The sequence below is a fragment of the Podarcis liolepis genome (assembly GCF_965112155.1).
Source record: "Podarcis liolepis genome assembly, chromosome: 15".
Lineage (NCBI taxonomy): Eukaryota > Metazoa > Chordata > Lepidosauria > Squamata > Lacertidae > Podarcis > Podarcis liolepis.
In genome coordinates this window covers 5,169,437-5,734,800 of record NC_139566.1, presented here as the reverse complement: position 1 = coordinate 5,734,800, position 565,364 = coordinate 5,169,437, and the positions used below count along the sequence as shown (strand labels likewise).

The following is a 565,364-nucleotide window of genomic DNA, read 5'->3' as shown; positions in this document are numbered from 1 at the left end:
GCATGCCTGGGGGAGGGCGAGGGGGCGGCTGGCCTCCTGCCCCCGGTGGTCCTGGGTGATGAGGGCCCATCCCGGGCATCCCGTGATGTACTTGCATCTGTGGCATTCCTGGAAACGCAGGTGCAGACGTTAGTAGTGAGTATTCGCAGTAGCGTTATTTGTTATCTGCCCTCCACCCCAAGATCCCAGGGCAGGTGCAACATCAAAGCACAATGTTAAGTTTGAAACTACAGTGGACGCTCGGGATGCAATCGTGATCCGTGCGGGAGGCACGTTCGCAACCCGCAGCGCTGCGTCCGCACACACGCGGGTCGCGATTCGGCGCTTCTGCACATGCACCAAAACCCAGAAGTAACCCGTTCCGGTACTTCTGGGTTTGGCTCAGTACACAACCTGAAAACGCGCAACCTGAAGCGTCTGTAACCCGAGGTATGGCTGTACAGTGGTGCCTCGCAAGACGAAAAGAATCCGTTCTGTGATTCTCTTCGTCTAGCGGTTTTTTCGTCTTGCGAAGCAAGCCCATTGACGGATTAGCGGATTAGCGCTATTAGCGGCTTATCTGCTGATCGGATCAGCTGATAAGCGGTTTAGCGGCTTAGAAAAGGGGGGGAGGGGAAAAAACCAGCAGGAACTCGCAAGACATTGTCGTCTTGCGAAGCAAGCCCATAGGAAATTCGTTTTGCAAAGCACCTCCAAAACGGAAAACTCTTTCGTCTAGCGAGTTTTCCGTCTTGCGAGGCATTCGTCTTGCGGGGCACCACTGTACTTGCAATTGCAAAAAAAAGATGGGTTCTGAAAACTCAAGCGTCAGGAACCAGGGTGAAGAGGTAAGCCTTCAGCATTTGCTAAAAGCTGCGCAGTGAGGGTGCCAGACACACCTCTGCACATCTTACAAGACCCTTAACTGTTTGGCTCCGGGGTGCCTCAGGGACTGCCCGACCCCTCATATCCCTGCTCAATCACTAAGGTCTCCAGGGAAGTCGCTGTTAGTGGTTCCCCATGACCCAGGTGCTGTGCTGCAGTCGATATCAAGGGCCCAGTTCCACAAAATAAAAAGTGAATAAAATAAGGAAGTAAAAAGCCCCCGCTGGGCACCAGAAGTTCAGCAGGTAAAGGGCCTGTTGGACCTCAGCTGGAAGTGAGTTCCATAGGTCAGACAAGCCCGCTCCCTCCTGACATTCCAGTGCCCAATGAAGATTTTACTCCAGCAAGCAATTTTAACTGAAGTCTGGTTTTATGATTTTAATCGGATTGTATTCTTTATACAGTCGTACAGTGGTACCTCTGGTTACGTACTTAATTCGTTCCGGAGGTCCATTCTTAACCTGAAACTGTTCTTAACCTGAAGCACCACTTTAGCTAATGGGGCCTCCTGCTGCCGCTGCGCTGCCGGAGCACAATTTCTGTTCTCATCCAGAAGCAAAATTCTTAACCCGAAGTACTATTTCTGGGATAGTGGAGTCTGTAACTTGAAGCTTATGTAACCCGAGGTACCACTGTACCTTGGAAGTCGAATGGAATCCGTTACCGAAGTCCGTTCGACTTCCAAAATGTTCAAAAACCAAACTGTGGCTTTTGATTGGCTGCAGGAAGTTCCTGCAGCCAATCAGAAGCCCCGTCGGACGTTCGGCTTCCAAAAATAGTTCACAAACCAGAACAGTCACTTCCGGTTTTGCAACATTCGGGAGCCAAAACGTTCGGGAGCTAAGCTGTTCGAAAACCAAGGTACGGTTGTATTGTACATTGTTAAATTGCTTAGAGACTACAGTAAGCAGTATAAAAATTGTTTAGTTAAATTGAAAATAGTAAGTGCCCTAAGAGGAAGGCAGAGGTCCACTGCAACTGAGGGTGTTGTGGTTATTTTGCAGAGAGAGGGAGGAAGAGTTGCCCCCAAAGGCAAAACGTACCTGGATGCATCCCACCTGGAGGGAAAGGATGCGGGTGGGGAGGGTGTGCCCCTCCAGGAGCACCTCCGGAAGGCGGTCCTGGGGCACCGGCGCCAGGCGGCATGGGTGGGGGCGGCATGGCTGGCGGCATCCCCGGGGGCATGGCTCCTGGTGGCGGCACTGGCGGAGGGAACGACCCGGGTGGCGGGATGCCTGTGCAGGGTGGAAAAGAGAACTGTAAAAGATACTGGAGGAAGAGAAACCCTGAAATTCCATACAACAAAGATCCCACTCTGTTAAAAGGAATGCTCGTAAGAGCGTAAGAACAGTTGGCTGGATCTGGCCAAAGGCCCATCTAATCGAGCATCCTGTTTTCACAGCACAGGAGCCAACAATAAAATATTTGTGGGGCTGGGCCCCCACAAAGTTGATGGACATTCGCTTTCAGATGGGTGTGTGATTGATTATGCGGGGCAGGGCTTACCTGGGCCCCCGCAGTATTTTATTCAAGTTCGCACCCCTGTTTCACAGTGACCAAGCAGATGCCCATTTTGGGAAACCCAGAAGCAGGACCTGAGCAGAGCATTCTCTCCTCTCCTGTGGTCTCCAGCAACTGGCATTCAAGAAGCTGGAAACCACAGGAGCAGTGGAGACAGAGCAGAGTCCTTGTGCTAGAAGCCATTGCAAGCCTTCTCCTGCTCCATGAATTTGTGCGATCCTCTTTTAAAGCCATTCGTGTTGGTGGTCATCACTGCCTCCTGCAGATATGGGTTCCACAGAAGTCCCTTCTTCCATCTGCCCTGCATCTTCCTTTGAGATCTACCCAGGCGCACAGCTACAACAGCAAACCACCAGAACAACAGAAAACTGGTGCGCCCTTGAGCCTCGGCCTTACTAGTTAAAGCGAAGCCTACCACCCAACTGATCAACTGAAGCTTGACCTCAAGGGAGAGGGACATCAACTCCCATTACCTTGCATCTAAGCAATGTGACCAATAGTCAGAGGTTATGTGAGTTGGGGTCCAGGTGTCTCCCATGAAGATACCAACAAAAGGCAAGTTCGGTGATATTCTCAATACCCCTGATGAGCTGTTCAACTCCCAAGATAATACTGTATCCTTTGGGAGTGTGCTACCTGCAAGCCCCAGTAAAAGCTTGGACTGCCAGGGCGAAACAGGTGCAAAATGCCGGCACCCTGTCATCTACAACTTCATTAACATCTATCTACAACTCCACTAGCATCTCTCGGTATTGTGAATAACACCAAACTTAACCTTTTGTTGGTATCTTCATGAACTTATCTAAAAGACTGAGTTAAGCATTTGAAAAATCTATTGAAACCACACATTATAAGTTCATCTTAGGCTGGGTAGTTTGCACGTCTCTGTGGCTTTGTTCAATGTTTTGTATTTTTCTGAGAAGGTTGATAAAGAATGTATAATTATTATTCTGTGTATATCAATCACCAACGTGTTGCATGAGTCGCACTACTTCTATCAGCAGCACAGGTTGAATTTTTCTAGCCCAAAGGGAAACTGGCAAGCTGGACTGAATCACAACAGCACTCTTCCCTCTTCCAGTTTCCAGCAACCAGCCACTGATAGCATTACCCTCTGTGACTTTCTTTAATTCGGTAAGTAGAGCCTGGCTGCTGGATCAGGTGAGTAGTCCATTTAGTCCAGCCTCCTGTTCTTACAGGGTCCAAATACCCCTAAGGGCCTAGGAGTCGAGACTGCCTGTGGATCTGGAGGCTCCATAAGGACATCAGAAGAGCCTGGCTGCTAGAGCAGACCTGCATCCCATCCTGGCAGTGGACAACCACAATGGGAAGCCCACAAGCAGGAACTGAGCTGAAGAGCGTTCTTCCCCCAGTGGTTTCCAGCTCTTCTGAATCACTACTTTGCTTTTTAACCTGTATTTTAAATTGTTTCTTTCTTTTTCTTTTTTTTCCTTATTATGTTTTTACTGAAATTTTATTGATGTTAGCTGCCCTGAGCCCAGCTCTGGCGGGGAGGACGGGGTATAAATGAAGTTATTTATTATTATTATCATTATCATTATTGTTATTACTACTGCCTGTGGAGGAAGAACATTGCCATCATGGCTACCAGCCAACTCTCAATGCTCTCGAATCCCATGAGATAGAGACACAGGGAGAGGGATTGGGGAGAGAGAGACCTAAATTGAAAAACACCAGCCAGTTTAGAAATATCGAAAGGAAAAAAGGGGGCTGCATACCTGGCGGGGTGACGCCTGGCCCCAAGGTGGTGACAACCGGGGTGGGCACCGAGGGCGGAGGAGGGGCGTCGGCGAAGAGCTGGTGGGGCCGGTCGGCCTGCGAGAGGGGGTTCTGGGCAGCCAGGAGGCGCTCGGCCGCCGAGCCGTGCCTCTCGCCCTTGGAGTCCTTCTTGAAGGCGTAGGAGACGGTGATGGGGCGGTTGCACAGGTACTGTCCATTCATGGCCTCAATGGCGGCGTCGGAGGCGTCGAAGCTGGCAAAGTTGATGAAGGCGTACCCCTTGGAGTTTCCCGTGTCCGGGTCGCGCATGATCTTGGGGGTCTGGAGGATGACCCCGAAGGCGCTGAACGTGTCGTAGAGGAGCTTCTCATCGATCTCCGGGTCCAGGTTGCCGATGAAGATGTTGGCGCCCACGTCCAGGTTCTTGTTGTGGGCCGAGGCCTTGTTCACCCGGATTGGCTTCCCGTACAGCTTGATCATGTTCATGATCTTGATGGCGTAGTCGGCATCCTCCTCGCTAAGGAACTCCACAAACCCATAGCCTGGAAGGAGACGGATGAGAAAGACGCTCAAAATAGGGTTGCCATGAAATCAAGTCTAAGCGTCTAGTTACTTACGAACGAATCACATATCGACGCAAATTAAGAATGGATAAATATGAAGAAATCTGGAAGGAATACTTAAGCAATTAGGCGGACAGTGGTGGGAAGTAGGGGGAGGAGAGGTGGGGGGAAATTGTTAAAAAGGTGTAGTTATGGGTATATCAGTACTCAAATCTGAATTGTTAAATTGTGTTATTAGTGTTATTGTGGTTTTAGTTGTATATGTTTTTTGTTGTTGTCTGTATTGAAAAAATGATTAAAGCGTCTGCTCAGTAATTTTATCGGAACTGAGGGAAGATGGCAGCTGCCAGCAGCGAAAAGACCTTTGGATTGATTCGGCAGAAACAACAATGTGTGAGGAGATGCTGTGAACTTATAGAGGGGAATCATAGACATAAAATCCACACAGAAACACATCATTGTTTGTTTTAACTCGCTTGTGGGAGCAACTCAGAAGCTGTGAAAGAAGGAAGGTTAACAACAGAAAGAATTAGAGGAAACCATCGGAAGTGACTATGAAAAGCAGTAGAAGTATGAGATGATCAGAACTTGAAGCCTGGGACGTCCTATTAAAAATTTATAATTTGGCAGAATATTCAGATTACTTGATATGTATATGTATACTTAGGAATATTTAATGTGATTTGATTGGATTGTTAAAGTGGAAAATTTAGTAAAAATGAATTTTTAAAAAAATAATAAAATAGGGTTGCCAAACAGTGAAAATCTGGACAGATTGGAGAGGGGTTTTTTTTTAGCAAAGCTGTTGAGCTTTTGGAGCAAAATTTATATGCCATTTTTGAGCTGGTTTTATGGAAAATTGGGCAAATATGGCACTGCCGGATTTTCGACATTTCCAGACAATCCTGGCCATATGGCAATCCTAGCTTAAAAGAACACAATGCAGTGTTTGTGTATGAGGATTGTAGACGTCCAAGTTCAACTCAAGAGCAGACCCAATGAAATTAATGGAACCCAAGCTAGCCACTAGGTTTAATGCATCTGCTGAGAGCAGATGGCAACTCACTGTCCCTTTACAAAGTGGTTCCCAAAGATGTTGGTGGGATTACCTGGGGAAAGGTGACCCGAAGAGGCCAAGGGGATGGCAGGGAGGTGCTAGAGATATAAATCATTTAAGAAGCTGGTACCACTGGATCAAGTTCATCAGTTTCGTTGAATTATTATCATTATTGCTGCTGCTGTTATATTTATACTCAGTCTTTTTTATATATTTATACTCTTTATACTCTTTATTTATACTCTTTATTTATATATTTATGCTATTATATTTACACTCAGTCTAGGTGGTTCACAGATAAAAAACCAAGGATAGCTAAAAGCATTGGGGGGGAGGAACCATCTTTAAAAAACAGTTACCGGTAAGCATTGATAGAATTCAAACTATATACATATACAAAATATGTTTAAAACATACAAATAATTACAATAAAAGCAGCCCAACACCAGCCCTTTCATTAAAAGCAGTCAATTCCCCTAAGCCTGTTGGAACGGGTTCTTCACCTCCCTGAGAAAGGACAAGGAGGACGGGAGGTTCAAAGTCTGGGAGCGGCCACCACCAAGAAGGCCCTTTCCCATGTCCCCAGCTGTCAGGGTGGCAGTATTGAGAGAAGGGTCTGCCCCAAAGATCTCAAAATCTAGGCAGGTTCACATGAGGAATTGTGGTCTTTCAGAGACCCAGGACATGCAGGGCTTTATAGGTCATACGCAGCACTTTGAATTGCGTCCAGAAACAGACCAGTGGATCTGTTCTAGCAAGGGAGTCGTATGTTCCTTATAACCAGTCCCAGTTAATTAAACTAAATAGCTTTAATTGGATTTTCAGTAAGCATGCAATTAATCGTAAGAGCTCTGAATTTTATTGTGTTATTATCTTCCTCGCTGTGACATGCAAACCGCTATTCTAAATAATGCTTTTAATAAGGTAGTGGGCACCTGGGATAAGTTTACGGAACCAGGTGGTGGTGGTCCCAAAAGATTCGGGAGCCACTGCTTTGCTGGGTGGCGGAGAGGGGTTATTTGCTTGTTTCAGTTTGCACTGTATGCGACCTGGGATAAATATCATGGAAGGAAGGCATGTGACTGCTTTAAACCACTACCATTTTTACATTATAATTGTTTTTAAATGCACATATTGTTTTTGTATATTTAGAATCGTTTTTGTCCTTTCCTTGTTTCAAGGTTGCAAGTGTTTCATTTGTTTTATAATGAATTATTTTGTTGTTGCAGCCCACAGGGGCCTTTTTAAAGGGTGCGTAAAGAAAGCTAATTAAATAAGCAAACCTACAGGGTAGGTGCTCTGCCATAGCATAGTGGAAGAGCACCCGCTCTGCATGCCCGGGTTCAACTCCCAGTGGCATCTCATGGTAGGGTTGGGAGAGAACCTCTGCCTGAAATGCTGGAGAGCTGCTGCCAGTCAGTGTAGACAACACTGAGCTAGATGGGCAAATGGGTCTGACTCAGGAAAAGGCAGCTTCCTATAATGCTAGGTGCACCTTATATGCACAGAAATTACTGACTATTCACCCCCCAAGGAGACAATTCTTATGCACGTGAGTGAACTGGACTTTTCTGCAAGATAGGTGGGACCATCGCTGGCTCATGAGCAAAGCCAAAGGAAGATTTATGGCTCAGGTTGGCCATCCTGGCTGACAACACATGGGAGCTGGAGTCCAACAACATGGAGGGTGCCATGTTACATCCGCTGACAAACGTGCTCCCTTGTTTCTCAACCTTGGGTCCCCAGATGTTGTTGGACTACAAATCCCATCATCCCTGAGCTCTGGCCTTGCTAGGGATGATGGGAGTTGTAGGCCAATAACATCTGGGGACCCAAGGTTGAGAAAGGCTGCTGCAAAACAACACACTGCCTTCGCTCCGTGCTCTTGGCATCGCTTACCTTGATGCTGGCCAGTGACTCTGTCTTTGGGCATGTGGGTGTTGACGACCGGACCTGCCTGGAGGAACAGCTCCCACAGGAGAGGTTCGCTGACCTTTTCGTCCAGGCCTCCAACGTACACAGTGGCATCTGGAGCGGAGAGGAAAGAGACACACACATCAGTTGCATGGACAGAGAAGGCTCTTCAGAGATCTCTCCAGCAACTCGTCCAAATGAATGCACTACAGGGGGTTGGACTAGATGACCCCTGGATCCCTTCCAACTAGCCTATGCAATTCATGGACATATAAGCTAGACATGTACACTGATTGTCACTTCAAGTACGCCTGAAGTTAGTTGCAACTTGATAACATTTCAGTAGACACCTGCACTTGCAAAAGCCGAATTATTAGCAATAATTAGCATCCACTACTGCAAATGAAAATAGCAGCTTAAATTTAATAATAAAAACAAAAGTAGCTTTTAAGCGGTAGTAGTAATAATAATAATAATAGCGCCTTTAATGTCACCCACGCCATGCAAAACGGGGACTCTACCCCAATGTAGACTGGCCTGACAGTAAGTGTGATGATAGATATAGCCTCACGCACTGCTGAAATCTTTATTATTAATTGTAATTAGCCTCTGTTGCTATTAACAAGAACAGCTTTAACTTCACCCACCCACTTCCAAAACGGGGAAGCTCCCCCTATATAGAGACTGTACTGTTAGCAATAATAATTAGCATCTGCTACTACTACTGATTATTATTATTACTACTACTACAGCATTAATCCCTCCCTATGCAAAGGCAATGGTCCTGCCACGCCAAGAGGGGAGGGGAGGTTTTTTTGGGGGGGCTCCAACCCATAATAGTCCCCCACTTCAACAGCCTCCGCCCTGGAGAAGAGGGAGCTGCCGGGACCTGCCCCCCAGCCCCAGCCCTCACCTTGGTTCCTCTCAGAGATGGGCCCAGCCGCCATCTTGGCGCCACTTTCCAACCACCTCGCGACCCCAACGCCTCAAGCACGACGGCCTCCCAGGAGCCACTGCCGACACCGCCCCGCCCACCGGAAGCGGCGCGTACTACCGGCGATCCTGAGGCGCTGTCGGCCATCTTAGGAGCGGGCAGTTAAAGAGGGCGGATAACCGGACGTGACGTTGTGAAAAAGCAGTTCGGCCCTCGTCAAGTTTAAACGGAGGAGGTGAAATGCCCGGTCCGGCCGTGTTAAGGTGAAAGCGGCGCCGCCATTTTGAAAGAGGGCGGGCGGAAGTTGCGGTACGTAAGAAGGTTCTAACGGAATAAACACGCTATGAGGTAATTCTAATATCGTGTCGTAATAAGATGTATATTATAACACATATTATATATATATATATATATATATAATACACAGACACACACACACATACATATATATTTGTGTGTGTGAATGTCATTTGTTTTTTCACCTCAGGGTTTTCTCCTCAGAAATTGTTCGTTTTGCGACTGTTACTATATTCCATATACAGTACTGTATTTGGAGTATAGTACGCAGTATCGTACGTTAATTGTACGCAACAGGAAGCGGTAAGGTCGAAATGGCGGTTGGTTGGGGACGTCACTTCCGGTACCATCCCGAGCGTGGCGTGTCCATGCCCTCCCAATACAGAACACACGGCGAGGGAGAGAAAGCGGCGCTCCTTGCGCGCAAGAGAGAAAAAGGCCGAAAACGCGGGCAAATCAGCGTCGGCGTAGCTCCACCTCGTCCCTCCCCTCCCTCCTGATTGGGTCACTTGCTCTCCAGCATTCGAAAAAGACAGGACTCTGTTTCCCCCAGATTTAGCAGGAGGGTGAATTTGGGATACAGTATATGCACATGTACCTTTTAATGAGGGTGAAAGAGGAGACCGCGAAATATGGTTTGAAGCTCAACATCAAAAAAGCTAAGATCATGGCCACTGGTCCCATCACCTCCTGGTAGATAGAAAGGGAAGAAATGGAGGCAGTGAGGGATTTTATTTTCTTGGGCTCCATGATCACTGCAGATGGTGACAGCAGCCACAAAATTAAAAGATGCCTGCTTCTTGGGAGAAAGGCGATGACAAACCTAGACAGCATCTTAAAAAGAAGAGACATCACCTTGCCAACAAAGGCCCGTATAGTTAAAGCTATGTTTTCCCCAGTAGTGATGTATGGAAGTGAGAGATGCACCATAAAGAAGGCTGATCGCCGAAGAATTGATGCTTTTGAATTCTGGTGCTGGAGGAGACTCTGGAGAGTCCCATGGACTGCAAGAAGATCAAACATGTCCATTCTGAAGGAAATCAGCCCTGAGTGCTCACTGGAAGGACAGATCCTGAAGCTGAGGCTCCAATACCTTGGCCACCTCATGAGAAGAGAAGACTCCCTGGAAAAGACCCTGATGTTGGGAAAGATGGAGGGCCCAAGGAGAAGAGGACGACAGAGGACGAGATGGTTGGACAGTGTTCTTGAAGCTACCGGCATGAGTTTGACCAAACTGCGGGAGGCAGTGGAAGACAGGAGGGCCTGGCGGGCTCTGGTCCATGGGGTCATGAAGAGTCGGACACAACTAAACAGCTAAACAACAACAATATGCACATATGCAGTGGCTCAACCAATTGGGCTGCTTGCACCCCATACATTTAAAGCACGAATTTCCATCCACCCCAAATCTTGGCAAGTTTAGTTTACCCCTTGCAGAGCTACAATTCCCAGCACCCTTTACAAACTACAGTTCCCAAGATAACTTTGAGGGACCTATGCATAGCTGTCAACATTTCCCTTTTTTTAAGGGAAATTCCCCTATTCCAAATAGGATTCCTCACAAGAAAAGGGAAAAGTTGACAGCTATGGGCTTTAAAATGTTTGCCGTGTTGCAGTCCCATTGAAAAACAGCAAGATTCTAGTCCTCATGGTAAGTTTTGCCTTTTGTGCAGAAGGCTTGTCTCAAAACGCACTCCCACTTCCATTTTCTTCTTCTTCGCATTTTTACCCCACCTTTTTCTCCAAGGAGCTCATGGTGATGTGCCCACTTCTCCCTATCTCCTCCTTTCATCCCAAAACCAGAGAGACATCACCCAGATTACACAGCTAACAATCAATATATTTCCCCCGCATAGCACAAACGCTTGGCTTGGGTGAGCAGCATAACATGAAGAGGGCACAGAAAATGTACAGAATCGGCATAACAGTAGTTCCCCAAAGCCCATCGTAAGTTGGGCTTTCACAAATGGGACATATTTGGGCCTGAGGCAGAGATGTCCAAACTTTTTTCAAAGAGGGCCAGATTTGATGAAGTGAAGGGCCGTGAGGGCCGACCAAATTTGTTGACCTTTTTTTACGATGGAAGTTGCTGAGCTTTCTTTATGATTTTACCCCAAAGTTATTGAGCTTTTTAGGATTGAAGTTGTTGAGGGGTTTTTTTTTTAGGATTTCTTTATCCCAAGAAATAAACTGCCACAGGGGCTGGATTGAACCGACCGGCGGGCTGGATTAGGCCCCTGAAACGGACTTTGGACATGCCTGGCCTAAGGTGAGTCACACCTTCCTGTGCGGGGGGGGTGTCCTGATTCTAGGGACATACGACAGATGGAAAAATAGGAGTGAGGATCTTCCATATGACATATTTACTAAGAATTCATCCTGGCTACTTTGCAGGGAGATTAGAAGACATTGGCTATTTATAAAGGATTCATTCCGATGTGTTTCCAGGGAGGTTAGATGATGTGTCGAAGCAGATGTCATCCCACAATTTTGCAGTGTATTTCCCATCTCTTTCAATTCCCTCAAAAGTTCGCTCTTTTAGGGAGGCGGGCTCAGTGGCGTAGCGTGGGGGGTGCCAGGGGTGCCAGCCGCACCGGGCGCAACATCTGGGGGGGCGCACTCGCCACCTCCAGAGTCGCCGAAGAGCCTCGGGGCTCAGCTCCTTTGGGAGGAGGGGTCGGGCTGGGTGACCAGGGGGAGTAGCAGGCGCTAGCAAGGAGGTCCGGAGCCGGAGCCTGGCCAGGATCGGGCGCGGGATGGGGCGCAAGAGGGACGGGAGAGTCGAGCCTGTCCGCCCCGCGAGGACTGCTGCGAAGAGGCGGGAGGGAGAGGAGGCCCCTTGGGAGGAGCGGGCAGGTGCTGGGGCGGCAGTGCCGGGCGGGGGCCGAGGGGTGGGCGCCCCCCTGCGCGGGCATCGCCTCGCCGCCGCCGCGGGCTTGGCTGGGCGACCGGCTGAGGGGAAGCGCCAAACAAGGCCAGGATCCAGGCCCCCGCTCTCCTTATTTGGCACCCATTTCCGGCTCCCGGGTGGCCCCCTCCCACCCGCTCTCGCTACCAGTGGAAAGAGAGACGGAGGAGCAGCGGAACCCGCAGCCTTTGCAGGCGCTGCCGGCCGGGAGAGGGGAGCGCGGCCCCGGCCAGCCGAGGGATCTTGTGGCGAGGAAGGAGCCCAGTCTGTGCCCTCCTTCCCCACAGAGCTGCAGAGGGAAATCAAGGTTCTCCTGCTAGTTTCTCTTCTTCTCTCCCCCCCCCCACTGCGTTACAACCGTGCCCCCCCTCTCGGTGCACATAGCACGATTGCAATCTCTCTCTCACCCCCCCCCAAGTTAAACTAATGGAGCAAGCCAGCGCCAAAGATTTGTAGACCTGTGAATACCCGGCCCAGGCAGCAGCAAGAAGCTGGCAGCGGCGGCAGGTTAGGGGTTAGGGGCGCAAATTACTTGCCTTGCCCCGGGTTAGGGGGCGCAAATTACTTGCCTTGCCCCGGGTGCTGACAACCCACGCTACGCCGCTGGGCGGGCTCGTTACTGCAGAGCTCTCCATCATCCCCTAATTGTGCAATCTGGATTTGAAAATATGTGATTGATTCCCGCCAACAAACAGTGACAGTCTGGAAACACACACACATATTTTATCCGCCGTATCAGAATGATGCTTCCAGTTTATCTTTCTGGGTGGTAGTAGCAATGACAGAACTGAATTACATGAAGCTGAAGACGAATTTAAGAGCAGCCATGAGGCTGTCTCAGGGATAGCGGTCGGGAGCAGAAGGCTCATTCCATCAGCTTTGCAGAAAGACAAGCTCCACTAGGCACCCGTGAATTGTTTACTTGCCAGTTGGCCTGATTTTTGTTTTTCCTCCTCCCTCTTTTTACCCTTGTATGTTGTAGTTACGTTTTGTTTTTTGTTTTAAAAAGATTATAAGCCTGTGGGCACCGGGGACTCTTGTTTCAATTGATAGTGCGTAAACCACTCTTGGGAGACTTTTGGGCTGAAAATCCCAGTGGCAAATGCCGTAAATAAATAAATGAATCAACAAACAAGTATATTTTCCCCAGCAGCAGAAAACCAGGTGCTTCTGGGAAGTCCACAAACAGGGCTTGTGAATGCAACAGTCCAGTGTTGTTTTTTCCTCAGCATCTGGGATACATAAAGGAGGTTATTTTCTTTCTTTTAATCTTGTGTCTGTTTAAGGAGAGAAGGTTGCAGTGTCACAAGCCCTGACCATATATTATCCCCTTAAAACAGCTGTAGGACAGTTTGTAGCCAAAGGATGGGGAGGGGGACGCTTTTCCTCCAACTTACAAATGTCCCTGGGAGCAAATCCATTTACAATTACCTGCAGAATTGTATTCACTACTTATTTATTTAATTGAAATTGTTCTTTAGCTTAAAAACTGCTTGTTTCCCCCATTAGCTCTACAAGGCTTCTGGAACAAAGCTTATAAAATGGAAATGGAAACATTTAACAGCAAATATGTAACAGCAGCATTTTAACCCCCTTTGCTTGGGGGCAAAAGGAAAAAAACACACAAAAACCATATATCTTAAATGGAAATACTTTCCCTCTATGGATTTTCTCCTATTAGGGAGGGGAATAAACACATTGAAGGAACACGACAACAAGACAGTGCAAACATAATATACAGAAATGGATGGAGAGACGTATTAAGTTCCTAAGTACCAGCATCGCATTTCGGCGTTCCCAGGCAACGGCGTACCGAAGGACTCCGCTTTGATGATTTATAGATACCAGACATATGAAGCAACATTGAATGCTGCCTGACGAACACTGTTAATGAATTTCCGGGGGGGGGGGGCTCCTGTTTTTTAACAAGCCTCGGGGAAACCTATTCTTGAGTATGGAGTGGCAGCAGCAGCAACTGTTTTACAGTGGAACGGACTCCCTTGGAAGGTGGCAAACTCTCCTTGGAGGTTTTTAAGCAGAGGTTGGGTGACCCTCTGTCATGGATGCTTTATCTGTGATTCCTGCATTGCAGAGAATTGGACTAGAATGGTCCTTGGTGTCTTTTCCAACTCTACAATTCTGTGATTTTGGGATAAAGCCCTTTAGAGGACTCTCCAACACATGCACACAGCTGCACCGTGTTCTTTCATTTCTGAACAGTACACACAGCAGAAAATTCCACCATTTCTGCCTAGGGGACAATAATTTGTTGGAGCAGACCAGCTCTTTTTTAATTCATTGTCCTGTTTGCAACCAGGGTGGTCCCTTTATTTAACCACAGGGCAATATCTCAGGCCAGTAAGCAGGCTAGAGGCAGGGGGTGGGATTTCTCTCACATACATAACATGCCATTTCTCAATAAGTGCTATATTTTTTTTAAAAAAAGCTTCTCTGAACATCTGTTTTGGCACCTCTTATCTTCCACACCAAACATTTTTTTTTAAAAAAAAAGTGACTGCGGAAATTACCACAGAAAGTGCTAAAGAAGAACTGGGGTATGTATGTACCCCAGAACTGGCCAGAAAATCTGGTTTACAGATTGCGAAAGCATGATTTCCCAGTTTAATAATAATAATTATAAAGCTTCCCATCAGTTCTGTCCAGAGCTTTGAGGCCATTAGATTTACTGCTCAGCTTGGCAGGAAAGAAAAATCTGCTGTCGGGAGAATCCTTGGAGAATCCTCCTGAACATTTCACTTTCCAAAGTTTGTTCAAACTTATTTGCAATCCCTTGTTGCAGCCTTGTGGGTGCAGATCTAATGAGGTTGGGGCCCGCTCAACACTGGATCCCAAAGCATCAAAATATTGGTTACTCGGCAACAGTTGAAAAGGAAAAGTCACCCCACCATCTCTGCTAGAGGAGGAACAACAGGGAGGTCATTTCGCTTCTATTCCCCTACAAAGAAGAGCAATATTCTAATACTGTAGGGTTCTTGTTTGGTTCTTTACAGACTGCAAAGGAAAGCTCACTCCAAACACTGCAATCTAGGGACTGAAGGAGGTGCTGGTCCACTAGCCAATTTCTCGTGGGCTGCCTGACGCTTGCAAATATGCTTGGACGAAGCAGATATTCTGTGCAAGAAGAGTCTTCTGGATGAGGCCAAGGGGACTCATCTAGTTCAGAATCCTGTTCTCACAACCAGATGCCTCCAAGGAACCCACACGCCGGATTTAAGCACAATAGCATTGCCCCCTCCTGTGGTCTCCAGCAACTGGGGTTCAGAGGCATTTCTTCCTCCAACTACAGAAGCAGAGCGTAGCCATCCTGGCTAGTAAAGGAAAAGGTCCAGTCGTGACCGACTCTGGGGTTGCGGCGCTCATCTCGCTTTATTGGCGGAGGAAGCCGGCGTACAGCTTCTGGATCATGTGGCCAGCATGACTAAGCCGCTTCTGGCAAACCAGAGCAGCGCACGGAAACGCCGTTTACCTTCCTGCCGGAGCGGTACCTATTTATCTACTTGCACTTTGACGTGCTTTTGAACTGCTAGGTTGGCTGGAGCAGGCACCGAGCAACGGCAGCTCACCCCGTCGCTGGGATTCAAACCGCCGACCTTCCGATCGGCAAGCCCTAGGCTCTGTGGTTTAACCCACAGCGCCACCCGCGTCCCTATATCCTGGCTAGTAGCCCTCGATAACTCTCTCCTCCTCCATGAATGTGTCTGATCCTCTTTTAAAGCCATCTGGGCTGTGTGCCATCACTGCCTCCTGTGGTGCTCTCAAGATGTTGTTGATCTCCAAGCCCCCTCGCAACTGCAGCAGCCAGTGCAACCAATGGTTAGGGACGACAGCGAGAGCCGAAGCCCACCAACACCTGGAGGGAACCGCGTTGGCTACCCCACATTTTAAGTGTTACGAGAACTGGAAATTTTGGGGACATATAGGTCAATACCCCTTAGTGGGTTCTAGGAGGCAGAGAGAGTAAAGCAGACTACACAGAGCTGGTCAGCCCACTCTGGGCTACCAGGCGCTTCCAGGCAGGTGTTTATTATGGGATGGTTGCTCCTTGAGCATTCAGGCCTTTTTTGGGTGGGGGCATCATGACGGTAACATCAGAATGCCAGCAGCCTATGTTATTCCCTGCTGCCCACCACCCCCAAAATTTAATCTGGATTAATGACACATCACACATTTAAGGCACATGGCTTCTCCCAAAGGATCCTGGGAACCGTAGTTGATGATCTTTAGCGCACTTGACAAACTACGTTTCCCAAGATTCTTTGGGGGAAGCCACATAAATGTATGCGGCTTTAGTAAGTTCTTTAATTAAAAAACCAAACACCTGATGGCAGGCACCCAATATTGCAGCGATATTAAGCCCCACGTCCCTTTGCAATCAAAACAGAACATTTGGGGCGAGTATAAATTCAGGACAGAACCGCAGATGGGTCAATAAGATCTGTTTGCTGAGCTGGGCAACTCCAGAACAGACACTTCCGATGAATCGGGGCGCGGTTGTCCAGCCACAGACATCAATCCCGTAGCCTGAGTGCATCAGTTTTCTCCCAAATGGGTAAAGATTTCCAAATGGAGCTCTGTGAAAATTGCAGGGGGTTGGACTGGATGACCCTTGGAGTCTCTTCCAACTCAACGATTCTGCGAATCTCTGAAATGTGCATATTGCAACTGCTGTCTCTTCTTGGAAAGCGGGATGCACCAGGTCTGCGTTGGATACGCTGAGGGTCTGCTCCGTTCTTGATGGGGTGGCAGGAGGGAGCTCCAGGCAGTCTGCATGGGCTCTGCGTAGAATGCTTCAGCCTTCTCGAGCATCGTGCCGCTAGCTTCCTCTGGCTTGCCAGTAGTTCAGCCGCTCTTGGAGCAGGTCCAGTTCCTCAGCGAGGCCCACAATGCTGGGAGCGAAGAGGCCGACCTGAAGAGAAAGGAAAGACTGCTGTTTCTAGAAATGCAACGCCTAAACCACATTGTAACACCAGCAGACAAGACTTCCCAGCTGTGGAATAAATAAATAAATAATAATAATACATTTTATTGATACCCCGCCCTCCCCAGCCAAGACCGGGCTCAGGGCGGCTAACACCAGGTAAAAACAATTGATTAAAATACAACTTAAAAAGAAGATTAAGTACAACATTAAAATGCAGCCTCATTTCAGTAGAAACTCAAATCAAAAACTTTTTGGGGATTAAAACATCAAATCTTCACCAAACGCCAACTATCCAAACTGGTCCTACGTGGGCCAGAAAAAAGCCAGGGAAGTCCCCAAATAGGAGTTCCATCACAGAAGGAGAAAGGAAAAAAGAAGAGGGGGAGGGAATCAAATTGATTCCAAGCCAAAGGCCAGGCAGAACAACTCTGTCTTACAGGCCCTGTGGAAAGAAATCAGATCCTGCAGAGCCCTGGTCTCACGAGACAGAGAGTTCCACCAGTGTTGAAAAGGCCCTGGCTCTGGTTGAGGCTAATCTGACTTCCTTAGGGCCCGGGACCTCTAGGGTGTTGCTATTTATGGACCTTAAGGTCCTCCGTGGGGCGGTCCCTCCCTACTGGACAGGGGACTGGATGAGATGACCCTTGGCAGTCCCACCCAGGGCCGTCTTAAGCATCTCTGGTGCCGTGTTGCAAAGATTCCTCCGCCTCCCCCCCCCCCCGTTTCCCAGAGTTGCCAACCTTTTTTAGGGAGGGCGGCACTGCCAGCGACATGCCCAGTTTTGCAGGGCTGGAGGAGGCAGGCAGCGGCTGAAGGGCAGCTTCTGCAGCAGGGAAGAGGCGGAGGCTGGACGCAGCAGTTCCCAGCTCAGCTGGCCACTTTGTGCCGTGGTGGCCATGGCAGGCAGAAGCTCCGTGTGCAGCGCTGCTTCGGCGCAACATGGCGGAGGCGGGCGATGGCAGTAAACTGATGTTGGGAGGCGCCACATCCAGCCTCTGCCTCTTCCCTGGCGCCCTCCAGAACTTGGCGCCCTGCGCCACCCGCCTCTATGGGTAAGACGCCCCCGGTCCCTCCCCACTCTACCATTCTGTGAAACAGCAATGTTTACATCTGTAACCCCGCCCATTTTTTGCCTACCACAGACACGTGACCTTTGGGATCACAGAATCATAAGGTTGAATATGATCCTAAGGATCATTTGGTCCAACCCCCTGCAACGCAGGGACATCCAGCTGTTCCTTACGGGGATCAAACCTGCAACCGTGGCGTCATCAGCACCACACTCTAACCAACCGAGCTATTCCACCTTGAAGACTGGCAAGAAGAGGAGGCAGCCCCTCGAGCTGGGAGAAACGTTCTCCATCTCTGCGCTAAGTGGAAAGAGACTTACGTCGCCAGCAAGGACCACCACTGGCTGGGGGGGAGAGGCTTTTCATACCCTCCTTTTAAACTGGCTCCCTTGTATAGGAATATATCAGAGCCCTGCTTGGATCAAGCCAAAGGAGGGCCATCTAGTTCAGCCTGCTGTTCTCACGGTGGCCAACCAAGTGTTCTGTTCGGAAGACCACAAGCAGGATCTGAATGCAACATCAGTAAACTCCCTTCCTGCAGTTTCCAGCAACTCGGATTCAGAAGCATATATTGCCTCTGATCATGGCTGGTAGCCACTGATAGCCTTTTCCTCCATGAATTAGTCCAGTCCTCTTCCAAAGCCATCCATGTTGACAGCCATCCCTGGCTCCTAGGGGAGCGAGTTCCATAGTTTGCACTATGTGAAGAAGTCCTCTTTTTAATCTTTCCTGAATTTTCCAACATTCAACTTCCAAGTCCTGCCGTTAAGAGAGAGGCAGAAATACTCTTCTGCATCCACTTTCTCAGGCATAATTTTCTAAGCGTCTAGCATCCCTTGTTCCTGTTTCCACCCGCAGGACTTTTGCTTCAGAACTGGTTTCCAAATCCCTGTTATTTATTTCCTCTTTTAATGAACTGGCGCAGGCTGGAAGGGGCAGGATACAGGGGCTGCCTAATAGACGTGGCGCACACTGGCCTCTGGAGACCTAGCTGTGAAGAATCTGTTTCTAATCATGAGCTGCTAAAGGCAGCTATCAACATCAGGAAGTCTCCTCACTTCATCTTCTGGTTTCCCCCTCACTGCTTCCACAACTGAGGGTAGATATGAGGATCACTGTTTGCAAACAGTGGGTCTGGCTGCTGCCGAGTCCTTAACTCAGAAGCAAGGTCTGCAACTTCAGCACAGCTGAAGATCAGCTGATTGAAATTGTGCAAATTGCATCCAAGCAAGAAGCTCTTATGTGTGCTGTGTCTCCTGGGGTTTCCTGGTGAGGACAGAGCTTTTAAGCTCTCTGCTTTGCTTGCTAGGCAAGACCCTTCGGGACATGAGCTCTGGAAGTGCTGAGGATTCTCTCTCGCAGCGCCAAGGGTTTTGGTATACGAGATTTTCATGTACCGTATTTTTTGCTCTATAAGACTCACTTTTTCCCTCCTAAAAAGTAAGGGGAAATGTGTGTGCGTGTTATGGAGCGAATGCAGGCTGCGCAGCTATCCCAGAAGCCAGAACAGCAAGAGGGATTGCTGCTTTCACTGCGTAGCGATCTCTCTTGCTGTTCTGGCTTCTGGGATTCAGAATATTTTTTTTCTTGTTTTCCTCCTCCAAAAACAAGGTGCGTCTTATGGTCTGGTGCGTCTTATAGAGCGAAAAATACGGTAAATATGGAACCCTTGCAACCAAAATCCGACGCTCCCCGCATGATATGTGCTCATACTGTAAAGGTAAAAGGACCCCTGACCATTAGGTCCAGTTGTGGCCAACTCTGGGGTTGCGGCGCTCATCTCACTTTACTGGCCGAGGGAGCTGGCGTACAGCTTCCGGGTCATGTGGCCAGCATGACTAAGCCGCTTCTGGCGAACCAGAGCAGCACACGGAAACTCCGTTTACCTTCCCGCTGGAGCAGTACCTATTTATCTACTTGCACTTGACGTGCTTTCAAACTGCTAGGTGGGCAGGAGCAGGGACCGAGCAACGGAAGCTCACCCCGTCGCAGGGATTCGAACTGCCGACCTTCTGATCAGCAAGTCCTAGGCTCTGTGGTTTAACCCACAGCGCCACCCACGTCCGCTCATACTGTAATAATGAGGAAAAAACCCTTTTATAAAAGAATCCAAAAGTAGTTTGGGCACTAGATGGCACCACACAGCTGAAAAACCTCTACCTCTTGGGATTCCTACCCGTTAGCCCCTCTGTATACATCCTCCTCCCCACACCATGAAATTATCATTAATTTTTATCATCACCACTATTGGTTTATTAATCGCCTTCTAAACTTTCACCTTGAGGCCTTTTGTGCATAAGGTAAATGAAACCTAAAACACATTTAACAAATTGGGTTGTCGTTCAACATATCCTCCTGCTTCGTTTCTGTCCGTCTTCTCAGAAGCCACAAGACTGTTGGAGTTCTTTATGACATTTTAGTTAGTGAGTTAGTTTTTTTAGATTTGAACTGCTGCTAGGAGGCCAGTTGTGGTGGGATTACAAACTGTAAAAGTTTTGGAACCAACATACCATACTTTTCTGTGTATAAGACAAGGTTTTTTTCTGAGAAAATAATGTAAAAAATGGAAGGTTGTCTTATACATGGATAGTGCAGAATGGGGACAAAAATCCCCCCAAAAGCTCAGCAACTCTGGGCAATCTCCCCCCATTTTCTTAATTTTGAGTCCCCCAAAATAGGGGGCGTCTTATACACAGGGGCGTGTTATACACAGAAAAATACGGCATAAATCTCTTCCCTCTGCTTGTGGAACAGCTTCTATTAATGGCGGGACTTTTTGAACCCAAGAAAGATGAGGAAGCGGTTCTTTGCAGAACGCAGGTTCCGTTCTCTAATGACCACCTCTCAACCTGCCCGCGATTCTTTCCAGCAATGTTATTTTGTGCTACGCCTCCGCTGTTTCGTACCTGGGTTTCCGGGCTCCCGCGAAGGTAGCACCTTCTCCACAAGCGGATGGAGGGACCTGCATACGATGGGAGAAGGAGCAGCCCGTCGTGATGGAGGAGGAAGCTCCGGGTTTTGCACCTCCGCGACCTGTCCTGCTCCCGGGGGGCCTCCGACCCCTGAGACCGGCGGGAGCCTTTCTTGGCGAGGGAGCCGTTTTTCCAGGGGAAGAAGTGGGCCTGCAGAGAGAGGGAGCCCTTGGAGAACAAGTACAGGGTCCTTTTCCCAGGAGGAGCGTTTTCCATCTGGAGGAAGGAAGGGGGAAAGCTCAGAACATCGGAAGAGCGAAGGAACCAGGTCTTGGGTCTGATCCTGGCAGCTCAAACAGTAATTGCAACTCCCTGGAAAACAGTCCCAAATCTTACACAGGGCGCTTGGTGTGCCGCTCACTCTGGAATATAGCTTTAAGGGAGAAAATTGCACATAATTTGAGATTTTGACGAGGGCTAGAACCTCCAGACACTTTTTATATGATTTGGCGTTCCCTTAGTACATACTGTATGTATGCGGCAGAGCAGTCTTCAAGACAACTCTCATCTCAAGACTGGAAAAATCTGGAACTAGACTTGATAACGAGATGGCGCTGATATTCTTTTTTGTTTGTTTCTTTTGCATATTTAATACAGGAACAAAAAACCCACCTCCCACAAGAACACACACACATATTATTTTCTTGGACCCGGTTATATTAAGCCATGTGCAACTGTGCGCATTCTATGTGCCTGTTTTATATTTTTGTTTTTCATCTTTTAATTTTTATCTGTTGTTCTCATAGAATCATAGAACTGTAAGGGTGGAAGAGACCCACAAGGGCCATCTAGTCCAGCCCCCTGCCGTGTAGGAATCTTCTGCCCAGTACACGCATTTCAAAATGCATGGGTCAGACTAGAAACAGGGATGATGAAAGTCGAAGCTCATATTAGCCTAACATCAATATATAAGTGGCTAACTCTGAAGCAACCAGTTTCAGTCTGGCTGGCAGACAGCAATCTTAAACACTCTTCAGAAACTGGGCCTTGCTCCCCAAACCCTCATAGCTATGGGCCTGGGCCAAGCTAGATCTGTGGTCAGGCAAAGAATCATGGACATAGAGAGACAACAGGACTGTACAAGGGTCCCCAATTATAAAATCATAGTAAACGGGAGATACATAGCTGCTCCAGCAACATATCTCTATTTCCTCGCATCCAGATTGATCCTTTGCTGAAGAGGCTCGCCGATCTTTCAGACAAGTCTAAACTTCATTCTCTCCTCTTAGGCAAAGATCACCAGACAACCTGGATGGTAGCCAGATTCTGCGCACAGATTTGTAGGCACAGATCATCCTCTGGAATAAAATAGCTTACCAGGGAAATGCTGATGTCGCCCTTTGGGGTGCCTCAGGGTCAATTTTTTATGGCAGCCCAAATCTCAGTTGTACGGGTGTATTTATATATCTCAATTTTAACTCATGAGCTATTGCTGCAATCTGCTCCGATTGTATATTTTATCTTTATGAACGCTGTTTTTATTGTGTTATGCGAGCTGGTCTTTGACCGTAATAAATTATCTATGTATTTGCCCAGCACAGGGCTCGGAGGCACAACCCTGAGTTTACGAGGCTCATGCTCTACCAACTGAGCTAGCCCAGGTTGTCATCCTGAGCTAGCATCCTGTTCTCACAGTGGCCAAATTCTCCTAAGAACCTAGAAGTCCAGATAGACTGTCTCTAGACATGGAGGTTCTATAAGAGCAGTGTAGTTTCAGATTGGATGGGAGACCGCGTGTTGAGATTCCTGCATTGCAAGGGGGTTGGACTAGATGACCCTCGGGATCCCTTCCAATTCTGTGATTCCTTCATAAGAGCCCTGCTGGATCACGCCAATGGCCCATCAGCTCCAGAATCCTCTTCCCACAGTGGCCACCCAGATGCCTGTTGAAAACCCACAAGCGGGATCTCAACACAACAGCAAACTCTTTAACACCAGGGTTCCAGATTCAAACAGGGGGGAACTGAGTGGTGCTGGCAAAAAGGCTTCTTATCTGAGAACCTGGAGAGCCACTGCCAGTCAGTGCAGACAATACTAAGCTAGACGGGCCCCCAATGGCTTGATCAACAGAAGATACAGTGGTGCCTCGCAAGACGAAATGAATCCGTTCTGTGATTCTCTTCGTCTAGCGGTTTTTTCGTCTTGCGAAGCAAGCCCATTGAAGGATTAGCGGATTAGCGCTATTAGCGGCTTATCTGCTGATCAGATCAGCTGATAAGCGGCTTAGTGGCTTAGAAAAGGGGGGGGGAAACAGCAGGAACTCGCAAGACATTGTCGTCTTGCGAAGCAAGCCCATAGGAAATTCGTTTTGCGAAGCACCTCCAAAACGGAAAACTCTTTCATCTAGCGAGTTTTCCGTCTTGCGAGGCATTCGTCTTGCGGGGCACCACTGTATAAGCTTCCTGCTTTCTTAAGTCAACCCTTTTTTTGGAACCATGAGGACTGGAACCTTGTAAAGGCAGCTTCCTGCATTCCTGTGGGTCACACAGTTAGATCTAAACAGGGAAAGGTGCTGCTGCAGCCCAGTGTCCTACCAGACTGGGAGATGCCAAAGATTTCTACCCGTCCTCTGGCTCTGAATCCACCAGCCCAAGTTGTGGAAACGACCTCCATGCCTTCCCAAACAAACACAAACCTTGCCAATGTTTTGGGGGAGGAAGTTTCCGTTCAGAGCCCCGCCGTTGATGCCGCCGTTCCCGCTGCGCCTGTAGCAGGGGTTCCGGAAGCGCACCATGTGCCGGGGGCTGTATCTCAAGGACCAGTCCCAGATGGTGGGCAGGGAGGCCCCCGTGGCTTCCTTGACCGGGTAGCCGTCTTTCTCCAGAATCTCCAGGCAGAGGGGTTCTCGCCAGCCGTTGATGGGAGTGTAGAGCTGGGTGAGAAAACGGTTCTGTGGGGAGAGAGAGGGGTGGCGGTGGATAAACCGATCCTTCCCAAAAATTGCATTTCTTCTTTTCCACTTGTATGGATTTTATTGCCCAAAGAAACGTTGCAACAATAGTGGCCTATTCTCAACAGCAGGGTTCAGCAAACTTTTTCAGCAGGGGGCCGGTCCACCGTCCCTCAGACCTTGTGGGGGCCGGACTATATTTTGGAAAAAAATAATGAATGAATTCCTATGCCCCACAAGTAACCCAGAGATGCATTTTAAATAAAAGGACACATTCTCTACCGCCATCGTTCTGCCCGGAAACTGAGGTCCAGCCCCGAGGGCCTTCTGGCGGTTCCCTTGCTGCAAAAAGCCATGTTACAGGGAACCAGGCAGAGGGCCTTCTCGGTGGTGGCACCCGCCCTGTGGAACGCCCTCCCACCAGAGGTCAAAAAAGAAAAACAACTACCAGACTTTTAGGAGACATCTGAAGGCAGCCCTGTTTAGGGAAGCTTTTAATGTTTAATAGGTTATTGTAGTTTAGTGTTTTGTTGGAAGCCGCACAGAGTGGCTGGGGAAACCCAGCCAGATGGGCGGGGTATAAATAATAAATTATTTTTATTATTTATTATTATTCTACTCATGTAAAGACACACTGATTCCTGGACCGTCCGTGGGCCGGATTTAAAAGGCAATTGGGCTGTATCCAGCCCCTGGGCCTTAGTTTGCCTACCCATGATCTACAGGGCTATTGTGAGGATTTCCCCCATCCTTCAAGAGGAGGAGCTGATTCCTAGAGAGGAGAGGCAGGCCACAGAGAAGAGAATGGATTCAGCAGCCTTCCCCAACCTAGCACCTTCCAGAGGTTGCAGGACACCACCTTCCAACAGGTCATCACAGCCCATGACCCGGGGATGGTGGGAGTTGTAGTCCAAAACAGCCGGAGGGCCACAGGACTGCCATCTTTAAAGAGAAGGAGTTGATTCCTAGAGTGGAGAGGCAGGCCACAGAGGAGAGAATGGCTAAAACAGCCTTTCCCAACCTGACGCCCTCCAGATTCTGTTGGGCTCCAGCGACTGGCACAGTGTCAACACTTGGGGATGATGGTGATGGGAAATGGCAACATCCTGAGAGTACCATTTTGGTTATCCCTGGTCGATCAGCTCGAGTCGTCTTGCCTCTCCTTCCCACCCAGCATCGGAACAGAGCTCAAGAGACCCAGCAAATTTGGCCCAACCCTTGTCCCTTTTCAAAGCCAAGCAGTGCTTTTCCTCGTTTTCCCTTTTTATTGTTATCGATTCGTAAGCAAAAGAAAAGAAGTGCAGACATAACGAAGATGAAGAAGGTGAATACAGTGGTACCTTGGGTTACATACGCTTCAGGTTACAGACTCCGCTAACCCAGAAATAGTACCTCGGGTTAAGAACTTTGCTTCAGGATGAGAACAGAAATCGTGCTCCGGCGGCGTGGCAGCAGCAGGAGGCCCCATTAGCTAAAGTGGTGCTTCAGGTTAAGAACAGTTTCAGGTTAAGAACGGACCTCCGGAATGAATTAAGTGCTTAACCCAAGGTACCACTGTAATCAAATATTGAAGTCCTGAGCCATCACAGCCTTGAGGACCAGCAATCCGAATTATTAAGATCAAAGGTTTTCCAGGGTTTGGCAATACAGCCCCTAGGCTGCTGTCAAGAGGTGAGAGAGGAGTGCTTTACTTTCCAAAAATCCCATTCTGTTTCCATGCAATGGCACAGAAATACAATAAATCAGCTCAAATATATAGGTTCACAAGTGCCAGACCAGGCTGGGTGTCCGTCCCCCAAGCTCAACTCACCTGGTTTCTCCGCCCTCTCTCCCACTGGCAGTTGAAGAGGAAGGTGCTGGAGAATGGGACATAGCTGCTTTCGTGTAGAGCCACCAGGTAGGCCTCCGTGAACTGGAAGGACCCGGGAAACTGCTGCAAGAGCTGCCAGGTGCAGTCCAGGAACAGCAGGAAGACTGGTGACTGCAAAAAGGGGTGAAAGGGGGAAAGAGATTCTCCCATTTCTTTTCCCTGAGCACATTTATTCTCTCTTCTCCTCTACGCATCTGAGGCTTTCTGTGTTCTTCTTTCCATGGGAACAATGAGGACCAGAACCTTACTTTGATTTTAAGGCAAAGTCTGCAGCACAGCACTAAAGCATCACTCGACCACTTTGATTGGTGAGACGCCCTTACAGGGGCCACGTGATACCCGTTCTGCACTTTGTAAGAATTTGATCTTTCAAATTCAGTATCCCTGAAGGAGCGTCTCCACCCCCATCATCCAGCCCAGACGCTGAGGTCCAGCTCCGAGGGCCTTCCGATGGCTCCCTCACTGTGAGAAGTGAGGTTACAGGAAACCAGGCAGAGGGCCTCCTTGGTGGTAGCACCCGCCCTGTGGAACGCCCTCCCGCCATATGTAAAGGAAATAAGCCAACTATCTGACTTTTCGAAGACATCTGAAGGTTCGGGGAAGTTTTTTATGCTTGATGTTTTATCGTGTTTTTAACTCTGGGAAACCCAGCCAGATGGGTGGTGAAGGAAGGAAGGAAGGAGAGAGAGAGAGAGAGAGAGAGAGAGAGAGAGAGAGAGAGAGAGAGTGTCACAGCACCTACACTTTGGAACTCCCTGCCTATGGACACCAGGCAAGGGCACCTTTGCTGCACTCTTTTTGGCTCCTGCTAAAAATGCTCTTGTTTAGACAAGCCTACCCAGCTGTTTGGGGATGCGGGTGGCACTGTGGGTTAAACCACAGAGCCTAGGACTTGCCAATCTGAAGGTTGGTGGTTCGAATCCCTGCAACAGGGTGAGCTCCCGTTGGCCGGTCCCTGCTTCTGCCAACCTAGCAATTCGAAAGCACGTCAAAGTGCAAGTAGATAAATAGGTACCGCTCCAGCGGGAAGGAAAACGGTGTTTCCGTGCACTGCTCTGGTTCGCCAGAAGCGGCTTAGTCATGCTGGCCACATGACCCGGAAGCTGTACGCCAGCTCCCTCGGCCAATAAAGCGAGATGAGCGCCGCAACCCCAGAGTCGTCCGGAACTGGACCTAATGGTCAGGGGTCCCTTTACCTTTTTACCCATCTGCTTAGAAAGTGTTGATCTGTTTTTAGGCTTTTGTTATTCTAACTATGAAAGTTTCAGATCATTGTTGCTAGACTAGGTGAGGGTAGCGGATGGGACTCAAACCCTTGGGTGAGTTAAGGGACTTCCCTTGTGTGCAAAGAGCTTGAGTGGACGAGGCCAGTAGTGGGTCCAACGGTCAAGATGGCGGTTTCTGCACATTCTGTGGACTGAAGTGAGGGGCAGATGGGGGTCTTCCACCTAGGAAGGTAGCCCATCCAGGAGAAGAAGAAGTGGTATCTGAAGAAGTGTGCATGCACACGAAAGCTCATACCAAGAACTAACTTAGTTGGTCTTTAAGGTGCTACTGGAAGGAATTTTCTTATTTCATCCAGGAGAAGCAAAACTCTGATCCTAAACCTCTGCTGCCTTTTGGGATATCTTCAGGAGAAGAAAATGCTAAGGAGTAAACCCTACACAAATCCAGTCCCTAGGATGGTTGGATGGCACCTCGTACACCTCCTTCTGGCATGGCCTGCAGCCCAGCTGGTGCCAAACATCTTGCTCTGATTACCTTGGGACCACATCAGCGAGCCTGAGAGAGGGGTCTAGTCTGGGCATCGCCAGGCACATTGCCCATGTTTATACCCCAGGGAGGTCACTGGTGCTGCTAACACAGCAGTTAGACTTCATCCCTGGAGATGCACTCCATTGTCTCACTGGACAAACAGATGCCAACAACATATCTTACTGATACTATTATTGTTTTATGTTTTTGGTGCTGGAGGAGACTCTTGAGAGTCCCATGGACTGCAAGAAGATCAAACCTATCCATTCTGAAGGAAATCAGCCCTGAGTGCTCACTGGAAGGACAGATCCTGAAGCTGAGGCTCTAAGACTTTGGCCAACTCATGAGAAGAGAAGACTCCCTGGAAAAGACCCTGATGTTGGGAAAGATGGAGGGCACAAGAAGAAGGGGACAACAGAGGACAAGATGGTTGGACAGTGTTCTTGAAGCCACTAACATGAGTTTGACCAAACTGCAGGAGGCAGAGGAAGACAGGAGTGCCTGGCATGCTCTGGTCCATTGGGTCACGAAAAGTCGGACACGACTAAATGACTAAACAACAACAACAATGTTTTTGGTAAGCTGCTTTTAGGTTTGTTGAGGTTCAGTCCCCAATGGCATCTCAGGATAGGACTGGAGAGAGACTCCCTGGTCTGAAATCCTGGAGATTCGATGGCCCTCAGTGTAGACAATACTGGACTAGATGGACCCAGTGCTCTGACTCAGTAGGAAACAGCATCTGATGTCCCTCAGTGATAAATTGTAGGGTTGGAAGGGAGCCCCAGGGTCAGCAATTCCACCACCCCCATTGCAGTGCCAGAATCACCGTTAAATGCAGGGGTCACCCCCTTTTAAGGGGTCCAACTCACCTCATCCCGGTCGTTTTTCTGGAGGAGGTTCAGGCGCTGCAGGAACGGGTGCCCGGTCGCCACCCACTCTTTCTGGACCAGGCTCTGGAAGCCGGAGATGGTTCTGGCGTGTGGGTCTGAAATGACTTGCACCAAGGAGGCCAGCAAGCAATTCAAGTCCCTGTCATCCGATTCTGGGAGGGGGGGATGAATGGAGGGTGAGAAAGGAGAGCTTCAGGATGATGGAGACTCCAAGGTGACCAGGAGTCACCGAGGCTGGGGGTAGGCAGACCAGGGTTGGTCCATCTCACTGTCATTGGAAGAATGTCCCATTGGGGACACTGTACATCCTGCAGTGGGTCCCCTCTGCAGAAGAAACACAGAGCAAAGAAACCCTCTCTTTACCTTGGAGGAGGACAGAGCGGCTTCTCTCAGCCAGCAGCACAGCCACTTCGCTGGCCTTCTTCAAGCACACCCTAGAAAGGAGGAGGAAGCAATAAAGGACACAATAAGGGCCTGCAGGATCAGGCCAAAGGGAGGCCATCTTGTTCACCATCTGTAGTGATCAGGTGGGATTGCTATGAGGAATCATAACAAATATAGAGTAAGCCATCTGTGTCAGCAATGAAAGCATTGCGTTGAATGGGTTTAAACTATTTTGATATGATTTTTTTATCAATCCACACCTCTGTATCCCTGTTCCATTTCTCTTTCTTGACAAGTCACGTACACAGCCCAGTTGCTTCGCCAGGCAGGCATCCTGGGTCACCAAAGACAGTGGGCAGTTTCTTTGATGTAGCTTTTCTGATATGTTTTAATCTTAGGGCCAGGAAACAGATCTCACCTGAAGGTGATAATGATCGCTGTCTTCCTGGCCATCCTTCTTATCATGTGTATTGCTTGCTTATGACCTCAGGGGTTGCCAAATGCACTCCTTTGCAGTTCTGTTTTATTTACCCCAGAAATATGTGTGCTTAATTAGTTTTGGTAGTTTAACTTTGTCCCCACGCGGGGTTTGTTGAAATGCTCAGAAGAAATCTGATTGGTTCTTACGAACACTCTGTGAAAAGTTCTTTTGTGAATAAAACGACCTGGGCCGGAGGGTGGAGAGAGAGATTATTATACGCACCCTTCCCAGAGTCTTCCTGGTTCAAGCCTCTGTGTGTATTCTTATTAATCAGAGTTCAATCCTTCCTTTATTTTGGGAACGCCTCACCATCCTGTTCCCCCAGGGGCCCACCAGATGCCTCCATGAGGAGCCCACAATCAGGACCTAAATGCAACAGCGATTCTCTGTCCTGCGGTGCCCAGCAGCCAGCATTCAGAAAAGCATTTCTGACTCCAACCTGAGGAGCGTGGCCATCACGGCGAGCAGCCTTCAGTCGCCTTCCACCACTACAAATTCGTCCGAGCCTCTTCAGACAGAGAGAAGGGGAGACAGAGACGGGAGCCTGTCCTCGCTGTAGCCAGAGGGACCGGCTGGGGGGGGGGGAGAGAAACGCAGCTCACCTCACGTGATCCAGCCACCGTGTCCCTTCGAGGCTCGAGAGCCACTTCTCATCGGAGGACGAGACGAAGGAATCTAGAAGGGGTATCGAGAGCACACAGGAAAGGGCTCCGCGTTGTGCAAAAACAGAGCACAGACTTTTATCAGTGTGCCTTAGAATCACCAGAAGAGCTTGGCTGCCGGATGAGGCCAAAGGGGACATGTCAAGCCCAGCACCGTGTTCTCACAGTGGCCAACCAAGTGCCCTAAAGGGAAACATTCAAGCAGACACTGAACGCAAGAGCTATTCTCCTCTTCAACAGGAAGGATCTGAGAGCTACAGCGAACCCCCCACCAGTGACTGCCAGTAAAATTCAGAGGCATTTACAGTCGTACCTAGGAAGCCAAACAGAATCCATTCCAGAAGTCTGTTCAACTTCCAAGGCGCAGCTTCCTGCAGCCAATTGGAAGCTGTGGAATAATAATAATAATAATAATAATAATAATAATAATAATAATAATAATAATTTATTATTTATATCCTGCCCATCTGGCTGGGCTTCCCCAGCCACTCTGGACGGTTTCCAACAAAATATTAAAATACAGTTATGCATCAAACATTAAAAGCTTCCCTAAACAGGGCTGTCTTCTAGAAGTCTGGTAGTTGTTGTTCTCTTTGAAGCCCTGCCAGATGTTCAGCTTCCCAAAGAAAGTTCGCAAACTGGAACACTCACTTCCAGGTTTGCGGCGGTCGGGAGCCAAAACGTTTGACTGCTAAGGCGTTTGTCAACCAAGGTACGACTGTACTGCCTCCAACAATGGGGGCAGGATGTAGCCATCACAGCTAGCAGCCGCTGAATTTGCCTTATCCTCTTTAAAACTACCCAGGTCGATGGCCACCCCTGCCTCTGGTGTGAGCGAATTCCGCCTTTTTAATTATTATTTTGTCTTTTGGGCAACCTAATCCGAAGGGCTAAGAATAGAGCACCAGGCTTCGAAATCCCTAGGAAACCAGCTGCGCCGTTCCTCCAAAAATAGGATCCCCAGCGGAGGTCTGGAACAGTCAGCCGCCAGTTTCGAGGCAGCTGTGCAAAAATAAAAAATAAAGATCTTGTGTTATTTTTATTCCGATTCCTCATTTGTGGCCTCTGGAGGGCAGGAAGATTCCTCTCCACCCTGTGAGTCATGAAGCATTCTGGAGACGCATCAGGAATGTCCACAGAGGGATTAACGCGTAGCCCAGTAGAATCTCTCTGGGAGAGAATTAGGGCTGGTTTGTACAGAGGTGTTCATCTCAACGCCTCTCCAGGTACAGTGGTACCTCGGGTTACATACACTTCAGGTTACATAGGCTTCAGGTTACAGACTCTGCTAACCCAGAAATAGTGCTTCAGGTTAAGGACTTTGCTTCAGGATGAGAACAGAATTCGTGCTCCGGTGGTGCAGCGGCAGCAAGAGGCCCCATTAGCTAAAGTGGTGCTTCAGGTTAAGAACAGTTTCAGGTTAAGAACAGACCTCCAGAACGAACTAAGTATTTAACCCGAGGTACCACTGTACTCGGGTGGCGCTGTGGGGCAGGTGGCACTGTGGGTTAATCCACAGAGCCTAGGACTTGCCGATCAGAAGGTTGGCGGTTCGAATCCCCGCGACGGGGTGAGCCCCCATTGCTCGGTCCCTGCTCCTGCCAACCTAGCAGTTTGAAAGCATGCCAGTGCAAGTAGATAAATAGGTACCACTCCAGCGGGAAGGTAAATGGCATTTCCGTGTGCTGCTCTGGTTCGCCAGAAGCGGCTTAGTCCTGCTGGTCACATTACCCGGAAGCTGTACGCCGGCTCCCTCGGCCAGTAAAGCGAGATGAGCGCCGCAACCCCAGAGCCAGTCATGACTGGACCTAATGGTCAGGGGTCCCTTTACCCTTTTTTTACCACTGTACTATCTAAAACTGGTGGTCGGCAAGGGGGGGAGAGACTCCTTATGATCCCCTCTCCTTGGCTCAATTGGTACGCTCTGTGTGGTTTGACCCAGGTTTGAAGCTCAGATCAATGTCTTGGACAGGTTTTCTGCCACCTGTGCAGCTCGGAGAACGTAACCCTTCTGCTGAGTGCTGCATCTAGCTCAGTCTTGTCTACAGCTGACTGGCAGAGGATCTTTGGGCTTCCAGACTAGGAGTCCTTTCTAGCCCTGCTTGGAAATGTCTTCAGGCATCAGATCCCCCGGGTCAAATTTCTGCAGTACCCTGTGCAGTGCAAAAAACAATTGGCGCCTCACCACCACCTCTCACGCTCCACGCTAATAGTTGCGGCATCCCCTGCAGCGCCCCCGAAGCCTCATGCGCACCGGTTGTGTTCCCCTAAATCCGCCTCTCCTGGGTCCTTCCAGTCTTTCTTGGAAGATAAGTTACAGGGAACCAGGCAGAGGGCCTTCTCAGTAGTGGCACCCGCCCCGTGGAACGCCCTCCCACCAGATGTCAAAGAGAAGAACAACTACCAGACTTTTAGAAGAAATCTGAAGGCAGCCCTCTTTAGCGAAGCTTTTAATGTTTAATAGGTTGTTGTATTTTAATATTCTGTTGGAAGCCGCCCAGAGTGGCTGGGGAAACCCAGCCAGATGGGCGGGATATAAATAAATTGTTGTTGTTGTTGTTGTTGTTGTTGTTTAAAAGAAAGTACCTCTTCATGCACCACGTGGATAAACTACGGAACTCACTGCCACAGGAGCCAGTGCTGGCTTTGAAACTTGGGTGGCGTTAAAAGAGGATTGGACTAACCAGCCACAGTGGCTTGCTCTGCCTCCATGACCAAATAATAATAATAATAATAATAATAATAATAATAATAATAATAATAATTTATTATTTATACCCCGCCCATCTGCATGGGTTTCCCCAGTCACTCTGGGCAGCTTCCAACAAAACACTAAAATACAATAGTCTGTCAAACATTAAAAGCTTCCCTAAAGGGCTGCCTTTAGATGTCTTCTAAAAGTTTGGTAGTTGTTTTTCTCTTTGACATCTGGTGGGAGGGCGTTCCACAGGAAGGGCGCCACTACCGAGAAGACCCTCTGCCTGGTTCCCTGTAACTTGGCTTCTCACAGTGAGGGAACTGCCAGAAGGCCCTTGGCGCTGGACCTCAGTGTCCGGGCAGAACGATGGGGGTGGAGACGCTCCTTCAGGTATACTGGACCGAGGCCGTTTAGGGCTTTAAAGGTCAGCACCAACACTTTGAATTATGCTTGGAAACAGCAGCAATGCTTCTGAAGAAGGGGGGAGTTGCTCTTGTACTTGGGGGTCCTGCTTATGGGTTTCCTTCTGGGGCACCTGGCTGGTCGCTGTGGGCACAGGCTGCTGGGCAAGGTGGGCCATTGGCCTGATTTAGCTGCAGGCATCTTCCTGTGTTCAAAGCTGTGTGCTCTTCCAGAGCTCCAGCCCTCCCCCTAACTCAAGAGCGACCCCTGTCGAGAGGGCGGCCCCACTGCGATTTCCTCTTCTCACCGGCAAGGCAGAGGCTCAGGTTCCAAAGCTTGGAGTAGGACTGCTGGATCTCCGGGGGGCTGGGGAGGTCTGCCGTCACCTCGACGATCACACATTGGGGGTGGCCAGCAAGCATCAGAGTTTCCACTGACCTGCAGAAAGAGAGAGATGAGGGAGGCAAAGCTGAGCCTCCAGCAAACTGATACAAGCTTGAATCTCACCTTTAAGAAATATATGCTTTAGTGGCTTAGGGTTAGCTGTGGTTCCGGCATTGCAGGGGGTTGGACTAGATGGCCCTTGGTGTCCCAACTCCCACCTCTACAGTTCTACCATTCTATGAGAGATGGGAAGCTGAGCTCCATCTGTCCCTCTGCTGTGGCAGTCTAGCAATGCCAGATTCTCCTCTCTCTTGACAGCCACCTTTCTGTGAAGGAACTACTTTCTAAGAACCGAGGCCTGAGCTTGAGTTTTTCATCTTCCCTCGCTGTCCCTTTCCCCTTGTACAGTGGCACCTCTGGATGCGAATGGGATCCGTTCTGGAGCCCCGTTTGCATCCTGAAGCAAACACAACCCGCATCTGCGCATCTGTGGCTCACGATTCGCCGCATCTGCGCATGCATGTGACGTCATTTTGAGCATCTGTGCATGCACGAGCGGCAAAACCCAGAAGTAAGGCATTCTGTTACTTCCGGGTCGCCACAGAGCTTAACCTGAAAACGCTCAACCTGAAGCACATTTAACCCAAGGTATGACTATATAAGAACGCGGGTGGCGCTGTGGGTTAAACCACAGAGCCTAGGACTTGCCGATCAGAAGGTCAGCGGTTCGAATCCCCGCAATGGGATGAGCTCCCATTGCTCGGTCCCTGCTCCTGCCCACCTAGCAGTTCCAAAGCACACCAGTGCAAGTAGATAAATAGGTACTGCTCCGGCAGGAAGGTAAACGGCATTTCCGTGCGCTGCTCTGGTTCGCCAGAAGTGGCTTAGTCATGCTGGCCACATGACCTGGAAGCTGTACGCCGGCTCCCTCAGCCAATAAAGCGAGATGAGTGCCGCAACTCCAGAGTCGGCCACGACTGGACCTAATGGTCAGGGGTCCCCTTTACCTTTACCTTTGACTGTATATAGAACAGGGGTCAGCAACCTTTTTCAGCAGGGGGCCAGTCCACTGTCCCTCAAACCATGTGATGGGCCGGACTATATTTGGCGGGGGGGGGGGGGAATGAACGAATTTCTATGCCCCACAAATAATCCAGAGATGCATTTTAAGTAAAAGCACACATTCTACTCATGTAAAAACATGCTGATTCCCGGACCGTCCACAGGCCGGATTGAGAGGGCGATTGGGCTGCGCTGGCCCCCGGGCCTTAGGTTTCCTACTCCTGATATAGAATCATAGATTTGTAGAGTTGAAAGGGTCCCCCAGAGGCCATCTAGCCCAACCCCTTTCTGCAGTACAGAGATGACAGCTAAATAATCTCAGAGAGGTGGAGACGGAAACCTTCCGAGGTGGTGTTTAAAATGACAAGACTGTGGGCAGGTGTAATAAACCTGGGCAGGTGTAATAAAAAAATAAAAGTGGCCTGGAAATTCCCCAAGACTGGAAGCGCTTTTGAGGGCAGGGACCCCCGTCTTTCCCACAGCCCCCCTTCTCTTCAATCGCCCCCCCCCCAGCAACGTACCTCATGTCTTCCTTCTCTGGGTCTGAATCGGGGTGGAAGCTGGCCGCTCGAAGGAGATCGCTGCCTCCTGGGTGATGCCAGCACAGCCTCTGGGGGACAGAAGAGGGAAGGAGCTGAATGGGATTCCTCTCGATGGATTTTGCTGGATTTGGGGGTTGGGAGCCATGTACGCCGTTGAAGACACACCCACCAGACCCACCCAACCAAGCCAAGCAAGCTCAGGTCGCTCACCGGAATGCGTCTTTCGTTGAAATGGACAAAGGCCCTCTTCAGCTCATTGTCCAGAAACCAACTGGGCACCCACAAATATTTGGGGAGGCTGCAGAGAGAGGAAGCAGACAGTTGACAAGGAAAAGAGGAGGCAGCCTTTTACTGAGCCAAACCATTTGAGTTCCTCTCGTTCAGTCTTATCTAGACTGATGAGCAGCTATCATTCCCAGCCCTACCTGGAAATGTCGTTGGGGCCATTCTGCATGCGAAGCTGATGTTCTTTCATGGAGCTGTGACCCTTGTCCTATGCATAAATTAATATTCTAGTTCTTGTGGGAATGTTGTGGGTAGTAGGGGAGGATATATTGATTAAATATTATCCTTCCTCACTCACGCTAGTGAGCTAGTAGCAGAGTACATTCCCCTGTACGTTGCAGGAGGCTAGTTGGTAGATTCGTCTGAATCTCTTGAGTTAAGCAATCCAGTCTGGCTTGCCCTGATTGGATTTTGTTCCTGCTAAATTCCCCTGCTAAATTATTAAAAGTAATAAGAAGTTTACTCACATTCAGTTCACAGTAGGGTCCCTGAAGGCAGGCTTTAGCTTGTAGTTACAGAAGAGACCTTTGCCAACAAAGGTCCGTATAGTAAAAGCTATGGTTTTCCCAGTAGTGATGTATGGAAGTGAAAGCTGAACCATAAAGAAGGCTGATCGCTGAAGAATGGATGCTTTTGAATTATGGTGGTGGAGGAGACTCTTGAGAGTCCCATGGACTGCAAGAAGATCAAACCTCTCCATTCTTAAGGAAATCAGCCCTGAGTGCTCACTGGAAGGACAGATTGTGAAGCTGAGGCTCCAATACTTTGGCCACCTCATGAGAAGAGAAGACTCCCTGGAAAAGACCCTGATGTTGGGAAAGATGGAGGGCACAAGGAGAAGGGGATGACAGAGGACAAGATGTTTGGACAGTGTTCTCGAAGCTACCAGCATGAGTTTGACTAAACTGCGGGAGGCAGTGGAAGACAGGAGTGCCTGGCGTGCTCTGGTCCAGGGGGTCACGAAGAGTCGGACACGACTAAACGACTAAACAACAATACAGAAGAGAGTGTGGGTTCATCCCGTATGGGGATTGAGCTCATGTGCTGCTGGCCGAGAGCCAGCAAACAGCAAAATAACATCAAGAGAGGGAAGGTCAAGAGAAGGAGCAGCATGGAGAATGGAAGGTGGTTGCGTGGCCAACCCTTTTATGGGGTCTCCCTGGTCACACGCAGGGGAAGGATGTTCCAGACAGGTGTGACAGGAAGTCCTCCTGGCTGGAGTAACGTAACCCTGTGTGTCCACTCTGGGCAAACAGGAAACGTTGTACTTGACTGCTACGGTGACATCACATCCCACCGTTCTCATTCTAGTCCTAGAATCCTAGTCCTCAGAAGAAAGCACCAATTCAAGTTGGGACACAGGGAGCTGCCTTAAAACAGAGTCACACCCCCATTGTGACACCTGGCTCAGTACTATTTAGGGTCCCTCCCCGCCACCTCCTTCTTCCCAGAAAACCAACCCCATAGGCCATATATTACACCTGGTGGACATGTCAAAGCGCTCATTGACAGGGCTGACGCGCCAACCCGCGGCCCCGATTCTCTGCAGCTCCTTCTCCCAGTCCCGGAGGGTCTGGAACAGGAGGGTTGGGGACCCGTCCTCCTTCTTCTCCTCTTCCTCCTCCAGCACCTCCTCCTCCTGATTCGGCCGGCCGTTCCCTGCAGTGGCGAAAGAGGCATAAGGATCGATCGACCCTCAAGGCAGCCAGCATCTCCCTCCCCCTCAGCCAGCTGGACTCACCCAAGTTCTTCAGGGCAGCATCTTCGTAGGAGCCATCCCTGGTGCTGCTCTCGTGAGCCTGAGCGATAGCCATCGAGACCTGGAACAGCGTGGCAGGGAGAGGGTTAAGCCCAGCAGAGGGCCATACTCCCTTCTGGGCAAGCTTCTAGGGGCCGTATTCCAGAGGATCTGAAGAAGTGTGCATGCACACGAAAGCTCATACCAAGAACTAACTTAGTTGGTCTTTAAGGTGCTACTGGAAGGAATTTTTTTATTTTGACTATGGCAGACCAACACGGCTACCTATCTGTAACTGGACACATATATATACGCACACATTAGGCACCTTTTATCATATGTGGTGGAAATGTAAAGTAGTAAAAGAATTCTGGGAAATGATATATAATGAGTTGGGGGGATGTTTAAAATAACCTTTTGTTAAAAAAAACAAAACCCTGAAGCCTTCCTTTTAGGAATTCTAGATGCTGAAATCCCAAGGGAGCAGAAAAGACTATTTATGTAAGAGACCACAGCTGCGTGGATGTTATTGGCCCAGAGATGGAAAGAATATAAAGTCCCTAGCAGAGAAGAATGGCAGATCAAGTTGATGGATTATGCCGCTGCTTAATTCTGTGTCTCCCCCCTTCCCGCGACTCACCCGGAAGGCCTGAGGCTCCAAGCCGCTGTCGTGGAACCGGAACCGCAGTACCCGGAAATCCCGGCAGCAGATGATCAGCTCCTCTGGGATGAATTTCAGGGTCGAGGTACTAGTGAGCACTTTAGCCTTGGTGAAGCTGTTGACTTGGAGAGTAAGAAAAGCAGAAGCCATGTGTTAACTACAGGGGAAAGGAGTTACAGGGGTTACAGCAAGATCAGAGGTCTCTGCCCCGAGGGGCTTACAATCAAGGACGGAAGGAGATGATTTAAGGCAGCCCTCTTAACCTTACCGGCGAGCAGTCTCCCAATGCAGGGGAGGGCAACGTCGTAGTCGCTGTGCATGAAAGTTTGGCAGGAACAATCCTGGAGAAAAAGAGAGGAATTTCTCTCAGCTGGGTTTACGGCACCTAACACGCCTTCATTTTGGGAAGGGAGCAGTCCCCTTGCAAGCAGAAGGTCCCGGGTTCAGTCATCCCTGGCATCTCCAGATTGGGCTAGGGGAGAAACCCTGCCTCAAACCCCAGAGAGCTGCTGCCAGCCAGTGTGGGCAATATCTAGCTAGATGGGCCAGTCGTCTGACTCAGGCTATGGCATTTTATTCCAGAATCAGTGGAAACTGTTTAAGGGAAAGAGCTGTAGCCTGGTGGTGGGACAACTGCCTTGCAAGCAGAAGGTTCAGTCCCTGAAGGCATCTCTAGGTAAAATCCTGGAAAGCCGCTGCTGCCAGTCAGTGTATACGGTACTGAGCTTGATGGACCAGAGGAGTCTGATTCGATAGAAGGCAGCTTCCTAAGTCAGCCCTTGATTCCGAACCATGAGGACTAGAATCTTAGCATTATTTTAAACTTAGTGGCATTTCCATGAAGGTCTGGGGAAATCTCCTCCCTGAAACCAGGGGCAGCTGCTGCCAGCCAGTGCAGGCAGTCCTGAACTAGATGCACCGATTGTCAGTATAAGGCCGTTCCAATTTAAATTAAGTTCCCTCCCCCCCCCCCAAATCTTAAGGTCTGGAATCTTGCCTTGTTTTTAAGGGAAGGGTTCTATGATAAGACCAATGGTCTGACTTGCTTTGAAGAAGGTACCCACTTCTTTTCTGGACAAGGCAGCGTTGCAGAAACCCAGTGGGTAACTCACCTCTGTGTTTGGAGACGGGTCTGGTAAGAAAGCCACTCTCAGGTTGGTGCAGTAGAGGGTGCCCGGGATGTAGGTCGCTTCTCCATCTTGGGAAGGGATGCTTTTCCGCACGTGAGCTGCCTCTTCTCGGATATATTCGCCTGCAGGAAAGAATTAATTCACAGTGAAGGGGACTTGGGAGAAACACCTTGCAATGGGAGCTTGCTTGGTCTGGGGGAAGGGGCACACCTGGAAATCTAAGAGAGTTGCCACTGGCATCTGGAAATACAGTGATACCTCGGGTTACATACGCTTCAGGTTACATACGCTTCAGGTTACAGACTCCGCTAACCCAGAAATATTACCTCGGGCTAAGAACTTTGCTTCAGGATAAGAACAGAAATCGTGCTCCGGCGGCATGGCAGCAGCAGGAGGCCCCATTAGCTAAAGTGGTGCTTCAGGTTAAGAACAGTTTCAGGTTAAGAACGGACCTCCGGAACGAATTAAGTACTTAACCTGAGGTACCACTGTACCCATTTCACAGAAGAAAAACTGGTGGTGCTCAGAATGTCGCTCCCAAAAGGCAAAATTCCTACTTATACATGAATGCATAGTTAAGCTATGGAAAGCCCTGCCCTTTTGGTCTGGGGGGGGGGCACATATGGAAATCTAAGAGAGTTGTCACTGGCATCCGGAAATACAGTCACACCTCGGGTTACAGATGCTTCAGGTTGCATTTTCCGGGTTACGGAGCGCCAAAACCCAGAAGTACTGTAATGGGTTACTTCCGGGTTTCGGTGGTTGCACATGTGCAGAAGCGCCGAATCGCAACCCGTGCAGTTGCGCCGCTGCAGGTTGCGAACGTGCAACCCGCACGGATCACGTTCGCAACCCGAGCGTCCGCTGTACCCATTTCACAGAAGAAAAACTGGTGGTGCTCAGAATGTCCCCCCCCCCCAAAAGGCAAAATTCCTACTTATACATGAATGCATAGCTAAGCTATGGAACGCCCTGCCCTGTTGGCCACCAAAAGTGATGGCTTTAAAAAAGGACTGGCCAAATTCACGGACCAGATGCTCGTGGTCCTTTCTAACTCAGCTACTAGCCGCAGTGGCTTTGCTCTGCCTCCGCGGCACTTCTGAATCCAAGTTGCCGGAAACCTCAGGAGAGGAAAGCGACCGTGGGCTCTGATCCATCTTGCAGGTTCCTCACAGGCATCATGATCCAGAAGACTGTTCATATGTCCACACACTCCAAATAAAACGCAGACCGAGAAGGAAAAAACCCAAGCAGGCAGCATTTCCCCCAAAGTAGGCAATCCATCCAACTAAACAGCAAGGCAAAAATAAAGATTCGCATTCTTTATTTTTTAAAAAATCAGGAGGTGCTGGGAGCACCCGTGGGGGATTTCTGGGGGTGACAAAGTGGCCAATGTGCATCCTGTTCTGGAGGTTCCCCCTCTCGCCTTGCACCTCCTTCCTGTTCACCTGGCCAGGTTCCCATGCAAAGCCTTTGCCAAGCAGGAAAGCACCCAGCGTTTGCCCTCTAGGGCTGCTACAACCCCCAGGTGTCCAAGCAACAAGGGCAGGCAGGGCTCCCTCACTGAGAGCAAAGCCCCGACTGCTGCAGAGACGCCAAGCTGGCTGCCCTTTTTCTACGAAGGTCCCACTCTAGTTAATCATTTGTCATGCAAACACTTCCCTCCCGCCCCCCTCCCCGCTGTTTCCAAACACGCCTCTCTTGAAAAGGTGCACGGGGAAGACAAAACGAGTTTCTCCTTCCCCGCTAGTTAAATTTTTGTGTGTGACTTCGACAGTGCAAATCTGCCTTTCCAGAACACGCTCGACTTCCTCCCACAAAATACTGACATTCTGGTTCCCCCTTCCACAAACACACCTGCAGACATCCATTCCTAGTGGTTAATGCAGGGGTCAGCAAACGTTTTCAGCAGAGGGCCGGTCCACTGTCCCTCAGACTATATTTTGGAGGGGGGGGATGAACAAATTCCTATGCCCCACAAATAACCCAGAGGTGCATTTTAAATAAAAGGACACCTTCTACTCATGTAAAAACACGCTGATTCCCGGACCATCCGCGGGCCGGATTTAGAAGGTGATTGAGCCGGATCCGGCCCCCGGGCCATAGTTTGCCTACCCATGGGTTAATGTGTTCGACTCAGACCTTGGAGAGACCAGGGTTCGAATCCCCCCAACTAGGCCTCTCAGCCTAATCTACCTCATAGGGCTGTTGTGGGGATTAAATAATAGTGGGGAGAGCCATGTCTGCCACCCTGAGCTGCTTAGAGGATGTGATAAATGTGATAAATAAACAAATAAGTCATGGGTGCCATAAGCAAGCCTGCCTCTGCAAAGAAAGAATGAAAGAAAATCTCTTCTACTGCAAAGAGGTGCCTGCCCACCTTTTTTCCCTGGGTGTCTCCTCGCCTAACCTCTAGGGCTTTTGGAACAAAATTTAAAAATTCCTTCCAGCAGCACCTTAGAGACCAACTAAGTTTGTTATTGGTATGAGCTTTCGTGTGCATGCACGCTTCTTCAGATACACACTCTAGTCCAGGCATAGGCAAACTCCGGCCCTCCAGATGTTTTGGAACTACAATTCCCATCATCCCTAGCTAACAGGACCAGTGGTCAGGGATGATGGGAGTTGTAGTCTCAAAACATCTGGAGGGCCGGAGATTGCCTAGGCCTGCTCTAGGGTTTTTATCACTGCCTTATGGCGAGTTCAGTGGACCACTTTCTACCTACCGTATTTTTCGCTCTATAAGACGCACCAGACCACAAGACGCACCTAGTTTTTGGAGGAGGAAAACAATAAAAAATAATATTCTGAATCTCAGAAGCCAGAACAGCAAGAGGGATCGCTGCGCAGTGATCCCTCTTGCTGTTCTGGCTTCTGGGATAGCTGCGCAGCCTGCATTCGCTCCATAGGACGCACACACATTTCCCCTTACTTTTTAGGAGGGGAAAAGTGAGTCTTATAGAGCAAAAAATACAGCAATTCGCTCCTCAGCATCAGAAGCGATAATAACAAACTCTCTCCAGCCCCGCGAGGCATCTTCTAACACGGCCACTCTTTTAAAAACACAGACAAATGATATCCAAATAGCTCCCGACTTGTGCTAATACAAGTTTCAGCTTGTTTTGCATACCGAAACGGATTTGGAAAGCAATTCCCACCCCCTTATGAAGGAAGACTCATCGAGCTGGAAGAATCGCAACAGCTCCCAGCTCTTCCCAGAAAGACAAAGTGCACTTAAACATGCAAACTGGAATCTAGTAATATAAAACATTGTCTCCCGCTGCCCACCCCACAAAGGAATCGGCCATCGCCTGTCAGAACTCGAAATAGACTATGGCTTGAAATGTGTTTTACTGACGCTCTCGAGTATTGCTATTTTTGTACACAGCTGAAAGCTCATTTTAGCACAATGCAAATACGCAGCTGGATTGTCTATTCATTATTATTTATCTGCTCCGTTTACACCCCAATTTTTCTTCCAAGGAGCTCAGGGTGGTTCTGCCCCCAACCTCATTTAATCCTAACAACAACCCTGAGAGGTAGGTTAGGTTGAGAGAAGCAGAGTCTGGCCTGAAGTCACGCCCAGCATGCTTCAGGACTGGGTAGGATTTGAAACTTGGCCTCTCCCAGCTCCTGGTTCGACACTCTAACCATTACACCACACTGCCTCTCATCTTTACACAGTCTGAGGGACAGTGGACCGGCCCCCTGCTGAAAAAGTTTGCTGACCCCTGTTTAAGAACACGGGTAGGCAACCTAAGGCCCAGGGGCCGGATGCGGCCCAATCACCTTCCCAATCCGACCCGCGGATGGTTCGGGAATCTGTGTGTTTTTACATGAATAGAATGCCTGCTTTTATTTAAAATGCATCTCTGGGTTATTTGTGGGGCATGGGAATTTGTTCTTTTTATTTCTCCAAAATATAGTCCGACCCCGACAAGGTCTGAGGGACGGTGGATCGGCCCATGGCTGAAAAAGGTTGCTGACCCCTGCCTTAACCCTTTGTGGCTCCCTCATGGGGGGTCGCCCCAAGCTTGTATTCAAATAAAAGACCCAGCAAAGCCTATTTCTCTTTCTCAGAAAAAAATAATAAACACTGAAGTAGTGGGGGGCGGGGGAACCCTCCCTGCAGCAGACACAGGGCAAATTCCTCCATACACACCCATGGTGAAAGTTCTACCTCTCCATGGCATCATAGCCAAAGAACGGTGAGTGTTTCTTTAAGGAAAATAATTAAAAATAATAAGGAGAGCCTGCTGGATCAGGCCAGAATCCTGTTTCCACAGTGGCCAACCAGATATGCCTCTGAGGAGCCAGTGTGGTGTAGTGGTTAAGAGCGGTGGACTCGTAATCTGGTGAACTGGGTTCACTTCCCCGCTCCTCCACATGCAGCTGCTGGGTGACCTTGGGCTAGTCACACTTCTCTGACGTCTCTCAGCCTCACTCACCTCACAGAGTGTTTGTTGTGGGGAGGAAGGGAAAGGATAATGTTAGCTGCTTTGAGACTCCTTCGGGTAGTGATAAAGCGGGATATCAAATCCAAACTCCTCTTCTTCTTCTTCTGAGGGGAACTTGCAATTCAGGATTCGAACACAAGAGCACAGCTGCGGAGGCACAGCACAGCCATCAGGGTTACTAACCGCCAATAGTCCTCTCAATGAATATTTCTAACCCTCTTTTAAAGCAATCCTGAGGCAGTGAGTTCCACAGTTCAACTCTGCTCTGTGTGAAGAACGGCTTCCTTTTATCTGTCCTGAATCTTCCAGCATTCCTTGGATGTCCAGCAAGGAAAAAAATTCTCTGTTTGCTCTCTCCGCACCACATATCGTTTTGGACGCCTCTTGTTGTCCAAACATTCCTCTCCTCTTTCTCTAAAGTCCCCAAAACAGCGCTGTTTCCTCGAGGGAAGTCGCTCCCTCCCCTCGATCCCTTTCATTGGTTTTCTGAACCTTTTCCCAGCACTGCCATATCCTTTTTCGGAGGGCCTGAGGTGACCACATCTCTATACAGTGCACCGTCGTCCTCAATTCCCCCGTCTCCCAATACCACCCCGTTCCTCAGGACCTGGTGTTTTACACAACGCCGAGTCGCACTTAAACAAGGCGTCGTGCTTTCACGTTTGGGATCGCACGAAAGAGGCTTGAGAAAGAAAGCAAAATCGGAATACCTGGGATGCATTTCAGAGCGTGGCAGGATTCGTTCCTCTTGTCACTCATGTCGGGGGACTTTGGACCCCTCGTCTGCAAAGAGAGAAGAGAGGGGGGTGAGCAGAGCTACCACAGCGACCGGCCGGCTGGGACCTTTGATCCATCAGGAAAACACAGAGTCATTCCGATGTTCTTAAGTGGAAAGAGCCTAGCTATGGATTTTGCGAAGTGCACAATTATTTCCTTCCTCTGCCCTCTAGGTCTCTGGGATCTTTTTTTTAGCAGGAGTCCCTGGCTGTTTATGAGACTTTCTGTCCCTCTGATTTTGCCAAGGGGATGTGGCTTTGTGGTAGGGCACCTGCTAGAAGGTCCCAGGTCCTGCTGGCATCTCCAGGTAATAATAATAATAATAATAATAATTATTATTATTATTATTATTATTATTATAACAGTCATACCTCGGGTTACAGACGCTTCAGGTTGCGTTTTTTCAGGTTATGGACCGCTGAAACCCGGAAATACCGGAACAGATTACTTCCAGGTTTCAGCGGTCGCATATGCGCAGAAGCACTAAATCGTGCTTTGCACATGCGCAGAAGCGCCGAATAGCAACCTGCACGTGCGCAGGTGCACAGCTGCGGGTTGCGAATGCTGCGGGTTGTGAACGTGCATCCCGCACGGATCACATTCGCAACCCGAGCATCCACTGTATTATTATTATTATTATTATTATTATTATTATTATTATTATTAATTGAATTTATATATTACCCTATACCGGGGGGTCTCAGGGCGGTTCTCAGAATAAAATCAAGATATAAAACCACAGAATACACAAGAGAAATAAAAACTACAACCCAATAGCCCCACCACCACACAAAAAACACTACATTTTAAAAGGGTGTAAACAGATCAACCAAAGGCCTGGTTAAAAAGGAACGTTTTTGCCTGTTGCCTAAAGGTGTATAATGAAGGCACCAGGCGAACTTCCCTGGGGAGAGCATTCCACAGACAGGGAGCCACTGCAGAGAAGGCCCCGTTCTTGTGTTTCCACCCTCTGGACCTCTCGAGGTGGAGGCACACGAAGAAGGGCCTCAGAAGGTGATCTCAGGGTCCGGGTAGGTTCATACAGAAAGAGGCGGTGCTTGAGGTATTGTGGTCCTGAGCCATTAGGGCTGGGAATGCCCCCTGCCTGGCACTATTGGCAGTTCCCCGTTTGTGGGAGTCCATCCCTGGTGAGGTACATCTGTGCCCTTCAAGACTGGCCTTCAGAAGGGATGCTAAGTGGTGTGGAGGGGTCTCCGCTTTGCATAGGGAGGTCACCGGTTTAATCCTTACGCACTCCAGTGAATTATACGCTCCCAGGTAGCAGGTGGAAGGAGATCACCTGCCTGTCCACTGTCATTGTACACCTCAGGTGAGAGCTTTGTGCAGAGCAAAACACTCGTTCCTCCTTTCCGACAGGAGGCTGCCTTATACTTAGAATGCTCCCAGGTGAGAGACAGGAAGGTACATCCTTCTCTGTGGGGTAAAGGTTTGGCTACATCCGTGAGACGGGACTCTATTCTTCTAGCTCTTTTCTTCGTTCAGCCCGGACACTGAGGTCCAGCTCTGAGGGCCTTCTGGAGGTTCCCTGACTGCGAGAAGTGAGGTTACAGGTAACCAGACAGAGGGCCTTCTTGGTGGTAGCACCCGCCCTGTGGAACGCCCTCCCATCAGATGTCAAGGGGATAAACAACTATCTGACTTTTAGAAGGCATCTGAAGGCAGCCCTGTTTAGGGAACTTTTTAATGTTTGATGTTTTGTCATGTTTTTAATATTCTGTTGGGAGCCGCCCAGAGTGGCTGGGGAAACCCAGCCAGATGGGCAGGGTATAAGAAATTATTATTATTATTATTATTATTATTATTATTATTATTATTATTACAGTGGTACCTCGGGTTACATACGCTTCAGGTTACAGACTCTGCTAACCCAGAAATAGTACCTCAGGTTAAGAACTTGGCTTCAGGATGAGAACAGAAATTGTGCCACGGCGGCACAGCGGCAATGGGAGGCCCCATTAGCTAAAGTGGTGCTTCAGGTTAAGAACGGACCTCCAGAACGAATTAAGTACGTAACCAGAGGTACCACTGTACACTGTTCTCCAGAGTTTCCCAGGCAGGCAACATTTGCAGGGCAACCTGAAGAAGCCTTCTGAGATCATGTAGGTGTTCTGTCCCGCTGAGCTCCAGGCTCCCTTCGGCTGGGATCAGCAAACCAAGCGACTTGGCTTCCCTCCTTGCATTCTTTTCTTTTCTTCCTCAATTCGAAAAACATTGTTTGATGACTATGCAAAGAATGCAGAAGGGCAGAGGGAGCCAGATCATAGAGGCCAGGAAGAAACTCAGACCTAGCTTAGAAACGCATTCCATCTGAAGGAAGGATTGTATAGGCATAAATCACTTTTTTATTTTTATTTTAAAAAATCAAGGCGGTGCCCCCTTTCGTCAAGACTCAGAGCCACTGTCTCCAACCTGTTTTCACTTTTTTTCCTGGCCTCGTGTTCCCGGCAAGATCCAGCCGCTACTCTGGAGTAAGCGATTTTCGAAGCTTGCAGCTAGCTAGGTCGTTGCTGGAGCAATGGAATGAGGCGTTCAAGCCAAGCCCGGGTTTCCTAGCTACCAACTGGAGAGCCAGGACAGAGGCGCAGAGGGAGAGGAGGTTTGTTTTTGTTTAAAGAAAGAAGAAACTTTGAAAAGAGGGGGGGGAGTTTGTGAATCATTAATGGGAAAGTTGCCCTCAGCGGCCAAGGACACTATGTACAGCGAAAAGAAACCACCCATTTCTAAAATTATCGCTGGTTTTTGTTTAAAAAAGGGAAAGCAGGGAGAAAGAAGGCTGTGTGTTGGAAACGTGTTTGAAAACAGACGTAGAAGTCTGGGCTCCAGAGCGGGGAATCCCCTCAGCAAAGTTGTGCTCAAAATCCTATATAAACACAAGTCAATGCAGCGTGCGTGCGTGTCTTTGAATGCAAGCGATGCTTTTTTAAGGCTGTCAAAAGAAAAGGTGCCACGAGCAATTGGGTGTGTGTGTGGTTTATTTTTTTTCTAAAAAAAATTTTCCGGTTTTGAGGAGGTGAAGTCAGTGTGTTGAAAGGCCGGTTTTGCATTTGCATTCATCAATGGTTAATTTGCAGGGGGGTAGGGCAGGGATTTCTTTTCCTGCGCAAGGATAAGGACATCAGAAAAGCCCTGCCGAATCAGACCAGGGGCCCATCTAGTCCAGCAGTGACTAAACGCCCCTAAGAACAGAGGAATCTAGATAGACTGCCCCTGGAGCTGGAAGTTCCACAAAAACATCAGAAGAGCCCAGCTACTGGCTCTGGACCGTGGTTCATCTAGTCCGCTATCCTCATAGTGGACAACCAGCCTGTGGGAAACCCCAAGCAAGACCAGATCCTGAACACAAGGGCCTTCTTCTCCCTTCCTGGAGTTTCCAGCAACTGGTATTCGCAAGCATCACAGCCTCCCAAAAGTGGCTCATTTGGATGAGACAGCCACTGCCAAATCCAGATGTTTGGGGCTACAGCTTCCATCAGCCCCAACCAGCGCCGGGTGCCGGGAATGGTAGTTCTCTGAGAGGTAAATCAGAGTTCCTGGAATTCTTATTGTGTGTTCTGAATGTGCTTTCAAGGCAGGGCATGCGCACAATGCGCAGAAGGGCTGCGCCCTGAAGCAAAAGCAAATCTGCAAAGTTGAATTCAGAAAACTAGAAAGATGAGAGAGAGGTGCCCTAGATATCTAGTTGACAGAAGTCCATTATTCACGGCCAGCATTTCCCAACCTCTTGGAACATTTAGAAGAATCTTTTAGAATAATTGTCTGTGGAAAATGAGCAGCATCCAACATTATTTCCTATCAGTGGCGTAGCGTGGGGGGTGCAGGGGGGGCCTGCCGCACCGGGCGCAACATCTGGGGGTTAGGGTTAGGGGGCACAAATCCACGGGTTAGGGGGCGCAAATTACTTGCCTTGCCCCGGGTGCTGACAACCCACGCTACGCTACTGTTTCCTATGGTTCCAGCGCGGGGTGGGGTGACCCAGCCTCAAACCCCCCCGCTCAACACACACGCCCCCATCCCCATTCACCCCGCCAGCGGAACCCCCTTCCTCCAAGCCCTTTCAGTGTCGCAACGCCAGAGAAGCCGACTTACCCCTGGATCCTGGTGTTGCTTAATTTTAAAAGACGTCTTGGACATGGACAGCATTGCGGCGTCGCTTTGTGACCCATAAAAAAAAAAATTCGGTGCGTGCGTGGAGTGTTGATCTTTCAAGGGAGGGAGGGGGCGTGCAAGAGCCGGCGAAGGGGTGTTGGTGTGTGGATGTGCCTTCAGAGTCAAAGCGCCAAGAGGGAGATGAAACCCCCTCTCCAATTCCCAGGGAACCCGGTGCGCAAAAAGATGCAGTTTCAGGGCGCAAGGTCCTCTCCGCCCAGGTTGTCTCCAGAAGCCCCGCCCCTCTCCAAAATTAAAAAAAGCGTCTTGTGTTCGTTAGTTTGGCTGCAGGGTGGCAGTGAAGGGCCCTCCTTTTTGGGATGGGGGGCGGGCGGCTTGGCAAACTGCCTCTCCAGGCTCTGCGATGTGGGGAGGAAAAGCGCAGAGGCGATCAGGCTGGTGGAGGGCGCGCGCGTAGTGGGGGCTCTTCTTTCGCCCCCCCCCCCGCTGCTGCAATGCGCTTGGCTGGGCTTCGTCCCCCTCCCGGGTCTGTCTGCCTTCTTTTCTTCCTTCTCCTTCCTTCCTTCCTTCCCTCTCCCACCGCTGCTGCTCTGCGGGTCCCCCTTGCTCGCCGATGCGGATGGAGATGCGCTGATGGTCCTCGGCGAATCCGACACCCTCCTCTTTCTTCCCCGGCGAGCCTGGGCGGGTGAAACTGACACGGCGCCAGCTCCTCCTCGGCTGGGGGAAAGCAGGGCAGGCTCCTCACCAGCAGCGGGCCCACGTGGCTGCTTTAAAGGAGAAGCGCTCCCCTTGGCAAGGCTGGCCCGGCAGCAGCGGCGGCCCAGGGAAACCCCCCCCCCCAATCCTTCCCGGGAAGAGGCGCAAGGGGGAGCTGGTCAGCGGCACAGACTGCAAGGGGAGGACCCTCCAAGCCAGGGAGCGGGTAGTCAAGCCAGTGGGAGGCACGGATGCTCAGGTCAGATTCCTGCCTTGCCAAGGGGGTTGGGCTAGATGACTCTTGAGTATCTTCCCAACTCTGCAGTGCTATGAGTCAATGAATTTAGTCCAGCGACCAGACAACCAGTTGCCTGTGGGGAACCAGCAAACAGGATCCAAGCCCAAGAGCACACGTCCCTCTGGTGGTATCCTGCAACTGGGATTTGGAAGCACTTTTCCCTCCCAGTTGTGGTGGTAGAGCACAGCCACCATGTCTAGTAGCTGTCAATAGCTTTCTCGCCCCGTGAAATTGTGCGATCCTCTTTTGAAGCCATCCACATTGGTGGCCATCGCTGCCTCCTGAAGGAGCAAGTGCCATAGTTCCATGAGCCTTGATTCCCGGTGCCTACTAGCTGATGCACACACTCTGGCCTGCTTTTGGGGCTGTGGCTGAGTGATGGTGGTGGGGGCAGCCTTCTCGAGGTGGGGAGCTGGCCAAGGAACTGAAATTCTGGGGCTTTGCAGGAAAGGGGCATGTTGGTGGGGGCCATGTGAAGAAAGGCCCCCGTTTGGGTCTGGCGGTTCCCTCCCTGCGAGAAGCAAAGCTACAGGGAACCAGGCAGAGGGCCTTCTCGGTGGTGGCACCCGCCCTGTGGAACATCCTCCCACCAGATGTCAAAGAGATAAACAACTACAGTGGTACCTGGGGTTACATATGCTTCAGGTTACATACGCTTCAGGTTACAGACTCCGCGAACCCAGAAGTAGTGCTTCAGGTTAAGAACTTTGCTTCAGGATGAGAACAGAAATCGTGCTCTGGCGGCGCGGCGGCAGCAGGAGGCCCCATTAGCTAAAGTGGTGCTTCAGGTTCAGAACAGTTTCAGGTTAAGAACGGACCTCCGGAACACATTAAGTACTTAACCTGAGGTACCACTGTACCTGACATTTAGAAGACATCTGAAGGCAGCCCTGTTCAGGGAAGTTTTTAAGGTGTCATATTTTGATGAATTTTTAATCCTTGTTGGAAGCCGCCCAGAGTGGCTGGGGAAGCCCAGCCAGATGGGCGGGGTACAAATAATAAGTTGTTGTTGTTGTTGTTGTTGTTGTTGTTGTTGTTGTTGTTGTTGTTGTTGTTTGCCTTGCCATTACTCTAATCTGGTCTGTCACCTCTCAGATGCAGAACGGTGTTTCAGGTGCCTGCCCAGGAGACCTGGCCGATTTGGCCGGCTGACTTGGGATCTCATTACCCCACTGCCAGGCCCCCTATCCATCTGAGCCGCAAGAGTAAGTGGAAGAACAGCAACTCCCGGAGAGTAAGGCCCGCTGGCAGCACTGCAGGGCTGTCGTGTTGCAGCTACACGAGGAAGAGAGAGGGAGGAAGACATGCTTCTCTTGGGTGCCCTTCCTTCGCCGCAGGCCGGGTCTCATGCTGTTTATTTGGGTGGCGCTGAGGACGACCCAAGGCCAGCCCCCATCTACCTGTTCGCTCAAGGCTGCAAAGGAGGCCGCATGACAAGTGAGATTCTTTCCTCCTCACACACAGAAGCGAAAGGCTCTCGCTCTGAAGCCGCCACTCCCTGGCTGGAGGGTTTCATGATATCAAGGAAAGCGCCAGGGATTAAGCAGGGGAAGAGAGAGGAATGCATGATGAAATGTGGACCGGCAGCTTGCTTCTTAAACCTTTGGCCACTTTTACAGGATTGGCGGAGTCCCAGGATGGAGTCAAATATCAGAACACGCAGCAAAGTGGTTCTTTCCATTGACTGGAGAGAGAAGCCTTGGGGTAGCCTTTGGGGCTCCCGTTGAAGGTGACCCGGAAACTACAACTAATCCAGAATGCGGCAGCCAGACTGGTGACTGGGAGCGGCCGCCAAGACCACATAACACTGGTCCTGAAAGACCTACCGTATTTTTCGCACTATAAGATGGGCCAGACCGTAAGACGCACCTAGTTTTTGGAGGAGGAAAACAAGAAAAAAAATATTATGAATCCCAGAAGCAGAACACCAAGAGGGATCGCTGCGCAGCGCTCCCTCTCGCTGTTCTGGCTTCTGGGATAGCTGCGCAGCCTGCATTCGCTCCATAACACACACACACACATTTCCCCTTACTTTTTAGGAGGGAAAAAGTGTGTCCTATAGAGCAAAAAATATGGTACATTGGCTCCCAGTATGTTTTCAAGCACAATTCAAAGTGTTGGTGCTGACCTTGAAAGCCCTAAACGGCCTCGGCCCAGTATACCTGAATGAACGTCTCCACCCCCATCGTTCTGCCCTGACACTGAGGTCCAGCTCCGAGGGCCTTCTGGCTGTTCCCTCATTGCGAGAAGCCAAGTTACAGGGAACCAGGCAGAGGGTCTTCTCGGTGGTGGCACCCGCCCTGTGGAACGCCCTCCCACCAGATGTCAAAGAGAACAACAACTACCAGACTTTTAGAAGACATCTGAAGGCAGCCCTGTTTCGGGAAGCTTTTAATGTTTGATGTATTACAGTATTTTAATAATTTTTTGGGAAGCCGCCCAGAGTGGCTGGGGAAGCCCAGCCAGATGGGCGGGGTATAAATAAATAAATTATTATTGCTTCATTTGCTCAGTCAGGCAGCACCCAATCCATCAGGCTGCATCAGTGGGAGAGTTGGGAAACAGGGTTCATTCCATACAGCTCTGCCTAAAATCATTGAATTCTAGAGTTGGAAGAAAGTTCTGCAATGCAGGAATACTCAGCTGTTCCCTATGGGGATCAAACTTGCAGCGTTGCTGTTATCAGCAACATACACTAACCTACTGAGCTACCCAGTCTTCCAATGCCAGCTGGTCTTCATGAGAACTGCTTTTTTCCTCCTCTGCCCTCCGCGTGCTCTTTCCTCTTGTGTGTCATTGTCTTTTTAGATTATAGTGTTGCAGGCGGCGACTGTCTTGCTTGGATGGATTTTTTATAAGGCAATTTGGGGCATCTTTTGGCCGAGGAGCCTGGTACAAATTCTCTAAATAAACAAAGCAAAAAGCTTCATGTCCCCGATATTGCCTATTGACCCATCCTCTCATATAAATAAAGGCAGAAATCAGGAGTGTGGATGGAAACACAGCCAACTTTTGAAAATTGGACGTTTCTTCATTTTGCAATGCAAAAACACAAACACCAGGGTGTATGAGTGTGTCTGTGCAAAAGGAAAATAGCATACGATAATGCAATTTACCTGGGCAAAAATGGATTTGCAAAAATGTGTGGTTTAGGAGAAACTCGCCCTAAAATGTGGGTGAAATATCATGAGGACTTTTTTCAGGGGCAGGGATTCCAAGCAGATTGCAACTCATAGAGTTGGAAGAGACCCTGAGGATATCTATTCCAACCAAATATGCAGCTGTCCTGTATCAGGATTGAACCTGCAACACTGGCATTCTCATCATCATGCTGTAACTAGCTGAGCTATCCAGGAGAACTTGCGGAACTTGCGGAAATCTGGAGAACTTCAGGTTGTTTTTAAAAAGAAAAGAAACTGAGAGAATCTAAAATGGACAGATTTGCCCATCATGTTTGCTCAATGCCCCTATGAACCTAGGAATCTAAATAGACTGCCTTTGGAGCTGGAGGTTCCACAGGAGCAGAAGAAGAACCTGCTATATCAGGCCAGAGGGGGGGGGGGGCTCATCCTGTCCTCACAGTGGCCCAATGGGAAACACTTGAGCAGGATCCAAGCACACAATCCTTCTCTTTTACACCTTTGCCTGAGAGAAAGAGAATGAAATGTCCTTCTGAACTTCTTGTTTCCAGATTGCCTGACAGACCCTCATAAAAAGAAGCACCGTCTGGGTGAATCACCAGCTTCCCTTGCGGAAATTTGCTCTTTCTCCCTACCCTCTTAAAAGACAAATTTAGCTCCAAACCAGGGGAGAAAAAGACTGTGCTCTGCATTTCTATAATTTATTGCTTCTCCCGTCTCAGGGCCTCGGGGCGCCTTCTGTCATGCAGAAGACATTTTCAGAGGGCACATGAGGTGTGCCGTGAAAGTGGGTGAAAGCACTCCCTGCATGGGTTTTTTTTAATGGCCGGGGCAGGAATGAGGCGTTTCGGGAAGGAAAATAGCTGGGCTGCGGGTTCGAGTGCAATGAGGAGGAACAAAAGCAAAGGGGGGGGGTAAACCTTTCTACCAGAGCATTAGCAACTTAGGAACACAGCGGCATGAAAATGACACCTTTAACTGAGCCAGAGCAGTGGCCCACCGAGCTCAGTACTGGCTACACTGACCGGCAGCAGTTCTCTCAGCAAGGCCACTGAGCTGCAGGCCTTCAAAAGGAAGTGCGATCCTAGTCCTCATGGTTCTGAATAAAAGACATAGCTGTCAACTTACAGATTTGAAAATAAGGGGCCAGCAGCCTCAAAAATAAGGGATCAGCAGCCAAAATAAGGGACTTTCAGGGCACAGGTATGTTCAACTCCTGAGCCCCTCTGAGCCAAAGGCAGAAAGCCCAGCCGGCAGCCAAACGAAGCCTCAAGCGGTGGTTCCCACAGCGCAGCAACCCGGCAAAGGGGATGCAGCAAGGAAAACCACCGTCACCTCTCTGCTGGGAAGCGCTGAGCAAAGGCGAGTCCCCAGGCAACGCAGCCGATTTGATCAGCACAAGGCATGCAAGCTCCACCCCCCCAGTCGTTCTTAGACTCCTTATTGGGTGAGCAATGCAGCCAAGCAACACAGTTGGAGCCTCCCTCCTCCCTGGCTGGCAGGGAGGGAGGGAGAGGAGCGGCTTCCTTTGAAACCCGGGAAATTTAAGGGACATCATCAATAAGGGACAGCAGCAGGACACAGTGCGGGGATAAGGGACTTTCCCGCCAAATAAGGGACAGTTGACAGCTATGATAAAAGGGATGGTTTAAACATGGACCTGCATTGTACCGAGTCATAACACCTTTCTTCTTCTTCTTTGGTGATCCCTTGTAGCCGATTAAGATTGTCTTCCATAAACACAGTTTTAAGAGTGAGTCCGTAAGTGACTGTGGAGGCCAATTCTGGATCTACACGTCCTTCCACAGTGGAGACGTTGGTTTCCAGGCGGGAGTTGATCATGGCGAAGTTTTGCCAAGCGTGCCTTCCTCTTAGCACGTTTCTCCCTTTCGTCCTGAGTTCGAGTGTCTTCAAAACCCATGACACCTTTGGTAAAGGCTGTTCTCCAACTGGAGCGCTCGCAGGCCAGTGTTTCTCACTTGTTTATTCTGCATTTTTTTAAGATTCGCCAGACCACCTCAGGACTCGCCCAGCCCTAAAACTGACCGTGGCAAATGGATAGTAAGGAGAGCCCATTGGATCAGAGCGAAGGCCCATCGCCACCCAAGTCCTGTTTTCCACCATGGCCAATCAGGTGGCTCCAGGAAGTCTTCAGGTATGGCGTCAACTCCAGTTGCCCACTCTAGAGGACTGCAACGCCAGCGGCAAGTCCTGCTTTGCCCCCTGGCCTGGCTGTGAGATTTCCAGGCTCAGAGGCTGGTTCAGTGGAAGAAACTGGATCTCAGCGTTCCTCAACAACCAGAACAACTGGTTGATTCAGTCCCTCGGCCGGGAGGCAGAGAAGAGAAATGCAGAGCTTGGCTCCTATAAAGCATTGAGATGTCATCTGTTTGAAGAGGCAGGAAACACGGGGACAGAGAGTGCTGGGGTGGGGGTCGCCCCAGCCCTCAGAAAAGCCACTCGCCCGAAGCCAGAGGCTGGAAAACTTGGAGGTTTCAAGAGATTTTTTCAGCTGGGAAGGAATTTCTCGCCCTCAAAGGGAAAACAGCCCTTGTGTACATTTGGATGGGAGACAAATATATCTGGGGCAGGAGGAAGCTAAACATGTGGCTCCAATCAATGGCGAAACGTGGGTTACCCCCAAAATTAGCCACACGGGGAGCTGGAATTAAAGAGGCATCACTCACCCATTGATGGGTGACAGACGTTTATAGAATGAGGCAGAGTGGATAGAGAAAAGCTTTGGCCCTTCTCTTCTAACGTTAAGAACTCCTTGATGTTGGTTTTTGTGTTTTGTGTACAGTGGTGCCTCGGGTTACATACACTTCAGGTTACACACGCTTCAGGTTACAGACTTCGCTAACCCAGAAATAGTGCTTCAGGTTAAGAACTTTGCTTCAGGATGAGAACAGAAATCGTGCTCCGGTGGTGCGGCAGCAGCAGGAGGCCCCAGTAGTTAAAGTGGTGCTTCAGGTTAAGAACAGTTTCAGGTTAAGAACGGACCTCCGGAACGAATTAAGTACTTAACCTGAGGTACCACTGTATTGTTATTTTTCAATATTTTTTGTGCTGCTGTTGTTGTTGTTGTGTGGAAAATACTAATAAAATTTTTATATTTTTAAAAAAGAACTCCTTGACGCCCTACGAAGCTGAACGTTGAAGATTCAGGAAAGATAAAAGAAAGGACTTCTTTACGCAAAAGTAAAGGCGGCTTTGAAAGAGGGTTGGGAGCATTTGTGGAGGAGGGCGATCAATGGCTACCAGCCAGGATGCCTCTGCTCTGCCCTCCCCAGTCAGAGGCAGAAGTGTTTCTGAATCGCAGTTGCTGCAAACCGGAGGAAAGGATCTTGTGCTCAGATCCTGCCTGTGGGATTCCCACAACAGGGATCTGTTTGGCCACTGTGAGGACAGGATGCTGGACTAGATGGGCCATTGGCCTGATCCAGCAGGCTCATTTGATCTTCTACTAAAAAAGGTAAAGGGACTCCTGACCATTAGGTCCAGTTGTGGCCGACTCTGGGGTTGCGACGCTCATCTCGCTTTATTGGCCGAGGGAGCTGGCATACAGCTTCTGGGTCATGTGGCCAGCAGGACTAAGCCACTTCTGGCGAACCAGAGCAGCGCACGGAAACACCGTTTACCTTCCCTCCGGAGCGGTACCTATTTATCTACTTGCACTTTGACGTGCTTTCAAACTGCTAGGTTGGCAGGAGCAGGGACCGAGCAACGGGAGCTCACCCCGTCGCGGGGATTAGAACCGCTGACCTTCTGATCGGCAAGTCCTAGGCTCTGTGGTTTAATGGTCTTCTACTACTCCAAGTTAAATGCAGCCAGGCAAAATCCAGTGGCAAAGTGGAGCCTCCCCACTCAGAAGCAGTCTACCATCAAAGGCAGGGGACAGGCAGCAGGGGAGTGCCAGTGCCTTCTGTCCACGTTGGGTTGATGGCCATCTGCCAGGGATTCGTCAGCTGTGATTCCTCAATTACAGGGCTGGACTAGATGACCGCTGGCGTCCCTCCAAACCCTACAATTCTGTGATTATCTACCCTGTATTTTGTAAAGTTGTTTATCCACTATGCATTTGAGTGCCGCTTTAAGATGTCAACACCTAATTTTGAACGATGGAGCCTGAAATTTTGCACGATGGAGCCTGAAATCAAGGAACAGGTTTTCAGCTATTTAATTTTGGGGGGGATAAAATTGGATGCCATTTCGAATCAAGATGGCGGACTGAGCCTTTCAGAGCTGCACTGATTTCAAAACTGCAGGTTTGTTTGGGTTTCTTAGAACCTCCGATCCACGAGTACGAGTATGAGACAAGGCTGCTAGGAATCATCAGAGTCTTCCATCACCTTCTCTCTCCATCACAGGAATTAAAAGGACAAGCACACAGCCTAGATCTTGACCGAAAGGGCAACCTGTCATGAGAAATCACAGAGACTTTATGGGATTAAGGCCACGTAATTGGCTTGAAGCGGCCAAATGGTGCGAGCTTCACGTCTTCTGCGACAGGAAGGAGAAAGCCGATTGGGCAAACATCGCTGTTTGTGATGGGAAGTTAAAAGCGGAAGCCAGTGGTGTGTGTGTGTGTGAAATTGTTGTTGTGTTGTTTAGTCGTGTCCGACTCTTCATGACCCCATGGACCAGAGCACGCCAGGCACTTCTGTCTTCCACTGCCTCCCACAGTTTGGTCAAACTCATGCTGGTAGCTTCGAGAACACTGTCCCACCATCTCGTCCTCTGTCGTCCCCTTCTTTTTGTGCCCATCTTTCCCAACATCAGGGTCTTTTCCAGGGAGTCTTCTCTTCTCATGAGGTGGCCAAAGTCTTGGAGCCTCAGCTTCAGGATCTGTCCTTCCAGTGAGCACTCAGGGCTGACTTCCTTCAGAATGAATAGGTTTGATCTTCTTGCAGTCCATGGGACTCTCAAGAGTCTCCTCCAGCACCAGAATTTGAAAGCATCCATTCTTTGGCGAACAGCCTTCTTTGCGGTCCAGCTCTCACTTCCATACATCACTACTGGGAAAACCATAGATTTAACTATAAGGACCTTTGTTGTCAAGGTGATGTCTCTGCTTTTTAAGATGCTGTCTAGGTTTGTCATTGCTTTTCTCCCAAGAAGCAGGTGTCTTTTAATTTCGTGACTGCTGTCACCATCTGCCGTGATCATGGAGCCCAAGAAAGTAAAATCTCTCACTGCCTCCATTTCTTCCCCTTCTATTTGCCAGGAGGTGATGGGACCAGTGTGTGAAATACCAAATCGTATCTGTAAAGAGGCACCCTAATTTTGATCCAGAGACCCATCTCTGCTTGGGGAAGGGCGCTACACTTGCACAGGAGGGTAATAGAAGCAAAGCCGACCCTTTAAAATGTTCCCATCCTCCTTCAATTCCATCGCAAAATTGCAGGTTTGAAGGGACCCCAGGATCATCTAGCCCAACCCGCTACAACGAAGGAATCACAGCTCGAACCCCCAGAGAGACACTGCCAGTTAGTGAGAACTGTATTGAGCTGGATGAGGCCAGGGTGAGTAGGAAGACACCCCAATATTTGTGTGTCTAATTTGGAGAACACCAGGAAAGTGGGGGAGACACAAAAAGCCAAGGGTGTTTTCTTACCCTTGATGTGGGGTGAGGCCTCCCTGAAGAGGGGAACCAGCTCACATTGAGAGGCCTCTGCAATATGAACACAACAAAATGTTCCTTCCCATGTAACCAGAGCCCAGGGAAAAGCAAGCAACAGAAGACCTTGGCCTCCTGCAGACGCGTTTCAAGTCCCAGGCAGGTAACCAAAGATTGCATTTGTCTCTTGGTGTGGAAAAGCAGGGGACGAGATACAGGGGAAAAACCAGTGTGTGTGTTCAAATCAGAGGTGGGGAACCTGTGGCCTTCTCAACCTCTCCTCACTGGTCCCCCTTTGGACCCAGAGCAGTTTTTGCCTGGCTGGGAAAGTTTCCTGGAAGTCGGAAGATCCCTCTCTAGATACAGAGAGAGGGGTGTGTGTGTGTGTAGGAATCAGCTGAAAGTACAAGGGTAAAGTTTTATTAATTGCTTTATTTTTGTACGTGGCCCTCAGAAAGTTGTCTAGAAGGAAATGTGGTCCCTGACTGCGAGATCTTGCGAGGGCAGTATATAAATCAAATAATAATAGGTTAATAAAACAGTAATAAAAAGGTTCCTTTCATCTGCTTCAAACGGCTCAAATGGCTTGAAATTCCTGCCCCCTCTTTCTGTTTGGACCAATTGTGTTATCATAATCTGTGCAGGTCCAGCTCTGAAGCAGCAATCTCTTACCAAACCCTAGAGCAGCCTTTCTCAACCTTGGGCCCCCAGCTGTTGTTGGACTACAACTCCCATCATCCATAGCTAGCAGGACCAGTGGTCAGGGATGATGGGAGTTGTAGTCCATCAACATCTGGGGACCCAAGGCCAAGAAACACTGCCCTAGAGAATTTGAGCGGAGGCTTTGAAAAACACCAGTCTAATTCTTGCAGTGATGGGATTCCAAGATTCCTCTTGCTTTTAAGATGATTCAGATGTTCCGGCATCCGTCTCTGACCTTTAAAATATGTCCCAGGACTGGGTTTGGGCTCCCCCCACGCCCATCCAGATCCAAAAAGGCGTTTCCCAGCTCTCAAAAGCAGAAAGTGGAAAATTAGCAGCCACAGATGGGCAGATTGGATCGCTTTAATCTCGGACCATTTTAAAGCCTGCTGCATTGCTTCCTAAGTTCGGAGGAAGCCCTGACCCAACTAAAGGGAGTTGCAGCGAAGCCCTGCTGCAAACAAGGACCGCAGCTGGGTGGGTAGGACTCCTGCTTGGCATGTGGAAGGTCTCGGGTTCAATCCCCAGCCCCTCCAGGTCAGGATTGGGAAGATGAATTTCTGAAACCCTGAGAGCAGCTACTACTCAGTGTAGACGACCCTGAGATGCGGGACCCCTGTGCTAACTTAGTATAAGGTCCTGATCCGATGACCGGGCACCTGCTGTTTCTATGAAGGCAGGCCCTACCATTGGGCAGAATGAGCAGCTGTAAGCTTAGCAGGGGACACAGTACGAAGGATGCCCCCAAGCTGCCTACTGCCCTCTGGTGGAGGGGAAGACCCATCACAGTGTTCAGTCACCAGCCTGGCCAGGGAGTTTTCATACATTGAAGTGGGTGTGTGTGTGCACTCTCTTGACCTTTGGCCTCTGGTGGGAAAATATAGGTCAAAAGGTAGAGGTAAAGGACCCCTGGACGGCTAAGTCCAGTTAAAGGTGACTATGGGGTTGTGGTGCTCATCTCGCTTTCAGGCCGAGGGAGCCGGTGTTTGTCCACAGACAGCTTTCCGGGTTGTGTGGCCAGCAGGACTAAACCGCTCTGGCGCACGGAACACCGTGACGGAAACCAGAGCGCACGGAAACGCTGTTTACCTTCCCGCCAAAGTAGTACCTATTTATCTACTTACACTGGCGTGCTTTCAAACTGCTAGGTAGGCAGGAGCTGGGACAGAGTGCGGATTCGAACTGCCGGCCTTCTGATCAGCAAGCCCAGGAGGCTCAGTGGTTTAGACCACAGCGCCACCCGCATCCCCGTCACGGGGATTCGAACCGCCAACCTTCCGATCGGCAAGCCCAAGAGGCTCAGTGGTTTATACCACACCGCCACCTGCGTCCCTTTGGGAAAATATATTGGGGGGCTGTCCGAGGGCAGGCTCATTAAGAGGCTCCCTGCCATCTGCAAACCCCAAGGGCTGATTTCTATGCTGAGTGCTTGAATGCAATGCAGGGGGTCAGACTAGATGACTCTAATGGGCCCTTCCAACTCTATGATTCTTTCTGTGCCCCGGAGACTCCTCTGGTGCACACCAGCGTCCCTCCCTATGAGTCACCGAGCTGATTCACAACATATTAAAAACAAGCCAAGCAGAAATTATACACTGTTTTAAGTGAGACCGGACAGCGAGTGACCCCTAGTGTTCAGTAAAGGCACTGCAGGAGCAAAGTAAATAAAAAGTTACCCACACTGATACAAGTTTAAATAAAGTTGCGGTTTCTTTAAAAATAGTTTTTTTTTATTGTCAACAACAACGGGAGAATTAATTCAGGTCACTTCTCGGACAACTAGCAGGAAAAATAAAACCCATAAAAGAGAAACCTTTCTATGGAGACTCTACAAGCTGGTTAAAGTTATACCCTGGACTTTTTTTCTTAATTAATCCCTTGGAACAACAACAAAAACAAACAAACTCCACAGTCATTCTATCTCCCCCTCCCCTCCAGGAAAAAAAAGCAAATTGAAAGAAACTGAGACAGAACCTTAAGAGTTAATGAGCTCGCATAGAATAAACGAAACTAAAAACCGTTGTCCAATGAGGCTCTTTTTTTTTGCTGTGCAAAATGTATTGTTGTGCATATTTCTATATATATATATATATATTTATATATTTTTTTCAAACTTTTATGCCTCTAGAGCAATGACAGTACTTGGGTTCATTCCAACCGCTTTAACCTATTTGGGGAGGGGAGGCGGAAAGGGAAGGACAGTCCAGTGGATGTCCTAGTATAAGAAATGTCAAAAGCCAGAGCTTGGGGTTCACCCCATTTCCTTCCTTTGCACAAGAAAGCGTGCAAAACTGTGTTTTTGTTTTAATTTCCAACCCCAATCCTCCCACCCCCCCCAAAACCCAGTGGGAAACGTGTGGCCAAGGTGTGGCAGAACCACTCCTGTCCACCAGAGGGGGCTGGACCACAATCAGACATACCATTCTTCTCGCGCTCCTTACAAACATACACAGACACAAACCCCTAACCTCACCTTTCTACAAAAAAATGTATGTTTCTGAAATGAAAAGGTGCTTGGAAATTCAGACTGCTTAACTCTCCCTCTTGCAACCTAGACTTTTCTAAAAAGTAAAAAGGGGGGTGGAGTGTACCATAAAACATTTTCATTGTAGTTTTCAGCTGCCTACGGAATGGGTTTTTAGGGGGGGGAAACAAAAAACAGAAGGGGTTTGCATCAGTTCAATAAATAAGTCGTCTCTTTTAAAATATTCCCTTTTAAGGAATGAAGAATGAGGTTGGGGTGGGAAGAGATGTTCGCCATAAAGGAAACAAGGTGGAATATTAGAAAAATTTGATTTATTTTTTTAAAAACTAAAGCCAGCCAGACACAGCTACACTGATTCAGAGTCCCCCCGAGTATATGAAAGTTAATTAATTAGAATTCATCGTGACGTCATTAAGGCGGGAAAGGCTTTGGAATTTGGGCGTTCGTTTGCACTCTGGTGTATGCAGAACAAAAAATACTTTTTTTTTTTTAGAAAAAGCAAACTCAAAAATGTTTCAAGTTTATTTCTCCCCTTGATTTTTTAAAAAGTACTACAACCTAATTGCAGAAATAATAATATTACTAATGAAATAAGACCAGACACAAGAGACCAGTGACTAACCATTGAGGCGAGATCTCAAGAAATTATAATTTGTGAGTTAGAGGGGGGGAAGGGCTATAAGTCACTTGTTAGCCCTACACAGAGTAGACCCCTAGAAATTCATCCGTGTCGACTAGTTTAGGTCCATTAATTTCAAGAGGGTCTGAGCAAGGATTTGGGTGAGCGCCAACCATGCTGTCCTAACGCAAAGAGAAAATGAATGGACATTACCCTAACTTTGGCCTTAAGATACTGTAGCAGATGGGAAACATGGGTTACTACTTAAAGCAAAAAATTACTTTTTGGGTGGTTTTTTCCCCCAAATGACTGCAAAACCTTCCACGAGCCAATCTTCCAACCTCGCCATTCCCCTTTTTCAGACTACATACATACACGTATCCACCTTTAACGGCCTGATTCATTCAGAAGGTTTTTCGTTTTAAATACAGATCAAACTTTGCAAAAAACAACCACCACAACCCTCAGTGAATGCTTCCGCTGGCCAACCCCAAAGCACTCAAAGGTGGGCAGAAAGATGACAATGGATACAACCGTTTCATCCAAAAGCCCCAGGAAAATATGCTTGGGCAGGCAGAGGCCAACTCGGCCCTCCAGATGTTTTGGGACTACAACTCCCATCATCCGTAGCTATCAGGACCAGTGGTCAGGGATGATGGGAGTTGTAGTCCCAAAACAGCTGGAGGGCCAAGTTTGCCTATGCCTGTACTTGGGAGATATTTTACGGGGTGGAAAAGAACATGTACACACACACACACACACAGCCCACACGTGTCACAAGCAAAGAAAATTTGGCTACTTCCCAGCTAGGCAGCGATGCCTTTCATTTTAACTATGTGCGTTATGGAGCTGTGAGCACAACTCAAGACGGCGTTCCTTCAAAGGGTTTCTTGTCGTTTAGCAAAGGATGCTTCAGGCATCGAAAATTACCTGGGGTGCTCTCTCTCTCTCCAGGTGTTTCCACTGAAGAGGCCCTGGCTTGCCACCCACGCCCTAGGCAGGCTAGACCCGCCAGGAACAAGCAACCAAATTGTTTACCCCCTGAAATAAAGGGAGGAGGAATGTCTGCGGCCCTCGACTACCGTCAGCTGGCACGGCCAAGGGCCAGAGGGTTATGCTGGCTGGAGGGACGAAGGCTCTTCATCCATCTCCTGACCCTGGAGTGATATCTCTTGGCCTTGCAGGTGCCGCTGAACTACGAATCCCATCACCACCCCTGATGGGAGTTGTAGTTCGGCCATGTCCAGAAAGCCAAAGGCTCCTCATTTTTGCACAGGCCTTTGCCTCTTCCATCGGAGTGGAGAACTGCAGACAGGGAGTCCCGCGCCCCAATAATTCACCTGCTATTGCCCCCCACTCCAGTCTTCTGCTAGCTCCACGCAGCCACCCCTGACCGGGGAAAAATACCCCATCCGCTCTGAAATCCGTGAAGATTTGAAATTGCCGGTGGACACCACCGTAGCGAAGGGGACGGGTAGGGCAGAGCCCCCGTCCCACATGGGGTGGGAAGACGACTCTCCCCGCAAAATCCCACTTCCCTTCCATACGAGGCAGCCGAGCCCTCGACAGGCTGAGCCCGGCAGTCTATATGGGCAACTTCGTTCTTTTCACCCCATCCTCTAAACGAAGCCATGAAGACAACCACCCCTTTCTCCACGCCGTCCCTATTAAGGCAGCACAAAGGAGCTAAAACAACTAACCCAAGTTTTGTTTTGTCTTTTGCCCAGTCGTTTCGATTTTTTAAGTACACTTGCATTATCCCTCTTGGTCCTACCCTGGCAGCTTTGGAGTGGAAAAAGAATTGCATAGTTTCGGAGACTCGTCAGCGAGTCAGATGTACCTCCCCACCGGACCCTGGATCTTGCCCACTTTACGGCCCCCGGTTCTTCGCTTTTCACGGGCTCCCGCTCAAACCCGTGTCAGGCGAAGGTTTCCAAGGCCGTTCCCTACCCTGGGGAAATAAACATTCGCATTGCAGCAGCGACGGTAGGTGTAGCGGGGGGAAGGAATTTTCTAAAAACGCCATAGATTTACAGGGGCTTGGGGGGGAGGGCAGGATTTCTGGGAAAACGGGGGGTCATTTCCCTCCCCCGCCCCCCAAAACGAGAAAAATATAGTGTATAGTTAGTTTTCTGTTTTTTACATCCCTCCCGCCCGCTACCCGCCCCTCCCCTCTAACACAAATGTAGAGCCCTGTTAAAAATATATATCTATAATTCTTTAGTATTTTTACTCATCATTCCCACAGTCAAAGTATCGGCTCGGCAAAAGAGAGCCAGATTATTTCTACTCAGCAGAACAGAGGTAGTCTAGGAGAAAAACAAAACGAAAGAAAACAAAATAGCTCGTGCGGGAAGGGAGTGATTCTCTGCAGGTAAGAGAATTTGTACACACACGTGTAACCGGCGTTGCAGAGGGGCCGTGGAAATCGAACCACAGTGATGCCCACATAACTCTCTTTTGCCCCATCTCCCCCGGTTTTCAAGTTGTTTGCAGAGGTTTATTGCTCTTAACAAAGTCCCCACCAATTCAAGTTCTGGTTTCTATTCCCACCCCACTCCCCCAAAGTAGGTATGACCATCTAAAGAACAGGCTTGGGTTTTGTTTTTTTGCTTTTTTGCACAGTAAAAAACTCTCTCTCAATCACACACACACACACTCAGTATTGCGACTTGATGGTTCCCTCCCTTCGCCCACCCCACCCGCAGCTCCCTACAAGAGAGGGTCCTTTTTTTGTTTGTTTGTTTTAATAAAAAATATATCTTTTTAAAAAGAATATCTCAAGCCCAACTCATCTAAAAAGGCTTCGAAGCTAGCTGCGACAGACCGGAGAGGATTGCGGGAAGGAGAGGGGCAGAATCTGGACACGGCGGAGGTTAACAGGAGTGTTGAGACTCAAGAGAAAGGGGGAAAGGTCCTTTTCCCGACTTAAAAAAAAAGCCATGTTTTAAGGGGTGGGAGAAAAACCTAAAAATGTTTAAATAAAAAAATCAAAAAAGCTGGTTAATATTACTTAATAAAAAGAGGAAAAAAAGATTTCAAACTTGGGGGGGGAAATGTAGGGATGGCGGGTTTAATCCCTTTGAAATGAAAAAAGGAAAATCACGTTGGGGGCAGATAGAGAGAAAGCCCCCCCCCTTTCAAAACCATGTATGTTTTACCCTTGGAATTCAAAGCTTTGGTCTAGAAGATCTGTTCGGTTTGACGGCTTCCGACCTGCAAAACTCAAACCTTCCCGATTCCTCCAACCCTTTGCCAATCCCACCTGCTCTCCAACAGCATTCGCTGCCCTCTCTCCACGCTCCCCCCCCCGGAAGCGAGGGGGGGTCTCGCCTTCCGCCCCACGCCCCCCACCAGCAGCTTGCCGCCCCCTCTGACACCGGCCAGCCCTTCTCCTCGACGAGGCGGGGAGGGAGGGGCGCGAGGGGAAGGGAGGACGCGTTATTGCATTGCCCACGGATCGCGTGGGTCTGGGGGGGCCAGGAAGTCCGGTGCCCGGCCCTTCAGAACCTGTGTATCAAGGCCTCCCTCTCCCTTTCCTTGCGCTTCAGCTCCTCCTTGTAGCAGCAGGAGCAGTAGTTCCCGGTCTCCGGGTGCCCGTAAAAGCTGCAGTTCGGCTGTTTGCATTTCGTCTGCTGGAGGTTGTAGAGCAGCCGGGCTTTGCTGCGCTCGCCGCCTTTGGGAGAGCAGCCGCCCGCCTCCGTGTACTCCCGGAAGCCGTTGGTGGGCAGGCCCGGGCAGGGAGAGGGGTCGCAGTCTGCCCCCACGTAGCCGGGGGGCGTGTCCGTCTCGGTGGGAGAGAAGCGCCCGCCCAGGTGGGAAGGGCTGGTCTGGTACGGGTGAGGGCGGCCCGGCGGGCAGTGCCTGGGCAAGGTGGCATAGGGCGGCAAGGGGCTGCAGGGTCCGCCGGCAAGCTGCCTCCGGCTCTCTTGGTAGCTGGGCGGGTGGGAGCCCTCCACGCCGCCCGTCATGGAGGGGCGAGGGATGGTGAAGACCCCTGAGTAGCTGGAGGGGAAGCCGGCCATCTTAGCCCCCACAGCGGCCAGGTCGGGGCTCTGGAGCCCATACGGAGGGAGCCCCGGAGGGTACGCTGTGCCCAGCAAGCCCTCCTCGCCTTTGAGGGGGTTGCCGTCCGAGTCCGGCCTCTTGGCCACCGCCCCGCCGCTGCCCAGCGCCGCGGCCGCCTTCCTCTCCGCCTCCTTCTGCTTCTGCTCTGCCGAAAAGCGCTCCTCGGCATCTGAGAGGTACCGCTGGATCATCTCCTCCTGGAACGGGTGCCGGTGGCTGGTCTTGAGCTGCCCGGCGAAGATGAACTTCCGCTCCCCTTGCATGGCGGCCCGCAGGATGCTCAAACTCAGCCGGACGTCGCTGCTGTACTTGCAGCCGTCCGGCGGCTTCTCGGCGGCCGCCTTGCCCACGCAGGGCTTCTCTGGCGGAGTGGCCGAGTCGCTGGACAGCGCCTCGTCCTTGCTGCCCTTCCTCACCTTGACAGAGCCCTTCTTCTTCTTCTTCTCCAGGGTCTCGCCCCCTTGCCCGTTGCTGATGCCCCCCTTGACCGTCCGGCTGTGCATCAGGCCCCCCATGTTCTTCTTCAGCTTGCTGCCCAGCGTCTTGCCAAAGCTGCCGAGCTTGTTGGCCACCGAATCAGCCCGCTTCTTCTCCTTGTCCTTCTCCCGCTCCTTCTTGGTCTTCTCCTTCTCCTTGTCCTTGCTGCTGCTGCTCTTGCTGCCTCCACTGTTGCTGGCAGAGCTGCTGCAGACGGACTCCTTGTCCGAGTCGCCCGAGTCGGCCGCCGACCGGGCATCGTCCCCCGCGGAAGCGGTTGGCGACTCAGGCTGCGCGAGAGGCGCCTGGGGAAAGTGGGGCAGGGGGGAGAGAGAGAGAGAGAGAGAGAGAGAGAGAGAGAGAGAGAGAGAGGTAAACGGAGTTAGCAAGGGTCTGCTTCGCCCTCTTTTGGGGGGTGGTCTTCTGTTAGCCCTTGGTGACCCGGAAACTACAACTAATCCAGTACGCGGCAGCCAGACTGGTGACTGGGAGCGGCCGCCGGGGCCGTATAACACCGGTCTTGAAAGACCTACATTGGCTCCCAGTACAGTGGTGCCTCGCAAGACGAAATTAATTCGTTCTGCGAGTCTTTTCGTCTTGCAATGTTTTTCGTCTTGCGAAGCACGGTCCATCGCAACTGCACCTCTTCAAGCGGCTTTGCGAAGCAAGCCCATAGGGAAATTCATCTAGCAAAGCAATGCAAAAACCAAAAAACCCTTTCGTCTTGCGAGGCATTCGTCTTGTGGGGCACCACTGTACATTTCCGAGCACAATTCAAAGTGTTGGTGCTGACCTTTAAAGCCCTAAACAGCCTCAGTCCAGTATATCTGAAGGAGCGTCTCCACCCCCATTGTTCTACCCGGACACTGAGCTCCAGCTCCGAGGGCCTTCTGGCGGTTCCCTCACTGCGAGAAGCCAAGTTACAAGGATCCAGGCAGAGGGCCTTCTCGGTGGTGGCACCTGCCCTGTGGAACGCCCTCCCACCAGATGTCAAAGAGAACAACAACTACCAGACTTTTAGAAGACATCTGAAGGCAGCCCTCTTTAGGGAAGCTTTTAATGTTTGATGTATTACATTATTTTAATATTTTTTTGGAAGCCGCCCAGAGTGGCTGGTGAAGCCCAGCCAGATGGGCGGGGTATAAATAATAAAATTATTATTATTATTATTATTATTATTAGCGTTCCCTCCACGCCAGAGCAGAACAGGAATCGGTTTATAGGACACCTGCCCTCCCCGGAAACTGGAAGGAGGTTTCCCTTACCTGCATTTCGCAAGGCAACGTGATCCACTTTACATTCATGTAGCTGTGCAGTAGGTGCAGCTTGGCTTCCAGCGAGAGCGTCACACTAAACGAAAACAACGGGGGGAAGACGCAAGGCAGAGTCAAAAGTCAGAGTTGGAAGACTCCCTGTAGGATCTCTTAAACACTTCCAAGTACCTGACTTTCTCCCACAAGTTGAAACCATGGCGCTCAGAAACCATTAAACAGGAGACGTTCCAGGCCGGAGGTAAATTCCAGATTCCAAGATGGCCGTCTCTCCTTCCTCAAAAAGGCAGCCACTCTCCACGCCTGCCACCGCCCTCCCCTCCACCGATCAATCCTCCTCCTCATCCCACCCAGCCCAAGCTCACCCCTTAAGAACGTAGGCCCTGCTGGATGAGACCCTGGATGAGACCACGCCTTCCCCAGACGGTGTTGTCTGAGTCCTTCCGACCTCCCGAGCGGCTCCCCTTTGCTGTCCCCAGACCGACCCCTTCCCACTCACCTGGCCAACCGGACATTGTCGTTGTCGTCCTTACCCCACTCCCAGTCTTTCCCGGGGTCCACAGCAAAGTGCACTGGGAGCAGCTTGTGCTCGGAGTCAGTGAGCGGGATCACAGCTGTGGAGGAAAAAAGGAACAGCTCTTTCAGAGGCCGGGAAAGGCAAGAGCCGGGAGGCTGCAGGAAAGCAAAGGCGAGAGGCAGCCAGGCAAAGGCTGAGAAGCTCGCCCCTTTCAGAAGCAGACCCAGCACCATCCAGCTCGAGGGAGACTCGGGTTCAGAAGGAGGTTGGCAGGGGCTGGGATGGAGCTACTGACTCGGTTGAGGTTGTGCTTTTGGGACTGTGTGGGTCCCCAGATGTTGCTGGACTACAACTCCCATCATTCCTAGCCAGCATGACCAGTGGTCAGGGATGATGGGAGTTGTAGTCCAACAACATCTGGGAACTGCTGGTTTAGAGGAAAGGAAGGTAGGAGGCAACATGATAGGAGTTGCTAAAATAACTTGCTGGAGAAGTGATTTCCTCTCACTCTCATCAAACTTGAGACTTGATGGCAAATGGTGGCCATCTTCCTGTGGCAGTGAGTTCCACAGCTTAACTCTGTGCTGCGTGGGAAAATCTCTCAACATTCAGCTTCACTGGATGTCCACGACTTCCACTGTTGTGCAAGAGGGAGGGAGACTTTTATCCTTCTGCTTTCTCAGCCAGGCATAAGCTTAGAAGCGCTGCCCCTCTGCACGTACCTTGTTCCTTGGGAGGTTCTTTCTGCTCCATGGATACCAGGGCAGAGAAGTGGGCCTGGTCGTAGGCTAGGACCAGGGGAGAGCGGTGGCACTTGTTGGCGGGGACTTCCAAGGGCAGATAAATGCCGCCAAAGGGGATGGGAGCGAATGCTAAAAGAGAGAGAGAGAAGTGAGAAGGAACTGAGCACCCTGCTCATGATACAGAAATACCCCTCAGTTGTGGGCTGCAAGAGTTAACTTTCAATCCACTGCAACGCTGGCGGGAACTCAAAGCAACCCTTGGCAGCAGCGTCTGCCCGATGCCCCTCTGCACGAGTGCCTGCTCTGGGCCTTGCCTCCTTCCAAGAAGTCCTTCATTAGGGATTGTACGGGACGCAACTGGAGCCGTCCCCTCATTCCCGATCTGGTTTGACCCCCACCCCTGTGGAAGAAGTTGCCCGCCGCCCAGCCTCCCTCTTCAGTGGATGGAGGAGACGTCTGCCCTCTGGGTTTGCTCCGCAGCCACTGCTCCTACCTTCCCCTCCAGAGTCTCGCAGCATGGTGTCTGCCACCACCACGATGGGCCTCTTGAGCACGTGGGCCAGGACAAAGACGTGGAACTCTTCCAGGCTCTCGTACACAGGCTCCTCGGAGCCTTCCACGCTGTGGGGTAGCGGGGGAGAAAAGGGGAGAGCTGTCAGACGTTTTGACTCGGGAGTGTTTGGCCGCACCCATAAATGCAAACAGTTTCAGCCGGGGGAAATGGGGAGCGAAGACCAGAAAGGGAGCAGCACGGATTGGAGAGCCTCAGCCACTGGCATGGCCAACAGCCAGGGGAAATGATGAGAGTTGGACCACAGGGACGCCTGAGAGGCCACAGGCACCCTCAACCTCTACTCTAAACTAGCAGCCTCCGAAGCGCTGTTCTGCTCATTAACTTATTTATGTGATAAAATTTATACAGCGCTTGATTGTTGCAGACCTCAAAGCGGTTTACAGTAGTACCCCGCAAGACGAACGCCTCGAAAGACGAAAAACTCGCTAGACGAAGGAGTTTTTCGTTTTCTTAGCCGCTTCGCAAGACGCATTTCCCTATTGGCTTGCTTCGCAAAACGAAGCTTGCCCCGCAAGCTCCAGGGATAGCGGGGAAGCGCAGCGCGCCTTCCCCTCTGTCCCAGGACCCCTTTTGAACCAAGGGGCGGCAACGGGGAGAAGCGATTCTCCCCGCTGCCCCTTCCCTTGCTTTAAAACAGGTCCGGGGACAGAGGGGAAGGCGCGTGCGCCTTCCCCTCTGTCCCCGGAGATTGTGGGGCAGGCAACGGGGAGAAGCAATCTTCTCCCCGCCGCCCCTTGCTTTAAACAGGTCTGGGGACAGAGGGGAAGGCGCGCGGTGCTTCCCCTCTGTCCCCGGATGGTCTCCATAGGAACGCATTGATTGATTTTCAATGCATTCCTATGGGAAACCGTGCTTCGCAAAACGAAAAACTCGCAAGAAGAAAAAACTTGCGGAACGAATTAATTTCATCTTGCGAGGCACCACTGTATAAAAAAGGAATAAAGCAAAATGATCGCTAAGAACAATTAAAAACAACAATTTAAGACTTTTGAAAAGTTTAAATTGTTATTGCAGAGCAGATGAAGACTCACATCCGTTTTCTGAACACCTGAGCAGGCTTGTCTAAAGAAAAATGTTCTCGGCAGATGCTGAAAAGTGTACAGTGAAGAAACCTGCCTGATATCAACAGGCAGGGAGTTCCCAAGTGTAGGCGATCAGATTTTAGAGACCCGATGCCAGACCAACGCATTTCAAACATCCTGTTTAGAGCCGTGTTCCGCAAAGTTGGATCTCCAGCTGTTGTTGGACTCCAACCCCCATCATCCCTGCCCAGTGGTCCTGCTAGCTAGGGATGATGGGAGTTGTAGTCCAACAACTGGAGACCTAAGTGTGAGAAACACTGATGTAGAGTTTGCCTCCACTGCTGTCCAGCCTGTATGGCTGTAAACCATGGACATGAGGAAGCAGGTGGACTTCCAGATGTTGTTGCCGGACTCCGACTCCCATCATCCTCCCCAACCTGAGCTGCGCAGGGTTCTCAAAAGGTCATCACCCTCACTATGGTTGTCAGTCGAGTTCCCACTGTCAGTTTGCATTTCTTTTTCCCCACTGCTGGGACTGGATTTCTTATGGACAGTTCCCATCTTGAATGTATTGGATTTGTGACCATTAAGCTCATTTGCCTTCAGTAGCAGTAATGCTCTGCTGAATGAAATACAATTGCCTCTGACCTATTTGGGGGGAGGGGATCCTGCAATGTGTTTTCAGTTTCTACTCTGCTAACTATACGTTGGAATCTAATCTGGATCATTATTGAGAAGGATTTCATGGCATCCACTCCCACTTGGATGTGGCTCATGCAAGACAGACATATTCTTGCTCTAGCAGGGGAGTGCAGCTACTGTATACCCTTGACCGAAGAACGGTACACTCCTTCTATCTGGGAGGGTCGTACTCTTCCACCAAGCACGCAGCTTCGGGAGGGACGCACATGGAGCGGTGAGGGAAGAGGGGGACACCCGCCTAGCCAGCCAGAACAGCCGAATCAACCCTGGCGATCAATGGGGTGACAGATGTTGCAGCCAGATCGCCCTCACATCCATTCCTGCTCGGAATTTAATCTCAATTATTTACAATTTTTGTTTAATCCGCAAGAAAGAAGGGCTTTTTTGCTGGCTAGGTTCAATTCTAATCCTTCTAACCTCCTTTGGGGTGGGTTTGCGGGTTTGGCAGAAGATAGGATCTGCCCATGCGATGCCCACCTGGTGGAAACACCAGCTTACATGGCCCTTAAATGCAAAATATATGATGATCTCCACCGACAGTTTCTAGACCATCTATGTAGTCCAACATGGAAACCAGCGACAGAGGTCATGCGCTTCTTATTACAAGGGAGAGACCAGGAGCTCACCAAGACAGTAGCTAAGTTCCTCTATTTGATTTTTTTGTTTCCAAAGTATGCTACAGGATCCTGCCCTTGCTGGAAACCCACAGAGATTAGGCGGATTGCTCGCCTCTTCTGCCCTTTGGCAGGTGACTGTGCCGTTGGGGTGGTGACGAGATCGCACTGGCCTATCTATTTTAAATGTATTCTGAATGTTCTTATGGTAAAGGTAAAGGAACCCCTGAGCATTAGGTCCAGTCGTGACTGACTCTGGGGTTGCGGTGCTCATCTCGCTTTACTGGCCAAGGGAGCCGGCGTACAACTTCCGGGTCATGTGGCGAGCATGACTAAGCCGCTTCTAACGAACACCGTTTACCTTCCTGCTGGAGCGGTACCTATTTATCTACTTGCACTTTGACGTGCTTTCGAACTGCTAGGTTGGCAGGAGCAGGGACCGAGCAACGGGAGCTCACCCCGTCCTAGGCTCTGTGGTTCAACCCGCAGCACCACCTGCTTATGTGATGCCAATAAAGGTTACTTGGCTTGACATTCCTGCTCCTGCATTATGGACGACCTGAAGTTTCTGGGGAGCCTTCAAGGGCAGAGCCCAGTGTAACAATCTTTGGTGTGATCTGTGGGGAGCAGGGAAATACCACTCACCCTCCGCAGCTCCCTCCATTTGTGCCGTAGTGCATGCGTGGCTCGCTGGATGCCAGCTTGATCAGCTCGTTCCACTCCTTTTGCCATTCCTCTTCTGTGTAAACGAGGCCGGACTAAGGTGGTGGGAAGACGAAAGGGAAGAGAGGGAAAACAAATATGTAAATTGAGGCTTCTCTCCACACTGCAATGATACTTTCAATAAGTTTGCAGGACATAGGGCGCTCCTGGAGGTTAACCGTCCAGGGCTTCTTGAATGCACAGAGAGGATCCGGTGCTAAAACTAGCCTGGTGTGGACATGACCGGCGCTTGGAAAACATGGTGCAACTTAGGTTAGCTTTCATTGGCGAGGCTACCGTCACGTATGCCTGGCCACAAAACTGGTAAGAGCCAGTTAAGGGGGAATGTTAAGCGTTAAAAACCAGGTGAGGTACAAGGAGGACTCTGCACATCCAGTAAAAAATAATAATACAGTGGTACCTCAGGTTACATACGCTTCAGGTTACAGACTCCGCTAACCCAGATATAGTGCTTCAGGTTAAGAACTTTGCTTCAGGATGAGAACAGAAATCGGGCTCTGGCGGTGCGGCGGCAGCAGGAGGCCCCATTAGCTAAAGTGGTGCTTCAGGTTAAGAACAGTTTCAGGTTAAGAATGGACCTCCGGAATGAATTAAGTACTTAACCCGAGGTACCACTGTAATGGGTTGAGTAAGTGTTTCAAGAGTCCCATGGACGGCAAGAAGATCATAGAATCATAGAGTTGGAAGAGACCACAAGGGCCATCGAGTCCAATCCCCTGCCAAGCAGGAAACACCATCAGAGCACTCCTGACATATGGTTGTCAAGCCTCTGCTTAAAGACCTCCAAAGAAGGAGACTCTCCATTCTGAAGGAAATCAGCCCTGAGTGCTCACTGGAAGGACAGATCCTGAAGCTGAGGCTCCAATACCTTGGTCACCTCATGAGAAGAGAAGACTCCCTGAAAAAGACCCTGATGTTGGGAAAGATGGAGGGCACAAGGAGAAAGGGACGACAGAGGACGAGGTGGTGGGACAGTGTTCTCAAAGCTACCAACATGAGTTTCACCAAACTGCGGGAGGCAGTGGAAGACAGGAGTGCCTGGCGTGCTCTGGTCCAGGGGGTCACAAAGCGTCCGACACGACTAAACAACAACAACAAATGGTTTCAAAGGACTGTGTTTGGGTGAGATATGGTGGGGTGACGGGGTGGCAAGTGGTGGTTGGGGGAGAGAAAGCAGCTCAGATGACGTGCATTTTGCCTGTGTAGTGTGTGTTATAATGGAAATGCAGTCGTACCTTGTATCCAGAACGCCACAAACCCAGAAGTGAGTGTTTCGGTTTGCAAACGTTCTATGGAGCCCGAATGTCTGATTTTGCTTCCGATTGGCTGCAGGAGCTTCCTGCAGCCAATCGGAAGCCACGCCTTGGTTTCCGAACGTTTTGGAAGTCGAACGGACTTCCGGAACGGATTCCGTTCGGCTTCCGAGGTACAACTGTACTCTTGCAGACTCTCTGGACTCTGTCCTGTAACGTGTTGCTGAATAGAGTCTGGCCGACTGGAGATTCGATGCAAACCTCTGTCCTGAACCACCCCCAGGGAAATTTCTCCCACAATAAGGAAGTCACCAGAAACCCCAACATAAAAAACCGCTTGGGATTTGTGGGCATCCCTATGTTCCAAGGCATAGGAAAGGGATCCTGGGCTGAGCCTCAGCCCCAAGGAATGCCGGGTGCCAGTGGAGGCTGGTCGTAAGGAAACCACAAGGGCCCTGCAGGATCACGTCTCACCTCTTTGTTCTGCTGCGTCTGCTGCCACCTCCATCGCCGCTTGAGGGCCTCCCTTTCCACCCCTTTGTCCATGAGGGCGTAGAGGGCTTTGCGGAGCATCAGATCTCGGTCGTGAAAACCCCACATGCCTATAGGGAGGAAAAATAGATTTTTAAAAAACCAAACAAGTGGTACTTAAGCCTTCTATTCATTAATTCCACCCACCCCTTGCCTTCCATGAGGATAAATACCCCCCCCAAAAAAAAAAAGCATTACGGAACAATAATGCTGGAAATGTTTAATGCAACTATTCTTTACCTGGAATTTTAATATTTTAGCCCACATGCAACGGCACTCATTCCACCTGCCTATTTCATAGTTTTGTTTGCCATCTTTTATAATTTTCATCTGTTGCTATAATTGTTCTCTCCGTTTCATATGCGTTATAAGATTGGGGGGGGGAATCTTTTACCCTCCAAAATTGCGGAAAATGTTAGCTGTCAATCATAATGCTCTCTTTTGAAAATATGTAGGTTTATATTTATTCATTGTCCCCCCCCCAAAAAAAAGGATGTCTCAAGACTTGTAAATTCATAAAATACAAATAGGTGGACAAATGTAACAGCACATTATTTCCCCAAAGCATTAAGCACAAACAATACTGGGTGGAATCTACACACATATAAAAAACGCTGTGAAAATGTTTTTTAAAAAAAAGTTTTGAAAAATGCAATGGTTTTTGCATAGCTCACTGCCGCCATCTAGTGTCACATTTGCATACTGCACTTTACAACACATGTAAAATGTTTTATTTGCAGCTGTATAGCTGAGTTCCTGGAAAACGTTCATTTTCTCATTTTCCCATCATCCCTAGCTAATAGGACCAGTGGTCAGGGATGATGGGAATTGTAATCCCAAAACATCTGGAGGGACGAGTTTGGGGGTGCCTGATATAGAGCCTACCTATACATATACAGCATGTAATGTAAATAAATATTTGCATATATACACACACACAGGCACACACATTCTTACTTGCCCATATAAACATTTATAGATATGCTAACACACACAGTTAAGCTGTGTATTAGGAGATTTGAAGTGGCCTCTCGATACCTCATTCTATGCCAGGAGTCAGCAACCTTTTAGAATTTTGAGGAAGGTGCCGTGGGCGCCAGGCACAAAATGGCCGCCAAGAGGGCGTGGCATTGCACAAATGGCTGCTGCGTGGTGTGTGCAAGCGAGGCTCGGCCTGGGCAGACGGGATCTAAACAGGAAGAGCTTTGTGTGCATCGTGGATTGCTTTGCAGGGGATATTTACTGAAATATTTTGTGGGCTCTGTGGAAGGCTCAGGGACGCTGTGTGGCGACCCATCGCACTGGCTTTTAAAATGCACGGCGCTGGTGCCAGGGAGGTCTTACCTAGCGATGCAGCGTGGAGCAGGCAGTTCCCGTCGCCCGTCGTGGCTAAGGGGAGCAACCGCTGGCAGCTGGGATCGACATTAGCCCACCAGTTCAGACGACCTGGTCAAAAAGGTGAACAAACAGGAAGCAGTTATTTCATGCTTTTCAAAGTTCCGGGCATTTTCGAGCCCAGCCTCTCTCTCTACAAGTGTCACACCAACATCAGCCACAGTTCACTAGACATTTGATGCACCAGGAGACCAGTTTTTTGTTTCGTTTCATAAAATTTACACACCACTAAAAAAAACCTCAAAGCGATTTACAAGAGATAAGGCAGTAAAATCAAGAAAAGTAAACGTCTGAGGAGCACCTAACCCCATCGCTGGATGGAAGAGGGCCCCAAAACAGCAGAAGAGATGAAATCACATCTGAGGGGAAGCCGGAACAGTTGTGGGAACAGCAAAAAGGGTTCCAGAGATTGCGCCCCCTTTCTTGCCACTCAGAGGAAAAAATGTCTGCACAGTATTTGGAGGCGGGGAGTTGGAGCAGGCTGACATCCCTGCCTTCCCGAGGAATAACAGCAGGTTATGTCAGAGGACGGCACACCTTGCGGAAATATTCTGCCTCGCAGGGCCTCTCAAACGTCCCCGGGGGAGAAGGAACGAGGGAGCCGCCTGAACGCGTCTCCAGGCTGGTCAGGGCCTGGCTTGGCTGAAGATCGGTTTTTCCTGATATACCTCTTTAAAACGACAACAACCTACAATTAAACCTGAAAGGAGGGGTGTCAGTGGATGCTAACAGGATGAACGTGAGGAAAGTGTGACCCGAGAGCCACAGGAGCTGTGACAAAGTAGGTTTTGTGGTCCGATTTCCCAACATCCACCCCCCCCCGCCCCCCAAATTCAAAGTGTCAGCTACAGTCATACCTCGGGATGAATACTCTTTGGGTTAGGCAAATTTGGGTTGTGCTCCGCGGCAACCCGGAAGTAACGGGGTATCCGGTTTCACCGTGCGCACATGCGCAGACCATCAAAATGACATCACGCGCATGCCAAAACATGGCCCGCGCACACATGGACACAGGTTACGTTCACTTCGGGATGCGAACGAGGCTCTGAAACGGATCCCATTCGCATCCCGAGGTGCCACTGTATCTGCAAGGAGCGATCGGGACAATTTATTTATTTATAAAAATGGACTGTTCTTCCCTACAATTCAGATAAGACTCTCCAGCTGCAATTCTGCGATATATGATAGGATATAAATATATATATGAATTAAGAGCCAGTGTGGTATTGGACTAGGATCTGGGAGATCACGGTTCGAATCCCCACTCAGCCATGAAGCTCACGGGGTGTGATTTTGGGGGCTAGTCATCACCTCTCAGCCTACTTCACAGGACTGTTGTTAGGCTAAAGTGGGGAGCAGGAGGAGAACCAGCCACACCACATTGGGAGGAAAAAGTGCTATATAAATGTAATCAATAAATAATAAAAGGTAAAGGTAAAGGTGAAGGTGAAGGACGCCTGGATGGTTAAGTCCAGTCAAAGGTGACTATGGGGTTGTGGCACTCATCTCGCTTTCAGGCCGAGGGAGCCAGCGTTTGTCCACAGACAGCTTTCCAGGTCATGTGGCCAGCATGTCTAAACCGCTGCTGGCGCACGGACGACCGTGACGAGTGCCAGAATGCAAGGAAATGCTGTTTACCTTCCCGCCACAGCGGTACCTATTTATCTACTTGCACTGGTGTGCTTTCGAACTGCTAGGTTGGCAGGAGCTGGGACAGAGCAATGGGAGCTCCCTCCGTCGCGGGGATTCGAACTGCCGACCTTCTGATCAGCAAGCCCAAGAGGCTCAGTGGTTTAGACCACAGTGCCACCCAGTATTGGATTTGTGACCATTATGCTTATTTGCCTTCAGTAGCAGTAAATCTCTGCTGGATGAAATCCAATTGCCTCTGGTCTATTTATTGGGAATCCTGCAACGTGTTGAAGTTTTTACTCTGCTAACTATATGCTGGAGTTCTGCTCTGGATCAATATTGAGTAGAATTCCAATGACAGGCATCACCTCATCGCTTCTGTGGCCAGGCCAGCTGGGCAATCCTTCCCCATGCTCTAGCGCTGGGCCTGGTCTTCAGAGGGGAAAGGGCACCCAGGGAAGTTTACATCCTGGGCAACCGCCACCCAAGAAAACAGACATGGTGCGGCGTTGACGTCATGGGCGCTTACCAGCCTGCTCCAGCGCCACCAGCATCGACTGCTCGATGAGATCGCGCTCGATGAAGCACCGGAACTCCTCGTTGTAGACGGTCAGGTCGGGAAGCTGGAAGGTACAGATGGGCATCTCTGGGAGGTGCTCCCCGCTGCCGCCGACCCCCCCGCCGCTGCCCCCGCCCCCGTTGCTGGAGACGTGAGAGCGAGCCATGGAGACGATGGTGGAGCTGGCATGAGAGATGCCGCGAGACAGGCGCTTCTCTGAAAAAAGAAAGGGGAGCCATTATTTCATCAACGCAGGCTTTCTTGAATGCAACACATTCCTAGGAAACCGTTCGCTAGGTCGAGTGTTCACATGGAGAGCCGGTGGTCTCCATTATCTCCTGTGGGACCATTTCTAATTGGGGATTTGCTCAATCTCTGCCCTGGCCCCAGATGCTCCTTCCATGGTTTCTCCCCAAAATGGCTGCAGCCAACCAGCAAAACGAGAAACGAAGCAAAAACTGATTTGTCCGATCTCTCTCCCTCCCTGAAATGCCTGAAAATGGCTGCCACCGACCAGCCAACTCCAAGGAAGGAAGGAAGGAAGGAAGTGGGCCAGCTCCAGCCATTTGGATAGTTGAATCTGTGTTGTGCATAGCAAGGTTTGTGTTTGGATAAGTGGATTTTCATACAGCGAGGATTTGGAAAGCAGGACCTGCATGTATTATGATGCATTGAATTTATTCCCCACCCTTCACAGGGGCGGAAGAATTTACAGCAGTTTAAAATTAAATATTAGAAAGAGTTTAAGACAAATCACAGCCACGGGAATAGGGCTGGGTCCTGAAAACATACATATCTCAGGTGCCAAAGGCCAAGATAAACAGGAGCATACAACAGAAACTATGCTAACGAAGGAAGGGTAAAAGACAGGACTGCATGGTTAAACTACAGACCTGACTCCTCCCAGAGGAGGCAGCGATGGGCACCATCTTAAAGGTAAAGGTAAAGGAACCCCTGACCATTAGGTCCAGTCGTTGCCGACTCTGGGGTTGCGGGGCTCATCTCGCTTTATTGGCCAAGGGAGCCGGCGTACAGCTTCTGGGTCATGTGGCCAGCATGACTAAGCCGCTTCTGGCGAACCGGAGCAGCGCACGGAAACGCCGTTTACCTTCCCGCCAGAGTGGTACCTATTTATCTACTTGCACTTTGAGGTGCTTTCGAACTGCTAGGTTGGCAGAAGCTGGGACTGAGCAACGGGAGCTCACCCCGTCGCGGGGATTTGAACCGCCGACCTTCTGATCGGCAAGTCCTAGGCTCTGTGGTTTAACCCACAGCGCCACCCGCGTCCGGGGCACCATCTTAGTTGTCTTTAAAAGAAGACTGGACAAACTGGTGGAGGATGAGCCTATCAGTGGCTCTGCTTTGCCTCCACTCTCAGAGGCAGCAATGTTCCTGAATACTAGTTGCTGGGAACTGCAAGGAGGATAGAGGGCTCTTGTGCTCAAATCTTGCTTGCAGGTTCCCCCCCCCCCCCCAGGCTGGCCACTGTGGGAAGAGGATGCTGGAGGAGATCCACCACACTTCTAGTTGTTTTCAGCACCACAAAGCCACAAACAGCTGGCTTATTCGCAAGTGGAGTCACTGCTGGAGCCAGACTCTTGGGTCCATCAAGCTCAGGACTGTCAACTCTGACTGGCAGCCACTGAGGACTGAATCGGGAACTTTCTGCAACCATGCTGACGCTCTCTAAGTACTGAACTGCAGCTCTTCATCAGAACCGCAGCAGAGGATGAGGGGCTTAAGAGGACAGGGGCCACGCCTCCCCTGTGCAGCAAACACCCACGATCAAGGCTGCCCCCTCCTACCTTGCACAATGTCATCCTGGCGCTGGAGTGGGGGCCGCGGGGGCCACGCCACGTCCTTTTCCACGTGCTTGAAGGCCCGGCCTTCGTTGAAGGAATGGGGGAGGTTCCCGGCGTGCACCTGCCGGAGCTGCTCAAAGTCACTCAGGGCAGCGCTCAGGTCCCAGTTTTTCCCTGCGCCAGAGGAAAGAGAAGGGAGAGGGTTCAGAGAAGGAAAGCCGCCAAACTAGCCCCAAGCAGAGGTCCCCTCACCTCTCCAAATCACAGATCCTAGAATCACAGAACTGTAGAGGTGGAAGATGCCTCCCCGCCCGCCCCGGTCATCTAATCCAACCCCCTGCAATGTAGGAATCACCGTTCAAGAATCCCTGACAGATGGCCATCTAACCTCTGTTGAAAAACCTCCAATGAAGGAGAGCTCTCCACCTTTAATAATAATAATAATAATAATAATAATAATAATAATAATAATAATAATAATAATTTATTTATACCCCACCAATTGGGCTGGGTTTCCCCAGCCACTCTGGGCGGCTTCCAACAGAATATTAAAATACAATAGTCTGTTAAACATTAAAAGCTTCCCTAAACAGGGCTGCCTTCAGAAAGAGCACCTAGAATCATAGAATCATAGAATCCTAGAGTTGGAAGAGACCACAAGGGCCATCGAGTCCAACCCCCTGCCAAGCAGGAAACACCATCAGAGCACTCCTGACATATGGTTGTCAAGCCTCTGCTTAAAGACCTCCAAAGAAGGAGACTCCACCTGCTCTCAGAAAGTTCTTCCTTCCTAATGTTCAGCTGGAATCTCCATTCTTACAATTTGAATCCATTGGTTTGGGTCCTCCCCTCTGGAGCAGCAGGACATGAGCTTACTCCACCTTCCACAATGACGGCCCTTCAGATGTCCGAAGGTGGCCATCCCATCACCTCAACGATGCTTGTCAAATCTGCCTCTTCTATCAAGAAGCAGCACCCAACATATCTCATCGCCGCCACCCACTCAAAATTGTATCCCCTATTATCTAGAAAAGCCCCACCCCACCCCACAGATGTCCTTCTTAACATAAAACAAGAAGGAGAGACTTCCTGGTGCCAATGAGAACTCTTGTGTTTACTTCCTTGACACATGGTTCTGGCCAAACACAGAGAGCTCTCTCTTTCGAAGATACGAGTCTCTTTGCAAAACATGTCCTGAAAACTAAGTAGAATTTCAGAAATCAAAAGGGGGAGGGCATCACCTTCAAGAAGATCCCTTGCCAATCCTGGCTCTGCCCCTGTTGAGCGTACAAAATCCGATAGGACGACGTCCATATCCAGGGTCATGTGATCATGAATTCCTTGCGGGTGGGTGGGAACGGGTGGGACATCGATCCAGGCTTCCGCTTCAGTCTGGAGGAGGGAAGAGGCAAGGAAGGGCCAGATTTACAGGTTGTCTGAAAAACTTGGGTGGGCAACTAGAAATCTCTTTATTGGTCATTTTAAGGCATTTGTAAAATACCCGGAAGGTGCCTAAACAGGTCAGAGCCGCGTGCAGGGAAACTATGCTTTGCATTCACAGAATCACAGAACTGTGGAGGTGGAAGGGACCCAAAGGGTCATCCAGACCAACCCCCTGCAACGCACTCAGGAAAGGAAAAGGACGCCCCACACAACATAAAAATGTGTCCAAATGAAACGAGGAAGCGCAACAGGTCAGTGCTGGAAACAAACAAATAAATGGGCTGTTACAAGCATATAGATGTCACGTTTAGCAAAACCCTAGCCAACAGCTATGACACAGAATCGTAGAATTGGACGGGACCCCAAGGGTCTACTAGTCCAAACATCCCTGACAGACGGACCATCCAAACTGTTTAAAAACCTCCCGTGAAGGAAAGTCCACCATCTTCCGAGGTGTCACCCATTCCACTGGCCCACAGCTCTTCCCCGCAGAAAGCTCTCCCTGACGCTTCGTCGGAATATTCATTCTTGTAATGTGCTACAATGAATCTTTGGCCGCCACACTGCTCAAAATGAAGGGCAGGGTCTCCAGCAGGCAGCCAGCCCCCCACCCCAAATCCAGCCAAAGGTCCATTGGCAAGGCTTTCGTCCACTCTCTGCACGAGCCTCCCCCTGCCCCCCCCCCCACAGAAAGTGAAGGCAGAATGGGCTCTCCCGCTACCCAAGGGGTTTTGGGTCAGTACATGCCCCATCCGGGAGAGGGAGGGGGTTTAGACCAGGGGCTCCCTAAGTGGGGAGTAAATCACCTTGGGGGGGGGGCAGTGGGATTCCCAGAGGGAGCATTAAGCAGCAAGGGGGCGGCAGGGCAGCATAAATGACCACCCAGTTATCAGCAAATCTGGAATCCCTGGCTCAATTTCATCAGTTTTGTGGAACTAATTAAACTAAATAGTTTTAACTGGATTTTGAATGCAATGTCTAGTTCTGAATTTCATCGCGTTACAGTGGTACCTCGGGTTACAAACTTAATTCGTCCATTCTTAACCCGAAACCATTCTTAACCTGAGGCACGCTTTCGCTAATGGGGCCTCCCGCTGGTGCCGCACCGCTGACACCCGATTTCTGTTCTCATCCTGGGGCAAAGTTCTCAACCCGAGGTACTACTTACGGGTTAGCGGAGTTTGTAACCTGAAGTGTTTGTAACACTGTACAGTGGTACCTCGGGTTAAGAACTTAATTCGTTCCAGAGGTCCGTTCTTAACCTGAAATTATTCTTAACCTGAAGCACCACTTTAGCTAATGGGGCCTCCCACTGCCACTGTGCTGCTGGAGGGCGATTTCTGTTCTCATCCTGAAGCAACGTTCTTAACCCGAGGTACTATTTCTGGGTTAGCGGAGTCTGTAACCTGAAGCGTATGTAACCTGAGGTACCACTGTATTCTCTTTCTTAGCGGGTCATGCAAACCACTCTTCTGGATAATGTTTTTTATATAGGGTAAGTTGATGGAACCAAGAGGACAGTGGTCCCTCCCAAAAAAGTTTGGGTACAGTGGTGCCTCGCAAGACAAAAAGAATCCGTTCTGTGATTCTCTTCGTCTAGCGGTTTTTTCATCTTGCGAAGCAAGCCCATTGACGGATTAGCGGATTAGCGCTATTAGCGCTATTAGCGGGTTATCTGCTGATCGGATCAGCGGCTTAGCGGCTTAGAAAAAGAGGGGGGAAAGGAAAAAAAACCAGCAGGAACTCGCAAGACATTGTCGTCTTGCGAAGCAAGCCCATAGGAAATTCGTTTTGCGAAGCACCTCCAAAACGGAAAACTCTTTCGTCTAGCGAGTTTTCCGTCTTGCGAGGCATTCGTCTTGCGGGGCACCACTGTACCACTTATGCAAAGGGTGTAAAGCAATGTGGGGTGGTAACGGCAACCTTCTGGTCGGCTGTAGCCAGCCTTGCCACCCTAATACTGTTGGGCTTCAGGCTCCTGCCAGCCAACATGCTGGCTGGCTGGTTAAGGATGACAGAGCGGGGGGCTGGAGAGTCCAGCAACATCTGGAAAACCACAGGTTCCCCACAGCAGTCGCAAAAGCAGAGGTCTTCAGGCAGCTGCTGCAAAACAGCAGTTGCAAATTAGCACTCTTGTCTGTTTGTTTGCTTGTTTGTTTGTCTGTTTGGCAGAAACAGAGGCTGGCAGCCTTGAACTCTGGTTTCCCCCGTGTGGGGAGAAGGCGGTCAGGATTATCTGAAGGCTCTCCAGAAAACCAGCTCCAGGAGAAGCCAATTCAAACAAGGGAGAGGGAGCGCTCCAGACACACCCAGGGAGGACGGATGCTGCGTCGCCACTCTTGTTTTCCCAGAAAAGCAAAACTATAAATTATGTGGCAAAAATGGTCTGCGAAGCCTGCAGATGGCAGCTCCCCAAGTGTTTCCACAGCTGCCGCCGCTCGGAGATTTCCAGCAAACGCCTTTGGGTACGGGGGCTGCAAGGCAGGAAAGGCGGGCCATGGAATCGTAAACTTGTAGAGTTGGAAGGAACCACGAGGGCCACGCAGTCCCCACCCCCATGCAATACAGGAATCTCATATTCAGGCTTCTCTATGGCGGCCTGCAAGAAGATCAAACCTCTCCATTCTTAGGGAAATCAGCCCTGAGTGCTCACTGGAAGGACAGATCCTGAAGCTGAGGCTCCAAGACTTTGGCCACCTCCTGAGAAGAGAAGACTCCCTGGAAAAGACCCTGATGTTGGGGAAGATGGAGGGCACAAGGAGAAGGGGACGGCAGAGGACGAGATGGTTGGACAGTGTTCTCAGAGCCACCAGCATGAGTTTGACCAAACTGCGGGAGGCAGTGGAAGGCAGGAGTGCCTGGCGTGCTCTGGTCCAGGGGGTCACGAAGAGTCGGACACAACTAAACGACTCAACAACAACAACATGGCGGCCCCTAAATTGTGGGACTCCCTCCCCAGAGAAGTGAGTCTGGCCCTTTCTTTATACAGCTTGCGGCAAATGGTGAAGATGGACCTCCTCTTCCCTTCTTGCTAAACCTTTTCTTATTTTTTAAAATTTCATTTTATAACATACCGAGAACAGAGATGTCGGGTGAAAATGAAAAGACGAAAAACAAAATTATCAAATGGGCAGGTAGAATGAGTACAGTTGCACATGGGTTAAAATAACAAAGAAAAGGGGAGATTAAAACAAAAGATCAGAATCTGTTTATGTATGCCACAGCCGCCGCAAGAACCCTACCGGCCCAAAAATGGAAAACACAAGATATACCAACCACCCAGGAGATGAAGATGACAGAATTTGCGGAACTTGCCAAATTGACAGGGCGGATCCGGGACCAAGAGGACCAGAGACACAAGAACAATTGGAGTAAATTTATTGAATACTTAAAGGAGAACTGTAAAAACTTAAAGACACTAGCAAGGCTGGAATAATACATTGAATGTAAAATAGTAGAGATATAAGAATAATATACGTGATAAGAATGTGATAAATATACTGGAGGGAGGGAGGGAAGTCAAGACTCAGCAGAGTCAAAGGGAATATATTGTGATAATCAGAATTGTTGGGAAAAGAATATTTAAAATAAATAATAAAAATTTACTAACAAATAACAAAGAAAAGAATACCAGCGTTGTCGGATTATGAAGTCTAGTTCCAGATTTGCCAAGTTCATGTCATGACAAAGGTCGTCTTGTAAATGATAGCTTTGCTTTATTTGTAGTAAAAAAATGCCAAATCCATTATTATTATTATTATTATTATTATTATTATTATTATTATTATTATTGCATTTAATTGTACTCCACCATTTTCCCTGATGGGACTCAAGGAGGCTTACAGATAAAAACAAGAATATAGAAAAATTGACCATTAAAATACAAGTTAACACTGATAGAATTAAAACTATATAATCTCTGCTTAATCCATACAAATAATTATGAGCCTTCTGGGTTCACCTCGGCAAGAAGGAACGGAGCCACTGAAAAACGGTGCCTCCAAGTCCCATCCCAGCCAGGCAGCCCAGAAGGATACCATGGCTGATGGTATCGAAATCCGCCAAGAGGTCCAGCAGAACAGAGACACCTTCCTCCTGTCCAGTTCCCAACATAAGTCACCCACCAAGGTGACCGAAGCCATTTCTGTCCCACAGCCAGGCCTGAAGCCGGATGGACATGGGTCTCAAGAATCTTTCTCCTCCAGAAAGCACGGGAGCTGAGATGCCACCACACATTTTAATTCCTTCCCTCGAAAGGGATGTTGGAAACTGGCTGATAACTATCCAATACGGTGAGATTCAGGAAGGGCTTTTTCAACAGAAGTTTTTTAACTGCCTCCTTTAGGTGCCCTGGAATCCTTTCTTGTTCTAAGGAGGCACCTTCGCCCCCTCTGCCAGCCCTCCGCTCGCCCTTTGTTTTTTGCTTTTTTTAACATAATTTTTAATTTATTTAACATAATTATTGCAAAATATAAGCAAAATATTGCAAATACATATATACATACATATTTCAGATAAGCAGACATATAAAAAAGAACAAAAGAGAAAAAAGCAAGAAAAGAAAAAATAAAGAGAAAAAGAAGAAGAAAAGTTGGAAGAATTTCTTCCAAATTTATTCTACAAATATCTCAATAATAAAATTCATTGACCGACTTCCATCGCTTACACTGCACTTCCTAAATACATTTTAAGCAAGATTGTATCTGCTATTCCGTATTTTCCCCATACAATCTCACACAAATATTCTAATCAATAGGTTTTCTAAATCTTTCATAAATCTATTCTAAACACAACCAATACCTTACATTTAATCTTTGTCTACATAAAGAATCATTTGAACATTTCCATTGTTTCTGGATTATATTTTTTGGCCTCCGCTCGCCCTTTGGATGAGCCAGGATGGGAAAGGATCAAGCGCACATGTGGCGGCTCTCACATTTCCCAAGGATCCTGCCCACATCCTCGGGCGGCACAAATTGGAAAGCATCCATTAACACAGGACAAGCAAGAGGCCAAAGTTACACCCACCGGACCTGTATCAACTGCGGCGTCCAAGTCAGAGCAATTTTGTCAACAAAGTGTCTGGAGGTTCTAGCCTTTATCAAAATCCCAAATTATGTTCCATTTTCTCCATTATACCTCTTTTCCAGAGGGAATCGTACCAAGCAAGATCACAGAATCATAGGATTGAAAGGGACCCAGAGGATCTCTGGTCCAATCCCCTGCAACGCAGGAATACAAAGCAGTCCCAACCTTGGCGTTATCAACACCACGCTCTAACCAACTGAGCAATCCAATAATTTGAACTTCACTTTCAACGTTAAGTCAGGGTGGATTTGATTTAAATCAAATCTATTTAAATCACGATTTAAATCACTAGTCAGTAAGACTTGGTTTAAATCTTTTTTATTATTATTTTACAGAAAGACTCATTCTCGCTGGTATAATCTTAATATTTACAACCGAGGCATGACGATACTGAGCCAGCTGGACCTCAATGGTCTGACTTCGAATATGGAACCTTTCTATGCTAATGAATACTGTATTTTTAAATAATCCTATTAATTCAGCACTTTATTCAGAAACATGAGGACTAAGAACCTTGACTTTACTTTTAGGGGTAGCTCAGGGAAGACGCTTCTGCTTTGCATGCAGAAAGCCGCAGTTTCAATCCCCGACAGAATCTCTAAGCAAGGTCTTGAATGTCCCCTGCCTGAATTCCGGGAGAGCCGTGGCTGCCAGTCAGTGTAGGCAACATTGCACTACATAGACTAAGGGTCTGTTTCACTAGGAGGCTGCTTCTTATGTCACCAGTGGCGTAGCGTGGGCTGTCAGCACCCGGGGCAAGGCAAGTAATTTGCCCCCCTAATCCGTGGATTTGCGCCCCCTAACCCGTGGATTTGCGCCCCCTAACCCTAACCCCCAGATGTTGCGCCCGGTGCGGCCGGCCCCCCCTGCACCCCCCACGCTACGCCACTGTATGTCACAACATGACTTGGCCAAAATGGTTTCAGCCAAGGTTCTCCCGCTTACGCCCCGGGAGGAATCTGCTTGCCTTGAGCGGCCAAGGCAACATGACAGCATCGTTGGTAAAGATAGCCCTGTCACTCACAATCAGCGGGATGCAAACAAAGCTCTCCCAGTGACTCAGCAGGGCGCAAGGAGGGTGCAAACCACAAGCTCAATGCCAGCAAGCGCAGCCCGGAAGCAAAGAAAATCCACTCGGACACGCACATTGCCCTGCCATGTCCTAGCTGCGGGTCTCTTGTCCGAACGAGCGGTGAGCTACCAGTGGCAGGCTTTGATTGAGCCATGCTAACAGGCTGGTAGGTATTTTTGCAAGATGCTATATACACCTGTGGTTTCCAAACCTTTTCAAGCCATCACTCCCTTGCAGAGCATTTTGCACCTGGCTATCCGTGACTTGCAACCAAGTGAAGATGCCTGGGCGCCAGGATGGCGGCGGACGTCTTCACCATCTGGAGACGCACGCTTAGAGATCCTTGGATCTTGACTGTTTTTGCACATCAGCAACACATCCTGTAGAATTCAGTCCGCTATATTTTATCTTGAGAGTCCCATGGACTGCAAGAAGATCAAACGTATCCATTCTGAAGGAAATCAGCCCTGAGTGCTCACTGGAAGGACAGATCCTGAAGCTGAGGCTCCAAGACTTTGGCCACCTCATGAGAAGAGAAGACTCCCTGGAAAAGACCCTGATGTTGGGAAAGATGGAGGGCCCAAGGAGAAGGGGACGACAGAGGACGAAATGGTTGGACAGTGTTCTCGAAGCTACCAGCATGAGTTTGACCAAACTGCGGGAGGCAGTGGAAGACAGGAGGGCCTGGCGTGCTCTGGTCCAGGGGGTCACGAAGAGTCGGATACGACTAAACGACTAAACAACAACAATATTTTATCTGCACAATCAGAATGAATTTCAGGAACCAAAAAGTTGCATTGAAAAATACGACTTTCGAGCCATCTGACCCCCAAATGGCAACTAGGCCTTCCGTTTTGGCGACTGTAACCCTGGTTTAAGGAGCCATTTGGCCCCTGGCTTATATATCTCAGTTTCTAACACTGCTCCCTTGGCTCCATAAACTCGCCCCCAATGCCCACTACCCTATGAAAAGAATTATTCAGAATATGACCCTCCAAGGAAGTTAGTAACACAATAAAATTCAGAGTAGTAATGATCAATTGCACATTTATTCAATATCCAATTAAAAATATTTAACTAATTGAAGAAAATGGACGAGCTTCCTAGAGAATCACACACAAACACCAAAGAGAGTAGTGCCACCCACTTTGGGAATTCTTGCTATAAGTATATACTATATGGCTTGGGTCCCAAATTGTCTGAAGGACCGTATCTCCCTACACAAGCCTGCCTGGGCTTTGAGCAATTCTGCTTCAGAAGGAGCTTCCTGCTCTGTGTTTCTGGCTGAGACTGTGTTCTGAGCACTTCTGCACAGAACTCCTGAGCACGCCGCCTCATCAGAAAGGAGTCTCTGTGTGAAGCAGAGACTCCTCCAGAGACCCAACGAGTAGACAGAAAAGCCTACAGCATGGGGAACGACCGGATCGATCATGTCCGAGGAAGGGGACATGATCCAAGTCAGTCGATGTAGTGGCATGTAGTGGGCCTATTTAATACCTAGCAGATGGGTTTGAAAGCTGGCACACCTAGACATTACGTCAGACCTTGAAAAGCATGTTTCAATTCCCTCCCCCCTCTCTGCATCCACACACATTGAGCCAGTGTGGCATAGTGGTTAGAGAAGACATAGGAACTCCTCCCCTCCAGATGTTTGGGACTACAATTCCCATCATCCCTGACCACTGGTCCTGTTAGCTAGGGGTGATGGGAATTGTAGTCCCAAACATCTGGAGGGCCGGAGTTTGCCTATGCCTGGGTTAGAGTGCTGGACTGGGGTCTGGGAGGTCAGGTTCGAATCTCCACTCAGTCATGGAGCTCACTCATGGCTTGGCCTACCTTACAGGGTAGTTGTGAGGCTATAATGGGGGGGGGGAGAACTATGTATGCCTCCTAGAGGAAAGAATTTGGGAAATAAATGCAGAAAACACACACAAAGTTGAAGGCACCGGGAGCCGAGAGGGTGGTCTCACAATTAAAATTCAACCCTGACTGAAGTCTTCTTCCTCTGAGCATCAGTGCCAAACTCTTGCCCCTGTTTCCTCGCCAGTTAATCCAAGCATCCTACAGGAAACCTGTTCTGCTCTCTCTTCTCAAGAGTATAGCATCAAACTGTGGCCCTCCCTGCTGCTGCATCTTAGGACACACCAAACTGTGGCTGCAGCGTCCTTTAAGGGGTGGGTGGATAAACCGATCCTGTAACCAGAAGACATATAATCCTGGGACTCTCCACCCACAGTTTCCTCTCAATAGCCACAAGGGCTCGCAATTGTCTCTTTAAAAAAATGAAATCCTCAGCAATACTTCAGCTGCTTCCTCCAAAAGCCACATTCTGAAGTTTCTCCCTCGCTCACACACAATTCTGTACACACAACAAACCTTCAGCCTATCTCCTCCAAATCCATTATTTTAAACTCAACCATATGGTGGCCCAAGGACTTCAACCTTTCGAATTAATCTGCTCCAGACGACACTGGAGGCTTTCGAAAATGAGCACTGCAGCACATACCATAGGAAATTCAAGTTCAAGTTAAAATAGGTAGCCTCCGACGACACCGGAGGGGGGAGAACAGGAGAAAGAATTCAGAAAGCCAGCCTTCTGGAGGATTGGCCTCGAATCAATGGGAGGGTTGAGCCTGGCCTCTGAGAAAAGGACCCAACAAATCCGCTTTATTTAGGGTGATCAAAGGCAGGGAGGAAAAGCGCAAGTAGGCACCAGTAATATTTTCCTTGACATGTGCTTGACTACTTCCTCGAAAAACCACAGTGTCATCTTGGGCTGACAAGACACAATCAGACATCAGTTAACTGTTGTGGAAAGATGTGCTCTTAATCGCTTACGAAGATCTGGCAGAATTTGGAAAGTTTTCTGCAGGCATTGAGAAGTTGGCACAGAAGGCGACTGCTAAATATCTAGTGGCAGAGCATTCCACAGGACTGGGCCAATGGCACCAAAGGCTCGGCTTCTTATTGTTGCCAAATGTGCCTCACCGACTCAGGGAACCAGGGTCCAGGAAGTCACCAAGCTGGACCTAAATTGTTCGGGCCTTGCAAATTAATACAAGGACCTTGAACCTTGCACTAATTTCAAAAATTAGAAATTATGCAGTGCTTTCAAAGCGCCTCCTGTAGCTTACCTCGTCGTCCTTACATCACCCTTGACAGGTAGGCCAGAATTATCATCCCCAGGGCTCAATGCCAAGACCGAGACCAAAAGATTGTGTAGCCTGCCAAGGTTGGCCTGATCAGTTTGTGGCAGAAATGAGATTCAATCCCAGGTCGTAGTTTTGGCTTCCTTTTGGACCTGAAAATGACAACCAGGTAGAATTGCCTCCACCAAAATGGTCAAAGGCCTGGAAACGATGCCTTATGAGGAACGGCTAAGGGAGCTGGGCATGTTTAGCCTGGAGAAGAGGAGGTTAAGGGGTGATATGATAGCCATGTTCAAATATATAAAAAGATGTCACATAGAGGAGGGAGAAAGATTGTTTTCTGCTGCTCCAGAGAAGTGGACACGGAGCAATGGATCTAAACTACAAGAAAGAAGATTCCACCTAAACATTAGGAAGAACTTCCTGACAGTAAGAGCTGTTTGACAGTGGAATTTGCTGCCAAGGAGTGTGGTGGAGTCTCCTACTTTGGAGGTCTTTAAGCAGAGGCTTGACAACCATATGTCAGGAGTGCTCTGATGGTGTTTCCTGCTTGGCAGGGGGTTGGACTCGATGGCCCTTGTGGTCTCTTCCAACTCTATGATTCTATGATTCTATGAAATCTTCATTATTACATCCCACGTTTCTCCTCCTCTCCTCTGTTCAAATTACAGTGGTACCTCAGGTTAAGAACTTAATTTGTTCTGGAGGTCCGTTCTTAACCTGAAACTGCCATGGCACCTGGCTGGCTGGATAAGCCCAGCTGTGGCTATTGGGACAACAACTGGGACAGGTAAAGCGAAGCATCTTCAGGCCTCTTTGGGGGTGGGCAAAAATCGTTCATTATTTCCCCCAAAAAAATATAGTTCGGCCCCCCACAAGGTCTGAGGAACAGTGGACCGGCCCCCTGCTGAAAAAGTTTGCCGGCCCCTGGACTAGATGACCCTCGGGGTCCCTTGTAACTCTACAATTCTGTGACTCTATGAAACAACAACAACAATAACAATAATAATTTATTATTTATACCCCGCCCATCTGGCTGGGTTTTCCCAGCCACTCTGGGCGGCTTCCAACAGAATATTAAAATACAGTAGTCTGTTAAACATTAAAAGCTTCCCTAAAGAGGGCTGCCTTCAGATGTCTTCTGTTGTTCTTCTCTTTGACATCTGGTGGGAGGGCATTCCACAGGGTGGGTGCCACCACTGAGAAGGCCCTCTGCCTGGTTCCCTGTAACTTGGCTGTAATAAGTCAGAGGTGTCACGTGGTACGGTCTGCTGGGGCTGTACCATGCCAGGATGCAAAAGGGGAGAGGTCGCCTGCTCTGGTTTTATAGCTACAGGGTTTTCGCTCTCCCAAACAGCCCCTTCCGCCAGGCCCCGTGGCACATCACCGAAGCAAACACGGCTCCAAGGCTGCATGCAGCAAGGCCCTCCCGCGTTCAGGCTCAGGAACTCACAGGCGCTCAAATTCACAGGTTGCAGACACCCTGCTTATAAATAGCTCCATTTAGTCAGGTCTTCAAGGTGCTTTGTCATATGGCGAGGACGGGAGAGGCAGAATCCCTAGCTCACGGGGCCATCGTGTTTTGTCAAATACCTCATCAGGGCTAATTACTCCAAGTCTCCTGGATTAACGAGGAATCAGCGAGGGTGTCCTGCGTCCATGTCTCCTTTTTAAAAGACAGGGACACTGAGGCAGCAGTGACGAGTCATTCCTCAGGCATGAGGCAGGGCCAAGCAAGTATGACTTAATGCAGTCGAGGCTGGAAAAAATATTTCCAGGATTACACGCAGATGATTGTTAACCTTCTGCAGGGGAAGGGCGGAAAGCCCAGTGGCTGAGCATGTGCTTTGAATACAGGAGGTCCCAAGTTCAATGTCCAGTGGCTGCAGGTGGGGCTGGGACTGTTCCCCCACCGAAAATCTGGAGAGCCAATCAGTGCAGAAAATACTGCGCTAAATGGATCAAGGGTGTGACATGGAATAAGGCAGGGACCTCTGTTCGTTTAAATAGGCCCTTTCTTCAGAACCATGGGGACTAGAATCTTAGTTCCTTTTTAAAAAAAGGGAGCAGTTGTATTTCAGTGGCAGAGCATGTGCTTTGCTCGAAGAGGGTCCTGGGTTCAGTTCCCAAGCAGCTCCAGGCAGGGCTGAGAGTTGTCCCCCTGCTCAAAAACCAGGAGAGCTGCTGCCAGTCAGTGCAGGCCATACCGAGGTAGATAAGAGTGGTGATCTGACTCAGTGTAAGGCAACTTCCTGTGTCCTTAAAGGGAAGGGCTGTGGCTCATTGGCAGGGGGTCCGCTTTGCAGGCAGAAAGTTCAGTCCCTGGTGCCTCCAGAGGGGGCTACGAACGCCCCACCTGTCAGCAATGATGATAATGGGCCTGACAGATGGGAGGGTCTGACTCTGTATAAGGAGACCTGCTGCGACAAATGCCTACGCCCACATTCACTTTACGAATGCTGCAGAGGGGGGCTTCTGTCTGCACCTCACCCGTTCCAGTTCTGATTAAACCATTTAGTGAAGAACTAACATTACAACTTATGCCACTACACTTTTTTGGAGGGGTGGGGTCCTAAGAGGCATGGGGGCAGCAGTGGAGGACTGGAGGTGCAAATTATTGTTGCTGTTATTCTTTATTATTATTATTATCAGACTTTGAAAAGCAGGCATCACTGGAACCATTTATCCATTTTGCTGAATTACCGTATTTTTCCGTGTATAAGACACCCCCTATTTTAGGGACCCAGTTTAAGAAAATAGAGGGGAGACTGCCCCATATATAAGACGACCCACAGTTTTTCACATAATTTTTAAGTTAAAAAAAACCTAGTCTTATACACGGAAAAGTACGGTAGTTAAATTAAATGTTTTAATTGAATTTTGAATAAACGTGCAATTAATTAAGCGTTACTGTTTTGAATTTTGTTGTGCTGTTATCTTACATTGTGGGTCATGCAAAGGAACCTCTGGCTTTCACCGCCAGCATTCCTTGTAGGGGCAAGCAAGAAAGGGGTGATGTGGTCGTCCACTGCTATAAAGAAATATGTGCAGTTTCTCATCAGCAATCCTGCAGGTTTCACACACATGCAAAGAGATTTTTAAAGCACAAGGATTTCTTTCCATCGAGTAAGATTTTCCAGGGTGCAAGGAGGCATATATGCAGAATTCCAGCTGCCTTAAACTCATCACCAAAAAAAAAAAAAAAAAAAAAAAGCAGTTACGCTGATACAATTCCATATAACCCTGCCTGTTGCTACGATTCATAAGTCACGTTTCATGACACCATACAGGGCGGAGGAGGCAGCAAGAGCAGAGTGAATTTCCCCCCCTCCATGCCCCTCCCCCACCTCCAAATCACTACTCAATGACACTTATTATCTGTGTCATACTTAGAACAAGTGACGCATATACCCAAGAGTCGGGGCTTGTGTGTGTGTCCAAAATAGCCCAAACTATGTATCACAAAAAGGAAGAGGGGAGAAGTTGGTCATCTTACAATTGTAAAACAGAAATTCAAGGTGGCGTTATTGACGGTAAACCCAAAAAGGGGAAAGAACTTGCAGGCATAAAATAAAATAGTAATGATAACAATAATAATTTCTTTTTTTAAAAAAAAAATAATAATTTCCCACCCTTTGCCCCAAGGTCCCAGGGCAGCTTACAACCATTAAAATATTGAAAACAGCGTAAAGTAGTTTACAATCACAGAAATAAGGTGGGACTTAAAACTATGCACCTCAAACGTCAAAAGCCAGGGCAAAGAGGTGAGTCTGTCTTCAGCAGTCAACCTTCTCCATATGATGAAGGTGCCAGACTCACCTCTGCGGGGTGAGGGAGGTCTTACAAAAAGTATCCTTTCTGGATCAAGCCAAAGTTTAGCACCCTGTGTCCCGCAGAAGCCAAGCGGATGCCTATTATGGGAAGTCTTAAGACATCAATTTGACATTGTGGAAGGACATGCTCTTAACTGCCTGCACAAGCCTGGCAGAAAAGCTTTCAGCAGGAGTTTAAAATGTTGACGCAGAAGGCATCTGTGGAATGTCTAGTGGCAGAGCGTTCCACAGGACAGGGCCAAAGACACCGAAGGCTCAGTTTCTCGCTGCTGTCAAGCGAGCCTCGCCAACTGAGGGAATGACCAAATGCTCCTGCTGATGATCTCAGGCAGGGATCTCCAACAGGTCGACCGTGATCTACTGGTAGATCCCCAGGAGGTTTTCGTAGATCGCAGTCGATCACTGGCTCCCTTTCCTTAGCAGTGAGCGACTTTACCCCTTTCTCCCTAAAAAAGCCTCAACAACTTTGACCTGAACCCCCCCCCAAAAAAGGGGTAGATCATGGCCAGTTTTTTTAATTCTGTGAGTAGATTGCAGTCTCTTAGGAGTTGGCCGTCCCTGATCTCAGAGGTCAAGCTGGGATAGAAGGGCTCAGGCCACCCCTGGACCTTAGCTGGTCAAGGTTTGGCAAATTAATACAGTGGTACCTTGGTTCTCAAACTTAATCCGTTCCGGAAGTCCGTTCCAAAACCAAAGCGTTCCAAAGCCAAGGTGCGCTTTCCCAAAGAAAGTAATGTAAAATGGATTAAACCGTTGCAGACTTTTAAAAACAACCCCTAAAAGAGCAATTCAACATGAATTTTACTATCTAACGAGACCATTGCTCCATAAAATGAAAGCAATAAACAATGTACTTCAGTCACACAATCAATCAATCAATCAATCAGTAACTGGACTGGGTTCCACACAGTAACAAAAATGAAAAAAGAGCTGCAAAAACAAAAAAGCAAAATAGCAAAAATAGACAGACCTCAGTGTAACACTCAAAACAGAAGTGTGGCACTCAAATCGGAAGCATAACAGTCAAAATGAAGCATGCTCAAGCATCCAAAAAAAGTTCGCGAACCGGAACACTTACTTCCGGGTTTGCAGTGTTTGGGTTCCAAGTTGTTTGAGTACCAAGGTGTTTGAGAACCAAGGTATCACTGTACAAAGACCCTGAACCCAGCTCAGTATTGAGGTAACACATCTAATTGTTTTTATATATACAATGTAATTTTATTGAATTTCCAAATTATTACAAACAGACTTCAAATAGTCACATTGTTTCGTGACTTCCCACGCAAACCTCTGAGGTGTTTTCTTTCTTAGGAAACATATTTAGGAAGCAAAGCTAAGAACCTTTTGAAATTGCCAACCTGCATATTTATTTGCAATAGACATTAGCACAGATTCACTGTTGCTTTTGTGGAAGCTTTCCTGTAGGAAAACAAAGCGCTGGGAAAGTTCGCTGCCCCCACCCCTGTTTATGAGACTTCGGGAGGACCAACAACTCCTTGTGGGCTTAGCTGCAAAGCTGCATGTTTTCCCTGCCTCAGTTTGCTTCACCCTCTTCTCAGCATCCTCTTGGCATGGGGAAGGAGGTCGCCTGACGCACCCTTTCCCACATTCCTGAGCACAGAGGAGGCCGCTCCCATAAGGCAACCATTTCTCCAGTTCAGGAGGACTACGAGTCTCCGCTCTCTCCTTTACAATCACATGCACAGAATTCCCAAAAAAACTCCCTGCCAGATCGCAGTAGATAGGGGGGCGGGGAATTCTGCTGATCAAGCTCACTGATCAAGAAGCAGCGCTCACAATTCTCCAGGCGCATTTTGCACTGGGCTACCAGCCACTTGGGAAGCGGGTGGCACTGTGGGTTAAACCACAGAGCCTAGCACTTGCCGATCGGAAGGTTGGCGGTTCGAATCCCCACGACAGGGTGAGCTCCCGTTGCTCGATCCCAGCTCCTGCCAACCTAGCAGTTCGAAAGCACGTCAAGTGCAAGTAGATAAATAGGTACTGCTCCGGCGGGAAGGTAAACGGAGTTTCCGTGCGCTGCTCTGGTTCGCCAGAAGCGGCTTAGTCCTACTGGCCACATGACCCGGAAGCTGTACGCCGGCTCCCTCGGCCAGTAAAGCGAATAAGCGCCGCAACCCCAGAGTCAGCCACAACTGGACCTAATGGTCAGGGGTCCCTTTACCTTTACTTTTACCGGCCACTTGCAACCAAGTGAAGATGCCCAATGGCCAGGATAGCACCTGGCAGCTCCACCATCTGGAGGTGCATACCTGGGGACCGTTGGATCTGGACTGTATTCACACATGAGCAACACATCCTGCAGAATTCTATCCATTATATTTCACCCGCACAGTTAGAATAAGGTTACCAGACGTCCCTGTTTCCCGGGGCCAGTGCCCGGATTTACAAACCAGTCCCCTGACAAAATCCTATCATTCCTACTGAAGTTGAAAGATTCATTGAAAAAAATCTGGTAACCTTAAGTTAGAATGAATTTCAGGAAACCAAAAAGCCGCACTGAAAAATACGACTTCTGAGCCGTCTGGCCAGAAATGGCAACTAGGCATTCCGTTTTGGCGACTGCAACCCTGGTTTAAGGAGCCATTTGGCGCCTATCTTATATATCTGAGTTTCTAACACTGCCGAGAAGGGAGAACTAGGACTCAGGTAGCTGATGCGGGGCCTTGCATATGTTCTGGACTCCCAGCAGCCCCGGGAACTAGCGTGGCCAAGGATCCAGGGGTTGCGTAGTGGTTTGAGTGCCGGACTAGGACCTGGGAGACTAGGGTTTTAAATCCCCGCTCTGCCATGAAGCCCACTGGGCATGACCTAGGGCCAGCCACTGTCTTTCTCAGCCTAACCTATCTCGCAGGGTTGTTGTGGAGATTAAATGAGGGTGGGGGAGAACCGTGAAAGCTGCCTTGAGCTCCATGGACAAAAAGGTGGGATATTAATACAATCAATCAATCCTCAGGGATGGCAAGGGAAGATGCAGTCTAGGAAGATCTAGATGGCGTCTGGAAGATACCTAAAGCTGTAGCTGCTTTCAGGAAGAAAGCAGAGGGTGGTATTCTGGGCTCACTCCTCTCCAGGTTTGTGGTAACCCCCACCTTCCACCGCACAGCAAAAAGAAAAGGGGATTGGAGGAGCTGGGTCTCATTTCTCCAAGTCACCAGAGACAGTCACTTCTTAGAGAAGGTCTGCATCTCAGCTTCCAATGCTCCTACAAAATCAGCCTTTAATTCACGAGGACTAGAATCCGGCTTCATTTTTGGGTGAAGAGCCACAGCTCAGTGGCAGACCATCTGCTTCGCATGAGGAGGTGGGACCCACATTCAGTCCCTGCTGGCTTGGACACCTGCTTGAAATCCTGGAGAGCAGCTGCCTGCTCGTGTAGGCAACACTGAGCTAGACATACCCATGGGTCAAAGTCAGCAGAAGGAAGCTCTCTACGCTCCTTTCAATCAGCTGTTTTACTCAGAACTACGAAGACCGAGATCTTAAGGCGTGTTCCTGGGCTTTCTGGTCCCTGTCAGGGACTCAAGGTCTCAAGTAACCCCAGTGAAAGCTGTAAACTCAGGGGCAGATGACCTACCTTCAACGGAATGGGTCGCAGGCTCAATCCCCATGGACATCGCCAGGTAGTAGGGGGGGCGGCACCCTGCCCCAAACCCTGGAGAGCCACCTCAGAAAACGTGGAGCTAGATAGGCCGGCGATCCAACCCGGTGGGGAAGCAGCTTCGTATGTTCTCATCCTCCTACTACCAGAAAATTAATATTGCGGCTCGAGGCTCACGGAAACCAAATACAGCAGGAGCTTGTAACGCGAATACGGTGAGACAGAACGCCAAACTGAAGTCAGCTACCAACATCCTGGCATGGAAGTCTTAGAGGTTTTTTTAAAAACCCAGCTCAGGTGTTGCCAGGAGGAGGACAGAAGCTTGGCAGCTCAACCCTATATAGCCTGTTGCAGCAAGAGGAAGGTCTGTTGGGTTCAATGGGGCTTCCTCCCTCAGCGCCAGAATCACATGGAAGGCAGCGTGGAGAGGTTGCAAGAGTTTTGCTTCGAAAAGGGAGGGGGGAGAGAGAGGATGACGACATTCAAGGAAGTACCATATGTTCCAAACAACACATTCAACAGACAGACAGCCACGTGTTTCAGCCATTTGTAAACACCAGTTCATTCATGCTTATTTGCTCACCTCCGCATGGAGGTTCTTCACGGAATGAATTTAATCTGCTCCATGCAAACTCTTTTACACACACCCCTCTTTGAGTTACCGAAAGTCTTCTCTGTTCATAGCCCCTCTTCTTTGCACCCTTGAAGGTTAGGACCCAAACCAACGGATTCAGCTGGCAAAGTTTCTGAGTTCTTTTGACGGTGGAACAAACTACCTGGAAAGGTGGCAGACTCTCCTTTCTGGAAGCTTTTTACACAGAGGTTTAAATCCTTTTGGGGATTCACTAGCTGCGATTCCTGTATCGCCACAGCTTGGACCAGATGACCTTTGGGGTACCTTCCAACTCTAGGATTCTACGGTTCTTCTACTCCTTTGCAACCGTGACTGGATCATGAAGGCTGACTGGATGTGCATCATGAAAGGCCATGTGCTATGGCTTGCAACATCACCTCTACTGATCACCTGACCGATATGACTCCTTTAGCGACTCTGACCATTGGGCCTCCTGCATCCACTTTATGCTTTTATTGCAAGGTTGAAGCCATACAACCAATAATGGGGTGAAGCGGCTCCAGTTGGTATGAGCCCCGATAGCAACACGCAACACGATACAATACGATCATCTTTATTGTCATTGTCCTATACAGAACAACAAAATTGAAACTCTACATCAGACATTCAGAAACCAACAAGCCTGCTATCTCAGCTATCCCAGCCTGGTTATCCCCCTAAAAACTCTGATTCTTGTTGTTGTTTAGTCGTTTAGTTGTGTCCAACTCTTCGTGACCCCCTGGACCAGAACACGCCAGGCACTCCTGTCTTCCACTGCCTCCCACAGTTTGGTCAAACTCATGCTGGTAGCTTCAAGAACACTGTCCAAACATCTCGTCCTCTGTCGTCCCCTTCTCCTTGTGCCCTCCATCCTTCCCAACATCAGGGTCTTTTCCAGGGAGTCTTCTCTTCTCATGAGGTGGCCAAAGTCTTGGAGCCTCAGCTTCAGGATCTGTCCTTCCAGGGAGCACTCAGGCTGATTTCCTTCAGAATGGAGAGGTTGGATCTTCTTGCAGTCCATGGGACTCTCAAGAGTCTCCTCCAGCACCAGAATTCAAACGCATCAATTCTTCAGCGACCAGCCTTCTTTATGGTCCAGCTCTCACTTCCATACATCACTACTGAAAAACCATAGCTTTACCTATATGGACCTTTGTCAGCAAGGTGATGTCTCTGCTTTTTAAGATGCTGTCTAGGTTTGTCATTGCTTTTCTCTGATACCCCATCAAAACTCTGATACCCCATAATTAAATACAATATACTCCCACAGAGACACAGTTAAACTATGGAAGTCCTTCCATCAGGAGGCAGTGATAGCTACCAAGTAGGATGGCTTTAAGAGAGGGTTATAGCCAAATTCACGGAGGAGATGGTACTAGCCACGGTGGCTATGCTCTGCCTCCGCAGTTGGAGGCAGCGACATACCCCAACACCAGGTGCTGTAAACCGCAGGAGGGGAGAGCACTCTTGTGCTCAGATCCTGCTTGCTGGTTTCTTGGAAGAGGCATCTGGTTGGCCGCTATGAGAACAGGATGCTGGACTCGGTGGGCCTTTGGCCTGATCCAGCAGGCTCTTCTTATGTCCCAGGCCCACGTGGTAGAAGAGAAGCTGTCAGTCTACCTGCCTGCCTACACTTTGCCAAAGCACTGAAGCCCTGCCTCTGTCCCCAAGGATGCCGCAGGCTGATACCAGCCCTGGAAAATTGCACAACGTATATACAGCACATATATTTATTATTAAACAGGAAAGGGCAGAGATTCCACTGGTGGGCAGGGGCAGTAACTTCAACTGCTCTTTTAAACCTCCATCACTCTTTCCCCTGGGCTTGCTTTAATGGGGAATATTGTTTTAACTGCACTGCTGAATTAAGTTCCTTGCAATTGCCAATCTTACTCATCAGTAAAAACGCATTGACGGACGCTCAACCTGGCCTGAAAAAAGACTGATGGGGCAGGCTGCCTGAGCCACTGAACAATATTCAACTACCACACGCACAGGTATACCTCAGCAGCACAACCACAGACATATCGGCGCTTATAAGCCATCCTCTTGGCGACTGAACGGTCCATCAAGTGAATTAAAACACAAACCAAATCAAACATCAGTAAAATCCCTGATGAAATACCTGGCAAACCTTCCTAACTACAAGTGCCAGAGTCGTTTAAAGCACATCCAGGAAGGACACTTTTCAGTCTCGGTAACAGCCGAAGCTTCCTGTAGTTGCTATATGGGGAGGACAGGAAGTTGTTTTGTATATTTTTTTTTTATGAATTGCATGTGCTTTTGGATCAATGTTCCAATGTTATAATGTGCTTATCTGGAAAGCCAATGTGGTATAGTAGGAGTGTTGGACTAGGAGAACCTGAGAGAGAAGAGGGAGAGACCTGGGTTCCAATCTCCACTCTCCCATGAAACTCACAGAGTGACCTTTGGCCAGCCATTCACTCCAGGGGTAGGAACTCAGATATATAATCTAATCACCAAACGGCACCTTAAACCTAAGTTGCAGTCACCACAATGGAATACCTAGGCACCGTTCCCCCCCAATGGTAGTATTATTATTATTGTTTCTATACCGCTTTATATTTTAAAGAACAATTCTCAAATCAATTTACAATACATTCAAAAAATCAAATAAAACAATCCAGAATAAAACTAACTCAAGCTTCAAAGAAAATATTTCAGATCCTTCTGTGACATTTTGCTTCTCCCAGTTGCCAGCCTGGAATCCAGAGATCTCCGTGTGGCCACAACTGGGCCCGCACCAGTTGCAAAATGCACCTGCCTGATTTCGAACGCTGCTCACTCTCAACCTAACCTACCTCATAGGGTTATTGTGAGGATAAAATGGGGTGGGGAGGAGAATTTTGCCACCTTGAGCTTGCTGGAGGAAAGGTGCAATAATATCAATAAAATATATTTATGTTTATAAATATGGAGACCCTTTAGTAACAAGTGACTGCCAGATCTAACAAACACCGTATTTTTTGCTCTATAAGACTCACTTTTTCCCTCCTAAAAAGTAAGAGGAAATGGGTGTGCGTCTTATGGAGCGAATGCAGGCGGCGCAGCTATCACAGAAGCCAGAACAGCAAGAGGGATTGCTGCTTTCACTGCGCAGAGATCCCTCTTGCTGTTCTGGCTAATGAGATTCAGAATATATATTTTTCTTGCTTTCCTCCTCCAAAAACTAGTTGCGTCTTGTGGTCTGGTGCGTCTTATAGAGCGAAAAATACGGTAATCAATAAGTAAATAACCCCACATTTTTTCCTCAGGGATGGAAGACCACCTGCAATTAGGTCTTGCAGACCCTAGCAGGAAGGGCATTCCACAAAGCAGGTACCCTGATAGAAAAAGTCAGGTTCCGTAAAGAGACGATGAGCAGAGCCTACCCAATGGAGCCAAGAGGAAGGGTGGTAGCTCAGTGGCAGGGCACTTGCTTGGCATGTAGAAGGCACCAGGGCTCAGTTCCTGAAGGCACCTCCAAGTAGGATTGGGGACGCCCCCACTATCAGAAATACCGCAAAACCACTGCCTCTACGCATAGTAGGAAATACGGAGCTAGATGGCCCAAAGGTGTGGCTCAGTATAAAGGAAGCTTCCTCTGGTTCCCTAGAAATAGTCCTCATGGTTTTGTATAAAGGGCTCATTTAAACAGAAAGGGCTGTGACTCAGTGGCAAAACACCTGTGTCACACACGGGAGGCCTCTGCCGATCAGTGTAGACAGTACTGCGATAGATGGACCAATGGAGGAGGAGGCCACCACCTTCTGTCGAAGAGCTCTTACCGTCCAGAAGTGCTTCCTAATGTTCAGCTGGAATCTCCTTTCTCGATAAGTCCCTCAGTTCGGGCCCTACCCTCTTGGGACAAGCTAGCCCTGATACGCAGCAGAGGAGCTGCTGGTTCTCTGGAGCTAAGGTCACAGGCTTTGTTTGGCACGGGGACGTCCCTCGCGGAGGAACAGGGCTTGGCTGTGGCAGGCACTTACCTGCCGAAGGCACAGAAATCTCGCCAGCCAAGCCCTGAGATTGCATCACTCCAGGTTAGTCACATCTATCAGAATCAAAGTCCGTGGACTTATCGCGGCAGAAGGTGAGGATGCATTCCCTGCCAGTGGTGAGCTTTTAAGAACTGCCATCCACCACCTACCTGCAGGAAGGCCCAGCCATCTCATCGTGAAGCTGCTTAAATTATTTCCACTTCTGTTGCTGGAAATGGTGGGGGAGACAGAGAAGCATGAAGCTATTCCTGCTCCAGGTCCCATAGTATGCTGAAACATACAAAGCAGACTTATACAGATCTACCTCAATACTGTCTGCATGGGTTGGCAGCAGCTCTCAAGGGTTTCAGGCAAGGGGACACTCCCAGACCTAAGTGGGATTGAACCAGGGCCTTCTGTTTGCAAACGGGCACTCAGCCACTGAACTCTGGACCTTCCCTTCAAAATAATAGTCAAGATTCCAGTCCTCATGGCTGTGAATGAAAAGCTGGCATAAACAGACTGCCTTATATCAGTCAGACCCTTGGCCCATCTAGCTCAGTATTGTCTACACTGACCGGCAGCTGCTCTACAGTGACTTTACCGCTGATCTTCAGCCCTTCCCCACCCAGTCCTGCGAGAGGCCACGTTCTGCACATCAGCAGAACCGGAACAAATGCATCTCCTGCATAAACCTGCTCAACTGCGGACATTTTTTTTTTAATTGAATGCCCAAGGGAGACATTTGCCCAAATGCAGGAGCTAGCCAAGGTCACAGAGAAGAGCTGGCAAAAAACAAACCAACCACCTGACCTTTGCAAGAAGCCAAATCAAGACCCACAGGGGACAAGACCCTACTTGCCCGCACATCACCCCCCAAAACACGTGCATACTTCAAGACCCTGCAACCTGGGGAACAGCCAGCCAAACCATGCCTGCAAAAGCATCTCTGAGGGCCGAATTATCCTCTGGGGCATCCTTCCTAGGGCCACATGATGGTGGTGGGTGACGAGAAACAAAAGTGGGTGGAGCATTGAATGTGAATTTTACCTTTGTCTGCAGGAACTCATACACACCTCTCTATATTCCATCCCAGCAGTCAAAAAAGCGCTATCAGAGTATAAGCCAGGTAAAAAAACTGGGGTGTGTCCATGGAGGGTATGTAAGACCTGGAGAGTTACAAAGGCAATAAGGAGGCCTAGAGGGTTGCACTGCCTGAGACTCCCCGCCCCTGGTTTTCCTGCACTTCCCCATATTATATTCACAACAACCCAGCGCAGCCGGTTAGGCAGAGGGAGACCATAACTGGTCAAAGGTGAGCTTCCTGGCTGGAGATCTGAACCCCAGTCTCCCAGGACCAACGCTTTAGCAACTGGCACAGTGACATTCACCTCTGCAAGCGTGCACCCAGTCAGGAACAGCTGTGGGTTCAGAAAATGTTTTCTACCTCGGCGACCAGCACCTTCCTTCTGACATTTTCACTTGCGTAGGGATTCGCCTCTCAAACGCAGGAAAGTAAGCTTGGAACCAACGTTTAAGGAATGGCAACAACTAGATCTACATACAAACACACACACAGTGTAGGATCTGCCACGTGAGCCTTTTACCACTACAGTGGTACCTCAGGTTACAGACGCTTCAGGTTACAGACTCCACTAACCCAGAAATAGTACCTCGGGTTAAGAACTTTGCTTCAGGATAAGAACAGAAATCATGCAGTGGCAGCGCAGTGGCAGCAGGAGGCCCCATTAGCGAAAGTGGTGCTTCAGGTTAAGAACAGTTTCCAGTTAAGAACGGAACTTCAGAACAAATTAAGTTCTTAACCCAAGGTACCACTGTACAATGCTAAATTGCAAACAGCACCTAGAAAGGAGCTCATCCACCACACCAAAGGTGCGTTCAGGAAAGGACCATGTTGTGTAACTCCCCATGGCTGGAAGCATAAAAGCCCTGGCGCTGGATCAGGCCAGTGGGGTTCACCTAGCCCAGCATCCTGTTCTCACAGTGGCCAAACAGATGCCTCTTCCAGGAAACCAGTACAAGAGTACAAGAGTCCTCTAGTTTCCAGCCACTGATATTCAGAAGCATTGCGGCCTCTGGCCATGGAGGCAGAGCACAGCCATCGTGGCTAGTTAAGCCCTCAGTAGCCCTCTCCCCCTCCATGAAATTTGCCCAATCCACCTTTGAAGCCATCCAAGTTAGTGGCCATCGCTGCCTGCTGTGGGAGGGAGTTCCAGAGTTTAACGATGCTGTGCAGGATTAAGTCCTTTCTTTTATCCGCCCTGAATCTCCCAGCATTCAGCTTCACTGGATGTCCACGAGTTCTAGTGATATAAGGGAGGGATATAACTCTCTTTCCACTTTAGATGCAACAGATAGGGAAGAACACAGGAAGCGGCCATATACAGAGTCAGTCCCTTGGTCCATCGAGCTCCGCATTTGGCAGACGCTCCCATGGGTTTTGAAATAATAATAATAATAATAATTTATTATTTATACCCCACCCATCTGGCTGGGTTTCTCCAGCCACTCTGGGCGGCTTCCAACGGAATATTAAAATACAATAACCTATTAAACATTAAAAGCTTCCCTAAAGAGGGCTGCCGTCAGATGTCTTCTAAAAATCTGGTAGTTGTTTTTCTCTTTGACATCTGGTGGGAGGGCGTTCCACAGGGCGGGTGCCACTACCGAGAAGGCCCTCTGCCTGGTTCCCTGTAACTTCACTTCTCGCAATGAGGGAACCGCCAGAAGGCCCTCGGCGCTGGACCTCAGTGTCCGGGCAGAATGATGGGGGTGGAGACGCTCCTTCAGGTATACTGGAGTGAGGCCATTTAGGGCTTTAAAGGTCAGCACCAATACTTTGAATTGTGCTTGTAAACGTACTGGGAGCCAGTGGAGGTTCTCTCGCCAAATGAGGCCTCTCACCAAGCCCTACCTGGTGATGCCCAGGATTGAATGCTGGAAGATTCAGGATAGATAGAAGGAAGTCCTCCTTCATGCAGCAGAGTTTTAAACTATAGAATTGCTCCCACAGGAGGCAGGGATGGCCACTAACTTGCATGGACAAATTGGCGGAGGACAGGGTCATCAGTGGCTACTACCCACACTGTGACTTTGCTCTGCCTCCGTAGGTGGAGAAAGCAGTGCATCTGAATACCAGTTGCTGGAAGCCACCGGGGGGGAAAAGGCTCTTGAACTCGGGTCCTGCATTTGGGTTTTTCACACTGGCATCTGGTTGGCCCCTGTGAGAATGCTGGACTAGATCGGCCCCCTTTGGCCTGATCCAGCAGGCTGTTCTTATGTTTAACCTGCAGCATTCTGCATGCAAAGCCGATGCTCTACTATCAAGTTGTGGTCTTTAAAATACACGTCCCTCCTCCGAGCTCAGAGATGGGACTTCCCCCAGGCTTTCCGTAGCTCAAGGGCGGGGCGATTTGATCAGGCTGCTCTCCGCTATCCAAAACCCGGCATTCCAGGCACCAGATAACAGAGACGGCACTTGCTAATAATGTACAAAGCACACCAGTGGCGAGTTAGTGCAGAGGAGCAAAGACACCAGGCCAGGAATGCCTTAACGTGGGCTCCGGCTACCCCTATCAATTACAAATATGAGGGGATGACACAGGCCCTCTGTCATTAGCAACTGCTAACATTTCTGTTTGCGCTGCAATTTCCAAGTCAACAGGTCTGGCCCGGGATCACGAAAACATCTGATGCGCATTCCCGGCGCGTACAGTTACAGAGCAGCTTGATAAATATTAACTTAGCGCTAGTCCGGCGTCACGAGAACAATTGCAATGGCTTTTTTTATATCTTTTATCGCACACCGTCGGGAAAAAGGTGTCGCTGAACCAGGAGCAGAAAACCCACCCGCCCACAAACACTCTCTCGTCCCCGACCTCGGCTAAAATGCAATCCTGAAAGAGCGGAGCAGGGAGTCACCTCCCCATCGCAGCCTCCCTTCTCATCATCACCGTGGGCCGGTCTGAAAGGGAAAGTTTTCAGTGCCGCCAATTAAAGGCACAAATTAAATCTTGCATCAAAGCTCGAGGCGCCAAGCCAAGCCTTTATGAACAAGGGAAGTTAAGAAGCGCCCCAGGGGGTTGAGGACAAGTGTTTAGAGGTTACCACAACACCGGCTTCTCCAGTAAGAGTGAAAACAAAGGAGATTTGCGGCTGAAGGGGTGGCAAAACAGGCAAAAACAAGGATGTGTCCACAAGAGAGGCAAAGCTGCAAGGCAGAAGGATGATGGGAAAGTGGGGGGTGGGGGGGCAGGGGTACCCGGAATGATCCCAAAGAGGGGCAGAGAATCAAGGCTGTAGGGTTTAAGCCAGGAGGAGGAGGAAGAGGAAGGATCTAGGGAGGGAGAGAATTTCAAGAACCAATTTTATGGAACTCCCTTCCAGTTGAGGTCAGAAAGGCCCCCTTCCCTGATGAACTTCCAAACTTTGTTTTCTTCCAGCAGGCATTTAAACTGAGCTCTCATTTCATTATTTTAACCCATTTTTATTGACAAGCACTTGGAGACCATTGCCATTAAGCGATAGATAATCAATGGTAGAAATCAATGAAAGTGACTAAGATAAAAATCATGCTGGAAAGTTTTGAGAAAAGGCCACATGGCGTACGCAGACCTTGAAGGCTGCGGGACCCAATAGATCAGAAAGGCTGGGTGGTTCCTTCAAGCTAAGAAACCATGAGTTTGGGGTGGGGGCTTCTAAGGTGGAAGGAGGAGAGAGAAGAGTGAATTAAGAGGGGTACAGGAAAGGGAATGGAGAGCACTGCTGGGAGAGAGGATGGGGAAAGCAGGAGGAGTGGGGATGAGGAGCTACCTGGGGCAAGCGGATGAGGTTTTAGGGTAGCTCATATGGGGCGGAACAAGATCACACAGGAAGGCAGAGCTTTATGAAGTTGGTGCGGAGTTAAGGGAGCCCGAAGGTTCTAAAGGGGAGGGGCTAGGGGAGATTGAGGGAGGAGCCAGAGCAAATGGGAGGAGCCACAGAGGCTGAGAATTAACCATAAAAATAACAACACCCAGATAACTTTACGGCAGGCATTTAGTCCATTTTCAGGGCCTAATCCGGCCCCTTTGGTAGTTTATTTCCTGGAGTAAAATCCTTTAAAAAAAACTCTCAATAACTTCAATCCTTAAAAAAGGTTAACAACTTTGGTCGGCCCTTACGGCCCTTCACTTCATCAAATCCGGCCCTCTTTGAAAAAAGTTTGGCCACCACCGCCTTAGGGAGGGGGAACAGGTAGAGAGGTAGGGGAGCAAGAGAGTGGGCGGAGCAAGATAGAACTCCGCCCCTCCGTTTTAAAGGGGAGGGGCCAAGAGAAAGATCCCCGGGTTGTCAGCTCCGAAAAAGGGAGGAGCAACGAAACCGTTCTACGAGGGGGCGTGGCCGCGAGCGATCCCGAGGGAGGGGCGGGTGGTGGGCGTGGCGAGAGCGACCGTTCCCTCGGGCGTTCCGAAGGGGAGGGGCGCCAGGTGTGGCGTGATATTGAGAGGGGGGAAGGGGGAGGGGGCCGCCGTTTCGAGCGTTCGCGAGGAGGGGGGCCGTTCGGAAGGGGCGTGGCCAGAGCGCGCGAGAAAGTTCTGAGGGGAAGAGGGAGGGCGCTCGTCTCCCCTCGGCCGCCCTCAGTCTGAGGCGAGCGCCGCTTACCCTTGTCGTCGTCCGCCGCCGCCGCCGCCGCCATCCCCAAAGTCCTCTCGCAGGGCCGCCGCCGGCTCTGAGGGGAAAGGTGTGGAAAGTCTTCTTTTGAGGGGACCTCGTCCCCCCCCCACCACCGGCCGAGGGAGGACGAAGGGCGGAGACTCAGCCCAGGCCGCCCTACGGTCCCCTCACGGGTCTCCTCAGCCGCCGGAGACGGAAGAAAGCGCGGGCGGGGGGGATTAAACGCTGCGAAATTCAGTTACAAAATTTAAAAAGTCAGGCGGGTGTGTGGAGATATGTGCCTCTCTCTCTCTCTCTCTCTCTTTCTTTCCCTCAGTCGCTTCTCTCTCAGTCGCTTTCTGCGCGTGTGCGCCACTCCGGAGCGTCCCGCCGCTCGCGCGCCCCCCGCCTTCGCACCGGAACCCGAGCGCGTAGGCTGCGTTTTCCGCCCGGAGGCGTTTAAAGCGGGGACGGCGGCGGCTTCCTTTCCCTTTCGCTCCCCCGCCCTCAGCCGGTCGCCGTTGTTAGGGCGAGCCAATGGGCGGACTGGGCTGGGCAGGGGGCCACGCCCACCGAGGGGAGATGTTCACGTGTCCGCCTCGGCCACGCCCACACGGAGGGGCGGGGGAGGAATAGGAGGGAGTCGCCTCGGCCTCGTCACTTTCCCCCTCCTGCGGCTTAAAAAAATGCATTATTATCCTTTTTCTCTGATGGCTTGACCGGAAAGCGACTGATTAAAAAAACCTGACGTTTCACAGATATTACTACTGTTCTATGAGGGCTTATCCCTTTAAAAAAATGCCAAATTATTGAGGCCTTTGCCATGAAAAGCGCCCAATAAAATTAACATATTTTTGAGAGCTTAGAATCATAGAATCATAGAGTTGGAAGAGACCACAAGGGCCATCGAGTCCAACCCCCTGCCAAGCTTGGTTGGCTCTGAAATGTCACCAATAAATAGGTGTTTATATTTATTTATATTATACACACATACATATACACTTACACACCCCGTATTTTTCCATCTGTATGACTTTCCCATGTATAAGATGCCCCCTGTTTTGGGGGACTCAGATTTAAGAAAATGTGGGGAGATTTATCCATGTATAAGACGCCCCCTGATTTTTGACATTTTTTAGGGGGGGAACCTAGTCTTATACACAGAAATATATATATATAACTTATATAGTTGAGGGTTTGGCTGTGAAAATAATAAATTATAATAAATAAATGACATCATGTAAATTACATATTTCTTTAGTATTTTCATTATACTTCCAGTGCAAAATCAAAGAAGAGCCTTGTGGCATCTTAGACCCACGCAATGTTGTTGACGGACATCAGATTCCGTGGAATGGCATCTGTTCCGTCAGAGGTAGGGAATGTTAACCTGCGTGGGCAGCTGTGTATTGTTGAAGCGTGGGTGTAGAGAGAGTGAGAGAACAGTTAATAAAAGGCAAAAGAACCTGACAACCCATGACATGTGAGTCAAAGCCTTCCCTAACCTGGTGCCCTCCAGATGTTGTTGGACTCTTAATTCTCATCACCACTGACTGAACCCTGGCAATCCTGGCTGGGCTGGTGGGAGTCCCAACAAAGTACACGGGGCACCAGGTTGACAAATTAGACCAGGGGACAGCAAACTTTTTCAGCAGGGGGCTGGTCCATTGTCCCTCAGACCTTGTTGGGGGCCGAACTATATTCTGGGGGGGAAATGAACAAATTCCTATGCTCCACAAATAACTCAGAGTTGCATTTTAAATAAAAGGACACATTCTACTCATTTAAAAACACGCTGATTCCCGGACTGTCTGAGGCCGGATTTAGAAGGTGATTGGGCTGGATCCGGCCCCCGGGCCTTAGTTTGCCTACCCATGAATTACATAGCCCAATGACCATTCACTCTGAATTTTGCATTTCCTTGCCACTATTTCTGCTGCTGAACTCCCACCTATCAGATCCAGTCAGTATAGTCAGTGGACAGGAATGACAGTGAAATTGAGAGTCCAGCAACATCTGGAGGGGCCACAAAGTCTTCCCTATCCCTGGCGGAGGGATTTTGCCAACCCTCTGATTAACGAAAGCAGCCTTATACCATCATAAATTTGTTACAGTGCAATCCTATGCCAGTTTGATCAGCTGTAACAACATCATCATCAACAACAACAACAACACATATCCCCCTCTTCCAAAGGAACCCAGGACAGCAGGCAGACAGGTGATACAAACATCTGAAAGCATCTTTTAAAACAATTCCAATACAGATGCAAGACTGGGAAATCTCTCTCCTTAAAAGGCTTGCTGGAAAAGGGATATCATCACTTGGTGCCAAAATGACAAAAAGGTGGTACCTTAAGTTCAAGGTGAGGCCTACTCACAGGTAAGCTTGGACCCTAGTCTTTGAAGTGCCGCAAGACTAATTTTGCTGTGAATGGCAAAGCAATGCATGCAATATCTCTTTTTCATGTTATCTCTGTAGTGGTACAGCTAACAGTGTATGGAACGTGAGGGTGCAGACTGGACCCACTGGTGCAAATTCCGAACCCAGCAATGCAGACTACACCTCCATTTGGTTTTTTAAGATACCCTGATTATCGTCAGAGGGCTAGGTTGCAAGCTGGCTAATGCTGGTGTTACACTGCTGTGTAGTGGTTAGAGTGTTGGACTAGGACCTGGGAGACCCAGGTTCAAATGTTCCCTCGCCCATGAAGGAGACTGGGTGACCTTGGGCCAGTCACAGCCTCTCAGCCTAGCATACCTCACAAAGTTATTAGAATAAAATGGGGAGGAGGGGTACATGAGCCAGCTTGAGTTCAATTATGCAATAAATAACAGATTAAAAATAACAATAACAATTAAAAAATTGTTAAATGGTTTTCTTCTTCAATAAGCCTAAGAAGCTCTTGGTGTCTGGGTCAGCCTTTATCCTGGAAGCATCATGCCCAAGAATGTTAGGTGGAGTCTATCTCAAAGCTAAATTCAATATCCTGTGACTTTAGGGTACTTAGTGCGGAACTATTTCCTTGAGTTGACATGACAAAAATTGTCAGTGTGGACTTCTTGATGTTTTTAGCAATAGATTGCTTTCTTTTTCGTAGCAAGCCTCTCACCCAACACCCCAGAAAGTATTTTTCAAGCTTCTTTTTATGACTTGGGGCTTTTCTTCCCCCCAGTTTTACATTCAATTCATTCGTTAAACACTAAATTTAAAAGAGCCCCTTCTAGCCAAATCTCACTGTCTAGGAGGACTTTAAAGTGCTGCCCATATTGACCTATTCCAGGGCTTATTTAACACCAGATAACAACTGAAAACTTGGGTACCTTACAGCCATAGAGAGACATAAAACAGGGACTCGCAAATTTCTGGAGCTAGGAGCTAGGTAACAATATGCAAATAATACTCTCACTAGGAAAGAAATGCAGGTTATCAACATACATGTGCAACTTAAATCTTGCCCAGGAATGCAAAACATCATGAAATAGAAAACCCCCCACTTACTTCACTTCCAGAAAATGAACAGGCCCAGACTTTGGTGGCTCTCCAGAGAGAGATTTCCAGGACTGGGGAGTTTTGTGCTGCCGTCTCACTGTTCCCTATAAAGAATAAACTTCGACACTTTCTAGAGAATCCCTTTGACGGATCATCAGGATTGCGATGGAACGCTGCAGAGGCAGCGGCCTCTGGTTTTATTACCCCCTAGCTCTGTCTTGAAAGGCTCGCTAGTCTTATTGACCAAGGGAATTTGCCTCTGCTGCTGTGAAATCATCAGATACTTGTCGCTGCCAACAACAGCTGAAGCTCCGGGCTCCGGGGAACAATGGGCCTGTGGGCAGCCCTCTGGCACTTGAGCCCCCTGTAAGGAGCGGGACGGCGCGTCCCGTACGGTCCAAGGGCGGACGGGTGCTTTGCATTCTCCTGGTCGTGGGCTGCCAGGAGCGTTGACAGGCAAAGCATGCAGACTATGCACAGGGGTCAGCTTGTGGCGTTTGCGTTATCTTTTCCAAAGGCAAGGAGGATGGATGAAGCTTCTTAAAGGAAAGTCGCGGGGCCTGCAGCCAGCCGTGCTGGAATTTGAGATTGCTCCTCCAGCCTCTGGGTTTGAAGCCATACAGGGTTTGCTCAGATTTGCTGGGGGCTCTTTCGTTCTTGGGGGCTCTTGAGGGCTCATGTTGGCCTCTGCGTAGTTTCGTCAGTGCCCCAAATACCCAGAAAGGCAATCCTATACAGTGGTACCTTGGATTACATACGCTTCAGGTTACATACGCTTCAGGTTACAGACTCTGCTAACCCAGAAATAGTGCTTCAGGTTAAGAACTTTGCTTCAGGATGAGAACAGAAATCGTGATCTGGTAGCGCGGTGGCAGCAGGAGGCCCCATTAGCTAAAGTGGTGCTTCAGGTTAAGAACAGTTTCAGGTTAAGTATGGACCTCCAGAACGAATTAGGTACTTAACCCGAGGTACCACTATGTCTAAGACATCCTGAGGTGGCATAACTGCATGGTTCTCCCCATCCTCGTTTAATCCCCACAACAACCCTGTGAGGTCGGTTGGGTTGAGAGGCAATGGTTGGCTCAAGGTCACACCCAGTGGCTGAGAGGGGGGCATTCGAACCTTGATCTCCTAGGTCCAACTCTCTAACCACTGGCTCTCAAACAAGAGTTGCTTGGTGAGATTTGAACCAACAGCTTCCTGGTTCCCAGCTTACTCTTCTTAGACACTATGCTACACCAACTGCAAAAGTGGCTGCCAGCCGCAATGACTATGCTCCACCTTCACTGTCAGGCAATGTCTCCCCCTCCTGCTGCCACAAGTTCCCCTCCCTGTTTGTCTCCCAGAACCAGAAGAGGCGTGAAAAGGGCAGAGGAGAGGTTGGCAGCATGCAGGCGCCATCTCAGATTGCTTTTAAAAAAAACCCTGGAGAGGAGGGGACTTAGCTGTGGGGATCTTTGGTCTCAGCAACTCCTTCAGGGGGTAAGCCTTCCTGGAGATGAGTTGCTGTGCGCAGTAGGCCCTACATTCCCGTGCAGATTGTGGTTTGCAACTCCAACTTGCACTGTGTGATTTATTGCCGGCTCCCTCCTCGCAATGGGACAGTGCCCCATTTGCCCTCATGGGCTAGCCTGATGAGCTCTTTTCTCTGTTCCCGAGTCCTGCATCTTCTGTGTTGATTCTCCCAACAGGACCAGCGATGACATTTCATGCTGCGGCAACCCTTTTGCCGAAAAACACTTGGTGAGCCGCTGCAGAAGGTCAAGTGTTTTTGGGTCTCCTCCAGGAGGTCAGGATGTTTGCAGGAGGGATTCAAGCATGTTCTGGAAATGTAATGTAAAGGTAAAGGGACCACTGACCATTAGGTCCAGTCGTGACCGACTCTGGGGTTGCGCTCTCATCTCGCTCTATAGGCCGAGGGAGCCAGCATTTGTCCACAGACAGCTTCCGGGTCATGTGGCCAGCATGACTAAGCCGCTTCTGGCAAACCAGAGCAGTGCATGGAAACGCTGTTTACCTATTTATCTACTTGCACTTTGATGTGCTTTCGAACTGCTAGGTTGGCAGGAGCAGAGACCGAGCAACGGGAGCTCACCCTGCCGCGGGGATTCGAACCGCCGACCTTCTGATCGGCAAGTCCTAGGCTCTGTGGTTTAACCCACAGCGCCACCCGCGTCCCTCTGGGAATGTAGGTTTGTGTAATTGAAGCAAATAAAAGCACTCTATCACCTTAGTGTAACACATTCCCAGCAGTGAGTGGAGCCAGAGGCAAAAGGTTGATGGAGCAACGGATTCTAATTTTACCTTTCTGCACTGAGCTAGTCTCTACACTCGAACACCCCTCTCTATCCCCCACCCAGGCAAGCAAAGGGGCATCATCAGAGTTCAGTGAAACAATTCAACCAGACAGAAATGCTCAAGGAGGGTGAAAAACCATGAAGGTGGGGCTGGGGAAAGGGGGGTAGCTGGGAGGAGTCCCGAGAAAAACCTGGAAGGCCACATCCAGCTCCAGGGCTTAAGGATGCCCACTTCTGCCATATTGCCAACAGATGCACTTTAAAAAAAAGAAAGCCAGACTTTCTGGGGTTAGGAAAGTGGAGCAGAATGAAAGTGTAGGATGAATGACTAATGGGAACATCCTGCAAGCCGAACAGGGGGAAAAACAAAGACCAGACACGGTCTAACCACTGCGTAAGCTTTGTGCAAACAAGTACAGTAAGAATGAATGCTCAATAAGCAGGTCGTCTTGAGGAGTCGTAGGGAAAGCGTAGAGGAAGGTGGAAGTGCTTTGGGGGCTGGTGCTTTCAGCAGGCCTGCCCGCTCCCCCTGGGAGCAAGTGATCTCTCCCTTTCCTGCTCAGCGCCAGAGTGATAAATCCTGACTAGCCTCAGAGGGCCTCCTCTGAGCCATTATAGAAAGTCAGCAGCAGGGGGAGAAATCAATACACCCCGGGCAGACGAGGCCATTCTGCTGCCTGGTCCTCCAGCCGCGGGGATTAGATGATAAAAGCCAGGAATGCTCTGGATTCTCTGCACGCCTGAAGCCTCCCATGACATCTGTGGCGGAATCGCCCATCACGTTCGGGGTTCTGTTTTTGTGGCATTCAAAGACCCGCAGCCGAAGACGCGGTGGGTTATTTCGAAGAAATATACAGTGGTACCTCGGGTTACACACGCTTCAGGTTACATACGCTTCAGGTTACAGACTCCGCTAACCCAGAAATAGTGCTTCAGGTTAAGAACTTTGCTTTAGGATGAGAACAGAAATCATGCTCCCGCGGCACGGCGGCGGCAGGAGGCCCCAGTAGCTAAAGTAGTGCTTCAGGTTAAGAACAGTTTCAGGTTAAGTACGGACCTCCGGAACGAATTAAGTACTTAACCTGAGGTACCACTGTACAGACAAAACAAGAACGCTTGGATCCTCGGCTCCCTCTCCTCCAACACATAGCCCTAGGAAACTGCTTTATATTGAGTCAGAGCATGGATCCATCTAGTTCAGTACTGTCTACACTGACTGGTAGCAGAGTTTCAGGCAGGAGACATTCCCAGCCCTGCCTGGGAGATGTGGTCATGGAAGAGACACGTGCCCAGTATAAGCTGTATATTTTATCCCGCTTTAGGGCATGTGGACCATTAGTCTGGAAATAATCCAGCGTGTTTGGTATCACCGCCAAATGATGCGTTTACACACGTTAGTTGGCCAAGGTGCATTGTGAAGGGAGACCTAACCACTGGCCACTGTTTACAATATCTATTTTATAAAGTGATTGTCTTAAATTTGTACGTTCCACTGCATGGGTACCGCTTTCGTTTTCAAGTTTATAGGCTATTTCGACTTTCTTGGCCAGGTAAGGGCCGTGTTGTTTTCGAGCACCTGGTCCTGTGTTGGTTTGGAACAACGTGGTCAGCTCATGGGCCAGCCTAATTTTTTTCTTTATTTCCCCCCCTAAAAACTAGGTGCACCTTTTGGTCCAGGGCGCCCTGTGGAGCGAAAAATACGGTAGTCCCGTATCCTGTTCTCACAGCGGCCGCCCAGTTGGTACTGCAAGAGTACTTTCTCCCTTCCTGCAGTCTCCACCTACATAGCCTTCCCCTCCAGGATGCTGTAACCTGACAGCCCTACCCCATTTAAAAATAATTGCAATTAATCAATGCATCATGGACATGTAAGGTGTCCTGGTTGCACTTCTCCAGGGGTGATGGGAAGGCCCATTGCTTCCCCGTATCCAGGACGTTCCTGGCACTGACCAATCCGTCCTGATCCCTAGGCTAAGCCCCCCGGAGAGCCTTCAGAGCGAACCCTCACTCTCCGAAGGGACCTCTCTGCTTCGGTCGGCATCAGCCTCACTTCAGTGGGAGCAGGAAGCTAGGGTGGGAGCGGTCACATGGGCGCCTCAGCTGACCCGCAAAGTGAATCACCGTCTTTGTTCTCCCCCAGCCGTTGTTTATGTCCCAGACAAAAGGATTGTTTATCATTTCTGGGGACACAGAAAAGTCCAGCAATGAAAGAGAGCTCTGTGCTTTGCGAGTCCGGTCCCCCGATGAGACGGGCTTGAGTTTTGTTTCCTTGGCTTTTTATACAAAATATTAAACGCCGTGGCGGGGGGGGGGGGGGGGCGCTTCTCCACTCTGCTGCAATGTTTGTGCAATTCGGGTGGGGTGAGAGGAAGTCTTGTTTGCAAGGCTGGTCTGCTGTTTTATACAAATCAATAGGAAACAGAGCTGTTTGCATTCTGTTTGGGCTGGAGGGGGGGAGAGCAGGTACGTTGACAAGACGCTTTTCATAGTGTTGAGCAAAAGCATCTCAAACTTTTTTGTCCACCGTCCCCTTGGTCCCCTAGTGCACCCTATCCTATCCTATCCTATAAATAGCAGCAACTCAGAAAAGCAGTTTTCACAACGCACTAAGAATTCCAAACAGTAACCATTAATTGCACACTTATTCCAGATCCAATTAAAACTACTTAGTTTAATCAATTCAGCAAAACAGATGAACTTGGTCAAGTGATACCAGCTTTTTCAAAGTCTGAGGGTCATTTAGCAAGACGACTAGGCTAGTTTCTACACACTCCTACATCAATGTCTGGTTTAAAGTCACTTAGGAGGAGTATGAAATCTGATTTAACTATTTGTGCTTTTATCTTGTGAACCACCCTTGGATCATCTGAAGGATGGTATAAAAATAATCTAAATAATAATCCCACTAAAGCGGGAACATAGGAAACTGCATTATACCAAAGCAGGCCATGGAGGTTTGCCTACCCAGCATTGTCTGCACTGACTGGCAGTGCTTCTCCGGGTTTTCAGAATTGGGGGATATTTCTGGAGATACCGGAGACGGAGGGGCCTTCTCTGCTCACAAAGCAGTTTACCCATCAAGTTCACGGGGTGATTTGGGACCAGTCACCAGAGCCTCGCATGCTTTACGTTTCTGAGCACAATTCAAAGTGTTGGTGCTGACTTTTCAAGCCCTAAACAGCCTCGTTCCTGTATACCTGAAGGAGCATCTCTACCCCCATCACTCAGCCCGGACACTGAGGTCCAGTGCCAAGGGCCTTCTGGCGGTTCCCTCACTGCAAGAAGCCAAGTTACAGGGAACCAGGCAGAGGGCCTTCTCGGTGGTGGCGCCTGCCCTGTGGAACGCCCTCCCAGCAGATGTCAAGGCAATAAACAACTATTTTACTTTTAAAGGACAACTGAAGGCGGCCCTGTTTAGGGAGGTTTTTAATGTCTGACACTGTTTTGTTTTTAATATTTGGTTGGAAGCCGCCCAGAGTGGCTGAGGAAACCCAGCCAGATGGGCGGGGTATAAATAATAAATTATATTTTTATTATCAGCAACTCTTCCCAGCAGGTCATATAAAGGGGTCGTGCATCAGGCCGTAGCTGTCTTCCAGTCTCCCTTTTTTTTAAAAAAAGACCCCTGACCATTAGGTCCAGTCGTGACCAACTCTGGGGTTGCGGTGCTCATCTCGCTTTATTGGCTGAGGGAGCCGGTGTACAGCTTCCGGGTCATGTGGCCAGCATGACTTAAGCCGCTTCTGGCGAACCAGAGCAGCACACGGAAACGCTGTTTACCTTCCCGCCGGAGCGGTACCTATTTATCTACTTGCATTTTGACGTGCTGTCGAACTGCTAGGTTGACAGGAGCAGGGACCGAACAACGGGAACTCACCCTGTTGCGGGGATTTGAACCTCCAACCTTCTGATCAGCAAGTCCTAGGCTCTGTGGTTTAACCCACAGCGCCACCTCCAGTCTCCCTGCTCCAAGCTTAAAAACCTGTTGAATTTTATTGCGGAAAACGCCCGTTGTATTTGTACCCAAGGGATTTAGAACCGTGAGGACTAGCAGGAGAGCACCTGCTTTGTGTTCAGAAGGTCCAGATCCTGCCCTTGGCAGCATCTCAAGGTACATCTGGGTCTGTCTGGGAGAAAACAGCTTCCTAGCGTCAGGAAGGGCGAGCTCAATTCCTCCTCAGGCCCAAAGGCAGGTGGCTTCGTAGGGATATTTACTGTCTCACGGCAAGAGGATGCCGCAATTTTGCCCCCTGATGCTCTGTGTCAGCTCAACAAAGGGAGATTATGATCCCAGCCCGGAATCGAGACAGCCAGTGACTGATGGGGAGATCACGTGAGTTCGCCGGTGGCCACAAGTCACCACAAGGGAAGGAGTGCGATAAAGAGGATAAGTGAAAGGGGATAAACACACGCGAACAGATGGCCGCCCGAGACGCGAAGATGCTCAAGGGGGGGGGGAGCGAGGCCTTTTGTAGGGGCCTGATCTTGTCCCAGCTGCATGTGGAATTGGACAGCAGTGGGGTTTGGAGTGGGATGGCCTTTCATAAGACCGAATTTGGGGAGGGGAGAGATATTCACATCAGCGCTGATTTGCAGAGAAGCCTCTGTGCTTCCTTTTTGCAGCCAAAGTCAGAATTCCTAGCCTGAGGCTGCTGGTTGGAGACGCAGGAATGAGCGGAAACTGCTTTATACTGAGCCGGACACTTAAGAACATCAGGCGTTGCTGGCTCAGACCAAAGGAAGTCCATCTTAGCTCAGGCTTTCTGAACCATAGCTGTCAACCTTCCCTTTTTTTGCAGGAAATTCCCTTATTCCAGCACCGTTTCCCGCTGCTTCCCACTGCTAGCCCGGATTGTTAGATATCCTGTAGACTGTCCCCGGGACAGGTGAGGCTGCTGATCCCTTATTTTCAAATCTAAAAGTTGACAGCTATGTTTCTCAACCTGTGGGTCCCCAGATGTTGTTGAACTACAACTCCCATCACCCTTAGCTAGCAAGGCCAGAGCTCAGGGATGATGGGAGTTGTAGTCCAACAATATCTGGGGACCCACAGGTTGAGAACCACTTGTAGCCCATGAGTAGGCAAACTAAGGCCCGGGGGCCTGATCCGGCTGAATCGCCTTCCCAATCCAGCCCGCGGACGGTCCGGGAATCAGCATGTTTTTACATGTCCTTTTCTTTAAAATGCATCTCTGGGTTATTTGTGGGGCATAGGAATTCGTTCTTTTTTTCTTCAAAATATAGTCCGGCCCCCACAAGGTCTGAGGGACAGTGGACTGGCACCCTGCTGAAAAAGTTCTGCTGACCCCTGATCTAGTCCAGCATCCTGTTCCCACAGTGGCCAACCAGATTCCTGTGGATTCAAGCGCGGAAGCCCTCTCCGATCCTGCAGTTTGCCGCCACTGATATTGAGAAGTGTCGCTGCCTCCAGTTGCTTAGTAGCCATCGATAGCCCTCTTCTCCTTGAATGAGTCTCTTGTCCAGCCCATTATGGCCTCCAAGCACCTGTTCATCCCTTGGGCAACCCATGCTCACTATTACGCAATTTTACAACATGTAGGGCATCCATTGCATAGGTAAATCCATGCGTCACATCCGCACTGCACATTTTAACATCGCATTTAAAGCACATGGCTTTCCCTCAAATAATCTTGGGGATTGCCGAATGCCTCTCATAAAGCATTCCCTGGGGATTATCTAATTGATTTTTTATTTTTATTGTTATTCATGTTTTTAAACTGTTATTTTATGCTGCTTTTATAATTAAGTGTTTTTAAGTGTTTTAAATTTGTTGTTAGCCTCCCTGAGCCCGGTTTTTGAACCGGGAAGGGCGGGGTATAAATAAAAATTTATTATTATTTATTATAAAGGCACAATTATACGGCTTCCGGAGAATGCTGAAGAAAAGGAAACCGGAGGAAAAGAAGAGAAGAGAAGAGAAGAAGGGGGGGGGGGAAGGACTGTCCTGTCCGTTGCGTAAAAGAAATTATTCAAAATATTCTCTCTAGAATGACACCCAGCTGATCTACTTTCTGCTAGGCAATGTTTTCCCAATCTTCCAATCCCAATGTCTCAGATTAATTCATTTTCCTTTTTACACAAAAAGTCCCAAAGGAACCACATTTCCCACCCACCCCAAAGTTTGCTTCTGAGCCCAATGCACCCATGAATCACTGGAAGTGCAATAAGCTGGTGTCCACTGCCTTATAAGCGGTGTGTTAATCTGGTCCATAATTGCATTTTGTCGGGTTTTTTCCCCCCCAGGGAGCCTAGTGTGATTTAAAACGCTTTAATCGTATCCGGAAAGGGCTCGTCGTTTTAATTGCTGCCTTGTTTCCTTGTAAATGTTTCCTTTATAGCATTGTTAGCGACAGGGTTTTCAAATATATGGTCTCAGGGAGACACTTTTTCCTAGCAGCCGTTTGCCATTATGCCGGGGTTGAAACTAACAGAGCAAGATTCATGCGGCAATTTGGAGCTGATTTACTGTACTAAAACTCTCACACCTGGGGGGAACGAATGTGATATTTTTAGAAGCATGTAAGAAGAGACAGCAGTCACGAAATTAAAAGACGCCTGCTTCTTGGGAGAAAAGCAATGACAAACCTAGACAGCATCTTAAAAAGCAGAGACATCACCTTGCCGACAAAGGTCCGCATAATCAAAGCTATGGTTTTCCCAGTAGTGATGTATGGAAGTGAGAGCTGGACCATAAAGAAGGCTGATTGCTGAAGAATTGATGCTTTTGAATGATGATGCTGGAGGAGACTCTTGAGAGTCCCATGGACTGCAAGAAGATCAACCTTATCCATTCTTAGGGAAATCAGCCCTGAGTGCTCACTGGAAGGACAGATCCTGAAGCTGAGGCTCCAAGACTTTGGCTACCTCATGAAAAGACTCCCTGGAAAAGACCCTGATGTTGGGAAAAATGGAGGGCACAAGGAGAAGGGGACGGCAGAGGACGAGATGGTTGGACAGTGCTCTCGAAGCGACCAGCATGAGTTTGACCAAACTGCGGGAGGCAGTGGAAGACAGGAGTGCCTGGTGTCCTCTGGTCCAGGGGGTCAAGAAGAGGCGGACACGACTAAACAACAAAAGAAGAGTCCTGCTGGATCAGGCCATCGGCTTCTCTAGTCAAGCACCCTGTTCTCGCAGCGGCCAACCAGATGCCTGTGGGAAACCCACAAGCAGGATTCGAACACAAGATCCCTCTCTTTTCCTGCAATTCCAAGCAACTGGGATCCAGGGGCATCGCTGCCTCTGACCGTGGAGCTTAGCCATTGTGGAAGGGAGCCATCGATAGCCTTTACCCTCCATGATTTTCATAGGAACACAGAATTGGGGCACCCTGAGGGTCATCTAGTCCAACCCTCTTCAAATTCAGGGATATATCGCAGCCATTCCATACAGGGATCAAACCGTCAACCTTGGCGTTACCAGCATATGCTCTAACCCACTGAGCTATCCAAATTGGGGGGGGGGAATTATGTCATATATAAAGGTAAAGGGACCCCTGACCGTTAGGTCCAGTCGTGGCCGACTCTGGGGTTGCGGTGCTCATCTTGCTTTACTGGCCGAGGGAGCCGGCGTACAGCTTCCGGGTCATGTGGTCAGCATGACTAAGCCGCTTCTGGAGAACCAGAGCAGCGCACAGAAACGCCGTTTACCTTCCCGCCGGAGTGGTACCTATTTATCTACTTGCACTTTGACGTGCTTTCGAACTGCTACGCTGGCAGGAGCAGGGACCGAGCAACGGGAGCTCACCCCATCGTGGGGATTCGAACCGCCGACCTTTTGACCGGCAAGCCCTAGGCTCTGTGGTTTAACCCACAGCGCCACCCGCGTCCCACATGTCATATATAGGATAAGGTGAAATAGTGAAATCAGTAGAATGGAAATAAACCTCATAATGGGAAAATAAAAAGAAATTTTATTGGGCATTAATGACAATATGAATTAAAATATAAAATGCAATTATGGTAATTAACAGTATTTGTAAATGAATATAGACAGACAACAAGATTTGTATGTACAGAAAGATTTATTTGTATACAGACACTGTATGGACAAAGAAGAACATGGAACACTGTATGGAAGAAGAAGAACAATATACAAAATGGACAAAGATAATGCGAAAAATTTAGAGGTGACATAAAAAAGCCAGAAGAAGGAAAGAGGAACTTTTCAGGATGTCTTAGACATAGTGGTACCTCAGGTTAAGTACTTAATTCATTCTGGAGGTCCGTACTTAACCTGAAACTGTTCTTAACCTGAAGCACCACTTTAGCTAATGGGGCCTCCTGCTGCCACTGCGTTGCTGCTGCACGATTTCTGTTCTCATCCTGAAGCAAAGTTCTTAACCTGAAGCACTATTTCTGGGTTAGTGGAGTCTGTAACCTGAAGCGTCTGTAACCTGAGGTACCACTGTATTTGTCCAGTTCTCTTTCTGACGCCGTCCAAGCTTGCTGGCCGGCAGGGCCTCCTGCAGCAGTGAGTTCCATCGTGGCAGCTTGGGGAAAAAATAAAAACAGCGGCTGTGTAAAAACCCAGCAGGACCCAGGAGGGAACTACTGTACTGTGTACAGTTTGCCCATCGCAAGATAAACAAGAGTTGCTCCAGTGGCACAGGAGGGCAGGATTTATCCATGAAACCACGCAAACCTATAAATAGCGGTGGGGAAGTGAAGGTGGCTTGGGTTTATTACGCACAAGCTGCCTTTATTTATTCCCTTCTTTTAATTCAGTCCCGCCGTGCCAGGAATAGCACCTAATCCCAAAATGTTAGGAGATTAGGACTCTAGCAAGAAGGCAGTTTCTTGAAGGCAGCATTCAAGCTGAGCAACTTGCCAGCCACCAAGGAGGGGGATTTGGGGGGAGAGAGACCCCTGTCTGCTCTCAGCCACTGTTAATTTCTGTGGGGTCACAAGAATGAGGCGTGCGGTTGAGCCCCGGAGACACAAACCGTGCTGCAGAAGGAGCAAGACGCCCCGTCGTGCCCCGGTGACGTCACTCGCTTATTTTTGGGATCTGCCCAAGGTGGCGTTTAATCCGACGGGGACGTCTGTCTGCAACTTCAGACATCTTTGGGTGGGTGGGGGGGCCAGGAGGACAATGTTAGCTCACGGGTTTAAAAGTTTGCCGTCCTCCCAACAACAAATGCTATGATCCCAAGCAAAAAAAGGGGGGGGAGGGAGTATGCTATGCTCAGGGACGCGGGTGGCGCTGTGGGTTAAACCACAGAGCCTAGGACTTGCCGATCAGAAGGTCGGCGGTTCGAATCCCTGTGATGGGGTGAGCTCCCGTTGCTCAGTCCCTGCTCCTGCCAACCTAAGGTGCAGTTTGAAAGCACATCAAAGCGCAAGTAGATAAATAGGTACCACTCCGGCGGGAAGATAAACGGCGTTTCCGTGCGCTGCTCTGGTTCGCCAGAAGCGGCTTAGTCATGCCGGCCACATGACCCGGAAGCTGTACACCGGCTCCCTCAGCCAACAAAGCGAGATGAGTGCTGCAACCCCAGAGTCGGCCACCACTGGACCTAATGGTCAGGGGTCCCTTTACCTTTGTGCTATGCTCAGCAATGCATCTGAATGCCGCTCGCTGGAAACACCAGGAGAGGAGGCTTGGGTCTTGAGTTCGGATCCTGCCCATGGGCTTCCCATGGGGGCTGTGAGGACAGGATGCGGGGACCCCTTTGGCCTGATCCTTACCTCCTCTTCTACGGAAATTAAGTAGTTTTCTTCCCGGGAGGGAAACCCCATTGACCAGGGAGAGACCAGAGCCAGATTTAGGCTTGATGAGGCCCTAAGCTACTGAAGGTAATGGGGCCCTTTATATGTCCAGCTGCCCTTTGTCAACAACAAATTGTCCTGTTTTGTTGTGCTGAATATATGCTATATGGTAATTTATGGATCTAATAGGTATCTCAAGCCATTTGCACATGTTACCATGCAACCAGTCCATGCAGAATGTGTTGTTGTTTAGTCGCGTCCGACTGTTCATGACCCCTTGGACCAGAGCACGCCAGGCACTCCTGTCTTCCACTGCCTCCCGCAGTTTGGTCAAACTCATGCTAGAAGCTTCGAGAACACTGTCCAACCATCTCGTCCTCCGCCGTCCCCTTCTCCTTGTGCCCTCCATCTTTCCCAACATCAGGGTCTTTTCCTGGGAGTCTTCTCTTCTCATCAGGTGGCCAAAGTCTTGGAGCCTCAGCTTCAGGATCTGTCCTTCCAGTGAGCACTCAGGGCTGATTTCCTTCAGAATGGAGAGGTTTGATCTTGCAATCCATGGGACTCTCAAGAGTCTCCTCCAGCACCAGAATTCAAAAGCATCAATACTCCCAAGAAAGAAAAGCAAACTCGCTTAGCGACTCCTCCGGTCTGAAAGCGCCCCCTGCCGGCGCGGTGCGGAATCACGGAATGAGATTTGCTCCTTTGCAAACCCAGCCTTGCAATGTCAGCCCGGGAGGCGGCGGCGGCGCGGAGGCTTCTGGGAGATGTAGTCTCCCTCTGCTTGCAGCTGCAGCCGAGTCAGCTGGAGAACTACAGCTCCCAGGGTTGCAAGAGCCAAGAGAGAGAGAGGAAGAGAAATTGGGTAGCTCTTCCAGGCTTGGTGCAAGGAAGGAAAAAAAGGGGGATCCTGTTTAGTTGCATTTCTTTGCAAAAAATTAAGGGGTTTGCACCGGGAGGGAAAATGAACGTGGTCTTTGCAGTCAAGCAGTACATCGCCAAGATGATCGAGGAAAGCGGGACAGGCATGAAGGTGCTTCTGATGGACAAAGAGACGGTGAGCTCGGAAAGGGGGAGGGAGGAACGCAGGAACGCGCCAGGTACCCTTGCTCCATCCAGACCAGTGTTGCCAGCACGGGCTGGCAGCAGCAGCGGCTCTCCAGGGGTTTCAGGGTAATTCCCGACCCCTTCAGGGATGGAGCCGGGGATATGTTGCATGCCAAACGGGGGCTCTTTGGCACTCAGATCCAGCCCATCCCCTAAAACTGAAACCAAGATTCTAGACCTCATGGGGGATCTAAATGGACTGATTTGAACAGGTGAGCAGGTGAGGGTGGCTTGTACTGAAATCATTGGCCCATGGGGGCTTAGTGATGTCTACACTGGCTGGCAGTGGCTGGCCAGAGTCTCAGGGAGGAGATGCCACTGGAATTCGAACCCAGGACCGTCTGGATGGAATTCAGGGTGACAGGCAAAGTTCTCCGGTGATTCTGCGTTGCAGCTGTTGGTTGGGGCTTTGCTCAAAGTGATGTCTGCAGGCTTGCAACATCCCACTTACGGTATACGGCCTCGATCCTGTATACCTGAAGGAGAGTCTCCACCTCCATTGTCCAGCCTGGACACTGAGGTCCAGCTCTGAGGGCCTTCTGGCAGTTCCCTTGCTGCGAGAAGTGAGATTACAGTGAACCAGACAGAGGGCCTTCTCGGTGGTGGCACCCGCCCTGTGGAACGCCCTCCCAGCAGATGTCAAAGAGATAAACAACTATTTTACTTTTAAAAGACAACTGAAGGCGGCCCTGTTTAGGGAAGTCTTTAATGTCTGATGCTGTATTGTTTTAATATTTGGTTGGAAGCCACCCAGTGTGGCTGGGGAAACCCAACCAGATGGGCGGGGTATAAATAATACAATATTATTATTATTATTATTGTTGTTGTTGTTGTTGTTTAGCTGATTTCCAGCACTGACCTCTTGTGTTTCCTCATTTCAATTGGGCAAAATTGATCTTTCTTTCCCCTGAATGTTGGACTTGATGGCCTTTTGGGGGGGGGTCCCTTGTAACTTCGCAGTTTTGTGAATTGGAGACCCCCTGCTCTAATGGACTGCACCCCCTCCATTGTGTCTCCATGGCCCCCTAGGTGGTGCTGGACTCCAACTCCCAGCAAGCCTGACACGATGGGAGTTCGAGTCCTGCAACATCAGAGTCCTTCAGTAGAAGACCCTTCTCTTAATAATAATAATAATTTATTATTTTACCCCACCCATCTGGCTGGGTTTCCCCAGCCACTCTGAGCAGCTTCCAACAAAAGATTAAAATGCAATAATTCATCAAATATTAAAAGCTTCCCTAAACAGGGCTTCAGATGTCTTCTAAAAGTCAAATAGTTGTTTATTTCCTTGACATCTGATGGGAGGGCGGGCACCACCACCGAGAAGACCCCTTTCCTGGTTCCCTGTAACTTTGCTTCTCGAAGTGAGGGAACCGCCAGAAGGCCCTCGGTGCTGGACCTCAGTGTCCGAGCAGAATGATGGCCCGCCACCCTCCCAGACCTTCTTGGTGGGGACAAGGGAGCGGGCCTTCTCGGTGGTGGCTCCCCACAGACAACTTTGGAGCTCCCTCCCTGGAGAAGCCAGACTGGCTCCCTCCTTGCTGTTCTTTGACCAGCAGGTGAAGACTGTTCATTATTGGGAAATAATCCATAAGGAATTGAAAAAAAAAATCCAATTTAAAAATCCAATTTAAATTTTAAAAAATCCGATTTTTCAATTATATATTTTTTTTAATCATTGATTTTTATCTACCCTTCCCGCAGACCAGTATCGTGAGCATGGTGTACACGCAGTCTGAGATCCTGCAGAAGGAGGTCTACCTCTTTGAGCGCATCGATTCAGCCAATCGGGAGAACATGAAGCACCTGAAGGCCATCTGCTTCTTGAGACCCACAAAGGTGAGACAGGGCAAAAGGGAGCCTGCGCCAGAGGTGGGGAAACATCTGGTAGAGCCATCCAGATGTTTTGGGCTCACCTCTCCCCATTAGCCTTCAGGTCCCTGGAGCTTGCATGTTTATTGATTTCAAACCAGAGTGGATTTGGTTCAAACCACTAGTCAGTAAGACTTGATTTAGATCATTTTTTTTTACAGAAATACTCATTTTTGCTGGTATAATCTTAATATTCACAACCAGATGAAGGTTTGATTTTTGCAATAATAAATTTTCAGAGTGGTTTTTACGGCTATATCAAAAATTACTGATTTGGTTATACTATTAGAAATACATTGACAGATAATTATGAAATTATTGTGAGGTTTAATAAGTGAACTGTTTATATTTGGACAACTTTCCTGCTGTACTTTATGGGAAGGAGAAAAATAATCACTTCCTTAATAACAATTTATTTAACTAAAACAATAACATAGCATATGTATCCATGTTTGTTAAACGATTACAAAAAAAAACTTGGGCTGAGTTTTAGCATACATGAAAAACTTAAATCCTCATTTCCTGATGGATAGCCTTTGGACTATAATGTAACTTAAACAGAAAACGATATTTAGAAAGGTTTTTCCTCCAAAAGCATTTTATTTAAAAATCCAATTTAAATCCAAAAAAAATCTGATTTTTTGATATATTTTTAAAAAACATTGATTTTTATCCACCCTGTTTCAAACCCTAAAGGCGGGCGACGACCATCAAATATATAGCTATATAAAACACCTTGAAAATTACCAGAAGTGCTTTCCGTAACTGGTTTAAGGACTTAATTTCTCACCTCACTGTGGTGTCTGGATGAATTGTCCTTTCAGGAAAACGTGGATTACCTCATCCAGGAACTGCGACGTCCGAAATACAGCACCTATTTTATTTGTAAGTACGGAAAGCCTCTCGGTGTGTTGCGTTTTCTTGGCAGCGCGGCGTAGTGGTTAAAGCTGGACCTGGGAAAGATTCGGATTCAAATCCCCCCACTTGGTCATGAAATTCCCTGCCGTCTCTCAGCCTAGTAACCAAACAATTTAACCCCTGTATTGCCAACAGTAGTCAGTAATATCCAAGGCAACACAATGACCAAATACAATGATACAATATCAATATACACTCTTTATATAATATGAAATACATGAAATCACATAAACAGAAAACTTAGGAATCTCTGAAAGCCACAAAATAGGCACTCTTAATGGATTCTCTTGAAAACATAAAACCAAATAAACATAAGTCTTATAAGTCTCTGAAATTCTTTGAAGACAATGCAAGTCTCTGAAAGAAGCAAAGGGTCAGATTCTTATCTGTTTTGGGGGGACAGGAGGCGGGCAGGTGTGGAGGATTCCCTGGTCCTGAATGGGGTAACTGTGCCCCTGAAGGACCAGGTGCGCAGCCTGGGAGTCATTTTGAACTCACAGCTGTCCATGGAGGCGCAGGTTAATTCTGTGTCCAGGGCGGCTGTCTACCAGCTCCATCTGGTACGCAGGCTGAGACCCTTCCTGCCCGCAGACTGTCTTGCCAGATTGGTGCATGCTCTGGTTATCTCCCGCTTGGACTACTGCAATGCGCTCTATGTGGGGCTACCTTTGAAGGTGACCCGGAAACTACAACTAATCCAGAATGCGGCAGCTAGACTGGGGAGTGGGAGCGGCCGCCGAGACCATATAACTCCGGTCTTGAAAGACCTACACTGGCTCCCAGTACGTTTCCGAGCATGTTATAGATTTCGGTTGTGCTTGCTTTTTTATGCATGTGTTACCTGCCTTGGACCTATCCTTTGAGAGAAAGGCGCATCTTTTAAAAATAAGCGATGCTCATTGATCGCTGCATTAACCACAAATGTTCGGTTATTTTGGGATGGCGTGAGCTGACCCAGACAGGCCTCTAGAGGTCATCCTCGCCTTACACAATCGCCCCGATGGAGCACAACAGCTGCTTGGTTTGCAGCCTAAGGCTGATTTTGGCCCTGCTGCTGGAAGACTTTGATGGGGAGAAAGGCAAGAGGGGTAGGACCCATGGACTATATGGAACTTGCCGAACTGACTGGGAGACTCCGAGACCAGAGGAAGAAGATTGGAAGAAGTTTAAAGAATATCTGAAAAAAATATGTTAATATTTAAATCTTAGAATAGCTTCGGAAGTGGATACAGGATGTGGGGTTAGAAGTAGAAGACAGTGTATTTTAAAATAGTATTATTTGTAAAGGATAATATGTGAAGATTATTATGGTAAAAGTAAGTGTGTTTAAAAAAATGGTTAAAAATTATGATATATGTAAACTGCTAAAGATGAGGTAAAATGAAAATCAGATGGGGGGACTTGGGGAAGCTCACCTAACAATGTTTAGAAAAAAATAAGGATAAGACAAGAATTTGTTTGTACAGTGGTACCTCAGGTTAAGTACTTAATTCGTTCCGGAGGTCCATACTTAACCTGAAACTGTTCTTAACCTGAAGCACCACTTTAGCTAATGGGGCCTCCTGCTGCCACTGCTGCAATTTCTGTTCTCATCCTGAAGCAAAGTTCTTAACCCGAGGTACTATTTCTGGGTCAGCAGAGTCTGTAACCTGAAGCATATGTAACCTGAAGCGTATGTAACCCGAGGTACCACTGTATTGTTTGTTTTTCTGTTTGTGTTGTTTATTTGCGTTATAAAATGAATTTAAAAAATGGGGGGGGGGGAGAGTGGGTAGGGCCCACCGTGGAACAGATCCATATCCCACCCAGCGACCACTGTTTCCCCCTTCTGTCTCTCGCTTATCCTGCTTCCTTTCTCTCCCTGCCTCCTTCCAGATTTCAGCAACGTCATCAGCAAGAGCAACGTCAAGTCTCTGGCCGAGGCGGACGAGCAGGAAGTTGTGGCAGAAGTCCAGGTATGTCTACGGTCAACGAGCCACAAGTCCAGGAAGTCTCTTGGCTTCCTTTTTTAAAAAAAAAATTATTTCTACTTTTCAGGTTTATACATTCCACTAATTTTAGAATCATATCGACATTTCTAAACTTGGCTTCCTTCCCCCTCTTTCAGCGGCTCCTTAAATTTATTTTTAACATCTTCTGCATATCCACATTAACTTAATTTAGTCATTTATTCATCTTCTTTAAATATATACAGTCGGACCTTGGGTCCCGAACGCCTTGCGAGTCGAACGTTTTGGCTCCCAAACATTGCAGAATCGGAAGTGTGTGTTCTGGTTTGCAAACATTATTTTGGAACCTGAATGTCCGATGCAGTTTACGTGGCTTCTGATTGGCTGCAGGAGCTTCCTGCAGCCAATCAGAATCCGCACCTTGGTTTCCTAAAGTTTCGGAAGTCAAACGGTCTTCCGGAACGGATTCCGTTTGACTTTTGAGGTGCTACTGTACTCTTATGAAATTGCATGTTATTACAATAATCTTGTCAATGATCTTATCTGTTTACAATTTAACTGTAAATAATTCTGTAAACTGTTTCCATTCTTCTACAAAAAAAAGTTATGTTGATTTCTTATTCTTCCAGTAAGTTTCATCGTTTCTGCATATTCCATCAGTTTTTGTATCTCTGGGCTTCCTTTTTGAGGAAAGGCTCCCTGCTGAATGAGGGAATTAAATTTATAGCCTGTAGTGCATTAAAAGAAAATACTATGAAAATGATGTATAGGTGGTATTTAACACCAACTAAATTGGCTAAAATGTGTAAGATAAAAAAAAAGGAATGTTGGAAATGTAAAGAAAAAGAAGGAAATTTCTATCACATGCTGGACTTGTAGCAAAGTAAAAACCTTCTGGGATTTGATTAGTAATGAATTAAAGAAAATGTACAAAAGTACATTTGTTAAAAAACCAGAAGCATTTTTACTGGGTATAGTAGGGGAGAAAGAAACAAAAAATGGAAGCAACAGGAACTTCCAACAATTGAAGAGTGGCAGATGAAGAAGATGGAATATGCAGAACTGGCGAAGCAGACCGGGGAAATCCAAAACCTGTGTGATCAAGCTTTCCAAAAAGACTGGGGTAAATTTATGCAGTATTTAAAGGACAATTGTAAACAATCAACAACACTAGCAGGATTGAATGAAGACAACTTGCAATGTTGATGACCCTACCTATTTACATTTTCCTTAAAAATGGACAACGGGAATTGTATAATGTAAAGAGGAAGAAGTATAAATGCGAGGACATTATAAACAATTATGGTAACCATGAGACTTGGGTGGGGGGTGGGAGTTGAGTACCTCATATGAGCAAAAATAGGGTGAAAAATGAGGAAGTGCTTATAAACTGTAAAATGGAAAACTTAATAAAATATTATAAAAAAAAGAAAGTATCACTGCTGCTCTGGAGATGTAGAGGCGGACTGGTGCTGTTGCAGTATAATTTGGTGCCCTTAAGCCTCTCCCCTTGCCCAACTCTTCATGATGCATGAGGCAGGCAATCCTATTCTCGTCGAATATAATAATAATAATAATAATAATAATAATAATAATAATAATAATAATAATAATTTATTATTTATCCCCCGCCCATCTGGCTGAGTTTCCCCAGCCACTCTAGGCGGCTTTTGACAAAATATTAAAATACAGTAATACACCAAACATTAAAAGCTTCCCTTCAGATGTCTTCTAAAAGTCTGGTAGTTGTTGTTCTCTTTGACATCTGGTGGGAGGGTGTTCCACAGGGCTGGTGCCACTACTGAGAAGACCCTCTGCCTGCGTCCCTGTAACTTGGCTTCTCGCAGTGAGGGAACTGCCAGAAGGCCCTCGGTGCTGGACCTCAGTGTCCGGGTAGAAAGATGGGGGTGGAGATGCTCCTTCGGTATACTGGGCTGAGGCCATTTAGGACTTTAAAGGTTGGCACCAACACTTTGAATTGTGCTCGGAAACGTCCTGGGAGCCAGTGTAGGTCTTTCAAGATTGGCGGCCGCTCCCACTCACCAGTTTAGCTGCCGCAGTGACAAACCCTGCCCCTGCTTTATACCCAACCTCGCTTTGCCACACGTTGACACCGGGCCTGGTCACTGGAGTTAAATAGCTTCTTGGGCATTGCTATGACACTGAGTCTCTCCTGTTTCTCGCCTGTCAGGAATTCTACGGAGACTACATCGCCGTGAACCCGCACGTGTTCTCTCTCAACATCTCTGTCTGCTGTCAGGTAGGTGGTGTGAGAGGTAAATTCCAGGCCTCCGCACAACTCTCAGACCAGTTCCCAGGATTCTTCAGGGGAAACTGTGGCCGTCCAAAGGGGTGTGATAACTGCGTCAAATGTCTGGAGGCTTCAAAAGTCACCTAGCAGCAGACTAAGCAAGATGTTTTGTTATAGGAGAGCCGTCTTGTCATGGGTTCATTGCAGGGGGTTGGACCAGATGACCCCCGGAGTCCCTTCCGACGCAGGTGGCGCTGTGGTCTAAACCACTGAGCCTCTTGGGCTTGCCGATCAGAAGGTCGGCGGTTTGAATCACCATGACGGTGGTGAGCTCCTGTTGCTCTGTCCCAGCTCCTGCCAACCTAGCAGTTCGAAAGCACACCAGTGCAAGTAGATAAATAGGTACCACTGCGGCGGGAAGGTAAACGGCGTTTCCGTGCGCTGCTCTGGTTTGCCAGAAGCGGCTTAGTCATGCTGGCCACATGACCCGGAAGCTGTACGCCGGCTCCCTCGGCCAATAAAACGAGATGAGCGCCGCAACCCCAGAGTCGGCCACGACTGGACCTAATGGTCAGGCGTTCCTTTACTTAATCCCCATGTTACACCCCCCCAAACTACATCAGTAATACATCATGAAGATCACGGGGTGTTAACGGAACATCAGGTGGCAGTGTGCAAATGTAATAAATGAAATAAAACCAAACAGGCCTTGCTCGGCTCTCATTGATCTTTTCGCCATATTTTTTTAGGGCCACAGCTGGGACCAGACTCAGCTCTCCAGGACCACCCAAGGCTTGACCGCTCTGCTCCTGTCCCTGAAGAAATGCCCCATGATCCGCTACCAGCTCTCTTCTGAACCAGCGAAGAGGCTGGCAGAGTGCGTCAAGGTTCGTTCCTATTTAGTAAAAGTATTTGTATGACACTGCCTAGTGAATTATTATTATTTTTTAAAGAGAACATCAGGGCAGTGCTCAACAAAGTGCATGCGATAAATCGTAAAGCGCCATTGCCTCTTCCACAAGTCTCTCAAGAAATTAGGGATAAGTAACATCTAATTTGGGACGCGGGTGGCGCTGTGGGTTAAACCACAGAGCCTAGGGCTTGCTGATCAGAAGGTCGGCGGTTCAAATCCTCAGGACGGGGTGAGTTCCCGTTGCTCGGTCCCTGCCCCTGCCAACCTAGCAGTTTGAAAGCACCTCAAAGTGCAAGTAGATAAATAGGTACCGCTCTGGCGGGAAGGTAAACAGCGTTTCCATGCGCTGCTCTGGTTTGCCAGAAGCAGCTTAGTCTTGCTGGCCACATAACCCAGAAGCTGTACGCCAGCTCCTTTGGTCAGTAAAGCAAAATGAGCGCCGCAACTCCAGAGTTGTCCACGACTGGACATAATGGTCAGGGGTCCCTTCACCTTTACCTTTAACATCTAATTCAGAGCTTTCCAAACTGTGTATCGTGATGTGTTTTGTGTGTCGGAAGCAGTGGGCAGGTGTGTTGTGTCACACAAACGCTCCCAGCCCTCCTCCTGGGGCTGGAAATGGGTTAGTTTAACCTCTGGTTTGCTAGTAAAACTGAATTACCGTGTCACGAAGTGATGCGTGTCTAAAAAGTGTGTCGTCAACATGAAAAGTTTGGAAAGCCCTGATCTGATTGGTTGGAAATGTTTCTTGATGTAACACACAGCTTTTTATTCTCAGCAGTCCTTGTGCCTCTGGCGGTCTCTCAGCTGTTGTGTTTCTCTAGATCCTGCAAGTCACGAGCGCCACACTTTTTGCTCTCTCGTTTCTCAGGACGGCACCTTGCACTTACCTGTCTATCTTACTGGAAATATCTGGATAACCAGCTTTATCATTTCTTCTGTTGACTGTATGATCCCGTGCCAACCTTGGTTCGGTTCGGTTTCGTTTTTATGTGCTTGCTCTATTTAGTTTTTTGGGTTATATGTTTATTAAAACAAAAAAAAACTGTTTTATTTGAACTTGGGGCCCATCTAGCTTAGTACAGTGGTACCTCGGGTTACATACGCTTCAGGTTACAGACTCCACTAACCCAGAAATAGTACCTCAGGTTAAGAACTTTGCTTCAGGGTGAGAACAGAAATCGTGCTCCGGCGGCAGCAGGAGGCCCCATTACCTAAAGTGGTGCTTCAGGTTAAGAACAGTTTCAGGTTAGGAACGGACCTCCGGAACGAATTTAGTACTTAACCCGAGGCACCACTGTACTGCCTACACTGGCTGGCAGCAGTAGCTTTCTAGATTTCAGGCAGGGGGGCCCCTGGAGACTGAACCTGCAGGACAAGCAATTGCTCTCCCACTGAGCCAAAAAAGGTCACAGGCGAGTCTTTTTTGCCTTCCAGTGCCGGGGTAGAAAAACTAAGTTTGCAATCCCTGTGCAGGGGACCTTTGTACACCTTAACTACCTGGCTAGCCTATTCCTTTCCTCCCCTCCAAACAGCAAGTGATCACGAAAGAGTATGAGCTTTTTGACTTCCGTCGCACCGAAGTCCCTCCGTTGCTGCTGCTCCTGGACCGCTCGGATGACGCCATCACTCCGCTCCTGAACCAGGTGAGAGCCTCCCTGTCGCCTTGAAGCTGTCTTTAAATGGGAATCTGGGAATGCCTTCTGCCTGGGAGGAGGAGGAGGTGTCGGAAGCCAGAGAGGTAACAGATCTTAGCGAGCGGAGAGTCTGTGGCAAAGAGCAGTCCGGAGGTGGGAGGCCAAGAGGCAGAGATAAGAGGCACAGGTGTCTCCCCCTCCTGCTGCAGCAAGCTCCCCTCCCGCCTGGGCTCCCAAGACCAGGAGAGGCATGAAACGGGAGGAGCAAAGGCAGGTGTGCCGGCATAGTCTCAGATTGCTTGGGAAAACCTCCAGAGAGGATGGAACTTAGTCCCCACAACTGCCTCATAGGCAGGGCCATCTTATATGTATATATTTTTATTGAACAGTTTTAACAAACAGATTATCAATCAATATTACCATTTACATTTCCCCCCCTTTTTATCCCCTCCCCCCCTCCCCGGACTTCCTTCAGCTCCTCTCTCTGGTTTCTTTGCATATATTATCCTCTGCATATTGTAAAATTGTACATATCATTGCCTTATTTATCACATAAGGCAGGGCCGCCTTTACCCAGGGGTGGAAGGGGTGCAGGGCATCCGGGCGCTGAATTCTGGGGGGCATCTGGTGCCCGCCGCTGAAGCCGCCGCAGCTCTTATCTACGAGTTATGAAATAATAAATAATTTTGATCAAGCTAGAAAAACAAAATACATATTGTCAGGGAACTGCCATCGCAGTCAGGAGTGGAGGAAGGGCTCCCGAGCGATGCCGGAGGTGGTCCCAGCAGGAAAGGAGGGGACTCAGTGACCGGGGAAGGAAATCAGCGTTACACCAGGGAGAAAGGCGGGCGGAGGCGGGCTTCGGAGGGATGGCTCCAGGACTCTTCGCCAGAGACCAGTGGGGAGAGCATTGGTCCTCCACTGCCCACACCCACCCTGCGCAGAAGACTTCCGCGCAGGGAGGCTAGGCGGAGACTATCCGTCAAGGAACTTTTATGTTGGAAGAAGTTCAGGAAACGCCCACTGACGGATTCTGCCAGTGACGGAGACAGACGCGGAATCAGGACTGTCCAGCCAGGGAAAGGTTTTTCCAGGCAACCTCGCCGAGAGTGGCGGCAACTTACGCACAAGCAACCCCTAATTCCCATTACACATGTATACCTAGGTAATACCGAAATGTATGCCTATTGTTTCACTAAAGGACTTTCGACGTTGTGTGCTCATTTACCAAAGATGCACTGCGGCAGCGGCAATGGTCATTCACAACAGTGGCACTTCTCAGACTCAACGCTGCCGCTTGTCATTCTCAATGGTGTCGTGCACGCAAAATTAACTAAATTTGGAGACGCTGGGCGGATCTTTGCACCCCGGCGGCGCATATGGTAAAGACGGCCTTGCTCATAGGGGCAAGACCTACTGCTTATTGGCCTGGCACTCCTGATAAAGAGTTCGCCTACTCGGTGTGATTTATTGCTGGCCCGCCCAAACACTAAACCAAGCGCCACTCGTCCATCTAGATCAGCATTGCCTACACTGGCTGGCAGTGTCATGGTCCAGTTCATGGGCGATCCAAGTCCCAGCTGGGGACGTCAGGACCAGGGGGAAGATGGTGGGGTGGGAGCAGGAACGGGGGTCCAGAAGTCAGCAGTCAGGAAGCCAAGAGTCCGAGGGTCAGAGAGCTGGGAGTCATGAAGTCAGGGGTCCGAGGGTCAAGAAGCAAGGAGTCACGAAGTCAGAGGTCCGAGGGTCAAGAAGCAAGGAGTCACGAAGTCAGGGGTCCGAGGGTCAAGAAGCAAGGAGTCACGAAGTCAGGGGTCCGAGGGTCAAGAAGCGAGGAGTCACAAAGTCAGGGGTCCGAGGGTCAAGAAGCAGGGAGTCACGAAGTCAGGGGTCCGAGGGTCAGGAAGCAAGGAGTCACGAAGTCAGGGGTCCGAGGGTCAAGAAGCAAGGAGTCACGAAGTCAGGGGTCCAAGGGTCAGGAAGCAAGGAGTCACGAAGTCAGGGGTCCGAGGATCAAGAAGCGAGGAGTCAAACACAACAAGGCAGGGAATGTGTTGCTGTGGCAAAGAGCTGAAAGGAAATGCTGACCTTATATCCCTTCCCGGCTCTTGCCACCAGGTGCAGTGAGTTACCAATCGGCCTCACCTGTGCGGCCGTGCCTTGCCTCTTCAGAACAAACTTAGGAAGGCCCCAGTCTTGGTCACAGGGCCTGGCTTCTGCACGCACCCCCGACAGGCAGCAGCTCCCCGGGGTTTCAGATGGAGATGTTTAGAGATGCCTGCGAAAGTCCCAATGATCCTTTTCCTAAATTTTGGAACTTTTCTTGCTTCTGTTTACTCTGCTGACTCTCTTTTCCTCTCTGCGTAGTGGACATATCAGGCAATGGTCCATGAGCTGCTTGGGATTAACAACAACCGCATCGATCTCTCGCGAGTCCCAGGCATAAGTAAGGACCTCCGGGAGGTGGTCTTGTCGGCCGAGAATGACGAGTTTTACGCCAACGTAAATCTTTTATAATGTACCTTTTATCACATGTGGTGGTCATGTAGGCTTTCTGGGAAATGATATACAACGAACTGAAAAAAATGTTTTAAATAACTTTTGTTTAAAACAAAACAAAACCCAGCAGTCTTTTTGTTAGGAATTATAGGTACTGATATCCCAAAGGAACAGAAAAGACTCTTTATGTATGCGACAACAGCAGCATAAATTCTATTAGCCCAGAGATGGAAGGGAGAAAGAGTCCCTGTCAGAGAGGGATGGCAAACCAAGCTGTTAAGACTACGGTGAAATAGCAAAACTGACTGGAAAGCTCAGGGGCCAAGAAGACAAGAAATTCAATAAAAAATGAGGGGGAAATTATAATTTATTTAGGAGACCACTGTAAGCAGATGAAAACATTTTCAGGATTTTACTCTCACTTGTAATGGATCAAATACTATGGACAATATGGATACAGTGGAACCTTGGTTCTCAAACGCCTTGGTACTCAAACAACTTGGAACCCAAACACTGCAAACCCGGAAGTAAGTGTTCCACTTTGCGAACTTTTTTCGGAAGCCAAACATGCTCCATTTTTAGTGTTGCACTTCCATTTTGAATGTTACGCTGAGGTCTGTCTGTTTTTGCTATTTATTTGCGTTTTTGTTTTTGCGGCTCTTTTTGTTTTTGTGACTGTGTGCAACCCAGTTCAGCTACTGACTGATTGACTGTGTAACTGCAGTACATTGTCTGTTGCTTTCATTGTATGGATCAACTGTCTCGTTAGATAGTAAAATTCATGTTAAATTGCTGTTTTGGAGGTTGTTTTTTTAAGAGTCCGGAACAGATTAACCCACTTTGCATTACTTTCTCTGGGAAAGCGCGCCTTGGTTTTGGAACGCTTTGGTTTTGGAACGGACTTCTGGAACAGATTAAGTTTGAGGACCGAGGTACCACTGTAGATATAAAATACAGATTATGAAATAATACGCAGTTGAAAATCTTGACAATAGGACCCATGGAGGGGATGGGGAAGAAGTCCCAAGATTCAGAGTAATCTCTTTATATGGATATTTATTTGGTATGGTTATAAATTTATATTCGTAAAATCAAATACAAACCGTTTTTTTAAAAAAAAGTATTTTGGGGACCGCTCTGTAGGATGATGGACGAGATGCTGGGGCCCCCTTTGGCTTCTTCTAGCAACATCCAGACCCCCCTGACATTTCCTTCGATCAGCTGCTTTTTCTTGTTTGCAGAACATGTACCTAAACTTTGCGGAAATCGGAAGCAACATCAAGAACCTAATGGAAGACTTCCAGCGGAGGAAGCCTAAGGAGCAGCAGAAGCTGGAATCCATTGCAGACATGAAGGTAGCTTGGAATAGTAATAATAATAATAATAATAATAATATTTTATTTATATCCCACCCTCCCCAGCCGAGATCTGGCTCAGAGCGGCTAACAACAATAAAATAATACAGCATTCTAGGGGAAGGCCATCAGCAAGCGCTTGCCCAGGAGCAGGGAGCTTGCAAGACTTTTGGACCGGGGGGAATGGCAGACCAAGTTAATGGAATATGCAGAAATGGCGAGACTGAACTGACGGGAAAGCTCAGAAACCATGAAGCTCAAGTATTGAGATGTCCTCTCCCCTTCCTCTCCATCCTTCAGGCCTTTGTGGAGAATTACCCTCAGTTCAAGAAGATGTCCGGCACCGTTTCCAAGCACGTCACGGTGGTGGGGGAGCTGTCCCGGCTGGTGAGCGAGAGGAACTTGCTAGAAGCCTCGGAGGTGGAGCAGGAGCTCGCCTGCCAGAACGATCACTCCAGCGCTTTGCAGGTACCCACAGCCCCGAGGATGGAGCCTTCTCCAAAACCCTAAATAAATAAATCCCCTCTTGGCGCACTGTACATATAATAATAATAATAATAATAATAATAATAATAATAATAATAATATTTATATCCCGTTCTCCCAAGCCAAAGCCAGGCTCAGAGCAGCTAACAACAATAAAAGTACAGTGGTACCTCTGGATTCGAACAGGATCCGTTCCGGAGCCCCGTTCGCATCCTGAAGCGAACGCAACCCGTGTCCGCGTTTCTGCACGGGTCGCGATTTGCCGCTTCAGCGCATGCGCGTGACGTCATTTTTAGCGCATGCGCGAGCGGCGAAACCCAGAAGTAACGCGCTCCATTAATTCCGGGTCGCCGTGGAGTGCAACCCAAAAATATTCATCCTGAAGCATATTTAACCCGAGGTATGACTGTAACACAGCATTCTAAAACCAATTCATTCTAAAATCAATTCAGAATCAAACTAATGGCAACCATTGGGCTAGAGTTCTGTGAGGATTACTGAAGGAAGGGGTCAAACTGTGCCTTGGCCAAAGGCCTGGTGGAACAGCTCCGTCTTGCAGGCCCTGCGGAAAGATCTCAAGTCCTGCAGGGCCCTAGTCTCTTGGGACAGAGCGTTCCACCAAGTCGGGGCCAGTACTGAAAAGGCCCTGGCTTTGGTTGAGGCCAGCCTAACCTCCCTGTGACCCGGGACCTCCAAGATGTTTTTGTTTGAAGACCGTAAGGTCCTCCATGGGACATACCAGGAGAGGCGGTCCCGTAGGTACGAGGGTCCTAGGCCGTATAGGGCTTTAAAGGTTAAAACCAGCACTTTAAACCTGACCCTGTACTCCACCGGGAGCCAGTGCAGCTGGTATAGCACCGGGCGAATGTGATCCCGTGCCGCGGAAGCATTAGTATGCATCCGATTTTCCCAGCCCAGCTCAGAGATGTTAACAGATTCTTTTTGGTTTATAGACCCAAAACCAAACCCTGACTTCGGATCATGGCTTGCTGGCAGAAAACAAACCACAGTTCTAGGCTGGCTTCACCATTCCAAACGAAACAAACCACAGTTTAGTGTTCCCTGTGAGCCAGATACGCTCGTGTGTTTCTGTTTCTGTCTAATCTTCCAGTCTTTCAGACTCCAGTAATGTTGGGGGTGCTTTTGGCGATATCTAACCTGCTTTTCAGTTGACGGGCGCGTTCTCAGCTTTCAAAAGCTCAGAAATGACCAGGGCTAAAAAGCGAAAAGAAGAAATAATCGGGGTTCCATTCTGTGTTCTTAAAGATTCTCCTTCTCTGGATCCTGTCCCCCACCCACTGCCCTAAATCCTGGGATCTTTCAGAAAAATGCTGCTTTTATATAAAGAATTTATTTGGGGCAGTGGAGATACTTTCTAATTTTATTTTGGGGAAAAAGCTTCACAAGGAATCCTCTGTCTGCCTCCGGAGCTTAGATGGGACGTCTGTTCCTTCCGTAACCCGTAGAATTCATAGACTGACCCCGCCAGCTGACACCACATCAGTAGGGATGAATTAGGGTTGTCGGCTGTTAACAATGCAGCCCTTTTTACGAGGACCCTTCCGGCGCCTCCAGGGGTCTAGATGGGCAGGGAGGTTGAAACGGATGGGGTTAGATGCCATCGGGGCAGACACTTCTGCGAGGATCTCAGCTTCCGACCACAGGGAAACTCTCTTTTCTGAACTTTAAGCTGAATTCTCAAGCTGCTATGGGGCTCAGAAATGCCTCCGTAGATAAGATGGGGGAATGTCCTTGGCAGTGGGGGGGGGGGGAATGCGCTCTGCACGAACTCAGAGGCAGCCTTCTGCAAGAAGGCTCCCAAGCCAGCCCTCCCGATTCAGCTGGAGATCTTTGCGTCGAGAAAAGGCTTGGACCTAAGAGTACCCCGAGCCTTTGAACCACCCCAAAATCTGCAGATGGAAGGCGGTATACAAATTTAATATAAGAATAATAAATGCGGAATTCAGATTGTAGTACGAGCAAGATGCAATGAAACAAGCAATGAAATTACAGTTGAAAATCCAGCACAGTCCATTGCATCGGCTGTAAGAGGTTGCTCTCCCAAGTGGCCAGCGATTCACCTTGCTGATTTTCAGGCCATCTCTGTGGCCGAAAACGTTTGAGAAGCAAGGCCTCTGATGGCTTTGGAAGGGGAGGGAGCCATCCCATCCGGATAGTTTATGTGAAGCATTTAAGTCGGCCTTTCCCAACCAAGGCATCTTCCTGACGCTAGATCTAAGTCCATTCATTTCCATGCTTAAACTCTGAGCAGAGCTAACACTGGGTTTCATCCACCGTGTTATCTAGACACAAATCTGCAGGGTAATAAATAAAAATGTATTATTTATACTCTGCCCATCTGGCTGGGTTTCCCTAGCCACTCTGGGCGGCTTCCAACAAAATATTAAAAATAAATTAAAACACCAGTCATTACTTCCCTAAACTGTGCTGCCTTCAAATGTCTTCTAAAAGTCAGATAGTTGTTCATTTCATTGGCATCTGGTGGAAGGGTGTTCCATAGGGCGGGTGCCACTACCGAAAAGGCCCTCTGCCTGGTTCCCTGTAACTTGGCTTCTCGCAGTGAGGGAACCACCAGAAGGCCCTCGGAGCTGGACCTCAGTGTACAGGCAGAATAATGGGGGTGGAGACGCTCCTTCGGGTATACTGGGCCGAGGCCGTTTAGGGCTTTAAAGGTCAGCACCAACACTTTGAATTGTGCTCAGAAACGTACTGGGAGCCAATGTAGGTCTTTCAAGAGCAGTGTTATGTGGTCTCGGCAGCCGCTCCCAGTCACCAGTCTAGCTGCCACATTCTGGATTAGTTGCAGTTTCCAGGTCACCTTCAAAGGTAGCCCCACGTAGAGCGCATTGCATTACAGTGGTACCTCAGGTTAAGAACTTAATCCATTCCGGAGGTCCATTCTTAACCTGAAATTGTTCTTAATCTGAGGTACCACTTTAGCTAATGGGGCCTCCTACTGCCGCCGCATGATTTCTGTTCTCATCCTGAAGCAAAGTTCTTAACCTGAGGTACTATTTCTGCGTTAGCGGAGTCTATAACCTGAAGCGTCTGTAACCCAAGGTACCACTGTACTAAGCTAGATGGGCCCCAAGTTCAAATAAAACAGTTTTTTTGTTTTAATAAACATATAACCCAAAAAACTAAATAGAGCAAGCACATAAAAACGAAACCGAACTGAACCAAGGTTGGCACGGGATCATGTAGTCTAAGCAAGAGATAACCAGAGCGTGCACCGCTCTGGCGAGACAGTTTGTGGGCAGGTAGGGTCTCAGCCTGCGTATCTGATGGAGCTGGTAGGCAGGATGCCCTGTCATTGTCATCCCCAAAAAAAACGCCTCGTCTCTCCTTCTGCAGAACATCCGCCGGCTCTTGCAGAACCCCAAAGTGAGCGAGCTGGATGCCACCCGCCTGGTGATGCTGTATGCCCTTCACTACGAGAGGCACAGCAGCAACAGCCTCCCGGGACTCATGACAGAGCTGAGGAACCGAGGGGTCTCCGAGAAACACCGGAAGGTGGGTAGTGGTCCCGAGCCCTCCAGGGGGCGCGGAGAACCTGTCCTTAGGAGCAAAGGCTGTGGAGTGGGTCCAAAAATTGCTACTGCTTCAAACATGCGTTATCGCTTTGGTTTTGTTTCATTGTTTTGCATTCTCATTTTGGTTTTATTATTTTGTACTTACTTCGGGGGTTTATTTTATTCTTGTTTTGTTTTGTTTTTTGTTTTTTCAAAAAAATATTATTAAGTTTTCCATGATTATACCACATAGCCAAACTAATAACACAAAAAGAAAGGGGGGGGGGAGGAACAGAAAATACATTTTTTTAAAAAGAAAACAGTACAATAAACATCTTATCCACCACCATACAAGAAATAAACAATAAGAACAAAATTAATCCTTTAAAGATCCATGCTTATTTACATATTGGTTGACTTCCTCCATTCCCTTCCTTCTGAATTTCCATGTATCTTATGTAACAGCTTTCCAATATCATTCTTAAACCAAAATATTTCCAATTTTTATCTTTTCTTACTTCGTTTTGTATTTTCTGTTGTCAACTGCCCTGGAATCCTTTCGATGAAGCGTGGTATACAAACTTGATTAATAATAATAATAACAGTAAGCATTTGAATGATTTCTGTGTATGATAACAAAGTAACAGGATATAAAAGTATCTAAGAAACTTTAGGATAACCAAAACATAACAAAACCATTATTTGTACTACTGGAAAATAGCAATGAGGAATACACTGGGGTTGACGGGAAGTCATAGGTAGTAAAACAAAAATGTATGATGAAATGAACTGTATAGGAACAGATGGGCATATTTTTGTGCTTTTTTGAAGTATCATACATACAAATCTTTTGTTATCATTTAAACTCAATAAAGGTGAGGGGGAGGGGAAAAAAATAATAATAATCAGTGCTTTTTTTCTTTAAAAAATGTTTAGGGGTGCTCTCATTTTGACTCCAGAAAATCACCATTTTATAGTTCAAATCGGGGGGAATAAATCTAGTAAATACAACAAAACTGACCAATCGCCGTGCTAGATTCCAACTCCTACTTCACATATTAAACGCTCGCTTCTGTCTGAGACTCAGGAAACACCGTGACAGGAATTGAGGCCGCCGTCGGGGATAGCGACGGAACTGTGACGATTCACTATGCTAGAGAAGAAACTAATTTTTAAATTATTTTTAGTTTCTTCTCTCGTTAGATTCACAAAATGTTTAGGGGTGTGCGTCCCCCTGTGTCCCCCCAGGAAAAAACCCACTGATGGTAATATGTAATAATAATAGTAAGAATTATTTATACCCCGCCCATCTGGCTGGGTTTCCCCAGCCACTCTTCCAACAAAGGTTAAAAGTACATTAAAACCTCCCTAAACAGGGCTGCCTTCAGATGTCTTCTAAAACGTCAGATAGTTGTTTTTGACATCTGATGGGAGGGCGTTCCACAGGGCGGGCTCCACCACCGAGAAGGCCCTCTGCCTGGTTCCCTGTAACCTCACTTCTAGCAGCGAGGGAACCGCCAGAAGGCCCTCGGAGCTGGACCTCAGCGTCCGGGCTGAACGATGGGGGTGGAGACACTCCTTCAGGTCTACTGGACCGAGGCCGTTTAGGGCTTTCAAGGTCAGCACCAACACTTTGAATTGTGCCTGGAAACGTACTGGGAGCCAATGTAGGTCTTTCAAGACCGGTGTTAGATAGGCTGTCTCTGAATCTGGAGGTATCGGGCCAAAGGAAGCCCACCCAGTCCGGCCTCCTGTTCTCCCATTGGCTAAATACCCCTGAGAACCTAGGAATCGAGATAGACTGCCCCTGACCCTGGAGGTTCCATCAGAGCAGAAGAAGATCCCTGCTGAATCAGACCTGAAAGTGGGCCCATCTAGTCTCTTGTAGGTCATAATAATGTTTGTCTAGTTGGCGGCTTCCATGTTTCTGCTGGATGTGGCTGGTTAAACCATGGAACGAACTCCCACAGGACGCAGGGATGGCCGCTAACCCAGACGGCTCTGAAAGTCAAGGAATGGACAAATTCAGGGAGGAGGAAGAGGGCTGTCGAGGGCTCCTAGCCAGCAGAACTGCTCTCCACAGCAATGCTTCTGAATCCAAATTTCTGGAAGCTACAGGAGAGGACCCTTGTTCTTGAATTCTGCTTTTTGGCTTCCCATTGGGGCGTCTGGTCAGCCACTGTGAGAACAGGATCCTGGCCTGGTTGGGTCTGGCAGGCTCTTCTTACGCTTTGCTCTTTCCCTTCCGGCTCAGCTGGTGTCGGCCGTCGTAGAATATGGAGGCAAGCGTGTTCGTGGGAGCGACCTCTTCAACTCCAAGGATGCTGTCGCCATCACCAAGCAGTTCCTCAAAGGACTAAAGGTGGGGGCCGTTCTTCCAGATAACCATGGTTTTTATTTTTGCCTCCTTGCTGAGCCCGGAGAGAGCATTCGCTTTTCCCTCTTGTGTTTCCTTCTTCCAATAGGGCGTCGAAAACGTCTACACCCAACACCAGCCATTGCTGCACGAGACTCTGGACCAGCTGATCAAGGGCAAACTAAAAGACAACCAGTACCCCTACCTTGGCCCCAGCACCCTCCGCGACAGGTAAGGGTGGCAGGCGTGGTCTTTCCTAGCTGGGGATGCCTTCAGGGGCTGGATCTGGGACCATGCAGAAGCCAGGTGATCTATAGACCAGTGAGCTGCTAAAAAAGAAAGTAAGATTGCAGTCCTGAGGTCCAGCACCGAGGGCCTTCTGGCGGATCCCTTGCTGCGAGAAGCCAAGTTACAGGGAGCAAGGCAGAGGACCTTCTCGGTGGTGGCACCCTCCCTCTGGAACAGCCTCCCATCAGATGTTACGGAAATAAACAACGATCTGACTTTTAGAAGACATCTGAAGGCAGCCCTGTTTAGGGAAGCTTTTAATGACAGACTATTGTATTTTAAGGGACGCGGGTGGAGCTGTGGGTTAAACCACAGACTTGCCGATCAGAAGGTCGGCGGTTCAAATCCCCGTGACGGGGTGAGCTCCCATTGCTCGATCCCTGATCCTACCCACCTAGCAGTTCAAAAGCACGTCAAAGTGCAAGTAGGTAAATAGGTACTGCTCCGACGGGAAGGTAAACGGCGTTTCTGTGTCTTGCTCTGGTTCACCAGAAGTGGCTTAGTCATGCTGGCCACATGACCCGGAAGCTGTACGCCAGCTCCCTCGGCCAATACTGCGAAATGAGCGCTGCAACCCCAGAGTCGGCCACGACTGGATCTAATGGTCAGGGGTCCCTTTACCCTTTACTTTATTGTATTTTAGTATTTTGTTGGAAGCCACCCAGAGTGGCTGGGTAAACCCTACCAGATGGGCGGGGTATAAATAATAAATTATTCTTGCCATTATTATTATTATTATTATTATTATTATCCTTACAGTTCTGAACAAAGGCCTGGTTCAGATAGGGGCCAAGGAAGCTGGCTTATACTGAATCAGGCCACGGTTCCCTCTAGCTTAATATGGCCAGCACTGACCGGCAGCATCTGACTCAGGCATCTCTCCCACACCTAGAGATGCTGCCTGCGGGGCTGGAGCCTTGCCCCTGAACCCTGCCGCTCCCTAAATCGTTCCGTAACCATCACAAGGGCTGAAATAAGCACCTTGGCAGTATATATTTTGTGGCGAACGCCTCCCTACGGCCGAAATCTTTCCATCTCTCCGATTGAATTGCTGCCTTAAATTCCCTGCTCCCCAGACTTGGCGCTGGTTTTCCTTGCTTGCGACCTGCGCTGTGGTTTTATTGTCTTGTTTTCCGTACTCTCCACAAACTGCGATCCCCGTCAGAGTTCAAACGTAATGGGGGCGGAAGGCTGATAGGATTTGCATTTGTTTATTTGCATGAGCCTCGTAAAACTAACCTCCCCATCAAATTTTCAGAGCAGAGGGTTTGCCTGTCTTTTTTCATTCTGCTTCTCCTAAGGAACCGTAAGGCACCACCTTCCCTGGCAAGTTGTCACCGTGCAATCTTTTCTTTTATTTCCACATTCTTCCCTTTATACCCTGCCTTCCTTCCATCATAGAACTCAAGGCATTGAGTCAGTCGGCACAGCTGAGAGATCACCAATTTTGGGCTCTTCGCCCATCCCAGTTGTTCATCATTTTGTTTATTTAGACAAATAACTCAGAGTGGGTGGGACCTAGGTGGTGCTGTGGGTTAAACCACAGAGCCTAGGACTTGCCGATCAGAAGGTCGGCAGTTCGAATCCCCGCGACGGGGTGAGCTCCCGTTGCTCGGTCCCTGCTCCTGCCAACCTAGCAGTTCGAAAGCACGTCAAAGTACAAGTAGGTAAATAGGTACCACTCCGGCGGGAAGGTAAACGGCGTTTCCATGTGCTGCTCTGGTTCGCCAGAAGCGGCTTAGTCGTGCTGGCCACATGACCTGGAAGCTGTACACGGGCTCCCTCGGCCAATAAAGCGAGATGAGCGCTGCAACCCAGAGTCGGCCACGACTGGACCTAATGGTCAGGGGTCCCTTTACCTTTACCTAACTCAGAGTGAACCCACTGGGTTCTCTCTCCCTTTTTATATAAATTTTTATTAGCTTTATGTAAAAGTTATTCACCATAAACGTAACATTTTCACACACTGAAGAAAGAAAAGGGTTCTTTCGAACCTTGAGACTTCCTTCCTTCCCTCCGTGGGTTCCAATTCTCAATTTTATTCCTGCATCTTTTCCTGTAATCTATCTGCTATATAATCATAGCATCCACAAGCCACATTACAAGTGTCATTGTATTCCTGCCAGTGATTTCAGCTGTTTACAGTGATCTCTCAAATATGTTAGAAAGTTATTCCAGTCTTTTAAAAATACTTGGTCTTCCTGAAGGAAGGGCTCAGCATTCTCTGTTCACTAGTGCAAGGGCTTTCTCATATCTATCTATCTATATATGCATATATATCTATATCTATCTATCTATATATATATATAATTTATTTTCCATTTAATAATATACACTCACATCATTACTGTAATGGGAATTGGGGGTTGCTCGTGCGTAAGTTGCCGCCACTCTCGGTGAGGTTGCCTGGATAAACCTTTCCCTGGCTGGACAGTCCTGATTCCGCGTCTGTCTCAGTCACTGGCAGAATCCGTCAGTGGGCGTTTCCTGAACTTCTTCCAACATAAAAGTTCCTTGACGGATAGTCTCCGCCTAGCCTCCCTGCGTGGAAGTCTTCTGCGCAGGGTGGGTGTGGGCAGTGGAGGACCAATGCTCTCCCCGCTGGTCTCTGGCGAAGAGTCCGGGAGCCCTCCCTCCAAAACCCGCCTCTGCCCGCCTTTCTCCCTGGTGTAACGCTGATTTCCTTCCCCGGTCACTGAGTCCCCTCCTTTCCTGCTGGGACCTTCTCCGGCATCGCTCGGGAGCCCTTCCTCCACTCCTGACTGCGATGGCAGTTCCCTGACAATTACATTCCACTTTACGTCTCTGGCTCTTTAGAGCCTGTCAACTTCCTTCCCTCCCGCCTCGTGGCTTTCAGAATTAACCTTTATATCATGGTGTTTTGTACGTTTTCCCATTCTAATTACACACGTTACAAAATAACTCAAAATTTAAATAAATATAGAAAGGTAAAGAATTTCTCATTACAAGTCTTCAAAAAACCCTGCTAGTGATGTTAATTGCTTACAGTAATCTTTCAAATATCATATGAATTTACTCCAGTCCTTTTGGAATACCTTCTGGTTTCAGATTTTTCCTGTCAGCTTTTGCCAGTTCTGCAAAGTCCATCATCTTCACCTGCCACTATTCTTTCATTGGTACTTCTTGTTGGTTCCATTTTTGGGCTAAAAGAAATCTTGCTGCAGTTGTTGCATACACTAGTGTGATGATACACTAGTGTGAGGGCTTTTGCACCAGCGGGCAGGTGAGTTTTACTGCTGCGCAATGGAGGAATCCATTGCCGCAGCTGCGCCGGCATAAACTCGCCGTGTGACCGATCGCAGCAGCGAGACTATAATAATAATAATAATAATAATAATAATAATAATAATAATAATAATAATTAATAATAAATTTATTATTTATATCCCGCCCATCTGGCTGAGTTTCCCCAGCCACTCTGGGCGGCTTCCAATCAGGTGTTAAAAACAATACAGCATTAAATATTAAAAAATTCCCTAAACAGGGCTACCTTCAGATGTCTTTTAAAAAGAAGATAGCTGCTTATTTCCTTCACATCTGAAGGGAGGGCGTTCCATAGGGCGGGCGCCACCACCGAGAAGGCCCTCTGCCTGGTTCCCTGTAACACCGCTTCTCACAATGGGGGAACCGCCAGATGGGGGTGGAGACACTCCTTCAGGTATACTGGGCCTTTGAGGCCGTTTAGGGCTTTCAAGGTCAGCACCAACACTTTGAATTGTGCTCGGAAACGTACTGGGAGCCAATGCAGATCTCTCAGGACCGGTGTTATGTGGTTCCAGCGGCCACTCCCAGTCATCAGTCTAGCTGCCGCATTCTGGATTAATTGCAGTTTCCGGGTCACCTTCAAAGGTAGCCCCACGTAGAGCGCGATGTTTTTAGGTGAAAAACGAGATTTGCAGCCAGTTGACCCAAAATTCTGCCCTCTCTCTGGCCTTGAGGGTCTCCGTTAGCTGGGCTACTACAGCCGTACCTTGGTTCTCGAATTTAATCCGTTCCAGGAGTCCATTCAACTTCCGAAACGGTTTTAAAAGCAAGACACGGCTTCTGATTGGCTGCAGAAGCTTCCTGCAGCCAATCGGAAGCCGCAGAAGCTGTCTGGCTTCCAAAAAACTTTCACGAACCGGACACTCACTTCCGAGTTTGCGACATTCAGGAGTCGGTTTGTTCGTCAACCAAAGTGTTCAACTACCAGGGTACCACTGTATTGGGGTTTTTAAAAGGAAAAATAAAGCTGGATATTTAGTTGAGCAGGAAAAAAATTCACCAATTTTATAGAATTGTATAGTTGGAAGGGATCCTGAGCGTCATTTAGTTCACCCCCCTGCTGGGGAAGAATCTCAAATAAAGCATCCATGACAGACAGACAGACAGCCTCTCACGTTCTGCTACAAGAACAATAGAATTGCCAGCAAAACACCTCTATTGTGAAGTGTCCTGTCTGCCCCAGACATTTGATGGGGTATTGCAACCCACGGCTTCCCCCAAAGTAACAGACAGGGAACTGCTGTCTGTTAAACTTTTGGTGTTGTTGAAGAATCTCTTTTTAAAAACCATATTTTATTGCGTTTTACATGTCAAATTTAAACATCTGCATCATATAGGATTCCTTGAATCCTTTTGACTCCCCTCCGCCCTTCCATGGTTACCATTTTCAAACCTTTTCCACTGCTTCACTTATTTTCTCTGTTTTTCTTATATAAACGAATTTTCCCTTCGTTTTTAATACATTACAAACATTATTCGAATCCTGCCAAAGTTTGTAGGTGTTTACAGTGTTCTCTTAGATACATTATAATTTTTTCTCATTCCTTTTTAAAGTTCATCACTTCCTAGTTTCTGATTTTCCCCATCATTTTTGCCATGACAGCGTAGTCCAGGGGTCAGCAAACTTTTTCAGCAGGGGGCCGGTCCACTGTCCCTCAGACCTTTTGGGGGGGCCGGGCTATATTTTTTTGGGGGGGAATGAACGAATTATTATGCCCCACAAATAACCCAGAGGTGCATTTTAAATAAAAGCACATATTCTACTCATGTAAAAACACACTGATTCCCGGACCGTCCGCAGCCCGGATTGAGAAGGTGATTGGGCCGGATCCAGCCCCCGGGCCTTAGTTTGCCTACCCATGGCGTAGTCCATCGTCTTCACCAGCCATTCGTCTCTGGTCGGGACTTTATCTTCTTTCCATCTCTGGGCCACCCTTCGCCTGTAAATCTCAAGGCAGATCACAACATAAAAAGAACAATATAAAAACACACTAAATGCCTACTAAAATTAAGGGTGCCGAGAGTTGCTGGGAGGGTGGAAAGTTACTGAAGCTGAGGATTGAAGGCTGGGATGGGGGGGGGGGGAAATGAATCAATTTGGATTCCAGACAGGTCTGATAAAGGAGAAGATCCCCGCGGATTAGCCGTGCGTCTCGCTCCTGGAAGAAGCCGGCCTGTCTCAAAATTTACGACACTGTCCTTTTCTTATCTGTCAGACAAACTTGCAGAAAGGGACCTTTCTGTCTGGCTCAGAAGGAGCTGAAAACCCGCCATTAATATTTTTCCAGAGGGGCGCTGTGTATGACCACCCGCCTCCCCTTACCCTACCCAAAGATAATTCGGGAACGTTTCCTGGCAGGCCCAAAACGATCCGTAGTTTGCCTCTTGTGAGCTCATAACTCCTTTTCCTTGTTGGTAACTGGAATGACGAATGGGCCATGAAGCTGTCAGCGGAGCTGCGGAGCATGGACACCATTCATGACAAAATGCTCCACCTTGCCCCGGGGAATTTTTTATTTTTATTAAAACGCTCATCAGATGCATCGGAGTTCTGTACTACAGAACCACAGACCCTCCTCCCCTTTTCCTGAACCTCATTTTGAGGGCGGGGGGAGCTGTGTTCTTTTCAAACTATGGATAAGGAATCCCAATTTAAGGTGGTCAAATCCAGATTTTCCCCCAGCCACATGTTTTGCAGGCACCCTCCCATAGTCCTTCAGCTTTCACAATGCTTCTCGTCTGCCCAGATCGTGGAATCAAACAAGTCGGAAGGGAACACGGGAGCCATCTGGCCAAACCTCTTCGCAATGCTGGAATCTCCCCCCCCCAAAAAAAAATTTGTATTCATTTTCCAGAAAAAAATTAAGACAAACAAACAAACAAACAAACATAGATCCTAATTGTAATTAAACCAATCTTAATAACATTATTAAGTGACTTCCTCAAATCCCCCTGGTTGAATTTCATTGTATATCATTTTAACAGTTTTCCAAAATCAATCTTCTCAAAAACTTTTTAACTTTGTCACTTAACATCTTTCAATCTTTCTAATCTAGCTTTAAACATCTTATTTCCTATCCTTACATATTTAGATCCTAAGCCTATGTAATATTTGCAAGCTTTTCCAATTAAGTTATCTTAACGTATTTAGCTAAATAGTCTTTAAATTTTATCCATTCTTCCTGGTACTCCTCCTCCTTCTGGTCGCGGACTCTTCCAGTCAGGTCGGCTGGCTCCAAAAAATCCATCATCTTCATCTGCCAATCTTCCACTGTTGCTGCTTCTTGTGTTTTCTGCAATGCAGGAATCTTTTGCCCAGCATAGGACTCGAACCCACAGCCCTGAGATGTAGAGTCTCACGCTCTACCAACTGTGAGCTCTCGGGACAGAGAGGTGTGTGTGTAGGAAGCCCGCTTGACACAAAGGTTAAGATCTCTGGGGCAGCCCCACCTGTTAGCATTCCACTCCTCAGTTGCTGGTTGTGTGATTGTTACATCACATGTCTGTGTTTACTTTCTACATAAACACACAAGACGTAACCAGCTGTACCTTTGATAATAAATCAACAGCAGCAACAATTTATTTTGATATGACAATGATAAGAAAATATTATTATTATTGGCTAATTAATGGAATTTGAGTACAAATTTCACTTCAGAAATTGGCTCCTCCTCGCAATTTCTTTTTTTTTAATCAAAAAAATTATTGATTTTGCAAAGTTTATAAACAACTAACCAGCTGTACTTTTGAATAAATGAGTTACTGTGGTACCTCAGGTTACATACGCTTCAGGTTACACATGACTCTGCTAACCCAGAAATAGTGCTTCATGTTAAGAACTTTGCTTCAGGATGAGAACAGAAATTGTGCTCCGGCGGCGCGGCAGCAGCAGGAGACCCCATTAGCTAAAGTGGTGCTTCAGGTTAAGAACAGTTTCAGGTTAAGAACGGACCTCTGGAACGAATTAAGTACTTAACCTGAGGTACCACTGTATAATATTCATTGTGTCAAATTGTAGATTTCAATGGAAGTCTCATAAAGTTCAACAAAAAAAGCAGAAGACCCAGTGGATCAGTTCATTCTCTGGTCAGTTCATGCATAAGGTCCATACACGTATAAGTATTTATTCCACCTGTCTGTTCATAGAGTCCAAAAATCCACATGAAGGGTTGTTACAGTTCCACAGAGTCTAAGACAAGGATTTCCGGAATATTAGCCTTGTTTAGCCACCCTAGGCTTCATCAGTAGAACAAGCTCACATGTAATATTACAGGATAGTGGATCTTGCAGCTATAAGATCCACCACCCTGTAAAATCCACATATGAGCTTGTTCTACTGCTGAAGCCTAGGATGGCAAAACGAAGCTAATATTCCGGTGCTTTTTGACACCCATGTAAGCATCTCCTCTGCCGTGAGAAACTGGGAATGTCCTAGTTATATTGCATTTTATTCTTAAAGTAGCGCCTTAGGAGATTCACAGCCGCCTTTTTGTATTGTTTTCAATGCTGACCTTCGGCCAGAACAGCCTGTCCGTTCATTGCGGGACTTCTTAATCTTCCGTGGGCGGGGAGGGAATGAGGAACGATCTGATCCTGAGTTGGTCTCAATGACTGGTTTACGGCGAGTCTCTGGCAGCTGCCCAGGAAGCAGTGTTCGATAGCTCTGTGTGCTGGGAACCCTCTGCTTTTAAAAAGGGATTTTCAAAGCCTGCCGTGAAACGGAACCCGCATTCTGCGAACTGTGTGGATTATTATTGTTGTTGTTGTTGCTTACTCAGTTAGCATCCCGCCCTTAAACTGCGGAACTCACTGCCACAAGAGGCAGCGATGGCCACCCGCTTGAACCGCTTTAAAAGCAGCTAGGGTAAATTCGCAAGGGACGAGAAAGCTCCAAACCAAAATGGGCACCTGGAGAACTGACCCGGGAGATGTGCGGTTCAGATGTGGGCATCGAGGAAGGACTCGCGACGTTCAAATTCGGAATTTCCATCTCTCCCTGCATCAAGTGATCTTTGCAAACGTCGCTTGCGATTCAGGGCTCTGGGCCTGAATATTTGAATGGGCTGAAGTTGCTAACCTGTGTGGAACGGGAGCACGAAAGAGGTGGGGGTGTTTTTCAGGGGGGGGGTTTCATGTTTGGATTTCATGCTCCCTGCATCCTCCTGGTCCCCAGTGAGTAAGCATTCTTGTGATGTGAGCTGTAACAAAACCCTGCTCATGTGTGTGTGTGTGTGTGTGTGTGTGTTTAGGGGGTGCGGACCCATATTTCGGTGGAGGGGTGCCAGGTCTGACCATCTGATCAAGCTCCCTCATCCTTTGAAAGCTGGTGGACTTCATCAGCTACAAGAGACAGCTTGGGGGACGGGTTTTTCCTTTTAATTATTAAACAAAAAAAACCAAGCATCTGTCCGTCTCTGTCACTGGATCCGGTTGCCCCAGTTCTTGGGGATTTAAGCAGGCCCAGAGCAGGAGCACTCTCATCTGTGTTTCCAGGGGAGCGGAGGGAGGGGAGAAAGTATCTGACACCTTCTCCTTCCCTTTCTAAGGGACACGGTTGGCGCTGTGGGTTAAACCACAGAGCCTAGGGCTTGCCGATCAGAAGGTCGGCGGTTCGAATCCCCGCGATGGAGTGAGCTCCCGTTGCTCAGTCCCTGCTCCTGCCAACCTAGCAGTTCGAAAGCACACCAGTGCAAGTAGATAAATAGGTACCGCTCCGGCGGGAAGGTAAACGGCGTTTCTGTGCACTGCTCTGGTTCGCCAGAAGCGGCTCAGTCATGCTGGCCACATAACCCGGAAGCTGTACGCTGGTTCCCTCGGCCAATAAAGTGAGATGAGCACCGCAACCCCAGAGTCGGTCACGACTGGACCTAATGGTCAGGGGTCCCTTTACCTTTACCTTCCCTTTCTGGGACAAGGAAGCCCCTATTTGCAGGGGGAAGATGTCAGACTCTTCCATCACGCCGTGGGTTGCCTCCAGCGCTAGCCTTTCTCAGATTAAAAGGTGGAGACATACCGTATTTTTTGCTCCATAAGACACATCTGACCATAAGACGCACCTAGTTTTTAGAGGAGGAAAACAGGGGGGAAATATTCTGAATCAAATGTTGTACTAAACTATTTAATAAACTACCAGTATATCAGAATGAGAGTGAGGGACGGGAGTTGTATGTTTCTTTAGTGTGCGCGCTCAAGGAGCGATGAGCGGGGAGGCAGCACGCCCCTGGACGGACCCGACACAGGAACCCCAGCAGCCTCCTCTTGTGTAAGCAGCTCATCTCCCGCTTTGCTGCTTTAAAGCGAGCCACGGAGGAGGGAAGGGGAAGCCATGGATCCTCCGCTCGCGACTGCAGTGGGATCCCCCTGCTGTCCATAGGCATTTGCTCCCTAAGACGCACAGACATTTCCCCCTACTTTTTAGGAGGAAAAAAGTGCATCTTACGGAGCGAAAAATACAGAAGCTGCGATGCTGGGAAACTGGGGGAGGCAAGAGGGCAAAGCGGGGAGCGCAGACCGGACACACACACTCTGCATTTTTAGCCAGTTCGGGCTGCAACTCAGTGGCAAAGCACCTGCTTGGCACACCTGGAGACCCCAAATTCAGTCCCCAGGGGCATAGGATCCTGGAGTTGAAAGGGACATCGGGGGGTCATCTAGCCCAACCCTCTGCAATGCATTTCCAGGTCAGGCTAGGCAAGCCCCCCTACCTGAAGTGTAGTCAATTCTGAGATAGATGGATCCAATGGTCCCATATAAGAGTGGCTGGGGAAACCCAGCCAGATGGGCAGGTGGTGGTTGTTGTTGTCGTTGTTGTCGTTGTTGTTATCGTCGTTGTTGTTATGGCAGATTTTTGTGTTCCTGTTTTGGGTGGGAGGGACCCCACAGCTAATTCTCCCCTGGTCTCCTGTCTGGCCCAAATAGGACTAATTTAGCCAGCTGGCCCTGGTGATCATCTAATATTTATTGGATGGATTTCCCCCCCAAATTGATTTTTGAATTCTGAATTTATTGTTATTCACGTTTTATACTGTATTTTTGTTGCATCAATTAAGTGTTTTGTTGTTAGCCGTCCTGAGCCTGGTTTTCTGAACCAGGAAGGGCGGGGTATAAATAAAAATTTATTATTATTATTATTATTATTTGTCTGTGTGAACTTCTGACCACTTGCCGATCACTTTGCTGTTTCCAAATATCTCCGCTTCACAGCTCTCCCCGTTTCCTGGAAGCCTTTCTGCTTCCTCTTACCTGCGCAAATGCTCTCACCCCCTGCTCCTTTCACATCCTGTTTTGATCATACTGTTGTAGAGTTGTAAGGGACCCTGGGGGTCATCCAGTCCACCCCGCTGCTATGCAGGAATCTCAACTAACGTATCCAATGCGTCACCTGCAAAATATACCCAAATTGCCAAACTAAGTTGAAACGACCGGATGTAAACTCAAAAGCAACACTAGTTTCTTTCCCCCAAATAATCTTCACTTTCTCCAGAAGCTGGGATGCATATTCATTTGCCTGTATAACAACTAAGCCTTGGTTTATCAAGCGATGATTTGTCAAACCATGGTTGGCTTGATTGGCCAAATCCTACCCAGTGGCTTAACAGTGGTTTGTTTAACTGGCAGCAAGCCGCCACCTGAAATCATGGTTTGCTGTTGGCCTACAAAACCTTGGCTTGCTTTATTGATTCATGAGATACGGCCCTTCAGTATACGATCTCAGGGCATTTCACAAGGTAAGAATCCCAGGCAAAAGCACAAATAAATAGTTAAAACAAAAACAACCAAACAGTACCCCCCAAACACAATTATAATATTAATCAGCCAAAGGTTTGTTTGTACGGCTTGGTGTTTCGTATAACCCTGACACTCTTCACTGTGGTTTGTTTGACCAACCTGTTTCTGACACCTGCCAAGCTTTCCAAGGGTTTTGTCTTTTGGAATTGCTCTCCATTAGCTTGCTGTTTCTTGAGCAAACCATGGTTTATCATTGCGGGTCAGACGATGGTCTCCCCGCTTAATGGGAGTTGGGTAGGCTAGTCTGGCCCCCAAAGGTATTCTGGGCCCCAAAAGCCATTTCAGGCAGGCTTCCTCCACCTAGAATTATAGAATCATAGAGTTGGAAGAAACCACAAGGGCCATCGAGTCCAACCCCCTGCCAAGCAGGAAACACCATCAGAGCACTCCTGACATATGGTTGTCAAGCCTCTGCTTAAAGACCTCCAAAGGAGGAGACTCCACCACACTCCTTGGCAGCAAATTCCACTGTCGAACAGCTCTTACTGTCAGGAAGTTCTTCCTAATGTTTAGGTGGAATCTTCTTTCTTGTAGTTTGGCTCCATTGCTCCGTGTCCGCTTCTCTGGAGCAGCAGAAAACAACCTTTCTCCCTCCTCTATGTGACATCCTGTTATATATTTGAACATGGCTATCATATCACCCCTTAACCTCCTCTTCTCCAGGCTAAACATGCCCAGCTCCCTTCGCCGTTCCTCATAAGGCATCGTTTCCAGGCCTTTGACCATTTTGGTTGCCCTCCTCTGGACACGTTCCAGTTTGTCAGTGTCCTTCTTGAATTGTGGTGCCCAGAACTGGATACAGTACTCCAGGTGAGGTCTGACCAGAGCAGAATACAGTGGCACTATTACTTCCCTTGATCTAGATGCTATACTCCTATTGATGCAGCCCAGAATTGCATTGGCTTTTTTAGCTGCCGCGTCACACTGTTGGCTCATGTCAAGTTTGTGGTCAACCAAGACTCCTAGATCCTTTTCACATGTACTGCTCTCAAGCCAGGTGTCACCCATCTTGTACCCTGGTACCCTTTGGGCCAGGGTTTCCCCAAGACTACAACTCCCATCATCCATAGCAAGCAGGAATAGTGGATGATGGGATTTGTAGTCCAAAAGCAGCTGGAGACCCAAGTTTTGTGAAACCCTGATCTAGACGTTGCTGGACTCCAACTGAACTCTTCCTTCCGGATTTTTCGGTCCTTAAAATTAGCGCTCTGAATTGCCTCCAGAAACGACTCTCTCTCTTCCCCTCTCTGTCACAGGCCACAAGACATCATTGTGTTCATGATTGGAGGAGCCACGTACGAGGAGGCGCTGACCGTTTACAACTTGAACCGCACCACCCCCGGGGTCCGGATTGTGCTGGGTGGGACCACCATTCACAACACAAAGAGGTGAGCTGTACCCCGAGCCCCCCCCCGGTGGGCAGCAGTTCCTGGCGGGTGACGGGCACACGGCATTCAGCTGGGTCTTGCTCGGAGTAGAGCTATGGAAATGAATGGGCCTCGCTTAGTCCTGCCCATTTTCTTCAGCTAACAGCTTTACACACCATCGCGGCACTGAGAAGGCCAACTTTGTTTCTTGCTCTCGAGATAATAAATAATAATAATAATAATAATAATAATAATAATAATAATAATAATAATAATAATAATAAATATTTTTTTATTTATACCCTGCCCTTCCCCGTGCAAAAACTCAAGGCGGCTAACAACAAATTTAAAACACTTAATTATAAAAAGCAGCATAAAATACAGTATAAAAACATGAATAACAATAAAATTCAAAAATCAATTCAGGGGAATCCCCAGGGCTAGCTGGCTGAATTGGTCCTACTTGGGCCAGCAGGGAGACCAGGGGAGAATTAGCTGTGGGGTCTCAGAGCGGGTGGGAAATAAAAGATCAGGCTGAATTCAAATTAAAGGCCAGGCGGAATAGCTCTGACTTACAGGCCCGACGGAAGGAGGTTAAATCCTGAAGGGCCCTAGTCTCATGGGACAGAGCATTCCACCAGGTCGGAGCCATCACTGAAAAGGCCCTGGCCCTGGTGGAGGATAGTCTGACTTCCTTAGGGCCCAGGACCTCTAAACTATGGTTATTCATGGACCTTAAGGTCCTCTGCGGGGTAGACCAGGAGAGGTGGTCCCATAGATATGAGGGCCCTAAGCCACAAATAAGAAGCTGTGCTGCCAGCCAGGGTGGGGGCAGGAGAGGCAGCAAGAGTTTTCCTCTCAAGCGAGACTCCCATTGCAGAGACAGCCCTCTGACCGGACCCCAGACTTAAATATCTCCCCGAAAGTGGGTTACAAAGGCAAGTCTGTATTAACCCACATTTTGCTCTGAAAATCCTGATGAAATTAGCTGGGGTGCCCCTCCACCCACCATCTCCTGATCTTTTATTTATCTCTCCCCCCCCCAACTCCACAAATTATTGAGTTGACTTGTTTAGCCCGGGAGTAGTGGTTGGGGGTGCAGTCTAGAGCCCCCGCCCCAGAAATGGTCAGACTTCTGCTCCCAGCAGACAGCAATGGACAACAGACAGGAAGGAGGATGGGAATCGAGAGACTGACAACTTCCGGACCCTGCGTCCCACCTCCCAGTTTGGAAAGGTCCAGGCAAGATGGGACCCATGGTTTGACCCCACGGGAGGCAGCTTCCTGCGTTTCCAAATTGTCCCGAAACCCATCGAGCCGAGTACCCATAATGCTGTTATACAAACCGATGGTTTCAGCCGCGCGTGGAATACTGCGTGCCGTTCTGGTCGCCCCACCTGAAAAGGGATATCGAAAAGCTGAGAGAAAGGGAACCCGAACGATTGAGGAGAGGGAGCCACGCTCCTGCAAGGAGAGATGGCAGGCGTTTGGAGCTTTTCAGTTTGGAGAAAAGGCGAGGAAGATTTGACAAGATATAAGCCGTTTATAAAATGATGCAGGGCATAGAGAAAGCGAAGGGAGAAAGGGGTTTTTGTTTCCTTTTTGCTAAAACCAGAACTTGTGGGGACGCAGTGAAGCTGAATGTTGGGAGATTCAGGATACATAAAAGGAAGTCCTCCTTCCTGAAACAGAGTTAAACTGTGGAACTCCTTGCCACAGGAGGCATAAACTTGAATGGCTTTTTAAAAAAGGATTGGGCAAATTCATGGAGGAGGAGAAGGCTACTAGCCACAATAACTGTACTCTGCCTCCACAGTTATGCTCAGAGGAGACCTGCTGGAGCAAGTGGCCCAAGTCATGTCCATTAATGTCAGTGGGACTACTCTTGAGTAGGACTAGCAACAGAGTCAAGACTATCCCATTTAAGCTAAAGGAAAAACCAGGGAGGTTTTCTTATTTGTATACAAATGAAGTACTGCAGGAAAATGACTGTAAGGAGAAAATTGGGGGAGGGGGTTAAAATGTCAGGAGAGGGACCCGTCTATTAAATCCCACAGATATTTCACTATAATGGACTTTGAGCATGCCCAAGCGATTTGCAAATATTTTATGCAAAGCAATGGATAAATAAGACTAAGATCCCCATCCATAAACTACGCTCCCCGTGAGACTGAGCAATAGAGATGATCAACGGCTGCAAGGGAAATTTTATTAAGAAAACGAGTCGCTGGGTTTTTTTTATATAACATACAGATTCCAGGGAATCTAAATGTACTTAGTTCTGTACAGAGCCTTGCACCTGTAGAACTCAGCAAAGAGGAGGAGGAGGAGGAGGAAAATGGGGGCAAATCTAGAATGAGTTGGCTCCACCTCTCGTTGACACTGACTCCTCCTCTCGTTGGCTCTGGCTCCGCCTTTCATTGCCTCTGGCTCCTCCTCCCGTTGGCTCTGGCTCCGCCTTTCATTGCCTCTGGCTCCTCCTCCCATTGGCTCTGGCTCCGCATTTCATTGCCTCTGGCTCCTCCCGTTGGCTCTGGCTCCGCCTTTCATTGCCTCTGGCTCCTCCTATCATTGCCTGTGGCTCAGCCTCTCATTGCCTGTGGCTCCGCCTTTCATTGCCTGTGGCTCCTCCTCTCATTGCCTGTGGCTCCGCCTTTCATTGCCTGTGGCTCCGCCTTTCATTGCCTGTGGCTCCTCCTCTCATTGCCTCTGGCTCCGCCTCTCGTTGCCTGTGGCTCCTCCTCTCATTGCCTGTGGCTCCGCCTTTCATTGCCTCTGGCTCCTCCTCTCGTTGCCTCTGGCTCCGCCTCACGTTGCCTGTGGCTCCTCCTCTCGTTGTCTGTGGCTCCGCCTCTCATTGCCTCTGGCTCCGCCTCTCGTTGTCTCTAGCTCCACCTCCTGTCGGGCTCCCTCCCTTCTGCCTCATCAGTCCCACTGACTTGCCAGCCGCCTCCGCCCCTGCTCCCCACATAACTTGCAGAGGGGGTGGGAGAGAAGGGAGACCCCCACCCACATCTGCCCGCTTAATGATGGACTCACATCGAGGATTAGGTTCGTTTGGGGGGAAAATGAGCCCATTTCTAAAGGGACCCCATCTGGTTCTTTTCCGCAGCATAATGAGCAGTAATGACAGGCAGGGTATTAATGGGAGATTCTGTGAGCGTTTAAGATATAATTACAGTCCTTCGCTTTCTCTCTCTCTCCCCCACTGGTCATATCTAATTCTATTTACTGCGCGGACACGGCTCTCTCCTTGGAAGACTCTCCTCTCCTCCCCACTGTTTTCTAGGGAAGCCACAGCTGCCTGCCTCCTTTTCGCCTGGCAGAAAAGGATCTTGCGAGGGGGGCAGGTGCTGTTTTATTTTATTACAATTACTTAAACCCACCGTTCAGGATATAAATCCAGTTTTACAGAGGACAGCCTTCTCGCTGAAGGCGCCCTCTGCTTGAAAGCACGATTAAACATTCCTGTCTAAATCTGAACAATGAGGACTAGCGGCTTCCTCTTTTTTTGAAAAAGGGCAGAGCTGTAGCTCAGGGGCAGAACACCTGCTAGGCATGCAGAAGGTCCCGGGTTCAACCCCCAATGGCAGACATCTCCCTCCTTCATGGGAGATTTTTAAACAGAGCTTGGGCAGCCACCTGTCAGGGGTTATTTGGCTGCGATTCCTGCATTGCAGCAGCGGGTTGGACTGGATGACCTTTGGGGGTCCCGTTCCAATTCTGCAATTCCAGGAGTCTTTTTATAGCTTCATGGCTGGAGAGGAGACCAAACAAATTTCTCAGAGAGGTCCCGTTTGCTTACTCTGTTTTCCCGTGTAGAGGAAGCGTCAGGCGTAGAGGGAGGGCGGTTTTTAGGGTGAGCCAGAGTCTACAGCAACTAATCTGGGGGTTGACCCACTTACCCAGTTAGAGGGATAAAACCCGCTTCCTTTCCCATCTAGCAACCATCCCCCCTTCTTCCGAGTGCCTTTTAAATACCAATAGACTGGACAAACTACTTTGTGCTTCATATAGCAATGTATTTATTTAAATGTGTGTGTGTGTGTGTGTGTGTGTGTGTGTGTGTGTCCCCGTCCCCTGCTGAATATTGCAAACGAATCTCTTAATCAGCATACAGTCTAGCAAACAAACATACAGTGGGTTCTTGGGTTGTGAGCGTGATCCATGCGGGATGCACATTCACAACCCACAGCGTTCGCAACCTGCATCTGTGCACGCACAGGTTACGATTTGGTGGTTCTGCGCATGTGCAAAGCGCGATTCAGTGCTTCTGCGCATGTGCGACCGCCAAAACCCGGAAGTAACCCGTTCTGGTACTTCTGGGTTTCAGCAGTCCGTAACCCGAAGAAACGCAACCTGAAGCGGCTGTATCCTGAGGTATGACTGTATTTCAACCTAAACCAGTAGAAGAAAAATCTAAAAACATACCCAGGGCTAGTAGCCACAGTGGCTATCATCTGCTTCCACTGTCTGGGGGCACTAAATACCGTATTTTTCGCCCTATAGGACGCACTTTTCCCCCTCCAAAAATGAAGGGGAAATCTGGGTGCGTCCTATGGGGCGAATGCAGGCTTTTGTTGAAGCTTGGAGAGCGAGAGGGGTCGGTGCGCACCGACCCCTCTCGCCCTCCAGGCTTCAGGAAGACATCCGCAGCCTAGGCAGCCCTGTGGGAGGTCCCGCAGGGCTGTCTAGGCTGCGGATAGCAGCCTGCTTCCCGGAGCGCCAGGTGTGCTGAAAGCAGAGCGCCTGGCGCTTCGGGAACGCATCCGCAGCCTAGGCAACCCTGAGGGAGGTCCCGCAGGGCTGTCTAGGCTGCGGATAGCGGCCTGCCGCCTGGCGCGAGGAGCGCCCTGAAGCAGAGCGCCCCCCGCGCTCGGCAGACATCCGCAGCGTGGGGAGCCTTGCAGGAGTTCCCCACAGGGTTCCCCACGCTGCGGATAGCAGCCTGCCGGCCCTGCAGGGGGGGCACCCTGATGCAGAGCGCCCCTCGCGCCGGGCAGACATGGGCCAGCCCCACAAGCTCGGGGGACAGCAGGGAGGCGCAGCGCCGCCATCCCGCTGTTCCTCGACCTGGTTCGGTTTCCCCGACCTGCTTTTGGGGGGGAAATAAAGGAAAAAAAAATTTCCTTTATTCCCCCCCCCCCAAAAAAACTAGGTGCGTCCTATGGGACGGAGCGCCCTATGGGACGAAAAATACGGTACTTCTGAATAATCCCAGTTTCTGGGGAGAGTTTCTGTGGCGCTCACTTCCTGATGGTGGGCTTCACTTTTGGGGTATCTGATCGGCCCCTGTGATGGCAGGAGGCTGAACTTTGGCCTGGACTCCCTTTGGCTTGATCCAGCCAGCAGGGCTCCTCTTAATGTCCTTACGGAGCCTCCAGGTCTAGACACAGTCTACCTCGATTGCCAAGTTCTTTGGGGCATTTGGCCACCGTGAGAACAGGAGCCTGGACTAGATGGGGGCCACTTTGGCCTGCTCCATTTAGCAGGCCTCTACTTGCCTTCTTGGGATGCGGGTGGCGCTGTGGGTTAAACCACAGAGCCTAGGGCTTGACGATCAGAAGGTCAGCGGTTCAAATCCCCGCGACCGGGTGAGCTCCCGTTGCTCGGTCCCTGCTCCTGCCAACCTAGCAGTTCAAAAGCACATCAAAGTGCAAGTAGATAAATAGGTACCACTCCGGCGGGAAGGTAAACGCCGTTTCCGTGTGCTGCTCTGGTTCGCCAGAAGCAGCTTAGTCCTGCTGGCCACATGACCCAGAAGCCGTACGCTGGCTCCCTTGGCCAATAAAGCAAGATGAGCGCTGCAACCCCAGAGTCAGCCACGACTGGACCTAATCGTCAGGGGTCCCTTTACCTTTACCTTTACCTTTACTTGCCTTCTTATGAGATTGTGGAATCTTCTGAAACACTGGCCTGGCTGGTTGGATGAACATTTATCATGGATGCTTTAGCTGAGATTCCTGCATTCCAGGGGGTTGGACTAGATGACCCCGGGGTCCCTGCCAGCTCTACGGTTCTATGATTCTATGAGAGGCTCTCTCTCTGTCTCCCGTCCCCTCCAAGCCCAAGACCTCCCCCCCCCATCCCACATTTTGCAACCCTGAAAGCGGAACAGTGGCAGAATCCGCACTTTGGAACTCCCAGCCGATTGACACCAGGCCTTCGCTGTAACCTTTATCAGCACCTGCTAAAAACATATTCGTTTAGGCAAGGCTACCCAGATATTTATGTGGGACGCGGATGGCGCTGTGGTCTAAACCACAGAGCCTAGGACTTGCTGATCAGAAGGTCGGTGGTTCGAATCCCCGCGACGGGGTGAGCTCCCATTGCTCGGTCCCTGCTCCTGCCAACCTAGCAGTTCGAAAGCACGAAGTGCAAGTAGATAGATAGGTGCCGCTCCGGCGGGAAGGTAAAAGGCGTTTCCGTGCGCTGCTCTGGCTCACCAGAAGCAGCTTAGTCATGCTGGCCACTGACCCGAAAAAACTTGTGGACAAACGCTGGCTCCCTCGGCCAGTAAAGTGAGATGAGCACTGCAACCCCAGAGTCGGCCGTGACTGGACTTAACTGTCAGGGGTCCTTTACCTTTTTAAAGACTTGCTGTGTGTGTGTTTTTAGTTTGTTGCTTAAAAAAAAATTGCTTTTTGGTTTTTTTAAGTTAAATAAATGATTTTTTAATGTTTTCATTGCTTTCTCCAATAATTTTATCATGTTGTCCTTTTGGTAGCTCGCTTCTGTTTCTCACGCGGTATATAAATACTATGTTTTTACACTCAAGCGGTATAACAAAACTCTGAAATATATGAATCAAAATAAATAATTCTGTAATTGATTTGTTTTGGATGTTAGTATGTGATGCCAATAAAAGGTTTGATGATGATGAGAAAATAAATAACAGGGCAGAGCCCCTGGCCTCTGCAATGACACAAGATAACTTGCAGACCAGGTGATCTGCCCGGACACTGAGGTCCTGCGCCAAGCGCCTTTTGGAAGTTCCCTCGCTGCGAGAAGTGAGGTTGCAGGGAACCAGGCAGAGGGCCTTCTCGGTGGTGGCACCCGCCCTGTGGAACGTCCTTCCATCAGATGTCAAGGAGGTAAATAACTACACAACTGACATCTGAAGGCAGCCCTGTTCAGGGAAATTTTTAATGCTTGACTTTTTATTATGTGTTTTAATTCTCCCTCGTACCCTGCAAGCCTCAGCAGGTGAGTCTGTACTTTTTAGGATCCATTACCGGGTCGGGTGTGCAAATAGACATTTTCTGCAAGGCCTTTGTCCCCCTTCTCCTTCTCCTCCTCCTCCCCTTGCATCTTGCAGCGCCGCCTCTGCCGTTCAATCCCTGGCCGATATGCTGGTTGGGGGGTCGGATCCATCAGCCCGGTAGCACTTGCAAGGGATGAGTCATTTTGGCAGAGAATAACTCCGTGTAACCACACTGTTTCAGTAAGCATCCGTGGAGGCGCATATGTTAGCAGCTTCTGTTGCTGCTCTCTCTGTGTGTCTCTATATATGTGCGTGTGTGTATTTCTGTTTGTGTATGTATAGTTTCGCAACCTACAAGAGACAAGATGGCCCTGCTTTCAGGTCTGATTCAGCAGGGATCTTCTTCTGCTCTGATGGAACCTCCAGGGCCAGAGGCAGTCTATCGCGATTCTTAGTGTATTTTTGGTCTTTGTTGGAAGCCGCCCAGAGTGGCTGGGGAAACCCAGCCAGATGGGCGGGGTACAAATAATAAATTATTATTATTATTATTATTATTATTATTATTATTATTATTAGGCTCTCAGGGGTATTTAGCCACTGGGAGAACAGGAGGCTGGACTGGATGGGCTTCCTTTGGCCCGATACCTCCAGATTCAGATACAGCCTATCTAACACTGGTCCTGAAATACCTACATTGGCTCCCAGTACGTTTCTGTGCACAATTCAAAGTGTTGGTGCTGACCTTTAAAGCCCTAAACGGCCTCGGCCTAGTATACCTGAAGGAACATCTCCATCCCGATCATTTAGTCTGGACACTGAGGTCCAGCTCCGAGGGCCTTCTAGCGGTTCCCTCCCTGAGAGAAGTGAGGTTGCAGGGAACCAGGCAGAGGGCCTTCTCAGTGGTGGCACCCGCCCTGTGGAATGTCCTTCTATCAGATGTCAAGGAGATAAATAACTACACAACTGACATCCGAAGGCAGCCCTGTTCAGGGAAATTTTTAATGCTTGACTTTTTATTATGTGTTTTTTATATGTGCTGGAAGTCTCCCAGAGTGGCTGAGGAAACCCAGCCAGATGGGTAGGGTAATAATAATAATAATAATAATAATAATAATAATAATAATAATAATAATAGTTATTAGGGTTATTTGGCCACTGGTAGACCAGGAGGCCAGGATGCGAGTGGTGCTGTGGGTTAAACCACAGAGCCTAGGACTTGTCGATCAGAAGGTCGGCGGTTTGAATCCCCACCACGGGGTGAGCTCCCGTTGCTCGGTCCCTGCTCCTGCCCACCTAGCAGTTCAAAAGCACGTCAAAGTGCAAGTAGATAAATAGGTACCACTCCGGCGGGAAGGTAAACGGTGTTTCCGTGCGCTGCTCTGGTTCACCAGAAGCGGCTTAGTCATGCTGGCCACATGACCCAGAAGCTGTACGCCGGGTCCCTTAGCCAGTAAAGCGAGATGAGCGCCGCAACCCCAGAGTCGGCCACGACTGGACCTAATGGTCAGGGGTCCCTTTACCTTTACCTAGACCAGGAGGCTGGGCTAGACAGACCCCTTTTGGGCCTGATCCATCTCTTTAGATTCAGAAGCAAATTTTGGAGGAGGAGGGATACACGCCACTAAATTCTTACTGGCGGCGGGAGCACGTTAAGCCTGAACATAACCCAAGACTGTTCCTTGGCCATCCTTACCGTTTGCCTACTTTTAAACCAAAAGCCCTTTCAGAAGAAGATTGGAAACACTGATTCTTCCTTAAGCACAAAATGTGGATTTTTAAAAGCCTCTGATGGGCATGAAAAGCTTCGGATATGCCGTGATTCCTAGCCCGCCCTAGAGGAGACTGTTGTTGCTTCGGCGCAAGGAGGTCAGCCTGTTTGGGCACCACTGCAGACAGAAGCGCATCTTGAATTGCTGGTATCCAGGTTGTGTGAAACGGCACTGACGCCCCCTTTGCAAGGCCAAATTCCTTCTGGCGCCACGAGCCTGTCCTGGGCGCTGGGCGTCAGTGAAAAAGCCGGCTGTTTTCCTGCTGACCCGGGTCAAGCGTCCGAGGCTTGTTGTGGCAGGTCGGCGGCCAGACAAGCGCGGGGGCTTTCCTTCTCCAGGGGCCAAAGGTTGTGGCCCCCACGTCATCTCATGACGCATCTCAGGCACGGGAGGACTTTTCCTGACCAGCTCAGTGGAAACAGGAGAGCAAAAGGCGTTTCCTGGCTTTGTGACTGAGAGAGGACGGGAGTCGGAAGAGGATTCCCGGCCGGTGCGTGGCAGCCCTGGAAAAGCCAAATACCAGGACAGAAAAGGAAGTGGAAATAAAAAGATGTTAGATTATTTTTTGTATGTCACTACAGCAGGAAGACTGCTATTAGCTAGTACTTGGAAATCTCAAGAAATACCAATGGTAGAAAAATGGCAGAGACATCACCTTGCCAACAAAGGTCCGTATAGTTAAAGCTATGGTTTCCCCAGTCGTGATGTATGGAAGTGAGAGCTGGACCATAAAGAAGGCTGATCGCCGAAGAATGGATGCTTTTGAATGATGGCGCTGGAGGAGACTCTGGAGAGTCCCATGGACTGCAAGAAGATCCAACCTCTCCATTCTGAAGGAAACCAGCCCTGAGTGCTCACTGGAAGGACAGATCCTGAAGCTGAGGCTCCAAGACTTTGGCCACCTCATGAGAAGAGAAGACTCCCTGGAAAAGACCCTGATGTTGGGAAAGATGGAGGGCACAAGGAGAAGGGGACGACAGAGGACGAGATGGTGGGACAGTGTTCTCGAAGCTACCAGCATGAGTTTGACCAAACTGCGGGAGACAGTGGAAGACAGGAGTGCCTGGTGTGCTCTGGTCCATGGGGTCACGAAGAGGCGGATACGACTAAACGACTAAACAACAAGAAAAATGGCAGATGAAGATGTTGGAGTTCTTGGAGCTGGCCGACCTGACTGGAAGAATCCACGATCAGAAAGAAGAGGAGCATCAAGAAGATTGGAAGAAATTTAAAGATTGTCTAGCTAAATATTGTAATATAAGATAATTAGAAGGTTCTTGAAAGTATCAAATAGGCCTAGGATTAGAATAAGAATGTTGTATAGTAATATGGATTTAAGTCAATAAGAAAAGAGATGAAGATAGTTAATTGAAGGAGTAAATTGTAGTAGAAAGATGATTTTGGAGAACTGTTACAAGTGATACAATGAAATTCAGTTAGGGAGGATTCGAGGAAGTCAGTTAATGGAATTTAAAATGAACTTCAGAAGGAATATGCGTTTTTATCTTTGTTTTTTCTTTTCTTTTGTTTTTTTCTCTTAGTATTTTAATGTTCTCTCTTTTGGATGTTTTTACATGTTATATCTGTTAAAAGCAATTTAAAAAAAGAAAGAAAAGGAAATAAAACTGCCAATATCATTAATGCCGTTATCCAAATCGGAGGCGCAACTTTTCAGTTTAGAGGAAAGGCGAGTCAAAGGGGACATGACAGATGTTTATAAAACTATGCATGGTTTGGGGGAAGCGGACAGAGTAAATTCCCCCTCGCCTAATACTGGAACTCTAGCGAAGCGGAACGTTGGATGGTTTCGGACAGATTTTTAAATAGCCCGTAGTTAAATTGTGGAACTCACTGCCACTGGAATCCCTTGGATCCCGCTTGCGGGTTTCGCACTGGGGCATCTGGGCGGCCCCTAGGAGAAAAGGATGCTGGACTAGATGGCCCCCCCTTTGGCCTGATCCTGCAGCCCAGGCTCTTCCGATGTTCCTATGGAGCCTCCAGCTCCAGAGGCAGTCTATCGAGATCCTCAGTTTCTGAGAACAGGGTGCTGGACCAGATGGGGCCATTGGCCTGTTTTAGCGGGTGGTTCTTGCGATTTTAGGAATCACACCTTTTACGCTCGTGGGGTAGGGCGCTGGGAGAAACGCCACTCCTTTTCACCAGAAGGGGAAAGAAAGTGTGAGTGCGTTGTGGGAGAGGCAGCAGCCTCGATCCTGTTGTGTGTTTGAGTTTCTCCAGTATTTTCAGCGCCTTCTTCGTACGTGGGCAGCTCACGAAAACACAGCTAGCCGCTTCGCTGTGCGACAAGGATTAATTAAATCGACGTGGGATGCTCGGAGGATGTGTCTTTCTGGAGAGATGCTGAAGGGGGGGGGGTTGGCGGGGGTGGTGGAGACACCACAGAGCAGCCCGTGAGACCTTACAGAGTTGCTTCACTTCAGGGCGATTCAGCCCTCCTCCATCTCTCGGGGTGGCCGCCAAGCGATTATTAGAGATTTAGGCGCTGTGGACTGAGACGTTTTGCTTGCCCAAAGAGGGAGGGGGGCAAGGTTGCTTCTCTCCCCCCCCCCCCAAAAAAGAGAGAGAATGGAAGAATCCGCAATCATAAAGAAGAGGAACACCAAGAACAATGGAGGAACACCAAGAAATTTAAAGATTACCGTATTTTTCGCCCTGTAGGACGCACCGGTCCATAGGATGCACCTAGTTTTTTAGGGGAAAATAAAGGGGGGGGGGGAATTATCCCCCCCCCAGCCGCGGCTTCAGCGCGCCCCGCGCTCCGGGCAGCAGGCTGCTATCCGCAGCCTAGGGAGCCCTGTGGGAACTCCCGCAGGGCTCCCCAGGCTTGCTGATAGCTTCCTGAAGCCTGGAGAGCGAGAGGGGTTGGTGCGCACTCTCCAAGCTTCAGCGAAAGCCTGCATTCGCCCCATAGGACGCACACAGATTTCCCCTTCATTTTTGGAGGGTTAAAAGTGTGTCCTATAGGGTGAAAAATACGGTATTTAATTAAATATTGTAAGATAAGACAAGGAGAAGCTACTTGAATTTACCAATTTGGCTTCGGAATAGGACATGATTAAACTGTAAAACATTATGGGAGAAATTATGAAAAGAAGCTCAGAAAGTAATTTGGAAAAGTAAATTTTGTTAGAAAGAAGAGGTTGGAAAACTGTTACGAGGGGATACAATGGAATTCATTTGGGGGGGATTTGAGGAAGTTAGTTAACAATGAAAAGCAAATTGGATTTTAGAAGGATGTGTTTATTTGTATGTTCTTTTCTTTCTTTTTCTTTTCTTTCTTTTTTTGTATGTCATATCTGTTATAAACTTGGGGAAAAAGTTGTATGTCATATCTGTTATAAACTTGGAAAATTAATTTTAAAAATTGGGGAGAGAAGAGAGAGAGAGATAAGATGCACATCTAAGCTCAGCCAAGTTATTCTGGCATGGAGAAAACCCCGTGAGTTCCATCATCATCATCATCATCATTTTTAATTAGTATACCGTCTTTCTATCTTTCTATCTTACAATACTCAAGGCGGCTTACAAGCTGAAGAAACAAAAAATGTACATCTTATGACAATCTAATACAATACAAAAACGTGATAATAAAACATAAGTTCAAAATAGACAGCCTTCATCAAAAAAGTAACATTCTAGAATCATAGAATCATAGAGTTGGAAGAGACCACAAGGGCCATCGAGTCCAACCCCCTGCCAAGCAGGAAACACCATCAGAGCACTCCTGGCATATGGTTGTCAAGCCTCTGCTTAAAGACCTCCAAAGAAGGAGACTCCACCACACTCCTTGGCAGCAAATTCCACTGTCGAACAGCTCTTACCGTCAGGAAGTTCTTCCTAATGTTTAGGTGGAATCTTCTTGCTTGTAGTTTGGATCAATCGTTAGAATAGTATAAAATAATGATATCAACATATAAAAGTTAAACAGAAATCCAGTTACGATAAATAATATCTAAACCATAATCCATAAAACGGCAAGCCACAGTACATAAAACATTACAGAGCTGGGAAACCTTTCTGCTCTTTCTTGTTGACCACAATCGCCAACTCATTGGGACGCCTTCCTTTAACTCCCTGCCGCTGTTTCCCTCTTCTCTTCCCAGCTTCCTAGAAGAGGTCTCGGCTTCCGGTTTCCGCGGACGAGGCGCGGACAGCTCCCAGGGGCCGGCGAGGGCAGCGTCCAGGAGGCTGAACTGATGACATCTTTTTCGTCACTTCCGACTGACCATCCGTTCCAGGCTACTCTGTTGCCCGTTGACACCCACAAACTCACCCACCTGGCGTTTGAAACTTCAGAAAAGCACTTTAGCAGACAATACTTCCCTGTTGCCGAAAAGTATGGGGCAGGCACGCTCTCTCTTCACAGGACCAAACCACGGGGTCCTTTCCCCCCCCCCCCATCTCAAAAGACTTGATCGAGAACTTAAGGAGAAAGGAAAGGACCGTCCCTCTGTCACCTTCTTTCCCATTCCAGCTCTCACATTGCATGAGAGTTGTTTGCCTCTTTTCCAAACTCATTTACCTCCCCCCCCCGCCGTGCCCTGGGATAACCCACCCCCAGAGAAAAATGGTCCCAATAAAAGGAAGTCGCAATTCTTCTAGCAGAGAGCGTTGCTGTTTCTTTTTCCTGCTTTCGACGGAGGAGTAGATAAGATCCTAGAATCACAGTTGGGACCCTGTGATCATCTTGTCCAGGGGTCAGCAAACTTTTTCAGCAGGGGGCCGGTCCACTGTCCCTCGGACCTTGTGGGGGGCCGGAATGTATTTTGAAGGGGGGGGGGCGGAGAACGAATTCCTATGCCCTACAAATAACCCAGAGATGCATTTTAAATAAAAAGGCACATTCTACTCATGTAAAAACACACTGATTCCCGGACAGTCCGCGGGCCGGATTTAGAAGGTGATTGGGCCGGATCCGGCCCCCTGGGCCTTAGTTTGCCTACCCATGATCTAGTCCAGGGGTCAGCAAACTTTTCAGCAGGGGGCCGGTCCAGTGTCTCTCAGACCTTGTAGGGGGCCGGACTATATATTTTTTTTGGGGGGGGGGGCGCGAATGAATGAATTCCTATGCCCCACAAATAACCCAGAGATGCATTTTAAATAAAAGCACACATTCTACTCATGTGAAAACACCAGGCAGGCCCCACAAAAAACCCAGAGATGCATTTTAAATAAAAGGGGACATTCTACTCAGGTAAAAACACGCTGATTCCTGGACTGTCCGCAGGCCGGATTTAGAAGGCGATTGGGCCGGATCCAGGTCCCCGGGCCTTAGTTTGCTTACCCTTGATCTAGTCCACCCCCCTGCGATGCTGGAATGCGTATCTGTTCCAATTGGGAACCGAACCTGCAACCTTGGCTTTACCAGCACCAGTCTTGCAGGGAAGAGGGGGGTCTGGTGTTTAGAGAGGGCGGGGACGACCTTCGGGGCTCCTCCAGATGTTTCTGGACTCTTATCCCATCGTTCTCCCTGACCATTGACCGTGACGGTTGCTGGGGCTGATGGGAGTTGCAATCAGGCCCACCCAGGCCAGCACCCTGTCCCCACGGTGCCCCGTCGGGAAGCCCCCCCCCCCAAGCAGGACCCGAGTGCGAGAGCATCTCTCCTGTCATTCCCGGCTACGGGTCTTATTCAGAGGCGAGCGGCTTCCCTCGCGGACTCATCTGGCCAGGCCAGGTCAAAGGTTGGGGCTTTCCATTGTCCTTGGCGACCGCAGTCATCAATAGCTGCGGCCCTGCTTTCGAATCCGCCTTATCAAGGAGCCTTGGGCGAAGATACAGCGGGTGCCCCCTGCGTAGTTGCTTATTTCATTTGCTTTCCTCTAAGGAGGGAGGGGTAGTCGGAGCCGAGGCCATTCGCTTGAGTGCGGTCATAGCACCAGAGCGGGTGGGCGGGATAGAAAACAGAAAGTCCTCCTTTACGCTGCACAGAGTTAAACTGTGGAACTCACTGCCACAGGAGGCAGCAATGGCCGCCAGCTTAACAAGGCTTTAAAAGAGGATTAGTCAAATTTGTGGAGAGGGAAAGAGCTATCAACGGTTATTATTATTATTATTAATTGAATTTATACACCGCCCTATACCTGGGGGTCTCAGGGCGACTCTCAGAACCAAAAAAAAAAAAAAAACATTTTAAAAGGGCATAGGATGTATATTGGATCAAAGGCCTGGTTAAAAAGGAATGTTTTTGCCTGGTGCATAATGAAGGTGCCAGGTACCTAAAGGTGCATAATAAATTTGCCAGGCGAACGTCCCTGGGGAGAGCATTCCACAGGCAGGGAGCCACTGCAGAGAAGGCCCCGTTCTTGTGTTTCCACCCTCCGGACCTCTCGAGGAGGCGGCACATGAAGGAGGGCCTCAGAAGGTGATCTCAGGGACTGGGTAGGTTCATATGGAAAGAGGCGGTCCTTGAGGTATTGCGGTTCTGAGCCGTTTAAGGCTTTATAGGTCAAAACCGTCACTTTGACTTGAGCCCAGAAACTAATTGGTAGCCAGTGCAGTCAGACCAGGATCGGTGCAATAGGCTCAAACAGTGATCAACCCAGCTGCTGAATTCTGCACCGGCTGAAGTTTCCAAACCATCTTCAGAGGCAGCCCTACGCAAAACGCATTGTAGTAATCTAACCTTGAGGTTACCAGAGCATAGACAACAATAGTTAGGCTATCCCAGTCCAGATAGAGGTGTACCTGGGCCACCAGCCGAAGCTGATGGAAGGCACTCTGGGCCACTGAGGCCACCTGAGCCTCGAGCAACAGCGAAGGATCCAGGAGGACCCCCAAGTTAAGAACCTGTTCCTTCAGAGGAAGTGTAAAGGTAAAGGGACCCCTGACCATTAGGTCCAGTCATGGCGGACTCTGGGGTTGCAGCGCTCATCTCGCTTTATTGGCCGAGGGAGCCGGCGTACAGCTTCCGGGTCATGTGGCCAGCATGACTAAGCCGCTTCTGGCGAACCAGAGCAGCGCACGGAAACACCGTTTATCTTTCCTCTGGAGTGGTACCTATTTATCTACTTGCACTTTGACGTGCTTTTGAACTGCTAGGTGGGCAGGAGCAGGGACCGAGCAACGGGAGCTCACCCCGTCGCAGGGATTTGAACCGCCGACCTTCTGATCGGCAAGTCCTAATGACCCCCCCCCCAGACCAAGATCTTGTGCTTCAAGCGGGGCCCATATCCAAGAGCCCAAATTTGACCTCTTTGCCCAAGCAATCTTGAGCACCAAAGACCGGGAGCAGGGAGGTGAACAGAGCAGTTACCAGGATGCCCCAGTTAAAACCCTTTTTATTTTGTCTGTGAGTTTTGTGGGGGTGGGAAGAAGCAGGGTGTCAAGAGACAGATGCAAGTAGATGATAGCACCAGCGACATTTGCAACCCCGCAGGCCAGCAGGGAGAGAGAGAGAGAGAGACTGGCTTGACTCAAGCAAAAGATATTTTGGTAACCGGTGATTATCCGGAGAATCGGAGAACGAAACTGCAACATGGGGACGCAGCGTGTGTGAATAGGATGTTCCAGGACAGAAGAACAGAGGCAGATAATAACGGCTTTAGATAGGGAACATCTCTCTGCCTTCCATTCGCGATGCAACACACCCACCAGGCATTTCAAGGTCGCTTTTTGCAGCCTGACTCTGGATTTAGTGAGACTTCCTTGGTGTGTAGCAAAATGCAAACAAGACTCCTTGCTTTGCTGTTTATTTTCCCTCCTGTTCATTGTTCCGTGGCCCCTCGGAGAGGGAACGTTCCCAGGCCGGGTCCAAGGCTGCGAGATTTTGCCACACACACAATGCAACTTCATGAGACGCTCGGTCTTGTTTTGTTGTTGAAAGAACAAGATAATTCCGGTCATATCTGGGGCTTTGCATGTTCTGTGACGGTGCAAAAAAGAACAGCAGTTGGGGGTTTGGATGGGCGGTAGCATCCTGAGAACCTCCACTTTCGTTAGTGGGGAAAGGAACCAAGTTTCTAGTCCCTGGGAGTGTGGAAGTTAGTGAAATAAAAAAAATTAAGGTCTTATAAATGTTCATCAATGTACCAAGCAAACACGAACATAAATATATAAACCACATGTCTGAAGCAGCACAGGAAAACAGCCCTGGAACCATTTTTGACTCCCAAATGTTTTCTCTGCAAAGTTAAAGGAAAATGGAAAAGCCTCTCCCCATTGTCTTTTCCTTCACAAATCCTGTCTGAAGGGTATGTTTGTGTATGAATAGGGTGAGCCTGCGACCTGGCTCAGTAACTAAGTATTTATTATTACAAAAGACTGGCCAGGCTCCCCAGGGTATCCAATCAAGTGAGCATTAACAGGTAACTTGCCAGACAGGAGGTAAACAACGCACTCAGATTTCTGCTGTAGACCACCCTTTCTGTAATGTAGGTATGATGTATCTGGGGGTGGTCATGGACTCCAAGGCGAGCAATTTAAAATGTCTATATAAGGGCTTGCACACCTTTGTTCTGGGTCCTCCTCCTTTCCTGCGTGTGAGGGGAGCACCCTGTTGCAACAGTTCAATAAAGATCAGGCTTACGAGCTGCTTTGCTTCTCAATATTCTCTGGTTGGCCTCTGTACTTTTCTCCGACCGGTGGAGAACCTACAAAGGACTCTGTAAGGGCTCTTGTGTCCCCCATAAGGGAATAAGGGCAGATTTCTGTTTATTACATAAGCTTTGGATTGCAGTAGCAATGCTTGTCGAAACCTCAAGTCAGATACTAAAGGAGCAGAATTTGGACAGAGCGAAACTCCATAACTCAGCGAGGGAGCATCTCCTTTGCACACAGAATGTCTTGGGTTCAATCGCCAGCGTCTCCCAAGCAGAAAAGAGCCCCTGCCTTGAAATCCACTGCCAGTCAGTGCAGGCAACATTGGCCCAAAGGGAGCAACGGGCAGCTGACTCTGTAGAAAGCAGCATCCTCTTTGAACCAGCCCTTTAATTCGGAACCATGAAGCGTCTGTAACCCGAGGGACCACTGTATTTGGGGGGGGGGGGAGGGAGAGATTCAGATGACTGAAGCGTCTCCAGGAGTAACCATTGATCTTGACTTGGTACACAGAGAGTTACCGCGCTGTGTGTGTGTGTGTGTGGAAATATAGGGACCCTACGAGACTGGTGTGGGTTGTCCCCCCACCCAGTGTATTTTGAAATATATCATTGATACAATAATTGTGTGTTTCTGGTGAATTTATGCACGGCTCGTAGAATTGTGGAGTCGCAAGGGGTCCCCAGCGGTCATCTAGTCCAACCCCTGCAGTGCAAGTATCTTTGCTAGATCAAACATGGCTGATGGCCATCCAGCCTCTGCTTAAAAACCTCCAAGGAAGTAGAATCCACAACCTCTCCTGGGAGTCTGTTCCAATCAGACCGCCAGAAAGCTCTTCCTGCTGTCGTCCACATCATTAAGAAGCTAGGAAGAGCCTTCTTTTTTTAAAAAAAAAGAAATCATTTTTTTCGATACAAACAACAACCGCAAAAGACACTACAACAAAAACCGTAATAGCAATAACAACACAATTTGACAATTCAGATTTAAATACACTGATATACCAATGATAGCACCTTTTTAACAGTATTTCCCCACCCCTCTCTCCTCCCACCACTACCCGCCTTATCGTTTAAATATTCATTCCAGATTTATCCATTCTTAATTTGCGTCGACATGCAATTCGTTCGTATGTAGCTAATCTGTCCATATTATCAATCCATGTGCTCTATGGAATCTTTTTGCGGCTCTTCCAATTCAACAAAACAAGGTTTTTTTGCTTCTAATATAGCACGGTACATCCATATATTTTTTTGGACCTCTTGAAATCTCCCACGTTTCCGGAATATAATTTAGAATTCAATTCAATTCCCCTAAATAACCATTTCTTTTTATTACTCTTACTATAAATACCCTCACCTCGCACCAAAATGATCTTATCATCGGGCAGCTAATCATCATATGTACGAAGTTCGCCTTTTTACTCCCACATCTCCAGCAGTTGTCTGCACTTGTTATTTTCTTCTGGTATAGTTTTGCTGGAGTCCAGAGGCCTCTCCCTTCTTGTGTTTTCTTGCAACTGGTGTTGAGAAGCATTCTTGCCCCATCGAAGGAGACAGAACAGAACTGCCATGACTAATAGTAACTGATATAGCCCACTCTTCCTCCCTGAATTTGTCCAGTCCATCCAGATTGGCAGCCACCACTGTTTCCAGTGGCAAGGAGTTCCGCAGTTTAACTCGGCGCTGCGTGAAGAAGGACCGTATTTTATGTGTCCCGAATCGTCCATTCTGCTTCATCGGCTGTTCTGAGATGCTTTTCCGTCCCTCTAAGATGACCGCATTATTGCCATCTGAAAGAGCACTCTTGCACTATGGAGCAACAAAAGTAGGAGAAAAATGTTTTTTAAACATTTGTGATATGAAAAGTTTCAGGATAGCACCAGGAAATTTTGGGGAATGCCCCAATGGCAGACGCCACAGTGTCCTTGTCTTTGTAGGTGCGAGCAAAGATCGAAAGTTGGGATGACGTATAACTGCCCACAGCATCTTAAAAAGTAGAGACATCACCTTGCCAACAAAGGTCCGTATAGTTAAAGCTCTGGTTTTCCCTGTAGTGATGTATGGAAGTGAGAGCTGGACCACAAAGAAGGCTGATCGCCGAAGAATGGATGCTTTTGAATTCTGGTGCTGGAGGAGACTCTTGAGAGTCCCATGGACTGCAAGAAGATCAAACCTCTCCATTCTGAAGGAAATCAGCCCTGAGTGCTCACTGGAAGGACAGATCCTGAAGCTGAGGCTCCAAGACTTTGGCCACCTCAGGAGAAGGGAAGACTCCCTGGAAAAGACCCTGATGTTGGGGAAGATGGAGGGCACAAGGAGAAGGGGACGACAGAGGAGGAGATGGTGGGACAGTGTTCTCGAAGCTACCAGCATGAGTTTGACCAAACTGCGGGAGGCAGTGGAAGACAGGAGTGCCTGGCGTGCTCTGGTCCAGGGGGTCACGAAGAAGCGGACACGACTAAACGACTAAACAACAACATAACTGCCCACAACAATTCTAACGCTACAATTCCCAGCTTCAGTTGGGCTTGCTCTCAGTCATGAGTGCAAATATTCCTGAATGCACAATTAAAAGAGCTGTTATTTAAATGTGCCAAGAGTTGGTTTTATTTATTTAAGTGGTGGCAGGTAGGGCATTTTCCAAAGTTTTTTTTTTAAAAAGAAAGAGCACGAGAGGCGGGAGAGAGAGCAGGTCCCTGCCCTCTAGGAACCTACAATCTAAACTCCTGGAAAAGAGTGTTTCAACAGAGGGCAGGAAAGGCTAACAGGACAAATCTGGGGCAAAAGTCATTTAGTTTAGAATGGAATCAACAGACTTAAATGTTCAATGGAAAGATGAGGCTTGAAGGAGGAACTGAAGGAGGAAAGGTTAGAGTGCCGTATAAGTGTTCTAGGAGGGAATTTAGAACCTTAGACACGGGAGACACCCTAGAGGTCATCCATCTCAACCCCACTTTCGCTCAGGGTCGGGATCTTGCAACCTGACCTTCCCAGCCTGTGCTTTTACATCCTTCTGGCAAAAAGCAAAGCCACTGACCCCAGAGGCAGTCTCTGCTCCGCCAGTGATCAGCATTCACCTTTAGGGAGTCTCTCCTAATGGTTATAGCCAAAATCTGGTTCCCCGCAGTTGCCCCCCATTTCTTGGGTTCCCTGAGCCTCTGGCCGTGAAGGAGGAGGGAGGGGGAGGCCTGTGAGTGTGCAGACTTTGGTGCCAAGGTGACCCTTTAAGGCTGCCGCCTGCATTAATCATGCAGATTGGGCAGCTGTGCATAATTTCCCTGACTTTGCATAATTTATTCTGCTTCCGCCATTGGTGAGGAGGGGCAACAAAGTTCTCAAGCCCCAAACGCAGGAGATCTTACTCAACAACTTCTCCAGCTCCTGTGATTCCACCAGGTGTTTGCTGTGCATATTTAAGCACATATTTGAGATGATGAGAACTAGACACCTGGGGCGTTAGCATTAAAAAAAGAAAGAAACCTGATATCCTCAGTAACTCTTCAATATCTCATTCAGCCATTGGATTTCACATTTGCAGTTTCTTGGACCGGTCCTCTTAATGCAATATTTCTTATCATCATCATCATCATCATTCCCTTGTATTTGACATTTGCAATTCTTTGGACGGTCCTATTAATACAACACATTTTACAATTATTATCATTAAGTTTATTTATCTATAAAATACTTGTGTGGAGGGAAATCAAGGCAGTCTCCAGGCAATACAAACACAATAAATTATTCTTACGATTCCCTTGTATTTGACATTGGTGATTCAGGTCCTGTCAGTGCAACGTTTTGTTTATTATTACTACTACCGGCAGTGCTTTTTTTCTTTAAAAAATGTTTAGGGGTACTCTCCTTTTGACTCAAGAAAATCACCATTTTATAGTTCAAATCGGGGGAAAGAAATACAGTCAATGGACAAAAGTTCAAAGATTCACACAATGTTTAGGGTTATCCGTGCCTTGAAAAAAGCACTATTGGTATCAACTCATTTTGACTCAAGAGTAGCCCTATTGAAAATAACAGAGCCGAGCCGCCGGTTCCCTCTGTCCGGTTTCCATTTTATTGTTTGAATGTTTTGAAAAAGTTCCTTTCGCTGACCATTTTTTTGCAAACCGCTTGGTGCTTGGCTGGGTTTTTTGTTGGCTTGCTTGTTTTCAAAATACGCACCATGTCACGAAGCAAATCAATCTCCCCCGGGAGGTCTACTCTGAGCAGCAGTTCCTACTCGCGTCGGGTGCTGCTCGCGACCCCCTGCAGCCCCTTCTCCTGGGGGCGCTGAGCGCCTTCTCTCTCCCCCCCATCGTCCATCTCCGCCCCCCACATCCCATCCCACGCTCCTCCTGGAACAAAGGAGCGTCTCGCCTCGCCTCTTGGCACCGTGGCGCACGTCTGGCTATAGATGGGGCTGTGGAGCCCCGACTCACCCCTTTCTCCCAGCGCCTGCCCACAGGAGAGAAAGGGGGGAGGAGGAGGGAGGAGGAAGGAAGGAGCAGGCGAGGCAAAGAGGGAGGGAGGGAGAGAGGGAGGGAGGGAGGGGGCGTCTCTCTCTCTCTCTCTCTCTCTCTCTCTCTCTCTCTCTCTCTCTCTCTCTCTCTCAGTAGGGATGTGCGCGCATCGCAAAGAGGTCCATGCCACCGGAGGTCTCTTGCGCTCCCTCTGAGAAGAAAGAGGAGCAGGAGGGAGGAAGGAAGAAGGCAACCAGGAAATAAAGAGGGAGGGAGGGAGGAAAAAAAGGGGGGATAGTCATTTATTCCCCCCCCTCCTGCGAAACAGCCAGCCCAAGCCTTCAGCTGCTTGCTCGTCTCCAGGAGACCAGCTTCGATTCTGATTTTTCCTCTCTCCCTCTCCTTTCTTTCTTTCTTCTCCTCCCCCCACCCCTCTTCCTCCCCCCACCCCCTTTTTCCTGGCGGCCACCCCCCCGAGGAATGATGAAAAAAACCAATTCTGCCAAGCGGGTGAGTTTGCAGCCCGCTTTCTGAAGACCCCCCCCCCAAAAAAAAGCCAGAAGGGTCATTGTCCAGTTTCTGTGAGGTTGGAGGGGCGCGCGGTGGGGAGGGGGGAAGCTGGGGTGTCAGAGCCTGCGTTTTTTCTGGATTATTGATTATTTGGTTGCTGTTGTTGTAAATATCGTTTCGATGCCCTTCGATTCGGCCCCCTTCCTCCAACAATTCAATTGCCTCCTATCTCTCCCCAGTAGCCCCCAATAGCTGGGTCCTTTAAACTGGTACAGAAGCTGGATTGCCAAGTGTTTATTATTAAAATTGGGGGTGGGTGGTGTTTTGTTTTCGTTTGGTTTTTTGCATTAATTCTGAGAGTATTCGAAACAACAGGGAAACCCACCACCCTTACAGAAACAACGCCAGGGTGCCTATTCTCCAGATTTAAGACTGTTTACCGTGGTTAGAAAGGCGGGGGGGGGGGGAGAGAGAGAGATCCATTTGAAAACACCCAATTCTGTAGCCCCACATTTGCTCTTAGAAACGGGGCCTCGTGCGAATATTATCATGATTAGGACCGCTAATATGATGTTGTTATGCTGCGCGTTTTCAAAGGGCGAGAAAGCAGGGAAAACACGAAAATTGCGATGATTATTTTTTAAGGAAAAAAGGTGAAACGCAGAGTGGGCAGGGGAACAGACTGACACAGTCTGTTTCCTTACATAATGGATGTGGAGGCGGTGTGGGGTGGTGGTGGGGTGCCAGAGGGTTTTTAAAAAAATTGTTTATTGATTTGTGCATCATCATCATCTCTCTCTCACACACACACAGAGAGAGAGGGGGACCGTTAGAATTGGGATTGTTTTGTTAGTTTAATAATAATAATAATAATAATAATAATAATAATAATAATAATAACTGCACACTTTCAAGGGAGGACGGCGGCTCAGAAAAGATTGCCAGCGGACTCTGCAGCGATAGAGGGGCCCTATCCTGCAGTCTCCGGAAGGATGCAGGTTGCAGAGGTTTGAAATAAAAGACATTCCATCACAGTTTCCAATTCTCTCTTTTTCTCTCTCTTTGGCTTCTCTTTCCAGGGTCACCAGGAGGGGAACCAGCAACCCACTCTGCTGGAGAAGGTGGGCTGGGTCCGGAAATTCTGTGGAAGAGGCATTTTCCGGGAGATCTGGAAAAACCGCTACGTGGTTCTGAAAGGGGACCAGCTGTACATCTCGGAGAAGGAGGTAGGATCTCTCTCTCTCTCTCGGAATCTCCTTGAAGGGCAGCCCTGCTCCCCCACCCCAGAGAGAGATGGAAACCGTTTCCCACGCCCCCCACCCTCCGAGCTGGAGCTCCAAAACAGGAAATTGGGGGGAGGAGGGAGGAGAGACCACTGGCTGGGGCCTTGCCTGAGACCTAGATTTTGCAAGTTGAAAAGGGGCAGTCTGTGGAAGCGCGGCAGGCGCTATAGGGCTGCCCCCAAAGGACACAGGCCCAGGGCCCTTGTGGGAAATGTGGTGGTTTGTTCCCAGGATGTGGGGGTCAAAGGTGATGAATGTTGAGAGGGGTCACTTGCAAGCAAGCAAAGGAGCCAACTCCTAGGGGCCAAGATCCCTTTGCCCCCAATAAACATTTGAGGGGGCTGCCCCCTAAGTGGATGGGAATTGCCATTCAAATGGTGTGCATGCGACGTGTCTTGGAATCGATTATGTGGGGCTTACCTGGGCCCCCCAATGTTCTATTCAGGTTGGCACCCCTGGTGGCAGGGAAAGGGGTTCAAAAGCCCTTTAGTGTCTTCACAGCTGTTGGGAGTGGGGACGGGTGTCATGCTGGCCGAGGGACCCAGCACCCGCTTTTCACGCAGAAGGTCCCGGGTTCATATCCGGCATCTCCCAGTCAGGCTGGGAAGGTCCGGAACCTGGGAGAGGTGCTGCCTGTCAGTGCAGACAATACTTAGCTTGATGGACACAGATGGTCAGCGTAAGACAGCTTAGAGAGAGCCGCAGCTGAGGCCGGGAACATTTGCACTCCATGCAGAAGGTTGCAGGTTCAATCCCCAGCGTCTCCAGGTAGGGCTACAAAAGACCCCCATCTCAAACCCTGGAGCTGCCGGTCAGAGTAGACAATACTGAGATAGAGGGACCAATGGCCTCACTTGTATTACTATGGCTTTTTAGGTTCTTCCATTAACCGGCCCTTTATTCAGATCCATGAGGACTAGCGCCCTGCTTTCTTCTTAGAGAAGAAATGAAGGAGGTCCCAGACTCAGTGCCCAGGAAGAGAGCCGCTGCCTGTCAGTGTGGGCAGTACTGCGCTAGATAGACTGATGGCCTGACTTCTGGAATGGCAAGTTCCTGCCTTCTTATTCGCTAGTCCTTTCTTTGTGTTCCTGAGGACTAGAATCTTGCTTTGATTTAAAGGGAAGGCCGGTGGCTACACGCAGCTCAGCACTTGCTGTGCGTTCCTGTGATGGTGCCCCCCTGGCTACTTGGCCAGAGCAATGGGCGCCATTATGGGTTTTCCATCCCGGGTGTCGGGAACATTGTTTGCCAGAGTTCAGTGGCGAAGGCTCTACGTTCAGTCCCTGGAGAGTTGCTGCCGGTCCGTGTAGACAATACTGAACCAGATGGACCAGAGGTTTGAGAGCTTCTTGTATTTCTGTAGAGGTCTGCATTCTCAGCCATCCTTTCCTGAAAATTTGCATCTCGATTTCGAGGCTTGCTTCCTCCTGCGACATCCTTTCCTGCTTGCCAGGCCGGCTGTGAGACAAAGGGCAGGTTAAATGCAAAGTCGTGTGACACATCGCAGGCCCCCCAAGTGGAAATCTCTCCCTTAGCCTTGTTAAAACCTTCATCCTTTGCAGACGATTAACCTGAGCAAGTATTAACTTGGCTGCATTGCCGTCGATGTGCCTGACGCTCTTACCTGTGCCCTCATATTTCCACCATCGCCGTGACCCGTTTCCAAAAAATAAATAAATCCTGGGGCTAAAGAAATTATTTCATAAAATTTATGCGCCGCTCGATTGCGGGGGGAAACAAATCTCACAGGCTGTCGAGAAGAACTAGCAACAGTTTAAGACTTTTGAAAAGTTAAAATAGCAGTAGAGTAAAAACAGGATTAAAACTGGCGCCGGCCGGATATTGTTTTAGATTCTTTGTCTAATCAAAAATGCTTTCAGCAGGTGTGTGCAAAAAAATAAAAAAGAAGACCTGCTATCAATAGGCAGGGAGTTCCACAGTGCATAGAGGAGGGAGAAAGGTTGTTTTCTGCTGCTCCAGAGAAGCGGACATGGAGCAATGGATCGAAACTACAAGAAAGAAGATTCCACCTAAACATTAGGAAGAACTTCCTGACAGTAAGAGCTGTTTGACAGTGGAATTTGCTGCCCAGGAGTGTGGTGGAGTCTCCTTCTTTGGAGGTCTTTAAGCAGAGGCTTGACAACCATGTGTCAGGAGTGCTCTGATGGTGTTTCCTGCTTGGCAGGGGGTTGGACTCGATGGCCCTTGTGGTCTCTTCCAACTCTAGGATTCTATGATTCTATGTCCTTATTTATTATTTCCAAAGAAATTGCTTGGAAGTTGCACCCAGAGCTCCTAATTTTCAGGTGGACAGGAAACGGCAGCAATTTCTCGGAGAGACAAAAACAGCACTTTGCATGCAGCTGGAGACTACGAGGGTCTCGTTTCTAATAAGAGGTGAAGTGGTTTAAACCTATTTTGCACATCCGGCCTTCTGGCCTGACTCTTTGTGACCCTCAGTTTGTCATAGCAGCAGGAAGCCTAACATTTATGCATTTGTTCTTCCTTCTTTTTCCACTTTGAGGTGTGTGGGGGTTTTTTTGTAGCATCGTGCAGGGCAGATGGTGCTTTTTTCACTTGTGCGAAAAGGTCAGGTCCCTGCCCCCATCAGCTTGCATTCAGAATTAAGAGGCTGGGGTTAGGATGGGCAGGATAGCAGCGACAGGAGAACCCAGGGAGGGGGAAGGGGGCCGCGAATGGATGTAAACAGACACCAGGTCACCTGGGGGATGATGCCTTAAAGCAGGGAGAGTTCCTAGTCTCCATGACAGGAGAAAGATTTCTTTGGAAAGATTTCTGCAGTCCACATAGGTTGCAAAGAAGGTTTGAAATTAGTCCTGTCTGAGGACCTGTTTTTGTAAATCTGCTTTCCCCACCCTTGTGGTCAGATAGGATTTGTTCCTCAGGAAGCCCTGGGAACCTGAAATGTTCGAGGTGGGTGGGGAGTTAATGGGACACCCCATTGCACCATCCCGCCAATGTCTACTGTATTCCTGGCTTTAATAATAATAATATAATAATAATAATATCTTTATTATTATTACACAATCTTGAGAAGGGAAGGAAAGAGCAGGTTTGCATTTTCCTGTCCTCAGTTCCCGAGACAAACGGAACAGTGGTGGACTGCCCCTAAGGCAGGGCTGAGGAATCGAGCAACCTTCATAATAATAATAATAATAATTTATTATTTGTACCGCGCCCATCTGGCTGGGTTTCCCCAGCCACTCTGGGCGGCTTCCAGAGAGACCAATAATACACGAAAATGTCACACATTAAAAACTTCCCTAAACAGGGGTGCCTTAAGATGTCTTCTGAATGTCAGGTAGTTGTTTATTGCTTTGACATCTGATGGGAGGGCGTTCCACAGGGCGGGCGCCACCACCGAGAAGGCCCTCTGTCTGGTTCCCTGTAGCTTTGCTTCTCGCAATGAGGGAACCGCCAGAAGGCCCTGGGAGATGGACCTCAGCATCCGGGCAGAACGATGGGGGTGGAGACGCTCCTTCAGGTATACTGGGCCGAGGCCATTTATAGAGTCGGAAAGGACCCTTGCAATGCAATTCAGATCTTTCTGGACCCTGACTCCTGTCCATTGGTTGTGCTGGGAGATGGAGCCCAGGAACGATTCCCTTCCTGCACTTCCCAGCCACTGGTATTCAGAATCATTGCCGCCTTCAGTTGTGGGGGCAGAGCGTAGCCACTGATAGAGCCTTCCCTTTCTCCATGAATCTTCCTCTTTTAAAGCCATCCAAGCTGCTGGCCATCACTGCATCCTGTGGCAGTGAGTTCCACATATCACCGGTCTTGAAAGACCTACATTGGCTCCCAGTACGTTTCCGAGCACAATTCAAAGTGTTGGTGTTGACCTTGAAAGCCCTAAACGGCCTTGGTCCAGAATACCTGAAGGAGCTTCTTCACCCCCATCGTTCAGCCCAGACATTGAGGTCCAGCTCCGAGGGCCTTCTGGTGGATCCCTCACTGCAAAAAGCCAAGTTACAGGGAACCAGGCAGAGGGCCTCCTTGGTGGTGGCGCCCGCCCTGTGGAACGCCCTCCCATCAGATGTCAAAGAGATAAACAACTACTAGACTTTTAGAAGGCATCTGAAGGCAGCGCTGTTTAGGGAAGCTTTTAAAGTTTGATGTATTGCAGTATTTTAATATTTTTTTGGAAGCTGCCCAGAGTGGCTGGGGAAGCCCAGCCAGATGGGTGGGGTCTAAATAATTTATTATTTATTATTATTATTCCACAGTTCAACAGAAGAAGGACTTGGTTTTGCCTGTCCTGAAACATCCTCGTTAGACCCCCCCCCCAAAAATTGCAGCATTATGGGATAGGGAAGGGAAACTTTACTCAGCATAACTTGCTCAACTTCTTTCACGTCTCCGCTTACTCACTTTTTCTGTAAACTGAAAAGTCCCCCCCCCCCCAGGTTTTTCGCGAGAAGAGGGTTCTCAGAAACAGGCTTTCGGAAGAGCGGGCGTTTTAATTACCATGAAACTGACCGGGCGCTTTGGTGGCAGGAAACTAAGGCATTAGAAATGCAGAGAGGTGATTAGGCAGAAAGGCAGAGAACGGGGCGATCCGGTTACGGAGACACCCGATCTCCAGGGTGGGTGGGTGGCTCACTCGATGGGTAGGCGGGCGCAGGTGGGGGCGAAGGGCTTGGAGGAAGGGGCTCGTTCGGGATCCGCCGTGCCTTAAGGCTGCGTTGCACACCGTGCAATTTAAAGGCGCCCCGGTGCCACCAAAGACTGCTGGGAACTGTAGTTTATCCCTCATGGAGCTACAGTTCCCAGCAACCTTCACAAACTGCAGCTGCCAGGATTCTTTGGGGGGAATCATTTGCTATCCTAGAATTCGAAGGATCAACTAGATCAACCTTTCTCAACCTGTGGGTCCCCAGATGTTGTTGAACTACAACTCCCATCACCCCTAGCTAGCAAGGCCAGAGCTCAGGGATGATGGGAGTTGTAGTCCAACAACATCTGGGGACCCACAGGTTGAGAACCGCTGATCTAGATCAACCCCCTGCAATGCCCTCAAGAATCCCTGGCAGACGGGCACCCAAATTCTGCTTATAAACCTTCCATGAAGGAGAGTCCATCGCCTTCCGAGGGAGTCTGTTCCACCCTCAAACAGCTCTTGCCATCAGAAACGGTTACCTAATGTGTTTTGTCGGGATCTGCTTTCTTGTAATTTGAATCGGTTGGTTCGGGTTCTACCCTCCAGAGCAGGAGAAAACTCTGGGTGTCAGCTTTGATATTTGAAGACAGCCGTCGTATCTCCTCTCAGTCTCCTATTATTCGAGCTAAACATTCCCAACTCCCTCATCCATCCCTCATCTGGCTTGGTTAATAATAATAATAATAATAATAATAATAATAATAATAATACAGTCATACTTTGGGGGTTATAGATGCTTCGGGTCGTGCGATTTCGGGTTTCACACCGCGCCGAACCTGGAAGTACTGGAAAAGGTTGCTTTCGGGTTTCGGCGCTTGCGCAGAAGCGCCAAATCGCAACCCACGCGTGTGCAGATGTGGCGCTGCGGGTTGCAGACACTGCGGGTTGCGAACGTGCTTCCCGCGCGGATCACGTTTGCAACCCGAGCGTCCACTGTAGTAGTAGTAGTAGTAATAATAATAATAATAATTTTTATTGGCTCAGGGCAGATCCCACCAAATATATAATACATTAAAAACACAAAATCAAACCATTAGTTTAAAATACAATTCGATTTAAAATACAATACAATTTAAAATAAAATTAAATGGGAACCCACGAATCATAACCGTAGAGGTAAGGAATTAAAAGTGCACCGGGCCCAGCCACTCATGCTGGTCCCATATGGGCCGATAGAAATAGCCAAAGAGGCCACTTACATAGTGTCCCGTAGAAAGAAGGGGGTCAGACTGAACCCCGACCAAAGGCCTGGCGGAACAGCTCTGTCTTGCAGGCCCTGCGGAAAGATGTCAAATCCTGCAGGGCCCTGGTTTCTTGTGACAGAGCGTTCCACCAAGTCGGGGCCAGTACTGAAAAGGCCCTGGCCCTGGTCGAGGCCAGTCTAACCTCCTTGAGGACCTCCAAAGTATTATTGTTTGTGGACCGTAAGGTTCTCTGCGGGGCGTACCAGGAGAGGCGGTCCCGGAAGGAGCATCTCTAAGAGCCTTCTTGTACTGAATGCCACTGGTCCATCAAGCTTAGTACTGCCTACACTGGCTGGCAGCTGTCGCTCTCCCAAGGTTTCAGGAAGGACGTATCTCCCAGACTTTCAGGAACTGAAGTCGGGACCTTCTGCATGCAAAGCTGGTTTTCTGTTTCCATGATGAGTGGCATGTTTTTGAAATCATACCTTAAATCGAAATCCGTAAGGTGTTTGTGTGTTCTTGATGGACTGGTCTGAGCCAAAGGATCCAGACTGAGCTGGGAGGATGTTCCCCATCTATCGATGGCGGAATATTGAGTCCTGAAGTTCTTTCAGGAGGACTTGGCTGGGAGGGACCTAGCCAACCAGGGTTTGCGAGATAACCTCGGGTTAGGCGTCCCTTGCTGCCTGGGCTTCAGTGTTGTAGTGGGTTAGACTAGATGACCCTCTGGGGCCCTTCCAACTCTAAAAAAGTCAACGATTCTCTTTGTCGCTGGCCCTCCAACTGCAGTCTTGGTGTGCAGCCTCCTTTGCTGATTCTGAACTTCCTCTCATCCCCTCAGGCTTGTAAAAAAGGCTGGGTGTTCTCCATGCTAAAAATATTTCCGAAATTATTTGCCCAGGCAACCCAAATCCTTGCACTAAGAAAGGCTGGATCTGTGACCCCGCGTGAGTCACACACACCAAGCAACCACACGTGGTTGGTGATTTTTTTGCTTAATTCCTTCTGCTACGAAGCTCTCTTTCTGGTTGGCTCAGTCCGTAGAGCCTCTGAATCACCGGGTTGTGGGTTCGAGCCCCAAGTAGGGAGAAAAGATTCCTGCAGTCCTACTGGGTTGGACTAGATGAGCCTTTGAGGGCCTCTCAGCCCTGTAATCCTTTGTCGTCTGAGATTGTGCCAGGCACTGCCGGAATATTGTAAAAGTCTACCTTCAAACCCCTTACGGGTTAGAAATCTGCTCTTTTTATTCCTGACCTCTCCCACTTAAAAGAAAGGAAGGAAAGGAAAGTGGAAGAATGTAAGAGCCCTGCTGGATCAGATTAAATATTTCTCCAGTCCACTATCAACGGGTGTCAATGGGGAAGGGAACTGAAGGCAACAGAGGTAGACTGCCCCTAAACTTGGAGTTCCATTTAGACATTAGGGCTAACAGCCATTGTTAGGTCTCCTTCCCTGGCCCCAATAATAATAATTAATAAATAAATAAATAAATAAACAATAAATTTTATTTATACCCTGCCCTCCCTGGCTAGAACCGGGCTCAGGTTGGCTAACACCAGTAAAATTGCAGTAAAAACATAATGGGGTGGGGAAAACCAATTTAAAATGCAATTTAAAATGCAGCCTCATTTTAAAAGTAGCCCATAGATCAAAACCATAACGGGAGGGAAACATAAGGGTCAGACTGAGTCCAAACCAAAGGCCTGGTGGAACAGCTCTGTCTTGCAGGCCCTGCGGAAAGATGTCAAGTCCCGCAGGGCCCTGGTCTCTTGTGACAGAGCGTTCCACCAAGTCGGGGCCAGTACTGAAAAGGCCCTGGCCCTAGTTGAGACCAATCTAACCACCTTGTAACCTGGGACCTCCAAAATGTTGTCATTTGTGGACCTTAAGGTCCTCCGTGGGACATACCAGGAGAGGCGGTCCCGTAGGTACGTGGGTCCTAGGATGCATAGGGCTTTAAAGGTCAAAACCAGCACCTTAAACCTGACCCTGTACTCCACCGGGAGCTAGTGCAGTTGGTAAAGCAATGAATTTGTCTAATCTGACTTAAGAGCCATTTAAGCGGACATGGAGCAATGGTTCCAAACTACAAGAAAGAAGATTCCACCTAAACATTAGGAAGAACCTCCTGACAGTAAGAGCTGTTTGACAGTGGAATTTGCTGCCAAGGAGTGTGGTGGAGTCTCCTACTTTGGAGGTCTTTAAGCAGAGGCTTGACAACCATATGTCAGGAGTGCTCTGATGGTGTTTCCTGCTTGGCAGGGGGTTGGACTCGATGGCCCTTGTGGTCTCTTCCAACTCTATGATTCTATGATTCTAAGCCCGCGGCCAATTGCAATACTGCAAATACAGAAATTCTGTCCGGTTTGCAGGACAGTGTATTCCATTTATTTACGTACAGGTGATTGCAATTCCATACCACCTTTTTTCCTCTAGGCAGCTCAAGGTGCGAAGCATAGTTCTCCCTCTGCTTATTCCCACAACAACCTTGTGAGGGAGCCTAGGCTGAGAAGGAGGGACTGGTCCCCAAGTGCACCCCGATGACCTCCATGGCTGAGTGGCAAGATTTGAACCCTGGTCTCTCCCAGGTCCTAGTCTGACACTCTAACCACTACACAACACTGCCCCTATACACCCACCACCACCTTCTAGTTGCTGGGGGGGGCGGATTGGCACATAATCCACTTTAACCAAGACCGTAGACTTGAGAGACAGCCTGTTTCTGTTTGGTCCTAAAAGCCCCAACACCAACCCCAAAATCTAGGCCTCAGCTTCACATGTCCTCAAAATGCTGCTTATTGTTTTTTTGGGGGGGGCGGGCGGAGGAGAGCGTTGATCCTTGCCCGCCACCCGACTTCACCTCTTGTAATTAATTCCGATAGCGTGCTAAAATGCATTTGATACGAGCCTTGGAGAAGGTGCGCAGATCGATGCCCCTGGAGATCGAAAGTCTATGTTTATTGATGTGTGTGAAAGAGAGCGGGGGGGGGGGGGCACTTTCAGCCGTGGCCTCCGCTGCTCCTGGGGCGGAAGCTCACACACACACCCACACACACACACCCTCCAAGACAGGTTGCCAGATCCCTGCAGGGACGCACAAGCTTTTTGCTTTAAATTTTAATCCAACGTTAAAATTGTTCCATCCGTTTACTTAATGCACTAGCTCTTAGCAGATTCCCCCCCCCCCCCTGACGTTAAGTTTGGAGCATCACTGCCGGTCAGTGTGAGTAATGCTGACCCTGATGGACCTGCAGCCTTGACTCTGCAGAAGGTGGAGTCTTAGCTTCTTGTTCAAACCGGCTGCTCATTCACAAGCCGTTCTGGCTTGCCAGTTAATGACCGATGGTAACAATGACCATGAGGACTAGAATCTTACTTTATTTATTTTTTTATGGATGTAGCTTTGTAGTCCTGGGTTCAATTCCCAAAGACATCTCCAGATCGGGCTAGATGGACCGATAGTGTCTGGTTCAGCTTCCGATGTCCCGTTTACAGATCTGGAAAGAGCGCGGACGAGTTGGGGAAATCTCTGTGAATTTGTCTACTCCAAAGCCATCCAAGTTGGTGGCCATTGCTGCCTCTTGTGGCAGGGAGTTCCGCAGTTTCAACTGTGTGAAGAAGTCCTTTTTATCTGTCCTGAATCTTCCAACTTTCAGCTTCACTGGATATCCCTGAATTCCACTGTTAGGCGAGAGGGTGGAAAACTTTTCTCTATCTACTATCTCCATGATTTTATAAACTTCTATCATTTTGCCTCTTACTCGCCGATTCTCTAAACTAAGAACGACCAAACTCCGCAACATTTTGTCATAGGGAAGTCTCTCCATCCCCTTTTCTGAACCTTTTCCAGCTCTTCAGTACCCTTTCTGAGGTGAGGCGACCGGAACGCCGTACAATATTCCAAATTCGGCCGCACCACCGATCGGTATCGCTGCATTACGATATTGGCTATTTCCATTCCCTTCCTCGTGACCCCAGGCGTGGTAAACCTTTCCCAAGGACTCTCTCCCCTCTGCTTCCCAATGAACTGCTCCGATCGCCAGCTCACGGACATAGATTTTTGCACTGCGATAGCCCAGCCGAGCTGCCCATGTGCTCACAGAGGCGCGCATGACATGCCCTTCCCCCAAATTGATTTGCGAGAGTTGAGCATGAGCTGTGTTAGGTCAACCTGACGTGAGCAGCAATCGATATCGCCATCCCCTCCGTTCTGCAATGGAGAAAATTGCATTTATTTGCAGCTCCCTAGTTGGAATGAACATGGCGCTCCATTAAGCTGCCTCTGCCCTTGCTGGTATTTTTCTCCCAAATCCCTGTGGTTTTGGAGGGTGTTGTGAGCGGTGCGATGGTGCACTCGTTCCCTCGTGGTGCGGACACACTTGTTTGGGGATGCCTCCCACTAGTCAGACGGGCCTTGCTAGCTTACCAGAGGTTAGTAGAGTTTGGGATTTTTTTAGCTTAGAGAAAAGGCAAATAAGAGCCAACATGTTTGTAAAATTCTGCCTGGCATGGAGGAAGCAGACAGAGTAGAGTTTTCCCCGCTTGCGCTCTCTCTCTCTCTCTTTCGTTACACTAGAACTTGTGGAAATCTAAGGAAGCGGAATGTTGCGAGATTCAGGGTGGATTTCTTCCTGCAGCGCAGAATTAAACTTTGGAACTACTTGCCGCAGCAGGCAGTGACGGACGTCAACCTAGAAGGCTTTAACAGAGGATTAGACAGATTCATGGAGAAGTGAGCTGCTAACTTGGCATTAGACTGAGATCTGGCTGGTAGGCTGTTGTTGTTTTCCCCCCCATGCGCAGCGAATGTGTCCGTTTGGAAATGGATTGCAGGAAGGAAAGGGGAGCCTGACCACCGGGTTCAAGCCCAGCGTGGGTCCACGCTCTTCTGTGCCGGGGTTTAATTCCCTTTTTGGCTAATCTCTTCTCTGGGGACAAAAAGCTTTAGGAGTGAAGGCGGTGGTTTTATTTCACGTGTCGCAAATCCTGCGTTGGCTGCGGGTCTCAAGCGGCTTAAAGCGAGCTGTCCTGCCTTGAACACAGCAGAGATTCTGGCCCGGTTAAAAATAGACGGCGCTCATCCTCCCCCCCCCCTTGACGTTTTGTTCCTGGCCGCTTCCAAAATGCGCCAGATAATAGCGCAGCGATGTTGGTTTTCCTCCTGCTAAACTGTAGGCGTGCTCATCCCTTCCTCAAAGCTGACTTTCGCAGATGGATTTAAGATATCCGTGTCGTTTTTAATTTCGTATTTTGCTTTTGTGGCTTTTTGGGCACCCCGCCCCACGATATTTTCGAGTACGGGATGGTTTAAAACAAAAAAGTATCTTCCATATGTACACGTCCATAGGAATGAAGTAAACCTGCGTCTTAGGTGCGGTTCACATACAGCAGTCATGTCCAAAGTCCGTTTAATCAATTTAATCCAGCACCCTCGTGGCAGTATATAGTGGTACCTCGGGTTAAGAACTTAATTCATTCCGGAGGTCTGTTCTTAAACTGAAACTGTTCTTAACCTGAGGTACCACTTTAGCTAATGGGGCCTGCTGCTGCCACTGTGCAATTTCTGTTCTCATCAGGGGCGCCGACTTATAAAAAATATTGGGGGGGCCCATACCGGGGTCCTGCCCCGGGAAGTTTTCTAAATTTTAGATGAAAATTAGTGAGTTTTAAAGTTTTTTAAAAGTATTTTAGAGTCACGCCGGGTCGCCCCCCGCGTGCTGCCCTTCCGTCGCGCGCTCCCTGGCGGCAGGATGGCAGTGGTGCTTTTGCATGCAAAAACCGGCCTGCCCTCCCCAGGCTTCGCGCCGGGAGGCAGCCACCCCCTCCTACCAACGTCACCTTAGCCGAACCCAGAAAAAAAGCCCCGCTCTGGCGGCGGGAACTCCCGTCCCCTCCATTCTCCCCTCACCTCGCCGGCGACGAATACGCCGTTCCTCGGCCCCGGGGCTCCATTCCTTTCTAAAGTCCCGCCGCTGGGGGTCTTCCTCTGACTGACCAACCTGCCCGCCCCTTCTCAGGAGCTTCCGGTCACTTTGGGAGGCACGCGCCGGAGTCCCCTGCGCGGTTTTTGGCAAGGTGCCTAATAATTTTCTTAAATTATTGGGGGGGCGGAGCCCCCCCCAAATGAATTTTTGAGGCGGCTCGGGCCCCCTCAGGCCCCATGGAGTCGGCACCTATGGTTCTCATCCCGAAGCAAAGTTCTTAACCCGAGGTACTATTTCTGGGTTAGCAGAGTCTGTAACCTGAAGCGTATGTAACCTGAAGCATATGTAACCTGAAGTGTATGTAACCCGAGGTACCACTGTATGTCCTGGGGTAAAATCCTAAAAATAACAACTTTGGGGTAAAATTGTAAAGAAATCTCAGCAACCGCAATCCTAAAAACCTTGGTTGGCCCTCACGCATGTTCACTTCATCAAATCTGGCCCTCTTTGAAAAAAGTTTGGGCACCCCACCAACAGAGTTTCAACCGTACGCTGTGAAGGTGAGCTGGCGGGGATCAGAGGCGAGTGGAAGCCACAAAAGAGAGCTCTCAAGTTCTCACAGGAAGTCAGGTTGCCCAGCAACCTCTTGCGGGAGCATCCCCACCGCCAGAGTCGGATTTAAGGAAGCGCAACCGATTTGGCTGCACTGGGCACGGAGCCTTGGCGAAGTTGCAGGGGATGCCACAACTGTGATTTAGAATGGGGCGCAAAAGGCAGGGGTGCTGAATTTTGGTATCGCACCAGGCGCTGCTGAAATTTGAGACCTGCAAGGTCCACCACTGCCTACCGCACCCCTGGCAAAAGGTGAGCCACTCAGAGGATGCCCCAGGAGGGACATGGCCAGAAAGACCAAAACTTGGAAGCAAGACCAATCGCTTAAAAGCTCTCACATCTGAGCCTACTGCTCACTGGCTCCCTTACAGCTGGCTAGCCATGGGGCAAGTCCAAAGGGAATTTTGGCTATACCTGGATGTTGCCTCGGTGTGTAACCTTTGGGACCAAACGCAAGTTGCCTGTGAATGCGCTCTCTCTCCTGCAAATTCCATTCGTTCCATTGGGAAGTCTCCAGTAAATGAATCCCGCGTTCTGGTTAGTGGGGTGTCATTTGCAGCCAGTACCCCAAACACTACTACTACTATTATTAGTAGTAGGGAGGTGGGTGGCGCTGTGGGTTAAACCACAGAGCCTAGGACTTGTCAATCGGAAGGTCGGCGGTTCGAATCCCCGTGACGAGGTGAGCTCCCATTGCTCGGTCCCTGCTCCTGCCAACCTAGCAGTTCGAAAGCACATCAAGTGCAAGTAGATAAATAGGTATCACTCCGGCGGGAAGGTAAACGGCTTTCCGTGCACTGCTCTGGTTCGCCAGAAGTGGCTTAGTCCTGCTGGCCACATGACCCGGAAGCTGTACGCCGGCTCCCTCGGCCAATAAAGCGAGATGAGCGCCACAACCCCAGAGTCGGCCAGGACTGGACCTAATGGTCATGGGTCCCTTTACCTTTACCTAGTAGTCATTTGCACTTTTAAAAGCAGCTGCACGCATGGTTAACGTATGGGATTTGCCGCCAAGAGAGGCATTGCCAAAGGTGGTAGTGCATTCACCATATGGCTTCTAAATAACCAGGAAATGCTTTTCCACCTGTAAAACCTGAAAACTTTATTTATTTTAAGGAAATGTTTGTCCACCTGGCCTGGCGGTTGTACTTTTTGCAATGACAGTGTATCCTGCAGAAGGTGTGGCTTCCCCAGCTATGGAGATAAACGTAACGCTTTCCAATTAATAATAAATAATATTTTTTTTATTTATACCCCGCCCTTCCCGGTTTAAAAATTGGGCTCAGGGCGGCTAACAGCAAATGTGAAACAGTGAGTAAAATGTGACTTAAAAACAGCATAAAACCGCATAGAATACAACATAAATATCAATATCAATAAAATTCTAAAATTCTGGGGTCATTTTTTTTTGGGGGGGGAAACCCCAGTCAGTAGACATTGAACAATCACTAGGGCTAACTGGCCAAGTTGTTCCTACTAGGTTTCAGCAAGGAGACCAGGGAAGAATTTAAATGTGGGGTCCCAGAAAGGGTTTCTTCACAGAAGAGGAAAGGGAAAAGGGAATAGAGGATCAGGCTAATTCAAATTGAAGGCCAGGCGGAATAGCTCAGGCCCTGCGGAAGGAGATCAAGTCCTGCGGGGCCCTAGTCTTGTGGGACAGAGCATTCCACCAGGTCAGACCCGTCACTGAAAAAGCCCTGGCCCTGGTGGAGGATAGTCTGGCATTGACACAGCTGCAGTGGGAAGCTGAAAAGCTGGCAACCCTTTTTGGCTGGGATCCCACCTAGCGAGCAGAGAGGGTCGTGAGCAGATGGAGGAGTCGTTCTGCCTCTTCATCTCCAGGGTGCAATCCTCTTACACCCGCCATCCAAACGGGTGCAGTCAATTGCTGAACTGCAGTGGGGACCAGGCGCCTTAGCCTCCCTGTGGGAACTACAGTTCCCAGAATGCTTTGTGGCTGGGGAAGTCAGAAGGCAGTGATTCCCACTCTAATCTGCTTTCGTCGCAATCAACGCTGTTTTCATTCTGCTGCATCTCGGTTTCCACCAAATGCTAACTTCTTCTTCTTCCTGTCTTCCTACGCAACGCAATCGACTTGATTATTTACGCACGTTACAAATGCCATTTACGCAAGTTACTGACGTCATGGCTCATGAATGCTGGATGCAATTTAAATGTGAGGTGGCAGCAACCATAATCAATTACGTATTGTCTGTAGACTGAAAGCAGCAGCAGCAAATGCCAATCAATATTTGCTGGGTTGATTCCCATCACGTAGACAGAACAAATAAGTCAACATTGGCCATTTTGCTTCTGTCAGAATCCTCCAATGTCTGATTTCGTTGTGTTAAGAGGAGTTTGGATTTGATATCCTGCTTTATCACTACCCTAAGGAGTCTCAAAGTGGCTAACAATCTCCTTTTCCCTTCCTCCCCCACAACAAACACTCTGTGAGGTGAGTGGGGCTCAGAGACTTCAGAGAAGTGTGACTAGCCCAAGGTCACCCAGCAGCTGCATGTGGAGGAGCGGGGAATCAAACCCAGTTCACCAGATTACGAGTCTACCTGTTCTTAACCACTACACCAAGCTGGCTCCATAAGCCAGGATAGTTAAAACAGTTGAGGGTTTGTAGTGTATAGAGACAGAACCAGCAATCAATCGCAAATGAAAGACTCTCACTGAACTTGTGTCCCTCTGTGTATGTGTTTGTTATTCCCTGCCTGCAGGTAAAAGACGAGAAAAACATTCAGGAAGTGTTTGACTTGAACGATTACGAGAAATGCGAAGAGCTCAGGAAATCAAAAAGCAGAAGCAAAAAGAACTACAGCAAGTTCTCGCTCGCCCACTCCAAGGAGCCTGGGAACACAGTAGGTCTTCCCTATCGCCCCCACCCAGAGGGATTCCTGGCTCCTGGTTAAACTATGGAACTCCCTGCTGCAGGATGTGGCAGGAAAAGGATGGTCCTTCCAGCATCCTTGGACTCCAATTCCCATCAGCCCCCAGCCAAGGTGGCCAATGGTCCATCATCAGCCAGTCTCTTTATTACAGTCAGCGGCCGGTATTTTAAAATCTGTAAGCTAGTACCAGACAAAACAAGACAGAGAGCCATAACAATACGATGACTAAATAACTGAAGCATACTATAGAATGCCAGGCGCAGAAAATAAAGCCGTAAGTTCGTTAATATTAATCCCCGGTGAGTTTTACTTGCTGCAGCGCAGTATGTAGCTCCCAGCTTAGAAGAGATGGATGCATCCCCGATCGGAGAGGAGTTTTAAAAAGCATAAAATTCACCTGATCGCCTGGGGAGTTTCTGTAAAAAGGAGTTTCCAATAAAAATCCGGCGTGAATCACAATAAAAGAGCAACGCATAAGAATAGTTGCTTCTACCTCTCCAGATTTGCTAGGGAGTTTGTGTTGACAATGGGAGATTATGATTTATTTTTTTTGCAGCCTCCTCTCCTGTAGGCATAAGGTAACCCATCCAGCAAGGTTAAAGGAGCCAGACCAGCTGGGATGGCCAGTGGTCAGCAGTTAGGGGAATTGGATTCCAGTGACACCTTGAGGCTTTGCAGATTCCCCAGTCCTGGGATAGTAACAGCACCCTAGGAAACCAGGATTTCGTTATTGATCAAAAGCTATAGAGCCACGAGTGAAGAATGGGTCTTCTTGGCTTGTATCTCCTTTAATGGGAGACAAGGAAGGGATGTAATAAAGCAAGGTTTAAGTGATCCTCTCTCAGACACCATGGTTTTGCATTACTATTTATTTTAGTTTGATAATTCATGCCCCGCTTGGCCATAAAGGCTCCAGGAAAGGCTTAGCTACAATAAAAAAAACCATGACAACCTGACAGTCCTTGCCCGCACAGGTTTATAAAGTAAACAAGAACGGCACACAAGGGGAAACGAACAAGGAGGGAAGAGGAAAAATCAAAACTCAGGCACAGATTTCCAAACAGTTGTCCTGATGGAAGAGGCCTTTTGCTTCCCATCTCTCCTGATGGGATGGCTGCCCCCAGGTGACAGGAAAGGAGGCCTGAGGGAACGGGCTTGCCGTAGCAGAGCTTAATGGAGGGAGCTTTGCTGTCCAGAACCAGGCTGTCACCTGGGTGCTTCAAAAAGCCAACCGAGTTGTAAGAGGGTTTTGTATTTCCATGCATTGTTAGGGACTCTCTCTTCCACTAAAAAGCTGTTAGGCGCTGGTCCGTCTGACGTAGATGGACGCCATCTTCCTTTGCCTTAGGATGGGTTTGTTGATGGTGTGACATCCGCAGCTGATGTGCGTTCCTTCTCTCCTAGGCACCTAACCTTGTCTTCCTGGCTGTGAGTCCTGAAGAAAAGGAGTCCTGGATCAACGCTCTCAACTCTGCGATAACTCGGGCCAAGAACCGCATCTTGGACGAGGCAAGTAACCTTCGGGGAATGAGGTGTTCATGGGCAGAGAATCTGCTTTGCATGAAGGTCCCGGGTTCAGTGCCCGAAGGCATCTTCTGGGTAGAACAAGACAGGCCAATTCTCTGACCTGGGTCAAGGCATGTTCCTATTTAAACTGGCCCTTTCGTTCAGAATCATGAGGACTAGAGTCTTTATTTTGAAGTGGAGGACCATAGCACAGCAGCACGTAAGAGATCCCAGGTTTGATCCTTGATGGAATCTCGACCTAGGGTTCAGAATGTCCCCTGTTTATGAAACCCTGGAGAGCTACTGCCAGTCAGTGTTGACAGTACTGAGCCAGGTGGACCCCAATCGTCTGACTCTGCATAAGGCAGACTCTGTTCCTACGATGTGGATCTTGCGCCCCCCAACCTGTTCAAGGGGTTGCCCTTTGAAAGTTGCCTTGGAGTTCTTTTTATGAGCAAAGCAATTAGTAGATTAATAATCTATTGTTTGCTTGGCTCATAAAATTACCTACCGTATTTTCCCGTCTATAAGATGCCCCCATGTATAAGACACCCCCTATTTTGGGGGACTCAGATTTAAGAAAATGGGGGGGGGAGAGATGTATCTGTGTATAAGATGCCCCCTAATTTTTGACATTATTTTTTAGGGGGGGAAACCTAGTTAAACACGGAAAAATACGGTACTTACTTAACTGTTCCTCCTCCCAGGAACAATGAGAAATGGACATCGTTTGTATTCATTCATTCATAGCATTTGTACCCTTCTTTTCAGCCAAAAAAAGGGGGGGGCAGAGCAGCTTAACATACAGTCAAAACAAGAGAGTTCCTTCCCGCACAATCTGAAAGCAAACAAAACCACAGCACGCAAGGGAAAATGGACTGGGAGGGAAGAGGAAAACATTGCGCTTATGGCAGGCGAAACAAAAGGGGCCTCTGCCGGGTTGTAGGCTCCCACAGCGAAGCTTTTGAGAACCCCCCCCCCACTGCCTCCAAGATCCCTTTTGTTTCTCCACTGGTTGCCCCCCCTTTCCCTTTCCAGCCATCCTCCCACCCACTGTAACGTGAGCTTATGTAAAGAGCTGCCTCTGCTCGGAGTTTTAAACAGTGCGATTGAATTAAGGAACCCTTTTAAAGAAAAAAATAGGAAGGAAGAAAGAAGAACCGAGACTACAGTCTGCTGTCTCCGATATCGCCGGGGCCATCTGTCTCTCTTTTTTGATCGCTCTGCCTTTGTGGGCTCGTGACTCATTCTGCATCTGCAGAGCAGGGCAGAATCGAGAGTGCCGCTTCCTCGCTGCTAAATTTAGGGGAAGGCTGAGGGGCGGCCACGGTGAGAATTTCTTGCTTTTATTTAAAGGCTGGGGTTGCGGTTCCGCCTTTTGATCCGTAATAATCCCCGGGGTCGGAGGCAGAGATGCTTCTGAATGCCGGTTGCTGCGACGCCCAGGACGGAGAGAGTGTTACTCTTGCGCTCAGATCCCACTTGCTGGTTTCCAGTTGGGGCACCTGGTCAGCCACTGGGAGGATAGAATGCTGGACTAAGTAGGCTCCCTTTGGCATGAATCAGGAGTAGCAAGACCAAAGAAGAGATTTATCCACATGGTGCATTGTTAAACTATAGGACAATGGTCGCTTCTTTCCCTACAGACCCTCTTGGGTGCTGGGATGGGCAGAGGGCGCCTTCTTGGTTGTTGCAGAGGCTCAGGGGATGAGGGCCTTCCCTGTGGTGGCCCCTAAGCTGTTGAACATCCTCCCTGCAGAGATGTGCCCGCCACCTTCATTGTACACCTTCCAGAGGAGGCTAAAGATGTACCTCTTTGCTCAGGCTTTTGGCACTCAGGGTGCATGTTTTTTTTAAAACCCACCTTATTTTGTGATTATTTTAAACTGCTTTTAACATTGCATTTTAATTGCTGCAACTCACCCTCGGACCTTAGGGTGAAGAGTGGGCTAATTATTATCGTTGTCCTTAAATCTATTACCTCCAGCCCTTGGGGTTGGCTGCGCTAGGGCAGAGGTCAGGAACCTTCGGCCGGGGGCCAAATGTAGCCTTGCAAATTCTCCTCCCAGGCAGAGGTGTAACCAAGGTCTCTGGCGCCCTAGGCAAAGAGCTGTATCGCCGCCTCCCCTCGCTGGAAAATCACTTTACTGCAATAGCCACATTAGAAATTACTACATTTCACGCGACCCAATTGCTTGAAACTTCTGGAGTGAGGGCAGGGAGGAAGGGCAGGAAAAATTGTACGTCTTTGTGCCACAGTGCGAGAAGAATGGGAAGCTTCTCCTGTGTTTGATCTCCGCACGACAGCAGCAGTGATCTCCCCAAACAAATACATCATATGCTCCATAGTCCGATAGGTGGCTTTTGAGCCCCTGGCGGGGACTGGTTTCACCAACCCCTAGGTACACCTCTGTGCCCAGGCCACACCCCTCGCCAGCTGTTTTGCACCCCCATTGAATGCTTTTTCCTGTCCTTGATCCCTGGTCATGTTGTCTGCTTGCCTGATAATAATAATAATAAAATATATTTATACCCTGCCCTCCCCAGCAAAGACCGGGCTCAGGGCAGCTAACACCAGGTATAAAACAATTGATTAACATAAAACTTAAAAACAAGATTAAAATACAACATCAAAATGCAGCCTCATTTCAGTAGAAACTCAAATCAAAAACTTTTTGGGGATGAAAACATCAAATCTTCACCAAGGCCAACTATCCAGACTGGTCCTGCATAGGCCAGAAAAAAAGCCAAGCAGTCCCCAAGTAGGAGTTCCATCACAGAAGGAGAAAGGAAAGGGGCAGGGAGGGGATCAAGTTGATTCCAAGCCAAAGGCCAGGCGGAACAACTCTGTGTTATAGACCCTGCGGAAAGAAATCAGATCCTGCAGGGCCCTGGTCTCATGAGACAGAGCGTTCCACTGGAGCCAGTGTTGAAAAGGCCCTGGCTATGGATGGATGACAGAGGGGTGTTTGTGTGTAGCAACTAGCCCACTGTAGGAAAGAAAAATGTTACATTCCCGTGTCTGTCCGGTTTCCTCACTGGCCTTGTCTAACTCCAGAATGTGGTCCCTCAAGACAGCTGCCTGGAAGGGAAATGGCCCTTGCTAGGGAATGTGCTGCGCTAGGGTGACAGAGCGCTTGAATCCACTTTGGATGTGCCGACTGACATTCCAGAATGGGCTCCAATCCGGGAAAATTCTGACTGCCTGGAGGCGGCCATTGGCCCAACAGGTTTAGCAGAATGATGCTCAGCTATGACCAAAGTGCGCTTGCACCTTCATGCCTGGAATGTTGGCCAGCAACACACTTCTGAGCAGCGCCCGTCTCTCCAGAAGATTTGCAGCCCTGCAAATTCTGGAGCCTCTGCCAGGCAGCAGTCGAGCCGCTTTCGACCCCGAAAGAGATTCCAGCTAATTGTTGCGGGTAATGAATACGCCGCAGAGTTCCAGGCTAAGCTGACGGATCAGCCCCTTGCAGGGAGCCAAAACGAGAGGGATAAATTATTCACCGCGATCCACTGCGCTGGCCTGTCGTCGTGACAAACTGACGGTGGGTGTGCTTGTGTTGCATTTCAGGTGACCGTGGAGGAGGAGAGCTACCTTGCCCACCCGACTCGCGACAGGGCCAAGATCCAGCACTCTAGGCGGCCGCCGACCAGGGGGCATTTGATGGCTGTGGTACGTTAAGGCGGATTTCCTGCTTCCGTTAACGGCACACACTCAGAACTGGACACGGGAAATATATACGTGCAGCACAATCCCATCTTATGCAGGGGTTCGGTTCCAAGGGTTCGATGCACACACAAAAAGGCAGATTTTCAAACCGCCCCGTGTGAGCATATCTAGACTCCAGGAACTAGCACATTGTGCAGGTCTCGCTCCCCAAGCAAGGCAGAGAGCTCAAAAGCTTCCCGCAAAACGCAGCATGGAAAAAGCTTTCAAGCTCTCTGCCTCATTTGCCCGCTCAGCACACTGGCTCCAGGTTACAGATGCTCATGCAAGATCTCACAGGAACTCAGATGGCCCCACGTGATCTCATGAGAGCATCTCGGAACCCGCGCACTGAGTGGGGCTTGCCCAAGCAAGGCAGAGACCTCAAACAGGCTTTTCACGCCATGAAAACCCGGCGCAGAAAGAGCTTTCAAGCTCTCTGTGTCGCTTGCTTTTAACTTGCAGAATTCGAACCAGCCGGACTTCAACCACTTATGTCTGAAACTGAGCAAATTAAGTGCACATCAGATGACAATTGCTGGAAATCACGGGAGACGTGGTTGTGTTCAGGCCCTGGTTGCAGGTTTCCCATTGAGGCATCTGGTTGGCCACTGTGAAAACAGGAGGCTGGACTAGATGGGCCACTGGCCTGATCCAGCAACAAGCTCTGCTTATGTTTGTATTCAATCCCTGTGTGTGTGTGTGTGTGTGTGTGTGTGTGTGTGTGTCAGATGGCATAAGCATGCATGTTTTGTTTTGTTTTGTTTATACACATGCAAAAGTTGACTGATTCATTGGGCATAGGAAGTAGCAACTATGGACCAGAGCCAAATTCTTCATTTCTGTCCTTGGTATTGGGTTACCTGGCACAAAAAGAGCATTGAAGCTCTGTGCCTTGCTGCAGAGGGGTTATTTTGGCATGCCAGCTCTAGAAGACATGGGGTGGTTTGTGTCCATGTGCTTTTGTGTTTACCTGCCATCCCAGGAACGTGACCCCTGCGTAAGATGCGACCGCACTGTTGTATCAGTGGGTTGATTTGTGATGCCTCCAAAATAATTCTCAAAACACGTAGCCTTTATCTCTCTCTCTCTTCCTGCCCCACGACCTCTGTAGGCATCTACCTCAACGTCTGACGGAATGTTGACCCTCGATTTGATCCAGGAGGAGGACGCTTCCCCGGAAGACCACGGCACCTGCGAGGAGAGCTTCCGGGTGGACCTGGACAAATCGGTGGCCCACCTCTCGGCCGGGCGGCGGCGTTCGGATTCCGAGAACGTGAAGCCCGCGGAGAAAAGCCGGACGAACAGCCTCCCGAGGCGGGAGGTGGCATCTTGGGACAAGTTCTCTCAGCGCACCGACTCCTTTGAGAAGGGTACCATGTACACCCCTCAGGTTCCGAAGAAGCTCTCCCACCTGGAGAAAAACAAATGTGCCTCCATGGAGGAGATCCTGTCGTGCCGGGACTCTTCCTCGGCGCACCGGGCGGTGCTGCGGAAAGGGCTGGAGGAGCAGCTGGCTTCGGCCGGGCCAGAGCAGCTGGGCCGTATCCAGGAACTTGTTGCGTTGAAACTTGAAAAGACCCAGGAACTGCTGGCGGAGGTGAGGGGCTACGCCGAGGGGAAACGGAAGGCCAAGGACCCCGCTTCTGCCGCCACCACCACCGCCTCCTCTCCCTCCTCCTCCTCGCCTTCTTCCAAGTTGGACTCGGAGGCCATCTTGCAGGAGACGGAGCGGCTGCTTGGGGAGGCCTCGTCCAACTGGAGCCAGGCTCAGAAAGTGCTGCAGGAGGTTCAGGAACTGAGGGGCCTGTACAAGCAACTCGAACTGCAGCTCTCAGACCCCAAATCCAAACAGAACGCGCAATCCCAGTACAGGAAAAGTATGATGTGAACGGAGGCCCATTTTGGGCCCTCTTAGGCGGGAAGGACAGGGTGTTAGGGCGGCTAGGAAGAGGGCCAAAAGGGTTGGTATGTACCTTTTTATTACCACTACTATTATTTACAGTGTTTGATGCTGACGAGGTGCCTGTTCTCATCCAATCCTAATTTCTCACCAGTTTGATTTGCTGCCCTTCTTTTGCCCCCTATCACCCCACTCCCTTTCCCCTTCTCCAGCCCCAGACAAACACATTCCAATAAATCAGTTTGTATCCATGCTTTTAAATTTATTTTGGGGGGTTTCGTTTTCCTCAGCTTTCTCTCGCTCTAAAACAATATCGAGCCTCTTTTTCAAAGAGGTTAAAGGATTCTAGGTTTGCGGCAGGAGGGCTTAATTTTTCTTTTGTAGTTTGGTGGCAGGGAACAGACTCTGGCACAATCATTTCTTTCTGGAGAAGGCTTCCAAATGGAAACTGTTGAGGTCCTCAACCTGAGCAAAGAGAGGATGGAGCAAATGAGAGCATCCCAGGAGCTTTCTCCAGTTCTCCAGAAGTCCCTGGAGATTTAGATTGACTTTCGGGCCCAGGATGTGGGTTTCTTCCCACAAAACAGCAGATTTAATCCGCTAGTAGTCCCTCCACATCCAGATCTCTCTCGCTCTACAATATCTGCTCTTGGGGCTCTCACTCCAAGCCACTCTGCTATTTGGGCGGTTGTTCCTTTGCCCATAGTGCCCACCTTGGCCTGCGCCCAAAACCCTGCCACAAAGGTGGCCTTAAACTATGCAGACAAATCATCTAAGTTTCCCTGATGTTTCCAAACCAAATCAATTCAGTTCTGTGCTTGAGCACAACGTCAGATTGAATTGCACCCCAGTTCTTAAAACTTTTATCTGACTGTTCTTGCTCTCTGGTGGAATTCTGGTTGTCTTTTAAGTTCTACATGACCGGCAATGGAGTTTTTGGGTACACATTCATGAGTCATGCTAAACAACAACAACACACATTGATGTCGCCAATTGGCCTGTTCATACGGACATCCCACGCAGCCTTCCTAAAAGCTGCTTTGTACAGTCAAATGCAGCTCACGAGTTAGCAAAGCACGTGACTCAGTTTGCAAGAAAAGCTGTGACTCACGAGATCTGGGATCCTTCATCAGAGTTCTCACGTTGCAAGAGGCCTGTAGGCAGATTCTGCCCTTCTCATGATGTTAGTTTCTTGCGTGGCTTCAAGGATATGTTTCATCGCCCGTATCTTTGCAAATGCAATGTGCAAAAGGGCCCCAATCATTCCTGGTAACCAACACCAAGTCCTCTCTCCTCTCTTCCAAGAGCAGAGAGTTTTGTTTCCTCTTTGCTTTGTCTTCCCTTCAGTGATACTGGTGCAAAACAGATACGAAGGAGCTCAAGAGTAGGTCTCAGTTCGTTGGGGCCCTCTCTCTCTACTGCTCAATGGATTGCAAACCCAGTTTGCTTCTAAATGGGCTTCCTCACTGGGGCCACCATGGTCAAGGCTATGCAAATAGTCAAGGGTCCACCAGGCCTGGAGCCCTTGTTCCCTTAGCCCTTCTGGAACCTAGGAAGCTGCTTTATTTCAGACAATTGTTCCATCTAGCTGAGTATTGTTTACACGTACTAGCAGTGGCTTTCCAGGATTTCAGAGAGGGTTCTCTCCCAGCCCAATCTGAAGATGCCCTTGGGGATTGAACCTGTGACCTTGTGCCACTCTGCCACTGAACTACAGCCTTTCTGCTCTCAGAAAACCAGCAGACAGGTTGATTGAAGGGCCATGGGACTGGCATAAACAGCAAGTCTGTTTCCTCTTGCAGACAGCCTGGTACTAGATTGCAATGGAAGGCTCTTTTCATTGACAAGAGGGATGGTAGCATAGCCATCTTCTAAAGGACAGTTGCAATGGAAGGTGGAACAAACTTGTCTTCGGCTGCCCCGGAGGGGAGGACCATAACCAATGGATCCAAATGACAAGCAAGGAGAGTCTGACTCAACATTAGGAAGAACTTCCTGACTGAGCTGTTTGACAGTGGAACAGACTCCTGCAGAAGGCAGTGAGCTCTCTTTCATTGGAGGTTTTTAAGCAGAGGTTGAATGGCCATCGTGTCAGGGATTCCTGAGCTGTGGTTCCTGCATTGCAGAGGGTTGGACTAGATCAGGCATCCCCAACCTGCACCCCTCCAGATGTTTTGGCCTACAACTCCCATGATCCCTAGCTAACAGGACCAGTGGTCAGGGATGATGGGAACTGTAGTCCAAAACATCTGTAGGGCTGAAGGTTGGGGATGCCAGGACTAGATTGTGCTTGGGGACACCTTCCAACTCTACGGTTCCTATCCTTCATGATCCCATGTCCACCCAGCTCACTGCCTGACACGATCTTTGCTTGGGTGGGTCGATTTCAGAATAGTGGAAGTGACCTGGAGAAGCATATACTCAGGGTGGGAAGTGGGTAGGTGAATTCTCTAGTGGTGCAGAAAGGTGTTGGGTGGCTTTTTCAGATAGGATTCGACAAATTCATAGAGGAGGAGAGGGCTGTTAATGACTGTTGTTGTTGTTTAGTCGTTTAGTCGTATCTGACTCTTTGTGACCCCATGGACCAGAGCACACCAGGCACTCCTGTCTTCCACTGCCTCCCGCAGTTTGGTCCATAGCTGTCAACTTTTCCCTTTTCTTGCAAGGAATCCTATTCGGAATAAGGGAATTTCCCTTAAAAAAAGGGAAACGTTGACAGCTATGGTTTGGTCAATCTCATGCTGGTAGCTTCGAGAACACTGTCCCACCATCTCGTCCTCTGTCGTCCCCTTCTCCTTGTGCCCTCCATCTTTCCCAGCATCAGGGTCTTTTCCAGGGAGTCTTCTCTTCTCATGAGGTGGCCAAAGTCTTGGAGCCTCAGCTTCAGGATCTGTCCTTCCAGTGAGCGCTCAGGGCTGATTTCCTTCAGAATGGAGAGGTTTGATCTTCTTGCAGTCCGTGGGACTCGCCAGAGTCTCCTCCAGCACCAGAATTCAAAACTGTTGATTACTACTAGCCGCAATTGGCTATGCTCTCAGTACCAAGGCTTCTCAATACCAGTTTCTGGAAACTGCAGGAGGAGAGAGGGCTCTTATGCTCAAATCCTGCTTGTGGGTTTCCCAACTGGTTGGCCACTGTGAGAAGGGGATGCTGGGCTGGATGGGCCATTGGCCTGATCCAGCAGGCTCTTCTCACCTCCTTCTGTTAGGGACCAACCTTGCACCAGACCAGGTGGCCCTCCTCCTCAATGATGCCAGAGAACTGAGCCTGGGAAACTGACACCAGCCACAGACCCTTATCTCACGTGTCCTCATCTTGCTCTTGGTAACCAGACCAGCTCAGCTTTCTCTGCTTTGCGTAATTAGATAAGAGGAGGCTTTATTACTCTCCCGGCAGCGCTGTCCCTTCAGACTCGTGGGGTGGAATCCCCACATGGCCAAGCAGTGGAAACTGCTCCATCAGGGCACACAGGACACTGCTTTGCTGATGTCCTGGTCTGTCTTCAACCAGCATCCACCAGCTGGCCTTCCCCCTTATCTGCAGTCCTGGGTGTGTCGATCCTGGCCGTCTGAGGTTGTGTATGCATTAATCATAGAACTGGTGAGTTGGAAGGGACCCTGAGGGTCATCTAGTCCAACCCCTTGCTACAACGCAGGAATCACAGTTCAGTAATCCCTGACATGGATCCAACCTCTGCTTAAAAACCACCACAGCCTTCCGAGGGGATTCCACTGATGAACAGCTCTTTCCTTCAGAAACTTATTCAATTTATTTTTTACTTGAGAAAGTTCGTTTAGGAAATATTAGGAAGAACTAATTTGGTCAGAATCTCCTTTCTTGTAACTTGAATCCACTGGTTCAAGTCCTACCCTCCAGAGCAGGAACAAACAAGCTTGCTCCGTCTTCCATGTGTCAGCCATGTGGACACAGTATTCCAGGTGTGGCCTGACCAAGGCAGAATCTAGTGGTACTATTACTTCCTCTGATCTGGACGCTACATTTCTGTTGATGCAGCCCAGAATAGCATCAGCTTTCTTTGCTTCTGCAAAGAAATGGGCCCAAGTTACTGTAGCCGTGTGCATTGATTTCAGTAGGTCTGTTGAATGAAGTCTTAAGGTACTGCTGATCTCCTCAGCTCCCCTTGTGAGCACTGTGACTGTCATACTGAATCAAAGTGGGTGCAAAAAAATGCAAAACACCTCTCTTATCTTTTTTGACCAGCAAAATCTGGTTGGACATGTTAGCGGATTTACGACTGAATGCTTGGAGTGGAGCCAGTGGGCTGTCCAGATTTGTCCTCAGAAGCAGGATAGCCGATCTACCGAAAGCATCCCAATCATCTTTGAAAAGCCGCCAAATAAAGAGATTCCGTCACATCCTTCGCATTGGCCTTCATTCCTGAGCATTAAGTTCTTAAGCTTCTTGTCATTTAAACACAATTGCTTTTTTGGGGTGGGTGGGTGGGAGGGAAGAAAACCTGATTCCCAGAATCCAGGATGAGCAATCTTCCTTTCTTTCTTTCGTCCTTTTTAAATATTTGAAAAAAGCCAGCGTGGTCTTCGCTGTCATCTCCTTCTGCATAGCAGGGGTTGGTCTAGATGGCCCTCTGGGTCCCTTCCATCTTCTCAGCACATGCGATATCCAGACATTCCTCAGGAGATTTCAGCCTTCTGGAGCATTGATCATCTCTTGATGGCTTCCCCCTCAATCCTTTCCATTGTGTTGATGGCGGGTCTTGCAGCTCAGTGGCAAAGCATCTGGTTTTCATGGATAAAGTCTTGTGTTCAAATCCTGATGGCATCTCCTGCTAGGGCTGGGAAAGGGCTCTGTGCCCCAAATCCTGGATTGCTGCTGACATTCAATGCAGATAATAATGTGCCAGACAGACCAAGGGCCTGACTCTCTGTATATGTAGCAGCTTTCTATTTCCCCGTGTCAGTGTTCAGAGCCATGAGGACTAGAAACTTGCTTTATTTTTAGGGGAAGGGCCGCAGCTGAGTGGCAGAACACACACTTTGTGTGGCATCTCCAGGCAGGGCTGGGAATATGCCCTGCCCTGCAACTCTGGAGAGCTGCTGCCAGTCAGTGCAGACAGTACTGGTACAGATTGGCCCCCATGGCTTAGCAGCTCCCTAAATTCCTTAGCCTGTTTTATTGGCGTGAGCATCAGGCAATGAATGCAATACTCTCTTAGCAGCGGCTGTGCAGAATGACAGCTACCAGTTCTTCAGCTTTGAGACTGAGGTTGCAGTGAGTGCCGCTAGCTCGCACCTCTGCCCCCAACCCCCTCCCGCAATATTGCAAATTATCCGAAAGGGATCTTTGCTGCCGAATGCAGACAGCCTCATCACTTCTCTCCCCACCAATTATATGGCAGGAGTGGCATGTTTGTCGGTAAACACGCCAGTCAGGAAAGTGCCGTCGTTCCTTGCCGTTCTGGCTAATTAAATGAAATTAACTAGTGGCAGAGAATGCTCAAATGTACACAGGGCAGCTCCATCCCTTGAGCCGCTGAGACCAAGTGGCCTGGATCCAACCTCTGCTTATTGACCTCCAATGAAGGAGTGTCCACCACCTTCTGAGAAAGTCCATTCCACTGTCAAACAGCTCTTACAATCAGAAAGCTCGAGTTTAGTCAGAATCTCTTTTCCTTTGGATCCATTTGCTCAGGTCCACCCCCTCTGGAGCAGTACAAAAGAAGCTTGCTCCATCTTCCATGTGATGGCCCTTCAAATACTGGAAGACAGCCATCATCTCACTTCTTAGTCTTCTCTTCTTCAGGCTAAACATCCCCCTCAACTGTTCATCATTAGGCTTGGTTTCCAGACCCTTGATCATCTTGGTTGCTCTCCTTTGCACACGTTCCAGCTTGTCAATATCCTTCTTAAATGTGGTGTCCAGAACGGTCACCTTCTTCCAGTCCAGGTTGACTTACTGGGGGGAAATCTCTCTCTCTGATTCAGTTCCCACTAGCACCAAGTCCTCTCAGCCCTTCAGAGTTGCTTCCTCAATCCTGTGGGGATCACCGAACCCTTTCACCATCTTTGTAACGTTCAAGCAACCATGGTGATCAAAGGAAGACTCAAAGTGGTGAGGAATGTTCTGGTTTGGGGCTTGATTTAGACCCTGAAATTTAGGGGGAAGGGTGCATTCCCAAGAACCACAGATTAAACATTTTCTCTTTTCTTCCCAAGACATATAAAATGGGTCCTTTCTCTAATCATTGCTTTTTATTTCAACATTTGGTTTCTTCATGCCCTCATAAACTCGGGGGGTGGCAGAGTGCAGAATCTCCCAGTTTTCATTACAGTTCCAGAGATTTCATTCCAGATTGGAGGAGGGGGAGAGGCCCGTCGGTCGTATTCCATTCCATTTCTCCTATTTATTTTGTGTGTGTTGTGTGTGTATGTGTGGTCCGAGCTAACAACTGTTAAAAAACAACTCCAGGTGGGGTTAGCTACGCTAGTCCGTGGTAGCTAAAACAACAGCACGTCCTTTTAGCAACAAGCAAATGTATTGTGGCGTCAGCTTTATAAGGGCTTCAACGGCTACCCCTTAAGATGCATGGCTAGTCCAATACAGCAACCCTTCTTGGTGTGGACCCACAGCTGGGGTGGATCGGTGGCGGCTTACTTGTAATTAAAGTAGGCAAAAGCTGAAATATGTGTCAAGGGAGATCAAGGGTGAGGGGGAAGAAGGCCGGAAAGGATGGGAGGCAAATCCCCAAAGAGGATTGTGTCCCAACTAAATCCAGCTCAGAGTAGACCTATTTAAACCAAGGGTCATTGCTAACTTACATCCACCAGATTGGATGCCTTTAAAAGAGAACTGGGCAAATTCATGGCGGAGAAGGCTATCGATAACTACTATGGCTACTATGCCCAGCAATGCTTCTGAAGCCCAGTTGTGCTTGAATCCAAAACTGATTTCAATTGGGGGCGGAAGGTGCCTGGATTTTCACTTTTTGAAATATGGCAACCCTAATAATGGGAATCTGGTTGGCCGCCATGAGATCAGGATGCTGGACTAGTAGGGCCATTGGCCTGATCCAGCAAGCTTTTCTTGGGTCAGCCCCTTGATTTCAGTGCATTTACTCTGAGTAGCATTTAGTTGGCTGCAACCAGGAGGGTCCGCTCTTGACCCAAGATAGGCAAGATATATTCAGCTGCCCCTTGGAAGAGCTTAAGTAGGAGTCCTAGCCAATCCGAAAGCAGGATGGAGGAGTCAATCTTTGGGGTGGGGTGGGGGGGCTGCAGGAAAGAAGGGGGGAGCATCAAGCTTGTGGCGCTCCCAGGAAGTGGGGAAATTGGGCAGCCACCCCGATTCCAAGCCCGCACCCTGCATGAGTGGCGTGGCTGGACTCTGGGCGCGATGCATCTGTGCATGACTCCTGCACGTGGGAGAAACAATTCAAAACGCCGCATCCCAAAAGCCGAGCAACGCATGCACTGCAACACGCCCTGTCCCCTGTACGCGTTCCCTTTCGTGTGATTCCCTCCTGTGCCGCTTTATGCAGGCAGTCTTAGATGGGGACAAATGTCTGTGCGGACAAGACAGTGCTCTGTGCGCCTTCCACCCTCAGAGCTACGAAATCTATGGCCTTGTCCTTCCGAAAAATATCCACGCGGGACAGCGAAGAGTTCTGACTACCTGTTGCTGATGTTTGCTTTCCTGCTTTTCCGAAAGTTCTGTGGATGCTACAAAGCCAGCTTTTTTTAAAAAAAGAAAAACACTATGCAAACCACCCAATAAAATCTTAAGTTTTCCTTCCTTCTCTTTAAATATCTATATATATACGTATACTGTTTCTTGAGTCCTCTCATTCCAGGCAGAGATTCTCTCTCTCTTTTTTTCTCTGCGAGGTTTCCACAAGAGCTTTGCACGTACGAGTGTATTAAACCCCATATGTGATTAAGCTGGGGCTTTTCTTCTCGAGCAAAACTGGCGCGGAATCTCGGCTCCCGGCGCCAAGAAGCAAACGGTTGGCCTTTTGTCCTCCTCTGCCCTTAAAAAACGGGTCTGTGGTGAGCCGTGTGAGAAACTCTTTTTACTGCAGCTCTGCAGAAAAGCCTCTGAGCGAAGAAAGAAACTTGCCAGTAAATGGAACGGCTGCACGGAGGCGAGGAGGAGGGACATTTACAAAGAAGAGAAGTTTTGGCAAATAGGGTTTTTGGTCCCTTTTGCAATTAAGCGCTTAACGGCGCAAGCCTGCTCCCGAGGTTTCCTTGGGGGAGGGTGAAATGTGTAAGCTAAGGCTGTGTACACACTTTGAACTACGCCCAGTGTTCTTCCACCACTGGTTCTGGAAGCGCTGTTCGCAGAGTGTTAGCCACAATCCATCTCTATTGGGAAGTTTTAAAATGTTAAACATTTTGTGCATTTCATATACGTTGGAAGCTGCCCAGAACGGCTGGGGTAACCCAGTCAGATGGGCAGGGTACAAATAACAACATATTATTATTATTATTATTATTATTATTATGAGTTTACAAAACTCAGCTTTGGTCCTTATTAAGAAAATAATGACTGGGCTGTGATTTTATCATAGAAACATAGTTGGAAGGGACCCCTGGGGTCATCTAGACCAACCCCCTGCTGCAATGCAGGGATCACAGCTAAAGAATCCCTGACAGATGGCCACCCAACCTTTGTTTAAAAATCTCCCATAAAGGACAGTCCAGCATCTTCCGAGGTTGCCCATTCTACTGTAGAACAGCTCTCATTGTCAGGTATAGTTCTTCCTAATGCTGGCGATGTGTACACAGCCTAAGGATGCAATAATTGCATTGTTGGGTTTCAGTCTCTTTATTGTGCAAGCTTTCTGCTTCTGCCAAGGCCTTTTGCAGGCTCACAAGCAGCCAGGTTAGGATGGTGAGCATATCCACTTCCTGTTTTCAGGCCCTTCGTCACAGGTATTCTGCTCCCGAATGTGGAAGCTCTGTTCTTAACTGTTGCTGCTGATAGCCGCCTGTCCCACACAAATTTCTCAATCCTTAAAAAAAAGGGGGGGAGGCATCGATGCTAGCAGTCATCACTGCATTTTTGCAGAAGTCAATTCCACAAGCTGTTCATGCCTTGACTCGAACCACATTTTCTTTTGTTTGTCCTGTACTTACTGCTAATTACTTTCACAGGGTATCTTCTCCAGGGCAGGGATATTTGTCTCCCTCACCAACATCCATGATTTTGTAAGCCTCTATCATGTCTCCTCTTCATCATGTTCTGCGTTGAGTAAACTAAAAAAGCCCCAACTTTCTTTGATTTGAGTTTTCTCTTTTCTGTGTCTCCTTCTCCTCCAGCTCGGGGATATGTGTTTGGCAAAAGTGCAAAAAAAAAACCCCTGATCCGGCAAATGGCTTTGATTGCCCGTAATGCAAAGCCATGATTTATTAAACCGCTGGTGAAACCATGGCTTAAGTGTTGTGCTTCAGCCCTGCCCAACGGTTTCACTGTGCTTCATTCACTGTTGGCAAACCATGGTTTGTTGTTGACTGATGAACCTTGGTTTGTTTTAACTACAGGGTGATGTTATGAGTCAACCAGGCCTCCCCTCATTAACCATAGCTTGTTTTCACCACATCGCCCTAGAAGCTTGCCAAGCTACTAAGGAACAAAGCAAGAGCAGCAAGGAAACAAAGCAAAGTTTGGACCACTGTGGTTTGTTTAATCATCTGTGAGACAAACCATGGTTTGCCAAACAAGCCATTGCCTGGTGTTAAGCACAAACTAGGTTTGTACATTTGTTTTGTCTATTTCCTCTTTCTCTTTGCCGTTTGTGCATTTCTCCCCCTGCCAGTTCTCAATGCCTGCCTTTCCTCTCTCAAAGTAAGCCTAACTCTGCACTGATTTTTATTGTGAAATCTTTTTTAAAGCCCTCCCGGTTCTTTGTATATGCCGTGTTGCTCCAGCCTGCTGCAGCTCTCCTTTGATATTTAAGGCTGTGATGAAGATAAGAATAAAAACACTGAATGTTTTTAAAGGCGTGTCCTTTTCCTTTCTTTGCAGGTGTGGAGTTGGAATTTGGGGTTGTGCTTGTTTTAAATGCCTTTCTGAAGTATTGCTGTTCATTAACGTGCTTAAACAGAAGCAGATTTAAAAGTCTAAGAGCTAAGCCACATGTCCAACAGAATTAGCTGATACTGCTTTTCTGCAGCAGGACCGATTCAGACATGCGGGAACACATCCTTGAAATATTTTCCATTAAGCATACACATCTGCAGGTAGAAATCTAGCATATGGAGGCAAAAGGTTCCAGCGCAATCTAGAACCACATTTTCTTAAAATGTGTGGAAGCATTTAAAGAATACTTGGTACATTCCCATCTTTCTTTTGCCCATCCTGGGTCTCGCAACATCCAGCTTCATTGGATGCTTGTGAGTTTTAGTGCTACAGTGGTAAAAAGGTAAAGGGACCCCTGACCATTAGGTCCAGTCGTGACCGACTCTGGGGTTGCGGCGCTCATCTCGCTTTATTGGCCGAGGGAGCTGGCGTACAGCTTCCGGGTCATGTGGCCAGCATGACTAAGCCGCTTCTGGCGAACCAGAGCAGCGCATGGAAACGCCATTTATCTTCCCACTGGAGCGGTACCTATTTATCTACTTGCACTTTGAGGTGCTTTCGAACTGCTAGGTTGGCAGGAGCTGGGACAGAGCAATGGGAGCTCACCCCGTCGCGGGGATTCGAACCGCCGACCTTCCAATCAGCAAGCCCTAGGCTCTGTGGTTTAGACCACAATGCCACCTGCGTCCCTTTACCTTTAACCATCTTCAAATATCTCAAGGGCTGTCACACGGAAGAGGGAACAAACTTGTTTTCTCCTGCTCTGGAGGGTAGGACTCAAACCCGTGGCTTCAAGTTACAAGAAAGGAGATTCCAACTAAACCTCAGGAAAAGCTTTCTGACAGTAAGAGTTGATCGACAGAGGAACGGTCTCCCTAGTGAGGTTGTGAGCTCACCCCATCCCATCGTGGGGATTCAAACCGCCAACCTTCTGATCGGCAAGTCCTAGGCTCTGTGGTTTAACCCACAGCACCACTCGCGTCCCTTGCTACAGTACAAACATAAACAGAGCCTGGCTCTCCCAACTGGTTCAGCATCCTGTTATCACAGTTGCCGTTCGGATGCCCCAATGGGAAACCAGCAAGCACGATCCGAACACAGGGGCAACTCTCTCCTCCTGCGGTTTCCAGAAACTGGTATTCAGAATTACCACTGCCTCTTGTGGGAGGGAGTTCCATAGTTTAACAATGCGCTGAGTGAAGAAGGACTTCTTTTTATCTTCCAACATTCAGCTTCCACGAATCATAGTGTTGTATGAGAAGGTCTCCTCTTTTACACCTTTTCTCAAAAAGGTGCAGCTTTTCCTCATAGGGCAGTCACCCCAGCTGCTTGAATATTTTGCCAGCCTTCCCGGGTGTCATGAATGTCATTCTGCCTCCATCACCTTGGAAATGCGCATTCTGCAGCGCCGAGTGCGGCGCCCCAACAGCGGGCCAACAATGGGACAGCACCACACACATGTGTTTGCCTCTGGCAACGCTCTCTCAACTCTCTCCGCCAAGAGCATTGATAAACCTCCCCACAGCCTCGGCCGCCTCATCGGCGTGACAAGAGACAGCCGTTCCTGGTAGGAGACGCTTGCATTGTCTCTTCGCAGGGCTCCGTCGTTTTTGATTTGCTAACAACGGGTTGCATTTTATTCCATTATGTAACGGAGGCACCCGGCAGTGCGGCAAGAGATACGGCGGACATTCCGGCGGTGGTTCATTGTACGACATCCACAGTACCGTCACATTTAGGAAAGGGGGAGGTGGAGATGGTGGTGGTGAGGGGGACCTGGTGCAGAGCAGTTTGGATTTGGCCCACTTTCCTTACTGGCATCAGAAACAGCCAGTGTGCAGCCTTGCTGAGAGTGGCAATGGTGGGGAGGCTCTCTATAAACAGCTGCAATTTGCTTGACACATTTTGGGTTGTTGTTGTTTTTTCCAGAGCATGTGATGCACCCAGATTCCTTGTCATCTGCCATTCAAGACCCTCGATTGCTCCCTCTCTCTTCTTTCCTTCTTGTCACCCCCTTTCTTGCTACCTCTGGGGTGTCTGCTGGACCAGCCAATCGGCAGCTTCCTTAAGCTTCACACCATATAAGGAGATGTAGGAGCCAGGAAACCCTAGTGCACCACATGTGTGCAGCTCTCTGTACACACACACACAGAGAGAGAGAGAGAGAGAGAGAGAGCGCGCGCTCCTGGTCACCTGATCAGCAGAACAGACACTAATCTTATTACAGGCCAAATGAAGCAGAACTTCTGTTCTCCCCTGCCTGCTGCCTGCCTTCCTCACTCCTCATAAAAACAAGGACAGAGCAAAACAATATTCCTCTCTCTCCAGTCTCCACTGTGTGCCAGGCAGTGTTTTGGAGATCCCCAGTAGCAACAGCGGCCTCTGGGAGTGGTAACACAGGTGTCTTGGCACTGCCAAAAACAAAAACAAAAAATAAATTTAAAAAATGGTGGCGGTCTTGGAATAAAGTAAAAATGGTCATCAGCATGGTGAGTTTATTTGCATGCCGCTTCCCTGTGGCAGAGCCATGTTCGAAGCGGCTCAAAACACACAGCATAAAATATAATCACATTCCAAGATAATGCACAAACAATTGCAAAACAGAGCCACAGCAAAAAGCCACACTAAGGACAGATCCTGAAGCTAAGGCTCCAATACTTTGGCCACCTCATGAGAAGAGACGATTCCCTGGAAAAGACCCTGATGTTGGAAAAGATGGAGGGCACTAGGAGAAGGGGACGACAGAGGACGAGATGGTTGGACAGTCTTCTCGAAGCTATGAACATGACTCTGACCAAACTGCGGGAGACAGTGGAAGACAGGAGTGCCTGGCATGCTCTGGTCCAGGGGGTCACGAAGAGTCGGACATGACTAAACAACAATATCAATAGGGCAAACGAACATCTCATGTCAATAAACATGTAAACAATGCCCAAGAATAAAGTACAAAAGAGCCACAAAAAATACCTGCCCCCCCCAGTAGGGGGTGGGACAAGGCAGGTAGAGAAACTTGCCGGTGGCTGTTCTAGCAAACTCTTCCCAAGGTTGCAAAATCAAAATTAATGCATAATGAACAATGGCTATGGTCTGCGTCCACAGAGACAGAAATGCTTCTGGATACCAGTTGATGGAAACTTCAGGAAGGGGGAGTCCTCTGGTGCTTGAATCCTGCTTGTGGGCTTCGCATGGCATCTGGTTGGTGACTGTGAGAAATGGATGCTGGACTAGATGGGCCAGTGGCCTGATCCAGCAACAGGCTCTTCTTGTGTTCTTAGGGTTCTACAGAAGCAACCATCCACAGCAAGATCACCTTCTCAAAGTATGAAGAAGGAAACACAGTCACAACATCCATATCTGTAGCGATGTAGGTGATTACATATCTTGTAGACCCATTTCTGGCTTTCCTTTGTGGAATTCAAGGCCATGTGCATGAGATTCCCATAAAGTCACTATCCAGGCCCTGAATGGACCCAGGTCTGGTTTGCTTCTTCAGCGCAGAAGTCTTAGATACCTTCCAACGAGAAGTGGTTATGCTGTCTCAATGGCATGCCTTCTGGTGTTGGCCAAACCCAACAGTCTGGATGTGTGTGCAAAGGGGGCTTCCATCCAGGACAGGGAGACAATCACCCTGGGTGCAAATCTGATCAGTTAAAAGGGAGCCATGATTAACCTGTTGAACAAGTTCCCCTGACCCTGTCCTAGAGCATCCAACCCATTAAAAAAATTTTTTTTAATGGAGATTCTTCATAGATGAATATATGCCATGAAGAACCCTGTTTCTGTCCTCCTTCTACCCTTTCCGGCTTCTCTTGGCTCAGAGAAAGCAACAAAGAAATCTTGTCATTTGCCTGCTTCCGCTTTAACAAAATTCCCGTCTGAGGAGGCTTGATAAGGTCAGCAACATACGCCAGTCAAAAAAAAAAAAAAACCTCCCAAATGTCAGCTGTCTGGACTTGCTGGGGTCTGGGTGGTTTGTAAGATTTCACTGGAATATTGCTGTCTATTCATCTGGGGTTATTTGTTGAGTTAATTGACTATGACTGGCCTCCTCTGATAGTTTCTGATGGAGGGCAGAATAAAAAAAATTATAATAACTATTTTATCCACCCCCACCCCACCAATGAACTTCTTTCTCCGATTTATTTTATTTTGGTGTTGCTTGTTTTGCTTCATTCTGGAAGTAATGTCTCAACCACCAGACTGGTTGAAAGAGGCAGGGAACTTTCTTAGCCCTGCTGAGAACTCAAAATAAAGGACTGGTGCTTTACTTTTTTTGTAAGAATGGACTGGATCCAGACTAATGTTCAGTAGATCCGCCACACTCAATTGGATTTAGTAATAGGGTTGCCATATTTTGAAGAGCAAAAAAGAGGGCACATTTGCCGACTTCTGCTGTTAACTATGGATCACTATGACAAATCTACCCATGAAAAGAGGATGTGTCCTGGGAAAAGGGCAACCCCAATTTTAGTGGTTCAACTATAAGCATGAGTAAGGCCACTGGGTACACATTACTCCTCCTCCAGCACTCTCCCATTTGAATCTGCTTTCACACCACAATCCACACCAGGGGTCAGCAAACTTTTTCAGCAGGGCCGGTCTACTGTCGCTCAGACCTTGTGGGGAAAAGAAAAAGAACAAATTCCTATGCCCCACAAATAACCCAGAGATGCATTTTAAATGAAAGGACACATTCTACTCATGTAAAACTCATTGATTCCCAGTGATTGGGCCGGATCTGGCCCCCGGGCCTTAGTTTGCCTACCCATGATCCACACTGTGTTTTGGTGTGTGCCCCGCCCCCGCAAACCAGCTTCAATCCGATTTGAGAACATAAACCTTAGACATATAAAGAGACATCTCATAGATGGAGCAAGCTTGTTTTCTGTTGCTCCGGAGGGTAGGACTCGAACGAATGGATCCAAATGACAAGAAAGGAGATTCTGACTAAACTTTAGGAATAACTTTATGTTCAGCAACAGGATGGACTCCCTTGGTAGGCAGTGGACTCTCCTTCCTTGGAGGTTTTTAAGGAAACATTGGAAGGCTACCTGTCTGGGATTCTTTAGCTGTGACTCCCTGCATTGCAGGGGGCTGGGCTAGATGACCCTCCCAACTCTATGATGCTGTGATCCTATGATCTCTCTGCCCACTTGTGCGTGGACAGATGGTGGGCAACAAGGAAACACACGCAACACAACTGATGCATACGGCAACATGCAAATGCCATTTGAAATGCAGCAGCAGCGGTGGGGAACGACCTCACTGCATCTTAAGCTGGTAATGTGCACAGCCTCTCCGCCTCCCCGCAACCCCCTGACCTCAGCTTTGATTTCAGCAAAAGGGGCTCAGGAAGCCCTGCCATTTAGATAATTAGAAGCTGACAGATGGCTTCAAATGTGCTCTGACATCCTCCTTATCCAGCCTCCTCCTCCTCCTCCTCAGAGCGGACACCTGTACTTCTCTGCATTTTTGCTAGTTCCATATTTGCGAAGGCCACCTTTTCTCCCCCTAATTTCCCATAGTTCTTCTTTTAAAAAGTAAAACAAACGAGACGGCCGGCTTTAATTCTGTAAGAAATAGCGCTCCTTAGGCCGCGGCACCCACTCTCCAATGAAGCTGCATGCTGGACTATTCGGGACAGAGAAAAGAAAGGACTTCATTGTAGCACAGAGTTAACGGTGGAACTCGCTCTTGCAGGAAACAGTGATGGCCATTAATCTTGGTGGAGTTAGAAGAGGATTGGACAAATTCAGGGAGGACAGGGCTATCAGTGGCTACAAGTCATGTTGGCTATGCTCTGCCTCCATAGTTGGAGGTAGCAATGCTTCCAAATACCACATGAAGCCACAGGAGGGGAGATTTGTGCTCAAATCTTGCTGGGGGATTCCCACAATAGGCATCTGATTGGCCACTGTGCAAACAGGATACTGGGCTAGATATGCCATTGGCCTAATCCAATAGGCTTTTCTTATGTTCCTTGCTACCAGACAATTCTCATTCAAAGTATGCCTGGGATGAAGCTTAAAACAGGGACATCTTCTGCGGCTCACAGTAAGCATTCCAGATTCTGTCCATTTAGCTAAGAAGTCAAAGACCCTGGTGGACTTCTTTCTTTTCTCAATGCAACGGGTGAAGAGTGGCTCTGAGTGCCTACCCTCTCTAGATCCTTTCTTCTGGAGACAGCTTCTGATAGGGGGAGGGTGTTTCTATCCCTTCACAGCCGGTCTTGCAACTTACACCAATGCTCTGTACCACCACTGCACTTATTTTGCACTACCGTTCCAAAGTTATAACAAATTGCAAGTTATAGCAAATACACTTTGGAGAGAGATCTGCCCTCCTCTGCTCCTCCCAATTAACCTCCGTCTCCAGGGCCTGCCCCCATGGCATCACTGGATGTCAGCCCATAACAGCACCAGAGGCCGCTCCATGTCTCAGGTTTGGGCCCTGAACTCTTAGGCTCTGGAATGCTCCTGACCTGGCAACTCTACTGACCCTGCTGCTAAGTAATCATTTCCCGCCTCTTGCAGCTGCATTCAGGAGAGACAGGGGACCAGGGAGAGCTACATACGTACTGTCTTCATTTAGCAATATTCTATGCTTGCTGTCTTCTTTTTTTGCAGCCAGGTTTAAGCCGCACGCTTTGAACTATACAGGGATCACAAAGTTCAGCATGAGATTAGCTAGACCTAAAACTGTCTCTGGCAAACGTTTGATCCTGTTATCCTGCCTCTTCTTTTAAACCTCCGACGAAGGAGTTTCCGCAGCTTTGCTCGGCTGCTTGTTCCTTGCTCCCAGCGAGACAGCCGGGCCTTCCCATCTGCTCCTCCATCGCGCTGCACGGCTTCCCGCTGATAGCAGCCGAGGCATGTGCTTTGCCTTCCATCGCGGTGCAGCAGCCAAGAGAAAGTGGAGCACAGCCGTCCGCGGAATCTGGCTGTGAAATCTGGGTCCCAGCTACAGCCAACCTCATTGCTCACTCCAAGGCGATGTAAAAGAATTGAAATAAGCAACGTAAGCATCCTGACGCTTTTTCCTTATTTGAAGTTTAAGCAGGCCAAGGTTGACCCAGGCCCAGATAGAAGACTTTGAGAATGTAAGATGAGCCTGTGGGATCAGGCCAATGGCCCCATCTAGTCCAGCATCTTTTTCTCACAGTGGCCGACGAGATGCGCTATGCTCTTATGAGAGCGTTCTTGCACTCAGGTCCAGCTTGTGGGTTTCTCATAGGCATTTGGCTGGCCACAGGATGATGGACTAGATGGGCCATTGACCTGATACACAATGTGCCACAATGGGAAGCCCATAAGCAGGACCTCAGCACCACAGAACTCTGTACCCCTGCAATTCCCAGCAACTGGAATTCAGAGGCATGATACCTCTAATGGTGGAGGCAGAATATAGTCATCACAGCTAGTAGTCGCTGATGCTAACCTCCTAACCTCTGCCTCCACCATTTCAGAGGACTCATAGATACGTAGAGTTGAAAGGGACCCCGAGGGTCATCTATTGTAGTCCTACCCCCTGAAATGCAAGAATCTCAACATGTGGTTCTCCCATACCAGACCCTGCTTAGCTTTGCAAATGTGCTAGCATTTTTATTGCTGCACCACTCCGGACAGACTTTCTGTGGTCCCTGGTGCAGTGGTGCCTCGCAAGACGAAATTAATTCGTTCTGCGAGTTTTGTTGTCTTGCAATTTTTTTCGTCTTGCGAAGCACGGTGTCGGGAAAGTTTTGGAAAAGCTTCAAAAATCACCAAAGTCTTTAAAAACCTCAAAAAAGGCTACCACACCGCATTCTATGAGTTGCTCCTCGAAGTCAAGTCGCAACTGTATTAACGGTGTTAAGAAAAAGGAAACAAACTTGCAAGACGTTTCCGTCTTGCGAAGCAAGCCCATAGGGAAAATCGTCTTGCAAAGCAGATCAAAAAACAAAAAAACCCTTTCGTCTAGCGAGTTTTTTGTCTTGCGAGGCATTCGTCTTGCGAGGTACCACTGTATGTGCAGAGAGATAATATAAAAGCATGGAAACATTTCTGGCTGTTACTGGAAATGGAATGTCACTGAGAGTGAAGGGAGGGGGGTATCCCATCAATACCCCTTTATTCTGCCAAGGATAGATGTATTTCCAGATGCCACTATGAATCTCTCCACAGTGAATCAGCTGAGAGTGGGGTGGAGTAGGTGGCTCAGTCCTGATTTCTGAGCAGGATGGCTTCTCATCCAGCGATCCAGGTAAGATGGAACTGTCCAACTCTGCCTGCAGTGGAACAAGTCTTGGGTATCAAACTAAGGTTTGGGTGCTGAAGTGAGCTTTGCAGAGAGGATGTTACAAAGTGCTGGTTACCTGCAGCTAGCAAGCAAGAAGTAGAAGAGCATGTGGACCCCCCCCCCCAGCAGCCTGAAAGAGGAAGTTGGCTGCAGGAACACTCGAAATACACACACACACAATGATGATGTTTTGCAAGGCAAAAACAGTGGTGAGATGAAAGCATCTCATAATTTCGCTTGGATGAATCAGTAGCGATGCAGAGACAGGAAGATGTTCAGAGTTGCGAAGGGAGGAAGGCGGGAGAGGAGCTGGGAAGGGTGTGTGTGCGCAGAAAAATCCAGTTCACTAACAACTGGGTCAATGGGTTAGTGGATAAAGAAGCTTTGAAGGATAATACATGTTATTATTTCATGTTCGGATTATGAATATGGTAATTTGAGTGTTCCTACCCAGATTGCCTATATCAAGTAAAGGGCAGGCTCTCTGTCGCATCTATGCTGCTGAGTCAGTTCAAACGTAAATATTTTTTATATAATGATAGACTTGTAGAGTTTAAAGGGACCCAAAGGGTCATCTAGCCCAACCCCCTGCAATGCAGGAATCATGTTTATTTAAGAATAAATCCGTTGGTGGAAGTTTCATTTGCTTCTCTAAGTTCATGCAATTATGACTGTTGGTCTTTTTTCCTGCCCCCCTAATATATCGTTACATGCCACCCATACCTCTGAGTGGTGTGAGACTCCAGACACACACACACACCCACACCCTGAGAACAAGACAGAGTGACTCACAGCATTAACACCCCAACAAATCTTGCTTCTCCATTAGTAAGAGCTTTGGATCCTGCACAGATCAAGCATGTCTCTGTGTCTCCAGCTTCCAGCTCAGTTTACACACACACACCCCTGGCTTTTGTTCTCCTACCTAGAAGCTAGTTGGAAGTGGAAATGGAGAAAGGGCTAGAGGGTAGCACCATTTAAGTGTCCTCATCAGCATCTCGAAAGAATGAGCTAGGTTACAAAAGATACAGCTAAGTGGCCAGTTAAGGTCACTGTCTTACAAAGAAACTTGTCTGACTAGTTCGGCGATAGAAACCTCTATTAGATTCTAACCCTCACTGGGTGCAGGACCCCAAGAACTAAAAGGGGCTCAGGGCAATCACCCAGACTGACCCCCCCACACACACACACCAGACCCACAACCGTATCCTGCTTCTGTTCTAGTTTGTCTCCCAGGCTCCTTTCTGTTTCCGCCTCCCATTTCATGTTTGAGGGATCAGCAACTGACAGTCCCTGGCCAAATCAAGCTCCCTGCAGGCTACTGTTATTTGCTATCCCAAATCATAATCAAGAAGGTGAATCAGAGGGCACCAGAACTGGGGTTTCTGTGACTGCTTGTCACAATCCGCTACATGTTTCGCATTACCAGTGGTGCAACTGTCCAGTTTCCTTCAACCCCCTCGGGCCCCTTCTGATTTATTAGCACCCTTCTTAAAACTGCTGTGGTGGGAACTGGCCATGGTACTTTGAACAAGTCTAAACTTCGCAGTTCTGAAGTTTATTTTTCTTTTCTTTTGGGAGTCAAAGCTTTGCACTTCTCACTTTCTAATCAGGTTGCAACTTACTTACTTAAAAGGCAAACCACCACCACGTTTTTGGTTATTTCTGCTGTTAAGGATTTGGAGATATTAAATCGAGAGCATGCCCCTGGAATCGCTTTGAAAATTCATACGTTTAATTAGGGCAAATTTTTTTTGGTATTTGCATAGTTGCTACTCTAGCGTAGTTTCCACATCCCGCTAACTTCCCCAGGAGTGTTATACTCCCCCCACCGCTTGTTTTTTAAAAAAATAGAGAGATAAGAGCATCTTTTCATCTGTTAATATCATTATACTCCTCCACATACTCATGAGAGTAAAGAACATGAATAAATCTCAATCAAAACCAGAGATTCCCTAAGCTATAAATATTCAGCGATTTCCCCAACTAGGGGACGCATAATTTTGCCTTTTGGAAAGGTTTGTCATTGGGTTGTTCTCACTTGCAAAATATATTGGCTGCACACAGTTTATTCACTTATTCTCTAGCCATGTTTGTGATGTTCACATTTCCCCCTAGGCTTTTTAACTACTACTGTAAATCAATTTCTGTGTGTTTCTTGAACAAAAAACCACATTGTACATTCATTAAGGTGCTGTTCTGACCTGGTAGATTCCAGAAGACAAGTGATGAGAAGGATCTGCAAGGTTGATTATATTTTCTAGGCAGCCCACAAAGATCTTGCCATTGGTTTTAGTTCAACAGTTGTTCCGTCTCCATTCCAGTCAGGCTTGTGGAGGGAATGATGCAACTGTTCCCAAGTTTTGAATGTCAAGGAGAATTCAGCTGTCTTGCAAATTATTGTTACACACCACTCCAATCTCTGAGTGGCGAGAGATTCCAGGGGTTCTAAGCACTTACCCAGGTTTGGTTTCCTTGGAAAGAAGGTCAGTGGAGACCTTGGTGTCTTTAGGATATATGGTTTTATTTACACAGATGTTGCTGTTGTTGTTTAGTGGTGTCGGACTCTTTGTGACCCCATGGACCAGAGCACGCCAGGCACTCCTGTCTTCCACTGCCTCCCGCAGTTTGGGTAGCTTCGAGAACACTGTCCAACCATCTCGTCCTCTGTCGTCCCCTTCTCCTTGTGCCCTCAATCTTCCCAACCCAACATCAGGGTCTTTTCGGGGGGGGGGGTTCTTCTCTTCTCATGAGGTGGCCCAAGTATTGGAGCTTCAGCTTCAGGATCTGTCCTTCCAGTGAGCACTCAGGGCTGATTTCCTTCAGAATGGATAGGTTTGATCTTCTTGCAGTCCATGGGACTCTCAAGAGTCTCCTCCAGCACCAGAATTCAAAAACACAGATGTACAACCAGAGCATAAGATGGTGGGGCTCACAGAATTAACATCTCAACAGATATTGCTTTAGATCCCACACAGATACAGGATCCCAAGAATTTGAAGTGACTCAGGGCTTCATCCAGACTAACCCACCAAAACCCACAACCATACTAGTTAATTAAGCCCATGAAACTGAATGTGAATTTTCCTTCAGCAGTTGGGTTTCTCTGAAAGGAAAAGGGCAAGATCCTCAATTAATTCCCAGGCTGCACCCTCATCCTTCTCTAACAGTGTGGTAGCAAAATAGCAAACCTTAAGCCAATCTTGCATACACCAAAAATAAACCAACCCTTATATTTCCCTTTATCTTTAGTGACTTGAGAGACAGAACTGGGAAGAAAAGTACACTCGCAGATCATCGCTACTATATCAGATGCTGAGAAAGGAGAATTCCTATTATCAAGCTCAACTGAAATGCAGGGTAGAAAACACATTGCTTCTTTGTTTTCATGGGGAGGCATGACCTACCACCAACAGCAAACAAATAGCCTCTGGCAAATGCGTATCAGCAGTGTCACTAGGAAAACAAGAAGCACTCATTCTGCTTGGTCACTGCAGACAGAAATAAAGAGATGCTTTTTCTCATGAAATCCAAAGACGTGAATCAGTCTTGCTTGGAACTGGGGGAGAAAAGAGACTGTTAAATTTGTGCTTCATGAGAAAGCAGTGCAGCGCCTTCTGGGCTTTCAAGCACATCTCAACAAACAGAAGGCAGATAGTAAACTCCAGATAATGTTCTCACTCAGTGCTGGAGCTTGCAATGGAACAAGATCTGTGTGTGAGAGAGAGGGCTGTAATATGCAAGATAGGGCTCCCGAACCTTTAACAGTTGGGCTGAATAGGGAATTTCAGCAGACGTAGCTAATATTAAATTTGCAGGAACCCTGCCAGTGCCTTCTGTTGCATCTAACTACCTTATATGGCACATGTTTGCTTATCTTATGATATGGCGTTTGGTATCTATCAGGACGACGTGGGCCTTGAACCACGAAACTGTGGTTTGTATGCTCAAACCTCTGATGCAGCAGAGCTACTCAAGACTATCATGTGAAGGACTAAGAGGCTTAGCCTCTTCAGGGCCAGCTTAGTTCTGTCCTCACACATAGGCCAATGAATCTCTGTGACCTGGCCCTACAAATGATTCCAGGAACTCGGCTACATTTTGACTTTGTTGTTGTTTAGTCGTTTAGTCATGCCTGATTCTTCGCACTCCTGTCTTCCACTGCCTCCCGCGGTTTGGTCAAACTCATGTTGGTAGCTTCGAGAACACTGTCCAAACATCTTGTCCTCTGTCGTCCCCTTCTCCTTGTGCCCTCCATCTTTCCCAACATCAGGGTCTTTTCCAGGGAGTCTTCTCTTCTCATGAGGTGGCCAAAGTCTTGGAGCCTCAGCTTCAGGATCTGTCCTTCCAGTGAGCACTCAGGGCTGATTTCCTTCAGAATGGAGAGGTTTGATCTTCTTGCAGTCCATGGGACTCTCAAGAGTTTTCTCCAGCACCATAATTCAAAAGCATCAATTCTTTGGTGATCAGTCTTCTTTATGGTCCAGCTTTGACTACATTAGTCAAAAAACAGTGTTTTGAATGTGTTATATAACATGCAGCACCAGATGGTGCTATAGAGCAGGAAACTTTTCTATGTGGTTTTACATAGCGTTTTTTTCTCTTTCATTATAACAATTTAATTTCTGACTTATAGCATTTTCCCCGTGTGTAGATCCACCCGCGGATCAGTTACTGCTTTTTTTATTTGGATAACAGTCTTCTTAGTGGTGGGATCCACCTTGTGGAAAGTCTTTCCAAGGAAGCTCTGTATATTGTTGAGTTTGTGGAGAGGGGTGGAAGCAGTAGGCCGAGACCCTTCTAATGCCTGGACCGCCACCCCCCCATCTAAATCTTGGAATAGCCAGGCCAGTTTGGTAATGGCCTGCTAAGTATGGGTCCTTAAGGGAACCAGAGGGCAAATGGGTGGGCCTTCCTCAACTGTCTGATAGTTAGAAAGACTGCTCACACATTGGGGTAGCATGCAACATACAATTTTCATATGTTTGGTTACAATTGGGATGTTAATAACATTGTTCGGACTACTTTGTGTGGTGGACTCTTCTTCATTGGAGGTTTTTAAGCAGAGGTTGGATGACCATCTGTTAGGGATTCTTTAGCTGTGATTCCTGCATTGCAGGGGGTTGGACTAGATGACCATTTGGGTTACTTCCAACTCTACAATTCTGTGAATATTTTCTATCCCCTTTTTTGCATCTAATGTTAGTAGTGCTGTTTTCCATTTGTGTGTGCTAACTGCTGATTTTGATATTCGATTTATTGGCTCAGCTGTTTTCCACGCTTACTGTTTTGTGTAGTGTTGATCTATGTTTTATATATTGTCTGGCTATTTTATTATTGTAGATTGCTATGACTTCTATATTGAAATAGGCGAGGTATGCATTTATTAAATACATATCAAGCATACTGTATCCCCCATGCTAGTTTTATATATACCAATGCTGCATACATGCCATACACCTAAAGCACACCCATCCACCAAGAATCCTGGGAGTTGTAGTTTGTTAAGGGAATAGTTGCTAAACTGCAGTTCCCAGGATTCTTGGGTAGAAATTTCAAGTTTGCATACATTTTCAGCTGAATTTAAGTGAATTTTTACATGAAATCAAATATGTACACTGGTATCTTGAAATCAGAATAATTTCCTGCACCTGATGTATTGGTAGCACAGAAAAGCAGCTTCTTATGAAGGTCAGTTAGATAATTGGAGCTGGGCTGGATCAATTTGGATTAGCTTTGATCGTATTCAGCTGTCCTCTCTCACACACACTTCCCCCCCCCCCACTTCTCTCTCACACACACCACTTGCATTGTATAGTACAATTAGAAATGGGAGGAGGACATATGGTGCAAGCAAATGGCCAACTAGTAGTAGGCAGGTATTAATGCAATGTCTAATTTTAACCCTGAGCCTACGCTTGCAGCTACTCTCTTAAGGCTAAGTGAGTGGGAAACTGGACTGGCCCTTCTTATCCAATAAGAGTTTGTTGGTATTACAAACACACCGCACACAGATAGACCTCCTCGCTACAATCTATTAAAAATGTATTTTAAAAAAACTGGGGAAACTATTTTTTCTCCTTTTTGTACTCCCAAAGAAAACAGCAGATGTGGACAAATGAAAGGAGTTACTAAATGCATTTTGGTCCCTTAAAACGGCAGCTGTGTGTTTCAATTCTATTAGTAACACCAGCAAATAGATTGCGCTGATTCAGAGATGTTATTGGGGCATAATTTCAAGTGGGGCTGGTTTAGCCCCCAGATAATGCAAAGCACCACTGAGCACCAACAATCTGCTGGTACCTTACTGGGATTGGGGAATAAGAGGCTTCTTGGTGTGAAGGACATAGCTCTCTGACATTCTCCAACTTTGTTGCAATGTTTCTTACTATAGAGATTATTGTGAGGGGGTGTATAGGAAATAGATTTGTTTGCTATTATGTGTCAAGAATATGCTAGTTTCTAAGCTGCTTCACAAGCACACAATCTGGGAAGGCAAATAGTGAATTACATGAAGTTCTTCTGTCAGCTCTGAACCTCCCCATCGCAGGCCAATTTTCTATGAATTCAGTTTCACTGGATGTTCCACAATTGTTTCCTTTCCAAAGAAATGTGGTTTGCTGACTAAAAGAAAAAGCCCTGCTTGCACAAGAGCCATTCACATGAGCAATGTTAACACTGGAGCCATAAACACGCACACTACTGTAGCTCTTCTTCTACGAAATGGAAAATTGCAGGTTGCATGTTGGCATATTGGTGGAACTGACTTCCAGGGTTTTGAGTGTCATTTTAAAAAAAAATATTTACAGCCTCTATATAAATATGCTGTATAAACTCAGTCCTGTCTTCTCAGTTAATTGGTCACATGGATTGATCAGCTGTTGTAGGTATGTTTTCAGAGACTAGGGCCTTTTCTATATGAGTGGGTGGTGCCCATTGCCTGGAATGCCTTGCCAGTCAATGTGTCAAGCAAGCCTCATCGTTGTCCTGTTTTAGGCAGGTAGTGAAAACATAACAGTGCAAAAATGTCATTTGGCTGGTCATTTCCCTTTTTCTTGTTTCTTTTTGATGATTTAGTTCTGGTGGTAGCTTTTGGAGTTTGTTGTTCAGGTTTTGGCTTTTTACGTTGATATTTTGCTTTTATGACGCGATGCCAGAATGGGGATCATTACATATTTTAATAATGGCATGATATTTGGATTTGTTAGCTGCCTTGAGCTCCTTTTGACTGGATACTAGGCACCGACCATAATGTAGAGATTGAATGACATATCAGATTAAACAGCCAAGCCAAGGCCTCTTAAGGATACCATAGTGCTTCATGCCAGAAAAGGCATCTTTTTGTTGGAGAGAATGTACATTTTTGAAACACTCTTTTTTACAAGGCCATCACATACCAGACAAAGTGGCAAAAGGCCCTCCAGGCTGATGGGTGAAGTGATGGCTTTCAGCCACTGGACACTGCCCTACTTATTTTCTAAGGGAGTGATTTACAGCCACTAACCTCTCAGCTGGTGAGCAGAGAGGAAGTTGGAGCAAGTCCATGTGCAACTCCCCCCCCCAAAAAAAACCCCCAACAACACAAACCCTTAAGCATGTCTTACAGCTGTCCCTTGCTGAATAGTATTTTTGATTCTGCACATCTAACAATATTGAAAACATGCTATTCATTCAGGGCAGAAGAGTTTAAATGATACTGATTTCTTGGCTCCAATGCTACTACACATGTGAATGGTCTCTGTGCCACTGGACTACAAGTGTAGCCTTATGACCTTGCTTTGTCACCAAAGAGCTCTTAAGCAGCAGCTCATATCCTTGGCTCCAACTCCTGAACTATACCGGTTCTTAACTGAAGAACTGAGAAGTGCTCCAGGCTGGCTTTCAGACACAGATGCTCAGTGCTGCAACTTCTTCTGTTATCAGCCACTGACCTTCTGAAACTTGTCTCTTTAAGGAGGTATGGACTGTAAGCTCCTAACTCTTTCCTCTTTGACTGGAAGCCGGAATACCAACACACCATCTAGTCAGCGCCTATGAACTTTTGTTGATTTATTGTGCCAAAGGAAAGACAACAGGGCAGGGGTGATGAACTTGTGGCTTGTGGTTTGGCCAGTGTTGATTAGTGCATCTTGCACTGTTGCTCCATAATAATAATAATAATAAATTTTTATTTATACCCCGCCTTTCCCAGTTCAAAAACCAGGCTCAGGGCAGCTAACAACAAATATAAACACTTTAAAACACTTAATTATAAAAGCAGCATAAAATACAGTATAAAAACATGAATAACAATGAAATTCAAAAATCAAAAATCAATTAGATAATCTCCAGGGCTAGCTAGCTGAATTGGTCCTACTTGGGCCAGCGAGGAGGCCAGGGGAGAATTAGCTGTGGGGTCTCAGAGCAGGTGATCTTCATAAAAGGAGAGGGGGAAGGAAGAGAAGGGAAATAAAAGTTCAGGCTGAATTCAAATTAAAGGCCAGGCGAAATAGCTCTGTCTAACAGGCCCGACGGAAGGAGGTTAAATCTTGCAGGGCCCTAGTCTCATGGGACAGAGCATTCCACCAGGTCAGAACCATCACTGAAAAGGCGCTGGCCCTGGTGGAGGATAATCTGACTTCCTTAGGACCCGGGAACTCTAAACTATGGTTATTCATGGACCTTAAGGTCCTCTGCGGGGCATATCAGGAGAGGCGGTCCCATAGATATGAGGGCCCTAAGTGCAAATGGCTTTTACACTTAATCTTTGTGGCACTTGTATGGGCTGATCTGTGGAGGCCAATAGGTGCATTGTCTCGCTCAGTGGCCTAGAGGGGTCTTTGACACAGTTGGAAGAGAAACCCATTCTATGACATGTTATGTCGTCTTCCTGAATTGAAGAAACACATTTAGAAAAACTTATGGACTCCCTCATAAGCCTTTGCTAACCAAGTGCCAGAGGCAGATTTAGGGCAACGTAATACCCTTACCTTTTAAGCGATGTTGCAATGGATGCCGGTGACGCTGTGGTCTAAACCACTGAGCCTCTTGGGCTTGCCAATCAGAAGGTTGGTGGTTCGAATTCCCGTGACGGGGTGAGCTCCCGTTGCTCGGTCCCAGCAGTTCGAAAGTACGCCAAAAAGTGCAAGTAGATAAATAGGTACCGCTCCGGCGGGAAGGTCAATGGCATTTCCATGCGCTGCTCTGGTTTTGGTGTTCTGTTGCGCCAGAAGCGACTTAAGTCATGCTGGCCACATGAGCCAGAAAAACTGTCTACGGGCAAACACTGGCTCCCTTGGCCTGTAAAGCAAGATGAGCGCCGCAACCCCAGAGTCGTCTGTGACTGGACTTAACTGTCAGTGGTCCTTTACCTTTACATTTAAGCGATGTCACAGTACTGGGTGAGCAGCTGAGGAGGGCGCTTCTCACCTGGCTTAAGCCAGTGCCAAGAGGGCTTGAGGAGGGGGTCAAATGCTGGCCTTGTACAGGGCAGTATATTACCAAGGTCTGCTCCTGCTGGCACCCTTCAGATGTTGCTGGCCTCCAACTCCCATGAGCCCTAGGCAGCATGGCAATGTCTGCTCTAGGACCTAGAGTCTATAGGCAATAGAAGCCACTATTCTATTCCCAGGAAAGGCAGCTCTCATATTTTTATAAAAATGGAATTTTAGAAGAAATAAGCACGATAGTATTGTAAATGCAAAACCTGATGTTCCGCATATGGAAATAGGGACATCCTTGTGACATCATGGTTTTCATACCAAATATCCCTTCCTAAGTCTCTTTCTTGTTGAAGGCTTTTCACTGACTGACATATATTGTGTTCATTTACTTGTGTTATGGGGAGAGGAAGAATCCACAAGCTTTACCTTGGGCTTCCTGCCCCCCACCATTTCAACTGTAGCATGCTGCCCCACTATAGTCCTTTAAAACAGTAGCTCAGGAAGCATCGTAAAAAGTAAAGGGATCAAGGACACCCCGGCCCTGAGCCCTCAGTACTGTTTGAACTTCCCTGGAGAAGCAGCTGAAAACAGGAAGCATGGCAGTGCTAGCGAATCACATTCATAATATTTTAACAAGGTGTCCGTATCAGGCAAAAAAACAGGGACAAAATAACGTCACGCAGGGCAAGGCATATGGCAGTATAACTATGTAACTGAAATGCATCCAGTGGAAACTGACCGCCATTTGGCTTTTGAGCTTCAGATATCATTACTGACAGAGACAGTTGGGAATTTGCTTTCATTACTCTTTGAGCCTGCCCTTGACATTAATTAAAATAGTTTCACTAGGAACACTCTACTGCCTTTTTCCACAACTGCTACTATCTCAGTTAAGATGCACTTTCCATAAAAAAACTGGTCACTATTTGGACCATCTGCCTTCTGAACTGTATCTCAAACACTCCTCAGTGCTGTAACTTCTGTGCTTTTACTGCCCTCTACTGCTGGTTTTATAACCACTTATTTATCCTCAAACTATACTAGATTTCTAAAAAGGGGTTGCCATGAAGAAGTCTATAATGTAAATAGCTGTGGCTAACGAAATATATACAGATGATAAAGGACTTCAGATGTTTATCATCTCTTACTTAATATGTTATAGTAACACTTCAGGAGTCAAAGTGGGTTCTGCAGATCAGAGACATGCAACTTCTCCTCAAGCACTTTGAAGAGTTTACATGCAAAGTACGAAAGAGGAATTATTCTTTCATCATTCAGGCTGAAGGCTCATTTTCCTCCCCCAAACCCGTTTCATGTAGAAACACAAGTGTGACAAAAAAAATTCCCAAACCATAGTTAACACCATAAGATGTAAAGCCAGTACTTTTTAAAGCACTGTATGAAATTATGAAAGCATATTTAAGGACAAGTAAGAGCCTTTAAAAAACAAACTGTTGTGAGTGTCCTCTGAAACTGAAATTGGCCTAGCTGGAATGAGACTTAAAGGATTTTGCCTTGTTTCATATTAATGGTGATTACACCCACCCACTTTCTTGTAGTATCCCTGAGTTCCAAGTGATTTGGTGCATTTGAAGTCAGGAATGTTAGCGTGGTCGATGATTCCAGCTGCACAAATAAAAGGTGGGGGACACCTAGCTTGCCAATAGTACAAGCTGAACATGAGTCAACAGTGTGATACAGAAGCAAAAAAACAACAATACTTATGCAATTCTGGGCTTTAACAAATGTCTAGTGTCCTGATCAAGTTCTGAGCACCACAATTTAAGAAGGATGTTGACAAGCTCAAATGTGTGCAGAGGAGGGTGAGCAAGATGATCAAGGGTGTGTAAACTAAGCCTTATGAGGAATGGTTGAAGCAGCTGGTATGTTTAGCCTGGAAAAGAGGAGACTGAGAGGAGATATGATAGCCATCTTCAAATATCTAAAGGGCTACCACATTGAAGATAGAGTAAGCTTGTTTTCTCCCACTTTAAAGGGTAGGATCCAAGTTACATAAAGGAGATTCCAACTAAACACCAGGAAGAACTTTCTGGGTAAGAGCTGTTTGACAGTGGAACAGGAGGTTGTGGACTCCTTGGATGTTTTTAAGCAGAGACTGGATGGCCATCTGTCATGGATGATCTAGTTGAGATTTCTGCATTGCAGAGATTTGGACTAGAGGACCCCTGGGGTATCTTCCACCTCTACAATTTTATTATTCCTTCTCCTATGACTACTGTCATGGTGCATCTTTCTTACAAGGAGTATTTTCCAAAGTAATGTCATTTATTAGGAATTATTTTAGTATTTTTTCAGTCGTTTATCCAAAAACTTTTTCTAATATGAGCTATAAACCAACATTATGATTTAAAGACTAATTAAGCCAAAATAAAATTACTAAACGTATTATCAGAATTTTTATGTAACAAAATAGCAACACGTTTTTAAATTCAGCAATATTAGAGCTCTCTACTTTTGCGAGCCAGAAACTGTGGTTGAATAAACAATGTTATTTAGTGATTGTAGTAGTATTTGCTGCTCCAACAGCTTAATGAATAACTTTAATTCATCTAGGAGTTCATGCATGTAGGTGAGTTTTTCATCTTTTGACATGTTATTGGATGGGTCTGACAGACGGTCTACCATGTTAGATAATTTCTCTTGAGATTTTAAGGTTTTCAGTTTAAGACTTACGTTTCTGACCGACTGTGTTTCTCTGGCTTCTCTTTTCTTTGGAACTGCTCCCATTTCTCCCTCTCTTATTTTCTGTTCCTTTGTGTTGATCAAAAATGTATCCTCAAAACTACCTTCTTTTTTATGAAAACTGGAAACGTTTCTCTTCATTCTTCTTGATAATGTACTCTGGGAGCTATCTGGGGTAAAATAAGAAGACAAACTGTAGGAAGAACTATAGCTATCAAAGGGTTTTGAAGAAACCAAGTGTGGCTTCCCTGGGTATGTTGATCTTCTTCTTCTTGTTCTTCTTCCGTTTAGTCCTAAGAGTTGTCCTTCCTTGACATTATAAGTGATGACTTCATTGGCTTTTCTTCTTTTACGTTCATTGGAATGTGTGGAAGTTGCCTGTGATTTAGATTCCTTCTCACCAACATAGGTACTTCTTACACATCTAAGAATTTCTTTCTGGTCTATGGCTTTCTGAATTTTGTCTTCGCTATTCTGTATGTTTCTGATCCTACATTCTTGCCTTTTGAACCTTCTGGGAATCCAGTCCTGTCTGTCTGCAAACCTTGGTTTTGTACTTCTTTCCAAATGCTTTCTAAATCTTCCCCTTCTTTTACTGGAAGGTTTTTTCCCCCTTTTGTTATGTGTCCAACGCTTCTTCCTCTGCAAAATGCCAACCATGACTTGAGTAAAACATCCATAAATGCTTAAGTTTGAAAGATTGTATAAGAATAGCTCAGACACATACTCTGCACCTCCTAGGCCACTATGCTTGTTAGATCATTGGAAAGATAGAAACTGAGACCCCCGACTCCTATTTCTCCCTGTGGGAAAATATGGAACAAAGCCTTAGTCAGGCTCTAGGGTCTCTAGTACTCCTTCTCACATAGGGGCAGAGCTTGAAGCTCAACAGGGGAAATGGCATATAAAAGAGCCAAATCAATCCCAGTTCTGTATGTGATCATTTCTCCTCATTTTGGCCTGCCCACATGTGATTTTATTTAGTTGTCAATCCCTGTATTTTATTAGACTGGAGTAGTTCATACCAGCAGGCCTCCCTTTTGTGTTTCTCCTTGCCTTCTAATTGGTCGATTCTCTTATGCCAATTAACTACTAACAGGGCATGTTCACAGATGGTGGCATACAACTTAAAAATAAAATTCCCCACCCAGTAAGTGTGCAAAAGCAGTTAGGCAATGGTAAATTCCCAATGCACATTTCTGCAGTTTTTTTTGTTTTGTTCAAATCTGAGGGATCCAAAGAAGTGTGTGTGCGCGTGTGTGTGTGTGTTGCAAGGCCATGCTTCTCTGTCCAGAAGCACACCACAAATAGTGATGAGCATGGCCAAAAAAGAAACAAAAGAACCGAGGAAGTCACAGGTGTTGAAACGGGTGTGGCAGAAAGTGACTGACCCACTCACCCACCAAAACTGTCTGCCGCCCCTAGTGGAGTAGTTTGAAGCCCAATTTCCTGAAGTTGATTGTATTATCCCTGAATTGGGTAAACTCGAATTTACAGGAGACAGCAATGAGACTGGTGTTTGAGGGTAACATCATGTGTACTACACAAATTAAATGAGAACACAAAACAGCTATAAACACGTAGTAAGCTCCAATGTGAACAAGCTCTTTATATCATGATTTACCTGCCACATTAACTGCTTCCAAAGCACTGGTTTGCTGGGCTGCAAATCGCTAAGAATTTTTGACACCACTTCATTTGATTCTTGAACAGCCTGGGGGGTATATGATCCAAATGGTGCCTCTACTGAAAGAAATTAATGTGAACAAAAGCCTGTTTCTAAGGACATATTACTCTGAATCCTACTTTAAAAGCAACTGAATGAAAGCAGCAATGGCTTAAAGCAGTGGTTCCTGAACTCTTTTCTGCACGGACTACCTGAAAATTGCTGAGGGTCCTGGTGGACCACTTAATGATTTTTCTGCCTGTTGTAGGAAATGTAATGTGTTTTGCTCAGTGCTATATGATTTTTAATTGTATTTTTATTGCTTTGTAATAAAAGAAACAAAATACACAATAAATATACAATTAAAAATCAGTATTAATATTCATTATACAAGCAGAAGACTACCTGAATGAAGCTCACAGACCCGTTTTGGAACCCCTGGCTTAAAAGTGTAATGGAACATTTTGGTAAAAGCAAACTTCTCCCATGATAACGAGATGTTTATCATGCACCTTTTAATATAATAGAAGTCCAACAAAGTTCAATGGGGTTACTTACTCTTTTGTAACCTTGTAACCTTTATATTATTTGTGTGGACGCTGCATGCCAATGAATGTTCTAGCCTGGAGTACCATAATCCCTCTTGGAACACAGCTCTTCCTCCGAAACCTTCATTCTCTGTTCCTGCTACCCACATATGCCCAGTTTCTTGCCAAACAAGTCATTTAAGGTACCCCTCTCCTGATATTCCTCCTCTGGTGGTGTTGTACCAGCTTCTTCTAATCTACCTCATCACTATCACCTGCTCCAGAAACACTTCATTTCATGTGGACTAGGGACAGTGGAGATTCTCTTCACTTGCAACTTTGCTTCGTTATCACACAAAAAGGTTTTCTGTCTCTGCAGGAATACAACTGCAATACTAAAGCTATACTCAAGAAATATAATCTCTTAGATATCCCTGCAGTCAATATATTCGGGAAGTATTAGTGAAGACACTGGTTCAGCAATGTTAGGTTCAGCAATGTCTCAATTACCATAGGGACTAGCAAGTTCCTTAAAAAAATTCCCAAGGCTTCTAACAAATACCTTGTTTACGTGTGTTGTTTTCAGCCAGATCCAGCATAAATATATAGCTGGAAGTCTACACACATATATTCAGCAAATTACTGTTATTTGGGAAATGCTGACCAATAATTTATAAGCACATCTGTGGTGGTGATAAACATTTCATACCTGATTGCTTTTGAATGATGATAATATCAGGTTGAGCTTCTTGTGCCTTCATGGATTCGCTGATAAACTTATCCATTTGTTTAGCCTTAAACAAGCAAACAAAACACCACAATAAAAGGGACTTGTAAAATACTGTGTTTACATTGCTAAAAACTTTTGACAGTATATGTTTGCTGGCTCATAAATGATAAACGCTTTCTTAAATTCAGAGATCTGTATACATTACTGACCAAGGCTGATACAAAATAAAATTCACAACTTTATCATAAGCAACTTCATAATTACTTAAAACATCAGGTCACCATGATGTCTTGGCAAATTTTAACATGGACATATTTACTTACAGTCCAGTTGTAAGGTTGGTGGGGTGATAACATGTAGGACAGAATGAAAAAAACAGGTACACCAATGCAAGGTCATAATACTTGTTGCTAGGCCAGTATCTCGTAAAAGATGTGATCTCAGGCATCAGAGGCACTGCTCCAAACAATTGGAATAGGAGTGTTACAACCTCTTGTAGCTGTTTAATTTGCTGAAAATGATTTTCACAGATGTATTCTCCGCTTTCCTAACAGTTCAAAGCAGCTGATAACCATAGAGAAATGCCATCCATAAAGCCAATTAACAAAAAAAGAAATAAAGACATTATAAGGAGGGTGTTGCCTATTATCTTAACTTTAGTTTATAACCAAAGTGTCAAGATCTTCTCATACAGCTGGCAGAGGTGCGCTAGATAATCCTTGATCTTCTGAGGGAGCAGCAATAAATAATAATAACAACAACAACATTCCCTGCACATCTGGCTGGGTTTCCCCAACCACTCTGGGCGGCTCCCAACATTATATTAAAAAAGATAAAACATCAAACATTAATTTATTATTTATACCCCGCCCATCTAATAATAATAATAATTAATAATAATAAATTTTATTTATATCCCGCCCTCCCCAGCCAAAGCTGGGCTCAGGGCAGCTAACAACAATCAAAATAGTCCAACATTCTAAAACATTCATTATAAAATTAATTAAATCAAATTAAAATCAAATTAATGGCAACCATCAAGCAAAATTTTGTGCAGATTGCCAGAGGAGGGGGTCAGGCTGCGCCCTGACCAAAGGCCTGGTGGAACAGCTCTGTCTTGCAGGCCCTGCGGAAGGATGTCAGGTCCTGCAGGGCCCTAGTCTCTTGTGACAGAGCGTTCCACCTAGCTGGGTGAAAATTTAGCTGGGTTATCCCGGTCACTCTGGGCGGCTCCCAGCATATATAAAAAAATAATAAAAAGTTAAGCATTAAAAACTTCCGTGTCTTCTAAAACTCAGATAGTTGTTTATCCCCTTGACATCTGATGGGAGGGCATTCCACAGGGCGGGCACCACCACTGAGACGGCCCTCTGCCTTGTTCCCTGCAACCTCACTTCTTGCAGTGAGGGACCCGCCAGAAGGCCCTTCGGAGCTGGACCTCAGTGTCCGGGCTGAACGATGGGGGTGGAGACGCTCCTTCAGGTATACTGGGCTGAGGCTCTTTAGGGCTTTCAAGGTCAGCACCAACACTCTGAACTGTGCTCAGAAACGTACTGGGAGCCAATGTAGGTCTTTCAGGACTGATGTTATATGGCAGTGGTGTCCAAACTTTTTTCAAAGAGGGCCAGATTTGATGAAGTGAAGGGCCATGGGGCCAACCGAAGGGTCAACCAAAGTTGCTGACCTGGATTAAAGTTCTTGAGCTTTTTAATAATAATAATAATAATAATAAATTTTATTTATATCCCGCCTTCCCCAGCCGAAGCCAGGCTCAGAGCAGCTAACAACATTAAAATAATACATACATTTATGATTCTACCCTAAAGTTCTTGAGCTTTTTTTTAGGATTGAAGTTATCAATCTTCTTTTAGGGTTGGAGTTGCGGAGCTTCTTTTAGGATTGAAGTTGTTGAAGTTTTTTTTGGATTTTACCCCAGGAAATAAACTGCCACAGGGGCCAGATTAAACCGACCGGCGGGCTGGATTAGGCCCCCGAAACGGACTTTGGACATGCCTGTTATATGGTCTTGGTGGCCACTCCCAAATGACTCATCTTGAACACCCAGAAGGATAGTAACTGAAATGGCCTCAAACAAGAGGATGAACAAAGCCAGCCCACCTGGCTTCCCGTCTTCTCGCCTCGGGTGGCAAAATGGCACATGATGCCATCCCTGAGGATGAGGGAAGTTCAGCAAGCCAGGCAGCGGGTCCAGGATGCCAAGATGAACCAGGGAGAAGAGCTGGTGAAAGAAGACTGGAAGAAATTTAAAGACTATTTACAGAAATATTGTAAAATTAATGTTAGAAGGATGTTGGATAGAAACTAAGGGGTTTCCAGCTGTAATGCTTTAGGAGATACGGGGGGGGGGGGAGGTTTATAAATGGGTAAAAGCTTAATGGTAAGGATTTGCTGAACTAACAAATCGAACTGGAATACAAAGAAGGGAGGTATGAGGAGGTCCGAGGAAATAAGTGTATGGAAGTTATGTTATTGAAAATTAACGTGCGTTTTTAACTGTTTTTCATTTTGCATGTTTATTTTTCCTTTTTTTTTTTTGTTATATCTTAAAAACTTTCAGTAAATATTTTTTTTTAAAAAAAGGACGCCAAGATGAATTTGGGCCCCAACCAGCAGCCCTGAAAATAATGCATCATGGAGGCCAAAGAGCCTTTCGGATTTCTAATGCCAGGCTTGTTGGACAACCTAGCTTTTTGGGGTGGATTTGTCTCCAAAAGATCTGACGTTAACTCCTGAAAATTACATCTTGTCTAAGCTTAGCTCCTCTGGCATTCTGGATCCCTTCCAAGTTGAATATGGGGCGCTCCTAATTTTTATTTCTCCAATCTCACCCCCCCCCCCCGCTCACATAAAAAATAAACAACTTGTTGCTTTCTAGGAACAGGAAAGAGGTTTTTACCTGATATCTTACCGAGTTACCTAAGGAAAGGAAAAACGGGGAGAATTGCACAATTTAACAAGGCAATGGCAAGAAAGATGACTTTACACACTTCTTCATACAGAATCGATTAAAGAATCAAAGCAGAATCATCCTCCTTTTAAGAAGGGTTGACATGAAATAGCTGAAAGTTGAACAGTTGACATTTTGATTTTATTACAGGTATGCCAACTTTAAACAGTTGCTCTGAGAATGTACCACTTAGTCTTCAAATCTTTTAATATATCTTGCTATTTTCATTCTGCGCTCTCACAGATTATTATTTTTTTGCAAATTAGGGGCATGATCCAAAGTTAAGCACAAATTGCAGAGCAATTTGATGTATATAACTCAGAATGTCAATGGAACTTAACTCAGTCACAAACATGTTTAGTTCCAAGCTTAATTTAAATATATTGAGAATGTGGGTTTTTTGAAATAATGGCGTTTGGGCTGGTTAGTCGACACATAATTTTCACTTTCACAGTGAGAAACAGTGATTTATTCACAGCTGGGTGACTCATGACTAAATTGCATCACTTGGCAAGACTTGTGGTTAGATACTTTTTCAGGTTATTTATTCCCCTTAATGAACTATTTCTACCTCTAAAGATACTTGCCTGCACAAAACCTTACCTGAAATGTGGTAAAAAGGAGAAATTAACATAAAAAAGACAAAGACAAACGTTTCCCTAGTGGCCATAATCCTCAAAACAGCAGGTGAGAAGAACGAGAGAGGAATAGTAGGAACCTTTAAAAGGCACAGGTAAAAAATGAAAGGTTAACATTTTAATGAGGGATCCAAATTCCTTAGAAATGTGTATTTCCTTATATTGATCTATTTTTTTAAAAAAGCAAAAATTAAAACGTGTGTAAGGATTAGTTTTAAGCCCCAATCAAAAAGGGAGTTATTTTCAGTCAGGATGGAAGGATCGCCTTTTCAGCGGTTTGGGCTAAAAGCTCATTTTTATGTAGCAGTACTTAGGGGGGGGGAAACACGCAGTAGTAATAAAAATAAGCGGTGCTTTGCTTGTTTAAAGAAGTGTCTAACGCCCCTTCTGCCATCCGTTAACCGCGATTGCTTCAAGAGGCTGGCGGGCGAGGGGACAATTCTGAGGTAAAAATAACACAAAACCCGAGGGCACCTGAGGTAACGACGGTTGGAAATGCGCGGGAAAAGCTAGCTCTCCCTCGCGCGCCACTTCGAAGCTTCCAACGCCTCTTTCCTCCCCCGCCAACAGCCAGCTGCGCCGCTCGAGGCTCGGATTGGACAGGGGGCGGGAGGGAAAGGGAGACTGCGACAAGCGCCAGCCAATCCCCGGCGACGCACGACCCCTGCGGTCGCTCCGAGGGAAACCCCGAGCGAGAAGCGGCGTTTGTTTGTGTTCGCCGCTGTCTTCTTCCCGCCTTCTCTGAGGGAGTCTTGGCCGCGGAGCTTCCGGTTTTCCTCTGCCATTTTGAAATGCCCCATTCCCAGGGCGGAAGTGGAGGCTGCCCGTAGAAATGAGTGGGGGGAATGAAACTCTGCTCGTGTTTTGTATGCAATTCTCTTTGCATTGCGAGTTTTTCAATGCAGTATTCAAAAATAGGTTGCAATCCATTATCTTTCCGTTCCAGGTTGGTTGTGCTTGGATGGCAGACAACTTTGCAGTGTAGTTCACTAAATCTGAGAGTGGTTTCGACAGCCCTGCAATGACTCTTAATGACCCCAAATATTTCCTCTGCAGAAGAAAATATCTTGGGGGAAATCTCTCCCAGTAGTTCTTTTCACTCCAGTCAAAAGAAACACGTTGTGTATGATTAGGGGAGCTGACAATAATTCCAGAAACTAGAGTATTTGCCATTGCAAAATAATGACCTGCACTGGCCAAGGTGATCTGCAAACCTTTTTAGATATCTTGACAGGAGACAAGCCACATGGTCAATTTTTTTCTTGTAGATTTCCTTTTTCTGTGATCCTTGCATGTGGTCTTTTCTATAGTCTTCTCAGTACATCACCACACCCTTTATATTTATTTCCCAGTGGCCATTTCTGAGGAGGTATATAGACAAATTAGGGCTACTGGTTCAGGGGTTTGGAAAGCCTGCCCTGTGAGGAAAAGTTGAAGGAACTGGGCTATGTATTAGACCATGGGTAGGCAAACTAAGGCCTGGGTGGCAGATCTGGCCCAGTCAATCGCCTTCTCAATCCGGCCCGCGGACGGTCCAGGAATCAGCGGGTTTTTACATGAGTAGAATGTGTCCTTTTATTTAAAATGCACCTCTGGGTTATTTGTGGGGCCTGCCTGGTGTTTTTACATGAGTAGAATGTGTCCTTTTATTTAAAATGCATCTCTGGATTATTTGTAGGGCATAGGAATTCACCCCCCACAAGGTCTGAGGGACAGTGGACCGGCCCCCTGCTGGAAAAGTCTGCTGACCCCAGTATTAGACTGAAGGTAAGTAGGATCGGGCTCTTCAAAGACCGGAACAGTGCTCACCACATTCAGAAGAGGGCAAAATCAAGTAGGCTTAGTATATGCAAAGGTTGATATGGGCTAAATATAAGGAATCTTGACTACTGCAATAGCAGGTTGGCAATAGGGCAAACTAGTCAAAGCAGTGGTGGGATCTCTTGCACTCCAGCTCTCCAAATTTATAGGAAGCTGCCTTGCACTGAGTCCATCTAGTATTGCCTGCACTAACTGGCAGTATATTCCATGTTCTCGGATAACCAATCTTTTCCCCAGCCCTACCTTCACGGCCTAGGACCCTCGTACCTACGGGACCGCCTCTCCCGGTATGCCCCACGGAGAGCCTCAAGGTCCATAAATAGCAACACCCTAGTGGTTCCGGGCCCTAAGGAAGTTGGATTGCCTTCAACCAGAGCCAGGGCCTTCTCAGCACTGGCTCCGGCCTGGTGGAACGCTCTGTCTCATGAGACCAGGGCCCTGCAGGATCTGATTTCTTTCCGCCTGGCCTTTGGCTTGGAGCCAATTTGATCTTGGGGAAACTCAGCCAGATGGGTGGGGTATAAATAAATTATTATTATTATTATTATTATTATTATTATTATTATTATTATCCTTTCTCCTCCTGCAATGAGGCTACATTTTAATATTTTAATGTTTCAATATTTTAATGTATTTTAATTTCGTTTTTAAGTTGTATTCATTCAACTTGTTTTTATTATTGCTTGTTAGCTGCCCTGAGCCCGGCCTTGGCTGGGGAGGGTGGGGTTTAAATAAAAATTATTATTATTATTATTACCTGGAGATGCCAGGGATTGGACTAGAGAGCATCAGAATACTTTTATAGGGGTTTGCAGGCTAAGTAACTATGGTAAACGCCAACAGATCTGGGCCCTCTGGGGTATATAGGAAACTTCTCAAATAAGGATTGATACACACCTCCCTTCCAAGTTTTCAAAACAGTAATTTTACTTCCAAGAAGTTCAGACTACCCCCCCCAATAACAAATCCTCACATTGTCAGATTGAAAATCTTTAATTTAAAATTTACATCACACGGGGGGGGGGGGAGGGCAGGAGGAACACTCACATTCTGTTACAACTAAAATCCGTCAGAAGTGTGCTGTAGGTATTCGTTTTATTTAACACTGTCATGGCTTTTTCTCCCCCCTCCCAAAACACAGTTGCACAAAAACCAATTACCTCCAAGTTTGTGTCTTTTTTCTCTCTCTTTAGAATTTGAAAAGGAATCGCACACACTATATACATACTGCCATATAAAGAGCATCCAAATAGGACAAAATTGCTACAAAATATAAAACCCACCCTTACGTATTTTCATTAAAGAACCCACCAAGCAAAAAAAAAAAAAAGTTATCCAGAGGCTCTGTAATACTCACCCCCCACCCGTTTTAAAAATAATAAAAAGTTCTATTTTGCTCACACACTAAAGCTGACAACTCAAAACTGTGGCAATGTAGTTAGCTGGTTGTTACGTTTACTACATAAAAGATCCTTAGAGAAGATGTAAAACTATTGAAATACATACTATGTATAACCATGCTGGTGCGCTTGGTTTCATTTTACTCCTGTAAAAAAAATAACACACAAAACCACCTTTCAGCCTTTTAAATGGTCAAATACAGACTAGTAGTAGTCATTCATTGAAGGTAACTTGGGGGGGGGGGAAATCTTCTAAAAATCACTGATTCGGCCATTCATGTTTTTGAACCAGTGCAGGAGTTTGATGCACACTTGAGAGATCCCTCAACCACTAATTTTAAAATATGAACCTGGAGCAGAAGGCAGATTCCCTGCATAAGGAAATCTACTCCCATTGAGATGAATTGGGTCAAGATGGCTGCTCAGTAGTTCTGTGGTGTCAATCACAGCTCAGATAGTACCATAGCCAGGAAACCTTACATGTGCAATGAATTAGTACAAGCCAGACCCAACATTTAAATACTCTCTTTGTAATGGAAGGGTTTTATTATTTGCTGAGCCTAACTAAATTAAAAACAAAAGGGTATATGGAAAGGTGAGGGGGAATCTGAGTGAATACAAAGTAACTGCTTTTAAACACAGAACCAGCAGGACAACAGTATACGCTTTTTAAAGGTTTCTAATATTCATTCATACAAAAATGTAACAGGATTGGAATAAAGCTTTACCAAGTCCTTTCAGCTAAGTCATTTTCTTAAAAATCCAAGTCTTCCTATTAAAATGCCTTTTTGCATTTCCTTCTGTTCAAATGCCTCTTTAGAGTTAGCTGTGAATATTTCTGGGGGCGGGGGAGAGAAATACTGTTTCGCAGAGCTTCTCAAATGCAGTGTCATCAAAACTTAAGAGTCCAATGTCACATACTAAACATGTCAGAACGTGTGTCTAATGTGTTATTTATATTCACAGGCAACTGTAGTAAGGGGAGGGGCAACTCCCAATCCATCTATGTAAAAATACCCCTTTTTATCTAAAACCACATTAGCGACAGCTTCTTCTAAGCAGGACAGATAATAAAAAAATAGTATCTCTGGAATACAGCTGTGTGTTACTATTTGGGTAAAATATTTAACAATCCAAGTTAGTCTATCATTTAAGTAAGAACTGCAGGAGTTCTCAAGAGCCCAGTATGCCGTTTGCTGTTTTTTGTTGTTAAAAAGCAATCTGCAAAGAAGATCCATAAAAACCAGTTTTGTCGCCAGCACGAGGCTCATTGTCTTTGCTTTGCTGACAGGGTGCGGTGAACAAATTTCTGAAGGATTCTTGCCCAAATGTTTTCCCACAGCACGACCTGCACTTCTAAGGGAAGCAACTGCAGGCCTGTCATCAGCTTAAGGTTAGCATGCAGACAATTGCAAGGTTGATCCACCACAGCCCTTTTCAGGACACCTTTTGACAACAGCCAACCTCACTGCTAGCTTCACCGAGGGCAGGGAAACAGCAGGGCATTCCAGTGACCCTTTCCCAGAAGTAAGCCGATTGCCCACCCTCCCCACCACAAATTTTGTGCTCTAGGCCTCGCCACGTGGCTTAGTCTATCTACCTGCCAACTGTTCCCTTGAAAGGTGACATATAAAGAAATGTGCCTCTCCTATATATATATTTTATTGAAAGCCTGAAAAGCTCCAGGGTTTAAAAATAAAAACGAAGGGAGGGGGGAGGCGTCTAGAATTTGCATCAGAAATATGAATCCTGTTTCCATCTTATGATGATCAGAAAGATAACACAAAGGAAACAGCAAACTTGAAAGAACTTTTAAGTAAGCATTTCCAGGTTACTGGTGTGGGTGTATATGAAATGTTGGTTTTGTTCTCTCTCTTAAGCGTTTTGGGTCTCGCCTTTTCCAAAGAGCTCTGCTCAATCGGGCCAAAGCCAAGTCCAGTTCAGGGGAGAACCAAATGCCTACGGGAAGCCCACAAGCAGAACAGCATTCTCCCCATTTGTGATTCCCAACAGCTGGCATACAGAGGCATTCTGTCTCCAACAGTGGAGGTAGGACAGAGCTTTATATCTTCTGTGAATTTGTCTAACCCTCTTTGAAAGCCACCCAGGTTGGTGGCCATCACTGCCTCCTGTGGGAGTCTTTTCTCAACAGCGAGAACAGGATGGGCCTTGGGCCTGATTCTGTAGATCTCTTCTTACATTCTTATGGAAAAAGTTAGACTCAAGAGAGCTGATCCCATGCTTTCCATAGTTACACAGATTATTATTATTTAAATGGAAAGGTGTGTGTGTGTATAAAGTGTATGAGAAAGCAGAAGAGCAAAGACTTCACCTGTCTGTGCATTCTTCAGATGCCCTTTTAAAATAAGCCAATTGTTATTATCCAAATTCTTGACTTCATGCAGCCTTTGGTTCACCTCATATATAAGCCTCTCTAAGGAAAAGCTGGATTATCGCACTGCAGTTGATCTTAATTCAGTGTACAATCTTTAAAAGTCTGGATTAAATTAGTTAAATGTTTTGCTTTAACTGTTACTAGAACTAACAGCATGCTCACATAAAAATAGGGGGGGGGGAATCTGGAGAAAAATGTTTCTAGGGAGGTGGGGGGGGGGAGACAACTGGTTCAGTGATTAAAAAGGGGTGAAAAGTGTTCTCTCTGCACATGATCCAGAGTGGGCTATTATGTCTTAGTTGGAATGATAAAAAGGGCAAAAATAGTAAAAACACACTTCCTATAAAAAGTTAACACATTAATATCTTCTGTAGGGATACCTAGGATACATGGAGACATACAAGTCTGCATATCGCTATTGCGTATCCTGCAACAAAAAATGCATCTGGTCCTATTTTTTTCCTACAACTTAATCGTCGTCATCGTCTCCCTCATCTTCTGCTGCACGTTTTCTCTTTTCCCCTCTGACGCCTTCCACTGCAAAAAGGAAAAGAACATGTTCACTTATGTTAAAGCTAAGGCTAAGCACACTACAGGGATGCAGGTGGCACTGTGGGTGCTTTGGTTTATAGTGTAGATACACCCCAAGACAAAACTAAACAACCTCAAAAGGGGGACATTGGCTGTATGGTGACCTGTCAGGTACCAAACAACCGCATAACCCCTGTTTTTCCAGCATCATCTGGACAGACAACGGGAGAATGTATGAAGTCTTCAGGGCAATGTCTTATGTGGCTAATGAGTCATGTATTGAAGTCTAGCTCTTGTCTTTTGCTGTACAGGAAGATAAGCACTTCAGTAATAAAAGGAGGCTATTTCTAGCGGACCACAGAAAACTCTCCCAGAAATCCCCTTCTGTTGTGGAAACATTATAGAATGAAAGCTGGATGTTACAGCAATGAAAACACTAATTTAACACTTCCATTTGATTGCACCAACTTACAACCCCTTAGAAAAATATAGTCCAGCTGTAGCAACTTTATAAAAGCTAAATATAGGTTGCAAAAAAATTATCAGCTATTTAAGGCAGAGATGGCAAACCTATGGTCCTTCAGATGTTCTCAGCTCCCATCAGCTAGCATAGCCAATGGCCTGGGATGATGATGATGGGAGTTGCAACCTCACAACTTCTGAAGGGCCAAAGGCTCCCCTCCTCTGATTTACATCAACCAAGTATAAATTCAACTTATGTTGGGTTCAGATGTCCCCTTCCTCCAATGGAAGGCAGTTCCTTCAAGCCTGAAGGATCCAAATTAGGAAGTTTCAGCTGTTTTAAGAATTCAAAAGTAACTTTATTCACATGCAATTGAATATGAAACTTACCTTCCTCTTCTTCATTCTCCTTTTCCTCTACGTAATCATCATCATCTTCTTCATCCTTAAGAGGGAAAGAAGTTGATAGTCTCAAAAGTTCAGTATGATTTACAAAGTGAAACCAATGCTCCTAATCACGTTCTAATAAGGCTGCAAGACATGGCAGTCCCAGACTGTTGCATTCTATAAAAAGCAACGCCAAATTTCTCTGTGCTCAACTAAGGCAAAAGTCAAAAACGGCTAAGTCAAGAGGATCAACTCATTCCAAAATGCTTGGGAGTTGTTTAAGAACACACTATTAGAAACTCAGCTGAGGTGCGTATCACAGATCAGGAAAGGTACCACAAGGACCAAGATGCTGGCATCAAGCAGTCAAAGAAGCTTTTAGAGGCAAGAAGGCTTCCTTCAAAAAACCAAAGTCTTGTCCAAATGTAGAGAATAAAAAGGAACACAAACTTTGGCAAAAAATAAAAAATAAAAGTGCAAGCAGACAGTAAGGGATGATAAAGGAAAATATTGCTAAAAACATTAAAACTACCAATAATAAGTTTTTTAAATATATTAGTAGCAGGAAATCCTCTAGGGAGGTAGTTGGACCCTTGGCTGACAAGGGAGTGAAAGGAGTTGTAAAGGAGGACAAGGAATCTGTGTAGAAGCTGAATGAATTCTTTGCATCTGTCTTCACAACAGAAGAGACTAGATAGGCCATTGGCCTGATCCAGCCGGCTCGTCTTATGTTCTTAAATTTTTACAATTTAGTGAAGCTGATTACAAAAATAATACGCAATGGGCAAACTGTTTGCTACTGAATTGCAGGATTTCTCTGGTGTGCAGGGAGAATATAGCCAGTGTCTTTGACCTGCCTTGACATGCACCTCAGCGACATATAGCCAGAACCAAGTCAAGTATCTTGCCTTCGTGTTTCACTGCTCATTTGCTTATCTTGTTCTCAATTTGTACTCTTGGGACTTCTCACTAACTTGTCCTCAGCCATTTCATTTCCCACTAGGATTCATATTCCCTTCACACATCTGCACCATTTGTGGCGCTGAGCCCCCAATAAAGAAATCACTGGTTCTGTCGGGATCTATAAAGTACATTTTCAGATGTGGGTACATTTTTAATGCAAAACAACAGTCCCCGAGTTCTATAACGATAATTTCTCAGCCATGGAATTGTGCACTTATTTCCATCTTCCTCTGATGAATCTTTACCTGTTTCCTAAGGTTCCCTGATCTAATCCAAGCAACATTACTTTTAGTCTTCTGTCATTCGCAGCTTGGTTGATTTATTTTGAACAGACCCATCAGCAGCATTCTCTCGCAAAATAAGCTAGAGTCCAAGATCTCAAACCACAGCTTTTGCTTCAAGAATATATATGCCGGCACATTTATACAATTTCCATGATTTCTGTGTTGTCCATGGGAGCATGGCATGGACAAAATATACTCTTTTTTGCACAGCATGCACCAATATCTAGGTTGAATGTTTTGGAACTTGAGAGGGGAGGGAGGAAGAGCATAAAACTTACCTGAATCTCTTCTTTCATTAAGTACGAGAGGCCCACATCTTCCTCATCCTCCTCGTCTTCACCTTCACCCTCCCCCAAGTCTGAGCCATCGTCGTCTTCCTCGTCATTCTCTTCATATTCTCCTGGGGGACCAGCTTTGTCCTCATCTTCTTCATCCTCATCTTCATCCCCATCTGAAGGAAAGCTAACGCTAATGAGATGCACATGGCACGTGCTTCCAACTTCTGACAAAGAATTTACAGGTTCAAACCCACAGACTCAAAAAACAAGCACATGGTACAGTCCTCCTGGGACATGACTACTTCTGAATGCATCACAGCTGTTTGCAGGCTTGGAGGCTCAAGAACGTCCCCACCTGTGCTATCATATCAAGGAGGATTTTCGTTTAGCCTTCATCCCTATGTGTGTGGGGGGTTTTTTTGGGGGGGGGGCAACCTTTCAAAACATTCCTCCCAGGAGGACTATAACACGTACATTTTTTTTGGAATGTATAGATCAGTTCAACATCCAATCAAATGTTAGCTCTTTTCCAGACGTTAGAACAGCGATTCTAGAAACAAAACCCAATATATGAGTGGCTCGTACAACGTTATATATAGCAAACAATTTTTTTAAAAAAACAACAAAATGTATTCTTTACGTGACAGTTACGTTTTGCTGCTAGGTGCACTGTAAGTCTTTTTGGCACATATATAAAAAAGTATAGTGTGAACAGTGAATGTTAAACCACACAATTGACATGCCATTTGCTCCAAGCCTGTGACTTGACATCCACCCTAGAAAGGATATAATAACTGATCACCAGACATGTTTACAAAGAGTTACCTTCATCCTCTTCATCTTCTGAGTCGGGGGCCTCGTTATCCTCCTGATCAAACCCGTCAAGATACGTAATTTGCTGGAGCAAGTCAAACACGCTTTCTCTGTAATCCTCCAGGTTTGTGATCTCACAGTTAAATAAATCAAGACTCTTCAAATTCTTAAGATTTTGCTGAAAAGAATAGAACGACACATTAGATTTCTACGTCAACAGAAAACACCTTTTAACGACTCCTTTAGATGCTTCGTTATTAGGCCTGCCAACTCTGCACAAATGTTGGTAGCCCAGTCTGTAACATTACATCTGCAATCTAGGAATTAGCCCTAATTAACTTACTTCCAAGCAAGCGTGGGTTGGATTGTGCTTTGTTTTATATACACCCCCCCATATCTCCACAAACTGACATGACTTACAAACATAAGCAAGGCAAACATCAGTGAATTTTCTAACTGTAACCCTACCACTGAGCTAGAACAGTGGTTCCCCCAAAAAAATTGGCCACTGCCCCCTTGGACCTATAAACTCACCCCCAGTGCCTTCTACTCTATAAAAAGCATTTATCAGAATAGTGGTTTCCACAACCCAGTAGGAAAGATAATAATAGAGATATAGAGACTTCCTTATATATTTAAGTCATGATTCTGGGTAGATAACTCTGTTTTGAACACTTCTACAACATTTACCATCATTATTTATTAAATTTCTACACTGCCCTTCATAAGAGCATCACAGGGCAGTTTGCAATATGAAAACACAAAAATACATACCATAGTAACGAACAAAAACAATTAAACCCCCTACACAGCTTAAAGGCCATAGATTGATTACTTAGCTAAAGGTCTGGGAGAAGCGGAATGTTTTTGCCTGGCATCTAAAGGTATGCAACAAAGGTGCCAGGAGAGCCTTCCTGGGGAGAGCATTCCACAAATGGGGAGCCACCACAGAAAAGGCCCGTTCTCATGTTGCCACCCTCTGGACCCACCGTGGAGGGTCCACATGAAGAAGGACTTCAGAGGATGATTGCAGGGTGCTGGTGGGTTTACATAGGGAGAGGCAGTCAATACATTCCTTCAGTGCTCTTAATAATTTATCCATGCAGGGAGACAGTTGTTGGCAAAAGAGCTCTGCTACAAAGGTGGAGTTACAAGTTCCAGGCTCCAGTCTGATGGAGGCAAAACTGATTTAACCACTCCATGCAAACTGCGCAACAACATGCAAAATAGTCGCAGCTACCCTTCTTAAAGCTGATCTGTCCGTCTCATGTCCAGAATACGAACCTCTAAAGACATCTAGACTGTCCTTTATAAATTATGCCGACTTCCTTTAGCATTGTGCTTTAAACTCAGCTTATGAGATTTGTGCCTTTATATACCTGGTTACAAGAGAGAAACATTTACCAACGCCTATTATGCAGTCATGCCATCTAGTTACCCTGTCCAGCGATGCTGGGGTGAAATTATTCCAGGCTTCTAAACACTGCAATCCTACGCAAAGCTGCCAGCTTTGAGTATACTCCAGTGGACACAGCAACACTGATTTCTGAGTAACTACGAAATCGGGACTAATTTGTATAAATACCGCTTTATACTTACAAGGGCTTCCACAGTGCTGAGATCTTTGATTTTATTACCACTCAGATTTAGGTATGTGAGATTCGGACATCTCTCTGCCAGGACTTCCAGGCCTCCGGAAATTAGATTATCACTCAGTTCCAGCTACGGTGCAGAAAAGTATCATATGATTAGGCAGATGTTTTCCAACTTTTCCCATGTCTGTATTTTAGTAAAACCATGCAGCTCTAGGAATCTAAACAAACCTTTTTTTTAGATGCTATCTAAGGATGGTTGATTGCATTTTGACTTCTTCAGAGCCAGACAAGAATAGCAGTTCTAAAAATCTTCCTCGCATCATTATCCAAGTTTGCACCTAACCTACAAGTATACAATCATTTCCCTGCAAGCTTAACTGTAACAATCTCTGCTCAGCCATGAAGCTTGCTGGAGTGGGCAGGTTGTTCTGCCTCCGCTTAACCCCCCTCCACAGGGCTGTTTTTGAATGTACACGAATATAAGAAACAATGAAGGTAAATGTAATCCCTTTAAACCTTGGAACCCTCTGCCCATTGCTATCAGGCAGTTGCCTTTGCTGCGAGTTTCAATCTGTTCTTAACTTTTCAAAAGTATTACATTCTTGTTATTTTTTTCTGTTGATAATTTCTGCAAACTGCTGCAATATTTTTTTCCACGATCAAGTGGTATACAATTTTCATGAAATAAATGAAAAAGAAAAAGTCGTGTGCAAACATGTTTAAAAGGATATTTCCTGGAAAAACACCCAAAAATACAGACATGCAATTGAGTGCAACACAGTGTCCTCAAAATGTCCTCGACCACAACTCCCACCAGCCGCAGCCAGCAGCACTGTGCTGAAGGAGGCTAGGATAGCATCAAGAGCAGGCCTGGAGAGACCTAAATTCATAGACGAGCCGACAGGACCCACACTCCTTCTATGCAAGCAGTGTTGCTAACTGAGCTCAACAGGAATGGGCTAAATATACCCAAGGATTTAGGGAGCTAATCCTATGCGCTTGCAACCCACTGGCCAAACAGAACTAACTCATTGTTGCATTCTGGTCAATACTCACCTTTCGAAGCTTAGTCAAAGTGGGGAGCTTGGCGAGCGATGACAGCTCCACGTTGGCCATGCTGAGAAACTCTAGCTCTTTAAATGTGTCATTCAGACCTTCGATTTCGCCATTGCTAGACCGGCAATTGTCCAGAACCAGCTCAGCCACCTACAAAAACAGGACACAAGTCAACTTCAAGCTGAAGAAAGACCTATGCTCCCTGTCACATTCGAACAGATATTATGGGTGTTGCTCAACTAACCTTTACTCACAGACCTGTTGAAATTAAGAACAAAAGAAGAGCCTTCTGGATCAGGCCTACAGCGCATCCTAGCCCAGCATCCCACTCACCCAGATACCCCAAATGCGAACCCACAAACAGGACCCGAGCACAAGAGTGCTCTCTCCTCCTGGTATTCAGAAACATTTCTGCCTGACTGGAGGCGAAGCATAGCTATCATGACTTGCAGCCATCAACAACCCTCTCCTCCATGAAGACTCAAGTTCATTAATTTCAGTGGGTCCACTCGAGGATAAAATTTAGCCAAAGTACATGCAACGAGTGCTACATCAGGTTGCGATCGCTGCAGGTTGCGCATTTTTGGGTTACAGGCGCGCCCAAACCTGGAAGTACCGAACGGGTTACTTCTGGGTTTGGGCGCTTGCGCATGTGCAGAAGCGCCGAATCGCATCACGCACGTGGGCCGACGCGGCGCTGCGAACGTGCCTCCCATACGGATCACGTTCGCAAGCCGTGGTTCCACTGTACTGAAAAGAGACAACAGCATTTTTGGAACAAGCTTGATTCATTCCCACCCACCGCTCTTCAAGAAACCAGAAATGCACAATTTAGTCAAGTTTAAAACAACACCTGCGTTACTTTTTGTCTTTATAGTACAGTACTCTCAACAATGCAGAGTTGATTTGCATTACTAAATGCCACAGGAGCTGTTAGCTCTTCAAGGCTTAACCTGCAAGGAGCAGGGAGGAAGGGAAGGAAGACTTTCCCTCCTGCCAATCAACTGCAAAAGGGGCGAGACAGAGCAAGTGTTTGTCCTGACCTAAATGCAGGAACATCTGCTGGAGCCAGAGAGTCGTGAGTTGAGCAGCAGGGAATTGGAAAAGGCCACAAGGGGGTTGACTCTGCTCTTTGAAACAACACACGGCAGTGGAATTATAAACTGAAGTTTAGCCAGGCCACCGCTGCCCCAGCCCCAGCAGAAAGCAAAATGTGATCTTTGTTCACAACAACTGAATTTGACATATTTCATAAGAACATAAGAGACTGCTGCATCAGGCCAGTTGCCCATCTAGTCTGTTCTCACAATGGCCAACTGGATGCCTGTGGGAAGCCCGCAAGCGGGAATCAAGCACAAAAGCAACACTCTTCCCCCCACCTCCTGCGGCTTCCAGAAGCATCCCCGCCTCCGATTGTGCATGGCTAATAGCCACCCATAGCCTGATCCTTCTCCAAAAACTTGCCAATCCTCATTTGAAGCCATCCGTGCTGGTGGCCATTACTGCCTCCTGTGGGAGTGAGTTCCACAGTTTAACTACGTCCTTGTTACTTTATTATTTATTAGATATATGCGCAGCCCTTCATCGCAAGATCTCAGGGCAGTTCACAAAACGTGCATGCTTTTATCTGTCCCGAACCTTCACAGGGTGTCCACACGATAGGGAGAAAAACTTTTCCCTATCCACTTCCTCAACATTATGCATAATTCTATACAATTCCACCATGTCACCTCTTACTTGCCTCTTCTCTAAACTGAAAAGCCCCAAACGCTGCAACCCTTCAGAAAGTCCACACACATTTTGTGAGAAGCAGCTGGGAGAAAATCTAAAAAAACAAGTTCCCCCAGCCCCAGCCTCTATACCCAGGAGGTTTCCCCCAGCCCCATATCCAAGCAAAGAAAACACCCGAGACTTCTGTGCCAAGCCTTTTGGGCGGCTGTAACACCCAGGACTGCCCCTATCCATTATGAACCGGAAGGCACAAAAGGGGAAATATTTGCAACCAGTTTGGGTACATTTATGGCTTGGGGCAGCCACCACATCCCGTTCTCTTTGCTGCTTTCTCTGTGGCTGGGAGTGAGCTTGGAGCAAACCAGGCCATGCAGCGTTACCTGTAATACTCTTTTGACACCAGCACTTCCACGGAAGAGACATTATGGGGCGGAGGAAGTTACCAGCCTCTCTCTCCCTCCCTCTCTGGCAAGGCTGTTCTCTGCGAACTCCTGCCATGAACCTTAGCTTTTAGAGAGGGCGGAGGGAAGAAGGCGGGCGCTTTTGTCTCATCCCCACCCACCCACCCCCAGCGCGGAGCAAAAGGGACTCAGCCACAACGCAATCGCCTTATCTTCTGGAACCATTAGGGGAGCGAGCTTGCACAGGGAAGCGAGCCCGGGGGGGGGGGCATATGACGCCAGCCATGTGCTCTCTCTCCGAGAGCAGGGCAGAACGGCACCCGAGGAAAGGGTTGGGCAAGACACGAATAATTAAAAATAAAGACGAGGCTTCAGTTCTTAGTGCGTCAAAAATGCCTCGTTTAAAAAGGGCGCGGGTAGCATTAAAAAAAAAAAATAGAATCCTCCCCCATCGCTTTTTTGTGCAAGGCTACAGGAAAGCCCAAAAGCATCTGCGTAGTTGGACTAAGATGGATTCGGCGTAAGCCCAGCGACTTGTTTATCAAGCAAGCAATCTACGCAGCCAAGTTAAACTCGCATAAATAAATGCCCCCTTCAAACAACAGAATTTTTTTAAAAAAAAAAGTTTAAAGGGGGGGTTCCCAGAAGGGCTCTCCTGAATATTTCCTCGGGGTGTTAACAGAACAAAGGGGCCCTCCCTAGTTTTGTTTTGCAAAAAAAGCCACAACCCAGCCAAAGACCGATCCTTTTCCCCACCGTCGGCGAAAGGGGACGCGTGACCTAGATTTGACGGAAGAGCAGTTAACTAATGCAAAGAAAGCGAGGGAGGAAAACTTTTAATTCGGAAATACTTTCTTTTCTTACGCGTTGCCGGGGGGGGGGGAATTCACGCTCTCCTAGCTTGGCGGTTACGTACATAGATATATATTTAATTAACCGCTTTTGGGGCGGGGAGAGATGGCACCGAAGCATGACCCAGATTTCTATTTCTTTTTCTTTTGCGCCCATCATGGGGAGAAGGCGGCGCCAGGAGCGGAAGAGTTAACCCCCCCATGTCCTCTTTCAATCACGGTTGGCAAATTTACTTAAGCTCGCCACGCAAACCCCCGTTTTAGAGGGGCAGAGAGAGAGACAGACAAACCGGGCGGAGATGGGGGTCTGGTTTCCAGGCGCAGCGCCGGGAGGGTGGAAAGGAACCGGCGCCAGCACGAAAGCAAGCAGATGCCACCATTTGAAAAATAAAACCTCGCCTTTGGGGAGACTTTGCATTGGATCGGATACGCAGCCCCCCCACAAAAAGGAGATAAATTAGCCCAAGTTGTCCTTTTGCAGAACGGGAGAGGAAGTCCAGCATGGCGAAAAAAATAAGCGCGATCGAGTCCAACGCGCCCTCTCCAAATGCGCCCATCATCGCGCACTTTTAGCGCAATGGAGATTTCGCCTCGCCAAGAAGGCAGCGTGGAGGAGGGAAACCCACCATTTAAAGAGAGAAAGGGATTAAGGGGAGGCGGAGAGCTGTTTGGGATATTCCGTGGGGGGGGGGAGGGTTAAGGGATTTTTTTTTTTTTTAATTTTCATTTTGGAGTTTGTTCTCACCTTCTCGGGCGCCCGGTTCCTCATCTCCAGGTTGATGCGCTTCTTCATCTCCATCGCCCTCCCGCCTTTGCGCGCCGGCCCTGCTTTGGAAAAGCCCCTCTCCAAAAAAACAAAAAAGTGGAGGGAGGAGCGCGAAAAAGAGAAAATTACCCAAAGGAAGGGACCCCCCCAAAACGGGGTGAAAATGTATAAAAAAGGAAGGAACCCCTCCTCCTCTAAATCAACCCAAAGGAGCCAGTGCAAATGAAAGTTGGGAACTCCCAGGTGCTAAGGCTGCTGCCGCGGCTCCTCTCCCAGCCCAGAGCCCCCCCACCCCCGATCCCTCCTCCTCCTCCTGCGAAACACGCAGCTCCTTTCCCTTCAATGGCCGCTCGCACACTGAGCCTCCATGACACGGCGCATGGGGCCCCCTGGCAGACGCCCCGCCTCCGCCCGGCCAGTCGCCCTTGCGCGCGCGCGCTCTCCAAGCTCAGCGGGAGGAGAGGCCGGGGCTCCCCTCCTCCCAAAGCCGATTGGCCGCGAGCGGAGAGAACGCGGCCGCTAGTGGCTGGGCGAGGCGCCCATCGAAGCCTTGCCTCCCGCCTTCCCGATTCTCCTCCTCCCGCTGATGCCGCTGCGCTGTGTTTTCTTTTGTGTGCGCCTTTGGCGCGCTGGAAGCAACGCGCGGCTCGGGGAGGGGTCCCAGGGTTCGGCGAGGCTGGGCTGCGGCCATTGCAAGAGCTGCGCGGCGAGCGAGCGTCGGGGCTGGCACGCTGCCTTGCAGTGGCCTAAGAGGTCGCCCTTGCTGCTTTCTGCACGCAAGGCCTCTGGTTCGCTTCCAAGGACCTCTCCCTTCTTCCTTCCATGAGCTTTACTCTATGTATAAGTACATACAGTATATGTGTGTATACACACACACACACACACACTATATACATATATATAAGGTATATATACACACTATATATATATATATACACACACACATATATATATATATAGAGAGAGAGTTGTTTAGTCGTTTAGTCGTGTCCGACTCTTCGTGACCCCCTGGACCAGAGCACACCAGGCACTCCTGTCTTCCACTTTCTCCTGCAGTTTGGTCAAACTCATGCTGGTAGCTTCGAGAACACTGTCCAACCATCTCGTCCTCTGTCATCCCCTTCTCCTTGTGTCCTCAATCTTTCCCAACATCAGGATCTTTTCCAGGGAGTCTTCTCAAGCACTCAGGGCTGATTTCCTTCAGAATGGAGAGGTTTGATCTTCTTGCAGTCCATGGGACTCTCAAGAGTCTCCTCCAGCACCAGAATTCAAAAGCATCCATTCTTCGGCGATCAGCTCTCACTTCCATACATCACTACTGGGAAAACCATAGCTTTAACTATACAGTGGTGCCTCGCAAGACGAAATTAATTCGTTCTGCAAGTTTTTTCGTCTTGCGATTTTTTCGTCTTGCGAAGCACGGTTTCCCAAAGTCTTCAAAATCACCAAAGTCTTCAAAAACCTCAAAAAAGGCTACCACACTGCATGCTATGAGTTGCTCCTCGAAGTCACCCTGGGTATTAACAGTTTTAAGAAAAAGGAAACAAACTTGCAAGACGTTTTCGTTTTTTCCGTTTTTCGTCTTGCGAAGCAAGCCCATAGGGAAATTCGTCTTGCGAAGCAACTCAAAAAACAAAAAACTCTTTTGTCTTGCAAGTTTTTCGTCTTGCAAGGCATTCGTCTTGCGAGGTACCACTGTACAGACCTTTGTTGGCAAGGTGATTCTCTGCTTTTTAAGATATTCTATTCTATTCTATTCTATACATAATCCAGTGGTTCCCTAACGTTTTGAGGCGGCCGCCCCCTTGAGTTCCATAAATTCACCCCACTGTCCTCTATCTGACCCTATAGTGCAGGCGTCAGCAAACTTATTCAGCAGGGGGCCAGTCCAGTGTCCCTCAGACCTTGTGGAGGGCCGGACTATATTTTGAAAAAAATATGAAAAAATTCATATGACCCACAAATAACCCAGAATTCTGGGTTCCTGCTGAAATTCTTGCTGAAAGTCAATGATGGAGAGAGGCACGCCTTGTTAGGGAGAGAAATTCCACACCTGGGGAACCACCACTAAAAAGGCCCCATCGCGAGGCAGCAGCAACCAGGCATCCTCCGAAAGCGGCACCACCGACCAAGTCTCACCTGCCAATCATAGGGGCCAAGATGTTTGGTCCTGGAGAAGGCCCAGGCTGTATCATATTTTTTTTGACATACACACAAACACATCCATATAGTAGTGTAGTGGCAAATTCAGAAGTACAGTGGTGCCTCGCAAGACGAAATTAATTCGTTCCGCGAGTTTTATCGTCTTGCGATTTTTTTCGTCTTGCGAAGCACGGTGTCGGGAAAGTTTTGGAAAAGCTTCAAAAATCACCAAAGTCTTTAAAAACCTCAAAAAAGGCTACCACACCGCGTTCTATGAGTTGCTCCTCGAAGTCAAGTCGCAACTGTATTAACGGTGTTAAGAAAAAGGAAACAAACTTGCAAGACGTTTCCGTCTTGCGAAGCAAGCCCATAGGGAAAATCGTCTTGCGAAGCAGCTCAAAAAACAAAAAACCCTTTCGTCTAGCGAGTTTTTTGTCTTGCGAGGCATTCGTCTTGCGAGGTACCACTGTACAGTGGTACCTCGGGCTAAGAACTTAATTCGTTCCAGAGGTCCGTTCTTAACCTGAAACTGTTCTTAACCTGAAGCACCACTTTAGCTAATGGGGCCTCCTGCTGCTGCCGCTGCTACCGCCACACAATTTCTGTTCTCATCCTGAAGCAAAGTTCTTAACCTGAGGTACTATTTCTGGGTTAGCGGAGTCTGTAAGCTGAAGCGTCTGTAACCTGAGGTACCACTGTACAGTATCCCTTCATGATAGTCACAGCCAACTCGCCTCACATTGGGGATTTTAAAAGCAGAGGTTAGATACCCACCTGTCGAAACTTGAGATGTGATTCCTGAATTTTAGGGGATTGTACTAGGTGACGAGTCCCTTCCAGCTGTACAATTCTATGAAATACTAATTAGAATTATAACACACACACACACACACAGTGTATAGAAGATCTATTAAAACATACAGATAGTTGCAATTAAAACACCACAGTCCCACTGGTGGAGGAATGGGAGTGCGGAGGGAGCAGACTGCCCCTGGCACCACTATTTCAGTAGGGTGCCATCGCAGCAGCCCCCCCAGACACGCGCTGCGCACACCCCCTGCCAAACAGGCGCCACGCCCCCACAGACAGTACGTCACACCGCCAGAACGCGTGCCATGCCCTCACGGGCGGTGTACCACACCCCCGATGCATGCCACACCCCTGCAGGCAGCATACCATGCCCCCGGGGCGTGCCAGCCACACCCCCGCCTGCTCTCCGCCCCCGGTAGCAGAGCATGCAGCTTCACCACTGCACAGTCCTTTCCTTAGAAACAGTCAGTTCCCTATACCTGTTGGAATAGAAATGGCTTCCCCCGCTGGCAGAAAGACAACAAGGAGGGAGCCTGTCTATAACTTCTCTTGGAAGGCAAATTATATAATGATATAATTTTCCAAGATTACGCAATCGCCTTATGATTATGTAATGATCATAATTGGGGCTGTTTTGCAGTGATCAATGAAGATCTCCTGGCATTTTTTTCCACTACTAGGATAAATGATTTGGATTGCTGCTATGATCTTGTTCCTGAGTGACTTGACTTGTTATGTAAATTCCACTTGTCCTTAACAGTACGTGACCCTGTTCTCCTGAAGCACCTTCGCCTTTCCGTGTTCTTAGATGCTTAGCTTTGAAGCATGGAGGACAATTCTGCTTCGGTGTCCTTCTCCAGAGTGACCCCGGGAGCCGATCCTCAATGGCTGTCTCACCTTTTACTCAGATCAGCTCCAATTGGCTTCCCTTTCGTGCTGATTGGGCAGCTCTGTGTTTCTGGAGACAGGAATCCTGGTGCAGAAACAGTAATATGTTTCAACCCCTCTGCATGACTCTGTAAACCACTACACCACTGGATATGTATGTAGCATTTTCCTTTTATTAGTAACTAACTTCCGAGGAAGCAGTGGCGTAGCGTGGGGGGTGCAGGGGGGGCTGGGCGCACCGGGCGCAACATCTGGGGGTTAGGGTTAGGGGGCGCAAATCCACGGGTTAGGGGGGCAAATTACTTGCCTTGCTCCGGGTGCTGACAACCCACGCTACGCCACTGCGAGGAAGCAGGGAGGGTTTGAAGGTATGTTCCAGAAACCTCTGAATTATTTTTAAGCTTATGCATTTCAATCAGGATTTTAGAAACACTTTTTTATATATTGCTATAGATGGGGGAGTTCCCCCTAAACACTAGGAATGGATAAATGCTAGGATTTTTATTAATTGGGATATGGATCAAAACACAAACTGCAGAGCTGTGCCAGACCGGGAAATCCTGGGCAGGTTTATGCAAACCAACCTGGCAGAGCTATGACTATCAAGAGAACAATAAGGTAAAGGTAAAAGGACCCCTGACCATTAGGTCCAGTCGTGCCCGACTCTGGGGTTGCGGCGCTGATCTCGCTTTATTGGCCGAGGGAGCCAGCGTACAGCTTCCGGGTCATGTGGCCAGCATGACTAAGCCGCTTCTGGCAAACCAGAGCAGTGCACGGAAACACCGTTTACCTTCCCACCTATTTATCTACTTGCACTTTGACGTGCTTTCTAACTGCTAGGAGGGCAGAAGCAGGGATTGAGCAATGGGAGCTCACCCCGTCGCGGGGATTCAAACCGCCGACCTTCTGATTGGCAAGTCCTAGGCTCTGTGGTTTAACCCACAGCGCCACCTGCGTCCCAAGAGAACAATAGAGGGCCATTAACAATACAGGAGAACTCCTTCCCTCTTGCCCTGAGGTGTAAATAGAGACAGGGGTTGCCAAGGTGATGGGGTGTATTTTTGAGCAAGGGTTATTGGGAAGAAGAAGAGGAGAGCTCCATCTTTGGAGGGGACCGGCTGCAGACTGCTTGTGCTGCTGCCTCTTGCAATGACCATACCGTAAGATCTAGACTCCCTCCATGCAAACTGAATGTGTAAATAAGTGAATAAACCATATTTCTTAAAGCCGTGACAGTCTCCGCTGCAACTTCAATTCTAAAAAAGGACACACACCCTGCGTGGGTGCCTGGGGACCCCATGGGCTCTTGCCACCACTTGGCAGAAAGAGGGGCAGACACCCGACTTTTGTAACTATATGCTGTAAAGAATCTTGAAAGGTTTGGGGGCTGCTTTTTTAGCCAATCGCCACAAGGTGGCACAATAAAGCCACCAATACCAAATTACTTCAAAACATTTACTGTAATACAGTACACTGTTATAGGGCTTTATGGTGTCAGGGAACTAGAGAATCACAGTCCAGTTGCATAATACTTATTTTTGCAGAAGAAAGTCCCACTCGTGTTCTGTAGGGGCTTACAGTGGTACCTCGGGTTAAGTACTTAATTCGTTCCGGAGGTCCGTTCTTAACCTGAAACTGTTCTTAACCTGAGGCACCACTTTAGCTAATGGGGCCTCCTGCTGCCGCTGTGCCGCCGGAGCATGATTTCTGTTCTCATCCTGAAGCAAAGTTCTTAACCCGAGGTACTATTTCTGGGTTAGCGGAGTCTGTAACCTGAAGCGTATGTAACCCGAGGCACCACTGTACTCCCAAGTAAATATGCTTAGGAATGCAGCCATAGTCTTAAAAGTTTTTTAAACAGGCATGTAAACCAATTAATTAGAGAATCCTTAGAACCTGTTAACTGATCAATGAACTAATTAATTGATCTGCAATACAGATGTCCTTTTAGAGATATCGAAGGAAGTACAGTGGTACCTCCGGTTGCGGACGGGATTCGTTCCAGAGGTCCGGTCGGATCCTGAGGTTTCCGCAATCCGAGGACCGATTCTGCGCATGCGCACACAGCGAAACCCAGTAAAATACTTCCGGGTTTGCTGCATGGGCATCCCGAAGTTTACGTAACCATAGGTACAACTGTATGAGGAAGCTATAGCTAACAATAAAAGGATCTATTTCTTGTCCGGGGCTGTTTAAGCTCTGGTTTTGAATGGCATTCCCTGTTGAGGAAACAATTAACCATTCTTGGACGGGGGTGGAGTGGGGATCATGCAGTGAAGATCTGACAGGCCACCAAAACAAAAAAACTGATCAGAACAGACATCCTTGAAAGATGGGGGACTCTCCTATATTAGAGATTTTTGAGCAGAGGTTGAGACTGTGATTCCTGCATTGCAGGGGGTTGGGCTAGAGTTGACCCTTTGGTAAAGGTAAAGGGATCCCTGACCATTAGGTCCAGTCGTGGCCGACTCTGGGGTTGCGGCGCTCATCTCGCTTTATTGGCCGAGGGAGCTGGCATACAGCTTCCGGGTCATGTGGCCAGCATGACTAAGCCACTTCTGGCGAACCAGAGCAGCGCACGGAAACGCCGTTTACCTTCCCGCCGGAGTGGTACCTATTTATCTACTTGCACTTTGACGTGCTTTTGAACTGCTAGGTTGGCAGGAGCTGGGACCGAGCAACGGGAGCTCACCCCGTCGCGGGGATTCGAACCCCTGACCTTCCGATCGGCAAGCCCAAGGCTCAGTGGTTTACACCACAGCGCCACCCACGTCCCTTCCAACTCTGCAATTCTATGATTTGGCTGGTCATCTAATTTGAAGGCAAGCTCTGCGTTCATCACTAGTGCAGGAATTTAGCTCAGGGGTGGTCAGTCTTCAGATCTGGGGAGATTTACTTTGTTGTTGCTTTTTAACAGAGCCCCACAAGACCCACCAACCATTATCAGAAACGCTTAGAATGAAAGGATTCCAAGCCAAAGAGTTTCAGTATCGGAACTGAACGGAACTCTCCATTCCCTCCATACAAAAATCTTCACCTAGCTTACCCTATGTCAGTGGTGTCCAAACTTTTTTCAAAGAGGGCCAGTTTTGATGAAGTGAAGGGCCGCGAGAGCCGACCAAAGGGCCAACCAAAGTTGTTGAGCTTCTTTTAGGATTGAAGTTGTTGAGGTTTTTTGGATTTCCCCCCAGGAAATAAACTGCCACAGGGGCCGGATTAAACTGACCGGCGGGCTGGATTAGGCCCCCGAAACAGACTTTGGACATGCCTGTCCTAGGCTTTCTTCATTTCGTAGTGTAATTCATGGCAACGTTGAGTGTGGCTGGGTGTCTCTTTGTTGCTGCTACTCTTAAAAAGATTAGGTACCGAAAATCCTTCCCGCTCAACTGCAGATTACCCAGAGATCTCCCAGGATATTTCCTGGTAAGAAGATTGGACAAATTCATGGAGGGGGGGGGGGGAGGCTCTCAATGGCAACTAGCAATGATGGCTATGCTGTGTTTCCACAGTCAGAGAGAATAATTCTTCTGAATACTAGTTGCTGGATAACACAGGAGGGGAGAGTTTCCTTGTGTTCAATTTCCCAGAAGAGGCATCTGGTTGGCCACTGTGAGGATAGGATGCTGGACTGGATGAGGCTTTGGCCTGATCCTGCAGGCTCTTCTCGTGTGCTTTTATCTAGATTTACACACACACACACACACACCCGCCTAGTGTAATCTATGAAACCTCGTGTTATAAATGTCTTCTGGGATCTTGAGAGGGTGAAATCTTAAAACATGTCAACAAAGCGTTCTTCTGTGCTAATCCGGTGTCCTTACAATCACTGAAACGATCTCTCAAGTGATTTTTCTACTGTAGATTCTCTATCAATGGCTGAGAATATGCAACTGTTCCCCTTACAAGAGAGTGTGATGGGAATTTTGTGGTCTTATATATATATGTTAAACGTTCATAAGTGTACCAGCCAAGCATGTACATAGATCAGCACAGGAAGACCGACCTGAAACCATTTTGATTCCCAAACTGAGGAAATGTTTTCTCTGCAAGGTCAAAGGAAAATGGAAAATCCTCCCCATTGTCCTTTCCTTCACAAATCCTGTCTTAGGGGCACATTTAAGATATGAATAGGGTGTGAGGCTGTGACCTGGCTCAGGAACTAAGTATTTATCATTACAAAAGACTGGCCAGGCTCCCCAGGCAATCCAATCAAGTGACCATTAAACAGGTAACATGGCTGACATGAGATAAACAAACCACTCAGATTTCTGCTGTAAACCACCCTTTCTGTGTTGTAGGTATGATGTATCTGGGGTGGTGGTCTTGGGTTACACCCCTTCTGTGATGTATGTATGAAGTATGGAGGGGTAGTCTTGAGCTCCAGGGCAGGGAATTTAAAATGTCTATATAAGGCCTTGCGCGCCATTGTTCTGAGTTCCTCCTCCCTCCTGCGTGTGGTGAGTGAGGACCCTGTTGCAACAGATCAATAAAGATCAGGCTTACTAGCTGCTTTGCTTCTCAATATTCTCTGGTTGGCCTCTGTTATTTTCTCCTACCAATAGGGAACCTATGTAAGGACTCTATATTGGCTCTTGGATACCCCATAAGGGGAAAAGGGCAGATTTTTGTTCACAACAAGAGTTTCCTGGTGACCTTTAAAGACCCTTTTGAGCATCTTCCAAGAGGGGGTCTCATAAATGCGTAACCAAGCAGCTGACAATATACCTGTATGTTCTGGGACCTCTTAAACCCGCTATGATTGTGAACTCCTAGCCTATCATCTTCGTTCTCCTGAGGTTGTGATGTTGTATAGATATATTTATAATACGTCGTAATTTATTTGGTTGACCATAAATAAATATTTGACTGGACTAAGTTTGTATCTGCACCAGGAAGTGTGGGTCGGTTTCATTATAAACTCCAGGACAATTTGTTGTTTTGCAACAGACGCATTTTATCACCCTCTCGTAGTCCACACGCAAATAGGCAGAGTCGCTTAGCACATCACACATAAGGAAGAGAATGGGAGAGAAACAGAGGGCTGACCTAAACTAGCCTTTATGGTGCTTTTTCCAGCTTCCCTCTGAATAACAATAATGTTGGAATAACAATAATGCCCTGGATCTGCCCAACCCTGGGAGCATCCTTAACATTTGAGCTTGTCCACACATACCCTAAGTGGCACACTGTGAGCAGTTGTTGTCAGGATCTACTCAGAGGTCGCCAGCTAAGTTGCTTTTGCCAGTTTCCCATATGGGCATCTAGCTGGTCGCTGTGAGAAGAAGATGCTGGACTAGACAGGCCCCTTTTGTCCTTATCCAGCAGCGGGGTGTTTTCGGATGTTTCTATGGAGGCTCTGAGTTCAGAGGCAGTCTATCAAGATTCCAAGGTTCTTAGAGGCATTTGGTTGTTGTGAGAACAGGAAGCTGGGCTAGAAGGACCATTGGCTTGATCCTGCAGGTTATTATTACGTTGCCACCTTGCTGAAGCTGTCAAGCAGTGCTGGCACCGGTGTAGGAAGGAACCACAGAAACCACAGAAACCACACAGTCAAATCTTCCAACATGGAACTTCCAACATGGAGCCGACAACTCTTGCCATTAAGCAGGTGCCAGATGGTAGGCAAATACCATATTTTCCGCTCCATAAGACACACCTTTTTCCACCTAAAAAGTTAGGGGAGATGTCTGTGCATCTTATGGAGCGAATGTGTGGTTTATCACTGGCTCTCTTTCTGGCCCCGCCCCCTTGCCCAGGCCTCCATTGTTGAATGTTCTGCAGACGGAGGCTGACTGGCTGATTAGATTATCTGTCTGGAAACTGTAGAAATGGCTCCCTTTCGTTTCCTAAAGGAGCTGCAGAACTGTGAGTTGAACCCCATAAAAACAGGATTTTTCCCCCTTTGCGAAGTAAGCTCAACAACTTTGAGCTGACCCTCAAAAAAACAGGGCTTTTCCCCTTTGCAAAAGAAACTGCAAAACTTTGAGCTGATCCTCAAAAAAACAGGGCTTTCCCCCTTTTCTCCTCTAAAAACTAGGTGCGCCTTATGGTCAGGTGCGTCTTATGGAGCGAAAAATAACGGTTTTTTTTAGATGAGCAGAAGGTAGGGTGTACGAGGGAATCGTTTCCTGTTGTATGCAGCACTGCTTCTGTTTTGCTGCAGGCCGCCTTCTGCCAAAAACAACACTGTTCATTCTGCTGCTTGCTGTGGCAGACTTACATAATTTATTTCATAATTTACATTGGCGTTACGTTATTCTGCCACCATTAATTTCAATGCAAATGGGCAGGGGAGACTCATCAATTACGTATTGTTTGCAGATTCCATCTGAATTTTCCAATATCCTTTGCCGAAAAAGACATAGGCAGAGAACACACTAGGATTCTTTGCTCCCTCCCACCCCAAAACATCAAAATGCTTTAGATGCTTCCTAGAATTTAACAAATAATGTCCCGTGAAGAGCCTGTGTGCCTTGTTCCGGGAAGGTAAGGTACAAAATTTGTTGGGCCGATGGAAGAAGTTGTGTGGTTCTTTTGATCATAGCAGTACTGTAGGAAAATAAGGCATTTCCTTCACAGGTGTAGGAAAGTTCCTCTTTGGCACTCAGGAAGACATTAAAACAACAAATCCTGTCACCAAAGCAAGCAGATTGCATCAGATCTGGAACAGAGAGAGAGAGAGCAAAGAGAATCCATTAAAAATAATTTAACAAAGGTAGAATCCACGGACCTATGAATTACCCAGGCTTATCTAGAGGCATTCCCTCACTTTAGCTTTGCACATCTGCAGAAATTAAATCACCTACTCAGACAAAAAGCATGCCTGCATTATCAGAACTGGATGCCTGATTTAGCAAGAAGGACAGGATACCTGCTCTCTTGCAGACTAGCACAAGGCCATGTTTTTCCTGCACAAACTTTCTTTGAAAGCTCTCGACACATCCTTCGTACAGTCTGAGCAAGCAGATTCTCCTAACAATGTCTTTACACGAAGAATTGCCGACGAAAGAAGAATGGCAAATGAAATTAATGGACTATGCAGAATTAGATAAATGAACAGGAAGGATTCGAAACCTGCGGGGTCAGAGATTCTTAGAGGACTGGAGTAAATATCTGAGCTATTTGAAAAGCAATTGTGATAAACAGATTGCGCTAGTAGGACTGCAAGAAGTTCTGTAAGGAGGATTATGTGGAATATTGCAAGGAAGACTTTGAAAAGAATTCCCAGTTAAGGACAATTAAAAGTAATAGAGAAATTAAGAAATGCAGAACAAGTGATAAAAAACGGAAAATCTTCAGAGGCTGTTGACAGAAGTCTAAAATATTGTATAAGATAAGAAGTTATGTTAAATGATTGTTGGAATTTATATGTTAAAAAATTAATGAATATATAAAGGGACATATATAAATATGTAAAGGGACGCCTGACCATTAGGTCCAGTCGTGGCCGACTCTGGGGTTGCGGCACTCATCTCGCTTTATTGGCCGAGGGAGCTGGCGTACAGCTTCCAGGTCATGTGGCCGCTTCTGGCGAATCAGAGCAGTGCATGGAAACGCCATTTACCTTCCCGCCAGAGCGGTACCTATTTATCTACTTGCACTTTGACGCGCTTTTGAACTGCTAGGTTGGCAGGAGCAGGGACTGAGCAAAGTGAGCTCACCCCGTTGCGGGGATTCGAACCGCCGACCTTCTGATCGGCAAGTCCTAGGCTCTGTGGTTTAACCCACAGCGCCTCCCACGTCTATATATATATATACCAATGTCTTTTCACGCTATCTCTTACAGTCAAGAACATAAGAAGCCAGCTGGTTTAGGCCAATGACTCCTCCAGTTCAGAATCCTGCTGTCGCAGTGGCCATGAATTTGTCTAATCCTCTTCTAAAGCCTTCCAAGTCGGTGGCCATCTCTACCTCCTGTGGCAGTGAGTTCCATGTGGTTTAACCATGCGCTGCAAGAGGAAGTACTTTCTTTTCTCTGTCCTGAATATTCCAACACTTTTTTTACACCTCTTCACAGTGTATTAACTTATGGTCTGTGCGTGTGGTTTGGGAGCTGCACGGCCAGGGAAAAAACAATGCTATCCAGGGTTGTAAAGACTGCGGAGAGAATAATTGGGTGCACTCTTCCCACTTTGGATCAAATCTATGCTTCCAGGTGCCATAAGAAAGCTGCAGAGATAGCACAGGATAGTGCGCACCCTGGAAATGATCTCTTTCAGCTTCTGCCTTCTGGAAGAAGGTACAGGGATATAAAGGCCAGGACGAGCCGCCTGAGAAACAGTTTCTCCGCAAATGCAATTCTGGTCCTAAACGCAGCATAAGGGGTCTCTATAGTATAGTGTATTTTAGAATGGGGTTTCAGAGTTTTTAGGGGGCTAACCAGGCTGGGATAACTGGGATAGCAGGCTTGTTGGTTTTGAATGCCTTATGTAGATTTTTTTTCTCCCCCAATTTCGTTGTTCTGTATGGGACAATGACAATAAAGATTATTGTATCGTATCTACTCCACAGGCACATTGTCAAAGCAGATAAATACGATGAGAACTTCTGTACCTCCTAGTGTCGCGCATCGAGGACTCGCAGGATGACAGGTAGGGTGTGGAGGACACTAACGAAGAACAGGGCACAGCTGCAAGGGTGTAAAGGCCCGGTGGAGTCTTTAGGGTGCTGCAAAAGGAAACAGAACGCTGTGCGTTACTTCGCAGACATGGATCTTTGGTTCTAGGGCTGGCAGGGAAGGGGTCTGTATTGCTCGGAAGCTGCCACTGCCCCCTCCAGTTGAGGCACAATCCTCACACCAATCTTTCGAGTCTTTCTGCCCCTGGTGCTCCTCTGCCTCCTCTTTGCTTGCTGACCTGCCCTCTCTGAGCGAGCCACTGGCGAAAAGAGCGAGAAATCGATCTTTCAGTGTGGCAGAAACTAAAATCTTTGGAACATCCCTGCCTATTGACTTCAGGCAGGTGCCTTCAACTGTTCTCTATTTGGTGCTTGCAGAGAAATATTTTTATTTGGGCAAGCCTACCCAGATGTTTTAGAGAGCTGGTGCAATTTTACTCTATTATTTTAACTTTCCGAAAGTTTAATTTTTTCCTCAATGGTAATTTTTTACTTTAAACTTTTTTTGGAAACCGCTTTGAGGATTTTTTTCTTTTTCTTTTTTACAACCAAGCAGTATATAAAGGTAAAGGGACCCCTGACCATTAGGTCCAGTCGTGGCCAACTCTGGGCTTGCGGCGCTCATCTCGCTTTACTGGCCGAGGGAGCCGGTGTACAGCTTCCGGGTCATGTGGCCAGCATGACTAAGCCGCTTCTGGCGAACCAGAGCAGCGCACGGAAACGCCGTCTACCTTCCCGCTGGAGCGGTACCTATTTATCTACTTGCACTTTGACGTGCTTTCGAACTGCTAGGGTGGCAGGAGCAAGGACCGAGCAATGGAAGCTCACCCCGTCGCGGGGATTCGAACCACCGACCTTCTGATCGGCAAGTCCTAGGCTCGGTGGTTTAACCCGCAGCGCCACCTGCATCCCCAAGCAGTGTATACATTTTATTAAATAAAGAAAGAAGAGAAGGTGTTAGCCTCTATGCACATTGCCCCAGAGGAGGCACCTACTGGGCCAACCAGGAAGGAAGGGGCACACTCAGCGATGGCGTGGGGAGGGAGGGAGGATGGCTAGCATCATTCTGTACTGCAACACTCAGTGCCTAGCCTCTCGACTTGCTCCTACAGAGACTTAACACCCCACTGAGGAGTGGGTGGGATTTAACCTGTAGATTCCCAAAAAAGCGACTTACTTTTTCTATTTCTTCGAACTCATCATAATCAAATATATCTGGAAAGGTAAAAAAAAAGAAGAAGTAAACACTTAATTTATGCATTTATTAATTTATATGTTTATTTATTAATTAATGTATTTATTAAACTGCCTTTACTGAATATGTGGATGGACAACATGGAAGATTTTTGCTCTAAAGTGCTTCGGACACTGATGTCAGCTGCAGCCGGGATTTCAACAGTCCAGCAATGAAAATCCTTGGAGGTCATAAATCATAGAATTGTAGAGTTGGAAGGGACCCTGAGGGTCATCTAGCCCAACCCCCTGAAATGCAGGAATATGCAGCTGCCCCATTCAAGGATCGAACCTGCAACCTTGCCATTATCAGCACCACGCTCTAACCAACTGAGCAGGGGATCTACAGTTGATTTTTGTGGTATACAGTCATACCTTGTGTTACGTTTGCTTCGCGTTGCTGCTTTTCAGGTTACGAACGTGGCAAACCCGGTAGTGTTTACTTCCAGGTTCACTGCGCACGAAGAAGCGATCTACATGCTTCACGCATGCACAGAAATGCTCTATCGTGCATCGCGCATGCACAGCTCCAGCACTCTCCTTACGGACTTTTCAGGGTGCGAACGGCACCCCGAAACAGATCGCACTCGTAAGTAGAGGTACCACTGTATAAGAACTTCAGATTTAAACCACCTAAGACACATGGTAGCAAGTGGAATGATATTTTTAAACCAGCAATTGTAGAATTTTTATTATTATTATATTACTAATGTAATTACCTGGACGTAGTTGGGGCTGGTTTTTTTTGGGGGGGGAGGGAAAAACTGTATTTGATTGCTTGTATTTGATTATATGTTGTTCTTCTTTTCAACAAATAAAATATTATTTTTTTAAAGTATGCACTTTAACCACTGCGGGGGGGGGGAGAGAACTTCAGCTATTGTGGAAAAAAATACACATAAACCGCATGTCTCTGAGGGGTTGGACTAGAACCAAATGGACCCTTTTAGGTCATCTGGTCTGGTGGGATTTTATTTCCTATGCTTTGGGCTTAGATGCTCAAAATTCACCATCCTCTTGTAAGCATTCCAAGTTGGTAGTTATCACTGCCTCCTGTGGGAGGGGGTTCCAAAAGTTAAATACAGTTGTACCTTGGATCTCAAATGCCTTGGCTCCCAAACAAACTGGCTGCCAAATGATTGAAACCCGCAAGTGAGTGTTCCGGTTTGGGAACGTTCTTTGGAACCCGAAAGTCCGACGCTGCGTCCGATTGGCTTCAGGAGCTTCCTGCAGCCAATCTGAAGCCACGCTTTGGTTTTTGAATGTTTAAAAGTCAAACGGACTTCCGGAACGGATTGCATTTGACTTCCAAGGTATGACTGTATGCACTGTGTGAAAAAAGGCCTTTTATCTCTCCTGATATTTCCCAATTTCCAACATTCAGTTGATGAAGAAAAGGTTCCCTTGCAGCTGAAAGTTCAAAAACCGTGGCTTTAAACTGGCCCTCCTCACTGAGGTCCCCAAACCCGAGGGTCTGACCCCAAACCTTCTGACCGGTTGGGGTGATCCAGTCAAATTTGGCCAGTCCATAGGCCCCAAGTGGGCCAAATGACACTCTCCATGCTGTTACAGTAGATCCTTCCAGATCATCATACCATAATAGTTGCTGTCGTTCGTGTAAAAGTCCTCAAAGGTATCTATGAGGAAAAAGTTGTAAGAATACTGAAGTGAGTAACAGAAATCATTGAAGACCAGGGTACTAATTCTGAATATTGACAAATATTCCTTTCCCACTTGTGCAAAGAATAGTCGTAATGTGAATCCCCCTCTGCCACCGTTAACTCTGAGGTCAGGTCAGAACAATTAATTTAATCGTGTTTATTAATTCATTGCGTTTATATCCCAGCTTTCCACTCAAGGAGGTGTACTACATGGTTCTCCCTGCTTCTCATTTAATCCCCACAACCCCCCTGTGAGGTGGGTTAGGCTGAGAGGCAGTGACTGGCCCCCAAGGCCACACCCAGTGAGAGATTCATGGCCAAGTGGGAGGATTTGAACCCAGGTCCTAGTCCAACACTCTAACCACTACACCGCACTGAAATAAAAACTGCAATGTACAATTGCAGTCATTAGAGACTTCCAATTCCATTAATGGAACAGGCAGGTGCCAAGTATATTATTATTATTATTTTCTTTTTAATGGAACATAATGAAATAAAATAAGGAACCCCATTATTATTACCGTTACTATTATTATTACATTACCCTCCCTTCACTCTAGGTTGCAACCATAAAACACAACACGGTTTAAAACGACTTAAAATCACAAAAATAAATGCATCCTAAAAATATCTACCTCATGGATCAAAGGTGTTCACTGGTAGCTACAGTATACAATGCAGGTGCCAGGGCACCTTTGTGGGACAGAGGTCCCACAACTTGGGGGCCACCACAGAGACGGCCCTCTCCCCCTGGTTTCCAAACTTTTGGGGGCCGCCCCCCTTTGTTCCATAAATCACCCTCCAGTGCCCCCTACCGTATAAAAAGCATTGTTCAGAATAACACTTTGCAGGACCCACTAAGGAAGATAATATAGTATGATGCAGTTCTAAGCAGTCAAAATTATTCAAAACCCAATGAAACCAATTTAGTTTAATGAATTCAAATGAAACTGACATACAGTGGTGCCCCGCAAGACACTACAGTGGTGCCTCGCTAGACGAAAGAGTTTTCCGTTTTGGAGGTGCTTCGCAAAACGAATTTTCTATGGGCTTGCTTCGCAAGACGACAATGTCTTGCGAGTTCCTGCGGGGTTTTTTCCCTCCCCCCCTTTTCTAAGCCGCTAAGCCGCTTATCAGCTGATCCGATCAGCAGATAATCCGCTAATCCGCTAATCCTTCAATGGGCTTGCTTCGCAAGACGAAAAAATCGCTAGACGAAGAGAATCACAGAACGGATTCTTTTCGTCTTGCGAGGCACCACTGTATTTAATCCAGTGAGACCAGCTTTTCAAAGTCAATGACACCTACAGAGCCCCTTGCCTCTTAGCAACCCCCTAGGTAATCCCATCGACCCCCAAGGAGTGGTACCTCACAATTTGGGAACCACTGGTCTGAATGTTACAATGTGGGATGTATTTGGTAAGACTTCCAATTTGTTTTCCAACGCACCTGCCAAAACACCGGTTTGTCCTACCGTTCCTGTGACTCCCTCCAAAGCACAATTTGGGAAAACCAGCATGCAAATATAATGGTTGGTGGTGATTAACGGATAGCTCTCTGTGTAGTTGTTAATACTCCCCTTAAAATTGCCAAAGTCTGACGGATTTTCTTACCGTTGATATAAAAGGAGTAATTTTGGCCGGCTTCCTCAAAACGTATAGTCACGCCAGCGGTGCTCCTTTCTAAGAAAGCAAAATTTCAAGCCTGTGAGCACGACATAAGAGATTTGTTCCAGATATTGACAAATGCTTCTTCTACACATAAGCCATTGGGGTCGTGGCCCAGATACAGAATCCTTAAGAGTCCTCCGATGATGGCATCCTTGATGATGGGTCAAATCCTTGGTCTGCCCCATGCTGTTCCATGGTCCCTGGTACCCGCATCTCTTTCCCAAGGAAAATACCTCTGCTCCCAGACCTATGCTGATCAGTCCAAATACCGTATTTTTTGCTCTATAAGACTCACTTTTTCCCTCCTAAAAAGTAAGGGGAAATGTGTGTGCGTCTTATGGAGCGAATGCAGGCTGCGCAGCTATCCCAGAAGCCAGAACAGCAAGAGGGATCGCTGCTTTCACTGCGCAGTGATCCCTCTTGCTGTTCTGGCTTCTGAGATTCAGAATATTTTTTTTCTTGTTTTCCTCCTCCAAAAACTAGGTGCATCTTGTGGTCTGGTGCGTCTTATAGAAAGAAAAATACGGTGCATCTTATAGGTCGAAAAATACTTTCTTAATGGTAATAATAATAATATTAATATTTATTTATTTATTCCCCACCCTTCCCAGTTTCAAAACCGGGCTCAGTGTGGCTAACAGCAAATATAAAACATTGATTAAAATGCGGCTTAAAAACAGCATAAAACAGCATAGAATACAACATAAAATGCAGCATCAATATCAATAATATTCAAAAATTCAGGGGTCATTTTTGAAAAACAAAAACCCAGTCAGTAGACATTGAATGATATCCAGTGCTAACTGGCCAAGTTGGTCCTACTAGGGCCAGCAAGGAAGTGTGTGACAAGGAATTTAAATGTGGCTCCCAGAAAGGGTTTCTTCATAGAAGAGGAAAAGAAAAAGGGAATAGAGGATCAGGTTAATTCAAATTGAAGGCCAGGTGGAATAGCTCTGTCTTACAGGCCCTGCGGGAGGAGATCAAGTCCTGCAGGGCCCTAGTCTCGTGGGACAGAGCATTCCATCAGGCCGGAGCCATCACTGAAAAAGCCCTGGCCCTGGTGGAGGATTGGCTTCCTTAGGGCCTGGGACCTTTAAGCAATTATTATTTGTGGACCTTAGGGTCCTCTGCGGGACATACCAGGAGAGGCGGTCCCGTATGTACGAGGGTCCTAGGCCTTAGCGAGTCAGGAGATTCTTGAGGAGATATCACAGCACATACAGTGGTACCTCTGGTTAAGTACTTAATTCGTTCTGGAGGTCTGTTCTTAACCTGAAACTGTTCTTAACCTGAAGCACCACTTTAGCTAATGGGGCCTCCTGCTGCTGCCACGCCGCCGGAGCACAATTTCTGTTCTCATCCTGAAGCAAAGTTCTTAACCTGAAGCACTATTTCTGGGTTAGCGGGGTCTGTAACCTGAAGCGTATGTAACCTGAGGTACCACTGTAATTCCACAGAAGAACTTGCTTCAGCAGTGATGGCCAGCAGGTTGGAGGACTTCCAAGGAAGACTGGACAAATTAACAGAGGAGAAAGCTACCAATGCCTATTAACCACAATGGCCGTCCTCTGTGTCTATGGTTGGAGGAAGCAATGCTTCTGAATACTAGGTGTTGGAAACAGCAAGATGAGAGAGGGCTCCTGTTCTGGGGTCCTGTTTGCAGGCTTTCCATAATGGGCATTTGGTTGGCCACTGTGAGAACAGGATTCTGGACTGGAAGGGCCCAATCCAGTAGGCTTTTCTTATCTCCTCAGGGATCTCCTGTCAAGAGCACAGCTCCACAGCTTGAACCCCCAGTCCTCAGAATAAGGCAATAGTTGCAGAGGAAACTATCAGGCCTTTAAATGTGCAGATGCAGGATTTACTCAGTGATCTCTAGTCAATGAATACATAGACAAGACTATAACTACTTGCAATGCCCCTTCTTTTTTATTTTATTTTTATTTTGATAAAGTAATAATCATAAGCTATGGTTTTCCCATTAGTGATGTATGGAAGCAAGAGCTGGACCATAAAGAAGGCTGATCGCCGAAGAATTGATGCTTTTGAATTATGGTGCTGGAGAAGACTCTTGAGAGTCCCATGGACTGCAGGATCAAACCTCTCCATTCTGAAGGAAATCAGCCCTGAGTCTAGTAACCCACCATTGTTTCCCGAGCTGCAGAGACTGAGGTCTGAGAGAAGGAGGGACCTGAGTACTCGCAGGAGGAGTGCTCGCCTTTGGGCGAGACAGGGAGGTGAGTCGCCGGGGGATCAGGACCGACATTTACCCCATCAGAGATAAAAGGCTGCTGGAGCAACAATGCTGCTTGCTGGAACCTGCCTGTTGCTCTGTGCCTGACCTAGCCTGGTTTCCTGCCTTGGCCCTGTTGGACTGACTCCTCATGGAATCCTTGGATTCGAGACCAGACCTGGACCGCGTTGCTCAGGTTAACCCCCGGGCCCAGCATATGTGGGGTTTTGTGTCAGTGTCACCTGTGTGGGTTCTCTTTACTATTTGCCTATGTTCCTTTGGTGGTGAGAGAGGTTGGGGTTGGCCTAGGGCAGGGGTCTGCAACTTTTTCAAGGGGCTGGTCCACAGTCTTATTTGTAAGAGCTTATTTGTAATGGCTAGTTGACATTAAGATAAAACCTCTCCATCCTTAAGGAAATAAGCCCTGAGTGCTCACTGGAAGGACAGATCCTGAAGCTGAGGCTCCAAGACTTTGGCCACCTCATGAGAAGAGAAGACTCCCTGGAAAAGACCCTGATGTTGGGAAAGATGGAGGGCACAAGGAGAAGGGGACGACAGAGGACGAGATGATTGGACAGTGTTCTCGAAGCTACCAGCATGAGTTTGCCCCAACTGCGGGAGGCAGTGGAAGACAGGAGTGCCTGGCGTGCTGTGGTCCAGGAGGTCATGAAGAGTCAGACACGACTAAACAACTAAACAATAACAATAAGAATAAATAAATAAGAATAAAAATGTGCACCCCACCACTGAGAGCATTCCATTGTAGCTATCCAGCCTCCCAAAATTTCAGCACCTTTTGCGATGGTTTGACCCCTTCCCGTTTTTATCAGTACAAATTCTACAAACGCCCTCCATAACTCCTCAAAATCATTTCTCCTGCGTATTCCCTGTCTTACCTTAATGACTCGTTAATTTATCATTAATAAGATGCGCCTATGATGCCATGAATGGCTTCAGGACACTGCTGAGGCAACTTGCATGTTCCGCCTCAACCGCAGGGTTGCTGACCGTGGTCCTGATACCCACACTTTGGTCCCTCTCCAAGGTGCTGATCTTGCCTTGCCTCCCCTTCCTGTCTGCCTGGAACCCTGGGACAACTGACCCCTTCCTCTTCCTCAAGCCATCATGTATCTGTGTGCATGTGGATCCGGACCATTTATTTATAAATTCATTTCCTATAAAATCCTCAGGCTGTCATTTTATAACATTTACCTATGTTGTCGTTCAGTCGTTCATAATTACCTATAATTATGCATAAAAATAACACATGGGGAGACAAATCCTTATTCATGTATCCACGCGAGCGGCCTGCTTAACCCCGAAAAAGAGAAACTCTGGCTCAATAATCCAACCACCTTTCAAAGATCCCAGCAGGAGTGAAATTGAGTAAGCCAGAGATGGCTTGGTTTAGTCAATTTCACCCCTGCATTGCTTGATCGTGGGAATATTTCTGTCAAGGGCCAATCGGTGTCCCCAGGAACACTTACTAAAGAGTTCTTCATGCTCTCCATCATAGCTGCTAAGTGGATATCGATTGTAATTACATTTTTACATTTTGTTATTTTTCTATTATTATGGCACGCAGCCTGGAGATGCTTACATGACAAGTAGTATATATGTGTTGTTTTTTAATAAAAGCACCACCCACCAGATACTACAGAACAATATAAGATTGCAATTCCAAACTGATGAGCCTGATATCTGCAGTTCTATTCTTTTTTAAAATATGTATTTTTATGAAAGATTTCTTGGTTTGCAAAAGTATGTGCAATGTCTCTTTTTTCAAGTTGCGTTTTCTACTGATCAGTTTCATTTGCTGAGACATGAGCGTTACATCAGGAAGAAAAGGGGGAAAGAGGTGGAGGGGGGAATGGTGAGTGGGGTGGGGTTGGGTGGTAATGCTTCTATTCTACTTAGTGTATGTGTGTGTGATGGCCTGGGACTTGGGCTCGGACTTGGAACCGGAGGAGTCTCAGTCCGCACCAGATCCTCTGCCTCAGACGGCAGCTGAACCGAGTCTGGGGCCTGATCCTGAAGGGCCCCAGTCTGCACAGGTTCCCTTGCAACAAGCACCAGCTGGGCCGAGTCAGGGGCCTGGGCTGCCCTGGCTCCAGATGCGGGGATGACCTCGTTGCCCTCTGATGGGTCATCACTTACAGCTGCTCCACTACCGGTTGGGTCAGGAGAGGCTGAGGCGGCCTCTGGGTCTAGTAACCCACCATTGTCTCCCGAGCTGCAGAGACTGAGGTCTGAGAGAAGGAGGGACCTGAGTACTCGCAGGAGGAGTGCTCGCCTTTGGGCGAGACAGGGAGGTGAGTCGCCGGGGGATCAGGACCGACATTTACCCCATCAGAGATAAAAGGCTGCTGGAGCAACAATGCTGCTTGCTGGAACCTGCCTGTTGCTCTGTGCCTGACCTAGCCTGGTTTCCTGCCTTGGCCCTGTTGGACTGACTCCTCATGGAATCCTTGGATTCGAGACCAGACCTGGACCGCGTTGCTCAGGTTAACCCCCGGGCCCAGCATATGTGGGGTTTTGTGTCAGTGTCACCTGTGTGGGTTCTCTTTACTATTTGCCTATGTTCCTTTGGTGGTGAGAGAGGTTGGGGTTGGCCTAGGGCAGGGGTCTGCAACTTTTTCAAGGGGCTGGTCCACAGTCTTATTTGTAAGAGCTTATTTGTAATGGCTAGTTGACATTAAGATAAAACCTCTCCATCCTTAAGGAAATAAGCCCTGAGTGCTCACTGGAAGGACAGATCCTGAAGCTGAGGCTCCAATACTTTGGCCGCCTCATGAGAAGAGAAGACTCCCTGGAAAAGTCCCTGATGTTGGGAAAGATGGAGGGCACAAGGAGAAGGGGACAACAGAGGACAAGATGGTTGGACAGTGTTCTCGAAGCTACCAGCATGAGTCTGACCAAACTGCGGGAGGCAGTGTAAGACAGGAGTGCCTGGTGTGCTCTGGTCCAGGGGGTCACAAAGAGGCGGACACGACTAAACGACTAAACAGCAACAACAGTTGACATTGATAGTCCTTCTCCTCCTTGAATTTGGCCAGTCCTCTTTTAAAGCCATCTAGGTCCGTGGCCATCATTGCCTCCTGTGGCAGGGAGTTTCATAGATTAACTATGAAGTTATCAGGAGGGCCAGTCCACTTTTTGGCTACCGTAGTCTCCAGGTTCTAGCTCCATAGACAGTAATAATAATAATAATAATAATAATAATAATAATAATAATAATAATAAATAATTTATCATTTATACCCCGCCCATCTGGCTGGCTCCCCCCAGCCACTCTGGACGGCTTCTAACAAAACACTAAAATACAATAACCTATTAAACATTAAAAGCTTCCCTAAACAGCGCTGCCTTAAAAGTTTGGTAGTTATTTTTCTCTTTGACACCTGGTGGGAGGGCGTTCCACAGGGCGGGTGCCACCACCAAGAAGGCCCTCTGTCTGGTTCCCTGTAACTTGGCTTCTCGTAGTGAGGGAACTGCCAGAAGGCCCTCGGTGCTGGACCTCAGTATCCAGGCAGAACGATAGAGGTGGAGACGCTCCTTCAGGTATACTGGACCGAGGCCGTTTAGGGCTTTCAAGGTCAGCACCAACACTTTGAATTGTGCTCGGAAACGTACTGGGAGCCAGTGTAGGTCTTTCAAGACCGGAGTTATATGGTCTCGGCAGCCGCTCCCAGTCACCAGTCTGGCTGCTGCACTCTGGATTAATTGTAGTTTCCGGGTCACCTTCATAGGTAGCCCCACATAGAGCGCATTGCAGTAGTCCAAGCGGGAGATAACCAGAGCATGTGCCACTCTGGCAAGACAGTCTGCTGGCAGGGAGGGTCTCATCCTGCGTACCAGATGGAGCTGGTAGACAGCTGCCCTGGACACAGAATTGACCTGCGCCTCCATGGACAGCTGTGAGTCCACAATGACTCCCAGGCTGCGCACCTGGTCCTTCAGGGGCACACTTACCCCATTCAGGACCAGAGAGTCTTCCACACCTGCCCGCCTCCTGTCCCCCCAAAACAGTACTTCTGTCTTGTCAGGATTCAACCTCAATCGGTTAGCCACCATCCATCCTCCAACCGCCTCCAGACACTCACACAGGACCTTCACTGCCTTCACTGGTTCCGCTTTGAAAGAGAGGTAGAGCTGGATATCACCCGCATACTGACTCCTCCCTGAACTTCCTTCCCTTTCTAGTCATCTGTTTTTCAGGGTCGGGTGACTTGTGATGTCCGAGGTTTCCCTTCCTCACCACTTGCTGTGAAAGTTGTTTCCCTTCTTCGTCTTAAGGAATTTCCCTCATTCTTTACCTCTGACACTCAGTCCTTGGTTGGGAGCCCAACCGTCAACTTCTTACTTATTGCATGAGATCTCATATTCATCTTGATTGTTAAAACAAATCTCAAAGTGACTTACCCCCCCCCAAAAAAAAGAGAGGGAGAAAACAAAACAGTGCCATTATCAGCAAAACGACAGTTTTCCAACATTTTAAAAAAGTAAAAAAATCAGTGGTAAGCTAAAAACCAAATTAAAATGCTGTCAGTAATCTACATATCTGGATAAAGGTAAAGGTACCCCTGCCTGTTCGGGCCAGTCTTGCCAGACTCTAGGGTTGTGCGCTCATCTCACTCAAGAGGCCGGGAGCCAGCGCTGTCCGCAGACACTTCTGGGTCACGTGGCCAGTGTGACAAGCTGCATCTGGCGAGCCAGCGCAGCACACGGAAACGCCGTTTATCTTCCCGCTGGTAAGCGGTCCCTATTTATATACTTGCACCCGGAGGTGCTTTCGAACTGCTAGGTTGGCAGGCGCTGGGACCGAACGACGGGAGTGCACCCCGCCGCGGGAATTCGAACCGCCAACCATGTGATCGGCAAGTCCTAGGCGCTGAGGTTTTACCCACAGCGCCACCCGCGTCCCTACATATCTGGATAGGAATGCCCAAACAAAAATAGTTCTTGAGCAGGTGCTGAACAAAGTACACAGCTTTATGGCTCAGTTGGTAGAGCATGAGATTCTGAATCTCACGGTCCTGGGTTCAAGCACCACACTGCGCAAAAGATTCCTGTGTTGCAGGGGGTTAGATTAGATGACCCCTGTGGTCCCTTTCCAACTCTACAGTTCTATGATTCTATGTCAATAGGCGGGGAGTTCCAAAGTGTGGGTGCATCTTCTGAACTCTCCCCCCCTTGATACACCTTAGAATTCGTCTGGTTTGTTTCAAAGAGGGGCAGACTTAGCATTTGCACATGCTCATTTGGGATTAAATTAAATGCAGAGCCATGAAAGGCAAGTTCCTCTTCATTGGGGATCTTCTGCTCATTTATGAAGTCAGTTTGACCTGATGCTGCTTCTTCATTCTGCCCAGAGAGCAGTTTCACAGGCATCCTGAGTCAGCTCATCGCCTTAATCATCTTCTTCTTCTTTGGCGATCCCTCGTAGCAGACTAAGATTGTCTTCCATAGAGAGAAGACTTCCGGGTTGACGCGATCTGGAAATGGCGGATTCCCTCCGAGCTCCGGAGGGAATCGGCTCTACCGAGGATGGGTCTTAGCCGCGCCGGCGACGCGGGGACCCTTAAAAACCGCAGGCGCGGATGCCTGCGGACTGAAGACTCGGCGGGTGCCTTAAGCGCCCCCCCTGATTCGCAAAGAGCCTTTTTAAAGGCTGCGGAGGGGATACGGGGGTGGCGCGGCACTGAGAGTCGATCGCTACCTCGGTGGAGCGAAGCCGCGAGCCATAACCAGAGAGCGCCAACTTCCTTCCTTGAAAATCTGGACTGAAAGAACTACCCGTGAGTAAGACGGATTGGGACTTTAAAAATTTCTACCCTGAATTAGAGACGACCGGGGTGTGTGCTAAAAGGAAGTCCGCACCCCCCCCCCTTGCAGAAGATCTAAGCAACGACATAAGAGCTAAGCTGGAGAGCCTGCCCTTGGTGGGGTTAGTTAAAAAGGACATTAACTTTCAAGATTTCGCTAAGGGAAATTTTATGTTGGAGAGTGGAGTTTCAGAAGCCTTCTTTTTGTTTTAAACTACCCCCCCTCCCGGGCTCGGGAACGTCCTGCCTCAGTGCTTGTGTTAGAGCCGCGGAGTTTGACAGCTGTCAAAGCTGACAAACGGGCAATTTAAAGCGGAAAAATTGTTGTTTAAGATCCCCCTGGACTAAGACACAATTGAATCAAAATTGTTGGAAACAAAGTAACAATAAGAAGTTAAAGGGTTGTTGAGTAAAAGATTAATAAGTAACCAGATTCCCCCTAGGGGGAATTCTGTGAAACTACAATGGATACAATGGCTGTGGATGGAAAGTTACTAGCTGAAATTGAAAGGATGTTTCAGTTGGTGGGAACCTTACAAGAGCAGAGTTTGGCTATGAATAAACAACTTGTGACTATGACCTTGGGAACAGGCAACTCTGCTGTTTGTGTTGAGGACTTGAATGAGAAAGAATCCACAGCTGAAGAGGAAACAATACTTTCAGAGGTGGAAGAGACTAAACAAGAAAAAGAGAAAGTAACTTTGGGAAGCAACATCCAAAAGCTGACATCTGTGGAATACAAGCAAGGAGATCTTGGGAACACATCTACCACAAGTCTGCGAAAGATGCAGAAGAAGAAGGAAGAGGCCCTGGGACAATATGGAATACAGGAATTTAAAATAAAGAGGCATGATTGGGGCCTTTGTTTGGACTTTGGTTCTGAGGATACAGGCTTGGTGGAAATTTTCCAGCAATTGATTACAAATCTCCTTGTGGGAAGAGAATATATTTGGATGCTGAAAGAGCTTTTTCCAGACTCGATGACTGGTATAAAGGGCTACCAACAAGAACGGCGGAGAGGGACTGAAAGGGACTTGAAAGCCTCGGACGTGAGGAACCCAGGCTGAGAATCTTGACTTTGGACTTTCATTGGGAAGGGACAAAAACCGGGGATGGGAGGGAGGGAAGAGGAGACTTTTAGAAACTCTTAAGATTTTTAGGTTCGGTTAATATGATTTTTAATTAAGACAAAATGAAAAATCGATGGAAGAGAACTTAAGTCCAACTTAGGAATATCAATTTTAATTACAAAAGAGGTAATAAGAAGAACAAGATGGTTAAGAGGAGAAATACCAATTTGCTGATATAATTTTGGGAATTGGGATGCACGAGGGGGGGTGGGGGGAAGTCAGGGAACAAGGTCATGAAACGAGGATTGGCTGAATTTATACATGTTTTGTTATGTGTCCTTTTTTGTGTGTGTGTTTTGTTGTTATAAAAGTGGAAAACCCAATAAAAATTAAAAAAAAAAAAAAAGATTGTCTTCCATAAACACGGTTTTAACAATGAGTCCATAAGTGACTGTGGAGGCCAATTCTGGATCCACACGTCCTTCCACAGTGGGGACATAGGTTTCTGGGTGGGAGTTGATCGCAGTGAGGGTTTGCCAAGCGTGCCTTCCTCTTAGCACGTTTCTCCCTTGCGTCCTGAGGTCGAGTGTCTTCAAAACCCATGACACCTTTGGTCAAGGCTGTTCTCCAACTGGAGCGCTCACAGGCCAGTGTTTCCCAGTTGTCGGTGTTTATACTACATTTTTTTTAGATCTGCCTTGAGACAGTCTTTAAACCTCTTTTGTTGACCACCAGCATTACGCGTCCCCTTTTTGAGTTCGGAATAGAGTAGCTGCTATGGAAGATGATCATCAGGCATCCGCACAACATGTCAGCCTGCACAGAACCCAGCCAGCTCCAAAACAGAATATAGTAAAACTACCCCCAATCTGAAAGCAACAAGGATCCATTCAACTGGGAAATAAATGCAAGGACTTAAAGAGAGCCCTGCCACTGGATCAGGCCAAATGGGCCCCCATCCAGTCCAGTCTCCTGTTTTCTCAATGGCCGGTCAAATGCCCCAAATGTGAAGCCTAAAGCAGGGTGTTGAGTGAAACAGCAACTCTCCTAATTTTTTGGAAATTGGCATTCAGTTAATATCTGCACCATATATATATTAAGGCATATTTACTACACATATGGGATGCAGGTGGCGCTGTGGGTTAAACCACAGAGCCTAGAGCTTGCTGATCAGAAGGTTGGCAGTTCGAATCCCCGCAACGGGGTGAGCTCCCATTGCTCGGTCCCTGCTCCTGCCACCCTAGCAGCTCAAAAGCACATCAAAGTGCAAGTAGATAAATAGGTACTGCTCCGGCGGGAAGGTAAACGGTATTTCCGTGCGCTGCTCTGGTTCGCCAGAAGCGGCTTAGTCATGCTGGCCACATGACCCGGAAGCTGTACGCCGGCTCCCTCGGCCAGTAAAGCGAGATGAATGCCACAACCCCAGAGTCGGCCACGACTGGACCTAATGGTCAGGGGTCCCTTTACCTTTTTTACTACACATTTAAAGCACATAGTGCCACCCCCAAGAATCCTGGGAACTGTAGTTTGTTAAGGGTGCTGGAAATGGCAAACTACAGTTTCCAGGGTTCTGTTTTTTTGGGGAAAGGACACACCATGTGTTTTAACTGTGAGTTGAATGTGCTTTCAATAAACGGCGTGGCTGTGACCTCAGAAGCGTTCTGCCTTCTGCTGCAGATTAAACTCTGCCCCCCACCCAAAGCCTTAACTGCTCTTGTGCTCAGATCCTACTTGCAGGTTTCCCAATGGGTCATGAGAACAGGAGGTCTTGCTTATGTTCTTATGCTATTAGTGTTTTCGGATGATGTTATGGCCTTTGGCTTGTGCAATAAACGTTTATCTTCTGGCTAACTGGATGTTTAATAACACTTGCTTTAGAAACAAATCAATTTATGGCTTCTCTGTGACTTTGTAAAATATTATCTATAACTTTCCTTGATGATACCTGGGAGGAAAGTCATAACGTTCCCCCACCCTGAGTAAATGAGTAACTACTTCCCATTTCATTTTCTTTTTTAAAAGCTGCTAAAATGACATTTGAGGGTAAAATTATAACTAATCATTTCTGTCCGTCCGTCCCCCGCCTGCCTAAAGGATTCATTCCTTCTCATTCCCTTAAAAAAGAAATGAATAACCTGCTAAAAATGAGTTGGTAAAGTTTACCTAATTGCAAAGCAAAATAAAAACAAAAATTCTCTTTCAAAGAAAAAACGTAGCTTTTAAATGACTTTCCTAGTTCCGAGTGCTCATTCAGATGTTTTGAGACTCAAAAAAAGCCTTGCGGTTATACCTAAATGGGTGCAATGTCCAAACTTCCTCCATAAGCTGGTCTGTTTGGGACAGTCACCCGTCTGCCTGAAATCTCACTGGGTCAAAGCAAACGAGCAAAAGGCAAAAACAAGAAGTCCAAACCTCCTGAATGAAGGAGATGCAAGAGATCAGGCGGTGCGACTTACCTACAAAACTCTGAAGGATAGCGGTGAGCAGGAATAAGGCTCCCATCTTCACGTATGCCATTGTTCAAAGTCCAGAGAGTCTGTCAGAGCACTCCTTAGCTGAGGAACAATGCGACTGCTCCTTTCGCTGTCTTAACAGGAAACAACACCAGTCACCACCACCCTCTATTGTGAAACAGAAAAGCCTGGATGCAAAGGGGCTTTTTCGCTTTGACAAAATAAAAATCTCCCAAGATCTTTTTCTGGAGAAACCCGTGTTGTGCAATCATCATGTTAGGTAGGCCAAGGAAACGGGTGTAACCCCTCCAAGGAAAGATGTTTTCTTGCAGGGGACGAATGTTTCCTTATCACCTCTGCCACTTATGATCATTACAGGGTTACATTTTGTCCCGTTCAGAGTAGACTCACATTTTTGTTGTTGTTTTGTATCCCGTGCTAGTCCTGTTCTGAGTAGACTCCCTGAAATTAATGGACCTACGTTGGTCTGGTTTATTCATTAATTCTGCTCTTGAGTAGAACTATCACTGGATACAATTTGCTTTCGATTGCTTTTAATAGGGAATCTTAAATTGTTGTCACCCATGCTGGGACCTGACGGGTTCAATACATTGAAACTTTGCTTATTTATTTCTGCAGAAGGAATCGTCTTGATTAGCAGGTGCAACATTTTATAAGTATTCCTATTGCTTTAATGGATTTCTAGCCTAATGCTTAGGGATTATTCCATGGAAAGAGAAAACTTTAGGCCCTAGGTGTTGATGGACTCCAAATCCCATCAGCTCCAGGAGTCAGTGTGGCTCATAAGAACATCAGAAGAGCTTGGCTGCTGGATCAGGCCCAAAGGGAGCCCATCCAGTCTAGTATCCTGTACTCACAGTAGCCACCCCATAGCTGTCTACTTACAGATTTGAAAATAAGGGACCAGCAGCCTTGAAAATAAGGGATCAGCAGCCAAAATAAGAGATTTTCCGGGCACAGGTATGTTCAACTTCTGAGCCAAAGGCAGAAAGCCCAGCCAGAAGCCAAACGAAGCCTCAAGCGGTGGTTCCCACAGCGCAGCAACCCGGCAAAGGGGACGCAGCAAGGGAAACCACCATCACCTCTCCACTGGGAAGTGCTGAGCAAAGGCGAGTCCCCAGGCAATGCGGCCGATTTGATTGGCACAAGGCATGCAAGCTCCACCCCCCAGTCGTTCTTAGACTCCTTATTGGGTGAGCAACGCAGCCAAGCAACACAGTTGGAGCCTCCCTGGCCGGCAGGGAGGGAGGGAGAGGAGCTGCTTCCTTTGAAACCCGGGAAATTTAAGGGACATCTTCAATAAGGGACAGCAGCGGGACACGGCGCTGGGATAAGGGAGTTTCCCGCCAAATAAGGGACGGTTGACAGCTATGAGCCACCCAGGTGCCCCAAAGGGAAACCCACAAGTAGGAATCAGGCCCAAGAGCACTCTCTCATCCTGGGGTTTCTAGCAGCTGATATTTGTGAGCATTCCTGGCCCCAAACGTGTAGTCCAGTTTCTGCCAGTCAGCGTAGACAACACTAAGCTATATGGACCAATGCTCTGGCTGGGCATAAGGCAGATTTCTTATGTCCTTATGTATAATGGTGATCAAAAGTCATACGATTTCTTCTTTTCTTTAGTAAGCAAAGTTTAAGGGTGAAACAGGAAATTGCAGAGGTCAAATGGATGAAGCTGTTGGTCGAGCCCAAGTACGTTTTGATGTCTTCATTACTTCCTTTATAGGTTTTCCAGAGGAGTTTTGTTTCGCTCTATGGGGTGCGGGCTGAGTTGGTTATTCCCCAGCGGGTTTTCGTGGCTGGGGTGCTGAGTTAAATTCATTTTTGAGGGGGTCTTGAGTGCTCTCTCCCTCAGAGAAGCCTGCCTGCCTTCTCTCTGTGTGAATCTCAAATTTGATATTGTTTGGCCACCCCTGCTTCTGCGGCCTCAATCCCAGGAGAGGAGAGGAGAGCCCTGGAGCAGAGACTCACACACAGTGGCAACCGGGCACCATCCTCTGGGAGCCATTCAACTCTGCTGTGTCTTGTATACAGAAGCATGTTGCCTTCAACATGGGAGGAATAGCACATAGCCATTGTTGCTAGTAGCCATTAATAGCCAGTACGTTTCTGAGCACAATTCAAAGTGTTGGTGCTGACCGTTTAAAGCCCTAAATGGCCTTTGTCCTCAGTGAATTTGTCTAGTCTTCCTTTAGAACCCACCTTGTTTTTGTGAATATTTTTTAAAACTGTTTTTAATATTGCATTTTAATTTTGTTGTTATTACTAATTAATTAAAATTTATCAAATTCATTAAATCCTTCATCTGAGGATCACAGAGCAGTTTACAATATAAAATCACAGTATTTCCCCTCCGTAATGTAACTCACCTTAGGGCAAAGAGAGGGCAATCAATGTTTATTTATTTCAAGACATGTTTACATGGCTTAATTGTAATAACAAACCTCAGATCAGTTTAGAGGGGGGGGGGACAATAAAAGTAGCAATAAGAAAAATCAACAATTTAAAAGTTTCTAAAAAAACCCTCTCACCGGCTTTCTTAAAAGCTCGGCAGGCTTGTCTAAACAATGTTTTTAGCAGGCTCCGACAGTGCAGTGATCTCAATAGCCTGGAGTTCCAATGGGAATAATAATAATAATAATAATAATAATAATAATAATAATAATAATAATGCAGCTTAGTGATCCACTGTGTGAACAAGTCTTTCTTTATATAACTTTTATTAAATTTTATAATTTACATTTCATTTAAACTACCTTAAATCAATGATTTCCCTTCTTCTCTTTTCCGTGGTTCATTTTGCATACCATACATCCCTGCATATTTTACATGAACTCACTAAACCGCTCAGTAATCCATTGTTACATCCATCAGAACTTATTTACACTGTTGAATTTAGTATCGTAATTTGAACAAGCCGTTTCTTTTTGCCCATCCTGGGTCTCCCAATGTACAGTTTGACTGGGCGGCCCTGTTGTGTTTCGTTTGTGGGTTCTGACCTTGTTCTTACGGTTTCATAAGAGGATTGGACAGATCCATGGAAGCAAAAGCTATTGAGGGCCACTGGCCACAACAGCTGTGCTCTGCCTCCACCATCAGAGGAAAGAACGCTTCTGAATCGCAATGTTCGGGTCCTACTTGTTGGATTTGCACAGGCACCCGGTTCGCCACTTGAGAACAGATGCTGGGCTAAGCGAGCCATTAGGATGATCCAGAAAACCCTCCAGGTGTCCCTATTTTCCAGGATTTACAGAAGCCATCCCAGTTTCTGATTTGACCCTGGAATATCCCGCTTTCCCCCTTGCAACAAACCTGTTTTCATCAGAGAAATGCTGGAAGGTATGAGCAGACTCTGGATCTTATGTTCTTATGAGCCTTTATGCTAGTACAGTGGTACCTTGGGTTAAGAACTTACTTCGTTCTGGAGGTCCGTTCTTAACCTGAAACTGTTCTTAACCTGAAGCACCACTTTAGCTAATGGGGCCTCCCGCTGCCGCCGCACGATTTCTCTTCTCATCCTGAAGCAAAGAACCCGAGGTGCTGTTTCTGGGTTAGTGGAGTCTGTAACCTGAAGCGTCTGTAACCTGAAGCGTCCGTAACCCGAAGTACCACCGTATAGTGGGTGGGATGTTTTCTGGGAGGGGCAGGAAACCTCTTGCGGCTGCCCCTGGCAATTCAGCAAGCCCACCTGAGAGACTTCAAAAGGGAGCGGTACTTACATGTCTGGAGGGAATTCAAGAAGAAGCCACAAGTGACAGACCTCAGGAACGCAGCTCAGCTCAGTTAAACTGAAAGCGAAGGTAGATCTCAGCGCACAGAGAGGAGGAGGAGGGTGGGGAGGCCTTTGGAGAAAGAACAGAAACTGCATCTAAATTTGGGTTCTGGGGAATTTTGGAGGGCTAGTTCAATCTCGCTCAACCTCCAACTCGGAGCATTGGCCCAACAGCCAGAGTTGAAAATTGTACACATTTGTTTTATGAAGATTTTTGCAGCACTTGGTTGTAAAAAAAACCCCCAAAACAACGCCTCTTTCCCCGAATCGTTGGAATACTCCATGCATCTTATTTGCTATGGATTTAAAAATGAAAGGAAACCTCAAAGCGGTTTACCAAACAGCGAAGCAATAAATTCCAGCAAGCCTGCAACTCACATGGGGTCAACGTCCCAGCATCTCCCTGCCTCTTGATATCTGGCAACTCTAATCTTCTCGGCACACAATAAAAAGCATATTTGTTAAGGCAAAGTCTGTCCAGACATGCGGAACGTGAGCATGTGTTTTAATCTGGTGTTTATTGCCAGCTTTTTAAGGGTTTAAAAATACAGTAAGCCCGCAACTTATATGCACATTTAACTTGTGCGTATTCCTCTTTACATGTGTGTGTGGGGGGGAATAATAATTTTTAATTAAAAAGGGGTCAGTATTCCAGGAAAAATGACTTTCGCCATCCCAACCGCCATCAGACCCAAAGTGTTTTGACTATGCGCAATCTTGGTGTATTTCAAAATGTTGCCACACTAACGCATCAATTTCTTACAAATGAGGAATAAGTATTATGAGGCACCTGTAACATTGCCAATTCTGCCAACCGAAGCGGCCTAATAGGTGAATATCGTCTAAGGCGATCTCGCAGGTACATTCATCCCAAGCTCTTTTTTTTTAAATTGATTTTAACATATACATTATAAAATGTACCACAAAACTTATCACATACAATCTTTTTAGACTTCCATCAGCACCTCTGATGATCCACCGTTTTAACCACTTCTTATGCATTTCTTAACTTTATATTGCCTTTACATCTCTTAACAAATCATCCTTCCCCTTCTCCATTTTTGCAATTCTTCCAATAATACTCCTCACAAAACTTCTTGCAAACCTACAAACGTCGTCTCATCTTCACAAATACTTTTCAAGTAGTCCTTAAATTTACTCCAGTCTTCCGTGAATTTCTGGTCCCACCGGTTTCGAATCCTTCCTGTTAGTTTATCTAGTTCCGCATAGTCCATTAACTTCATTCTCCATTCTTCAATCGTCGGTAATTCTTCTTGCTTCCATTTTTGGGCCAGTAATATTCTTGCTGCTGTTATTTCATATAAGAAGAGCTTACATTCCTTTCTATTTATATCACTCCCCACAATGCCCAGTAAAAATGCTTCTGGTTTCTTTATGAATGTATATTTCAACATTTTTTTCATCTCATTATATATCATCTCCCAGAAGCATTTCACCTTTTTACATTCCCACCACATGTGATAAAATGTTCCCTCTTTTTGTTTACATTTCCAACATTTATTACTGACTTTATACATTTTCGCTAACTTGAGAGGTGTTATATACCATCTATACATCATTTTCATCACATTTTCTTTTAGGGCATTGCATGCACATTCATCCAAAGTTCTTAAGGGCTTTAATATTCGAACAGTAACACCTTGAACTTGGCCGGGAAGCAAATCGGCAGGCAGTGCAGGTCTCTGAGCACGGGTGGCATATAGGCTGCTGAGAGTTGTAGACCAGTCCCCTGTGGAGAGCCAAAAGTTCCCCCATGCCCAGTCTAAATGAAACCTCCATGTACAGCAGCAGTCTACCTCTGAGCAAATGGATGCAGAGCACCCAGGGAAATCTTATCTCTGTTCACTGCTGTACCCACTGGCTGCTGATCAAGATGGAATGAAATCCATGCTATCAGCAGCCCGATCCACAAACATGCTCCTTCTGTTTGTTGCTGCGTGATTCAGATTTCTGGAAAAGGGAGAGGAAACTTGGTGTGTGTGTGTGTGTGTGTGTGTGTGTTGTTTGCTCTTAAGTGTTTGGTCTGGATAATTCAGCTGCTGTCTGTCCGGAACTAGGTATGACATAGTTTCATTGTTTAAGGAAGAGACTGATTGCTAAAGCAGAAAACACCTGCAGGAGTTAGAGGCTTCTTGGAGGAAGTGAAATCCTTCTCCTCTTCTTCTTTTTCCCCCTTCCAGGAAATGAAGTAAGCCAGCTAATGAAGAATACACATTTTGCTCACTTCCAGATTGGAGACCATGCCATTTGACAGTCCTGCTGCCTGTGTTACCCAAGAACATAAGAAGAGACACGATGGATCATGCCAATGGCCTATCTTGTCCAGCGTTGTGTCCTCGCAGTGACCAACCCAGGGACCCCCAGGAGAAATCTGCAAGCAGGACCGGAGCGCTTTAAAGCCCTAAACGGCCTCAGCCCAGTATACCTGGAGGAGCGTCTCCACCCCCATTGTTCTGCCCAGATGCTGAGGTCCAGCACCGAGGGCCTTCTCGTGGTTCCCTCATTGTGAGAAGCAAAGCTACATGGAACCAGGCAGAGGGCCTTCTCGGTAGTGGCACCCGCCCTGTGGAACGCCCTCCTGTCAGATGTCAAAGAGATAAGCAACTACCTGAGATTCAGAAGACATCTGAAGGCAGCCCTGTTCAGGGAAGTTTTTAATGCGTGACATCTTAGCGTATTTTTGGTCTTTTGTTGGAAGCTGCCCAGAGTGGCTGGGGAAACCCAGCCAGATGGGCGGGGTACAAATAATAATAAATTATTTATTATTATTATTATTTATTACCCTTCTGCCCTCTCCAGCAACTGGTACAGTGGTGCCTTGCAAGACGAAAAGAATCCGTTCTGTGATTCTCTTCGTCTAGCGGTTTTTTCGTCTTGCGAAGCAAGCCCATTGACAGATTAGCGGATTAGCGCTATTAGCGCTATTAGCGGCTTTTAGCGGCTTATCTGCTGATCGGATCAGCTGATAAGCGGATTAGCGGCTTAGAAAGGGGGGGAGGGGGGGAAACCAGCAGGAACTCGCAAGACATTGTCGTCTTGCGAAGCAAGCCCATAGGAAATTCGTTTTGCGAAGCACCTCCAAAACGGAAAACTCTTTCGTCTAGCGAGTTTTCCGTCTTGCGAGGCATTCGTCTTGCGGGGCACCACTGTATTCAGAAGCACTGTTGGCTCCGATTGTGGAGGCAGAGTAGAGCCATTGTGCCTAGCAGCCATCAGCAGCCTTCTTCCCGAAATTGTTTGATCCTCTTTTAAAACCATCCACGTCGGAGGCCATCACCAGGCCCTCCTATTTTCCAGGGACAGCCCCAGATTTACAGAAGCCACCCCAGTTTCTGATTTGATCCCAGAATGTCCTGCTTTTGCTTAAAGTGACCACTGACCATTCGGTCCAGTTGTGGACGACTCTGGAGTTGCGGCGCTCATCTCACTTTATTGGCCGAGGGAGGTGGTATTAAGCTTCCGGGTCATGTGGCCAGCATGACTAAGCCGCTTCTGGCGAACCAGAGCAGCGCACGGAAACGCTGTTTACCTTCCCGCCGGAGCGGTACCTATTTATCTACCTGCACTTTGATGTGCTTTTGAACTGCTAGGTTGGCAGGAGCAGGGACCGAGCAACGGGAGCTCACCCCGTTGCAGGGATTCGAACCACTGACCTTCTGATTGGCAAGTCCTAGGCTCTGTGGTTTAACCCACAGTGCCACCCGCGTCCCTGCTTTTGCTTAGGTTGTCACTATTTTCATCAGAGAATGTTGGAGGGTATGGAGTTATGTGACCTCCCTGAGCCAAGGAAGGTAAAAAAGGGAAAGGGAAAGGACCCCTGGACAGTTAAGTCCAGTCAAAGGCGACTATCGGGTTGCAGTGCTCATCTCACTTTTCAGGCCGAGGGAGCCGGCGTTTGTCCACAGACAGCTTTCCAGGTGCTGTGGCCAGCAGGACTAAACCGCTTCTGGCGCAACAGAAGACCGTGACGGAAACTAGAGCGCACAGAAACGCCATTTACCTTCCCGCCATAGCGGTACCTATTTATCTACTTGCACTGGTGTGCTTTCGAACTGCTCGGTTGGCAGGAGCTGGGGCAGAGCAGTGGGAGCTCACACCGTCATGCGGATTCAAACCTCCAACCTTCCGATCAGCAAGCCCAAGAGGCTCATTGGTTTAGACTGCAGCGCCGCCCGCATCAAGGAGATAAGTAACCAAATAACCTTCAGAAGGCATCTGAAGGCAGCCCTGTATTGGGAAGGTTTTAAATGTTTTATTATAGCTTTATATATGTTGGAAGTCACCCAGAGTGGCTGTGGCTGCCCAGTCAGAATTACTATTATTATTATTGAATATGATGTCCCTATTTTCATCGGATAAATGTTGGAGGGCATGCATCACTTCCTCCTGCAAGGCGATGAGTCTTCTCTACACTGGAGAGAATATGCCCCCAAATAATATTGATTTCTGGGAACTCTGAGTAGAGAGCTGTGCTGCTCTTGCACTGAGGTCTTGTATTCAGGCTGTGATAGGAATTTTATGGCCTTAGATATATGGTAATGTTCATAACTGTACGTCAAAGTGCAAGTAGATAAATAGGTACCTCTCTGGCAGGAAGGTAAACGGCGTTTCCGTGCGCTGCTCTGGTTCGCCAGAAGTGGCTTAGTCCTGCTGGCCACATGACCCGGAAGCTGTACGCCGGCTCCATCGGCCATTAAAGCGAGATGAGCGCTGCAACCCCAGAGTCGGTCACAACTGGACCTAATGGTCAGGGGTCCCTTTACCTTTACCTTATACACTGCTTCACCACTTGCAAAAGGCCTATAGTAGGTGTTGTTCCTCCTTCTATGAGGTTGGCACACAGTTCCAGGCGGCCAGCACCCAGAGGTGTCCTGGCCTAGAAAGACCCCTCAATGATCTTCCATCTTTTTTATGGGATTACCTCCTTTTTCTGCATTCACAGCAGACTCCACAAAATCAACACACACTTCCATGAGAAAGCCATTGGCCATTCCTGTCACGTGGCGTCACGGTCACCTAGGAAGAACTTTCTGATACCAAGAGCTGTTTGCCAGTGGAATGGACTCTGTCAGGAGGCGGCAGACTCGCCTTCCTTGGAGATTTTTAAGCAGAAGTTTGGTGGCCGCCTGCCAGGAATTCTCCAGCTGTGATTCCTGATTTGCCCGGGGGTGGGGCTAGATGACCCTCAGGGTCCCTTCCAACTCTACAATTCTCTGGCTAGATGCTAAGCCCAATTTTTATGTTATTTATTCGCCACAACAGCAGAGGAGGCAGGAGAAGGAACAGGATTTGGATGGCTAGTGATGGGCAACGCAAAGACCCCTTTTGGCTGAGGCAAGGGAAGATCGCTTAGACTTAGAGCACGTGTTATGTACTGAAGTTCTCACCCTGGGCCAGCAGGGGGATACTGTAGATAGTTATGCAAATAAGGGATTGAAAGTGACATTCAGCCATTGGATAGTCTTAGAAAATTGTTACAGTTACATTGCACTGGAGCTCTATATAAGCAGGCTGACTGAACCCTTCAGTTCAGTTCTGTCCTGGCCTGTGAATAAACAAGAGTTGTTAGAAGAATCGCTGTGTCGTCTGATATGTTCACCCACAACTTAACAGCATGGGTGGGCAAACTAAGGCCCGGGGGCCGGATGTGGCCTAATCACCTTCTAAATCTGGCCCTCGGACGGCCCAGGAATCTGTGTGTTTTTACATGAGTAGAATGTGTCCTTTTAGTTAAAATGCATCTCTGGGGTATTTGTGGGGCATAGGAATTCATTCATTCCCCCCCAAAAAATTAATATAGTTCGGCCCCCCACAAGGTCTGAGGGACAGTGGTCCGGCCCCCTGCTGAAAAGGTTGCTGACCCCTGACTTAGAGGCAGGGATCAAAACAGCCGCCAGAGGCATGTGCCCAAGTTTTTGGGGAAGGGGCCAATTGGGCGGTGGGGTTTCAGGATGCTTTGACTACAAAATGCTTGTCAGATGGGGATGAAAGTGAGGAACTGCTCTTCAGAAGAGGCGTCCCCAGCCTCCTTTGGCTGCCAGCCACAGGTTTGTAAAGTTTCCTTCCGTTATTATTGTACATTGAGGTTCTTTCCCCTTTTCTAAATGCACGGCCGTCCCTCTCACGTGGCAGCTGCAGACACATAGTCCAAACAGTATCCTTCCTCAGACGTTTCCTCTGGCGCATAGAACACTTTGGGACATTTTGGGTATTCTCTGCGACTGAGGCGAGTTCCAGCAGGAAACTCATTCATCTGTTCTTTCGCTTCTGGGTCCCTTAAAACTCCTCGCCTGATAATTAGGGTGTGATGCAATCCCCTTCCAAAATAGAATCGAGCTACAAAAAACCACCACCTACGTAGCGGGGAAGGGCTGTAGATCACAGTGGTTAGAGCACCTGCTTTGTGCACAGAATGTCTCCTTCCTCGAAATCCTGGGGAGATGCTGCCAGTCAGTGTAGACAGTGCTGAGCTACATGGGACAATGGTCTGCTTCCACTGCTCCTGCCTAACCCAGTGCTTTGATTGGAACCATGAGGACTGGAATCTTGCCCTCTCATAGAAGCATAGAATCATAGAATCATAGAGTTGGAAGAGACCACAAGGGCCACTGAGTCCAACCCCCTGCCAAGCAGGAAACACCATCAGAGCACTCCTGACATATGGTTGTCAAGCCTCTGCTTAAAGACCTCCAAAGCAGGAGACTCCACCACACTCCTTGGCAGCAAATTCCACTGTCAAACAGCTCTTACTGTCAGGAAGTTCTTCCTAATGTTTAGGTGGAATCTTCTTTCTTGTAGTTTGGATCCATTGCTCCGTGTCCGCTTCTCTGGAGGAGCAGAAAACAACCTTTCTCCCTCCTCTATGTGACATCCTTTTATATATTTGAACATGGCTATCATATCACCCCTTAACCTCCTCTTCTCCAGGCTAAACATGCCCAGCTCCCTTAGCCGTTCCTCATAAGGCATCGTTTCCAGGCCTTTGACCATTTTGGTTGCCCTCCTCTGGACACGTTCCAGGTGAGGTCTGACCAGAGCAGAATACAGTGGCACTATTACTTCCCTTGATCTAGATGCTATACTCCTATTGATGAGGCCCAGAATTGCATTGGCTTTTTTAGCTGCCGCGTCACACTGTTGGCTCATGTCAAGTTTGTGGTCAACCAAGACTCCTAGATAGAATTGTAGAGTAGGAAGGAACCACATCTAGTCCAACCCCCTACAACGCAGGAATCTCATTGAAAGCATCCATGACGGATGGCCATCCAAACTCTTAATAATAATAATAATAATAATAATAATAATAATAATAAATTTATTATTTATACCCTGCCCATCTGGCTCAGTTTCCCCAGCCACTCTGGGCGGCTCCCAATCAAGTGTTAAAAACAATACAGCATTAAATATTAAAAACTTCCCTGAACAGGGCTGCCTTCAGATTTCTTTTAAAGATAGGATAGCTGCTTATTTCCTTCACATCTGGTGGGAGGGCGTTCCACAGGGTGGGCGCCACTACCAAGAAGGCCCTCTGCCTGGCTCCCTGTAACTTGGCTTCTCGCAATGAGGGAACCGCCAGAAGGCCCTTGGCACTGGACCTCAGTGTCTGGGCTGAACGATGGGGGTGGAGACGCTCCTTCAGGTATACTGGGCTGAGGCTGTTTAGGGCTTTCAAGGTCAACACCAACACTTTGAATTGTGCTCGGAAACGTACTGGGAGCCAATGCAAACCTTCAAGTAAGGAGAGCCCACAACCTCCCTAGGGGAGACTGTTCCTCTGCCGATCAACTTTTCCTGAGCTTTAATCAAAATCTCCTTTCCTGTAACTTGAAGCTGTTGGGTCGAGTCCTACCCTCCAGCGCAGGAGAAAACAAGTTTATTCCCTCTTCCGTGTGACAGCCCTTGAGATATTTGAAGATGGCTATCCTATCTCTCCTCAACCGTTCCTCATAAGGCTTGGTTTCCAGACCCTTGAGCATCTCTGTCGTCCTCTTCTGGACACGTTCCAGAATGACGTTGGATAGAACATTTCTGGAGCAGTGGGAACTGCTCCTCTCCCCAGCACACCCATGTTTCTTTAGAGGGAAATGAGCTGGTTTTTCAAGTTTGATGCGGCACTTGGATGAGAACAGCACCAATTGGCTAACACCAAGGAAGTCACGAAGGCGCTTCCTCCCTATCCAAGATCAGTCTCTTTAAAATGATTCTTTCTTTCTTTCTTTCTTTCTTTCTTTCTTTCTTTCTTTCTTTCTTTCTTTCTTGGCAAATCCTGAATGTGTGCATGTGTGCAAGCAGACAAATGTGATGCTAGGGCATGGGGCAAAAGGAGATGCGCTCCATGAATTCAGCAGTGGAAAGGAAAGGCTTTTGACTCACCTGGCATTATAAATTATCTGCATATTTACATGTCTATTATAATTGCTCACTGTATTTTATTCATTATTATTTATGTTCCATTTGTTGTTGTTGTTTAGTCGTTTAGTCATGTCCGCCTCTTCGTGACCCCATGGACCAGAGCACGCCAGGCACTCCTGTCTTCCCGCAGTTTGGTCAAACTCATGCTGGTAGCTTCGAGAACACTGTCCCACCATCTCGTCCTCTGTTGTCCCCTTCTCCTTGTGCCCTCCATCTTTCCCTGATGTCTTTTCCAGGGAGTCTTCTCTTCTCATGAGGTGGCCAAAGTCTTGGAGCCTCAGCTTCACGATCTGTCCTTCCAGTGAGCACTCAGGGCTGATTTCCTTCAGAATGGAGAGGTTGGATCTTCTTGCAGTCCATGGGACTCTCAAGAGTCTCCTCCAGCACCAGAATTCAAAAGCATCCATTCTTCAGCGATCAGCCTTCTTTATGGTCCAGCTCTCACTTCCATACATCACTACTGGGAAAATCATAGCTTTAACTAGACAGACCTTTGTTGGCAAAGTGATGTCTCTGCTTTTTAAGATGCTGTCTAGGTTTGCCATCGCCTTTCTCCCAATATATGTTCCATTATAGGTTATTATTTCAGGATTCTAACCTATTTTATCCAACCTTAACAAGTAAAAAGACACAAACACAACCCAAGACCCAAAGAATAGAAAGGTTGTCCCAGGCAGAAGCGTGGCATTTATCAAGGGTGCCTCTATTTGGTTTGAGGCGCAGGACCTCGAATGTACCTGCGGTCTGTTTCAACCGCATAGATGGACAACTTCAGCCTAAATATAGGTCTGAAATGGCAAGTTAGAAGCCTGGTTTCCTGTTTTCAGCTTGGGGGGGGGGGGAGACAGATGAAAAAGGCCATCAGATAACAAACACACTCCTGTGCTTTTCTAGGTAAATGATTTTGGGCATGGGGCTAGTCCTCATGAGTTTTGCTAGGCTGGCAAGTTAGTCTGAATCAGGGGTGGGCATCTCAGATGATGGCAACTATAAGGTAAAGGTAAAGGACCCATGACAGTTAAGTCCAGTAGCGAACGACTCTGGGGTTGCGGCGCTCATCTCGCTTTACAGGCCGAGGGAGCCAGCGCTTGTCCGCAGACAGTTTTTCCAGGTCATGTGGCCAGCATGACTAAGCCGCTTCTGGCGAACCAGAGCAGTGCACGGAAATGCCATTTACCTTCCCGCCAGAGCGGTACCTATTTATCTACTTGCATTTTGATGTGCTTTCGAACTGCTAGGTTGGCAGGAGCAGGGACTGAGCAACGGGAGCTCACCCCGTCACAGGGATTTGAACCGCCGACCTTCCGATCAGCAAGCCCAAGAGGCTCAGTGGTTTAGACCACAGCGCCACCTGTGTCCTGATGACAACTATAGCTCACTCCTATTATCATCTCTGGCCAATTGGCCATGTCATCAATTGGGGAGCTGAACAACATCTGGATGGCTGGAATAGATTGTAAGCCTGTGGCTCTATCTTTCTAAATCCTCTTGTTGCCTTTGGCACCTGTCTATCTTGGGAGACCACGGAGGAGTGTGCCTTTGCGGGTGAAGCCAAACCATCGGAAAGTTACAGCGCCTTCTGTGGCTGTAGAGACTGATAGGGGAGAGACATGTTTTGTTGCAGCTGGGGCAGATGAAGGCGTCCGGTTGTGTTGCTGCAGATGCACCATGGCGTTTCTTTGTTGTTGTTGTTGTTGTTTTTTCCCCCTCGGAAACAGGAGTAGTAGTATTTATTTCATTAAAAGTGTTTATAATTCTTTTTTTTAAAAAATAAATATTTATTAAGCTTTTCAACATTGTTACAGAATGAAAAAGAAAAAGAAAAGAAAAAACAAAATACAAAAAATACAAAATAAAAAGATGTTAAAAACAATTCGAATTTTTTGTCACTTATCTTTCATTAACTTATTTCCCGGACCTCCTCATACCTCCCTTTTTTGTATTCCAATTCAAATTTATTTCATTCAGCAATTTCTTACCCTCCTTCTTACATCCTGATCTTTAATCTAAATATATATTATAATAACCTTAAATTTTGATCTATTAAAAAACCAATTTTTTCATATTCTTTTAACCTTTACAGCTAGAAGCCACCACCTCAATCCAATATCATTTTAACATTCATTAATTTTGCAATATTTCTGTAAATAGTCTTCAAATTTCTTCCAATCTTCTTTCACCGTCTCTTCCCCCTGATCTCGAATTCTGCCAGTCATTTCTGCCAGTTCCATGTAGTCAATCACTTTCATCTGCCATTCTTCCAAGGTGGGTAGTTCTTGTGTTTTCCAATACTTTGCGATGAGTATTCTTGCTGCTGTTGTAGCATACATAAAAAAAGTTCTGTCCTTCTTTTGCACCAATTGGCCAACAATGCCCAAGAGAAAGGCCTCTGGAGTAGTGTGACATTTCCTGGAGCCCTGGGGTGGCAAAAAAGTGTGACCAGAGCAGCACACGGAAACGCCGTTTACCTTCCCGCCAGAGCGGTACCTATTTATCTACTTGCACTTTGACGTGCTTTCGAACTGCTAGGTTGGCAGGAGCAGGGACTGGGATTCGAACCGCTGACCTTCTGATCGGCAAGTCCTAGGCTCTGTGGTTTAACTCACAGCGCCACCCGCGTCCAACATGGGGATTAGCAGCTAATAAAAATTTGGGGGCCCTTTTGTTTGGGGCTTCCATCTTGTTCCACCGTGTGGCAGGTGGGAGTCCTGTCGCGATAGTCTTCAATAAAGACCAAGCCTACTGGCTGCTGTTTTGCTCTGGTATTCCTGGCTGGTGTCCTTGTTTTGTATCCAAGGCAGCCCTCAGATTTCTCCGTAACAACAGCTTCAGGGCGAGCAGAGAAGCAGAAGGGGAAAACGTAACCTCAGAACCACACCGTAAGGCCATCCCCAACCTCTCTCACCACCAAGGAAATGGAACGAGAGAGTAGTAAGAGAACCCACACAAGTGATGCTGACAGAAACCTCCCCCCACCCCACTCACCATTCCCCCTCTTCCCCCCTCTTTTCTTCCCAACCTAACACTGCATGCAACACTATATCTCACAACAAATGAAAAAGGATCTGCAGAAAACACAGCCTGAAAAAGGAGACAATGCAGGGCTGTTGTTGTTTTTTGTAAACTAAGAAATCTTTAATAATAATAATAATAATAATAATAATAATAATAATAATAATAATAATTTATTATTTATACCCCGCCCATCTGGCTGGGTTTCCCCAGCCACTCTGGGCGGCTTCCAACTGAATATTAAAAACAGTACAGCTTCAAACATTAAAAACTTCCCTAAAGAGGGCTGCCTTCAGATGACTTTTAAAAGTAAAATAGTTGTTTATTGCTTTGACATCTGCTGGGAGGGCGTTCCACAGGGCAGGCGCCACTACCGAGAAGGCCCTCTGCCTGGTTCCCTGTAACCTTCTCGCAATGAGGAAACCGTCAGAAGGCGCTCAGAGCTGGATCTCAGTGTCCGGGCTGAACGATGGGGATGGAGACGCTCCTTCAGGTATACTGGACCGAGGCAATTTAGGGCTTTAAAGGTCAGCAGCAACACTTTGAATTGTGCTCGGAAACGTACTGGGAGCCAATGCAGATCTCTCAGAACCGGTGTTATGTGGTCCCGGCGGCCACTCCCAGTCACCAGTCTAGCTGCTGCATTCTGGATTAATTGCAGCTTCCGGGTCACCTTCAAAGGTAGCCCCACGTAGAGCGCGTTGCAGTAGTCCAAGAGGGAGATAACTAGAGCATTCACCACTCTGGCAAGACAGTCCGCGGGCAGGTAGGGTCTTAGCCTGCGTACCAGGTGGAGCTGGTAGACAGCTGCCCTGGACACAGAATTAACCTGTGCCTCCATGGACAGTTGTGAGTCCAAAATTACTCCCAGGCTGCACACCTGTTCCTTCAGGGGCACAGTTACCCCATTCAGGACCAGGGAATCCCCCACACCCGCCCGCCCCCTGTGCCCCCCAAAACAGTACTTCTGTCTTGTCAGGATTCAACCTCAATCTGAATAAAAATAAATTTTAAAAGTAACCTCAGGTGCGGTGTTGCACAAAGTACCCACTGTTCAATTTTTGCTTCTCACACAGCTGTTCAAGGCAGAGGAGCCTTGCCAGCAGGAAAAGTTGGCAACTCTTGCTTGTGCCCCTTCTTCTGTAATCAAATGCAGGGCTTGGGGAGATTTTGGAAGTAGGTAACGGAAACCTCATTCTTCTCTACCTTATCTTTTGTTTATTTGTTCTGGGCAAACAATTCGGGGGTTTCTTTTTCCACTGTTGCTCAGAAAAGTATAAATATCTTGACCAAAGCTGCCTCTATCTTTGTGCGGTTTCCTTCTCCTGTATGTGTGAGAGCCGCAATAATACAACTTAAACCGACTCAGGTTTGGAGGTGCATAGACTTGCGTCAGAAATGCCCACAAACGCCTCAGGGACATTCAGATCCCAGCCCAACCCCATTAGCAACCCATCGCCTCACCTTGCCTTCTAAAATAACATTAAGCAGGCTCTCTGCAGAGCAAAGGGGTGGATTTTTCATTTTTTAAAAAAATCTAAAGCTCTCTCTTTTTTTTAATGTCTCCCTTCAGCCAAAAAGGGTTCAGAGAATGGCTTGCAAATCACACACACACACATGCAAATCAGTCTTGACCTTCAGGCTTAGGAGTTAAAAATGTTGTTGTTGTTGTTTAGTTGTTTAGTCGTGTCCGACTCTTCATGCCCCCCTGGAGCAGAGCACGCCAGGCACTCCTGTCTTCCACTGTCTCCCGCAGTTTGGGCAAACTCATGCTGGTAGCGTTGAGAACACTGTCCCACCCTCTCGTCCTCTGTCATCCCCTTCTCCTTGGGCCCTCCATCTTCCCCAACATCAGGGTCTTTTCCAGGGAGTCTTCTCTTCTCATGAGGTGGCCAAAGTCTTGGAGCCTCAGCTTCAGGATCTGTCCTTCCAGTTAGCACTCAGGGCTGATTTCCTTCAGAATGGAGAGGTTTGATCTTCTTGCAGTCCATGGGACTCTCAAGAGTCTCCTCCAGCACCACAATTCAAAAGCATCAATTCTTCGGTGATCAGCCTTCTTTATGATCCAGCTCTCACTTCCATACATCACTACTGGGAAAACCATAGCTTTGACTATACGGACCTTGTTGGCAAGGTGATGTCTCTGCTTTTTAAGATGCTGTCTAGGTTTGTCATTGCTTTTCTCCCAAGAAGCAGGCATCTTTTAATTTCGTGGCTGCTGTCACCATCTGCAGGGTGAAGAGATACCAAAGCTTGCTTTTCTCTTCCCTTCTCTGCTGATTTCTTTATTTTATTATTATTATTTAATAAATTAGCATACCCTCCTACACCCATAGATTTCAAGGTGGGTTCACAACAGAAATTCTTTGCTGTCTTTTGTAAGAACGATAATGTTTCTGCGTTTAGTGGCGCCAATATGTGTCACCAGCTGCTACATACTGTTGTCGGGGGGAAAAACAGCATTTATCTCAGGCTCATTCTCTGAGCGAATGATAAGGATGGGGGAATATCTCAGTTTCAGGTTCACTCAGGTTCTAGTTTTGCCGATCTTAAGTTTAACGTAATAAGGTCAAAGGGAGTCCATCTAGTCCACCATGCTTTTCTCACAGGGGCCAGTGGCGGATTTACGTATAATAATAATAATAAATTTTATTTATACCCTGCCTTCCCCAGTCAAGACTGGGCACAGGGAGGCTAACACCAGGTATAGAAACAATTGATTAAAATACAACTTAAAAACAAGATTAAAGTACAACATTAAAATGCAGCCTCATTTCAGTAGAAACTCAAATAAAAAACGTTTCAATTTTTTATATTTTACATTTTTATCAAAATGTGCTCAGAAAGTCAGGCTATGAAAGCTTGATAGAAATAAAATAAATACGATCCTCCACTTTTCTTTCATTTTCTCCCTTAATTCAACTTATATGTTTCCTCATATTTCAACACAAACCACTAAGCAATTTGTATATCCCAACAGAAAAGTACCCATAGTTAAATGTATGTACGTTATCAATTCCAGATTAAAGCTAAACACTACTTCTAATAGCAATTCCACCTTTTAAGCAATGTACTTAGGCAACCCAGTCAGATGGCTGCCATACAAATAATAAAAGTATTATTATTATTATTATTATTATTATTATTATTATTAACAATGCACATAAGTGAAATAAGAACCATTGAAGCAAATAATATATGAAATGTAAAAAAAAATTCAATATATATGGTATACAATTATGCTATGCATCTTCTAGAAAATCTCAAACGTTTTAATTTCCAGAGATGTAAAAAACAACTTCCACTTTCTCAGAAATGTACCATCCTCTTGCAACCTCTCATAGCTGTGTATATTCTTTGACCCATCAGATGTCAAGGAGATAAACAACTACCTGACATTTAGAAGACATCTGAAGGCGGCCCTCTTCAGGGAAGTTTTTTTAATGTGTGACATTTTGATGTATTTTTAACCTTGGTTGGAAGCCGCCCAGAGTGGCTGAGGAAGCCCAGCCAGATGGGCGAGGTACAAATAATAAATTATTATTATTATTGAATGATTGTGCAGCTGGAACCGTCCTCGCTGTAGCGCTCCCCCCGCCATTAAAAGCACCCCCCTCCTGCATCTGATCTGCAATTTCAAGGAAGAGGTCTAGTCGTGTGGCCCCAGCTTTTTGCAAAGAAACACCTCCCTGTGGGCGGTTCAAGGTGGGGATGGAGCCACTGAGAAAGGTCACTGTCTGCCTCCCAGGCAGACAGCGAGGGGGAATCAGCCACCTGAATTCAACAGAACCACCACTGAACCTGAATTGTTTGAGACGTCGAACCGACAGCAGGACTGCAGCTCAGTTTTGATGCCCCTAGTACTGTTTTGAATCCCAGAGCTTAGCTATCAGGTTTCAGTAGGGAGATTTGGGTTGTCTCTGCAGCACAGATTGGCAGGTGTTTGGAAGTGCCCAAAAATAAATCTATTTTTTCATCAAAATTGGGGGAAGATTTGGGTTTGCTGCACCGGATTTTGAATCCCAGAGCTTAGCTCTCAGGTTTTGTCCCACACATCTCTGAAGATCTCTCGTGCCGTTAAAAGCCGGCCCTATTATTAGACAGATTCGGGTTGTCTCTGCAGCACAGGTTTGTCAGTGTTTGGAAGCACCAAATGGTTTTCTATTTCATAAATATATTTTTTTGATGAAAATTGGGGGAAGGTTTGGGTTTGCTGCACCGGAGAGCAAAGCACTAGTCCACATCTTCCTGCTTTCGTGGTTGAGGAGAAAAGCGATCATCTAGCATTCCTATTCCAACAACCTTCTCTGGATTTCGCCGGCTTCGCTCCCACGGAATTCGTCACACAATCCCGACGTTTCGCCTTCGCCCAACGAAGGACTACGCAGAACCAGGAAATGTTTGTATCATTTCTTGGGATCCTGCTACTTTCTCTACACAGTAAGTATTTCTGGAACCTGATAAGTTTAACAATTCATGGTGAGATGAGGTTTCGATGGATTTTACATATTGGTTCTGCTTTTAAGACTGCAGTCCTATATTTAATGATATTTAATATTATTCTATATTATTTTAATGAATGTTGAATGTTATTTTATTTGCATATTGTATGTTGTATTATGCATATTGTCTTATTTATATGATGTTAGCCACTCTGAGCCTGGCTTTGGCAGGGGAGGGCGGGATACAAATTATTATTATTATTATTATTATTATTATTATTATTATTATTATTATTATTATTATCACTTCTTAGGGAGTAAGCAGCATTGAACACAGTGAGACTTATTTCTGAGTAGATATTTATAGGATTGTAGTGTGCACGGATTGTGCATTTTGCGCAGAATTTTTTTTAATAACAACATGAGTAAAATTATTACCTGTCTTCACCAGCAATGGACAAACCATTCGGTTTCGCCTTCTTCCAGTTTGTCATCCCTTCCCAAAAAACCTGCTTTCTGCCACATCTCTGCATCAATTTGCAAATGTTTGTTAAAAGGCTGTATTGAAATATTTATCCATTTTCACAAGCATTTCCCATAATATATACCTCTTTGTATAACACATGCATATTTGTGAACAATTTTGCAAAACGTGCATTTTTGCAAGCAATTTCCCATAACATAATGTAGCTTTGTTTTCGCATTGTTTTCACTAATAGCTGCACACTTTTGGGTTGGAGAACTACCCTGAAATATTCAGAGCAACGTGAATTTTGTAGGAATGCCGTGTTTCCATCTGCTTATGTTTTCAGGAAGCACAAATTAGGTTGGTTCCCATTAAAATGAAATCTGAACAAACTTCTCTCCCATCCTAAATCTTCAGCAGAGTCTTGACAAATAGCAAGATGCACTTTAATTAAACAATGAGTGTTTCTGATTTTCATGATGCCATTTCCTTTAACTTCGCAAAAAGAAACACATCTTTAATTCTATATAGTACAATCTACCGATTCAGTTTCAGTAATCAGTAAAGTATATTTATCTCTGCGCACATTGAATAAATATTTGAAGCTAGGTGTTTTATTTGGAACCTGGTTTAGGAACTTGATTGACATGTCTCCTTCCCTAAGGAGCAAAAAGGACGTTGGTTTTCTTTTCGCAGCTCTCAGTATATAAAGTTGCTTAAGCACATTTGTTTGGCAGGGTAATTGCTCCCCACAAGAAATCTGCTTGGAATTATAGTAGTTGCTAATTATGTAATGTAAAATTTGTGATGCTATGTGACACCCGAAGTGCTTCTCATTTTACGGGGTAAAACTTAATTTTCGCAAATTTCTTCAGTGAGGGGTTTTAAAACTACGTTTTGGTGTGTGTGGAATTCAAATCTGCCATTATTTTTGTGACTGGACAACATTTAGCTTGGTAAGGCTATGTTTGGCAAAGAAGCATATAAACTGCTTTCAGAAAACCAAATACCGTACTTTAAATTTTTCTGAAAATGTCAGGTGATGCTGAATTAGCAGCAGGAGGAGGAAATAATGCATAATAATAAATATAACTGCAAGTGCATGGCAATTATTTTACTTACCAAGCAAAGCTAAATTATATTCATTTAGCCTAAATATCTTTTGCATTCTCAAGTTGTGTTACAACTTTTCAGCACCCCTCACTTTCGGAAGTTGAAAAATTCAACACATCTGACAGAAATCATTTTTTTGTGTGCATCTTTTTATTGAGGTTTAGTAATCCTTCTGTATCTTACCCTCCCTCAAGTGACAACCCAGACAGGGGCAGGGGAAGGGGGAAGCAGCAAACAGGTCTGTCATATGCACCTATTTTAAAATAAATGTTTTATAGTCATGGGTTGGTCATCTTGGTTTTCTATTTAGTGGGACCAACCAAATAGGACCAACCACACATCCCTTTGCTTCCCTGTTACAGCTGCTGGATCACGGGGGATCCCCGAATTCCCTCAGACGCTGGCAAGGGTCTCAGCATCTCCTGGCGCCACTGTCAACATCAGCTGCAACATTCCAGAAGGAACTTTTGTGTCGGTAGTGAGCTGGTACAAAGAGGAACAGGAAGGGAGACTGCATAAGATTGCAGAGAATTATACCGCTCAAAAACCAGGAGCAAAATCCCCAAGTCAAGTGAATCTGACCCGACACAATGTCCAGAGAAGAGATTCTGGGGTGTATTACTGTGCTGGAGCTATGGCTAAGAAATTCACCTTCCTGAGTGGGGTGAGGCTGATCGTCTTAGGTGAGTGGCTCAGCAGATGTCAAATGCTCTTGTTGTTTATTTAATATACACCCAGTCCACTTGCAAACCTGCCATAGGCCCCTAAAGGTAAAGGGACCCCTGACCATTAGGTCCAGTCGCGGACGACTCTGGGGTTGCAGCACTCATCTCGCTTTATTGGCAGAGGGAGCTGGCGTACAGCTTCCGGGTCATGTGGCCAGCAGGACTAAGCCGCTTCTGGCGAACCAGAGCAGCGCATGGAAATGCTGTTTACCTTCCCGCCAGAGCGGTACCTATTTATCTACTTGCACTTTGATGTGCTTTTGAACTGCTAGGTTGGCAGGAGCAGGGACCGAGCAACGGGAGCTCACCCCGTCGTGGGGATTCAAACCGGCGACCTTCTGATCGGCAAGTCCTAGGCTCTGTGGTTTAACCCACAGCGCCACCCACGTCCCTGCCATAGGTCCCTAGCAAGTTTCAAACAACAGCATACAAAAACCTGCCCAATATCTACTCAAGTGAAGACCCACGAAATAATTGAGTTTCTCAGCAATCTCCCCAACACCTTTTAGTTAATCCTTTCACAGCTTTGTTATCTGCTGCACCTGCCTGCCTGCCTGGCTTCCTGCCACAGATATATTTAAAGACATTTTTATTTGTTTGTCCTAATCTGTTAGAAGAAGAAGAAGGGTTTGGATTTGATATCCCGCCTTTCACTCCCTTTAAGGAGTCTCAAAGCGGCTAACATTCTCCTTTCCCTTCCTCCCCCACAACAAACAGTGGGGCTGAGAGACTTCAGAGAAGTGTGACTGGCCCAAGGTCACCCAGCAGCTGCATGTTGAGGAGCGGAGACGCGAACCCGGTTCCCCAGATTAGGAGACTACCGCTCTTAACCACTACACCACACTGGCTCAAGCAATCTGCTCCCCAAACCTTATCTTCTGTTAATTTTGCTTTGTGGGTCTCTCTCCACCTTGCTCCAATCCATGTCTGGACGAAGCTTCCACTTCTTTAAACAAGCTCTCTTGCCTTTTTTGTTTTTAGCTTTTGTGACGCTGCTGTATAACCACGCTGGCATCTTCAGTGGCAGGGGTGGGAAATGTCAGGCCCAAGGTATGTGAATGTGGCCTCTAGGCTCCTCACTCTCAGGGCCTGGGCAGACCCCCACAGGACATGTTCCCACATCGACCATGCCCTGCCCCCTTCAAGTCAACACCCCTCACTGTGTCTGTTCCACCCCCCAGTTTAAATGCTTTCGCCTGGCTGAAATGTGTCATTGAACTGCGATAACGGCTCTTGCTGGGTGGAGGATGAAGACAGGGTTACCATATTTCAGGAATTTCCAGACACAAGAGTTGTTGACCTTTCCTTTCGCCATGTTGCTGAGCTTTAAAACCACTTTCTGAGCCACCTTTTTACAAACTTTGGCAAAAACCCCCACAGCCAACCCACTTCCAGAATGGGTTGCCATACGCCTGGGTTTTCCCGAAGATTCGAAACAGCTGCAGAAAACTGATGTTTTCTTGATCTGTGGAGTGTTTGTTTGATTTTATTTTGTGATCATGGTGAGCAGCCAGAAACGATCGTATCTTAAGTGACTCGCCCTTTCAACTTCCTTTCAACAGACCCTCTCCATTGTGACCGGTTTCCTCTCTCGAAAGTAAAAGTGGCTGCACTTGACTTTGCGAGGGGCTTTTTCCCACTGACCTCTGTCTCCGCAGAACCACACAAACGTGTGGCACTTGAAGGGGACGCATTGTGCAATAAAACAAAAGGAAATAATGCCTTATAAACACATCATCCGGTTTGAAAGTCCCGTTTAGCCCCCACACAGCCCAGTAGAAAACCAGATAAGCCTTTTGGGCCTGCTTAAAATTTGTGAGAGGGGGGCATGTGCCTGGTCTCCGTTGGCTTCCACAGTTGTGGGGGCCACCCACAATTGATGTTGCAGGTGGACATCTGAATGGCGCCTCTGAAATAGATTCTGAAGGGACTCTGGTCTGAAACCACTTGGAGCCAGTGAGAAGCTCCCATTCTCATTTCTCCTGCTTTCACGGCCACCTGGGGCAAGAAAACAAGATGGCACCTTCTCCTTCCACATACAGAACCCAACTGGGTTGACACTGGAATTTCATTTAAGCCCCGGACCCAGAACTGGCTGTCCCCCTGTGTGCAAGGCAGCCTGCCTTAGGAGACGGGGTGAGGAGATGGCAGGGAGGGGGTTGCCCCCCCATATCTGCCATCTGAGAGTAGCCGTGCCTCACTCTAGCAAATTGTTATCTCCATTCTGGGACCTGCTGGTGCAGGGCAAGAAATAAATGTATCAATATTACTATTACAGTCATACCTCATGTTACGTTTGCTTCAGGTTGAGCATTTTTAGGTTGCGTCCTGTGGCGACCCGGAAGTACCAGAAAGGGTTACTTTCGGGTTTCGCAGCTCGCGCATGCGCAGATGCTCGAAATGACATCACGCGCATGTGCAGAAGCAGCAAATTGCGACCTGTTCATGCGCAGACGTGGGTTGCGTTCTGCTCATGTTGCGAACGGGGCTCCAGAATGGATCCCGTTTGCAACCAGAGGTACTACTGTAATACCAATACAGTCGTACCTTGGAAGTCAAACAGGATCCATTCCGGAAGTTCGTTCGACTTCCACAACATTCGGAAACCAAAGGGCAGCTTCTGATTGGCTGCAGGAGGCTCCTGCAGCCAATTGGAAGCCGCGGAAGACCCATCAGACGTTTGGGTTCCAAAAGAGCGTTTGAAAACCAAAACATTCACTTCCAGGTTTGTGGCGTTCGGGAGCCAAAACGTTCGAGAACTAAGCTGTTCAAAAACCAAGGTTTGACTGTATTACTAGTCAATATTGGTAGGGCAAGTCTTAAGCAACTATGGCTTAGATTTAATTTAGGGTCTGTAGCATTTGCTTTATTTATTTATTATTGCATTTACACCCCAACCTGTGAGGGAGGCTAGGCTGAGTCCGGCCCCAAGCAAGCTTCCTGAGTGGAGATTTGAACCCAGGTCTCTTCCAGGCCCTAGTCCAGCTCTCTAACTCCTGCAACGGTCATTGGGATGGCTGTTTATTGGGTCTAGTTTGTTGAGGAGCCATGTCACCCCCATGAAACCTACGAGAGGGATTAATTAAAGATCTGAGGAGCCATTCTCATGCGACTCTCCTTCTCTCCTAGGTCCTTCTGGGCCAAGACTTTCCCTCCTTGCTCCTTCCGCTGCAGAAGACACGGAGCTCTCCCACCACCTTCCCCTCCTCTGCCTCCTGATTGACGCAAACCCTGATGAGGATACTTTCTCCTGGGATATTGGTGGGGAAACCTCTCAGGACCGGAAGGATGGTGACGTGATCGATGGGGAAGGAGCCTTCACCGTTTGGAGTCTGAAACTGATTCCTCCAGAGAGATGGAGCCAAGGGATGGCTTATTCCTGTTCAGACCAGGAGAAAAGAAACATCAGTGCAGTGGTCCCTTCGAACGCAGCTTCTACAACCCAAGGTACCTTGTAACCAAATAGCTGGTTCGGTTTGTAGCTTTTCAATGGACCCCATTTCCCTAAGTGGTGAGAATTTGCAAGGGCACAGACCTTTCCTGTGGGGCCATCAGGACATGACTTTATTGGGGTTTTGCAGAAGTCTGGGCCCCCAGCAAGCAGGCTTCTAGAAGGGTCTCCGTGTGGGAATGTTCAGGGATGCAGGAGAGGATATATTCTCTGATTGTATCCTTATCCAACTTGTGTTAACAAGTTCCCGCATTTCAGCAGAGTAATACATTCCCCTTTATTTTAAGTTTGCAACGACAGCGTTTGCTCAGGCTCGCTAAAGCCTCTATAATAACTGTTCTGGTATTTTCCCCTTATTCCCTCATAAAATAGAAGAGACGACACAGTCTTTTACAAAAGTATAAAAAGAGTTTACTCACATTCTGTTCACAGTCAGATCCCAGAAGGCAGACTTAGCTTAATGAAGTAACATACACTTGGAATCTATCTCTTAAGAAGACAGTCCCTTTGTCCTCTCTTGGCTGGGAGCCAAGAGAGCATCTTTGACTAAGCAGATGTTGCTTCTTCGATGCATGTAGTCAAAGAGAGAGAGATGGCTGCCCTGCCCTGTGCTTTTGTCGTTACCTGCACAGGTGAGGCCACGCCCACCTCTAGTCACACGCAGAGGAAGTCTGTCCCAGCCCAGAAGGAAACAGGAAGTTGACCTGCTGGCTGGACAAACATCCCTCCCCATGTGTAAACATGTCCACTCTAGGAATGTTGTACTTGACTGCTCTTGTGTTTCACATCCCACACTCCGAACCCAAGGTGGCTGTCTTGCCCCATTTTGAAGGAAGTAACTGCCCATCAAAAGATGGCGGTCTTGCACAACCCTTAATTCCAGAGTCTAAAATTATGCAGCTAACCTACTGAGTTTATCAAGATTCTGTCAGGAGCTCGTCCTACACTCGAGTAGGACCCTGGCAGAGACACGTGCCCGACTGGCATGTTTCCTCCCTCCTGGTCTATCATTCGGGAGCTTCAAAGGCTTTCTTCTGCCCGAACATCACAGCGACCGATGCCAACAGACATCGGCACACTTAGGGATCCTCAGAGTCTTCGCAGCTTGCGTGGCAGATCTCAGCAACTCAGCATTTTGGCTAATCTACTTTATTTACATATAAACACACACATAAGAAGTGTCTGCTGCCTCGGGCCAAAGGAGGCCCATCTGGGCTAGCATTCTGTCATCGCAGTGGCCAAACAGATGCCCTAAGGGGAAACCAGTATAGTGGTACCTCGGGTTAAAAAACTTAATACGTTCTGGAGGTCTGTTCTTAACCTGAAACTGTTCTTAACCTGAAGCAGCACTTTAGCTAATGGGGCCTCCTGCTGCCGCCGTGCCGCTGCTGCACAATTTCTGTTCTCATCCTGAAGCAAAGTTCTTAACCCGAGGTACTATTTCTGGGTTAGCGGAGTCTGTAACCTGAAGCGTCTGTAACCCGAGGTACCACTGTAGTTAGGAGCCGAACGCGAGAGCAACTCTCCCCTCCTGTGGTTTCCAGCATTGCTGCTCCAACTGGGCAGACAGGGCATAGCCACTGTGGCTAGTAGCCATCAATAGCCCTCTCCTCTGTGCATTTGCCTAGTCCTCTTTCATCATCATCATCATCATCATCATTTATTATTCATACCCTGCCCATCTGGCTGGGTTTCCCCAGCTACTCTACGTGGCTCCCAACAGAATTTTAAAAACACGATAAAACATAAAACATTGAAAACTTCCCTAAACGGGTCTGCCTTCAGATGTCTTCTAAAAGTCAGATAGTTGTTTATTTCCTTGACATCTGCTGGGAGGGCGTTCCACAGGGCGGGCACCACCACTGATAAGGCCCTCTGCCTGGTTCCCTGTAATCTCACTTCTCACAGGGAGGGAATCATAATAATAATTTATTATTTATACCCTGTCCATCTGGCTGGGTTTCCCCAGCTACTCTAGGTGGCTCCCAACAGAATAGTAAAAAAACGATAAAACATCAAACATTAAAAGCTTCCCTAAACAGGGTTGCCTTCAGATGTCTTCTAAAAGTCTGGTAGTTGTTCTTCTCTTTGACATCTGGTAGGAGGGTGTTCCACGGGGCGGGTACCACCACCAAGAAGGCCCTCTGCCTGGTTCCCTGTAAATTCGCTTCTCGCAATGAGGGAACCGCCAGAAGGCCCTCGGAGCTGGACTTCAGTGTCGGGGCAGAACAATGGGGGTACAGACAAGGTATACTCGACCGAGACCATTTAGGGCTTTCAAGGTCAGCACCAACACTTTGAATTGTGCTCAGAAATGTACTGGGAGCCAATGCAGGTCTTTCAGGACCGGTGTTATGTGGTCCTGGCAGCCGCTCCCAGTCACCAGTCTGTCTGCCGCATTCTGGATTAGTTGTAGTTTCTGGGTCACCTTCAAAGGTAGCCTCATGTAGAACGCATTGCAGTAGTCCAAGTGGGAGATAACCAGAGCATGCACCACTCTAGCGAGACAGTCTGCGGGGAGGGAGGGTCTCATCCTGCGTACCAGATGGAGCTGGTAGACAGCTGCCCTGGACACAGAATTGACCTGCGCCTCCATGGACAGCTGTGAGCCCAAAATGACTCCCCTTTTAAAGTGCTCCAAGTTGGTGGCCTTCGCTGCCTCTTGTGGGAGAGAGTTCCATAGATTAACTTGCTCTCCCCTTTGCCCTAGACTGGTCCACCAGCCTCCACAGTCACTGACCACCTCTTCCTCCCTCTCTCTTCCACCTCTCCTCTCACAGAGGACTGCAGGAACATATTGCTGATTGGGATACCCTGTTTAGTCATCCTCCTGCTGATTCCCCCTTTGTTCCTGCTCTGCAGAAAACTTCGTTCTGGAGGTAATGCCTTTGGGGAATGAACAGCATCACACGGATCTGTTCCTCAGGTTTTCCTTCTGCTTAACATTTCTTCTTCTTGTCCCTTTTCTCTTCCCAGGTAATGCAGATGCACCAGTAAATCGACTGCCCATGAGGGAGACCCCACAGGTAATTCACCATCCCTCCATAGTGAAGTTTTTATTGATTGATTTATAAAAAAAATCTGTACACCGCTGTGTCATAAAGAATATATCGAAGCGGTTTACAGCGATAAAAGTATAGAACCGTACAATAAAAACCATAAACAGAAGTTGAAAACAGACATTGTGAAAGGATGTGCTCTTAATTGCCTGCACAGTCCTATTTTATGTTTTATTTTATTTTATTTTATTTTATTTTAGGACCTTTAAATGTCATAAATTACTACTGGGCAACTGAGAGAAGAAAAATATTCTAGGGCTAACACCCTGAATTTAAAAACTCCTTTTTTTATCTAGTGAAAATGCTGCTTTAAAAAAAAAAAATGCATTACTTTTCAATAGTCATAACTTTGTAATGTTGCTTTTGCAACGGAAAGTGCGTAAAGCGGCTCACAAGGTGAAAATGACTAATAACCACAGGAAAACAAGATCGCTTTTTTAAAAAAATCAAAATGTTAAATTGGTCCAAAAAAAGCGGGGGGTGGGGGGCGGGCGCTTTGCTTTTGCAAATGTAGAAAATAAAAAAACACTAAGTGGCCTCTGGCTTTTCCATTTCCCGTTCTAGACCGAATATGCAGAAGTCCGATGCAAGAAATGAGTAGTCCCGTTCAGACCAATCAGTACGGTCAAGTGGTTAAAAATAGCATGGTTTATTAGAAGGAGAGACAGAAGGAAGACAATCAAACGCCAGAAGTTTAATATATTTTCCTCCCCACTTGCTGAATTTTGATGCTTGTATTAAACTTGATGTTTCCTCCACGAATGTCCTCATTCTCAAGAATGTCCTCATGTATTGTGGCTCAGAGCATCGGCTTTGCATGCAAATGGCCCCAGGTTCATTCCCCAGTGGCACCTCCAGGGAGAGACCCTCCAGAGCTGCTGCCAGCCCGTGTGGGTAATATGGAGCTATATGGACCAATGGCCTGACACAGCTCCCGAAAATCATAGAGCTGTAGAGTTGGAAGGGACCCCAAGGCTAATCTGATTCAACCCCTTGCAACCCTGTGCCGTTGCCCTCTCTCTGAAGGACCTTGATATCTCCCCTACAACTGTTCAGTGTTTCTCAGACTTGCTGTTGGACTACAACTCCCATCATCCTTAGCTAGCAGGACCCAGCAGTCATGGATGATGGGAGTTGTAGTGCAACAGCAAATTTGAGAAATGCTGCTTCATCTGCTCCATGCGTATTAGGGATGAAGAACGTCTGTTGCCTTCCAGATACCGGTGGACTCCTGTACGGAAAAATCTAGGTGTGAGGCTGCTCAGTCACCCGGCTCGTCGGGCAGAGCCCGCGGGTCCCTGCGGAATAAAGGAAGGAGTCCAGCCACCAACCAGAGCAAATAGCTGTAGACCAAACTTTATTGTGCAACAGGTTCAAAGAGAAATTTTGAACCCTGAAGATGGGGTGACAAAGACTTTTAAAACTTTCCCACCATATCCCAGAATACAGTTCATACAGCATCATTGCTACATCACTGACATGCCACAAAAGAGGAGGGGTAGACAGGGGTTAGGGACGCGGGTGGCGCTGTGGGTTAAACCACAGAGCCTAGGACTTGCCAATCAGAAGGTCAGCAGTTCGAATCCCCGCTATGGGGTGAGCTCCCGTTGCTCGGTCCCAACTCCTGCCAACCTAGCAGTTCAAAAGCATGTCAAAGTGCAAGTAGATAAATAGGTACCTTTCCGGCGGGAAGGTAAACGGCGTTTCCGTGCGCTGCTCTGGTTCGCCAGAAGCGGCTTAGTCATGCTGGCTACATGACCCGGAAGCTGTACGCCAGCTCCCTTGGCCAGTAAAGTGAGATGAGTGCCGCGACTGGACCTAATGGTCAGGGGTCCCTTTACCTTTTAGACAGAGGTTACACTAGTTTAACCTTGGCAAACATGTCCAGACAAGTCCTTGGTACAAGATTAGCATAAGCAGACATGTCAGGGCAAGACTTGGGTATAAGATTAGTGTCAGGGAACTGCCATCAGCTCAGAGGCGAGAGATGGAAGGGCAGTTGTGTTACAGGGAGCCTCCAAAAATCTTGCGAAGCAGTTCCTCTTCCGGGGAGGAGGAAAGCCCCCCCCCACCTGTGGAGAAGAGGTGCAAGGACCAGAGGATGCTAGGGAGAGCCTTAACACAGAGCCTGAGCAAACCAGAGAGGCATGAAGTGCGCCCTTGCCAGCACCCATTCTGCGCAGTAGTCTTCGGCGCAGGGAGGGGCGGAAAAGGCTGGGGTGACACGACTTTTATGCTGGGGGAGGTACAAAAACCGACCACTCCTGGATTCTGCTAGCGATTGAGCCAGACATGAACTTACAGCGCTCTTCACTGTAAATAGTTTGCACAAAGAATAAAGCCTGTAAAAGACAGGTCGGAGTCCTGCCTGGTTACTCTCAGCAACCACAACAGCATCTGACAATTAGCATAGGCAAACACCTTTGAAGTCCCACCACCCAAAGTACAATAGAACTTCCTTTGCATGTCTGGACCCCTTGGCAAGTCTGGTGATGGGATTAGGCTTTCCTTGGCCAACAATCAGCTCAGCAATTGTCACCTCTGGCAACTTCCTGGAGTCCTTTTTCAAGGGGAAAATAGCTTTGGAATGGAGGAAACTGGCAAAGGAGTTGATTTTATATTATTTTTAAAGCTAGGTAACTTCTGTGAGCTGTCAAGTTGAAAGGATACATTCAGGCATAACATTTGCAACATTTAACAACTTTTAAGATGTGCCCCCCCCCATAATTTCCGTAACAACTCCCAACGCCCATCATGGCCCCAGCTATCTCTCCCCTGGTGGTGGTGCTGCTGCTTCTTCCTCCTCCTCTCCCAATATTTCCCACCTTCTCCGCTCTGCAGCCTCTGAACTGTGACCTTCCTCAAACCACTGTTCTAAATCTATACGGTCTCCCACTTCTCTGGGAAGTGCAGGAGGAGGGGGGGGTCTCCACCATTCCTCCTCAGTCCAGCCCCTGACATCCAGGAGGCCAAGGTTCCCAGCTGCTTTGCCCTAAGCCATCTCCCTTTGGCGGTCACTCGTAGCCGAGTAAGATTGTCTTCCATAAACATGGTTTTAACAATGAGTCCATAAGTGACTGTGGAGGCCAGTTCTGGATCCACACGTCCTTCCACAGTGGGAACATAGGTTTCTGGGAGGGAGTTGATCACGGTGTGGATTTGCCAAGCGTGCCTTCCTCCTAGCACGTTTCTCCCTTGCGTCCTGAATTCAAGTGTCTTCAAAGCCCGTGACACCGTTGGTAAAGGCTGTTCTCCAACTGGAGCGCTCACAGGCAAATGTTTCCCAATTGTTGGTGTTTATGCTACATTTTTTTAGATTTGCCTTGAGACAGTCTTTAAACCTCCTTTGTTGACCATTTTTTACACTTTCCATTTTTAAGTTCGGAATAGAGTACAGTGGTACCTCGGGTTACATATGATTCAGGTTACAGACGCTTCAGGTTACAGACTCCGCTAACCCAGAAATAGTACCTCGGGTTAAGAACTTTGCTTCAGGATGAGAAAAGAAATCGTGCTCCGGCGGTGCGGCAGCAGCAGGAGGCCCCATTAGCTAAAGTGGTGCTTCAGGTTAAGAACAGTTTCAGGTTAAGAATGGACCTCCAGAACGAATTAAGTCCTTAACCTGAGGTACCACTGTACGCTAGTTAACAAAATGAATGCAGTTAAGATCTCGCTCCCCATTTCTTTTTCAAGCAACATCAGAGAGTGGCCGGTTTAGGAGCAGGGCATCAGAAGAATGTTGGAAGATCCTGGTTCCTGGATCAGGCCAAAATAGCCTCCAACATTTCTCCGATGAAAATAGAAATGTTGTTTATGTTGTTGGACTACAACTCCCATCACCCCTCGCTAGCAGGACCAGTGGTCATGGATGATGGAAGTTGTAGTGCAAGTTGGACCAAGTTGGAAAGTCCATGGAACAAACAATCAAAGGTGCATCTTTCTTCTTCGAAGGCGTTTGCAAAAGCATCACCCATGAACTGTAGGCCTGTGAAGAGAGGGAACTAAATAAGACATTTTGTGCAACAGGCTGAGGTAACTCCTTGAGAGTTACGACGGCTGATGCAACGAAACCCAAAAAAAGATAGGGAAATGCCCAAAGCATTCGTGTGGTTAACAGAGATACGGAAGATACAGTGCAGAAGAACTTCATTACAGAAAAAAGCAATACCAAAAACCTGAACAGATGCTTGTTTTTAAAAGACATGACCCCCAAAAACTCTGAGGCTGTGCTTGCTTTTCAATGTTTTGATCAAAGATCATTTCATGAATTTTCATGAGGAAATTCTTCTTCTTCTTATTATTATTATTATTACATATTGATGTGGAAATGTGGAAAACTGAACTTATGAATGGGAAAACAAGAAACAGAGAACTCAGCTACATTGCTAATCTTCTCTGTATCGTTCCTATTTTAGTATATGTGCAGCCGAAGTGAGCACAGGACTCAGCTACCTTGGCAAAGAAAGGACGCTTTATATTGTTGTAAACAAAATCTGCCCTTATTTCCATACGGGGTACACAAGAGCCCTTATAGAGTCCTTTTGTAGGTTCTCCATCTGTAGGAGAAAATAACAGAGGCCAACCAAAGAATATTGAGAAGCAAAGCACCTCGTAAGCCTGATCTTTATTAACTGTTGCAACAGGGTGCTCCCCTCACACGCAGGAAAAGAGGAGAACCCGAACAAAGGTGTGCCCACCCTTATATGTTGCTGTTGTTTAGTCGTGTCCGACTCTTTGTGACCCCCTGGACCAGAGCACGCCAGGCCCTCCTGTCCTCCACTGGCTCCCGCAGTTTGGTCAAACTCATGTTCGTAGCTTCGAGAACACTGTCCCACCATCTCGTCCTCTGTCGTCCCATTCTCCTTGTGCCCTCCATCTTTCCCAACATCAGAGTCTTTTCCAGGGAGTCTTCTCTTCTCATGAGGTGGCCAAAGTGTTGGAGTCTCAGCTTCAGGATCTGTCCTTCCAGTGAGCACTCAGGGCTGATTTCCTTCAGAATGGAGAGGTTTGATCTTCTTGCAGTCCATGGGACTCTCAAGAGTCTCCTCCAGCACCAGAATTCAAAAGCATCAATTCTTCTGCGATCAACCTTCTTTGTGGTCCAGCTCTCACTTCTATCCATCACTACTGGGAAAACCATAGCTTTAACTATACAGACCTTTGTCGGCAAGGTAATGTTTCTGCTTTTTAAGATGCTGTGGAATTGCCCACCCTCAAACTCCAGACCACCCCCAGAAACATCATACATACATCACAGGGGGCAGTCTAAAACAGAATCCTGAGTGTGTTGTTTATCTCCTGTCTGGCAAGTTACCTGATTGCATTATCTGGGTTTTGGCCACTCTTTTGTTACTATAACTACTTAATTCCTGAATCCAGGTCACAGGGTCACCCTATTCACACCTTAAATGTGCCCTTAAGGCACAGGATTTGTGAGCACTGAGACAATGGGGAGGTTTTTTTCCTAGTTCTTCCCTCCTTGCAGAGAAACATTTGGTCAGTTTGGGAGAGTCAAAATGGTTTCAGGGCTGTTTTTCTGTACTGTTTCAGACATGTGGTTTTTGTATTTATGTACGTGTTTGCCTTGTACATTTAATTTATGTATTTGAGACCTTAAATTCTTATAACAATATGCATTATAACACTGTGACACCAGATGGCGCTGTGGAGTCCCGTTTTTGCCAACACGATTTCTCATACAAAGCCTGCAACGCGCTTCACTGAATCACTTATTTGATAATAATAATAATAATAATAATAATAATAATAATAATAATAATAATTTATTATTTGTACCCCGCCCATCTGGCTGCGTTTCCCCAGCCACTCTGGGCGGCTTCCATAGAAACCAAAAATACACTAAAATCACACATTAAAAACTTCCCTAAACAGGGCTGCCTTCAGATGTCTTCTGAATGTCAGGTAGTTGTTTATGGCTTTGACATATGATGGGAGGGCGTTCCACAGGGCGGGTGCCACCACTGAGAAGGCACTCTGCCTGGTTCCCTGTAGCTTTGCTTCCTGCAATGAGGGAACCGCCAGAAGGCCCTCGGCGCTGGACCTCAGCGTCCGGGCAGAACGATGGGGGTGGAGACGCTCCTTCTAGATCCAGCCGGAGTGAAACCAAAAGGGCCGTTTCCTCTTATCTGTAAGCCTGAGGGGTCTTTCCTGCCCTGCCCTGCCCTGCCTTTCAGCTTTTCTCTCGGGACGCCCAGCTGAATTTATTTGCTCATTGTGCTTACAACGCCGGGCCGTCGGGAGCCTTGTCAGGCCTGGCTGCCGGAGGCGAGGCGAGAGAGGCGATTCTCCCCACACCTGAAGTGTCGCAGCTATAAAGAGGGGCCTGGCCAAAGCCACACAAACTTTTGCAGAAGCTTCCTGTTTTTATTGTTTTTGCAAGTGAAGAACACGGGCCTCGGGGGTGTCAAAACCAAGAAAGAAGGGCAGAAAACCAAAAGAGCAGAAAGATTGAGTCAGGCGGGCGCTTGGCTTTTTTTAAAACCGAAGGCGCCTCTAACCGAGGTTCGTAAGCAGGGACCCATGACGTCCCTGCGGTCAGCGTCACCCAGAGCTGGACCGCAAAGAGTCACCTAGAACTCCGTGTTTCCACTTTCTTTTCTCTGTGCTTCCATGAACAGGGCCAGCCAAAGGATCTGTCATGATGGTGACTTTATGTTGATGCCAGAAGGACAGTTCAGCTAAACTTCTGCCATCTGGGTGGAATAGATGCTGGAGTAGATGGGCCATTGGCCTGATATAGCAGACTCTTCTTATGTTACTCTGGTTCCTAGTCTGGGACCAGGGTTCAAATCCTCCCACAGGGCCATGAAGCTCACTGGTTGTGATCTTGAGAGCCAGACATTTGCTCTCAAGCTAACCTCCCTCACAGGGTTGTTGTGAGGGATATGAAAGGGGACGGAGGAGAAGAACGATGTACACCACCTTGGACTTCTTGAAGGAAAGAGTTAAATTGTTAACGGAGAAATCTGAGGGCTCCCTTGGACGAAAACCAAGGACACCAGCCAGGAATACCAGAGCAAAACAGCAGCCTATAGGCTTGGTCTTTATTGAAGACTGTCGCGACAGGACTCCCACCTGCCACAAGGTGGAACAAGATGGAAGCCCCAAACAAAAGAGCCCCCAAATTTTTATTAGCTGCTAATCCCCATGTTACACCTGCCCCAAACTACATCACTCATACATCACGGTTACGTCATGAAAGGGGAAGGTCTGGTGGCAGTAATCTGAGCATCCTGGACCCTGCCCCATGGTCCCCCTTGCCCTCCACCAAACACCCATCAAGTGTAACAAAAGTGATATTTACATTTCCCTGTTTCCCAGCCAAGTTAATCCCACCCTTTTGTCTTCATCTGGGTTTGTTATTTCTGGAATGGCTACCTGTCTGGCACTCAGGTATCAGGATGCCAGGGATTATCACTCAGGCAGAGGGGCTGCTGAGGAGCTGAGCTCACATGTCTATATGAATTTCTGATATTTTCCCTGTGAGCCAGTACATAGATACATTTATCAGCAAATTCTTACATTTGGTATCGTGCAGCAAAGGCCCTTTGAATAGATAGGAAGAAACTGTGATGAAGTGTTTTGTGGGGACAAGTCACAAAAGTCGCAAAAGTGATTTTGGTAGTGGACTGCAAGTGCAAGATATCTGCTGGATGGGCCAACCCCCCCTCCACCTATACATAAATTCCTGCAACAAAATGTAATCATCATCATCATCAGTGCTATTTTTCTAGAAAAAGAGGTGTCGGAGCTCACCACAAACTTCTCCCTTCTTCTCTTTGAATGGCAATGGTGCCCGCCTGAGAGGTGGCAAAGCTGAGCTCCAGTGAGCTCTGGCTGAAGGGGAAAAAAGCTCTGATGATTAACAACAACAACAATAATAGCTTCCCAAACACCTTGCATAAAAAATGGAAACATGCCATAAATTATAATCTGAAGGCAATCCAGACAAATACCAAAAGCATCAAATGACCTCCAATCTATAAAATTGCAGGCAATTTTGAATGCAGGGGGGGAAATACCACCCTTGTCTTGTTGACTGGGGATGGCCTGATCGCTCAGTTTCGAATTCTGTTCGTTTCTCATTTTTCCAATCAGCTTTAAGCAATTTTATTTCTTGATAGGAGCTGCCCTGTAATAGGTCAACCTATAAACACTGCGAAACTGGTAAAGAAACAGACTGCTGGCCAATTTAGAAGGTTTATTGTTTTCCATCCACTTGGTTACAGGGCTTGCCGTGGAGAGTGGCAGATCTCTTTCCGCCAGCCCTCAAAAAATGTCATTGCGTGGGTCAGGCTGATGCCAGAATGAGCATCTGTTACAGGTACAGCTGTACCTGCCGAAATCCCCTCTTTTGCCAGTCTGTTACATGCTCACCGGGGACGTGGGTGGCGCTGTGGGTTAAACCACAGAGCCTAGGACTTGCTGATCAGAAGGTCGGCGGTTCGAATCCCCGCGACGGGGTGAGCTCCCGTTGCTCGGTCCCTGCTCCTGCCCACCTAACACTTCGAAAGCACGTCAAAGTGCAAGTAGATAAATAGGTACGACTCCGGTGGGAAGGTAAACGGCGTTTCCGTGCGCTGCTCTGGTTCGCCAAAAGCGGCTTAGTCATGCTGGCCACATGACCCAGAAGCTGTACGCCAGCTCCCTCGGCCAGTAAAGTGAGATGAATGCCACAACCCCAGAGTCGGGCACGACTGGACCTAATGGTCAGGGGTCCCTTTACCTTTACCTTTACATGCTCACCAGCCCTGCTCTGTTTCACACCAGGGCAGCTAAAGACTACATTTTCTCCTGCAGCCAGGGACGCCAACTATTTCCCTTGCAAGGTTCCAGGACAAGGAGAAGGCAGACACTCAGCCATCAGCAATGCTTCCCCAATGGGATTTCTGCTTCTCGCTATGCTGCTTAAGGCAGAGGAGCCTTGCGGGGCGGGGAGTTGGCAACCCTACAATGTGTTCCACCTCGATTGGGAGTGAGCAGCCAGATTCTGAAAGCTGGCGATTCCCCCATCTAAGCAAACCCCACTCTTCTCTTCCTTCTCTTGTGTTATTTGTTCGATGCAAAACTTGTCTTGCCTCCCTCTGACTCATAACGGTTGAAAGACCTTGACCAGCCTTCCTGCCGCCACATGTACAATTCCCCTATCTGGTGTGAATAAGCCACAAACGCACAGCAGAATTTTTGTCGCAAGCAATGTAGCCTTTCACGATTAAGGTGGAAAGTAAACACCGACTTCTCAAATCGGAGTCTAGCAACTAACGTTTGGCACAACGGAGGCAACAAATCCATTAAATAAAAATTATTTTTTAAAAATCCTCCCAAATCAGAGTCTAGCAACTAGTGCTTCTCAAAGGTCCTTCAAAGTTTTGGATTTCTTCCCTTGCGCTCCTAGTCTTCTCTTCCTCTCATCTTGGGTCTTCGCTTGGAAGTCCAGTTGGGCATAGCAAATCCCATCCTGTTATGAAATTTGGAGGAGAGGGCTGTTAGTTGATTGACGGCTTAAATTCAACACCTTTATATCCCATGTGAGAAGCAGCCAGACCTCATGGGGACAAAACTCGTGGACATGTTTTTTGCAAGTATATAGTGTATTTTTGTACATTACGTTCACAGATTTGTTCATTTTCAGGCACACCTCCCCCTAATATATTCATTTTTGTGACTGTTGCTTGGATGGAGGAGTGCAATGCAAAATAATAATAATAATAATAATAATAATAATAATAATAATAATAATAATTTATTTATACCCCGCCCATCTGGCTGGGCTTCCCCAGCCACTCTGGGCGGCTTCCAAAAAAATTAAAATACTGTAATACATCAAACATTAAAAGCTTCCCTAAACAGGGCTGCCTTCAGATGTCTTCTAAAAGTCTGGTAGTTGTTGTTCTCTTTGACATCTAGTGGGAGGGCGTTCCACAAGGTGGGCGCCACCACCGAGAAGGCCCTCTGCCTGGTTCCCTGTAACTTGGCTTCAGATATACTGGGCCGAGGCCATTTAGGGCTTTCAAGGTCAGCACCAACACTTTGAATTGTGCTCGGAAATGTGCTGGGAGCCAATGTAGGTCTTTCAGGACCAGTGTTATCTGGTCCTGGCGGCCGCTCCCAGTCACCAGTCTAGCTGCCGCGTTCTGGATTAGTTGGAGTTTCCGGGTCACCTTCAAAGGGAGCCCCACATAGAGCGGATGAGTGCAAAATTTCAAAGGATTCAAAACCGGTGGATTTGATAGCATGCAAACTGAGCTGATTTTATCCCTCATTCCTATCAGATGTGTGCCCAGATTGCACACCTAAGACTGTGTACGCCTCAAAACCTAGAGCATCTCAATACCTATATATGTATATATATTTAAAATAGTTCCTACCTCTGTTATCCCTGAAGATGGGGGCTCGGAGATCTTGGTGTGGGAACCTTGAGGAGCAAAAAATGAATAATAAGACACAGGAAAGGCACCAATCCATAAATAAGAGTGCTGCCCACATCCTTCTGCATTCCATATTTGAGCCTGATGGGCAAATCTGTAAATTTCCACTCTCCAAGTCCCTCATTTTCCCAACATTAAAGTCAGTTCTCCACACTTCTGCAGCAATTTGCATTTTTAAAAATTATATTTAAAAAAACGCATGAATATTCATCAGCATTTTAGTGCAATTTATCCTGGTAAACACTTTCGAGATGCACTTTTTACTAATATACACTTCTTTGCAAACAATCTCCCTGGTCATAATGCATCTCCGTACGTTTTCTTTCCCTGATATATGCATTTTTAAAATCAGGTTTGTTTATTTCAATAGGACTACTCTGAGTAGGACTTGGTCCAATGTTTTGTGATGAGGAAAACGGCTGATTTTGTCTATTTTTTTTGTTCAGTTTGTATGTCTGCTTGTTTTTAACGTTTGTGTAAAACCCCTTTTTGTTCATTAAGCAACATGCACAAATCTTGCTAACTAAAATATAAAATAAATCAGGGGGAGCAGAGGCTGCCTTGTCCACTTCAAACAGAGATTTTTTTTATTTTTTTTTGCCCTCTGCATAAGGAGAAACTGACCCAGGGGATAATAATAATAATAATAATAATAATAATAATAATAATAATAATAATATTAAATTTTATTTATATCCCGCCCTCCCCAGAGCCGGGCTCAGGGCGGCTAACAACAATTAAACAGTATAAAAGTATAGCATAAACAACACTCTAAAATCATTCATTATAAAATTAATTATTAATAATAAAATAATAATAATAATAATAATAATAATAAAATTAATAATAAAGAAGGATATGTTTTCAGAGTATCTGAAGAAGTGTGCATGCACACGAGGGCTTATACTGAAAACAACTCAGTCTCTAGGGTGCGACTTTATAATTTTTAAATTCTTTTAGAAGGATTATTTTAAAGACTTTCTTAGATCCTATAACTTTTTTGAAGACTTGATTCTTTTAAGAGCGTTTTTAGGTTTTGAAGAAGAGTCTTTTCAACTATCTTTTTAAAGAATTGTTTTACCGTATTTTTTGCACCATAACACTCACTTTTTTCCTCCTAGAAAGTAAGGGGAAATGTCTGTGCGTGTTATGGAGCGAATGCCTGCGGGTGGCGGGGGGGGGATCTGCTGCAGTCGTGAGCAGAGGATCCATGGTTCCCCTTCCTTCCCTCCTCCGTGGTTACAAAGCATGGATCCACATGGATCCTCAGGATTTTTGCATTGGGCTACTCCAAACTCACTGTCAGATCACATGTCTGTGGCCACAGCATGAACCACAAAAATCATATATCCACTATTTCATTTAGAATACTTTTTTTCTTGTTTTCTTCCTCTAAAAACTATGTGCGTGTTATGGTCTGGTGCGTGTTATAGAGCGAAAAATACGGTAATTTATTTTGACTACGGCAGACCAACACGGCCACCTACTTGAATAGGGGATATTGTTCATGTGATTCCCCCTCCCCCCGGCCCGGGGTGCGTTCCCCCATATTACCTAGCCTGGAAAGGCCAAATCGGACCCAAAGGAAACTCAGGAAGATGGTCAGTGATGCCAATCCTGCAACGACAGCCAAGGACACTTTGTGGGTTAGGCACTTTGCGCCATCTTCCGTCAACGAAGCTTTAGAAAGAAGAGAGAGAGAGGGAAAAGATTTGCTTACTCAGGAAATGTTGTTTTTGGCAAAAGACTAGAGAAGGACATAAGGAGAGCCTGGCCTGATCTAGTCCATCATTCTGTTCCCACAGTGGCCAAATGGCCCTAAGAACCTTGAAATCCAGATAGACTGCCCCTGGACCTGGAGGCTCCGTAAGAACCTAAGGATAGCCTCGGAGTTGAATCAGGTCCACTTAGTCCAGCCTCCTCTTCTCAAAGTGGCTAACCAGATCCCCGACGGAAGTCCAAAAGCAGAACCCGAGCACAACAGCACTTGCACTACTTGTGATCAACTGGTGTTATTCAGAGGGCTTCTGCCTCCGAAAGGGGGAGGAGATGCTATAAGGAAAGAAACCTGTTCCTTTTCCCTTATGGGCTATTCCAGAGTCTGTATAGGTTCCCTATCAGTAGGAGAAAATAACAGAGGCCAACCAGAATACAGTGGTACCTCGGGTTAAGAACTGAATTCATTCTGGAGGTCCGTTCTTAACCTGAAACTGTTCTTAACCTGAAGCACCACTTTAGCTAATGGGGCCTCCTGCTGCCGCTGGAGCACGATTTCTGTTCTCATCCTGAAGCAAAGTTCTTAACCCAAGGTAATATTTATGGGTTAGCGGAGTCTGTAACCTGAAGCATATATAACTTGAAGCATATGTAACACGAGGTACCACTATATATTGAGAAGCAAGGCGGCTAGTAAGCCTGATCTTTGTTCAAGGAACTGTTGCAACAGAGTCCCCACTCACCACACGCAGGAGGGAGGAGAACCCTGAACAATGGTGTCCAAGCCCTATATAGACTCTTGAAATTGCCCTCCCTGTAGCCCAAGACCACCCCCCTAAAACATCATACGTACATCACAGAAGGAAGCAGAAATCCTGCCTGCCAGGATACCTGATAATGGTCACTGGTTGCCTTACCTGGGCAGCCTGGCCATTCTTTTGTGATGGTAAATACTTTAGTTCCTGAATCCAGATCACAAGCTCATACACAAATGCGCCCTTAAGACAGGATTTGCAAGCAAAAAGACAATGGGAAGGTTTTCCCCATTTGCCTCCCTTCCTGCAGAGGAATATTTGAGGTCATTGGGAGAGTCAAAATGGCTTCAGGATTGCTCTCCTGTACCATTTCAGACACATGGTTCATCTATTTAGATATGTGTGCATTTATGAATGTTTATTCTGTATCTGAGACCTTAAAATTCTTCTAACAGAGAACACAGGCATTGTGACAAGTCACCACTGACAACATGGCAATTTCAGTCTTTTAAGTCCAGTTCACTTTTCCACATCAGATTGCAATTCTTTTTTCCCCTTAAAGCCCACATGAATATTCAGCACCGTTTTAGAGCAAATTTCTCCTAACGCAACTCAGTCTGTATGTTACTTTTCACTAATACAGGAGCAAGCAAACTATTGTCCACGGACCTTCCTTCAGGTGGTTTTTCGCATGTACAGTTTGACACGTGCAATTTGAATTCAGATTGTCACGCAATAAAATGCAACATATGCGAAATAAAAAAGCAACAGAAATACAAGCACAAATCACACAGACTCTAGCCCTGTGTATTACTAACCAGTCAGGAAAAAGCAAGCATTTTGGGGGCATGAATATTCAAGAGCCTTTGAGTAATTGAGCAAGTTTTGTAAAATTGCTAAAAGCAGAAAAGGGCAGTCAGTGGTATTATCAATGTAGGGGGGGGGGGGCTTGGTTAAAATTCACGATGGAAACAAGACCTTCCATAAGCGACGCTGGTGAAAAAGGCTGATATTCTTATGGCAGGAAGAAAAGATTCACTCACCTGCGTTGAACACAGCAGTTTTCTTCACGCTGGTGCTGGAAGAGTTGAACTTGACTTCACAGGTGATGTTTCCCCCAGTGTTTTGTAATTCCATGGGGAGGTGAAGGACACTGACGAAGGTTAACGACCCACTGCTGTTTTTCACCAAAAGGGTCTGGCCCTCTTGCTGGAGACCTCCTGGGATGTCCCAGGACACCTGGCATAAGTTGGACACGCCATGGACCACACAAACAAGTTGGTTCTTGAACCGGGAATCTGGGTCTTGGTTAGAGGGCTGCAAAAGCATCACCCGGGTGCTCGGAGTATAACTGTCTGAAGAGGAAAACAAAGCAAGAGAGTACAACAAGGAGACCCACCTATAGATAACAAAGGCTTCAGAATTTCATCCTGGTGTTGGGCTTTTATGCCAGGAAATCGTGGGGGTTTCAAGGGAAGCTTGTGCGGCACTTCTCAGAAAAGATGCTTAGTAACTCCAGATCATGGGACGCGGGTGGCGCTGTGGGTTAAACCACAGAGCCTAGGGCTTGCCGATCAGAAGGTCGGCGGTTCGAATCCCCATGACGGGGTGAGCTCCCATTGCTCAGTCCCTGCTCCTGCTAACCTAGCAGTTCAAAAACATGTCAAAGTGCAAGTAGAGGAACGGGTACCGCTCCGGCGGGAAGGTAAACAGCGTTTCTGTGCACTGCTCTGGTTTGCCAGAAGCGGCTTAGTCATGCTGGCCACATGACCTGGAAGATGTACGCCAGCTCCCTCGGCCAATAAAGCGAGATGAGTGCCGCAATCCCAGAGTCGGCCACGACTGGACCTAATGGTCAGGGGTCCCTTTACCTTTAACTCCAGATCAATGTCCTTAAAAGACAGGTCACCATCACCAAAAACACACTTCCCATGCAGTGCTCATTTGGAGACAAGGCTCAGGTGTTGGTTCATAGGGAATGCGCATCAGAAACCCCGCAGCCTGGAATGTTTTACAATGCACAGGGGCGCATGCCTAGGAACCTCTCAGCCCACAAGGCAACATGGGGAAAGTTTCCTTGAGAGGAAGAACATTTCAAAACTTGCTCTGGAGGGCAACATCAACTTACTGAACTCAATAAGCTATCAATCCACCCAAATGTGGTTGCAGCCTGGCAGGGGGCCATGCCACCTCCTTACATGAAAGCAGGGGCTAAAATTCAGCAAGAATCTTGCCTGCAGTGAATGGGATGATCCTGAGAACTGGCCCTTATTTGACTCTGCTTGAATTCAGACCCTGGTGCCTTTAACACACGGCAGCAAAGCTCCGTCAGCCCTGATCTCTTACCTCCAACAATCAGTGAAGATGTTGCAGTGCTGAAATGCAAGCCACTAAAAGATTCTTGGGCACAGAAATATTGGCCAGAATCAGAGCTCTGCACATGAAGGATCTCCAGTATGGCGTTTTGACGGTTAGGATTAACTTTGCAAGCAAATCTGCCTCCGGGTTTTCTAACATCACAGCTCTTGATTAAAATTGGCATTCCGTGTTCTCTTCTTTTGTACCAGATGAATGATAATGCCTGATCTTCTATATCTCCTACAGAAGTGCATGAGATCTGTGCCGTCTCCCCAATATCCACAAACAGGAACCACCAAGTCGGATGCAGGATCTGTAAGTGTGCTGGAAACACTGTGGAGCAGAAAGACCACAAGGACCATTTATGGTTGCCGTTTCTCGCTCTGGCTTTTCTTGCAAGAAGACGTTGAAGGAGACGTCACACTGTTTGAGAATCCCTACACTGTCCTGCTGGAGGAGAGTCCCATGGACTGCAAGAAGACCAAACCTCTCCATTCTGAAGGAAATCAGCCCTGAGTGCTCCCTGGAAGGACAGATCCTGAAGCTGAGGCTCCAGTACCTTGGCCACCTCATGAGAAGAGAAGACTCCCTGGAAAAGACCCTGATGTTGGGAAAGATGGAGGGCACAAGGAGAAGGGGATGACAGAGGACGAGATGGAGGGACAGTGTTCTCGAAGCTACCAGCATGAGTTTGACCAAACTGCGGGAGGCAGTGGAAGACAGGAGTGCCTGGCGTGCTCTGGTCCAGGGGGTCACGAAGAGTCGGACACGACTAAACGACTAAACAACAACAACACTGTCCTGCAACTGAAGCCCTGAAAACAAGTCACATGCTGAAGGAGAAAGTATTTTGCCTGAGCTAAGTGTGGAGGAACTCTCTGAGTGCATAAACATACAACCCACTGACTTTCTCATGCTTTAAGTGTTAAGAGTTTGGTAGAAGGAGCAGAATAAATGTTACCTGTTGAGGCCAGAACGATGTACGCAGCCCACAGCATTGTTGAAAGACGCAGCTGCCAGAAGCTCAAAACCCACATCGGATGTGCAGCAGCTACAGTGAGAAGGTCTAACTTGATGCCAGCTTCTTGTAGTGGACCCACCTCCTTGTGGGCGTGCCATCGAGGGAGCGGACTGGGGCAGAATCAGTCCTGGGCAGCCCACAAATGTCCCTCTCAGTATTGGAGACCTCTAAGCACTAGCAAGGCTATAGAAAGTTTTTCAATTATTATTTTATGATTTAGATGCACAGATAATAGAACCATAGAATCATAGAACCCCTTTTTTAAAGGACGAATGCAAATAAGGAATGGGAAAGGAAATGTGGAACAGTTCTTGGAAGTATTATAACATGACATTAACCTCATTAGCTTCGCTGTCATTTCTGCATTGCCGGGGTTGGACTAGATGACCACCGGGATCCCAACCCTAGAAAACTACGATTCTGTTATTCATGAGCATGTTTTTTTTTTTTTGTTTCTGGTTTTTTTTAAGGTATCATATGGAGATAGCCAAAGGGAAAAGACTCTTGCCAGCATTGTTGACGCAGAAATTAAATCTCGTCACTGAATATTTATCCTGAGGCCTGTACCTTTGAAGTGCGCTGCTTTGATTTGTACATGAAATAAAATGTACAGGTAGGCCTTTGCTTATTTCTGCTTCTGTCTTGGGAATTCTTATAGAATAGAATAGAGTTTATTATTTATACCCTGCCCATCTGGCTGGGTTTCCCCAGCCACTCTGGGCGGCTTCAAACAAAATATTAAAATACAGTGGTCTGTACCGTATCGTGCTACAAGTTTCAACTTGGGTGATAATGAAGATGAAGGTGATATTTTCCTCCTGAAGGAGCCTGGTGAGGCGACAATAGGCAGGCGTCTGAAGGAGCAGGTCTTCTGTGCCATCTAAGCCCAGCCCTGACATTAGACGTGATGAGGAATAGACCACCAGGACCAGCTTCTGGCTGCCTTGAAGCACAGTTAGGCATTCCTGGGTACCAATTTGTTCGTTCATTATTGGCGTCTTAAGGATGAATCAGATGACTTTTGATGGGTGTTATGAACTGCCGCGCGCATTGGTTTAAATCTGCTTTATATTTCATCATATGGGACTCTCAAGAGTCTCCTCCAGCACCAGAATTCAAAAGCATCAATTCTTCGGCGATCAGCCTTCTTTATGGTCCAGCTCTCACTTCCATACATCACTACTGGGAAAACCATAGCTTTAACTATACAGACCTTTGTCGGCAAGGTGATGTCTCTGCTTTTAAAGATGCTGTCTAGGTTTGTCATCGCTTTTCTCCCAAGGAGCAGGCGTCTTTTAATTTTGTGACTGCTGTCACCATCTGCAGTGATCATGGAGCCCAAGAAAGTAAAATCTCTCACAACCTCCATTTCTTCCCCTTCTATTTGACTAAACGACTATACAACAAAAACAAACATTTTTCCTCTCAGAAAATTTGGCTTCATTTATCACATGTTGGTGTATGTTTGTGTAGGTAAACCAGCTTGGGAAATTTATGCTTTAAATATGCCTGTGCAGATCAAAATCATTACTGTATTTTTCGCCCTATAAGACGCACCAGACCATAAGATGCACCTAGTTTTTGGAGGAAGAAAACAAGAAAACAATATTCTGAATCCCAGAAGCCAGAACAGCAAGAGGGATCGCTACGCAGTGAAAGCAGCGATCCCTCTTGCTGTTCTGGCTTCTGGGATAGCTGCGCAGCCTGCATTCGCTCCATCAGACGCGCACACATTTCCCCTTACTTTTTAGGAGGGAAAAAGTGAGTCTTATAGAGCAAAAAATACGGTAAATGGTATTCCTATGCTTTGTGGAAAATGGTTACCTCCCCCCCCCCATTTTCTTCCCTAAAATTTATGCATCACTTGAACTATTATGTGGTACTCTGTCCTGAGCTCATCTTCCTGCATGCTGAAAGCATATTTGCCACATTTCTCTCAATCCCCCAGAAGTTGCGGGTGAAATAAGTTCTCCTCTTTTTTCCAAAACCTTCCTGCTTCTGTGGCTTCAAAGCAAAGGTGCTGAAGTCTGCCCTTGTGAGTGTTGTGTGGGGGACCCCGTGCAAGTCAGAGGCAGCTTTCGTTTCCCAACCTTTGACTTTCTAACCCACGGAAATTGGCAGGAAATTGAGAGACGTACGTCACACGCGGCACTAGGCTGGAGGAGAGAGCCATTGAACCAGCAGGCCTGCTTTCAATTTCAGCACCTGAAGATGTCTCTCTCACACTTCCTTGGGCTCTTTCTATTTTATCTGCCGAGTACGTATCTTTATTATCTATAATATGATTTTTATTAAGAATAACATGAAACAATGCAAGCAACAAATAATGGAAAAATTAAAACATTGTACAATAGCACCTTAGATAATAATAATAATAATAATAATAATAATAATAATAATAAAAAAATTTATTTATATCCCGCCCTCCCCAGCCGAAGCCGGGCTCAGGGCGGCTAACAACAATCAAATAATCAAACAGTAAAATAATTACACAATCTAAAATTATTTCATTATAAAAATTAATTAAATCAAATTGATGGCAACCAATTAAGCAAAATTCTGTGCAGGTTGCCAGCTCAGACCAACTCAGTTTGTTCTGGGTATAAGCTTTCGTGTGCAAGCACACTTCTTCAGATACATGCACACGAAAGCTTATACCCAGAACAAACTTAGCTGGTCTCTGAGGTGCTACTGGGCAATTTTTTTATTTCTTTGTTTATTTCGACTGCATCAGACCAACACGGCTACCTAGCTGAGCAAATAATGGGTATTGCTCATCAGCTACAAAGCAAAATACAGTCAGGATGTCTGCAAGGGAGAAAACAATTTTTGCATCATGTTAAGTCAAATAACTACGCCTAAAAGATATCTGAGTTGAGGGTTTTTTGTCTAGGTTCCTCCAGGTAATGGTTCATAAAAAAAAAAATGTAAACCAATCAGCATTGAATGCATATTTTTTGTTTTTCCATTCGTCACTCTGCAGTAAGCATCTTTGAAAGCTAAAAGACTTGATCTCAGCAGATTGTATCCTTATATTGGTTTTGGTTTTTAGGCTGAAAACCCTAAACACACTTGCTTGGCAGAAAGCCTCACTGAACACAGTGAGATTTGCTTCTAGGTATCCACCCTCAGTCTTACTCAGAGTAGGCCTGTTAAGGACACTGGATGCAGCCAATTTAGGTCCCTCAAATTCAGTGATCGTGGAAATTACAACCCTTAGATATTATTGTAAATATCTCGCCTGGTTGCCGTTGCTGACATTGGATCCTTTTGGTCTGAGATTTTGCAGTTGAAGCAAGAAAAACTGACTGATGAATAGTGTCTAAAATGCCGTGTTCGAAGAGCACTCATTTTTAGAACTCTGTTCTCAGCTAGACTTTAGGCAAGTAATATGATGTACGTGTACTTGTGAGGGGAATACGAATTACTGCTCTTGTTTGGTAAAGCTATACAGTGAAAACGTTTCGTAAGCTTCAGTGGCAACACCTTAAACCTCCCCCCACCTCAGAGCAGCCCCATGGAGGTGGGTCTTTCATCATTCTATCTCGCATGAGGTTGGAGCAAAAAGGTCTCCAGTAAAAATTAAGTTAAAACGAATGAAAATAAAACAAAACAGCACTGGTTGCTCTCTTTATCATTTTCTTCATTTACACAGGTGCAAGAAAATGCGCCCAATGAGATGGGATGTAACCGTAGGAGGTCTTTAAAAAATAAAGAGTATAATTCCGTCTTGTAAAATGCCACTGCATTTATAGCTTAATTTTTTATAGCTTATTCAAATCCGAATATTCATGTTCTTACATTCCCATTTTTGAAGCAAAAAAAAGAAAAGTGTGCTACAAATATTCCACCTTAGCTAGGGCATTAAGTAAAGCTTTGTTTGGATGCCTCAAGTAATGCTTTTAGAATAAGCATGCCTGCCGTTAAAATGCATGAAACTGACCGTCGCCAAAGACCCAAAATTTGTGGTGTAAATTAATAATATCATATATATATAATTTTTATTAGTTTTTAAAAAACATATCATTTTCAACAGTAATTAAACATACTTTTACATCTTATTCAAATTTTTGACTTCCATCAATCCTGTCTGAAAATTTTGCAATCTAATCTCTTAGTATGCATTTCTTATTTTCCTTATTACATTTCAAACTCATAACCAATATCTCTCTCTTTTTCTACTTTGTAACACTTTGTATATTTCTCCTTACAAAACGTCTTGTAGTCCTACTAGCGTAATTTGTCGATTACAGTTGCTCTTCAAATAATTCATAGACTTCTTCCAATCTTCTGTAAATCTCTGGTCCCGCAGGTTTCGAATCCTTCCTGTCATTTTGTCCTATTCTGCATAGTCCATTAATTTCATCTGCCATTCTTCTTTCATCAGAATTTCTTCTTGTTTCCATTTCTGGGCTAACAATACTCTTGCCGCAGTTGTTGCATATAAAAACAATTTAACATCTTGCCTATTAATGTCCTGACCTATAATACCAAGTAAAAATGCTTCTGCTTTTTTAAAGAATGTATATTTCAATCAATGCTGGTTCCAAGAAGGACTGTGGATAAATCCACAGTTCGACATGTCTGGATCTTTCCCCTTCGCTCATTTTCCTACCAGCTCACCACACGTTCCTTTGCTTCCATTTTATAGCTGCTCAGTCAGAGGGAAATTCTGAAATGCCGCAGGATCTGGCCCTGATCTGGGCATCTCCTGGGGACATGGCTGACATCCGCTGCCCCGTTGTAAATGAAACTTTCTTGTTGACGGTGTCCTGGTACAAGGAGGACGAAGGCAAAAATCTGTGCAGGATTTATGAGAGTTTTCCATATGCAAAACAGGTACAGGGCAGGTACTCAAGCCAAGGGCACGGTCTGAGGATCAGCGATGTGCAAAGGAACGACTCTGGGGTTTATTACTGCGCCACAACCAGGCTCATGAGAGGGACTAGGCTGGTCATCTCAGGTGAGTGCCTTTGAAGATTTTGGGGGGAAATATCAGCATTTATTGAAAGTATGTTCTGCCTAGGGATCACCTGCAAGCAGAAGGCCTCAGGTTCCATCCTTGAAGGCACCTCCAGCAAACTTTGGAAAATCGGGTCCTCCCTTAAAGAGGGCATGTATTGTGGTGAGACCTGGAAAACCAACACCTTGTGGGTGGGTATGATTGGTCAGCCACACCACCGGATTGGTAGGTCCCTCATAGCTGGGTGCAATCTGACCAATTGGACGCAGTCCAAATGGTTCGAGGGACCTATTTATGCCCATGCACGTGACCCAGAGCTTCCTCTTTCGGTGCGTGCATTCAGAACGCCCGCCCACCTCTCCCTACTTTTAGGGCTTTGCGCTTGACCTTGCTATGCCGTCTGTGTCGTCTGTCGTTGGAACAGGGGCACGGCAGGAATTTTCCCCACTTGGCTGATTGGCTGTTGCCATTTGGGTTTCGCCTGCCGCCTAGCAAATCGTCACACCTTGGGGTGGAGCAAATAGTATTTCCTGTTCCTCTCGCCCTAACTTCCTGTCTCTCTTTTCATCCAGCCAAGTGCCTGTGTTATGTACTGAGTTGAATAGGATCCAAAAGGCAGCAGTCTGATTGGTCCACAGGAGCCACCCAATCTAGCTCCAGGTGGAAGTGAATCCGCAACCAGATTGGCCTACAGGTGACTCCTGGAATTAGCCAATCACGTGGGGCCTTTGTGTAAATAATGTACCGTATTTTTTGCTCTATAAGACTCACTTTTTCCCTCCTAAAAAGTAAGGGGAAATGTGTGTGCGTCTTATGGGGCGAATGCAGGCTGCGCAGCTATCCCAGAAGCCAGAACAGCAAGAGGGATCGCTGGTTTTGCTGCGCAGCAATCCCTCTTGCTGTTCTGGCTTCTGGGATTCAGAATTTTTTTTCTTGTTTTCCTCCTCCAAAAACTAGGTGCGTCTTGTCATCTGGTGCGTCTTATAGAGCGAAAAATATATAAAGCAGACATTCTGGGGGAACTTCCATTCCTCCTCACCACTATGAGCTGAATAAAGAGCATGAAATCCACTCTCGACTCCGAGTATATTTCAGCCTGGAATGCCTGAAATCTCTGGCCACTCAGATTGAGCAACGCGTAACACTATTTTTCTCAACATTCTTTCAGGTGCTTTGAGGCATAGTCTTTTTGTCGTCATGCCGTCCTCCTCAGAGCAGGCTCAGTTGAACCACGCCGCCCCCCTTCCCTGTGTCTTCTTAGATGATGACCCAAAGGGGGATTTCAACACCTGGAATACAAGTGGGGAAACATCTCAGGACCAGAATAACATTACCATGGCAAACGGAAATGGAGACTTCAGTATCTGGAGTGTGAAGCTGATTACTCCAACACAGGTGCCTGATACCTGTTCAGAGAAGAGAAATGTTGGTTCTCCAGCAGGTATAAACACAGTGTCAACCACCCCAAGTAGATTTGCACTGAATAAGCTCTTCAATGGGGCAGGAGAGAGTGTCAGGCGAAAGCAAAGAGGGGGAGAAGCAGGGAACAAATATGACCCCGACTTTTGTACGGGAATCTACATCCCACCCGGCAGAGGTTTCTCTTTCATCCAGGTGTGAGAAACCTTTGCCTCTCCTGATGTTGCTGAGCTCTCATCACCCCTGGCAAGCATGTGAAGGGCCAGGGAGATTGGGGATTCTGGTTGAGAAGCATTTGGAGGGCCAAAGATTCCCGATCCTTGACACAGATGCACGCTCACCCCTCTCCATCCTCAATCCAGGCAAGCAGGAGGAGGCAACGCCACTGGTCCCATATCCATTCCAGGTGCTGTAGATGTGTCTATCCGTCAGGAGTGGGCCAGCAATAAATCACACGGCATTAAGTGAAGTTAACTCTTTGGTAGAAGTGGGCCAGCAATAAATCACACCGTTAAGTGAAGTTAACTCTTTAGTGGAAGTGGGCCAGCAATAAATCACACGGCGTTAAGTGAAGTTAACTCTTTAGTGGAAGTGGGCCAGCAATAAATCACACGGCGTTAAGTGAAGTTAACTCTTTGGTAGAAGTGGGCCAGCAATAAATCACACGGCGTTAAGTGAAGTTAACTCTTTAGTGGAAGTGGGCCAGCAATAAATCACACGGTGTTAAGTGAAGTTAACTCTTTAGTAGAAGTGGGCCAGCAATAAATCACACGGCGTTAAGTGAAGTTAACTCCTTAGTAGAAGTGGGCCAGCAATAAATCACACGGCATTAAGTGAAGTTAACTCTTTAGTGGAAGTGGGCCAGCAATAAATCACACGGCGTTAAGTGAAGTTAACTCCTTAGTAGAAGTGGGCCAGCAATAAATCACACGACGTTAAGTGAAGTTAACTCTTTAGTAGAAGAGACAAGGTCTCCTCAGGAGTGCCAGGCCTTGTGAGCACAGCAACGCTTCTCTGCAGGTCTTGCCCCTATGAGGCAGTTGCCGAGGCTGAAGGTCCCTGCCTTCCCACAGCTGCCTAAGCTTCCTCCTTCTCCAAGTCCTCCCCAAGCAATCTGAGACTATGCCAGTGTGCCTGCCTTTGTTCTTCCCACTTCATACCTCTCCTGGTCATTGGAGACCAGCGGGGAAGGGAGCTTGTTGCAGCAGGAAGGGCAGATTTCTTCACCAGCCTGCCTCATCTCTGCCTCTTGACCTCCCTCCTGTCCCGGGTTCTGATTCTGGACTGCTCTCCGCCACAGAGGCCTGATGTTCCCCACCTTTAACCTAGTGGGGTTGTCTCAATTTTCTGAGCAACACGGATGAATCACGGATGTTTAGGAAAGCTTTTAATGTTTAATAGATTATTGTATTTTAATATTCTGTTGGAAGCTGTCCAGAGTGACGGGGTATACATAATAAATTATTATTAATTATTATTATTATCATTTTGGTGGTGAGTCTGCTCAGGAAACAGAGAGGAGACGTCTATTTACAGGGTTGCCATATTTCGAAAAGTAAAAAACCAGGGCCTCCTGAAAGTTGTTTAGGAAGACCCCAAAATTGTCTGGGAAAATCCGGGCGCACGGCAACCCCGGTTTCCTAAAGTTTCCTCTGGTCATCCCAGGACAGGCAGCACCCCAGTCTTGTTGCTTTTAGGTAGCTAAGAGGACATTATTTTGGATGCTTTAGTTGAGATTCCTGCATTGCATTGGTCTAGATGACCCCATGGGTACCTTCCAGCTCTGCAGTTCTGTGATTCTGTGAAATGGAGATTCTTTGCTTAGCATTGTTCTCTGCCAATGGCCAGTCTAGTTGCTGACCTGTTTCCCTCTCCTTCTCATTGACAGAGAACTGCGTCTCCATACTATATTTTGGGGTGCCTGCGTTGTCGCCATCCTCCTCCTGATCCCGCTCTCAGCCCTATTCTTCAGGAAACTTCTTCACACAGGTAATCCTTTTGTAAGATAAACTGTGGTCGTTATTCAAGGGGCCGTGAAGTGCGTGAGGCACACTGGGAGCTGGGAGCAGCTTCTGAGTAGACCAATAAAACGTCCCTCCTTTTTTCCTTCCTCACAGGGAATGTAGAGAAACCAGGAAAACAAATACCCATGAGGGAGATCCCACAGGTAAACTCTGGCTTTGTGTACTGAAATTTCAGAAAGACGTGTGTTCCTGTATTTTGCAGAAGGGTTTGGAAGGAACCAGTCCTAATTTTGGACAACCCAGGAACCCAGGAAGCAGACACACAGAGAGCATACCGGTAGTGGCAATTTTGGCAATTTCTGGAAAAAAATAGCTCTAAAACCTCTTTTTTATTTTGCAAAATAAAAATGAACAATTGTTCTGTCCAGATTTTCTGAAATATGGCAACCCTAGGTAGTACAGAAGTGTGGGTTGCATTTGAATGAGGATTTTTGGATGTGAAAAGGCTTGTGAATGATCGCCTGTGGTGAGGGGAAATGGTATCCAGGCATTGAAGCTTTCCTGAACTGAAAGAGAGTTTAAATGTGGTTTGCAAGCTGCCCAGGAAATGTTTATTGATGATGGGTAATGATTAAGGGTGGTGGTGGTTGAGACCACTCGGAGTAGAATTCTCTTGGATACAAATTATTATTAATTAACATAATCATCATTATTATTAGGCCTTTGATATTCAACAAATGCCAAAGTGGGGAACGGGACAGGTGAGCTGGCAAAAATGCTTATACAGGTTACATACGCTTCAGGTTACAGACTCCGCTAACCCAGAAATAATGCTTCAAGTTAAGAACTTTGCTTCAGGATGAGAACAGAAATTGTGCTACGGCGGCAGCAGGAGGCCCCACTAGCTAAAGTGGTGCTTCAGGTTAAGAACAGTTTCAGGTTAAGAACGGACCTCCGGAACGAATTAAGTACTTAACCCGAGGTACCACTGTAGTCTGCCAGTGACCATAAACACTTTTACTAGACTGTAATACTCTACTTTGAATATATTCTTCTCTGTAAGTAACTTTCTGGTAGAAACTCCCCAAGGTAACTAAAAAGTTTTTTTGTTTTTTCAAAAATTACCATTTTTTCCCATCACCCATTCATGCAAAAGAGATAAACATTCTAGTAAAAACAACAAAAGTTCGTTTGATTTTACAGATGTGAGAAATCAACTTTTACAACGTGTGAGCAGCCTATAGCTGCTCTGCTTCCTTCCCCTTCCAGACAGAGTACGCAGAGCTACGTTGCAGCAAATGAAATCCGGATCAAACTGGAGCGATGAAGAAAGAAAAGCAAAACCGAGACTTTCATAGAGTTGCAGTGTTGCAATCCCAAAGGGCCACCTAGTCCGACCCAACTTTGATATCTTTTAACTTGCTGAACATAGATACTTGTATTAAATATTTCCCCCCTTCTTTGGCGATCACTCGTAGCCGAGTAAGATTGTCTTCCATAAACATGGTTTTAACAATGAGTCCGTAAGTGACTGTGGAGGCCAATTCTGGATCCACACGTCCTTCCACAATGGGGACATTGGTTTTCGGGTGGGAGTTGATCATGGTGTGGATTTGCTAAGCATGCCTTCCTCCTAGCATGTTTCTCCCTTGCGTCCTGAGTTCGAGTGTCTTCAAAGCCCACGACACCTTTGGTCAAGGCTGTTCTCCAACTGGAGCGCTCGCAGGCCAGTGTTTCCCAGTTGTCAGTGTTTATACTACATTTTTTTATAATTGCCTTGAGACAGTCTTTAAACCTCTTTTGTTGACCACCAGCGTTACGCCAGCCATTTTTCTTCGTCGGAAGTCCCCACATGATGTGTTGCACACAAGATAAATCATATGGGGACTTCCGGCGAGGAAAAATGGCGGGTGCCACAGCAGCCAGCAGCAAGCAGCTTCTGAAGCCAGCCAGAGCCAACTGCGCTACCAGGCTGGCTCCGGGCTGCTGACTGATGCTGACGCCGCCACTGCCAAAAGGGAACCAGGGACATCCGGTGGCACAGATCAAAGGGGGAAGGCTCGGGAGTCACAGGCGGGTGGCACGCCATTGTCCAGGAGGGGTGCAAGGCACGCGGTTTCTCTGCCGAGCAAGGTGCAAAGCCCTTCTTTTGCACCCTGTGAAACATAAATGCGCAGAGTTTTTTTAAAAACTGGGCAACGGCGCGCTGCCCGCCTATGACTGCCAAGCCTCGCCCGATCTCCTGCCCCCTTCCCTGTTATGTACTGAGTTGAATAGGATCCAAACTGCAGCAGTCTGATTGGTCCTAGAACAATAGGATCCAAATTGCAGCAGTCTGATTGGTCCTAGAACAATAGGATTCAGAATGCAGCAGTCTGATTGGTCCTAGAACAATGCAGCAGTATGATTGGTTGGCAGGAACCACCCAATCATGCTCCAGATATAAGTGAATCCACAACCTGATTGGCTTACAGTAGAATTCCAGAATTAGCCAATCATGTGCAGCCCATTGTGTAAATAATGTATATAAAGCAGATACTTTGAGGGGACTTTCATTCATTCCTCCTCACCACTATGAGCTGAATAAAGAGCATGAAATCACTTTGCGACTCTGAGTATATTTCATTCCCCCTTTGTTTTGACTGATCGGGGGAGGCTCGGGAGTTTCTGGCAGGCGGCCATTGCTTGGTTTTTTAAAAACTGCGCATTTATGTTTCACAGGGTGCGGAAGAAGGGCTTTGCACCTTTATACAATATGCATGTTTGCTTGGGCCCAGGGTCTTTTGCCTCACCATCCCCACTACTGACTCCCTGTTGCTACCCAGCTTAAAAATAAAAAAGTGTCCCTGGATTCATTGAAAAATATCTGGTAACCCTAGTTTAAGGCCGCTTCTTGTGAGCCTAAAACAGGGAAGACTTTAGCAGCACAGACAGCGGCTCCACACCCTTTCCTGTGAGCAGAAAAGCCCCAAGTGCAGCAAGACTGGTTCAGACCCAAAGACCACAAACGGTGTTTGGACCCTCACCGTAACAAATGTGGTCAAACAGCCTCGGGCCCCTTCACCCTCTGACATGCGTTAAGGCAATTATTGTGGCTTCTTCTGATACCCGCTGTGCAAGTGATAGCATCTCTTGTTTGCTCATCTTGGTCACAGGCTACTGAGGGGTAGAAAACTGTTGTCAGTTTGCTTTTGCCTCCTTCTGGTCCTCTCTGCCTGGGAACCGCTCTGCCCTGACGATTCGTATGGCCAAATCTGGGAGTAGTTCCAACGCCAAGGGTGACCAGGGTTGGGCATTTGCCGAGAGCCCACAACCCAGCAGGGCCCCTGGGTTGAGGAGGCAGGCCCAAAGAAGGAGGCTGCCTTGGCCTAAACTTCCGGAGGAAGGATTCGAACTCGGGTCTCCGTTTCCGCCAGATTTTTGAATGCCAAAATCCTAGCGATAAATGAGCGGGGCAAGGTTTAAAGGCGGCGCGGGTGAATTGCACAGTGAAGCGCAAATTGGGACGTTGATAGAATCCTAGAGCCATAGGGTTCGAAAAGGACCCCTCCAATGTAGGAATCACAGGAAAATCATCCCTGACAGGCACACCACCTTGGGCTCGTTGGAGGAAAAGGTGGGATAAAAAAAATATAATAAAATAAAAACAATGAATAATAAAATTCTTTATTTTATTGTGAAAACGCGGTTTCCCCTGAGGAACTTAAATGCAAAGAGCAAATACTCAGTTCCTGAATCCAGGTCACAGGCTCACAGGATTTGTGAGCAAAGAGACAATGGGGAGGTTTTCCCATTTCCTACATCAACTGCAGAGAAGAGTCAAAATGGCTTCAGGGTTGCTCTCCTGTACTATTTCAGACACGTGGTTTATATATTTACGTATGTGTTTGCCTTGTACATTTATGAATGTTTAATATATATATATATATATATATATATATATGCAGGTTTTGGTGTCCTCGGGTGTCTTCCCGTGTAAAAGTTGGGGTGTCTAGGCGACGTTTCGACGAGGTCTCACTCGTCATCTTCAGGCTGGTGCTTTCGGCTTCTTGTTACTGGAACAGAGCGGGATCTCAGTAACAAGAAGCTGAAAGCACCAGCCTGAAGATGACGAGTGAGACCTCGTCGAAACGTCGCCTAGACACCCCAACTTTTACACGGGAAGACACCCGAGGACACCAAAACCTGCATTCCTGTACCCGTGAAAATCTACGAAAACATATATATATATATATATATATATATATATATATATATATGGGTGTGTGTGACCTTAGAATTCCTATAACACCACCTGAGGAATCCTTGCAATGCTAAGCTTCTCTTGCTGCAACCCTGGACACACACAAATAAAATTCCTGACAGGGGGAACGATTCCATACCCGTCCTGCAACATGTGAAAATGACGTTTATTTGTTTGCTTCAACTTCCAGCATTGCACTTTGCAGCCTGAGCAATCAAGATACAGACAACATGTAAATATATTCAGTTATACGGTGGTCTAACTTCTGCCCACCCGCTAGGATATTATATAAACCCTCCTAATAATCCTGTGGATTTCCTTCCGCATGAAGCGACAAGTTGTCCTCTAAGTTATTCCTCGGATGTGGTTCCTGATGCCGTTTAGGAGTCGGAAGGGTAGAATCGAATCCAAAGGAAGTTTAGGGGAAGCAGCAGCAACGTCAGTGTATCCAGGACCCATGTATATCTGAAGTTGCACTGAGGAATCTCTGCATCTACAGGGGAAATTTTACAAAGATAAGAAACGTCAGATCAGTTCTCTTAGGACTTCCTTCTCTGGACAGAGAAGTCTTAACAGTTTCTCTAGCTCCTTGTTTATACCACTAGCCTCGGAGACAGTGACGGATACTAAAACATTTTTCTGCAGCCCTGGCACCGGTGGCGTTTGACGCAGCTGTGGCACGATGCCGTTCTCTATATTTATTTATATTGTACTAATAAGGGCTGCACCCTTGTCCGCCCTGCTTGCCAGTCCCCCACCATTCCCCCCATATTAACTCCCTACAGCTTCCCCATCTCACCCCATTCTGCCACTAAGCTCGTAGCTCAGCTGACTAGAGCACGGTGCTCATAATGCCAAGGTTGCGGGTTCGATCCCCAAATGAGACAGCAGAATACTCCTGCATTGCAGAGGGTTGGGATAGATAATCCACAGGGTCCCTTCCGACTCTACAATAATAATAATAATAATAAATTTTTATTTATATCCCATCCTCTCCAGCTGAAGCCGGGCTCAGAGCGGCTAACAACAATAAGAGTAACACAGCATTCTAAAATCAATTCATTCTAAAATCAATTCAGAATCAAATTACCGTAATGGCAACCACTGGGCTAGAGTTCTATGAGGATTACCAAAGGAGGGGGTCAAACTGTGCCTTGGCCAAAGGCCTGGTGGAACAGCTCCGTCTTGCAGGCCCTGCGGAAAGATGTCAAGTCCCGCAGGGCCCTAGTCTCTTGGGACAGAGCGTTCCACCAATCAGGGCCAAGTCCATGAAATCACATTTTCCCCTTCAGATGTCTCTTTCTCCCACTCCTTAGCTGAACTAGATGGACCAAGGGTCTGATTCAGAACAAGGCAAGATCCTCTGTTCCCATGTCTTATGGTAGCAAAGTCAGTGGCTTGCAGAATCACTCACATGTGTAACTCTTCTTCACAATGGTTCTGGATGAGAACATGACTTCGCAGGTGATGTTTCCCCCAGTGTTTTGTAATTCCATGGGGAGGCGAAGGACACTGAGGAATGTTAACAACCCACTGCTGTTTTTCGCCAAAAAGGTCTGGTCCTCTTGCTGGAGACCTCCCGGGACGTCCCAGAACACCTGGACTAAGTTGGACACGCCATGGACCACACAGACAAGTTGGTTCTTGAACTGGGAATCTGGGTCTTGGTTAGAGGGCTGCAAAAGCATCACCCGGGTGCTCGGAGTATAACTGTCTGATGAAGAAAACAAAGCAAGGGGCATGGTAAGATCATTCTCCAAGGAAGAGACGCGTTTCAGATTTCTGCCCTGGAACTGCGCTTTTGAAAATTACGAAGATCAACGGAAAGGTCTAGTTCAGAATCAATGGCAATGATCTGCCTCCATGGTCAGTAATGTTTCTGGATGTCATGGACTGGTTGGAGGCAGAATGGGGGGGCCAGCTGGGGAACCCCCAAGGGGGGGGGAAGCTCAGGGACTGGTGGTGGGACAGCGATGGGTGGCCAGAGGGAGAAGTCTGGGAAGAGGAGCTGTTTACATACAGGCTGCCTCTGATCTTGGGGGTAGTACAGTGGTACCTCGGGTTACATACGCTTCAGTTTACATACGCTTCAGGTTACAGACTCCGCTAAACCAGAAATAGTGCTTCAGGTTAAGAACTTTGCTTCAGGATGAGAACAGAAATCAGGCTCCTGCGGCACGGCAGCAGAAGGAGGCCCCATTAGCTAAAGTGGTGCTTCAGGTTAAGAACAGTTTCAGGTTAAGTACGGCCCTCCGGAATGAATTAAGTACTTAACCCGAGGTACCACTGTATACAGTCATACCTTGGAAGCTGAATGGAATCCATTCCAGAATTCTGTTCGACTTCCAAAACGTTCAAAAACCAAGGCGCGGCTTCCAATTGGCTGCAGGAAGCTCCTGCAGCTAATCAGAAGACGTGGAAGCCCTGTCGGACGTTCAGGTTCCAAAGAACATTTGAAAACTGGAACACTCACTTCCGGGTTTGCAGCATAATAAAATGCAATTGCACCTTTCTCGTTCTTCCTGACTCCATCTCTTGGTCGGAAATTGGGCTCTGCCTATCCAGGGAACGAACAAAGGGCTTAGTTTTTGCCCCAGTGGCTTTAAAATTAACAAACTGAAATCTGCCATTGACATGAATAGTGCCACAACAAAGCTCCGTCAGCCCTGATTTCTTACCTCCAACAATCAGTGAAGATGTTGCATTGCTGAAATGCAAGCCACGAGAAGATTCTTGGGCACAGAAATATTGGCCAGAATCAGAGCTCTGCACATGATGGATCTCCAGTATGGCGTTTCGATGTTTAGGATTAACTTTGCAAGCAAATCTGCCTCCGGGTTTTCTAACATTGCAGCTCTTGATTAAAATCGGCATTCCGTGTTCTCTTCTTTTGTACCAGCTGAATAATAATGCCTGATCTTCAATATCTTCTACAGAAGTGCATGAGATCTGTGCCGTCTCCCCAATATCCACAAACAGGAACCGCCAAGTCGGATGCAGGATCTGCAAGTGTGCTGGAAACACTGTGGAGGAGAAAGACCACAAGGACTGTTTACGGTTGCCGTTTCTCGCCCTGGCTTTTCTTGCAAGAAGACGTTGAAGGAGACATCATGCTGTTTGAGGATCCCTACACTGTCCTGCAACTGAAGACCTGGAAACAAGATACATGCTAAAGGAGAAGGTGGAAAATATCTTAACTACCGTATTTTTCGCTCTATAGGACACACTTTTCCCCCTCCAAAAATGAAGGGGAAATGTGTGTGCGTCCTATGGAGTGAATGCAGGCTTTCGCTGAAGCCTGGAGAGCAAGAGGGGTCAGTGCGCACCGACCCCTCTCGCTCTCCAGGCTTCAGGAAGCTATCCGCAAGCCTTCGGAGCGCGGCGGGAGTTCCCGCCGGGCTCCCAAGACTTGCGGATAGCAGCCTGTTCTGGGGGCTGTGGTCGGGGGAAGCTCGGGCTTCCCCCGCCCCAGCCCCATGCCGGGGGGGGGGGGAGAAATAAATTGTTTTTCTTTATCCCCCCCAAAAAAAACTAGGTGCGCCCTATGAGCCGGTTCGCCCTATAGAGCGAAAAATACGGTAATCTCTAGAAAGTTTCAGAGCGCATAAATATTCAACCCACCAAGTTTCTCAGGTGCTCAGACTGCTTCCAGAATCTCCTTGATTTGTGGGTGGGATTCAGTCCCATCCTGGTAAAATCTAGGTTACAATTAGAGCAGATTTTGCATTAATGCACAACAACACCGCCCCCGCCCCCCCAAAGACCCATAAAACATATTACAGTAAGGAAAGTGATGAGAAGCGTAGGGAAACTATTGCTTGGACTGATGTTGCGAACAAATCAGAACTGAAACGCAAGAAGTAGCCAACGTAGTTTAACCTCCCTTTTGTGCAAACAAATCGGGATGAATTCTCAACAAACAGGGTTTGTCTGGAAGCATCCCAAGAGTTAGGAGTCAGATAAAAGCATCAGAATAAATTTTACCTGCGGAGAATAAAAAGAGGTACGCGGTCAGCAGCATTGCAGCAGCCGGAAGCCCAAAGCCCACATCGAATGTGCAGCAGCTTTAGTGGGAAAAAATCTGATGTGGCGCTGGCTTCTTGCAAAGAAACCACTTCCATGTGGGCGTTGAAATATCTTGATGGGCAGCACAGAGAAAAGTCAGTGGTGGGGGCTGTCTCACTAATTCACCTTTGAATCCTTTGCTGGTCAACAGATCACTGGCCTTATTCCAGAACAGTTTTAGGTTTTCCAAATCTCTTGCTTCTCTGCTCCTTTCCAGGTATTTGTGTAAGCATGTGTGTGTTCTGCTTCAGGTTTATTCAGCAGTCAAGTCAAGTCACCCTGTGGTTTCAGAATTTGGGTGCCTAGTCTGGAGGCAAGATTGCCTGTCAGCTGTTTGGGGACACCAGTTTGTTAGCGACTGATTGCCATATTTTCACAATGAGTTGGGAAGGGATCCGGTTTCCCACCTATTGATTCCTGGGCAAATGCACATCCTGCGTGGCATTCGCTGTGTCTCTGAGTCCCAGAACTTGCAAAGTTCCTGGTGGAGTATAGGGTCAGGTTCAAGGTGCTGATCTTGACCTTTAAAGCCCTTTGTGTCTTAGAGCCCTCGTACCTACGAGACCGCCTCTCCTGGTCTGCCCCGCAGAGGACCTTAAGGTCCATGAATAACCATAGCTTAGAGGTCCTGGGCCCTAAGGAAGTCAGACTATCCTCCATCAGGGCCAGGGCTTTTTCAGTGATGGCCCCGACCTAGTGGAATGCTCTGTCCCATGAGACCAGGGCCCTGCAGGATTTAACCTCCTTCCGCAGGGCCTGTAAGACAGAGCTATTCCGCCTGGCCTTTAATTTGAATTCAGCCTGATCTTTTATTTCCCTTCTCTTCCCTCCCCCTCTCCTTTTATGAAGATCACCCACTCTGAGACCCCACAGCTAACTCTCCCCTGGCCTCCTCGCTGGCCCAAGTAGGACCGATTCAGCCAGCTAACCATGGGGATTATCTAATTGATTTTTGATTTTTATTGTTATTCATGTTTTTATATTGTATTTTATGCTGCTTTTATAATTACCGTATTTTTCGCCCTATAGGATGCACTTTTCCCCCCTCCAAAAATGAAGGGGAAATGTGTGTGCGTCCTATGGGGCGAATACAGGCTTTCGCTGAAGCCTGGAGAGCGACAGGGGTTGGTGCGCACCAACCCCTCTGGCTCTCCAGGCTTCAGGAAGCTCTGCGCAACCTTCGGGAGCCCGGCGCGAAGGCGCGCCGGGCTCCCAAAGGTTGCGCAGAGCTGCCTGCACTCCCGGGCTTCACACAGCTCCGCGCAACCCTCTGGAGCCCGGTGCGAAGTCACGCCGGGCTCCCAAAGGTTGCGCAGAGCTGCCTGCATTCTGAAGCCTGGGGCGCACAGAAGAGCACGCCCAGGCTTCGTGCAGCTCTGCGCAACCCTCCGGAGCCCAGCGCGACTCCATAGGCTTGCGGATAGCAGGCTGTTCTGGGGGCTGGGGTGGGGGGAAGCTCGGGCTTCCCCCACGCCAGCCTCGTGCCTGGGGGGGAAAATATTTTTTTTCTTTATTCCCCCCCCCAAAAAAAACCTGGGTGTGTCCTATGGGGCGGTGCGTCCTATGGGGCGAAAAATACGGTAAGTGTTTTAAATTTGTTGTTAGCCACCTTGAGCCCGGTTTTTCAACTGGGAAGGGTGGGGTCTAAATAAAAATTTATTATTACCGGTATTTTTAAAGGAAAGCAGCTGGTGGGAGTTGCTCGTGCCTTTATAAGCAACCTCTGCTTGTGTGTGTGTCAGCAGGAAATGAAAAAGGCATCAGAAGCACCAGGAACCAGGAACCCACCCCGATAATGACCAGATCTGCTTCACAGTTCAGAAGGTGAAGGAACCTCTGAGATGCTTTTGCATTTTGCAGCGATGATTCTGCTCCCTCTGCATAGTATGTACAATTTTTTGCTCTTTAAATAGGATCTCTTTAAAAGTTTCTTTTCACATCAGTTGCTTATGTTCAGGAAAACCTCAAGAAACAGCTGGCGTTTTATGTGATTTACATAAAAACAAGTAGAATTAGTTTTTAAAACAATACACACAATAAAGTTAGGTTTAAAAACAAGACAGAATAACTCCTAAGGCAGGGAGAGGCTTTCACCCAGGCAGGAAAACTTGTAAAAACAAAAATGTCTCCAATAGTTTTCAGAAAAATCATTTAAATATTCATAGTTTGTTATATCTAATACGGCTTCAGTAAATGTATATTTTTTGAACATGTTATATCTTTCTATCATCTATCTATCTATCTGTCTATCATGATATGTTATTGATTAACAAAAAAGTGCAAAGATAACAAAAAAAGAGAAAACAAAGAATAAAAAATGTAAACCACAAAGCCTGGGAGGAGAAAAGTACAATGCAAAGATTCCCTTTGCAAATAATAAAGATATATAAAAATAAAAGTATTATCCACCTGTGCATTCTTTCATTGTTAAGAATAAATGTACTGCAAAGGCTTACATGAGCCAGACATTTACATATGCAGTTCCGAGTGACCATGTGCCTCAGTATTTATGTAAGAATTAAAGTAATGCCCAACAGATAGATAGATGATAGATAGATAGATCATTGGAACTCTGCTGTTTAGATATTTTCACTTTATGAAAAATTTTTCAAGAAGGACAGTTTGCAAAACCCTTGAATACCTGCAGTCCAAATCATTATAGCTTAATTTTTTATAGCTTATTAAAATCAGAATATTTGTGTTCTTACATTCCCATTTTTAAAGCAAAAAAAGAAAAGTGTGCTACAAGCATTCCACCTTACCTACGGCATTAAGTAAAGCTTTGCTTGGATGCCTCAAGTAATGGTTAAAGAATAGGCATGCCTGCCGTTAAAATGCATGAAATTGACAGTCGCCAAAGACCCACGGTCCAAAATTTGTGATGTGAATTAATAATACCAATGCCGGTTGTATAACACATGCGTATTTGTGAACAATTTTGCAAGCAATTTCCCATAACATAACGTAGCTTTGTTTTCACATTGTTTTCACTAATAGCAGCACACTTTTTGGTTGGACAGCTACCCTGAAATATTCAGAGTAATGTGAATTTTGTAGGAATGCTGTGTTTCAATCTGCTTATATTTTCAGGAAGCACAAATTAGGTTGGTTCCCATTAAAATGAAAGCTGAACAAACTTCTCTCCCATCCAAAACCTTCAGCAGAGTCTTGACAAATAGCAAGATGTGCTTCAATTAAACGATGAGTGCCATTTCTTTTAACTTGGCAAAAAACCCCACATATTTAATTCTATATAGTACAATCTACTGATTCAGTTTCAATAATCAGTAAAGCATATTTATCTCTGCGCACATTGAATAAATATTTGAAGTTTCGTATTTGGAACCTGGTTTAGGAACTTGATTGGCATGTCTCCTTCCCTAAGGAGCAAAAAGGAGGTTGGTTTTCTTTTTGCAGCTCTCAGTTGATAAAGTTTCTTAAGCACATTTGTTTGGCAGAGCAATTGCTCCCCACAAGAAATCTGCTTAGAATTACAGTAGTTGCTAATTATTGAACGTAAAAATTTTACGTTTTAGCACTGCATCTCATTTTAGGGGGTAAAACATACATTTTGCCATTATTTTTGTGACCGACAACATTTAGCTTGGTAAGGCTACGTTTGATGAAGAAGCATTTCGGAAGACCTGATAATATTAATTTTTCCTTCTGAAAATGTCAAGTAATGCTGAATTAGCAGCAGCAGCAGCAGCAGGAAATAATTAATAATAATAAATATAACTGCAAGTGCATGGCAATTATTTTACTTACCAAGCAAAGCTAAATTATATTAATTTAGCCTAAATATCTTTTGCATTCTCAAGTTATGTTACAACTTTTCAGCACCCCTCACTTTCGGAAGTTGAAAAATTCAACACATCTGACAGAAATCAATTTTTGTGTGTGCATTCTTTTATTGAGGTTTAGTAATCCTGTATCTTACCCCCCACCCCATCAAGTGACAACCCAGACAGGGGCAGGTAAAGGGGGAAGCAGCAAACAGGTCTGTCATATGCACCCTATTTTAAAAGAAATGTTTTATAGTCATGGGTCGGTCATCTTGGTTTTCTGTTTAGTGGGACCAACCAAATAGGACCAACCACACATCCCTTTGCTTCCCCGCTGCAGCTGCTGGATCACAGGGGATCACCGAAATCCCTCAGACGCTGGCAAGGATCTCAGCATCTCCTGGCGCCACTGTCAACATCAGCTGCAACATTCCAGAAGGGACTTTTGTGTCGGTAGTGAGCTGGTACAAAGAGGAACAGGAAGGGAGACTGCATAAGATTGCAGAGAATTTTACCGCTCAAAAACCAGGAGCAAAATCCCCAAGCCAAGTGAATCTGACCCGACACAATGTCCAGGGAAGAGATTCTGGGGTGTATTACTGTGCTGGAGCTATCGCTCAGAAATTCACCTTCCTGAGTGGGGTGAGGCTGATCGTCTTAGGTGAGTGGCTCAGCAGATGTCAAATGCTCTTGTTGTTTATTTAATATACACCCAGTCCACTTGCAAACCTGCCATAGGCCCCTAGCAAGTTTCAAACAACAGCACACTAATAACTGCCCAATATCTTCTCAAGTGAAGACCCACAAAATAATTGAGTTTCTCCCTAACACCTTTTAGTTAATCCTTTCCCAGCTTTGTTATCTGCTGCACCTGCCTGCCTGCCTGGCTTCTTGCCGCAGATATATTTAAAGACATTTGTATTTGTTTGTCCTAATCTGTTAAGCATTCTGCTCCCCAAAACTTATCTTCTGTTAATTTTGCTTTGTGGGTCTCTCTCCACCCTGCTCCAATCCATGTCTGGACAAAGCTTCCACTTCTTTAAACAAACCCTCTTGCCTTTTTCGTTTTTAGCTTTTGTTAATACAAATACAGTCGTACCTTGGAAGTCGAACGGAATCCATTCTGGAAGTCCGTTCGTCTTCCAAAACGTTTGGAAACCAAGGTGCAGCTTCTGATTGGCTGCAGGAAGCTCCTGCAGCTAATTGGAAGCCACGGAAGACCCGTCAGACATTCGGGTTCCGAAGAACGTTTGAAAACCGGAACAGTCACTTCCGGGTTTGCGGCATTCTGGAGCCAAAACGTTCAAGAACTTAGCTGTTTGAAAACCAAGGTACGACTGTACTACTAGTAGATATTGGGAGGGCAAGGCTTAAGCAACTATGGCTTAGATTTAATTTAGGGTCTGTGGCATTTGCTTTATTTATTTATTATTGCATTTACACCCCAACCTGTGAGGGAGGCTAAGCTGAGACCGGCCCCAAGCAAGCTTCCTGAGTGGAGATTTGAACCCAGGTCTCTTCCAGGCCCTAGTCCAGCTCTCTAACTCCTGCAAAGGTCATTGGGATGGCTGTTTATCGGGTCTAGTTTGTTGAGGAGCCATGTCACCCCCATGAAACCTACGAGAGGGATTAATTAAAGATCTGAGGAGCCATTCTCATGCGATTCTCCTTCTCTCCTAGGTCCTTCTGGGCCAAGACTTTCCCTCCTTGCTCCTTCCGCTGCAGAAGACACGGAGCTCTCCCACCACCTTCCCCTCCTCTGCCTCCTGATTGACGCAAACCCTGATGAGGATACTTTCTCCTGGGATATTGGTGGGGAAACCTCTCAGGACCGGAAGGATGGTGACGTGATTGATGGGGAAGGAGCCTTCAACATTTGGAGTCTGAAACTGATTCCTCCAGAGAGATGGAGCCAAGGGATGGCTTATTCCTGTTCAGACCAGGAGAAAAGAAACATCAGTGCAGTGGTCCCTTCGAACACAGTGTCGGCAGGTAGAGTGATATGAGTTTGTGAGGTCAGACTGTATGATGATGATGATGATGATGATGATGATGATAGTTGTTGTTGTTGTTTGTTATTTATGCCCCGCCCATCTGGCTGGGTTTCCCCAGCCACTCTGGGCAGCTCCCAACTGAACATTAAAAACACAACATAGCATTAAATATTAAAAACTTCCCAAAACAGGGCTGCCTTCAGATGTCTTTTAAAAGTAAGATAGTTGTTTATCCCCTTGACATCTGATGGGAGGGCGTTCCACAGAGCGGGAGCCACTACCAAGAAGGCCCTCTGCCTGGTTCCCTGCAACCTCACTTCTCACAGTGAGGGAACCACCAGAAGGCCCTTGGAGGTGGACCTCAGTGTCTGGGCTGAAAGATGGGGGTAGAGACGCTCCTTCAGGTATACAGGACCGAGGCAGTATAGTGATGAGAGCAAGTTTGTCAAACCAGTCCCTTCATCTGGGCAGTGGTTGTGGCTCACACCACAATTAGTGTAACCAAATATTTTGCTCTGTGCCATACAATGAGTGAATGTACCTTCCCATCCCCTCACCTGCCTGCTAGGTAGGTGAACCATTGCAAGAAATGTTGGTTCCTCACAAGATGGAAAACCCGCTAGACGAAAGGGTTTTCCATTTTGGAGGTGCTTCGCAAAACAAATTTCCTATGGGCTTGCTTCGCAAGACGAAAATGTCTTGCGAGTTCCTGCGGTTCCCCCCCCTTTCCCCCTCCTTTTTTCCAAGCCGCTAAGCTGCTTATCAGCTGATCCTAAGCCGCTTAACAGCTGATCCGCTAAGCCGCTTATCAGCTGATCCGCTAAGCCGCTTAACAGCTGATCCGCTAAGCCGCTAAGCTGCTTATCAGCTGATCCGCTAAGCCACTTATCAGCTGATCCGCTAAGCCGCTTATCAGCTGATCCGCTAAGCCGCTTAACAGCTGATCCTCTAAGCCGCTAAGCTGCTTATCAGCTGATCCGCTAAGCCACTTACCAGCTGATCCGCTAAGCCCGCTAAGCCGCTAATAGCGCTAATCCGCTAAGCCGCTAATGGGCTTGCTTCGCAAGACGAAAAAACCGCTAGATGAAGAGACTCGCGGAACGGAACTTTTTCGTCTTGCGAGGCACCACTGTATTGTATTGTATTGTATTGTATTGTATTGTATTGTATTGTATTGTATTGTATTGTACATATGTGCAAATATAACCAGATATCCTGACGACACCAAAGTCTCCACTGACCTTCATTCCAAGGAAACCTCTCACCTCTCAGAGGTTGGGGTGGCATGCAACAGTATGATATAATGGGTAATTCAATCTGTCTGTCATGCAGGGCACAAAAATACTATTCAAACAGAAATAAATATTATTGCAAGAGTAGGAAAGTGCAAGCGCTGCAGTACCTGGAAGCACATCATCATCTGTGGATGCAGGTGTGTTACGATGTAATATCGCTCTTCCAGACCATTTTCCAGGGCATGTTGTGTTACACAAGCACACCCTTTTATGGTTAGAATTTGAAGATAGCGTAGAGCTTCTAGCAGTGCCATCAGGGCAAGAATCTGAGGCACAAGTCTAGGCGCCTCAGCGGTCTGTGAAGGGGTCCCCAAATAGAAGACAGATGGCTTACACACACACACACACACACACATTTTAAAGGAAATTAAGTACAGTGGTACCTCAGGTTACAGAAGCTTCAGGTTACAGACTCCACTAACCCAGAAATAGTACCTCCGGATAAGAACTTTGCTTCAGGATGAGAACAGAAATAGAGCTGTGGCGGCGCAGTGGCAGCGGGAGACTCCATAAGTTAAAGTGGTACCTCAGGTTAAGAACAATTTCAGGTTAAGAACGGAACCTCCAGAACGAATTAAGTTCTTAACCCGAGGTACCACTGTAATCCACAATCCCCGTAAGACCCCAGCGCTACCGTCCATCTCAAGCTGCCAAGAGACACCAACCTATATCTTTATTTTATTTTTGTTACTTACAAATCACCCTTCCTCCAGAATAGCTGGGGGGGGGCATTGTCACAACAATATACTAAAATCAAAATACTGAAAATAAAATAAAAAGCATATTCAGACTAATCGTTAAAAAAAGAAAACCACTGATTCACATTGCTACCGATGGCTAAACATCTCATAATCTCAAACTGTGCAAGTTTGGATGTGTTAAAAATGTCGTTCACGCTGACATCTGAAGACCAACAAGGTTCGAGAAAGGCAGAATTCTATGGGGGAGACTGTTCCAGAGTCAGGGCCACAAAGAGAGCCCTTTTAGGTGTTCCCTCGCCGCAAATTGTGGCAGGGACTATAAGTGGACTCGGGGTTGTCATTATGGAACTCAGTAGGGAAGAGAAAGGTGGAGGCAATGCTGGGATTAGTTGGCTCTGATTGTCACTGGCTCTGGCGCCACCTGCTGGTGGCCTCCCTTCCTTCCGCCCTACCAGTCTCAGTGAGAACCTGGGTCCATGGGTTACTCAGCTTAACACTGCTGTTTCTCTGTGTTCTTCTTTTATCAGGAACCTGCTTCCTTACATTGTATTATAGAGTCCCCTGCTTAGCCATCCTCCTGTGGATCCCGCCGCTGGTCCTCTGCTTCAGAAAACGTTTGGGCAGAGGTAATTATGTGTTTGCAAGCGGGATAGCGAGTAATTGGGAAAATGCAGAAGAGCTAGGGGTGAACCAATGGAGGAAAAACCCGAAAAATATTATAATTTTAGAATATCTAGCTATGAAAATACACAAAATGAAAGGGTATAAGGTCAGTGAGAAGGAGGAGGATTGGTCTGAGAAGATATTGGATTATTTGGGCAGGTTTGAACAATCTGAGGCAATTAAAATGTTAAAAGTTAAATAAACGTTGTGGAGGGAGGAGTGTCAATGTATATAGAATTGAACATATGGTTGATTTGAATATGTTATCATTGATTATGTATACCCAATGTATCAGCCGCCTGGTGGGGTTTCACTGTTTGTGTTTTGGTTGTTGGTAAAAAAAAAATAATAATTTAAAAAAGAAAAAGAAAAAGCGGGACTGCATTGAACCCAGCCAATTGAAGCCTTTTATGCCTCCTTGGGAACCCAGAAGCACCAGCAAACCAAGGATCAAAGAGGGAGACCCTATAGGAAACTGCTGGTGGGGAGAAGGGCAGGTGAACCCCATAGAATTCAGTGGGTTATATAATTATTATTATTATTATTTATTTATACCCCGCCCATCTGGCTGGGCTTCCCCAGCCACTCTGGGCGGCTTCCAAAAGAATATTAAAATACTATAATGCATCAAACATTAAAAGCTTCCCGAAACAGGGCTGCCTTCAGATGTCTTCTAAAAGCCTGGTAGTTGTTGTTCTCTTTGACATCTGGTGGGAGGGTGTTCCACAGGGAAGGCGCCACTACCGAGAAGGCCCTCTGCCTGGTTCCCTGTAACTTAGCTTCTCGCAGTGAGGGAACCGCCAGAAGGCCCTTCGGAGCTGGACCTCAGTGTCCGGGTAGAACGATGGGGGTGGAGATGCTCCTTCAGGTATACTGGACCAAGGCCGTTTCTTTCTCTTCACTGGCTGACATGGGAGAGGAGGGGGAAGACAGCTAAGGTTGCAATATTCTGGTCTCAGATGTGCAGCATTAGCAAAGAGGGTCTCAGATCTGACCCCCCCTCCTACTGTTGCAGGAACTTCCAACTCTCCGTCCCGGTCAGAGATTTGACATCAGTCGGGCTAAAATGGAGTTGGGGAGGGGTTTGCAGGAGTGGGGAGTTGCAAACAAAGAAACAACTTGGATCTGAAGTACAGCGGTACCTTGGTTCCCAAACGGCTTAGTTGTTGAACAAATCAGCTCCTGAACGCCGCAAACCCGGAAGTGAGTGTTCCGGTTTGCGAACGTTTTTTGGAACGTCCAACGCAGCTTCCGGTTGAGTGCAGGAAGCTGCACCTTGGTTTTCGAACGGTTTCAGGAGTCAAACGGACTCCCAGAATGGATTAAGTTTGACAATCAATGTACCACTGTATGTCCAAAGCGGTCCAGGGGGTGTATAAATAATAAATTATTAAATTATTATTATTATCTCAAGAACCACTCAAAACCTCTCCAGGTGATTTCTCATCCTTCGTTCCTAACAAAGCATCTCTCTGGAATCTGGCTTTTGACCTTTCTGTTTTCTGTTCCAAGCTGAATAGGTCACAGCAGCTAAGAAGAAACATGGAGTCTGCAGCAGGAAGGTGGAGAAGTAGGAAAGGAGATTCCTGAATTTAACACCCTTTGCTAACCTGTTCTCTATTATTTCTTTCTAGATTAGTTTGCTTCTTATTGTATAACATGTTGGAAAACCTTTAATAAAATTGTAAAAAATATAAAATGTGTTTTATTAGGATCATTACTATTATGGTGGTTTTTACTAGTTTATTTTGTTATTTTTCTCTTTTTCCTTCTTCCTTTCCTTTTTTATGCATTGTTCTCTATTATTTCTTTCATGATCAGTTTGTTTTTAATTGTATAATATGTTGGAAAACCTTTAATAAAATTGATTGTAAAAAAGAGAAATCATTCTGAATGATGGACTCCCAGGGAAATTTTTGTAAATTTTTGAGGAAGGGAGACTCCTTTAATTTGTGTTTCTCTCAGTTTATCCCTTTCTCAATCTTCAGTTCCCACTTCTCTAAATTTCCACATCAGATTGTGAGTCTTGAAAATAAATCAGCATTTTGGTGCAAATTTCTCCTAATATACATAGGTTAGAATGCAATTTTGCCTAATATGCACATAATTATTTTTTACAAAGCAATATACTGGAATATGTTTGCCACAGAATACTCATTCTGAATTTGTAGAATGATGATGATGATGATTTATTATTTATACCCCACCCCAGTTTCCCCAGCCACTCTGGGCAGCTCCCAACCAAATATTAAAAACACAATACTGTACAGCATTAAACATTAAAAACTTCCCTAAACAGGGAATGTGTGTTTCAGTCTGATTTTCATCTTGTTGAATGTTTCAAGTAATGTTTTTAGCTGTTTTTACTCACACTTTTTATTATTATTCTTTTTGTAAACTGCTTCGAGGTTCTTTACAATCAAACAGGCACAGAAGTTTTATGAAATCAATAAATAAAACAAACCTTTCAGTAATAGCTTCATTTTTATGTGTATTTTTTATCTTTTTAATTTTCAGACCAAATCAATATTTATCTGCATAAGAAAATGCATTGCAAAATTAATGTTAAGTATAAATATGAATTAACTCCCCCTCTACCCTGTGTAGCAGGAACCCCCCCACCCCAATCATTCTGTTTGTACAAACTTCACACACACTCACACTCACACACTACATACGCCACATTTCTCTTATGAATTCATAGAAAATCAACCATACATCGGATTTGCACTGTTCCATTTTTATTTTAATATCAAAGGGGGGTGCTTGGTTTCTGGTCAGCCATAATCTCTTCAGCATACCAGCACATCCACAGGAGCCCTGCCCAGTTGCTATGTCAACCCTGATAATCCCAGACAGAAGACAATCAAAATCACAAAGAACAGTGGATTCACCACAGGCTGAAACAAAGGACAATGATCAGATCTTCCCTCTGGGGGCAGGAAACTGCAAACTCCCCATTGTCACCTGGAAAGTACTCATGGGGAGGGGGAAAGGAGGAACCAGCCAGGTGACAGGACACTCAGGTTACCACCACAACTCCTCCCTCAACCCCTCCTTTCTGTAATGTATGCATGATGTCAACCCCTTCTGTAATGTATGCATGATGTCAACCCCTCCTTTCTGTAATGTATGCATGATGTTTCTGGGGGTGGGCTTGACCTAGAGGAGGGGAATTTCAAAAGTTTTTATAAGGTCTTGCAGCCCATTGTTCTGGGTCTTTTCCTCTCTCTTGCAAGTGAAGGAAATACCCTGTTGCAACAGTTCAATAAAGGCCAAGCCTACAGGCTGCTGTTTTGCTCCAAGTTATCCTGGTTGGTGTCTTTGTTTTGTCCAAGAGAGCCCTCGGATTTTTCCGTTAACAGTTGGCGACCACGAAGGGACACTTGGTTCTCCTGTAAAGGTGAGAGGGGAGATAGAAGGGATCGGGCGCCACTGGGCAACCTTAGCCCAGGGATCCTTCTTCCTCTCCCTGCCTCCTCTTTGCGGGCGGTAATCAATCGTCACCAAAAGCTCAACCAGGGGAGCAAAGGCGAGGTCAAGCCGGCTAAAAAGAAAAGGATCCTGGGATTTGCGGGGGACATCTTCGAACGTGAGTATGGTTTGAAGTAAATGCATTGGGAGGGGGGTGGAAAAGTAACGACCCCACGACAGCCAGACTTTCCTTCTTTCATTTCTGGCGTAGCCCCTCGGAGTCGGCCGGGTGCGCTCTAACTTTACCCTTTTCTAACCCGATTCTCCCCTTCGGAAAGTGGCCAGGGAGATCGCGGAACTTTACTGTGTGGCGCATACCTCTCGGAGTCGTCTGGGTACGCCAAAACCTTTCTCTTTCTCTCCCCTCAATTTCTTACACGGTGTGTGGCCGGGGAAATTGTGGTACCTTTTGCTGTTTTCCGATGTTCCCCCCCGGGGTCGTCCAGGAACATCTTAATCTCTCTATCTCTTTTCTCCCCCGTTTTCCGTCTTGGAATTGAGTCCGGGAAAGCGTGGCTCTTTTACTGTTTCTCTGACATCCCTCTCTCGGAGTCGTCCAGGGGAGTCTTTCAAGTATTCTCTTACTCTCCACCTACCCTAACTATGCAAATGAAGCTTCCCCTCCTGCCTGGTGACCTTTGTTAGGGATGACCTGGGTATGTGAGAACACAAGGTCGTTTGCTCCCCTTTCAAAACTTTGTTTTCTCGGACCCCCAATCTGGCACTGCACAGCGCAGGCGTCCAGTAGGGAGCCCAAACTTAGTCTCAAAGGCTAGGCAGGAGGCTGTTGTGGAGGGTAGAAGGGGAGGTTCACAATTGGGGCCCCACACTAGGATTAGTCTTGAAAACAGTACTGTGGTTTAGGTTTCCGGGCAGAGACCCGTGGTTTAGGTTTCCGGGCAGAGACCCGTGGTTTAGGTTTCCGGGCAGAGACCCGTGGTTTAGGTTTCCGGGCAGAGACCCGTGGTTTAGGTTTCCGGGCAGAGACCCGTGGTTTAGGTTTCCGGGCAGAGACCCGTGGTTTAGGCTTCCGGGCAGCGACCCGTGGTTTAGGTTTCCGTTCAGGCTTGAGGTTTTTAGCAAATAGCTCGTGGTTAAGAAACAAGTAGGGATTGCGCTAAGTCAAGGATATCCCAAATACTGAAAGAATCTTTCTTCTACCCCTTTCTTTCCTCCCTTGTGTGTGTGTTTCCACTCTTTCTGTCTTTAGCGTACTTCGTTAACGAAAAAACCCCCCAATAATAACATATGAGAGAATGAGAGCTCACTAAACACCCTAGCTGGACTCCTCCTGGCAACAAAGCTTCCATGAAGCCTTTTGCCCCAGAGAGGACTCTAATATGCCCCTCCAGCTTGTCATCTCCAATTAGAGAAAAAATAAAAAAAAATAAAGGGGCAAAATGGTCTTTCCAAGTACAAAGTACGAGACCGTTGTAACTTTTAGTGGGTGGCTTAGGCCCACCACCTAGAACCCAGGGCACAGTGGCCACCTCAGGGATCCTTCAACAAAATCAGGGTGTGAACTCTTAGGGAGAGCTGGACACATCAAATTTATGTTGTTAAACTATAATCTAAAGCTAGAACATGAAACTGTAAACTTAATGGTGCTCAGAGGCAAAAAAAAAAAAGGAAAAAAAAAGAATAAGAGATGTACTCAAAGATTCAGGAATATTTCAAGGGTTTGTATTTACATTGGCCTTGGCATCCACAGACTGTTCTTAAATGCACATAGTTTTAAATTGCAAGCTTGCTTCAAAATTTTAAATCTAAGGAAGCCATGTTGCGCCTTATCGATCTTAAACAAAACAAAATGGAGAATGGAGTGTGCAAATGTTTGTTATTTGAGAGAGGCTCTAAAAGAGAGTTTCCCTCCCAAGTGGTGAAATCCTGTACACGTGCTACTTGTGTTCTGAAAGGGGGATTACCCCACCTCTTTCTTCTAGTTTTAAGTGAGGAGGGTGATTTTAAGTCTAATGGTAAATGATGTTTTATTGTAACTTTTGAGTTTGCTCCAGTCTATTTTGGAAGGAGAAGTTAACCAAATGTTTCTGCTGCAAAAGCCTAGTTGAGCACAACTGCTCTCTCAAGCTAAAATGCAGTGTATGTATTTCATTAAGCGTATGCCTATAAAAGTATGGTGTTCATTCTAAGAAAAAATATTTGAGTCCAGTTTCAACTTTGATTTGGTTGGACAGAAGAGTTATTGTAAGGCTCCTGATATCAGTCTCTATAAGACTTCATGGCCTCTTTTGTTAGAAAATGCCCCCCTCCCCCTTGTTTCACTCTGCCTCTTTCAGTTGGTTTCTCCCTTCTTACTTCTGTGCTAGGTAAATTTACTCCCGAGTAAGCTTCCTTTAAAGGAAACTGCAAAGAGGGGAGGGGGCAACACTTGTGTATTCCCTTTAAAAAAATCAAATCTAGGGCTGCTTTAACTGTGCTTTATAAGAGATCCTCTCAGGAGTATAGATGTTTCCTTTCCCAGCTGTAAATCTGTACTTAAATGTGTATGCCTCTTTGGTAGTACAAATCTTGCTGTGAAATCTTGCTGTGAACCCTATATTTTGGAGGGTTGGACTAGATGACCCCAGGGTCCCTTTCAACTCTCCCAATTTGTGGCTGTGTGGAAGACCATGTGTCTGCAAGCATTGGAAGGAAATTCTTAAATTCTGGTGTGGTAATGGAGTTGAAATTCAGCCTAGCTTTGCTCTTTAGTTTTAAAAGGTGAGAGGTGAAGCCCAACTGGTAATATCAAGCATTTGAGTGATTACAGTGTTTATCATTTTGTCTACTATTTAAAAATCAGACTTAAAAGTCTACTCAAAGTTTAAGCACATACAAATGAATAATCAAGTAGAATTAGCCTTGACCATTCCTGTAAATAAAGGGCAGGAAATAATAATATTAATAATAATAATAATATTTTTTGTCTGCAAATGGTAAGGCTGAAATGGCTGAGAAGTTTAAAAAAAGAAAAAAATCCTATGAATTCTAACTCTGGCCATTTTTACTCATAAATAAGAGAGCGGTTGATTGTTCCGCGAATGGCCAGAAGGATATTAGCCCTTTCCTGTACATAAAGGAAGCAGTCTCAGTTTGCTTGGGCTGAAATTGCTAGCTTTGGTGAATACTTAAATTGCTGAGTTTCTCTTTTTTGTTTAAAATCAAACCCTGTTTTCAAAATCTACTCCTTACCCTTCCTTTCCCTTATTCAAATGGTAATTTAGCCAAAGGATGCAACATTTTCAATAGTATAAAAGGTTTGCTGAGACATGAACTCTGCACATGCACAGAGGCTAGATCAGCTAAAGAAGAGAGAGAGAGGAAGGGGGGAACTGTAAGGGGGGAGAGGAAACTTGGAACCATTGAGGAACCATTGAGGGAAATCACCCTTAATCTGTCTTTGCTCCAGGGGCTACAAGACAAAAGGCTAAAAAAAACAAAACAAAAAAAAACCAAAAAAACCACAACAGAAATAAAAAAAACACCAAAAAAACTAGCCCATCGAAAGTCAAGAGCTTTCCAGGTTCCAAATCTTAACATGCCAAATTCTTTTCGCAGGTAAATATCAAAGCATTCCCCCCCTCAATGGGAATTTTAGGAACAGCATTTCCTGACAAGCTTCTCACATGAAATAATTTTCCCTTTTAACAGGATATGTGAACCCCGATAACAAAGTGTTTGTCCCTTTTTCCTCCCACAGCAACTTTCTTTCTGTTCTGTGAAACAAGTCTGAATCCCTGCTATATTAGTAACTTCAATCTCTTTGTGGCCTTGACACTTTTTTTTAAGTTACAAATAATCTGTTTTCATTTATTTAATCCGTTTCTCCATGATGTCTATGAAGTTAATCGAAGCACAACCAAACATTGTTTGTGGAATGGTACTTGTTTACCTTCGGCCTGAGCATTTCTTATTAATTCTGTCATTTTGGCTAGTGCAAGGTACCTGCACAACTTTAAATTGCTATTCATTTTTCTTGGTATTAACTCATTTCCCAGTATTCCGCTATTAACATTACAGTTGTTGTTGTCACATCATTTGGGATGTTAAAATGCCAAAACAGGTTACTTCAGGTTACTTCAAGTTTCTATTAATTGCGTGTCTTAGCATTTATTTATTTTTGGTTCCTCATAGGTAATTTTGTGTCTGTGTGTTCTACTTTGGGGACATGTTCATCACATGTTGAAAGTCAGTTCCATGAAGTTCTTTTATCAGATAGCACATGGTGAATTTAAAGTTTTTCCCCCATGGTTTTCCCATTTTTTTCCAGTCTAGTAGTAATCTGCGTGGTTTTGATAATATATTTAATAATAATTCTTTTCTAAATCTGATGTCTTTGTGTCAAGTTTGTTTTCATCTGACTGGTAATCTAATTTTTTGCTTCCTTTTGTATTTTTTAACCTTTGTATTTTTTACAGTTCTCTTTCTATACATGTGGAGTAATTTTTATTTTATAATATGAAAAGAACAACAACAAAAAAAAAACTAAGTGAAGGAAAGCAAACAAACTTAGCAGATAATAACAGTAATTATGTGGAAATGTGATAATAATATTGAAATGAATAAAATGCTTAATGTGCTAAGATTGTTATTATTTGCAGCTTCCCATGGAAACTGGAGGACATCCTTTTTGCCTTTTTGCCCCTTCCTTCTCTAACTGTGTTTAAGTCCCCAAACCCTGCCCCTTACAGGATATCACTTCTACAGATGTGCAATGATGAAAACCAGCAACAACCCCTCATGGCTAAGGGGAGGAGTTGAATTGCAAGGACATTTTCTCACTTTTGAACCTTAAGACTGTGCTCCAGGATTCAAAAGATACATGCATAAAAGATCACAATTGTGTCAAGATATGTAACTGATATTTAATTAGTTTGTTTTGTATTATGTGTTATTATGTAAGAATGTTGAAATGTGTCTGACAGTGTGATTTCCACAAAGGGGGGCAATTTTTGTGTGTAATTGTTTTTATGTTTAATGTCTTATTGCTTACACACCAATGGAGAATTCTCATGCATTTTATACTTTCTAATAGCTCGCACTATTGTGTAGTCCAATGTTTAGATCAACTTATAACCACATTTAATTGTTCCACCTGGCACTCTGCCAACTTTCCCTATCCATTTTAAAATGTGTTAAACCTCATTTTGCCAAGGACAATCTTCTGGATCCATAAAACACCAGGTACATGAAGGTGCATATGCTTTGGTTTAGCAGGAATGATCCCTTATAGAGTTAAATTGACTTATTTGGACAACTGCCCTTGTTAAGAATGGTTTTCTTTTAACAGATTGGTTTCAAGAGTTGAGAACCATGGGGCACATAAATTCAAATTGGACTCAGTTTGAATTGGGCAAGTGTATCCAGGCTGCAATTAGCTCTTTGATCCTTAAAGTGCAAGTGAGCAACTCCCATGACTGCAAGACCAGAGCCTGTAATAATAATAAGGAATCCCATGGATTTTGGCCAAGGCAAAGACATTTCTCTCAGGACGTGTCCGAAACCTGTGCCAGCTGTGGTGGGTACCAGGCTACATGATAAATATGAAAGCCCTAAGTGGATTCACCACGGATTGCCACTACTGCGACACCATGCCGATGTGAGACCACAGAAGAGCTACCTTGACACCTGAGAACACAAAAATGGCGGGGGGGGGGGGAAGCAAACTGCACTTTTCAGTCATTAGTGGACCTTCCTGCCTAAATGTAAAGCATAGATCACTATTGAGAAAATATTTCTTCCAAGGTGCTAGAATACCACAAGTAACTGAGCAGTGCACTGTTACACCATTATATTTCCATGCAAATATCCTTAAAGTAGCATGATATCCAAGTCCCTTTCAGGTTCACATGGACACACACATCTGGGACGGAGAATACCAGGTTATTATTTACCACCTTAAATTGTGCGGAGAAAAGGATTGCAAAGTAGCCACCTTTGCAATCTTATCTCCGAAGGGGGGAACTGTAGCAGGAACCCCCCCACCCCAATCATTCTGTTTGTACAAACTTCACACACACTCACACTCACACACTACATACGCCACATTTCTCTTATGAATTCATAGAAAATCAACCATACATCGGATTTGCACTGTTCCATTTTTATTTTAATATCAAAGGGGGGTGCTTGGTTTCTGGTCAGCCATAATCTCTTCAGCATACCAGCACATCCACAGGAGCCCTGCCCAGTTGCTATGTCAACCCTGATAATCCCAGACAGAAGACAATCAAAATCACAAAGAACAGTGGATTCACCACAGGCTGAAACAAAGGACAATGATCAGATCTTCCCTCTGGGGGCAGGAAACTGCAAACTCCCCATTGTCACCTGGAAAGTACTCATGGGGAGGGGGAAAGGAGGAACCAGCCAGGTGACAGGACACTCAGGTTACCACCACAACTCCTCCCTCAACCCCTCCTTTCTGTAATGTATGCATGATGTCAACCCCTTCTGTAATGTATGCATGATGTCAACCCCTCCTTTCTGTAATGTATGCATGATGTTTCTGGGGGTGGGCTTGACCTAGAGGAGGGGAATTTCAAAAGTTTTTATAAGGTCTTGCAGCCCATTGTTCTGGGTCTTTTCCTCTCTCTTGCAAGTGAAGGAAATACCCTGTTGCAACAGTTCAATAAAGGCCAAGCCTACAGGCTGCTGTTTTGCTCCAAGTTATCCTGGTTGGTGTCTTTGTTTTGTCCAAGAGAGCCCTCGGATTTTTCCGTTAACACCTGGAACACTATTTCAGAATTCTTTTCCTGCACACGTTACCCTAATACATGTATGTTTATTTTATTTTTATTTTGCACACGTTACATGAGAGGAGAACCGCATTGCAAAATTGGGGTTCAAATGCAAATTTCAAACAATGGCTAGGTGTAGTTTGCAGATTGCTTTGGGAAGTGCAAATCAGTTCAGTTCCACTTTAAATGCAAACTGGATCAAGTCTCTCCCCCCTTTCTCTCTCCTAGGTTTTGTTTAGGAGAGAGGCAGAACGTTTTCCCCCTGTGGCAGAGCAGGGAAAACAATTCAACAATTCAAGTTGACTTAGCAGGCCATTGTAAGCTACGAGGGGTCCTTCCTGCCCAGTCAGACTACCAACATTTCATTACTGTTACAAACAGCATCGAAGCCAAAGCCACACAAACTTCTGCAAAAATTTCCTGTTTTTATCGATTTTGCAAATGAAGAAAATAGGCTCAGGGGTGTCAAAACCAACCAGAGCAGAAAGATTGAGTCAGGAGGGTGCTGGGTGCTTTTTTCTTAACCAGAGTTACCTCTGAGATGCACACCCAGGGATTTTGTGTGTCTGTGGTCTCTTGAAGCTGCAGAGGTGGCCAGCCAGCTACTACCTAAATATAGCTCTCAAAGAGAAAGCTTTTAGTTTGATTTCCTCCTGTCTTTTTTTATCTATGGAGAGGGGTACTGAGGATAAATGTGCCCCTGGGTATCTCCAGGGAAGCCTAGCCAAAAGATAAAGCTCTTGGCCTTTTGTAGAGCCTAGACTAGGATTTAACTGACCTGGTTAAACTTGCAGCTTCTGGCACCAAAGAAATAATAACAATAACAAAAATAATGTTACTTTTAGGGACGCGGGAGGCACTGTGGGTTAAACCACAGAGCCTAGGGCTTGCCGATCAGAAGGTCAGCGGTTCGGATCCCTGTGATGGGGTGAGCTCCCGTTGCTCGGTCTCTGCTCCTGCCCACCTAGCAGTTCGAAAGCATGTCAAAGTGCAAGTAGATAAATAGGTACTGCCCCACCGGGAAGGTAAACGGCGTTTCCGTGCGCTGCTCTGGTTCGCCAGAAGCGGCTTAGTCATGCTGGCCACATGACCCGGAAGCTGTACGCCGGCTCCCTCGGCCAATAAAGAGAGCTGAGCGTCGCAACCCCAGAGTCGGCCACGACTGGACCTAATGGTCAGGGGTCCCTTTACCTTTACTAATGTTACTTTTATGGGTACCAAGCATAAAAACTCCTGGATCTATCTGACTGTAGTGTGAAAGGTTTTGTCAACTCAGGAATGGGCTACTGTGCCTGCAGATTTCATTCACTTCTGCCAAAAGGGAAATAAATGCCATAGACATGTTTTGCAAGAGAAAAGGTGTTTCGGGTTCAATATTTGGCGTCCTCCAGGCCAAAGTAATGTCCTGTGCCTGAAACCCTGGAGAGATGCTGCCAGTCAGTGTAGACAGCACTGCGCTAGATAGGTCTGGCTTAGCAGAAAGCAAGCTCCTGTGCTTCCTATAAATCAGGATGGAAATGTGCTGCCAGAGTTTCAGCCTGGACCCGAAGGCAGTGTGTCCATTTTTTAAAGGGTAAGATGTGTCATGCAGACATTTTGCCATTGCATATACATTTAGGCAATAACAGGGCATTGAATAAAGCAGGGAGTGCTGTTAGGGGGCTTTCTGGGAGTGGTTCCTCCCTGTTGACCTTTCTCATTTATTTTTTTACATATAATTTTTATTATTTTCTTTTTTAACACAATATTTCCAACATTACAACAGCAAATAAAAATACTCTTTGCTCTGCTGAGCTCGTGACTTCCCTCTACTCCTTCAACTTTTTTTTGTTTTCAAGTCTTTATGTCGCACTTTAAAACCTCCACTCCTGACCTTTATATCCTAATAATAATAATAATAATAATAATAATAATAATAATAATAATTTATTTATACCCCGCCCATCAGACTGGGTCTCCTCAGCCACTCTGGGTGGCTTCCAACCAAATATAAAAAACAATAAACAGGGCCTCCTTCAGGTGTCTTTTAAAAGTAAAATAGTTGTACTAGTTATAAAATAGTTGTAAAATAGTTGTTATAGTCAACTCTGTCTCTTTGGTCTAGAAAGTTATAAAATGTTTTAGGTTTCATTGCAGGATTTATTTCAATCCAGCTAGTGTCTTCACATTTTTGCCACAATTATTCATATACCCAATAAATTTACTCCAGCCTCTTTGAAACTTTTGGTCGTCTTGGTTCCGGATTCTACCGGTCAGCTTGGCTAATTCCACATCGTCCATCATCTTCGTCTGCCACTCCTCAATCGTTGGCAATTCCTGCACTTTCCACTTTTCAGCTAATAAAGTTCTTGCTGCCGTCGTGGCGTACAGAAATACCGTAGTCTTAGCAATTTCCTCTCCCATCAAACCCAGCAAAAGTGCTCCTGGCTTTTTGGGGAAGGTATATCTAAGCATCTTTTTTAGCTCGTTATAGATCAATTCCCAGAATGCTTTTACTTTATCACAAGCCCTGCTGACCTTTCTCAATGGCCCCCATCACCCCACTGCAACGCCCACATGAAGGTGGTTCTCTGGCAAGAAGCTGGTGTTACATTAAACCTTTTCCACTGAAGCTGCTGCACATTTGATGTGGGCTCTGGACTTCTGGCTGCTGCCGCTACTTTCAGCAATGTTGTTGACCACATACCTTGTTTTGTCCTCCGCAGGTAAGATTTATTCTGCTGCTTTTGCCCAACTCTTAAAACCTGAGAAAGCGATTGAGTTGAATATTTTTTATAGACTCTGAAACTTTCTGTAGTTTTGGTAAAACATTTCCCACTTTTTCCTTAAATGTGCATCTGATTTCTAATGTTTCCATCACAGGGCAATGTAGAGATCCTTGAGCGGTGTTTTATCTTTTTGTGGGAAAAGACTGGGGAGCAAACCTGCAGCCGTTAACGGTCCTTGTGGGTTTTCCTCTCCACAGTTCTTCCAGCCTACCTTTCATTCCTGTATCCAACGCAGAGGTTCCAGTTTGTGGGTATTGGAGAGTCGGCACAGATTCCGTGCACTTCTGCCGAAAAAATTGAGGACGGCGGATTATCATTCAGTTGGTATAAAAGAAGAGAAAGCAGATTTCCAGTTTTAGTCAAACGTTGTAACGATGGAGAAACTGGGGACAGATTTGTCTGCAGAGCTAAATCTTACAGTCAAAACTCAACGCTGGAGATCTTGAATGTCCAGAGGTCGGATTCTGGCATATATTTCTGTGTCACAACAAATTATAATGTCAGCAAAGGATTATGCCTACTGGTTGTTGGAGGTAAGAGATTAGGTCTGAGATTTACACTAGAACCACTCAGTGGGGCAGTTAAATTAGTATTTGTTCTCAAGATCATCTCATACGTTGCAGGCAAGGCTGTTGTTGAATTCTAGCCCTGCTCTTACATATTTCATCCTGTCACAAAATACCAGGAACCAGCCTCGTTCGGCCTCCATTGGCACCAAGAATCTCATGGAGGGTCTGCCACAGCCCTCAACTGCTCGGCTGTTTCCTACGATTCTCTCTAAGAAACTGCTCTGGCCTTTGCAGGAGCAAAACACTAGCCCAGCCCTTCCCCATAGCATTTAAGGGGGCCTCACCCCAAACCTCCTGACGAAGATACAGCTTTCCTAGAAGAATTGAGAAAGGCAATTCCATCCTAGGGATCCTTAGGAATGGATAAAAATTATAATAATCATAATTGCATGACACAAATATCTCATGCAAGCCACAATTGGGATACTGTGTACAGTTCCAGTTACCTCACCCGAAAAGGGATATTGTAGAGCCAGTAAATGTTCAGAAGACGATGGAGGAGGAGAGTTTGGTGCTTTTTAGTTTTTAGAAAGGGCAAATAAGAGGAGGCAGGATAGAGGTGGATGAAATTATGCAATGATGAATCTCTCCTCTCCCTGTTTTTTTGTCATCAGACAGTTATACCCCGAGCACCCGGCTGATGCTTTTAAAACCCTCTAAGCAAGGGCCGTCTTCCCAGCTGCAAAACCAGCTTGCTTGCGTGGTCCATGGAGCGTGCAACTTAGTCCGGGTTTCCTGGGACGTCCCGGGAGCTCTCCCTCATGAGGCCTGGACCCTTTTAGCAAAAAACAACAGTGGATCCTTAACCTTTGTCAGTCTCCTTCGCTTCCCCATGGAATTACACAGCAGTGGGGGAAATATCACCTGCGAAGTCAGGTTCAACTCCTCCAGCGCCAGCGTGAAAAGGACCGCCATGTTCAATGCATGTGAGTGATGCGTTGTTGACTTCTGTCGACAGCAGAAATTCCTGAGTAAGCAACGCTGGGTTTTTTTAAAAATATATTCTTTCTCTCCTTTTTTGAAAGCTTCTTCCACAGACGATAACGGGAACTGCCAAGTCTACACAGTGTTCTTTGCTGTCGTCGGTGTGTTGGCATCACTGCTCATCTTCCTGAGTTTTATTTGGATACGAATTGGCCCAGGTAATATGAGGAGCTACACCCCGGGAAAGAACCATGACAATATGCCCTATGTCAGTGTCTCTTTACGCAGAGGGGAAAAGGAAATTTTGCTGCCTGTAGTGGACAAGGCAGCCAGGGCTTCCCGCTATTTGTTTTATGTTTTAATTAGCAAGATATATATCACTTAATCAACAAAAATCAGTTGTATGAAACAGTGCAAAATGTGCATAAGAAAATACTGTAAAAATCAAATATTAAATTTGTGTATGTGTGTATCAGGGTGGTCCAACCACTTTTTGGCAGCCCTCGACAACATTCAAGGGGGGGGGGAATCTTAAAGCCTTTTTTAAAAGTGTGTCATGTGTTGTTAATGATAGCACATACATCTGTTTGTGTGTTAAATTTGTTTAATAATAAAATATAGTAAAACTGTTTTGCTCCCGAAGGGTGTCACACCAAGATCTCTGAACCTCCTCCTTCAGAGGAAATACAGGTAAGGGCTCTTTTTAAAATATAGATGGGGGATAGGAATGGGGAATAAATTTGATTCCGTTTGCATTAAATTCAGAACTATCAGATTTGCACTTTCTGAAACACTATGAGAACTGAAACACAGCCAACCTTTGAAGTTTGCACTTCCACAAATTTTGCCCATATTTTGCAGTGTAGCTCTCTGTAATGAGTATGAGTTACTCGTGCGTAAACTGCCGCCTTTCTAGGCTTAATTGCCTTGGTTAGACCGTCCTGACTGCGCAGCCCATCTCCACGTGGCTGCCTCAGTCGCTAGCAGAATCTGTCTGTGGGCGTTTCTTAAACCTTTTTCAGCATAGAAGCTGTCTGACTCCTAGTCGCCTCCTCCTCTCACTGCGCGGGAGTCTTCTGCGCAGGGAGGGCGTGGGTAGTGGAGGACCTGTGCTCTCCTCACTGATGTCCAGAGAAGAATCCCTCCGCTTCTCCCATTTGCCCCCCTTTATCCCTGGTGTTGCGCTGATTTCCTTCCTCCTCTACCGAGCTGCTTCTCCCCCTGGTGCTGGGTCCTTCGCCAGCAGAATCTGGGAGCCTCCCCTTCGCCTCTCGCTCTGATGTCAGTTCCCTGACACTCTCCATCCAGACAGTGTTCACAAAAATGAATATATTTATGAAAATAATGTACAAAAATGCATCCCATTAGGGATAATTACTTGAGAAAATCTGTTCATGAGTCAAAAGTGCATACAAAATGGAATCTGCACTAAAATGTTGTATGGTTTTCTTGAAGCTTTTTTAAATAAAAAACCCCCTCAAATTGCTGCATAAATAATAATCATTATTATTTATACCCAGCCCATCTGGCTAGGTTTCCCCAGCCACTCTGGGCTAAGGTTACCAGATTTTTTTCAATGAATCCGGGGGCACTTATTGTTCGCTACATACATGTGAATGCTGAGAAAGCTGTAAATCCGGGTACTGTCCCCAGGCAACAGGGACGTCTGGTAACCTTACTCTGGGCAGCTCCCAACAGAATTAATGATAATAATATTAATAAAGTGATAAAACATCAGACACTAAAAGCTTCCCTAGATGTGGAGAACTGTATTTAAAACTGGAAAAATAAGAAAGGGAGACAGAGAGGTCTGGATGCTTCTCAAATGGCCAAAAAGGCGTTGAATTTAAGCCATCAAGCAACTAACAGCCCTCTCCTCCAAATTTTATAACAGGATGAAATTTCCTATGGCCAACTGGTCTTTCAGGCAAGACCTAAGATGTGAGGAAGAGAAGACCAACAGTGCAAGGGAAGAAATGAAAGGCCAGCTACGTGATGGTGTTTCCTGCTTGGCAGGGGGTTGGACTCGATGGCCCTTGTGGTCTCTTCCAACTCTATGATTCTATGATTCTATGATTCTATGAAATCCAAAATTTTGAAGGACGACCTGAAAAGCATCAGTTGCTGTGAAGGGACAGGATACCCAAATCCTGTCTGTGAAATCACCCCAGGCCTCAAAACTGTCCAGAATTCCTTTTGTCTTCTAAAAATCCAAAACAGCTTTTCTCTGCTCTCCTCTGCTCTATCACAAGATGCTGTGCATAGGCAAAATGCCAGTGTGGTGCAGTGGTTAAAAGCGGTAGTCTCGTAATCTGGGGAACCGGGTTTGCGTCTCCGCTCCTCCACTTGCAGCTGCTGGGTGACCTTGGGCCAGTCACACTTCTCTGAAGTCCCTCAGCCCCACTCACCTCACAGAGTGTTTGTTGTGGGGGAGGAAGGGAAAGGAGAATTTTAGCCCCTTTGAAACTCCTTAAAGGGAGTGAAAGGCGGGATATCAAATCCAAACTCTCCTTCTTCTACTACTACTTTTAAAAGCAAATGAATAGCCTCTGTCAATGCCAAGAATACTCAGGCCTGAGGAACGAATCTTATCTCATTCAGTTGCAACATCTTTGGACATGCTGAACCGCTCTCATTCCCCCTTTCCTGGGAAGGGTCCAAAATAGTCCCAAGACAGCTTTCTGTTCATGCTCAGAGGAACTCAGGGGCAGGACTCTGGAAGAAGGGGGAGGGATCTGGAAGGGTATATATGTTTGTGCACATGACTGTGAACTCGTGCATGCTTTTTGTGAACTATCACACTTGCTCCTTCTACCAGTTCATGGATGGTAGAAATAAAAAGCCTTTTCTCCGAAAGTATTCCTTGAGTGTCTGTTGACTCCCACTTCCCTTTCCCGGGAGCAATATTTTTCCCACCCGAGGGCAAAGCCTCATAAGGCTACAGCTAGACTCTGATTTGGGAAGATATATATATATATATTTATGTGATAGATTTGTTGCCTCAGAGCACCTTAATCTCTCTCAATTGTGCAAAACTTAATTTCCAGCAGGCAGCTGAATCCCTCTTGCAAAATGCAAACACTCTGCAGGTAGCCACAAATAAAAATAAAAAGCGGCGAATGTAAGGTGTAACGTCTTTTGCCTTTTGCTGCTCTCTGTGGCAAACCTGCTGTGACCAGTGCAGAAGCTTTTGAGACATGGAGATCTTATCGCTCTCAAGGACCACAACGGGGCAATTTTGCATTTCGCGGGCTGGGGGAGACTGTGGCTTTTTGCAAGTGCAGGAATTTGAGGTGTGACGATGCCATGGGCCACTTGTGACAAAAAGCGTTTGCTGTGCCTAACTAAAAGCCACTTTTGCTGTGTATTTGTGGCTTCTTGACATCAGATAGCGAAATTATACACGGGGAGGAGGTGGTTCAAGAAATTTCTACCATTCTGAGAAAGTTTTGCACTGAACAAATCACACAAGCGAAGAGAGAGGCTTGTTGACGTGGGGTATTGACATTTCTCGGAAAGGAGCCCTTCCCCAAATCTCTGAATAAAAAGAAACTTTACTCAGAGCCCTCCATACTGAGCTCAGAGCAGCCAAAGCTACACTATTAATAATAATAAAAAAGCAGAAGCTGTTAAAATAATCAAATTAATTGTCGTCAAATCCAGCAATGAACGCAATAGACCCTCCTCCCCTTTCTTCCTTAAGGCGTTTTGTCTTGAATTTAAATTATTGGCCTGCAGACAGAATCTGCTTTAATTTTCAATTTAGCTGCTTTGAGAAATTTGTAAGTGCCAACAGTGTTTCATCAACAAATCCATTAGCTGACAAGAAACAACTTTTGCCCAGAATATTGTTAAACCCAGCGATGCCTCTGAGTTTTGCAAGTGTTTCTTTAAAAAGTGTGTCTTATTTTTTGTTTGGTTTACATGCATATTTTCAGCTTTTGGGTATTGCTTTTTTCTGTAATAAACTTGATTTGCTTCACAGTGTGTCTTCTGTTTGAGTCTGACTCTGCTATTTGCAAAAAACAAACCATTTTTCATTTTCGCGCCTGTTTTGGCTTTGTGTCGGCCATCTTCGCTCCCTCAGTTACCTTAGTCTGTTGCACAAAACATCTTATTTGGTTTTCTCTCTTTACAGGCCATACAAGACAAACAAGTACTTAAAATTATAGATTCCTAATAGGCCAAAACATAATAATCTTTTCAGTTTCAGTTTAATTTGGGCTACGGAGTTTTCAAAGCAACCACAGCAAAAAAGAAAGAAAAAAAGGAAAATCAACTGTGTCTTTTAAAATGAGACATTAGCAATATATTTAGACGTAAACCAAAGAATTTTGACATGGGAGGTTGTTTATTTATTTCCCTCACCAACTTTTGACATTTATTTTTGGTTTCATTAGGAAATGGAGAGTTGTTGGTTTTGTATATTTACTTATCAGTAATACACACACACACACACACATATATATATATATACACACACACGATTTTGATTTTAACTTGCTGTGACCTTGTCCAGAGAACACAGCTGAACATAACAAAATAGCTAGTGAATGCATTAAAACTTAAAAGGTTCTTTAATTCTATCTATAAAGAATATGCAGATGACACAACCTTGATGGCAGAAAGTGAGGAGGAATTGAAGAACCTTTTAATGAGGGTGAAAGAGGAGAGCGCAAAATATGGTCTGAAGCTCAACATCAAAAAAACGAAGATCATGGCCACTGGTCCCATCACCTCCTGGCAAATAGAAGGGGAAGAAATGGAGGCAGTGAGAGATTTTACTTTCTTGGGCTCCATGATCAGTGCAGATGGTGACAGCAGTCACAAAATTAAAAGACGCCTGCTCCTTGGGAGAAAGGCGATGGCAAACCTAGACAGTATCTTAAAAAGCAGAGACATCACCTTGCCAACAAAGGTCCGTATAGTTACAGTTTTTCCAATAGTGATGTATGGAAGTGAGAGCTGGGCCATCAAGAAGGCTGATCGCCAAAGAATGGATGCTTTTGAATTCTGGTGCTGGAGGAGACTCTTGAGAGTCCCATGGACTGCAAGATGATCCAACCTCTCCATTCTGAAGGAGATCAGCCCTGAGTGCTCACTGGAAGGACAGATCCTGAAGCTGAGACTCCAACACCTGGAGAAGAGGAGGTTAAGGGGTTAAGGGGTGATATGATAGCCATGTTCAAATATATAAAAGGATGTCACATAGAGGAGGGAGAAAGGTTGTTTTCTGCTGCTCCAGAGAAGCGGACACGGAGCAATGGATCCAAACTACAAGAAAGAAGATTCCACCTAAACATTAGGAAGAACTTCCTGGCAGTAAGAGCTGTTCGACAGTGGAATTTGCTGCCAAGGAGTGTGGTGGAGTCTCCTACTTTGGAGGTCTTTAAGCAGAGGCTTGACAACCATATGTCAGGAGTGCTCTGATGGTGTTTCCTGCTTGGCAGGGGGTTGGACTCGATGGCCCTTGGGGTCTCTTCCAACTCTATGATTCTATGAATACTTTGGCCACCTCATGGGAAGAGAAGACTCCCTGGAAAAGACCCTGATGTTGGGAAAGATGGAGGGCACAAGGAGAAGGGGACGACAGAGGACGAGATGGTGGGACAGTGTTCTTGAAGAGACCAGCATGAGTTTGACCAAACTGCGGGAGGCAGAGGAAGACAGGAGTGCCTGGCGTGCTCTGGTCCAGGGGGTCACGAAGAGGCGGACGCGACTAAACGACTAAACAACAACAACATAAAGAATATCTATCTAGCTTTAGAGGAGGTCCCCTCTACCCTATTCACACATCTATGGAGCTGAGGGCGGGGCGAGTGGCGCGCCCCGCCCTTTCCCCCACCTCTCACCTGAGGGACTACAATTCCCATGAGGCCTTGCGGGACCGGCCCCCTCCTGATGGGCGTGGCTTCCCCTCCCCGCCGGCTCCCATTGGCCGCCTGTGGCCCCGCCCGGGCTCTCTGCCGGAGCCTCCCTCCCTGCCTGGTTCCTGCTGCCTCCGGCGCTGCTTCTCGGGGCGATGGGGGCGGCGGTGTTCTTCGGCTGCACCTTCATCGCCTTCGGGCCGGCCTTGGCCCTCTGCCTGCTCACCGTGGCCGGGGACCCCCTGCGCGTCATCATCCTGGTGGCTGGGTCAGCAGGGGGCTGGTTTTTTGGGGGGCGGAGGGGGCTGCTGGGGGGGAATCCTCTCTTCTTTTTGGGGGGAGGAAAGTGGGTCCCGGTTGGGGGAGGGTGACGTGGAGAGAGGGCTCCGGGGCATGTGCAGAAAGACCTTCCGTGCTAGGTCTCTGCCTAGCAAAGAGAGGAAGGTTATGATTGAACGGTAAATTGCAAAACAAAAAACAGAAAAAAACAGGATTATTCCCACATTTCCTGTTTGCAGGCAGAGAGATCATAGCCTTGTTTTGTTCACGTGTTTTTTTTGTTCTTGGGGAGGGGAGAAGGCTCTGGCCCCAGCCTCTTGGTTTGGGGGGAAGGGGGCTGCTGGGGGGGAAATCCCCTCTTCCTCTTCTTTCTGGGGGGCGGAAAGTGTGTCCCGGTTGGGGGAGGGTGACGTGGAGAGGGCGCTCCGGAGCATGTGCAGAAAGACCTTCCGTGGTAGGTCTCTGCCTAGCTAGCAAAGAGAGGAAGGTTATGATTGAACGATAAATTGCAAAACAAAACACAGGATTATTCCCACATTTCCTGTTTGCAGGCAGAGAGATCATAGCCTTGTTTTGTTCACGTGTTTTTTTTGTTCTTGTGGAGGGGAGAAGGCTCTGGCCCCAGCCTCTCAAAGAGAAGGGGGGGGGGCTTTCCATAGAATCATAGAATGTAGAATGAAAGGACCCCCTCAATGCAGGAATCTCAACTAAAGCATCCACGAAAGGTGACCACCCAACCTCTGCTATAAAACCTGCAAGGAAAAGAGGTCGCCGCTTCTTCCTGTCGGAAAGTTCTTCCTGATGTTTAGCTGGAATCGCTTGATTGCAAAATTACGAGGCCCACCTTTTCCTTTTAAGGCAGAGATTGTAGTCTTGCTCACAGATTCTGGTGGAGGGGAAAGAGGAATCTGGGGCATGTGCAAAGCACTTCCTTTGCAGGCTCCGGGCAAGAAGGGGGCAGGGAATTAATGACAGATTGCAAAATTGTTACTCCCACTTTCTTTCATTTTAAATCGGAGATCACAGTGTTTTGCTTGGTTTTGTTTTGTTCATACAAGGTGCAAACTTCCACCCATTTCTATGGGTGGAGTAAGCTCAGTTTGAGTAGACCTGTAGAGGGTTGTGGGGCCTGGAGTGGGGGAGGGGGCAAGAGCCCCTCTGGGGGCAATAGGGCTGGTGGGTGGAGGTCTCCTCTTTTTTCTAGGGTCAGGGGAGGGTCTTCTTGAGGTTATGTGGGTGATATGGAAACACACTTATGAAGGTGGGGGTGGGGAGGGGAGCTCCATGCACAGACCCCCCCCCCCTCCTTTGAAGGTCCCAGTGTAACAACAAGAGGGTTGCGAAACTATTATCTCACCTTTCCATTTTAAGGCAGCTTAATTATATTTGGGTTTTTCATTTATGTTTGCTTAGGTAGCCAGCTCTATATCCATACTTTTACCGGGGAGTAAATCCCATTGTAATCTGTGTCATTTTAGTTCTTGAGGATTATTTATTTATTTGCACATAACCGCGCAACGATGTGAAATCGCTTAAGCGGCTTACATAGAAAGGCGATTCTCGAAATTGCTTTGATATGCTATCATAGGAAGCAACTCATAAATAATAATAATAAAAATAATAAATTTTATTTATATCCCGCCCTCCCCAGCCAAAGCCGGGCTCAGGGCGGCTAACAACAATCAAATAATCAAACAATCAAATAATCTAACATTCTAAAACATTTCATTATAACAATTAATTAAAATCAAATTAATGGCAACCGTTAAGCAAAGTTCTGTGCAGGTTGCCGGAGGAGGGAGTCAGGCTGCGCCCTGACCAAAGCCCTGGTGGAACAACTCTGTCTTGCAGGCCTTGCGGAAAGATGTCAGGTCCCGCAGGTCCCTGGTCTCTTGTGACGGAGTGTTCCACCAAATTGGAGCCACAGCCGAGAAGGCCCTGGCTCTAGTTGAGGCCAGCCTAACCTCTCTGAGGCCTGGGACCTTCAGGATGTTTTTATTTGCAGACCGTAGGTTCCTCTGTGGGGCATACCAGGAGAGGCGGTCCCGTAGGTACGAGGGTCCTAGGCCGTATAGGGCTTTAAAGGTTAAAACCAGCACCTTAAACCTGATCCTGTACTCCACCGGGAGCCAGTGCAGTTGGTATAGTACCGGATGAATGTGATCTCGCAGCGAAGACCCCATAAGGAGTCTCGCCGCGGCATTCTGCACCCGCTGGAGTTTCTGGGTCAGTCTCAAGGGCAATGGAGACTGGAAATAAATAAACAATCCTTTTTAAAAAGAGAAGAAAAACATATTTCTCTCTCCCTCTTATTATAACCAACAACACAGTGCAAAGTGGGTGGGCATAAACTGGACCATTTGCAGTTTATTGGCCAATTCTGCCCACCTGTGTGCCCCCTCCCACCAAGACATTAACTAACTTTTCAGGCACTTCCTCTTGCTTTCTCCCTGATAAAGTATCCGGTTTAAAATACTGTACTATCTTAGCATCAGTGCTGCTACCCCAGCATGGAAATAATCATCTTTTTAAAAAAAAAACCAGAAACCATTTTTTGCGGTTTTTCTAAGGAACTTGTCAGTCTTAAGAGCTCCTGGAAGTCACACAGCCTTCTCTGGGTCCTCTTCCCTTAAAACCCATATTTTAGGACCAGTGGGATTTAAACAGAGTCAGACCCTTGGATCCATCTAGCTCAGTATTGTCCACTCGGACTGGCAGCAGCTCTTTGGGGTTTCAGGCAGTGGGACATTCCCAGCCTGACCTGAAGATTTTGAGGATTGCACTCTGGGATCTCCTGCGTGCAAAGTACTGTATTTTTTGCTCTATAGGACTCACTTTTTCCCTCCTAAAAAGTAAGGGGAAATGTGTGTGCGTCTTATGGAGCGAATGCAGGCTGCGCAGCTATCCCAGAAGCCAGAACAGCAAGAGGGATTGCTGCTTTCACTGCGCAGAGATCCCTCTTGCTGTTCTGGCTTCTGAGATTCAGAATATATTTTTTCTTGTTTTCCTCCTCCAAAAACTAGGTGCGTCTTGTGGTCTGGTGCGCCTTATAGAGCGAAAAATACGGTATGTGCTCTTATCACTGAGCTGCAGCCTTGTCCTCATGATTCCAAATAAAGGGATTGATTTACTGCTTTGTCAATGATGTTGCAGATTTAACCCCAGACTTTCTGCGTCAAGGCAGGTTCCCTACTGCTGGGCCAGGTCCTGTTGGCTGTGATTTTTTTTTTTTTTTTGCAGAAGTTACCGTATTTTTCGCCCTATACGACGCACTTTTTCCCCTCCAAAAATGAAGGGGAAATGTGTGTGCATCCTGTGGGGCGAATGCAGGCTTTCCCGGGCTTCCTGCAGCTCTGCGCCACCCTCCCGATCCCGGCACAAAGCCACGTGGGGCTCCGGAGGGTGACGCGGAGCTGCCTGCATTCCGAAGCCTGGTGCGCGCTGAAGAGCGCCCCCCGGCTTCGCGCACCTCTCCGCAAGCCTGGGGAGACCGGCGCGGCTCCCTAGGCTTGCAGATAGCAGGCTGTTCTGGGGTCGGGGGAAGCTCGGGCTTCCCCCGCGCCTGCCCCATGCCTGGGGAGGGGGGAAAATTTTCTTTATTCCCCCCCCCAAAAAAATAGGTGCGTCCTATGGGGCGAAAAATACGGTACAATCCATGTCCTTGTTTATTATTGCCTCCAGAGTGTAGGAAGCCTGGTCCGGAGCACATTTTGCTGGTGACGACGTGCTAGGCTCTGTTACAGATGGCGGGAGCTTGCTATGTTGAGTTTTGGAGATGTATTGAAAGCAAGCAAGGTGGGGTCGATGCCTTCCTCTTCCTTGCATTCGAAGCCTGTACTTGTAAAATGCGCCTGCAGCATTTATTCCCACTGAGAAAATCACAGCCCCAACGGTGCCAAAACGTCCCTTTGGAAACTGTGAGAAAGCACCTTTGGTTGACAAAAGGGGGCATTGTGTGTCTCCTCTGCAAATCTAGATTTTCCAGTTCTGCTGTTTATTTACAACAACAAAAACACACCCCAAAGCCTGCATTGCATTCCTTCCTTCCTTCCTGCAATGGAGCACATGACAAAGGTTTGCATCTGACCAAACTTCCCTTAGATAGCTCAGAGGAGAGAAGTTAGATACATCATCGGCGCATGACAGCCTTAAAGAATTTTTCTCCTTCCAATAAAGTACAGCAGAAAAATTGTCCAAATATAAACAGTTCACTTATTAAACCTCACAATAATGTCATAATTATCTGTCTTATGTATTTCTAATCATAGTATAAACCAAATCAGTAATTTTGGATATGATTGTAAAAACTACTCTGAAAATTTATTATTCAAAAAATGAAAACTTCGTCTGGTTGTAAATGTTAAGATTATACCAGCAAGAATGAGTCTTTCTGAAAAGAAAAAAAAAGATTTAAATCAAGTCTTACTGACTAGTGATTTAAATTGTGATTTAATTTGATTTGATTTTAAATCAAATCCACCCTGATTTAAATAACCGGGATAAGGCTTGACAGGGTGGGGGTTTCTGGCAAGTGGTACAGGCATGGAAGAGGGGCTGTTCAACTCGGCTGTTGTCAGCCTGAGGCCTTGCAGCTGTTTTGAACTACAACTCCCATCAGCCCCAGCGGTAGTCTGGAACATCTGGAGGGACCCAAATTTTGATGCCTGTTGGCCTTAGCTTCTTCCCGTGAAGCAGAAAAAATTCTGCGTAGTAGCTCATGATTTAAACAGGTTGCAGAAAGTGGGTTATCCTGGTGTGAATCTCTTGTCCCCAAGTTCAGAGTAAAGTGGTACCTTGGCTCTCAAACGCCAAAAACCCGAAAGTAAGTGTTCCGGTTTTTGAACATTTTTCAGAAGCCGAACATCTGATGCAGCTGTTGGTTATTGTTTCCAGGGCACCTGCACCAATCAGAAGCTGCGCCTTGGTTTTTGAACATTTTGGAAGTCTAACAGACATTTCCGGAACTGATTAAGTTTGGCGCTTTTGTTTTTGCTATTTATTTATTTATTTAGAGGCTTTTTTGGTTAATTTGTTTTTGTTTTTGTGTGGAACCCAGTTCAGCTACTGATTGATTGATTGATTGATTGTGTGACTGTGGAAATGGATAAAAGCCCCCCAAACCAAACAATGACTATCATCAGTGAATGCAGTTAAGAAAAAAAGTTAAATTTAATTTTTATCACCTGCAATACTGTCTTATTTATTTTATAGTACGGTACATTGATTATTCCTTTCATTTTATGGGTCAGTGGTCTCGTTAGATAGTAAAATTCATGTTAAATTGCTGTTTTAGGGGTTGTTTTTAAAAGTCTGGAACGGATTAATCCGTTTTGCATTGCTTTCTATGGGAAAGCGTGCCTTGGTTTTGGAACGCTTTGGTTTTGGAACGGACTTCCGGAATGGATTAAGTTTGAGAACCAAGGTACCACTGTGTGTGCACACCTGTTGGTAACGGTTAATGTCCTTTTATTCCTCTCGCTGTCTATCCAGGGCCTTTTTCTGGCTGGTCTCCCTGCTCCTCGCCTCTTTGATCTGGTTTATTTCGGTGCACCTGAGCGACCGGGAAGATGGGCGTCTCCAGTACGGCCTTTTGATCTTCGGGGCGGCTGTCTCGGTCTTGCTCCAGGAAGCCTTCCGCTTCGCGTACTTCAAGCTCCTCAAGTAAGAGTGCCTTGCTAAGCTGTGGCAAATATTCCCACTTCTGTGCCAATTTTTATTTTTTAGATTTTTATTTATACTTTTCAAATTTATGCATTCCATTAGTTTTACAATCAATTTAACGTTTCGAAATTTGACTTCCTTCTCCCTCTTTCTGTGGTCCATTTTTATAATGGTCTTTTTAATGATAAATTTAATGCGGCGTCCTTTTTTTTAAAAAAAGAAACCACTCAAAGGTTTTTTATTGCAATCAAGTGGTGTGTATAAACCTTGTTGAATAAATAAAAGTAAATTGATCCATCCATCTCCTTTATATACACACAAAGGATACAATAAATCAAAACATAAAACTGGAGTCTGTTCATAAAAGGAGATACTGTGAGATAAAACTAATAAACAAATGGAAAACAATTGTTCACTGAAATTTCCTAAATACAGTGGTGCCCCGCAAGACGAATGCCTCGCAAGACGGAAAACTCGCTAGACGAAAGAGTTTTCCGTTTTGGAGGTGCTTCGCAAAACGAATTTCCTATGGGCTTGCTTCGCAAGACGAAAATGTCTTGCGAGTTCCTGCGGGGTTTTTTCCCTCCCCCCCTTTTTCTAAGCCGCTAAGCCGCTTATCAGCTGATCCGATAAGCAGATAAGCTGTTAAAAGCTGCTAATAGCGCTAATCCGCTAATCCGTCAATGGGCTTGCTTCGCAAGATGAAAAAACCGCTAGACGAGAATCACAGAACGGATTCTTTTCGTCTTGCGAGGCACCACTGTAAAAGATGGCAGGGGGAAATGCAGCAGTGCATCGCAAATAAAATCGAGTATGGTTCAAAAGAAAAACAAAATTAAAGAGTCGGAACCTAGGAGCTCTTGGGTAAACATGGAAGTTTTTAAAGAGCAGTCGGGGATTATTTAGTTGTGATTCCTGCATCGCCAGACTGCCCAACCCTTGATGCCTCTTCCAACACTATGCTACAAAAATCTCGTGACTGTCTCTGCCTCACAAACCGCCGACCAATTTCCTGCTTTCTTTTTGCATCCTTCCCTCAGGAAAGCTGACGAGGGGCTGGTGACCATCAGCGAAGACGGCCGGTCTCCCATCTCGATCAAGCAGATGGCATACGGTGAGCGAATTGCTGACTGTTCCCTTTCCTGCGTGTCTGTCTCCCTACGTGCGTCACAACGGTCGCTGAAACAGTTCCTCCTTGTAGAATCCAGATGTCCTTTTCTGGCCTTAAAAAGCAGCCGCCTGTAACCGACAAAGCTAAAGCAGAAGCCCTTCACACTTCAGAATCCGGTTTCCTTTAAAGCTCCATTTTCAAAGCGCCCCCTCCCAAGTGAAATACAGTGGTACCTCAGGTTACATACGCTTCAGGTTACAGACTCCGCTAACCCAGAAATGGTGCTTCAGGTTAAGAACTTTGCTTCAGGATGAGAGCAGAAATCGTGCTCCGGCGGCGCAGCAGCAGCAGCAGGAGGCCCCATTAGCTAAAGGGTGCTTCAGGTTAAGAACGGACCTCCGGAACGAATTACAGTGGTACCTCGGGTTACATACGCTTCAGGTTACACACTCCGCTAACCCAGAAATAGTGCTTCAGGTTAAGAACTTTGCTTCAGGATAAGAACAGAAACCGGGCTCCAACGGCACGGCAGCAGCAGGAGACCCCCATTAGCTAAAGTGGTGCTTCAGATTAAAAAAAGTTTCAGGTTAAGAACAGACCTCCGGAACGAATTAAGTACTTAACCCGAGGTACCACTGTAAGTATTTAACCCGAGGTACCAATGGAACAACTTTGCTGACTTTTTCAGACCTCTTGAGTTCCCCTTCCCCTGTGTGTGCAAATTCCATTATAAACTGATCTCACAATGGAGGCTGCTAGTTTGGAGAGTGATGTCCTGTACGATGAGGCGCGGCATAGCAATAAACGTTCTCAGAGTGCTGTGAAATGGGTTTGTCCTTTGTACTCTCTTCCGCAGTGTCAGGCCTCTCCTTTGGAATCATCAGCGGGGTCTTCTCCGTCATCAACATCCTTGCGGACTCCATTGGGCCAGGCACCGTGGGAATCCATGGGGATTCGCCCCATTACTTCATCACTTCAGGTATTACACACCTGTAAGGTTATATCATATTACAAAATCTGGGAGTAAGAAATGCTGGAGGAAATGTGGAGTGATGGGAACGTACAGTCATATGTGGTGGGATTGTCCGTTAGTTAATGAATTCCGGAAACAGATTGGTATAGAAATATCGGGAATTGTGGGTAGGAAGGTGGAAATATCTAAATTAATGGTTCTTATTAGCCTGAGTGGTAAAATTGATAGTAACTGCAGCCAGACAGGTTATAGCGAGTAACTGGAAAAATGCAGAAGAGCTAGGGCTGAACCAATGGAGGTAAAAATTGAAAAAATATTATAATCTTAGAATATCTAACTGTGAAGATACATAAAATGAAAGGGTTTAAGGTCAGTGAGAAGAAGGAGAATTGGTTTGAGAAGATATTGAACGATTTGGGCAGGTTTGAACTAATTGGGCAATTAAAATGTTAAAAATTAGATAAACCTTGTGGAGAGAGGAGTGTTAAGGTATATAGAGTTGTACGTATAGTTGATTTGAATATGTTATCATTGATTATGTATACCCAACGTGTCAGCCACCTGGGGGGTTTCATTGTTTGTTTTCACTGTTTGTGTTTTGGTTGTTGGTAAAATAAAAATAAAAAAATCACTTCAGGTGACTTTCGGGGACATAGGAAGGCCATCGACACCGAGACAGACCTCTGGGGTCCATCTAAGTTCTCAGTGTTCCCTATGGGTGGGGAAAACCTTTGGCCCTCTAGAATCCTAAAGGAGAACATGTAGAATGGTCTCAGCCCTTATATACCTGACAGACACCTGCACTCCCCAGGTGAGGATAGCCAGCTTATCAGGAGGCCCATTCCATACAATAGAGCAGACATCCCCAAACTCGGCCCTCCAGATGTTTTGGGACTACAATTCCCATCATCCCTGACCACTGGTCCTGTTCGCTAAGGATGATGGGAATTGTAGTCCCAAAACATCTGGAGGGCCAGGTTTGGGGGTGCTTGCAATAGAGAAACAAGGCCTTCAAGGTTGTGGCGTCTCTCATTTGGAATTCTGACATGCTAAATATTGGAGAGGTGCCGTCTCTGTTGAGTTTTCTGTTTTATAATTTAAAATATTCATTTAAACAACCTTAAAAAATCAATGACTTCTTCTCTTTCCATGGTTCATTTTGCATAACATAAATCCCTGCATATTTTATATAAACTAAACCATTCAGTAATCCATTATTGCACCCATCAAAGCTTATTTACACTGTCGAATTTATCTTAATGCTGCCAGCGTTTTCAAATGTACACAATTCCCACCCCCCCACCCCCGTATTTAATAAACGCTTTCCAATCTTCTTTAAACATACGTTCTTCTTGTTCTCTTATTCTATAAGATAGGTCTGCAAGCCACGCATACTGTATCCTGTCAGTTTAAGTTGCCATTCTTCTTTGCTTGGGACCTCGCTCGTTTTCCATTTTTGGGCTAACAAAACTTGGGCCGCAGTAGTAGTAGCTTACATAAATAACCTTTTTTTGTCCAGAAGAGATCTTGCCTAGTCTTCAGTGTGTAGTGGGATTGATTTTAAGAAGTCTGATCACTCCTGCCTTTGGGAGGAAGGATATATGTTTAACAAGAGATAAAATAAAACACGCATCCATCATCTCTGAATGTTGGCTAATGGGAGTTGCTGTCTAAAATTATCAGGATAGCCAAACTTTCCCCTGCCCTGCTCCACACTGACTAATAAAGGCTCTCCGGTAATGGGACAATTGCAGCCCTACGTGGGCTGCTGGCCACTTGACAGTCCAAAAAAGATTGTCAAATGCTTCTCTAAACTGGCACTGTCTACATGGAACAGACTGCCAAACCACCGATTTTGAGAAACAGCGTAAATCGTACTCGCCGCAATATGGCTTGACCATTCTCCCGCCCTCCTCCTTCCAGCCTTCCTCACGATGGCGCTGGTTTTCCTACACACGTTCTGGGGCACGATCTTCTTCGACGCCTGCGAGAAGGGCCGCTACTGGACTCTGGCGTTGGTGGTCATCAGTCACCTGGTCACGTCTGGCTTGGTGAGTAGAATGACCCGTGTTACATCGGAACATCAGGAGCGCACTGTTGGATCTGGCCCCAGTCTATTCCAGCATCCCGTTCTCGCAGTGGCTGAATGCCTCCAAGAGCCTAGGATTTCAGATAGACTGCCCCTGGAGCTGGAGGTTCCATAAGAAAGTCAGAAGAGCCCTCTAGCTGGGTGAGGTTAGTGGCTTATCTAATCCAGAATCCTGTTCTCACGGTGGCTGAGCAGACGCCCGAAAGGGAAACTTGCAGAGAAGACAGGGATGCAGGAACACTCCTGCAGATTTCTACACGCAGCGCGTGGGTTAAACTACGGAACTCCCTCCCGCAAGAAGAAGAAGAGTTTGGACTTGATATCCTGCCTTTCACTCCCCTTAAGGAGTCTCAAGGAATGCGGGTGGCACGTGAAACCACAGAGCCTAGGGCTTGCCGATCAGAAGGTCGGTGGTTCAAATCCCCGTGACGGGGTGAGCTCCCGTTGCTTGGTTCCTGCTCCCTCGCTTTACTGGCCGAGGGAGCCAGCGTACAGCTTCCGGGTCATGTGGCCAGCATGACTAAGCCGCTTCTGGCGAACCAGAGCAGTGCACGGAAGCGCCGTTTTACCTTCCCACCGGAGCGGTACCTATTTATCTACTTGCACTTTGACGTGCTTTCGAACTCCTGGGTTGGCAGGAGCAGGGACCGAGCAACGGGAGCTCACCCCGTCGTGGGGATTCAAACCGCTGACCTTCGGATCGGCAAGCCCTAGGCTCTGTGGTTTAACCCACAGCGCCACCCGCATCCCGACTGAGCTAGATGGGCCCAAAGGTTTAGAGAATAGCTTCTCTCTCTCTCTCTTTCGTAACCTTAGAACTTGGGAATATCCAATGAAGTTGAACACTGGAAGGTTCAGAACAGATAAAGTACTTCTTCACGCAGTGCATAGACTATGGAACTCGCTCCCACAAGAGGCAGTGATGTCCACTAAGTTGGGTGGCTTTACAGAAGGGTTGGACAAATTCATAGAGTGAAGCTATCAGGGGCCACGAGGCACAACGCTTACGTTCTACCTCCACGGCCGGAGGCGGCGATGTCTCTGAATTCCAATTGCTGGAAACTGCAGCAGGGGAGAGATTCTCATTGTGCCCGAATTCTGTTTGTGGGTTTCCCACAGGCATTGGGTGAGAGCACGATGCTAGACAAGATGGGCTTGATCCTGCAGGCCACTTACTTTGTTTTTATGCTGTCCATTTATCCTGTTGTTTATTGGTGGGGTGGGGATTTCTCCATTTAATAGTGAATATTGAATTCACACAGGTACGTGAATAGTTTTATTCCTGCGCCCCTTTTAAAAATCTTCTGGTGTTAAAGGTCTCAAACGACGTGTGATCCCGGCTTAGTTACAACCACCCCTCTCCCCAGATTTCCAAAGGCTTTCCTGTGCGCTTTTCCTGGTGTTGCAAAGGAAAGTGAGGCCTTCTAGCAGGACTCTTGGTTTGTTTTCCTCGCACCCCCTACCTGCTCCGCTCTTCTCCTTAGCAGTGTAGGAGGAGGAGAGGCTGGTGGGAGGACGTTAAATGCGAGATTTGCAGTCACATGAAAACCATCTGGCCTTCGAGAACAGCAGGGAATTATCCCCTAAGCCACATCGGTCAGCCGCAGTTGCCGTGGAGACGAGCCTGGGCTGCCTGCTTTGAAGAGGTTTATGGGATGTGGAAGGGATTGGCAGCAACCGCAAGGAGAGGATACAGGATCAGATCATACAGCTGGAAGGGCCCTCCCTAGGTCATCCAGCCAACCCCTTGCAATGCAGGAACCACAGCTAAAGACTGGATTTGGAGCTCCATTTGGTACATAGGCTGAGACCCTACCTGCCCGCGGACTGTCTCTCCAGAGTGGTGCATGCTCTAGTTATCTCCTGCTTGGACTACTGCAATGCGCTCTACGTGGGGCTACCTTTGAAGGTGTCCCGGAAACTGCAATTAATCCAGAATGTGGCAGGTAGACTGGTGACTGGGAGCGGCCGCCGGGACCACATAACACCGGTCCTGAGAGATCTGCATTGGCTCCCAGTACGTTTCCGAGCACAATTCAAAGTGTTGGTGCTGACCTTTAAAGCCCTAAACGGCCTCAGCCCAGTATACCTGAATGAGCATCTTCACCCCCATCATTCTGCCCGGACGCTGAGGTCCAGTGCTGAGGGCCTTCTGGCGGTTCCCTCGCTGCGAGAAGCCAAGTTATAGGGAACCAGACAGAGGGCCTTCTTGGTGGTGGCACCCGCCCTGTGGAACGCCCTCCCATCAGATGTCAAAGAGATAAACAACTACCTGACATTTAGAAGACGTCTGAAGGCAGCCCTGTTTAGGGAAGCTTTTAATGTTTAATAGACTGTTGTATTTTAATATTCTGTTGGGAGCCGCCCAGAGCGGCTGGGGAAAGCCAGCCAGATGGGCGGGGTATAAATAATAATATATTATTATTATTATTATTATTATTATTATTATTATTATTATTATATATGAAGCAGATTTATTGTGGTCTGAAATCCTTTGTTCTGAAATCCTCTCTTTTTCTCCCGTCTCCACAGACGTTTCTAAACCCTTGCTACGAAGCCAGTCTCATCCCCATCTTCATCATCACCTTCTCCATGGGGGTCTGGGCCTTCTTCACCGCCGGAGGTTCCCTGAGGAGCATCGTCACCTGCCTGTCATGTGAGGGTGACACTTCTGTGTGGGAGAGGAACGGGTGCAGGGCAATAGCTAAAACAGACCACCACCCCCAGTCCACCTAGGTTTATACAGGCATGGGTAGGATCAGAAACAGCTTGCTTGACCTAAGCAAATACCGTATTTTTCGCTCTATAGGACGCACTTTCCCCCCTCTAAAAATTAAGGGGAAATGTGTGTGCGTCCTATGGAGCGAATGCAGGCTCCCTGGCTTCAGCGATAGCAACACGAAGCCTCTGAAGCGCAGAGGGAGCGCGCGCTCCAGAGGCTATGTGTTGCTTTTGCTGAAGCCTGGAGAGCGAGAGGGGCTTTAGGGATAACCGCCTGAAGCCTCCGGAGCACAGTGGGAACTCACGCTGCACTCTGAAGGCTTCGGGTTCCTTTTTCTGAAGCCGGGAGAGCCAGACTCTCCTGGCTTCAGCAGAGAGGGAGAGCTGCGCAGCGCCCCTTCAGCAAAGCGGGAGGAGAAATGGAAGGGGCTCCATTTCTCCTGCCGCTTCACTGAAGGTGCGCTGAGCAGAGAGGGGGATTTTTTTTTTCTTGTTCTCCCCTTCTAAAACAAGGTGCGTCCTATGGTCAGGTGCGTCCTATAGAGCGAAAACTGCGGTAGCTTTAGTTTAAAAAAAATTTTAAAACCCAAGTTTCTAGTCCATATGTCTGCAGGGATTTCAAGTGTTTGAGCCTTGTTGGTTTAGAGAAAAAGGCAGGCGAGAGGTGACGTGATAGAGGAGTCTTATCAAATTCTGCATAGCATGGAGAAACAGCAGAGAGAAATGTTTTCCTCCCTCTCTCATAACATTGGAACTCATGGGCTTTGGAGTTTTCAGGACAGATAAAAGGAGTTCTTCTCCACACAGCGCGGAGTTAAACTTGGGAACTCGGTCCTGCAGGAGACCGAGCGATGGTTCCCAGAGTGGTTTAACAGCCGGTTCCTTCTTTCCAGGGAATTCTGGGAGTTGTTTCTCTGGTGGGAACAGAGGGTCTCCTCCTAGCAAATCTCAGCACCCTTAAAAATCTACAGTTCCCAGTGGTTATGTAAGCTTTCAGAATATTTAGAATTAGCCAAATCGACAGGCATAATAAGAAAAAAACCAAAAAGCGAAGTAAAAAAAGTGCCTAAATGAATACCTTAAAAGCCAAGGTTCGAGGGCAGAAATCTGTCTGAGTCTGGAATAACCTTGTGAAGTGAAAGGATAAGAAAGAGGGATTTATATCTAGATGTTAGGATAGAGATGATCAGGAAGACAGGAAGACGCAATGAGAGGTAAAGGAGGTGCTGAGGGACTGGTGGAAGTCAATGTTTGTTTTTCTTTTTAGTGTTTTTATTATTAACTTGTAAGATATGGATTTGTGGTTTTTTTGTTTTTTGAATGTTGGTTTTTGTGTTTTGTGTATTGTTATTTTTCAATATTCTTTGTGTTGTTGTGTGGAAAATACTAATAAAATTTATATATATATATATATATATATATATATATATATATATATATATTAAAAGAGAGAAATATTCTGAAACAAGAATATATATATATATATATATATATGTTTTCGTAGATTTTCACGGGTACAGGAATGCAGGTTTTGGTGTCCTCGGGTGTCTTCCCGTGTAAAAGTTGGGGTGTCTAGGCGACGTTTCGACGAGGTCTCACTCGTCATCTTCAGGCTGGTGCTTTCGGCTTCTTGTTACTGGAACAGAGCTCTGTTCCAGTAACAAGAAGCCGAAAGCACCAGCCTGAAGATGACGAGTGAGACCTCGTCGAAACGTCGCCTAGACACCCCAACTTTTACACGGGAAGACACCCGAGGACACCAAAACCTGCATATATATATATATATATATATATATATATATATATAATCTACAGTTCCCAGGATCCTTTGGGGGGAAGCCATGTCTGCCTAAATTGATCCAGTTTAAAGTGCCTTAAGATAGGGCCAGAGTCTTACTAGCAGACAACTGGCCAAAGATTGCCCAACTGGCAGCAGCGACCACCCAGACAACGTGGTTTAGATGGAGTCTAGCCAGTGGTTGCCTCTATACATCTCTCTTTCTCTGTACTGACGCAGCCCCCTTTTCTTCCAGGCCGGCGGAAGGAAGCTGACCAAGTTATGGTCTACTCTGCGCTGCAGCTTCCTGTGGAGGACTGAGCCCACCCTTTTTCAGCATCCTGGATCTGAGGATGCTCCTGAGGACCACCCAAGTGCCCTTCCGTTGGCTGCAGCCTCTGCCAATCAAATCCACGCCCTCTCTCTTCCCTCCCCCCTCTGCCTGGCACAAGTCCAGAGTCGACTCTCCAAGCCCAAGGGATGATTCCTTTGGCCCGAACTGACAGCTCTGATGGCAGGGTGATAACTACTCCCAAGAAGAGCTCATTACATATTCCACGTGCTTGGGAATTCAGTATTCCATATGGTTGGAAATTCAATATTCCATGTGGTTGGTTTCCCTACCGTCCCTCCAGTGTGTGTAAGGAGGTATATTTTCTTGACTGATCTGCAAGAGGGAGAACGTCGGCTAATCTCTTAAGCATTTTCATCTTTTCGGTAGAGGCAAACAAGGCCACGTAATTTGTCCTCCGATGTTTTCTTGGGACACACAATTTTTTGGAGCCAAAATGAGCCCCTTCCCCCTCTTCTTCAACGTCGGGGAGCTCAGGATATACAACCAGTTCTCTTTCTGGGATGTGTGATGTTGACGTAAAAGTGGTGCGAAGTTAGTTGTGCCTAGGCTAGGCGCCCGTTACTCCTGGTCGGCAACTTTGGCCAGAGGGCCAAGAGAGGAGAGCAGGCCTGATTGACCACAATCCACCCTCCTCGAATGAAGCAATTCCCATCAGCATCGTAATAGCAACTGGAAGCTGGTCGGAACTGTTCAAGAAGGCCCGGATTTGGCCCTGCTGCCGTGAGTCGCCGATCCTGCTCTAAGCTGCAAAGAGAGCACGATCCCCTCAAGTGATCAGGTTACTCTAGATCAGTCTTGCTCATGGCAGTGAGGGTCGGTCACCTACTTTTTGCTGTTAAAACTCCCAAACCGGAATGATCCCTTGTTCTGAAAGAATCCTTCCTCTGTGTGCAATTGATTTTGTTTTACTATCGTACTTTTTCAAGGACAAAAACTGAACTGAAGTTTCTTTTTTTTCCTTCGAGAGGACAGAAGAGGTGGTGCATGAAAAGCCTTTGGACTGAAACGCCTTCCTGTTGTCCTCGATGTGTTGAAACACTGGAGCCCTGGATTTTTAATATATGTGTGTCTGAATGCGCAAGGGCAGCCCTAAGTTGTTGGGGGCTCCCAGCATTCCCTTGCTCCTTGGCCATCTTGGCAGGGGCTGAAGGGAGCTGGACTCCCAGCAATATCTGGTGGGCCACAGGTGGACTGACTCCCTCAATGCTAGCTGCGGTCAAGCCCAAGGACCACGAAAGATAGCAGGCCCCTTAGACGATGAAAGCGGCCTTCATGGGATATTTGAGGAAGGGAAGAAAAAGGTTTAGGTCCAGTTGAGTGTGTACGGTTGCCATATTTCAAAAAGTTAAAATCCGAACAATAAAGTTGTGGATCTATCTATCTTTCTTTCATTACAAAAAACTTTTCTTTTCTTATGCTTTTTATTGAGATTTAAGAACACCAACCAACAAAAACATCAAATCTTATTACATATATCCTACTTTATGCTCCATAGAGCTGTTGACTTCCGTCCTTCCCTTCCCCAAGTTTTCTTATTCCAATCTATAATTCACAGTTTCATTGGTTAAAAATTACACCGTGACATAAGATTTAATTCAATCCTGCCAACGTTTTTATAGTTCTACACTTCTCACTTATATAAACCATAAATTTACTCCATTCTTTTTGGTACTTCGTCTCCTCCTGATTGCGAATTCTGTGTGTCAATTTTGCCGTTTCAGCGTATTCAACCAACTTTATCTGCCATTCCCTTACAGTCGGAATCTCCTGTGACTTCCACTTTTGGGCTATCAAAACTCTTTCTTTCTTTCTTTCTTTCTTTCTTTCTTTCTTTCTTTCTTTGCAAAAAAACCCCCACTTCCAACAAGGATTTTCCCAGACTTTAACCAGTTATCAGAAATTCTGCCTGGACGCTGTTTTCAGCAGACGAATCCCGGATATGTGTGCGAAATTCTGGGCATATGGCAGCCCTGTGAGTGTGGAGTCACCAAGGGCTTAAGTTGGCACCTCCGACTGAAGATGGCCGTGTGGCTGCTGGCCAGTGCCAAGGCAAATAGGGCTTTCTCCATAAAGAGGAAGAGTTTAAATGATTCTGCCCCCCACCCACTTTCAAACAGGAACAAGAGAAGAAGGCTGTCTCTCCCTCTGGGTTCCCCCCCCCAACTCTATGGTTGTGGCTGCCAGCCAGTGAGCAGCAGTATTGGAACCTTGGGCAGGAAAGCACTTGTGCTGCAGCAAGAAGTTTTACCGCCATCTGCTGGCCAGGATGTGCCACTGCATCTACATTAACATACTGCTGCTTTGATATGTTGGGGAGAGGCATTTAAAGGGTTTGAGTTGTTTTTTGACAGATCACCAGTCCTTTAAATATAGAGATATATATTGAAGCCAGGATCCTTTTGCCTATCATCCCTGTTGGTGCAATGAATAAAAGGATTTCTGGCTTGTAACAGGGCTTCCTGCGTTGGGAGTGGCAAAGCGCTATGTTATTATTTTACAGGTGCAAAGGGTGGCATTGCTAGGGATGGGTAGAACTGTTATAAATGTCTCTTGTTGGTTTTGGTGGAGGATCTGGAATTCCATCCTCAGGATTGCAGTTGGCACGATTGCACTCAGTTAGGCAAGGAAAGGGGGTCTTGCACAAGGGAGACGTTTTGATGTTGTGTGACCCCCTCCCCACCCAAAAAATCATAGAATTGTGGAGTTCTTCCTAAGCCTAGTGGGAATCTCCATTCTTGCTGTTTGATTTCATCGGTTCTTTAAAGCCCTAAACAGCCTCAGTCCAGTATACCTGAAGGGGCGTCTCTGCCCCCATCGTTCTGCCCGGACACCGAGGTCCAGCTCCAAGGGCCTTCTGGCAGTTCCTTCATTGCAAGAAGCTAAGCTACAGGGAACCAGGCGGAGAGCCTTCTCGGTGGTGGCACCCACCCTGTAGAACGCCCTCCCACCAGATGTCAAAGAGTACAACTACCAGACTTTTAGAAGGCATCTGAAGGCAGCCCTGTTTAGGGAAGCTTTTAGTGTTTAATAGACTACAGTGGTACCTTGGGTTAAGAACTTAATTCGTTCCAGAGGTCCGTTCTTAACCTGAAACTGTTCTTGACCTGAAGCACCACTTTAGCTAATGGGGCCTCCTATTGCCGCAGCGCCGCGGCTGCACGATTTCTGTTCTCATCCTGAAGCAAAGTTCTTAACCCAAGGTAATATTTCTGGGTTAGCAGAGTCTGTAACCTGAAGCGTATGTAACCCGAGGTACCACTGTATTTTATTTTAATATTCCGTTGGAAAGCCGCCCAGAGTGGCTGGGGAAACCCAGCCAGATGGGCGGGGTATAAATTATTATTATTATTATTATTATTACTATTATCAGTTTGGGTTCTGCCCTCGGGAACAGCAGGAAACAAACTTGCTCTGTCTTCCACGGGGCAGAAGGAAGAGGTCCAAGGGGGAGTTTTCCTCCCCCAACCCACATCAGAAGCCCAGAGATGCCCCACCTCGCAGACCGAGGGGTCTTCTTTGCAGGGAAAGGTGGTGGTTTTAAAACGCCCACCTCTCAGAGGCCTCTGGCTATTTTTGGCAGGGAATTCTGGGATCAGCTGATCCTGTGTTGGCAACGCTCCCTGTGCCCCCGCCACAAACTGCATTCCGCTCCCATGTGGCGGCTGGTGTGGAATGTAGCGGAATTCCTAATTGCGGTTCCCATGTCAACACGCAAATAAGGAATTGCAGGGAGGGGGGTTGTGTTTGGCCATTCTCATGTACAATCTGTGGTGTTGTTTAGTCGTGTCTGACTCTTCGTGACCCCCTGGACCAGAGCGCACCAGGCACTCCTGTCTTCCACTGCCTCCCGCAGTTTGGTCAAACTCATGCTGGTCTCTTCGAGAACACTGTCCCACCATCTCATCCTCTGTCGTCCCCTTCTCCTTGTGCCCTCCATCTTTCCCAACATCAGGGTCTTTTCCAGGGAGTCTTCTCTTCTCATGAGGTGGCCAAAGTATTGGAGCCTCAGCTTCAGGATCTGTCCTTCCAGTAAGCACTCAGGGCTGATTTCCTTCAGAATGGAGAGGTTGGATCTTCTTGCAGTCCGTGGGACTCTCAAGAGTCTCCTCCAGCACCAGAATTCAAAAGCACCCATTCTTCAGGCATGCTATATTTGAAGGTGGGATTCCTAACATCATAGCACTGGAGAACTGAACTGTTGGAAGGGACACCCAGGAGCCATCTATTCCAACCCCCAACTCAGTTGGCAGAGCTGCGCCGGGTTCAATCCCCAATGGCGTCACCAGGCAAGGCTGGAAGAGAGACCCCTGCCCGAAAACCAGAGACCCGCTGCTGCCAGTCAGTGTATAGAGTCTATAGTGTAAGTTATGCTGCAATTCATGGACCAGGGGGCCAATTTGGTACAGGGCAGCTTCCTGTTTGAATCAGTCCAGAAACATGAGGACTAGACACTTGCATCGTTTACGATGGGAGGGCTGTATCTTGGTGGTACGGCATCTGCTTTGCTTGCAGAAGGCCCCGGGTTCTGTCCCCTGCCACTCCTTGTCCAAAACCCTGGAAAGCCAACCGCTGCCAGTCAGTGTTGGCGAGTACTAAGATGGACCCTGACGGCCTGATTCAGGATATGGCGGTGCCCTGTTGTCTGTTGGCTTGGGAATTACAGAAACCATCTCCTCTATGCTTCGTGGCTCCTCCCCCCACCCCACATTTCAAAGAGATTGTGAAACAGATCATTATGAACCAGGCAGAGGGCCTTCTCGGTAGTGGCACCCTCCCTGTGGAACGCCCTCCCATCAGATGTCAAGGAAATAAACAACTATCTGGCTTTTAGAAGACATCTGACGGCATCTGAAGTTTTTAATGTCTGATGTTTTATCGTGTTTAATGTTCTGTTGGGAGCTGCCCAGAGTGGCTGGGGAAACGCAGCCAGGTGGGTGGGGTATAAATATTATTATTATGACTACATGGAATTGGCGGAAAAAAGAAGATTGGAAGAAATTTAAAGATTATTTACAGAAATATTGCAAAATTAATGAATGTTAGAATGATGTTTGATTGAAGTTAAGTGGTTTCTAGCTGTAATGATATAAAAGAATATGGAAAATTGGATTTCTAAATAGGTAAAAATTTAATGTTACAATATATTAAGATTAAAGATCAGGATAATAAGGAGGGAAAGAAATTGCTGAATTAATTAATTGAATTGGAATACAAAAAAGGGAGGTATGAGGAGGTCAGGGAAACAAGGATATGAATGTAAGATATGGAAAGATTGATTTTTTAATTTTTATTTTATTTCCTTTTTTCCGTAAGTGTCTTACTTTTTTATTCTGTATTTTTCTTGTATTTTTTATTTTTGTCTTTTACTATTGTATTTCTTTTTTATGTAATTTCTCTTTCTAAAACTTTAATAAATGTATATATATATTATTATTATTATTATTAGCTTTGCTCACGCTACCTAAGCTAACAGACCACCCCCAAAGGGTCTCGTAGTGCTAATCCGAAGCAAGCATAAAATGAGCAAAGGTTTCGACCAGCTCCCTTTCAAATCCACGTTTATATCCCCTAATATTCATTCATTCATTCATTCATTCCATCAATATAGGTGGGAAACCTGCTTCTCTCACCTCCTCTTTTAACCCACACAACAAACCTGTGAGGTCGGCCGACAGGCAGCTACCGGCCTAAGTTCGCCCACTTCATGTCCAAGCAGGGATTTCAACCCTGGTCTCTTCCCGGTTCCGACACACTAGAGATTTCCTCCCCAAAAGAGATTTGTGCCCCATCTCCCCTTGTCTCCCCACCACCCTTTCCCCCACCCCAAATCCAAAGCAGTGTGCAGTCACTGGGGCAAAAAGAGGGGAAGAGACTTTTATTTCTTTTATAAAGTGGTTAGATGGAAACGATCTGCTCAAAAGAGGACTCAGTCTACATCTGTTTGCAACTGGCTCCAGGAAGAAATGCGGTGTGTATGTGTGGGTGTTTTAAATCCATGAAAATAACAAGAATGTGTCTGATTCTGATATTTTTTTTCCGCGGGTGGAAAGAAATCGCAAAGTGGACAAACCCAAAACTCTTTGTACATCTGTTCCTTGTCAAACCTAGCAGACTGCCAAAAAAAATTCTTTTTAAACAACCTGGATTTTCCTCCCTTCTTATCAGCCTTGCATCTCCAGGTGTTGACCCTGTGAACATCCTCAACTCGTCAGTTGCACTGGCCGATGGGAGTCGGAGTACATTATCTGGAGGGCAGCTGCTTGAGACAAAGGCCGCCCTAAATTCCTGCTCTCTGGGCAGAACAGAGGTGGGGGACCTTTGGCGATCTGGGTGCTGCCGAACTATAACTCCCGCCCAGGGAAGGGGGTGGGAATTGTAGTTCCTCAACATCGGGAGGCCCAAATTTCTGTGGCCTCATCCGCTGCCCTTCCTGGCCCTGCAAAATGCGTAATTTTTGTGTGTGAGGGAGGGCAAAGGAGGAGAAGATGGTTCAGAGGGAGCCTGTTTGCGTCGCAAGTCAAGGTGTCAGTCCAAAACGGCTCGCCGGGAAGAAGATGTGAAGACGACGCCCTTTTGTTCCTCCATCCTCTTCTCCCTGGTTGAGAAGGAGGGAGGGCGAAAGTCAGGGAGGCAGCAGAAATAACTGTTTGAGATCCTACAAGAATTTGCTGCCAAGGAGTGTGGTGGAGTCTCCTCCTTTGGAGGTCTTTAAGCAGAGGCTTGACAACCATATGTCAGGAGTGCTCTGATGGTGTTTCCGCTTGGCAGGGGGTTGGACTCGATGGCCCTTGTGGTCTCTTCCAACTCTATGATTCTATGATTCTACAGCAGCTGTGGCGAGTCTGCTCTAAGGCGCTGGCTGAACTACAATTCCCATTGCCACTTGCTGAGCCTAATGGGAGTTCCCCAGTCCTGAAAGGGTCTTAAGAGGCACCACAGCCCTCACCCCAAATCAGCACCCATCTCCTGGGGGGGGGCATGTCTGGGGTACCACTTCTTGGTTTTTTTGGCATCAAGTTAACCAGGGGGGATACCTCCTGCCGGAAGAAGGAACCAGCTCGGCCTCAGTCTGTGTCCGCATCTCACCGTATTCTCTTCGCCACAATCCAGCCAGCGAGGAAAATGCCCAGGCAACCCAAAATCACCCCGAAAATGATGGCCACAATCTCACCTGGAAGGGAGAGAGGGAGGGAGGGAGAGAGCGCCATTCATGTTTCTTCTTTACAGCTGAATATTTTAGACTGTCTCCTACAAACCTCTTAGAGGCCTTTTGACCTCATAAGCGGTGCATAAATTTTGTTAAATAAATAAAATACAGAGTCCCGAGTTGGTTGGGGTGGAATGTGCGTAGCTTCCTCACTGAGGACTAGCGCAGTGGAGCAGCTGAAGAGGCTATTTCTTTACATACTTGCTTGAAACTCAAGGAGAAGATGGAGAGCGCTGTTCTCTCTCTCCTGGAATATAGGAAACGGTCCTTTCTGCCGCCCAGCCACCTAGATCAGTAGTGTCTGCACTGATTGGTAGCAACCCTCCGCAGCTTTGGGCAGGAGTCTCTCCCAGTCCTGACAAGGTGCCGGCGGGGACTGGCTCTGGGACCTCCTGGGTGCCAAGTAGCAGGGAAACTAGCACTTTCACTTAAAAGCAATAGTAAGGTTCCAGTCCTCATGGAAAGGCTGGCTTAAATAGGAATAAAGGAAGCTGTGTTATACAGACCCCTCTAGCTCATTATTGTTGGCACTAACCAGCAGGGGGTCTACCTGGAGATGTTGATGGGACATTATGCACGCTCTATCCCTGAGCTTCAACATAAAAAAAAAAGATGATCATGGCCACTGGTCCCATCACCTCCTGGCAAATAGAAGGGGAAGAAATGGAGGCAGTGAGAGATTTTACTTTCTTGGGCTCCATGATCACTGCAGATGGTGACAGCAGGCACGAAATTAAAAGACACCTGCTTCTTGGGAGAAAAGCAATGACAAACTGGACAGCATCTTAAAAAGCAGAGACATCACCTTGCCAACAAAGGTCCGTATAGTTAAAGCTCTGGTTTTCCCAGTAGTGATATATGGAAGTGAGAGCTGGACCATAAAGAAGGCTGATTGCCGAAGAATGGATGCTTTTGAATTCAGGTGCTGGAGGAGACTCTTGAGAGTCCCATGGACTGCAAGAAGATCAAACCTCTCCATTCTGAAGGAAATCAGCCCTGAGTGCTCACTGGAAGGACAAATCCTGAAGCTGAGGCTCCAAGACTTTGGCCACCTCATGAGAAGAGAAGACTCCCTGGGAAAGACCCTGATGTTGGGAAAGATGGAGGGCACAAGGAGAAGGGGACGACAGAGGACGAGATGGTTGGACAGTGTTCTCGAAGCTACCAGCATGAGTTTGACCAAACTGCGGGAGGCAGTGGAAGACAGGAGTGCCTGGCATGCCCTGGTCCAGGGGGTCACGAAGAGCCGGACATGACCAAACGACTAAACAACAACAACAAATCCCTGAGCTTTGGCCCTTTCCTTAAAAACTAAGCAGGATTCTAGTCCACAAGATACTGAGAACACAATTCTAATACATGGGCCTCTCCTAACCCTGCCTGGAGATGTCAGAAGTGGGGACTGAACCCAGGACCTTCTGGATGAACAGCAAATGTTCTTCCACTGAGCCAGGGCTCATTCTCTGGGATGTTTAAATATTTCCAGTTGCGGTCACCTCTTCCACCTGCCACCTCGATGGCCCCTACCAGGCTCTGCAGGATTTGTGACCATCCCCAGATCCTGCCTGGCTCCCTCCATAGCCCTTTCCCAGCTCCCACTCTCCACCCCATCATGTCAAGCCACCACCCTATGCCATTCTTGCAAATTTCACCACCCCGCGGGTAACACCTCCAGGTGACCCCTCCATAGAGCTGCTCCGTCCATCCTGCTGAACAAACAAGAGGTCCACATACCTGCAGAATATCCTGGCGGCCCTGAAAGGTAAGATGAGAGGAATTTTCAGTGTTATGCATTTTCAGGTATGCATTACATACCGTATTTTTCGCTCTATAAGACGCACCAGACCACAAGACGCACCTAGTTTTTAGAGGAGGAAAACAAGAAAAAAATATATTCTGAATCTCAGAAGCCAGAACAGCAAGAGGGATCGCTGCACAGTGAAAGCAGGAATCCCTCTTGCTGTTCTGGCTTCTGGGATAGCTGCGCAGCCTGCATTCGCTCCATAAGACGCACACACATTTCCCCCTACCTTTTAGGAGGGGAAAAGTGAGTCTTATAGAGCAAAAAATATGATATGATCTCTTTCAGCTTCTGCCTTCTGGAAGAAGGTACAGTGGTGCCTCGCAATACGAAATTAATTCGTTCTGCAAGTTTTATCGTCTTGCGAATTTTTCGTCTTGCGAAGCACGGTTTCCCATAGGAATGCATTGAAAATCGAAAAGGAAACAAACTTGCAAGACGTTTCCGTCTTGCAAAGCAAGCCCATAGGGAAATTTGTCTTGCGAAGCAACTCAAAAAACGAAAAACTCTTTCGTCTTGCGAGTTTTTCGTCTTGCGAGGCATTCGTCTTGCGAGGTACCACTGTACAGGGTTATAAAGACTAGGACTAGCTGCCTGAGAAACAGGTTTTATCCAAATGCGATTTTGGTTTTAAACGCAGTGTAAGGTAGTCTCTGTGGGAGTATATTGTATTTAATTATGGGGTGTTTTTAGGGGGCTAACCAGGCTGGGATAGCAGGCTTGTTGGTTTCTGAATGTCTGAGGTAGATTTTTTCTATTTCGTTGTTCTGTATGACACAATGACAATAAAGATTATTGTATTGTATCGTATTGTATATATAGCTCAGTTGGTAAGAGCATGACACTCTCGAGGTTGTGAGTTCCAGCCCCACGTTGGGCAAAAGATTTCTGCATTGCCCAGGGTTGGACAAAGTGACCCTCGCAGTCCCTTCTAACGATTCTATGATTTTATTAAGTTTGATTGTTTCTAGTCCTCAGGGACCATTGCAAAACAAAAGTTCAACCCAGTGGTTTCTGGAATTTGGGGGGGGGCACCATTCCGCCCCCACCCCCGACACTAGATCCACGAACTCATCCCCAGTACTCCCTGCTCTACCCTATAAAAAGCATTATTCAGAATAGCAATTTGCACAAGCTGCTAAGGGAGATAACAACACGATAAAATTCAGAACAGCAACAATTAATTGCACATTTATTGAAAATCCAGTCAAAACTCTGTTTAGTTTGATTAATGAAAAGAAGAAGAAAGATGACTTTGATTCAGCAATGCCGACTTTTCAAAGCCGATAGTCATTTGCACCTCCAACACCTTGCCCCCTGCCACCCCCTTGCCTATTAGCACCCCGTTAAGTAATCCCATGGGACGCGGGTGGCGCTGTGGGTTAAACCACTTGCCAATCAGAAGGTCGGCGGTTTGAATCCCCGTGACAGGGTGAGCTCCCGTTGCTCGGTTCCTGCTCCTGCCAACCTAGCAGTTCGAAAGCATGTCAAAGTACAAGTAGATAAATAGGTACCACTCCAGCGGGAAGGTAAACAGCGTTTCCGTGCGCTGCTGTGGTTTGCCAGAAGCAACTTAGTCATGCTGGCCACATGACCCGGAAGCTGTATGCCAGCTTCCTCGGCCAGTAAAGCGAGATGAGCACCACAACCCCAGAGTCGGCCATGACTGGACCTAATGGTCAGTGGCCCCTTTACCTTTAAGTAATCCCACCCGGCCTGGGGGAAATACCATCTGTTTGGGGAAACAGGGACATATGTAAGTAAAACATGGTAGCAGAAATAGAAATGGACCAGGACATGAATATTCCACAACATTGCGGGGAGTTGGTCTAGATGACCCTGGATCCCTTTCCAGTTCTACAGTTCTATGATTCTGCAAGATGAGCCAGTTTAGAAGGCTGGATTTCCTTTGCAAATCACACCTCGGCCCTTAAACTTGGAAAGTTTATTGCTCTTAACCAGGGGTCGGCAAACTTTTTCAGCAGGGGGCCGGTCCACTGTCCCTCAGACCTTGTGGGGGGCTGGACTATATTTTGGAGAAAAAATAATAATGAACGAATTCCTATGCCCCACAAATAACCCAAAGATAAATTTAAAATAAAAGGACACATTCTATTCGCTGATTCCTCGCTGATTCCCGGGCCATCCAAGGGCCGGATTTAGAAGGCGATTGGGGCGGATCCGGCCCCTGGGCCTTAGTTTGCCTACTCGTGCTCTTAAATTCAGGACCCATCACCTGTACCCAACCCTCGCTGTTCATATTCCCTTTGTGGCTGCTGGGCCACTTTTGTCCACTAGAGGGTGGCACCTCCCTGCCTGTTTTTCCCACCATTCCTAGCTGGCAACTTCGCCCAGAAAGAGCGAATTCCATTCGCCCATTCCGAGTCTCTCAGACAGCTTCTCCCAGAGCCCTCAATTACCAGCTCAGCACATCGAAAGTTAACAGATTTGCACAGAAAGAAATGCCATCCCCCTGCTCACTGCTGCAGGTGAAGCTGCTGGGAAAGTCACAGTCGCACAGCCCCGGTTGAAAAGTTGGCAACCAAGATGCACAAGGAAGGGCTGCTATGCCAACTGCTCACTTTATTTATCTATTTGGTTCCTCAACGTCTTTGCCACCCCCTCCATCCTCCCATCAGAGTGAAACCTTTGGGTGCCGCGCGGAAGACGAAGCAAGCTTTTTTTCTCCTGCTCCAGAGGGTAGAACTCGAACTCGTGGCTTCAAGTAACAAGGAAGGAGATTCCGACTAAACATCAGAAATAACTTTCTGGCAGCGAGAGCTGTTCGGCAGTGGAACCGTCTCCCCTGTGAGGTTGTGGACTCTCCTTCCTTGGAGGTTTTTGAGCAGAGGTTGGGTGTCCATGTGTCATGGATGTTTGAGCTGAAATTCCTGCATTCCAGGGGGTTGGACTAGATGACCCCAGGGGTCCCTTCCAGGTCTTCGATTCTATGATTCTAATCGCTCGATTGCTTTGCACGGGCTTTGGAAATTCTTCCCGCTGCTCCATTGTGTGGTTGTACTTTGGAAAGCGAAGGCAGACGCTCTCTGCGTACTTACGGCCTAGGACCCTCATACCTACGGGACCGCCTCTCCTGGTATGCCCCACAGAGAAACCTACGGTCTGCAAATAATAACATCCTCAAGGTCCCAGGCCACAGAGAGGTTAGGCTGGCCTCAACTAGAGCCAGGGCCTTCTCGGCTGCGGCTCCAATCTGGTGGAATGCTCTGTCGCAAGAGACTAGGGCCCTGCGGGACCTGACATCTTTCCGCAGGGTCTGCAAGACAGAGTTGTTCCGCCAGGCCTTTGGTCAGGGTGCAGCCTGACTCCCTCCTCTGGCAACCTGCACAGAATTTTGCTTAATTGGTTGCATCAATTTGATTTTAATTAATTTTTATAATGAAATATTTTTAGATTATGTGACTATTTGATTGTTTGATTATTTGATTGTTGTTAGCCGCCCTGAGCCCGGCTTCGGCTGGGGAGGGCGGGATATAAATAAATTTTATTATTATTATTATTATTATTTATTGACTATGAAATAAATCATTTTGGGCTCAGTGAGGCTTACATCTGAGTAAACGGATTTAGGACCGGCATGTGTGTTGCTGGGATTCTCTATGCATACATACACACTGTAGGAGCTGCTATCCCTGCTTGGGTTGCTCACCAGCCCCCCCTCCTTTTACACCTCCCCAAGGTGGGGTTGTGGGGAGGGTTGTTGAGCAACTGGAGGAGAGCCTTGCGTGCGCATCTCCTCCAATATTTATCCGACTTACAGAGACAGACAGAGAGATATGCGTGTTTAAGCAGAATTTTCCTGCGCAAGAAGGTGGCACTCACCCACGGGGAAAGAGGCAAGAACCACTCGGCCATTCAAGGATTGCGGAGCCCGGAAATTATCCACGAGGAGCTCGGGGTGGGCTTCGCCTTCCGCTGTACTATAGACAGATTTCTGCAGCTTCTCTAGCTGAAAGAGAAGAGGTAGATAAAGGTGAACTTGAGGCAGCCCTGTCTCTGTACTGTGGGAGGAGGAACTCTCCACCTGTCCCCCGAAAAAAATCTCGGCTTGTTGACTCTGCCAGAGTCCTGACATGATGGCTACAAAGGAAAACAAGAATTGGATGATGAAAATCTGGTCCAAATTGGAAACTGAAGAATGGAGAGATCTCTATATGTGGAGATCTGAAGATCTAAGGATTACAAATTTGATTAAGGTGAAAGCTAGAGCTTTGGGGACATTTGGACTTGAAAGGAGCAAGAAACAAGATTTGGGCTCCACTTTTAAGTATGGTGGTCTGGCTGGAGGAAGCACTGTCCCCATCAGATTAGAGCATCTCCGAGATCTGGTGTTTAATATTAAGGACTGGCAGAGAGGAACTGAGAGACAATTAAGGGCCTCGGACGTGAGATCTCCAGGCTGATAGCAGATTAAGACTGATTGACATTTGTTGGGGATTGAAACCGGGAAAGGGGATGGGGTGGGGTTTGGGGATCCAAAGGGTGTATAATTATAATTTGTCTTTTTCTTTTTATTCTGTTTTGTTATCAGTATGAAAAGTGGGGAATTCGTGGAAGGGAATTTGGGTCGACTTTAGAAAAAGGATTTAAGAATGAGTACTGATGTATAAATTTTGATGTTTATAAGGTAAAATCGGTTTTTTATAATGAATTAAACATAAAAAGGTTAAAAAATTGGGGATAAGAACTTGTTGAACTAACGATTTGAATTGGAATATAAGAAGGGGAGGTGTGGGGAAGTAAGGGAAATATGTTATTGAAAAATAAGGATTGTAAACTTTATATGTTTTTATTTTTTATTTTTGTTTTTTCTTTTTGGCTTTTTAAAATGGAAAATTCTTAATAAATATTTATTTAAAAAAAAAGGATTCTCTGTGGCTCTGAAATGGGTACAAAACGAAGGGTAAGGTAAGATTCCGGCATTTCGGGGATCAGGCTAGAGGACCGGCAGGTCCCTTTCCCATGATTCTAAATTTCCAGTCCAGCTCTTCCCCACTCACCTAGCACTGAACATCGCTCTGGGTTTTCGGGGGGTGAGCCTAAGGGTTTGTGTGTGATGGAGAAGATACCTGGGCAGCCGAGAGCTGGACGGGCTGGTGGAAAACAGTCCACAGCACGCTCTGGAAGCAAGGCGGGGTGGTCAGAGAGCCGTTGTAGCGGAAAAAGTGGCCCAAATGTACCGGCAGGAGGTCGCGGACGTTGAACGGGGCAACGGTGGTTTTCTGTTCTGTCCGGGAGATGTGAGCAGAGGAAAGAGAGGAGGAGAATGAAGCGCCCATAATGCAACAGGACAGCTTCAGTGGCTGTTTATCAGCTCCACCTGGTACGCAGGTGGAGACCCTACCTGTCCGCAGACTGTCTTGCCCGAGTGGTGCATGCTCTGGTTATCTCCTGCTTGGACTACTGCAATGCGCTCTACGTGGGGCTACCTTTGAAAGTGACCCGGAAACTGCAACTAATCCAGAATGTGGCAGCTAGACTGGGGACTGGGAGCGACCGCTGAGACCACATAACACCAGTCTTGAAAGACCTACATTGGCTCCCAGTACATTTCCAAGCACAATTCAAAGTGTTGGTGCTGACCTTGAAAGCCCTAACCGGCCTTGGTCCAGTATACCTGAAGGAGCATCTCCACCCCCATCATTCAGCCCGGACGCTAAGGTCCAGCTCCAAGGGCCTTCTGGCGGTTCCCTCATCGGGAGAAGCGAAGTTACAGGGAACCAGGCTGAGGGCCTTCTCGGTGGTGGTGCCTGCCCTGTGGAACGCCCTCCCACCAGATGTCAAAGAGAACCCACAACGCCACCTGCGTCCCTACAATTCTCTGATTCTATGTGTGATAGCCTGGGACTTGGGCTCAGACTCGGAACCAGAGGAGTCTCAGTCCGCACCGGATCCTTTGCCTCAGGCGGCAGCTGACCCTAGTCTGGGGCCTGATTCTGAAGAGTCCCAGTCTGCACAGGTTTCCCTGCAACAAGCACCAGCTGGGCCGAGTCAGGGGCCTGAGCCTGCCCTGGCTCCAGATGCGGGGATTCCCTCGTTGCCTCCAGCTGGGCCATCACTTACAGCTGCTCCACTACCGGTTGGGTCAGGGGAGGCTGAGGCGACCTCTGGGTCTAGTAACCCACGGGCGTCTCCCGAGCTGCAGAGACTGAGGTCTGAGAGAAGGAGAGACCTGAGTACTCACAGGAGGAGTGCTCGCCTTCGGGCGAGACAGGGAGTTGAGTCGCCAGGGGATCAGGACCGGCCGTTACCCCGACAAAGTTAAAAGGCTGCTGGACCTCGCCCCAGGTTGTGGGAGCAATGTTGCTGTTTGCCAGAACCTGCCTGTGACCCTGTGCCTGACCTTGCCTGGTTTCCTGCCTCGTGTCCTGCCTTGGCCCTGTTGGACTGACTCCTCATGGAACCCTTGGATTCGGGACCAGGCCTGGACCGGGTTACCCGGGTTACCCCCGGGCCCAGCACACTGTGTGCCATTGGCTTGATCCAGCAGGGCTTTTCTAATGAAACCTCCAGCTCCAGAGGCAGTCTATCGTCCTTTCTAGGTGCTCAGGGGTATTTGACCACTGGGCGAATGGGATGCTGGACTAGATGGGTCCTTCTTTTTCACAGTCCAAATCCCATTTCACACACACACAACCTGCCTGCCCTGATTGGTCAAGAGGAACGATTCACCTGCGTACTGGATCTTGTCCAGGAGGTCCAGGATGTGGTTGTAGGCAGGGTTCTCCGCATCGCCGGCCTGCCAGACACATTGGGAAGAGAGGAGATCGGACGGGTGAGCTATTGTTATTTCCTTATTTCTGTGGTGCCCTGAGAGGTCCCTGCCCTAAAGAACACACACAAGCTTCATTTGGGCAGCTTTTTGCAGTGGCGTAGCGTGGGTTGTCAGCACCCAGGGCAAGGCAAGTACCGTATTTTTTGCACCATAACACTCACTTTTTTCCTCCTAAAAAGTAAGGGAAAATGTCTGTGCGTGTTATGGAGGGAATGCCTACGGGTGGGTAATTTGCACCCCCTAACCCGTGGATTTGCGCCCCCTAACCCTAACCCCCAGATGTTGCGCCCGGTGCGGCCGGCCCCCCCTGCACCCCCCACGCTACGCCACTGGCTTTTTGGGTGCATTGTGGCTTTGCTATTATAACGCTTACCTCCAGGAAAACACCCAAGACCGCCAGTCCATCTGGGTGGTGCATTGCCAAACTCACGTTGCTGTACTTCTCCGAGTTGTAATGGACAACGTGAAGCTGAGAGAGAAAGAGAGAGAGAGAGATTGAGAAAGAGAATCGGGAGATCTACTGCATGTGGCTTAGCTAGGGGCGCAGATCACCTGCGATTATTATTTCCATTCTTGCACTGTAAGTCACTTTCAGGCACTTTTGTGTAAGAAGCAATAGATAAATATAATAAACCAGCAGCTTCAAACCTAATGATGCTTGGGAATTCTAAGAAACAAACAAACAAAATTGGTCCAATTTTTTTGAACTCTGGGTTCAGAAACAGGGCAGTTTTGAAAAGCAGTGCTTAAAACCGGCGCACTTTCGGTGGTGAAATCAGCACAGTTTTTAAACTGGTGGGTTAAAATCAGCATTCTTTTGAAATCGGTGGTTAAAATCAGTGCCCGCTTCGACGGCCCAGTCAGCCATCTTGATTTCAAAATGGCGTCCAAAAACACGAGAAGGAAACCTGCTTCTCGGCCTCAGGAACCGCTGTACGAAATTCGGCGGTGACATCTTAAGGGGTGTCCGAATGCACCGCGAACAAACGGCCTTCCATAGCAGGGAAGAAAATTACAAGGATGAGCCGTCGTCCTGCCCCGGGTGCAAAAAAAAAGGCGTTTCTGATTCCCCCAGCCCTCGTGGCGTCTGCTATGAGTTTTAAGCCGGTTACCCGTCTACTGCCGCCATGGCTGGGTCAGCCCAGGTCTCCTTTAGCGCTTGCTCTGACAAAAGAACTTCAGCCATTTCCCTCCCCTCTTTCTTCCCGCGCTCTTAATTCTCACTGTCCCGGGTTGCCCTCATTAATCCCCCCCCCCCCGCCCCTCCGTGAACTGGAGGGATCTTAAATCTGGCCAAAGTCCTCCATCTTTCTGGAGCAATTACACAAATTTGCAAAGGTGGCTCTGCCTCCCGTTTCAGGGCCTGAAGCTGCCCAGAGGAAGGACGCTAAATCTCCTGTGTTGTGCTATTTCCTCGCACGCTACCCGGTTATATTTTCTATGAAAGTGCAGTTTTGTAAAAATAAAAAAATTAAGTGTGTGTGAGAGAGAGGGAGGGAGAGGTGAACTTGTCAATTCCAGTGTCCTTCAGCTTCTCATTTTTCCAATCATAAGTTCAACACTCTGCATTATCTTGAGAATCTAATTTTAAGTTCCCCGTGAAAATTCACCGGCAAATTTTTAGCACAGATTTCCCCTGATTCATACATTTTTAGAGAGAGTCCGTGTGGACTGAAGAGTGGACTGAAGAGACCGGGGCTCCAATCCCTGCTCATCCAGGAAACTCAGTGTATGACCTGGAAGGAGGTGTGGGGTGGAAGCAGTTCCTGCCTCTCAGCCTGATCTACCTCACAGGGTTGTTGAGAAGGTTAAATGGGGAGGAGACGTGTGTACGCCACCTTGATCTCCTTGAAGTGTGGGCGGCAAGAATAAATAAATGTCTGATAAAATGAAATAACTACATGCAATTTTGCCTAACATGCTTGTTTCTGCAAAGCCTCCTCAAGTTAAACCTTTTTGTGTGTCATTTCCCCTGATATATCGATTTTTGTGCGTACTTTAGTATATATACTTTAGTATATATAGGGACGCGGGTGGCGCTATGGGTTAAACCACAGAGCCTAGGACTTGCCGATCAGAAGGTCGGCGGTTCGAACCCCCGCGACGGGGTGAGCTCCCGTTGCTCGGTCCCGGCTCCTGCCCACCTAGCAGTTCGAAAGCACGTCAAAGTGCAAGTAGATAAATAGGTACCACTCCAGCGGGAAGGTAAATGGCGTTTCGGTGCGCTGCTCTGGTTTGCCAGAAGTAGTTTAATCCTGCTGGCCACATGACCCAGAAGCTGTAGGCCGGCTCCCTCGGCCAATAAAGCGAGATGAGCGCCGCAACTCCAGAGTCGGCCACGACTGGACCTAACGGTCAGGGGTCCTTTTTTTAGTATATGCATTTTCGTATACGTGACTCAGCTGAAGAACTACAGTGCAAAATTTGGAGGAGTGTGAATGTTTTGCTCTGGCCTACTTACTTCTGCCGGGAAGGGCCTCCCGTCCACCTTGTGCTCTGAGCCTTCGACACTCCCCTTCCTCCCCCAGTGAAGGTGCAGCTGAACGGCCGTAAACATCTTGGGCAAACCGTGCAGTTGCATGCTTGGGGGCAGAGACATCTGCACTGCAAGAGAGAGAGGGAGGGAGAGAGAAGCCACAAGGTCCTCATTCTGGTGGTTGCAAACCCCCCAACCTTTCTCTGATGAAAACAGGGACGTCCCATTCCATATTGATAATTCTATTATTTATACCCCACACGTCTTACTGGGTTGCCCCGGCCATTCTGGGCTACATACAGTCATACTGAAGGGACAGGTTACCCAAACCTGACTGTGTAGTCACCCCAACTAGGCCCCAAACTTCCCAAATTCTTTCTTTGACGACTGTATATAAAAACATAATAAAACATTAAACATTTTTTTAAAAACTTCCCTATACAGGATTGCTTTCAGACAGCTCAGGGGTCAGATAACTGCATACCCGCCAACATTTTTCCAAGGAAAATAGGGATGTCCTAAGGAAAAGCGGGACATTCAGGGATCAAATCAGAAACTGGGATGGCTTCTCTAAATCAGGGATGTCTCTGGCAAATAGGGACACTTAGAGGGTCTGTGATTGGATGGGGAGAACCACTGCTTCCTTCAGCCCTTCATTGCAAGAAGAAGCATTATTAGTCGCATGTGCAAGGAGAATGGATCTTGCCCTGGAGTTGCCAGGTGAACAACTGGCCACATTTCATCACCATGGTAACGGACCAGCATCTTCCCTGGTACAGAGGTCTCCATGGCGACGTGGAGGGGAGTCTTCCTGGCACCAGAGATTTTGCAGGCCTGGGCTGTAGCCATGGGCCAACCGCTGTTCAACAAGGTGATTATACATGACAGACGTGTGCTAGCTTCTTGCATTTTTCTATTTTTGTGTATCGAATCTGCCTTTCCATCCTGCAGCGTTCTGGCAGGGAGCGTTCCCTAACCCCAGGAAAATAGAAAATACAGATGGCAGATGGGGTTGGGGAAAGGGGGACTGCCATTAAGTCCCATAAACAGCCTCACCTGTGTGTCCGTTATTTATCAGGGTGAAGTCGTCGCCTCCTGGATTCCGATACCCCGACGTCTCAACCGGAGGCAAGGAAGGGTCGTATTGGACTGTTCCCGTGTCAATATCGATAGGGGACTGAGCTTTCCACCCACAGTCTGGGTAATTGTCCGGCCAGTGCTCCTGTCCGTGGGACCCTGAGAAGGAAGAATATAAACTGTTATGTACAAGTTCTCACCCTGGGCCAGCAGGGGGATACTGTAGATAGTTATGCAAATAAGGGAATGAAAATGACGTTCAGTGATTGGATAGTTTTAGAAAATTGTTACAGTTACGCTGTACTGGAGCTCTATATAAGCAGGCTGACTGAACCCTTCAGTTCAGTTCTGTTCTGGCCTGTGAATAAAGAAGAGCTGTTTGAAGAATCGCTGTGTCATCTGATATGTCCACCCACAACTTAACATAAGCACTGACCACTGAGGCAGCAACGTGCTTGTGGGGAGGAGAGATTCGGGGTAGATAAAAGAGCATCCTTCTTCACACAGCGCATAGTTAAACTATGGAACTCCCTGCCACAGGAAGCAGCGATGGCCGCCAATACGCATGGCTTTAAAAAATGGATCAGGCAAATTCGGAGGGGAAGGCTATTGATGGCTACCAGCCAGGACAGCTCTGTTCTGCCTCCACAGTCGGAGGCAGAAATGCTTCTGTGGTTGCTGGAAACCACAGGAGAGGAGAACCGGTCCTGTGTTCAAGTCCTGCTTGTGGGTTTCCCGAAAGAGGCATCTGTTTGGCCCCTGTGGGAACAGGATGCAGGATAAGATGGGCCTTTGGCCTGATCCTGCAGGCTCTTATTCTGTTTTTAGGGAAAATCAGGAGTTGGTAAATGCACAACTTTGAGCCATCTCTCTCTCTCTCTCTCTCTCTCTCTCTCTCTCTCTCTCTCTCTCCTCTCTATTGTTTAATTTTTATTAAGTTTTTCTATTTTACATTTTAGGATCTTCATTTAAACAACCTTAAAATATCAGTGACTTCCCTTCTTCCCTTTCCATGGTTCAGTTTCCATGCCATAGATCCCTGCATATTTTACATAAACTAAACCACTCAGTATTGAATTTTTACGCCCATAAAAACTTATTTACACTGCTGAATTTATCTTAATGCTGCCAACGTTTTCATACGTACACACTCTTCACCCATATATTCAATAAACATTTTCCAGTCTTCTTTAAATGTATATTCTTCTTGTTCTCTTATTCTATAAGTTAAGTCTGCAAGCTGAGCATATTCCATCAGTTTAAGTTGTCATTCCTCTTTGGTTGGGACCTCGCTCGTTTTCCATTTTGGGGCTAACAAAACACGGGCCGCAGTAGTGCCATACATAAGTAAACTTTTTTGACACCTGGGGATTTCTGTCTGAATTATCCCCAACAAAAAGGACTCTGGGTATTGGGGGGGGGGGTATTTTTGTTTTTGAAAAAGTGCTTTTAAACATTCCCTTGGTGCATCAACCTCCCAGCAGTGCCATAAGTATATCGCCAAGTGACTCTAACTTCATGCCCTACACTGGATACAGTGGTACCTCAGGTTACAGACACTTCAGGTTACAGACGCTTCAGGTTACAGACTCTGCTAACCCAGAAATAGTACCTCGGGTTAAGAACTTTGCTTCAGGATGAGAACAGAAATTCTGGAGTTTCTAAGCCAGCAAACGTAAAAAAATGAAAAAGCATGAGACTAGAAAAGATTTATTCAAATTAACCATAAAAACTGATCCTGATGAATACACAGCCTGCATCTGACCATGCCCAAAATCTGTGCCGCTGTCCACCGCGCTGCCACCCACAAAGAGTTTTTTGTCTGTCCTCATCTGCTTCCTAGCATTGGCACCCAGTGCCAGTTCCGCCAGTAATAAGGGACGTCTTTTCATCGCAAAAAAAAAAAAGGCGAAAAGGCAAGTCAGGTCCCCTCTCTTTCTGTGAAAGAGGTTTGCTTCTGAATGCCACCCCCCCATGCAAGGCATGAGAAGCACATCACACGCTCCCTTGCATCTGAATTCAAGCGCTCGCCGGGCTCTGCGCTGGCTGCAAAAGTTTTCCTTCCATGCGGGAAAGCAAGGATAAAGCTGTTTGCTTTTTCCCTGCCTGGCGCAATTGTCATTCCGGTGGCCTCAGAGCTTAAAATGACAGCAGCATGGTTGGAGGGTTCGGGAATTGTTTTCCCGCCCCTTGGAATGAAAATTCGCCGCCGCCACCAAACAGTTAGCCCGACCCATTGGAAAAGAAATTGTTGTTGTTTAGTCGTTTAGTCGTGTCCGACTCTTCGTGACCCCCTGGACCAGAGCACGCCAGGCCCTCCTGTCTTCCACTGCCTCCCACAGTTTGGTCAAACTCATGTCTGTAGCTTCGAGAACACTGCCCCACCATCTCGTCCTCTGTCGTCCCCTTCTCCTTGTGCCCTCCATCCTTCCCAACATCAGGGTCTTTTCCAGGGAGTCTTCTCTTCTCATGAGGTGGCCAAAGTCTTGGAGCCTCAGCTTCAGGATCTGTCCTTCCAGTGAGCACTCAGGGCTGATTTCCTTCAGAATGGAGAGGTTTGATCTTCTTGCAGTCCGTGGGACTCTCAAGAGTCTCCTCCAGCACCAGAATTCAAAAGCATCCATTCTTCGGCGACCAGCCTTCTTTATGGTCCAGCTCTCACTTCCATACATCACTACTGGGAAAACCAGAGCTTGAACTATACAGACCTTTGTTGGCAAGGTGATGTCTCTGCTTTTTAAGATGCTGTCTAGGTTTGACCCATTGGAAATGACATAAAAGGTAAAGGTAAAGGTACCCCTGCCCGTACGGGTCAGTCTTGACAGACTCTAGGGTTGTGCGCTCATCTCACTCTAGAGGCCGGGAGCCAGCGCTGTCCGCAGACACTTCCGGGTCACGTGGCCAGTGTGACGAAGCTGCTCTGGCGAACCGGCACCAGAGCAGCAGCGCTGAGGTTTTACCCACAGCCCCACCCGCGTCCCTTGAAAATGACATACAGATGACTAAACCTGAGCCCATGAATTTCACTGGGTCCTACTGTGAGTAGAGCTTCGTTTGGTGCAGCCCTTTGTTTTTCTGCAACTACGAAAAATGAATGAGGGCAGACAAGTGAACAACCTATCAGGGCAAAATTTCTATTAAAAAATAACTTTTCAGGAAATGAAGTCCTCCCAGCCGTCGCTCACGCTTCTCAAGCCCCGCCCATTGTAGGAGGGGCCTGGGATGAACCAATGAGAGCTCAAGAGCCTTCTGGGGTCTTTGACACCATTCTGCTTGGTCGTTGCCCCTCCGATTTTCTCCAACAGAGCGCCAACAGGTGAACTGACTAACGATCATGGTACACTGTTTTCTCCGATTTGGGGGTCATTTTTGACTATTTGCTGTTCAGGAGAGGTGAAGACATCAATATCAGCTTGTCTTGTAGGCTCATAGACTTGTTGGAAGAGACCCAAAGAGTCATCACAGGCAATGCAGGCATCCCAGTTTCTCCTTTTTTCAATATTTCCGAATCTATTTACCCTTTTTTTAAAAAAGGTACTGGTCCTCATGAAAAATGATCAGCATGTTAAGGCAAATTTATTCCAATATGTGCACTTTCCCCATGTGATTTCCCTTAATAGCATACTTTTCTAAAACATTATTTTCACTGATAGATTTTGTGTGTGTGTGTGTGTGCGCACACACACACACACACACACACAATTATTAGGGAAACGATCACCCCCCCCAAGAAAAAGCATCTCCATGCTTTCCCCTGCATATGCATTTTTGAACACGTTGCTTCGTCAGAGGCCTGCGTTGCAAAATTCAGAGAATTCCGAATTTTAAAGGGTGGCCGTGATTCGCTCTGCAGGGCATTTTGGGAAAAGCAAATTCAGATAGGTTCACCTTTAAACACAAACCAAAGAGAACCTCTCCCCCTTCCTTGCAAATAACGCCAATCCCAGCCGAGGGATCTCAGCCGGCCTTCGCCGCCACCACGGCTAAGCCCTTTTCAGCCCTTCAACATCAACAATGCCTTTGTTTCTTTCCCATGAGTTGGCCACTCTGGGTGAGCTTAAGGGGAGGGGGTGGAACTGGATTACTCCCCGTGAAAGAGGATCAAGCTGGCCTGGCTGAGTGCCGCAATGCTAACCTCATTGGAACGTCGCCGGTTCCTTTGCTAATTGGGACGGTGATTTGGTGCGGAAGGTTTTAGCTGGGGGGAAACAGCAGAGCGGCTGTAGAAAACACACTCAGGAGTTACAAAAGGGACTTTGGGGGCTTAGAGGCCAGAGGGGAGAATTGTTTTTTCTCTCTCCATGTAACACAGCCGTTCCTAAACTTTTTAGGGTCTCCTTCCATCTTGGCTCCACAAACTCTTCCCCAGTGCCCATTACCCTGCCCTATACAAAGCATTATTCAGAATAACGGTTTGCACGACCCAGTAAGGGGAAAATACTAATACACACACACGCAAAAACTGAAACAGCAACAACTACTTGCACATTTATTCAAAATCCAGTGGAAACTATTTGGTTTGATTAGTTCGGCAAAAGGGGGATTTGATCCAGTGGTACCAGCCTCGAAAGATTCCATCAACGGTGTCTCCGAAAAATCTTACACATCACTTGGGAAGACAGGCAAACTAATACCAGTGTACTGGAAGAAGCAAAGATCACCAGTGTTGAAGCAATGATTCTTCAACATCAACTTCGTTGGACTGGTCATGTTGTGCGGATGCCTGATGATCGTCTTCCAAAGCAACTATTCTACTCCGAACTTAAAAATGGAAAGCGTAATGCTGGTGGTCAACGAAAGAGGTTTAAAGACTATCTCAAGGCATATCTTTAAAAATGTAGTATAAACACCGACAACTGGGAAACACTGGCCTGCGAACGCTCCAGTTGGAGAACAGCCTTTACCAAAGGTGCCATGGGCTTTGAAGACACTCGAACTCAGGACGCAAGGGAGAAACATGCTAAGAGGAAGACACGCTGGGCAAATCCACACCGGGATCAACCCCTGCCCGGAAACCAATGTCCCCACTGTGGAAGGACGTGTGGGTCCAGAATTGGCCTCCACAGTCACTTACAGACTCATGGTTGAAACCGTGTTTATGGAAGACAATCTTACTTGGCTAAGTTGATCGCCAAAGAAGAAGGAGCAGCTTTGCAAAGTCTGAGTCATTTATCCCTCCAATGCCCCCCTTGCCTCTTGGCACCCTCTGGGTGATACCACCCACCCTCAGGAAGCACCACCTCTTGCTTTGGGAACCCCTGATTTAATCTATTTACATCCCGCCTTTTCCCCAAGTTGGGATCCATATTGTTGTTGTTTAGTCGTTTAGTTGTGCCCGACTCTTCATGACCCCCTGGACCAGAGCACACAAGGCATTCCTATCTTCCACTGCCTCCCACAGTTTGGTCAAACTCATTCTGGTAGCTTCGAGAACACTGTCCAACCATCTCATCCTCTGTCATCCCCTTCTCCTTGGGCCCTCCATCTTTCCCAGCATCAGGGTCTTTTCCAGGGAGTCTTCTCTTCTCAGGAGGTGGCCAAAGTCTTGGAGCCTCAGCTTCAGGATCTGTCCTTCCAGTGAGCACTCAGGGCTGATTTCCTTCAGAATGGAGAGGTTTGATCTTCTTGCAGTCCATGGGACTCTCAAGAGTCTCCTCCAGCACCAGAATTCAAAAGCCTCAATTCTTCAGCGATCAGACTTCTTTATGGTCCAGCGCTCACTTCCATACATCCCTCCTGGGAAAACCATAGCTTTAACTATACGGACCTTTGTTGGCAAGGTGATGTCTCTGCTTTTTAAGATGCTGTCTAGAGATCCACATAGAAGCATATAATTATAGAGTTGGAAGGGACCTCTGAGCATCTGCAATGCAGGAATATGCAGCTGTCCTGGACAGGGATCGAACCCATGACCTTGATGTTACCAGCACCATACTCTAACCATCATCATAAGGCAAACTTGCTCAAAGCAGCCCCTAAAACACATCAGAGCACACTGAGCCCCTGCAATTTCCACTAGTGGCCAAAATTGTGGGGGAAAGTGTATTTTTGAGGTTTGATTGCCCATAACACCACTTTTTTTGGGAGCAATGCCATAAAATTATATATCAATGGAAAGATAATTTAATGGAGAATGTAATGCAACAATGTCCGTTCAATTATCTGTATTCTATCAAAAGTTATGGCCAATTAACCAGAAAAAGGAAGCACAACTTGCTTAGGCTGCTATGCAGTACCTTTCCTTCATTTGAATGTCGCCAATGCGCATGAGTGTTTGCCCAGACAGCAGCATCATCTGAACCTTCGTTTCCAAAGGCCTGTCTGAGCAGGAAGGCGTCAGCCTGCCGGCGGAAGGATAACAAAGTGGCAGCCAGTCTAGACTTTCCCGGGAAGGAATTCCACAGTCTGGGAGCTGCCACAGAAAAGGCCCTGTCTCTTGTCACCACCAACCGGGCCTCTGATGCTGAGGAGACGAAGGGAACAGGAGCAGATCCTGGTAACATGCCTCCGCGTGTGAGGCCACTTCACAACCTCCCACCAGCCCTCGCAGCACTGGCTTAAGCCAGGTAAACAAGGCGTTGGGTTTGGGGAAGGAATTGCAAGGCTCTGGCAGTCTGGTAATGGCTTGCCCAGCTTTGGGGAGGGGGGAGGGGGACTCTAGGACCCTATCAGACCCTCCTTCCAGAAGCTGGGCAAACACTTACTAAATAATAATAATAAATTTTGTTTATACCCTGCCCTCCCCAGCCAAGACCGGGCTCAGGGCGGCTAACACCAGGTATAAAAATCCACACCGGGATCAACCCCTGCCCGGAAACCAATGTCCCCACTGTGGAAGGACGTGTGGGTCCAGAATTGGCCTCCACAGTCACTTACAGACTCATGGTTGAAACCGTGTTTATGGAAGACAATCTTACTTGGCTAAGTTGATCGCCAAAGAAGAAGGAGCAGCTTTGCAAAGTCTGAGTCATTTATCCCTCCAATGCCCCCCTTGCCTCTTGGCACCCTCTGGGTGATACCACCCACCCTCAGGAAGCACCACCTCTTGCTTTGGGAACCCCTGATTTAATCTATTTACATCCCGCCTTTTCCCCAAGTTGGGATCCATATTGTTGTTGTTTAGTCGTTTAGTTGTGCCCGACTCTTCATGACCCCCTGGACCAGAGCACACAAGGCATTCCTATCTTCCACTGCCTCCCACAGTTTGGTCAAACTCATTCTGGTAGCTTCGAGAACACTGTCCAACCATCTCATCCTCTGTCATCCCCTTCTCCTTGGGCCCTCCATCTTTCCCAGCATCAGGGTCTTTTCCAGGGAGTCTTCTCTTCTCAGGAGGTGGCCAAAGTCTTGGAGCCTCAGCTTCAGGATCTGTCCTTCCAGTGAGCACTCAGGGCTGATTTCCTTCAGAATGGAGAGGTTTGATCTTCTTGCAGTCCATGGGACTCTCAAGAGTCTCCTCCAGCACCAGAATTCAAAAGCCTCAATTCTTCAGCGATCAGACTTCTTTATGGTCCAGCGCTCACTTCCATACATCCCTCCTGGGAAAACCATAGCTTTAACTATACGGACCTTTGTTGGCAAGGTGATGTCTCTGCTTTTTAAGATGCTGTCTAGAGATCCACATAGAAGCATATAATTATAGAGTTGGAAGGGACCTCTGAGCATCTGCAATGCAGGAATATGCAGCTGTCCTGGACAGGGATCGAACCCATGACCTTGATGTTACCAGCACCATACTCTAACCATCATCATAAGGCAAACTTGCTCAAAGCAGCCCCTAAAACACATCAGAGCACACTGAGCCCCTGCAATTTCCACTAGTGGCCAAAATTGTGGGGGAAAGTGTATTTTTGAGGTTTGATTGCCCATAACACCACTTTTTTTGGGAGCAATGCCATAAAATTATATATCAATGGAAAGATAATTTAATGGAGAATGTAATGCAACAATGTCCGTTCAATTATCTGTATTCTATCAAAAGTTATGGCCAATTAACCAGAAAAAGGAAGCACAACTTGCTTAGGCTGCTATGCAGTACCTTTCCTTCATTTGAATGTCGCCAATGCGCATGAGTGTTTGCCCAGACAGCAGCATCATCTGAACCTTCGTTTCCAAAGGCCTGTCTGAGCAGGAAGGCGTCAGCCTGCCGGCGGAAGGATAACAAAGTGGCAGCCAGTCTAGACTTTCCCGGGAAGGAATTCCACAGTCTGGGAGCTGCCACAGAAAAGGCCCTGTCTCTTGTCACCACCAACCGGGCCTCTGATGCTGAGGAGACGAAGGGAACAGGAGCAGATCCTGGTAACATGCCTCCGCGTGTGAGGCCACTTCACAACCTCCCACCAGCCCTCGCAGCACTGGCTTAAGCCAGGTAAACAAGGCGTTGGGTTTGGGGAAGGAATTGCAAGGCTCTGGCAGTCTGGTAATGGCTTGCCCAGCTTTGGGGAGGGGGGAGGGGGACTCTAGGACCCTATCAGACCCTCCTTCCAGAAGCTGGGCAAACACTTACTAAATAATAATAATAAATTTTGTTTATACCCTGCCCTCCCCAGCCAAGACCGGGCTCAGGGCGGCTAACACCAGGTATAAAAACAAATTAATCGAAATACAACTTAAAAACAAGATTAAAATACAACATTAAATATTTAAACGCAGCCTCATTTCAATGGAAAGCTTTTTGGGGATGAAAACATCCGGTCTTCACCAAGGCTAACTAAGGCTAAATCCACCTTTGCAAGGTGATCACCAGGGATCTTAACACCCCGGTTGGTTTGCCTAGGGAGAAGCAATCTTTCAGGTTATTCGCCTCTCCCAAACCTGCATGAAACGAGCTTAATTATTTACTCTCTCTTAATTTATTGCATATGTCTTGCATTTATTTGCAATGTACATAGTAGTCTCCATTTGATCCTTGCAACAAGCCTGCAGGAAAGGTTAGGAGAAGAGTGAGTGACTGCCCCACAGGTCACCCAACCAGCTTCATGGCAGAGTGGGGGATTCGAACCCTGGTCTCCCAGGTCCCCCTCTAACCGCTACACCACGCTGATGCCATAAGGAAAGAAGGCGGCTAGGCAAAGACCTTCTGTGCATGCTCAGGAGCTTATTGTCGGACTACGCAGCCTGGCATTGCTTCCTTGGTGCTGGCTGCAACTCGGGGAGGGTGCCTCCTCGAACGTGGCGCTGTGGCAAACTTACCACTGGCAGCAAATGAATGTGTTTGAAATTCTGGAAAGCAAATCCAGACGAACTTGCTTCTCCTTACCTTCGTATGTCCAGTGGGATCCTGCAAAGGGAGAAGAGAAGTGGCGAGTCATTGTTGCCAAATCTTAGTATCGTCAGCAATAATCACCATGTATAAGTTAGATAAAAGAAAGGACTTATTCACACAACACATAGTTAGACTCTGGAACTCCCTGCCACAGGAGGCAGTGAGGGCCAACAAAATGGGGGTCTTTGAAAGAAGATTGGTCAAATTCACGAGGAGAGGGCTATCAATGGCTACTAGGCATGCTGGCGATGCTCTGCGTCCACAGTGAGACGCAGCGATGCTTCTGAATACCAGGTGCTGGGAATTGCAGGAGGGGAGAAGGGTCTTGTGCTCAGAACTCTGTTTTCCTCTATTGCCCTCCCCCCCCCAGCGATGCCCCATTGCAGGGCAAGAAGACACCAGCCCTCCCCTGCTGCTGCTCATCTGTGTCTTATAATCTGAGGTAAAGGTAAAGGTAAAAGTAAAAGTAAAGGTAAAGGTAAAGGGACCCCTGACCATTAGGTCCAGTCGTGACTGACTCTGGGGTTGTGGCACTCATCTCGCTTTATTGGCCGAGGGAGCCGGCGTACAGCTTCCGGGTCATGTGGCCAGCAGGACTAAGCCACTTCTGGCGAACCAGAGCAGCGCACGGAAACGGCATTTACCTTCCCGTCGGAGCGGCACCTATTTATCTACTTGCACCGGCGTGCTTTCGAACTGCTAGGTTGGCAGGAGCAGGGACCGAGCAACGGGCGCTCACTGCGTCGCGGGATTCGAACTGCCGACCTTCTGATAGGCAAGTCCTAGGCTCTGTGGTTTAACCCACAGCGCCACCCGCGTCCCATAATCTGAGGTAGACTGCATCTGATCCTGAGGTTCCATCTTGTCCTGTTAAGACACCTTTTGACAGCCGCAACTGCTATCTCACACACACACCCGTCATCTCATGACATAATCCCATGTGGCATTTTAAAAAGTTTATTGGCCAGTACCACAGCCTTGCCCTCAGAGAGGTTCTGCCCTTTTAAGCTGGCTCCTTTCATACGTTTTGTTTTTTTAAAAAGACGAAGGAGCTTTTACAAAAGGTCATTCCATCCCCAGGGAATGTTTGAGAGTCGCCTCAAACACCGAATCTAAAAAGCCCATCTCCGATTACACTTCGGGAAAGCCGGTGGATGCTTTTAAATTTATTTGTAGCCGAAATATACATATCCATACATATACATGAATGCATGTATGTAGAGAGAGGGATATGTTAAATCACACCTGGGACCTAAAAGTGGTGAGCAGTCAGCTGCAACAGAAGAAACCTGAGTCGAAGATGATAAGTGAATTGGAATTTCGTTCCATGCCTGAAAAGGAAGCCAGTCCCTTGCCAGGGATCTGATTTGCAGGAGAGTTTATCTCGGGCCGCTGCTAAATTTACCTCGGTCGCGTGAACTTGGAAAAAAGTGGGGGACAAGTCTTCCTTCCCTCCCCAATAGCTTGGAAGAAGTTAGGGCTACAAGAAGGGAGATTCCTGCAAGAGGAAATTCCGACGAAAGAAGAATGGCAGACAAAATTAATGGACTACGCAGAATTAGATAAAATGACAGGAAGGATTTGAAACCTGCAGGACCAGAGATTCACAGAAGATTGGAAGAAATATACGAACTATTTGAAGAGCAACTGTAATCAACAAGTTACGCTAGCAGGACTACAAGAAGTTTTGTAAGGAGGGATATATGAAACATTGTAAAATAGAGAAAGAATAGAGGTATTTGTTATGAGATTTGAATGTAATAGTGAAAGTAAGAAATGTAAATTAAGTGAATAGATTGGAAAATGTTCAGATGTGGTTGATGGGAGTCAAAAAAAATGTATAAGGTACAAAAGTATGTTTAATTATTGTTGGAAATGATGTGTTAAAAAGCTAATGAAATTTATATAACAAGAAAAAATAAATAAAAGGAGATTCCGATTCAATACTCGAAAGAAATTTCTGCCGGAAAGAGCCATTTGACAGTGGAACCGACTCCCTCGAGAAGCAGCAGGAACGTCCTACGTTTGAAGACTGGCAGATAAAGAAAGTAGAATATGTGGAGATGGCAAAGCTGATGGGGAAGATCTGAAATCAGCGAGGCGAACTGTTTCAAAAGGACTGGAGCAAATTTATATTCTATATGAAAGAAAATTGTAAACATTTGAAAACGTTTGTAGGTTTGAATTGAAATGCTTTGTAATGTGAAAATAAGGAACTGATTTACATATAAGGAGGTAATCTTTATAAAGAAGAAGTTTTAAGGTAAAAGAGTGGTTATAGAAACGCAAGAATTCGGTAAAAGATATGTGGAAGTCAGAAAGAGGAAGGGAAGGAAGTCGATGCTCTGATTGAGCAATGCTTTATGTCATAGATTTGTGCAATGAGCTGTAATTAAATATGAAAACTCAATAAAAAATATTTTGAAAAAAAATAGAGGTGGCGGACTCCCTCCCTCCTTGGAGGTTTTTAAGCAGAGGCTGGAAGGCCAACTGTCATGGATGCTTTAGCTGAAATTCCTGCATTGAAGGGGGTTGGACTAGATGACCCCGTGGGGTCCCAATTCTACAATTCTTTGATTCTATTTCTGTGACCTTGTATTCAAATCTTTTCTGTCACAGCATAAGAATGCCAACCGAACCATAGAACTATAGAGGTGGAACGTCATTCGTCCAACCCCCTGCAATGCAGGAATCGCAGCGGAAGAACCCTGACAGGCCTGTTTTAAAAACATTTGGCCTCCGACAGTGGAAGGAGGCTGTAGCCAATGCGGCCAGTGGCTGCTCCAGCCAGAGCAAAGCAACCACAGCCAAGAAGAGCCTTGCGCCACCTGGAAGTTCGCACATTCACATGCCTCAAACTCGCCTTGTCGGTTGCGTGAATCCCCAGCTTTGCTGCCTTTGCTTTCAGTCTGAAACTGCCAAACTACCAGGAAGTTTGAATCTATTAATCTAGGCCCAAATCAAGACAACAGGTTTTTTTCCTCCCACCTCTAACAGATGGACATTAACAGGATGGTTATGTTAGCGCCAATGTCCGCTGCTGTAAATGGTCACTCTGCATTTGAGCTTTATAGGGGATATATATATATAGGCTACTTTTAAAATGAGGCTGCATTTTAAATTGCATTTTAACGTGTATTTTAAATTGGTCCCGTTCCCCCATTATGATTTTATTGGTATTAGCCGCCCTGAGCCCAGCCCTGAGCCCTGGCCGGGGAGGGCGGGGTATAAATAAAAATTTTATTTTTATTATCATCATCATCAACAACAGGTTGTGTTTTGGGGGGGCGTTATCTAGCCTCGCTATTTACATTTCCTCTCCCTCTCTCTACACCCGTGTGCTATGTGTATAAATGCCCGCCAACATGATGAAGTCCACTCCTTTACTCCATAAGACCATAGGAAGAGTCTCCTGGATCAGGCCAACGGCCCGTCTAGTCCAGCGTCCTGTTCTCACACTGGCCAAATGACCCCCAAAGAACCAAAGAATCAAGATAGACTGTCTCTGGACCTGGAGGTTCCATAAGGACGTCAGAAGAGCCAATGGCTTCCGTCGCACGTTCCTGAAAGACTTCAATGCGGGCACCAGGCTGAATTTTGTCATGAGAACATAAAAAGAGCTGGAGGGGATAAGGGCAATGATCCATCTCTCCGTCAGGCAAGGAAGCTCCCTGCGGCTGCTGAGTCAGTGTCTGGGACGCTGCCATGGGCTGGGCAGGGGCCAGGAAGCTGAGACTGGGTCTTGACAGACAAAGGGAGCTGGGAAGTTATTTTTTGAGGGATTTCTTGTGGAAATAAGAAGAGCCCGCTCGATCCGGCCCGCCCAGTCCAGCACCCTGGTCTCACAGAGGCATGTGGGGAAACCAGCAAACAGGATACAAGATCAATCTCTCCTCCTGAGGTTTCCAGAAACTGAGATTCAGAAGCATTGTTCCCTCACAGCAGAGGAGCAAGTTGATCGGGTGCCTGGGGTGGTGCGCGTGCCCTGCACCCAGAGGCAGGGCTAATAATAATAATAATAATAATAATTTATTATTTATATCCCGCCCACCTGGCTGGGTTTCCCCAGCCACTCTGGGAGGCTTCCAACAGAATATTAAAATACCGTAATACATCAAACATTAAAAGCCTCCCTAAACAGGGCTGCCTTCAGATGTCTTCTAAAAGTCTGGTAGTTGTTCTTCTCTTTCACACCTGGTGGGAGGGCGTTCCACAGGGCGGGCGCCACTACCAAGAAGGCCCTCTGCCTGGTTCCCTGTAACTTGGCTTCTCACAGGGAGGGAACCGCCAGAAGGCCCTCGGTGCTGGACCTCAGTGTCCGGGCAGAACGATGGGGGTGGAGACGCTCCTTCAGGTATACTGGACCGAGGCCGTTTAGGGCAGGGGTCTGCAACCCGTGGCTCCGGAGCCGCATGTGGCTCTTTTACACCTTTGCCGCGGCTCCGGGGCAGATACTAGCGAGGGGAGGTGGCACATTGTGCACCCCGACACTCCCCACTGTGGCGGGCACTGTACTGGCTGTGACGTCGCATGGGGGCGGTGCGTGCGTTAGTCATGCACCGTCCCGACGTCACCTTCCCGCCCGCTATCAGATTGCGGCTCCGGATATATATTTGTTTTAAATGTTGCAATGGTTTTGCGGCTCCCAGTTTTTTTTCCTTCGGAAATGGGTCCAAGTGGCTCTTTTTGTCTTAAAGGTTGCAGACCCCTGGTTCAGGGCTTTAAAGGTTAACACCAACACTTTGAATTGTGCTTGGAAACGTACTGGGGGCAGCCGGAGCAGGATGTCCCATGGTATGCCCCGCGGAGGACCTTAAGGTCCACAAATGACAACACTTTGGAGGTCCCAAGTCGCAAGGTGGTTAGATTGGTCTCAACTAGGGCCACGGCCTTTTCAGTACTGGCCCCGACTTGGTGGAACGCTCGATGTCCCAAGAGACCAGGGCCCTGCGGGACTTGACATCTTTCCGCAGGGCCTGCAAGATGGAGCTGTTCCACCAGGCCTTTGGCCAAGTCACAGTCTGACCCCCTCTCTCCTTCTGTAATCCTCATAGAACTCTAGCCCAATGGTTGCCATTAATTTGATTCTGAATTGATTTTAGAATGAATTGATTTCAGAATGTATTTCAATTAATTGACTGTGATTTTATGTAAACTGTGCTGTTTTTACTGTTGTTAGCCGCTCTGAGCCTGGCTTTGGCTGGGGAGGGCGGGATATATATATATATATATATATATATATATATATATATATATTATTGGGGCAGCGGGCGCCCAAGTCACCGCTTCACTCCCAGGAGAGATGCGTGGCTCAGGCACGCTGCAGGCCCCGCAGTGAGTGCCGGCCGCCATTTTGTCACCCCCCCTCAGTGCTGACACCCGGGGCGGCCTGCTCCCCACTGCCCCCCTTCCTCCGCCCCTGCTCCCTCCGACTGTGGCAGCTAAGCATAGCCATCCTGGCTAGTAGCCATCGATCGGCTTCTCCTCCTCTGTGAATTTCCCAATCTGCTTTGGAAAGCATCGAAGTTGGTGGCCTGTGGCAGGGAGTTCCGTAGTTTCTTTCCATCTGCCCTGAACCTTCCAACATTCAGCTTCACTGAACGCCCAGAGTTCTAGTGTTAGGAAAGGAGGGGAAAACCTTTTTCTGTCCTGCCATAGCTCGGTTGGTAGAGCACGAGGCTCTTAATCTTAGAGTCACGGGTTCAAGTCCTGCGTCGGGCAAAAGATTCCTGCATGGCAGGGGGCTTGGACTAGATGACCCTCAGGGTCCCGCCCACCTCTACAGTTCTATGATTCGATTATTCTATCCACTTTCACCATGCCAGGCCCAGTTTTGCAGACATCTGTCATGTCAAGAGAACAGGATGTTGTGCTAGTTTTCTCCACAATAGTTTCTCACCTGGAGGATGTCCGGCTAAGACCTCTGAGAAATGCAAACACGTGCAGAGCTTAAGCACACTTTCCATGCGCCATTCATGCTTCTGTGTCTGAGAACCCTATTTTTGCCCCAGAGGTTTCCCCGTGAAATCGTGCTCTTTGCCACTGAACCAGAGTAAACGGCTATCCACCCGAATTGCCGCTTGTTGTGCTTCAGCGGCGAAAAACAGTGCTTGGATCTGTGCAAAATGGATATGCCTTTGAAGATGGTTTAAAGAAAAATATCTGCCTCTCGCTCTCAATCTCCTCTTGACCACAACCCTCTTACATTTCGGACAGGTCTGTCCAGTTAGGGCTGGGGGGGGGTCCCTTCCTGTAAAGCCAGTGTTTCTCAACCTGTGGGTCCCCAGATGTTGTTGGACTACAACTCCCATCATCCCTGACCACTGGTTATGCTGGCTAGGCATGATGGGAGTTGTAGTCCAACATCTGGGGACCCACAGGTTGAGAAACACTGAGGAACCCTGGAGAGATGCTGGAGAGATACAGACAAGACTGAGTGAAAAGGACCCAAGGGCCGACGTGGTGAGAAGCATCTCCGTCTCTTCCTCTTTAAATCAGTTGTCTGTTTGCTAGCACCTTGCTTTCTCTCCTGCGCAATAGTCCAGCGAGAGAGCCCCAAGCGGGAGTTTCCAGGTTTGATCCCCAGCATCTAAGCCTGAAACCCTGCAGAGCCTCTGCTGGCCCGTGTAGGCAGTATTGAGCTAGGTAGACCAAGGGTCTCTCGGTCCAAGCCAGTTTCTGATGTTCCTGTGTACCAGGCAGCATTCTGCAGGCCTCGAAAGCCTTTATTTTCTGACCACGGCTATTCTACGTGGAAGCATATTTCTTCCGAATAAGTTATCTGCTCTGCTTCGTCAGAGCTCTGCTTTGGCGTTTTCTTTCTTTTTATTTCACGGTATTTCACGGTATTCGATACGATCATCTTTATTGTCATTGTCCCATACAGAACAACGAAATTGAAAAAATCTACATCAGACATTCAAAAACCAACAAGCCTGCTATCCCAGCTATCCCAGCCTGGTTAGCCCCCTAAAAACTCCCCTAAAAATACAATATACTCCCATAGAGACTACCTTAAAGGTAAAGGGACCCCTGACCATTAGGTCCAGTCGCAGACGACTCTGGGACTGCGGTGCTCATCTCACTTTACTGGCCGAGGGAGCCGGCGTACAGCTTCTGGGTCGTGTGGCCAGCATGACTAAGCCGCTTCTGGCGCACCAGAGCAGCGCATGGAAACGCCGTTTACCTTCCTGCCGGAGCGGTACCTATTTATCTACTTGCACTTCGTGCTTTCGGACTGCTAGGTTGGCAGGAGCAGGGACCGAGCAATGGGAGCTCACCCCGTCGTGGGGATTTGAACCGCCGACCTTCTGATCAGCGAGTCCTAGGCTCTGTGGTTTAACCCACAGCGCCACCCGCATCCCTATAAGAGACTCCTTACACTGCGTTTAAAACCAAAATCGCATTTGGATTATTCTCCACTATTTCCTCCTAATGTATTAGTATTAGTATTAGTATTAGTATTAGTATTAGTATTAGTATTAGTATTATTAGTATTATTAGTAGTATTAGTATTAGTATTAGTATTAGTATTAGTATTAGTATTAGTATTATTCTCGGCATCATCATCATCATCACCTGGGTGCAAAGGTGTGGACAATTCCAAATAAACAAACCACTCCCTGTTCTTTTAGGTAGAGTGTGGGATGTCCACTCCTCAGATTTTGAGTCATTATCCTCTCTTGACTCCTTGAGAGTTTTGCCTAGGAGGCTGGAAGGCAGGGACGTGTTGTTGTTGTTGTTGTTGTTGTTGTTGTTGTTGTTGTTGTTGTTGTTGTTGTTGTTGTTTGTTGTCACACACCTCTTTGCCCTGCCCTTTGACACCTGAGATAGACATTTACAGGATCCACCCTAGTCCTTCAACTGCTTTCAATGCAGTGGTACCTCGGAAGTCGAATGGAATCCGTTCCGGAAGTCCGTTCGACTTCCAAAACGTTCGGAAACCAAGGCGCAGCTTCCGATTGGCTGCAGGAAGCTCCTACAGTCAATCAGAAGCTGTGGAAGCCCCATCGGACGTTCAGGTTCCAAAGAACATTTGCAAACTGGAACAATCATTTCTGGGTTTGCAGCGTTCGGGAGCCAAAACATTCAACTCGCAAGGCATTTGGGACCCAAGGTACGACTGTATTGAATTCTAAATTGCTGTAACCTGCCCTGCAATTGGATGGAGAAGAGTAGGCAAGAAATAATGGTGATGATGACCTGGTATTATTATCAACAATAATAACTGAAATAACTAATATTGATGAATTCTTAATAATATCTTACAATCACTAGTAATTAATAATCATTTATAGTAAATAATAAACACAGATAATAATAACTAGTAATATTTATTATTACTGTAAGTAAGAAAAATAACGTTTTGTAGAGGTTGCAGATCGCAATGGATTAGTCTGCCAGAGGAGTTACTCCTTTCCCCAGTCCTAAATTCAGTTCGTCACACGCTTGCATGTGCCCACATTAGTTTTGTTTCTTAAGCCCTTGCGAAAATTCACCAGCATTTTTGTGCATATTTTTTGCACTAAAAAAAAAAGCACACCTTTTGACATGTAGTTTCTGCTGACATGATTTTGTAGACTCCTCTGGCTAATGCATGCACTTTGTGGACACTTCACCCCCCCCCAAAAAAAAGTACGCATTTTTTCACTTTTTTGGGTTGGCTGGTTTGTTGTACAGCTGCATTGCAAAATTCAGAGAAGGGCAATGTCAAACGATAGTTGTGTTCCTGTACTGTCTTGGGACGCGTCATGCAGGAAGCAAAGGCCAAATTCCTCCCCTGTGCCAGGTCAGGAATAGCAAAGTATATGTTGTTCTATAAGACATTTCTTAGCTCTGGTCTAAATGAATTATTATTATTATTATTATTATTATTATTATTATTATTATTATTACGATGATGATGATGACGACGACGACTTACATTTGTATTCCACCTCTCCTTCAAGGAGCTCACGGTGGCTTACATACTTCTCTATTTTATCCCGCCCTGTGGAACTCCCTCCCACCAGATGTCAAAGAGAAAAATAACTACCAAACTTTTAGAAGACATCTGAAGGTAGCCCTGTTTAGGGAAGCTTTTAATGTTTAATAGGTTATTGTATTTTAGTGTTTTGTTGGAAGCCGCCCAGAGTGGCTGGGGAAACCCAACCAGATGGGAGGGGTATAAATAATAAATTATTATTATTATTATTATTATTATTATTATTATTATTATTATTACTACTACTATTATTATTATTACTATTATTATTATTATCTGCACAACAACCCTGCGAGGGAGGCTGAGCTGAGAGAGGCAGTGTCTGCCCAGGCAAACACCCAGTAGCCTACTGGGGCTTCGAACCCTGGTCTCCCCCAGGTCCTAGTCTTCATTTAATTCCCACAACCCTGCGAGATTGGTTAGGCTGAGGTCACTCAGTGAACTTCAGGGCCAAGTGGAGATTCGAACCCTGCTCTCCCGGGTCCTAGCCCAACACTCTAACCACTAAGCCACACTGGCTCTGGAATGTGAGCAAAGTCTTTGCAGATGCCCTTCAGGGGCACGTCTGCAGCAGAGGAAGTAGCCGTCGATTCCGTCCGAACGCTGATCACTTGGGGGTTTGTTTGTTTGTGCAAAAAGAGTCAGGCTGCTCTGTTTATTTGGGGGAGAATCATGCTCTAGCCACCCACAAACGGTTGACAACAAGGGGTTCAACTGCACCTCGTCCCAACGGAGGGGAAATCCACCCGGCGGCAAAAGAGCAGAAATTATCAAGGTGAAGACTTACCGCCGCTCCCAGTCCAAGCTTGGGGCAAAACTTGCAGGAAGAGAACAGCAAGGAGCATCTTGGAATGGCAGATGACAGGTGGATGAGGATTTTTTTAAAAAATAGATGGATGTTCTCTGGTCCAAATAATAATAATAATAATTGCCTTTTTATGCTTCCTTCCACTGTGGCTTCTCAGTCTGCGCAAAGGTATACTCAGATTCCCCGAAACAGATTGGGTTCAGATGGATGTCCAGGTCACCACGAATGAGATCTGTCTTCTTTTGCCTTTTTACCTTGTCCTCTCCCAGGGAGTCATCGGAGCCACTTTGCCAACCACAAAAAAAACCCTGGACTTTTTAAATTTTGTTTTTAAGGTAGCTCTGAGCGACAGAGGGAGTTTGTCCGGCACCCGAGGTCCCTGCTCCTTAAATACGTCGTCCACAGAAGTCTGTGGAGTCCCAACGGTGTTTGGACAAGGCGAGAGAGAGAGAGAGAGAAAGGGGACGAGGGAAGGGGGGGCTGGAATTTGGCCGCTGTTCAGGCCTGTGCCAGCCAAGTCCCTCTGCAAGAGGCCGTCCGCTTTGATCCGCTGGTGCTAACAGAGGAGACGGGCTGGAGTGGGGGACGTGGGAAAGGGACGGTTCTGGCGGTGATTATAAAATGGCAAAAGAGGGTCTGAGGCCAGGGACTCGTTTGCCTGCACCAGGAGCCTGTTAGGACGCCTCTGATGTCACAATGAAGGCAAGGGTTCCACTGAGCATGCACAGAATGCCCTGGAGTGCAAAGGTTCCAGTTGTCACCGTCTCCCTCGTCCCCGAGATATGGGGCACCCTCTATTGAAAAGGTCAGTGCCCTACAGATCCCTGACTCTGTGCCTCAGCCGTCTGAGTTAAAGGGCAGAGTCACTCCGCCTAGAGGAAATTGGCCAGTTACTATCTGCCACGTGGCGTTACGGTCGAGGGTCCGAGGGTCGGGGTTTGGCGGTGGTAGGGAGCAACTGATTTGCATGCAGAAAGCCCAAGCCTGATGGAGCCCAGGGTCTGATTTGGTGAAAAGCATCTTCTTACCTTCTTCTCAAGGGACGCAGGTGGCGCTGTGGGTTAAACCACAGAGCCTAGGACTTGCCGATCAGAAGGTCGGCGGTTCGAATCCCTGCGACGGGGTGAGCTCCCGTTGCTCAGTCCTTGCTTCTGCCAACCTAGCAGTTCAAAAGCACGTCCAAGTGCAAGTAGATAAATAGGTACCACTCTGGCGGGAAGGTAAACGGCGTTTCCGTGCGCTGCTCTGGTTCGCCAGAAGCGGCTTAGTCCTGCTGGCCACATGACCCGGAAGCTGTACGCCGGCTCCCTCGGCCAATAAAGCGAGATGAGCGCCACAACCCCAGAGTCGGTCACAACTAGACCTAATGGTCAGAGGTCCCTTTACCTTTTTACCTTCTTCTCAAATCAAAACCATGAGGACTAGACTCTTACTTTTGCAGGAAGATGTTGAGAGTGCACCTGCCCTGCATGCAGAAGGGGCCAGGTTCAATCGCCAGTGGCTTTTCCCGGTAGGGCAGGGAAGGTCTCCTGCCCCAAAGCCTGGAGAGCCTCTGCTGCCAGTCAGTGCTGGTAATGCTAGATGGAACAATTGGTCCCGGACACATTGTTGATGTCAGCCAACAGCTTCCTGCATTCTTACACAACGCAGAACTAAAACCCGGACTCTGGCAAAGTGGCGTCTGGTCCACAAAAGCTTATGGATGCTCAAATGTACTTGCTTTTTTCTTTTAAGGCATCTGTTGTACCACGAGGCTCTCCCTCGATTTGGCTCTCCGGAGGCCTGGAAGGCAGCGAAGATGACCAAAGAAGAACGCAATGTGGAGTCCAGCCAAAAACAGAGGCTGTGGGAGACTTCTCAAAGCTGTTTGTCGGCCTCGGCAATGTGTCCAGGACGGATGTCAGCCCCTTCTGGACCTCTGCGAGGAGCATCAGTCTTCAAAATGAATATCTGAAGGGAGCGTAAGGAGGATTAAGGTGGCTAGCATTGCACTCTGACACAGATGCTTTTATTTATTTTCAAGTTTAACTGCTTTCGCAGTTGGGGTTGCAAATATCGACGTTTGCAAACCACCCGAAATACTTAGCTACATGGGTGGTAAACAAACAAACAAACAAACGTGCTCCTTCGTGGGGCCAAACTGTGGAACTCCTTGCTGCAGGAAATCATCAAATTAGATGGCTTTAAAAAGGGGAATCGGAGAAATTTGGAGAGGGTAAGGCAATCAGTGGCTGCTTAGCTTGAGAGGGATTTACTCTGCCCAAGTAAGCATGCACGAGATTGCAACCCTTAAGCGTTTTTAAATTCCACTGATTTGAGTGTTGACTCCTAAATAAATCTTCCCATTCCTTTGAAGGCTTCCAGACTGGCATCTATTTATGAGGTGGGGGGGGGGCTCCCCATGTGTGAAAGTGTATTTGTAGCAATCATGTGCCACCTTGCTTGCATCGAAACTCCAGCCTCCCCCCCCCCCTTTGCATTTAATCTGGGTTTTACCTTTTCTGGGAGCAATCCAGTAATCCCTTTCTGGAAGGCCAATGCTACCCTCATGATCAGAGGCAGCCTTGCTTTGAATATTAGTTGTGAGTTAGCAATAGCAGGAGAGGGCAGTTCGACACCTCGCCCTTCTTGTGGGCTTCTTAAGAACGGAAGGACTCCCCTGCGGCTGGTTCAGGCCAAAGGGGTGTGGGAAATTGCAGTTAAACATAATTTGCAAGCATAGAGCTAGTTAAGGCACGAAAGGGTTAAGACCACAGAGCTGCATTGCTAGACTCAGTTAGGTCACACACCCCTCGCCTCCAGTGAGGGAGGAAGTGAATCTCCTTTCCTTATTCTTCTTTGTGCCATGTAACATACCAGGAAGGACATGTCTGATCTTGAAACTATCTTTCTGTATTTTGTAGCCAAGAGTATTCTACCTGTGTTCTCCTTGCTGCCACGTGGAATGATACATGAACCAGACCTTTGGATTTTGCAAGTAAAACTTTTAAACTTACTTAATAGTGTGGTCGGTTCATTGAGATGAGGGAAGCACGCAAGCAAGCTAATTGGGGTATATAAAAGCATCTAACAGCCTATTATTCCCCTGCCTGGCATTATGATTGTTTTAAAATCTGCACGGGGCTCTCTCCCACAGGAGATTGTGCTAAGACCAATCTAGGTGTCCAACCAATTCTTTTATTAATTACAGTCATACCTCGGGTTACAGCTGCTTCAGGTTGCGTTTTATCAGGTTGCGGACCTGCCAAAACCTGGAAGTACTGGAATGGGTTACTTCCAGGTTTCAGCGGTCACACATGCGCAGAAGCACTAAATTGCGCTTTGTGCATGTGCAGAAGCACCAAATCGCAACCCACACATGCGCAGACACGGGTTGCGAACATGCATCCTGCACGGATCACATTCACAACCCGAGCATCCACTGTACTCCATACGGGTGAGCTAAATATATTTACCTCCATCGGGGGCACACCTAATAATAATAATAATAATAATAATAATAATAATAATAATAATAATAATAATTTATTATTTGTACCCTGCCCATCTGGCTGGGTTTCCCCAGCCACTCTGGACGGCTTCCACAGAGACCAAAAAAACACTAAAATGTCACACATTAAAAACTTCCCCGAACACGGCTGCCTTAAGATGTCTTCTGAATGTCAGGTAGTAGTTTATCGCTTTGACATCTGATGGGACGGCGTTCCACAGGGCGGGCGCCACTACCGAGAAGGCCCTCTGCCTGGTTCCCTGTAGCTTTGCTTCTCGCAATGAGGGAACCGCCAGAAGGCCCTCAGCGCTGGACCTCAGCGTCCAGGCAGAATGATGGGGGTGGAGACGCTCCTTCAGGTATACTGGACTGAGGTCATTTAGGGCTTTAAAGATCAGCACCAACACTTTGAATTGTGCTCGGAAACGTACTAGGAGCCAATGTAGGTCTTTCAAGACCGGTGTTATGTGGTCTCGGCGGCCGCCCTCAATCACCAGTCTAGCTGCCGCATTCTGGATTAGTTGTAGTTTCTGGGTCACCTTCAAAGGCAGCCCCACATAGAGCGCATTGCAGTAGTCCAAGCGGGAGATAACTAGAGCATGCACCTAGTTCAGGATTCTCTTCTCACAGTGACCAACCTGTGGGAAACTCTTGAGCAAGATTTCAGCACAAAAGCGGCACTCTCCACCAACTGTGATTCAGAAGCATTTCCTGCTTTCTTGCAGAACAAGCCCTCCGTGACTGATAGCCATCGATAGTCCTTTCCGCACACAGAGAGATTCACACAGAGACGCACAAGGTGAGGTGGCAGATTCACCAGCGCTCTCAAAAATAAATGCGTGGACCTCCTGAGGTGTAGGAATCACGCCAGGCTCTGCTGCCCATGAGGCATGTTGGCATGGCCACAGCGGCTGGATCCTGGACACGTCATGTTGTAACATTAGCCATGGCCTCTTCAGGATTTGAACTGTACCCTTGTCAAGTCAGCTCCCTGACAGACCAAACATTGCGGGCCAGAGTCCTGCTCTATTCATAGGCCTGCTCTTCGCCGCTGCAAACGGAGTCACGGTCACAGTGCCCTGATTTCTACACCGCAAGCAGTTTGCTTACCTTCCGTTAGTTTTACCAGCATCCTGCTACCGCCTCGCCTTTCAACAATGCGATGTCAATATAAACTCTTTATACAATCTACACAGGACATTGAACAATATGAAATATATGAAATAGGCACTCTCTGCAAAACCAAATACAGTGGTGCCTCGGGTTAAGTACTTAATTTGTTCCAGAGGTCCGTTCTTAACCTGAAACTGTTCTTAACCTGAAGCACCACTTTAGCTAATGGGGCCTCCTGCTGCTGCCGTGCCGCCGGAGCATGATTTCTGTTCTTATCCTGAAGCAAAGTTCTTAACCTGAAGCACTATTTCTGGGTTAGCGGAGTCTGTAACCTGAAGTGTATGTAACCTGAAGCGTATGTAACCCGAGGTACCACTGTGAACAGAAATCTTCTAAATCTTTGAAAGTCACAAAATGTGCACTCTTGATGGATTCTCTTGAAAACCTAGAACCAAATGAACAGGTGTCTTACAGGTCTCTGAAAGTCTGTGTGGGCTATGCAGGTCTCTGAGAGAAGCATTGGGTCAGATTCTTATCTGGTGAAAACAAGCCGTAAAGCTTTGTTTTATGACGTCCAATGCTGCCAAAGTGGTCTGCAAGGAGACGTTGTGAACAGTGATTCCGGATATCCCCCCTGTTTCGTGGAATTCTTCTTCAGCACAGCAGAAGGATACAGAAATGCCTCATAGCAATTGCTGTTATTGTTAAGTTGTGGGTGAACATATCAGACGACACAGCGACTCTTCACAGTGGCGTAGCGTGGGGGGTGCCAAGGGTGCCGGCCGCACCGGGCGCAACATCTGGGGGGGGCGCGCTCGCTGCCTCCAGAGTCGCCGAAGAGCCTCGGGCGCAGGCTGTAGCGGAGCCGCATGTCTCGCGGAACCGCCGAGCTGTGCGCGCGTCCGGGCTGAAGGCGCCCGGCAGGCAGCGGCTCTCAGCGCTCGCCGCGGAGGACGCGCCAGGCAGCCCCTCTTCACAGCCCCGCCTCTGCCGGTGCTGCTGCAGCTGCTGGGCAGTTGCATTTTCCTCGCCTCTCTGCCCCCCTCCTTCTCCGGGCAAGCGGCGTCGTTTGGGCGGCAGCGCCAGCGGCAACTCGCGGGTTAGGGGGGGTGCAAATTACTTGCCTTGCCCCGGGTTAGGGGGCGCAAATTACTTGCGTTGCCCCGGGTGCTGAGAACTCACGCTACGCCGCTGACTCTTCAAACAGCTCTTGTTTATTCACAGGCCAGGACAGAACTGAACTGAAGGGCTCAGCCAGCCTGCTTATATAGAGCTCCAGTACAACGTAACTGTAACAACTTTCTAAAACTATCCAATCACTGAACGTCACTTTCGATCCCTTATTTGCATAACTACCTACAGTATCCCCCTGCTGGCCCAGGGTGAGAACTTCAGTACATAACAGTTATACAGTTCCATTCACCATATAGCTGGGTTTATGAAGCATTTCTGTAGATTCTAGGTTTTCAAGAGAATCCATCAAGAGTGCATATTTTGTGACTTTCAGAGATTTAGAAGATTTCTGTTTATTTGGTTTTGCAGAGAGTGCAAATTTCATATATTTCATATTGTTCAATGTTCTGTGTAGATTGTATAAAGAGTTCATATTGACATCGCATTGTTGAACTTGGTCATCGTGTCGCCTTTGGATATTACTGATATTTGTTTGCAACATAGGGGTTTGATCGTTTGGTTACCACCTCCCCTTTGTCGGAACGGCAGGGTGGGGAGAGTTTTAGTGGGACGAGAGCCGGTGTGGTGTAGTGTGTTCGAGTGCTGGGCTAGGACCTGGGTTCAAGTCCTCCCAATCGGCCATGAAGCTCTCCCTGGGTGTGGCCTTGGGGAGGGCCAGTCGTTGCCTCTCAGCCTGACCTACCTCACAGGGTTGTTGTAGCGACCAGGGAAAGGAGAGAACCACGTTTGCCCCCTGGAATTCTTCAGAGAGAAAAGTGGGGTTTGAATGCAGTTAATAACAACCACCTTTTGACTGTGTCTAGGCACGGGCAAATCTGTGAATTCCGTTTTCTCTCAAAATCTCTTTTTAATTATTGACTTCAATTCTCCACATGACCAAATTAGTTTGCGATTTTATTAATCGTTAAAAATAATAGTCATTATTATTCAAAACCATGAAAAGTTATTAGCATTTCAGTACCAATGCCTGCACACACAAACACGTGCTTGCAATTTTACCAACTTTTTTGCAAAGTAATGCTGCCTAATATCATTCAGTTCCTGTATGTTGCTTTCCCTAAAAATTGCATTTTAGGCGCACTCAAACCTAGTCTGCATTGTTCATATTGCACAGGCCTTTTTTCTCTTTTTAACCAGTCAGTATTTAATAAATGTTTTTATCAGTGGCGTAGCGTGGGTTGTCAGCACCCGGGGCAAGGTAAGTAATTTGCGCCCCCTAACCCGTGGATTTTAGCAGGGGGCAGAGAGCTGCGAGTGCAAGCGCCCCCCCCCCAGATGTTGCGCCCAGTGCGGCCGGCCCCCCTGCACCCCCCACGCTACGCCACTGGTTTTTATGGGTGCTGTTCTTAAAATTTGTAACATGTGGGACTCAGCTCACCCACCTAGAAATATTCTTTGACCTTCCTGTTCCTCCATCCCCATCCCCCATCCCCCCAAAAATAATTCTGCTGCTGCCCCTGTCTCCGTTCCCTTCCCCTGCTTTCTCCCCATGTCGATTTCTAAATTGCAATTCCCTTGGGGCAGAGACCTCTCTCCCCTCCAAATGTCACACCAACTCATAGGAGTGGGGATTAAAAGTATCAGAAATAACAGGAGAGGGAAAGTTGTCATCCTTTGCCCTAAAAAGCTCCCAGTAGTTATTCGCCTAGCTATGATCCCTCTCTCTGGTGAGGGATCTTTTTGTGTACACCTCCTTATCTGATGAAGTGGAGCCAGAGGCCTTTCATGCGTTGAAACTCAGCACCAGCCCTGCACACCATCTACCTCTTTCCAAGTGATGGAAAAAGAAGTTTACCATGAGCAGGAAAAATAAGCAGGTCCAGAAACGGCAAACACGAGCCCGGCCCTCATACGTAAAAGATAATTTGAACAGTAGAAGAGTGGCAGCAGAAGGTTATGGAATACGCAGAAATAGCCAAACTAACGGGGGAAATTCAACAACAGGGCGACGAAACGTTTCAAAAAGAATGGGGGAAATTTATGTCATATATAGGAAAGACAAGGTGAAATAGTGAAACCAGTAGAAATAAATCTCATAATGGGAAAATACAAAGAATATGACTAGAAAATAATAAAATGTATAATGTGACCAATGTAACTAACAGTATTTGTAAATGAATATAGACAGACAACAAGAAACGTATATATAGAAATATTTATTTGTTTACAGACATTTTATGGACAAAAGTGGAAGAAGAAGAACAATATACAAAATGGATAAAGACAATGCGAAAAATTTAGAGACGATATAAAAAAGCCAGAAGAAGGAAGGAGGGAAGTCAGCTCTTAGGAGCAAGTATAAATGTAAAATGTAATGTAATATGTGTGTGTATACAGTGGTACCTCACGTTAAGTACTTAATTCGTTTTGGAGGTCCGTTCTTAACCTGAAGCACCACTTTAGCTAATGGGGCCTCCTGCTGCCGCCGCGCCACCAGAGCATGATTTCTGTTCTCATCCTGAAGCAAAGTTCTTAACCCAAGGTACTATTTCTGGGTTAGCGGAGTCTGTAACCTGAAGCATATGTAACCTGAAGCATATGTAACCTGAAGCATATGTAACCCGAGGCACCATTGTAGTATGTAATTAAGGGGACACGGGTGGTGCTTGGGTTAAACCACAGAGCCTAGGACTTGCCAATCAGAAGGTCGGCGGTTCGAATCCCTGCGACAGGGTGAGCGCCCGTTGCTCGGTCCCTGCTGCTGCCAACCTAGCAATTTGAAAGCACAAAAGTGCAAGTAGATAAATAGGTACCGCTCCAGCGGGAAGGTAGACGGCGTTTCCGTGCGCTGCTCTGGTTCGCCAGAAGCGGCTTAGTCATACTGGCCACATGACCCAGAAGCTGTACGCCGGCTCCCTTGGCCAATAAAACGAGATGAGCGCCGCAACCCCAAAGTCGGTCACGACTGGACCTAATGGTCAGGGGTCCCTTTACCTTTACCTTTATAGCATGTAATTAAAAAACAAATAAAGATTATCCTGGGGGGGATAAATAAAATAAAAGATAATCCCTTGCAGGCAAAACACAGCTGTTATATCAGTTTGACACTGGTGGTTTCCGAATGCATTTTGAGGCTGTGTGCACATGACGCCGGTCCGAAATGCAGCGGCCGGAATTCTGGCCGGGGTCAGTGGCAGACTTTGGGTTCTCAAATTTCAGCAGCACCCGGTGCAACGCTAAAATCCGGCACCGCTTGCCTCTCGCGCTCCATTCCACTGCATTGTTGTAGCTAATTCAGCGGCACTGGCATAAAACCGCCTCGGCTGGGGTACCCTGTTCAGGTCTCATGCAAGCCCCCCTTAAAACAGCCGCACTGGTTGCCAGTTTGTTTCCAGGCTCAATTCAAGGCGCTCCCAGTTCCGGATTTACGTATAACCTAAATAAGCTGTAGCTTAGGGCCCCACTCTCTTGGGGCCCCCCAAAAAAATTAAAGGGGGAAAAAAAACCCTGGATGTACATTTCCAAAATACAAGATAGAAAGCAAATTAAATAAAATCTACATACAGCGACAGTGTTGGGTTACCTATTTTGTTATGTGCAAATGGCTTGAGATACCTATGAGGTCCATAAATTACCATAAATTACCATATAGCATATATAGCATATATTCAACACAAAAAACAGAGACAATCTGTTGTCTCATATAAAGCTGGACATATAAAGGGCCTCATTACCTTCAGTAGCTTAGGGCTTCACCACCATCATCACCCTAATAATAATAAAAATAATAATAATAATGGTACTAATAGTAATAGTAATATATTTATACCCCGCCCATCTGGCTGGGTTTCCCCAGCCACACATGCTCATTCATTTCATCGTGTCTACTCTACTTTACTCTACGCAGGTGGCGCTGTGGTCTAAACCACAGAGCCTAGGACTTGCCAATCAGAAGGTCAGCGGTTCGAATCCCCGCGACGGGGTGAGCTCCCGTTGCTCGGTCCCTGCTCCTGCCAACCTAGCAGTTCGAAAGCACATCAAAGTGCAAGTAGATGAATAGGTACCGCTCCGGCAGGAAGGTAAACGGCGTTTCCGTGCGCTGCTCTGGTTTGCCAGAAGTGGCTTAGTCATGCTGGCCACATGACCCGGAAGCTGTACGCCGGCTCCCTCGGCCAATAAAGCGAGATGAGCGCTGCAACCCCAGAGTCGGCCACGACTGGACCTAATGGTCAGGGGTCTTGAAATATACTCAGAGTCGCAAAGTGATTTCATGCTCTTTATTCAGCTCATAGTGGTGAGGAGGAATGAATGAATGTCCCCTCACAGTATCTGCTTTATATACATTATTTACACAATGGGCTGCATATGATTGGCTAATTCCGGAATTCTACTGTAAGCCAATCAGGTTGTGGATTCACTTCTATCTGGAGCAGGATTGGGTGGTTCCTGCCAACCAATCATACTGCTGCGTTGTTCTAGGACCAATCAGACTGCTGCATTCTCAATCCTATTGTTCTAGGACTAATCAGACTGCTGCAATTTGGATCCTATTGTTCTAGGACCAATCAGACTGCTTCAGTTTGGATCCTATTCAACTCAGTACATAACACCCCTCCCCTCTAAGTTCCAGTCCTGCCCGGGAGGTCGCATTCATAGTCCTCAAGGTATGCCGGCGGCCTACGTGTGCGTTGCGGCCTGGAATGTTCCCTGGTCCGGGCTCCAGGTTCTGGCTCGTGTTCCAAGGATACTGGCTGTGATGGGGCTGTTTGGTCTGGTGCAACCGGCTCGCTGAGTCGTGGTTCTGGTTCCGGTGTCCTTCCGGCCTCACGGGTCCTCTCTGTATTTACTGATTCTGCCTCTCCTGCTGGCCCCTCCTGCTCTATGGGCCTCACTGCCCCGCTGTTCCCTTGGGACTCCTCTGACCTGTCCTCCTCCTGGGTTTCTCCCAGGAATCGTCGCCGTATCTGGTCGCAGTGGCGGCGCCAGCATTGCCCCCCATCCGTTAGCACCTCGTACGACACTGGGCCAGTGACCCTGGTGACTGTGGCGGGTACCCATGCTGGGCCTGCCCCAAAATTCTTTGCGTACACTGGGTCCTGGGCCCTGAAGGTCCGGGGGTTCCTGCCTTCCCCCACCACTACTTCATCCTGAGCTCTATCGGGGTGAAGGCGGTCCAATCTGATTGCAAGGCGCCGACCCATCAGTAGTTCAGCGGGGCTCCGGCCAGTCGTTGAGCTGGGGGTGCTGTGCTGTGCTAGAAGGAATGTGGCAAGGCGGTACTCCCAGTCCCCTTGTGTCATGCGGCGGAGGGTGTCCTTGGTGGTCCGCACCATGCGTTCTGCTTGGCCATTGGTGGCAGGGTGGAACGGCGCCAAACGGATGTGGCGGATGGCGTTCTGTGCTGTGAAGGTTTGGAATTCTCCTGACGTAAATGCAGTCCCGTTGTCTGAGACGAGAGTGTCAGGGAGCCCGTGGGTTGCAAACAGCCTGCGTAGTACCCGGATGGCTGCGGACGTGGAAGTGGACGGTACCAGTGCGACTTCCAGCCATTTGGTGTAGGAGTCCACCACTATGAAGAATGTTTTCCCCTGAAAGGGGCCAGCGAAATCCACATGCAGGCGTGACCATGGTGCTCGGGCGGACTCCCAGGACTGGACTGGGGCCCTTGGGGGATCTGGGCGGGATTCTTGGCAGGCCTGGCAGTGTTTGACCCAGGCCTCTATCTCTCCATCGATCCCCGGCCACCACACATAACTCCTGGCCAGGGCCTTCATTCTTACTACCCCTGGATGTGTCTCGTGTAGGGCTGTGAGGACCCTTTTGCGGAGGGGCTGGGGAACAACGACCCTGCTTCCCCATAACAGGCACCCCTTGTGGGCCGACAGTTCATGTTTGCGGGTTGTGTAGCCGGCGAATTCTGGCCCGGGGCTGCTGCTGGGCCATCCCCTCCACACCCAGTCCAGGACCCGGGAGATGACCCTATCTTTCTTGGAATGGTGTGCAACTTCTTGTGCCTGAATGGGGCGGTCGGGAAGCAGCTCCAGGGTCATAACCTCTTGTGCAGGTGCTGGGTCGGGGCCTGTTTCCGGTAGTGGTAGCCTGCTGAGGGCGTCCGCATGGCCCATCGCCTTCCCAGGTCGGTGAATCAGTGCATACTGGTAGCTGGCAAGGAAAATTGACCACCTGAGGACGCGAGGAGACAGCACTTGGGGGGTCTGCTTTTCGGGTGCAAACAAGCCAAGCAACGGCTTGTGGTCAGTCACCACGGTGAAGGGCCGCCCGTACAAGAAGTCATGGAATTTTTTTACTCCCTTCACGATTGCCAGACCCTCCTTGTCGATTTGCGAGTAGTTCCGCTCGGTTGCGTTGAGTGTCTGGGAAAAGTATGCCACCGGTACCTCTCTTCCATCCGGGAGTTGGTGCCCCAGGACAGCGCCAATGCCATAGGGTGAGGCGTCGCATGCTAGCACCACCGGCAGCCTCTCGTCAAAGTGTGCCAAGACAGAGTTTGAGACAAGCAAGTCCTTGACTGCCTGGAATGCGGCCTCCTGGCGCTGGCCCCACACCCAAGGGGCCCGCTTGTCCAGGAGTCTGTGTAGGGGCTCCGCTACCGCCGCCTTGTGGGGAAGGAAGGAATGGTAAAAGTTCAATAGTCCCAAGAAGGCCTGAAGTTCAGTCTTGCTCTTGGGTGCTGGGGCATCACAAATGGCCCGTACCTTGTCCCCAGTTGGATGGACCCCTTCTGCATCCACCATAAATCCCAGAAAGTCCACCTGAGGCACTCCTAGTAGACATTTTTCCCGCTTCACCTTGAGACCCGCCGTCTGGAAACGGTGCAGAACTGTGCGGAGGCGGTCCTCAAACTCCTCTGGTGTGGGCCCGGCAATCAACACATCATCGAAGAAGGGGGTGACGCCAGGAATCCCTTTAAGGAGAGAGTCCATTAGATTCTGGAATATGCCTGGTGCCACGCTGACCCCGAATTGCAGCCGCTTTACCCTGAACGCTCCTCTGTGCGTCACAATCGTCTGTGCCTCTGCTGTGGCCTCATCTACTGGCAGCTGTTGATATGCTTGGGCCAAGTCCAGCTTGCCAAAAATTTTCGACCCAGCCAGGGTGGCAAGGACATGGCTGACCACTGGCACTGGGTATGCGTGGGCCGTGAGGGCCTTGTTTATGGTACATTTGTAGTCTGCGCAGATGCGGACTGAACCATTAGGCTTGACGGGTGTGACGATTGGGGTTTCCCAGGGGGCATTAGGCACCGGCTCCAGCACTCCTTGCTCCACGAGTCGGTCCAATTCCTCGTCTATACGGGGTTTCAAGGCGAACGGGACCCGGCGGGCCTTGAGCCTGACCGGTCGTACTGCGGGGTCAAGCTGTAGCGCAATGGGGGGGCCCGTATACTGTCCCAATTTCCCGTCAAAAACCCCTGGAAATTCCTTGCATATGGCATCCACGTCCACTTGTAAGCTAGTGTGGTTCACCCCCGTGACAGCTAGCCCCAATGGTCCAAACCATGCCAATCCCAGTAAGCTAATGTAGGGGCCCTTGACCACAAGCAAGTCCAGTTGCCGCGTCCGCCCTCGGTATTGCACCCTGAAGGTCCCCACCCCCATTGTGGGGACCTTACGTTTCTGGAAGTCCCGTAGGGTGAATGGGGCCGGCCTGAGTTTGGGACCCCCAGTAGGACACAGTTTCCTTAAGGTCCTTGCCGAGATTATGGATAGAGTTGAACCCGTGTCAAGCTCCATGCGGCATGGGGCCCCCTCTATCTGTACCTCTACATAAATTTTCTCTACGTTGGGGTGGGGCAACTGGTATACCTGGCAGTCCGTGAGCTCCGTCGAGTTGCCTTGGTGCGTTGGGCCCCGGGACCTGGGGCTCTTGGGTTGGTCATCTGATGCCTGGTGTCGGGTGGGCCGAGCCCGACACACCCGGGCGATGTGTCCCAATTTTCTGCACTGCCTGCACTCTGCGTTGCGGAAACGGCAGGTCCTCCTCTCGTGATTCTCCCCGCAGCTTGCGCAGTTTCCTCCTTCTCGTCGAGGCAGCTGTGGTCTGTGCGCTGCTTGAGTGCGCTGCTGTACTCGGTGCACCTCCTCCCTGTCGGATCCTGAGTCGTCGGTGAGGTCTTCGTGGTGGACCCTCGGTTGGGATGGCAGGCTCGGCCGTGCCTCTTGCGTCGACCTCTCGGCAGCTTCCGTTGCCAGGGCCTCCTCCAGAGCGACCTGGAACGTTAGGTCCTTCTTGGCGTAGAGGCGTCGTTGCAGCTTCTCATCCTTCAGGCCACCGACGAGGCGGTCACGAAGCATGTTCTCCAGCTCTGAGAAGTTGCAGAACCGGGCGGCTTGGCGGAGAGAGGTCACAAACCCAGTTATGGTTTCCCCAGGGGCTTGTCGCTTTGCGTAGAAGGCATTTCGACGAGCCACCACTGAGGGCTGCGGTGAAAAGTGCCCCTTCAGCTGTTCCATTATTGTTTTGTATAGAACAGTAGCGACGTCTTCAGGCGCAAGGAGAGCCCGGGCGATTTCAAACGTCTCCTCTCCGCAGACGCTGAAGAATATCGCCCTCTTCTTGGCGTCTTCTTCGTCGGTGACCCCTTTGGCTTCTAGGAGGAAGGTGAAACGGGAGGCATACGCTTCCCAGTCTCCAGATGCTGGGTTGAATGGCGAGAAGCTGCTGTTGGTTGCCATTCTGAGTTCCTTGTGTCCCGGAGCTGAAGCCTGGATCCACGGTGCGAGGCAGCGTTGCGGCAGGTGGCGGTGCTGCGGTGCTGTGTGTGGCAGTCAGCTCAGCGGGATCCCACCTTTGTCGCCAGTGAAATATACTCAGAGTCGCAAAGTGATTTCATGCTCTTTATTCAGCTCATAGTGGTGAGGAGGAATGAATGAATGTCCCCTCACAGTATCTGCTTTATATACATTATTTACACAATGGGCTGCACATGATTGGCTAATTCCGGAATTCTACTGTAAGCCAATCAGGTTGTGGATTCACTTCTATCTGGAGCAGGATTGGGTGGTTCCTGCCAACCAATCATACTGCTGCGTTGTTCTAGGACCAATCAGACTGCTGCATTCTCAATCCTATTGTTCTAGGACTAATCAGACTGCTGCAATTTGGATCCTATTGTTCTAGGACCAATCAGACTGCTTCAGTTTGGATCCTATTCAACTCAGTACATAACAGGTCTCTTTACCTTCACTCTGATTAAAACATAGCTTGGATACCACCATCCACTGATCTGGCTGATAGGAGTCACACTTTGCTTTGCTATTGAAAACTGTGCATTATGTTCTGAAATCACATTGGTTTACACTGCCCTCTGGTGGCTCAGATAACAAGATGCAGAAGAAACATGTGGCGAGTTTAGGATTTGAAACGGGGACATTCGCATCAGCGATCAAAACTGGGGCCATCTGTTTGCAATCCAGGTGCTCAACCACTGAGCTACAGCCCTTCCCCTTAAAATAAAGCAGGATTCTAGTCCTCATGGTTCTCAACCGAGTGCTGGTTTTTAATCGGGGCAATTGGCCCATCTAACTTAGTAGACGCCTGCTTCTTGGGAGGAAAGCAATGACAAACCTAGACAGCATCTTTAAAAGCAGAGACAGCACCTTGCCACCAATGTCCGTATAGTTAAAGCTCTGGTTTTCCCAGTAGGGATGTATGGAAGTGAGAGCTGAAGGCTGATCGCTGAAGAATGGGTGCTTTTGAATTCTGGTGCTGGAGGAGACTCTTGAGAGTCCCATGGACTGCAAGAAGATCAAACCTCTCCATTCTGAAGGAAATCAGCCCTGAGTGCTCACTGGAAGGACAGATCCTGAAGCTGAGGCTCCAATACTTTGGCCACCTCATGAGAAGAGAAGACTCCCTGGAAAAGACCCTGATGTTGGGAAAGATGGAGGGCACAAGGAGAAGGGGACGACAGAGGACAAGATGGTTGGACAGTGTTCTCAAAGCTACCAGCATGAGTCTGACCAAACTGTGGGAGGCAGTGGAAGACAGGAGGGCCTGGCGTGCTCTGGTCCAGGGGGTCACGAAGAGTCAGACACGACTAAATGACTAAGCAACAACAACAAGCTTAGTATTGTCAGCACTGACTGGCAGCACCTCTCCAAGGTTTCAGCCAATGGTGTTTTCCCAGCCCTAGCTGGAGATCCTGCCAGGAACTGAACCTGGGACTGGGGCGGAAATAGACTCGCAGCAAACTTTTACTCATTTCACAAGTCTCCCCTCCTCGGGCCCTTTCCCAAAAAAGCACACCCAGCAATCAGCTCAGATTGCACAGCAGCGCTTCCTGAACCCGGTGCCAACCTTTCCCAGACGGCTCAGGCCGGCCACTTTCACCAGTTCGCCGTCACCTCCCTGGCCCAACAGACCGGTTTGCTCACACGTGGCTTCCCTTTGCTTTCATAAGCCCAACCTTTGCCCTGCCCTGGAGAGGCTGGCTTGTCGACAGCTGGGGTTTTGCAAATGCAGCCGCCCCTGGGCTGGCGCTCTGTGTCAGCACATCACTCTTTCCCACCTCCCCAGTAAAAAGGCTTATGAAACATCCCTCTGTTGTTGCAGGCCTGAGAGCATTTAGAACATGGGTAGACAAACTAAGGCCCGGGGGCCGGATGCGGCCCAATCGCCTTCTAAATCTGGCCCACGGACAGTCTGGGAATCAGGATGGTTTTACATGAGTAGAATGTGCCCTTTTATTTAAAATGCATCTCTGGGTTATTTGTGGGGCCTGCCTGGTGTTTCTCCAAGGCCCCTGCTTAGTACCCCTTTCTGAATCAGCACTCACCATTTGAGTTCACTGTTAGGAGGAATGATGGTCTAGAGCAGGGGTAGGCAACCTAAGGCCTGGGGTCCGGATCCAGCCCAATCGCCTTCTAAATCCGGCTCACGGATGGTCTGGGAATCAGCATGTTTTTACATGAGTAGAATGTGCCCTTTTATTTAAAATGCATCTCTGGGTTATTTGTGGGGCATAGGAATTCATTCATATTTTTTCTCTGAAATAAGAGTCCGGCCCTCCACAAGGTCTGAGGGACAGTGGACTGACCTCCTGCTGAAAAAGTTTGCTGACCCCTGGCTTAGAAGATGCCTGCTGGAGACCTCCGAAAAAGCACCCCAAGTCTTTCAAAGCTGGGCCAAGCTTCGCCTGTTGGACGTCTGCCTGCTCTGCAGCTTTTTCAAGGGTTGGGAGGGGACGAAGTGGCAACCTAACACCCAAGGATACAATGTCTGGCACACAGTAACAAGAAAGAGTTATCTGGTAGCAATAATAACAGTAAATTTGTTTATTTGCAAGTATCTCTAAACTGTTCAATCTAAGAGCTCTCTAAGCAGTGCACACGCCTTTAAAACTGTAGCTCAGATACGGCTAAAATCCACAAAACAATTCAAAAGCAAATACAGTGGTACCTCGGGTTACATACACTTCAGGTTACAGACTCCAGTAACCCAGAAATAGTGCTTCAGGTTAAGAACTTTGCTTCAGGATGAGAACAGGAGGCTTCATTAGCTAAAGTGGTGCTTCAGGTTAAGAACGGTTTCAGGTTAAGAACGGACCTCCGGAACGAATTACAGTGGTACCTCGGGTTACATACGCTTCAGGTTACACACTCCACTAACCCAGAAATAGTGCTTCAGGTTAAGAACTTTGCTTCAGGATAAGAACAGGAGGCTTCATTAGCTAAAGTGGTGCTTCAGGTTAAGAACAGTTTCAGGTTAAGAACATACCTCTGGAATGAATTAAGTACTTAACCCGAGGTACCACTGTATGCATAAAACACTAAAAGACAGAGAAAATAAGTAATTTTTTTTTAAAAAAAGGAACATAGGAAACTGAATTATATGCCCAGGGAGACTTCTGGAAATAAATCAAGCTTTATGGAGGCATCTAAAACAATACAGAACGGGGCGTTGTGATGGTGTCGGTGTTTGTGACGCAGCGACGAGGCCATTTTTTTGTTTTTCCATTATAAATTGTACATGTCTTTTCTTCTGTTATGCAAACCATGGCAGCACTAGATGGGAGCATAGCTGTCAACCGTCCCTTATTTGGCGGGAAAGTCCCTTATCCCAGCGCCGTGTCCCGCTGCTGTCCCTTATTGATGATGTCCCTTAAATTTCCCGGGTTTCAAAGGAAGCAGCTCCTCTCCCTCCCTCCCTGCCAGCCAGGGAGGAGGGAGGCTCCAACTGTGTTGCTTGGCTGCGTTGCTCACCCAATAAGGAGTCTAAGAACGACTGGGGGGTGGAGCTTGCATGCCTTGTGCCGATCAAATCGGCCGCGTTGCCTGGGGACTCACCCTTGCTCAGCGCTTCCCAGCAGAGGGGTGACGGTGGTTTTCCTTGCTGCATCCCCTTTGCCGGGTAGCTGCGCTGTGGGAACCACCGCTTGAGGCTTCGTTTGGCTCCCGGCTGGGCTTTCTGCCTTTGGCTCAGAAGTTGAACATACCTGTGTTTGGAAAATCCCTTATTTTGGCTGCTGATCCCTTATTTTCGAGGCTGCTGGTCCCTTATTTTCAAATCTGTAAGTTGACAGCTATGGATGGGAGTCTCTTGGCAATCAAGCATCCTCTGTCGATATTGTGTACTGGTTAGAGTGCTGGACTGGGACCTGGGAGAGACCTGGGTTCGAATCCCCATGTGGCCCTGAAGCTCACTGGGTATGACCTCTCAGCCTGGCCTACCTCCCACGGTTGTTGGGAGGGTGAAATGGAGAATTGGAGAAGTGCGCAAACACCATCTTGTGCCCCTTGGAGAAAAGGAGGGATATAAATAAAACGATAAGTAAATAAGCAGGTGTTGATGATAGAATTTGTTCATTTATTTATTTTACATAAACCAGATTGAGGTTCCTTGTGACCAAAAGCGGCATATAAACATGCGAAAGGAAATAAAATATCTGTCAGGCGCTGCACAGGATTTTAAAGAAAAGTCTCAGCAGGATCTCACAACTTAATTTCCCTGAAGCCAAACCCAGCATGAGCTATCCCTGGGAGAAACTGCTACGGACCAGGGGTCAGCAAACTTTTTCAGCAGGGGGCTGGTCCACTGTCCCTCAGACCTTGTGGGGAGCCGGACTATATTTGGGGGGGGGGGGAATGAACGAATTCCTATGCCCCACAAATAACCCAGAGGTGCATTTTAAATAAAAGGACAAATTCTACTCATGTAAAAACACGCTGATTCCCGGACCATCTGTGGGCTGGATTGGGAAGGCGATTGGGCTGGATCCAGACCCTGGGCCTTAGGTTGCCTACCCATGTACAGTGGTAAAGGTAAAGGTAAAGGGACCCCTGACCATTAGGTCCAGTCATGGCCGACTCTGGAGTTGTGGAGCTCATCTCGCTCTATAGGCCAAGGGAGCTGGCATACAGCTTCTGGGTCATGTGGCCAGCATGACTAAGCCGCTTCTGGAGTACCAGAGCAGCGCACGGAAACACCATTTACCTTCTCGCCGGAGCGGTACCTATTTATCTACTTGCACTTTGACGTGCTTTCGAACTGCAAGGTTGGCAGCAGCAGGGACCGAGCAACGGGAGCTCACCCCGTCGCGGGGATTCGAACCGCTGACCTTCTGATTGTCAAGTCCTTGGCTCTGTGGTTTAACCCACAGCGCCACCCACGTCCCATGTACAGTGGTACCTCAGGTTAAATACTTAATTCGTTCCAGAGGTCCGTACTTAACCTGAAATTGTTCTTAACCTGAAGCACCACTTTAGCTAATGGAGCCTCCTGCTACCGCTGTGCCGCCGCTGCACGATTTCTGTACTTATCCTGAAGCAAAGTTCTTAACCTGAAGCACTATTTCTGGGTTAGCGGAGTCTGTAACCTGAAGCGTATGTAACCCGAAGTACCACTATACATAGCTGTAAACTTTTCCCTTTTCTTGTGAAGAATCCTATTCGGAATAAGGAAATTTCCCTTAAAAAAAGGGAAACGTTGACAGCTATGATGTGCTAGTCCATGAGAAGAACTTAGCAGACATGCATACAGGCATGTTTTTATTTATTTTTTATTCTATGCATTCATTTATATCTCACCTTTTCTCCAAAGAGCGCATGGGTAGACCTGGGGGCTACATGCTACTGCCCCCCCCCCCCACTTTTCACTGTTTTCTCCTCACAACAACCCTCTGAGGCAGATTAGGCTGGACGTAGCCAGGGGGGCAGCTACCCCCCAATCAATAAAAATCAATAAAAAGGCATAGCAAACCGAGGTTCTGTCTCCCCCCCCAATAACAAAAGGCCTGCCCCACCCCACAAATATCCTGGCTATGCCCATGGCCACTGAAGGGAAATTATTTGAACCCAGGACACTACACCAAACCTTATTTTTTGTGACTGTAGCTTTTTTATTAAAAAACAAAAAAACTTTAAAAAAATAATTTGTGTTTTAATTGTTGCAACCCACCCGTGAGACTTTAGAGTGAAGGAAGAGTAATTAATACTACTAATAGTAATTAATACTACTAATAATAATAAAATACAAAAATAATACTAATAATACATCTAATTGGCTCTTCAAACGTGAGCTCCCTCCGCGTGGCAAAAAGCAACCTATTGATCTATTTATTTATTTTAATTTAATTCGTGCCGCTCTTGAGCATAAAACTCACCCACCCAGAAGTGAAGCTATTCACGTTACTAACTAAAAAAAAAAGGAAGGGGATCTTTTCTCAAGACCGATTAATAGGTCCAAATAAATTTTCTAGATGCGCCATAAATCAATAAAAAATGGTGACGCTATGAAAAAGCGAATTACACTTCTATTTGGGAGCTAAGGACCCCATTCGGATCCTCATTCCCACGACCCTCTCTCGTCCTGCGCGTCGCGGGTGGGGAAAAAACCGAAAGGGACACGCGGCGCGTGCGAATGCGCGCTTGATTGACGCGGCAGGCGACTCATTCATTCTTATGTAACTTTCACTCACGCCGCGGGTGCCGAGAAGCGCCAGCGGGCTCCCCATTGGCCCGTCCCGGCCGGATGGAACGCCGCGCCATTGGCCGGCGCCTGGGTGTGGGCGTGGCCCGGAGTCCCATTCATGGCCCGGCCGCCGCCTCCTTACTCCTCAGACACGTGTGCGGCCCGGAGGGGAGGGAGCGGGAGGCGTCGGCGGGCCGCTGCCTTGTTTACCTAAAAGTGGAAGGAAGATCACTGCAAAGAGAGAGAGAGAGAGAGAGCGCAGGGAGAGGAGTTTGCCCTCCCAGAACATTCCTGCCCGTCCAGATTCCTCAAAGCAGGCTGTCTTTCAGCACCCATAGGTGCAGCTGCGGTGGGGCCGGATGACAGAGTGGGGCTGGGGCAGGGGGCATGACCTGTGGTGCCCTATTATTTCTCTGTTTGTTTATTTTTAATTACCCACCCTAAGGTCCCAGGCTCCTTAATGGATCCCTGCCTTGCCGTGGCGACGGGGCTTGAATAACTCAGAGAAGCTATGAGCTATGCCGTGCAGTTCCACCCAAGATGGACAGGTCATAGTGGAGAGTTTTGACCAAACGTGATCCACCTGGAGCAGGAACCTGCAAGCCACTCCAGTATCTTAAAATAGATTTTTAAGACAGCATCTTTAAAAGCAGAGACATCACCTTGCCAACAAAGGTCCGTATAGTTAAAGCTATGGTTTTCCCAGTCGTGATGTATGGAAGTGAGAGCTGGACCATAAAGAAGGCTGATCACCAAAGAATGGATGCTTTTGAATTCTGGTGCTGGAGGAGACTCTTGAGAGTCCCATGGACTGCAAGGAGATCAAACCGATCCATTCTGAGGGAAATCAGCCCTGAGTGCTCACTGGAAGGACAGATCCTGAAGCTGAGGCTCCAATACTTTGGCCACCTCATGAGAAGAGAAGACTCCCTGGAAAAGACCCTGATGTTGGGAAAGATGGAGGGCCCAAGGAGAAGGGGACGACAGAGGACGAGATGGTTGGACAGTGTTCTCGAAGCTACCAGCATGAGTTTGACCAAACTGTGGGAGGCAGTGGAAGACAGGAGGGCCTGGCGTGCTCTGGTCCAGGGGGTCACGAAGAGGCGGACATGACTAAACAACAACAACAGCAAAAGGTCCCAGGGCAGGTTGCAGCTTTAAACCACAATATTTAGAACAATTAAAAACAACTTAAATCATGCACTAACCATTGGTCATGCTGGCCGCTGAGGGTCGCTGGGTGTCCAGTGACCGACTCTGGGGTTGCGGCACTCATCTCGCTTTATTGGCCGAGGGAGCCGGCGTACAGCTTCCATGTCATGTGGCCAGCATGACTAAGCCGCTTCTGGTGAACCAGAGCAGCGCACGGAAACACCATTTACCTTCCCGCTGGAGTGGTACCTATTTATCTACTTGCACTGGTGTGCTTTCGAACTGCTAGATTGGCAGGAGAGAACTGCCGACCTTCTGATCAGCAAGTCCTAGGCTCTGTGGTTTAACCCACAGGGCCACCCGCGTCCCTTGGAATCACCTGCAAATTGAATGAGCATCCGCTGAGTACCTCATTACTGAGCTAGCTTCAGTTTAAGGCACCTTCCTGTCCCTGAACCATGAGGTCTGGAATCTTACTTTTATTTTTAAGGGAAGAGTTGTGGCTCCGTGGCAGAACACCTGCTTTGCATGTAGAATGTCCCTGATTCAATCCGTGGTAGAGACGGGGGCGGCTCCCGGCCTGAAACCCTGGATAGCTGCTGCCAGTCAGTGTGGGCAGTACTGAGGTAGATGGACTCAGCAGCCTGACTCTTTGAATTGACCCTTCATTCAGAACCACGAAGAGCAAGGTTTCTATTTTAAATGGCACCCTCTTTCCTCACTTCTACGAGGACCGGGCGAGACTGTACCTTAGTTACGTTGTGTGCAAAAGGTCCCAGCTCCTGGAACACCAGGAGACCTGCTGCCAGCCAGTGTCAGCAATACTTAGATGGATGGACCGAAGGTCTGACTCAGTGCAACTCCTGTGTAGTGTGGCGTTGCTTGTTTTTAATACAAAGCGGTGTTCAAAAGCATGACCCGCCCTTGCAGTCTAAAATGGTGCGCTTTGCTAATACCACCCAGGGCTTTGCCATCTTCCCACCTCATTTTGTTAAGTAAATAGTTCAACCTGTGTGCGGCTGTTGGCAGAAGACAGGGCTCATCCAGAACCTGTTTCCGCTGCCAGGGTGTGGGCTACCTTCGCTTGGAACACCTTAAAAAAAACTGCTTCTGAATATTCTCCGTAAGCAACTTTCTCCCTCTGGCATGAAGTGCAACCTGAACTGCACCTGTTGAATTTCTTCCTCACATGCAGCAGCAAAACGGACTTGCCTTGCTTCCTTCCCCACACCACCGCAATGGCAAGGGTCAAAAAATTCACAACTTTTCTTCTGGTGGCATCTGAGATCTTTGCTCAAAGCTTCTCCGGTTGAAACTGCTTGGTAGTCTCAGCAAAGGAAAAACGGATACAGAAACTTACGGAATATGCAGAAATGGCGAAACTTACCGGAAGAATAAGAAATCAAGATAACAATTTTTAAATATATATATATAAAAGAATGGAAATGGTTTATTGAATATTTACAGATAAATTGTAAACAGATAACGACATTGGCAGGATTATTGCAATAACCTGCAGTTTCGCAAGAGTATATATTTAAAGAAGATGAATAAATGAGCAAATTGAGTTAATTTGGATATGCAGAAGATATTAAGAATAAATTTAAGGAACCGCAGAAAGAGGGGGAAGGAAGTCAAGTTTTGAAATGTCAAAATGATTGCAACATTAGTGAAATGTATAAACTTGAAAAGTATAAATAAATTAATTAAAAATTAAAAGAACCTGCTTGGAATGCCAGCTAATTCAGTCACCAAAATATCTCTATCTCTCCCTTGGGGAGAAAAGTAGCAATCCCACATCTAATTGCCTCTCCTATTAGAGTTCTCTGGGCAGGACTTGACAATGTCATCCTATGTGTGCCTGCTCATCAGTAAACTTTCTTTTTTTCTAATGGAGCTTACTCCTAGGTAAAGGGTGCAGCCCAGATCCCTGGTCCCCAAACTCCCCCCCCCCCGACCATCTTAAAATTGCTGAAAGTCCTGGCGGGCCGCTTAAATGATTTTTCTGCCTGCTGTAGATGAAGGTCTACCAGACTTGTGTGTGGAGCACACTGCTTTACGGAAGCAAGGTATGAGCAACTTACAACCAGTGGTACCTCTGGATACGAACGGGATCCGTTCCAGAGCCCCGTTCGCATCCTGAAGTAAACATAAGACGCGACTGCGGGTCGTATCTCGCCACTTCCACGCATGCACGTGATGTCATTTTGAGCATCTGCGCATGCGTGAGTGGCGAAACCCGGAAGTAACGCGCACTGTTACCGTATTTTTCCCTCTATAACACGCAGATTTTTTCTCCTAAAAAGGAAGGGGAAATGTCTGTGCGTGTTATAGAGCGAATGTGTGGTCCCTGGAGCCAAAAAATTAGACAAAAATCAAATCGCGCTTCACGGAGAAGGGAAACCTGAAAAGAGGAAGCGGCTGCTTTCCTGCATTCTGCCTCAGGGTCTTACTGCCCACCCTGCTCTGTTTCGTTGCTGTGTTTGCTCAACGGAACAAAGAGCAGGGAAAGCCCCCCCCCCCTCCAGGCAAGCAGAGGGGAAAGCAGAGTCGTTCCTTCTAATTCCTCTCTGTGCTCCGGTGCTGCGTCTAGGGACTAGCAGGCAACATGCAGGTGGGGGAGAGAGAGAGAGAGAGAGAGAGAGAGAGAGAGAGAGAGAGAGAGAGCTGGCTGGTTTGGGTGCTTGGGTGGGGGGAAACCTTTGCCTTTCTTTCCTCCCTCCCGTTAAATCCCTCTCCTGCATTTTTAGCCAGCTGCTTCTCTGCACACCCCTCTCATGCTCCTTTTCCCTTCTTTGTTTTTCCTTCCCTCCCCACTTAAAATGTGGTTACAAAGCATAGATCCACATGGATCCTCAGAATCTTTGCATTGGGTCACCCAAATTCACCATCAGATCACATAGCATGTCCATGGCTACAGCCTGCCCCCCCCCCCAAATCACGCACCCACTGTTGCCTGGGGCTGCAATGGTGCAAAAACGTGGTTAAAAAGCATAGATCCACATGGATCCTCAGAATCTTTGCATTGGGTCACCCCAAATTCACCATCAGAGCACATAGCATGTCCATGGCTACAGCCTGCCCCCCCAAAATCACGCACCCACTGTTGCCTGGGGCTGCAATGGTGCAAAAACGTGGTTAAAAAGCATGGCTCCACATGGATCCTCAGGATCTTTGCATTGGGTCACCACAAATTCACCATCAGATCACATGTCTGTGGCCACAGCATGAAGCACAAAAATGATACATCCACTGTTTCATTCAGAATGTTTTTTCCCTTGTTTTTCTCCTCTAAAAACGATGTGCGTGTTATGGTCAGGTGCGTGTTATAGAGCGAAAAATACGGTACTTCCGGGTCGCCGCGGAGCACAACCTGAAAATACTTAACTTGAAGGTACTTCAACCCGAGGTATGACTGTACAGTGGTACCTCTGGTTACATGCTTAATTTGTTCCGGAGGTATTTGCTGCTGCCGTGCCCTTCCTTCACGATGTGATTCCTTCCCTGCCCTGTCTCCAATCACACACACACACACACACACACACACACACACACACAAAGACACACACCCTGTCCTAGAAGACTCGTGCTTGGCATAGCCACCCGAGCGAGACAATCACTCCTTGCCTCCCTCCGGAATCCATCCAACCTGCCTGGTGGTCTTCAATCTGTAGCAAGGCGGGGGAACCCAGGCATCCGGGGCAGACGAGGCCCCACCACAAGTCATGGTGAGGCTGTGGGTTTGGGGTACCACCATTAAAGGCAAGACAGGGGAAGATGCAGTGGTGATTCCCATAGGGAACATCAGTGGCGTAGCGTGGGGGGTGCAGGGGGGGCCGGCCGCACCGGGTGCAACATCTGGGGTTAGGGTTAGGGGGCGCAAATCCACGGGTTAGGGGGCGCAAATCCATGGGTTAGGGGGCGCAAATTACTTGCCTTGCCCCGGGTGCTGACAACCCACGCTACGTCACTGGGGAACATATCTACTGGGAGGTTCTCCTGTGGAAACCTCACTAAGGACATAAGATCTCTGGCCCTTGTTTTCCCCGATGCATAGGTGGCCACCCTATCATTCAGTGAGCATCAGGTGCAAGGGCTGCTATAAACTACTGAGCTGCCCCAGAAACAGCTGCATCATTGGCTAAATAAATACCGTATCAACCTGGAAAAACAGTGACCATTGTGCTAGGGAACTTGTTCTCTTATACAGTGGTACCTCGGGTTAAGTACTTAATTCTTTCCGGAGGTCCTTACTTAACCTGAAACTGTTCTTAACCTGAAGCACCACTATAGCTAATGGGGCCTCCTGCTGCCGTTGCGCCGCCGGAGCACGATTTCTGCTCTCTTCCTGAAGCAAAGTTCTTAACCCGAGGTACTATTTTTGGGTTAGCTGAGTCTGTAACCTGAAGCGTCTGTAACCCGAGGTACCACTGTAGTATTAATCAGGCTATGGCCATGTCCTTCCTCCCTCGTCAGAGGCAGTGCGCTTGACAATAACACTTGCAATTGGTTGAGTGTGTTGTTGCACTCCTGCCCTGCTTAGGGCTCCTCACTGAAGCATCCGATGAGCCACTTTGAGAACAGGATATTGCACTAGGCGGGCCGGATCCAGCCTGACTCATTTTACATTGCTCCAGTCACCAGTCTCCAAGGAAGGGGTCAGCAAACTGTTGCCGGTCTGTTGCCATTGCTCTGGTGGCCAACAGCCAGAGCCTGTCAACGGAGCTGCCAAACTTAGCAGCAGTTTTTTGTTTTTGGAAGGGGAAAAAAATTATCTCCCTCGATGGCGCGATGCTGCTGCTGACTCACCGCTCTGTTCCAGGCAGCTGGCTTGGGAGAGGCTGATGTCGAACAGGAACGCAGTGTTCCCTTCGCTCAGGGCGGGAATATCTCCCCCCACTCTCTTAAAACAGAAAGGGCCATAAAACTTTACGACCTGCCAGTTATGTAACAAATTCCGGAGTTTGGATAGAGAAGTGTTATTGCAACGGCTAATCAGCGGAATTTGCGGTGTGGCGCATTGCGAGCCTCTTGAGGGCTTGCCAAAGCCACATCTTGGTGTGCGACCTTGCTGGGGGGGAAATCAAAGCTCTCCCCTGCCCCCTTGGACTCAGCAAGTGTTGCTGCAACAGAATGTTGTTGGTTTATTCATGCCACCTTTCCCCCCCGACAGGAACTCAAGGCAGCTTTCAAATAAATGAAGAATAAAGATAAAGGTAAAGGGACCCCTGACCATTAGGTCCAGTTGTGACTGACTCTGGGGTTGCGGTGCTCATCTCACTTTATTGGCCAAGGGAGCCGGCGTACAGCTTCCGGGTCATGTGGCCAGAATGACTAAGCCGCTTCTGGCGAACCAGAGCAACGCACGGAAACGCCATTTACCTTCCCACTGGAGTGGTACCTATTTGCACTTTGATGTGCTTTCAAACTGCTAGGATGGCAGGAGCTGGGACTGAGCAACGGGAGCTCACCCCGTCGCGGGGATTTGAACCACCGACCTTCTGATCGGCAAGTCCCAGGCTCTGTGGTTTAACCCACAGTGCCACCCGCATCAGTCACCCAAATGGAAGTAACTAAGGCGTGTGTGTCACTGTGGCCAAAAAAGACATCTCATTAAATGAGAAAGTGGTACACCAGGTTGAGTTCTTTGGAGAAAAAGATTGGATTCAAATGCAATGGAATAAGTAAACATAGACCATGGAGAGATGAGGGAGGGAGCAGTTCGTAGGATGAAATGGAGGGGGACAACAACTTCTTCAGATTTGCTTCAGCTACCCTGATGGTGATGACAACTTACGGCAGCAAAGGCGAGTCAGACATTTTTAAAATCAGTGGCCAGTTTCTGCTGGCAGAGTCACGCTACTCCATGCTCAGCGATGCGCCGCTTGCCCTTACGACTTTCTCAGACGAGCCAGCGGGAGGAACTTAATGAATCACGAAGCCGCCGCTGCGATTGGCGGAGAGTCATTCACAATTACGCTCCCTCCTTTTGAGAATGGGCTTGCTGCGCAGGGGAGGGGTCTCCCTGTCGCTTTCATTCGGGCTGGGGTGACGGAGCATGCGCTAATGCGCAAAGGGCGGCAACCGGAAAGAGAACGGGATGCCTGAAGAAAAGAAAAAACCACATGATGCCGGCGCTCCAAAAAAGGTGATTCTTCCATCATGGCGAAACTCCTGTGGTGGGTTTACAAGTGCGCTGAATCAATAAATATTGGCTGCGCTGCAGCAAAATGTTGCTGCGTATATTTCTTACTACGACCCACAAGTATCACCCCCATGTTTCTCCAAGGCCCCTGCTTAGTACCCCTTTTTGAATCAGCACTCACCATTTGAGTTCACTGTTAGAAGGAATGATGGTCTAGAGCAGGGGTAGGCAACCTAAGGTCTGGGGGCCGGATCCAGCCCAATCACCTTCTAAATCCGGCCCACGGATGGTCTGGGAATCAGCATGTTTTTACATGAGTAGAATGTGTCCTTTTATTTAAAATGCATCTCTGGGTTATTTGTGGGGCATAGGAATTTGTTCATTATTTTTTCCCCAAATTATAGTCTAGCCCCCCACAAGGTCTGAGGGACAGTGGACCAGCCCCCTGCTGAAAATGTTTGCTGACCCCTGGTCTAGAGGGCAAGAGGGTTCATTTCGGGGTACAAGCCTAATGGGGTACAATCCACTCTCCTGCACACCAGCTTCCGTTGCAATTATTAGCTAGACGACCGCGCTAGCAGGAGCCCTCACCAGAAGCTGCCCACACTTCTCTGTTTTTATCCACAATGAGGACTAGAAGATTGCTTTCAAAAAACAGAAGTGGAACACCAATAAGATTCTCCACCCCCCTCCAATTCCTCCCTCTGCACATAAAACAGATGCATAAAAATGAGAACTGCCAAGTGGTTGATGGCATTTTAGTTAATTAACCTGTTGGGCACGTTTGAATATGAGTAATCTATATATTTCCAAAGGAGGAAGCATAATTCATTTTGAGATGCGGTGCAACAGACATTGAACTCCCCCCTGTGTGTCAGAGAAGGAAAAATTAATATATTATCTATTAGTATTTATAGACATCTACACACACACAGAGCTGCCTGATTAATTGGGCACACCAATTAATTCACCACCCTGGCATACGCACTTAGCTGGGAGTTAAGTCCCAGTGACTTCAGTGAGGGTTCCTTCTGAATGGGCACAGTGGAAGTTTGTATTTTTTGGAAAATAAAAATGTTGCAGCTTTAATAATGGTAATAAATATTTGCGGAGCTTGCCGTGCGGCGTGCAGAGGGGCTATTGAGTCACGATATCTTAAGCAAGCCGCTCCAGTCCTCTCCCTGCTGGAGGGGCATCATTCTGTCCTACCTTCCAGGGCTTTTGAGAGGAAGTACTAAGAGATAACACATGAGCTACTGTGAATTAGGGGTGCAGGTGGCGCTGTGGGTTAAACCACAGAGCCTAGGACTTGCCAATCAGAAGGTCGGCGGTTCGAATCCCCGCCACGGGGTGAGCTCCCGTTGCTCGGTCCCTGCTCCTGCCAACCTAGCAGTTCGAAAGCACAAAGTGCAAGTCGATAAATAGGTACCTCTCCGGAGGGAAGGTAAACGGCATTTCCGTGCGCTGCTCTGGTTCGCCAGAAGCGGCTTAGTCCTGCTGGCCACATGACCCGGAAGCTGTACGCCGGCTCCCTCGGCCAATAAAGCGAGATGAGCGCCGCAACCCCAGAGTCGACCACGACTGGACCTAATGGTCAGGGGTCCCTTTACCTTTACTAAGATATAACACCTGAGCTACTGTGAAATATCTGAAGCTCAAATAGATCCATAGAGAATTTCCACTGGCCTGCTAAGGACAGTCTCCACACAATAGGTCAAGCTCCTCAAACTCAGCCCTCCAGCTGTTTTTGGCCTACAACTCTCATGATCCCTAGCTAGCAGGACCAGCGGCCAGGGATGATGGGAATTGTAGTCTCAAAACATCTGGAGGGCCGAGGTTGAGGAAGCCTGCAATAGGTTTTTGGAAACAGGAGTGTAGCAGAGTGGTTACAGCAGCCGACATCTCTGAACTCGGTCTGTTCTACCCTGCCTGAAACCCCGGACAGCTGCTGCCAGTCCGTGTAGACAATACTGAGCTTGATGGGCCAATTGCTCTGACTTTATTCATGAGGAATAGAATCTTACTTCATTTCACAGGGAAGGCTCAGAGAACCTGCTTTTCCTGCAGAAAAGGTCCCAGGGGTTCAAGCCTTTTCCGGAAACCCTGGGGAGTTGCTGCCAGTCAGTGTCGGGAATGCTGAGCTCAATGGGCCCGGAGGTCTGATTCAGCTCCTTTTGCTCCATACTTAGGTGTAACTAGAGGACTAGAACCTTACTTCATTTCACAGGGAAAGCTCAAAGAGCCTGCTTTTCCTGCAGAAAAGGTCCCCGGGGTTCAAGCCTTTTCCAGGAACCCTGGGGAGTATCTGCCAGTCAGTGCTGGCAATGCTGAAGTAAATGAACCCAGAGGTCTGACTCAGCTCCTTTTGTTCCAAACTAAGGCGTAACAGCAAAGTGACTCGCTTTTGCTGGAGGAGCCTTACTGTGTCAAGACTGCTGGAACATCCTGACCTGCTTGGATCAGTGGGGAGGAGCTGAGAGGTGGAACCAGAGCTTGGCTGTGGGGCAGCGAGGCAGAGGAGCAACAGGTTTGGCTCTGTGGAAAGTGGGGGGGGGGGCAGGAATTGCAGGAACAACAGAGTGGGAGCTCTCCTGCGTCAAAGTCACCTGGGCCATCTAGGGCAGCACCCCACAGCAGCCGGCAATGTTTCCAGGAAGTCCCAGAAGTGGGTCATGAGGGCACAGAGCCGCCCTTTGATTTTCCATGGGCAGGAGAAGTTCTTTACGCAAGATCTGGTTTTCGACGCAATACGAGGTTCACCTGTGGAACTCCCACAGGATGTGGCAATGGCTTTCAAAGGTCCTTAGGGAAATCCGGAGGAGCTTCATCGAAGGCCACATCAGCAATGATTAAAAAATGATGATGAGCAAAAAATGGAGATAGACTGCCCCTGCTCATGGGGGTTCCATTTTTTTTAATTAAAAATAATAATTTATTGCTGGCACCACAAATAAATCACTGGTGAATATGCAATTAAATTTCTGGTAGCATCTTAAGGGCTGGGAATGCCCCCCATTTCTGAAACCCTGGAGAGCCCTTGTCAGTCACAGTACAGTGGTGCCCCGCAAGACGAACGCCTCGCAAGACGGAAAACTCGCTAGACGAAAGAGTTTTCCGTTTTGGAGGTGCTTCGCAAAACGAATTTCCTATGGGCTTGCTTCGCAAGACGACAATGTCTTGCGAGTTCCTGCTGGTTTTTTTCCTCCCCCCCCCTTTTTCTAAGCCGCTAAGCCGCTTATCAGCTGATCCGATCAGCAGATAAGCCACTAAAAGCCGCTAATAGCACTAATAGCGCTAATCCGCTAATCCTTCAATGGGCTTGCTTCGCAAGACGGAAAAACCGCTAGACGAAGAGAATCACAGAACGGATTCTTTTCGTCTTGCGAGGCACCACTGTAATGAGCTAGATCAGGCATAGGCAAACTCCGGCCCTCCAGATGTTTGGGACTACAATTCCCATCACTCCTAGCTAACAGGACCAGTGGTCAGGGATGATGGGAATTGTAGTCCCAAACATCTGGAGGGCCGGAGTTAGCCTACCCCTGAGTTACCGTAGATGGACCTCAGTGGTCTGGCAGCTCCCAATACAGCTAATTCCCTTCTGCAGCCATCAAAGCAGGGAAGTAGTTCCTGTTTTGCAGAAGCGATCCAGTCCTAGCCTGTCTCATGTAGCAACACCACCGCCTCTTGCTTAAAACTGCCACCCATTTTTCTTATTTATTCAAAGCTGTGTTCTCTGCTTGGCGATGCAAGAACATTTTAATAAGCAGACTAGAAATAATTCCGGTGCATACCTTTCCTGACGCAGCCGGCAATTTCATTGCTGACGAAGGGACTTTTCAAAACAAGGACAGGGATAATTAAAGGTTCCGGAAGCGGGGTGGTCCTTACGTTCAGGGCCGACAAAAGACAAGGAGGGTGTTTGTTTTTTCTTCACCTATTGAATGGTTATTATTTTTTTCAGGGAGTTTCGTTGCTACAAGCGGTGCCAGATTTACGTATAAGCTAAACAAACTATAGCTTATGGCCCCACTCCCTTAAGGCCCCCCAAAAAAATTAAAGGGGAAAAAACTGGATATACATTTCCAAAATATAAGATAAAAAACAAATAAAATAAAACCTACATACAGCAACAGTATTTTGCGTTGTGTAGGCTCCTATGATGTAAGTAATGGGTCCATAAATTACCATATAGCCTATATTCAACACACAAAAACAGTGGTAAACGGCGTTTCCGTGCGCTGCTCTGGTTCACCAGAAGCGGCTTAGTCATGCTGGCCACATGACCCGGAAGCTCTACGCCGGCTCCCTCGGCCAATAAAGCGAGATGAGCGCCGCAACCCCAGAGTCGGCCACGACTGGACCTAATGTTCAGGGGTCCCTTCACCTTTACTTTTACCATTAAGAAGAAGTGTATTACAGTAATCATGTTCGCAACCCACAGCATTCGCAACCTGCATCTGTGCATGTGCGGGTTGCGATTTGGCGCTACGCAAAGCACGATTTAGCGCTTCTGCTCATGCACGACCGCTGAAACCCAGAAGTAACCCATTCTGGTACTTCCTGGTTTCAGCGGTCCGCAACGAGGTGTGACTGTATTAAGCTCAAACTGTATGTAGGTTTTATTTTGTTTTTTATCTTATATTTTAGAAATGTACATCCAGGGTTTTTCCCCCCTTTACAGTGGTACCTCGGGTTAAGTACTTAATTGATTCCAGAGGTCCCTTCTTAACCTGAAACTGTTCTTAACCTGAAGCACCACTTTAGCTAATGGGGCCTCCTGCCAGTGGCGTAGCGTGGGTTGTCAGCACCCGGGGCAAGGCAAGTAATTTGCACCCCCTAACCCATGGATTTTAGCAGGGGGCAGAGAGCTGCAAGTACGAGCGCGCGCCCCCCCCATGTTGCGCCCGGTGCGGCCGGCCCCCCCTGCACCCCCCACGCTACGCCACTGCCTCCTGCTGCCGCCGTAACACAATTTCTGTTCCCATTCTGAAGCAAAGTTCTTAACCCGAGGTAATATTTCTGGGTTAGCAAAGTCTGTAACCTGAAGCGTCTGTAACCTGAGGTACCACTGTAATTTTTTGGGGGGGCCCAAGATAGCGGGGCGCTAAGCTATAGCTTGTTTAGCGAGTCGTAACGGCTCTTCAGCGACCCCGGCTCCTCCTCCTCCTCCCCGCCTTCTCGACCCCCCCCCCTTTTGCTTTGATATTTGGGTCCCTGCCCCACTGACCATCCATCTACCCATGTCTTAGCCCTCCCACTCCCCCCCCCCCCATGTTTCTTCTTACATCAGGGTCTCCACCCCAGAGATTTTCCCTCCCTGGCTCCTCCTCCTCCTCCCCGCCCTGCCTGCTTGCCTCGCCTCCCTGACTCCGGCTGGCACGCCGCTGCCACGTGCGGAAGCCGCCGGCCCCAGACACGGGGCGGGCCACCCCACCGCCAGCCCTCCGCTCTCTCTCTTTCTCTCCCGTGCAGGCCACGTGTAGCAGCCTGCGCCCTCGCTCCTCCCGGCCTGGCCAATCCGAGCGCGGGGCGGCGGGGGGATTGGGCGGAGCCGGAGCGCGGAGGGCCAATGGGGGCGCTCGGAACGCGGAGGCGGGGGAGGGCCGCGCTACAATGTATCGGCTGGGCGTTCCACGGGGGGCGGATGAAAGGCGAGCGGGGCGGGGCCCGGGCAGCACGTGCGGCGCCGCACGTGGCCGCGTGGCGCCTGCCCTGAGCCCGGCGCGCCTGGGCTCCTGCGCCCGCCTTGGTGTAGAGGCTGAGCCGGGAAGCCAGGAGCTCAGAGCCGCCGAGAGGAGCTGGTGAGTAGATCGCTGCGGAGGGAGCCTCCGCTTCGGAGCCCCGGCCCGGATCCTGCCGGCTGGGGGGCTCAGAGCCACAACCCTGCTTTTATATATACTGTATATACTAATATATACTACTTATTTATTATATGCTATTCTATAATACGAGTGTAAATACGTATGTATATATTATAGATGCTTTTAGAATTGAAGCAGGTTTTCTGCATCTGCGGAACATTCGCGGCCAAGGCGAGCTGCCTCTGAGCGCGTGCAGAGTGCACTTTATGATTTCAGAGCTTTCGGTGCAGCAATGGGGGATATGGGGAGCCGTAGCGGAGGAGGAGGAGGAATCCGGATTATCTCTCGGTTCCTTTTATTTTCGGGAACTCGTCCGTAGTCTGGTGGTGTTTCCGATCTCTGCATTGGGGAGGTCGGGGTCGGGGGCGGCGGATGAATCGGGGCCGGAGAAGGAGGCGAAAGGGGTCGGATTAGTGGTATGGGGAAGGATCGGGAGAAATTTATGTACAGTCGCCCACCCAAAGCGCCCCCTTTTAGGTCATTAGGATTGGAATTGACATCTGAACTGACGTCACAACCATTTATGTCAGAAGAAAGTCGGTTTGAGTTTTGTGGGGCTTTGATTCCCAGGTTGGCCGGGGGTCTAGGATTGCATGCCTACCTGGGAGTAAAGACGGAATGGACAGCTAGCCAGCTTAGATCCTATGCAGCTACTCATTTGTTTGTGACTTGTTTAATTTTTGCAGTGTAGATACGTAATTTTTTTGAAATATTTGCAGTTGTGCTCAAAGAAAGGAATGCGATTTGACTTCGTTTGCAGCGCTTTGGGGCGCCCTCCCTATAAATGTACAGATAGACTTGCGTCTGTTCTTTTTACTACGCCTTATGCAAATAAAGCGTTTTATTGTATGCTATAAACTTGCGAACACTAGTCATAAAATCTTAAGTCCTGCCTGGAAAAGGATTTGCAGGCTCCGTTGGGTTGATGTCTGCAGACTTATTAAAAATAATAATAATAATATGAGCATGTTCTGGTATACCTTAAAAATTTGCTAGTCATTTAATGCTTTAGTGTCGCAGGTTGTTGTTGTTTTTTTTAAAGATGCATAGATAACTCTCACTGATGCTAAAAATATAGGTGGATCCTGACCTGTTTGCTGAAATTCTTTGTTTGCCTGCTCAGAAATAAGTCCAGATGGGACCTGATCCCTGTGAATGGTTACAGACTCTTCCTTTTATTTGGCTTTGTGAAAACACCTTTTAAGATTTCTTTGTGGGTATATATATATATATTAAATATTGGCTTTATAGCTATAGCAGCCTGCAAGTTCATCGATAGCTGCTTGCCTGCCTGTGGCGCTTAGGACCAGCCGACCAGACAGATAACATGTTTGCAAACGGGGAGAAAGTTTGGGTTCTGTCTGTTTCTCACACACAATCTCACTTTCCTGGCCTTATCCAGACAGTTCCAGGAATAGTTCAAGGAAGTTGTTAGATACATTCACAAGGATGGCATCTTGCGTTCGATGAATTCTACAGTTGGTGTTGTGTTGCTGATTTACTATTATTAAGTAATAATATTAACCTTCACTGCCGCAAGATGTGGCAACAGCAGTGAGAGGTTAGACAAGTTTGTGTCTAATAATTTGATGAGCGGCTATTAACCAGAACAGCTAAGTAGAGCCTCTCTGTTCAGGAGCAATTTAGCACTGAAGTCCAGCTACTCCTTTTCCATGACCCACTTATGGGCTTTTTGGAAACAATTGGGGTTGTGGAGAAACGGGATGCTAAGCTTTTTCAGTCGCAAGCTGTTGTAGTAGCAGCAGCAGAAAGGGTTCCTTCCCGTGCACCTGATCCTGTGCATGCTTACTCAGGAGTAAGCCCCATTGCTGCCTTTGGAAACTCTTTGTGCTCCTACTAGCAACACTCAAAACCTCCTGCCTGCCCTGCAGCTCAGACTTCAAGCATGTTTTTACCCAGGAGTAAACCTCACTGGCTTCAGTGGGGCTTTCTCTGAAGTAAGTGTGCAGCTTTGCAGCAGCAAAAAAAAGGTGTGCACTTAGGTATTTATTTACTGATAGGTGAATCTCACCTATAGGATTTACTCCATATTTTCTGGAATTTGACTGATACCTGATTTTTATCCTTATTTATCATGAGCATGCCAACCACCAGAAATACGTAAGAATCATAAGAAATTGAATGTGGTTTGGGGGTCAGCCAGTACCTATCATTTTCCCAGTTCAGTGCTGGAATTTTGCAACTTCCAGCATCCCTGACAGAGGTCCGGTCTCTGTTGCAGCATTCCCATATCCTGTCTTGCCTCATATTCCCAGATCTTGTTGGGTAGCAAGACAGATTTCCAGGGAGCAAGAGTTAGGGCACCCTGTTCTCTCTTTTTTGGTGTGTGTAAAATCAAAATCCGTGGCCCCTAGCCTTCTCCTCCTCCATGAATTTTCCAATCCTCTTCTAAAGCCGCCTGGGTTAGTGGCGATCGCTGCCTCATGTGGCAGCGAGTTCCACCGTTTATGCTCTGCACAAAAAAGAGCTTCTCAAATCTTCTTGGGCAACAGAGGGTTAAGCCACCTTCTGATTTGCTGATGAATGGCTCTGATTTACTGGGAGGGCTGTATGCATGAATGGGGAACCGGGAAGCAAATGGCCAATGGGATTTGCAGCTCTGGTACCCAGGGAAAAGCAAGGCAAAAGGAGGATATTTTTAAAAACAAAACAGAGGCTTTCTCGCTGATGTAATTATTTGTGGGGGGGAAATGTGTGCGGCAGAAAATCTCTGCCCCTTTGATAGCCTGGCTGCATGTATCTTTTGGCTGCGCATCATCGGAGGCAGGAGGTGGGGGCACATGGTCTGCTTGCGTAGAGAGAAGCCCAGGCGCCCGGCTGATGTGCTCAGAGTCACTAGCCCACCCCAACGCCCGCATTAAGTGCGCAGAGTTCCCTCGGACCAATGGCTTTATTTCCGTCGCAGCATTTCCGTGGTGGAGAAATCGATAGCAGTGGCTTATCTCACGCCCCTGTGGGAAACTCGCAAGTAGGATTCGAACCCAAGAGCAGCTCTCTTCCCTCCTGCGGTTTCCATAAACTGCTTTTAGAAGCCTCCACCTGTGTTGTGACTAGCAGCCATCGGAAGCCCTCCCCTCCTCCTAAATTGCTGGCCATCTCTGGGAGGGAGTTCCATAGTTTAACTGAGTGCAGAAGGGCTTTTTATCTGTCCTGAATTCGAGTTCTGGTGTTCCGAGAGAGGAGAAGGGAGAAACCCGTTTCTCTGCCCACTTTCTCTGCACCATGCATCATCGGTTCTGGGTTCGAGTCCTGAAGGCGTCTCCCGGAAGGGCTGGCTGGGAGACTCCCTCCCTGGAACCCTGGAGCGCTGCTGCCAGTCAGTGTCTGCTGAGCTGAGTGGACCCAGTGAGCTTCCTTTGCTCCTATTTAAAGCTAGCCCTTTGCTCAGGATCCTGAGGACTAGAAACTTAGTTTATCTCAATGGCTTTAAGCTTACCTGCCCAAACCTATAAACTTTATTTCTCTGTCCACTCAGTGCAACAAGGGTGGAGGGCATTTTCACAGGTGCATATTCTCCGAAACCACAAGAGACCTGTCTATTTTACGGATCGGATAGGTTTATATCTTCGACCCCAGAGGGTGGGGAGAACCCGAAATATCTGAGGGCTGTTGGGAAGGAGGAAGACCTCCGGGGAACGCCCCAGGTTGTCTCTGCGCAGGAGTAAACCCAGTGAAATCAAATACCCCTAACTTTAATTTGTCCATTTCGGTGGGTCTACTCTTGAGTAGGGCTTATTTGGAGCCTGAGCTCTGAGTTGCATCCTCCCTGCCCCCTTGGAATCTAGTGGCAGCTGAGCTACCCACATTGGTTAACCACAGTGGGTCTACTCTGAGCAGGAGGAGCAGCTGCGGGTAGCTGCCCTCTTTTTCTTTGAATCCTTGGCGGAGCCCGACTTGGCACCGATCCTTGACCTACTTTGACGGGATGCGTGGCCTGCCACGAGGCTGGCTGTTGTTCAGGAAGCGCGCCGTGGATCCAAACCTCCGGAGGACAGGGCGCGGGTGCAAATCTCTTCCTCCACTTTTGAAACTGGTTGTTATGCTCAGTCCTGGGGAGGACACAGTGGGCAATAAGCAGGGCATCGTGTGTGCAGAAGTCGTGGCGTCACCGGGTTGTGGACGGAGAGGTGCGTGGCACTCTCTCTCTCTCTCTCCCCCCATACTCTGTGGGTTCTGCCCGGGTGGCTGTGCAGGAGATCTTCCCACAAGTGAGGGTGCAGCAACACCCCTTTGAGGTAGGGCTACAGTGGGTCGAGTTTCTCTCCCAACGCCAGAACGCTGGGAGATTCGGGGAGGATAGGAGAAAGGACTTCTTCGTGCAGTTAGACTGCGGAACTCACTGCTACTGGAAGCAGCGATGTGCACCAGCTCGGATGGTTTTAAGAGAGGATTGGACAAATTAAATGGAGGAACAGAGGGCTACCGATGGCTGCCAGCCAGGGTGGCCGCACTCTGTCAACACAGCTGGAGGCAGCGGTGCTTTTCAATTCCGGTTGATGGACGCTGCGTTGCTCCTGTGTTTGGATCCTGTTTGAGGTTTCCCCTTGGGGCATCGGGTTGGTCACTGTGAGAACAGGACGCTGGACTGGTTGAGTCACTGGACTGATTCACCTCTTCCGGTGTTCTTATGGAACCTCCAGGTCCAGGGGCAGTCTATCTTGTTTCCCAGCTTTTGTGGGTATTTGGCTACCTTGAGACCAGGATGTTGGACTATAGATGGGCCATTGGCCTGATCCAGCTTGCAAAATGGCTGCTTAGCCACTAAAAAAAAGTGCTTCCCCGTTTATTTTATGTGGCTATTTACATTTTATAAAGTCGGCTGGCCTGTGCTGACTAAATTACTAATGTAATCAGTAATTACTAATGTAGTTACTAATTTAGGTTGGAGGGGCCTGTCTTTTGAGGAATTACTTAAAACTTGGGCACAGAATCCAAGTGTATTTTAATTTTTTTATCTTGTTCTAATTCTACTAGAGTGTAGTTACTTTTTTTTAGCAGTTGTCTTTTGTAGGTTTTTAGCTTTTTTATATTTTACCTGTGTTCTTTTAATTTGTGCAAGCCGTCTTGAGTCCAAATCTGGGGGGGGGAAAGGCGGGATATAAACCAACATTTATTTATTTTTTGTTTCACAAGATTTACGCTGTTTGATCACCCAAAAAACCTCAGAGTGGTTTACCAAGGGGAGAAAACTTGTCAGGAAAGCAACTCTTTGCTGATTAATATTCTACATCCTTTTAAATTGTGCTTGTGGGAGTAGGGATAATGCGCTTGTTCTGTTCTTGTGATGCATATTTTGTTTTTATTTTGTGTTGTTGTGCTGTGAGTCACCCAGAGCTCTTCAGAGGAAGGGTGGTTTACACATTTAATAAATAGGCAAAATAAATAAAACCGGGAATAAATAAACTAAAAAACAGACTGGAACATGCCTTAGCATTCCACCTGCCTGTACAGAAGCTCGTCTAAACAAAAAAAGGGTTTTAGCAGGCTCTGAAAAGAGCCATTTGCCTGATGTCAACAAGCAGCAAGTTCCAAAAGTGCCATGTGAAAAATTGGTTATTGTTGTTAGTAACAATGCTAAATGTTTTCTTAACTGCCTGTCTGCAAGCTGCGTTGGTTAACTTTTCCCATGTTTTTCCTTTGCCGCAGATATTTCTCAATGGCAGCCATGGATTCTTCCTCAAAGAGCGTCTCTTCCGGCGAGTCTCTGTACTCCGTCGAAAGCGCCACGAGTGAGGACGACGACGACCGCAGCGCCGACTTTGACGTCTTCTCAGACGGCGGGAGCGATGCGGAGAAGGAGCACCTGAAGCACCGTAGGGGTGCCTACCCAGGCCGGCAGGCTTTCCTCTTCTCCCCGGAACCGCTGGGGCGGACTACTCCAAGCCTGCCTTGCCGGGAGCGCAATCGCCGGACGAGGAAGCCGCTCGGTTTGCTGGCTGCGGCCAGGCTAGGGACTACGGGACCTTGCTGCCATCACCCGGCGGCCGTCAACGAGGCGTACTATAGCCGCTTGGCGGGTACGGGCAGCGGCCTGCGGAGGAATCCTGCGGGCCGAAGACGGGCAGAGAGCGGCAGGTGCCAGAATGGGGGCGTCCAGCCCCACCCATACGCAGCGCAGCCGCCTCTCCGTGGAGTAAAGAGGCAGAGAAACCATGTGGCGGACCGCGAGGATGTACGTTCTCCTTGCTGGACCGAGAGGGACCATATCTTCGCACAGAAGGTCAGTGGCCAAAGATGGCGGAGTCAGTAGATTCACAAAATCAAAACGCAAGCTTCTAGCCCTCAGGATGGGTGGGGAGCGCATAGGTGATGCTAGGGCTAGGCGATATATCGATACATCCTCCAAAAATCGGTCCGAAGTCCACATTGTGATACCGGTTTCATAATTTCCGGCCTTTCGATGTACAGTGGTACCTCGGGTTACAGACGCTTCAGGTTACAGACTCCGCTAACCCAGAAATAGTACCCCAGGTTAAGAACTTTGCTTCAGGATGAGAACAGAAATCGTGCTCTGGCGGCAGCGGGAGGCCCCATTAGCTAAAGTGGTGCTTCAGGTTAAGAACAGTTTCAGGTTAAGGACGGACCTCCAGAACGAATTAAGTTCTTAACCCGAGGTACCACTTTATCGCAAATCGTCACGTTTGTGTGCTGGGCCAAAATCACACTGTGGGAACGAGCGTGGAGTCAGCCGATGCCTTATTTAGCTGATGATATATCATGATGTTGGAAGACAGATAAATTCGTTTCTTGGATCTCAAACGCCTTGACTTCCGAATGATCAAAACCTGGAAGTGAATGTTCCGGTTTTTGAACGTTCTTTTGGAACGTTCTTTTTGTCCGACGCAGCTTCTGATTGGCTTCAGGAGCTTCCAGCAGCCGATCAGAAGCCGCACTTTGGTTTCTGAACATTTTGGAAGTCGGATGGAGTTCCAGAACTGATTCCGCTCAACTTCCAAGGTACGGCTGTATTGCCCATCCCTTGGCGATGCCGAGCGATATCGTAACAGCGAGAGAGGGCATTGTAATCAGGATTTGTCGTGCTTACGGGGTTGAGGGTCCTATGTGCAATTTTCCTGTCTCCGTAACTTAACAGGAGGTGCTTAGTTATAAAAAATAAATGAGAATGAACATGCTTGGTAGTAAAATCAATTTAAAAATCACCGCATTTTTCGCTCTATAAGACGCACCAGACCACAAGACGCACCTAGTTTTTGGAGGAGAAAAACAAGAAAAAAAAATATTCTGAATCTCAGAAGCCAGAACAGCAAGAGGGATCACTGCGCAGTGAAAGTAGCAATCCCTCTTGCTGTTCTGGCTTCTGGGATAGCTGCGCAGCCTGCATTCGCTCCATAAGACGCACACACATTTCCGCTTACCTTTTAGGAGGGAAAAAGTGAGTCTTATAGAGCAAAAGATACGGTAGTTAATGCCGTATATGTTATGTAAAACTCACTTTGTGCACATTATAGAGGACCCATTAATCTGCATTTCTTAGAATCATGGATTTGCAGAGCGTGAAGGGGCACCCAGGGGTCATCTATTCCAACCCCCTGCAATGCACCGGGTCGGTCCCTGAATTACAGGTTCCTGCCTGTTTCAGTCTGCTGACGCTTCTCTCCTTTTATTCCCCTCTTTTCCACAGTGCTTGGAACTCCAGGGCTTCATTCATCCATTGGTGGAGCTTCTCAACCGGCTGAAGATGGGCCGCTTCGACCGAGGTAAGAAAGTCTGGCAGCTGGATGTTTTGAGTTGTTGGGGAAATTCAGCTTCTCCTTCCCCGCCCCTCTTCTGTTGGTTCGGATTTGAGCATCTGTTTGTGTTTGTGTGGTCGCCAGCCAGGTGTGGGGCAAGGCTTGAAATGTACCATGAAGCGCCTCCACTTTGGAACTCCCTGCCACTTGAATATCAGGCCGGCGCTTTCACTGCACTCTTTTCAGTGTCTGCCGGAAACATTTTTGTTTAGACAAGCCTAGATCCTGACATGCAGAACGTTGAGACTCCTTTTAATCCGTTTTTAGTCAGTGTCGTTTTAACCTTTCGAAAGCCTTAGAATTCAGCCTTTCTCAACCTGTGGGTCCCCAGATGTTGTTGAACTACAATTCCCATCACCCCTAGCTAGCAAGGCCAGAGCTCAGGGATGATGGGAGTTGTAGTCCAATAACATCTGGGGACCCACAGGTTGAGAAAGGCTGCCTTAGATTGTTGTTAACCTTTTTTAAAAAAATTGTAAACCACTTTGAGGGGTTCCTCCCTCCCCGTCATAGAATTCTAGAGTTGGGACCCCCAAAGGTCCTCTAGTCCAACCCCTGCAGTGTGTTGGTTCTGTAAATCCTATAAAATAAAATAAAAAGGTAGCATCAGTTTTGTGGCTGTCAGGTATGTGCTGTAAGCTCTTCCTGTGGGCTGGACTTGGAGCCATCCACAGAAAACGTGTAGAGTTCAAAGATCCAGTTTGGGGGATGAAAGGGAATCCTTTTTGCAAGGCCGCCCTGGAAGATTCTCAGTTCTGTTCTTCAGTTTGCTGCTTTAAAAGCTCCAAAGGGCACAGGAATCTGTCTCGCCAAGAGTCAGGCCGCCGCACCATCTAGCTAGTGCCGTCTACACTGACTGGCAGCAGCCCTTCAGGGCTTTTTGGGGTCTCACAGTTTTGCCAGTGCTATTGCAAGAGAGGTGAGCAGGGTTCGCGAACGCTTTCCCTGTTTCTCTGCAAGGGAAGAATAGGAAAAGTGTAGAGTGTCGGAGGAGGATAAGAGGAAAGGTCTTTTTTTGAGGGTTGGGGTGCCAAGAAAAAAAGTGAGGATTTAGCAATCGTCATTCCCCTGGGGGAAGTTACGCCGAAAAGTTTTGCAACCCGGTTTTCGTTGCAGAGGCGAATCCAGGTGTGCGGCCCTCAGAGCTTCTGTTTCTGGCCCTCGGGACGCTCCCCGAGGCCATGGCACCCTCCCGACCCTGGGTTTTCTCCCCAGTCCTGTAGCATTTTCGCCTGGCTTGGAAATCCACCCTTGAGCTCTGAGGTCGCAGCTACAGTTGCCTGATGGAAGTGTGTGTACTAGCTAGTCTAAATTCGCACCCCTGGCTGGGAATATCCCCAGCCTGCAGCCTTGGGAGAGTTGCTGCCAGTCTGTGTAGGCAATATTAAGGTAGTTGAGCAAAGCGTCTGTATAATACAGCTTCCTATCTAAAATCTGAACCATGAGGGCTAGAAACTTGCTTTATGTTTAAGGAAAGAGCTGTAGGTCAGTGGGAGAGCAGCGCGTTTCCATGTGCTGCTCTGGTTCACCAGAAGCGGCTTAGTCCTGCTGGCCACATGACCCGGAAGCTGTACGCCGGCTCCCTCGGCCAAGAAAGCGAGATGAGCGCCGCAACCCTAGAGTTGGCCACGACTGGACCGAATGGTCAGGGGTCCCTTTACAGTGGTGCCTCGCAAGATGAAATTAAACTGCTCCGCGAGTCTCTTCATCTTGCGGTGTTTTCGTCTTGCGAAGCACGGCGCTTAGCGGCTATTAACGGCTTAGCGGCTTTAAGAAAAAGGAAACAAACTCGCAAGAACTCGCAAGACGTTTCGTCTTGCGAAGCAAGCCCATAGGAAATTTGTCTTGTGGAACGACTCAAAAAACAGAAAACCCTTTCGTCTAGCGAGTTTTTCATCTTGCGAGGCATTCGTCTTGCGGGGCACCACTGTACCTTTATCTAATAATAATAATAAGTAATACCTAGTAATAATAAGAATTCCCGCATGGCAGGGGCTGGGATATCTTCCAGCTCCAAAATCGTTCTCACGCACTGCCTGCTCCCATTCCCCGGATGGTAAATTTCGAGGTCTGTAAGGGGACACTTTTTGATGGGGGACGCAGTGAGTGAGTCCCCTGGCTGCTTGCTTTAACGTGATCCTTCCTGTCTCTGTGAACCTTTATTGATCAGGAGACAACTTTGAATACCCAGGAAAGGTGGACTAATCTTTCTCTCTCTCTGTCTTTGATTTTTCCAGGGCTAAGCAGTTTCCAGCAGAGCGTAGCCATGGACCGCATCCAGCGCATCATTGGTGTCCTCCAGAAACCAGAAATGGGGTAAGAACCTTGCAGCAAAGGGAGAGGAAGGAATCCCCTCCGGTTCGGCATTTAAAGGCTGATTTAACCTTTAAAAGGGAGGGAGTTCCGTAGTTTACGCTCTTTGTGGAGAAGTGCTTTTCTTTTTCCAATCGTTGAATTCGTTGAATCGCCAAGAGTTCTAGTCTTACGAGAAAAGGAGGAAAAAGCTCCTCTGTCCATTTCCTCCGTGCCATGCGATTCCCCTAAAAATAATAGCAGGATTCTAGTCCTCATGGTATGAAAGAATGGACCGATTCAATGAGGAATTGTGGAATTTGCCTGATGCTAAGTCCGGCTCTTGATGCATCTTTCTCAAGAGTTTCCCAAACTGGGGTCTCCAGCTGTTTTTGGACTACAGCTCCCATCATCCCTAGCTAGCAGGTCAAGGATGATGGGAATTGTAGTCCAGAAACAGATGGAGGCCCAAGTTTGGGAAATCCTGACCTAGCCCATTGTTTCCAACTGTGTGACACGACAGCGGCTCTTCAGGGCTTCTGGCTGCCTGGCCCAGGTGTTTACGAACCTGTTCTCCTTTTTTCCTTTCCAGGGAGCGTTACCTGGGCACTCTGCTGCAGGTGGAGAGGATGCTGAAAGTCTGGTTCCCTCACATCGCCGTGAGGAATGCGTGCGCTGACTGCGGTGTGGCAGCAGCGCAGGATTCGTGCGATACAGCCGAGGTGAGATGAAGCATAATTCCCTCCTTCCGCTTTCCTGTATTTCTTTTGAGCAAAAATAATCAGCCACTATCTTGTTTTTTTGTTTGATTTTATTTTGTTAAATCGTTTTTATTAATTTTCCAATAAAAAACATCCAATTAACATATCAAACAATCCAATTAAAATAAAAAACTAAAATAAAAAAGACCAAATTATTATTATTATTATTTGGGGGGGGACTTCCCCTAGTCTGGACCTTGAAACATATCTCCAAATCTCGATCCTGCCTCTCTTCGTTGTTTCCATATTTTCCACATCTTGATTTTTAACGCTTTACTATCTTGAATCCGTTGGTTGAGGTCTTAGGCTCTGGAGCAGCAGAAACAGGCTTGCCCCATCTTCCCTGGAACAACCTTTCACGTGTTTGAAGGTCGCTTCTCTGCCTTCTCCAGCCTAAACATACCCAACTCCCTCAACCGCTCCTCATTAGGCTTGTTTCCCAGGCCCTTGATCATCTCAGTCGCCCTGCTCTGCCTCCTTCCAGGCTTGGCCTTCCTAAATACTTCTCCCCACCCACCCACCCCATGGAAATTCTCCCAGCATGTAAAAAGCTAGAAGGTCAAAGTTGAAAGGCCTGATCTTGACATCACACACATTAATATATGGGATACAGATCTCCTCTTGCTGAAATAAAACGTGTTAATACGAATGGAAGTCAAAAACTCTGTAGCTGTTGATAAGGGATTAAGATCAAGACTCAGTGTAATTGGATTAATTAAAATTTCGGAAGCAGAGTGAAATAAAATCACCTCGCCTTGAAATCTAGCAAGCGGAAGGCCGCACAAAATGTATAATTGGCTTTATGATTGATATATATTTGAATTGCAATCTGAGATTGATAAAAGACTGAAGGCAGTCCTGTTTCGGGAAGTTTTTAATGTGTGAAGTTTTGTTGTATTTTTAATATTTTGTTGGAAGCCGCCCAGAGTGGCTGGGGGAAAACGGCCAGATGGCTGGGGTATAAATAATAAATTATTATTATTATTATTATTATTATTATTATTATTATTATTAATTATAAAATGTGGTTTATATTGGATTTTAGTAATGGCTGGGGAAACACAGCCAGATGGGCAGAGTATAAATACCAAATTATTATTATTATTTATTATTATTAGTGGTTTATATTGGATTTTAGTACTCTAAAATTGATATAAAATTGCATTTTTATTTACATAAAAAGGCTTGATCTTGGCCTGATCCAACAAGCTCTACTTAGGTTCTCAGTCTTGTGCCTCTCAACCTCTGACGCCATGTTGTTTTTCCTTTTGCGTAGCCGTCATCCATGGAGGAGAACCTCCCCGAAACCCAGCTGCCGTCCAGCCAGGGCCCCGCACAAAGCCCCCCCACAGAGGAACTCCACCAGACGCACCTTGGGGACCTGGCTTCCCCCGGCGACAAAACCACCGCTCCGCTGGGGGAGACTCCCCGCTTCCTGGGCGGCGACTGGCCCGCCATGAACTTGACGTGGATTCACACCTCGCCCATTTCGACGCCCCCCTTGGGGAACGCTGACGTGGGCCGGGCCAGTTCCGTCTTCGGGCAGACCCTGCTGGCGCCCAACTGCACAGCCTATGGGCTCGTCGTCTTCCTCCAGAACAACCCCTATGGCCGCCCCACCTCCTCGGCGCCCGCCCATCTCTCCATGAGCTGCCGCCACACCGACAGGCTGAACCCGGGCCCAAGGGAGCCACCTCGGTGTCAGAGCCTGCCGGGCGCAACGGCAGCGGGCAGCTGCCTTGGTCAAGGGCCCCATAGCAGCTTCTCTCGGTCTCTACCCCACTTGCCCACATCGGGCGAGGGGCACATGGCGACCAGCGACGGGAGACCCGCCTACCACTGCGATTCCTGATGCCCGCCTGACAGGCATCTCCCGAAATGTGTGAATTTTATTTTATTTCTCCATCCCGTTCACCCCTTCCCTTTTTACAAATGTTCTGCCTTTTCTTTTTTAACTTAAAAGCATTTCATGTGTGTCGGAGGGGCAACGCGTAGCCTGGTCTCCGTTCGCCAGGACAGGAGCGCCACATGTTTGATTTCAATAAAAGTCACCGTGAATGGTTGCCAAATGAGGTTTTTGTTATGTGTGCTACTTTCTCTACTGTCCGTGCATCACCCACGAACCTACTTATTTAAAAAAAACCATGCCTGGGTTGCTTTTCCTGAGTGTTCAGAGCAACTAGGTTTCCTTGGAATAAAAGAAAAAATCAACAACAACTTGAACTTGGAATAAAAGAAAAAAACAACGTGAACTTGGCTCATCAGAAAATCTGCAACCAGTGCAGATTTTATATTTTATTCGGATTTGAAGGAAAATAATAGAAACGTTAAGATGGAATATCCAATATCTTTTTATTTAAAGAGAGATAAAAAAACACAAATCAAAAGGGGGGAGAGTGAAGAATGAAAGCAGAGGGGGGCGGAGGAAGGGAAGGAAAAGAGGGAAGGAAACTTCCAGTTCTCTTGTTAGCTATATGGGGAAAATGATTCAAAACATCCGTTCCAAAATAACACCTAACAATTCCTCTTTCTACTGTATAAACCAATATTTTCTTCTTTCCTCAAAACCCCAGATAACATAAGTTCTTTTTCATGCAAAAAGTCTATAAGGAGTTTCCAATCTTTGGTAAAAGTTGACAGTGATGTTTCCCATGATTAAACAACCTCGCCACTTTGGCTAAATCCAACCATTTTAACAATGGTTTGACCACTGCTGAAGATTTCTGAGCAGAGATATTGAATGCTGAAGAGGACTCACTCCTGTCAGCAATTACGCTGCAGCATTTTGCAACCTGCACTAACCTGTGTGCTGGTTTTTAAAACGCATTTTAGGAAGGGGATGGAGGTGGGGTGTGGAATTTGGATTCTGCCCCGAGACAAAAGTCCTGCGGTGTGTGTGTCCGTGTCCGCCCCAGTTGCAAAACTGCCTGGCTTACTGTTGTTTCCCAAACACACACGTGCTCTCCTCTCGGCTTCCAGAAAGATCTCCAGCTAGTTAGTTTCTGTGGCAACACTTTGCTCCCAAGCTTACATAACAAAGCAGATACTTAACACAGCCAGTTTAAGCTATTTATGCAACAAAAGAATTGGTCTGGACCAGGCATGTCCAAAGTCTGTTTACGGAGGCGGTCAGTTTAATCCGGCCCCTGTGACAGTTTATTTCCTGGGGTAAAATCCTAAAAAAAAAGGTCAACAACTTTAAAATCATAAAAAAAGGTTAATATCTTCCCTCACGGCCCTTCACTTCATCAAATCTGGCCCTCTGAAAAAAGTTTGTACACCACTGGCTGGACATTCTAGTTCCCCTCCACCCAACAAAAATCCCATCTTGTAGCTCTACAAACCACAGGTGGAGGTGCAGGGTGGGAGGAATTTGCCAGAAAGGTAAAGGGACCCCTGACCGTTAAGTCCAGTTGCGGACGACTGGGGTTGCGGTGCTCCTCTCGCTTTACTGGCCAAGGGAGCCAGCGTACAGCTTCCAGGACATGTGGCCAACATGACTAAGCCGCTTCTGGCGAACCAGAGCAGCGCACGGAAACGCCATTTACCTTCCTGCCGGAGCGGTACCTATTTTATCTACTTGCACTTTGACGTGATTTCGAACTGCTAGGTTGGCAGGAGCAGGGATCGAGCAACGGGAGCTCACCCTGTCGCGGGGATTCAAACCGCCGACCTTTCGATCGGCAAGCCCTAGGCTCTGTGGTTTAGACCACAGCGCCACCCGTGTCCCTCTAACACAACCTCAAAACATTTCACACACTGACTGGCCTTTTTGTAATTGGTGTGTTACCTGCTTACGTTTTTCCCCAGGTCTAGGGAGGACAATTAGTGGAGCAGGTTAGTTGAGTAGGCGGGTTCCATTAGCAATGTGAGTTCCTCTCCTCCCCAAGGGAAAAAGGTGGTTCTTTTATAGATAAGGCTCCCAAAAGCTCTGCACAGGGGCGCCGACTTATAAAAAATATTGGGGGGGCCCATACCGGGGTCCTGCCGCTGGTTCGCTCGGGTAGCCGGGAGAACGCAGTTCGAGGTGGCGGTGTTGGGGAGAGACCCTCGCTCAGGGCGCCACTAGACTTGGCGGCCGGCGGCCTATCTGGGGGGTTTTGGAGCGTATTTTGGCGGAGCGATTGGGGAGGAGGGGGCTTGTTGCCGGATTCTTCAGCTGAGCCGGAGATCCGCTGCTGGGGGTCCCTGGGCCGAGTTGTGAGCACGGCCTGCTGAAGGGAGATCCAGCCGATTGCGCGACGGGGACGGCCGGGGCTCTCCGGCTAGGGCGCGCGGCTGGCTGGCTGGCTGGCGAGGGAGCAGGTGGGGAGGAGGCGGGGGTCCTCACTCTCTTAGGAAACGCACCCGCGCGCCCGATTGCCACGAAGTCCGAAGGGTGCGTGTGTGGAATTAAAAAGCAAAAACGAGATACGGGCAGGGCAGGCAAAGAGTTTTCTGCAAGAGGATGGAGGGCAGGTTGAAGAGAAAATCACTCAGGATGAGACAGTCAAATCAGCCATGATAAAATGGGCTCAGCATATTGGGTATAACATCATGTTTGAGGACTGGGAAAGGTTATGGACCACCGGAATGAAATTCACGGCATGTAATGCCTTGAAGGAAAATATTATGAAAATGATTTATAGGTGGTACATGACCCCAGTCAAGCTTGCAAAAATATATCACCTGTCTGATAATAAATGTTGGAAATGTAAGGAGGCTGAAGGGACATTCTTTCACCTCTGGTGGACTTGTCCAAAAGTGAAGGCCTTCTGGGAAATGATCTATAATGAGTTAAAAAAGGTATTTAAGTATACCTTTCCCAAGAAACCAGAGGCCTTCCTCTTGGGCATTGTTGGCCAGAAAGTGTTAAAGAAGGATAGAACTTTCTTTATGTATGCAACTACAGCAGCAAGAATACTTATCGCAAAATATTGGAAGACACAAGATTTGCCCACACTGGAAGAGTGGCAGACGCAATTGATGGACTACATGGAACTGGCTGAAATGACTGGCAGAATCCGAGATTTGGGAGAAGAAACAACGGAAGAGGACTGGAAAAAATTTAAGGACTATTTACAAAAACAATATAAGTTGTATGAATGTTAAAAATTTACACGATTCGGAAACTATAGCTTCAGCAATTAGATTTGGGAAACAGGAAATTATATTTTAAGTAAGAAAAGGTCAAAATCTAAGGTAATACTATGTTTAATTTAAGATATAAGTAACTGATGAAAAGTATGTTAAATTTAGAGGTATAGTATTTGAAAAGTACAAAATAAGGTACGAAACAAGGTAATAATTTGCTGATATCTTTATTATAAAGAATGCAGGGTAAGGGAGATGCGAGGAAGTCCAGTTAGTTATATAAAAAATGTGTTGAATGGTTGGTTTTCTTTTCTTCTTTTTCTTTTTTTCTTTTTCTTGTTCTTTTACTTTTTTCTTCAGTGTATGTTTCTAACTTTGTATTTGAAAACTTAATAAAATATTTATTAAAAACAAAGAAGAGAAAATCCTTTCGCTTTTCTGGGGCGCAGGGAAGTCTCAGAGCCGGAGGTTGGGGAAGGGACCCCCTTTGCTCTGCCCTCTTCTCCCGTCTTAGATTCGCATGGGGGTCCCCGCCCGAGCTTGCCTGGCCACCGGGCCACACAAGGGCCGCGCTCTACGCGGCGCACCTTGCTAGCCGTGCAGCTGTCCTCCGTGGCTGCGGAGCGGCCCTGCGCCGGTGCCCAGCCCCTCTGGGCGCCCGCTGCGCTGCCAATGACAAGCGGGCGACGTCACGGGCGGGGAAGGCGTCGCTTTCTTTCCCGATCCTTCATCCTCCCAGTCTTCCAGCCCTTTTTGGGGTTGGAAGCTCGTCTCGTTCGCCCTTCTCCTTTCTTCACCCTGCGCGCAATTTTCCTCCCTCGTCTCCCTCCCCATTTCTCCTTCCTTCCTGACTGACTGACTGACGGGCTTGGGCTCGGGCTCAGGCTCCGGGTCGGGCTCGGGCTCAGGCTCGGGCTCGGGCTTCGGGTAGGGCTCGGGCTCAGGCTCGGGCTCGGGCTTCGGGTAGGGCTCGGGCTCAGGCTCGGGCTCGGGCTCGGGCTCGGGCAGCCACAGCGTCGGCGGTGTTGGCGATCGGCGGCGCGGGGGGGGGGGATGGCCCTCCCGGGGGAGCCGGCGCTGCTCAATGGGGTTGCCAAGGAGACAGGCCGGCCGCCCCCTCCCCCGGCCCGGCGCCCCCCGCCGCGCCGGTGCCCGTTATCGAGCTGGTGCGCGCCGGGCGCCCTATAAAAGCCGCGGACGCACCCACCGCCGCCCGAGATTATTGGGGGGGCTGAGCCCCCCCCAAACGAATTTTTGAGGGGGCTCGGGCCCCCTCAAGCCCCATGGAGTCGGCGCCTATGGCTCTGCATCTCTGGATGCAAAGGCAGGCTTCTCCCCACTTGTCTCGTGGGAAGCACCTGGTGTGCAAAAGTGCTCACCTGTGGTGCCGTTGCTGAGGAAAGGTGTACATTTTTCCCCCATTTTTTGGGGGGGGGGTTGGTTCCAAATTTATAACAAACATATCCACAAACATAAAAAGAAGACATCGAAAAGAAAAAGACAAGCAAACAAACACATATCTTGACTGCAAAAATTCCACTTTTGTTATCATTGTTAAGTGACTTCCTCAAATCCCCCTTCCTGAGTTTCCATATAAATCATTGTAACAGTTTTCCAAAACTGAGTTCACATAAAATTTACCTAGTCCATTAACATCTTTCTTTTCATTTTAACTTTTATCCATAGTATTCTATGACATCACATATTTAAATCCTAGGCCAATCTGATACCCGCAAGTATTTCTATTTAAGTTATTTTAACATATTTAACTAAATAGTCTTTGAATTTCTTCCATTCCTCTTGATACTCCTCCTTCTGGTCGCGGACTCTTCCAGTCAGGTTGGCTAGCTCCGAAAAATCCATCATCTTCATCTGCCATTCCTCCACTGTTGGTATTTCTTGTGCTTTCCAGTTTTTTGGCCAACAAAATTCTAGCTGCAGTAGTGGCATACAAAAACAATCTAACATCTTTCTTGGGCAATTCCAAACCTATTATTCCAAGTAGAAAGGCCTCTGGTTTCTTAATAAATATATATTTCAACATTTTTTTTCAATTCATTATAAATCTTTTCCCAGAAGTCTTTCACCTTGGGGCAAGTCCACCACATATGGTAAAAGATACCTTCTTTTTCTCTACATTTCCAACATAGATTATGACTCTTGTGGTAAATCTTTGCTAGTTTTACAGGGGTTAAGTACCATCTATACATCATTTTCATAATATTTTCCTTTAACACTGTACATGCAGTGAACTTGACCCTGCGGAAAGGGGTACATTAAGCTCCAAGCTTTGCAGCAGAATCCCAGGCTCCCCCAGCTGGTTAGGTGTGGCAAGTTTAAAAATGGCCTTGGAAGTGACCAACTTGGGCTTCCCTGCTATGGCTGCTGATCTCTCATTCTCTGTGATAGCAAGGGGGCAGGGGGAGGATTATGCATGCTGTGGGTCAATAGGAGCCTGGACCAATCACAGTGGGGCAGAATTGAGAGGACAGGCACCCATAAACTCAGAGTATCCAATCAGAGGAGTCTGCTTCCTGCCATTCTGTATGATGTCCTGTCCTCTGAGACTTGAATTCTGCCCCTTAGCTGGGTTGGGCGCATTGCAAAGGGCGCTTCCCTGGGAATTTTGTTCCACCTTTGGGGTGGGGGAGAAATTGGATTCCGTTTGCATTTCAAAGCAAACCACCCTAATTAGATGTTTCTGGAACAAGAGGAGAGCTGAAACTCGGCTGTCCTTTGAAATCTGCACGCTTCTGAATTTTGCAAGCCTAGTAATGCGTACAAAAACACCCCCACTGAATAACCTGTTGCGCTTACAAATTTCTAGATTTGTGATAAGAACATACACAAATGCATTATATTACAGGATATGGCTATGCAAAATGGTGCCTTTTCGGGCAAAATTGCATCCCAAAATATGTGTCTTGGCAGTGGTGGTGAATTTCATTTAAATGAGTTTTCATTCATTCATTTATTTCATAAACTTGATACACTTCTTGACTGTTTAAAAATAAAAATCCTACAAAGAGAATAGAACATTATCAGTAAAACCAACTCTTTAAAACATTCAAAAGATAAAATCAGCAATAAACTAAAAGCTGATTAAAACTTACCTCCACATTTTACGTGTCTGGGAGGCCTGCCTAAACAAAAATGTTTTTAGCATACACCAGAAAGTCCAGTGAAGCTGCTTGCCTGATATATAATTTAGCGGTCCCAGGCCCTAACGAAGTTAGATTATCCTCCACCAGGGCCAGGGCCTTCTCAGTGGTGGCTCCGACCTGGTGGAATGCGCTGTCTCATGAGACCAAGGCCCTGCAGGATTTAACCACAGGGCCTGTAAGACAGAGCTAGTCCACCTGGCTTTCAACTTGAACTTAGCCTGATCTTTTATTCCCCTTCCTTCCCTCCCCCTCCCCTTTTTATGAAGATTACCCGCTCTGGGATCCCACAGCTAATTCTCCCCTGGTCTCCTCGCTGGTCCAAATAGGACTAATTTAGCCAGCTAGCCCTGGTGATCATCTAATGTTTATTGGATGGATTTCCCCCCTAAATTGATTTTTCAATTCTGAATTGATCGTTACTGTATTCACGTTTTATACCGTATTTTGTTGCATCAATTAAGTGTTTTAAATTTGTTGTTAGCCGCCCTGAGCCCGGTTTGTGAACCGGGAAGGGCGGGGTATAAATAAAAATTTATTATTATTATTATTATTATAGGCAGGGAGTTCCAGCGGTCAAGTGGGCATATAATGGGGTAAGGCGATCTCACAGGTAGAGTGGTCCCAAGTTGTTAAGGACTTTATATGTTAATACTAACACCTTGAACTAGACCCGGTAGCAAATCCGTGGCCATTGCAGCTCTGAGCACAGGTTTTCTATGTTGACAAGGCCTCCCTCTTGTCAGCAATCGTGTTGCAGCATTCTGCACTGACCGCAGCTTCTGACTGCAGCGTGAGGGGAAGCCCCACAGTGAGTGCACTGCAGCAATCCAGTCTTGAAGTAACCAATGCAGGAAAAAGCTGCAGCCAGTTCTTTCAGCCAGGTAAATCTCAAAGCAATGTGGGAAGAGATTAGAAAGCCGAGATGGACAGGTTTGCCCATCGCAGGCTCCGAAGTGGGAGAGACAGCCTGGGCACGTGCGTTCCACCTGCTGCCCGCTTCGGGAGCCCAACCTGTTCCAGGTGTGTCTGGCTTCACCTCTTTGCCTCGTGATGCTGACAGGTGAGGCGGTCCATGCCCCGACTTGCAAGAGGCACCGCAGAGTCTGGTCTCAGCCCACATCAAAAGCAGCTGCTGCTCTCTATCACCCACAGGGAACTCTTGTGGGTGAACCAGCTGTTTCGCCAGGGAATTTGCAGGAGGGATGCTTTGGCAAGGAGAACGTCTCTCTCTCTCTCTCTCTCTCTCTCTCTCTCTCTCTCTGTCCTGTAAAACAGGAATTGGGGGAGGATAAGCAGAGACATCACCTTGCCAACAAAGGTCCGTATAGTTAAAGCTCTGGTTTTCCCAGTAGTGATGGTTGAAAGTGAGAGCTGGACCATAAAGAAGGCTGATCGCCGAAGAATTGATGCTTTTGAAATCTGGTGCTGGAGGAGACTCTTGAGAGTCCCATGGACTGCAAGAAGATCAAACCTCTCCATTCTGAAGGAAACCAGCCCTGAGTGCTCACTGGAAGGACAGATCCTGAAGCTGAGGCCCCAAGACTTTGGCCACCTCATGAGAAGAGAAGACTCCCTGGAAAAGACCCTGATGTTGGGAAAGATGGAGGGCACAAGGAGAAGGGGACGACAGAGGACGAGATGGTTGGACAGTGTTCTCGAAGCTACAGACATGAGTTTGACCAAACTGTGGGAGGCAGTGGAAGACAGGAGGGCCTGGCGTGCTCTGGTCCAGGGGGTCACAAAGAGTCGGACACGACTAAACAACAACAACAACAGTGGCATAAGAACTTAAGAAGGGCCTGGCTTCTGGATCAGCACCCTGCTTTTCACAGTGGCCAAATGCCCCATAAAACATAGGGATCCAGACAGACTGCCTTTGCAGAAGCATTTTTGTTAGGGATTGTAGGACAAGAGCTGCCAAGGAAAATAAAGAACTTACTGTATTTATGTATGCAACAACAGCGGCAAGAGTCTTGATAGCACAAGGATGGAAGAATGAGGAAACCCAGACAAAAGAACAGTGGCAAGAGAAATTGATGGATTATGCGGAATTGGCGAAACTGACATGCAAATTGCGAGATAAGGACAACTGTGACTTTAAAGAAGAATGGGAACTTTTTTTACAAATTATTTAAAAAGGCAACAAAATGAACTGGACTCCTTGGCAGGTTTTGAATAAACATACGCAAATTTATTGAGGGTTAATGTAGGAGACAGATAATATAAGGATGTATACAATTTTACAATATGCAGAGGACAACATAAGTTGAGAAATCAGAGAGAGGAGCTGAGGGAAGTTTTGGCAGGGAGGAAGGGAGAGTTGCTGGAGAGGTGGGAGGGGGGAAAGGGGGGGAAATAATGAAGATGATTTGTTTTGATAATTTGTTATATTGAAATTATTAATAATAAAATTATATAAAATAACAGATAGACTGCCTTTGCACCTGGAGGTTCCACCAAAGCATCAGAAGAGGCCTACTGGGTCGGGACAAAACAGGCCCATTTAGTCCAGTGTCCTGCTCTCACGGTGGCCAAACATGCCCCAATGGGAAACCCCCCTAACAGGACCTGAGCACGAGAGCTCTCTCTTTCTCCTCTTGCAGTCTCCAGCAACTGGGATTCAGAAACAATTGGTAATAATAATAATAATAATAATAATAATAATAATAATAATAATAATTTATTTATACCCCACCCATCTCTGGGCGGCTTCCAACAAAACACTAAAATACAATAACCTATTAAACATTAAAAGCTTCCCTAAAGAGGGCTGCCTTTAGATGTCTTCTGAAAGTCTGGTAGTTGTTTTTTTCTTTGACATCTGGTGGGAGGGCGTTCCACAGGGCGGGTGCCACCACCGAGAAGGCCCTCTGCCTGTGTCAGGGAATGGGAGGCAGAGTAGGGGAGAAAGAATGGGAACGTATGGAGACAAACCTCAATTAATTAGTCATTGTTCTTCCTCGGACGAGGAAGGTGACGAAAGGCTGTCAGGAGGCAATGAATCTGAGAGGGGGGAGGTACTTCCAGGGCCAAGCCACTCTGGTAAGAGAGGAAGGAGGGGGGTTGGGCTTAGGAGGTGGTTATGCTGGGGAAAACCGAAAGCAACTTCAGTCGAGGCAACTGACTTGCCATGACCAGAACGGACTTTCAAAGCTGATTGTAAATAGCAATAAAACTTTGTAAATATGGCTGGATTCCCGGACTCTTATCTCCGCTAGCACTCACAACTCATCCTTGACAGCCTGGTTCCCTGTAACTTGGCTTCTCGCAATGAGGGAACCACCAGAAGGCCCTCGGCTGGACCTCAGTGTCCGGGCAGAACGATGGAGGTGGAGATGCTCCTTCATGTATACTGGACCGAGCCCTTCTCCTCCATGAATTAGCCCAGTCCTCTTTTGAAACCAACCAAGTTGGTGGCCTCATGTGGGAGGGAGTTCCAGAGTCTAACTACGCACTACATGAAGAAGCCATTTATTTTATGTGCTCTGAATCTCCCAACATTCAGCTTTCATGAGTTCTAGTGCTGAGAAAGGGGGGGGGGGACTTGCCTCTCTACGCTTCCTCCATGCCACGCAGAATTTTATAAGCTATCATGTCACCTCTTACTCGTCTTTTCCCTGAATTGAAAAGTTCCAATCGCCGCAACTTTTCCTTACGTGGGAGTTGCTTCAGCCATCTGATCCTTTTTGCTTGCCATTTTCTGTACTTGCAGTCCAACTAGCCCCTGCCCTCCATACTCCATCAATTTAGGTGACCACCATCCAGGCGAAATTGCAGCTCAGGGACGCTGCCTGTGTCTCTGTAATGAAGGCCTCTACCTTGAAAGAACGACAACAGGTTCGTGATTCAATTAGTTGACGCACCATGCATCAAAGTGGAGTTTGGCCTGTGTGTGTGGACACCTGTCATGTATCTGCTTGCAAATCTGGGTATTGGCTATTGGCTGGGAGCCTTGGCTTTCAACGCAGAGGTTACTGTACTTTTTCTGCAGTGTTGCGAAGGATCAGTTCTCCATGTGTGGTGCTGACTGTTCTCTGAGGATCTGAGTAGATCAGCAATACCATCCTTTGGTTTCGGGTTGTTTTTTTCGTTTTCGCTTTTTCTGCATAAACTTCAGTTTAAAACAAAAAAACGCTTCATGTCGGTATTTTGAGATAAATGGGCATTAATGATTCCAATGGGTACACTTCAATTTCCTTAGAAAGTTACTCATAATACTGAAAGCATGCTGCAGTTAAGCCAGAGAATTTTAGGTTGGACGTTTGCCCCCAAAGATCAACTAGACGGACTTCTTGCAATGCTTGGAAGCACAGCTAACGAATCCCTGGGAGATCGGCCAATCAGCCTCTGCTTAAAGATCTCCAAGGAAGGAGAGTCCATCACCTTATTATGCAGTCTGTTCTTCCGTTGAACAGCTGTTACTACCAGAAAGTTATTCTTAATGTTTAGTCGGAACCTCCTTTCCCATCATTTGAACCCATTGGCATGGAGCCGTTACCGTCCAGAGCAGCAGAAAGCAAGCTTGCTCTGTTTTCCATGGGACAGACAGTCCTTTGGGTATTTTAAGATACCATCTTTTTTGCCCCATAAGATGCACCTGACCATAAGACGCACCTAGTTTTTAGAGGAGGAAAACAAGAAAAAAAATAGTCTGAATGAAACAGTGGATGTATAATTTTTGTGGTTCATGCTGTGGCCACAGACATGTGATTTGACAGTGAGTTTGGGGTAGCCCAATGCAAAAATACTGAGAACCCATGTGGATCCGTGCCTTGTAACCACGTTTTTGCGCCATTGCGGCCCCACGAAACAGTAGGTGCGTGGTTTTTTGGTGCAGGCTGTAGCCATGGACATGCTATGTGATCTGCTGGTGAATTTGGGGTGACCCAATGCAAAAATCCTGAGGATCCATGTGGATCCGTGCTTTGTAACCACATTTTTGCACCATTGTGGCCCCACGCAACAGTAGGTGCTTGAGTTTTTTTGGTGCAGGCTGTAGCCATGGACATGCTACGTGATCTGATGGTGAATTTGGGGTGACCCAATGCAAAAATCCTGAGGATCCAGGGACCACGCATTCGCTCCATAAGACGCACAGACATTTTCCCTTGCTTTTTAGTAAGAAAAAAGGGCGTCTCATGGAGTGAAAAATACGGTACCTATCATATTGTTGGACAGTTCAGTGCAACTCGGCTTGCAGAAGAGGGGTGCATGCATCAAAAAAGCCCACGCCAACCCTTGAAAATTTTGCCCAGTCAGCAGTACACCGTCAGTAACCGTCAGAAAGCAGTGACTAACAAGAAGCACACATCACCGTCACATGTCAAAAGCAGGCAGCCAAACCGGACTTGCCAATCTCAAGCCAAATCAGCAAATTGTTGGGTGATGCCGGCTTCTAAGGATGCGGCTAAAGAACTTTGTTCGCTGGTTTGCAAAGTTTATGGTTTAAGAACTTAAAATGTATGAAGTGGCATTTTCGAGCTCTGCACTGCAAGGCCAAACCCTCCAACGTTTCTCTGGTGAAAATAGGGACATCCTATTCCATAATAATAGAGGGACGCGAGTGGCGCGGTGGGTTAAACCACAAAGCCTAGGGCTTGCCAATCAGAATGTTGGCAGTTCGAATCCCCGCGACGGGGTGAGCTCCTGTTGCTCGGTCCCTGCTCCTGCCAACCTAGCAGTTCGAAAGCACAAAGTGCAAGTAGATAAATAGGTACCACTAGGTAAACGGCGTTTCCGTGCACTGCTCTGGTTCGCTAGAAGCGGCTTAGTCATGCTGGCCACATGACCCGGAAGCTGTACGCCGGCTCCCTTGGCCAATAAAGTGAGATGAGTGCCGCAACCCCAGAATCGTCTGCGACTGGACCTAATGATCAGGGGTCCCTTTACCCTTTATCTTTATTCCATAATAATAATAGTCATAATAATTTATTATTTATACCCCACCCATCTGACTGGGTTGCCCCGGCTACTCTGGGCAGCTTTCAACATATGTAAAAACATAATAAAATTGTAAACATTTTTTTTAAAAAACTGCCCTGTACAGATGTCTTTTAAAGTCAATAGGAATATAGCATCTAGATCAAGGGAAGTAATAGTGCCACTGTATTCTGCTCTGGTCAGACCTCACCTGGAGTACTGTGTCGAGTTCTGGGCACCACAATTCAAGAAGGACACTGACAAACTGGAACGTGTCCAGAGGAGGGCAACCAAAATGGTCAAAGGCCTGGAAACGATGCCTTATGAGGAACGGCTAAGGGAGCTGGGCATGTTTAGCCTGGAGAAGAGGAGGCTAAGGGGTGATATGATAGCCATGTTCAAATATATAAAAGGATGTCACATAGAGGAGGGAGAAAGGTTGTTTTCTGCTGCTCCAGAGAAGCGGACACGGAGCAATGGATCCAAACTACAAGAAAGAAGATTCCACCTAAACATTAGGAAGAACTTCCTGACAGTAAGAGCTGTTCGACAGTGGAATTTGCTGCCAAGGAGTGTGGTGGAGTCTCCTCTTTTGGAGGTCTTTAAGCAGAGGCTTGACAACCATATGTCAGGAGTGCTCTGATGGTGTTTCCTGCTTGGCAGGGGGTTGGACTCGATGGCCCTTGTGGTCTCTTCCAACTCTATGATTCTATGATTCTATGAAAGTTGTATAGTTACTTATCTCCTTGTCTCAGGGATCGCATGATTCCATACCCTCCAACATTTCTCTGATGAAAAGAGGGGTGCACTAAGGAAAAGCGGGGCATTCTGGGATCAAAACTGGGACGGCTTCTGTAAATCTGGGACTGTCCCGGGAAAACAGGGACACTCGGTCTGCAAGTTGGGGAAAGAGTTTGTATGGACACAGGGCTCCATGTGTGTAGTTTAGAAAAGGAGCCACTAACTTCTCCTGACAATGACTCCCCTTGGCTAAAGAGTCCTCTGCCAGAAAACTGACCGGCAGCTTGTGCCGTGTGTCTCAGGGAAAATAAACCGATTCTCATCAAATGCACTTTGTGCCAATCACCTCCACTCATGGTTCGGGTCAATCATGGGATCACAGCCAGGTCTCTACACCCCCTGCCCCCCGCCTCTGTCAGAACCTATTAGTGCATGGAGGCCTTAGTAGGGGATTGGCTTTCGTCTCTCTGGGCTGTGGGTTTGCGTGTCAGAGGAATCCTCAGAGATTGTACTAATTCCATTTTCTGCCAGAAGGCTTATGACCCAGAGATAGGCATGTGAAACGCAACCTGTCCCCATAAGGCCTTTTTTGGGGGGGGGGCTCTCAGGTGTATTAGTATTACCTAGGAGTATGGGCAGTGAGGTATGGAGGCAGTGAGAGATTTTACTTTCTTGGGCTCCATGATCACTGCAGGTGGTGACAGCAGCCACGAAATTAAAAGACGCATGCTCCTTGGGAGAAAAGTAATGACAAACCTAGACAGCATCTTAAAAAGCAGAGACATCACCTTGCCAACAACGGTCCGTATAGTTCAAGCTATGGTTTTCCCAATAGTGATGTATGGAAGTGAGAGCTGGACCATCAAGAAGGCTGATCGCCGAAGAATGGATGCTTTTGAATTGTGGTGCTGGAGGAGACTCTTGAGAGTCCCATGGACTGCAAGAAGATCCAACCTCTCCATTCTGAAGGAAATCAGCCCTGAGTGCTCACTGGAAGGACAGATCCTGAAGCTGAGGCTCCAAGACTTTGGCCACCTCATGAGAAGAGAAGACTCCCTGGAAACAACCCTGATGTTGGGAAAGATGGAGGGCACAAGGAGAAGGGGATGACAGAGGACGAGATGGTGGGACAGTGTTCTCGAAGCTACCAGCATGAGTCTGACCAAACTGCGGGAGGCAGTGGAAGACAGGAGTGCCTGGCGTGCTATGGTCCAAGGGGTCACGAACAGTCGGACACGACTAAACAACTAAACAACAACAGGGGTATGGGGGCACTCTGGGACAAGCTAGATGCCCCTACCAGGCCTCCAGGTCTGTCCTGAAGTCTCCAGGTGGTATCTGGAGGGCTTGAATGTCCAGGTGGGCACTGCAGGAGTTGGGTGCAAATTATAGCATCCATACTCTGGGTTTGCCCTCCTCTGCTCCCCTCTCCTAATAAACTTGTCCGTGGAGCCAATCCCTGTGACATCTTGGGGGGGGGGGTGTTTCCCTTGACATCATCAGGGTCCCACCCTAGGTCTCCAGTTTGTGCCTTGAAATTTCAGGGTCTGGGATGCTCCATCTACAGACAACAGACTTCTACACATTTCTTCCATTTGGGGTACTCTCACGAGGACCCTAGTGCATATCACCCATAAAATGCATCAGGGGGGTGGATGCACCGGGGGGGGGGGTTGTCCACTAGAAATAAGTCAGAAATTAGACCGTTTTAACAAAAGAAAAAAATCTCTATGGAAAATTGTGTTGGAAAATTTGCTGCTCTCTGGTGCCATCTGCTGGTGCATGTTTATAGCGCATTCAAACACTTTTTCTTTACAGTGGTGCCTCGCAAGGCGAAATTAATTCGTTCCGCAAGTTTTGTCGTCTTGCGATTTTTTTCGTCTTGCGGAACACGGTGTCAGGAAAGTTTTGGAAAAGCTTCAAAAATCACCAAAGTCTTTAAAAACCTCAAAAAAGGCTACCACACCGCGTGCTATGAGTTGCTCCTCGAAGTCAAGTCGCAACTGTATTAACGGTGTTAAGAAAAAGGAAACAAACTTGCAAGACGTTTCCATCTTGCGAAGCAAGCCTATAGGGAAAATCGTCTTGCGAAGCAGCTCAAAAAACAAAAAACCCTTTCGTCTAGCGAGTTTTTTATCTTGCGAGGCATTTGTCTTGCGAGGTACCACTGTACTAATGTAGCTGAGTCCATGGTTCCAAAAGTATTTAAAATCATCATAATCATCATTTGATGCCTTCTTGCTGCTGCACTGGAAGGATAATTAAGTGTATCATATTTTAGACCGTGCTATGTCAAGATTGAAGCTTAACAATAGCAGCCAGCATTGTGTTATTCATTTGTTCAGTTTGTTAATCACCTGATACAGACCAGTCTCTGGGCAGCTTTAAACCAAGTTCGAAGCCTGCAAAGAATCTACAGCCATAGCAACCACAATAATAAAACACCATGAGAGTTGTCCTTGGTTATCGCAGTTTAGATTATTTATTATTTTTAATAGTGCATTGTTATATTAATTTATTAATTTATACACACCTCTTTACCCTAGCTTTTAATGTTTGCATTTCTTTAATTGTTTGAAACTGTTTATGATATTATGCAATTTCAATATTAACCTGCCCTGTGAGCTTAGGTTGAAGGTCAGATAGGAAGAAGAAGAAGAAGAAGAAGAAGAAGAAGAAGAAGAAGAAGAAGAAGAAGAAATATTGTGTATTGTGTCGTCTATATAAGGTATTTTGTGTGTTTAATACATTTTTTAAACTAACAACCCCCTTTCTCGGCATCACACCTTGAGCCACTTAAATATTGCCCTCTTTTCCATCCATCCACCTTGAAATGGGACATACTTTACAGATGGGTTGATTTCTCTGTCCTTTGGTTAACCAGAATGCACTGAACACCAGAATTAAGTACTGTAAAGTCCTAGCTCCCCCTCCTGGCCGCTAAAGCAATAGCCAATCCATGCATGTCAATATACCTGAATGACTGAAGAAAATAATTTGCATGGTGCTAGTTCTGTTTTCTGAACCAATCAAAATGGAATAACTGATTGGTTATGAATAACAAGATGGTTGGACAGCGTTCTCGAAGCTACCAGCATGAGTTTGACCAAACTGCGGGAGGCAGTGGAAGACAGGAGTGCCTGGTGTGCTCTGGTCCAGGGGGTCACAAAGAGGCGGACACAACTAAACGACTAAACAACAAAAAGTTCTGTTTCAAGGGTCAGTTGGCTTTCACTGCTGCTGTCTCAGTCCTGTGTGGAAAAAACATTTTTGTTGTTGTAAAAAAAAAAAAAAAAGGTTATTAATTGCCAGGCAAGCCTGTATTTATTTATTTATTTATTTCAATCAACCCATCAATACATAACAATAAAAAAATCAGTGCAGGCACACATAATAAATGCTTAAACCTGTGCTTTACATATTACAGTATACAATTATTAAGCACTGGTTTTTTATTTTTATTTTATAAAAGATTTGCCTAGCAGTTGAGAAGCCACGGATAGTTCAATGCTTTTATTTTCACATATAGTTTTGCATTGACTATTGGCTGATATTTTTTTTTTTTAAAAAAAGCTTGCAGTGGGAAAGCTATTGATAAATCAGCAACGAGCTTAATTCGTTTATTCATAGAGTTATTAGTCATTTTATTGCTATGGGGTTGGTGTTTTTTTCTGCCTCCTTCCCCCCCCCCCCCTTTATGCTATTGCTTTATATATTTGTACAAGGCCTCTTTCTGAACATGAGCCATTGCTGGCTCTTTTATTTATCATGCAATGTTCTTAGGTAGGGGCAGGATAGTGATTTCCAATATGGCCTTTTAAATGTTTAGACTACTAGTCTAAAGCTTTTAATATTTGATGAATTTTTGTATCTTAATATTTTGCTGGAACCTGCCCAGAGTGGCTGGAGAAACCCAGCCAGATGGGCGGGGAAGGAAGGAAGGAAGGAAGCAAGGAAAGAAGGAAGGAAGGAATAGAACAACAAGAAGAAGAATGGCAGATGAAGATGATGGATTTTTCGGAGCTAGCTGACCTAACCGGAAGAGTCCGCAACCAGGAGGAGGAGGCGTATCAGGAAGAGTGGATTAAATTTAATGATTACTTAAATATGTTAAGTTAAATGAACTGAAAACAGCTTGCAGATACTTAATTGGCTCAGGATTTTATTTATGTTAAGTGTCGAATTAATATGTTTAATTTTATAATGTGAAGATCTAAGGATGTTAATGTTTAAGTTGAATTTTATAAGAACCGTGATTTGGAAAACCGTTAAAAAGGACATGCAATGAAATTCAACCAAGGGGAAGCGAGGAAGTCACTTAACAATGTTAACAAGTGTAATTTTCAATAAGGCTACGATTTATGTTTGTCTTATGTGTTTGTTTGTTTATAATGTTGTGAAAACCAAGAATTTTTTTTTAAAAAAAACATCAACAACAAAACAACCACCACAACTATTATTATTATTATTTATTTATTGGGGGGGAAACCGAAAATAGCAGTAAGGAGGCCGTCCCTACTCGGTGATAACTGGAAAGGATAACTTTAGCGCAGGAGTTTGACCTCCCCCTCTCCCAGCAGGCCATCCCGTTGCCATGGTGACCAGGACTAGGCCGAGGGCCGGAGAAGCAAGAAGGGGGGGAGAACACGCGTTTCCGGTTCCGGTTTGCGGCTCCGTCCTGACTCCAGCGGCGGGTGAGTGTAGTCCTTGTTGGGGGCGCGCGAGGAAGCCCCTCTTGGCCCCGCTTCCCTTCGGGTCCGCCATAGGCCGCGCGCATCCCCGGCCTCTATTAGGAGCTGCTGCCCCGGGAGGAAGCGCGGGAGGCGGGCTGAAAAAGAATAATGTGGCGGTTCCCTCGAAAGATACTGTTCCTCTCCCTGTCGCCGTGGAAATTATTATTTTTTTGGGGGGGTTAACCTTCCCCATTGAGGGGGGAAGGGGGCTGCCCTTATTTTTTGTTATTTGCAGTTGACGGGAGAAGTTCGGGCGCTCCCCGTTTTATTTCGTTTGTTGAAATAAGATTTATTTCATGCCCCACCTTTTCCTCCGAGGGAGGTCGAGGTGGGGGAAATTCATAACCCCCCCTCCTTTTTCCCGTTTTACCTTCTCACAGCGACCCTGTGGGGTAGATTAGGTTGAGAGATGAGTGACTGGCCCAAGGTCACCCCAAAAAGGGGGAGATCCCTCCACAGTTTCCTCCAAATTGGGGTGTGTGTGTGAAGGGCCTCCCTTCATTATCCTGCCCTTCGTACATAATTTTATGTTGTTTATTATAGTCAGGTAAATTTGTTTAGGTGGCCCCAAAGAGCCTGGAAGGGGCAATGAAAACAGCCGAGGGTTGCCTCCAGCTTATTTCTACTCAGAGTAGACCTGTTGGAATCAATGGACCTAAGTTAGTCATGTCTCTTAACTTCAGTGGGTTTGCTCTGAGTAGGAGTTAGCATTGGATAATAATACTGATTTTCACAATTTCAGAATTGGGTCAAGAACTGAGAAAATAGCAGAGAAAGCCAGTATTTTCTTCTTCTTCTTTTTTTTTTTTTAAAAAAAGGTGACTGGAGTTTCAGCACTCTGTGTGGATCTACTTTGAGATCTGCCAACTGGACAGCCAAATGAGAAATGATTACTTTGGTACATTTATTATTATAATAATTTATTGAATTTTGTTGTTTATCACATGTATTGCCTTTTTTTCTTTTTCAAGTATCTCAAAGTGACTTACAGCAATAAATAAATAACATAGGCATTTAACACCAGCATAAAAACAGAGAAAATTCATTCATATTTTTCTAAAGGCAGGACTAAAAAAATCCCACCCACTGAAGGAGGCAGCCAATAATAAAAAGCCAAAGGCCTGTGTACCCACAAAAGACACTTAGAATTATTATTGTTTTAGGTATGAATTGCCTTTTACGTGTATATCTTGAAGCAATTCGTAGTCATGTCATTAAAACAGCTATGATTGTTTTTAAAACAATACAAAGAAACCCCAGATTTGTAAGAAGGCTTCAAAAACAATACAAAAGGGGCACCGAAGTCAGAGGGACACCTGGGTGGTGGTGGTCTCCTAACAACTCTCAGCACCCACAACAAAGTCCAGTTCCCAGGATTCTTTGGGGGGAGCAATGCCTGTCAAAAAAGTGGTATGAAAATTTTAAATGTATATTGCAGATGGGGGTCAGAGAGATTTGAACCAGGACTCTCTTGTGCATCTAACAGTAGTCCCCCAATATATTTTATTTATGTTTAGCTGTGAGGTGTCCTTTTATTTTATTTTTTTAAGGTATCTTTTGGAGAGTCTCTTGTTTGGGCCAGAGGCTGATGGCCTCCAGTTCCTGGAGTTAGAAACAGCTACACCTAAAATGGCCAATCACTTGAAATTCATCGCTCGGACAGTGATGGTGCCCAATGGCAATGTGGAGGCTGCCTATCGAGTCCTCAACAGGTAAAGACATCCTTTGGCCTTGCTGCGCCCCAGGACTGGCTGAAATGTTTTGAATCCGTGCTATGGGGTGAGCTCCCATTGTTTTGCTCCAGCTCCTGCCAACCTAGCAGTTTGAAAGCATACCAGAGTGAGTAGATGAATAGGTACCACTGTGTTGGGAAGGTAAATGGTGTTTCCATGCGCTTTGGCACTCGTCACAGTATTCTGTTGCACCAGAAGCGGTTTAGTCATGCTGTCCACATGACCCGGAAAACTGTCTGCGGACAAACGCCAGCTCCCTCAGCCTGAAAGTGAGATGAGCGCCACACTCCAAAGTCAGATTCAACTGGACTTAACCATCCATGGGTCATTTTCACAATGTTTCTATGAGTTGAATGAGTAGCTTTTGCTTTTATTTCCTGGTTGTATTTTGAGCAGCCATGTGTGACTGCTAGGGCAAAAGCACGTAGGCGACTTGTGTTGTCAAGTTAGGTGGTTTTATGCAACCTTCTTCAGGAGAAAGGGAGAGTCGTGACTTGTAATGCTGTCTTGTAAGCAAGCTTTAGTCAACATGTGGCTGTCATGCCCTCTGCTGGCTGGATATCATAAATGGAACTTTTTAAATGATGGGCTCAGACTGTATGCTTTAAAAATATATATACAAATAGCTTGAGTTCTGTTTTTCGGAACCAATGCCTGCTGCTATATGAGTGTTCAGGCTTTTGAGTTGCAAAGTGTGCCTTTACGGGATTCAAGTGGTACTTAACTTGGTTGCAGAACTTTATTGGTGTGTGTGTATGTATCTTGCAATGTCTGCCTATAATGTGGAGGGTGGGTGACCAGCAAAAATGGGTGCCCATGGCATGGTAACCCAAAAGCATTTTTGTTCTTGGTTAGTGTCTGATACCAGCTGTGGGTCTGTGATGGGGAGATGGGCTATGCCCTGTTCCCATGAAATATTACCTGTTTTTGAGAGAGATTTACTGCATAAGGCAGCTTCCTCTGTTCTTAGATTGCATGCAAATGCAAGGAGGGTTGAGTGAGACAGGGAGAGAATGAGAGGGCTCAGGAATGACTAAGGACTAGATGCTTGAGGCTGCAGGAATGTTTTGCAACACCTGTCTTCAGCCGGTGGACCTGCAACTGCGATGTGGCCTGACCCATGCAAATATTTAGTAAAAGATTAAGAAACGAGTCCCCAAGTGCATGTCTGGGTTAAAAGTGAGCCCTGAGCTTCAAAGGTTGAAGAGACCTGTGTTATGATACATGTGCCGGCTGCGAAAACAAAATTGTCCAATGGACAGAATTGCATAGGCTATAAAACCTAAAGGCCTTTACGTCCAAATTGCTTGGGGATGTGTGCCCACCACATTCTGCTGGAAGTTTGGATTGTGGGGCCAGGAAGGAGAAGGCAGAAAGTTGCAAGGACACCAGACACGGCAGCGTCTTGGCAGGCTGAGAAAACAATCGTTCCTGACCTCCCTGCTACCTGCGATGCATCAGGGAGCTTTCCTCAGAGAGCGGGGATAATTGCAGGATCGGAGCAAATTGCTTCCTGGTTGCGGGGGAAGCGATTTCCCCTCTGATAGCTCGCCTGCCTCTCTCTGCATTTTTCTCAGGCTTCCACTGAAGGGTTTAAAAATAGCTAGAAGTACAGTTGCTGTGGTCCGGTGTGTGTGTGTGTGTGTAGCTTTTTTTGCTGCGCCCTCTGCATGTTCCCTTCAGATGCCTGTGTCGCCAGCTAGCCAAACATGTGTCTTCCCTCACAGTCCCAGCCCATGAGACTAGGAGCAAGGATGTGCACGAGGTTGCATAAGCCCATTCTGAGAAACCTCTGGCCTCGGGATTGGCTGGCCCGCTGGGTGGAGGGGGCCACCGAGCTCCCTCTCGTTGGGTGCCGGGTGCTGGTGGGCGGAGCTTGGAGCTCATTCAGGATTATTTTTCATCCAACCCTGACAGGCTGGCCCTCCCAGGCCATGTGAATGCAAAACGAGGCAGAGCAAGCCAGAATTGCTTTTAAACTCTCATAAAGAGAAAATTGGCATTTATATTTTTCGTTTTGTTTCGTTTTTAAAGCTGTCTGGGCTGCTGCTTCTGTTGCGCAGAAATAAATTGCAGATTTCATCTTACAATTCATGCCTGGGAGAATTGCCGTTGAATAGTTTTTGGAGTCTCATGGGTCCATGCAATAATTGGCAAATATCTTTGTCTCAGCTACCTTATAGCCCTGTAAGGTAAGCTGATACTATCCTCATCCTGCAAAGCAGAGAGAGCTGATTTTGTGACAGGGGAATGACTTGCTGGCTAAGTGAGATTCGAATCTGCAGGGCTCTCCCTGAGCCACTATCCAGCTTCCATTTGTCAGCCTCTCAGGATTGGTTAGCTACAAAGGTGTTCAGTACTGTATATGGCTTTCCATAATTGCAGCCTCACCTCCTAATTCTCCTTCTCACCCGCCAGCCTATTGCAATGCATTGGGTCTCCAGCTTTTATTGGTGGGGGCTGTTTTTATTTTATTTTACAGCCTTCCTGCGAGTCCCTAGATCGCCTTGCCTGAATCTCAGGTTTGGAACCAGGATGGGGGGGGGACCCTTGCCCCAGTAAGATGTCCTTTTGCCAAAATTATGATAGCCCTAATTGATATTAGAGAATTTTTGGTGGCCTAGATACTTTGCAAGTCATGGTGATGATGATTAAAGATTCAGTTTATCACCCGCCCTTCACCATCAGGTCCCAGGGCGGGATCCAGCAATTTAAAATTCAACACTACAAGCTGTTCAAACAAATCACAGTCACGGAAATAGGGTGGGTCCTAAAAATACATATCTCAAGTGTCAAAGGCTGGGGTGAAAAGGTGTGTCTTCAGCACGATCATCGTGTTTTTATGGCATTTCCTCTAAAGTGCTTCAGCATAAAAAAAGAAGAGGAGGAGGGTGGTTATTTTAGTTCTGTATTTTTAGAGTGGGAGTTGGATACAGCTGGCAGCTATCAGCTTTTCTGTATTTGGCACAGAGGAAGATGGTGGGTTGCTAGCCTGATTCTGGCCTCATCTGACAAGAATTTGACCCTGTTCTTCTTTTTGTTCTCTGCTCAGGGTCCTAACTATGGACGGGATCATTGACAGGAGCAAGCGCCAACGGTATTATGAGAAGCCCTGCCGCAAGAGGCAGCGGGAGGCGTACGAGACGTGCCGGAGGATCTATAACACGGAAATGGCTCGAAAGATCAACTTCCTCATGCGGAAGAACCGCTCAGACCCCTGGCTCGGTTGCTGAGCTTGGAAGGCACATCCAAGCATAGTAACCGCTGCAAAACCGAGATGATCTGTTTATGACTTTTCTGAGCAAAGCTAACACCCCCCATCCACTTCAGTGGGATCTCTGAAAGACTGACTCCCCATTTTTTTTTGTTTGAAAATATTTTTATGTTATCTTTTTTTTTTAAAAAAAAAATCAACATTCTATATTGTTTGTCAGCAACAAACTTCACTAGTGTGTTACCCTTTGATATCTTGTGTGTTAAGCAAAAGTTGCTGGGAGAACTAATACACGAAGCAGAGACTTTGTTGCATATAGTTCTACATGCTGGCATGTTTGCTTTCTTGGGTAAACATTTAAAAAAATAAAAAGAGGCTTCTCCCTCGACAGTTGACAGACACTCTCATTGTAGCTTTGCTTATTGACTTGGCTTATGTCCAGCTTCCGGCCATTTTAATGGACTTCTCTTTCAGAGGCCAATAAAACAATCAGTTTTTAAAGCAATTTTGAGGTGCTCTTGTCTGGATAAGGGCTAAAGTAAGAAATACTCAACGTGGTAAAGGGGAGAAAATGTAAAGGAAAGATGTACAGCATGCAAGGATGTAGTAGTAGTAATATATTATTTATACCCTGCCCATCTGCCTGGGTTTCCCCATTGTTGGAAGTGGAACAGAGGAAGCTGCCTTCTGCTGAGCCAGACTCTTGGTCCATCTAGCATAATACTGTCTATAATTGACTGGGTTTGGGGGCAGGGAGCAGGTATATAACTTGCACCACACTGTTCAACACCCCTGATTTATTGCACAAAGGTGTTGTTGCATAACAGCGCTTAGCAAAAGTAGGCTGCACTCCAAGGTTGCTTTAAATTGTCTCTTTATAGCCACTTCCAGGATAATTACAGTAGCCTATTCAGCAGAGTTGTTGTTAACCATTCTTGGCCTGGGCCCACCTCCCACCTCTGATATTGCCAGGACTACATTATAGGGTTTTTGCAAGTCATGGTCTCTTTACCTCCCCCACCCCCATGCTGCAGACACACACACACACAGAGCAGCCTTATGCAGAATCAGCTTTGATCAAGCTAGCAGAAGTTTGTGTGCTCTGGAAGCAACTCTCGGAGGTTTCAGACAAGAGTCTTTTTTTCTAGCCCTACCTGGAGATGCTGAGACATGAACCTGGCATCCTCTGCATGCAGAACAGGTTCTTTTCCACTGAACTATGACTCGCTCATGAAATGTTCAGTGGCCTACTTTTAAAAAAAGAAAATGATTTTTTGGGTCATTTTTCATAATAGAAGGGATACAGACATAAGCAAATACAGAATGCAGTAAAAATGATGGTGCAAACAAGAATACAGAAGAAAGGGAGGAGGAAACTGCGGAACAAAGGAGTGTGCAATGCAGCTTGAAACAGCAATTGTATATAAAGAGAAGAAAGAGAGTTAATTTAGTTTTCAATAAAACCTCCACGTTTATCCACAAAATGGGGAACTAGTGGGCTGTGCATCTGGTTTAACATAAGATCTTCTGCCATGTTCTATTTTAGACAAACCATTAAAAACACTCTTTTGGGGTGTCAAATGTCCCCTTCCCTTCCCTTCCCTATCCATTCCTCCTGTGAAGTGAGTGAGTTGGGCTTTTAGTGGGAAGCCACCCTACTGCAGTGAGAAGCACAAAAAGATCGATGCAAAATGGATGGGTTAATGCCGCACTCTAGGGGAGAGGAGCGCCAGGGCTGGATCCGGAGAGAGCACCTGGGATGTGATTGTAGAGGTGGTGCTATATATTTGACTCCAGGATGCCTGAATGGTGGCAGCAACTACAAGTGGTACCTCTGGTTGCATACTTAATTTGTTCTGGAGGTCCATTCTTAACCTGAAACTGTTCTTAACCTGAAGCACCAGTTTAATGGGGCCTCCTGCTGATGCCGTGCTGACGCGCAATTTCTGTTCTCATCCTGAAGCAAAGTTCTTAACCCACAGTACTATTTCTGGGTTAGCGGAGTCTGTAACCTGAAGCGTATGTAACCCGAGGTACCATTGTACCTGACTTTCCGAAGACATCAGATGGCAGCCCTGTTTAGGGAAATTTTTAATGTTCGCTGCTTTACTATTTTGCTGGGAGCTGCCCAGTCATATGGGCGGCATACAAATAATAAAAAATATTGTTATCATTAGCAATCCCACTGGGTGTGAAGCAGCGTCCCAGGCAGCATAAATCACAGCAACCTTTGCCAAATCTGGGCAAGTGGAGTCTAGTGCCATCTCGACAATGTTTTCTTTAGCCTACACTGCAGGGCTTGCATCACGTGCGATTCCACGACGGGGCTGTCTTAAGCCCCCATTTACAATATAGGATCAATCAAGGCAGTCCATTGTTGTCATTTTATTTATTCAATATATATCCCACCCTTCCTCCCAAAGGAACCCAGTGTATGAACTGCACTCGTCCAGCATGGTTTGCAATTCAGGATCGGCGGCCTACACGGCAGGGCTGTTGTGCGCAATTTGCTATGCAAAACACACAGGGTTGGCGGCGGCCTACAGCACCGCAGGGCTGTTTTAAACACGCAGCCGCCTTATTGGCTTATAACGGGTTTTGTAATTTTAAACGCCTCCGGGTTTTATAATGGCTTTTTTTTTTTTTTTTTAGAAATCAGCGGGGAGGGATGGGCGGTTGAGGGTTTAGCCGTCGCCATGGTTACCAACGAGCGGCCCCCGCCGCCACCAGAGACAAAATGGCGTCGGAGGCGGCCCACCCGGAAGTCCCGCCTCCAAACGTGAAGCCTCTCCGTAAGACTTTCGAAACGCGAGGGAACGGTGGGGAGGGAGAAGCCCGGCACCTCTATGGTTCGGGGCCACTTCCGTTTCCCGAGCACGCCTTCCGCTTCCGGCCCGAGCGCGCCGACGACGTTCCGTCTCCGTCCGTGGGAGTTCTGTGGCGCGGCCTTTTCCCTTGCCTGGCCGAGGAGGACGAGGAAGAGGGAGGGCCGCCCCTCCGCCGCCCGGTGAGTGAGAGGAGGGCGAGGAAGGAGAAGGGCCGGCAGGGGGCCGCTTGAGGGGATTCGGGGGCCGGCAGGGGGCGTGGCCTTTCCTCGTTGGGGGAGGGGTTGGGGGGCCTCCTCTCCCCCTCTCAGGAAGGGGGAGGGGATGCTCTTTTTGGGGTCTGTGGGTCAGGCCGAGGTGGGTTTGCCAGGCTCGCTCCTGGGAGCCCCACAAGCAGGTCCTGAAGGCGGGAGGTCCTCCTTTCCTCCCCAGCATTTTGGGACTCTGTACAGGTAGACTGCTCTGGTAGGTGGAGGCTCCGTCCCCGTTTGCAGTGGTTCCTTTCAAGAGAACCCCTGCTGGGTCGATCCTGAGGTCCTAAGAACGTCAGACGAGCCCTTCTGCTGGATCAGGCCAAAGGTTTTTGTTTTTATCAAGCCCAGCTTCCTGTTCTGGTCAAATAACCCCAAGAACTTAGGAGGTTAAATGGAGTGCCACTGGGCCTGGAAGCTCCATAACAGCATTTGAAGGACCCTACTAGATCAGGCCGGGACGCGGGTGGCGCTGTGGGTTAAACCACAGAGCCTAGGACTTGCCAATCAGAAGGTTGGCGGTTCGAATCCCCATGACGGGGTGAGCTCCCGTTGCTCGGTCCCTGCTCCTGCCAACCTAGCAGTTCAAAAGCACGTCAAAGTGCAAGTAGATAAATAGGTACCACTCCGGCGGGAAGGTAAACGGTGTTTCCCTGCGCTGCTCTGGTTCGCCAGAAGTGGCTTAGTCCTGCTGGCCACATGACCCGGAAGCTGTACGCCGGCTCCCTCGGCCAATAAAGCGAGATGAGCGCGCAACCCCAGAGTCGGCCATGACTGGACCTAATGGTCAGGGGTCCCTTCAACTTTACCTTTACTAGATCAGGCCAGAGCCCCCCCCCCATTTAGTCCTGTATCCGGCTCGCACAGTGGCCAACCAGATGCCTCAACAGGAAGCCCCTAAGCAAGCGGATCCTGAGCGCAAGACCAACTATGTCTAGCATAGAGAACTAGTGGACTCCCTGAAGAGTGAAACATTTTTTCTCCTTCCTCTGCCAGCCCTTGTCAGCCTGATTATTATTATTTTCTTCCCTTTTCATGGCTTGTTTTCATATTCTGGCATTCAGAGGCGTGCTGCTTCTGAACATGGATGTTCCATTGTGCTATTGCATTTGTTGTTGTTGTTTACTAAATTTTTATACTGCCTTCATCCAAAGATCACAGGGTGGTTCACAACATAAAAATACGGAATGAGAACACAGAATACATAATAAAACAAAAACAAGCCAATTGTAAACAAACTATTGTAGTTTATGCAGACTAGATTAGGGAAGGAAGCTAACAGGCAGTCCAATTCATGGGCCTGCTCTGTCAGAGAAAGAGTTGAATAAGAGAAGTGCCTGGCTGAATCAGACAAAAAGAAGAAGTCTAGAGACCTCTGGAAACCTCGCAAGTTATTGGTCCTCAGAGATAAATTGCCTTTCCACATTGAGCTTCCTCCAACTTCTCCTGCATGCTAGCTCCTGAGGGAGCCATCCAGGAAAAGAAGGAAAGCAGCCAGCTAAATTCTCTGTTGTGAAGCTCACAAGCAGAGAAGTAAGGAAGGAGTAGTCTCCCCCAGTTGTTTGTCTCCAGCGCTGTGTTTTCAGATACGCTCCCTTTGAACATGGAGGTTCTGTTTCTTATGGCTGCCTTCTTTTCCTCTTGTGAATTCATCCAATTCTTTTCTAAAACGACATCAGGCACAACTGTGTCTTGTGGCAATGAATTCCTTTCTAAAAATTGTGCTGTGTGCAGAAATACTTGATTCTCTCAGTGATGAATGAATTTCCAATCAGTTTGAGGCATTGTACCATGAGATAGGGAGAAAAAACCTACCCTTCACTTCGTCTTCACCATGCATCATTTTATAATCTTCTGTCATGTCTTCTTCCTCCCAGACACCTATTGACAGGAAGTCCTGAATGTCGGCCCTTTTTCATTGGTGAGGAGGTGCCTTTTTGCTCTCCGCTGATCAGTTCGCTTTCCTTTTGCTTGAACCTTTTGCAGTGCTGTAGTATCATTTTTTTAGCAGGCATAATTGGAAGTGTGCACAATATTTCACAGGCCACTGTGACTGCATTTAATAATATGTATTTCTACAGGGAATTACGTGCAGGCTTCCAATAAAATAAAGGCACCCTCACCCTGTTGTCTCCTGCATATTCCCATTTATGTTGCAGGCCCCTTCTTGGGTAGGGACCCTCTGTTTTCTGGACCCCAGCCTGTGTTATGCTCTAAAGCTGAGGCTTGCAGATGTCAGATAGGTGGGGATCTAGTTTGTGTTTTTGGTAGAGCTCCCAAGATCCACCAAGAAAGAGGCAAGTTGTAAAATAGTGCCTCAAGGGGAGAAGTCCTATAAACATTCCATGGACATAGCATGCATAGATGCATATAGATCTACATCTGAGGCTACACAACTGATCAGACATTTGAACACCTACATCTCTAAAACTTCACCCAGCAGAGACCTGGCAACCAGGTAATCATATTTTACAGGAACACAAGGGCTGGCAAATGATTTGCACAAGGCCAGCCATGATATATAATTATTGGGTGAAGTTCATTGCACTAATATAATCATACAATCAGCGCAAACCTTTCTCCTCGCCAGAGATACCACCTTGCCAGAGGGGGAGCCCTGCTCACTGTTGCAGGGGTTCTCCTGACTAAGAACTTTGGGGGGGGGGGCATTGTGCCAATGGCACTCATTGCTCTGGCTCCTGCTAGTTCAACTATTTAGCTGAATCCCTCTCATTTATTTTTAACTTGAGATTTTTCTTGCAGTTGTTGGGAGTCAGATCCCAATTTACCTTTTGCCCACCCTTGTTCTAAAGCACATACTGCTGTGATGTATGCTTTGTCACATAGGTAGCAACCTCTCCCCCAACCCTTTACATCTTCTGGTGCCCAGCGAAAACATTCCTCTTCAACCAGGCCTTTGGCTGATTAATATCTTTAAAATATCTTTGTGGGTATTATTGTATTGTTTTAGTTTTAACTATTTATATTGTGCTTTTATCCTGTATTTTTATCTTGTGAACTGTCCTGAGATCATTGGTATATAAATTTAATTGATGAAAATAGATAGATAGATAGATAGATAGATAGATAGATAGATAGATAGATAGTCTTCCAGTTCGAAAAGCTTCTTGCTGTACAGCACAGAGGCTGGGGTAAGGTGGGGGGTGCTTCCATTGAAGAAAGGCAAGCCAAAGGCTCCATTGGGCATTCAGAACCGGTTGTGTGATTCTCTGGATCCCAGCTAGATAAAACCCTGGAGAGATCTGACCACTAATCTGATAGCTTAAGCCTAAAAGAAGATATTACAAAGACAGTTTATTTATTCTATTGTTCAGTACAATCTGGTAACAAATGGCAATGTTCAATCTCATTGGAGTCTGGAGTATTCTTAGGTGTCGCTCAATAAGTAGGAAGTGGATTTTGGGCTGGGAAGAAGAGGATTCCCCCCCCCTCCTCTGCTGCCATTGATGGACAGTCAGGGAAGAGGCAGCCTGACAGGCTATGAGAAAGCTACGCTGGCTTATACCCAGCTAACCTATACTCAGAGTAGACCTACTGAAATTGGTGGTCCTCAGTTAATTGTGCCCATTAACGCCAATGGGCCTAATTAGTATGGCTAATGTTGAACACAACCCAAATAGTGCTGCTTAGGAATTACATGCCTTCTTTGTTGATGTGTACAAAGTTTGTTGATGTGCACTTTGTTGTGCGTGTACAAAGATACATAAAAGGAGCACAGCTATTCTTTCTAGCGTGAGCGTGACTGGTTTGTGATCACTTTGTGACAGCTTTTTCAAGATGCGCTTTCTTTTCCCGGCCCACTCAGACTCTGCCGAAGATGGCGCTCTCCAAGCGGGAGCTGGACGAGCTGAAGCCATGGGTGGAGAAGACCGTGAAGCGAGTCCTTGGCTTCTCGGAACCCACCGTGGTCACTGCCGCCTTGAACTGCGTTGGGAAGGGGATGGACAAGAAGAAAGCTGCCGGTAGGTCCTTGGAGCCAACTCCTGGGGGCAGAGAATTGAGTTCCTCTGTAGCTTGTTAAATTCTGATTTTATCCTTGCCGACCAACCCCCAAATACTTCACGCTTTAGTAACTCATCTATATCAACATACAGTGGTTTCTTGGTTTAAGAACAGCTTAGTTTATGAACAACTTGGATTAAGAACGCTGCAAACCCGGAGGTAGGTGTTTTGGTTTGTGAACTTTGCCTTGGAAGCAGAACATGGTCCGCTTCCTGTTGAGTGTGTTCCATTTATAAATTGAGTCCCCTGCTGCTATGGGAAAGCACGCTTTGGTTTAAGAACAGACTTCCGGAACGGATTAAGTTCGTAAACCAAGGTACCGCTGGACAGAGCGATTGTCCATCCAGCCCAGTATGCACTTATGTTTCTCAATGTGTTGTAAGTCACTTTGAGACTTTGGGGTAACAAGCTTAATATATTATGGAAACAATGATAATAGTATGATTGGTCTTGAAGATGAGATGGAATCTGCCTAACTTCATGTAGAATCAATTTCCTTAATGGCCTTTTAAAACTTTGGGTGGGTGGCTGCTTAATGAGTTTTGTTTCCCAGTGTTATTTATTTGGTAAAATGGTTTCATGCCTTATTTTATATTTAAATTGTAAACTTCCTTATGGTGCAGCTAACAAATGAATAAAAAGCAAGATTGTTGCAGGTGGAGTTCTTTATATTTGCATGCAGTTGCTTCCAGGGACACATCCGCACTCTGCAGCTAAAGCAGTATTGCACCACTTTAACAGTCGCGGCTTCCCCCAAATAATTCTGGGAATTGTAGTTTATAAAGGGTGCTGAGAGTTGTCAGGAGGAGTCCCGCCCATTTCCCTCAGACAGCTTCAGTTCCCAGAGTTCTCTGGGAAGAGGAATTGATTGTTAAACCACTGTGGGAATCATAACTCTGTGACAGCAATAGGGCATTTATTCTAACAACTGTCAGCATACCTTATAAACTACAGTTCCCAGGATTCGTTGGGGATAAGGAAGTCATGGCTGTGTAAAACGGTGTATTAGTGCTTTAAATGAAAAGTGCAGGCGTGGCCTAGATTGCTTATCTCTCTTGCCCCCCACCTCGCTCTTCCACCCCCACAGATCACCTGAAGCCTTTTCTGGATGACTCCACTCTGCGGTTTGTGGACAAGCTCTTTGAGGCCGTGGAGGAAGGCCGGAGCTCCCGGCACTCCAAATCCAACAGCGACCGGAACCGGAAGAGGGAGCTGAAGGTGAGATTAACGCTTCATCCTCTTTTGTTATGAAGGCAGCAAGAGTTTCAGATCTGGCTGTGGAGGTGGCAATAACGCCTCGCTGCATTTTCTTCTTCCAGGGAGTACTGTGTGTTGAAATGCCTAAGAATTCAAGAGAAAAGGCCTTTTTCCTTTATGGCAACAGAAAGTGTGTGCATCTTTCATTCTTTATTGGTCTTCTACATCTGCCTTCCTCTTCCTCTCAGTCCTTAAATCTTGACTTGTCAGAGATTTTAGGAGACTTTAAAAGCACACATTTCTTTAGAGTACAAATAATTAATTGCTGTGGCCAAGCTGCTTCTCTTGAACTGGTAGGTGTGCCTCAAAGCTCCCTGTTTGGATGAGGAGCCATCCATTTAGGGTTTGGCCCATAATAGCAATGAAGGCAGTTCAGCTAAGGCTTGCAGGCGGTTTGGATTTGTGTATCTATGCATGGCGTGTTTTTGTTTGCAGATCATAGCAGCTTCTTCCCACAATCAACCATGTCCCTTTTCTTGAGACACAGCAGGGAGGAATTTGCTTCCCTTGGCCCAGTGGAGTAAGGAGGACATGGATGGTGCTGTGAGAGACCATGTTCCTTCAGCACAAAAATGCTTTCATTTTGGAGGGTGGGAGGAGGAACATAAAATCTCACGCAGGTTTAGATTCACACTGCTCCATGTGTGAAAGGGTTTCTCTGCCAACAGGAATGCATTTAAAATTGTGTGTGTGTGTGTGTGATATAGATAATAATAACAACAAAATATATTCATGCTTTTATAGCAAAATGCTTCAGTTTTCACATTCTTTGGCTGCTTCTCAGACTGAAGAAAGCAGAAGCTGAAATGTGTTTGCAAAAATGCCTATTTTAAGCCACTGTACCAAATGCATATTTTAGTGATTAACTGCATCTTAAAAGTATCCAGAGCATAATCCATTATGATTGGATATGGTAATTGGATGTTTTTTATTGGAAAATTAATAAAAATGACTTAACAAAAAAAAAAGAGTATCCATAACAAACTTCAGAAAGTGCTGTGTGAAGCTTTAAAAATCCGTATGTGTGTGTGTGTATAGGACATGGTGTTTCCCCCTTGCAATTTTGCCTGAACTCATGAGGACCAGAAACTTGTTTCACCTGAAAGCAGATGAGGTGCTCAAGAAGCTGTGGGTTGGTTGTTGGTGTGTATAGCCTTTAGCCTATCGTATGAAGGATAATTCTTTGCTGTGAAAGTTCCACGTGAAGCCTCCACTAGTCACATGACTTCACCTGGCTTGTGCTGCTTTGGATGTCTCGGTGCTGGTGACTGTCAAAGTTTCCTCTGCCCTCTTTGCTTACAGGATGTCTTTGGGGATGACTCTGAGATTTCCAAGGAATCTTCAGGGGTGAAGAAGCGCCGCATCCCACGCTTCGAAGAAGTGGAGGAGGAGCCCGAGGTGATCCCTGGACCCCCGACTGAAAGCCCCGGGATGCTAACGAAGTTGCAGGTTGGTCTCAGATGAGCAGAGGCAAGGCATGGAGTGCTTGTCTGGGACAGTGATGATGATGATGATGATGATGATGATGATGATAATAATAATAATTTATTTATATCCCACCCTCCCCAGCCAAAGCCAGGCTTAGAGCGGCTAACAGCAATAAAAGTAACACAATCAGCTTGCTGGGATGGCGCATCTGTTGAGCCAGAGTACATATCCTCACACAGGCACCAGATGACCTTGGACTATCCTAGCTGCCTCATAGACAGGGTGGATTTGATTTAAATTAAATCAATTTAAATCACTAGTCAGTAAGACTGGATTTAAATCTTTTTTTTTACAGAAAGACTCATTCTTACAGAAAGACTCATTCTATAATCTTAATATTTACAAGCAGATGAAGGTTTCATTTTTGGAATAATAAATTTCCAGAGTAGTTTTTATGGTTATATAAAAAATTACTGATTTGGCTATACTATTAGAAATACATTGACAGATAATTATGAAATTATTGTGAGGTTTAATAAGTTAACTGTTTATATTTGGACAACTTTTCTGCTTTACTTTACTAGAAGACAAAACAATCATTTCCTCAATAACAATTCAAACAATTTATTTAACTAAAACAATAACGTTATAGCATATGTATCCATGTTTGTTAACTGATGTGGTTAAACTTTTTTTAAAAAAAAACTTAGACTGAGTTTGAGCACACATGAAAAACTTAAAACAAATCCTTATTTCCTGATGAATAGCCTTTGAACTATAGTGTAACTTAAATATAAAACTACCTTTAGAAAGATTTTTCCTCCAAAAGCATTTTATTTTAAAAGTCCAATTTAAATAAAAACATTTGATTTAAATAAAAAAATCCTATTTAAATAAGAAAAAAATCCGATTTTTATTTTTTAAAAAAATCATTGATTTTTATCCACCCTGCTCATAGGGGTGGTGAGGATCAAATGGGCAGGTAGGAAGGGGTTAACCAGATGTGGCATCTCAAGCTCTTTGGCGGAAAGGTAGAATATAAACGTAATCAGTGCGCCTGTGGATTTCCAGCTGTTTGTGGACCAAAAGTTCAGGGGGCCTGGCTTTTTACATGGACACTAGACTGGTGACTGGGAGTGGCCGCCGGGACCACATAACATCATTCCTGAGAGATCTGCATTGGCTCCCAGGACGTTTCCGAGCACAATTCAAAGTGTTGGTGCTGACCTTGAAAGCCCTAAACGACCTCGGTCCTGTATACCTGAAGGAGCGTCTCCACCCCCATTGTCCAGCCCGGACACTGAGATCCAGCGCCGAGGGCCTTCTGGCGGTTCCCTCACTGTGAGAAGTGAGGTTATAGGGAACCAGACAGAGGGCCTTCTTGGTAGTGGCGCCCACCCTGTTTAACACTCTCCCTTCAGATGTGAAGGAAATAAGCAGTTATCCTATCTTTAAAAGACATCTGAAGGCAGCCCTGTTTAGGGAAGTTTTTAATATTTAATGCTGTATTGTTTTTAACATTTGATTGGGAGCCTCCCAGAGTGGCTGGGGAGACTCAGCCAGATGGACGGGGTATAAATAATAAATTATTATTATTAAGCTGCGTTATACCAAGGCAGGCTGTTGGGGTCCAGTTCTAACATCTTCCCCCCTCTTCCCACTTTCAGATCAAGCAGATGATGGAAGCTGCCACACGTCAGATTGAGGAGAGGAAAAAGCAGCTGAGCTTCATCAGTCCCCCTGCCCCACAGGTACAGCCTTGTTGCAGCCTGCACGAGCCATTGCACTGGTGGTTCTGCAGAGCTGAGTCCTTCCTGAGATTTACCGTATTTTTCACTCTATAACACGCACCAGACCATAACACGCAAGTAGTTTTTAGAGGAGGAAAACAAGAAAAAAAATATTCTAAACGAAATAGTGGATATATGATTTTTGTGGTTTATGCTGTGGCCACAGACATGTGATCTGACAGTAAGTTTGGAGTAGCCCAATGCAAAAATCCTGAGGATCCATGTGGATCCATGCTTTGTAACCACGGAGGAGGGAAGGAAGGGGAACCATGGATCCTCTGCTCATGACTGCAGCAGATCCCCACCACCACCCGCAGGCATTTCCTCCATAACACGCACAGACATTTCCCCTTACTTTCTAGGAGGAAAAAAGTGAGTGTTATGGTGCAAAAAATACGGTAATTCTTCCAAGGCACATCCATACTTAAGTTTGTGGGCATGAAATACTGAAGCCATGGGAGGGTCCCACTTTGAGCATCGCAGACGGTAGGCACCAAAACCCCTCATCAATACAGACCTGAAATAAAGTGGCGTTTTATGCACTGGCCGCAAAAAAAGATTAGAAAGCGGGAGTTCAATAACATTGCTTTAAGTTCAGAAGAAGGTTTCTGAGCTGTAGAATTCGGGGGCTGTCTCCTCCTAAGTTCCACTAAAAGTAGAATGGACTTCAGTTAGCCGTGTGTTCACTTCAGTGGGTTTACTCTTGAGTAGAACTGTTATCTGCTTGTTTACGGCATTTTGATCCTGCTTTCCAGACTGACCTCAGAAAGCGGTTTACACAAGATGATTGCAACCATTTTTAATTCTTTATTTGATTCCTTATTTGCGGGGGTTTGTTTTTTTTAAGTTACAGTAGAATGGAAAAGACAACTTGTTGGTTGGGGGGGGAATGATACTGCTTCTTCTCCACTCCCCCCACGGCAAGATGGTCCTTCAGATGCCCCTGTGGTGACACTTTGGGGTGGAGGGAGAGGCCACCATGGGAGCTGGAGGGTGACTCGCGCTGGATGCAGCCCAGGGTTCCCACCCTCTCCAGCTCGTGCTTCCCTGTCTGTTTCCCTCTCCTCACCCCCTTCTTACGGCTTTGCGCCCTATCGCAAGGGAGGTGAGGCTGTATCTCTATCTCGGAGGGCCCCAGAGTCAGCCCTGCCTGCCTGCTGTTCCAGCCAGTGACTCCCCTCTCAACCTCTGCAGCCGAAAGCCCCGACAACCACCACCCAGCCAGAGCGCCTCCCCATTGGCAACACCATCCAGCCCTCGCAGGCGGCCACCTTCATGAATGACGCCATTGAGAAGGCCCGCAAGGCTGCCGAGCTGCAGGCCCGGATCCAGGCCCAGCTGGCACTGAAGCCTGGCCTGATCGGCAACACCAACATGGTTGGCTTGGCCAACCTGCACGCCATGGGGATCGCCCCGCCGTGAGTATCGCAACACTCTGCCCAGGGGGGTGGGTGGGGGGTGGGATGTGCTTTCGGTTTGCTTGCTTTGTTTGTGTTCTTTTTCTTTCTTTCTTTCTCGTTTTTATTGGTCTGCAAAGTTGACAAGCCTGATGAAACGCCACTGAATGGTTTTTTCTCATTGGACAGAAATGGATCACATGGGCAGAAATGTCCCATCACACAGGGATTTGCCCCTTGTACGCGGTAAGCCAGTAGCAGCCAGCCCTTCCTGGCAAGTGTGACCCAAGAGAAGTGTCTCAGGCAGGGGTGGGGAACCATTGCCAAGTCACATGACCCTCCTGGGGAACTCCCTGGAGGTGGGGTCAGAGGCCAAAGTGGACAGGGCAACGGGTGCGTGATTCTTCCCTTGCCTCAAACAGGAGGCTCCATCCGTCCACCCATCAATGCTACAGATTTCTCCCTCCGGCCCCGATTGAAAATCATATACTCATGTAAATTATGAATATGGAACTGTCACATTTCACGCCAAAGCCCTCATAGAGGGTGGGTGTGGAGGAGAGCCGGCAAGGGGTGTTTTTCTTGGGGGGAGGGCATGTCCGTGTCCCAAGGAGCAGCTAGCAAGGCCACATTTGGCGCCCCAGGCCAGAGGTTCCCTACCCCTGTTCTAAAGTGTGGGTGGGAAGACTTCAGACTTGTGAGATCTATTTTGTGATGTTGTTTTTCCTAGACCCTCCCCTCCCTCCCCACCCCAGCTGGGTTCAGGTGGAAAAATAGTGGCTTAGAAAGAGGGGTTGGGGCAGAGGACCTGCACCCGAGAGGTGCCCCGTTCCATAATTCTAAGGCTATCTTAGCCCAGAAATTTGCTTTTAGAAGCAGAGCTGGGAGATCACAGTCCTTCCACACAAATGCCTTCCCTTGCCCACCTTCAAAGCTTTATTTCAGCAGCGTAGTTGGTGGCGGGGGTGGGGGCGTAGTCGAGAGTCAGAAATCCTACAGATCCTTTCTGTACACAACCCCGACAGGCAAAAAAAAGGGCCAGGGCTTTATTTGGGTTTTCTTTATGGGAGGTGGCTTCCCAGAATCCCTTGTTCCGTAGGCTTTATTTCAGACTAAGTGGGCTTGAGACTCTTGCTCCGTTCCCAGTGGGATCAGGGCCGTTGGCCAGGGCTGCTTTGTAACCAGAGTTTGCCTTGGGGATGTCTTGGCCCAGGAAAGTGGAGCTGAAGGACCAGACCAAGCCGACGCCGCTGATCTTGGACGAGCAAGGCCGCACGGTGGACGCCACCGGCAAGGAGGTGGAGCTGACACACCGCATGCCCACCCTAAAGGCCAACATCCGGGCCGTGAAGAGGGAGCAGTTCAAGCAGCAGCTGAAGGAGAAGCCCTCCGAGGACATGGAGTCCAACACATACTTCGACCCCCGGGTCTACATCAACCCGGCCCAGCGGCCGAAGCGGACCTTCAAGTTCCACGACAAGGGCAAATTCGAAAAAATCGCCCAGAGGTTGCGGACGAAGGTACAGCACTTTCCTTCTAGCAAGCAGACATAACCCTCTCACCCAACATCCTGGGAAGGGGCATCATAGAGAGCTGGAGCAGGGTATAGTTAGGAAGATCCTGCTGGATCAGGCCAAAGGGGCCCCACATTCTTTAGCAGGAATGGTGTCAATAATAATAATAATAATAATAATAATAATAAATAATTTATTTCTGTCCCGCCCTCACCAGCTGAAGCCAGGCTCAGAGTGGCTAACAACAGTAAAATCATGCAGCATTCTAAAATCAATTCATTATAAAATCAATTCAAATCAAATTAATGGCAACCATTGGGCTAGAGTTCTGTGAGGATTACCAAAGGAGGGGGTCAGGCTGTGCCCTGGCCAAAGGCCTGGTGGAACAGCTCTGTCTTGCAGGCCCTGCGGAAAGATGTCAAGTCCTGCAGGGCCCTAGTCTCTTCTGACAGAGTGTTCCACCAGATCGGGGCCACAGCTGAAAAAGCCCTGGTCTGGTTGAGGCCAGCCTAACCTCCCTGTGGCCTGGGACCTGCAAGATGTTTTTGTTTGAAGACGGTAAGTTCCTCTGTGGGACATACCAGGAGAGGTGGTTCCGTAGGTACGAGGGTCCTAGGCCGTATAGGGCCTTAAAGGTTAAAACCAGCACCTTAAACCTGATCCTGTACTCCACCGGGAGCAGCTGGTATAGCACTGGGTGAATGTGATCCCGCAGCAAGGACCCTGTAATGAGTCTCGCTGCGGCATTCTGCACCCGCTGGAGTTTCTGGTGCCTGTAGGAAACCCGTAAGCTGGACCCCAGCACAAGAGCCAGTCTTCCGTCCTGTTGTTTCTAGCAACTGGTGTTCAGAAGCATCACTGCCTCTGACCATGGATGGAACATAGGAATCTGCCTTATACTGCATACACACAATGCGTTTGAAGCATATTCGAGGCACATTTCTCTCTCTCAAAGAATTCTGGGCACTGTAGTTTATCCCTCGCAAATTTACAATTCCCAGGAACCCCTTGGCAAATTAATTACAAGTCAAAACTTGTAGAAAGGGGCAGAGAAGCAAGTCTGTAAGCAGGAGCTCAGCATAAGCGGACGCTTTCCTCCTGTCCTGGGAAGGCAAAGTGTGAGTCACAGTCATCCCATGTATATAGATAGCATGGTACTCTTGCTTGCTTGCTCTTAAGGAAAATATATTTCTTAGGGAGTGGGGAGCAGAATATCCTCCTTAAAAACAACCTAAAATAAATAACTACATTAAACTTCATAAAGGCTCCCTTGAATGGGCACCTGCTGGCAGTGCATATTTGCCGCAGGTGAGCAGACAAATAGTTCTTTATCAGGCTGATGCTGGCGAGGGCTGGATCAGGCCCACTGCACTGGGGGCCTTTGACTTCTCCAGAAACACCCTTGCCATGGATACTTGGAAAGCCCCATCAGAGAGAACTGGCGCCTCTAGGGCAGTTAATATTTTGAATTAAGTGTTTTATTTCTCTTCCGTGCACCTTCCTGAAAACCCTTCTGTCTCCCTCAGGCACAGTTGGAAAAACTCCAGGCCGAGATTTCTCAAGCTGCCAAGAAGACGGGAATCCACACCTCGACCAAATTGGCCCTTATCACCCCCAAGAAGGAGCTAAAGGAAGGGGACACCCCCGAGGTGGAATGGTGGGACTCCTACATCATACCCAATGGCATCGATTTGTGAGTTGCTCTGCCATTCAGCTCTTAAATCTCTGGGCTAGAATTAATTCTGGGGTGAGTCCACCCTTCTTGCTGCCTGCTTTCCTGAATTTGTAAGACCACATTTCTTCAAAGAACTGAAGGCATTCAGTTTTTAAGCGTGGGGGCGGACGGATCTGTAGCCGTCCAAATGTTCCAATACTCCAGTACTCAGCATGGCCAGCGGTTAGGGGCTGGTGGGAGTTGTAGTCCCACAAATTCCAGTGTGCTACAGATTCCTCTGTCTCTGCTGTAGAGCAGGGATGGGGAGCCCTTGGCTCATGGGCCAAATTAAGTGTGCTAGGCCACGGCTGTTTTAAGTTGCACAGGCTCGCCCGGCGTCCTGTGACATCAGGAATAGAGCAGGTGAAGCCCTTGTTGTCCAGGAGCACTCAGGAGAGCTCTTCATTTCTTTCCAGCAGGGCCTGCTGTTTAAATTTGGCACCAGGTGCCAGCCCTGCTGAGATGGTTCCCAAATTGGAGCTGTCCACTGGACTTAATCCATGTCGGCAGCCAGGCTAATAGAACACAACGCAGCACAGCAGCATAGTTACCTTGGGCGTTTGATGGGGGGAAATCAGGTCGGGGGCCTTTAGCTCCCAAGCTAGCTATTCTGAGGAGGCAGCTGGGGCACTGCCATGGAGAGGGTTTTCCTAGATGAGCACTTAGCCCTCCTAACCCTAACCCTAACCCTAACCCTAACCCTAACCCTCCAAGCCTCAGCTCCTTGCAGCAGGCATAAGCAGTGTGAGGATCAGAATAGGTTAAGAAGAGGAGCACCCTCCTCTTGAGGCGTCACCCGCAACTGTGCAAATTCTCCTTCCCGTTTCAGAAAAGCCGCCGATTCGCTTAAAAAAGAGGACTATTTTGGCATCACGAACTTAGTGGAGCACCCAGCTCAGCTAAACCCTCCAGGTGAGCACACTCCATCTCTTTGCTTCTGCATCGGGGGGAGAGCGGAATCCGTAGAGACAAGAAGATTGGAAGCAGAACAGATGGGTGCAGAGCCCAAACCCTGCTCCGTTCCCCTTAACCCCCACCCTTTCTGTCCCCAGGGAATGGAGAGCTTGGTGAGTCTGAAAGCCCCAGATCATTTTATTTATTTAGGGGTGTTTGTGCGCTGCCTACTAACCACAGTTCTCGAGGTAGCTTGCAATACGTTTTAAACACAGTGAAATAGGAAATGATCCAATAGGCAGTACAGCAGGGGAAAGATGTGTGTGTGGTGTTCGCCTGATGCTCCAATCTCCTTGCTTAGGATTGACTGCTTTAGTAGCTAGGTGTCAACCCCACACAGGGCATGACCTTCCTCACCGGGCTGCTACTGCTGCTGTATCTCACAATCCACCCACAACCAGTGCAGGAAGCTCTGTGAGAGCAAAGATCTTATCTGCCTCGCCCCCAGTCTTCAGATCAGTAGTCTTTGAGGAACTGAACAGTATGGGGAATGTGTGGATATTGGGAAAGGGGGCCTAACCTTTTTGAAAAAAGAAGGCTCCTATAATATCACAGGCACAGTACTCAATATACCGCACTTTAATCTTTGTTGGAAGCCACCCAGAGTGGCTGGGGAAACCCAGCCAGATGGGCGAGGTACAAATAATAAATTATTATTATTATTATTATTATTATTATTATTATTATTATTATTATTATTATTATTATTATTCCCAGACACCAAACAGTCTAAAAATCACATAGAATGAAGCACACACAAAGGTGTGGGAGGAAATAAGCTTTCTGCCAAAGCTTCCTTCTGCTGCTACGAGTATAATGTGTTTATTTTCATGTTTTTAAAAGTGTTGTAAGCCACTCGGAGACGTTTAAGTGAGCAACACGTCTAAGTAATTATAATGGAGGTGGGAAGAAGCTTGGTGGGTGAGCCCCATTCTAAAAGGAGAAAACCCTGCTTGTCTCTGACTGTGTTTCTGCTTCGTTGTCCTTGTGATGTGTGTCCCCCACCCCGACCCCAGTGGACAGTGACATGCCGGTGACCCTGGGGGTCTACCTCACCAAAAAAGAGCAGAAGAAACTACGGCGCCAGACCCGGAGGGAAGCGCAGAAGGAGTTGCAGGAGAAAGTGAGGTTAGGCCTCATGCCGCCTCCTGAACCAAAAGGTAGGGATTTTTGTAGTGGACATGTGGGGCTTCTGTTGAGAGAGGGAGAGAGAGAAAAAAAACAACCCCTGAAACTTGAAGTTAGAATTCTAACGCATAATACTAGAACTCAGGATGGGGGCTATCCAGTGATGCTGAATGTGGGAAAGACAAAATGGAAGACTTAATCACACAGCACCTCATTAAACTCTGAAACCAGTTCCCACGAGATACAGGCATGGTGGTCACCCGGGGTCAGCAGACTTTTTCAGCAGGGGGCCGGTCCACTGTCCCTCAGACCTTTTGGGGGGCCGGACTATATTTTGAATAATAATAATAATAATAATTACTATTACTATTACCTTGCCCTCCCTGACCAGAGCTGGGCTCAGGGCGGCTAACACCAGTAAAATTACAATAAAAACATAATAGGGGAGGGGGGAAAACAACCATTTAAAATACAGGTTAAAAATACAATTTAAAATGCAGCCTCATTTTAATAATAGCCCATAAATCAAAACAATAAGGGGAGGGAAACGTAAGGGTCAGACTGAGTCCAAACCAAAGGCCAGGCGGAACAGCTCTGTCTTGCAGGCCCTGCGGAAAGATGAACGAATTCCTATGCCCCACAAATAACCCAGAGATGCATTTTAAATAAAAGCACACATTCTGCTCATGTAAAAACACGCTGATTCCTGGACTGTCCGCGGGCTGGATTTAGAAGGCGATTGGGCCAGATCTGGACCCCGGGCCTTAGTTTGCCTACCCACGGTGGTCACCAACTTGGATGACTTGAAAAGAGGAGCCACAGTGGCGATGTTCTGCCTTCACTGTCGGAGGCAACATGCTTCTGAATGCCAGTTGCTGGAAATGGTGGGAGGGGAGAGGTGCTGTTGCTCTCAGATCCTTCCCGTTTTGGCGTCTGGGTGGCCACTGTGGGAACAGGGTGCTGGACCCTTTGGCTTGATTTCTGTTCTCCACTTCTGCTCTCAATGCCATCGCTGTTTCTCCCTCTGCAGTCCGAATCTCTAACCTGATGCGTGTTCTGGGAACGGAAGCCGTTCAGGACCCAACCAAAGTAGAGGCTCATGTTCGTGCACAGATGGCCAAGAGGCAAAAGTAAGGTTGATGCTGATTTTTTTGTCATGTGTGCATGTGTGTGCGTGCATGTGTTTGTGTGTGTGTGTGTGTGTGTGTGCACATAAATTGGTACTATCCAGACCCAGTTCTCTTTCCTTGCTGATGCATCATCACACAGGAGTCTTTTATTTCAAAAATACAGCAACGATAGCAGAGAAAGTAAATGCATATATAACCTTGCTTCCCCAGAGCTCACGAAGAGGCAAATGCTGCACGGAAGCTCACCGTGGAACAGAGGAAAGCCAAGAAGGTTAAAAAGCTGAAGGAGGATATTTCACAGGGGGTCCACGTAGCTGTCTATAGGTGAGTCTTCTCCATCCCCAGAGGCAAAGGCCTCTCTGTGGCCTTTGCCCACGCCTTCTTCGCATCCCTGTCCCCCCACACCCAGAGGAAAGCTTTTAAAGAGAAAAGCTTTAACGCGTTTTTCTTCCCTCTCTCCAAAATTCCAAATGAATTTTGGAAACAGGTTGGTACAGAAATATCGGGAATTGTGGGTAGGAAGGTGGGATATCTAAATTAACGGTTCTTATTAGTCTGAGTAGCACCGAGTTACAAACAAAAGAGGAATGTAAATGGGTAAAATTGATGGTAACTGCAGCCAGACAGGTTATAGCGACTAATTGGAAAAATGCAAAAGAGTCAGGGGTGAATCAGTGGAGGAAAAAACTGAATAATATTATAATTTTAGAATATCTAACTGTGAAGATACACAGAATGAAATGGTTTAAGGTCAGTGAGAAAGAGAAGGATTGGTTTGGGAAGATACTGAATTATTTGGGTAGGTTTGAATAATTTGGGGTAATTAAAATGTTAAAAGTTAAATAAACCTTGTGGATGGAGGAGTGTGTACGTATATAAAATTGTACATATGGTTGATTTGAATATGTTATTATTGATTATGTATACCCATTGTATCAGTCGCCTGGGGGGCTTCACTGTTTGTGTTTTGGTTGTTGGTTAAAAAAAAATAAATTTAAACATCTCTTTCCTCTCTCTCTCTCTCAGAGTCCGAAATCTAAGCAATCCGGCAAAGAAATTCAAAATTGAAGCGAACGCCGGCCAGCTGTACCTAACAGGAGTTGTGGTTTTACACAAAGATGTCAATGTGGTGGTGGTAGAAGGAGGTGAGGCGGGCGAGGATGGGTTGCGCTCGGCTTACGTGTTCTGGGACGTGGGTTCCTCCACTGGAATCGCTCGGCAGCAGAACCAGGCCTGCTTCATGCAGCCCCAGCTTAACGCATGGAATTCCTCGCTGCAGGATAGTTCTTTGCAGTGGGGAGCTTTTATCAAAGGACGTTCTCCAGGGAACCTGTGGGGCTTGCAGGCGGGTGTGCGGGTTGGATGTGCAGCATGGCTTTCCACGTTCTCCCACCCAAGCCTTTCACAGAGCATTTTTTCCAACCCTCGTGTTCAAAATGCGCTCGAAGGAATGTGGGCAATCCTGCCGCTTTCTTAGAACCTTTCGCAATAACGTAACAACGCTGCTTTTTTGGCTGACTGCCCACACTCCCTTCAGAATTAAAATGGCCCTCGGTGATCTTTCTCTTTCCTCCTAGGCCCTAAAGCACAGAAAAAATTCAAACGGCTCATGTTGCATCGAATAAAGTGGGATGAGCAGACATCAAATACAAAAGGAGACGGTAAGGACACACATAACCCACCCCACTCGCATAACCCTCTTATGCCCAGCATAAGGGAGTACAGTATTTATTTTAAATGGTGTTTTAAAATAAATCAGGTGCTATAAGAAATCTGCAGAGATAGTGCAGGATAGTACACACCCTGGAAACGATCTCTTTCAGCTTCTTCCTTCTGGAAGAAGGTATAGGGTTATAAAGACTAGGGCTAGCTGCCTGAGAAACAGTTTCTACGCAAATGCAATTCTGGTTCTAAACGCATCATAAGGAGTCTCTATAGTATATTGTATTTTAAAATGGGGTTTCAGAGTTTTTAGGGGTTTTTGAATGTTTTATGTAGATTTTCAGTTTCATTGTTCTGTGTGGGACAATGACAATAAAGATCTCGTATATAATTGTGGTTCCACTCTCTCAGTTGACAACACATCAAAACTCTAAGCACTTATCAGAGCATTTTAAAAAAACCAATAGCCACAAGGCCTTTTGATCAGAGGAGAGTGCTATTAATGGCTCCCAGGCATGATGACTGTGTTCTGCTTCCATGGTCAGAAGCAGCAAGGCTTCTGTATAACCACGGGAGGGGAGAAGAGGGCTCTTGTGTTTGGGTCCTGCCTTTGGGCTTCCCATTGGGGCCTCTGATTGGCCACTGTGAGAACAGGATGCTGGAGTAGACGGCCCATTGGCTCGGTCCAGCAGGCTCTTCTCTTGTACTAGCTGATTTTTGGAATCTCCTTACCAAACAGAGGTCCCAGTCTGATGCATGCAGCACTTGAGAAAAAGCCCTCCTTCAGGCTGATAGTCCAATAGTGTTCAGCTTTAAGCACAGCCTTCTCTCTCTCTCTCCCTCCCACCCCCCGGTTTTCCTTTCTTCAGATGACGACGAATCCGACGAGGAGTCTGTGAAAAAGTCAAACAAATGTTCCCTGGTTTGGGAGGTAAGTATCCACTTAAATCCCTGGGTCTTTTCACTTCGTTTTCTGGGCCACTCTGAAATTGTTGGACCCCACTCTTCCAATATCTTGCCTGTATCTCCCCTCCCACCCACTGCAACGTCCCAGGTGTGGCCACCAGACTGTTTGTGAAAAGATACCGAACCTATTCTTGGGATTGCCAGCCTCCTCCCTAGAACTCCGTTTTGTTTGGAGGGTCTTCCTGGTTAAATGAGTTTAAGCTTCAAGTGTTTACTTCCTGGTCCACAGCGCTAAGCACGTTAGTGGCCTTTTTTCCTTTCTTTTAACTCCTAAACCCAATTCCACCCCCTCTTGTCTTTCCCCCCCTCAGGGCACAGCAAAGGAGCGCAGCTTCGGGGAGATGAAATTCAAGCAGTGCCCCACCGAGAACATGGCACGGGAGCACTTTAAAAAACACGGAGCAGAGCACTACTGGGACCTGGCTCTGAGCGAGTCCGTATTAGAATCCACAGACTAAAGGGCCCCCCCTCTCTCTCTTGGCTTTTTGTGGTGTTCAGTTTGGAGAGTGAGAACTCAGCTGAGACTTTGGCCTTGGAGGTTCCTGCCCCCCCCCCCACCATCCAAGCGCCCCCTCCTCCCCAAACCCACTTTCTCCTTCAAGTTCCCTGCAGTGTGACAGCATACAATTAAAAGAAATATTTTTAAAAAACAGAGCAAAACTACCTAGGAGTTTTTCTGTTTTTGTTTTGGACTGAAACAGTTCGTGGATCTTGACGTGCGCTCTTTTTAGCTTCCTTGTCATGCCCTCTGGAAACAATCCGACTTGGAGGCCGTGGAGAAAGCGTCGAAAGAAATCCAGGTCTTCTCTTTTCCAAATCCATTGGCTTCCTAACCACACGCAACTCTTTGGTTTTGTTCTTCTTTTTTTGCCAGTTCAGTAGGTTTGTTTGGACATTAGGCAAGTCAGCCAGGCACCTCCGTCATGGGGAGAAAGGAGCACTTGTGGGGTCACCGACTTCGATGGACGTTAAGAGGGCAGATCGCAGCGTTGGAAACTTGTACAGCAGATTTTAGGAGCTGGGGATTTAGCCCGCATCCTACATTTACATAATAAACTTTTTTTTCTTTGGTAAGAAGTTAAAAGCAAAAAAAAAAAGAGGAAAACCCAACCATGTTTCTTTACCTGTTTCTTTTGAGCAAGCCTGCTCACTGTGCATTAAACAAAGTGGTTATGATTTCAAGGCTTGGCATGACCGAAGACCAACTGCATTGTGGGTAGCAGCTGAAAGTGTCGTCCTGCTGGATCAGACAAAGGGTCCCATCTCATCATTGATCTTGCTTACCGCAGGTCACGTCTACACATTTAAAACACATGTCTTTCTCCAAAGAATCCTGGGAACTGTAGTTTATGGCTCTCAAGGCTACAGTTTTCAGCATCCACAACAATCCACAATTCTCAGGATTCTTTGAGGAGCAAGGAGCCATATACGGTACTTCAAACGTGTTTTTGTTGTTGTTGTTCCATAAATATGTCCCACCTTGCCTCCAAGGAGCTCATAATTCTCATTTTGTCCTCACAAAAACCCTGTGAGCTAGCCTAGGCTGAGAGTGAGTGGTCGGCCCAAGATGTTACACCTAGTGGTCTCCTGCATCCTAGTCCAACCCACTCACTAGCCCATGGGTGGGCAAACTAAGGCCCGGGGGCCGGATCTGGCCCAAACACCTTCTAAATTTTGCCCATGGATGGTCTGGGAATCATCGTGTTTTTACATGAGTAGAATGTGTGCTTTTATTTAAAATGCATCTCTAGGTTATTTGTAGGGCATAGGAATTCGTTCATTTTTTTTTCCTTCCAAAATATAGTCCGGCCCCCCACAAGGTCTGAGGGACAGTGGACCGGCCCCCAGCTGAAAAAGTTTGCTGAGCCCTGCAACTCCACACTGGTGTGGATGTCAGCCTAGGGCCTTGTCAAATACAGTGGTACCTCAGGTTACATACGCTTCAGGTTACAGACTCCGCTTACCCAAAAATAGTGCTTCAGGTTAAGAACAGAAATCGTGATGCGGCGGTAGCAGGAGGCCCCATTAGCTAAAGTGGTACCTCAGGTTAAGAACAGTTTCAGGTTAAGAACGGACCTCCAGAACGAATTAAGTACTTAACCTGAGGTACCACTGTACTTCTGGGAAGCGCCCCCCCCCCAGCCTTTCACCAGGAACCATTGATCATACTTGTTGGGGCTGGTGGGAGTTGGAATCCATCGATACCAGGTGGGCCACAGGCCAGCCATCCTTATGCTAATTTTTTGCTTTCAATAAATGTGCTCTAGAAGCAGCATTTTTCACATTTCAGCACCGCCCTTCAATTTAAGGATAGGAGAGTCTGCGGGATCAGGCCAGAGGGGGCCCATCCACTCCCAGCATCCTGTTCTCAGAGTGGCCAGCCCAATGTTTTGGGATTTGGGACTAGAGTCTCTATCTGTTCCATACAAAATAGAAGGTGCCACATCATTCCCAGCTTGCCACTCTGCAGAGGAAAGTAGGTGAAGTTAAATTTGGGGACAAAGTAGCTTGATACCTTAGGACCGGCTATTGCATTGTGAATTGTGGTGTCCAGGGCTGTGCCTTCAGAAATTCTTATAAATGGCGTTGTGTCTATGTCCCGCTGTGATCCTTGGTGTCACGATAAGGATGTTAAATTCACATTCGCTTACTTAGGTCCTTTAACTTCAGTGGTTTTATTAGGGATGAGATACACTTGGGTCTAGAGGTGGTATCAGTCCCTTTGAAGCAATATTAAGTTCCGTGCACGGTTGTGAGGGTGAAGCATAACTGTGCTGTGATTTGGTAGAAATGTGTAAACTCCAGGTGAGGGCTCTGGAAAACGAAGGATCCCAGCGATGGCAGAGGACTTCTCTGTTCCTGTAAAGTTGGTTAGGTCTGGTCTAGAGGCAATCTTTCAGAAAGCTGTCCACTAGCCAGGATTTTATCTCAGGACAACAAAAGTATGAATGCTTTTGGGGGAGGCTTTTATGCTTCCTTTCTAAACTACTTTGGGTTTGGCTTCCCCTTGCAGCACATGTTCAGAACTGCTTTTCATTTTTAGAAATTCTTATTTCTGCAGCAGCCTCTGAATCCTTTTGGAACTGATGGGAGTTGTAGTCTGAAGAAGTTGGAGGGCGCAAGGTTCGCAAAGACTGTTCCAGAGGAGTAATCTTTAACCTTTTCAGAACCAGCCTTTAATCATGCATCTGGGGACCCATTCCTTAATTTTTTTACCATATATTTGAACGGTGGTAGTGCTCCTGTTGCGACTCGCCTTGAATCAATCGGGTTGTGACCCTGTAAGGGGTCGTGACACACCACTTGAAGGCCAGGGATCAGAGGTGACAACTTGTGAGGGAGATTTGTGTGTGTGTGTGTGCATGCACGCTTGCATGCGATGTCACACATGTGACATCCCAATGTCTTGCCAGAACGTTGGAGGAGCCAGGGGGCAGAGCTGAACGTGGCTTCAGTGGCCAATGGCTCCTGCTGCTGTCACCACCGGTGGGGGACTACTTTTCCTGGAGGTGTAGAAGCTGGCCATTGAAGCTACACTCTGCTAGGCTCCGTGCTTGGCTCCTTTTTGGACCTTGGGGGGCTGTGAAATAATAGTGGGGCAGTGAAAAATGTTGGGCCCCTTGAATTTTCAAAATTCATGAACTATAAACGTTGATGAGGGGGGGAACCAGAAAAGGGCTCCCATAGAGATATATATTGATGTAGAGCTGGAAATATTTAAATTTATGGTATTAAGGGTTTTTTAAACATTTTTAAAAATAAATTTATTTATTCATTGTATTTATACATCACCAAAGGCGATTTACTGTTTTAAATGATACCAGTATGTAAAATGGGGGAGTAGAAATAGAAACCTTGGCTTATCCCCCAGTGAATGCTGGGAACTGGCCCATGGAATTATGGGAGTGTGGCCAAGTTGGTGCGCAAAGGCTTCTGGGAAGTGACTGTGAGCCGGCTCACATTTTACTTATGCTGCACATCGGCTTCGAGCTATCGAGAGGGAGTTTTGGTTGGCGCACGTTGCGCATGCGCCGCTGGGGCTTCGGGCCCGCGCGCTGGGCATGCGCACGCGCTTTTGAGTATTAACGTTGCGTGTAAAGCGGACCCCCCCCCCCTCTTGCTATATATAAAATGGCGGTTTGTCGAAGCCTGTCGTAGCAACGGCGTTCAAAGCGTCGCTGAGCCTTTAAACTGGACGACGGCGACGGTTTAAATCGCCCTTCGCCTCACGGTCGAAAGGGGGCGGGGCACTCAACCCTGAAAGGAGCCGCTGCTGCGCTCTTTGGCTCCTCCGCCTCTCGCTTCCCATTGGCTGCGTCGCGCCGCCGCTGCCTCCTCATTGGGCTTTCTCAGCTCTCCTGGTAGCTTCCCCATTGGTGGCCGGGTGAACGCGCGCGCCGGCATCCACCAATCGCCGCTCGAAGGGGACTAAACTTTTGACCGGCTCGTCGGAGGCGGGCGGGAGGAAGCAACCCGAGAAACTTTCGTTGCTTGGTCACGTGGGAGGGGCGGCTGCTTTTGCTGCTGCTGCTGCGGCTCCTTGCAGGGGGGCGGGGCTGCCAGTTGGAATATATATATATGGGTGGAGGTTTTTTGTTTTATTTTTTACCCTAAAAAAAGTCGGTGCAAGGAACATTTGCACTGACAAAAAAAGTCGGTGCAAGGAACATTTTGCAGTGACCAAAAAAAAAAAAAATCGGTGCAAGGAACATTTGCACTGACAATTTTTTTGCATACAAGCTGGGCAAGCAGCGATTCCCCGAATCGCTGGGAAACCTTTGCAAAAAAGCGAGGGGCGCAAGTGACGCTGGCTTTACTTTGCACCGCGGTGCGTGATCGGGTTCGGAGGAGCGTGGACCAACTCGGCCACACCCCCTCGCGCACGGCGGGATCCGCGTTAGCCACGGAGCGGAAACGAGGAAAACCCCCAAAACCCTGCGCTGCCGCGGCTTCTAGGCAGTGCGCGGCTGTAAATGCATCACCACCATTAAGATTATGTTTATTAACGCAATTAACAAAATGAATATTATTATACCAATATAATATTATGGTGATGTTATTGCAACGATGCTCATAAGCATAATTATCGTAGCTATCGCCACAATACCAGAGGTCAGCAAACTTTTCCAGCAGGGGGCTGGTCCACTGTCCATCAGACCTTGTGGGGGGCGGGACTATATTTTTTTGGGTGGAGATGAACAAATTCCTATGCCCCACAAATAACCCAGATGCATTTTAAATAAAGGCACACAGTTTACTCATGTAAAAATACGCTGATTCCTGGACCGTCTGCAGGCCGGATTTAGAAGGCGATTGGGCCGGATCCGGCCCCCAGGCCTTAGTTTGCCTACCTATGCAATAAACAGAACAATTGCGCTGTTTCATTGTTTTCAAGTTATTGCAACAAACCGACACGATAGATACCGGCGTATTACCAGTGTAATAAATGCAACGCGATACAACGCAGCCAATAAATGTATTCATATTCACATGACTCCTGTAAAATTAGCAAAGATACATCATAACTGTGATAATTTATGTTGGAAATGTAAAGAAAAGGAAGGAACATTTTATCATATGTGGTGGACCTGCCCCAAGGTGAAAGACTTCTGGGAAAAGATATATAACGAATTGAAAAAAATGTTGAAATATACATTTATAAAGAAACCAGAGGCCTTTCTTCTTGGAATAACAGGTTTGGAATTGCGAAAGAAAGATGTTAAATTATTTTTGTATGATGTAACTGCGGCTCGTATTTTGTTAGCTAAAAAGTGGAAAAACCCAAGAATTACTAACAATAGAAGAATGACAGATGAAGATGGATTTTTCAGAGCTAGCCAACCTAAGCGGAAGAGTCCACGACCAGAAGGAGTATCAGGAAGATCAAATTGAATGATTACTTAGTTAAATATGTTAAATTAAACTAACTGAAAACAGCTTGCAGATACTTAATTGGCTTAGGATTTTATTTAAGTTAAGTGATGAATTAACATGTTTAATTTCATAATGTGAAGATCTAAGGATGTGAATGTTAAATTTTACAAGAACTGTGATTTGGAAAACCGTTAAAAGGACATGCAATGAAATTCAACCAAGAGGAAGCAAGGAAGTCACTTAACAATGTTAATAAGTGCAATTTTTAATGAGGTTACGATTTATGTTTGTTTTATGTGTTTGTTTGTTTATAATGTTGTGAAAACCAATAAAAACTGTTTTTTGGGGAAAATGTATTCGTATTCATAACGCTAAATGCGCAGCTGCCATTTAACTCTGACCATAATCGATATCAGCTCCCCTCCTCCCTTCCCCGCCCTTCGCGGGGAAAGCTCCGCCTTGCCCCGAGTACGCCTGCGCGCTGGAGAGGAGACGGCGAGCGAGCGAGAGAAGCGCGCTCGAGGCGGGCGGACAGCGCGCGCACGTACGCTACGCACGCACGCACGCGCCGAGATACGCTCCCTCCCTCGCGCTCCCTCGCTCTCGTCCCCCCTCCCCCCTTCCCGAGCGGCGTTGCTTGTGCGACCGAAGGGGAGGGAAGATGGCGGCCGGCGGCAGTGGCGGCGGCAAGGCCTCCTCCTCGTCGTCGTCGTCGTCCTCCTCTTCTTCGTCGTCGTCCTCCGCCGCTGCGGCGGGCGGCGGGGGCGGGCCGGCCTCGTCGTCGTCGTCGTCCGGCCCTCTGGAGGCGTCCCTGGACAGGAAGCTTCAGGGGGTGACCAACACCATGGAGTCCATCCAGGGCCTGTCGTCGTGGTGCCTGGAGAACAAGCGGCACCACAGCACCATCGTCCACCACTGGATCAAGTGGATGCGCAGATGTGAGTGCGCGGCGGGGAGGGGCTCACCTGCGGGCCTCGGGGGGGGGCAGGGAAATGGGTGGTGGCAAAGGTGGGATACCTGGCGGCGCCTCCTCCGTCACCTTTCAACAAAGCCTCGGCCGAAATCTCCCGCCCGCCCGGGTATACGCGTCAATTATTTTATTTTATTTTATTTTTACACACACATATATTTGTATTTTGGTGTTTTAAACAGGATTTCCAAATAGCTGCTTTCCAAAAACAAAAAGTTCTTTTTGCATGCGGTTGTCTTGAGCTGGCGTTTCTGTTATGCGCCGCTTTTCTGTGTGGCATGTGGATAACGCAAGGGGTGTGGGATATACCTGGCATCGCCGCCACCGCCTCCCGCGTTCTTCTTCTTTCAAGGAGCCTTGTAGTAATAATAATAGAAAAAGGTCTTCCTCCCACTTGGTATCGCTCCCGGATCTGAATTGGTTTTTTTACATGTGCTGTTTGAAAAGGTTTGCCGCTGCTGTTGTTTTAAGTTGCTTTTGTACGCAGTTGTTGCCAAGGGCTTTTAGAAATGTAACTGTTTTTTATATGCTGTCTGTCTGTCTCCTCTCGGCCACCTTCCTTTTTCAAGGAGCCTTCTAAAATCTTTGCCTCACTTGGTGTCTGTCTCGGATCTGAATTTTTTAGTGTAGGCGCTGTTGTTTTGAACTTTACCTGTTGTTTCTATAAATGTAACTGTCATATATGGCATAATTTAAAGGAAATTGCTCCAAGATGCTTCCTGGGAAGCAGTTCATAAATAAAATTATTAATAATGATACCTGTGTGTAGATTTGCTTGGTGTTTTATGCAGGGTGCGATGTTACTATGATGGTGAAGATTTTACTTGGCTTTAAAAATCATATGCATTATTAATATTTTTGTGATGATGACCATTAATGTTATTATGTTGAGGGTACTGATCCTGTGTCTCTCTGCGTGGATTTTAGTTGGTAGTTTGTAATTGTTGATATTACAATAATTATTCATAGTGCTGTCATATCTATGTAGATTAGCAGTTTATAGAGGGTGCATTATTATTACTGTGATTATATTTCTCTGGTGGTAGCACTGATGATGCGTACAGTATTTCTGTGTAGATTTCATTTGGAAGTCTATCCAAAGTGCATAATTAAGGTTGCTATGATTATGATAATTGATGCTACAGCAGAGGCACCATCTCAGTACAACATGTAGGTTTACTTAACAGTTTATAATGGATGCATTATTAGTAGTATTCCTGTGATTATTATGGTGGTGCTGCTGGTGTGTATATCTTAGTTGGCAGATTTTAGTTTATAGTTTAGTTTATAGTGTGCATTATTTCTTTAGCTGAAAGACAAGGATTTGTTTAGACAAGTGGCAAATGCTTCCTCCCTGCTTCCCTCAGGGTAAGGTAGTCTTTCAGAAGTCCCTGCTTTGGCATTGTATTAACAGTACTATGATAAGCTACGTTGTGGTGGTTGATGATGATGTTATGCGCAAAATCACTTTGTAGATATTATTATTATTATTATTAATAATAATACCCCGCCCATCTGGCTGGGCTTCCCCAGCCACTCCAAAAGAATATTAAAATACTGTCATACATCAAACATTAAAAGCTTCCCTAAAGAGGGCTGCCTTCAGATGTCTTCTAAAAGTCTGGTAGTTGTTGTTCTCTTTGACATCTGGTGGGAGGGTGTTCCACAGGGCGGGCGCCACCACCGAGAAGGCCCTCTGCCTGGTTCCCTGTAACTTGGCTTCTTGCAGTGAGGGAACCACCAGAAGGCCCTCGGAGCTGGACCTCAGTGTCCGGGCTGAATGATGGGGGTGGAGACGCTCCTTCAGGTATACTGGACCGAGGCCATTTAGGGCTTTAAAGGTCAGCACCAACACTTTGACTTGTGCTTGGAAACGTACTTTTCATTTTATGCAGGGTGCATTATTACTATTACAGTGGCAGTAATGATGACTGTGGTGGCAATGATTATGGCAGTGTGTACAAGATATGCATAGTTTACTTGGCAATTCATGTAGTTTCTTAATTTTGCTGTGGTGCTTGTGCGTACACAATATGTGTGAATTTGACGCAGCATATTATATAGGGTGCACTGTTACTGATACTCCTACGCTGATGATGAGATCAAATGCACTATATGCTTTCACTATGTGTGTGTATAATCCATCAATCAGTCTCCTTTATTGGCATAGAAAAAGTTCATCATATACATGGATCTGAACACTTACCCAGAGTTTGGAATGAGGCACAGTGGTGTCTTCATCACATATGGTTTATTTACACATATATACCACCTCAGGCTACGATGGAGGGGTTCACAGCATTAGCACCCCAAGAAGGGCCTTGCTTCCCCCATAGCTGCAGGCTAGGGTGCCTGCAGAAATCAGGCGTGACTCTTTCCCTGCATTTCAAGCCTGCAGCTTTTCCTGCAGCTTCTAGCTCCCATCACTCAACTCTCAACTCCAGCCTTCTGAGGGAGGGAAGCCCACCCATTTGCCTTCTGGTAGAGCATCTGCTATGCATTCAGAAAGTCTCAGGTTCAATCGCCGACATCTCCAGGTAGGGCTAGGAATGGTTCCTGCCTGACACTCTGAAGAGCCACTTCAAGTCAGTCTAGAACAACATTGTGCTAGATCAGGCATGTCCAAACTCCATTTTGGGGGCCTAATCCTAAAAAACCTCAACAACTTCAATCCTAAAAAAAGATCCAACAACTTTGGTGGGCCAAAGCTTTGGTTGGCCCCCACGGCCCTTCACTTCATCAAATCTGGCCCTCTTTGAAAAAAGTTTGGACACCACTGTGCTAGATGGACCAAAGGTCTCGCTCAGGATAAGTCTGCTTCCTCTGTTGCCCCTAGATATGGAATTATAGAAAATCACATCTATGTGGATGCAGATCTCACTTGGTGACTACTGTATATCTTCTGCATCTACAGATGAAGGGTGGTGTACAAATTTAGTATAACAGGTTTAGTATAACACTTTAACAGGTCTTTATGATAAGAATTACTATGATGGTGATTCTTGCTGTTGATGCAACCATTTGAGATTGGTGCAGTGTACACACTTAAATGTTTATGCAGAGTGAATTTTCCTTGGTGCTCCTTGCAAGGGTCCCTGAAGGTGGGCTGAATATGAAGGGATTGCAAAGTGGTGGTGAGACCCTCTGCTTTATGGTCGGCAAGGCAGCAAGAGGACAGTGGAGGGTTAACTTCCTCTACAGGGGAGGAGAACAAGGCGCTGTCCTCCTTGGAGGAAAGGAGTGATAAAAATGCAATAAATAAATGGATAAAATAACACAAACTTTGTCATTCCCCACTTCCCCTTCAAAGTGTTCAGAGGCAAATATGTAACTTCTGCCTTGCAGCAATTCGTTTTAGTGGGCTAAGAATGGGGGCTCTGGGGCAGTGCAAAGGGGTCTGCAATCTGTACAAAGGTGATTGGTGTAAGGGTGATGTTTAAGGCTGCTATCCTGCACCTGTGTTACTTGGAATTAAGTTCAGTTGAACCCAGCGGGGCTTGCTTCTGAGAGAGGGTCTGTGGTATGGCAAGCAGGCTGATCAATGCATCTGAAGAAGCCAAAGGATTCTGCTTGTATTATCTCGGTGACCCATGCAATAACTTTGTAAAGAGGGCCAAAATTTGCGGGGGTGGGGTGAGTTCCCACACAAAGTGAGGTGGGCTTAGTTTATTAGCACCCATACACTACATTTCAATAGTATAGAAGCGCTTTGCATACATTAGGTCAAAAGGATGGGTTGGTCTGCCTTGGAGCAGTAATACTTTTCAGATGTTTGAAGTGATGGTGTGTATTCTGTACAAAGCTGCGGTAAGGAACACTTAAATAATGGATTCCAATCCTTTTGATGAAGATTTGGGAAGGAGGGTGCTGAGGCTGAGTGAGTAGTGGCTTGGTTAGGGCCACCCAGCAACTTGGTGGGTTGCATGAGGTTTGAATCTTGAACCTGCTTGGTTGTCCTGAATATTCCCTAAGATAGCAGGCAGCTCGGGGTAATTAGAGAAAGTGCCACATTCTCCTATTGTTAGCCCTTATATGTGTCATATTACCCCTGTAATGTAGGCTAAGTTGCAAGAACTGGGCTGTTGTGGTTGCTCAGTGAACTTCCTGCCTGAGTGAGAATCCAGCACCTTAGATTTTATTGCTTTGGGAAATGGAAAACATTGGGGGTGGTTCTGAATGAGAGCACGGCATTCAAGCTGTTGACTTCAGGTACAGAATGAGATAAGTAGAATGGATGTGGGTGACTTTTTAACAATACTTCTAGATGACAAAAAACTCTTATGATTTTTATCTGTCGTGAATTGCCTGGAGTGTCGCTGAACAGCAGGGTGCTAAATCTGCTTTTGAAAGCCAGCAAACCTTCCTTTGCTGCTGCTGCTGCTTTCAAAAGCAAGTTTGACTGTCCTGTGTTCTCTCCTCAAGTGCATAGCTAAATCTGAAGATTGGACGGTGTACAGGGATTCAACAGGCTGGCCAGTAAATAAACCTTCCCCCTCCACTTGAATATTTGCAATTAGCGAGCTGAAGGGGATGCGAGTAGCCTTGCAAAGAAGTCTATGAAAGTTGCTAGGCTTGTGGATGCCTTATTAGTCACTGTTGCCTTATTAAAAAAAAGAACAATCTTGTAAATCTTCCCAGCTTGCCTCAAGGCAGTCAATTCCAACCGCAAGTTGCTGGGCAAGTGACAATTGACAAGCCTGTATTAATGTTTGTAAATGTACGGAGTTGTGTGTGTGTGTGTGTGTGTGTGTGTGTGTGTGTGTGTCCTTCTTAGCCACCTCACTTCCACCTCTCTCCTAACATACTGGATCGTGAGCCCTGTCCTGTCCGTATTTAAGTAGAGATGAAGAGCCTATGGCCTTCCAGGTGTTGTTGGACTCCCATCTCCCTGGTCATCCCTGACCACTGGACATGCTAGGTGGGGCCAGTGGGAACTTAGGAAGCTGCATGCAACTGGGTTACACACTGGCCCATCTGCCTCAGTATTGTCCACACTGGCAGCAGTTCCCCAGGCTTTCAGGCAGGAACCTCTCCTAGTCCTACTTGGAGACACCTGCCATCAGGGCAGGGACCTTCTCACTCAAAGCAGATTCTGTACCACTGAGCTACGGTCCTTCCCAATAAGTGCAACATCTGGAGCGCCTTAGGTTTGACCTGCCGGCTGGTACTCAACATGGTTGCCCTTTCCAAGAAGTAGCAGGATTGCCGTGATATCTCAACCACTTTGAATTTCCTTTCTGTGAGCAAACTGTTTCAGTTTGCCCTCTTGGATAATGCTTGAGGCACAGGGAAGCTTGAAATGTATGTTGCATTTTCAAGCAAGACTACTCACTACAGTACTCTGTGTATTTGGCTGGGGCCTGGGGTGTATCTGAATCTGTCTGATCACAGAATTTTAGAATTGTAGAGCTGGAAGGGATCCCGGGGGTCATCTCGTCCAACCCCCTGCAATGAAATAAAGGTTGCCCTTATAGGAATCGAACCTGCAACTAGTGATGTGAGGTGAGAATATTTTCTGGAGAATATTCTCTGCTAGAAAATTCTCCAGAGAATATTCTCCACAAACTGTAAATTCTTGGTTAGTGGCAGGCTTAGTGATTAGTGAGTCATTCATGTTGAATTTTCAATTTCAAGTTTAGTGCAAAAAAAAATCAAAGAATGTGAATTCACTGCATAGCCCCATTGAATAAAAGTATCTGTACAGTTTTTGGTTGCCGTCTGAGCAAGTTTACCCATGAATAAACATGTATGTTAACTAATCATATAATTTTCAATGCGTTAAAATGAATATACTCCTATTTTAAATGAAAATTCTCTAATACCTGTATATTAATCAAGAATTTTCTCCAAAAGATTATTCTCGAGAATTTAACATCGCTACCTGAAACATTGGCGTTTTATCAGCACCATGTTCTAACCAACTAAGCTAACTGCTTCCTTCTGTTCTGTACCTGCAGCTGAGCTGAAACCTGTTGCTGTGGGGCAAAATATTGCCTAAGCTGTAATTGCAGCAAGATAAACCCCAAAAGTGAGCAACTATATTGGTGCAGTCAGTGCTGTATTCTAAAGGAGTGTATTAGACAGTTTCACTTGGCTTGCTTCCTAGCGATGAAGGGAAGGAAATAAGCCAAGGCAGTAAGATTTTACTGGAACAACTTCTGCCAGTTTTAGGAATATGCAAATCTGAGTTACAAGTCAAGAGTGCTTCGCTAGCCGTGAATGCACTTGGTAGTGTTGAATGTTGGCTGCTTAGGGATGTTCTCATACATCTCTTTTGCAAGGATCAGCTTCTGAACTTGCAGCAGATCACATACTTATTTTTCTTTTCTTTTTGTGAAATGTAGACTCCTGCTTGCTCCCCTCATAGTCTGGAGGTGCATGGTGGGTTATCTGAGAATCCCTGAGCCAGTCCTTCACAATAATTTTGGTTCATTCACGCTATCTTTCCAGACCTTGTGACAACGGCGTTTGTGGGACTATTTCATAGGCGGTCTCTTTGAGAGTCCTGATTGTCTATGTATTATGTGAACTCTTTCCATTAATTAGAAACTGCAACTTTAGGAGTTGCGGTGGGATACGGAAAAGGCAGTTGGGTGTAACAAAAGTCTTAAAAAGAAAAATGAAGTTTGCTTATCAAAATCCTAATGAATTGCAAAATAGCTGTTCTTGGGAGTTTTGTGATCTTTAAAATGAGATGTTTCTAAAGAGCACATTCAGTGAAAAGGTTTCTGGTGTGCACACAGTGGCTGAATTCACACATAAAACTGAGCCATAGTTTGTTCAAGAAGCCACGAGTTGTCTTTTTAGATGAGCAAACAAGCCACACAGCTTATTTCTCCAAAACTGGTTCGTTTTTCTCCTCTTGTGCCTTTGAAGCTTGGCGAGCATCTGTGACAGGAGGCAAACAAACCATGGCTAAGCTGGGCTCAGAACGAAGCCATACGGTTTGCAAGCCAGCCACACACGATGGCTTCACGCCATGGTTTGTTGCCACAAAACAAACCATGGTTGGTCTGCCAGGTTGTTCAGAAGTTTCAACCAACCACCATTTGGCTGTAGCTGAGTGTTAGAGCATCTGCTTTGCTTGCAGAAAGTCCTAGGTTCAGTCCCTGGCATCTCCAGGCAGAACTGGGAGAGATCCCTGCTTGAAGCCCCGAAGAGCCGCTGCCAGTCAGTGTAGGCAGTACTGAGCTAGGTGGACCCCAGTCAGTGTTCAAAACTCCCATTGTTCTAGGTGCATTTTGCAGCAGGAAATTTCATTAGCGTGAGAAGTTTCTGAGCTCTGGGTGCAGTACCGCACCTAAGATTTCAGGTTAAAACTGCAGAGTGGAAGGAAAGGAGGACCTTTTTCTATCTCTACACTTCCAGTTACTCTCTGAAGACTGGGGAAGGGACCCTCTTAAGAATATTAGGGGGTAGGCAGGGGAGGACTAGACCATGTGAAAAATGAACATGAATTTTAGCTGCAGTTCATTCATTTTCAGCTTTGTATTCTTGCTATAAAAAAGCGCACCTGGACATTCTGTTGTGCCCATAACCTAGGTTTAAGGTGCCATTTAGCTCTTAGCTTTCTTATCTCAGTTTCTAACACTGACCACAGTGGGCTTGAGTCAGTTTAAGGCAGCTTCCGGTGTTCGTAAACAAACCATGGCTTGCTGATTCTATCTGAGCATGGACAGAGAGTTTGGTCTCGGACAGCCTTCCCCAGCAGCCCTGGTTTCTCCCAGAGATTGTGGGGTTCAAACTCCCACCAGCCCCAGCCAATACAGCCCATGGTCAGCGATCATGGGAGTTGTAATCCAACAACATACTTTACAAAGACTGATCTGGGGGCAGGCGTAGCCTTTTATAGAATTGTAGAATTGCAGAGGTGGAAGGGACCAATCTTCTGCAATGTAGGAATCTCGACATTATGGTTCTCATACGTGCTGCTTGCATGCAAATCCCACACTTAAGGATCGGGTCTTATTAGCAGCACCTCCTGAAGATGGAGGCTCCACCATTGCCTGTACTTCTCTGGGTTCTTCTGTGGACTCAGCCTTGAGCAGATTCTTTTACACACTCCTGCAAACACCTGGCTTGATTTCTAGGTGATTTTTTAAAAAGAGTCATTATCGTTTGTCAGAGACCTCGGGAACTCCTGGGACCTGGTTGCTGACGCACAAATTGTACGCATGAACTTAGTGGAAACATGGAAGCACCTGCTTGTGCCAGACGGTGTGTGATGTTTCAGCTCATCCTACCTCAATGCCAGCAATACTATACCTCTCACACCGGAGGAACACCCTGATCCCAAGCATTGTTTTTCAGAAATCTCATTCATTTTCATTGAACACCTGCTTCAAGAAGCTTAGAATTGGAGGACACCGAAGTTGCCCTTCTCTGGTTTCTTTTGTACCTCGGAAGAGAGGAGGGGTAGCAGAATGGTAGAGTAATCTATGGGCTGGTTCTTTCTTCCCTTGCAGAATTGCCCACTGCTGCAAAGCTGCTTTAGAAACTTCTGGGTCTGGTTGTAAATATTGACTTGAGTGTCACAGGGGAAAAGGGAACCCGCCTGTAGAAAGGATATTTGAATAATGTTTGTTTCTGTTCTCCAAGCCAAGAGACAACTCTGTCTGTCTGTCTATTTAATTTATATCCCACCATTTCCCCAGTGGAGCTCGTGGTGGCTCACGTGGTTCTTTAGATGAGTTGAGGGTGAATGAAGTCTTGCTCGCCTTCAGAGTCAGGGATTTTTTTATACGTGGAAGGAAATAAATGGATTGACTGCTATTTCCAAACTGGAAAAGACACAAGGAGACAGTGTATGTAAAAAATTGGACAAGCTTCTTGTTCGCATGGCTGTATGTAACAAAGCCTTCAGGTTTAGCCAAGTGACTCATCAATTGGAATGGAAAAGTTGCTACTGTTGAAATTTGTGACCAGTCAAGGGACAACAAACCGGGTAGCTAGTTCTGAGCTGTATGTGTGAACAATTAAATGTGGAGGCCCAAAAAGAAAAAAAGGGATGTTCTGATTTCTCTCCTATTCCTCTTCCTCTTCCTCTCTTTTTCATTTCTGATAGACTTTTTCATTTTTTCTGATAGAATAATAAGGGTAAACCCCTTGTAATCAATGGCCTTATGCTCAGAGGACAGTTGGCTTAGTTGGATGTCAGTAGAAAATTTGGGAAACACCTGGAGGGGGGAGTCTATGACAACAAAATGATAACTATTTTGGGATGGTGAGCGAAACAGTTTCTAAAGCAAGGTTCTATTCAAAATGTGTAGTGTAGAGGTTCTTAAGTAAGATCTCCATTTTTATTTTTTAAAATTCCAACTACATTTACTCAGAATAGACACCTTGAAATTAATGGACCTAAGTTAGTCATGCCCATTAATAGCTGGTTGCAATCCTTAATCTATAGGCAGCTTTTCTGGCTTGCTGTTCTCAAGGGGGCTCCCAGCATGTTAGCAGCAACACCTGTAATAATTAAATAATAAAATCACCATATTAAAACATAGCATATCTAAAAATCATTAAAACAACGGATAAAAACAGTAGCAGGCTAAATAAATTTATAAAAACAGCCTGCTAATACCTTAGCAGCTGCTAAAGGCTTGTCTTCTACAATTTGAAGATGATACAGTTACATTCCCTCCAGCCACTGGGTAGCACTACACTTTGTGACTCTCTTATCTAGTGCATCTTCCTAAATTAACTCCTGGCTTTGCTGATATTGCCATGTTCTTCTTTGCTTCAATTCTCTACCTGCCCGAGAGCTTGTGTATTTTGTTTAACAGCGTATGACCAAAGTAGGTCGCAAGCCAGACGTTTCTTTTCTGAGAGATGGGGAGCAGCCATTGCTTCTTTATCCTAGAATCCCAGGTGTGCAACCTGATATCTCAACACCTGGGAGGGACTCAGCCTGCAAATCTCCATCTCAGAATGGAGTCTACATACAGGCTGACCTCACCATACAACAGCCCGCCTAACCTTTCCTTTTAAAAAAGAAATCCTCATCCAGTCATGTCCTACCTTGTGTAACGTTATTTGATGAAGAGTTCTGCAGCGCTCAAAAGCTTGCCACACCTTTGTGCCTTCTTTGTGCCTAATAAAGGTATTGCCTAACTCTGGACTTTGGAGTTTGCCAGCTTTTTGGTGCTTGATGTTTGTTGAATGGGAGGTAATTAATACCTTGAAGATGTTTCTTAAGCAGTCTGTGAAGGTTGGAAGTTAGCAGGAGGCTAGATGTGCCTCTGAGCCAGAGCGGAGCTCAAATTTTGAGTGGGAGAGCAGAGAAAAATATTTTGGGGATGTGATATAGCCAGCAAGAAAGATAGTGCTGCATTCTTCAGCCAATGAAGGAGCAGCATTTGGAACTGATGCTATTCATTTATCACTTACTTTGCATTCTTGTACAGCGCATTTTGTCAAAATGACCTCTATGTGGTTTACATTAAAGCAAAATGTAGAGTAAGAATCACAAAAATGGCAAAAGTATGCAGTTAAAAACCAACAATCAGTATAAAATGCAGAGGCTGTGTGATTTAGACATTTGCAACTTCCATACATCTTGAAGCTGGGGTGGGAGTGAGGAACAATTTTGCCCACAAGGATTTTGGAAGATGATAGAAATAAATCAGATCTAAGCTTTACTGTTTTTCTAAGAACACCAGATCCTCTCTTTTTGATGCATTTCTGGTCCTGCATATTATTCATTTGGGTCCCTGTGTTTCTCCCTGCTTAGGACCGGGGCACCAGACAGTGTCGCTAACAGATGTTCTCTTTTGCTTTGACAAGATGGGAAAAGCTTGGTTTGTTTGCCTTGAGGGGCTTAACTCTCCCAGTGGCCGCTGTTCACACATCAGAATAAGCCAATGGCACTGGTCTTGTGGAACATCAGGGGCCCACATGGCCCAGTTGCCCCCACAAGCAGGAGGAATAAGCTAGCAGTCACAGTTAAGTTGGCTTCCGAACAATTCATGAACTGGGGTCTTGGCTTGTTCTTCTCTAACAAGCCAGGATCCCCAGCCAGCCTTAAACCAAGGTTTGTTTGTCACTTTTGAATCTCAGTGTACTTCTTGCACTGGTAAAGAGAGAAGTGGGAGCGATTGGTCAATGTTAATGACAGTGGTGTAGATTTTCTGGAAAATACTTGGTTTGCAACAGAAAATGTCCTATTGCCCATCTAATTTAGCATGTTAATTTTGCTTTGTAATTAGGAAATAAAGCTAGAAACTTTGAAACAGCCAAGCTCGCCTAATAATTGTGTTTGCAGTTGGCACCTGTGCGTACTTACTATCAAACTTCAGAAATGGGAAGTTTTTCTGTGGAGGGAAAAACTTGGCTTTGTAGAAATTTCTGCCCCGCATTACTTGGGAACAGGGCTGCTGCTAATTCCCCAGAAGCCAAGAGCACGCAGTTCTGGCTTATTATCATGACATGTGAATACAGTCAGTACCTACAAAGCTCTGCTTACATGGTTCAGCCAGGATAAGAGCTGGCAGCAGTGGGGAGCAGGCATGAGAATTGAACCAAGGAGGTCCCCTCCCCTTTTTAAGCAGCCATAGCATTGAATTGGTGATACCCTGAAACATTACAGCTTTATCAAAAAGCCACTGGATCACTTTCCCTCTGGGCTGCTTAACCACAGCAGCACACTTGCCGGTCTTTGACTGGCTGCATCAATTATGGCCCTAAAGGTGCAGTGAGCAGCCACGAATTCGTTACAAGAAAGTTTCACCTTTGAAGGTCTGTCTCATGCGCTGCTCCTTTCCCGTTCCGCGCACAAATTGCATTTCCCAAGGCCCTGTGTTTTATGGCAAGAGGTTTCAAGTGCTCTCTTCACAAGGCCTCCCAGCCCCACGGCAAGGATCAAGTGGCTTGTGTTTGTGCTGAGAGCCTCCCTCCACACCCACACATGCGCTGCACAGCTGTTTCATATCTCCAAATGTGTAAAATCACCGCTGGGTTGCTACGTCTTCCTCATCCCAGGCACAGGGGAGGAGACGATGGGTTGGGGAGATCCTAGGAAATATCCAGAGATTCTTATAATTACTCCACTCCTCTGTTTATTCCCATTGGAACAAAGGTGAGGAAATGAAGTGGTCTTGTTCCCCTGAGCAATTTTATTGTGACTCCTGGGGAGGGACTGGAAGGCAGAACTGCTTCTGAATATTAGTTGCTGAAAACTAGAGGAGGGGAGAGGGCTGTTGAGCTCGGGTCCACTGGAGAGTGAGATCCTGAACGCCTCTTCTCATATTTCTGGCTTCACCTGCTGAAAAGCAAGGCTCCATCCTTGATTCGGGGCTGGCTGTGTGGGGCGGGCACATTCCTTCTCGGGCTCCTCGCACAGCTGCCACTTGAATCCCAGATGGGTTAATTCATCCTGCAGTTGTGCCAAAGGACCTGGGCAGGGAGGGTCTCCTTCTGCTAAGCCAGGACCACAGAGTAGACCCCCTAGAGCAGTGTTTCCCAACCACTGTTCCACGGCACACTAGTGTGCCGCGAGATGTTGCCTGGTGTGCCGTGGGAAAAATTAAAAAGATTTTTTTTTTTTTGTAAAAGTCAAATTAGGTCCTAATCTATCCCTCGAGCGCCCCTTGTCCGTTATTATGCGTGTTCCCGCCCACTCCCCGCCCTCCCTTGCTTCTCTCTCTCTCTCTGTGGCGCTCTCCGCCGCTTCCTGCTGGGCATGCGCAGCTCGCCTCGCGCTTCCGTTCCGGCCCCTCCTTCCCCCGACTACCCCGCCGCTCCGTTCCTTTCTCTTTCTCGTGTGTCAGAGAGCGGCGGGGCGAGCGTGGCGGTTCCCTCAGGGCTGACGGAGGGCTCGAGGAGGAGGAGGCAGGACGTGGAGGCGGAGAAAGCGGCGGCGGCCACCCCCCACCTCCAGCTCCAGGCCCGTGTAGAAAGCTGAGGGGGAGAGATAGATAGAGGTGGGCGGCGGCAGCGGCGGCGATGACCACGACCAACCGCCACAGTAGTTGTAGCGGCGGCGGCGGCGAGCAGGGACTCCCGCTCTCTCTCCGTCGTGTCTCTCTCTCTCTCTCCCGGGCCCGTCCGTTGAGTCTCCCGCGCGCCTCGGCTACAAGATGAGCATCGAGATCCCGCCGGGTCTGACTGAGCTGCTGCAGGGCTACACGGTGGAGGTGCTGCGGCACCGGCCGCCGGACCTGCTGGCCTTCGCCGCCGAGTACGTCACCAAGCCGCGCTCTCCTTCCTGCCTCGCTTTGCTGCCTCCTCCCCCCACCCCCAAAGCTTGGAGGTTCCCCGGCGCCGACCCGCAGGTTTGACCCCCTTCTCACACCTGTTCGCGCTCCTTGCACGGAATGGGGCGGATGGGGAGGAACGGGGCTCGCCGCTGCCTCCACTCGCCCTCCCCCCCTCCGCTGGCGGCCCCGCGATTCTTGGCTTTTTGGCGGTTGGCACAGAAGGAAGGCAAGGGGGAGGGGGAAAAATGAAACTTACACTTTCATGCGTCCCTCCCGGCGTGACGCTGCGCGCTGACGTCACGGGGCTGTAATGGTGGTGTGCCTCGAGATTTTTTTCATGAAACAAGTGTGCCTTTGCCCAAAAAAGGTTGGGAAACACTGCCCTAGAGTGTGTTTGGCCACCAGCAAGTGGGATGTGTGGGGTTTGGTTGGTGTGTGAACCTGGTGCTTGCTGGAGGCCAAAGAAAAGCTTTCTTTCCAGCTTTAGGAGCTGAGAAAAGCGGAAGGGACGGAAGGAGGGTGTAGATGGCTGGAAGGAGTAGCAAGAGGCCATCTTGACTGTCTCAGTGCAAACCGGCCGCCCACCATGAACCACCATTGGCAAGATTGGCAGCAGATACGTTCTTTGCTTATGATAATATTTTATTCTTTTGTTAATTATGATGTTTTAAATGTGCAGTTTATAGTTGACTTCCTTTGCTAATGTTTTCTTTTGAAATGTTTAAGATATTTATTTATTTATTTATTTGGGTTAGCTATGCTACATTAAATGTGCATTCTGCCGTTGACCTCTTTTTTGCAATGTTTTATTTTGAAATCTTTAGGATAATAGTTAGTTTCCTGTTAAGAATGTATACTTTACTTGTTGATTTTCTGCAGCAATGTTCCATTCTGAATTGTTTTATTTGATGTTTTAATGTGTTTTAAACCGCTCTGAGATTATAATTTTTCTGTTGGAAGATACAAAGCGGTATAGAAACGAAATGACTAACAACAGCAGGGGTGGGAGGGGGAGAGCTAAAAGGCGGCAGGGCTGGAAAAACCATTTCAGATTCAGAGGGGCCAGTGCTGAGCATTTCAGGAGCTAGTCCTACACTACTGTGGATGCTGGAGGAGCATCACAACTCAGCCCCTCACCCTGGCATATTCTACTGGCTACGATAGAATGCTTCTTTCAAGGCTGATTTTAGCAGGTGGAGGGGAGGAGCCCTGTGGGTGCTGGAAGGGGGCTGTGGAAGGCACATGTATGGGCGCCATGTGGCTGCCCCCCATCCTAGGCAGTTCTTTTGCTGCTGCTTGGATACCAGTTGTCTGGGGTCTTTCCCGCTCCCCCAGAGGGGCAGCTTTTAGAACTAGTGTGGCCAGACCTGCCCCTTGTGGGTGGGTGGGTGGGTGGGTGGGTGAATGAATGAACGAATCTTTATTTGCATCAGCCGTTGGCCATAGCGATAAAACAATACGTTATACGAAGAATAGAAATAAAAAGTCAATTATGTAAAATACCTTTTAGGGTTTTGAAGCCTTGTGGCTGGTTGTTGAGTACACACAGATGGCAGTATATCTGAAAGCCCTTGCCCCCACCCAGAAAGAGAGGGAACTTTACTCTCCTCTGATTTTGCTGCTCCATTCAAGACTTTGAGCTGGGGAGGGTGCTTGGTGCATCTTGTTTTCTCGAGGGAACAAATACTGGGTGAGAGTTTTGAAAGAGGTGGAATCTTGGTCAGACCTTGTGCTGTTTCTGTATAGCAAAGGGAGAGAAGTATTAGGAGGTGGGATGGGGGGGGGGGAAGGAAACCTTTTCTGAAGGAAAAGGAGGCCTCCTGCCTTGAGCGCAGCCTTGCATTGACTGTTTTTCAATGTCTCCTCTGATCTTTTTTCTTCCTTTCTTTTTTGGTATTGGACAATTTCTTTAATGAGCACGATCAAAAGCATTTTTTAAAGCAAAGGCTTTGCAGTCCTGTGTACAGGTACTAAGCAGTATTTCAAGTGGCATATTATTATTATTATTATTATTATTATTATTATTATTATTATTATTATATATTTCATAACATTTATACACAGCTTGATACTAAAAAACCTCAAAGCGGTTTACAACAAACAAAACATTAAAATCAAAAGTAAAGAGTGTATGAATAAACATGCATGGGATTGTGCTATTTGGGGAGGGAATACTTTGCCATATGTTTCTAGACTCCCAGCAGTTGTGGCCAGGGGTCAGGGATGATGGGCTTGGAGTCCACAGTCTGCCTACCTCCAGATTAGGGAAGGGGAAGAATGGAATGATGAAACTTTGCTGTAGGTCTGCTTGTTTCAGGCTGGACATGGAACTGGGCATGAAGTGGCGGGGTGTGGGGGTATATGTGTGTGTCTGTGGGTCGGTGCTAGTAGCAAAGCTGGTGCCTTTATTGTCCAGTGAGGTTCCTGGAGCTGGTGGTAAACCCAAAGGATCAAGGAAGCTGGTGATCTTCACACTCACATAGGAACGTAGGAAGTCAGTCCCTTGGTTCAGCTGGCTCAGTTTTGTCCACACTGGCTGGCAGCAGCTGTCTAGGGTTTCAGGCAGGGGATATTGCCAGCCTTACCTGGAGATGCTGGGGATTGAGCCTGGAACCTTCCACATGCAGGGCATGAATTCTGTACCACTGAGCCATGACCCTTCTCCTGCTTGCCATTGCCAAGGAGCCCTGTTGCATCTTCTTTGTGTATTTTGAGATAGCAAGAAGCATCTTTTAAGTTCCCATGAGACACATGCATGTCTTCTCAGGCTCAGAAGTTACCCTCCGTGAGCTCTGTGTATGCCCAAGAATGTTTCTAGCCCCTTTTTGCTGTCCTTCATAGAAAGAGGAGGAGTAATTCTGGGCAGGCTGCTTTTACCCACCGTTAGTAAAGGTAAAGGGTAAAGGGACCCCTGACCATAAGTCCAGTCATGGCTGATCCTGGGTTTGTGGCGCTCATCTCGCTTTATTGGCCAAGGGAGCTGGCGTACAGCTTCTGGGTCATGTGGCCAGCATGACTAAGCCGCTTCTGGCGAACCAGAGCAGCGCACGGAAGCGCCGTTTACCTTCCCGCCGGAGCGGTACCTATTCATCTACTTGCACTTTGACATGCTTTCGAACTGCTAGGTTGGCAGGAGCAGGGACCGAGCAACAGAAGCTCACCCCGTCACGGTGATTCGAACCGCCGACCTTCTGATCGGCAAGTCCTAGGCTCTGTGGTTTAACCCACCCTTACCCACCGTTACTGATCTTCAAAAAAACCAAAAAACCCTTATAAGCTTCAGAGGAATCCCAGGGTTTGTAAAACACCTGGGGTAAGCTGAGAACAAGAGGTGCTTGTTAACAAGAGTTAGGACTTGCAATCAAATTTTCTACCCTCTTAAAAATGAGCATCTTCCAGTCCCCAAAGTGTGCTTGTCTGCCTAGTAATCTCTGCTTTCTGCGGATACCATGACATTAGGAAGTCTGTTTGGTACAGTGTAGGAATCTGGCCTTTGGAGTAGCACTGAAGGAAATTGAGCTCTCTCCCGTTACGTATCAGGGCAGCCATCATCTCTTACTGTCTTTCTGGCACCTACTGAAGACCTTCATATCCTGACAAGTGATTAAGTCAGGGGAGGATTGTACCTGTCTCTACCTGTCTCTACTTGAATAAATTGTTTGGAAATACACTTTTTCTGTTGATGTTACTGTTAATGACTTTGGAGTGTTTTATGGGGAGCGGTTTATAAATGACAGAAACAATTAAAATAATCATGGGTCTTTGGGTGAGGAACATCTTTGCAAATATTTTCTGCAGAATTAGAACCCTGAAATGTGACAGCACAAACTATTAAAGGCTTTTCTTAGCATAATGGGAGCTACCTATAAAAAACGGCTGATCAAACAGATAGTTCCCTTGAGTCTGTTGGCGCCTCAGCTTGATTTAAATTAGTGACTTGGATTTTTGATTTTTTATTTAAAACCAGTCCCTGTAGAGCCTGTTGACAAAAGTATGTCTCCACTAGCAGATCTCAGTTCAGCCTGCCTTATGTTTGGTTTGAAGAGCAGTTGGCTGTCAGTTCACTGATGAATCAGTGGTAATTGCAGAATATGCCGGTAGGCCAGGCAAAAGAAAATCTGTTGTCTGTTTCTGTCTTTTGTGGAATAAGCATGCCATTTAGTGTTGTAGCTTTTTATAGTTTCCGATGACTTAAAAATAGACTTCAATCTTTGCATATCATGAGCGTTAGAATACGGCTTTACCTTGGGAGTTGGTAGCTAATGCAAATTGGCCGTACTTCCTTCCCTTTTTATATTGCAGGGGTGGGGCACATTTTCAACCCAAGGGAGGCATCCTTTTGAGGGCCAGGGGCCAAGGTGGCTGTCCAAGCCAAATCAGTGTCTTGTGATGCTTGCTGTTACGCAGTAGGTGGGACGTGGGTGGCGCTGTGGTCTAAACCACTGAGTCTCTTGGGCTTGCTGAGATCAGAAGGTTGGTGGTTTGAATCCCCGCAACAGAGTGAGCTCCCGTTGCTCTGTCCAAGCTCCTGCCAACCTAGCAGTTCGAAAGTACGCCAGTGCAAGTAGATAAATAGGTACCACTCCAGCGGGAAGGTAAACAGCGTTTCCATGTGCTCTGGTTTCCGTCACAGTCAGGGTGGATTTGATTTAAATCAAATTGATTTAAATCACTAGTCAGTAAGACTTGATTTACTGGACTTAACTGTCAGGGGTCCTTTACCTTTTTTTAAAGACTTGGTTTAAATAATTTTTTTTACAGAAAGACTTATTCTTGCCTGTATAATCTTAATATTTACTAGCAGATGTAGGTTTCAATTTTGGAATAATAAATTTTCAGAGTAGTTTTTACAGTTATATCAAAAATTGCTAATTGGGTTATACAGTGGTGCCCCGCAAGACGAATGCCTTGCAAGATGAAAAACTCGCTAGACGAAAAGGTTTTTCGGTTTTGCGTTGCTTCGCTAGACGAATTTCCCTATGGGCTTGCTTCGCAAGACGAAAACGTCTTGCGCTTTTTTCTTAAAGCCGCTTGAAGAGGCGCAGTTGCGACGGACCATGCTTCGCAAGACGAAAAACATCGCAAGACAAAAAGACTCACGGAACAAATTATTTTCATCTTGCGAGACACCACTGTACTATTAGAAATACAAGGGGACGCGGGTGGTGCTGTGGGTAAAAGCCTCAGCGCCTAGGGCTTGCCGATCGAAAGGTCAGTGGTTTGAATCCCTGCGGCGGGGTGCGCTCCCGTTGCTCGGTCCCAGCGCCTGCCAACCTAGCAGTTCGAAAGCACCCCCGGGTGAAAGTAGATAAATAGGGACCGCTTACTGGCGGGAAGGTAAATGGCGTTTCCGTGTGCTGCGCTGGCTCGCCAGATGCGGTTTTGTCATGCTGGCCACGTGACCCGGAAGTGTCTCCGGACAGCGCTGGCCCCCGGCCTCTTGAGTGAGATGGGCGCACAACCCTAGAGTCTGTCAAGACTGGCCCGTACGGGCAGGGGTACCTTTACCTTTACCTATTAGAAATACATAGGCAGGTAATTATGAAATTATTGTGTGGTTTAATAAGTTAACTGTTTATATTTGGACAACTTTTCTGCTGTACTTTATTGGAAGGAGAAAAATGAACATTTCCTTAATAACAATTTAAACAATTTATTCAACTAAAGCAATAACATTGTAGCATATGTATCCCTGTTTGTTAACTGATGTGGTTAAACTAAAAAAAAAAAAACCAAAACCTTAGACTGAGTTTTACCACACATGAAAAACCTAAAACATATCCTTATTTCCTGATGAATAGCCTTTGGACTATAATGTAACTTAAATAGAAAAATATTTAGAAAGCTTTTTCCTCCAAAAGCATTTTATTTTAAAAATCTGATTTAATTTTTTTTTAAAAAAAGATTATTTATTTACTTATTTTATTTTTTTAATCATTGATTTTTATCCACCCTGATCACAGTGTTTCATTGCACCAGAAGTGGCTTAGTCCTGCTAGCCACATGATCCGGAAAGCTGTCTGTGGACAAACGCCAGCTCCCTTGGCCTGAAAGTGGAGATGAGCGCCGCAACCCCATAGTCACCTTTGACTGGACTTAACCATCCAGGGGCCCTTTACCTTTTTACCTTTACCTATGCAGTAGGCTACGTACCAGCCTTGAGCAAGCCACAGTTTTCTACATGCACCTACCTCTCCACCCTACCATCCAGACATGTAAGAGGCGTTAATCACAGCTCTGGAGCACTTTGCAGCCAGGACAGCTTGTTCTGTTTTTTAAACCTCACCGATGGCAGGAGTGCTTGCAAGCTAATAAATACTTAATTAGAACAATTAATAGTTTGATGCTGTGCAGGGTGTGCGATGGCATGGGGAAATAGGCAAGATTTCACTGTGCTGTCCTAGTCATTTTGATGAGTGTGAGAGGCTAGATCTCTCACATTTGGAATTTGGACTGGATAGCGCTGTTTCTGTTACACCGCCCTGGGGAGGGACCTCTTTTCAGTCAGGGCTGCATTCGTTCCTGGGCAAGACCAAAGTGGGCAAAGTAGCAGTTGTGACTCCTTAACTTTTGTCCGGTGAGCTAGATTCTGTTCTGTTCTGTCCAGGCAGGCAAGAGGCATTGCCACAGCTCAGGCCTATGTTCCTGCCAGGCAGAGGCACAAGAGAGGGCAGTGGCAGACAGAGGTGTGTCCTGGGAATGGTGCTGAGGACCAGATTGAGAGGTCTGGAGGCTGGAGGTTCCCACCCACACAGTGCTACAGTGAGAAGCTTTGTTCTGTGCTTTTTAGTTCTGTTTGCCGGTGCTTACATTCCTTGTATCATGAGAGAGAGAACAGACTAATTTAAAAAAGCTAAAAGGGGTATGTAACCTTTTATTAGGTTTCAGGTGCTTTACATCTTGACTTTCATCTCCTCCTTACATTACTAACAGTATATGGGCCCAGCAAGGAGCAATTGTTGCTAGTAATAATAATAATAATAATAATAATAATAATAATTTATTTATTCCCCACCCATCTGGCTGGATTTCCCCAGCTACTCTGGGCGGCTTCCAACAAAATATGAAATTACAGTACTGTAGTTTGTCAAACATTAAAAGCTTCCCTAAACAGGGCTGCCTTCAGATGTCTTCTAAAAGTCTGGTAGTTGTTGTTCTCTTTGACATCTGCTGGGAGGGCGTTCCACAGGGCGGGCGCCACCACCGAGAAGGCCCTCTGCCTGATTCCCTGCAACCTCGCTTCTCGCAGTGAGGGAACTGCCAGAAGGCCCTCGGCACTGGACCTCAGTGTCCGGGCAGAACAATGGGGGTGGAGATGCTCCTTCAGGTATACTGGGCTGAGGCCATTTAGGGCTTTAAAGGTCAGCACCAACACTTTGAATTGTGCTCGAAAACATACTGTCTCTCCCCTTTGAGGCAATAAATGAGATCTAGCAAAAGTACCTGCTGAACATAGCCTTGAGTCAGGTTTATGGGTTGCTTCCGGGCAGGGTATACGCAGGAGGAGTGTCTTCCGAGGCTGCCCTGCCCTCTGTCCCCAATGTGATGGGAGCGGATTGGAGCACAGTCTGTTGCACTGCTCGGATCTTCATATCAGCAGTTCAGGGACAAGACTTGCCCATCTGGCTTACAGATTGGGAGCAGAGATCAGAAGGGCTGCAGAATGGACTTGGAGCTGCCCTTGAATGGCCCGACTGCATGGATTGCCGTAGCCCATGTGTGGCTGCCTCATTGAGGAGGGGCCATCGTTCTGCATCAGGGGGTGGGGTTATTGAACTTGGGCCGCATTTGTGGAGTCTGGGAAACCTGATGGCTCCTTCTCTGCTGCAGAGTAGGGCCAGGGGAAAATCTGTGACAGCAGCAGTGGGGTGGATAGGAAAACATCATTCTTCACCTGCCCTCTGCTTTCCGCACACTGTGGCGAATACCCTGTCTGGCTGGGGGAAGATTGCACAGGTTTGCCTCTTGCTTGCCTGGATTCAGAATAGAGAGGGCTGTGTAAATTGTGTGTAGGATAAAATTTACCTATGTTGCTCCGCCCATTTTTGCCCCTGGCCCCGCCCACCACTCACTTGTGGCCCTCAGGCTGAGAAGGTTTTCCTGCTCCTGTTCCAAATGCTTGGACTTCCCAACTGAAGGATCTTAATCAGGCAGAGAAGGGACACTGCCAGTCAGAGTCGACAGCACTGGTCAGCTTGGTCCAAGGCAGCTCCTTGCACATCTCCTTACAAGTCTTGACTCCACCATTCACCCTGGCTTCCTGAGCACTGCTGGTTCTTGATAGTTGCCAAGCTGGTCTTCAGAGAGTGACCCTGCCTCTCTGCAAGGCAGAATCACAAGGATTCATGCAGATGGTGGCATTGTGGTTGTGTGCTGTTCAGGGTGAGAATCTGTTCTGCCACGCTGTGGAAAGGGATGAGCAGAAACACCTTTTTAAATTGCAGGTCACATTTTTTAAATGCTCCCATTTCTGTTGGGCTTTTCAATAGGGAGCCTTTTGACCCAAGTCATGTGCTGTCTGGTGCTGAAGGGAGTTGTAGCCCAAAACATCTGGAGGGCATCAGGTTGGCAAAGGCTGGTCATTAGCATGCTTGCTTTACTAATATTTGGCAAGTGAAGCTTAAAAACTCCAGAACTGCCATGCTTTGCCTAAGATTGCAGTTGCATCCCGCATCCATTCCTTGTCGCTGATGAACTTTACGAAACACATCTTTTTCTGCAGGAAAATTAAGTGTTGCAATAATTTCCACCCCACATTGCCGCCTTATCCCGTGGCTTTACCAAAGGAGCCTTCCTGGCTCATGAGTGGTGACTTGGTGCACCAACTGACCTTCTTCCTCCTTGCTCTTTCCAGCTGCCTTTCCGCATCGGCTGAACCTTTTCTACCTGGCCAATGATGTCATCCAGAACTGCAAAAGGAAAAACGCGATTGTGTTCCGTGACACGTTTGCCGAAGTGCTCCCGGAGGCTGCCGCTTTGGTGAAGTAAGTTGATGGCTTCCCCCTGCCTTTCTCATCCAACACAATAAAAGTCTTTTCGTTTCGCTGCTCGCCAAACTCAAGTTGGTGTGCGGAGGAGGCTGGCTGGATTTCTTTGTTTGCTTTGTGAATGAACAGCAAGGCATGTGTGAAAGCGGGTTCTGTCACAGGGTGCTTCTTAGGAAGCAGAAAGCGCAGTGTGAGGGCAAGACAGTGGCTTCTTCTTTAGGTAGGCTGTGCTTGAGAAACAACACTCCTTGGCACTTTTCAGGGAACAAGACGGAAGGTCTCTGTCCCAAAGATCTTAAAATCTAAAATAATTTTGGGATTTTAGCTCTGAAGCCACAGGCTTTCGTGTTGATATTCAGCTCTGACTGGGACAGATGGGAATTGTAGCCCAAAAACAAACTAGAGGACATCAGGTTGGTGGAAACTGTCCTTAGGGAAAGATATCGGGGGGAGATTTTTGCCTTTTCTCGGCAAACTATGCCTGTTTGCAAGTGTTGCTTGACTGTCTTGATCTAACCCCTGGTTTTACAAGTGCAGCACTGTTTGCCCTTTTGTAAGGACAAGTTGTGCTAACTGAAAGCCAGGGCGTTGCCAGATGAAAAGACACCTTAGTCCACCTGTGAGCTCTGTCAGTGTGTTTGTTAAATTTGCATATGAAAAAAACAGTCTACAGCTTCACCCTTTAGACGCATGTCTGTTTCATGGTAGGAATGTACCTCCTGAGTGGAGAATTTGGGGGAAGAGACTTTAGCGAGTGGCAGATCCCTGCACTAGCGTTGTAAGATACGTGCTGAGGCTAAGACTACTATCTATGTCAGAATGTACATTTTTTTTTTGTGGAATTGGGGGGGGGAATATCAGTTGTACATATTTTTGTCATTTGCCCCAACCTGTGCTGGTTGGTATCCCCACCTGCAGAAAATTATTGAAAGAGAAGCCTCCTTTTTGCATTTTATTTTAATCAGCCATCTCTTCTGGCACTTTGTATGTCCATAGAGGAGAGGGCAAATTGATGCACTAGAAACAGTCATGTGTTACCTATGTGTCCTTTTCAGAGATCCATCAGTCTCCAAATCTATAGAAAGAATCTTTAAAATCTGGGAAGATAGAAATGTGTATCCAGAAGAAACCATCATGCTACTGAAAGAAGCTTTAAGTAAGTTCTCCATTGCTCTTTTTCCACATCTGTGCAATTGTGGTGATGACTTAAAGGGTGGGTGAGGCAGAGTTTGGTTTGAGATTACGAGGACAACGTTTTATCCTTTAAATCCATTAGCTATCATCTCTCTGCACCTGCACAGAAGTCAGTAGTGGCAATTTGCTTAGGGAAGAGAATTCTGGACTGTCTGCCCCAGGTTGCTGTGGTTTACACCACTTGCCACTTAATTTCCGTCCTTAATTTTAAATATCTGAAAGGTTACTTAAATATCCAGCCCTGGGGAAACCCAGCCAGATGGGCAGGGTATAAATGAGAAATAATAATAATTACAATTCTATGTGACACTGGTGAGTGATGCAGTCTTTTAGCTTGCTGGGCCAACAAAGTTCCAGTTCAGCATTTCCCAGTGGAAAGTTCATGCAGTAGATTTTTGTATGCAACTGTAAGGAAACTCTCTCCAGGGAAGCAGGACCCTCCTTTGTCCAGACTAACCTAATAGCCCCGCAGAGTAGCATTCGTACACTGAAGCCTCACAGATGGTCATGATGTTGCACAATAAGTCCTGCTTTTGCTATTTTGACGATGCTTTTCATCATCTGGGGTGCTAGTGTTAGCAGGTACCATCTCCCTTGTAACGCTGCCCTTGGATTAGTGCCCCAGTCAACAGACTTTTCTCGCTGCAGCAGGAGATCTTTTAATGTTGATTTCCAGGTTATCTATAGCCCTGCTGTTCCTCAGAGCTTGTTTGTCTGCAGAGCCCCTACAGTATAAATGCTGGGCTGGGTGGGCCATGAAAATAGAATGAGTTGTGGGGAGTGGCATGTTCAGAAAGTGTGAGAGACTTCCGTATTTAATTTGCACGGTGGAATCTTTCAAGTCCATTTAAGCTGCCAGACATCCATGGACATAAGGCTTCCTGTCTACGCTCACAAGCCAAGCGAAAGGGGCTTTTAAACTACTGCCTGCAAATTCACTTGAGGTCCCAACTCTGTTCCTTGAGATTGCCAACTTCGTCCTTTTCATGTAAAGCCTGATTGAAATCCTGAAAGGCGGAGGGACCCGTCCTCAGAAGTTTCCGCATTGTAAGCTCAGATTTTTGGTTTTAAGTCTCCTGCTGCTTTGCCTTGTCAAATGTTTGCCAGCAGGTATCAACCTCTATTGGTCTCTCTCTTTCTCTCCCTTTTTTTATTTTAAACATGCATAGAGACTCCTAAAGGGCATCCCATAATCTCAGACTGCAAAACAAAAAACAAAACCAAACAAAAATGTTTTCCAGGTTCCACTTTCAAAGCTCAGAAGCAGCAGAAAGAAACTCAGAGCAAACAGCCAACTAAGTCATGGAAGAAACCTCCAAGTAAGGAAATCCTCACGGGAAACGGTCTGAGCTTTTGATATTTTAACCTCCTTGAGGAACAGCCTAGAACAGACACACACACACCCAAAAAAACACACCTCACCGGAGGCACTCACGGTGCCTTGTGTTCTTCGTCAGGCTGGCAGCGTCCTTTGCTAAAGACACCAAGAGAGGCACTTCTTAAAATTATGCAGGATATATGACTGTGTTTAAATTAGCCCGCGATGTGCAGAGACAAGACGTGGTGGGGTGTTTAGGGGAGCTGGCGCTAGTATATTGAAAGACGGAGAGGCAGCACGCATGATTAGTGAGTGGCAATTTAAGCCTGGCCGGTCAGACTTGAAGCCAAGGACCTGCATTCAGTGGCAGAGGACTAGGTTAACTTAACCAGCAGGCTCCTTTCAGTGCATCAGGGAGAGAGAGAGCACGCAGATAACAAACCGTCTTTGGCATTCTCGGAGAACAGCTTATAAGTCCACCGGCACAGCAGCAGTACAGACAGGAAAGCCCCAAATGGCTAAGAGAAGATGACCAATGGGACGTCAGACAGGAAAGGCTTCTGTCAACTGCATTAGGCTAACGTTTGGGAGTTGGGCTTGGATCCACCTGGAAACCAGTTTGGCACAAGGCCGAAAGCCTGTCTCTCTAACGGCATGTTGTTCCTCTGTCAGGAGAAGAGACGTAACGGAGGCTGCAAATAGTCTTCCTTTTGCTAAGCAACATCTGGATTTATCCTGAAAGGAGTATTCCGTTCTTCCTCTCTGGAAGCTGCAAATTAGAGCAAGGAAGCTAAGGCGTTGCTTTGCAAGCATTTGGCAGGGGTGGGGGGTACCGCAGAATGACCCACCTCTCACAAGAAGTTGCCCGTCGCATCTCTGCATCAGTTGCTGCCCTGCACTAGGACAGAACAGGCGTTCATGCAGAGGGAGGAGGGGATTCCTCCTCTTGCCTCTTTAGAGTAAGAGGCACAGCAGTGTGCTCAGAGGTTTAGGGGGGTGGGCAGGGTTGGTGCAGAGGGCTGTTCCTGGGGAGCAGCCAACCCGGGTGTATCACTCTCCCTGCATGTGTGAAGCATCCGTGTTACAACTGAGTGTGGAGGGAGGATAGTGGCTTCCTGCTGGGGGGTTTTGCACAGACCCTTGCATGTGGGAAACGAAGGAGAGGGTTCTCCTCTAGAATGCTGCACCTGCCTGCACTATCTTCCTTAAACACCTTGTTCCTTTGTTCCCACAGCCTCTACAAATCCAAAAGCCGCACTGAAGTCCAAGATTGTTGCAGAATTTCGGGTCAGTCCAGTAACCTCTTCATCTTATTCACTTTGTGCGCGGGCACGAGACCTGAAAGACCGTCAGTTTGCAGCAGGGATGACAAACTGGTGGCCCTTGGTGCTCAAGTCAGAAAGCAGGCCCTGGGGAGCAGAGGTTGCCCGACTCCAACTCCCAGCAGCTGGTACAGCCCCTGTGACCAGGGAGGTTGCTGGTGGGAGTTGGCATCCAGAGACAACTGCAGGCCCACCGGTTCCTGGCACCTGCCTTGAACTCTGCACCCATATCTGCCTTAAGATGGAGTGTCATAGCAGAGTGGGTAGGCTAGACACTCCAAGGAGCTCTGCACGTTTTTTGACCTACCCATAGGGATGTGGGGATAAACAAGAAAGTTAAGAAGAGCCTACTGGATCAGGCCAGTGACTCATCTAGTCCAGCATCCTGTTCCCACAGTGGCCAACCAAGGGAAGCCCGCAAGCGGAATCCAAGCACAATAGCACCAGCCTCTCTTGCTGCTGCCAGCAGCTGGTCTGAACGGGAAGGCAGAGCAGAGCCATTATGGCTAGTTGCCCTCTCCTGCATGAATTTGTCCAGTCTTATTTTGAAGCTGAGGGGCGTAACTACCTCGGTGAGAGGGTAGTCCATAGTTTTAGAAGGAGCCCCGTGAAGAAGTGCTTTTTTGGAAGCAGCACAAATATGGCCAGTTCCCTATATTTGAAAACATAAAATCTAGCATGTCTAGCTCATTCATTCATTCTCTCTCTCACACACACACGTAACCAGTCATGTGCATTTTGACATATCCACATATTTAAAAAATATTAGAAGGGACAGATTTGGAAATCCTATTACAAAGGCAATTTGTTTTGGGGTGCATGTGCCAGAATAGCAGGGCAAGACTCTGCTGCAAGCTGCAGGGCCAAAGTCTAGATCCTGGAGCCTTGTTAGCAGCTTGGTCAGCCAGAGGAGGAGGAGAAGAGAGAGATGCTGAATCCTGGGCATATCCGGGGCCTGCATGTTCTTGTTGCTGGGTGTGTATTTAACGGTCACCTTTTGCCCACTGCCACACAGTGTGGTGCGGTGTTGCACTGCTGAGTGAGATGGCAGTCAAGAGGTCAGAGATCAGCACTGTACAAGAGAGGGAGGTCAGGGAAATTGGGTGTTGGTGGAGAGAGGGACACAGAAGCTACCCTAGAAAAATGCCACGCCGGAAAAATGTCTTGCATGCCCCACACCTGCATTTCCCATCTTTCTGTACGCCAGTGGGACTCCCCCCCTACCCCAAGAATTGGAAGCGTTTGCACTGCATTCTTCTCTCCCTGCCTGCCTCACCACAAAGTACTTTCAGCTTCATAAATCAGTTTGCTTCCATTTTTGTGTCTGGCGGAATCCACATCTCTCTCATTTTCTCCCTCCCCATCCAGCCGCAGTCCCTGGTTGATGAACTGCTCTGCTACAAGCGTTCCGAAGACCAGATAGAGCTGAAGGAAAAGCAGCTCTCCACCATGAGAGTCGACGTCTGCAGCACCGAGACCCTGAAGTGCTTGAAAGGTGCAGTGCACAGGCAGGGCAGGGCGGGGCATTGGATTTCCCTTAAGCCACGTTGCCTTAAGAACTGCCCCAACCCTTACATATCCCTGCCTGTATACAAATACACACACGCCTATCCTCCCATGACCACCACCAAGGCGTAGGGTCAATGGCTTGTCTTCACAAAGTTCTGCTCAGAGTAGATCCAGAGTAGTTAGATCTACTAACTTAATTGGGTCTGCTCTGAAGATCTCCCAGGCTGGGAGGAGAAAAGGAAGCTCCCGGGTGAGAGATGGGAGGGTGTCACACGCCTTCTGTGCGAGACAAGAATTAAAATCTACTTTTGGGAGAGGGCTTTGTATTGTATTCTAATTTCTCTCTCTTTTGTTTTGCTTTGTTGTTTTGTTTTTTACTTTTATTTAGATGAGTTTGATTAGTTTTTTTATTATATTGTATGTTGAAAAGATTCAGTGTATATGTGTGTGTGTGTGTGTGTGTGTGTACACACACACAAGTAATATATATATATATATATATATATATATATATATATATATATGGGTCTGAGTAGGACTAGCACTGACCATCGCCTGTTGATTTCTTTCAGGGGAGGAAGGGTTGGTCTCTCTCGCTTTCTCTCCTCCCCCTGCTAAGCCAAAAAAAAACCCCTCCTTTCCCTTTCAGACAAAACAGGGGGAAAGAAATTCTCCAAGGAGTTTGAGGAGGCGAGTGCCAAGCTGGAAGAGTTTGTCAACAGCCTGGACAAGCAGGTGAAAAGCGGTCCATCCTTGACAGAGGTGCTCGAGAACGCGGGGATCTTCTATGAAGCGCAATACAAGGAGGTCAAGGTGGTGGCAAATGTGAGTGCAAGGGGGCTTCTCCACTCCATAAAGCAGCCTCCCGGCTGAGCACATGGTGCTCTCCAAGTGTTTTGAACGACAACACTCATCAGCCCTGGGCATTGGTCAGGGGGGCCTGGTGGAGTTGCCGTCCAAAATGTCCCGCAGGCACCAAGTTCAGAAAGGCTAAAGCATCAACTGAGTCAGTGTAGTTAACCCAGTCTCATGTTCACTGGAAACCTGTGGCTTTCAAACTGCTATTGGGAGTGGAGGGCAGTTTTCCTCTAGAACTCTACTGAGGATTTCTTAACGAACAGATTGGTGGTGAATAAGCAGCCAGTTCTGTGTTGCTCTGGGCAACCACAAGAGAGCACTGGGCATGTTCCAGAGTGTCCTCTTGGTTCGTGCGGGGCAGCACCCAGGTGTAAGAGACAGAGTCTCTTCGGTGGTGGCACCAAAACATCGTAGAGATGGAAGGGATCCCGAGGGTCGTCTTGGAATCCCTTCCAGTTCTCTAACCCGCTGCAACCACAGCTAAAGAATCACTGACAGGTGGCCACCCAACCTCTGCTTAAAAATCTCCACCACCTCCTGAGGGGAAGTCTGTTTCACTGTCAAACAATCAGGAGGTTTCCCCCCCTAATGTTTAGTCCGAGTCTTCTTTTTTTGTAATCTGAATGCATTGGTTCAGGTCCTACTTTCTGGACAGCGTAAAGCCCAAATATTTGTGCATGCTTGTTAAAGGTCAGACATGAACATGGCTTTTCTCTCTCATTCCACTTTGGCCAGGCTTACAAGACCTTTGCTAACAGAGTGAACAACCTCAAAAAGAAGCTGGATCAGCTGAAGGCGACGCTTCCCGACCCTGAGGAATCGCCCGTCCCCTCCCCGAGCATGGACGCCCCCTCCCCGACTGGCTCAGAGTCTCCCTTCCCTGGGATGGGGGAGGACGACAACTCCCCTTCCCCAGGGGCAGAAAGGGAGAAGTCTCCGACTCCAGAGCCCGCAACGGACAATTGTGATGTGGAGGACATGGAGCTCTCCGATGTGGAGGAGGAGGAGGAGGCCCCAAAGATCATTGGTAGGTTGTCCATCAGGGGTTTTTTTTTTGGTGGGGGGCTTTGAACTTAGGGAATGGCCACATGTGAAGATGTTTCTGGACTCTGCCATTCTGGGGGGTGGGAAGAGGTGAGGGATCTGTGGAGAAACGGGAGGGGAAACCCTCATTATGTCGGGGAGACAAGCCAAGCGGTGGTTCCCAAATGCGCAGTACTGCCTCCTTGGGGGCACTGGGGTTACTTAAGGGGGGGGGCTCCAGAGTTTTAAATGACTATCGGAGTTTGAAAAGTTGGCAGCAAGAGCTGGGTCAAACCCATCAGTTTTGTTGAATGAATTAAACTAAATACAGTGGTACCTCGGGTTGCAGAAGCTTCAGGTTACATACACTTCAGGTTATAGACACCGCTAACCCAGAAATAGTACCTTGGGTTAAGAACTTTGCTTCAGGATAAGAACAGAAATCATGTGTTGGCAGCAGGAAGCCCCATTAGCTAAAGTGGTACCTCATGTTAAGAAGAGTTTCAGGTTAAGAATGGACCTCCAGAACGAATTAAGTTCTTAACCCGAGGTACCACTGTAGATTGAATCAGATTTTGTGATTCAATATGCACTTAATCACTGTTTTGAATTTTATCGTGTTCTTTCTGTTGTGGCTCGTGCAAAGAGCTATTCTATTTAATGCTTTTCATAGGTTAGAGTAGGGGGCACTGGGAATGAGTTTAGGAAACCAAGCTGGCAGTGGCCGCGGAAGGTTTAGGAAACACATAAACTGCCACATTGGGGGGCGGGCGGGATAAGGAACTGAAATGGTTAGAATTGTTCTGGACTTTGTTTCGTGCACACAAACAGAGGAATGCAAACACGATGAATGACCATATGAATGAATTCTGTGCATTTTCCTTCTCCAACCTCGTGCCCTTTGGATGTTTGGCTGCTACTCCTATTATCCACTGTGGGGAGTGTATTCTAAAACACCTGGAGGGTCCCTGCTTAGGGAAAGCTGGTGTGGACTGAGCAATGCCCTCTCCTCACTGTCTCCTCTCTGTGTCTTTTGCACCAGTGGACGAACGGAAAGAGAAGCCGGCTGTTTCCACAATGCCCCCCGCGAAGATTGCTGAAAGCATCCCGAAAATGTCTCCTTCCACGACAGCTGCAGCAGCAGCAGCAGTCCCACCACTGCAAGCAGCAGCAGCAGCGCTCCCTGCTCCTGTTGCGGCAACGCTGGCTCCAAGCCCCATCACCCCTACAACCCCTAAGCCGGCCACCCCAGCAGCACCCCTTCCCCAGTCCCCTGCCCTCGCCTTGCCGAACCTCGCCAATGTGGATTTGGCCAAGATCAGCTCCATTCTCAGCAGCCTCACCTCGGTGATGAAGAACACAGGTGAGAGTCGCGTGTCCTGGTGCTCTGTGACAACTGGACTGGGTTTTGGGCATCTGTGTCAAGGGATGGAGTCCTTTGCAGGCTGCATAAATGACGCAAACTGGGCGTATGTTCTCCTTGCACAACCTACCTCTTTGCTTGTTAGTTGTGGGAGGGGCAGCGGCACTGAAGCCCCCAACACTGGAAACCACACTTTGCCACCCTTCTTGGTGTGAGGTCTCCATTGCTTGCTCCCTTTTTCCAGCATACCTTTGTGCCCATGAGAGCTAGAAAAGTTTTGGGTTTTTTTAGTGGAAATGTTTGGCAAACTGAATTCTCCTCCAAAGTCTGCTTCTTACGAGTTTTCTTCACCTCCGCAAAGTCCTAGCCCAACCTGACTTCCCAGCCTTTGGCATCCTCTCTCCCTCTCGCGTTTTTCTATACGGTGCGTGAGCTTCTTGGAGTTTTGGGGTGAACCGTGGTCTTTATCCTGGCTCTGGGGTGTGTCAGACCCAGAGGCTTCTGTATAATTCCACGTTGTGCAACCTTTTCTTCCCTCCAGGCGTCAGTCCTGCCTCGAGACCTTCGCCTGGCACCCCAACCAGCCCAACAACACTTATGAGCGGCCTGAAGACCGCAGGGATGGGCCCCCTGACCGCCCCTCCAAACCCTTTGGCCAATATCTTCTCCAAAGTCGAGATCACCCCCGAAAGTATCCTCTCGGTGCTCTCCAAGAGCCAGAGTCAGTCTGCACCAGGCCTGCAAGGTAAGTGGGTAGTCAGCCTGGGAGGGATGGGGCCAGTGGTCAGACTGGGCCTCCCACGAGCATCAAGGGGGGACTCCCTTGCTGGAATGGACCTTCTTAGTTATCCCCCCTGGCTGATGCAGCTTGCTCCTTGAAGAGCAGCTTCGAGCTTAAAATGTGCCAGAATGTCCTTAGTATTGTTTTCAGGGGGAATGTTTATTTAGGGTGATTTCATACTCCTGGTTAACCCATTGGAATCAGCTGCCTTGATGTTGGATGCCATCTTCAGCTTATATTCATTTTGCAAAAGTTGGGATCCAAGTAAGTTCAGCTTAATGGACTGAGATTCAGTTGCGTTGGGTAATTTAAGCAGTTCTACTCTTAAGTAGATGGGTGGCGCTGTGGGTTAAATTACTGAGCCTTGGGCTTGCCGACCTTCGGCAGTTCGAATCCCCGCGATGGGGTGAGCTCCCGTTGCTCAGTCCCTGCTCCTGCCCACCTAGCAGTTCGAAAGCACGTCAGAGTGCAAGTAGATAAATAGGTACCACTCTGGCGGGAAGGTAAACGGCGTTTCCGTGCGCTGCTCTGGTTCTCCAGAAGCGGCTTAGTCCTGCTGGCCACATGACCCGGAAGCTGTACACCGGCTCCCTCGGCCAATAAAGCGAGATGAGCACCGCAACCCCAGAGTCGGTCACGACTGGACCTAACGGTCAGGGGTCCCTTTACCTTTTTACTCTTAAGTAGGACTAACATTTGAGACAACCCAGTATCCCAAAATCACAGTGATACATAAAATAACTTGTGGCCACATGCCTGCTTGACTCAGGTAGAGGGGAATTAGGGCTCTCGGAGGCCACGTTGAGATTGGCACAACTGTGTGGTTGCAGATTGTGCCTTCCCAGCCCCTTGACCAGCAGCAAAACAGTCCAGTAAAACGGTTAGATAAAATAACAACCTGGGTTGGCTTAGATTCTAAAAGGATTTTTAAAAGTACTGGCAAAGGTTTGCTGAAAGGCTGGTGCTTTATGGAGGTGGTTCTCTTGCCCCTCTTGCTTCTTGATCAAAATGTTCCTCTTCCGCTCCAGGTCTGTCCTCGTTCCTCCAGAGTGTGGCTGGGAACACAGCCCAGCCCACCGAGATGGCGTCGCAGAGTACGTCGGCATCGCCGGCCAACACGACGGCTTCTTCTGTAAAAGGAAGGAACATTTCCTCTAATGCTCAGCCCTTCATGCCCCAGAGTTTTGGCTATTCTCCAAATTCTTCCTCCTCGGCTGAGGTCTCTTCCACCTCGGTCAACAAGGTTCCTTCTGGGCACAGTGTGGGGCTCCCCAGTTCCAGTTTCAAGCCTCCCACCAATTCCTTGGGGTTCTCCGGCTCCCACAATGTCAGCCCTTCCCTTCGGCCGGCTGAGAACCCCACGAGCCAATCCTCCGAGCTGGCGGAGGCCAAGCTCGAGTTGGAACCCCCTTCCCCGAGTCTGGAAATGAAGATACACAATTTCCTGAAGGGGAACCCAGGTTTCAGCGGCTTGAACCTCAACATCCCCATTCTGAGCAGCCTGGGGTCTGCCGCCGCGCCCCCCGAGAGCCAGTCATCTTCCTCTGATTTCAACCGCGGACCCACAAGCACTTCTATGGACAGCATTGATGGGACTCCCGTCCGGGATGAAAGGAGCGGGACTCCGACTCAGGATGAGATGATGGACAAGCCGTCATCCAGCAACGTGGACACCATGTCGCTGCTGTCAAAGATCATCAGCCCCGGATCCTCTACTCCGAGTAGCACAAGGTCACCCCTTCAGAGCCGGGATGACAGCTACCCCCAGGAATTGTCCAACTCGGTGTACAGGTCCTTTAGCTTGAGCCGAGATTCTCCAGCTGGCATGTACAAGCAGTCTTCTGATGGGATAGAGTTGCCTTCCTCCTTAATGGACTCCCCGCAAGAGAAGTTCTACCCAGACACCTCCTTCCAGGAGGATGAAGACTACCGTGACTTTGATTACTCCGGCCCACCGCCTTCTGCTTTGGTGAACCTGGAGAAGCAGCCAGGAAAGTCAATCCTGAAGTCCACCAAGCTTTCTGACCCCTCCGAGTACCCGTCTGTTCTGTCGAGTTACGGTCAACGTGCCTCCGGGTTTGGCCTGAAATCTGCTTTCCCCCAGTCAATGAGAGCTCTCCACGACCAGAGCGAAAGCTGCGACCCATTGCCTTCGCCTGGAATATATGGGGGCTACGGTTTGCGGGGAAACGACTCCGGCTCGGACGCTTCACCTACGCCGAGCAAGAACGATGTCTTTTTCCCACCGGATTCCAATCACAACAGCTTGTCCAAACCCATGCCTCAGACGCAGTATCCGGATTCCCCGCACTTGGTCCCTCAAAGGTCACTTTTCTCCCCGCAGAACGCGCTCCTGGCCCCGGCCAGTAGACTCCCCACGAGCAACGCAGACAAGCCCGTCGTGTCTTCCATCTCCGCCACTTCGACCATTGAGTTCAAGAACATGCTGAAGAACGCCTCCCGCAAGCCCTCGGACGAGAGCAAGCATTTCGGCCAGGTTGCGAAAGGGGGTCCCAGCGACAGCACGGGCCTGTCAGGCCTCGGCCAGGTGGGGGTTCCTCCCGGAGGGGAGCAGCAGAAGCAGCAAGAGGAGCATTACCGGATCGAGACCAGGGTGTCGTCATCCTGCCTAGACTTGCCCGACAGCACCGAAGAGAAGGGAGCCCCCATCGAAACGCTGGGCTACCACAATGCCTCCAACAGAGGCATGTCAGGCGAGCCGATTCAGACAGTAGAGTCTATAAGAGTCCTTGGGAAAGGGAGCCGAGGCCACGGGCGAGAGACCCCCAGAGCGGGGTGGTTTGAGTTGAGCAGCGCAGGTAGTACCTTCGATAACGGTCCTTCGGGTACGACGGAGATGCCAGCCTTGGGTGGCGGCGGTGGTGGCGGCGGCAGCAGCGGCGTGTCCGGCTTCCCGACCCAGTACAAAGACCGTGGGCCGCCGTTCCAGGAGAACGTCAACAACTTCCGACCCGGCGGCTTTGCCGCTGCCGCCTTCGACCGCCACGTGCCGCCCCCTCCCCTTGAGCACGGGGCGTCTTTCCCCAGGGACCAAATTGGGCCGCCTCCCCCCACAGGGCCTCAGTCCCTGCCTCCGAAGGATCTCGGCAGCCTTTTCTCTCGGGACCACTCAGTCCCCCCGCCCCGGATGCCGTCGGTGGATCACGCCGGCCCTTTCTCAAAGGAAGCCGCCTCCCCGCTCGGCCTGCCCCACGGCGTCCCCCCGCCCCCGCCTCCCTCCTTGGAACGCAGCGGGGTGCCCTTCCCCACCCAGCCGCCCCCTCCTCTCCCCGGGGAGCACGGCAGCGTCCCATTCTCCAGCCCGCCGCCCCCTCCCGGGGACCTCGGACTCCCTTTCCCGGCTCCCCCTCTAGCCGCCGAGCGCCAGAGCCCCTTGGCCGTGCACCAGGGGACAATGAAGGAGCATTTTAGCATGCCGTCGGGAGCATCTCGGGACCAGCTGGGCCAGGGGCAGCGCGACCACGGCGGCCGGGCGAGAGAGAACCTGGGCACCCTCCCAAGAGATCCTCTGGGCGCGGCCCTTAACATCAGCTCCTCTGTCCCCCCTCACCGGGACGCCACAAACCGAGGCGGGCTGGGGATGAGAAGCCAGAGGCCGGATTTCCGACCCAGGGAATTGTTCTTAAACAGAGACCCCTTTAACAGCTTAAAAAGGCCTCGGCCCCCCTTCGCCAGGGGCCCCCCCTTCTTCGCACCAAAACGTCCCTTCTTCCCTCCCAGGTACTGAATGAAGGTGTTCCAGAACTTTTCTAGAGAGCGGCGGAAGTGACATGTTCACTTTCGTTTTATGTTTAAAGTCTTTTCTTTAAAAACAAGAACAGCAAACCAATCTGCCCCTTAAAAGGGCCCCACAACTTTTTTCGTTGTCAATTAAGGTATGTTCTGTACTTCAATGCATTTATTGCATTTCTCTCCCCCCCCCCCCCATTTTCATTCTCTTTGCTTGTTTGGAGGGGCTTTTTAGTTGACGGCCTAAATTTAGAGAGTGAGTTTTGGTTTTGGCTTTCCTTTTTTGCAGAATAATTAAAAACCTAACCATAAAGTGAACGTAGAAATAAAGACTTTTCAGTTCATGAAACATAGGGTTATATTTTTAATATATATATATATATATTGAGCCAATGCATAGCAAATTGGGAACTCCCCTAGCATTGAAGTCAGAGTTAGGAGAAAAGATCCTAACACAATTTAGGAAGAGAAAAGGTCCAAGAAGTCAAAGCTTGCCTTTCATGCTGTCGCTTTTAACTCTTCTTGTGCCTCTTTTCCTTTTTTCCCCTTTTTTGGTCAGAATTACTCTCCCCGCACCCTTCAATGACCTGGGCTGATTCTTCATGGGCACATTTGCTTGAGTCAACTGTAGGGGAAAAGGAAGGATTTGCTATTTCTGTGCACCTGTTAACCCCTTTTTCTTGCTTCCTTGCAGTCCTTTAGGTTCTTAAAGTTCTCATACATTTCTCAGATTGGCCAAGGGATGGAATAACTCCACTTTGCCTGGGGCCTCAAGAGCTTTAAAGAGATTGTTATCTGGAGATAGGTTATACACAGGGTGGGTAATGGGCAAATTCTCTCCTGGTGCTTATAGCTGGCTGAGGCTGCTGGAGTCATTTGAGGGGGGGGGGAGCAGGTATGGCCCAAGCTCTCCCCCTGGTCACCTTCCTCTTGAAGCCAGCTATGCATTGTCAAAGGCTGCTGCTCTTCAATCCCTCCCTCGCCCCCATATTATAAGAGGGCAGGATTTGGCCAGGACTCTGCTGAGAGTTGCCAAGCTCTCCTGCTTTTTCTGAACATAGTTTGCTCAGATAGCGAGCTTTGCGCTCTTTAAGGAGAGGAATGGGCAAGGAGGTGCCATCAGTCAGTGAAAACGGCTTGGTGTCTACAGTTAATGCGTAGCATTTTGTACAGGGCATCTGTGCCTCAGCAGACACGTTGGCCTAGTGAATTTCAGCTCCCTTCAATTGGGTTCCACGGAGAACGGCTGTACCTGATGTCAGGCAACTCCTGCTTCCTTCTGCTCGTGTCTTTTTCCGCTTTCCCTCCCCCAAAATCCCTCCTTGAGAGCGGAGCTGTTCTCAAGTTCCCAGATAAACTCCACCCCGATTCTCTTCTCTACTGTCTCCCCTCCCACCTGTTACCTGCCCATTTGCCTCCTTATTTTTCTCTCAACGCAGCTGTGGGCATAGACGATTTTTCTGTAAAAACTGGGATTCACTTAATAGCCATGTTTCCTTTAAGGCGACAGGAAAGTTGCATTTAAAAAAATATATATGTTAGGAATAATCTGCTATTCTGTGCATTTGAAACAATATTCCACAGCTCATATGTGCACAGTTTTCCTTTTTTTAAAAAAAAGTACATAGCATGAACAGTTTTTATATATCAGGTAGCTCTTGAAGGTCCAGGGGTTATGAAGAGTTTGGTTTTATTAAAACCTGACAGTTTTAAAATGCCAAGGCTCTAAAAAAAGGGGGGGGGGTAGTTTTCCTTACAGTCCTCCTTGATCCACCCAATCTGGGTGATGTCTACTCCTAGGGTTTTCCCCCTGAAAAATTAATTTTAGCGAATGGCAAACCTCAAAAGGGAAAACTCAAGTTCATTCAGATCCTGTTATTCTGATCCAAGCAGAAGAGAATGTCACTATCCATATTAGGGGTCTGTGACTAGCAGTTCTTGAGCTCATCTCTTACCAGGAAGCAGGAAAATTGAGTTTAAATCCTCTCGCAAGCTGATTGTGCACCTGGCAGGACCCCTCTCAAAGATCCCTGGTTGCTACTGGCTTGTGAGCACAGGAACCTTAACACCCTGCCCCAGAACTGAAATTCCCAAAAGTTCTTGCAGCTTAACCTCACTATTGTGAAGCTCCAATTGCACCTGTTATTGAGGGGGGAAAACATATCTCTCCCCCCCCCCCACCCCTTGTGACACAAGGGAGCTAACAACAGTCTGTGGCTAATCTGTACAGCTAATCTCTCTTAACTGCATGACTTCTGGTGCCACTCTAGATTAAAGTGTTTCATCTTTACACGTTAGGGAGGTTTTGTGGGTCTACTCCTCCCCCCTAAGAAACATCACTTACTTGCATTCTCCTGTATATAAACCCACGGGGCCGAAATCCATCACAGCTTTCTCCCGCGTCAGACCAGTTCGTTTTGACGTGGCCTGCTCAGCAGAGCTTTCTCGTGAAGCGTTCCCCGAGTCGGCTTCTTAGATTTTCCCACGGTTTCTTCAGAACAGGCTTCACAATTTGCAGAGGGACTCAAAACCAATATTGAAAACGAGCAAAGGTGGTTTGGCGGCGGCGGCGGCGCAGTTTTCTTTGTTTTTCCTTCCTAGGAGAATAGAATGTGAAACTTCTTATTTCTGCTGCTCTCTTTCTCTCTGTGGCGATTCCATGGATCCTTTTTAAAAAAGAAAATTAACCCGTGGGCGATGAAAAGCACCCTCAGAGTTAACCGCTACTCAGATTGCCACAGAATGCTAAGGCTTGGGGGGTGCCACTGTGGTGGGGGGGAGGGCTTCTTGCAGGAAAAGGGAACCTGTAAGAAAGACAAAAATATTTTAATGGTAAGAGTTCCATGTCTTTCCCTCTTCTCCCCCAATTCTCTCTCTCTCATATATATATATATATTCATATATATATATATGAGAATGATTTTGTGCTTTTACTTTAAGATGTTCGCAGTTAGCAATGTACATATGTGTGTGTAAAAAAACAAAAACAAAAAAGGTTAGGTTGTTGGACAGGAAGGATTTCCCTGTCTCTGGTTTCTTCACACACCCTTTCCCTTTGCTGTTACTTTTGTATTTCGCCTGACAAGGAGAGAAACAAAATGGAAATAAGAAATAAAAATGTATTTTTTAAGGAAAACCTTAGTCTCTGTCATGAAGGGCAGAATTTCCTAGGAGAGGAAGGGAGGCACAGAAGTCTCTCCTCCCCCCCTTACTTTCCAGCTGTTTTGGAAAAGGGGGGGGTGTCTGGCGGGGGTTGAAAGTATCCCGTTTATGGAACCCACTTCTCATTGATGACAAAAAAGTAACTTTCATGGCAGATTTTTATAGGGTCATTGGGGTGGGGGGGGAGCAGCACCCTCCCCAGATTTCTTGGTGTCCATTATTCCTCCGGCGCACTTCCCCCTTAGATACGCATTTTGACCTTCCGAGGCAAAATTACTTGCATAGCGCAGGGGAAATAGCGTATTTCATTCTGGGGTGGTGGTGCGGCACTTGGCATGTTTGCAGAGCCGAATCTCTGGGCAGGGGGTAGCTTTCAGGGTTGGGGGAACGCGAGGGAACCTGCTTCCCATATTAAGGGAGCAGATGTTTTGGGGATACACCCCAGTCTCCCCCGGAAGTGTGCGGCTGTGCTGCCATTTTGGAAGGGGGGGAAAAACAAACACTGTACATAATCGATGTGCTTTTCATTTTCTTTGTGTGTGCCTGTTTTAAGAGGAGGGGCGGGAAGAGTTTAATATTTGTTGGCTTGGTTTTATTTTCAAGTGTTTTCTTGTGGGGGGAGTTGCAGGGGGAACAAGGGGAGGGCCGAGAACCTGATGTGCATTGGGCTGAAG

At 47.3% G+C, this 565,364-nt stretch overlaps 18 protein-coding genes and 7 long non-coding RNA genes across 47 annotated transcripts in view; 16 read left to right on the top strand and 9 right to left on the bottom strand.

Moving 5' to 3' along the window:
- SF3B4 (splicing factor 3b subunit 4) overlaps positions 1–8,730 on the bottom strand; it is a 9,607-nt gene extending 877 nt beyond the window's left edge. Inside the window, exons 1-5 of the mRNA XM_083477241.1 lie at positions 8,573–8,730; positions 7,645–7,773; positions 4,125–4,667; positions 1,908–2,099; positions 1–108 (exon numbers count right to left, since the gene is read on the bottom strand). The exon at positions 1–108 is cut by the window's left edge and continues 63 nt beyond it. Of these exons, the coding sequence (XP_083333367.1) occupies positions 1–108; positions 1,908–2,099; positions 4,125–4,667; positions 7,645–7,773; positions 8,573–8,606 (1,006 nt within the window). The 5' untranslated portion in view covers positions 8,607–8,730. The remainder of the gene's footprint in view (positions 109–1,907; positions 2,100–4,124; positions 4,668–7,644; positions 7,774–8,572) is intronic.
- Positions 8,731–8,747: 17 nt separating this feature from the next.
- On the top strand, positions 8,748–11,437 carry LOC310694408. Its single transcript, XR_014519670.1, has 3 exons — positions 8,748–8,955; positions 11,074–11,159; positions 11,285–11,437. It is a non-coding gene; the product is annotated as an uncharacterized lncRNA (long non-coding RNA).
- A 1,800-nt stretch (positions 11,438–13,237) lies between these two features.
- MTMR11 (myotubularin related protein 11) lies at positions 13,238–48,826 on the bottom strand. The gene is made up of 17 exons (XM_083477058.1): positions 47,958–48,826; positions 43,784–43,856; positions 38,599–38,738; positions 37,755–37,827; positions 37,466–37,608; positions 36,829–36,907; positions 36,569–36,746; positions 35,013–35,100; positions 34,782–34,870; positions 33,122–33,252; positions 29,655–29,727; positions 28,551–28,621; positions 28,167–28,339; positions 25,483–25,653; positions 23,418–23,672; positions 20,717–20,998; positions 13,238–16,725 (listed from the first exon to the last, which is right to left on the bottom strand). The coding sequence occupies exons 1-17, from the start codon at positions 48,009–48,011 to the stop codon at positions 16,633–16,635; spliced, it is 2,166 nt and encodes a 721-aa protein (XP_083333184.1). The 5' UTR covers positions 48,012–48,826; the 3' UTR covers positions 13,238–16,632.
- An 11,319-nt stretch (positions 48,827–60,145) lies between these two features.
- OTUD7B (OTU deubiquitinase 7B) lies at positions 60,146–111,626 on the bottom strand. Of its 3 annotated transcripts, none has more exons than XM_083477023.1 (12): positions 111,376–111,626; positions 80,666–80,816; positions 79,428–79,598; positions 77,593–77,838; positions 75,381–75,482; positions 73,980–74,107; positions 72,175–72,287; positions 69,111–69,238; positions 68,597–68,746; positions 67,857–67,971; positions 67,352–67,436; positions 60,146–66,391 (listed from the first exon to the last, which is right to left on the bottom strand). In XM_083477023.1, the coding sequence occupies exons 2-12, from the start codon at positions 80,748–80,750 to the stop codon at positions 65,045–65,047; spliced, it is 2,670 nt and encodes an 889-aa protein (XP_083333149.1). In that variant the 5' UTR covers positions 80,751–80,816; positions 111,376–111,626; the 3' UTR covers positions 60,146–65,044. The 3 variants fall into 3 exon arrangements, with proteins under 3 accessions (XP_083333149.1, XP_083333148.1, XP_083333147.1); XM_083477022.1 differs by lacking the exon at positions 111,376–111,626 and adding an exon at positions 107,886–108,025; XM_083477021.1 differs by lacking the exon at positions 111,376–111,626 and adding an exon at positions 97,605–97,934.
- On the top strand, positions 107,856–110,090 carry LOC310694398. 2 transcript variants are annotated; one of them, XR_014519660.1, is made up of 3 exons: positions 107,856–107,964; positions 109,158–109,251; positions 110,071–110,090. It is a non-coding gene; the product is annotated as an uncharacterized lncRNA (long non-coding RNA). The 2 variants fall into 2 exon arrangements; XR_014519661.1 differs by lacking the exon at positions 110,071–110,090 and adding an exon at positions 109,991–110,007.
- A 1,431-nt stretch (positions 111,627–113,057) lies between the features above and the next one.
- VPS45 (vacuolar protein sorting 45 homolog) lies at positions 113,058–170,587 on the top strand. Of its 2 annotated transcripts, none has more exons than XM_083477140.1 (15): positions 113,058–113,155; positions 126,200–126,334; positions 127,192–127,252; positions 129,161–129,240; positions 131,426–131,494; positions 132,235–132,372; positions 133,934–134,044; positions 136,403–136,537; positions 137,776–137,889; positions 138,190–138,357; positions 141,751–141,909; positions 144,163–144,270; positions 144,374–144,495; positions 156,882–157,013; positions 170,090–170,587. In XM_083477140.1, exons 2-15 carry the CDS (start codon positions 126,215–126,217, stop codon positions 170,181–170,183), a joined length of 1,611 nt encoding a protein of 536 aa, XP_083333266.1. In that variant the 5' UTR covers positions 113,058–113,155; positions 126,200–126,214; the 3' UTR covers positions 170,184–170,587. The 2 variants fall into 2 exon arrangements, with proteins under 2 accessions (XP_083333266.1, XP_083333265.1); XM_083477139.1 differs by lacking the exon at positions 113,058–113,155 and adding an exon at positions 124,176–124,445.
- Positions 170,588–179,076: 8,489 nt separating this feature from the next.
- Positions 179,077–203,440, top strand: PLEKHO1 (pleckstrin homology domain containing O1). The gene is made up of 6 exons (XM_083477236.1): positions 179,077–179,490; positions 180,570–180,716; positions 195,901–196,041; positions 197,476–197,580; positions 201,152–201,253; positions 202,401–203,440. The coding sequence occupies exons 1-6, from the start codon at positions 179,461–179,463 to the stop codon at positions 203,175–203,177; spliced, it is 1,302 nt and encodes a 433-aa protein (XP_083333362.1). The 5' UTR covers positions 179,077–179,460; the 3' UTR covers positions 203,178–203,440.
- Positions 203,441–233,348: 29,908 nt separating this feature from the next.
- Positions 233,349–314,524, bottom strand: LOC310694344. The gene is made up of 7 exons (XR_014519604.1): positions 314,510–314,524; positions 240,651–241,648; positions 240,142–240,256; positions 239,488–239,507; positions 236,550–237,297; positions 235,272–235,393; positions 233,349–234,289 (listed from the first exon to the last, which is right to left on the bottom strand). It is a non-coding gene; the product is annotated as an uncharacterized lncRNA (long non-coding RNA).
- LOC310694392 lies at positions 238,285–240,495 on the top strand. The gene is made up of 2 exons (XR_014519653.1): positions 238,285–238,769; positions 239,467–240,495. It is a non-coding gene; the product is annotated as an uncharacterized lncRNA (long non-coding RNA).
- Positions 242,975–256,338, bottom strand: ANP32E (acidic nuclear phosphoprotein 32 family member E). 2 transcript variants are annotated; one of them, XM_083477376.1, is made up of 7 exons: positions 255,890–256,338; positions 252,162–252,311; positions 251,110–251,232; positions 249,523–249,688; positions 248,698–248,870; positions 247,176–247,230; positions 242,975–246,329 (listed from the first exon to the last, which is right to left on the bottom strand). In XM_083477376.1, exons 1-7 carry the CDS (start codon positions 255,941–255,943, stop codon positions 246,262–246,264), a joined length of 789 nt encoding a protein of 262 aa, XP_083333502.1. In that variant the 5' UTR covers positions 255,944–256,338; the 3' UTR covers positions 242,975–246,261. The 2 variants fall into 2 exon arrangements, with proteins under 2 accessions (XP_083333502.1, XP_083333503.1); XM_083477377.1 differs by lacking the exon at positions 255,890–256,338 and adding an exon at positions 254,273–254,370.
- LOC310694323 (uncharacterized protein) lies at positions 264,680–294,839 on the bottom strand. Of its 4 annotated transcripts, none has more exons than XM_083477457.1 (8): positions 294,683–294,839; positions 288,252–288,374; positions 284,515–284,679; positions 272,874–272,942; positions 271,195–271,236; positions 269,544–269,581; positions 268,304–268,417; positions 264,680–266,411 (listed from the first exon to the last, which is right to left on the bottom strand). In XM_083477457.1, the coding sequence occupies exons 3-7, from the start codon at positions 284,573–284,575 to the stop codon at positions 268,307–268,309; spliced, it is 321 nt and encodes a 106-aa protein (XP_083333583.1). In that variant the 5' UTR covers positions 284,576–284,679; positions 288,252–288,374; positions 294,683–294,839; the 3' UTR covers positions 264,680–266,411; positions 268,304–268,306. The 4 variants fall into 4 exon arrangements, with proteins under 4 accessions (XP_083333583.1, XP_083333582.1, XP_083333585.1 ...); XM_083477456.1 differs by having other exon boundaries at positions 284,515–284,645; XM_083477459.1 differs by lacking the exon at positions 294,683–294,839 and having other exon boundaries at positions 288,252–288,611.
- On the top strand, positions 303,462–313,761 carry LOC310694266 (uncharacterized protein). Its single transcript, XM_083477357.1, has 6 exons — positions 303,462–304,189; positions 306,133–306,453; positions 309,625–309,942; positions 312,727–312,825; positions 312,923–312,972; positions 313,570–313,761. Exons 1-6 carry the CDS (start codon positions 304,147–304,149, stop codon positions 313,600–313,602), a joined length of 864 nt encoding a protein of 287 aa, XP_083333483.1. The 5' UTR covers positions 303,462–304,146; the 3' UTR covers positions 313,603–313,761.
- A 7,812-nt stretch (positions 314,525–322,336) lies between the features above and the next one.
- On the bottom strand, positions 322,337–483,312 carry LOC310694277 (uncharacterized protein). 7 transcript variants are annotated; one of them, XM_083477378.1, is made up of 8 exons: positions 481,732–483,312; positions 481,221–481,665; positions 345,514–346,735; positions 328,271–328,615; positions 326,968–327,279; positions 325,008–325,133; positions 323,394–323,440; positions 322,337–322,483 (listed from the first exon to the last, which is right to left on the bottom strand). In XM_083477378.1, exons 4-8 carry the CDS (start codon positions 328,464–328,466, stop codon positions 322,376–322,378), a joined length of 789 nt encoding a protein of 262 aa, XP_083333504.1. In that variant the 5' UTR covers positions 328,467–328,615; positions 345,514–346,735; positions 481,221–481,665; positions 481,732–483,312; the 3' UTR covers positions 322,337–322,375. The 7 variants fall into 7 exon arrangements, 1 of the variants encoding a protein (XP_083333504.1); XR_014519590.1 differs by lacking the exons at positions 322,337–322,483; positions 323,394–323,440; positions 325,008–325,133; ... (2 more) ...; positions 481,221–481,665; positions 481,732–483,312 and adding exons at positions 343,319–343,606; positions 344,571–344,915; positions 347,746–347,852 and having other exon boundaries at positions 345,514–345,590; XR_014519591.1 differs by lacking the exons at positions 322,337–322,483; positions 323,394–323,440; positions 325,008–325,133; ... (3 more) ...; positions 481,221–481,665; positions 481,732–483,312 and adding exons at positions 343,319–343,606; positions 344,571–344,915; positions 347,746–347,852.
- LOC310694270 (uncharacterized protein) lies at positions 331,510–339,115 on the top strand. 2 transcript variants are annotated; one of them, XR_014519589.1, is made up of 6 exons: positions 331,510–331,560; positions 333,955–334,266; positions 335,435–335,707; positions 337,574–337,674; positions 337,803–337,852; positions 338,919–339,115. XR_014519589.1 is itself a non-coding variant. In XM_083477366.1 (6 exons), exons 1-6 carry the CDS (start codon positions 331,515–331,517, stop codon positions 339,005–339,007), a joined length of 825 nt encoding a protein of 274 aa, XP_083333492.1. In that variant the 5' UTR covers positions 331,510–331,514; the 3' UTR covers positions 339,008–339,115. The 2 variants fall into 2 exon arrangements, 1 of the variants encoding a protein (XP_083333492.1); XM_083477366.1 differs by having other exon boundaries at positions 335,435–335,661.
- LOC310694279 (uncharacterized protein) lies at positions 347,725–356,871 on the top strand. Its single transcript, XM_083477380.1, has 5 exons — positions 347,725–347,841; positions 350,083–350,403; positions 351,423–351,734; positions 354,260–354,358; positions 355,908–356,871. Exons 1-5 carry the CDS (start codon positions 347,799–347,801, stop codon positions 355,913–355,915), a joined length of 783 nt encoding a protein of 260 aa, XP_083333506.1. The 5' UTR covers positions 347,725–347,798; the 3' UTR covers positions 355,916–356,871.
- Positions 366,741–370,848, top strand: LOC310693900 (uncharacterized protein). The gene is made up of 6 exons (XM_083476292.1): positions 366,741–367,314; positions 367,575–367,910; positions 368,561–368,872; positions 368,972–369,088; positions 369,514–369,560; positions 370,765–370,848. The coding sequence occupies exons 1-6, from the start codon at positions 367,236–367,238 to the stop codon at positions 370,813–370,815; spliced, it is 942 nt and encodes a 313-aa protein (XP_083332418.1). The 5' UTR covers positions 366,741–367,235; the 3' UTR covers positions 370,816–370,848.
- APH1A (aph-1 homolog A, gamma-secretase subunit) lies at positions 374,831–391,081 on the top strand. The gene is made up of 7 exons (XM_083477371.1): positions 374,831–375,005; positions 380,507–380,677; positions 381,718–381,791; positions 382,645–382,767; positions 384,685–384,812; positions 387,383–387,506; positions 389,605–391,081. Exons 1-7 carry the CDS (start codon positions 374,893–374,895, stop codon positions 389,667–389,669), a joined length of 798 nt encoding a protein of 265 aa, XP_083333497.1. The 5' UTR covers positions 374,831–374,892; the 3' UTR covers positions 389,670–391,081.
- CA14 (carbonic anhydrase 14) lies at positions 395,566–428,538 on the bottom strand. Of its 2 annotated transcripts, none has more exons than XM_083477324.1 (11): positions 428,096–428,538; positions 418,320–418,340; positions 409,040–409,219; positions 407,969–408,111; positions 405,881–405,976; positions 405,405–405,471; positions 403,802–403,959; positions 402,555–402,681; positions 398,645–398,665; positions 396,738–396,874; positions 395,566–396,298 (listed from the first exon to the last, which is right to left on the bottom strand). In XM_083477324.1, exons 1-10 carry the CDS (start codon positions 428,151–428,153, stop codon positions 396,786–396,788), a joined length of 960 nt encoding a protein of 319 aa, XP_083333450.1. In that variant the 5' UTR covers positions 428,154–428,538; the 3' UTR covers positions 395,566–396,298; positions 396,738–396,785. The 2 variants fall into 2 exon arrangements, with proteins under 2 accessions (XP_083333450.1, XP_083333449.1); XM_083477323.1 differs by having other exon boundaries at positions 396,790–396,874.
- On the top strand, positions 428,820–445,277 carry LOC310694396. The gene is made up of 4 exons (XR_014519657.1): positions 428,820–428,921; positions 429,851–430,092; positions 431,025–431,093; positions 444,873–445,277. It is a non-coding gene; the product is annotated as an uncharacterized lncRNA (long non-coding RNA).
- On the top strand, positions 452,464–452,976 carry LOC310694442. The gene is made up of 2 exons (XR_014519707.1): positions 452,464–452,523; positions 452,566–452,976. It is a non-coding gene; the product is annotated as an uncharacterized lncRNA (long non-coding RNA).
- On the top strand, positions 461,731–474,842 carry CIART (circadian associated repressor of transcription). 2 transcript variants are annotated; one of them, XM_083477218.1, is made up of 6 exons: positions 461,731–461,885; positions 467,613–468,186; positions 469,609–469,684; positions 471,955–472,033; positions 472,602–472,731; positions 474,047–474,842. In XM_083477218.1, the coding sequence occupies exons 2-6, from the start codon at positions 467,623–467,625 to the stop codon at positions 474,620–474,622; spliced, it is 1,425 nt and encodes a 474-aa protein (XP_083333344.1). In that variant the 5' UTR covers positions 461,731–461,885; positions 467,613–467,622; the 3' UTR covers positions 474,623–474,842. The 2 variants fall into 2 exon arrangements, with proteins under 2 accessions (XP_083333344.1, XP_083333343.1); XM_083477217.1 differs by lacking the exon at positions 461,731–461,885 and adding an exon at positions 464,046–464,066.
- Positions 483,313–492,206: 8,894 nt separating the features above from the next.
- On the top strand, positions 492,207–497,748 carry MRPS21 (mitochondrial ribosomal protein S21). 3 transcript variants are annotated; one of them, XM_083477472.1, is made up of 3 exons: positions 492,207–492,361; positions 493,951–494,112; positions 497,186–497,748. In XM_083477472.1, exons 2-3 carry the CDS (start codon positions 494,030–494,032, stop codon positions 497,364–497,366), a joined length of 264 nt encoding a protein of 87 aa, XP_083333598.1. In that variant the 5' UTR covers positions 492,207–492,361; positions 493,951–494,029; the 3' UTR covers positions 497,367–497,748. The 3 variants fall into 3 exon arrangements, with proteins under 3 accessions (XP_083333598.1, XP_083333599.1, XP_083333600.1); XM_083477473.1 differs by having other exon boundaries at positions 492,354–493,298; XM_083477474.1 differs by lacking the exon at positions 492,207–492,361 and adding an exon at positions 492,375–493,563.
- On the bottom strand, positions 497,537–499,376 carry LOC310694448. The gene is made up of 2 exons (XR_014519713.1): positions 498,136–499,376; positions 497,537–498,037 (listed from the first exon to the last, which is right to left on the bottom strand). It is a non-coding gene; the product is annotated as an uncharacterized lncRNA (long non-coding RNA).
- Positions 499,377–500,144: 768 nt separating this feature from the next.
- PRPF3 (pre-mRNA processing factor 3) lies at positions 500,145–520,038 on the top strand. Its single transcript, XM_083477040.1, has 17 exons — positions 500,145–500,354; positions 504,250–504,406; positions 505,534–505,664; positions 507,006–507,152; positions 508,799–508,882; positions 510,116–510,339; positions 510,508–510,564; positions 511,532–511,838; positions 513,359–513,525; positions 514,376–514,458; positions 515,517–515,660; positions 516,659–516,758; positions 516,969–517,082; positions 517,785–517,903; positions 518,336–518,419; positions 519,290–519,351; positions 519,698–520,038. The coding sequence occupies exons 2-17, from the start codon at positions 504,262–504,264 to the stop codon at positions 519,842–519,844; spliced, it is 2,115 nt and encodes a 704-aa protein (XP_083333166.1). The 5' UTR covers positions 500,145–500,354; positions 504,250–504,261; the 3' UTR covers positions 519,845–520,038.
- A 5,729-nt stretch (positions 520,039–525,767) lies between these two features.
- RPRD2 (regulation of nuclear pre-mRNA domain containing 2) lies at positions 525,768–564,664 on the top strand. 4 transcript variants are annotated; one of them, XR_014519565.1, is made up of 12 exons: positions 525,884–526,198; positions 548,278–548,407; positions 549,466–549,566; positions 550,774–550,923; positions 552,157–552,209; positions 553,613–553,739; positions 554,403–554,578; positions 555,347–555,638; positions 556,677–556,997; positions 557,539–557,742; positions 558,807–561,883; positions 561,975–564,664. XR_014519565.1 is itself a non-coding variant. In XM_083476929.1 (11 exons), exons 1-11 carry the CDS (start codon positions 525,922–525,924, stop codon positions 561,524–561,526), a joined length of 4,479 nt encoding a protein of 1,492 aa, XP_083333055.1. In that variant the 5' UTR covers positions 525,768–525,921; the 3' UTR covers positions 561,527–564,664. The 4 variants fall into 4 exon arrangements, 3 of the variants coding, with proteins under 3 accessions (XP_083333055.1, XP_083333054.1, XP_083333056.1); XM_083476929.1 differs by having other exon boundaries at positions 525,768–526,198; positions 550,846–550,923; positions 558,807–564,664; XM_083476928.1 differs by having other exon boundaries at positions 525,812–526,198; positions 558,807–564,664.
- The last annotated feature ends 700 nt before the right edge of the window (positions 564,665–565,364 follow it).

Excerpts from the sequence above, each read along its gene's own strand:
- LOC310694323 (XM_083477457.1), bottom strand. The coding sequence starts at position 284,575 with ATGGCATACGTGAAGATGGGAGCCTTATTCCTGCTCACCGCTATCCTT. Across the intron at positions 272,943-284,514 it reads TATCCTTCAGAGTTTTGTAG|AAAGGAGCACCGCTGGCGTG; the intron begins GTAAGTCGCACC and ends TTGCTTTCTTAG. Across the intron at positions 271,237-272,873 it reads TTACTCCTTTTATATCAACG|ATACCTTTGAGGACTTTTAC; the intron begins GTAAGAAAATCC and ends TTTTCCTCATAG.
- LOC310694277 (XM_083477378.1), bottom strand. The coding sequence starts at position 328,466 with ATGCCAATTTTAATCAAGAGCTGTGATGTTAGAAAACCCGGAGGCAGA. Across the intron at positions 327,280-328,270 it reads ATCTTCACTGATTGTTGGAG|ACAGTTATACTCCGAGCACC; the intron begins GTAAGAGATCAG and ends TTTCCTCTTCAG. Across the intron at positions 325,134-326,967 it reads AACTGCTGTGTTCAACGCAG|CTTCGTTGACGGAAGATGGC; the intron begins GTGAGTGAATCT and ends TTCTTTCTAAAG.
- PLEKHO1 (XM_083477236.1), top strand. The coding sequence starts at position 179,461 with ATGATGAAAAAAACCAATTCTGCCAAGCGG. Across the intron at positions 179,491-180,569 it reads AAACCAATTCTGCCAAGCGG|GGTCACCAGGAGGGGAACCA; the intron begins GTGAGTTTGCAG and ends TTCTCTTTCCAG. Across the intron at positions 201,254-202,400 it reads GGGGGCATTTGATGGCTGTG|GCATCTACCTCAACGTCTGA; the intron begins GTACGTTAAGGC and ends CGACCTCTGTAG.
- LOC310694279 (XM_083477380.1), top strand. The coding sequence starts at position 347,799 with ATGCTTTTGCATTTTGCAGCGATGATTCTGCTCCCTCTGCATA. Across the intron at positions 347,842-350,082 it reads GATTCTGCTCCCTCTGCATA|CTGCTGGATCACAGGGGATC; the intron begins GTATGTACAATT and ends TCCCCGCTGCAG. Across the intron at positions 351,735-354,259 it reads TTCGAACACAGTGTCGGCAG|GAACCTGCTTCCTTACATTG; the intron begins GTAGAGTGATAT and ends TTCTTTTATCAG.
- ANP32E (XM_083477376.1), bottom strand. The coding sequence starts at position 255,943 with ATGGAGATGAAGAAGCGCATCAACCTGGAGATGAGGAACCGGGCGCCC. Across the intron at positions 247,231-248,697 it reads TAATGAAAGAAGAGATTCAG|GATGAAGAAGATGATGATGA; the intron begins GTAAGTTTTATG and ends TTCCCTCTTAAG. Across the intron at positions 246,330-247,175 it reads GGAGAATGAAGAAGAGGAAG|TGGAAGGCGTCAGAGGGGAA; the intron begins GTAAGTTTCATA and ends TCCTTTTTGCAG.
- RPRD2 (XM_083476928.1), top strand. The coding sequence starts at position 525,922 with ATGGCGGCCGGCGGCAGTGGCGGCGGCAAGGCCTCCTCCTCGTCGTCG. Across the intron at positions 553,740-554,402 it reads GACCCTGAAGTGCTTGAAAG|ACAAAACAGGGGGAAAGAAA; the intron begins GTGCAGTGCACA and ends TTTCCCTTTCAG. Across the intron at positions 557,743-558,806 it reads GTCTGCACCAGGCCTGCAAG|GTCTGTCCTCGTTCCTCCAG; the intron begins GTAAGTGGGTAG and ends CTTCCGCTCCAG.
- OTUD7B (XM_083477021.1), bottom strand. The coding sequence starts at position 97,763 with ATGAGAACATACGAAGCTGCTTCCCCACCGGGTTGGATCGCCGGCCTA. Across the intron at positions 79,599-80,665 it reads GGCAAGGGATCTTCTTGAAG|GGAAAAACTGGGACCTGAGC; the intron begins GTGATGCCCTCC and ends CCTCTGGCGCAG. Across the intron at positions 75,483-77,592 it reads GGTGGCGCTGGAGCAGGCTG|GTCGTCTGAACTGGTGGGCT; the intron begins GTAAGCGCCCAT and ends CTTTTTGACCAG.
- APH1A (XM_083477371.1), top strand. The coding sequence starts at position 374,893 with ATGGGGGCGGCGGTGTTCTTCGGCTGCACCTTCATCGCCTTCGGGCCG. Across the intron at positions 375,006-380,506 it reads GTCATCATCCTGGTGGCTGG|GGCCTTTTTCTGGCTGGTCT; the intron begins GTCAGCAGGGGG and ends CTGTCTATCCAG. Across the intron at positions 380,678-381,717 it reads GCGTACTTCAAGCTCCTCAA|GAAAGCTGACGAGGGGCTGG; the intron begins GTAAGAGTGCCT and ends TCCTTCCCTCAG.
- CA14 (XM_083477323.1), bottom strand. The coding sequence starts at position 428,153 with ATGCTCCTTGCTGTTCTCTTCCTGCAAGTTTTGCCCCAAGCTTGGACT. Across the intron at positions 418,341-428,095 it reads AGCTTGGACTGGGAGCGGCG|GATCCCACTGGACATACGAA; the intron begins GTAAGTCTTCAC and ends CTCCCTTTGCAG. Across the intron at positions 402,682-403,801 it reads TCCAGCTCTCGGCTGCCCAG|CTAGAGAAGCTGCAGAAATC; the intron begins GTATCTTCTCCA and ends CTTCTCTTTCAG.
- VPS45 (XM_083477139.1), top strand. The coding sequence starts at position 124,353 with ATGAACGTGGTCTTTGCAGTCAAGCAGTACATCGCCAAGATGATCGAG. Across the intron at positions 137,890-138,189 it reads AATCCATTGCAGACATGAAG|GCCTTTGTGGAGAATTACCC; the intron begins GTAGCTTGGAAT and ends TCCATCCTTCAG. Across the intron at positions 141,910-144,162 it reads TCTCCGAGAAACACCGGAAG|CTGGTGTCGGCCGTCGTAGA; the intron begins GTGGGTAGTGGT and ends CTTCCGGCTCAG.
- MTMR11 (XM_083477058.1), bottom strand. The coding sequence starts at position 48,011 with ATGCTGTCCATGTCCAAGACGTCTTTTAAAATTAAGCAACACCAGGAT. Across the intron at positions 38,739-43,783 it reads CGCTCTGAAATGCATCCCAG|GCGAATATATCCGAGAAGAG; the intron begins GTATTCCGATTT and ends TCTTTCCTGCAG. Across the intron at positions 28,622-29,654 it reads CGGTGGCTGGATCACGTGAG|GGTGTGCTTGAAGAAGGCCA; the intron begins GTGAGCTGCGTT and ends CCTCCTTTCTAG.
- LOC310694270 (XM_083477366.1), top strand. The coding sequence starts at position 331,515 with ATGTCTCTCTCACACTTCCTTGGGCTCTTTCTATTTTATCTGCCGA. Across the intron at positions 334,267-335,434 it reads GACTAGGCTGGTCATCTCAG|GTGCTTTGAGGCATAGTCTT; the intron begins GTGAGTGCCTTT and ends ACATTCTTTCAG. Across the intron at positions 337,675-337,802 it reads CAGGAAACTTCTTCACACAG|GGAATGTAGAGAAACCAGGA; the intron begins GTAATCCTTTTG and ends CCTTCCTCACAG.
- PRPF3 (XM_083477040.1), top strand. The coding sequence starts at position 504,262 with ATGGCGCTCTCCAAGCGGGAGCTGGACGAGCTGAAGCCATGGGTGGAG. Across the intron at positions 507,153-508,798 it reads GGATGCTAACGAAGTTGCAG|ATCAAGCAGATGATGGAAGC; the intron begins GTTGGTCTCAGA and ends TCCCACTTTCAG. Across the intron at positions 514,459-515,516 it reads AGCTCAGCTAAACCCTCCAG|TGGACAGTGACATGCCGGTG; the intron begins GTGAGCACACTC and ends CCCCGACCCCAG.
- MRPS21 (XM_083477472.1), top strand. The coding sequence starts at position 494,030 with ATGGCCAATCACTTGAAATTCATCGCTCGGACAGTGATGGTGCCCAAT. Across the intron at positions 494,113-497,185 it reads GCCTATCGAGTCCTCAACAG|GGTCCTAACTATGGACGGGA; the intron begins GTAAAGACATCC and ends TTCTCTGCTCAG.
- CIART (XM_083477217.1), top strand. The coding sequence starts at position 464,047 with ATGCCAACCACCAGAAATAC. Across the intron at positions 464,067-467,612 it reads ATGCCAACCACCAGAAATAC|ATATTTCTCAATGGCAGCCA; the intron begins GTAAGAATCATA and ends CCTTTGCCGCAG. Across the intron at positions 472,732-474,046 it reads ATTCGTGCGATACAGCCGAG|CCGTCATCCATGGAGGAGAA; the intron begins GTGAGATGAAGC and ends CCTTTTGCGTAG.
- LOC310693900 (XM_083476292.1), top strand. The coding sequence starts at position 367,236 with ATGTGGGCTCTGGACTTCTGGCTGCTGCCGCTACTTTCAGCAATGTTG. Across the intron at positions 368,873-368,971 it reads GACCGCCATGTTCAATGCAT|CTTCTTCCACAGACGATAAC; the intron begins GTGAGTGATGCG and ends CTTTTTTGAAAG. Across the intron at positions 369,561-370,764 it reads CTCCTTCAGAGGAAATACAG|GATGAAATTTCCTATGGCCA; the intron begins GTAAGGGCTCTT and ends ATTTTATAACAG.
- LOC310694266 (XM_083477357.1), top strand. The coding sequence starts at position 304,147 with ATGTTTGTATCATTTCTTGGGATCCTGCTACTTTCTCTACACA. Across the intron at positions 306,454-309,624 it reads GGTGAGGCTGATCGTCTTAG|GTCCTTCTGGGCCAAGACTT; the intron begins GTGAGTGGCTCA and ends CTTCTCTCCTAG. Across the intron at positions 309,943-312,726 it reads CGCAGCTTCTACAACCCAAG|AGGACTGCAGGAACATATTG; the intron begins GTACCTTGTAAC and ends CTCCTCTCACAG.